Consider the following 570,884-nt stretch of genomic DNA (forward strand, 5'->3'; position numbering starts at 1 on the left):
GGATTTACATTTGCCGCTTTATTATGCAGCGCATGCTTTGTCATTCACTTGCCGTTCGTTTCCTTCATTTTCGAGTTGAAGTGCATTCCGCGATAATCCATTTGTATTGACTGTAAAAGACGAATCGAGTGCATTGATATCAACGGCGTATGAATGAAAAGCCAGCGTGAAAAGACGGCAGCAGTGACTGCTGACAAGTGCTTGATTTGTATGCTCATAGTAAGCGAGCTGAGTGAGTTCTCATTGGCATCATAATTGGCTAAAACAAATGTGCGCTGCAACATTTAAAAGGCAACATGTTGATAATGAAGTTTTATATATTTTAAGAACTTAAATTACTCAGCGAATTATTGAAATATTGAGAAACTGAGAGAGGCTTTTTTTAATTTTACCTGTTTGGGTAGCATTGTAATATAATAGTAATCCAGTCGATTTTCTCAAGCTTCTCATGAGCCAGCAAAATCGTTCGCCATGCACTGGAACAGGTACTAGTTATCACTTGATGCCAGGCCCGGACTATGATATGGATGCATGAGAACCTTCCAACCAAGCTATCAGAGCTTCTGACGGGCAACACACGTTATGTGTTACCTGATGATACACAATTCGTCTCCTATTGACCAAAGCTGGCTTTTTTGAGGTGGTCTAATTTTTGACAGTTCGAATTTAAAGTTTGGCCGTAGGAGAGCAGCTCATAGTAGATTATGCCAATCCGCTTGCGCTGGCTGACAGCGATTCGACCCGGCTGTTTTCGTTTGACGTTGTCATAAGTAACCACTCACATTTCATCGCCAGAGACTATCCGCTTCAAAAATGGATCGATTTTCATGCGATTCAGTAGCGGTTCGCAGATGAAAATTCGGTTCATGAGGTTTGTTTTGCGTAAACTCGTGTGGCACCCATATATCGATGTTGATTTGGTATTCAATCGTGTTTAAATGATTCCAAATGATTTTTTACTGTGCAATTTTTAAATCCCGGGAAATTTGAAATGAGGGGAGTACTCGACGATTTTCATTATTTTATCGATATTTTCGACGGTTGACTTTCCTTAGTGTAGTGCATTTTAAAAAAAAATTTCCGAAATTGTACATATTTATCTGTTACAGTATCAGGACTATAAACAATGTTCACATTTTCAACTGTCTGGCTTGTGTTTTCGCGCTTATCGAAGAAAAACTGTAAAATATATATATATTGTATTTTCTCTTTGCTGCTGCCCATTTTTAATGTGGGCTCAACAAATACTAAACCAAGCTATTAAAAAACTGTCTGAGAAATCTTTTTAGTGTGAAATCTTATTATTCTAACGCAATATAGCGTAACGCGATCGCATTTAAGTAAGGCGATATACAGCTAATTGAAGCCGTTTATTAGAAAAATTATAAAATTATAGATTCCGTTTTACTACATGTAGACCTTATAAATTGGTGTAAAATGTATTATAATCATTATTATTTATTTATTTTATGACCTTTATAAAATAGAACTGCTTATTTTCATCATTATTATTTTCTGTGTATTAACTTTTTAACCCTTTTATTCATTAAAAAAAAAAACAATTAGTTTATTAATATCTTTTTCCACTAATAGAAAAAATATTTATTACTAATTTTTAATATTAATCTAAAACTTAATTAATTTATATTCAAATATATTTTTCAAAGGATTATCTAATTATTATATGACAATAAATATGAAACTTTCCCCACCAAATGTTGCTTAGAACTTGTTTAGCCACAAAACGCTTACGGAACATGTTTCAAGTGGTTGCTGGCAACAGCAACATATCAGCATGTTGGCAACGCGCATTGTGGCCAAAGGAAAAAACCTTACACACTCTCGGACTTACACATACACTTGCCTCCATGTTGCTGTTACCTATTTTGCAATGTTTGTGTTTTGCTAAAGTTTTCCACCACTTTTCTCACAGTAATTTTCTTGCTTTGCTCAGCCGTCGAACAGCTGCTGATGTGCAACGCAGAGAGCGCAGTTATCTATACAGCTGTTTCGTGCCGCAAAGCCTGCAGCATATCAATGAAGCAAACGCAATGACGCCGCCAAAGAACACACGAGATTTGGTCGAAGCAAAACACACAAAAGCGCACACTTTCAAGCGCATTCGTGCATTTGACTTGTTGTTGGCTTTGCATAGGCCGGCAAATATGGGACGTCAAGCAGCGCGCAGTCGCCGCAGTGGCGTTGATGTCGGCGGCGCGGCCGGTGGTCGTGTTGCTGCCACTCACTGTCACGGTCGCTGAGGCGGACGCCAAAGCTTCCAGCAGCTCGGGCGTTGTTGGGTTTCATCAGTACAATTTGTGCGTTCGGCGTGTGCGGTTGCGAATTCGAGTGGTCTCGGCTAACCAAGCAGTAAAGTGGCTTTAGTGAACAGTAACTACAAGTTGTTGTAAGCGACGCGGCAGTTGTGTTTTCGTAGTTTTGTTATTGTCTTTTAATCAGCGCAATGCAAAGTTGGCTTTCGTTGCACGCTTTACGCTGACACACATAAACACACGCACCAGCGCTTCAACGGAGCTTAATTGTGTACGCGTATTGCCTCATTTATTTGTGTTAGTTTGCGCCTTTTTTCGGTCATTTATCGGTATTTCGGCCGACTTTGGTGACACAGTGTACTTAGTGCGGCTGCTGTTCGTGTTGCATGCAACATTTGCCGGTTTGGCTTTATTCAGTCATTCAGCGACTGCCATTAGTGCATGAAATCGTGCGCGCGTGTGTGCTCGCGTGTTGTGATAGCGCTTAGCGTTTCTGGCTACGGTGCACAGCTAGTGAAGCGCGGTGCAGCGGCAAGCGTGCGAGGTGTTGAATTCGTGTTCGCGACATATTTTTTCCTCCACCTATAGTGTTTCCATATTCATTGCTGTGTGTTTCGATTTGTCACCGCATGTTTGTTGATTTTGGTTTTATTGCCGATACTTGGCTCAGAGCGATTTTTTATGGCAACAAAGGTCGTTTACTTTTCGGCATTGCAGCAGCCGTTGGTGGAGCTGTTGATTCGCATTCACTTTCGATTTCTAGCTAATAAACTGTTTGATTAAGTTTCCTGAGCAAATTTAGAGGCTTGGAGGCATTAAATAAAACATAAAATGAAGAAAAATAAAGTGAATGAAATAAAATTGATTAAAATAAAGTTAATGAAAATGCAGTTAAATTAAATAATATCAGTTGAATGAAATTAAATTAACTTAAATCCAATAAAAAAACTCAGAAACTTAAAATCAAATAAATTTATATAAAAAATATATTTATAAAAAGTAATACTAATAAACAAAAAAAAATAAATATGTTAGTTAATTTATTTATATTTAAAGTAATACAGCCACTCAAAAAATTTGTATATAATTTTTATGGCTATTGCTTATATTAATATGCCAATTTAATAGTTATATGCTTACAATTTTACAATAATTTAACATAGATTTTCACAAGCAATATTACATTATCACCTAATATAATTAAAATAAAAGCCGTTCACAGGGGAATTTCTTATAGCAAAAAAGGGTATAAGAAAGTATGTATCTTAATTTTAATCGATAAAATTGTACGGCAGCTATATGCTATAGTGGTCCGATCTAAGCAATATGTTCGAAGATTTTAGCACTGTCTTAGGCAATAATCTATACCAAATTTCGTAAAGATAACTCTTCAAATAAAACAGTTTTCCATATAAGGACTTAAGTTTTATCGTTCAGTTTGTTTGGCAGCTATATGCTATAGTGATCCGATATCGGCAATTCCGATTAATGAGCAGCGCCACGAGGGGAAAAGAACGTGTGTAAAATTTCAGCATGATTGCTCAAAAACTGAAGAATTAGTTCGGGTTTATACAGGCGACATAGCTAAATCGACTCAGCTCGCCACGCTGATCATTGAGATTTTATTTTCCTTACGAGAATTTTTAGTTTTCTCAAATAAATATTTATATCTCAGAATTTCATTCATTAAAACAAACACTTGAATTTTCTCTCATTTGCAAAATAATAAAAAAAAGAACAGGCATCGATAAAGAATCGCAAATATTCCAAAAACGCAGCCGTCTGCCACCCACCTGAATGTCATTTGCCTAATATTTATCGCTGTCGCTTTCTGGGTGCATGTGAGTCGCAGCATGTGACAAGGTGAATAACAACAACACGCAAACAAACGCACAAATAAGGCGCTGGCGAATAGTGAGAACGTAAAAGAAAAACAACAACAACAATATGTGAGTAGCAGCAAATAACTGCCAAAGGCGTGAAAATACATAAATAAATGCAATAAGAAATCAAAACAAAGAAATTGCAATAAATAAATAAAATTACAAATTGCAAATTAAAAAAAAAAAAAAAATAAAAACAAAGCGAAAAAAACGAAAAATCGCAAAAAACGTGTGGCCATAATTTCGGTAGTTTATTGTGTGCGGGATTCTTTGGCGACCCCGTTTCATTGTTGTACCAATTACTGTTGTAATTGTTGCTGTGCTGGCACAACTTTACGGTCCGCTTGTTATTCGTGTTGTTGTGCGGTATTTACGCGTGAATTTTCGAAAGTGGTTGACCTCAGCAAGTGGCAAGGGGGCGTGCTGACTGCAGCGGTGACAACAACAAACAAGCAGCAAAAGCATCGCACCAGTGCAACGGCAAGTCAACAACAGCCAAGCGAGCAGCAAAAGGTAAATAAATGCAAGCGACATACAAGCGGCAATCTGAAGTTGCACTGCGCTTAGCAGCAATGCGAAAAACATAATCAAACAATATTGCTGTAAAATCAAATTGTGTGTGTTTCTCGCGAGAATCACTCACTCACTCATTAACTCGCTTGTAAGGAGTTAATGAGTCATTGTATTGAAATCGATTGCAGTGATTCACTGGAAGCAACTCCCAACTGCTTGCAAGGGATAAACTCCTTTTCAAAGCTGCTTGATTAGTTAAGCGTTCTTAAAGCAATTATAGCGGAAGGTAAGAAGTAAGAAAAAAATTAAATTGCTTAAAATTGTACCAAGTACATTTTGGAGAAAAATTCAAGAATTAGAATGAACTTATATCTTGGTCAGGCCGAAGACAGATCTCTAAGCCTTTGGTTTGTAGAAAGTGATTTTACTATGATATTAATAAATATACAAGTATTTCTTCTGCTTCTTTTTACTTCTTTACAAATTAATATTGAAAGGAAACTTTTCCCATAAAAATGTATATGGTGACATGTATTGTTGTAAAATTAGTAATTACATTTTTTTTCTATTTTCGACAGGTTTTTATTGTACAAACCATCGCAGCAAGACTCATATTTATTTAAGGGGCTAGATTAATTAGGGGCAGATTATATCAAATCTAAATACCAAAAAGTTTAATATTTTAATTTTTGACAAATGGCGCCTTGTGAAAAAATTGAGGTAATATAATTTGAATTATAAAAAATCTTATTACTTCGGTCAAACATATACATCAAAATATTTCATGTGAAAATTTCAAGGCGATCTGTCCAGCCGTTTCGGAGATACAGGTCGGTTGAAGTCGTCCGTCTGAGATGCCTATGGCATTAGCAATTTCACGCTTAGTCAAACTTGGATCTTCACTAACATAATTATGAATAGGTGGTTGCGGTTTTTCCAAATTAAGCTGTGCGTTTTGAAGGTGATTACTCCTTAAACACTTCCAACAATTGTTCATAAATATCTTTTGCTTTTAAACCTTTCAAAACAAAGATTCTAATTACTGGCGAATATAAAATTGTTTCCATATTAAAAAGATACTTTGACACGTCAATTTCAAATGGCTTGCAAACAAAGAACTAATTGACAGAATGACTTATAACTTTGCATGTGTTCTCACGAGAGATCTACCAACTTGAGAAAAAAAATTGAAGCTAGTAGTGCGCTTTCTTGGTGAGCACTACTCACATTTTAACCAACCTGTAGTTTCGACTCGGAAAACAGCGTTTCGAGAATAACCGGTTAAATTTTCGGAGAGCCGATTACGTTGAATTAAAATATTTTTACATATACATACGTTCGTATCTCCGAAAATATTTTCTGGATTAATATAGTTATGTACATTCGATATAAACATAAGCAAATTCGATTTTTTGAAATTCAGAAGTGGATATAACCCCCCTTAAAGTTTGTTTTATAGTTACTTTTTCATTTTCGTATTTTTTAAAATTTTCCGCTTAAAATTAAGAAACTTTGTGTAAAGTTCTTAACATTAAACTAGGCTTAGCCAACACAATCAAGCTTATGGCAAAACATATTTAGTCATTTGACTTAATACCAGCATTGCAGCAGATTATCCATTTGAATGAGCGCGCACCCAGTGCACAATTAAGCATCAACATTCAACTTTTCAGATTATTTTTAATGCGTTATTTTTTGTTGTAAAAGTTAGATATTTTTAAGTAGACTTGTACAACCTGTCTGCTCACTTTACATTCACACATTAGGCAGAAAATTCATATTAAATTGCAGATCATATTCATTAAAAGAAAACTAAAATGAAAAAGTCTTTGGTGAATTCGTAAGTAAAACTGAGAATGCAATATATTTTCACAGCGTTGATTTTGCCTGAATTAATTATTTTCGTGAGAAAACCTGAAGATTTAGTATTAAATAACTTCTGATCAATTATGATCCGGACTAGGGCAAAACTAAACAAAACATAAAATAAAATAAAAAAAAAAATAATAAAAAATTATTGTTTTATAATAATACATGATTAAATATATATCATCAATATTCAAAAAGCGCAGAATAGTGATAAGAATCAAAATTGTATATTGTTATAATCAGAGGAAATTATTACAATTACCATGCTAAATTCGAGTACTCATTTGTTCAAGTACATGCATACATACATACACACACACGTATTTCAATGAATAACATTGAGCGTAATTTTCAAAACACAAGCGAGTGGTGGATAAAAAACATGTGGCGGCTGAGGCAAAGGCGAGCAGATGTTGGAGGGGGGAACTGTGTCATTGGTAATGGGAAATACTGAGGCGCACTGCAGGAATTACGAAAATATTATAAGAACCATATGTATTCTGTACGCATGATTTAACGCATACAGACACGTAAGAGTACTTCGCTGAAGTTGGGGGGGCGAAATCCGCAGTAAGCGCACAAAAACACCCTGGAATTGCTGTGGTACTGTGAACGACAAAGTTACGGGATATATGTGTGTCTATAAATATACGCGTATGCACCTTTAATGTCATATCATTGACACATATTTACGAGCTCACAATAAACACGAACCCCCACATACACACATTTCGCTCTGTGGCGTCACTTTATGCGTGAGCTTCCTCATCAATGAATTTCATATAAAATAATGATAGTATTTATGACTATTACCAGAAGTATAGGTTATTCCAATAAGATAATAAGGTAAAAAATTTAAAAAAAAAACTTAATATTAATGAAATTCAAATAGTTTTTTATTTAATGTGAATTACAATTGATACAATTAAGTTTCGAATATAACATCATTCAAATGGCCTCCAGAACTTCTTTTGCGTGAAAGAACCTAATTTTCGAGTACTTTTTCCACTAAATTAAGTCGTATGTCATGTCACGCGTTCATTATTGACATCTAAAGCTTGAAGAGAGTCTGGTTTTTAACTAAAGACCAATGACTTCAAATAACCCCACAAGAAGTAGTCTAATGGTGTTAAATCACAACTTCTTGGAGGCCATTCAATCTCACAATTTCTTGAAATAATCGAATCGCCAAACTTTTCTCGCAATAATTCGGTTGTTGCAAGTGTTGTGTGGCACGTAACAGCATCTAGTTGGAACCAGATGTTGTCAAGATCAACTTCTTCCAATTGCGAACATAAATAGTTCGTTATTATCGATCTATACCGCTCTCCATTGACAGTAACGGCGTCATTAGCTTCTTTTCGAAAGAACTACAGACCGATGATTCCACCAGACCAAAAACCCACACTAAATGTCAATTGAGGTGAATGTAATGGTTGTTTATGAATAATTTGTAACTTTTTGTCGCACCAGAATCGACAGTTTTGTTTATTTACCGCACCACAACCATAACGACCATAAAATGGCAAAATCGCACGAAAAGTTTCAATTGGAGAACGATTATTTTGATAATAAAATTTAAAAATTTGTAAACTTTATTCTTGCGTATATCTTTTCACGATGAAATTGTAAACATTACTGAATACAATTAAATATTGAAAATGGCCGAAACGACATTTAGAAATCAAAGCATGCCTATTGGAAAGCCCGATATTTGGCATGGTAATTCAAACGACAATACAAGTATAGTAGCATGCTTATCTGTACGTATGGTATGTATGTATAATTAGTGAGTGATATATATCAAAGAGTGAAAGCGCTAAAGTTAACTTTATTTACAAATTTTACTTGGCAGTTGATTATTTTAGGCAACTAACATTGCAGACAGTTAGAAATCGTTAAAAGCGGCCAGCAATAGGTATCTATAAATAGAAAAAGCAAAAACCAAGTTAAAATTTTGCTGCTCCAGCAAGGGTGAAAGGAATTGGGAAAAGCAAAATGTTTTGTTGTGGTTGTAAGCATGCCACGCGGAAGGGCCAACTTATTGTCGCTTAAATTTGGGGTTAAACTAATTTTGGGTTAATTAAATTATAATTAGGAATAAAAGTTGTTTAACATTAAAAGCACGTACAAGCCTTTCTAGTTCATTTTCATGATTTTTATGAACATTACTTCGTTAAGTAGAGACATTCGTCAAACGTTTTTATACTGCTTGAGTAGTATCTAAACTAAACTTTATTTTAGTTTCAAATTTTTCGCAAATTTTTCCATAATTTTTTTTTTTTACATGGCCCAGAGCTGTGAATCTTTTAATTAAAAAAATTTGGATTAAAAATTAAATATTCAATTTTTAAATAGAATATCTAATTTTTAATCTAAAATGTTAGGATTAAAAATTGAAAACTGAATTTTTAATGGCAAACTGGAAAGCGTATTTTACACCGAAATATTTATTATAGCTGCACAATATAGGTTATAAATTTATTCCGATTGTTCAGTTTGCATGGTAACTATAAAAAGGGCGTGTGCAAAATGTCAGAACGATAACTCAAAACTGAGGGCCCAACTCGTATATATACAGTTCGACGGGCGGAAGAACATGGCTTAATTGAAAATAAAAGTATTCAATATGATGGCTCCGTTTGAGAAAAGGTTAATTCAAAAACATTTTGTTTTATTTTTGTATTATTAGGTTGGTATTAAAAAATTTTTTTTGTAATCCGGTATTGGAGATTAAAAATATCTTTTTATTTTTCAATCCAGTATTTTGGACTATAAATTTGAAAATTTTTAATTATTAAATTATTTTTATAATGCATTATTTGCAATCCTGGTCATGTCCAACGCCAGTGGCAGAATTTTAAATTAAAATGTTTCTACTTGATCAGTCAAATCTTTTATTATGTTTTAAACACACATATTTTTTCGAAATTCATTTATTTCAATTTTAAAAAAAAATGTCTTGCCATTCAAAGTAATATAAATTTAGAAAAACATATGTAAGTGTGAAAACTGTATAACTGTTTCGTTGCGCCATTTTTTCATCTACCATATGCTTACTTGACTAACACATATTCTGAGAATGCATAGAACAAGTCTAAATCGACTTAGCACGGCAATTTGTAAAGTTGTTCGCGCTAAACTTTATGCTCTTTTGTCGTTGGAATGCGTTTTTATTTTAATTTTTATTTATCTTTTTACGGATTGCAATTTTATAGCAAAACTTTAAAAGCGTCTAATCAATATGCATTTTATGCGTATTTACGTGTGCTTATGTCTGTCTCAATTACACTTTTTTATTGCATTTTTTTAAGTTATCTTTATCGCAGCTCTACCTCAAATGCTTCTCTAGAAGTTGCGAGACAAATTTTATTGTTATTATCATATCTATTTTATTTTGCACAAAAAATGATTGAGCTAGTGAATTTGTGGAAAACCAAAACAACAAAAGCTCCATCACACATTTTGTTGTAGTTTTCCTTGAGCCGTCGATTTGAATTAAATTTGATTTGATTAGATTTTGTAGCGAAATGCTTTTTGCTAACTTTTGATGTTTTTAAAAATATTTATAAGTAAAATTAAATAGTTTAATTAGTTTGTGATTATATAACGTGCCCAAAAGTGTGCTGCTTGAAAAGGATTAAAGAGCTTTATACAATATTCATGCCATTTTCATTAGAAGAAGCCATTATTCAGACCAATTTTTCATTAAGATATTATGTAACATGCTTGTTTCTTTCCTTTCATATTTTTTGCTTTACTAATATGTAACTAAATTAATGAAAATGTTCTTCCTACCAAAGTTATCAAATAAATAACAAGGAAATTTATTTTAATTAATTTTCTAAAAGAAATCAACGAAGATTACCTAATAAAGTATCTGGTTTCAAGAAACGACTGCACATTTATTCAAACTTGTATCAATAGTTAGAAACTACCACAAAAGTTAACATGAAGAAAGTAAATTCCCGTCATTCTTAGTTAAAGTTTTCAGCTCTTCATTTTCCACTATCACCTAGAAATATACCATACATGCTACCTAAACACATATGCTTAATGCCCGCAGAAAATGTATGCCGCTATGTGGGCTTGAAATTACTGTAACTGTAAATCAGAGTCTGCCACCACAAGCAGAATTTGATATGCATCAAGGGTAGCCGCAACTACACCTCGCAGACTCATTCATACCTATGTATATATACATATATATGTATGTATATATCTGCATGAAAATTCCTTAAATACAAGTATATGTGTCACCTCCATTTATACCATTTATTTTGGAGCTTAGTATATACTATTTTTTGTATTATGCTTTAATTTGTTTTCCTTCTTCCGTTTTAGTTTATTGAGTCTATATGAGGGTATAAAATTGAATCGTGTTTGTGTCCTCTCATAGGCAGATCGTTACCTGACGGCGACTGGAAATTTACAGCATGACAAATGACAATGACGTACGAATTTGATCCCACATGTGCGATTACGACAGGGGCAAGGGCAACCCATGCGTATTATTGCTCGGCATTCCTATATAAATGTTACCTAAATATATATGTATTTTTATTCGCCGCATAGTCCTCTGTCAATGGCTTAATCCTGATGATATGCATATCCAGTGAAAGTTTATATGTCTGTACTTTTTATTATCCGAGACACATTTTATCACACACTTACATATCCACAAATTTCACTTACATATCCACTATATACAAGTATGGGCTCCTACATTAAGTTTTTTGTCTAAATCCGTTTAATAACATATAGTCAGACCAAAAAAAAAATAAAATTACAAAAATTGCACGTATTTTAATAAAATCTTTATTATCGCATTCAAAATAGACCCCTCTTGAGCCAATACAAACATTCAATTTTCCAAACATTTATTATAAGACTCAGTGGAAAAAGAATTCATGGTGAACCATACCACGGTAATCAAAGAAAACGATGAGCATCAACTTGAATTTTGCCCGACTTTGACGTGGTTTTTTTGGATGCGGCTAATATTGAAACATCATTTGCTATATTGTCGGACAGTTTCGACGTCATATTCATAAACCATCGTCTCGTTACCAGTAATTATGTATTTTATGAATGTAGGGTATTCAGCTGAGTTGTCCAGTATCTATTTTTAGGCAAGTCTCGCATTCACACGCTTCATACCCTTAACATCAACCAAAATAGTGTCATCCCATAAGAGATGTTATGCTCTGCTGCTATCTCTCTGATGTCAGAGATGCTTTTCTAGCACTGTTTCTTTAACTTTTTTGCTCTTATCGCCAACAGTGTCAACCAGCTCTTATTTTAGCGGACTATAAGTGCTTAAACTTCTGTAAAAAATTAGAAAAAAATTAGAAAAAATTAGAAATTCTTTATTTTTTCTTCTTTGTCATAAACTTGAGTTTAATATCGATCCAAATCGTTAAAAAAAAAAAAGTTGTTTAATTATTTTATAATACTCGAAAAGTCATAAAATCTATGTGTTAATTGCTCTTACCAAATTGCCGTAAACAATACAAAATTTCACATTTCTCACGCCCTAATTACGTATCTCACGCACACACACACACACACTTAGCCATGTCAATCAAAATGCAAAAAACGAAGCGTTTGTATGTATGTCTAGTATAATAGTTAGAATCATATATTTACGCATTTCATTGCTGACACGAGAAAAATAGAAATTTAGTTTTTGTTGTTGTTAGTTTTTATGATCCAAATACTTAGAGCACTTTGATCTTAAGAGCAATGAAACTCGAACGATGAATGAAATCAACACAAACAATTCGCACACTTATATGTATGTACATGCACATCAATGTTATGTTGTGTGTGTTATTGTGTACGCTATGTTTATGTTTATCTTGAGCTTGAAAGCATAATGCGAAATCAAAGTGGACACAACTTGTTGAACATGCGAGTAAGTGGCGATGAGCCGGCATTATGTAAACAAACGTCACGTGTGGCACTTTTAAGTATTTAATAAAATGGTGAACCACTTCAGAAAATAATATAGGCTAGAGATAATACATTGAATTTGATTTCAGTTTACAATTATTTACAAAAAATTTTTTTTTCTAATCTCTCTTCTTTAAGGATTATAGGATTAAACATAAAATTAGGAAAAAACATAAAATGTGGTAATTTTTTTGGAATAGAAATATATAAATAAAAACTTTATTAATTGCTCCGAATATAAAAAAAGACTCAATTAAACGATAACTTTTTTTTACAGGTGCTACTACGAAATAATAGGTAGGTGAAATAATCCAAAAGCAGCTTTTTATCGCTTTTCAGCTGTTTAGTGGGGCATTTTCTAAATAAAATTATCATAGTAATATATACCATATATATTATATACCACCAGAAAATAGAGATTTTAAGAAACACAATGGCTACTGACTAAAAAAAAAATGCAATTTTTTCTTCCTTAATGTTTTAAATTTAAAAAAAATACAGTATATTTAGGACATAAGAAGGTAAGTTTACAGCAAATTTCATAAAAGAAAAACATTTTTTGTACAAAATAAAAATAAAAGCCCAAAATTTGGTTATTTGAATTTATCACATAAACACCGGAAATCGAGATAAACCGTTTTTAACCCTTAAAACTTCAACTACGCTCCTCCCATTCTTTGTTCCGACCTCAGATCGCCCGTAAAATATTTTTCATTTGCCTGCTATTTTATCTTTTTTCTCTGTTGGGTTTCATCCTACAAAATTTTTTTTTTTCAAAAATTATTTACGCTGATCTATGTAGGAAAGCAGGTATCTGGTGGTGAGGAAGATTTTTCTGCTTAAAATTAGCCCAAATCCATAAATCAAAACAATTTATCTATACAATAGATTATATAAGAATAGACATAGTCAAAATTTGGATGAAAATGGCGGCTTCGCAAAAACAAGACTTATTTGAAAAATTCCAAAAAAGAGAGAAAAAATTGGTTTATGATATTACAAAGCTTATCTCATAATGAAGAACTCTAACAATTCATTGAATCCTAAGAATATTAGTTTTGCTCAAAGCACGTAAATTCCTTCCTATTTTCAGTAATTTTTTTCTTAAAAATATTAGATACATGTTTAAAATTTTTTATTATTCCACAAATACAATTTTTACAAAGATTTTTTGAAATCTTCAAAGGAATATATTCAAAACTCGGTTATTACGACGTCATTTTCGGCAGTCCCTTTGAAAAAAGGTGGCTCCGTGTTAACAGCAAAACTTTTTGCAGTATCCATGAAGTAAAAGAAAAGAATACGTGTTATAATAAGGACCATAAACTTGGTATTGGACGAAGGAAAAAAAGGGAAAATTGTGTTTTTATAAGAAGTTTTGGTGAAAACTTCTCAATGTTTTTTTTTTTTGGTAAACAATTGTTATGGAAGAAAATGCTTCATTAAACACGTTGTAAATTATATCTCGAAGACTTGTGTAAACTTTCATTAAAATCGGTTGAGAATTTCGTAAGAAATCTTGAAAACCTTTAACTAAACCTTAGAAACTATTCAGCTTTATTCTAATTACTCCTTCTTAGTTCTTTAAATGACAGATTTTTTACATAAGCGACCTTAAATTCTTTGAACATTAAAACAAAATGTATTTCTACTTTCACTAAATTTGTAGTTTTCATGGCACAGCGCACTGTTCTATATTCGAAAATGCCTCTCCCACTGCGAGCGTGTCACATTCACACTTGTCTTCTTCTCACTTTCATAGTCCATTGTTTAACTGTCAGCGTAAATTTGATTTCACTTGCAGTTAGTTGAACGTGTTAGCCAAATTCAAATGACCGTAAACGAATTAGTTCAGTCACCCACACACACATATATGTACACACAACCCACGAAGGAAAGTTTGTCTCTTCGTTGCACTCAACAGCCTCAAACTCGTTTTCGATTCACTGCTATGGCTGCAAGGATATATGTATGTGACTTTAGTGGGGTAACAATAGTTACTAACCCATCTCAACCCCTTGATTGTTACTAGACCACAAAATTTGCAACAATGTCGGAGTCACGCACTTAATGCAATACACTTAGGAGCAATTACTACTGCATACATTTGCTGGCAGACAAAGAGACTGGACAACCGCGTCGCGTTGAGTTGTATTGGGTTGACCTGGGTTGGGTTGGGTTGAGTTGAGCGTTCGAGAGACAGGCAAATAAACTGCGAGACGGTATAACTGCAAAGTGACACTGCTGATGGCGTACAATTTGTGAAATTCTGGGTTGTGGCAGTGTGTCGTTCAAATTTGTGGTTGGAGAGATAAAATTAGATAAAAAACGATTTGGGCGAGCTGTTGAGAGCACTCAAGTTGACTATGTAGATGAAGGCGAAAGTCTTTGCTGCATAAATAATTCTTAAACTATCGAATGGAAAATAATGAAAATATATAAATTTTATACTGAAAGAGTTACTTAGTTAAATTTACAAAAATACTGGTATTCTCCAAAACCAACTCAATTTAGCTTTTAGTGAAATATCTCCAATTAATTATCTTGTGCTGTTCTATGTGGCCTTGCTGTTCTGCCTTTAAATATCGTAAAGTATGTATGTATGTTTGAAAACGTCAGTACCAGCCGCTGAGCTTGCGTTTATTTGTTTGTCACTTTGATCAATTTACTCATGTTTCTTTGTTTTACTACAATACATTTGATAGCCACTTTTCTGCTTCGCCACGCTGACAGCAATTATTGTTCGCCTAACATGCTGACAACGGCGATTATTGTCATAATCCGCCAGCGCAGCTATCGCCGCCGCAAATGGTAGCTGTGTTATCATGCGCTTGTTGTTGCTTTGTTTTTGGTTCGGTTTTGACTCTTTCTTGTTACTCTTCATGTACGCCGGCTGAAGTATTTTGCTGTCATTGCTGTCAAGCGCTGAAGCATTACAGCTATCAGTTGTGACTTTATTGCTATTCGTTTTTTGTTGTTTTTAATACTTGTAGTTTGTATTTTTTTTTCTTATCGTGTAAAATCGCACTGACGCATAAAACCGAAATGAAACTGAAAGTCCAAAGCCAATGACAAAAGAAATAACAAATGCAAATTACATCTATCAAATAGCACATTGAATGAAGCGTCTACGTAAAAAAGTGCTCCAAGTGGCAATACACTGAAAAAAATCCTAATACATTTTTCAATTAAAATAATAATTTCTGAGTGGTTATAATTTTTTTTGTAAGAGAATTTTGCTGGGCGTGAGTGTCAATTAAATTTTATTCTGACTAGACTTTGGTTTGTTGCAAGAACTATTTTTTTTTTTTTGAAAAAATTATATAACACGTGCAGATACTCGTGTGATATTACACCGAGTCCCGAGTCACCTAAATTAAATGTTTACCCCGCAGCTTTTATGCATGTTCTACTCTCCTTGGTAGCTATAAAAACAAAGTTGAGTTAACTTCTAAGCAGTGGCAATCGCACTAAGAATATTGTCTGCCCACAAATTAGTTAATACGACAATATATGAAGTAAATATTTTACAACTGACATATGTGGTCTGTTCGATGCATTACTCTCCAACGCTTGGCGCATCGAAGACTGCTATTATAGTTTCTTTATACTCAGCAATGATCATTGTATTTTCAAATATCATTATTTTTTTACCTTTATAACGAATATATATGGAAAATACCCAATTTTGAATTTTTTTTATTAAATACAACCTCAAAAGAATAACCTATAATGATTAAATTTGCTTTGTGTAAAAAATTCGTAAAATGTAAATATTTACCACAGGCAAGTGGAAATTACGAAATGTGGAATGTTTGTACATTGCATGCATATATGTAAATACCAGCGTTGTGTACCCAAACTCTCACGCAAAAATTAATACCCTTAAGGGAAATTCTTGCTACAATCGAAACACGATATCCAATAAAACTAAAAAAAAAAATTTTAATTTGTTGTCAATATTTTTTCAATTTGCCTATGACTCAATTACATAAAGTTCTGCCGCTGCCAAAAAAAAAAATCAATTTCTGCTTTCACCCACAATGCCAAAATCAGCTGTTTTGCTTTATTTCTATTATTCATAATTATATTTTCCAACATTCTAGCCAACATGAATGTCTTTTTTGAGTATCTACTAAATACCAAGAGATTATAAGTGCCCCGAAATCGTTAAAGTATAAAAAAGGTGAGGAGAAAGACTTGAGAAAAAGGTAAACAAGTATATTTTATATTCAAAATAAAAAATTATTTGCGTTAGAAGAAGCACGCTGTTATTATAGAACACAACCTTATATAATTGAATCATTGCATGTGCATAAATTGAAAAAGTGAAAAATTCATAATTAAATTTCTATGATTGATACTTTCGGTGTTACTCTTTAATAAAATGGCCACTATTGCTAGGCAAAGCGTAAAAAGATCAGAGTTCTCTAGCATTTTGCTTCGCCTTGTTGCGTTTCGCTTCGACTCTAAGCGGAGCAAAAGTTCTATGTGAATCACCCATTAATGCTTTGAAGCTTTCTTGGCAAAATATTGAAACTCTTTATATTTCACAGCCTCACCTATTTTTAAAAAACTAATAGTATGTACATATTTTACTAGTGGGTATGAGTAAAGTTGTCGCATTTGCTCGCAGCCAATTTGTATTTGGCTTGGCGCACGCACCACAAACGCTACCAGTTGACATTAATTGCTACCCCACCGAGTTGCGGCAGTGACAAGCAACATTTTGCACACATTTCCCAAATAAAATTACAATAAAATCAAATAAAACCGAAAATGAAGCGAAAAGTATAAAACAAATTGCTGATGGCAGGAAATAAAGTAAATTAATTGTAATAAGTATACATACATACCTATACGAGTATATATAATGTGTAGGTATATGTATACTTGGGCTTTTAATTAGGTACACGTATACCGTTATCTGCTCAATTTGTAATACAGCTGTGAGAAAAAGTTTACAAAAAGTCGATGGTGTTGCAGTTCGATACCAAAAATTAGTTCTTGTAGTCTGGCAAGTGTAAGCCAATACTCGTAGCATGTGGCGTTCGAATATTACACTTACTACTCAATTCTGTGCAATTGTCAATATAAAAGACAAGACACACATACAAGTATAATCGTGGCAACAATTAATTCCTGTTGGTAAATATTTTCAAACTATATCATCAATTTTTATTGTACATTCAAATACTAGAAACATAAATTTCTCAGGTTAAGCATTGATTATTATTATTTTTAAATTTCTTTAGTTTTTAAATTAATTGTTTTTGCTTTTTTTTCTTGGATCCACAATATTTTGTATTCATTTCGCCATAAATTGTGCTTGCAACAAATTTACTTGTCACTTTGTGTCGCCGACAATTGCGGCACTACATATTGGTACCGAAAAATCTGTTTGGCGCTTTGCCAAGTTAGTCAACAAGGCAAGCAGAGTCAGCAACAATATGTTTTCATACAGAATAAATACATATGGTGATATGTAGTGATAATTTACAGTTTTTTTTTCTTTTAGAATTTTTCATGTTGAGTTGACTACATATAAAATCACTGCAAAAAGCACTTAAAATGTTGCATCAAACAGGAATTATAAATTAAATAAAATAAATATTTGTATACCCTGAAATGAGTATATTAAGTTTTGTCTAGGTTGTTTGTAGCACCAAAAACGAAACGTCAGAGTATTAAAGTATATATATATAAACGTTGCGTTTATATAGAAACTATTCGCTCAGTTTGTGAAATATCGATCCGCACTCATCTTTTTCTCAATGTGAAACTGCGCATTTGGCGTACGGCCGAAATCGGACCACTATAACCTATAGCTGCCATACAAGCTAAACGAAAGGAATAAAGTGATTGTATGGAAACCTTTTCATTTGACAACATATCTTCAAGAAATTTGCCAAACTATATAACCTATGGCAATAATGCAAACTTTAAAAAAAAATTTCAGATTGGATCACTATAACAAAAAGCTGTCTTATATAGTGAACGCTCAAAATCAAGTGCTTGTATGAACAGCTTTTTCTTTTGACGAGATATCTTTATGCACAATTTCATATTTTCATTCAAAAATCCTGCATATATTAACAAAATCATAAAGAATGCTAAGAAAGCAATTAGTAATGAGAAAAAGCAAGAAAAATGCGCAATGCCACATCAATTGTGAATTGTTTTTTTAATTATAAATATTTTCACTACTTATTGTCGCTTGGAATGCGCGACTTTGAAGGCCCGCCAGACCATTTGGAACCAACAATTCTCTGTGCACATTTTTTTTGCACTTTCTTGCTGAGCATGAATGGCACGCCATGGCATTTTCATCAATGAAATTTTCAAATTCATTCATATTTAAGAGACACAGGTGATGCTTGAACAAATTGTTTCGAAAATTTTAGTTTACTTTTAGTATTTTTAGCTTCTGCATAAAAATGTGTGAGAAAGAGAATTTAAATTGATTTTATACACATTTCAAATAGTTTTGTTACACTTGAAATTAATTACATACATATGTTTATATGTATTTACGGTCGTATATGAGTTTGACTTAAGAAAATGTGGCATGTATTTTTGTCGAAACTATTGCCATTAATAGTTATAAGTTAAACCATTTCCAAAATCGGAAGACGATTGGTTATGGAAATATGGTATGGCTGATACACATACAGCTTTTGCTTCGCTTTGCTTCAGACTTTAGCTTTAAGAGAAAAGTTCGAAGCAAAGTGAAGCAAAATGTTGGGCAATTCTCAGCTTTTTACGCGTTGCTAAGCAGCTGTCGCAATTTCTATTAGAGAGAAGTATTAAAATAAAAGCGTTCATTCTGAACCCTAAGTTTTTTTCGCATGGCTGGTAGAACTGTCAAGCCAAGTCAGGAAAGTTTTATATGAATCAGCCATTAGGCTCTGATTTAACGCACGACCAATACTTGTAAATCGAAAGAGTCTGCTATTTGGAAAAAATAATGTTAGTTTGTTTTCTCGAAGTTAATAGCCCCATCATCAAAAAAATGTGAGTTTTTCTTTAACAAGTGTTTGATATTGTTTGGGAACAATATTTTCTTGTTCAATATTGCTTTATTTTGGAAAAGTGACTGAAGTAAATAATGTCTGTCTTAATGAAAGATGTCAAAAAATAGTTTTTATAATTTCCAAAGCAGTAACAACTGAATGAACGGCTTAAGAGCTACATATTTACAATGCAAAAATCAGAACTAAATTTTATTTTTATTAGCGGAAAAAAATTAAAGGTTTTTTAATCAAAATGTCTTGCCACTTTTGCCGACGTCTTTGCTCGCTCTCCCACATTAGCACACGATTATCACTTTATAATAACAAACAATTAAAATACCGATAGCTTTGACTTGCAAAAAACACAAACGACAAAGGAGCTAGCGATTGAGCGAATTGGCCACCTGCTGTGCCCCGTAGTCGTGAGGGCGATAAGCATGACAGGCAGTTAATGTGCGATAATTACAAATGCAATCAAACATATATGTAAATATAGGTATGTATTAGGGTAGGCCAACAGACGTTTGATTTTTTACTTAAATGCTGTAAAAGTATTGTTCTGCTACAGTTTTAGATTATAATATTGATGGCGCAAAGTGATTTTCGATTTCACACATACATGATACAAAAGCATTTTATTAGGCTTTTTAATGCTTTCGTATAAATGTGAAAATGAAAAACAAGAATATTTAAAAAAAATAAAGTATTTTATGATTTTAAGGAGTTATTTTGTATATCAAAAACTGCAAAAATTATATATTACAATTTAAGTTGGACTTTCATATCGAATAACTTTTAAACGAGTCGACTTAGCAAAAATTATATCGGACCTATTTTGTAGACTGTAAAATTTCCTATAAGTGTATAAAAAATTCTGCTATGCAATAATTTGTTTAAGGGCAATAAAATGTTTATGGCCACCCTAATATTTATATAGATTATATTATTTAATTTATTTATTGCAATACATTTCTCATTCAAAGACTGGTCCAATTTAAATGTAATTGCACACTCAAGCGAACGTATAAAAATTCGAGATTTTTTTGTTCGAAGAAAGCACTTTCCGTAAATAAACAAGGGTGTGTACATATGTATGTATTAAATATGAGCGTGATTGTTTGAATAAAATGATAATTATAATTGCTTTCAACGCAGCGCAATTCGCACGAGTGCCTTTTGTACGACGAGCAGAAGAATATTTAATAGGTTCAAAGATACAAAATTAAAGTTTTTTTTATAGGGTTTCTTTTATTTGTAATAATGTGAAGTGTTTTTGTTTTACCTGAAGTATTTGTAATACATCTGCTTTCATCGCTGGAAGCATATTTGTAATTTTTTTTTGTTTTGTTTTTTTTTTGTTTTGGATGCCTTTCACAACATTTTCATTGACAAGAGTGGTGAGGATATTAACACGAATAAAAAAAAAAAGTGTATGTAGCTTTCCGTCTACATGTAATTTTAATTTATTGCTCAATTCTATTTGCTCATTTAATTTACTCATTTTTGAGTACTGAACTGTGAAGGCCCCAATGATATCGCATATGACTATAATTTGACAGCCACGATAATTGAATGCCAATTCGGCGATTTATTTGCAAATTTTTAACACACATTATGCGCGATAAAATCAAAACTTACTTAATGACAGCTCAATTTACATATTTAGTATGCAACATGCAGCCGTGTAATGCACCCACAAATGCATGGGCTTTACATTACCTGGACCGAAAGTGGCTAACACGCATTTTATTAGCTTACGCTGGCATTTTGCGTTTAATGAATGGAGTTCTAGGAAAATATTCTACTGACAGAATAAAAAATTGTATGCAGTTTGAATGAGAAATTTGCTCAAAGAACACAAGCATGATGGAATTTAAGGTTATTGTTTTGTGTCCTTGTTTTATCAATACATTTCGTAATGAATATATATACATATGTGTATAAATACATGATTTTCAATACGTTGAACGAAAAATTTAAATTATCTATTGAGTGTATAATCAAGATCAAATTTGAACCGGACTGGTTTATATAAATGGTTATGTGTGTGAAGTTTGTTTGCCGATTTTTATATATTAGATCAATGGATTAATGTCACGTTCTTTAAAGCGCATTTTTCGGTTTCGCAAAATAAGTAAAATGTCACAGGTAGCCAAATCTGACGAATACTGTAGCTGTGCGAAAAAAGTTAGTTACATTCATGCTAGAATGCGACGACGCATTCAGGTCTTTTACGAGTCTTACAATAACACGCTTCATACCCAAAAAATTAACCAAATTGTGTTGAGGCGATCCATAAGAGATGTTGAAAGCTCTCTCTGATGACAACACGATGGTTTCAAAGCTTTGTTTCTTTGACTTTTTCGATATTATCATCATTAATTGCGGTTGATGGAAGAAAGTTTTGGGAGACTTAACTCAATTACTTGTGTTCGTGATAAAGTAGACCACCTAAAATATTTTTGCAACATTTTCAACGATTCCGCAACCGCGACTTCATCGGACGAAATCTCAAGCAAACTCGTTAAATTTTTTGATGGTAAAAATCGGCAGCCAAACTTTTTAGACAAACAACGTTTAAATAGATGATATAACCATATATTTAACATTTTAGTAACTTATATGCCATATTTTAATATGTATATAATATTTTTAGATATTATATCGTTTTCGAATTTTGAAAACATAGTGGTAATACAGGTATGCAACAATAGCTCAGTGAGAACTCAAAAAGTAAACTAGAAATGAGAATGACTGCTAAAAATATATCAATCAGAAGAAAAAATTTTCAAACTAAAATTAAAAAAAAAATTCTAGAAAAAAATAAAATTATTTTAACTGAGCGATAATTTTAAACATATATAAAATCAAACCACACTACACCGATTACTATGAAGGGTGTTTTTGGTGTGGCACGGTGTGTAGGGGACTTTGTATAGCAAGATACAAATTACGCGAATGTAAATTGAAAGCGAATAAACAAACAGCAATTTGGCAAGAAACTAAAAATGTCAACGAATCAGAAAAAAGAGACAAAAAAAAATATTTATAAATATTTGAAAACAATTTCAGCGCCGTTGGCAGTGCCATAAACAATCAGCTAGCATTAATGCTAAAACACACAAAGGCAAATTTAATAAAAACGCAGCGCGCTGCCAATGCATGCTTGTTTACGAACGCAAATGTGTTGCGCCTGCGTAAGTGCACGCATTACTGACGCAACTCGCTATTGGAGCGCCTCACCTGGCAGGCGCACACACACACCCAAACACATACCGGGCGCATTGCAGCAGTCGAACACTTCTGTTGCTGTCATTTCATTCATTGAAAGCCACTGCAACGGTAGCAGCCAAATGCCGCCCCGAACGCCCCGCCGCAGTTGCAACGGGTGAAAACTCGTTTAGCAGCATGTTCGGGCTGGCACTTTTCTGCTTATTATTATCTCGCATTTACTTACGTTTTAGTTAAGCATTTTGTTGTGCCTACATATTTTGGCATATTTCACACCGACTTCGGCGGGCATAATTTTATTGAAAACATTCTTTTACCAAAGTTTCGCTTGTAACCGTTTATTTTTATAAAAAATAGCTAGAAACGGTTTAACTTAAATATATTACTGATTTGTCTAATGTTTAAGTGCCACCACGGCATAATACAACAACAAAATTAAAAAAAAAAACAAAAGTGCGCAATACTTGTAAGTTTCAAATTCTCTGGCATGAAATTAACATTTTTAATTAATTCTAGCATGACAGAAAAATAGTACATGCTTAAATACCGTATATATGTGAAGTGAAGTGTGAGTGTGTGTGCATGTTAACTTATGTAAAATTGCATTTTCGCCCGCCTGTTGAGTGTTAAATTGCCATGGACCCGATAATATTTATGAGTCTGCAAGTGGAAATTTATGACCAACAAGTAAATTAGTGGAAAATTGATTGGCATTCAACGGTGTTTGTAATTTTAGTAGCAATGTTGATGCTGCGCAAACTAAACAAAAAATGGAAAAATAAAAAATTAAGTAAATAAAAGTGAAAATTTGCAATATATCCCGTCAAACACATTAAAAAGTTAAACGTTCCAAATTTTGTGTATAAACAACAGAAAAGCGATTGAGAAATGCTTGCCGGGTCTGCATGTGGCAAGTGTGAGATTATGCGGTTTGGATAGAATTATTTTTATGACCCCATAAAATTACCGTTATACTTAACGCTAAAGTGCAAGCGACTAGTGTGCAGCGCACATAAAAACACAGACACACACGCGCACATACACTTGCACATTGCTGCACGGCGAAAAGCGCAATAACAGCGAAGTGTTTACCAGCGAGTATGTGTGTGTACGCAGACAGAAAATATTTGTGAGTGTGTGTGCATTGTAGTACTCGTATTTGCCAGTGTGCAGATATGTAAGTAAGCATATAAGTAAATAAATAACACACCTGCATGCATATGTGTGAGTAAACACACATTTTAAATGTGCTGGCAAAAAGTTAGCCGACACACCGGTAGCCCTAGGTGAGCCCCTAGCTCATAAAACTTTTGCTATTTAGGGGATCAGAGTGTTTGGTGTTGCAGGATAAATGTGTTAAAAGGTAAAGCTTTAATGTTGTGGTGAGGTATAATAAATATTTATAGTTATATGCTGTATTTGTAAAAAATTTTGTGGATCCAAAATATAGAGTTATAGTTTAAGTTATTTAAAAATGTATTAACTCAAACTATTTGCAACTAAACACGCCCACATTTTGGTATAAGTAGTCATAAAGAGTTGATATATCAGCTAGTATAGAAAATTTCATTTCATTGAGACACGTGCCACAAGAATATCTTAAAATATTTAGGCTTTAAAAAGCACAAATGTGGACGCTAACTAATTCTTTTTACCACATTTTGACATAAGTGCCTTTTTTACACAATCAGCTTAAACATATACCGCACACAGATATAAACTTGTATATACATAATACATATGTATACTTGTATATTACGCAAAGTTCCTGACGCCTGGGCTCAATTCAGCATAGTTTTGCAGAGATTGTCTGCTCTAGAGGCCAATGAATAGCAACAAATAGGGATTCGCACACACATGCATATCTCCAGGCAAACTCATGCGCATGTAAATATGTGTATAAAGTGTACAGGGATTAGAATGGAAATTTTGATACTTTCTACAGTGCAGTAGTAAACTATTCAATAATATATCACTGTTCCTGCACCAAAACCCAACTAAATATAACAGCAATATAATTATGCCCATCAAAAAATGATTTGCTAATGTTGTTTTTTTTTTACCAATTATGTGCCAAACTTTAATCCGCTAAATCCCACCTACTCCCATCTCATATCTTTCCCACGGAACCACTGAACTAAGTATTACTTCACGGGAGAGAAAAGATTTAAGTCCACTTTGATGTATGCACTGACTGACAGACGCCTTATCTGTTGTAAATGTCTCAAACTTGTCATAATTAGAGCTGACGCTTAGCTGACAGCTTTCAATTTAACAGAGGATTCACACGTAAGTGCTGTCAAATTTTGCGCCGTGAGACTACCGCCAAGTGTGCTTGTCAGTTTTTCCCTCATACTTAAAAATCGAGGACAATGATATAATACGGATACAAAGTCTTCCATACACCCTGTACAAGTCGGAAATTTATAAAGACAGCTTCTAAAGCTTCTATGGTCACTTAGCTGTCACTGCCTGCTTTTGTCTCTTTTTGCCGGCATATTGTAGAAAGTCTATGCATGCGTTTGTCTTTAGCTTAGTTATTAAAAATCGTCAACTGGAACGCACACGGCCTCTATTTGCCATCATTGTAGTTAAAGCATTGTAGATTTTATTTGATTTACCTGTCATGTTCTTCAAGGGCTCCTTAAATTTTAGTATTGGGTCCAATATTAGACCAAGGTACTTCAACTGTGGCTGTGCGGTAATCTCACATTTTTCTATGGCGATATGTTTTTATTTATTTTTTCTTGAAGCGTATGAGCAAGTGATCTGTTTATTGCTCAATCAGCTCTAGATTTATGGTAGCAAATGATCGGCGTAGACCATTAATGCATTTGAGTCGAAGATCATCTAGATACCACTATGAAGTCATCCGAAACAGAGTAGCTCTGGGTCCATGTCGAATACCAATATTCGGTTTTCAAAATAGCTATTGCCAATTTCCCAGAGTTGAACGCATGCTTCATATTCAGGGTTATTAGCGCGCGATATTTTTGTGTCACCTTTCTGTCTTTTGCCATTTGTTGCATATTACACTGTATCAACGACTTCTTTTCTTCAATAGTGAACTAATATAATATATATAATACTAATATATATATGCAGTATATAAAAAATGTTGCCTAATAATCACAACACAATAAAAAACTTTAAGTTCCAAATATATGCAGGTATAATTATTCTTAAGGGGTTAGGGGTAGTCAGAGGCATAAAAAAACTAGAATTTTCAGTAATTTTTTTTTTTTTTTTGCTATTATATCATGTTATTTTACAAAAGTAGTAATATGACATTATTATACAATATTTTGACTTGAAGTCACGAAAGTTTCAAAAAATAACCCTTTAAGGTATTTTCTGTTTTCTCTACTTCTTTTCAGAACTGTACTAGTTAGGTTTCACAGCAGTTTTAGTACAGTTAACTCAATTCCAAAATACAAAACTTAGAAAAAAAACGGGTTTCCCAACTGTTTGTTTACAAACGGGAATGTTAGGAAAAGACACCTTAAAATATAACTAAAATGATCTAAAATTTTTAGATACGTCTCTTTTTCCTCTCCTGATAATTTTAGACTTTTTTAGTTGAAAAAAGTTGTTTAAAATTACACCCTTTAATATATATAATACTTGTATATATATATATAATTGAAAAAAGCCTCAAGCATTCATAAAAAATGATGTTAAACTTGTAAAATTAATATTTTAAAATTTATTTAAAAATTTGTAATCATTTTAGTTAATATTAACTTTTTTAGTTATAAATTTAAAAAAAAAAATTATACGAAAACCAAATGTTCAAAATAAATTCCAAAATAACGAAATAAATCCACACTCTTTGCAGCAAGCAACTATAGTACTGTGCATAATTAAAACCATTACCGATTTTGTATGGCATAATTGTTTTTCTGTCGAAATTCCGAGTCAATCAAATTGATATGCTATTTGCACAACATTGCAATTTGACCAAAAGATCCCGCATACATAAACGCGCCTTGACCGTAAAATTTCTTTGATCATACCAAGAAATATACACACAGAGATATATGTTGTTGCTTAAATGGAGTGAAAGGTGAATTCCTATTCAAAATATGTTTATCTATTAAATGCAATGAAATGCAGCTGTCAGAGATTTGATTGATGGCAAAGTAATTGCCAAAGCTTCCAAATGCTGCTGTGTATATGTGTGTGTGTCAAAAAAAATATGTATTTGTACAAATTTGAATAGCTTAACAGGAGAGAAGGCGCTTGGCTGCGCTGCAAGTGCTGATAGAATTATTTCCAAAATATTCAGCTAGATCTTGAGATGACTTATTCAAAATACAGTACACAAATTAATACTCTGCCTTTGATTTAATAATTTTTAAACGCATTTTTTTACAAAAGAGAGAGTGCATAACTTTCTCGTTACTTTTAGCAAGCCCTTTGTACCAAAATAAATTACCTAAGTTTCTCTAATGTTTCCCAGAAAGTTGAAACTTACACACATTTGTACATTTTCCAAAATAAAGTGGTAATTTCATTTACATTTCTCTTGCAGCACACGCAAATCAACGGCGGAAAGTTTCCAATCAACCGAAGCGTTACCCTTACAACTTAGACACAAATGACATTTGTTCACTCAAATGACAAACAGCGAAGAACTTAAATACTTTTCCATAGAACATCTGTAAAGAAGTAGAAATAAATAAAAGCAGCAAAATGACAAGTTGGTCGTAAACCCTCTGCACGGCATCGATTACACTCGAACAATACTATCTCCTCTAACTGTCACTAATCAGCGGTGTTGTTGTCTGTTCATAGCTGGCGGCATTCGCCAGCATAGTTTTGTCATCATGTATGCGAAATGTGTTGCACACACGACTGTCATTAAATGACAAATGTTTGGCAGCATCAATCAGTGGCGTATCGAAAAGCAACAACAACAGGAACAACAAAGTCAACTGCCAACACTACAAAAAGCACATAAAAACGCGAAGAGAGAGAGACAGACTCAGACTAGGAGATCGCGTTGTGTGCGGTGCGGTCGGATAGCGCTCTGCAAGTGTACTGGTAACGGCATGGCCATTAGCCGGGGGCGCGGCAATCGCATGCACTCTTGGTTTCTTCTCAAAGATTCGGTGATATTCGTGTTAGTTTTGTGCGTGCTACAGTTGCTGCAGGCATATGCGCTAAGTAAACTAGTGATAAGCGCGGAGATGTTACAAGCTGCCCAAAGTGGTGGCGTAAATGAGCGACGACCAGATAATAATGCCACCGTAGACCGTAAGGAACTAGGCGCCGTAGAACGCGCTATGACAGAGTTTGTAGAGACATTACTGCTTGGTCAACAATCGGCGGGAGAAACCAAAGAAGCGACTGAGAAGCTTGCTACTGCCAGTAACAGTATTAGTATGAGTCAGAAGAGTAGTGAGATTAGCAATAGGGATAGGATTAGTAACAATAGTTTAAGTAATGGTAGTAATCACAACACAACCACCACATCAGATAAGTCAGCGCCGATTGACGCGCATAAATCAAGTGATAAGCGAGTTGGTAAGCCACAAGCCGCACATGAAAGCGATACACGAAAGCTGAGCAACATCGCAAATATACACAACAACACACAGCGTATGCTTGCGGTGAACGCCGCTGCCGCCACAGCCTTCGACGACAGCAAGCCTCATCTCGATGGCGGTGCAAATGCCACTGACAGCAAGCAAATACAGCGCGCGGTCGTCAACATACCCGAGCAGATACGTGAGAATGTCGTATTATCATCCGTCGATCCGGAAAAGGAGGCGCAGTTGTTGTACGAGCAAACTTTGCTGGAGTATCATGGCAGCATACAGGCGGCCGCAGCGGCAAGTAGTTCACCATCAGCCGTCATAGCTGATAAGCCAACGACGGGGGAGAATGGGCGTACGTCACTACTGGAAGGCGCTACCGCAGAGCGGCAACCACGCACTCTGCACAGCGTATGCGAAGTGTGGACGCAGAAGCATTGCCATTGCACCGGCACTCTGGAGCGGCTATCACTGAGTTGTCGTGGTATCGGCGTTGTTGCGGTGCCGGTGGAGCTGCCAGACACCGTTGTAACATTGTAAGTAAATTACTTTAATGAACTAGATCGCATGACTTGCTGTACAAAATTACTTGTGAGTGAAAATATTTATTGTATATCAACCTTATAAACTTTTATTTCAGAGATTTGGGCAACAACAACATAACTAGATTTGAGGCTAATACATTTTTTATGGTATCGAACCTCGAAGAACTGTAAGTAAAAATGGCTTTTTAGAAAGACTAAACGAGATATTAAGGTTCCAGATTAGTATTATCCAAAAAGTTTTTTATCCACACGAGACTTGTTTTAGTCAGCGTTTAGTTCGGTTATATTGGTTATGAGCTCCACTAGTGTAAGCTAACCTATTTTGGATCGTTGTAGCAACTGTAATAAATTCTCTCTATTAAATCATTTTTCGCTAATTTGTTGTGTAACTTCATATAATTGACTAATATAGTCTCTACGAAACATCAACATGTTAAGCAAGCTTTCATTCTAAAATTTTTCAAAAATCGTTTGAAAAAAAGCGCTTTCTGTGCTTTCTGAATTATTTATACTTTGCAAGAGACCATCAACTGATAAAGTTCTTCTATTAAGCTAATAGTTGTCTCATTAGTCAATGTTCTTTCAAGCACACAAACGTACATATATATATATATATATATATATATATATATCATATACATACTTGCACAACCTTTATACTCTTCTTCAACTTCAATTTATCTGCGCTGCGCCTTGGTAGCTTTGAGCGCTTACTTTCGTCGGCAGCACAGTTAGCAGCAGCCGCGCCACCCCTCAAGCCTTTCAAGTTTGCTTAGATAAATGACTTTATTACCACATTTCAACACATCCGGCAATTAATAATGCCCATTTGGCAAGGATGAGGTGATGAGCCTTGAAGCGCTGCTTTCATCCACAGCTATGTAAATAGGGATGCAGCGCGTTTTGCGCATTTTCTACTCCTAATTTTAATTTCATATGCCAGTTTTTAACATTGCTTGAGATATTTGAATTTTTTACTTCATTATTCACAGAACTTTATCCGACAATAGCATCATTAATATTGATCCGAATGCATTTTATGGACTTGGTAAATTAAAACGTTTGAATTTACAAAATTGTGGCCTTAAATCTTTGCCGGCGCACACATTTCAAGGATTGAAGAATTTAGTTTCACTGTAAGTAAGCGAGGAATTAAAGAATTAACAGCAATTTTTTTGTTATTATGAAAATAAATTATGAAGAAAAAATACACGACAGCACTTATGATTTTTATAAACACACATACACATATATGTATTTGTAATAGTTACACACATACAAAAACAATTCGGCATAAACAACAGCACACTATAGTGCCTAAATTTATGCTACTTGCGCGCACGTCTAACGCTAAATTAAGGCAGCGCACACGCTATTCGGCTATTGCACTCAAAATTATAACAAAAAATGCTTTCTAACTAAAAAAAATTGTCAAACGAAATTCGTAAACAACTCAAAGATTTCATATGTTTTACTGTTGCTCTAGTAAAGTTATTAGTTTACTTTCATATTTTGTACTTTAATTTTTGCGCTGCTTTGCTGCAACCGCACAAACTACCCCGCAACCGGATGAATGCGCACCTTTTGCAAAAACCACTAAAAAAAAAATTATAATAAAATAAATAAATTATGCATATTGTGCACAAAAATAACAAAGCCAGCTGAACGGCAACGCCTTAGCCAGCATGGACACGGACAGCCTGCAGCATCTGCCCAAGCTACGCACGCTGCGGCTTGAGGGAAATCTGTTCTATCGGATACCGACAAACGCTTTGGCTGGATTAAAGACACTCGAAGCACTGTGAGCTATTTCTTACACTCTTACTTGCTTACTTACTTGCCTGTTATTGAATCACTTATGTATGTATGTATTTTTTACACGCACCAACACTGCGCCTACCTATATTTTCATAGATTTGCTATTTAATGTTATATACAAGTAAACAGCATTGTTGTAACTCTCCCAAGCACAGAACCATAACTATTGCGTGTATGTGTTAAATACTTGACTTTATAGACAAGTCTCCAGAAAAGTCTAAAAAATTTTAATTAATGTTCTGACTTGCATATTTATAAATGCTACATAACCAAACCATAAACACAATTGTCTTGATAAATTAAAAATTCTAGTATTGGAAAGTACCAAATATTTCAATGCAATTATTTTAATATTCAAGTTTTTGAAAAATGTTTTAATAGTTTTTTAATTAATAATTTAATTAATTTTAGTTAATTTTTCCTACTGTACCTTTTTCTAAACGTTAGTACATTTATATAAAATATTTTTTATTAATATTTAATACTTTATATATAAAAATGTTCATAGAAATCTTGGCAGTAACCTTCTGACAATAATTAACGATGACGACTTCCCACATATGCCAAATTTAGTGGTGCTGTAAGTATTTTTAATAATGATTATATAGAAGATGTATCGAATAACTGTGAAAATATTATAATAAGGCTTAATTTTCAAAGTGTTTTGTGTTATTAATGTAAAGAGTTATAAATTTGAATATTTGTTAGATATTATATAACATAAATTTGAAGAAGCTTTCTTCATTACACATTGTACTACTTTTTCATTGCTCAAAACTTTTTTAAAATGCTATTAACGCAGGAAGTACTAATAGGTAGGCAGCAAAGTTTAGTTTTTAATTTAAACAATTTTTATCTAGACAAGTTACCGAAGAAAGCAATTTATTGCATTTGGCAATACTGCAACGTTCGATACTATTTTTGTAGTAAAAGATATGTCTTCAAAGTAGGCCTCAATTCAAACCATTAACTTGTCAATAATACCAAATTTCTTTCTGCTAAAGATTCCATTAAAATCTGAGAATAGAAAAAAATTTGCGGCAGCTAAACCCAAATTATGGTAAACGATAAATGAGCAATCCATTCGAAGCTCAATTTATGTAATTTTGCTAGCACTTTCATTGATTTGTGACACGCTGAATGGATTGTGCTTACTCTTGTGTTTACTCTTTCGCATTTCAAAACATTCATGAAACCAATGAGCATATTGCTTTGAAAACTTTACAACATTAATTATTTCTGAGAACTTCATTTTACGATAATAGTAACGGATTTCGTGGACTCTTTTTTATATTATTTTCAGTAACAGTCCTTTTTGAAAGCCTACTGTATTCAGCGGTTAAATAGATGGTAGCTTCTTATAGAAAAAATACGAACTTCTCAGCTTGCCTAGCATATATTGTACTTATGTATATCTAAAATATAATAATTTCTATTGCAAAGATATTTTTAAATATTTTCTAATTCTGACCTTGACATAGGCATGGAATTTGAGGAAGAATAAGAATTAAAATGTTAGAATTTAATACAATAGTTGTGTTAACTATATAATTTTTCTGTTATTTATGCTATGTTAAGTAAAAACGTTTACTATTACAGTCTTTTAAAGCGAAATCAAATAATGAAGATCTCCTCGAGTGCATTTGCGAATCTGACGGCGTTAAAAGTGTTGTGAGTATACAAATCTCGTAAATGCTAATATAATTTATTTTAGTGGAGTGGACCAAAATAATGAGTTAGCTAAGAGGCACACCTATGTAGTATGACAGAATAAAAAACGACGATTTTTGAGAATTAAAAAAACCGACTGTGTCTATGGCTTTAAAATGTTAAGCGCATATTAATACATTTCTTAAAAATAAACACGAAAATACTTGAAGAAAAATATATATATATATATTTTTCGAGTTACACGCTTAATAAAATGTTGGCGTTTTCAAACAAAAGGTTGAGTTTTAGCCAATATTGGTGTTGTTTTTGGACAGCCAAAGAATTCGATTTTGGGTCAGTTCAAAAAACTGGTATATTATTGTAAGAGAACTATTTACAGAATATGCAGAAAACTTGATAGCGATCAGATGGTTTGTCTCCAACTAAGTGTTCAAGCAATTTCGAAAAATAATTTTTCGTGAAAAACGCGTTTAGAAGTAGAAGACTTTAATTCAAAACCTTTTTGAGATATTAATTCAAAATTTTTTAATGTAATTTTTAAAGCTATAAGCTATCGAAATATGATTAAAATTTCACACTAGGTTACATAATAATGACATTTTGGTGAGTTTTTAGATTTGGTTTTTCAAGCAAAGAAACTTGTGTACCAAGTACTGTTATCTATCACTGAATAAAATAAAAAAGCTAAAATTTAAAATCTCAATCGGTTTTTAAACTAAACTCACTTAAACCAACCAGCAATAGTATAAATACGATTGAGTTCCAAATAAATGACAGTTATTTTATTAAAATGAGTGGCAGCAATAAAACTCGAAATCCTATCGGAATTAATTTAAAAGCAAAATTCGAATGTGGCTTTGGGCCAGCGGACACGAAACGTATTGCCTTGCAGCAATTCAATAAACAAAATGAACGGTTAGAAACAAATACTCGCAGTCCAAATGAACAAAAAACCAAATAGCAGCAAGAAAGTGAAGATGAATGCGCGGGAAGAGAAAAATGGCCGCAGTTAAAATTGAATAAAAGAAACAAGTGCAAAAAGACAGCACCCGAAAGCAAATACTAGTGAATAGAAATGGTTATTGGTTCGGTGAGCGAATGCATGAGCATAAAAATCGCTGCCAATTTATAAGCATAAGAGTAAATTTCAAAAAACCCTAATTTAAAAGTGTACATGCAAAACACAATCGAAATATACCGAATACAATAGCAGCTATTTATGTGTGTGTGCGCTCGAGCAATAGTGTGTTAAGTGAAAAGTTGAGCGGGCTGAAAAGCAATAAGACACGACTTGAGAATATCAGCACATCAAGTAGTTTTTTACATTTTTTCGGATTTTTTGTGGGTTTCACACACACACACACACACATAAAAATATATTTTATAAGATTTGTTTACAAACAAAGCTCTGAGTGGCTCCTACGCATGCTAACATATGTATGTGTATGTGTTTATAACGGAACGGCGGCTACTTTGTTGTTGAAAAGGTAAAAGTCAAAAGTTTTGTGGCGTCAATGCTTCCATAAAATCGAGTGCAAGTTATTTGCGGAAATCGCAATTGCTATTGCCTTTATTATTGTTATTGTAGTTTATGCTATTGAGCGTTTGAAATGTGGCAATTTCAAGTGACCACTGGAAGATAAATACTTTGCGAATGCACACGATAAGACATTATGTTATTTATGGGATAGATGTGCTGCTGAGTTTCAAATGTATACTTATACGCATATCACACATATATACATATCTACATACATACATATCCTACATCGGAAAACTAACTAAGTGGCAAAAAGTGCAATATAATTCACTTATGTTGCTGCTGTTTTGCAGGATTTGAAGTTATTGGGTTACTTCATTGCATACAATCGGAACAAGTTTGAGTAAAAAGCACCAGATTATACTCATACTAAATAAAAAAGTAGTTTTTATAGTTTTTTTTTTTTTTAATTTATTATCAATGTATTTACTAATATCAAATTAACTTTGCTTGCAGTTGTATTATTTTAATTAATTTTACTTGCTTTTATATATTTTTAACTGCAAAAATCTTATGCTGCCTGCAACCCAGAGAATTGGATGACAATTTGATCAACAGCCTACCAGAGGGATTGAACAAACTAACGCATTTGCAAGAACTGTAAGTAAAATTTTCATCATTAACTGTTTTACCAGAAACAACGTTAACCTCGACTGCACCGACGGTATAATACTCTTCACAGCTGCATCTCTTACGTATAAATAAATTTGAAATTCTATGTTAGGGTCCGCTCTGAAAAATATGCGCGAAGAATATAGCGTTGTCTTTAACAATATCAAATTTCGTGAAGATATCTTGTCTAATAAAAAATTTTTCCATACAAGAACTTGAATTTGAATGTTCAGCTTTTATGGCAGCTATATGCGATAGTGATCTGATATCGGTGGTTCCGAAAAATGAGCAGCTGCTACGGTGGTAAAGATCGAGTGCAAAATTTCATATCGATATCTCAAAAATTGAGATTATAAAATATTATTTATAAGGACTTCGAAGTTGCTTTCTCATGGCAAACGTAATATACACTTTTAAAAGTATAGTGACAAAAAAAGGCTTAAGCTACTAAATATAAAAGTAACCAATGAGAGAGAGAGGTGAGAGAATAACTCTTCGATAGCAATTAAGTGAACCAAAACGATTCTCTCGGCTTGTAAATTTCTTTTTCTACTATTTAAGTCATTTTCATTCGCATCTTCTTCTCCATTAACTTTTATAATTTTTGGCCGTAAATTGTCTTCAGTTATTGGCAGCTCATGTTGCTCATACGTCCTGTAGTCACTTGGAGACCAACTGCTGCTATGAGTTGCAGGCGCTTGTTTTGCACATGTAGGATTGCCTATGCATAAAATATGTAATAACAAAGTACAAAGCTACATTAATAGGAGACTATTATGCAGCCATAACTTCCTACTTGCTGGTAATACATATATCACATGACACCTTCAGCAGCTGACTATGACATAACGTAATTTCAATGCACTTGACTTAAGCATCAATGGGCGTAATTTCAAATTAGTGTAAATCCCAAGCTATTGCCACAAGCTGTTGCTAAAGACAAATATCGAAGCAACATTTGGTTGTTGACAACAAATATATGGGTACATATTCGCACATAGGCGCATATATATATATATATTAGGGTAGAGCGAAAAAATTTTTTTTTTTTTTTTGCTCAGCCTGAGGGAAGAATCTGTAGATTATAAAAAAAGAAAATTTTTGGACAAAAAAAAAATTTGTGTAGTCCTCAGTTTTAAAGTAAATTTCGAGTTCAAACTTTTTCTGGACAAGAAAAAATTATTTTTGGCTTAAACTCTTTACATCTACATAAAAATTACCATATTCGATGGTTTTTGACTCAAAATTTATTTCCGTTGTCGTTTAAGACTTTTTTTTAAAACTCCGATAATGACCACAAAAAAAATTTTTAAGTTGATAACTTTTAAGTAGCTAGAAAGAAGACTCTGCACAGCTTCTAGAACACTTATCAAAAATTTTTTACGAAATAAAAATTTTAACTCGAAAATTTACTTTTAAACTGAGACGGTCTCTAGATGTTTAAAAAAAAAATTTGTTTTTGTCCAAACATTTTCTTATTTTATAACCTACAGATTTTGCCCTCAAGCTGAGCAAAAAAACAAAACAACATTTTTTCGCACCACCCTAATATATATATATATATATACAGTTACAAATACGGGTACTACAAGTCTGTTTACAGTATCTAAACGGGTGTAAGAAATATCAATGGATACGTGCACACATGCAGACTGTATAATTCAGCTGACACGGTAAGCTATGTCGCTCATATCGATTGTTAGCTCTACTAACTTCACTGCAGCATGCTGTCAAGATAGAAACATTCATACACAAGTGCTGTAAATATGACTCAGTGCTGTGTGTATATGTGAGGGGTGAGGAGTCAATTTACACATACATTCAAGTACTTGTAAATATTTTCCTGTTAGCTTTTTATAGCTGCTCATTGCAGAAACATGTGATTCAAGCGTCTTAATTAATATATAACAACAAATTAATTTATGTTGACGCATTAACTTAATTCCAGCTGGAATGCTGCAAGGACAGTGAAATTATTTCAGACACTGCTAAGAATTTAGGCCAAAAACCAAGTGATATAAATGAAAAAAATGGTAATTGCGCAAGCATTCACTCACGAACTAATGCACTCGAAAGCAAAACATCAGTATGTGTCGTGTAACTACACATGCAAAAACAAAATTGCTCTTCCACTAACAACATACACACTGCATCGCAATCTCGCTAGCGCCCACACCGCCATTGACACGATTTGCTCAAGCGGAATGCATAAATGAGATTAAAAGTGGAAATATCAAAACTTCTTCTTCTATTACAAAACAAAGCGAAATAAGAAGAAAATAGGATCAAACACAGTGTTCGTATGCGCTTAGCGCATTCCCTACAGTAGCATGAAATATGTGACAACAGACACTGGGGAGCGACAACAAACACATGCTCGCACACACAGCGACAGCAAAAGATTGTGATATGAACTTGTAGCAGCAACATGACGCAGTGTTGACGACAACGCTTGTATGTGTCTTCATGCGGCGTCAACGCTTGCACCCACTTCGGCGGCGGCATGCTGCAGTTGCAATCATAACGTGTTATTTCATTGCATATTTACGAGCGCCATATTAAATGATGCAGCAAGAATTTGTACACTTCTGTGCTCCGGCGATAGACATTCTTCGGATTTTAACTTTTTTTTTGTAATTTACAACAGCTTGTTGAAAGTAGCAGCAAGCTTACAATGTTAGGTTAGATTAGATTATAGCGTTGGACTTGAATAGCTGTGCACGTTGTTTGCTTGTGCAAGTAATACCCAAAACTCCTATAAATGGAAGCGTTTTTAGCTTACAACAAATTTCTTAAGGCGGTTAATATCAATGCCAGCCACTTCCTAGGTTCGCCGCCGGTGTGTCTACCGTGATATTTCAATCTCAATCTGATAAAAGCTAAGCAATCGAGGCGAAAGTGCTTATACGATTCCACCTCGCCTTCTTCCATACAGTTTTGGCAAAAAGCGTCCGAAAAAATATTTGCACGCACCGCGTCTGAACAGTGTTTAGTCAATATACCTAAAATTACGGCAAGATCGACTTTGCTAAGGGCAAATCGTTCAGAGAACCTCTTACGGTTCACTCTGGGTCAGCGGAATCACGCAGCGACACAATTTCTGGTTGTTGAACAGCGCTTGCAAAGCTCACGCGAGTTTTGCAGGTCCAACATTGTTTGCGCTAAATCTATATAGAGTTATATGAGGCTATACTAATATAAGGCTAAAATTGTGATTGTTATAAATAAAATTTTGATTTTATTATGTATCAGAAATAAAGATTTTGATAACAAAGTTTAATAAACATTCTCTTTAATATAATCAGTGTATATAAGTTGCCTTCAATTCGTTTAGCGTAGCGAATCGAACATACCATACCAGTTGTGCAAACAAACTGGTTGTTTAGTACTTGAGTTGCATCTCTCTTTTTACTCTAACATTTTTTATTTATTAAAACTATTAAGTGCTATTAATTTGCTACACTAAATTGAATCATTCACAAACTTAGAATTGGTCTAAAATGTGTAAAGTAAAACTTGAAGTTGAAGTTTTACTTTACACCGGAAAAACTTGAACACTGAAAAAAGCATTACTGATATATCAGCACTCTCTCTTGTAATGAATTCAACTCGCTAACTGAGTTATTGCTTTGATAGCAAGCAGAGCAATGGCGAATCGAAAACGGCTATAGACCTGTAAAACATTCTTATCAAAAATGTTTTATACACTAGAAGATGCGGTACAAGAAACAAGGATTGAAATTGAATTTTCGCATAATAAAAATATGAAAATCGTAAACTAAAACAATATTAAACAAGTTATAATAAAAAACAAAAAAAAAAATTTATGGCGAATTTCAATAACTATTTTAGCGAGAAAAACCTGAAGCTTAAAAAATATTGCCTTCTTTTGTCTCCGCAACAGATAAGGCTTTAAATTGACTGTAACTGCTACTGAGCGTGCAATTCCAGCACAGCTTCTTCTTTCACCGCCAAATCGGAAGCAAGCATTGCCAAACGAAGCGTGTCGACTCAAATTGCAGTCGACAGCCAAATATTGTATAAACATGCGTATGCGCAGGCATAAACAGTTTATAAAGCGGTGCACACAAACTCACATTTCCCATTGCACATGCACTCCACGTAATAAAATGAAAACACCCAGCAGAATTGAATCAGAGCACCAGGTTTTATTTTCTTTCTTTTTTTTTTTTGTTTTAATAGAGGAGGAAATAAATTAACGTTTTCCGGGCTAAGGTGTCTCGCTCTGGGTATGTCGCACTTGAACATTAGTCTGGTGACTTACTAATGTTAATACCGACTAAAACCTCCCATTTCATCTGTTAATTTCGACTCGTTTAGTTTTTGCTATGCTGGCTTACAGAACTGACGACAGGGTCTTTGCATCTTCACCAACACTGTCATAATTTAAAATTTTCATGAATGTATGCTCTTCCGGTTTTGCGAGTTCAGTTTTCCACTCATACTTACTGAGCGGTAAACAGGATAATTACGACAATGTTAAATGCAGCAATAAGAATGTGTTTAAAATGCAACACTGAAGGTTGCGTCAGCGACGAAGTCATATACTTGCTCGTCATACAACAATTCTGTTTTTTTTTTTTGGGTGTGTGTGTGGAGTTGAAGTTTCGACGCCAAGTTTGGTGCACGTACATTTAGTTGAATACAATCGTAAAGTAAACAATATGTTTTCAATTGAGTTTACTTACCGAAACTATCTTCTCGTAGGTATTGAGCTCTTGTGCGCTTTTTCGCTTTTTTATGTGATAAATTCTGTAAAGTGTGTTTCTATTTCCAGATCAGTTACCAGCAATCGCTTGCGTTGGATAAATGAAACGGATTTGCCGAGAAATTTACAAACGATTGATTTTCGTGCGAATCCCCTTTCCATAATCATGCTGAAAGCGCTGCGTGGCATGACGAGATTGCGAAAATTGTGAGTAACAACAACAGCAAATTTATTACAACTTTCGATCTATGTTAGTGTAAGTACATACTCCATTAATTTATTATTATTTTTATGCAATTGCATTAGAATTCTTTCCGATGTGCGTTCACTTAAGGTTTTTCCCGACCTCGAAGGCTGCTTCTCGTTGGAGGTTATAAAACTAGATCGCGCCGGTATCAAAGAAGTACCAGCCAATTTGTGTCGTCAAACACCAAGACTGAAAAGCTTGTAAGTCCCAGAAATAAAAATTTATATCCTATACACTGTCTTTTTAAATAGTTTAACATTAATTTTTGAACTTCTTTCAGAGAGCTAAAAACGAATTCCTTAGTGCGCATTCCCAATTTAGCCAATTGCAGAGAATTAAGACTGTTGTAAGTAGTAAAAGGTTGCCTTCCTTAAATATACACAATAATATTCGCGTTTCTTTTCAGAGATCTTTCGAGTAATTACATTGAATCTCTTAGTGGGCGACCCTTCGCCGGCCTTAAACAACTCCATGATTTGGTGCTCTCATACAATCGCATAAAAGCGATACCTTACGATGCCTTCTTTGGCATACCACGGTTACAGTTGTTGTATGTGTAAATTATATTAAAACAATTTGATACAGTTTCATATATCTCAAACCTTATTGCTGTTAGAAAATATTCTAAATTTTTATTTCATTTAGTTTAATTAATTTCGTTTTGATTTTATTCTGTGTATCATTACTATCCCTTTCACTCCATACCACACAAATTCGTTCCATTTTACCACTTTCTCAACATCTGCGTCCAGTCTTTAAACACCGCTTAATCGATTTCTATCTTAACTTTTGTAACCACCTTCCTTTTCATTAGAGACCTAGAAGGCAACGAGATCACCGTTATACACAAAGAAGCCTTTATGCCTTTCGCCAAGTTGGAAGACCTAAATTTGGGCAATAATATTTTCCCCGAGTTACCGTCGGCTGGTCTAAGCAAACTGCTGCATTTAAAGACTTTCAACAATCCGAAGCTGCGCGAGTTCCCAGCGCCCGACACCTTTCCACGCATTCAAACGCTCATACTTTCGTACGCTTACCATTGCTGCCCCTTCATACCGTTAGTGGCGATGTCGGCAGCCAAGAAACCGCCACTTGTACAAGAAGCGGTGCTCTTTCCATCCGATTCGGAGTTCGACATGAGCTTGTGGAACAATAGCATGATGGATATTTGGCCGCAGCTGCGTAAGTGATATTTACACGCTTCAAAAAATTTGATATTACATAAGTTTTTCTCTCCTACAGAAAATCTCAGCAAAAAGTTTGGCAACCAAATGCACGACATTTGGGATAATTTCGGGCAAGACTTTAACTACCCCGGTAATATTCCAACTTATGTCGAGGAATACTTCGAGGAAGACGGCACAGGCACTACGACGAGCTCAATGGGCATGACCGGCAGCAGTTTTGCCGGTTTCAGTAATGGTCTCTTCGGCACAATGGACATCGACGTAGCACCAGGCTCCATACAATGTCTACCCATGCCGGGTCCGTTTTTGCCCTGCTCCGATCTATTCGATTGGTGGACTTTGCGCTGTGGCATTTGGGTTGTTTATCTACTGGCATTGCTAGGTAACGGTACTGTCATTATAGTGCTGTTGTTTTCACGTTCCAAAATGGACGTGCCGCGATTTCTGGTGTGCAATTTGGCTGCCGCAGATTTCTTAATGGGCATTTACCTCGGCACACTAGCCATTGTAGACGCTGGCACATTGGGGGAGTTTCGCAAGTTCGCCATTCCCTGGCAGATGTCGCGCACGTGCCAGTTTTCTGGTTTCATGGCAGTGCTGTCATCAGAATTGTCGGTTTACACGCTAGCGGTGATTACCTTAGAACGTAATTATGCGATAACCCACGCGATACACCTCAATAAGCGTCTATCGCTGCATCAAGCCTCATACATCATGGCTGCGGGTTGGACCTTTGCGCTAATCATGGCCACTTTACCGTTGTTGGGCGTGTCAGATTATCGAAAGTTTGCCGTGTGTCTACCATTTGAGACCACAACCGGCGTGGCTAGTTTAACCTATGTCATTGCGTTGATGTTCATTAACGGTTGTGCTTTCTTGACGCTTATGGGCTGCTATTTGAAAATGTACTGGGCAATACGTGGCTCACAGGCCTGGAATAGTAATGACTCACGCATAGCTAAACGAATGGCACTTCTTGTTTTTACCGATTTTCTTTGTTGGTCTCCCATAGCTTTCTTTTCTATCACTGCCATATTTGGCCTGCAACTAATCACATTAGAGCAAGCCAAGATATTTACAGTATTCGTGCTGCCATTAAATTCATGCTGCAATCCATTTCTCTATGCCATTATGACGAAACAATTCAAGAAGGATTGCATAACCCTGTGCAAACACTTTGAAGAGACGCGTGTTACCCGCGGTGCTGTTGCCGCTAACACAGCACTAGCCGGTGGTCTAAGCCGGCGTGGCGGTGTGCGCATGCCGAAAGAACTCCCGCCCTTGTTGCCTGCCGCACATCCACCCGGTTGTCGTTGCTTGCGCATGATGCCCAATGAAATGCCAAATTGGCACAAATTACAGAAGCGCGATCAAAGGCATGACTCGTGGATATGCATTACTTGGCATCGTTTAGCAATCTGTTGTCATTGCACCGATCCGGACGATGATGACGATGATGATGTATTGACACCAGAGAGACGCCGTCTCGACGGACGCCGAACACGTAAAACGAACAAATCGAATCATCGCCACGCGCGTACACATTCGCACAATGCCAATACCGAACCGTACCTTTATCAGTTCGCTGAGTTGAAGCAGAAACAGAAGCAGACACGCGCCAGCTCGATATCTAGTGAGAATTTCTGTTCGTCACGTTCATCTAGTTGGCGCAATGGACCACCATCGGCAGGCACGCTACCGCACACTTGCAACATACCACTCAAAATGATGGATCCGAATCGTCGAAGACATTCGGCGTGGCTGATTACACGAAAAACATCGCAAGACTCGAATTTGTCGAGCTCCCGCAATGACAGCTCAGCTTCAGCCACAACGGCTAGTACATCCACGTTCCGACTGTCGCGTTCAAGTGCGGGCAGTACGACGCCACTACCATCAATTATGGGTAAGTCCTTTACTTTCAATATACTTACAAGCTTCATCAACAATTTGCTTCATGTTTCAGCGCACAGCAGCAAATCACAGCAACAGCAACTGCAGCAACATTCGACAATACCCTCCAAGCCACGCCTTGTGCGTCAAGAGGCAGTGCAAGAGGAGGAAGACTCATCGCCACCACGTCTTGGTGTTCGTTTTCTGCCAACCATACCATCAGCAGCCGATAGTTCCATTGTCATGGAAGATGGCGATTCAGCCATGAATGTCGCCAGCGTTATGGGCATGCCGCTACCGGGCGCAGCAAGCGGCTTCTACACTGTACTACAGGCGCAGAGCGGCGGCGCCGCAAAAACAGTACTCACCACCGCGACGAGCCCACCCAAAGAGGAACATCCGCCATGACACTGCTTCGTGTGCAGAAGCGAGAATAAACACAAATCGGAACCACCAAAAAGTGATAACAATGTTAAACGTTGTATTAGTGAGGCATTTCTTTGACGCTTTTATTGCGTGTACTAACCATGTAATACATATAAAAGTAGTTACCATTATTTATAAATTATATATTGTATTGATTAAGTGCAACAATTACAAAAACATGTAGGTAGTCAATTTGAACAGTAGCCGTTAGAAATGCGTGTTTGTATGTTTGTACGTATATATTTAGCCCTAAGCTGCATAAAAAATTAATCAGGTTTATCGCTTGAATTACACAAGATGTTTGTATCTATGTATATATGTAATGCTGAGCACTTAACATGACTTAACTGACTAAGCTCCGCTACCTGTTGAGCCAACATAAGAGCTTTTTTTGCACACTATTTTGAAAACATCATCCCCTCAGCAGATTCGTATTCTTACTTCAATTCACCCTTTCCCCTTTTGTGTACTTATATGGTTAAAGTGCACTTCTCCTGTGAAGTTGTCGTCCAATATTAAAGCTTTAATTAGAATTTAATCGATTTTTAATTTGTTTTTTATTTATTCAAAATATGCAAAAATAATAATAATTTCCAACAATTTTCGAGTATACATATGTATATTTTAACCATACCATATACAATATATGCAGCAATGTTATATATTATTTACTCAGATCAACGAGGGAGAGATACTCGAAAGCTTACTAAGCATCACTTGTTGTAACTTTTATGATGAAATCCGCTAACCTACGCTTATGAAATTCTTTGCTCGCTACCTTTGAAAAAAGTTTTCAAATCTTTTTTTATTTAAAATATCGGTATTAATGTAATATATAGTTTTATCTGCTGTGTGCTTTTATTAATGTATATAGCTGTAAGTCTAAAGTGATAGTATTTCTAAGAAATACTAAATAAGAAATACTCATAAGCAAGTCTAGGTATATAAAAACACGAATTAAATGAAAAAAATATATATGCAAATATATATTAATGTGTATATGTAAAAAAAATAAAAACTATGAAAAATTACGATTATTTTATCGCATATTCTTGAATAAATTTCAGTTTTGTACAACGCTAGCAGGCCTTCAAATTCAAAACCGCATATTTTTATAACAGCCCAATTTTTTCAAGGCGCTTTCGCACTAGTTCCAACTTGACGTCTTGCGGAAGTGGTAAGAGGAAACTATTTATACCATGAAGAGGGAATATTAAGCTTACCACGAAGTTTGTAACACCCAGAAGGTTACGTTGGAGACCCCTTAATATATATACATATATATATACATTAGGGTGAGCCGAAAACTTTGTTAAGAAAAATTTTTTACTTTGTTAAAAAAAAATATTTTCGTTATTAATAATGAAAATTCTAAAAAAACGGATTTTCGGCCCACCCTAATATACATGATTAGCGTGTTGAGGTGAATCGTTTGAGCCATGTCTACCTGTCTTCAAATAATGCAATGTAATGCGATATAGTCCCAAAATTTTTGAGATATAGATATTAAATTTTGAGCATATTCTTTTCTTTCCAATCAGCTGCTGATTTGTTGGAACCGCCGTTATCGTTACATACTAAACGATCAAAATTAAGTTATTGAATGGAAACTTTTTTTTATGAGATAGCTTAACAAAATTTGACTTGGATTATTGTCTAGGGCAACAGTACAATCTCTGAAAAAATTGAACATATCGCATTACTACGGCATATAACTGCCAGACAAACTAAAACAAGTTCTTGTATGGAAACTTTTTTATTTGTGAAGTGCTGCCAAGTATTAATATATTTACTATTAATTTTTATACAGAGACTCATACACTGAAAGTTTATACCGTTATCGCATTACTGTTAAGGAAATTTTAGTTTCAAGTTTATATGAAAATTGTCGCATATAAAAAAGCTCTTAAAAAATAAATTTTCTTTACCAAACCAAAAAATTTTAACTTTTTATAGATAATATAAAAAATTTAATTAGGCCTGTGAATGAGTAAAAATATAAAAATCAACAAAATCATAGTTAATATTAAATTTATGATTTATCAAAGTCTTTGTTGCCTTGCTTTTTTTCTGGTTTCGTACATATATTTACAGTTTTAACTGGTTGCTATGAACCTGAGACTATCTTTGATTTTAAAGAGAGAGAAGTCTGGGCTAAGTTTCTGTTCAACTTTATTAAACTTTAAAGACTCGAAAAATAATTTCCTTTTACATTTTGAAAAACTAGGCAGCTTGGTTGCGATCATTGATTAACTTTAAATTATCTCGGTGCTAATTTAAGAGCCATCTGAAAAAATTCTTCAAACCCTTTTAACTTTTCCTCACTAGTTTTGCCGGCTTTAAAACGCTCATACCAATCACCCAGACGCCGGTGCTCCTTCTGCTGCACTTCGCTTAGCGCATTCCAAAACTGCTCAAAAGCTATGTTGAATTTCCGCACTGCACTATCAATAGCGTTGTGCACATGAAAATTCAGTTCGAGCAACTGCAATTTATCGAGCACTTTCTTCAAGACGTTAAGCTCTCTGTCGTCGTCTTTGCGCTCTACTATGTTGTCAAAATCTGCATACAAAACGCTGATGTCAGTTATTAGTGATTTTCTGTCTTCCAAAGCCGGATCATTCAAACGCGCCAATATGTTGGTCAAGCGTGGTTTGAGCTCTCGTATGTAGTCGTTTTCCTCGGGCAGCGTTTTCAGCTCCTTCAGTACGCCATCGACAAAACGCGCAGTCTCCGCTATGAGCGTGTTGAGGTAATTTTGTACGCCATCGAGGGTTGTCACAATCACCGGCTCGAGCGCTTTGACAAAATTTGTTTCATTTGAGCTAGATATTTCGGTTTGCTGCAATTCATTTAGCTTTGTGTCATTCTCCGCCTGTGCCGTGACGTCGTTCTGAAGGGGGTGCGCGACGATGAGCTGCTAGGAAAGTGAAATTCTTTATTATAACTGCATTATTAAATTTTCACTGTATTTCACCTGGAGCGTTAAGTATATGCAGAGCAGCAGCAGACCCGTTGATTTCTCCATATTTTTAAGACTTTTCTTCCGCAGTCGTTCTGAGGTAACTGAAAGGTACTGTTAAATAGCATTATTTATATATTCACTCAGCGTTGAAAGCAGTGAAAAAATTACTCACTCAATTATAATTGTTTCATGCTAAATATAAGCTCTACTAAGAAATACTTAAACACCTTAAGCCCACTTCGAGTTCGCTAACCGGTTTTCAACTCTTAGATTGACTAATGTACTATAACCATAATTGATAAAATGACATGTAATCGAATACATGCAGGTATTACCGAAGATGCTTCGAAGAATCATCTTAAAATATAAACATAAAATATAAACAGTTAGTTAACCGAAAGATGACAGATGTACTGAATAGATTGTCTGATGTTAAAAGTTTCCAACAACAACGTTACAGATATTTTCGATATCTAAAATGGCTTTTTCAATATAAATTCAAATAAAATTGTAAGAAATTATGATTAAGCGACCTGGAGGGCGATGCTATAAATTATTAACTACTTTATATACCCAAAATCAAATTTTCCAAAATAAAAAAATTCAACAGCTTCGATAATAGTATGCCTGCATGCGTCTACAATCTCTGGTTCTCGCATCCACGAACTCTACTCTACTTAATTGAGGATAAATACAAATGACTATGACTGTAGATATAAAAGCACACTCTCGTGAACTCAAACATTTGTAAACAATCTTACAACTAGATTTTTGTGCTTTTCTGACTGGATCGTTTTGAGTTCGAAGAGGGCAATTGACCTTCGGAGTTTTCGCATTGGTAAAATTTCAAGCAAAAATTTGTTTCTTTTAAAGTTTTGTATACATCCACATATCAGAGTTTTCTTTTCGACTTGCGCTCGGTTTATGTACAAAATCGGCTGAAAAACAGCATCAGGCTTAATAAGCGGCAGCTTATTGTAGAATAATTAGATCAATTGCATTTTCATTTGTCTATGAAGCGTGACGATGCGCTTCGAAGTCTCACAAAGAGCTACGCGCTCAACTTCCGCTTAAATGGTAATCACATTACTACAAACTTATTATCGATTCGCCGACAAATATTTGTTTCAGCACAGAGGTCAGAGAATGGATCATGATTTTATAATATAACCCGATATACATATATATTATATAATGCTATAGTATAGTATATATATATGGCAATTTATATACCCAGATAAGTTGTAATCAACTACGCTTAGGAGACAGTTTTTCGGTAAAAGTGTTCTTACTAACGAAAAGTTTCTCATAAATACGCAATATAAAATTACTTTGTAGCCCCCCTTGCAAAATATTCTTACTTCGATGCCATAGTGAACTTCGTATGCCGTGGCAGTAGCGATAAGCGCGAACAAAGCCGAGCTTTGGCAAATCTATTTCATAATATTTAAACATACATTAATTATCATTATGCGAACGGATGTTTGTGTTTCTGCAAAGATTACTCCAAATGAAAGAATGAAAGGAAAGAAACGGATTACAAATATATGCTTATACCATATATGATTTATATATACATATACAGTGCACCAACACATACATATATGCGTAGATGAAATGTTCACAAATAAAACTATTGTCGGGACGAAAGCTATTCGTGGACTTTTCTGCACAGATTTTCTGTAAGTATGTGCCGCTATTTTACATATACATGCAATTTGCAGATATTATATTTATATACTAGCATTGCTAATAATATTTATAAGTACAGATTTGTGCATGCGTGTGTGTACTAGCGCTAATACAATATTTCCACGATCGGAATAATATTGCACGGTTCCTTCGAATATCGAAATCAGTTGGATTTTGAACGTGTCGCGGCTTGTTTATTACTAACGGAAGAGCAAATAATAAGATATAACGGAAAAATGTCCTTATCTAATTTGTGGTTACAACTGCTCCTGCTTGGCATGATAAGCTACGCATTGGCAAGTGAGTGCACAACGAGAAACCGCAATGGAACTCATAGGGTTTGTTGTATAGGATACAAACCATATGGAAATGGATGTAAAGCTTACTGCTCAGAGGGCTGTTTCAATGGGAAGTGCGTCTTGCCGAATAAGTGTGCGTGTAACCACGGCTACGTGAAAAAAAATAAATCTCGGTAGGTGCACAAAGTGTTGTGAAAAAATAAAGTTTTAAAAATAAAATGTATATCGGAACTGATTATATAGTATATCACTTACTACAATTATAAAAAGTTGTGTCGATTTTTCTTTAAATAAAATTGCGCAAAACCACTTTTTCTCCAACAGTTGCATACCACATTGCGATAAGTGTACCAGAGGCACCTGCACTGCGCCGAATGTATGCAAATGCAGTACCGACTATGTGTGGAGCGCAACTGGCGACTGCGTGCCCGTTTGTAATCCACCCTGCAAAAACGGTGAATGCATTGAGCCAAACAAATGCAAGTGTTTGCCGGGCTATAAAAAAAATACCAAAGGTGATTGTGAGCCAATGTGTAAAAATGGCTGCAAGAATGGTGTCTGTCAAGCGCCAAATCAGTGCATATGCAAAAGCGGCTACAAAAAAGATGTAAGTGATCGGTGTCAGCCGATTTGTGAAAGCGGCTGCGGACATGGCATATGCCGTGCCCCAAATCTATGCGAGTGTGTCAAAGGGTACCAAAAATCAAACAATAAAACGTGCGTCCCGTTTTGTATTGATGAATGCATCAATGGAAATTGCGTAGAGCCAAATTTTTGTAAATGTCAGCAAGGGTACGAAGAAGCGTCGAAAAATATTTGCACACCTATCTGTGAACAACATTGCGTTAATGGCAAGTGCATTGCACCAAACCAGTGCGCATGTAATAAGGGCTATGAAATGCTAAACGAAAAATGTACACCAATCTGCTCCAGTAGATGTAAAAATGGTCGGTGCGCTGCGCCAGAAACCTGTGAGTGCAACAAGGGATATATTCTGAGTGCTCCGAACGTCTGCGATCCAGTGTGTACAAGCGGTTGTCCGAATAGTCGCTGCATTGAACCAGAAATCTGTGAGTGCAACAAGGGATATATTGTGAATGCTACAAACGTCTGCGATCCAGTGTGTACAAGCGGTTGTCCGAATGGTCGGTGCGCTGCGCCAGAAACCTGTGAGTGCAACAAAGGATATATTCTGAGTGCTCCGAACGTATGCAATCCAGTTTGCACCAGCGGTTGTGCGAATGGTCGGTGCGCTGCGCCAGAAACCTGTGAGTGCAACAAGGGATATATTCTGAGTGCTCCGAACGTCTGCGATCCAGTTTGCACCAGCGGGTGTCCGAATGGTCGCTGTATTGAACAAGAAACCTGTGAGTGCAACAAAGGATATATTCTGAGTGCTCCGAACGTCTGCGATCCAGTGTGTACAAGCGGTTGTCCGAATGGTCGGTGCGCTGCGCCAGAAACCTGTGAGTGCAACAAGGGATATCGTCTGAGTGCTCCGAACGTCTGCGATCCAGTTTGCACCAGCGGTTGTCCGAATAGTCGCTGCATTGAACCAGAAATCTGTGAGTGCAACAAGGGATATATTGTGAATGCTACAAACGTCTGCGATCCGGTGTGTACAAGCGGTTGTCCGAATGGTCGGTGCGCTGCGCCAGAAACCTGTGAGTGCAATAAGGGATACATTCTGAGTGCTCCGAACGTATGCAATCCAGTTTGCACCAGCGGTTGTCCGAATGGTCGGTGCGCTGCGCCAGAAACCTGTGAGTGCAACAAGGGATATATTCTGAGTGCTCCGAACGTATGCAATCCAGTTTGCACCAGCGGTTGTCCGAATGGTCGGTGCGCTGCGCCAGAAACCTGTGAGTGCAATAAGGGATATATTCTGAAAGCTCCGAACGTCTGCGATCCAGTTTGCACCAGCGGTTGTCCGAATGGTCGGTGCGCTGCGCCAGAAACCTGTGAGTGCAACAAAGGATATCGTCTGAGTGCTCCGAACGTCTGCGATCCAGTTTGCACCAGCGGTTGTCCGAATGGTCGGTGCGCTGCGCCAGAAACCTGTGAGTGCAACAAGGGATATATTCTGAAAGCTCCGAACGTCTGCGATCCAGTGTGTACAAGCGGTTGTCCGAATGGTCGGTGCGCTGCGCCAGAAACCTGTGAGTGCAACAAGGGATATATTCTGAAAGCTCCGAACGTCTGCGATCCAGTGTGTACAAGCGGTTGTCCGAATGGTCGGTGCGCTGCGCCAGAAACCTGTGAGTGCAATAAGGGATATATTCTGAGTGCTACAAATGTATGCAATCCAGTTTGCTCCAGCGGTTGTGCGAATGGTCGGTGCGCTGCGCCAGAAACCTGTGAGTGCAATACGGGATATATTCTGAGTGCTCCGAACGTCTGCGATCCAGTTTGCACCAGCGGGTGTCCGAATGGTCGCTGTATTGAACCAGAAACCTGTGAGTGCAACAAAGGATATATTCTGAGTGCTCCGAACGTCTGCGATCCAGTTTGCTCTAGCGGTTGTCCGAATGGTCGGTGCGCTGCGCCAGAAACCTGTGAGTGCAGCAAGGGATATATTCTGAGTGCTGCAAATGTATGCGATCCAGTTTGCACCAGCGGTTGTCCGAATGGTCGCTGCATTGAACCAGAAACCTGTGAGTGCAACAAAGGATATCTTCTGAGTGCTCCAAACGTCAAGGATATCTGTGTTGCCAGCATTCCTGCCGGAACTGAATTTCTGAAATCTTTTCGATCGTACATCATACTCGGAGTGCTTTCGCTACCACTGGCGTTTTTAGTGTTGTTTTTTCTTTGTCGTATTAGTTGTGAAAATACTTACAATGTGGCGAAAAGAGGTAAGAACTGTTAAGAAGCTAAGCTTCGTGTACAATCAAATTCTATTCTATTGACTGCTACTTGTATTCTTACAGAAAACCAGGTTGGACTAAAAAACATGTCGCGGAATGTGGACGTTGTACGAATTCCTTAGTAAAAAGTGGTTGCGGATGTGTATATGTGTATATTTCAACGTTGATATTCAAAATAGTCGTCATATTTATAATTAAGTAGTATAGGTAAAGAAGCAAAATTAAAGTGTTATAAAATATTGTTACAAATGTATCAGTTCAATATTCTAAGCACAGTTAAACTGTGGTAAATACATATAATTTTTATTTACAGAGGCTCACGCCTTTCTCCTCTACAACTTCAATTTAAATAGGTATTAAGCAGAATCAATCAGATCTTTTTGGTGCAAACTGTATTTAATTAGGGTACTCTTTAAACATAAGACGGTTAATATTAAACCCTATGAGTAAACACTCATTTTCAATTACATAATTTTCTTAAAACTAATAAAGGGGTTTTTTGATATTTTCGGAGCTTTTTGATCACAATTTCACCATACTAGAGAACGATTTTATTAGCACATCTTCGATCAGCTCTCCTCGTCATCCTGCACATTGAGGCCATCTTCTTCTCCCGCGCCTGGCATTACAATGCCGAACGTTGGGTTTTCTATCAATCGCACGCCGTGCTTCTCCCGGAAACGTCTCCGCGCATATTCACGATATACTAATATTAAAGCCAGTCCACATAAGGCAACAAGTAAGAATACCATTGTGCCGATAGTCCAGCGCGAAACCGAGACGCCACTATAATATTAAACATAGTATCATTTTATATAATTCATCACAAACTGTCGTTATCTAGTTATCTATCTTACCTCAGCGCTATGTGTTCCTCCACAGAACCCAACCTGGAAACACATGCCCCACGTCGCTCGTTGTAAATCATACCTTCTATGCATTGACATATACCGTTTACATCACATTTTCCATTCAAACAGTTCCACTCATTACAATAGGCTACGCAAACCGGCAGATCGGTGTCATTGCTTAGCTTAAGGCGATAACCGAGATCACAACTGCAAGCGTTCGGTCCAATACATTTGCCGTGACCGCAGTCCTGTTCACATGACGGCGCACACTCCGTGCGGCTGTCATTGAGGAACTTATATCCTTCAAGGCAAACACACTCATCCGGCCGCAGACACTCAGCGTTAATACAAGTCTCTTTGCAGATCGCCTGACAACGGTGCGGTTCGCTGGAGTTCGTCACACGATAACCATCGCTGCACTGGCACTTATTGGGCGCCACACACTTGCCATTCTCACACGACGGCCGACAATGTGCGACACAATAATTGTGATGACGTGTCTCCGAATAACCACTCCAGCAATCGCACATGTCCGGCTCAACACAATTGCTATTGATGCACTGCGGTAGGCAAATGGGATCGCAGATGTTGTTTGATCCTTTGCGTAACCGGAAACCCTCGTAGCAACGGCACACACCGCCCGCCGCACAAATGCTGTTGATGCACTTTTGTGTACAATGCGGTTCGCAACGTCCTGTCAACCATTTTTTTGTATAACCTGTTTCACATTGGCAAATACCCGGTGCAATGCAGTGTCCATGTCCACAGTCGAAATTACAAACTGGTTCACACTCGTAAGGCCGTTCCGAATTCGGGCGATAACCGCTAAAACAGCGACAGGTGTCCGGTGCGGTGCATGTGCCATGGACGCAGGAGTGCTTACAGACTGGTATGCAAAGATAAAAGAGCAGCGATTGGTAGCCCGGCAAGCAACTGCATACACCTGGACTAACGCATTCACCGTTCTTGCAACCACGCGGACAATGCGGTTCGCATTCAGTAAGTGAGCCGTTCTTAAAGATGTAGCCCTCGTTGCAAGTACACGTATTGGGCGCGCTGCAGTGTCCATTGATACAGTCCATTGCACAGTCGGGCTGGCAGACATGCGGCTCCACCTGTGTATAGCCCTGATGACACTCACAGTGGCCTGGTTCATCACAGAAACCATTGAGGCAGCCACGTGCACAAGTTGGCTCGCATACGGTGCGCGAGTCATTGCGATAGATATACCCCTCCAGACAGGTGCATTGGTTGGGTGAAGTACAATGTGCGTTTACGCATTTATCTATGCAGTTGGGCACACAGGCAAGTCCAATAAGGTTATAGGCGCCCTCCTGGCATTTGCAAACATTCGGTGCGATGCAATAGCCGTTGGGGCAGCCACCTTGACATACTGGCTCACACTTTCCCAAGGTGCCCAGCCGCAACTCATAACCGTTAAGACAGTGACACTCGTTAGGAGCTTTACAAAAGCCATTCTCACAGGGCTCTTCACAGATAGGAGTACACACATCCAGCATCTCGTTGCGCTCGTAGCCGAAATTGCACGTACATTTATACGACGAATCACAACGCCCATTTGTGCAATCCGTCAAACACCGCGTCTCGCATTCTGTGGTACTGCCGTTGATGAAATTGTAGCCCTCATTGCAGGCACACTTCTCCGGCTCAACGCATTGTCCATTAATGCAGGGTTCACTGCATTCCGGTTCACAGACGGTAGTATTCTTCAGATTGTTGAAGCCTTCGACACAGAGACATACATCAGGACGCACGCACTTGCCTCCCTTGCAGTCCACGCAGTTTGGCAGGCAGTCTCTGTGTGTGAGAAGAGAGTGTTGAGCTAATATGCGTAATATGGAGTTCAGTCTATAAAACATACCCGGTTTTTGCGTCTCTAATATAACCTTCGCAGCATACCTCGTCCATGTCCGTGTACGTCTGTAATCGAAAAAGATATGCGTTAGTATTTGCGTATTAACAGGTTAAGACTGTGCTCACCTCTTTGACTGTACGTAGCACCAAGGGGTTCTGAGTTGGGGTACAATTTGTACACTTCGCATCCACTGGATATTTGCGCATTGTCACGAGTGATACACGAGTTTTGGGTGTTCTGTGGTTCAAAAATTTGCTATTAAAATATACTTTTCCAGATTCTTAAATCACTAAAGAGTTTCGAATGGAGTAGTGGAAATCTGTCGTGAAACAAGCTATTCTTCGAAATTGACTTAAAATATCTGCAATTGAGAGATACAAATCCACAAGTAACTAATATAACGCTCTACTAAGTGCTTTAAGTTTACTAAACCGAAAAGTTAACCCCAAAAGAACTGCTTCCGTGTTTCCTGAACTATTTTACTTCCTATCCTGGCAGTTCACAATTAAATCAGTAAGTAACCGCCTTCCCGACGAAGCTACTTTCGTAGTTCCAACTACTTGATGCTACTGCTAGTATATTAGAATTCAGTATGTCTTTGCGATGATTCCTTCACGACAGGGGTATTTAATGCTCTGTCGAAATAATCTACTTTCGAAATTTTATTTTCATATTCGTATTATTCAATGAAGACAAACTTACGGCACTTTTACGACACATGCAGATACACATGTTACAAGCAGCAGAAAGCTTACAAGGAGCTGGTATACCGTATGAGTTTTCATTGTTTTCTTTTACTTAGCAGTGATGATCACCTGAGCTAAGAAATTCCGTTAAAAAAATATTTGTACAGAAACAACACTAAATTGCACAAATCGCAGTGATCTCGTTGGTTCCAAGGCGATTTCCTTGTACTTGCTTGCTTATTGAGTAGAACAGCCGCTTTCTGCGTCGGCACTCGTCACCGGAATGAATAAATCTGTTAAATTATAGAAATTATTGATAGCCATATGTAGACGCGCAAGACTGTTGGGTGGCAATCATTATCGGCTTATCTACGCGAAGAAGCGCTGTTTAAAAGAGTACTGCAAATAAAAGCAACAATCTGCTGCGGCAGAGGGCAATAGACCGCAAAAATCAATGAACTCGGAAAACAACAGAGCAGTGCTCCTTTTACAACGTATGTATATACAAGATGTCATTTGTATATATTATTGTGCCTTCGGTAGCGAAAATCGAAAGACAGCTATAACACTGGGTCATATGCAGACTACATGGCTATCTTAATAAAGGGAAGGTGCCTACTTACCATTAGCAGTATTATGACCACCACTCTCAATACAGTCCAGAATTCGGCATCGCAAGCGGGTCTGTGTTTGAACCGAGAAAAAACGGTTCTGGCATGGGGGCTCCATTCGATGAATAGGACACAACATCTCTCAAGAACCGCACCAAATACCTTGCGGTATTCTTGGACAGCAAACTGCTGTGGAAGCACAATGTGGATGAAAGAGTAAGAAAGGCCACCAATTCCTTATAAGCGTGTAGGCAAATGCTCGTCATAACCTGGGAGACTTTCTTCACCATGCTCTGATGCTACACAGCGATTGTAAGAGCAATTCTCCTTTATAGTACAGTAGTGTGATGGAGAAGCTTATAGAAATATACCTACCGAAAGCCAATGGAAAGGGTTCAGAGGCTCGCTGCGCTGTGCGTAACCTATAGACCTTTTCGCTGAAAATTGGCGGCAAAATCGGCGAGGCGACTACAAGTGTAAAGGCTGCAGGAGAATTGACATATAGAACGTACGGGTATAGCTCCGTGGGTAATGTGGGTTTGGCAAGTACCGACTACCATTCATGATCCCACTTTTCAATTGGGAAAGAAAGTTCAGAGTAAACATAGAAAATGATGGTTGACGTAAAGGCATGTTAGATGCGCGCAACACATTAGATATTTATACGGATGTTGATGCAGGGATATACTGTTTAGAAATGGGCATAAGGCAGCCTTTTAAGCTGACACACCGCTGCGGTATATTTCAAGCAAAGGTGCTCGCTATTGGAATGCCGCAGAGCTAGCCTCAGTCAACATTTACGTGAATAGCCAAGCACCAATCAGGGCTTTTACCTTGTTTCGCATATCGGCCACAAGTACCTTAGAAAGCAGGGCAGCAGTGGAGAGTGTCGCCGCAAGTAAGCGACTTCACTTTTACTAGGTGCCAGGTCACAAAATTCACGACAAGCGCAGGCATTATAAAGGATGACTACTCTTCATGGACCTAGTACCTGAACTCCATCTGGTAATGCAAAGAACCAAAGTTGGTATATGCGTGGCTCAGTAACCTACCAGACTAACTTAACCTTACCTATCGGTTTCATTGCAACTATTTTTGTTATTACATAGCGGCATATTTATCTTCGACTCATGATACGACTTTTCCTCATTATATTTAGCATCATATCTATTCTTGAGAGAGTTGAGCGAACCATCCCAATCCATTTTCTTTACACTTTACTGTGTCATAAGAATGATAAACGTGAAGAGGTTAATGGCAGAACTCAAGGAAAACGGAATTCTAATTTAGCAACACGATATAATGAGGAGCTTGGCATTGAATACTCATATGCTAACATAGATAAAGTGCTTGCAGCAAAGATTAGTGGGCGTTTATGTATTTTTAGAATAACATATACATATTTATATACATATTCAATAAAAGGAAACTGGTAATAAGTTCGTGCAAACGAAAGTTCTGGCATCACAGCGAAAAGTGTTGAAAACAAAGGGTTTAGATTTACAATTTTATTAGGAAAAATATCATGACATAGTTACACGTTATCTAAAAGTGGGCGGTAGCACTCCTCTTCTCAATACCAGATTCTCATGAGACTTGTTGACTAGTAGGACTACCGCCTGTAAAACACAATGCTTTTATATGGATTTTGTATATTTATGAAGTTACAACAAAAATTACATCGGAGTTTTATTAAGATATTGCGCGATATATATGGTGTAAAGTCAACTCTGTTTGAAAATTCTTATATAAGTTATATTTAACTCCGCACACGACCGTTTCTTCTTTATTTCATGACATTGACTTCTTTTACATAAGCGACGCTTTTATTTAATGCTGTCGGACGCAACTACACTAGAAATCATTGAGCAAGTTCATAATATTATTAGTGAAGATCCAAGTTTGACTAAGCGTGAAATTGCGAATTGCTTGAGCATCCACCGTATTCACCAGATTTGACCTACCTCTTCAGAAACCTGAAACAATTCCATCGTGGAAAGCGTTTTTCGTCGAATGAAGAAGCTATTACAGCCGTAGACGGGTATTTTGTAGAGCATCCGGACAGTCATTATAGGGATGACATAAAATTATTGGAGGTTCATTGGAATAAGTGTAATGAAGTTAAGGGAGTTTATCATTGAATAAAATATAATATTTCGTACCAATAACAGTAATTTTTTATTTCGAGCACAGAAGCTTTTCAACCAACCTGTAATTGTATGTTCTGCCAAGTCGTAATGCATTATTTTGCACTATTATCAATAGTATACGCAACGCACGCTATATAATAAATTTTTTAGCTAATATTTTTACACTCTGTGTTACATTATTAGCGTTTGAGTAAGGATTCTTAACATTTTTGAAAATATATATAATATACCCAATGTTTACCGGGAATTGTTTAGTTTCCCAACGGTGAAATAATTTTTTAAATCCGTTAAGTAGTTTTGGCGCCTGTTTAATTCAAACAAACAAAGAAATAAACAATTTAATCTTTTCTCTTCATAAGACTTGTATTGCTATAGATAACAGTTTTAAGGTCACTGTAATAGTGAACTTTCTGAAGGCAGCTTTGACAAAGCTGCTAGTCAAATGTATGCATAATATTTATAGAATATATAATACATAAGTGATATACATTGCTTACGACTAAACTACAATATACAAAAATTGCTGATTTTTTCTAAACTCCGCGAAATGAATGTGACTGTCATCATAAGACATCTCTGGGAATAAATTATGCACATTTCCAAAGTCTTTACTTCTTAAAATTTCGAAGAATATTTAAATTTCGGCTCTGCTTTAACATAGCTCTTTAAATTTTTTGTTTACTATTCTTAAGTTGGGCATAGAAATTGTGGTGTAATGCATTCATTTTGCGATAAAAATATTAAAGTCGGTATGCATGATATATGCAAACACAACTTCATGAGTTTTAAAGATAATATTAAATATTTGTAAGTTTTATATTCCAAAGCACTTCTTCAATATGTGCTGATTGATTGTTTCTGCAGTTAATTTTGTGATTTTAAACAGAATCATTGCCACACCGTGCGAAAAATAGCAAGTTGATACTTTTTTCGTCGCTAGAGTTTTTCGGCACAGAATGCTTTTCAAAAAGTTTTCGTCATTAAGCGTTCTTTGAACCGTTGGATATGACTTCCTTTCAATGTTGCACCAAAATTAGAATATTGATATGTTCAATGTTCCTCAAATTATATAAAAAGAACTATTTGGACTCGATGTGCGAAAAACTAGATATGCAAGTCAAATGGCCCTTTGATGTAAGCAGCTATTGTTCAAAATCGCAAGCGTGTAGCAAGATGATACATACTTATATGCGTGAAAGGGTGGTAGGCTGACTTGAAATTAATGCTTTTTTTAAAACATATGTACACATAAATGGGTTGGCAACTAAGTAATTGCGGACTTCACTTAGTTGAATTTTTAAGTTTGCTGGCGTAGTCCAAATGTAAAACACATTTTGTTATTTGATAATTGGCAATTCAGCTGTCAATCAGTAAAATAAAGTTTTTTGATCGGTTGCGTAGTTTTCGTTTGGCGTTCGTTGAAAAATAGAAGATCAAAAGGAACATTTTCGTCATATTTTGCTTTTTTATTTTTGCAAAGGTAAAAACGCATCGCAAGCTCACAAAAAGTTATATGCTGTTTATGGCGACGAAGCCATAAAAGAACGGCAGTGTCAAAATTGGTTTTGCCAAAATTCGTTCTGGTGATTTTTCGCTCAAAGATGAAAAACGCTCTGGTCCTCCAGTTGAAGTTGATGACGACCTAATCAAAGCAATAATCGATTCGGATCGTCACAGTACAACACGTGAGATTGCAGAGAAGCTTAAGGTATCACATACATGCATTGAAAATCACTTAAAACAACTTGGCTATGTTCAAAAACTCGATATATGGGTTCCTCACGAACTGAAAGAAACGCAGTTAACGCAACGCATTAACAGCTGCGATTTGCTAAAGAAACGTAATGTAAATGATGATAACTGGTGATGAAAAATGGGTTGTTTACAACAATATCAAGCGGAAAAGATCGTGGAGCAGGCCAGATGAACGAGCTCAAACAACAACAAAAGCTGGTATTCATCAAAAGAAGGTTTTGTTATCAGTTTGGTTGGACTATAAAGGAATTGTCTACTTTGAACTCTTACCACCCAACCGAACGATCAATTCTGTTGTCTACATTGAACAACTAACGAAATTAAACAATGCAGTTGAAGAAAAGCGGTCCGAATTGATAAATCGAATAGGTGTTGTATTCCATCATGACAATGCAAGGCCACACACATCTTTGGTCACTCGGCATAAACTATTGGAGCTTGGTTGGGATGTTTTGCCACATCCACCATATAGTCCTTGCACCATCGGATTACTTTTTGTTTCGATCTTTACAAAACTCCTTGAATGGTAAAAATTTCAATAATGATGATGATGTCAAATCGTACCTGATTCAGTTTTTTGCTAATAAAAACCAGAAATTTTATGAACGTGGGATTGTGATTCTGCCTGGAAGATGGCAAAACTTCATTGATCAAAATGGGCAATACATTACAGAATAAAGTTATTTAGTTCCATGAAAAAATGGTCTTTTATTTTTTTTTTTTAATTGCGCAATTACTTAGTTGCCATATGTATATTAATAGCATATACATAAAAGCATTTAAATCTAAAACAAGCCTTTTCTGAGACATTTTTGGTTTTGCCATGACCCGGAAAACCCTTGAAAGCTGACACAGTGGTTTTTATTGATATAACTGTGAAACCATAAATGTGACTAAATCATTTTATTTTCTGACGTAAGACCAAAGAGAAAGTGAATTTCGGAGTTGATTTCTGAAAACGGCCGTCACTCGTATTTAACTTTCTCAGTATTTTCATCGTTTTCTGCAGAATGTTGATAACCCGATATTAATGAGCTAAAAATAATGCTATGTTGCGACAATCACAGCAAAGAATTTTTAGTCTTAAAAAACTACATAGTGACTTGTGTGGTTTATATGCGTTCAGTTCTCCAACTGATGCATGGTGTTGAGCGATTAGCTTGACATTACCACATTATTGACATATCGTCTTCTCATCAGCTGGACAGTTTTTAATTGGCAAGCCAGGCGGCACAACAACAGTCGGTTTTTAAAATCTTTAAAATGTTTCAAATAAAAATAATTTTACTTTTACCCTTTGTTTCAACTCTAATCCAAGCTGAAAAACATAGTTGTACAAAACAAGGAAAGGTTAGCGCTTTTTAAATATAAAAAACCAAAAAAAAAAAAAAAAAAATTTATTTTTCCAAAATATATTCATTACTAAGCTGATTTACTCTCTCCCGCGGAATAGGCTGGAGAAACGATACAGATTTGCTGTGCGGGCTACGTGGGCAACGGCACACATTGTACGGCCTTTTGTACGAATGGTTGCATCAATGGCAAATGCATTGCTGCAGAGCACTGTGAGTGCAACGAAGGTTTTGCCAAGAAACGGGGCCGGCAATGTGAGCCAATAACAGCAAATTCCCAGCAACAGTTGTGCCACGAACGCTGCATCAATGGCACATGCTCGGATGGCTTGTGTACCTGTGGCCAGGGTTGGCGGCTGCAGCAAAATAAAAGCGCCGATATTTGTGTGCCGCAACGTGGGAATAGCCTAAGTAATTCGAGTGACAGTTGTGTGAATGGATATTGTAGTGCACCGGGTAATTGCAGTTGTTTTGCGGGCTTCGAACTGCTGCCAGGTAATAGACAGGAGTGTGTACCTTCAATGAGTGACATCAGTTTGAGCAAATTCCTGGCCACTTGGCCACAATATCATAGCGAGATAATTATTGCCACAATAACGCTGATATTCGTATTATTGGCTATTTATTACTTATTTTACCGAATTTATAGACTGGAAACGAAAAAAGGAAACGTAGAGCTGAACTGTGAAACAAACAAATTAGTATCTTTAAAAGTCGTTAATTAAATTTATTTTACTTACTATCGGAATTCATAACACGGAGCCTAGCATATTAGAATCGCAAAAATTAACTGAAGACATAAACTTTGATCATGGCTTTTAGTACTCTTTGTTGATGTAAATGCATTTCATTCATTATTAAACACCAGACGTTTCTTGATCTGAGAAACCTTCACCGGAATGGCGTAGCATTAGTTAGCTATTACTGTATATTTATCTTTTCGCACATATATAAGTCAGAAAGAAAAGTGCGAAGAAATAATAAAAAATCAGAGCAAAAATATGGTTGCAAGTTTGGGTTGTCTGTGGGTTTTACATGTTTGTATGTTAATATGTATATATTAAATAAAAAGACAAGAACTATTTTTGTTGGGCGCCATTTATCACTTGTGGTAAAAAAATGTAAACAAGCGTCGATAATACTCGTAGGGAAAGTAAGTATGAAGCGAATAATAATGATAACAATAATACCCGAATGATTACCCTCCTCCCGCCCAACCGACGAGAGGGGCGCAATCCGCATACGTGCTGAATTAGCCGAGTAAGAAAAGGCAAGAGCGTTAAAATCATGAAATATAGGGCGGTATGGTTCGCTTAGTTCGAAATTTGATCAACAGGATTTTAACTAGCCTTTTACTAGTTCTCGAAAAACAATTTCAACATGAAATATAATAGTTTATAATATAGTTATAACACCGATAAATCAGTAGGCGCATAAATCTCACGCCCTTCTTGATCTTATCCCTACTTAAAGAGCATCTGTACATCATCCAAACTTATAATGGTTATTTCGGACTTCTAAGCGCGGTCAAGCAAGGGTTAAAAGAAGATTATCTCAGGCCTCAAGCAAGTTCGAGTTGGGAATAGAGCTAAGGGTCAAACGAGATCTCTTGAGTCAGGCAATATCAAGCTAGTACCAACCTATTGGCCAAGCTGGTTCAAGTTAGAGGTCAAGCAAAGTCTAAATAGTGGTTAAGCGAGATCAAGCCAAGAAACAATCCAGACACAACCAACGAAGAACTATAGACGGTCAAATTCAGCCAGTTGAGAGCCAACGTCAAAGACCACAGAGCAGAATATGGGTCTCGAAAACGTATAGTTGGATTTCGACTAGTTATGGTAAAGAGTTAGCACACATTAGCACCATCATTTAATTCCGATATATACCTATATTAATTGTCGTTAACTGACGTTCCAGGCAAGTTATATTCTAAGTTTGGTTAATATTGGTCGAGTATTTGCTAAGACTTGGTTTTTCACCTAAAAGTGGGCATTTTCCATTCTTTTATACTGATTCAGGAGATAATCTGCCGTAGAGAGTTATCAATAGTTTTCGAATATAGCATATGTATGGTGGTTGAACCTGGATATTATCAGATAAGGTCCGCTCTAACATCGTCTCAAAAAAATGCTAGAATGCTAAATATTGTCAACTGGTTTGCTGTAGCTTAAGTCATTTGTGAGATATACGCATTACAGCTATTAGAAGGCGGAACAACAACTGCACATTTCAAAAATGTTTGAACCACAGATGTCTCTCCCTACGGTAATCTCTTGTACCAAGTTTTACTTTATAGCTTAATTTGTGATTTAGTTATAGTATAATACAAGTACTATATTTAGACTTTAATCAAAAAACAACTAAACTGAAATTATCGCCTGAACAGACGAACTGAAAGCCGAACGGAGGGATAGGCAGACATACGAAAATCATTTCTTATTGCCATTTCCATAAACACATACAAGTATAATCACATATGTATCTAAATCGATTAGTTTCAGGTTTTACCAAAAATTGTTAGATGTACACAAATGAATTGTACTCTGTTCAACATGGTGTGAGAGTTAACAAGTTTTACTAAATATCTTAGGACCTAAAATGTTATAATCGTTCCTCGTGACTCATCTTTTTTTTTTTTTCCTTTTCAAAAGTTAGCACCGTATTACAATAGATTAAAGTTGTGAAATTGGCACAGGCCAATGTCGTCCGCTATGCAGACGTCTAATATTATAATATATAATACATATACATATGCGTATAAATATACATATGCATATAAATATTATCAAGTGGAATGAGCTCGCCTTTTATTATACAATGTTTATTATATAATGTAAATTATGCATTATTGCGGAATTTTACAGCATTCCCTTCTTCTTGTTGCCTTTTATATATGCATACTACACAGGTTGCCTTTTATATTTCAGGATTTTGCAACCCTAGTGTTATAATCAGACAACTCACAACTTTATCAAAAAGTTTGACATTTTTAATGTTATACATACTCAGAACATTTTGAGATAAGAGCGCTGTTTCTGTGTTTTACCGTAACTTAAAATATTCATCTAGGCCAAAAAATTTAACTAAAATGCGAGCATTTTAGCGTGATTATTTTTTACAACTTTCGACGTGGCTCAACTCAGCAACGGTGCATCGATGGACTTAAAACAATTTTTGGCGATGAAGCTTCATCAAAGACCAGTGCTTATTGATGGTATGGTGAATTCAATCGAAGACTTAGATCACTCCAAGATGAATTTTGTGAAGGTCGTCCAAAATCAGTTATTGTTCCGGAAATTACTGATGCTGTGCGCAAACTAATACTGCAAGATCGTCATGGGACTTATAGTGAGATTGAGACCATTATAGGCATTAGTGAGACCAATTCACATTCAATATTATATAAATATTTGAACGTAAAAAAAATTTGCACACGTCGTATCCCACACAATTTGTCAATCAAATGTTAAATAATACGATAGCAGTGAACGATAGTTCGAAACACGTCTATGACATCGTAATAGGTGATGAATCGTGGATTTAGGCGTATGAGTCCGAAAGTAAATAACAGTTGACTGTATGGATGTTTCAAGATGAGCCGCATCCAAAAGTAGTTCGCGCACGGACCACTTCCAAGCAAATGATTGCCTTTTTTGGAATTTCGTAACCATACCACAATAAAAATGCAGAACAGTAAATTCTGAGTGATACACAACCATTTGCTTGCCAGTTTCCTTTCAAGAAATCAGGAAAACCAATCGCCGAAGACAGACCATTCTTCACCACGACATTGCGAGCTCTCACACATCGATTAAAATAACTGCATTTTTTAACACTCAAAACATCGATTTGATAAGTCATCTGCCGTATAGCACTGACTTAGTACCGAACGACTTCTTTTTATTTCCGTGCGTAAAAAATAAACTAAGAGGTCAGGTGAGGTTGGTGATACCTCAATCAGAGTAGCAAAACTGCTTCGACAATTGATTCAAACGCATGCAAAAGTGTGTAGATCTTAATGGATAATATTCTTAAACACAATAAAGGAATTTTCGATTATTAGCATTTGTTGTTGTTCTCTAATCCCGAAATATAAAATGCAGCCCTCGTATATACATATGATTTATACTGTAGACTTAGATGTTTGTACTTTATGAAATTTGATTTTTAAACTCTCGCAAGATTTTGCATTAGAGTAAACCTCTGTTAGTGGCTATAACATCGTAGAAGTTAAGGAAGCAGTTCTTGAAAAACATTTTCTTGACATCAATATATGTTACGGGTAACCCTTCTGGTTAATGTTTTCGGTATAAAACGTGTAAAAGATAGGCTCATATGAAAGGAATTTTTTTGCGAAAACTACCAAGAGCATTATATCAAGAACATTGAAAATTTGATTAAACGTTGGAACTTTTGTTAGAACATTTGTATTAAAATACTTGAAAATTTATTTAGTTCTTAATAGTCAGGACAAATTTCATCAGATATATATTAGAACACCGGATATTAAAAAAAAAATTTAATTCTTGTCTTTCTATGATTAGTTTACTAATTTCATTGAACTTGGTATATTAAGTTTGTACCTAAGTTTTGGAAACGTCGGAGGCTCTATAAAATATATATATTAATAATCTTTTGTATTTGTGAAGGGTATAATATGTATCTTGTTCGCAATACAGTTTTCAATATTTTCATGTAAAGTTCGGATTCGCTCGTATTTGTTCTGGCTTACATTCTTTTAAGTTGGATATGGAATTAGTGATGGAATACAATCCATGTTGCGATAAAAATTTAAAAATATTATATGTGTATAAACACACATATTTTAATATGACACAATAAGAGTATAATTTCTACAAAATGGATTATGAAATTAAAACAAGATTAAATATTTGTGAGTTTAATTCTCCAAAAGCTTTACTTCGATCAATCGTTATGCCTATTCAATTCAGTTCACTTTGTGAATTTGACCAGAATTATTGTTAGACGGAAAATAGCAAAAGGAGTCTCAGAGCAGTATGATTTTGAAAATGCTTATTTCGTTAAGTATTTTTTTAACCGTTATAAACTTGACTACCAGTCAATGGTGCACCAAATTACAAAGAGTAAAAGTATCTTCTTATCAAACAAGACATTATATAGAAACTTATCAGACTGGTGGATGGTTTCGGGATAAAAAAACCAGACGTGCAATCACTTCGGATTTAGTTGTAAGTAAATATGATGTAATTCAATATCAACCGATGGCATTTACATGTGTATGTGAACGTTGGAACAATGAAGCGAAGTTAAGAACATTTAATTAAATTTTGTAAATTTGAAGTGAATTTAAACAATTTTTATACTTTATAAGAACAACTTGTAAAGCCACTGTAATAATTGTACATTTTTTTTTTGGTCTGAGCAGTGAACAAATATTTTTATATTTCCTTTTTCGATATTTGCCGAAAATATTAAACAAATCTACGCTGACTATTTACCTATATTTCTAGTATAAATATGTAACAAGAGCTGAATTTACATGCTGTGCTGGTTACGTAATGAGGAACAACGACTGCGAGCCACAGTGCACTGCAGGCTGTTCGCCGCATAGCATTTGTACTCAACCCGGGACTTGCACATGCGATTCGGGATATGCAAGACGCTGGGATAACATATGTGCGCCCATCTGCCAAGAGCCATGTCCTGTACATGCGATCTGTATAGCGCCAGATACTTGTAGCTGTTTGGAGGGTTATAAATACAATGAAGACTTGAAAAAATGTATGCCGGAGTGCCAATACGGTTGCGCCTTGAATATGTACTGCCAATCGCCTAACCAATGCGCTTGCCGCACTGGCTACAAACTGCAAACAAACACCACGGGTGATGAAGATGAGACAACGGTTAGCAACGGAGCGCGGTGTTTACCCGTCTGCAGGGATGGCTGCCCCGCGAACAGTGAGTGCTTTGCGCCAGATGAGTGCCGTTGTACGGAGGGTTACACTATGCAGATCGCAGACGAGGAGGGTCAGTTTAGGAGTAAAGGCGAATGTGCGCCGGTATGCGTGGATCAATGTCCACAGCATGCCAGTTGCGTTAGTCCGAATGTGTGTGAATGCGCATTGGGTTACGAAATGCTTAATCCACCTCAACATCGTCGTTACTGTCAAGCGCTATGCACGCAAAATTGCGAACTGAATGGCAAGTGTGTAGCGCCGGATGAATGTGAATGCTTTCCCGGCTATGAGCATGTGAACACCACAAACGCCAACTCAGATCCACAAGAGCTCTACTGTCAACCCGTTTGCTCCAATGGTTGTGCGCATGGCAATTGCGTGGGACCCGAAAAGTGCATATGCCAGCCGGGCTACCTGATGGGCGGGCAAGGTGTGTGCGAACCCACGTGCACCAGGGAATGTCTGAATGGACGCTGTATTGGCGTCGACGTTTGTAAATGTAATGACGGCTACCAACTATCCGCACACGACTTGAGTAAATGCGAGCCCATTTGCAGTAAACCCTGTATTAATGCAGACTGCATCGCACCGGAAATTTGCCTGTGTCGAGAGAAGTATAGACCTATGACTGGTGAGAACCTAACAAACGTATGTTCGCCCATGTGTTGGCCGGAGTGTGTAAATGGTGTTTGTGTTGCACCGGATCAGTGCAGCTGTAATGAAGGTTATGTGCGACTATCAAATTCAACACAGCTGCACATCTGCGAGCCATACTGCTCTGGTTGCAAAGGTGGCTATTGCGAAACACCATCGAATTGCGTCTGTCCCGAGGGCTCGAAATTGTCAGTTATTGGTGACACATCGGAATGTACTACAATTGTAACGAGTAGTATGGCAGCAGTTGTTACAATTGACGATACTACAACAAGTGCAATTCAAACAAAAACAGTAATATCTGCCACTGATGAAGTTGAGGTGCTCAGTGGCACTAGTATTGGAAACGAAATAGACGCTCTATTACAGCCAATCGACTTGAATAAGTGTACCGACACGTGCGATTGTTGGAAAGAAACTCCGAGCGATGAGTGCTTTGTAATATGTGGGTCAAAGAAAACGAATTGCCTGGAGCCGCAGTTTTCTGAATGCATAGAGCCCAGCAAACGAATTGAATACAGAGTTTCTGATGCACCAAAAATATATACTTGTTTTATGAATAGTTCCAAGGATTCTCTGAAAACTGGCGCCGCTGCACAGCCATTGCGCATGACTATTAATGGCTTGATTTTCGCTGCATTAATGTTGGCTGTGTTTGTTTAAGCGTAAACGCATCGTCAGAGCCTTTATACATTATTAATTAATGAGAAAAAAACAAAGAAATGGATGTTCTACCCAACAATTATATTATGCTGAATTTTTTTAAAGTATTATATTAAATTGATATTTGCAAAAAAAAAACAAAAAAAAAAATTTCAATGATATTACATTATAACAAAAACTATACATTTAATCAAGTAATATTAAGCTGCAAATACGACCAAATTGTCCACAAGACAAAATAAACTATTTACGTTCAAAAATAACTCTTTTCTTGGGCTATACACCTGTTAGCCTGCTTTCGAAATTTAAAGTAAAAATTAAAAATTATTTTTGTCTTTGTTTTTAATGTCATGAGCAACACTTTTTCCTAACACCAAATATAAATATTTCAAATTTTTTTGAACGTATTTTATCAGTTAGACTTGTACAAGTAAGTACATTACTCATACGCATTAGTGGTCTGCCTTAATAGAAATTTGCCTAAAAAAAATAAAAAGTGGCATGGTCATAAACAAAAATTAATAAAAACAGCAAATGATGCTTGTAAAAAGAGTGAAGATGCTCTAATTCCTGCTCACTGCGTTTAAGCGTATTTCTTGTATGAGCGCTGATGAGATTTCTCATTTTGAGCTCTGAAAATGAAGACAGCTGGAAAACCCTACGCTTTAATATCAACTCTGCATACAGAGAGGGTATGTATGATGTCAGCGGCCTTACCGGCCATTAGCCAAGAACTTAATATGTGAAATAAGTTGAAGTATAAAACGCCAGCCAGAGTTGCATAATCAGTCGCATAAAATATAAATTATCACTGTGAATGAATTTTTAAAATAAATAAAAATTACGTGAAATTCTTGTTGTATCTAAAAAATATTGCGCTATATTGTAATTATAATTACTATCCTATTATTTCGAGTGATTATTAATACTACATAGAGCTTTAACAGAAGAATATGTGACCTGGATCGATGAAGTATGGCATGCTGTAGAAAATTCTGTATATTCAGCTGAAAATATAAGCAATATAAAATATAATTCCTTACTCTATAAGATTTTTGTTGAAAAATAAATAACAATAAAAGACAATAAATAATTAGAAGCTCACCTTTCCACTACCACCCGCGTATTCAATCGGCGGTATTAAAATATCGAACTTATTAATTAACTTAATTATAACAAATGGGCATATCTTAGTGACTAAAAATAAACAAATTTGCGAAGTTTAAATCACCTTCACTAGTCTCAAAGTGTCCAAGCTCCGTTTCGAAATTGCCGTTCATTACCGCGACATGCATTTTGACAAACGAGGAGTAACAAATAAAGGCTACACTAAGCAAAAGTACAAATTCTTGAATATAACGCATTTTGACTATTTCCGACACTTGTACAGAACTCCGGCTAACAACAACTATGCGTTGTTACTTTAAGTACTGCAGCAAACTGAAGACCTTTTACCTTACAATTGTCATGATTTACTTCTTTTATTTGTGCCCTAAACTAGTTCAGTTTGCCACGAAGCTTGTAACACCCGCCGAGGAAACGCAGAGAACCTATTAAGTGTACACAACGTACAGGGTTTCAAATTCGACGAGCTGTAAGAAAAAGTGGCGCTTTTTGTTTAAGTATGTAGTAGTTCTTTGTTGTGCGAGAAGAATCTCTATCGCTGACAATGTACTCGTAATTGTAAAGTGCATTTTTGCTGCGATATTAATTTTGTGACTTAAATCACTTGCGAGCGAAAAGTACAAGCCCAAGCAACATTAGCAGAGCCAACGCCATTATTAGCGCACCAATCCGAAAATATATATCTTCCATATCTTCGATTTTGGTTACATTCAAATTGTCTCTCCGTTTAGTTGTATTTGAAGCTGCGCTGCTTGAAGTAACAGCAGTGGTTCTTGTGTACTCGTATGAGTTCCAGTTAGTGTTAGTAGCCGAAATTCGCGCTTTGATGGTAGTTATCTTTGGTATAGTGCTGTTGGTCGTTGTTGTTGGCCATCAAGGCTATTCTCTTGTTCACCACCAAGCTCATACATTCGCACACACTTCGTATGTTGCTCGTCAAAGAACACATATCCGATCCGATAATCGAATATCGTGTTTTGGGCAGCTGCTAAGGCAGTACCTAATGCCGCCCAAATACACCTCCTCAGTACCGAAGCTGCAATTGCTGACCTTATTCGCGCATACTGAGTTTCGCTGTTGTTCAGCTGTTTGCGTTACGCATGCGCAATTGAACACCAAATAAATGACAATTCCAATTTTGAGCAGAGCTAACATTTTTTTTTTTTTTTGACGATTTTGAAGTTTAAGCGAGAAAGGGATGCACACGAAATTAAAAGCAAAACTGAGACATCGAACGATGAATAATGTCATAAATTTGAATACGCACACTTTTTGTGCAATAATTCTTATTGCGTCTTGTGGTATCATATTGCAAATTTTTATTTTTTGTTGGTACACTCACACATACATAGCTTTGTATGAGCAATAAATACAATATTTAAGTCAAATTACTAAACAACAACTAAAACTTTCATTTATTTATGTATAATTGCTAGCAGGCTGTGCGCGCCGGTCGCAATTTCATTTTTTTTTATTATATGATAAAGCATAAAGTGGAGAAAAGTAAGCGCTGATGGTCGGCAAAGTGCGCACATGCTGATAAATTGCAGTGTTTCCCAAACCACCAAATTGCACGTTTCGCTTTTGAATGCCACAATTTTTGTTTATTTTTATTATTATTAACTAACTTTTCCCGCTTATATTTTTCATTTAAAATTCTTCATATAAAACTTTAATTGTAAGTCTAAAACCGATTATTCTTCTTCTTCAGAAATCTGACTTATATGTCTTATATACTGTTTATTTTAACGAAAAAACTTCAATCACACAATAATTCGTTGTATACTTCTTCGTTTTCATCACATTGTGCTGTTGATTTTCGTATCACTAAAACAAGCATGAAATGAAAATGAAACTAAGAATTATACTTTCGATACTTCAAACAATTACCATTGCGTATGACCTGGTTTGGCCGCCATATGCACCAAAACCAATAAGCAAATATCGCAAGCAAAATAACAATTAGCAGGAGACTAAACCAAATTGTAGACTCGAAATCCATTTCCGTACCAATAACTGACATTCCGAAATTACTGAGTGAAAAGCGATCTCCACAGACGCCTGTTGGAAATTAGACTAATTCTCGCCACTTCTACAAGTTGTTTACATGCGAAGAAACTGCTGTTGCTTATCACCTTTTGAACATTTGAAGATCTCATTGAAAATACATATGTGTGGATTTGAAATGAATAAACAAAGGCGCAACTTAAAGGCAAAGCCTCCTCGGCTTGATCGTAAAATGTGTGTGTATATGTGGAAATAGGGTGGCTTTCAATTTAGCGACTAATGAAGCGTCAGCTTTAATTTTAAATAATTATTAAAATACCTTTTTTCTTAACATTTTCCATTACGGGTTCTATAACCCTAACTTTATTTGTCCTGTTTTGCGTTTCGTTTTCAAATTTCCCGCACTTCCCAAAAGCAAAGCATGACTCGCAGCCTCTCTTCCCAATATTCACACTTGCTTATACTGGGCTTACAGACGGACTCTTTTCTCACTCATTATCGGCAATTTTTTTTTTTGTTGTCGCTCACTGCGTTCACATGAGCGACACGTTTCCGGCAAATCAAATCGAACAATTTTCTGCATTCTCTTTCATATCACATTCTCAAATTCTTGTACGCTTTATGTACATGAATGTTGTATAAAAATATTTTCCATTAGCAAATTTGTATTCTTATTTACCATTTTCTAGCATATCTTTATTATATTGTGCATATTTGCATCATATATACAAATAAAATAAAAAATAGATAAAAGAAGATAGTATGTTCGGCTGCACCGAAGCTATAATACCCTTCACAGCTGTGTTTTCTTTTATAGCATAAAAAGGGTATAAAAATATTTTTCTTGATTTTGATCGGTCAGTTCTTATGGCGGCTATATACTATAGTGAACCGTGTTCTTGGTGAGAAAAGGACAGGTGCAAGATTGATATATCAGAAACTGAGACTTAAATCACACAACATTTAATTGTTTTCCTGTTTAGCAGTAATTAATAATTACAAAAATATTTATGTTTTTTATACCCTCAAGTCTCTTTATACCTTTCGCAAAAGCTTTTTCTTCCTTAGCAAGTAGCCTCAATTCGACTTTTAAAGGTTGTTTATATCAAAGAGTGTGACTAGAAAGAACAAGCAAAATCTTTTTGTGTTTTTCGCAAAAAATGGTTAGTATATGTTTGCATTTCTATGACTTACCATAGTTCCTTTGCCTAATGGCTACTGTAGTACACAAAATTTCGATTGATAAGCAGCATATGCGCATACATACTCATATATGTGTGTATGTATGTTTGCTTTACCACAAAGTGATAAGAACCACTATAAGTATTTATATCCAAGGAAATCCCAAACGAAATACTTTCATAATACGTTTTAATACAGGGTGCGGCATCTTTCATATCGGCCTGTAAACATTGACTAACTTTAGCATTTACTAAGCGATTGAGTTGGCTAGTCATAATTTGAAAAACTCAACTCAACATACTTCTAATTATTACTGTCTAATTATGAATCGCTTCACAACTATAAAAATAATCTATCACTTTATTAAAATAAAAAAACCCAAAAAGTTAGTTATTTAAATTGTTTACATAAATTTTGAGGTTATTTGAAAAACGTCTATATAGAAAAGTTATAGACCTGGTGATTACCTACAACATTGCCATATAACTGCTTTCAATAGGAATCGTAGTTTTGCAGGAAATCGAATTAAAACAATTCTTAACCCTTAAAACAGCAACCACGCCCCTCCCCTTCCTTTTCGCGATCTTAGATCAACCGTAAATTATTTTTCCCTTGACCTACTATAAATTTTTTTTTTTTTTTATCATTTTCAAAGGCTTCTGCACCAGTCTATATTGAATTTCTGAATCAAAAACTCCATTTACGTCTCATGTTAAGAGGAAATGACTTTGACTGTCCACTCAAACCGGAAGATTTTACTCGCTTTTATGCTGTCAATCCTCTGACCACCGAAGAGCTCAATCAAGCATTTGGGGGTATTAAAAGCTTATTTGCTTTGGCTAAAAACGACAAGCTATAATACTCCTCACAAATACAAAAAGCTTCTTACAAGAACTTGATTCCGATCGTTCAGTTTGTATGTCAGCTATATGCTATAGTGGTCCGTTATCGGCGGTTCAGCCAAATGGTTGAGGTTTAGGTGTGAGGATTGACATATCGATGGAAAAAATGCTTATAGGAAAATTCTCCGAGTACACCAAGTCATTGATTTCCAAAAATACAATAATATTATATTATTATTCCTTATATGTATTCAACAGATTACAAAAGTGAACCATTATTTGTTATAAGACGATATTTTTAACAGAAGTTTCACTTCGGCGCTAACAGATGTGCTTCCATTTAATGCTTACCATGAGAGATGTAGCGCCCTAACTGAAATATTAGTCCGCAAGCACAGGCCACATACATATGTAGGTTTGTATGTGTGGGTATTCTATGATTTGAAAGCATAAACAGAACGATGTGTTATTATCAGTTGAACTTACAGAGACGCGCGAATGCTGATAATTCTGAAATTACAATAACATATTTACACACAAACGTACCACATAAATAATAACAACGCAAAATATATACTATGTATATTAAAGATGCGAAATGCGCGAAAACAAACTTGCGCAGAGCTGTGGCCTGATCAGTAGTATACATCATTATTTCCTTTGGAATACTTAAAGCGGGCGGTACAGACAAATCAACACCGGCGATTCGAAGCTTCTAGTTCTCCATAGACCTGCAAGCATTTCATTATAAGGACTTCGGCTATGTTTCAATCGGCACCAGCACACCTGTCCGTCCGGCAACCAATTCAACATGGAACCAATGTGAGTTTATATACGCTGCTGATCTGTTGCTTACTCAGCTTAAACGCTGCCGCAACATTCACCATCACCGGCAAATATTGCCAACGAAATGTTAGTGTCAAATATCAGGAGCCAGTGCTGCATACGAATGACCGCCAACATATACAACGTAGCGCAGATCTCAGTGGTGTTTTGGAAACAGCAGAGAATAGCACGCTTCTAGCCCACGTCGCTATAGCCAACGCCACCGCAAACTATCTCATATACGAATCGCGCGTACGCTGGGAAACCACCAACGTTTGCTGTCCTGGCTACAGTCCCTTGCTCTTCAGCTTTTGTGAACCCATCTGTGATACAACCTGCCCGCGTTTCAGCTATTGTGCCACGCCCAATCAGTGCCAGTGTTTGCCAGGCTACGAGCAGCATCATCCGAATAATAAGAAGCTGCACCTGCTAGACTGTCGGCCAGTCTGTGCCAATGGCTGTCCACCGCATAGTCACTGTGTGGCTCGAAATCGCTGCCAGTGTCGTGAAGGCTTTCGAAATACCAGCAAATGGTGGTTCCTGCCACTGAAGTGCGAACGCATACGGTGTGCAGCGCCCGATCAGCGTTACGATGTCGCACAGCGCTTGTGCGTGAAGATAGAGATGAGCATGGAACAACTAATGCGAAAGGTCGCTGAACGCTTAGCAAAAGGTTTGAATAATATTGCGGCGGAAGATAGCGGAGAGCAGAGCAATGACGAAGAGGCAACAAGTGAGGAGGTGGATAGTGAAATTGTGACAGAGAACAATTCGTAGTCTATGTGTGTAGATCTAGTAGTTTTAAGAAATGATTCCCGCTGAGAAGGATGTTAACAGTTTTGAACATATATGTAAACGAAATTTTTAAGAAAGGTGAATAAATATAGACTTTGTACGAAAATATATTAACAAACTTATTGGGTCTTAGATTGCGTTCACACACGGATTATTTACTCAGTGAGGGGACGACAAGGACCGCTAGTGCTCGGCTGGCACGCTTTGTATTGAATTATTATGAAAGGGAATGCGAAAAATTGTCCGACCCGTGTTGTCGGCCTTGTGTCGCTCATGTGAATGCAATGATTGACACCACGAGAAAATTTGCCGATAATGAGCCACAAAAGAGTTCGTGTGTGAACGCAGTCTTACCCGCTTGGGATTTTTTAGCATATTTTCAGTCCTGAGGGTTTATTAATTAATCGCCACTCTCAATTCAAACTTCGAGCTGGTCCACAACTTAGCACATTGTTTAAAACAAAAATAATATATAATTTCAATATTTAGCAAGTAGGCTTAAGAGATTCACCTTATGATTAAAATTGCTAATAAAATTATTCGGTTTTAAAATCCGTAAATTATCATCACGCAAGGCTGTAACAGAGAGTCTCGTTGGAAAACTATTGAGTGGACTAATTGTTGGACAAGCGGCTAATTCTAAGTTTCTTTCTCTTTTTCATTCGAATATATTGTTTTCACTATAAAGAGTTCAAAGATACTATAAATGGGATTATAGTCTCAACTTTGTGAGATTTTCTATAAATTCCTTATAATTTTGTATTGAAATAATTTTTTATTAAACAAGGTGTTTATAATAATAGTGAAATTGAAATTAATTAAATTTCGAAGGAACGAAGCTTTCAGAAAACACTTATAAAAGCGTAATAATCCATGGAAAAACCATCAGGTCCAACAACAAACAAGTAATTGTTTTTCTATACAATGAATTATTTAAATACGTAGCACATACTAAATAAAAAAAAAAATAAACATAAGTTGCGGTTTTGCCAAGTAAATGCAGAATAATGGAGCACTTTGTATGATTAGGCTAATATTTATTTCCTATGTGCGCAACACAAACAGGGTGCGTGTGGTATGAGTTTGATTCTAGATTTTTTTGTAAATAACCGCTTTACTGGTTATTTGAAAGTTTGGGTTCCTAGCTGGAATACCTTTAGAGATGTCATGCTCATTTAGAGTGAGTCTTTTCACGCCACTGTTGTGTGTGCGGCACTTGTTAACCACCGCAGCGGCTCGTATAATCACTTACTCTCATCCAGCTCGAAATATACATAAGTTATGAACCTCAACACAGCCTGTTCTCCATTTTCTATTTCTTTTAAAACATTTCACATCACTGTATATTAACGTCTTCTGTGGCTAACTGCAAAATTTAGTGTTTTAGTGGTTTATTATGTATTTATTTGTTATGAAAGATTTGTTTCTTTCTCGCTTGCTATAACACAACCACAAATATTTTTCGGTTTATATGCTTGAATTTATTCGTGAGATTATCAGTGCATATTGTGAATTCGAGCAAAACTATTGTAATAAAAATTGTGTGGAAAAGAGTTTCAATAAAGTGACAAGAAATTATTGTAACTCTGTAGTTTTATACAAATTAATTTTAATTTTAATTTATGAGATGCATTTCAAAAATTTAATAACGCTCACTGCCAGCTTTTTTTTGTGCGGATCTGTTTCGGGCGATTTGTGTTCAAAAAGTATGGAATTGCGGAAAATTCGTAAAAATCAGACAATAAACTGGTCGGAACGCCAAAATGATTATAACAAATATGATACAGATGTTCTTGCAGAGGTTAGTTTTTAAAATTTATTTAAATCAAGGTAAATTAAAATGCTATTATCAACTATAATCACAAAAAAGCCAAAATAAAATTAGAAGAAGCGCAAAAATTGAATATCCTGCGGTTTGACTTTCGCCGCACCAAGTACAAGCCTTACATACTAACTTGTAAGCTAAATTAATTTCGACATGAAAAACGTTAACTTCGGTTGCACCATACAAGAACTTTAATCTGAACAACTGACCGTTGTATGGCAGCTTTAATTGTCCAATCTTAATAGTTTTTAAGTATCCAAACCACATTTGGCGAGGTCAAATAAAGAGTTTTTTATATAAAGACTTTTTTGGTTTTGATCGTACAGTTTGAATGGCAGCGACAAGAATTTTAGATCAAGATTTCAAAATTTGAGAGACGAGTTCGCGCAAATACAGACAAGGTATCCGACACTTCCTTCTGAGTAATATATCCTGTTCTAAGTATAAAAATTGCTTACCAACTCGAAGCTTTCAATCATTTCTACAATTTCAAAAGTAGTAAAAGTTAAAGTTTTTGCTCCCTATCCCTTGGCTGGGTAGACTATTTGGTGACCACAATATATTTTATCGCTAAGTTCTCTTATTTGGTTTTAATTGTATTAAGTATGTACTACTTTGCTTAGTAATATATAAATAAATATTTAAATTATGTGGGATTGCATTAATTATAATAGGTACTTTAATTTGCGACAATATTTAATAATAATTATCCGTTCCTTTCCACATATACAGCTATGTGAAGATGGCTATACGGCAAGGATTTGCACTGAATACGAAATTGTTTGTGAACCCGTGTGTCTTGCAGGCTGTGAAAATGGCACTTGCACAGCGCCAGGTACATGCGATTGTGCGGTAGGCTTCGAGTTGCGCAGCAATCTAGAAAAGGCTGAATGTGTACCGGTAATACTAAACAACGGTGTGAGGCTTACAAAAGGCTTAGCATTAACCAAAGAGGAAACTGAAGATAATAAGGATTTGAGCATCTGTAAAGAAACGTGCTACTGTTGGAAAGAGGATCCCGCTGAAATGTGCACCAGGCTTTGTGAGACAGAAAATAATCGTTGTCTGGAACCGAAATTCTCGTTTTGCAATGAATCAGATGGCTCTATAATTTATAAGAAAGATGCAAATCCGAAAATCTACTTTTGTTCTGTTCCAAAAACCTATACAACTAACTATAAAGCCGATTATGCCACCCGAACCCGTTGGATCATTATAGGCGGGTGCATTTTTATTGGAATAATGTTAATCGCCATCTTCTATCTGTGTGTGCGTATATATCAAACTCGACATGAGACAGGTGGGTCAATTAGTCGGCGGAGTAGCTGTGGAAATCTTTTGTGAATTTTATTGTAGAAAAAAAAACTCAACTGCATTTTTTTTTTGTATATTTCAGGTGCACATGACATTCCCATTAGCTTGCTTATGAAGTTTTGAGATTGCAATTTAGCGGCAAGACTTCAAAAAGATAAATATGTATGTATTTATATGCTTTAGGAAAACTCTACATATATATGTTGTTGTTTAAATTATAGTATTTAAAACATGGTGCAGTATTTTATGAATTTAAAATATAAATAAAAACCACTGCAAAGGAACTACAACTCAATGAGATTAAATTAAAGCGAATTTTTTGACAATTTTGACGATTGAATACGAGTTAGAAATACAGGGTAAATTAAACTAAAACAGATACAGTGTGATCGGTGTTCGGAAATAGGCCAATTTATTTTCCAACACATGTGAAGAATTTCGAGTTGTAATAAAGTTGTAATTTAACGAAAAAATGCATATTTTTCTTTTATGTTAGATTAGTTATTTAAAAAATAATTATAATTACATTGAGCTTCTATCACAAATCTACTAAATCATCAAAAGTCTCCTGGAAATATGCAACGTTTTCATTTAACATTGTACTCACAATAATACATGATAATACAAGGTGTAGAAACATGTGTTCGAACCCTAAAAAATATTGAAAAACTAAAAACTTAAACTGATTTTTTCACCCTATAAATTTTTATATTTAGCGCAATACCTTCTACTCTTGTAAAAATTGATTTGGAGTTCACAACCGAAGTTAAGAATAATTTTGAGCCTAGCATTGACACTATTTTTGATATTTTATAGAGTAGCATGCCAGGTTACCAGCTTTTGCGAGGCTTAGAATAAACATTTTAATTTTATTACAGATATTTTAAAGTTTTTATAATTACTATCACAAGATAACTATGTTTATCACACCTATACCCACATAACAATAGGAAGTATGTAGCATATTACTACAACTAATTGGGCACACACTGTGTCGAGCGTTCATGATATGTAAAGCCGGGATTGCAGATGCAACGATTATTGCTATAGCAAATGCCATTATCACATTTCCTGCAAAGAAGAGTTGGAATTAATTTGGAGATTGTAGTGTATGTATTGGTGGAAACACTTTTTCAGTACTCACTGATAACAATCGCGCTGACACACACCATCCTTGAGTTCATAGCCAGGTCTGCAGTAACATAGATTCGGCTCACGGCATTCGCCACCTTCACCGCAATCCGGATCGCATGCTGCCACACAACCATCATTTGTAAGCTGGTAACCCTTCGCACAGCCACACACTTCCGGTTCGGTGCAATTGTGTCGCGGATTCATACCACAGCCATTGCTGCAAATGGGCCGACAAAATTTACGCGTCTCATCCAACTTAAAGCCGGCATCGCATTGACAGGTGCCATCAAGAAAGCAGCGTCCGTTCAGACAACCCAACGGACAGGCGAATACACAATCGCCATTATCGTTGGCGACGAAATTATCGAAACATTCGCATACATTGGGCGCTATGCAGCGGCCATTGCGACAATTCTCGCAGAGCGGTTGGCAAAGCGTGTTGCCGCGCCAACGAAATGGCGCGTAGCCAGCGCAGCAAACCAGAATTTTTTGCTGTTGATTGCGTTGATCCAATTGAATGCGTTGCGCATACGGATATTTGTTGATCATCTCCACTCTGGAATGGCATGGCGTAGAACAGCGATATTAGTATTGGTTGAAAATGTTATAGAAACGAAAGTTCGTTCTGTTTCGGTGAAATTTTGCAGAGAGGTATATAGGTAGGTGTAAAATTGTATCGGTGTTTGGTAAGTAAGTAAGGTGAGTAAGGGGAGTTAAGAGATATATTGTTATGAAATCTCTACCGATTTCAGTTTCAGACTACCTGGCTAACATAGCTTTTTTCACGCCGAAATTGTTACCATTAAGGTAGCGGTAGATTTACGGCTCCCGAGTGCAGCCTCTTACAGCGAAGTGACTATCTATTCAAATAGCAGGACGGCTATACTCAAGTCACTTTGTGATAAGGGCTGACGGACTGGAAAGGAATTGTATTTTATTTTATGGCTTCACTATTCGCTACCCATTTTAAGGATCAGTTCTATTTTATGTGTTTTCCAACTTAAGGATCAGCTATCGAACCTTAACTTAACCTAACCTTGGTCGTCCAGCTGTAAACATAAATAATCATAAGTCCAGTTAAGTTTAAGATAACTTTTATTATTATTAGCTGGGACTCGACTCAGAACGACCTGAAAAACTACTTTGAATGTTTTGAATGGAGCTCTGGATGTTTCAGAAGGCTTTGAATTTTATGAAAAGAAGATAGGTATTAAATTGTGCAAACTTTTACCACTTTAGGCTTCAGTAACTATGCCTCTACCAACAAAGTATGATTTGGGGCGTTAACTATATTTTTATTAACTTATACTTCAAAAATAGAATATAGAATATTGACAAACCCTTCTCTTTAAATACCGAAAACATCCAGTTATGTTAGCAGTTATTAGCCTGACATTGACCTTTGTGCGTAGTATCTCATAAAACCCACTATAATAGTGCCTGAGATCTTCGTATTCAGCAAATCAACTCATGACGCTCAAGTGATTACTGTAGTAAAAGTGATTTCCAATAAAGAATTGACAGACCCATAGTACTTACGGCACCCAAATATGACACTTGTTTCCCTCCGATGTCATTTCGATGGGTGGCACTTGACTTCTCGCCTGTTTCTCTAGACGCTGTTGTTGCTTCCGCAGTTGACGACGCGACAGTTGCTCTGCACCCGATGTTGCCAACTGCCGATTACCAAACTGATAATTTACATCATTCTCATTGAATTGCCTGCGTGCAGTATCTCTACCGCGATAGGAAGAGCGCTGATACGGGGACACATCATTTGTTGCATCGTCCGCATCTTGAGAATCAACAGTATCACCACCGTAAGGTTGACGTTGTTGTCGATGATGATGCTGCTGGCTTTCAGCATTGCTGACAATTACAATAAAATGTAGACACAACAACACGAAGCAGCACAAACTGAATTGTTTACTAGTGAAAACTGTTGTCATGATGGCGTCAAATATATGAAATATATATGTAACTGATTTGGCACGTTTAATCACTTTCTTATTTTTTCTAGATTATCTGAATTACATCAGAAATCTGGCTTGCATGGAATTTGCAATTTTAGATTTCACTAGCAAACTTTTGCAATAGCTCTGCACATATATTTTATACTTTAATGTTATCGTTTTTTGATTTTTAAGTTTTTCTTATTTTTGAAATAAGCCTTGATTTCTTTGCTTCTTTGGTTGCTTGAGCACTTTAAACTTCACCGAAAATTTTTGATTCCGCAACCAAAATTATTTGCTGTATTCACGCTCAGTGCGAATAATCCATACTAAAAGTTAGTTGAGCAAATTTTCTGCGAATCGGCGGGCTGGTCAACTACAAACACACTGAAATAGTGTTGCCTCAGTTCGTCTGGAGGCATTCGTCCGTCGGCTAAGCATTTCTCTTAGTTTTGAGAACTTTTTGTTTTGTAGGAAGTGCGCGTTCGCAAACTGACGTTGGCCCTCTGAAAGGTCTTTCACAGCATCGCTTATCAATATTGGAAGACTATTTGTTTTTGTTGCTGCTTGCTTGCGTTACTAATGAGCTTTATTGTTTTCTATTTTTGTTTTCGTTTTGTTTTCCCCATACTAGTGCTCGAAATCATAGCATTAACATTGAATAGTTCGTGGAGGTTTCAATGGAGAGTTTCAACAACAAAAAAAATTCCACTAAGCGATGATTATTTGAGTGAGTTTTTTCTTCAATATTTACGTATATGCGAGTATATTTATTTGGAGAGTTTGAGAAAAAGATTATTATTAGAAAAAGCGCATTCCATATTTTATTTTTAGAAAACGAATATTAATAGAATTTAGTGAACTTAATAAAGCGATAAGCATTCAAAATTTTGTTTATTAGATATTTGTATCTCCAAATAAATATATGGAGTAATGAAGTACAGGTTCAAAAGCCGGCAATACTTGGAATAACTGGAATATGCGACTCAGTGCACCGATCCTTAATTGTGTTCCCGTGAAATACACACGCATATCCACTAACGTGCTTACCGTTTCCTACTTATTTAAAACAGTACAATGATCTTTTCCCTCGCTCAGGGACGAAGTGTCGAAAACCTTTGAGTGCATTCACTTTTATTATTTTCAGAGTGCATTTTTTTATCAATCTCACACAAATTTTTGTGAACTGACAATTCCAAAATTTCTTTATCAATGGCTGGACAGAATTCAAGCCAGTTCACGTAATCAACCCAAACCGAAAAGACAACAATACTGCTGTTAAAAATCGTTGAATACTTGTAATTGAAGAAAACATTAGCGTCATGAAAGCAATACTTGTCCTTACGCTGTGGTAAGCCCCGAGGTTGAAACACGTGTTGCACATATTAAAGTGTTTACCGTTTCCTTGCAGCCTGCTGTTGCACGGCAGTATGTGCAGCGAAAGATGCCAGCTCCAACACAAAGGCGGCAATGAGCGCTTCCCTAAGGACTTCTCTTTTGGCGTTTCGACTGCCGCTTACCAAATAGAAGGCGCTTGGAATGAAGACGGCAAAGGACTCTCCATTTGGGATACATACACGCATGCGCATCCGGAGCGTATACAGGATCGTACAAATGGTGACGTAGCGGCGGAATCTTATTATCGTTTTGAGCAAGATTTAGCGGCGCTGAAGAAACTCAAGGTATGTAAGACTTTTTTAAAAAATACAAAAAAAAACTTTCATGAAAAAAAATAAAAAATTTCATGCGCATTTTGTTACGTTAAAGGTCAACTTCTATCGCTTTTCGTTCTCATGGCCCCGCCTTCTACCCAATGCAGATACGACGGTGATAAATCAAAAGGGCATTGACTATTACAACATGATGATAGACAAGCTATTGGCGAATAACATTGAGCCCATGGTTACGATGTTTCACTGTGACCTGCCAGAGGCGCTCAACAAATTCGGCGGCTTCACCAATGATATTATTATTAAGTATTTCCGTTATTATGCTAAGTTCCTGTACGAAACATTTGGTGATCGCGTCAAGAAGTGGATTACCTTCAATGAACCCTTCGATTATTGCAATTTGGGCTATGGCAAATCGTACTTTCCGCCACTGGTGCATTCACCCGGTGTTGCCGATTACCTTTGCATGGATAATACATTGCGCGCTCATGCCGCGGCTTACCGCGCCTACAGAGCGAACTATTTCCAGAAGCAAGGCGGTAAAATAGGCATCACAATTAGCAGTCGCTTCTATTACGCGCAGCAAAGGAGTTACGATGAAGACGTAGTCGAGCGTGCCATGCAGTATTCGGTAAGCGAAAGAGAGAAAGGAAACAGATATTAATAATGAAGATACCATATTAAACTACTACCTACAGCTCGGTTGGTTGGCCAATCCCATTTACGGCAAAACTGGCAATTATCCTCAGCTCGTATTGGATGATATTAGAAACAATAGCTTAAGCGAAGGTCTATCCTGGTCACGCTTGTCGCCGTTTAATGAACTCTGGTCCAAGGTTATACGAGGTGCTGGCGATTTTTTGGGTCTCAATTATTACACTTCTCGTTATGCTGCGTTAGCTAAAACACCCGCCGGCGAGATACCCTCTTGGGAATATGACTCGCAACTCCAATATTTCGTTGACGAGAAATGGCAACAGGGCAACTCTAATGGGCTTTACTGTGTGCCACAAGGACTAGAAGATATTTTGAAGTAAGTAAGAGACTGTATAAAGCATGCACTTTTTGTCAAGAGCAGCTTTTTATGTTACCAGCGTATTCTTTTCCCCCAACATTGTCTTTCCTTATAATGCTAAATAACATCTTACGTAGGTGGATCCGCGACCGCTACGATAATGTCGAGGTCTTTATAACGGAGAATGGTTGGTCGGACTATGGCCAATTAGAGGATACGGATCGCGTCGATTACCTACAGGCTCACTTGCAAGCGGTGTTAAATGCCATCAATGATGGCTGCAAGGTCACTCATTACTCACACTGGAGCTTAATCGATAATTTCGAGTGGAATATGGGATATACGTAAGCCGAACTACATACTTATACTTAAATTGTTTAATTCACTTCTGGCTTTTCGCATTTTTCTAGTCAAAAGTACGGTCTCTACTATTTGAATATGACGAGTCCAAATAAAGATCGCATAGCCAAGAAGTCTGCCTATTATTACAGAAGTGTTATCGATGGTAGAAAAATCCTACAATACCTTAATTAAACAAGAAACTCGTATTTTTTATTTTTACAATAACAAATTTTATGCACAAAAATAAATGCCTCTTGGGCAAATGTTAAAAATAAGGATGTTTTTTCAAAGATATGTCAAATCTTTTAAGTGGTTCAATAAATCGCTTATAATCGGAGAACATATGAACAATTAAAACTTGCCTTGTGTACCGTTTGAATTTCAAAAATGCCAGCTCCAGAAGAAAGCAAACACTATGGTCACAAGTTGAACATTTTTGAATCAGAGGAACCTTGCTAAGGAGGTTTACTGACAATACTAACAGCATCCGACTCTGAGCGATCTAGCAAAATTTACAAATCTACCACACTAGAATCAAGATGATTGATCTGACTCTATACGCTCTGTCTTATTGCAGACTGCTAACTGCAAAGGCTATTTTATTTCACCTCAATTCAAATAAATTCTGAGTACTAAATTTACAACTGAGACGTGAGTTTTGTTTTCAGTTCGAATTAGTTCTTCAATCTCCTCAGACATACCAACTAGACGCGGTTCATATTGATTTTTCATTTGTTTTTATTTTATATATTGTTTTGTGGAAATTATGTCACTTTTGCGCGCTTTAGCTGTCAACTCGCTCTTATCATTTGCGTTTCTGTTTTGCTTCGTGTACTGTGTACATTTTGAAAAGTATTGGACAACAACAACCACCACCGTCAAGCCGTGGCATGTACGCCAGCCGGGCCTATCACTACCGCTGCCCAATAGTCACCCGTCCAAGTGTTTGCGTGAAGTGCCGTGAGTGCGACGAATACACCACAAATCTTTGATTAATTTGAATCCTTTCTTATGTCGTCCCCGAATGGTCTAGCGCGGTATTCTTTCAGTTCGAGAAGGACATGCAAGTGGTGGGCAACAGCACAAACAGTATTTATTTCAATGTCATAGAGGTCTGCTGCAAGGGTTATAAACGCTACGACTTCGACTGGAACCGCTGTGTGCCGGATTGCGGCAACAAATGTCAGGCTAATGGATTTTGTATGCCTGGCGGCATTTGCAAATGTTTTGATGAATTCGTTCACAATCACCGCAATGTCTGCATACCGACTTGTCCGCTTGGCTGTCCGCATGGGCAGTGTTATCTGAATGGCACCTGCATTTGCGAGGCGGGCTACGAGTTGGATCCGACACGAAAGTACTGCATGCCGCGCTGTGAGTCCAGTTGTGCGCGCAATGAGATTTGCGTCGAGCCGAATAAGTGCAATTGTGCCGAGGGATATACGCATGCGCTGCCTCCCAGCACCATGGGCTGTCAGCCTGTTTGCATACCGGATTGTGGTTTCGGACACTGCGTGGCGCCGAATGAGTGCGAGTGCTTCCACGGCTATCAAAAGCGCTTGAATCGCATATCTTGTGAGAGTAACTGTTATATGTAAGTGCTGAAGTCTCATAACCACTGTTATGCAATGTATTACTTTCAGGCGTTGCGAAAATGGCTTTTGTGCGAATCATACGACCTGCATTTGTCAGAACGGTTACCGTTTCGACCAGAATACGAGCTCTTGTCTGCCCGTTTGTGACGAAGACTGCGAAAACGGCATTTGCGTCTCGCCAGGCGTATGCCGCTGCTTCAACGGTTATGTGCGTCGCGGTCCAAAGTGCGAGGGTATATGTGAGGCGTAAGTTTAATAAAATACTTTCCCATTCCTACAATGTGATTTCACGCTTATTCACAGTGGCTGCGGCTTTTATGGCAAATGCATAGCGCCGAACGTTTGCGGCTGCTCTACAGTTGAGGGTCCCGTGCGCAACTTTCAACGCTGTGCACATGGAAACTGCAATTCCAAAGGTCGTTGTCGCTGCAAGGAGGGCTTTGTGCGTTTCATCGATCAGTGCATGGAGCCAGATAAGGTTACCACTTACGCATCTATGCGGCCCAGCAGACTAAATCAGACACTGCTGCAGGAGTTTAATATGCTGGTCGGCAGACATTTCATGTTTCATTTTCACATAACGCCCTACTACTGACAGAGCTACTTTGTAGGGGTTTATGTAGCAAACAATATAAATATATATAAAACTATGAATATTTTCTTATTCTAAATATTGTTATTATTTAATATTCTATAATAATATTTAAAGTTTTGGGACGTGTGGCTAATAACTACTGCAGTTGAAAATGTCTTTGCTGAGGTTTAAAGAAACCAAAGGTATCAATGTACGTAGGATTTCAATTACTGATTCTTTAATAATACTATTTTGTAGCTCTGCTGACTCCTTGATATATTTCACTTCTGCGCATACCCATGGCCGCTTTGAATTATCCTTAGAGATATCACAAAAAAATATTATTTCAGCCGCAGTATAACATAGTGGACAACAGACACTGAGAACCCATGCATATGTTACCTTAACTGTTTAATATTGTTAAAAAGTTTTTTCACAAATTAAGGTGTACCCTACTCATTTGCCTTATACAAAAAAAAAAGCGTTCAGTAGTTAAGCTAATATAAAATAGAAACAATCGTCTACATTTAGGCGTCGGTTCGAAAAGAAATAATCTTCTGTGCAAAAAGTGACTTTTTAGGCTTGTAAATGTAGTAAGCACTAAAATTTTGCAACACATATTGCATTTAAATTTGATACATATATATTAATACAATGAACTATATAATATAATTTTTAATAATGCGAGTATGTACATTTGCACAACGCCTACCTATAAAAAAAGCTGCAGTTAGTTGTAATATTTTTAAAATAATTTGTGCCATGAACTTTCGTATCACTGAACTCGCGCAAAATTGGGTTAGTTGGGCTAGCAGCTAGCTAATGCTCAATCTAATTCACAGCCACCTATGTGTACTCTCAAGCACAGCGCTCTCCTCTTATGTAGCTAACATATTTAAACTTGAATGCCGAAAATCGAATATAGAAACTTTTATCAGCTGCTGTCTTATCAGCGCCACAGCAAGCGTTGTATGTGGACTTTCTTTGCGCCAAGCGTAAGAATTCTAAGAATTATGCGAAGAAAGAATGAGAACTATCGAAACAAGGCATAAGTGGAGAAAGATTCAGTAAGCTGCAAAGTGAACGCTGAAGAAAACTAGGGAAAAAGCGTTTGAAGAGCAGACAACATCATTAATCAGCGCGTCGGTGTCAGTTGTAGAAAGAAAGCCACGCGTTGCGGATTATAAGAAGTGTTAATATTAATTATAAAAAATATTTTAAATTAAAAAAATATATATAGTATTAAGTAGACATTTAAAAGCATCAGTTATGAACATACAATTGCTTGCATTGCTGATTGTTTTCTACACAACTCTTCTGTCGAACGCAGTGCATGGCCAATTCTGGAAGCTAAACAGTCCAACTGACCGCGATAATTTTATTTTGGAAACCAAATCCCTAATGGCATCCGGTATATGCTATAAGGAAGTGCTGTGAGTGAAGACCAATTGTAATTGATAACTTATTAGACCGATATAGCATATGATAGATCATTATAATTTGGCAATGTAATAAAAAATACAATAAGTTGTCATATATATAATTTAAAGAATACACATTCATTTGTGTTAATTAAAATATTTCTATATATATTGCAGCGGCGAAGCCAGCGAGCCTACCTTGAAGCTGCAAACAATCTCCTATTGTTGTCCAGGCTATAGACGCGTTTTGCAGTCGTCGGCAATGCATTGCGAGCCGAACTGCTCAGAGGATTGCACGAATGGCATCTGCACGGCGCCGGACGTTTGTGAGTGTTATCCGGGCTACACACGCGCCGGCGGGCGCTGCGAGGAACTGTGAACTGAGAGAACAGATATTTCTAAGTATTAAATTAAGAATAAAGAAAAGCACTTAAAGCCAACAAATACCGATATTTTATTGTATTAAGGCGGGAACTACATTCAAGCGCATTAAAGAAATATTTTTTTGAGTGATTTAAATACCGGGAACGCATAAAATTCTCAATCATAAGATTGAATACTACCAAATACTAATTGTAAAAAATAATTTCAATAAAATTGTGTTAAAGTTAAAAAAAAAAAGATTTATATAGATTAATTAATTTTTTTTACGGTAATCAAATGTTGCTATCGGCGAATTTCGTTTGAAAATGAGAAAAATTCAATTATTTTTGAAGTCAAATCAGTTTTAAATTTTTACTAAGTAGACCATATGTTCAAATTTGAATTGGACTGGTCAATTTAAACTGCGCGCGCCAATCGAATCTTTTAAACAAATTTAAATGTTTGGTACAATCATTTTTTATTTGGGGGTCGTAAAGTCATCGAAAACTGGCCGCATGCGACTCGCCCATTCATCTCTGTTAAGAACGATAACATCAAAAACTTAAAGAAAAAGTGTTTGAAAATCGTCGCTTTAGCATCAAAGATATAACAAAGGTTCTCGACATATTTTATGGATCAACCTTAATACAGGTTTTGATATGAAGCGTGTCAATTCCAGACTTGTACCATAAGACTTGAAACTTTTGCAGAAACGACATCAAGTAGAAGGCGGAGAAGAGATATTTCACAACTTAGCTGAGTATCCTACATTCATCAAGCGCATTATTTCTGGTGACGGGACGTGAATTTATGAATATATGGTAGCACTAGCGAATTAAGCTCCAAAAATGAGCCGACACCGAAATACAACGTCAAATCCGATCAAAACTCGAGGTAAGAGCTGTTTTGAAAACGATAAAGGGTTTGTATTAAAATACGTGAAAATATTGTCAGTCCGGGTCAAATTTGATCAAATTGTATATATATATAAATATGTGTTCATACCTCGAAAATAACTCGCGTTAAATCCAAATATTTCGCTGTATTTCATGTTTGCTTACAGTGATCTCAAGAAAATGAATATCTTTGCTCAACAAGCTGACATTTAATATACGAGCAAACAGCGGATAGCTCATTGCATATACATACATTCCTGCATGTATACATATATGTATATTGCCATTGCTGCGTATATATGTTAATGACTTTAATCCATATGACCGCCTTTTGGGTTAATGAGATAAGAATTTATAAACTTACTAACAATAAAATTATGTGTAACAAACAATAATTGCACAGTGTGGACAACAAGGAGAGGCAAATGTAGTCGACAACAACAATATAAAGCCTACACAGAGGCTATGTGTCAAAGCGAAATGCTTGAAGAGCGCTAGCTGTACGTACAACAAGTGTGTGTGTGTATGTGTGTGCTTGCAAAGCAAGCCCGGTGTTGAGGCGCTTGTCTAAAATGACGTTATCAATAATTCATGGAAGAACAAGAGAGATATGAAAACAAAACAACACACAGAGAACTTAGACAGATTTATAGCTAGATGCTTCATAATAATTGCATGGCTGTGCGATTGCGTGGTGGGGGTAATGTAAGAAGGGGATTTTTTGCAAAATTTTAAAAGCAGAAATTTCTCAATAAAGAGAATTTTGATCACATTATAAAATTAATTTCAAATGAAGCATAAAAAATATACAAATTTTAAAAAATGTACATAATGTAATAATTTGATAAATTTGTAACATATTTTAACAACAAAAAAAATTTCAAGCGAGTAGGCTTAGAACTCAATGAGATATAGGTATTATATAATAATGTAAGTAGTTATGAAACTAAAAACAATAATCGTTTGCTTGACTTATCTAACACTGCCATACAGTGTCTATACGTATGTATATGCATAGATGTATATATGTGCAAATAAAATTCGACGAAACAGCGTCATATATATATATATATATACATGTTGAATAAATCATTTAATTCAATATTTCTGCACTTCTCAAATAATTTCGCTTCAACTCGTAGCTCAGTTGAAGCATAGCTTTTGCCGCAAACGGACGTGTCTCATTTTCGAATTAGTACAATAACACAGCACTTGTATAAATACGCTCACATACATACATACATACAAATATTCTTACGAAGTGATCTCAACGCACAATTTGCAAATCCAATGCATTCGCTTGCCACATTTGTAAGCGCACTGCTGCTGCTGACAGTGGTCGCGCATGCGCAGATCAAAACATCCGGCATTAAGACCCACTATCCTGCCGCACCAAACTCCGCCAACTTGCTGTACAATGAACACAACTACACTGCGCAATACAATCGCACCTTCACCGCAGCGAACACCTATCAGGGTGGCAATGCTGACGTGGTGAATGCTGTCGATGGCGAGGGAAAGTCGCATTTGGCCAACGGCAATCACCTGGCAGCTGGCGAGGAATACCACTACTATGGCGCTGGCGGCAGTTACAGCAGCGGTGGCAGTGCCACGCAACGCGTAACACAATTTGTAGATGCGGCCGCGGAATTCGTCAACAAGACACGCTCTCAAATGGCTTCTGGCATTTGCTACATGGAAGTGCCGTAAGTATTGTAGATTATACATTATAAAGGCGTGATGCCCATTTTTCAAACGACAGATGTCTTTAACAATAAACAAATATTTATTTCGTTTTCTGATTAGTATAAATAAACCATCTTACACAAATTCTTATTATTTTTGCCTTCTCTACTTCAAATACTCATTCAGTAAAATGTCAAGAGCATTTGAGATAGAAATTTATACACAAATTTTATAAAAACATCAATAATCTTATGTGTTATTATTAACGAGTTCGTAAATAATATTGAACTGCTAACCCCAACATCCTCATTGCGGCGATAAGTGATAAGCAAATCGGCACACTAAACTAAAAAGTAATCATTTAATTCCAAAAATATTGCTTAACGCTGATCCATTTCGCAAGAGTAAAGCAGCTGCAGGATAGTCGTCGTCTTTTGAAATGAATTTAGAGCTTCTGTAATCCATTAAAATATTTATTATTTTGAAAATTTTAATAAATATAATACTGACCACTGCTCATCATAACTTCTGTATTCGAAGTGTTTTACCCGCAATATGTACAAGTACAATCGTTTACTTCAGTAATAAAAAACATATATATTAGGGTGGAGCTAAAATTTTTTTTTTGCTTAGCCTGAGGGTGTAGTTTGTAGATTATAAAAAAAGATAATTTTTGGAAAAAAAAATTTTTTTTTAACATCTAGAGGCGGCCTACTCGTTTTTAAGTTAATTTAAATTTAAAATTGAACAAACGAAAAAATGTTTTTTGGTTTAAACTCTTACCATTTATATAAAAACTATCGAATTTGACGGTTTTCGACTCAACATAAAACTCCAATAATGACCACAAATTTTTTTTTTTAAGTTGATAACTTTTAATTAGCCAAAAAGAGCACTCTCCGCAGCTTCTAAAACACTTATCAAAAATTTTTTTACAAAATTTTTCTTTTTTTGCAATCTAAAAATTTGACCCTCAGGCTAAGCAAAAAAAAAATTTTTTTTCGTTCCACCCTAATATATATATATTTTTTTTACTTTGCGCTGTTTACAAGAGGCAAAATTCAGTCACTTAGGTAAACCAGTCACAACTATATTCATTGTCTCATACTTCCTATAGATTGGTGATAATTGACTCATAGCTTCATCGATGACGACAATTTTACAATCCGATGTGGCTATTGCTCAAAAACAGGTATTTCTACATACATTTGTTTACTGTTCTTTAGTTCAAATCTCCTGAAGAGAGCACAAAACGAATATTTTTATTAAAAACAGTCAAACCTCAAATAAAATTGGTTTGTGTTCATGTGTGAACGTATTTTAATACGAATTTCAATTAAATATATACATTTTTTAAAATATGCATTTGAACTAAAATATTTTATATTATATATAGGTATACTTGTATAATACGGTCATATGAATGCGAAATAAATCAATAATAAATACTCAACAATATAGATTTTAGAAAAAAGAAGAAAAAACTTTAACTTCGCCTGCATAGCTGCATTTTTTATAGCTTAGATATGATATGTAGTGATTCGATCTGAACAATTTCTTCGGAACTACTTTAATATGTGCACAATTTCTTGAAGATATCTCGTCAATGAAAAAATTTTCCATGCAAGCGCTGATCGATCGTTCAGTTGATATGACAGCTATATGCTTTAGTGGTCCGATAGCGGCGGTTCCGACAAATGAGCAGTGTCTTGGTGAGAAAAGGGCGTGTACAAAATTTTTCGATAGTCGATAATTCAAAAACTGAGGGATGGTCTCCGGCGTTTCCTTTTGGGTATTACAAAAATGGGCGTGATTATTTCCGTACTCCCTCCTTTTCACACTGTAGTATAAAATGATTTTCTGTATTTTCGCCAGCTTTATAGGCACAGCTTCAGTAATGTATGAGTCATGCCCTTCCGCATTGGGCTGGTCATTTCGTCATTAAGTTTTGTTGATTTTTTGGAGATTTCGCTATTTGACTATACAATTTTTTGAAAACTATGGTTAGTGATAAGATTCCGCCAATATACGATATTACCCTCCTAAGAATATCCAGGAACACTTTTTGTATAATTTCTAAAATTTGTACGAATTAGCATTTATTCGGATAGATAAAGAGCACAGCATCAACTCGACTGATCAATCTTACTTGTGATATAGCTCTATCATTCTCCCGATGTGATTTAGCGGTTATGAACCACTTGGTTAAGTTCAACATGCGAGAGAAAAGGTACAATAAAATTGTTTCACACCAATGTCAAACCGACTTTGATTCATAAAATACTTAAGACCAAGCAAAGCTTTAAAGCATATCGCTGTATTACTATCGTCAAGGGGTTACACCATAGACAAATAGAACATCGTCAATGAGCTCATTTTCTAATTGTATTGAATTATTAAATCTCACTTTTATAAACATTTTTTAAATAAAAATTAATAATCACAAAATCTTCCACACGTTTCAGAACCTCAACACTGGTACGTGATAAAACAATGATACCAGGTGGTAATGGCACCAGTGCGGATAAGAGCAAAATTAAAATATGCTGCCAGGGCTATGTGCGCAACCCACATGTCTACTCACGCTGCGATCCAGTCTGCCTCGACGACTGCCCTAATGGCATTTGCACAGCGCCCAACACCTGCGTCTGCATACCCGGCAACGTACGCAATCACGAGGATAAATGCATCTCTACCTGCCCCATCGGCTGCGGAAATGGTGTGTGCGATGAGCAAAATCAATGCAAATGCAAGACCGGCTACACGCTGGATCTGAAAACCCAGAAATATTGTGTGCCTCAATGCGACAAGCCCTGCGATTATGGCAAGTGTGTGGCGCCCAATAAATGCGATTGCTTTGATGGTTACCGTTTGACCGCTGGTGGTGTTTGTGAGCCGAAATGCGACAATTGCGAGAATGGACGCTGCTCAGCGCCGGGCTTGTGCACGTGCGACCAGGGTTACACGAAAGTGGATGGCGTTTGTGAACCTGTGTGCACTCTGTGAGTATACTTGAACATACTTGAAGTTCCCCATAACTCGATTTGTTTGTTTATCTTTCAGCGGCTGCGAGAATGGACGTTGCGTAGTCCCCGATGTATGCGCGTGCACCAACGGTTTCGAGCAGGATCGCTCCGGCACCAAGTGCATTCCACGTTGCGATCAACCTTGTCTGAATGGCGTCTGCGTTGGAGCAAATAGTTGTGCCTGCAACCCCGGCTATGTTTTGGACCCGGTGCAAAAGAATGTATGCCAGCCACATTGTTCGCAAGGCTGCCCCAATGGCTATTGCACTGCACCAAACTTTTGTGTCTGTAAGCCGGGTTACCGCAAGTCTGGTATTAAGGGCCGTCAATCATGCATAGCTGTCTAGTATAATTTGTTATATTACTTCAACTTTTCATTTCATGAATAATTTGTTATAAAAAGAGCAAAATATATTTATATTAATAAAAGTAAAACTTATTTAGTTGACTTAATGCTTAAAATGAAAGTGACGTTCTATGAGCGTCTTGAATTCACGCCTCAACAGCCGATTAAAGTCCTGCGCATTGGCGGTCACCAGGTCATACAATTGGTTCATTTCTACGCATCTGTCTATGAAATGCGTCAACGCAATCGGACAAACACAATGTCCACTTGGGTCACAAATTCCCGATCTACACAGTTGGCCAGTTCGCCTGCAACCACAAATTCCAGGTTCTAAGCAATCGCCATAGTATCCACAGTTACTGAAATTGCAATATTTATTACATGTATGCTTCTTTTCATTTCGATTTTGAAGATTTTTGAGATACTCTTCTAAACTTGAACTAGATTTAGAGAACGAACCTCTATTATTTCTAAGGTCTTAGACAAACTATGAAACAGAGCACTTACGTCTTGCATATGGGTTCACAACTGGGTTCTCTATACTCATAGCCCTCGAAACATTTGCACACCCCAGGTCCAATGCAAACACCATCACGGCAACTGTCACCACAATCGGGCAAGCAACTGGTAGTGTCCACATCATATTTGTAACCCTCTCGACACTGGCAATTATTGCGCGACTCACAGAAACCATTTTCGCAGCTTCTACAACAAAAGCAATATGAATGTTAACGAAAAAAAGCATTCCAACAAGCTCTACCTACATATAGCAATCTGCTTCGCACACATTTCGCATGGGCCGCTTATGGTAACCTTGAAAACACTCACATTTGTTCGGACCCACGCATTTGCCATGCCCACAATCAGGTATACAAACTGGTTGGCAGCCCAAATCGGGTGTCATTTTGTAGCCCTCCACACAGGCGCACCTACCCGGCGCAATACACACCTGATGTGTGCCACACTTTTGCGGACACTTGGGGCGACAGAACTTACTGGTTTCTAAGTCCAACGTATAACCAGCATCACACTGGCACGTGCCATTTAAGAAGCAGCGCCCGTGGTCGCAGGCAATCGGGCAAGTGTGCACACATTCGCCGCACTGGTTGCGTACGAACTCCGCAAAGCATTCGCATTGATTGGGCGCACGGCAGAAGCCGTTGCGACAGTTGTTTGGTGAGACAGCCGCACAATCTGGTACGCATTGGTCGCGATCGAAACGCGAACGTGTGTAGCCTTCGCAGCATACTTCAATGCGTTGCCAATGAACAGTGGAGCCATTGCCGTTTATGGGCGCATCGGGCGCGGTTTGGAAATAGCGTGCGCTTTATGCAAGAAAATCAATAGTAAGATAAATTATTATTTAAATTGATTACCTTTCATTACTTACGGCACTTCGCGCTGACAGCGATTGCCATTTTCTCCTGGATCTCCTGGATAATGCAGGGAAAAACTGCCGATCTCATAATAAATGTCACCATACAACTGCTCGGTATTCTGCTCCTGTGTAGTGGCAGCGCTTAGTGCGGCTAAGACAAATATAGCGACAGCCAAAACCATTGCGTCGGAAAATGTTTGAAACCTCGTATGAAGAAAGTACTGTTATTGCTCTCTACCCTTCATGATTATGTGTGCCACTAATGTTTATACTTTGTTTTGATGCGCAGTGATCGAAATGTCATAATCGATTAGGCCGCAGTGGCTTGTATATGAATACACTGAGAAACTGAAAAGCTTATCAGTTAATGGAAATTGTCTCGATTAAAATAAAATATGGTATTTTACAATAAATCGTTAAACAACGGGTAGTGCAGAGTCGTAAATAAATTCAAATTCGAAATTGGGGAGGATCAACAAATGATATATCCCTGCACATTTGTAGCAGCCTCAAACCCTCCAACATTCACTGTGCAAAAAGCAATATACAAGAAGAAAATTTAAATCTTTTTCTGCCGTTGCAACACCCTCTAATAATTTTATATATTTTTTTTATGAGAAAAGGTTGTACAGTACTTTATCGGCGTCGCATTTTTTTTAAATGAGCAAATAAAGTTTTACAATGTTATACAATCGTGAAAGTGCCTGCCCCTTCGGTCGTATGGTTTATTTATCGCCACTGAATATATACATAGGTACATATCAGCTTATTTTTTTCTTACTTATTACAATTTTGCTTGAAAATAGGCCTTTCGGCTGATAAAAACTTTCAAGACCGCAAATGGATATACATTTATAATTGAGCTTAGAAGTTATGTAAGAACAAATCTAATGAGTGTACTAAGTATGCATATAGGATTATATAATATATTATATACAAAAATATAATATAATGTATGCATTTGGTATTATAAATTTCAGGGTGCATCAAAATGTTAAGACAGGCTAACTATTGAAGCTAACAAAGTAAAAACAAGTTATTTTAGATTGGTCAAAGCACACAACCTGGTATAAAAAACTGGGCATAGTAAAGAAGAAACTGTTTTCCATTCGCCACTTCTCTGAGCACACAATCTTTGCGCACTGCTTTGAAAAAAAGTACATGTTAAAGCAACAACAGAGTTATTAAGTTGCTACAACTTTGTTTGATACGGAAAAAATAATTTTTCTACCGCGAAAAAGTCCTATCAGCTGAAATCTAGTGTGCGCCAAGTCTACAAAAGCATCAGTGACATTCGAACGCTCAACTGGAACAACACAACCTCGTCATGCAAAAACAATAAAAACGCCATTACTTGGTCAAATAAAAAATAAAAAAAGGGTTTAAAGTATAATGAACTATTTGATGTAAAGAAGGACAAAAAAAAGAGAGATTTATAAACGGTCGACACTACCTATGTACAAGTATGGACTATCTTTCAACCTACTCTCAAAACCTTAAATATTAGCACAAATAAACAAAAGCTGTTTCGATTGCATTCTTAATGAATCTTTACAGTTTTTTAATATATGTAACTACTTCTTCATATTGAAAATTAATATCTTTCTGTCTACTCATACAATAAAAATTGGGAGCATTTATCTACTTAATATTTCTTAAATTAGGTTCAAATGAAACAATTAATTCAGTCAATAACAATTGGAATAGAAAATTTTATGAGATTTGCATCACGACCTAGGGTCTATTGTACACTCTTCTTCATTACATATATTCCCAAAGGTCCAGCACTCTGATAAATTACAGGAACTTGCTGGGCGCTGTTAAGGTAATGTGATCCGTGTCCACATAGATCGATCCCTCTCAGTAGCAGCTAGCATGGCGCATAACTGTTGCTTGCTGCCAGTGACTTTCTCTATCCGCTCTCTCCTTTATGCGGAGAAGCTCCTTTATGGTGAGGGACCCCACCGCAATGCATGCTTCTGGCCCCATCATCGTGGAAGCAGCAGCAGAGCGGGCGGCTCATTGCCGGCTACCTCTACCTATGCCAGTGGTATATTTTTCCCTTAAACCTTCGTTAGTTGAGACGAGAACTACTTCCCTTTTCCACATCCCTCTGCTGTCATGAGGAGCATGGTATACTTCGCAGACTGTTTAATCACTAGATGTAGCGATATAAGCTCTAGCATGACCTCAAGTGCTGCGGTGAGGCAAGTGTGCATTGCTCCAGAGGCGCAGACGCAGGCAAGTCTTTGAACAAGAAAACTTGAGACGATTCATAAGAAGTTTCATTTTAAAAATAATTATCTTTCATTTATTATATGTAACAAAATATAAATGTATGTGTATTAAAAAATATTTTACAAAAATATATGAAAATGGCATAATGATACTGTTTATAAAAATATTTGGTGCAATTACATTGCCTTTCCCACAATTGCAAGAAGAAACGACGCGAGAGTTGACCAAATATTAAATGAGTGCTACTTTGCGTGTGATGCTGTTGTTGGTGGCGTTAACATTGGACGCGGTTGTGGATGGCACTTGCAGGAAATTGGCATTTTGCGGTGGTATAATCAAGTGAGCGATATGATGTTGCTGTTGTTGTAGGTTCGTGGCGGTCAAAGGCTGCTGGGCAATGAATGCAGATATTTGTGCGTGTTGTATAGGTTTCGGAAGCTGCTGCGCGTGTGGCGACGAACTCGCTTGAGCAAGAGCGTTAGTGCTGTAAATAAGATGTTGTTGCTGTTGTTTCTGGTGGTTGGAGAATTGTGGATGGTTATGTTGCGGATGCTGATGTTGTTGGCTATGATGTCTTTGTCTGTGTTGAGTATTAAAGTTGTGTTGGTTGTGTTGCTGATGTTGTTGTTGTTGTTGCTGATAAGCTGAAGGATAGCGTATCTCATCGTAGAGGTGCGAATCTGGGCTACCTTTGCGCGACTTCGGCGACACAATCGAATAAAGCGAGAGTTTGCGTGCATAATCATAGGAAGCAGTGTTGACCGATGAATTATTGCTGGACGCATCATAGAATTCGGGTCCTACTGCACAAAAAGAAAAAATTTAAATTAATTTTGCTGCCACCAAATTAAATTTCGAATCAGGACACTTACATACCCTCGATTTTGTTGCGCACCATTTGCGTGAAGGCCGGCAAATCAGGCAACGGTTTGAGGAAACTCTTGCCGCCCACTCCAGACATTGCTGTGGCGTCCACCGTGCTGCCACCGCTACCGCTGCCCAGCTCTGCCATCGGCCCACCAAAACTGCCATTACGCGCTGCCAACGCCGCCTCGACGCGCTGCTTTTGCCAATGATAGCGCCGATATATATAGAGCCAACTAATGCCGATGGCAACAACTATGATGAGCAGTAGCACAAGTAGTGTACTTAGCAGGTTCGCATCGTGTTCGGCTGCAGTGGGCGTGGGCGCTAAAGTGTGTGCCGGCGGCTCAATCACACCGCCTATGCCCGCCAAACTCAGTTTCGCATCTTGCGCAGCGCCAATCATGGAACCGTTCGCGTGCGTCGGCCAATCGGCACCTGCGGCTGTGATTACGTGTATCACCTCAGGTGTCTTGCCGTCAGCGGTGTGCAAGTCGCTCAGCAAGCCACCACTGAAGCCGGGTTGGTGTACAATTATTTTGGGCGTATGCTGATCTTCTTGCTTGATGACGATTACCTCAGGCGCGGCGGTCAGTTGCGGCGGCACAATTGTGCTGGTCGCTATGGTCACTATTTTATTCGCTATGCGATCAAGCTTGTGCGTTATATTAACGATGGTGGAGTTGAGTGTTTGAATCATGACATGCGTGACATTGGGCATCACTGGGGCCAGCGCATCGCCACAGGCGCCCGTTTGCGGATGGCAGCGTTTGTCGGCGCAGGCGCACTCCTTGTGACACATGACGCCATACGAACCAGTCGGGCAAGGCAGCTCGCAACTGTGTAAAAGAGCAGAAATAAATTTAACTTTTTTTTTCATTTAAGCTGTAAATTCACGCGCTTACAACTCGCCCGTCCAACCAGCAGTGCAGTGGCAGATACCAGATTTATTATCGCACACCGCACCATTTTGGCATTTGCACTTTTGCTTGCACTCATCGCCCCAGTGATCGTGATCACACCCTGTAAAAGCAAGCAAATAACGTAAGAAATACTACTAAACTGCTATATATTCGTTTTATATCAAATGACTCACTTTGCGTGCAATGCGTTCCAGTGTAGCCCGGCTCACAGCTGCACACATCCGGCGTCTGGCAATAGCCGCGTCCACAACCGCCGCGGCAAACTGGCTTGCAAACTGTGTCATTGATCGAGATGTTGCCCTCATAACCCGCACAGCAGAAGCGTATCGTGCGCGTCTTTGTAACATTCTGTGGAGTAGAAAATATAGGTGTTGTAATTTAAGTGCCTAAAAGTATGCAACAGCGACATAATCACTCAAGTAACGCAGCACAGTGAGTAGCAAAAGTGAATGTACATATTTTCGCGATACAGGTTATATGTATACATAAATAAATTTATGCATAAGTTCACCGCTATGTTTGTTGTCAAAATATTTGAAAATTATAAATTTCATTTGGAATTCGAAAATAATTTTCAAATTGCTCCTGTTTGAGCTAGAGCTGCATATATCTTAAAAATTTATAAAAAATTTACCGTTATGGTAAATGACAATCGTTACACATTTTTAAATACACCTTTCCAATGACTCATCTATAACTGTAACGCAAAGGCATAAAAACATGCCAGCAGCAAGCGAACTGCTCAATAAACATATTTAAAACGTTGAAGCAAAATCTGCCACCCCAAATAAGTATTGAAGTATTTTTGAAGTAGCATTTTGTCCGTCCAGTCATGTCATTCATGTGTCTGCATTGAAATTTCCTGCTTTTATTAATTCAACACAATCAACGCCACTGGCTCCTAAATAAACAACACCAACTGCGCTCCTACACCACACCCCCACATGTTGCATTACATGCCATTACATTTGTATGTATGTATATTATAGAGACAGAGTCCACGGTTGTTCGCAGTCGACTGTTACTTGTGGGTGCTCAATTAGAGTGGCGACGTCACCGCCTGCCTAACACCCCCGTTTCAGCTCTGGCTGGCGCGCATCTCAAAATTCTTCACTTAATTGTTTACGAGTGTACAAGTGTACATAGTTCTTGTTGTTATTGTTGCAATTTGCATTGTGCGCCCAGACTAAGCGACGACTTCTCGTTGCTTGACTTTTCGCTGTCATCAGCTGAAGTTTGTTATTGTTGCTCCGTTGTGGTGAGAAGCTGAGGTTAATAATCCATTGATGCAAAGTATTTAAAGCGTTTTGTATTATTTCGTTGCTAATTGTATGAAAAATGTCTGCAATCGCTTTGTTGTGGGTGCCGGTGACAGTTTGAGAATTTCGTGGAAAATATTTCATGCAGAAAGGTGGAATTTATTTAAAAATACAAAAAATCGATACAATTCAGAAGAGTCATTTAAAAAATAAATAAAAATAATGCACATTTACAGAATTAAATATAGTTTGAAAATCAGTCTTAATTTTGAAAAATTTTGGACTCCATTCATCCTGGAGATCGGCTTCCAGAAACAACTCTGGAAAAGGTAACTGACGGTGATGAAGAATCATACAGATTTTATCATTACCGGACAATTATATCTCCGGAGGTGTTCGTCAGCCGTTTCGCAGAAATTTTGCTCACCGACTCTTAAGGCAAAGTTTGAGAGCCAATTACACTAAGTCAAAAATTATTTGCAAATTGGCTAATATCTCCGAAACTATTTGCCTAACCAACTTCAAATTTTCGAAATATGCACATTCGATATACAAATACGCACGTTCGATATATGTATGAGCAAAAAATCGATTTTGCTACAACTGAATATAAACCCTTAATTCAAACACCGCAAGCGAGCACACTCAGCCACTATTGAGCCATTGTACCCCCAAAAGAGTTCCCACTAATCACCAGTCAACAACTCTCAACCGACTCAATTTTATTATTTTAGTAGGGTTGTTTGAGGATATGTTATCGGGAAGCATAATATTAATCACCGCGTCGATATTCAAATTATGATTCTACAGATTTCTAGTAGTTTAAAGACTTGTTAATTTCATAGCAAAAGCTTTACACTTAATCTTATTTGCATACCTGAAAAGGAACTATAAACGGAGCACAGATTTCTCCTGGTAAAGTCATACAACATAACAGCAAGTGCGATAAGGAATTCAGTTTAAGAAAATTCGTATAAGTATTGAAAAGGTACAAGGTAATCATTAGTTAATCAAATATCATATACTCAATATTCCTCAGCACTAGCTAGGAACCATACATATTACTCTTCGGTTAGTTACACCGACTGCAGTCAGTTTTCACTCATTGGGCCCGCATTTACATATATTCTCGTAGTCTATGAGTCTTATGGTAGCCTTCCGGGTTTGAGAGCGCGTACACTTCTCGTAATATGATGACTAACGATTTTCATACTTAAGTGATAACTAAACCTTCTCACATACATACATATTTATGCTTTACACACACTAACTTATGAACACTAAAGCAACTTTGTCTGCTATTTCGCTATAATTTGCTATTCACCTGTAAAAATATAGTTGAAGGGTTTCGATTACAAAGCACAGCAACGGCTCAAATGCATTTCTTAGGAATTCCGCGTTAGCCAAGCCACATATATCTGTATATATGCTATATATATAGTATATATATGAATAATGCATTCGCAATACATCTGCAAGCTCGACTCAGAAGCGCACACACTTGCGTGCAGCATTAAATTTCATTAGAGCACAATGAGGAATATGAAATAAATCTTTCGAAATGACTGTAGGCAAGTTGACGAAGCACGAAAAGGAATGCCATGCGAAATGTGTATGTGTGTGTGTGTGTGTTTTGCGAGGTTTTAATTACCATGTTGCAGGAAACTTGCGCAACACCGTGTAATGAGCACTATTTCTTTGTTCGATCTTTTATTGCACTAGTCTTTTGCAACACTGGAAAGTGGAGTAGTGAAGGTATACTTATGCTCATAAATGTGTGTATTTGCGAGATACAGTTACAATTGTTGCATGCCAGTATTACTACCTTAACAGTTTAGTAAGTAAGTATAAGTAAAAGGTTGCTTATTAGCAAATTTTGTCTCTTCATCTGCTTCTTCTTTGTCTTCCTAGTGTATCTTATTTGGTTTATGAGATCACCTTTGTAATTTAATAGATATTTGCTGACTCTAAATTAAATAACAAGCAGATTACGCACTCCATAGCGTCAGCTCATGAATAATGCATAGTTAAAGTTTACGATTTTATCACAACGAAATGGAAAGTTTAGTAATTCTTCCTATTATTTGATAAGCGTAAACTATTTATATATATGGTTTAGGTGAGCGAACTAGCATTTGCGAAAAAATTTTAAATATTTCCCCTCAAGAATATGGAATACGGTATTTCATAAAGCACCATTTTTGCAAATTAGTTATATATACCGAACTGAGCACAATCTGGCAGACAATGTAGCTGAGCGGTGACTGTCGTTTCGCCTTTCGCCAAAAAGTCAGGCACAAGTCAGGTATTTTCCAGCATGACATACTTCATACCCAAAATATTAACCAAAATACGTTGAGCGATCCATAAGAAATATTTAGATCCTTTGCTATTTCTCTGATGCCAACACGACGATTTTCAAGCAATGTTTCACTAACTTTTTCAATGTTATCGTTATTAACAGGTAAAGGGGGGATGCACGACTCGCATGAGCAAGTTTTCTAAGACTACACGACTTTCAATGAATGCTTTGTGCCACTCAAACACTTGTGTTTGTGATAATGTGAACTAGCCAAACAGTTTTGAAACATTTTTAACGTTTTCATGGCAGTGATTTTACTGCAAACACAAAACACTTCCCTCGAACATAAAAAAAGAAAAAAAAATTGTCCATTCGGTTTACGAGTAGTTTAAATGAACCAGTCCGAGTCAAATTTGATCAGTTGGTGCTCTGACACAAAATAGCAGCTGATGAGCCAATCGTCGGTATCACCTTTTTCAGGAGGGACTTGACCGGCAACGATGCTTTTAAAAAGTCGTGCTTTCTCAAACAAAATAATGATATTTCAAAATTGGTACAAGCCTAAAAATAACGATTTTATGTAAACACTGTAAAAATATAGTATGTAAGGTTACTACATCAAACGCAATAAAATTAGAAATTATTAAATTAAATATATATATAATATATATAACAATCTGTGAAAAAAAAACTCACTAAGGTGAAATTTATTATTGCTTTATTAGAATATAGAATAGAATTACTATTTGTTAGGCTAAATTAAAAGCTTTTTGATATTAAAACTAAAAAAAGGCACATACGTTAGAGAGCTAAAACTGTAGATAATTGCTTCAACTTAAACACTCTTTCTATTAGAGGATCTAACATCCTACAATACTTCACGGTAAACCTGCAATGGGTTCCAGGGCATAGTCATATCCCTAGTAACTGCGAAGCAGATGAACTAACCAGAACAGGCACCACGCTACAATTAGCCTTTGGAAAAGAAGAAATTTTTATGCCTCGGGCAACTTGTAAACATTTAATGACCGAACATGTTATAAATCCAGCTGAGTCTCGGTGGAGTCAATCATTGACTTGCTGAACTAGCAGGCAAACGTGGCAGGAATGGAACATGAGCCGCACAAATCGACTATTTAAATTCAAAAGGAATGACATAAGAATTCTGCTTGGATTACTAGTAGGTCACTGTCAGACAGCCACACTACCTACCTACCTTCCTGTACACCCCTTTTTTAATATTCCACGGTAGGCGCTTCTTTTATATCTTCATTATTGTTGATGAGTCATAACTTTCTGCTCTCCACCAATTGTTGCGCCAAATATACATATATATTTTGAATAACTGCAACTACAACAAAAAAACTCCAAAACACTAGTTTTATGTATTATTGATAATTACTTGCTATATCAAATTACACTACCTGAACTCATATAATATTTAGCAAGTCATATGGTGGTGTGACTGTTTCTAACTTCAAGATTTTACTCCAATGACACCACATAACTGCCCGCATACAGCGTTCCTAACAAGTGGTGTGGCGCACATTTTTCACTTATTTATGCATACCTATATAACTGTAAACGCATATATGTGTGTATATGTATGCCGACTGATATCATGACATAATTAACACTTTGGTGTAAGCGGCGGCACCAACTAGTGATTACGTTAACGTCGCGACCCACCAGCCGCCCAACAAACTCCCAGTCCAAGAGGAAAGTGGTAAGCGCGAGTGAGAGCGTTAGAGTGCGAGACCAGTGTGAAATATTCACTTCAGTGATTATGTATGCGCTTACGCAGATCAGCGGCTAAACGCCAAATGACAACCTGTCAGGTGGTCGAAAAAAAGTCTTAATCCCGTGTGAAATGCATTTGAATGAACTTTACGCGTGTGCAATGCAAATATATTGCCATTTAATTTATTTGCAACAGTTTTTGTGTTCACACATCTGTTGATAGTTTGTAATGTGACATAAAACGGATTACCGTTACGTGTGTGTTTGGGCAGTGCGCATCAGTTACGAGACTGATTTAGCTTAACGCGTGTTGCGCGTGCTCTTCCTGCTTCAGCTGATATTGTTGAAATTAAAATGTATTAGTCACTACACTTCTGTTTAGGATTGAACTCCGAGCAGTTAGCTATTATCCTAGTAAACCTTTAAATCATGAAAAAGCGTGAAGAAGATGCTTTTGCTTAAATTATCTCAAATTCAAAAAATAAACAATATTATTACTGTAGATGAATACAGGTAATGATCGATTGACTTTTTGGAAAAAATGCTGACTTCTCGTTTTGGTACGTTTTTGGTGCAAAAATATACACATCCAGAGTGGCTCAAAAATCGAAATATTTGCCAAAACATTATTCCTTCGATCATTACCTCACAAATATATCTGTATATCTAAGCAGTTCGTGTGAAAATTTCAAGTCGAACGGCTTTGCCGCTTCGAAGAAATGTTCCTTATCGACTCTGAAAACAGTGTTTCGAGAAAAACTCGCTTTAGGTTTTGGGAGCTGATAACACTAAGTTAAAAAATTCTACAAATACGATCATATCTTCGAAACAATTCGCCGGATGAACTCAAACTTTCAGATAATATACCTAAATATATGTTTATCCAATGTCAATGCAAACCAAAAAATATATTTTTTGAAATTAACAGCAGTTAAACCCTTAATACAAATTTTACTACAAAAATCATGTATGTAACTGTTTCAACTTCGTGAATTGAGCGTCCCGCTGCAACCGCTTATTTCGCCCATTTTCCCATGCTCTTAAAGCGCAGATTTTAATCGTCCTAATAGTTTCGTCTAATCGAAGCAAAGCGGTTTGGAAACAATATCCTCATGTCAGCTATGCACTTCCTCGACAACATTGTAGCATGTACCGCTGACCCACAGGCAGACAGCAGGCAGGGAGTAACCGGCAGCAATCAACTGGCATGTAGAGCATAAAAAATCGCCGAGGTATGCTGAGCTGCTGTTAATTAAAATGCTGATCTTCAATGTGTTTCAAGCAATAAAACTTTGCGAAACTCGTCGCAATCGCAGTAAAGTGCGAGCTCATTCATATGTGCATACATACGAACATCTGCACTGGACAGCAATAAATAATTTTTCGGTCGGAATCGGCTTTCGTGATTTGTGTGGAATTGGTGCGATTCACTCGTTTTGGTCAAAACGGCTGCTGGCACAAACATTTTTACAATGTGCAATTAGGAAAATTAATTAATTCAAGTAAACCGAATTAAACGGCTGTCGTGCTGTATCTGCGCTGCGTACACATTGTAGGCTATTTCCGATTTTAACCCACTAAGCACCCTAGTGTAGCTTTTTATTAAACTTTTTTAATAGATTTTCTCTGCATTTCTCAAGTTTTCTGGTTTTCTTTTCATCAATTTGCCCAATTGGTGTGTGGACTTCGTTCGGTTTTGGAGAGCAGCTGTAATGAGTTACCATTTTCATCCCGTCGCTCAAACCAAAGCAACCATCGTATCGTATAACCTCAAACTGGTTATGTTTTGTCTACCAAACACAGTTAGTTTGTCATTTACGTGATTTTCGCGCTTTTGCGAAATGATGGCGGCGAACTGCTCTCTGGCGTCTTTTTGCAATTAATTTTTGCTTTGGAACATTTCAAGAGACTTACTGCACCGCGTAACGATTGTTTCTTTTAATTACTGCGCAGTGGCAGTTTGCACCACCGTTTGGTTGTGGCCAAAGTGTCTATAAGCGTTGTATCCGTAACACTTTTCGTTGCTGATTTTAATCAATTTTTGATCATTCGTTTGGCGTTCACGAGCCGACGAGGTGGCCAAGCTTAAACGCATTTACGTAGCAGCGTTTTGACCCCTTCGTGCTATGCCGCTGACAGTTGCTTGTCAGTTGCTCTACGCATCGCCAAAAATTCGATCAAAACGCGATTAAAATTGCCACAAATAAAGCGTTTACATAATTGCATTTTAGCACTGCTCCGGCTATCGATAATCGACAACAAAAACTTGTCTCAACGAATTTCGTTGGACTCAACTGGATTTAGTGCTAATCCATGTAGATTGTGTTATAGAATCTTAATTTTATGACAGCTTAAAAAATGTTTAATCAAATGAGGCCTAGCCTTGATGTGCCACAAGACGAGCTTTTGCTTAAGTCCCAGCTGATATGTAAGTCTGTACAATATAGTCAGACTATTTCAACAATTTTATTCCGTTATTGATGCTATTTGGCTTGGTTGACCTTCTTCGGAAATGTAAATTTGTGAATTATTGTGCCGATTGGAAGCCGAAAAACGAGTAAGCAGGTAAAAGGCAAACAGCAGCGACTACCAGTTGGACTAGTTGTATTTATATAATCAATTTAGTCATTTAGTATAGACGAAAATACCAATTGATCAAATATGACACGGACTGTAAAAATTTTTTTTTTAATTTTCAAACTTATTAATACAACTATTTATTACGACCTGCAAAATAGACTTCTGCGCCAATAAAAGCATGCCAATACTTAACAAAATTTGCTATGCACTTTTTATAAACCTCGGCTAGGATGACCTTCAGTTTCTGAAACGTGTTTTGGTTTTCGGTTTCGGCTCAGTTTTGGACATCATTCGCCCGATTATTGAATTTATTCGACGTCATATTCATAAACCCACGTCTCGTCACCAGTAATGATACGTTTGATGAATGTAGAGTCTTCAGCTACGTTGTCAAATATATGCTCGCTGGACTCACCTGCTATATCACGGAAGCCAAAGATTTTTATTGATTCGGAATTCGGGATTCGCGGGCAGTTTAAAAGAGCTGATGAATCCTTGATATTAGAAATCTGAGCAATTAAACGTATTACCTGAAGCTTACCTTTTTTCGAATTCAGAATCAATCATTTTCCGAAAGGGTTGTCATATTCAGATTAAAAAGTGCTAGTTTAGAAGGATTTTCTTTCAATCCAAATCTCTGTAATCTTATTAAATAAAAAAGCTCTAAAGCTACCTTGTCTGCAGCTAAAAACTTTAAAGCCCATATTTGTAATGAATATATTTGTGACTTTAGCCCTTCACATTTTTATATGCAATACCGCTATCTAATTTAAGTATAAAGTAAACTAATTACAAATGATCATTTCCTCATACTTGTTAACTGTAGAAGTCAAATATTTATTGAAGTATTAACAGCACAAGTGAAGCGAATGTGCAACCGTTATGTGATCACTGTTACTACCTCAAACCACATGCAGCAAACATTCAAAACTACAGTATTTAGTTACAGTTAAGTTTTTTCTTTACCTTTCAAACACGCTTGGCAACGCGATCAAGTAAAGTTGCGCTCTGCACCGAAATTCTTTGCAGCTGCTCGCTGTCACTTTTATACTTGCCACTTCCGTCTCGGTCGCGAGTTGACAGTATTGAATGCTATTGCTGCAAGAAGCTGCGGTCCATCTATCAAATGCAACAATAACAGCAACAAAAACAAATAATTTTTAATAAAAGCCAACTTTTAGCATTAATTGCATGTGCAGAGAATCACTTGACTCCACCAAGTGGCAGTTGCATTAGGAAAAACGCAATTCAGCATTTGTGTTGCTTCGCGTAGAACACTTGAGACGCTTGTAAATCACAACAAACATTGCAAACATGCGGTAAAGTGATCGGGTTACGCTGAGACAACGCCGCCGGCAGTCATCGTCTGCACACACAAACACACACGTTGCCTTTGCGTAACTCCATCTTTGCCGCAGTTTGGTGCAATCGAAAGCGATATCCGTTGCAACGCGCAGGTGATGAAATTTTGCTATAACACATGACACATAATTAAAGTTTGTGTCTGTGTGTGTGTGTTTGCGTTAAGTAAATAAGTGATTTGTTTGCTGATAGCTGAACGGAAGCAACAAATCGTTAATATTTGCATAAAAAAATATATTGACAATGGTAATTGGAATTTGAAAAACTGTTGTCTGCAGTTGGAGTCATAAAATACCAATTAAGAATATTTGTATAATTTACTCGTGTCCTTAATTTGTTTTTTTTTTTCAACAAAAATATTCACACGCTCGGTTTCGCTTGCGGCATTTCCTTGTGGCACGTTCAAATATTGGACAACTAAAAGCTACTTAATTACTTACTTAAAATACAAAGAGGTTCAACTGTGTTGGTTGTGCCACATGTACAATACGAGTATATGTAGTAAAACCGATTGGAATAAAGTAAAAAATTATAGCTTAAATTTAATGAATTATTGATTTAACTTTTAAACCACTTAAATTATGGTACATGGTTATGCCTTATCTCCATCTTCCATTGTCGTATGAAACCGCTTTCTTATTCCAAGCGCAAAATCTTACTTTTATTTCTGAAAATCTGAAATTCAAATATCGGATCACTATAGTACATATATCACAATAGTATATTACTTCGAACTGAATGATCAGAATCAAGTTCCTGTATAGAAAACTTTTTTAATCGAATAAATGGTAACTATCGGACCATTTTAGCATATACACATCTGCCGTTCCAACCGATCGTTCAAAATCAAGATAAAGATTTTTACCTACCTAACTATTGTACCTTTTACCTATTACCTTTTATAACATATGTTTATAATACAATATAATTGTTTGCAGCGTTTACAGATAATAATCATTAAATATTAGAAAAATAAAAATAAGAAAAGCATTTAAAATATTCCTACTTTCTTTCCTAACTTTATCATGACACTCCAGTATTACCGTTCTAAAATGAGCGAAGTCGAATTAAAACCACGCCTACTTTCCATGTAACACAATTTTAATTTCCTTTTGATGATTTCACTTTGCAGTATATAAATCCAGCATCAGTGAAGAAAATACTGCCTTTAAAACCATTTTAAGTCTAAAAACTGTCGGAATCGGGCCATTAGCTTTCAAGTCCCCGATACCCTAGTGTCAGCATGTGAGATATATTCATGAAAGAGAGTCTTTGCCTGATAACAGTTTGCCTTTTTTTTTGGGTTATTCTCAACTCCTGAAATTATGCTTCGGCTTTGATTTTTAAAAATTGTCAGAGTATAAAATGTACCGTTATATCGAACTAAGCCCTTCCTTACTTCTTATCGGACCTAGTGCAATCTCAAGCTGGGGCTTGTCATCGAATGTGTGATCAAAGCTAAATTCAATGTGGTCCAAGTGTGTCTCGTAAATCACCAGTTCACCAAGTTAAAAGCAAACATAAATCGTTAAGCAGTCCATACATTCACACGTGACATCTGTCACAGTTAACGAAATAAATTAAGCAGAGAGAACTGCAAGTAAGACTTAATGTGTCATTTTATGCAATGCCTTTTCATACAACTCTTTACTTATATGAAGTACCGTTTAATAGCCGCAAATTACCCTCCATTTACACAGCACAAAATGCCACAAAATTATGAACAATAGCACACTCGTACATCATCTGTTGTTACGTGCCCCAATCATACAAGACACACACACGCATAGATACATTTTCCTACAAATGGCCGCTGAAACAAAGGAAAAGCAGTAAAATGTGCTTTATTGCAAATTTTCACCCACAATTCCACTTTCTGATGTTATTAACCTCAAGCAGCCCAGCAGTGGGCGCATATGTAATTCAACCCGGAGATTGTCTTATGGCAACAACAACAATGTGCGTCTGTGAGCGACGGGGCCAGCTGCTGGACATTGCGCTGGATTAGCCAGCGCGCTAACTGTGTCACATGCGAACGCTGCAGAGCTGCTGGTCTATGAAAGGCAGCGCCTTGCGCTTACGTCATAACACCACAGCAGCGTTGACTGACGAACCTGTGGCGTGGCATGCAAGCGGAGCGGTGCAACGCGCACCACAAATGTTTTCTGGAGCGTTTTGGCTGGCACGGTATTGCACTGATTGTGCCGTGCGTGGCATCCTGAAACACTGCGCCACAGCTACAGCTTGGCACTGTGGGCGCTGATCAGCGACGCAGGCGCAGTTTCGATTGTGCGCCAATTGAGTTGCATTCGACTTTTTCATTTGCAGTGCGCCATTTGTTTTTTCTCTTGGCTAAACATTTTCACTTTGAACACATTTACCACTGGCTAGCGCCTCGCTACTTAGCGGTTTGTGTTAGCAGATAAATGTTACGTATATAATAAAAATCGAGTAATGTTTTTGCGTATTTAATGCGCTTGAATGTGTTTGATTTGTGGCTTTTTTTCTCGTGTTTTCAGCAAGTTTTGCAACAAAATATAAATTAAACTGGTTCTACGGGTGTGTGCTGGTCAGCAAGCGCTTACAATGCAAGCGGTTCAAAGCCTGTAAGGCGTTATGTACGTGTGTGTGTTGGTGTGTGGCGCAATTGAAAGCAGGAAATGCCGCAGCATCTGTGCACTCGCCTGCCTTTTGTCTAATGTAGAAAACTAAAATAAAAATGATTTAATGGAAAATTAAAATTGGAGCGCGTGCAATAAGTGCGTCGCATTTGGTGGCTGCACGCAGAGTTTGTACTATCTTAACATCTACTCATATTCCAAAACGTTTAAAATTTCTACTGTTAAATTAGTGGCTGATGTATGCCTTCATTTAAGTATTTCGATCTTAATTTAGCGTAGGTCGTGACTGCGCCTACAAAATATTGACTAACCGTGCAGTTATTTCAACACCACAACTTGTATGTTTATATTATGTTAAAATCAATGACTTAATAACGGTGTTTATTACCATTTAGATTTGAAAACGAAAAAAAAACATTAACTTCGGCTGCACCGATGCTATAACAATATTCACAGTTGCATATCTTATAGCATAAAAGTGCATAAAAAGAACGTAACCTAGATTTTGTGCAGTTACTTAGTATGGCAGATATATGCTATAGTGGCCCGATCTGAAAAATTCTTTCGGATATTGTTCGTTTTAAAACAATAAACCATGTTAAATTTCATGAAGATATCTTGTCAAAAAAATAGTTCTCCTACAAGGAATTAATTTTGATCGGGAGGTATGTATGGCAGTTATGTATATGCTAGAGTGAGCTAATTTCGGCGATTCCGACATATAAGCTGCTGCTTGGGGAGAAAAGAACATAAGCAAAATTTCAGATCGATATCTCAAATATGGAGGGACTAGTTCGCGTATATACAAACAGACAGCTGGATATGGCTAAATCGACTCAGCTCGTCAGGCTAATCCTTTGTGGTATATATGTACATACTTTATAGGATCTCCGAAGTTTGGTTTTAGCTGTTACGCAATTTTTGACAAACCTAATGCGCTCTGTTCTGCGTATAACAACGGTTTAGAGAATTTCTAACAATCTTAGCATATTTTGTTTAAAATTGGACAGCTTTCCGAGATCTCAATGTTTTTTTTTGATTCTTATGAAATTTATAATTTTTTCCAACAAAGTTCTCAAACCTTGTGCATAAAAAATTATCTAGAGATTCCACTTTCATAGTTTCAAATGATAGAACACGCAGAACGCAAGCGCGAAAAATATAAATTCAAAAACAGTTTTCTTATAGTTTTCACTCATACACTTGAGCATTACATTTCTTTATTTCTCGACGCCTTTAGATTTTTGGCATTAATTTTTTTTTTTGAAATATTAAATTTTATTTTGAAAATTTTTTTTAATACAGATCTTCGGTATTACAAAATAAAAAAAAAGTTATTTAAATATTTATTCAATTATTTTTTAAAGCTTTATTTGCAACTCTGCTTCCAAGTCCTTTTCTTTTTCTTTTTAAACTCACCTTGATCTGCACCACTTCGCGCATTTCCGTTTTGTAATTGGAGCAACGTGGTGGAATCTCCATGCACCACTGTGAGCTGCGTATGCGCACTGGCTGCATCGTGGGCACCTTTAACTGCTCCACGTAAGTCTCCTCACGTACACAAATGTGCGAGTCAGCATCCAGCGGCAGTGCTTCATGCTCACCTTGTGCCTCAATGGGCGAGTTGAAATCGCCACTACTAGACACAGTTGCAGTCGGAAGTGCCGTTAAGGCGGTGTTAATGCGTAATAATTTCTCCTGAGCGCCAAGACACAGAGATAAAGAGCTTAGTAGTAATAGAACACTAAAAAGTGGTTTGAAATTTTTGTGGACTTTTAGTTTGACGCGCCTCATTTTATTGCATTTAGATTTATTTATTCGAGCGCACAGGTGAACTTTAAATTTTTTAATTTCTTTGTTTGTTTTTGTTTGTATTTTTTCGTTTGTATTTACATTATATTTCACAAAATTTCACCGTTTATTGCGAGCAATCGAATTTTTTAGCATTCTTATATTATAAGCTTTTGTTTTTTAGCTTTTACTCTCTTCACAAACACTTTCACTGCTTTCACTTGAATTCAATTTCACTTGAATCCACTTTTACCATACGCGTTCGGTCGATCCGTTCATTCTAAACGCGTTGTAAAGACTGTCGCCAGCTAGCACGAAAACACTTCTAGAAGCTGATTTCAAACAAAAAAATACAAATTTGTTGTGAAAGCACACATACATACATACATACATAGATACACGGTGAAATTTACAAATGCAACAAACAACAGAATATTAAATTCTCCAACAAACAGCAAATTGAAAGCAACTCTCTGCCCAGACACACACACACACATACACATTGGCATTACGGAACGCACTTGCGTAAACAAATCACAATTGAATTATCGCATGCGAACGCACTGAAACCGAATCAGTGCAACCAGTCCGACAGTGACACAGTCCGCCGGAAAGACAGACAGCTCAGCAGCCAACAACAAATGTGTAAATACTCAACATAAATCAGCAGACAATTATTTAATTGAAATGATGATGTCCTTAACTCGCTTTGTTTTTGTAAACAGTACCTGCTTTTATACAAAGTCACTGGAAAAATATATATATTATAAGTACATATAATATGTACTCTCAGCGGTGCAGTAATTGTGTGTTGGGTTGTTGTTGCCGTAGTTGTTGCTTCAGAGTGATGTTGGTGTTATTGAACTGAATGCGTATATATGTATGTATGTGTATATATTTTCATAGACCCAATATACACAATATAATTACAAGAACTTCTTTCCAATCCTGCCACCATTTTATTCTCTGTCAGAGCTGATATTTACTGCTTTGGTTACATACTTATAACTTTTTACAAATAAGATGGTAACCATCACACACGATTACATTACAAAATTAATGGCTGATTCTAGCGACGAAAATCACAGTTGAAACAGCGGTACTGTGAAATACCAACACCTGAGTGGCATGGGCGAAGTGACTCTCATGTATCGACGAATCTGTTAGACTCTATAACCAAACATCTTATTACGACGTCAACCAATTTATTCGGCTGACCCAAGATATAGCATCAAAAATGTTTTAACCTCAGTCTAGAGAAAGCTAAACAATCGAGTGGAATTCGCTTTCTTCTAGACAATTGACGTTCATCAAAATTTACCCTCAACAGATATATGCCTATTTGAAATGTTCCGATTAGATCCCCTACAACTGTTATTAAATGAACCAAACTGAAAGAATGTAGTTGAATGGACCAGCGCTCATGCCGCTCAGACGAAGCCCAACGGCAATCTAGTTTCGACCCGCTCTAAACCGAATTCAAACAATTTTTAATTTGCAAAATATATAAATTGAAGATGTACAGAGTTCGCAATTTTTCGAGCTAAAAATATTTAATTTTAAAAACTATTTTTACACCCTGAACAGGGTATATTAAGTTTGCCACGATGTTTGTAACACCTCGGAGCCTCGAAGACCTATAAAATGTGATGAGCTGAGTCGATTTAGCCATCTCTGCCTGTCTGTATATATGCGAACTAGTCCCTCACTTTTGAGATATCGCTCTAAAATTTTGGACACGTGCTTTTCTTTTTTAAAAACTGCTCATTTGTTGAACCCAATATCGGACCACTATAACATATAGTTGCCATACAAACTGATTCGAAGTTTCGAAATAATTTATTAAAACCAATTTGCATTACCAAATCGGTTACAGCGCCACTGCATTCCAATTACCGAAACGTTTCAACCCATTACCCACTAAATTTATTTTCATAAAGTTATGTAAAATATTTTTTTGCAAATTCATCGCCTACATAACCAGAGAGCGAAAATTGTACAAATATTAAGGCGTTAACTAAGGCGCATAGAAGCACTTATGATATATAATATACTGGATAAACACACAACCATTAATGCTTTATTTATTTGACACTTGAGCATGTAATTATATCAAGAGGAGAGTTGTGAGTATTTCTACAGCGACTATTTCCCAAGATCAACGACTACCTACCTACACACACACACGTGTATTGCTAATCGGGAAATGCATTCCGAGTAAATACTTTAATTCGCGTAGCACACTACGCCTGCGCTGCGTAAATTTAAGCGAAATGTTGTTATGTTTGCTTTTATTATGAGGCAGTACGCGTCTTGGCACACAGGGGAACGTCGTCAATTTATGAATCTATCAACTTGTTCCGCACAAAACCCATATGAAACAGTATATTATATATGGTATGTATGTGTTGATGTATGGCTGCTTATAAATTACATCTAGAATATAACGCCAGAATTTATTGTCTTACGCGGGTTCGCATATTTACTTTGACGCAGCATTAAACAACTCAATAAAGTGAAAAGGTATAGTATTCGCTTTCAAACGAATTCAGTACGAAGGCACACCCAGTAGGAAATGAAATTATTTTTGTATTAAATTAGAATTGAAAAATAACCGACTGAGATAGATTTTTTAAGATATTTTATAGTTTACAAGAAACCGTAATGTAAAATATTTTATTTTAAACGGTTGAATAGTTATGATATTTAAAAAAAACCATGTTTTTTATATTAGAAACTAATATTTTAAAATTAAGTTAAAAAAATCTCCTTGTTGGGTATATTAAGAACGTATTTTTGAGGCATGAATTTCAGGTAATTTTTGAAAAAAAAATTTTTACGCATAACGACTGCTTGACAAGAAAAAAATAATAAAAGTTTAAAACCATTTTTTTTTTAAATTTATAAACAAGATTTCTAGATACCCTCTCAAATTTGCGACAATGTTTGTAGCGCATAGAAAGCAATATAGGAAAGTCTATAAAAAATACACAGTATATATATTATATAAATAATCGGTGTAACGAGCTGAGTCGATTTAGCCACGTCCGGCTGTCTCTTCATCTGTCTGTCCGTATATACGCCAAATAGTTCCACAGTTTTTGAGATATCGACCTGAAATTTTGGGCATATTATTTTCTCTTAGCTGCTAATTTGTCGAAAATGCCGATATCGGACCACTACAGCATATAGCTGCCATACAAACTGAATGATCAAGATCTACTTCTTTTATGAAAACGTTTTATTTTTGAAGGGCATGGCTACGGTGCAACCGATATTTACGTGTTTCCTTCTTTTCTTTGTATAGAGGTTAATTTTAACCTTATACTGTGTGTAAATAAGGTTTGCTGAACTGCAAATATTTTATGCTTTAATAAGTTATAGTTACGTTTCAAATTCTTTCCTACAGGGTCTACTAATTTAGGTATTGTAAATATATTATATATCTATAGTCAATGTTTGCCATGTGGTTTGATATACATATGTACCTAAGATAGATGTGGCATAAACAGATTTATAACTTGACAAATCATAACGGATATCATTGAAATGAACTTTTCATTAAGTAACACTATTCAACAAAGTGTCTGATTTTATATATCTTCTATATTATATTTTGGCAATTCTTCAAATTGTTTTAAACTTTAATCATAATTAATTATTTTTAAATTTTAACCTTTATTTAAGTATAAAAAAAAAATTAAATTAATATAAAACTGTTTTATTTTAAGTTTTGTGTATTCAATACGAGTATATATCTAAATTCTTGAACATATCTGCAGAGCAGACTTTTAAAAATCCCTTTTAAGGCTATCAATGAAATCCAATTGACAGTTGCCGCTACTCTGACAGCATTAATTAAAAACTCGTATTTTCGGGCAATTGTTTATGGTAGTCCACTAATAAATAGGCGCCTCTGCGAACAGTTGAAAAATAAATAAAAAAGGCAAACAAAATTGTGCACTGCAATCAATCATTTTGCTGGTTCCACTCTAAAACGTATGCAAATTAGAAGATAAAATAAAATATTTTATATGCAAACAATTAACCGCCTACGAAGCACTTAGCATTTGAAATTCAATAAAATCACTTATAATCTGAGAAATGCATTAAGCATTTGCGACTTCCACTTCCGTCAATATTAGTAGAAATAAAACGTAGTGCCTAGAATTAAGCATAAATTCACACGTGAATGGAAACTAAGAGCCGCCGCAGTATTCCGCGGATTATTGGCACGAACTGAATTACATAAAACAGAAAATAAAACTCACACGCAATTTGCAATTGAACTTGAGTCAATGCCAATTGGCGTCTGGCGTTTGGCGTTTGGCGCGTTCCAACGGCCAATCACACGCACACGCACACACACAAGGGAGGCAAACGAGTATACCGGCTGCACCCGCTCAACCAGACTGCTCAAATTGCCATTTTTTCACAATAAAAATAAATTTATGAAAAAAGTACGAGAAATCACTGAGGTGCGGGAAACCAGTTGGGCAATTTGTCAGAGGTACAGCCAAGCGGTAGGCGGCATGACGCCACAATGCTAGCCCAGAGTCAATCTGCGCGCTTTATGTGCTCACGTGTTTGTGTGTGTGTGTGTGTGTGCGAGTGCGAAATAAAGCAAATGAGACCACCTGTGCGTATGCGAAACCCATTGGCGTTGAATGGCTTGCTTTTTGCGTATGCGGTCTATGCGTAGTTTGGAAAAACGCTTGCATACACGCAGGTCATTAGGCTACACCGCATGTGTGCATTATATAACGCAACATGTATGCATATGGTTTTAGTGGGCAGTTCTATTGAACTTGCCAGCGTGTCGAGGACAAATTATTATTGATAAAAAGTAAAAAGCAGCATGACCAACTGGTTTATAGAATCAAATTAATAAATAAAGACGAAATTTCGTGGAAAAATACCATCAAGTAAAACTTTTATAAAATTTTAAAACTAAAATTCAATTATATCAATTTCAAGTACTATTTTGGTTAACTAAAAGCTCTAGTATTTGAATGGCATTCGAAACTATTTTGGGAGATCCTCTCAATACAACTGAGATAATTCTTCACACTGCATAAAGACGTGTAAAGAAAGCCTCGATAAAATTTTAAAGAGTCGCTCTTTAATTAAATTATTATTTTAATAAGTTTTATATTTTTTATTTACAACAAAACTCCATAAGCTATAACTTAGAGCTTAAAATACATTAAGCATGTATAAAAGAAATAAATATATATAACCATGTTCATAAAAAAATATAAAATCCAGCTTTTTTATACAAAGTTAAAAGTTTCATTTTCCTTAGACTCTGCGCCACATAAAAAGCAGCGACCAAGCCACCAACAACAGTGTTGGCAATTTCACCCAATCTGCAGTAGTAGCTGCGTTATAGTAACCACCCGTGACTTGCAGATTCGCCGTCTCAATGCTACGCTTGCAATAGTCGCCATCGTAATTCCAGCCGACAAACTCGTTCGTGCGCAACGACTCCAAGCGCAGCCATTCTTCGAGCGGTGCGAAGTACTCACGCAACGCTGTGCCATCCAGCCGACCCTCACCGAGCGTCTCTTCAAGCACCTCCTGCCACGGCTGTGAGGCGCCTTTGGCCATTATGCTTCTGCAAGCAAAAAATGATTTTGTTATGAATAAATAAAATTTGTTTTTGTGGAAAATTTAACAAAATTCATTAAATTAAATTTAAATACATCTATTGCAGCTGGCTACATTTTTAATAAAATTTCAAATTATTGTATATTACTCACTTTAGTAAGTTCCCTGCTTCTGGATGGCGATACACGTCACAGCGATGCAAGGGCTTCCGTGGGTCACCGGGCACATATTGACCGCTTACGCGACACATGCCACGGTAGATTTGGAACTGTAAAATAGTCGACACATAGTATCTGCAAGTAAAGAGCAATTCAGATTTTATTAAATAAATAGTTGAAATACAAGTTGGAAATAAAGACAGGGGTTTACATTTAAGTAATTTGTAATTTGTTTATTGTCTAAAAAGTTATCAATTTCAGGTATTCAAAATATTCAATGCTAATGCATTTGAAAGCTTTAGTAGACGACTATAAAGTCTTTGAGAAGTAACGAGCTCAACGAAATAGTTTAGTACCGCACGTCCGATCTAGTAATCGACTGAGAGTGTCGACACCGCAAAACTAGATACACACGTACAAATGTAGTTAAACACACGTCGCATCACATGAGCATTAACAGTGAATTTAATTAACTTCTTAAATTGCTTATGACTAAATATGATAAAGAAATACTTCGCAACTGTTTTCAAAACATAACACAAGGTCATTTTGCAAAATAAGTTGGGTTTTATTAGTAATTGTGTTTGATATTTGTTAATTTGTCTCACATGCTACTTAAACGAATCATTACTGAAAGAAATAAAAACATTTTTGTTACAACACACAAATCAAAATAATCGAGTGCTTAGGAACCGTACAAAAATTTATTACAATTTTTGCATTTAATATACATATAATCGATTTATATATGGATTTTATTTTATTTTTAGTACAAAGAATATTCTACTCAAATTTAAAATTGGTCCGACAAATAGTTTTGGTGAATGAGTAAACATATTCGTAAGAATTTTCAAAATAATGTAATCGGCTCCCAAACGCTGTTCAGCTAGAGCATATTCACCAAAAACTTTCACCAAACTACGATATCTTTCGGCTGAGGTTTTATTAAAGTAATAAACACTTTTTCAAGCAAAAAGTTTAATATACATTTATGAGTGAAAAAAATATTATTGTTTACGCTTCAAATGAATGACCTATGATATAGTTCGAAATATTGTAAGGATGGAATAATAATCAAGTTCAGCCATTTCATGGGGAATCGCACGAGTATAGATATTCACCAACACAACAGGATTGTTCTCCAGTTCAATAACGGTTCAACAATAGTTATTCTATGCACTCTAAATCAAGTGAGTACTTGTAGAATAGTATGAGGAGCTGCTGACAAAATTTCATGATTCAGCAGTAATTTTATGGCAGAATAAATTATATGTGAAATGTCAACGAATCAGTTTTCAAAATGAACTAATTTTATTTATGCAACTGCTTTTATTTGTATGGTGAACTTAATATTAATTCAAATACTGATTTAAGTGCCGTACTAAATGTGTCCCGTGTCTTTGTGTTTACTCACAGCACTAAAATATAATTTGTTAGCAGCTATTTACGACATACTTTATGCTTTTAATAGCCAGTCAACAGCATTGGCAACTCTGAATTATCAAATTATTAGCACCATCAAAATGTTAATGATCGACAATTTGTCCTCAAGCCGCCATTGCAGCGCATAAAAATTGCATAATCGGTTGCATGCAAAAGCCAACCAATTAAATCTAAACTGAAGCACAACTTGGCACTACTCTGCTGTTTTGCACACACACACACACATACACACACACACGGTAAGTATGTCGTTGGTTTTGTGGCCAGGCAGAGCTCATGCCGGATACAGTTCTAACGCTACACGGAATTTGTTACATTTTGCAATATCCACAAATCATTAGGCGCTGAATAATGAGCCATAACCGACGGTCGAGGAGCAATGCGGCATTGCCGAGTGGGTATTTATGAATTACTGCACTTTTGCGCTCGTTTATTGGCGTCAATGGCGTTGCTTAGAGCCAGCCATGCCCACCGGGCGTTCTGCGAAAGCAAAATTAGCCGTAATCAATGGTAATTATTGTTGATTTACAAATTACGTGCTCGTTTCCAACGCTCACACACACACACATATACATACATAAATGTCTACATTTAAATATATATGTCTAAGTTAAAATAAGTCTTATGCCAACCTGACAAATTCATTTCAAACGCTTGGTGTTTCGAAGGCTGCTGTCGATTATTGCGGCTGTAGTTGTTGTTGTTTGGTGGTCAAAAGCTGCTGGGGTGTCAGCTGTGGGCGTTCGACAGGGTGCTGTATTGTGATGGTCACGTTGCGCTGTTGCTGATTTGCTTAATTGACGCTGGTTAACTTACCGTTTGCAACGCCAATTATGGTAATTTTGCGCTAAACAAAAGATTTAAGGCACAAACTTCAGCGGCGAAGAGTACAAAGGCGATTTCGAATTAATTTCAAGTAATTTAAATAACGAAACTCGATCATTGGTGCTTGTTAGTTCTTATTGAAATTAGAAAATAGTTAATATTTAAAATTAACTAGACCTTATTAGTTGCCACATTCGTGCCGCTTGACTACAAAAGGCTTTGAAAAATTAAGACCAAAAATAAATAATGTAATTAAGTTGTTTTCGGGCACCGCGGTCTGCTGATTAGATGTTTCGACCAACACTACGCTGGATGTGGGTTTGAATCCAGCTTTCGCTAAAATTCAAAAAAGCTATTTTGTTTTTCTGATATGAAAGAATTTCTCATAAAACCCATAGGTCCTTCTGAGTAGGCTTGAAATACTGATGATGGATAAAATCAAGGCGATAATCAGTTGTTAGGGGAAAATATCAGCAAACCAAACACAGCGGTATACCTTTGGTACAAAGTCAGTCATAGTTGCCTTCTAATTTCTGGTGTTGAATTTTAGTATTTTTTCAAAGCGTTAATCACCGGAGTTAGACCTGAATTAACCTCTTAAATATAAAAATAAAAAAATTATGAAATTATATTTCAAGAAAATTCCTCCATTTGTTTGCATATCTTATTAATTTAGCAACACATTTGGAAACAACTACGCTGATGAAAAGTGAGTAATAAAATTTGCATACATTACTTTCATATTTTTTCTTGGTTTTTCGTCAATATCCTGTTTTGGTTCGTTTTCCCAAGCGCTCACTGCACACAATCACGCCTTATAAATCAAACGAACAACACGAAGTACACAACATGGCACAAGGCATGCAAACCCACTGCCACAGTGCCCTGCATTTGCGGAACGGTCAGACGGACTGTAACCAGCAAACAACAACAAAAAAGCGGCGCACACACAAAATGCATACAACGGGTTTAACATGCTGAAAAATCAACGAACATAAGCGAGGCAACAACCTTTAAAGTCACAGGCAGTTGAGCAGCCGTCCAAGCAATGAATCAGCAAGCAGCTACAACAACAAAGGCAGCCATTAGAAGCGGCGAACGCCAACGCAGAAACCAAGCCAAGTCTAAGACTAAGGTGCATGTTAGAGTTGTTGCAATTGTTGCACTTTTATGCGCTTAATATATTGTTGTTGTTATGCTTTATTTTCCTACACTCTTGATTTGGCTGTTATGGGGTTATCGCTGCATGCCGCGGCCTGACTTGACTTCGGTGGCATGCAGCAATTGATTTTAATGTTGCTTTTTGTTTTATGCAAAGCTTTGCGCTTTAAATCCTTTTGCATAACAATTAAAAACATAGCTTTTGCGTGCAATTTCTCGTTTTTTATTTATTGACTTTTAACTGTCTCTTTCTTTTTTGGTGACCGATTGTTGTTGAAAGACTTAAAAAATGTGCAAATGCAATATTATGAAAATTTAATTTTGTAGCAATTTTTACTTTAGTATTTTTTGCAGCATACATCAATGCTGGCTAGTCTAAGGAAACGCTTACAACCCGAACAACAGTGTTGTTTTTTATACTTTAGCAGCAAATCAGCCACCAAGAACATTGAAAACAATAAAAAGCTTTATGTCGCTGCCGGTAAAATGGCTCATAATTTATTTGCTGTTGGCGCGTGATTTTACTAAATCCATCATCATGAATGAATGACACAAAATTTAAATTAAAAGCAACGTTCAAGGTCACCTCCGGTATAGACAACTGCCTTTCGGCACGACTTCATTTGCTGTGGGAAAACTGAGGCATGATTAGAAAATACTAAAAACGCAGACTAATTTCAATAGAGTAATGTACAAATGATAGACTCCGTTCCAAATACTTATTTACTTTTATCTTTATTTTTATATTTTTGCTAATTCATCGAAGCGATAATTTAAGCATAACCGCTAGCAATATTTCATAGAAAAAAATATATATCATGCCAAAAAAGTAATTTTTGTTGATTTTTCACAACTTACTCGCCGAGTGTCTTAACTAAAGCTCACATATCTTCATGGCATTGTACTCAAATATTAAACAAAAGAAAATATTATGGAATTTTAATAGAAGATCAGCTTAGGAAAGAAACCGAATCAACATTTTGAGACGTCATTTATTCAACAGTTTAATAAAAAGTTTAATGGAAAACATTTTTGTAGAATATTTTAATCCATAGATTCCACTAAAAATGCGCATTTTTATTAATTTTCGAAAATGCATATAAAGAATTAAATTAGGTTAAGTTAGTATTTTGACCCAAAACATGATTTCTCCAAACAGCTGTAACACCGGTCTATTGTAAGTAAATATTGATCGAACAGACCCTTAAAAAATTGGCAATGCGCTTTGAGGCGGCCACAACCACTTCGGTTATGTATACCACCAGCTTCGCCGAAAATATGACTGCCGCTATGTTTCATCCTCAGTCTTGCAAAAGCTGTACAATTGAGGAGAAAATGCCCGAAAGCTTCCACCTCCACTTACTCCATACAACTTTCACAGTTAGCGTTCGTTAAGATTTTAGACTCGTATGTCCTATTGTACAGTATGTGCGCCTATTGGCCAATTGGACATCCAATAAATCTTGCTGAGAGCAAGTAGCTTAATGGATCTCTCGCGTTCTACTCATGGCTAAAGGTAGCTTTCATTCGCACAGCAGCTTGTTGATCAGTGCCTGCTAGGCTCACGCAAAATCCAGAGGTCCAACGCAAAAATTCTAGAGAACAATGGCGAACCATCTTTTTCGCAATCTGATGTAATTGGGACAAGGGTGTCTTCTCTAGTAAGCTTATCATTTTAGCAGTTGCTAGCAACTCCACCAGGCACCACGTATAACAAAGAAGTTGCATAAACAATTTTTTTTGGTTTCTCAGTCGAAATTCCACTTTAAAGTCAGCAATAAGTCTAAATTTTGAACGCCTTTATGAAACCATCTCATTCTCATCCGGTTTGTATGCTAAACATGTTCATAAATCTTATGCTTGGTCTCATTCGAAATACTTCCACACTATATTCAAATGTTTTCTTAAAAATAATAATATTTGACTGATAACTATTTATATAATCTGTGTGGATCAACTACAGCTATTTCTATAGCAAAAAGGAAGCTAAATCAATATTTCAACCACTTTATATTATATTACCAGAGCTATAAATAAACTATCACGCATCTGTTTCTTTGAAATAAATCTGCATAATTAGAGTATTGCTTTTAACAATGAAATTATATGAAGATTTACTTAACATATGTTATAGAAACTTTACTTGTTGAGAAGGCCTTCAAAGACAATCAGTTATTGTTTCAAAGTAATCAAGAAAATTTTCAAAATTTGTATAAATGCAAATAAGTATTTTTCTGTGGCTAGTCATTTTACTAACAATACATGTACGCATATAGATAGGGTGATCAACACAATTGTGCTTTTATTTAATATTAATTAATATATCTTATGCCTTATGCAATAATAAATGACCTGCATATCTAAAAAGGTTTTTTTCTAGAAACATAACCGCACTACATTTTCCAACAACGCATTCATCGCTTCATCAAAATTGTCTCACACCTGTGCCATTTTCTCATTTGTGTACTTAAGTATGTAGTTAAAATACTATGAACAAACTTTAGCCCCAATATTTGCAATCACCTCTCACATAACGCACCATAATTTGCAGTCTGTTAAGTGCAATAATCAACGTAAGTTATTGCCTCCGCCAACCGCAACCGCCAACCGCCAACCACCGGCGTACGCGCACTGCAATTCCACTCACTCATATCGGACGCCAGCACAATTCATTTGGTTGCTACACTTCTAGTTAGTTACAATTACATTGCTAACTACTATATTGCTAGTCAAAGCCTAAAGACGCATATCGGCACACAACAGCTGGAACTAAACCAGCAGCTGCCGCATTTGACCAACCGAAGGTAGCAAGTGGCCGGCGAATGCGGCAACGCCACGCGTTGATTATGATGATGGCAGACAAAATGCGAATTTGGAGCAAATAACTACAGGCAGTGGCAACTACAGCATGCCGTTTGCCACAACCGATTGCTCAATTCAAGGAGGCGGCTTGTGGTTTTTTCGATATCGCGCAAAAGCGAAGTGTGTGCTTTTAAGTGTCTGTCGAGTTGTCAAATGGCTGTCGGTGGATGTGGCACGGCTTGTGCACCAGTTAAGCAGACTGCCTGTCGGCTTATCAGTCGGTCACCGCTCAGGCGCTCACATGCGAGACACGTATGTTTGTGGCTCCTGTGCTACAACATCTTGTCGGCATTAAATGTTTGCCATCACATTTGATAGAAAACGCCATAATGGCAGCCAGTAGCCGCTGGCAACTGCCGATTCTTTATCGCCACCATTTGAGCTGGCAAACATGCCGAACTGCACTGACACACACACACATGGCGGTCTACAACAGTTGAAGGCAGTCTGTCAACAATTATACGAATGTTTGTGAACCCCTCCCGCCGCAGACAGCACAACAGCATTTACTCGTCTATAATAACACATTTTGCTTCTGTTTCTCAAATGACTCAAATTAAAGATTGCGAAATTAGCACACGCACGAAGGCGCTCATTCACTCGCTCACTCGCCGGCTCCTTCCACCACTACAACCGGGCTGCTTGCTGATTGCGCTCTACCAGCAGTTGACCATTACGAAAATATTTATAATTCTTGTTGCCACTTTGTTTCGATTTTTCGTTTACTGATTTACATTTCTTCAATTTGATTGAATTGTTGTCCGCCCAATGCTTGGCAGCAATTTTGTTTTATCTTATTTAATTTTTTTTCGTTAATTTATTTTCATGCCACTCTAGTGTGTATATGTATGTGTGTGTGTGTTGAAAAGAAATTAAAATTTGCCGTAAAATTTTGTATCATATGGTGCAAGATCTATTTTTATGTTGCTCACCATGACTATGAGAATGCGGTTCTATTTCGCAATCCTTTGATTTTTATTGCCGAGCCATAAAGCAAACGAGGTGGTGGTTTAATTGATACTGACACAGTAAACGGGACTTGAAATTATTGCCGAATTCTTAGAAAGGATTTTTTTTAATTTTTTTTTTTTTGCACACGCATTTGCTGTGGTGCTAATTACGATCAGTAAACGTAGTAAATTTAGTAACTTTTTTTGAAGATTGTTTGAAAACCAGAGTAGAAAAAAACTTTGCTGAGATCACCAAATATCGGCCAAAAACACCGTGTACTCAGCCTCTTGTTCTCTTTTCAATGAATTCCAGTTTCTTTCTAATGCATTACTCTGGTTATTTTTTTGCTGATTATTTAATTAACCGCCTCAGCAAAAATTTTTCCATAGCGTGTTGCAGTTTTGTTGCAAAATCTCCAACTTTTCACCAGCAGAAATGTACAACGTCGCATAATGTCTTTCGTAAGTGCCACTTGGAGACTGTGTTAGCGTGCGAGAAATTCAAAAAAATTCACACTCACATTCATAAAATAACAGAAATAGTTGCAAAATGTTTATGTCTCCGCTGAGCAGTTGAAAAAACGAGTTTGAATGCAATACAAGTGTTTGGCGCGCGAACCGCCTTATAACGACAATTAATAGCGAAAATTGTAAACAAGAATAAATTGGCGGCAAAAATGTCACTACACCGAAAATCGTAACATACGTACCTACCGTTACCGTCAATCAAGTATAGGCGCCATTTCAAATATGATATTTACATTTATGGGCTTCAAAAGTTTTCCAGGCATTTGAAATTGGAGCGCAAGCAGCATAGAGCATAATATTAGGCGGAGAGGGGTGTTTGGTGCCAAGTGTTGACAACTATAAACGACTCCGGCATAATAATTTTGATTTTGCAGCTATAAAGGACGTCTGATTAGAATAATGCTAACAGGTTTGAGGTGATAACTAGTTCCTATAAAATCTACAACGCAGAAAAACTCGTTCGTTGCACTTTAGAAAAATACTAATAGCAAATAACATAATCAAGAATTGCTGTTTTGTTATAATTGCAAAAAATTATAAATTATTAAAAAAAAATTAAAAATCTCAATGATGTAGTATGTGATGAGTACATACCTATACTCTCAAAAATGTGCCATTTTTATAACCTAAACAGGGTATATTAAGTTTTTTTCCGATATTTGTAACAGCAAAAAGGGAAGGTCAGAGACCCTATAAAGTAATATACATAAATGATCAGCATGACGAGCTGACTCGATTTAGCCATGTCCGTCTGTCTGTCCTTCCGTCCGTCTGTCCGTCTGTATATACGCAAACTATTCCCTTAGTTTTTGAGATATCGACCTAAAATTTTCCAAGCGCCTATTTCTAACCAAGAAGCCGCTCGTTGGTCAGAACCGCCGATATCGGACAACAACAAGCATATAGCTACAATATAAACCGACCGATGAAACTCAAGTCCTTGTAGGGAAAGCTTTTTTATTTGACTAGGTATCTTGACAGATCAAACACATAGATGATAACATCAGACATCGCTACAATCTCCGAATATATTGTTCAGTTCGGACGTGTATAGTAGATAACTGTCATATAAACTGTCCATTAAAAATTAAGATATAGATCTTTTTATATCATTTTATGGTAAACAAAAATTCATCTGTGAAGTGTATTATAACTTTGGTACAGCCAAAGTTAACATTTTTCCTTCTTTCAGCTGTCAATAATAAAAAAACTAGTTATAGTTTAAAAAACGCATCTTAAAATGATCTTTAAATATTTTGCTTCAAATTTTTCGTATTAAAACAAACACGTCATAACTCTTAATGAAATTTAGGTCTACCGTTTTATCAGCATTGTTAAAATTTTCTTCACTTCTTTGTCATAACATCCATTCACCGCGGCTTTATTGGTTCTTGCACCGGTCTTGCTCGTATGCACTGCCTTTCGTTTATTTGCTCACGTAGCTGAATTTGAAAAGAAAACCTCGTCACCAGCTTAGCGCACGCATATTTTTAAGATTTCATTCAAACTCAACTCATTTGAATTATAATATATAAATAATAGTGACATTTATATACTCCAGCTCAGCTTTTCATACATATATAGCTAAAGACTACCAATAATTAAAGATTTTCACGGTTTTGTAATTTAGACGAATAATCACAGTTAATTTATATGCAATTACAGCAAACATATATATAACAAAAGCATTTGCCACACACATCAAACATTAATAAGCTTAATAAAGCGCAAATGCAAGCGTTTAGTTCGATTAAGTTTGCACCTGTCTTCTAACTACGACTTTGCGTTTCGATACAAAATTTATCGAACGATTTGTTTTGATTATTTCGAATTGCAATTATTATGGCGGTCATTTTTACAACTGCTAAAAAAGCGCAGTATGTGAATTTATGGCATAAAATGGTCGATCAATATTACTAATTATCTTTGAATCGTATAATATGTATTTATATGTATGTACATATACAGCTATTCAATAGTACATTAAATAAAATGGCTGCGAAAAACATGAAAAAGATAAAAAAAAAAAACTTTACGAAAATTAGTAAAACAAAATAATTAAAAAATTATTATTAATGCAGATCAAACAAAGTCTACATAAAGTTTATACATTTTATGCTTTAAGTTCTCTTTTTTACTGACTGTCAAAGCAAAGCCACTCCGTTATCACCTCACTTACTTAAAAGTTGTTGTAATTTTTTGCTAAATAATTAAGAATTCCGAGAGCTTTTTCGTACGCATTTTAGCAAAAAAAACTAGTGTAAGCTCTAAAAAGTCTAGGAATGCAAGCGCAAATAGCATATGCTAGCAATGCATATATCGTGCACTAGATCCGTTTTAATTTGTGCGCTAGTAATTACTTTATTTGCACACGTCGCCGCCATTCAAAGAAAAGTACTCAATACAGATCCGGCCTGAAGCGGGACTTAGACTTAATTACATATACATAGAATATATATAAATACAAGTATATATAAATACAAACAATAAGTGTTGTGAAGCAGAAAAATAACAGTAACAACGTTCTTACAATGCAAAGAGGTTAAATTATTTTAAAAATTACATAGATGCATAAGAAAATCAAATTAAAAGTGCTTAGTTAAATTTTTAGGAGTAATCTATTTTTTAAAATTTAACTTTTCATCTATCGTCTCAAAATTTTCGGGCATTTGGCGCATGTTGCATTACAGCTCTCTATATACATGCGTAGCTATCTAAGTATGCCTGTGTGTACGCATCACCATAAACGCTATCATAAGCATACACACTTCGCAAATCACTCACAAACTGTTTGCAAACGCACATTTGTGTGTAAATTACCACGAAAATTCCAAGTATGTATTATGCGAAGAACAACAACATCCAACCAAAACCTTCTTAAATTCTCAATACTTTTTTCTTTTTTTCTCAACTATCAAACTTTTCACTTTAATAAAGTTCCTGCTTAAAATTTTGTTTAACATAGTTCAAAGTCCTAAAAATTAATATACCTTTCATATTTACCATAGCAAATTATAAACCTAACGTAATTAAAGTATATTTAATCTAACCACTTAAAACTCCATTAAACTTGTCAAACGTAATTGAAAACTTCCAACCACAATTTAATGCCACCACAACAGATGTGAATCAATACAACAACTAAACACCACATTCAGCGCCAACAATCAACTACAACCAACTATAGATGGGCTGCAGGGATCGGACGGAATTAGTGCATAAGATCGCCAAACCAAAGACACAACGTAGGCACAGAAGGCTAATGGCCAACTAAGCAGCGCTAAGGTATGGACAACCGAATGAAATGCTAGCCAGCTGCAGGTGCCCATAACAACCAGCAGCTGTTGGTTGGTTTGATGCAGCCGGACTACAAGAAAGCACCAATGACAATTCTGTAATCGTTGGCTAATTCGAGGCAACTTGCAAAAAAATGCGTGCATCTAACCACCTTATAAGTACGGCCAACTAAAGACGGACTGGTGGAGAGCGCGAAAATCACACATAAACACACAAACAGCTCACTATTAATAGCCGATAGCTCTGGTGGCTACTAGTAAAATAAAAAACATGTAATTTTATTTGTAAGTAATTAAATAGTAATAACACGAGTACATAATAACACTATTTATAGTGCTCAAATTTCAAGTTGTAGGAGGAGAGTTTCAACCGCACAGAATACAAAATATTGGCAAGCAGTTGATTCAGAATTGTATCAAGTTGAGCAGGCAACCACAAGAAAGTAAAAAGCCGCCATAAATAAATAAATTAAAATTTTAGTTTCAAAGCGTGTTTAATTGAGCGATCATAGCAAGAATAGTGCTTATCTTCTTTTTAGAAGCAATTGCTGGATAGCTCCACCGAGGGCTGACATTGCCTGTCAATATTAACGGCTTACTCAACTGTTGACTTTGAATAACGTTGATAAATGTATGGAGAACACATGCAGTATGAATTCGTACAAAGGTTACGAGCGTCACATTCCTAGATTAATAAGAAAAATAATATACAAATAACTCAGCTTTGTTAAAATATAGTAGAAAGTCCAACCCATGTTACTATGTTATTCGTTAAGCGTTCTAAGCTTACAATTTCTTCATAAAATTACAAGAGAGCTAAATGTTGTGAAAGTATTTTGAAAAACAATTTAAAAAAAAAACTAATAAATACTATGGGAATTCCAACAACTGAGCAGCTTCGTGGTGGGAAAAGGATGGGAGCAAAATTTCAAATATATATCTCAAAGACTGAGGGACTAGTTCGTATATATAATGACAGACGGAAATGGCTAAATCAACTCAGCTCATCATGCTGATCTTTTATGTATATATTTTGTAGGGTTTAAGACGTACAGATGGGATATATAGTATATAGCTACCACTCAAATTAAACAACAGCAAAAATAGTTGACTTCTGGTTGTTGAAAATGCTTCAACTTGTACTGTGCGTTTTAACTAAAATATTTATCTGTCAAAAAGTTCAAATTGAGCCAAATTAGTTAAAACGCAGTTTTAGAAGTAAAAGTACAATCAGCATAATGGCGTTCTAATAAACAACAATAAATCACGAAAATTAACATATAAGAAAATGTCGATGTTAATTTGTTATAGAAACCAGGATGAGGACAAAAAGTGTTTCATTAGGCACCGTCGAATGTTTGCATAAGCGAGAGATCGCCGCTCCACAATTTATATGCGCATAAATAATGGATTCGCCGGCGTTGCCCACAATCATAAAAAGCCTTTACACTAAACTGTAGCAAAGCTGCCGGAAAAGCGGTCAGATCCATTTAATATGAAATGTAGGCCAACTCAGAGGCAGCGAGCAGCCCCAAAGGAGTTTTGATCTTTTTTTTTTGGGAGCGACAAATGCCGAATTCAATGCGCAAAAAACGCTGTAAGCAATGGACAATAAATAAACAGCTGCGCATGTGTGCTGTAGTGTGTCGCTCGAAATGTGATTTAGAGTGCACTAAACGCAGTTAAACGAGAAAATGGGAAAATAAATCTGAAATAAAATGTAACGTATACGCCTCGCCATGTCGCTAGCATTTACACCGTGTACACATACGTGTTTGAGGTTAAGTAAGTCACTTTCGGGAACGATTTGGAAGAAAAAGTGCCACATTTATATGTAGCATTTTGTTTTTTTTTTTTTTGATTGGGCGCTGCAGCAATCAGCAATGGTGACTTAACGGAAGAATTAAAACATAATATTATTCCAACAAATATCAATTACCCGCCGCAAACGCGAAGCGAAACAAGTGAATGCATCAGCAAGCAAAGCTGTGGCGTGCATGCCACAGCAAGCAAGTGAACGCCAGACGCTTGTCGAGCGAGTTTAAATGGCGCTGCTCTGAATCTGAAGTCTGCAAGTGCACATGTCGAAACGCAAGCAAGGCAAAAACAACAGCAATGCTGGCAGTGGAAAAACTCGTAACAATATCGTCATCAACATCGACATACATGCAACATTTAAGATTTGGGTTCACTGCATACAACAAAGCAACAAAAATTTAGAGCCGAACATGAGTAATGTCCCGCAACTTTTGACCAAATCTTTTTAAGCGTTTATTACCAACCGCCCGCACACTTCACCACCATTGTCAACACACTGTGGCTGCCACAAAACTAGAAGTAATTGTTGCACATGTACAGCTATAGTTGACCGGTATACGCTGCCTCAAAGCGATAGAATAAACGCGCGTTGAGCGTGCGAACCTGGAAAACGACTTTATAACTGAAAATGAATGCGCAAATCTGGCTGGCCGCGCGTAACAGTTACCTCCGCATGCAACAACTCTTTTTGATTGCAGCTTGTAGACCGCGGTGTGTTTATTGTTAAAGAATCTACAAAGGTGCACTTCTTAGCAGGTGAATGGATGAAAAGTGAAATGCTGTGTGCAATTGTCTAACGGTATCAAATTCTTGAGTGCCACATGAGGTAATCCCACCTTAAGTATATGATTACTGGCACATTTGATACGTATAAAGAAGAAGATAAGCGTATATAAATTAAATCTCAGGTGCCAACTTGAAAATTTCAAAATCACGTTTTCAATGCTTCCTTGAAAGATAGTTATTTATGTTCTATATATCTTTATTGTAGTAGTTTCCTAACCTAGAAGAATTTCTAAAAGCACAATATTATTCAACAAAAAAACTTATTTTCAAAATTATTATTTTAATATGTAAATTAAATTTTTTCAATAAAATAAAGTACTCACAATGTTTATTTACTGTAAGAACGTCGTAACTCCAAAAGAGCAGTTTTTGAGTTAAATACGTTTTATATGATGTCAAAGTTTCAGATTTCCATACCGCTATTATTCCGTAGAAAGGGAGAAAACTTGAAAACTTTAAAATCATTTTTCTCGAAATAGCAAATTTTGAGATGTGCTGATCTTACAGTAAGCAAACGATGTATTGGGCCTATAACTACATTCGTGAGATTTGTCAAGAGATGGTGTAACCATCCGAATATGCGTTGGAAAAATGCTGTGCTTGTGGATATTTTTCACTCAAAGATGTCGAACTTTGTGTCTGAAAAAGTGTTTTTGCGGGGAGTTCTTCTTCTTTACTTTAATATGAAGAAATCCTTAGCGGAAAGTCATCGCATTTTGTTGGAAATTTATAGTAAATAAAAGTGGTGATTAGGGCTAGAAAAACGAAGAGCGTTTGGGCGGCCAAAAAGATTATTTACAAACACAAGAAAAGCTCGCAGAAACTTTATGAGTCACTTAAACAGCCATTTCAAAACCTTTAAAAGCAGCTGGATACATTAAAAGCAAGGAAATTAAGTGACATATGAATTGAAGCCTAGCGACGCCGAAAGACGATTTTGCATGTCAGTAATGCAGCTTGAACGCTAGAAGAGAAAGTCGTTTTTGCATTGCATTGGTACTGGTGATGAAAATGGATCCATTACTATGATCCTCAATGCGAAAAATCATATGTAAAACCTGACCAAATAGCCAAAGCAAACACAGAACCGAATACCCATGATGCCAAGGTTATGATCCCTATTTGTGGGGATCAGAAAAGCGTGATGTATAAGCTTTTAAAACCTAGTGAAGTCATTAATGGTGAAGCGTTATCGATAGCAAATCAACAAATTGATGCGATCGATTGCTAAAAACGCCCGAAACTTGCACTGGACATGAGGCAATAATTTTTCTTCATGAAAGCCAAAGCACAGTAAAACTGTGCAAAAACTTTTGGAAAATAGTGGTTGGGAAGTTTTCTCTCAACCGCCTAATAGCATCGACCTTGTCTTTTGTGACTAACATTTGTTCCAGTCGATGCAGTACATCCTCACTGGAACATAGTTCACATCAGAACAGGGTATGAAAAATGGGCTAGATTTATTTATGCCCGCCAAGCCGGCGCAGTTCTTTTAAGATGGAATCCACAAATTGCCAGAAAAATAGGAAAATTTTGTAGCTTCATATAAACAATACTTTGAATAAAATTATACAATAATATTGTACAGTAAATAAACTTTTGAATTTTGAAAAAAAATACAAATTACTAATAACTAATATTATTATAAAATAATTAGTAGTTCAAAACCTAAAGTAATCAAACTTCTATTTGCTTTACACACCAGCTATTTCTGATGTTGCTAAGTATAAAGAACATATAGTTATTGCAAATAATTTCATGAGTGCCTTTAATTAAAAAGCTAAACGTATCAAATTATGCGCATAACAACTTCAACTTCTTACCGAATCAGTTTTTGCGGCGGCGATTCCCGTTTAAGCTTATACAGTAATCATAACTTTAAATATTACCCGCTGCATTATCATATCAAAGCAAGCATTATGTTTGCGTATAACCATCTGAAAATCCCAAAAAGTCACCACAAACTCATATCAATAAGAATAACGCTAAACCCACCAAAAATTTATTTATTACCTACTTGATATCCGAAGCAGAAGTGTGGCGTATTTTGACAGCCATACGAACTTGTTCGTCTCAACACCTGAATGCGACACAAAAGAAACATTTACTGATAGAATTCTCCTTTGTAGACAAACAAATTGTACCTGTCACAGAATCAAACTAACCGGACCACTTATATAATGAAAAAAATAAAAATTATACGAAACACCTTTTAAAGAAAGCAGCATTTTTGCACGTCGCAGGTTTTATCGAACTCAGAACCAGTTTCGGGAAGAAAAATAAATAAATTGCATAATCAATAAAAATCGGTTGATGTTAATTGACGTGCAAACAAACGAAAGCCGTTTCGGTGGCGATAATAACCGGGATTGGGTTCTAAAGATTTGCTGGAAGCGCAATAATTAATGCTAATAGTTAAGAGAAGATGTACAATAATAAACTAAAATTAGTATTTAGGAGAATTTTAATTAAATAAAAATTGAATAATTGACTTTATTTTTTAGTAGTTATAAAAATTTTAACCCAAAGACTAGTCGAAATCGTTTACAAAAAAATATAAAAGTTAAATTGCGCTACATAAAAAACAGTGCGCTCAATAAATGCTAAAAATAATTCATCCCGGTGTTGATTTAAAATAAAAGGTCAAAATTTTCTCTAAGCCGTTAAGGAAAAAATTTGCAGCATGCCACTGAAGGGATTATATCAACTGTGAAATTCAAAAGAAGAAAAAATCGATTTTATCGAATGTACCTATAAATGAAAATATTATATATTATTATATTAAAATTGGATATTGATCAGGCAAATAGTTCAGGAAACAGGAGGGCATTCGCAACAGTTTTTTAACTTTATGAAATCGGCTTCCAAGACTGTAAAGGTGTTTTTCTCGAAATGTGGTTTTTGGAGACGGTGAGGAAACTTTCTCCGAAACGGCTGAACGAATCAACATAATTTACACAGGATATTCTTAGATATATTTCCAGGTAATCATTGAATTAAAAAAGCTTTTGATAATAGCTTTAATTTTTATGTCCCGCACAAGGCTTATTAAGTTTGCCACGAAGTTTGTAATATCCAGAAGGAAACGTTGGAGACCCTTTAAAATATATGTATACATAAATGATCAGCATGACGAGCTGAGTCGTCTGTCTGTTCATGTGTCTGTCAGTCTGTCTGTATACACGGAATTAGTACCCAATTTGTCAAGATATCGATCTGAAACTTTCAACATGTCCTTTGCTCCCCACTATAACACATAGCTGCCATACAAACTGAACGATCGGAACTAAGTTATTGTAAGAAGCCCTTTGTATTTTTGAAGGGTATTTTAGCTTCGATACAACTAAAGTTAGCGTTTTTATTTGTTTAGAGTGAAATAAAGAATAAATAAGAGACCGCCATTTTGTCAAAAGTGGAAATTTAAATTTAACTAAATCTTCGATCATCAGCTTAATTCATCCTCTTAGAAGAAAAATCTTCCTCACAGCCAGATCTTTCTTAGAAGGTCCTCCTTGAGATCGGCTACGGGATCAAGGAAATCCAAACATTTTTAAATGAAGTTCGATGGATAAGTTATATTATATTATATAAGTATTTAATATTATTATAAGCATATAAAGTTATTTCTGTTACTATTTCTTCCTTCTTTCCCACTTACAGATGTAATTAAGCCATAAGCCGTTAGATGCATAACAGTATTATAAAATTGAATTACCTAGAAATATTGCGGAAATTTTGTGCATACAGTTGCTACTGGCCTACACTAAAGTTGCTAAAAAAATTTTACAAAAATTAAAATAAGAAGTTGTTATAAAATTTTAATAAACTCAATACAGTCACAACTTTAAGTTTAGTAGTATAAGTTTGTGAGTTTGTATGCGTGAAAAGTTATCTGCTAGCGGCTGCAAAGCATGCACACTTCAACAAATTTCCTAACTTTTTCAATGTGTTGGTGAGCGCAGCAGCTTTTTAAGTATTGGTGAAGTACAAAGAGCATTTATTTATAAAAGTTTAATGCAAAGAAATTTTTACAGATTCAAATTAAATATTTCTGAATAAACAAAAAATAGTTTACATTAAAATATGTAGGTTAAGCCACGCTAATATTTAATGGCGAAATGCAACGGAAGCAAATTTAACCGGCAAACCCACACAATCGCTCTTCACTAATACCACCACATTTCCTCAACCGGCAGTTGTACCACTACAAGCGAAGCCAAAAAGCTCGTCGCTCACTCAGCAAGCACCGTCGCAATGAGCACAGCAATTCAAAAGACTGCAGCAACGAACTCGCCGCGCACTGAAGCGCACAGCCAGACTGCGCAGCTCCAACTCAAGGCACTCTCACTTTCGTTAGAGGCCGTTTTCCGCTCCACAAAACATACATACACACCGCCGTTCTGACTTCGGCTACGCGCAGCGATTTTGTAATCACGAAACCATGGTGAGCGCGCGCACACTCGCTCACGTAGCACGCAAAGTCACAAGTGTTTCATTAGCGCTGCGCGTTGAATTTCGATTTCTATGCGGCAGAGCAGCGCTGCCGACGTCACTGCGTAACATTTCCATGGCTTTGGCTCTTTTGGCGGCTCACCGCTAACTTTTGCGAGTTGGAATTTTTATTTTGAAAATATGTGCCGCGGTATATAAGCCAGCAGCTGGCCAACAGCAGCATCCAGTCAAAACTTTGGAATCGTTGCGATTCTACAAATAATTCTGCTTTAGTTATATATATTTTTATTCAAATTCAAATTTGCTGATATTATTTTGCATTGGGGTTTGAAGTGATCTAGTGCAAGTGCTGTGAATGTAAGTGTGTTTTTCTGTGTTCTTGCGACAAAAACTATCAAAGTAAAGCTTTAAAAATTTATGAAAAATATTGTGTTTTGAATCTGAAATATTTTGAACGCGTTTTTGAAAACTCTAATTGAAACATAGTGCAGGCGCATTGAGTAATCACAAATTCTGTTTAATATTTGCAGCGTCATCGTAGCTGTGCTTTGGCGGTATTTTGTGAATAATTCTGCTGTTGACTGAAAAGGAACGCTGAAAATGAAAATATTTGTAAGTATGAGTGTTACTTTTAAAAAACAAAGCAACTCGAAATAATTGGTTTACAAAACAATAATTAATTTTTATTAAAAAAGCTCAGTAATTAACTGGCAAAACAAAAAAAAAATCTTTAAAAAGAAAAGCTAATATTTAATACAATACGTTAAAAAAGTTCCTTTTTTTAAGTTTAATTACATTTTAGTTTCGAATTCTAATTTCTTTTTGTGAACTTTGAAAACACTTTTTTAAAGGAAAAGTTCTGATATTCTCAAAAAAAAAAATTTTTTTTAAATTGAATTCGTTTTCTTTCGAATTATAGATTGTTTGACTACTTTGCAAAAATGTTCTTTAAAAAAAAGTTCGGGAATGACTTTCTATTAAAATTTGTTTATTTTTTTTAAATTTAAATTTAAGAAATAAAGAAATATTTGAAGAATAAACAATTTGGAAATATAGGTAGAATTAAAAAATAATCAATTAGAATTTTATAACCTCGACATATTATTATATACTGAATAAATTCAAACACTTTACTGAATGCTAAGTTCTGGAATCTGGAACCGGTCTGCAACTTTTTTTATCTTTCCAAAATATTTACTAGTTCCAAATCTAACTGAATTCGTACCACAATTTCTTTTTTTTTTAGTTTAGAGCCAAAATATTTAGAAGCACTTAGTTAAACACTGACCTACTTCGCACATTTGATTTCACAAAACGTTTCTACCAACAAAAAGTTAGTGTGCAATCATAAGATTTATAAGCCATTAGATCATTAGATTTATGGCCACCTTACAGCGGTCGGTCCTTTTAAGTAATGTGTGGTAATAAATTTTGGCAGCAAGCACTTTGAAAACTAGCCACATTTCCTCCCTATTGTCGTAGCACTTCTTGATACACAAGTTTATATGAACATAAACAATGCCCCATTATTTTAAATACCGCAAAATACAAAAAAACAAACAAAACTTTGCAGAAAAAATCAAAAATAAGACCCCAGGCAACGTCAACAGCAGACACATTGTAAAACAAACAGGTCATAAAAGAGTCATAAAATCGCTAATGGCAGCGATGCAAAAGCGCATGCAAAATGAAAATGCTATGAACACACAAACAACAAGATAAAAATCGAAAATGAAAAAGAAGCGCATAAAAACAGCAACAACTCATAACTGCAACTTACGACTTGCTCATTCATACTCCTCAAGCTTTCAAACTCATCATGAATGTGTATGTTTGTTTGCTTTCCACATGGACTACTACTCACACCGTTATGTTATATTATCTGCAATGCGTAGTATAGTAAATTTAGAGGTTAATGCTTGCCCAAACCCAAATAAAATAAATAAAACCAATTAATTGCCGAGGAAGTCATAGCGGAACAGCCTTTTTCAATAAGACAAACCATATTTTTGTTCAGCTATCAATCAATCCATTAATCAATCACTTAACAGTCCGCCTTTTTTCGCCAACTTCATAGCAACTAATTAACCGTAATTGCAGCAGCGAGTTCAAACACATAGGCATTTTTCCTTCAATTAGCGGCTTACGGAACTTTTTTCTATGCTACACTAAATCGCGGAGGCCTAATTGTTTAAGGCCCACAGGTGACATAAATTCAAAGGCATTCTGTCTTCGTTTTAACTAAACTTTAATAAGGCGCTTGAGCTGCACTGCACCGTTATGCGCACACAATTATTGTGATGTTATATAATTTTATTATCATATATCGATTATCGACGAGTGTCAAAAGCAATTTCACCAACCGCCGTTCATGTGCACCACCATTGGCGGCTAGCGTTGGCCATTGAGCGTTGATACTTTCGCTCGCTGATTGCTCAAATTGGCGTTCCATCGCAGCTATGAAGTAATACGTTTTTTTTCATTAAACTTATTTTCGTTATTATTAATGTCGAACACGTACGACAGATGGCTTTAAACAGCGACTGATTGATAGAAATGTTATAAAATTCGAAATGCCACACTGGCAATGTTTACCATTTTGCGTAATGTGTTTTTGCTGTAACAAGCACACATTTGTTTCTATAAAATTTATATGAACATTTATTGTAGGTAAGCCTTTAATAGCTGTTTAAGGCTGCCCTTACAATCAAAGAGTTAGGAGTCGAACATGTTCACACTTGCACTTAGGTGAATTATGCAATATATTTACTATAGTTTTCTTAAGAAATAAAAAAAAGAACTTACAGTAGAAACTACACAATTTACATAAAGAAATATTTTTCAACAGAAATTAAACCTTGAATTTTTAAAGAGACAAAAATTAACTGTTATGAAACTCAAATATTAGAATAAACTAAATAAAATCAACTTTTTTAGATCTGCTTCGCCGCTCTGCTTGTGGCCACTGCCTACGCAGGCGACACCGCCAAGAAGGCCACTGTCGAGGCCGCAGCTAGCTCTGCTTCAGGCAAGAAAGTGCCACTCGAGAAGAAGCTCGACAAGCGCGGTCTGCTTGACCTCGGCTACGGCTATGGTCACTCCGGACTTGATGTTGGCTACATCGGACACGGTGGTGTTGACTACGGACATGGTTATGGCCTTGTGTCTGGTCACTCTGCACCAGCCGCCGTCTCTTATGGACAAACCGGCTATGCATCCGCTGGAATCGGGCACTCTCCATTCCTCATCAGCAAAACTGCCGATGTACATAAGACCATCACCATCACTAAGGGTGTACCGGTACCAGTGACAGTCGACCGTCCCTACCCAGTTGTGCATCAAAAACAAGTGCCCGTCGAAGTGAGAGTACCTGTGCCACAGCCCTACGAAGTCATACGCAAAGTACCAGTTTCGGTAAAGGAGTACGTCAAGGTGCCCATTCATGTGCCACAACCCTACACCGTCGAAAGGCGTGTCGAAGTTAAAGTACCCGTGCCCGTAGATCGCCCCTACCCAGTGAAGGTGCCCGTGCCACAGCCCTACGAAGTGATCAAACATGTTCAAGTGCCCGTCAAAGTGCCCGTACCACAGCCCTACGAAGTGATCAAGCATGTTCAAGTGCCCTATAAGGTTCAAGTGCCAGTGCCACAACCCTATGAAGTCATCAAACACGTGCAAGTGCCCGTACATGTGCCAGTCGATCGTCCCGTACCAGTCGCTGTACCCAAGCCCTACCCAGTGCCCGTTGAGAAACCCTACCCAGTTGTGGTGGAGAAACAAGTCAAGGTTGAGGTACCAGTACGCGTCGACAGACCCTATCCCGTGCCTGTAGATCGCCCCTACACTGTTAAGGTACCAGTCGATGTACCACAACCTTACACCGTCGAAAAGCATGTACCTTACACAGTAGACCGTCCAGTGCCAGTGCCCGTGAAGGTGGCAATCGACCGTCCGTACGCAGTGCATGTGACACGCCCAGTACCAGTGGCTGTTCAGAAACCCGTTGCTGTACCCGTACCCGTGCCAGTCGTCGCCGGACACACGCTGGTCGAACATGGACCCTCCATTGCTATCAGCGGCGGCGGATATGATGGCGGTTACGGTGGACATGGCTTCTCATCCAGCGGCTACGGCTACTCGTCCCTTGGACACGGTCATGGTTACGCACATAAAAAGAAGTAAACCTGCCTGTGGAGCTGCAGCTTCTACGATTACTGTGTATATGATTTCAGCATTGAAGGCGGAATTAATTGAAAGAATTTTAGTGTTAATTATGAAATTATGAGGAGAAGGAAGTCTTTAGCAATGCGACTTCGGAAAATTTAGTAAGAAAGCAGAGAAACATTACGAGCAAAACGAGTAGAAAAACGAAAACAAAGCAAACAAGTGCCGACAAGAATTAACTGTATTTGAAGTAATTGTAATGGTAAAACATCACAACAACAACTAGAAGAAGCATAAATACACAAAAGCGAAGACATTGACGAAGTGGCAGTGAAACAAAAGAAATGAAAGACTCGAGTTGAAACTAACTTAACTAGCGTAATATGAATAGAACATCCGCTCACTTAAAATTCATTTTTCGGCCACTGGAAATCGCTTATTGCTAACTATATATATATGTAAACCCTGCCACTTAGTTTTAAGTATTTACAACTTTTGTAAATTATTTAAAAAAGCAAAGAGAGCTGCTTGTCTAGGACAACACACAACTGGCTGCTTACATCGTTAAATGGTTTAGTTGTGTCGAACTTTGTCAGTAGACACACCCACAATTAAAAACCCATTGAAAAATAATGCGTTTTTTGTAGTGCCTGCAAAGACCCTGCACACAACCGCATTTTGTTCAAAATTTGCCAATTCACCTTTAGAGCTAACATTATTACCACTTATGCCACTCACTATATATATGTGTATATTAGCAACATTTAGTGTATTTATCACATCAAATGCAAAAACAAGTAACACAAAATTAAATAACGGTATTTTAATTTTACCTTTGTCACTTGTAATTTTGCCGTAATCATTAATTATTTCGAAATTCAGAAAAATTTCGTTTCGCATTTGTAATGAACATCTCTTTCTCTCTCTCTCTTTCTATCTTTATTGTATGTGTATAAATTAATTTTATATATGTACTCTATGTATGTATTTTGTAAATGTGTAAATATGTGTTAAGACGAAATGATTTTTTGAATAATAAAAATTCGTAAGAAAAATAATTACAAATGTGTTTTACTCATTTGTTTTTGTATAGATATATAAATTGGCTAAATTCAGTCAGTCAGCGGAGTACGAAAAACCATCTACTTAGCTTGGCAATTTTCACACACAAATTCAAAGCTTGTTAAGAACTGTATTCAACATTAATTATATGCGTGTAATTTTGAATAAAATGAGTATTGAAGACTTATAAATAATATTGCTTACAACTGCGTATCTGATAAGGAGTGGAAAGCATATATGTATTTTATTAAAGTAAAATAAAAATTTTATATTGAAATAGTAGATTTCAAGAAAAACCCGAAAAATTATTAATTTCAATGAAAGGCAAGTACTAGAAAGAAAAAATTGCTTAACAAATTTTAATTTTATTGATTTTTTACTTATGGGGCTATACTCACCTGCAAGTCAATCAAAACGTGGTGTTTCGTGATTTCTTTTAAAAAGGCTTTTTATTAAATTAATAAATAGAAATAATGCACACTCACAGAGTTTAATGTACTTTAATAATTAGCGCTGCATTTTGAAATATTGGGTTTACCCGCAGACAATCTATAGACGGACAACCAAAAGGGTGTCAAGCTGTCTGCTTAAAATTATCTCATATCCAAAAAACACAAAAATTTATTGCAATTATAGATGATTATCTATATAATGATCGAAGGATTAGTCAAAATTTGAAATTTTAGTGAAAATTCACACTTCAGAGTGACTTAAAAAACCGCGATTATGAACAAAAATCTTATTCCTTCGTTCATTACTTGACATATATATATATATATATGTATCTAAGAAAGTCCTTCGATAATTTCAGTTCAAGTCCAACCGTTCCGGAGATATTTTCCTTTCTTTGAAAATTGCGATTTACCAGCTAATTGCACTAAGTTAAAAAATACGCTTATATCAGAGGATATTCTCAAATATATGTACATTCTACATAAACCAATAAAAATTTCCTCTTATTTATCGAAAATAACGTCTTCAAGAAAATTCGCTATAAAATTCATTAATAATTATATTATACACGTAAAGTAATATTTTGTATTTTATTTTATTATTATATTTGTATACATTTTATCCAAATTCAAAATCATATGCAATATAATAAAATCTTGCTGCTGAAAGCTCTGGTTTTTGCTTTACTACTCTCAGCTTTTGTAATACTTTGAATGAGTAGTTGTGGTAATGTTCTTGAAAAATATATAACATCAACTTCATTTGGATTCGCCAAAATTTAACGCAATATTACAATAGATTTTGTATTAACTCAAGGCCGAGCTGACACAGCTTTGAAGGAATCAACTGAAATTCTAAACTTTTTAATAACTAGAGAATTTTTAATTAAGTACCAGGCACACATATAAATCTCAAGTGAGAAAATCTAGACATTTCCATGCAAACAAATTAAAATTACAGCCAATCTAATCAAAATACAAACAGACAATCAGAAACTGAATCGCAATCACAAAGTACAAAAACTACTTTCTAAATAAATACATAAAGTACCAATATTATTAGTTGTACACACACACACACAACACGAGTCAAACTACTTTTAGTTAAATTAGTAACTATTTTTGAACTCAACTGTGCTGGCGCTTTGAGAATTCTAAGCGAGAGTGTTCTTGCCTGTTGACTCATAACTCGCTGGCAGCTGGTACAAGCCATACAGACCAGACCAGATTACATACACAAACACACACACACGTAATTACACTGATTTGCTTACGAACGCACGCATATTGATTAAATTGGTATTAAGAGCAAAAATCGGGTGCAATTAAGAGTGCCATAGTTGTTCTAAGTCATCGTGGTCGTTCAAGGTCGTTTCCATTGCGAGCCAAACAACAAAACCGCAAATTAAAAAGCTGCTCCGCTTACCACTTGCCACATAGCATTGTCAATGGTGGCGACTTCATGCTACATATGCGGATGTAGTCGAAACTGTGGCGGTTATTAATAACTTTTCTAAAACACAAATACAAAATAGACTTCCACACATGCGCACCACTTCATTTGCGTTTGTAGGTGAATTATATGTATGCAATTAAAAGGTACTGTTGTTTGACAATTAAAAATATATGCGCGCAAAAGTAAAGCTTTAACATATATGGTTTTATTTATTGAACAGAGAAACAACAGCAGGCAGCTAATAGCAGCTTAACGTTGGTAGTGCGCTGTAACGAAAGAGTGTTAGTGTGAGTGTTGTCATGTGAGTGTGTGTGTATTGCAAGCAGGTGGTCTTAAATATGTAAGAATTCTAATTAGCCACACTATAATCGCTGTGATTAATTACTTCTTGTAATAATTAGCCAGCCGCTAAAATTAATCTCAACTTAAAAATGAACTGAACAAATTTGTTTTGAATTAAAGTCATTTATTCGAGTAATAACTTATTTGAATTGATGGCAGCTGTAGATATTGTCTGACCCAAAGCCTCAAGGCTTTTGTAAATGTTCACGAAATTTTAATCATTTTTGAAAAAGCAAAGAAATTAAAGAATTGCACTTAATGCCACTAGTTATATATCTACTCATATATTCTATAACTAAATTCGTGGTGTTATTATTCCAATATTCTGAACTTGCTTTGGAAAACTACTGTCCTTGTGTGCCTTTTTCATCACATGACATTTATTTGAAACAATAATAAGAACGTTCTAAGCGGCCTAAAGAGTTTTGAAGATGAGGAAATAGTACTAGAAAAACTCGCAGAATATGGTCACTCAACCAGCCATTTCAAAAAACCGATTTTGCATGTCAGAAGTGCTGCTTAAACGCGTCAAAAAAAAGTCGTTTTTGCATCGGATTGTGATAGGTAATGAAAACTGGATTCATTACGATGCCCCTAATAGCAAAAAATCATATGTGAAACCTGACCAAACAACCAGATCACCGGCAAGTCCGAACATTCATGACGCCAAGTTATGCTCTCTATTTGGTGTAATCAGATGGGCGTATTATATTAAGAGCTTCTAAAACTGGGTGAAATTATTAATTTGGATCAATAACCACTCACAAACTAAACTAAAGAGAGACTCTGCATTCAGATAGCCAGGCCCAATTTTCCATCATGACACCGCTCAGCCTCATGTTGCAAGATCGGTTAAAAACTACTTGAAAACGGGAACTTTTGCAGCACCCAGCTTATAAGCCTCTTCTGACAACTATTTTTAGCGGTCGATACGCCCGCTGGAATATGGTTCACATCAGAACAGGATATCATTTATTGACTTGCTGCATCCTTGGCCACCAAACCCGTGTAGTTTTTTTTTTTTTTGATTGCTCAAACAAATTATCATAAAGATTAAACAAATTTAAAGTTTCAGATATGCAATACTTTCAAAACTACTGTACAAGTTTTCCTCAATTTAAAGTCGAAACATAAACATTTCGAGGGGAGGGGTTTTATTCAAGACACACACTACAGGCGGGTTATGAACTGGCTAAAACAGCTGTCGTCTTATATACATATGTTTGACAGATTACCGTTATTTAGTTTATATTTAGTGTTATTATTGTATTATCTCTTTAATATTACAATATTAGTTTTTAAACCAATTTCCGTAAAAATATTCTAAATCTTAAGTACTAAAAAATCAATTTTTTTTTTATAGTTTCTCACATGATGTGGTATCTATAATAAATCTGCGGACACATCAAAGCCACGTTCGAAATCTTATTGAAGATCTGTTGTTCAATTCTTATAAAAAAAATACATTGGATATAAATTATCCATGCTTCTATGGTAATTAGTAACCCAAATCTTCGGCAATAAGTAACACGATTGCCATTCATACTGCTGACGACCTTGATTGTCAAAAAAATATTTTAATAATACAAAGTCATTTGTCATACTTTTAAACGCATCAATAAACTTAATCGCTCGCCTCCAAATGCAGTGAAGAACAGAAGCTTTAATTGTCAGGCATCAGATGTTCATGAATTGCGCGATAAGAGATGATACTCGAACCACTTTCGGTTTAATTGCTTGTTACATTTCTTGACATTTTTCAATTAGCCGCCGCAAATGATGCAGACATTTTTGACGCGCACGTTTGCAGCGTTTAACTTTATCACAGGTCTGCATATACGCAAACGGGTAACACTCTCGGCACACCGGTGAACGTGAGGGCATGTGCGACCAAATGACACGTTCAAGGTTAAAGCCGGCTTGTCAGATGCCACACAGCGGCCAAACGGCCAAGTTTGCGTATGCGATGTCATAACAAAGCGTCTGCACACGCTGCGCTTGTGCGCCGTCACAGCGTCGAAGGGTGTTGCAAGGTCTGTTATGAAACACGTCGTAGAGCACGTGTTGTGGGGCAAGCAGAAGCTGATAACCAGTTAATTGAGCGAATTTTGCACAACAAAGAGGCACTTTGAGTGGTACGCGTTTAAGTAATGAGCTTGCACTTTTGACCCATAACACACGTTTTCTGCACGCATCTGCCTTTCAGGCTTGTACTTCTGCATTGTCGCCGCGAACGGGTTTGGCGCTTAAGTCTTCTGATTACAACGACCTGATTACTTTTAACTGCATGCGCTGTAAATGTGTGTCAATTATTTTTATCGCATGCGATTACTACGGTATGCAAAATGCGACCTAATTTGCGCTACTGATCAGTCAGTTTTCATTTAGACAAATTGCATTTATTTAAAAAGCGAACAGCAATCAACTTTTCAAATTAACCGCTAACTTAAGGCTTTACTTTGATGATTTTTTATAGTCGCAAAGGGCTTGTTGATCAAAAAAAAATTACAAAAAAAAAAACAATAAAACCAAAAACGCAAAAAAATTACAAATAAAAAAAATAGCAAACAAAAGTAAAAAAAAGTGAGCGAAAGTATTTTTCATTTGCCGAAAGAATTACATTAACAGTCATTGCTCAACTGAAGTTACATAAACCAAATTTTTTTCGTTGCTCTATATTCCTCGCAAAAAATTATACACATTCTTATCATATGTAATCGATTAAATCTTTTTCATTTTGTTGCATTTAATCCACTTAATTATGGCTACGATTAGCATATAAATTTCAGTTGCAACTTTTTCCCATCATAAAACTTATCTATCAATTTTAATATAATCAAAACTGCCGACGTGAATGTGTTGGGATCAGCTGCGCCGCGCACTAAACCAACAGGAAAAGAAATGTTGAGCTTAGCACAGCACATTGCAAACCAATTTACACACATGCGAACATGTACGCGACCACAGCGTACATTAGTGCAACATGTGCCTCATTTCTGCCGCTTTTTGCGCAGCTTTTGCGGCTTCTCCGCACTTACCGTTGCGGTTTATCAGCAGCAGCGAGTGCTATGCTTACAAAGCTGCCCATCTGGCTACACGACTGGCTGGGCGACGTACGTGCCATGGCGTTTGGGTGGCGCTGCATGCCTACGAGTGGTCGACAAATACTAGTTAATCGGTTGCGGCAGCCACAGCGCGCTGCACACACAATGCGGTCGCAATTAAATTGTGCACAATATTTTCCTGCCTGCTGGTCTGGCCGACTCGCCTTTCTTTCCTGCTGCACCACATTTAATACCCGTCCAGTGCGGTTGGTTGCTATCGCTGCGAGGATCACTCTGCCATTCATCCCAAAAATGCCCACTTTTAGACACTTGCGATGTGTTGCCCGTAGTAAAATAGTTTTGTGCATTTAGCGGTTTATATGTCATTAAAATTGACTCAGACTGACACAAATCAAATGATCACGTATTTTAACACAAACTTTAATTATGCCCTTCAAACAGGCTTTTGAGCCTATGCAATTTTCCATACACTTGTTATAAGCCTCGGATGAAATGGTCTTCAGTGCCTTCAACGAAAGCTGCTTTTTTCGTCTTCGGCTTATTTTCGACAACATCATATTCATGAAATCACATCTCGCCACCAAATGATGGATCAATCTATTAGGAGCGTGATTAACAGAAGTCAATGGATGACTCGTATGAGTCAAGTTTTCGATGACTTCACGCCCCTCACTGAGTCTCTTGTGCCTCGTGATAAAGCAAAATTCTCAAAACACTTCGCAATATTTTCAACGATTCTGTAACCACCATTCCATTGAAAACACAAAATTTCAATTAAAACGAATCTAATGTTCGACTTAATCGAATATAGCATCTCCTTACTTGTTGGTATGAATTTATGTTTTCTTGACACTTAAAGTGATATGCGCCTTTGGCCGTTGGCTCATGTTGCCACCGTTTGCAGCATCTGAGTTTATGCAGTTAGTCAGGTAGTAAGTTAGTCGAATCACTAGGCAATCGGGCAGCTAAGCGCATTCTCCTCTGTCCTCCTCTGTCATTATGTAATGCAACCGCCAAAAATTGCATTTCTGTGCCTTGGCACAATTTCACCGTTATTTACATAAACATCGCCATTCTGCATTTAGCAGCGTAACACTAAATTTGACCAAAATTGGGTTAACTCAGGCGATCGGGTTTTTTCATTTGTTTTGGTTTCTGTTACTTTACAACGCTTTTCACAGTGTGGCAAACGGGGCAAATTATAAGCATACTTTGAATATTCAATTCTTATTTTATTTTGAATAGGAATTGAATAGTGTAAATTAGAGAAAATACACCTTTACAATAATTCTATGTATTATTTAGTTACATAATAGGGTCAAATAATGCGGAAGAAAATTGATCTTCTCAAAAATAATTGAAACTTTACAACATACATGGCATGGAGAGCATGTATAAGTCAGTGAAACTCAGCGGATATTGTAACGTTGTCCTGGAAAAAAATTCAAGCCGAATTTCGGGAAGATATCTTGTCAAAAAAAGGTTTCTCATTTAAAAGATTGACAGCTATATGCTTAAGTAGTCCGATCTAAACAAATTGTTCAGAGATTTTAGTGTTGCCTTGACTCTCTTCTCTTAGTTCACATATTAGTTTAAGTAGTTTTCAGTTTTGAAAACTATGTAAATGCAAATTTTGAAAATGAACCATTGTGCTTTAAGCTTTATTCAGATATTTCCCCAATTTAATTTTCCTACTTTCTGCCGCAAAGTGTAGACTTCTCCATCCCAGCTGAGTCAGTTTGTTAAACACACACATTTGACGCCGTTGGCTGACTCACTTACGTGGCACTTCTATGTAGTATCCAAACGTTATGCTGTCGCAAACTTCTTCCTGCTACTTGCTGACTGTCGACACACTCACTCTCCTGCCATGCCACAACCGATGATTTGAATAATTGCGCAATATGCCAAAAATTGCATTTCGTCGGCGCAATTTAGCGTTTCTACTTCACCCATTGTTCATGAGCATTATGGGTGTAAGTGAGTTGGCCTCCTTGAAATTTGAAAGAATCGCTTAAGTGCGAGCTTCATTGTTCATATACTTTCGATTAGGTGTGCCACACCATTTGCCAGACAAGCAACGAGCTTTGACTTACATTTACACGTAATTGTCCTTTCACTTGGACGCTGTCTTCTTGCTTTAATGAATTGTAACGAACTTTTTGTTTTCATAAACCATTAGCAGTCATCCACTTTTAGAGTGCAAACAATATGATTTCCAATTTTAATTGACCACAGTCGGTCTAAGTGCAATGTTGCACAAACACCGTACAGCCGACAACTACAAAGTAGCCAAAGCGTGCAACTTGTTGCTAACGGGAACGCGCATAGCATGTGGCTGAGGAGCATTTGTCTTCGATGCTCGCGTAATATATGCACCTGTGCTTCGGTTACGTGAGAAGTGATTATCAATACAAAAGACTTGGGCAACGAGCCTTGCGTGCCATTAATCAATGTTAGCCCCACTTTTGCACGGACAATAGAGTGCAATTGAGTGCAGCGAGCAAAAATGTCCATAAATATTAGCAAGATAATATTTTGTTTCAACAGTATAGCGTACTAGTTGTTAGCTGCTTCTTGTTAGACCGAGTTGTCTGAAAATTCGGTTGATTTGGTATTGTTTTCATGGAAATTACTTTACACTTTTCAAAATAAACATAAAAAATATACTTATTCTTTTAGTTAGAACACAACAGTCTTAAGTTCGCTTATGTTTTTCTTTCTACTCTCGACCAGATGTTTAGGGCAACTGTATGCTTTCTCTTATGTAGAACTACGCTTCTAGTTAGTCTGTTATTCCTTCTTACTCTTGTATTAAGTCCAGTTGGCGATAGGGTCACCTGTCTCCTAAAATGTTTTACGTCTTAAGCCCATTGCTGAACAATAAATTAAGCATATAAAGTTGTTATCCAATATAAAGTTGCTATCATAAATCACAATATCACGCTGTATAAATCACAATAACTACTTCAGACGTAATAGTGGTTCTGTCAAGGAAAAACGGTGAAGGCTTCCAAACAAATTATTCGAATTTGTCATCACACACTTAAGTCACAGGCCTGCTAGATTTAGAAAATTTTCCATATTGACTAATATAGAAGAAATATGCACCTTGTATTAGTCTTGGACAGCTAACCGCTTTGAGAGCACAATATGAAAAAAAGAGTAAGAAAGACCAATAATGCCATATAGTATTTAGATAGATGCTCGGCACATCCTGGATTATCAGTCTCTCATGCACGATGCCACACAGCATTAGTAAGCTGTAGCTGTAATGTTATGGACAGATATACGGAAATCCACTTACCGAAAGTCAATGGAATGCCTTTAGCGGCTCGCTGCTCTGTGCATAACGGCAGACTTTGAATTAATACTAAATCCGCCGCTTATAGACATCTTCACTGAAAACTGCGTAGATTTAAAAATAAGGCGGCCGGGGAGCTAGCCTATAATGCATCAGCAGTTAACTCTAGAGTTAACATCAACATAGACAGCTGAGCAAGGCCTTAGCCCTGTTTCGCATATCGGCCAAAAATGTCTTGAGTAAAAGGACAACAGTGGGGAGTGTCGCCAGGAATAAGCGACTTCACTCTACCGGCCTTCTACTGATTGCCAAGAGTCTTGTACTGCTGTCATCCCAAAACGTGACTGACATTGGTAAGCCCATGCATTTTCTATACGCCGATCTGGACAGGAGGATAGTAAGGAAGGTAAAAACACGAAATTCCTACTGGCACTCAATAGGACGAACTGTAGTAACATGCTTGAAATGTTCACTGCTCACAGTCTTGTGACGACGCACACCTGCATAATGGAGTTGACAGACCGAGAAGATTACAGGAAATGTCAAGAGCAAAGCAGTATGCAAATAATGAAGCGCCTTTTGTAAGCATTTGGCGGTTCACGGTATGAGACAGTGGAAAAGGTATCGTTAGAGAGGCCATTAGAAGATTTCGTCTTCGGAAACTAAAGAGGTTCGGCAGAATATGGAGTTTGAATAATGAAGCGTTGGACCATTGCATTATAAATTCACTGACTTGGTATGCCTTTGAAAACTTCCAATGTCCCAATATACAAGAAATTGGGTAGACAAGGAAGAAACTGACTTCAAAATTTTATTAAGTACAACGAGTTGTTGTCAATAGTTATTATTTGTTATCAGCGAGCCTAATGATTACTTAAGTGAGTCCAATTGTGGTCAGACATTAAACCAAACACCAAAATGTTTATTCTTAATGAGTGCTACTGTATTTGTCAAATAAGGAATTACGCAGGCATTTAATTAAAACCTTTGAAAAAACAAAACATACATTTTTAGACAGTTATTCGCTTGGACAAGCCCTGTCCTACACCATAAAGCTTTCTCTTAAGGTCAATAATAGTTATTGTGGCAAAATTATCAAGTCCATTAATTTTGAGCTTTCACTAAACTCATTTTTTGGATTTTGTGATGAGCTAAGTAAATCTAAATATGCTTAATTCGAGAAAAAAATTCTTCAAAAAATATCCTTAATATTATCTAGCAAGCAACTTCGTATGTCAATATTTTCTATAAGCAAATAATAATGCAACTAAAAATTTACAACAACTAAGAAAAATACAAAAAAAATCTTCGCTCGCTAATAAACACCTCACGAGTGGCTCTGATGTGGCAAGGAATGCTGGCCACATTAGATTTTAATAGCACAGCAGTTATGCGATAATGGCAATTAAGTAAACGGGCAATGCAACAATTACAGCAACAACAACCAAAACAGATTGCAATTCGCGCATCATCAAATTCATTAAAATGTCCGTTGTGACACATTGATTAACCCACTGATTCGGTAGTTGACCGACTGACTGAGTTTACCAGACACAACAACAACTACAAGTAAACGCACGCAGCCAACTTGCATGCAAACGCACACACAGCGATCAGATGACGCTTGGCTGAGCAGTTGAGTAGCTGATAAATACAGGCAATCAACAATGAAATGGCAACAGCATGAATGTGTGCCACAACCGAAAGTAAGCCTCATCAGCATGCAACAGGCAACAAGCCCGCTAGCGCACAAATCCCGTGCAGTCACTCTCTCTTGCTCGCCGCTTTCCAGCGCATGGCGCCTATGCGTCAACGGCTAAAAGGAAAAATACCGTCGACGCAGACTTGAAAACTTATGCAACTTTTTGCGAAAACGCGGCGAGATATGTGCGGCAGCAGCAAAAATGATGGCAGCACTTACCTGCAACAATGCGCTTGCTGCTATGGGATACCACCGTCATTGCTAAAATTATGCATTCGCATTGTTGCTGTTGTTATGGCTGTGAGTTAGCAATAAATTTTTCCAATTGGCTTATTGCGCAGACGGCATCTCTTCGGCTGATCACATCAATTTGTCGACGCGCAACTGTTTAATAGCGTTCGATTGCCTGTTGTTGCTACTGTTGTATGGTTGCTAAGTACTTTGGCATTTCAATTGATTGCACTTTAATGCCTTTTGTTTTTGGCTTTTTGCGTGTGGAGTGAAAACTAAGTTCTCTTTAGCGCAATGCTCTCTTTGCTCGCGCGCTCTTTTTCTCGCTGTTGCACAAATGTAGATGCGCAGAGGCGGTAAGTGCAATCAAACTGTGTATTGTGCAAAGGTTTTGCCATTTATTAAGTTGTTTTAAATTTTGATTCGGTTTGTGGTAAGCGCAATTTATGTACAACAAGGAAGTTGTTCAATTTAATTAATTTCGCCGCATGCGTGCTGCCTTACAATGTTGCAAATTAAATGAATGAGTAACTGACTGACCATCAGTTTTATTATATATTTAATTACTATAATCAGGAAAAAAAATGTTTATGTTGCCAACAACAGATGATAGGGTATTTAAACTACGTTCAAAATAAGTATTTCAACATTATTTCTAAAGTATTTCTTCACACTAAAATTGATTACAATGAAAAACTTTTAGCAGCTTTCTGGCAACCAAAATAGCACTGCCGCCGTAATCTTTAAGCAAATGAGCTGTTTCACTAAGAAAATTACCTGCCAAACAATATGAAGCGCGATTTGGATCTATTGTCGCTAGTTACCCGCTAAGAAAAAATCACTGGTTCTTTTCATTTAATAATAACTTTAATATATACTGTGTTACGTTTTTCCTGAAATTTGTGAACGATCAAAATAAAGCTCTTGTATGGAGAACTTTTTTATTTGCTTTCTATAATTATATTCCGCTCATTCAGTCTGAAAATAAGGCAGTCTATTATTATATTAATCTCTTACGCACGCTCCATAAATGAAGGATCCACTCTCGATCAGTTGCACTACTGGAGTTCACTTTCCTTAAACTGAAGTGTTTATACAAAATAAGCTATCATTTAGCCAGCATCTAACAAAAAAACACCTTCGAGTCAGGGAAAAACTTCACTGTTGAATGCAGTGAAAACTTTTACTGCTCTGCAATGGATCTTACACCCGATCGCATGCTAATAATCTTGAACTGTCCACCGACAATAATACTCAGCTGTATTAGGCGAAAGAGGCAAAATGCAAACAAACGAAAGTTAAGCATTTAAAATCACCAATTTTGAAATACATACGTAATATTATATTCTATGCTTATTATTACATAGCTGCCCCGAATGAGGTTTGCTGACCATATTGAGGTTCCCAAACTGGCACTGCAACTGCAACAAAAAGCCTTCACAAATCTGTTTGCAATGTGGCCGCGGCAACCTCATAAATCAATAACAGATAATAATGGCATTCAATAAAGCAAAATCCATAAAAACAAGCACTTTTAACAAACCATAACTACCGTTCAAATGGAGCATAAATATTAGCGGAGAAGCCATTTCGGCGGCGCTTCAGTTTCCACTTTGATGGCGTTCGGTCAAACCAATTCACCTGCTTGAATGCTCGAGTGCCACGGTGCAATGGCGGCACACAACTGACCGCAATCAACAAAACTAACAACACGTTTATTGTTAACGACGACAACAACTACAACCGCAACAACAGAACACCAATGATGCACAACCGCCGATAAATTGGTGCAACGAATGCAGGCAGCGATAAAAAAACGGCGGCGACTAGACAACCATAACAAAGATGAATTTCGTCATCTGGCGTATTAAAGCAAACAAGAGAACAACTGCAACAACAACGACAACGCCACCAGCAGTGGCATAATGTCTAGCTGCAAGAAATGTTCGAGAAGCGGCAACTCTTGTGGTTAACCACAGCAGCGATGAACAAGTGTAAGTTGTCGCTGGCAACGAGTGTGTGGCAAGCAGTGCTCCAGCGCAGTGTCTCACACACCAGACGCTGCTAGCTGCCGTACTGAAGTCCCGTTGCAGCGTTTGGCGTAATTTATATTGCTATTGTAGGCTATTGCTGGTGCGCTGGCTGCAGCAATGATCGGCAATCGATATGCGTTGGCCGGCAACTAGAGCAACTGCTGCAATTATTTTGTGACCAAATTCTTTTGCTATCTCGTATGCCCCAGCCAAGCAACATATGGTAGCGCCACTTAAAAGGTACGAAAATGCCAGCCAGTTTTGTTGTGCTATAAAAGTGAATTTTGTAATATTTATTGTTGTTGTTGCTGCTGATGATACTTTGCAAGCGCGCAATGACCAGACACAATAAAGTAAATTCTACGGCAGTAGCCTCAGATTTGTGTTAGGGTACACGCTAAATTCTAAAACTTAAACAACAACCCTTGTAGCTCTGAGCCGCATTCAACTTAAAAGGAAGGCGAACACTGTGTTTCTTTCGCTCGACAATAACTAAGTAATCGTAACGGACCTTGATTTTTATTCTTCCAGAGGCTATCACTCGGCAACATCCCTGTAATTATGTGAGGAATGCTTTTTGATTCTACAACAACAATAACTTCTGAGTTTATTTGAAGGGGCTATATGCATTTGCAAGTCAGAAACAGCCCATTTTTCGTGATCCTTCCTTGAAGAGGCGCTTCATTTAATAAATCAATAAAATAATGTTCATTTACACTTAAGCAATCGAAATCGCATTTTTTAAAAATTTGGATTTTCATGTTGTTGCAGCCAATCTCCAGAAAGGCCTTCGCAAAAGTTATCTGGCAGTGAGAAAAAATTTTCTGTCATAAAATTATCCATATCCAAAAACCAAACACATTTAATATTACAATATATGAATAGGTTATAATCGAAACATCAGTCAAAATTTCGGAAAAAGTTTTTAAATATATAAAAATTCGGTACAAAACAAAAAAAATTGAGTTTTTCACAGTTCACAAGTGGATATAACCCCTTAAGGCAGACATAAGATTGACTTATTGGAAAATTGGATACAATCCGCTTCGCATTTATAAGTTAGGACTAGAATGCATCTGACAAACAGAGAGACTTATAGGTGTTAGGCCCAAACTGTTGACATCATTTATAATATAGCTGCTATTTCACGACAAAAATGTACGCAGAATTTGACACTGGCAGCTTTGCAACTACTACTATATGCTTCTGTGAACTACTACTGTCAATTTAGCCTCTACTACAGGGAACTGTTAAGGGGAAGGCTACCTCATTTTTATCTGATCATCTAAAAAAGGTGCGTCACCATTTTCTCATAATATCTCATGATATTTTATATAAGTTTGCGTTAAACATTCATTTTCATTCAAAATAAAACTATTTAAATCAATTTACTATTAAAAAGAAAATACATAAACAACTTAAAATTTATTTGCTAATAATTTGTCAACCACCTACGATTTTGAATTTAGCATTACTGTGAAGATTGGGTGCAAAATATGCCACGGCGACCTTCAAAACAGCGTTTCGCTATTACCAGATATATAACAAGAAATTTTGTTGTTGTTTTATATTTTTATTATTATTTATTTTTTTGTTGTTTTATTTCAACTTGTCTATATTTTTATATACAAGTATGCAACATTTCGACGGCGTTGTTTTAGTCTTATTTATATTTGCTTTAATGCTCAGGTCGTTCAAAGCTTTTGGGTTGTTTTCGTGTTTTTTATTGCTATTCGGTACCTTCATTAGAGCGAATTTGCTGTAGCTACATACGTATGTATACATAGATACATATAATCTTTCTAGCGCCGCTTCTTCTCGCATTTGCCTTCTTACTACTTCTAGTTAGCCACGGTTCGTCTCTGCGGCAAAGCGATGTTGCAACCCAGCGCCGCTCCGAACAAGCGATTAACAGCTGCGTACTACACCGAGGGGGGGGGCAGGGGTAATTTCGCAGACATACATAGCGTTGTTAGTTGGCTGACTTTTCCACTTTGGTGACTGCAACGCTGCGAGCGCTCTAGTCTTGTGACTTTTTCACAAAGCACAACAGACACACACACATATACACATACATACGAGTGCATACCCAACATTTCATATGGCCACCAATGCGAGCACTCACAGACATACTTGACGATTGAGATTATGTAATATCGCCAACTTTATTTGTTGCAGATTGTCAGCATGTCAGGCGTACACACACAAACACACCAACACAACGTATTTTACACACACACACACACATACGAGCAAATGTAGCATATTTGTAGCAGCAATAAGATCAGTGTTAGTTGTTGTTGCTGCCGCTGCCTGCTGTTTACATTATAGCTTTTAATTAGCTGCAACAACAACACAAAAACACTGTCATCTGCACCGCGCGGCTAAGGGAATTTTGCACAGTCGCAATAAATATTAATTGCCGCTCGGAGGGGCATGCACGACAATTACTTCATGAGCTATTTGCTTGGCGGCCTGTGTTTTGCTAGTTTTATTGCTATTTATTTCTATATTTTTTTTTGTTGTTGTTGTTGTTTTTGATTTTTGTTTTCAACGCATATTTCTGCGCTATAAAAATGTGCTATTGTTTATTATTTCGGTTTTTCCTTGTAACTAAATTCCGAAAATTTTGCAATCGTCCAGTGAAACTCAACACACACACACACGCACACTCACACATATAGAGTTGGTATGAATCAAATTGAGATATGAAAATTCTTTGGAATTTATTGCAACATTTCTTATTGTATTCGTACTTGACGAGCATTATGCAAGCGCACAGACACACGCACACATACACATACAGACATATATACAGACAGTAAAATGTGCACATAAATATATGCATGCAATAAATAACATTTACGCATGATGGATTTTGAAAGCGCATTTCAGCTAAGAAGCGAGTTAATCACTTTATTATTGGAAAAAGTGGAGGCACATTTGATATTTTAATCAGAGCTTGAAGGCGTACATAGGTATAAGACATTACTTCTTTTCGGACTTCCTTGCAACTGTGAAAATATAGTATTAGCTATTCAGAAATAAGCCTACAGCAGTGAGCTAATCCACATAGAAAACAAAAAAAATCGACGACTACACTATACCCTACACAGGCGCTCTTCTTATAGCATAAAAGGGTATAAATATTTTTTTTGTTAGTTTTAGTCGGACAGTTTGTATGGCAGATATATGTTATAATAGTCAGATCTGAACAATATGTTCGGAATTTGTAGCGTTGTCTTGAAGAATAATCTGTACCGAATTTCGTGAGGATATCATGTCAAATAAAAAAATTTTCCATACAAAAATTTGATCCCGATTGTTCAGTTTGTATGGCAGCAATACGCTATAGTGATTCGATATCGGCGATTTCGATAAATGAGCAGCTTCTTGTGGAAGAGGGACGTGTGCAAAATTTCCGATCGATATCTGAAACACTGAAGGACTAGTTCGCATATATACAGAAGTAACTGTTAATTATTGAACTAAACTTCAAGTTAGTAGGTGCAGTACGCACTAATATAAAAACATACTACAGGAAATGCTTAAGATTTGGGCATAAGTGTGGACTATAAATATTTCCCACCACTCAGTTACACTTTTTAGTGCTTTTTAATTCTTGTTCCGCACGACAGCAGTGTGAAATATTATAGCACATAGACAATAAACAATAAAAGAACAAATTGCAACAGCAGCAATTGATTTCGATCAAAAAACGTTTAATGGGAAATTAAAATATTGCGAATTCCTGTCAGCCATATTATTTATTGAGCTGTTACCGCCACCACCGCTACTGTTATGCTAACTGTATTTGAATTTGCTGCCAAAGTGCGAGTTTTGGATTAACAGCTGGTGGGTTTATAACGAATTGCTGCAGCTGGAAGCCTCTGACAGGCTAACTTTTAGTATATACGCTTATGCAGTTAAGCTATTGCTTCCTACTAAAGGCCATAACGGCATTTTGCTTAACAGCAACACAGCGGCTTTGCAAATTAAAATACCAAGCCACATATTTTATTGTTCTTCAAACTTAGTGCATAATGGCATTTTTGGTTTTAATTGACATATAAATCTTAATTTATTGCTGTCACTTTAGTTTCGTGTTAGCAGCAATAAATTATTGGCAACAGTTTTTTAACCGCTGTACTTAAAAAAAAATTGTTTTTTGCTGCGTTTTTCAAGTAAGGAAAATATGCAGGGTTCTTTGAAGCTTCGATATCAACAAAAGATGCGCAATCTGGTAAAAACATACATTACTTTTTCATTAAATTGAAGGTTCTATTTAGAATCGTTAGAATGATCCGTGGCCATTTAAATGGTAGGTTAATCATGCCACTCTAATAGAAATCCCGTTGGCAAAAAAACTGCACAGTCCAGTTCCTTCTCACGAGGCGAATTACTCACCAGCAAAATCATTCACCATAAACAGAGATAGGTATGTAGTAATCACTTGGTAACAGGCCCGAATTATAAGGTGGATGATTAGGAATCTTCCAACCAATCTACTGCAGCTTCTGGCGTGTCACTATCGCTGTGTGTGACCTGACTTTGTCCCGGTGGAACAAAGTTGGCCACTTCTGTAGTTTAAACGGTCCAATTGTTGACAGGGCAGGTCCGAATTATAAGTTCGGTCGTGTGGAAACAGCTCGTAGTAGCTTATTCCCTGCAAGACCCACCAAACACATAGCAAAACCTTACTATTCATGAAACCTGGCTTAGCTACGTTTTGCGCCCGCTCGGCTCGATTCGACCACGACCGTTTTCATTTGGCGTTGTCGGAAGTGACTGACTTTAAATCACTTTCAATCAGTTCGTTAACTAGTGTGGCACCCAAACATCAAGTTTCTTTTTGTATCCGGCTTTATTTATATGGTTCTGAATTTATTAGCTTTCTGATCTTTTTGCCACGCAATGATATCTCGTTCTAAAATAAAAATTCTCCAAACTCTCATTCATGTATTTTCCTTTAAATATTTTCCCAAATTTTTCCTTAAGTTTTTTTTTTATTTCCTACCCCCGGCACTTTATCGCCGCTACTTTGGCTCATTAAAATTTGCGGACACGAAACGTGACTGCACTTTTGAACTGCCAGCAGTACGCCCAATTTTGTTGCCAATTTTGTTGTTTGTTGTTTATTTTTTTATAAATAACTGCATAATAAGTGAGGCAGTGAGGCAGTGAGTCAAAGTTGAAAAACCTTCGATATTTCTTGTTCGATTTTATAGAAACCAGCTTTAAAACGATTGAGAGTTGTTGTAATATGCGCTTTGTTGTTGCATTTGCTTAATAACCGTTATTGCAAAGGCAGTAGAATTATTTGCCGCAATTGTTGTTGTTGTCAAATTAGCTGGTAATGCGCCATTTAAAGCAACACTTTTCGGTTTGAGTTTTTTCCTCCCTCAACAAACATATTTGTCCATATTCTCCGCCACTTATTCCAATTTCTGCAGTTGTGATCAGCAATTTTTTCAGCAATTATGGCATAAGCTTTATTGTATTATATAATATCGCAAGTGTTACCAATCTGCTAGTGTGTGGGAGTGTATGGATTCGCGCATACATGCAGCCCAAATTCGCATGCGAGTTTTCCAGCCTCCATCTTGCACCTACTAGCTAGTCAAATCACTGATATTGTTGCAACAATTTATTGCCATTGTCTGCGATTTTGCATTTTCTTGTTGTTTTTTTTTCAGATTTGCTGCACTGATTCAGCCTCTTGCTATACTTTAATATGGCCATAATCAACAGCGCAGACAAATTTTAATGATGCCCGACTTGCCACCCGCGCGTTGTGGCTTACGGTAAAAAGTGGCTTTCCTTTCGTGCGAGTGGCGGAGTGACGTGTGTGAGTTTTCTTTGCAGCCGCAGACATGTGATGCAATGTGTGTATGGAAATTACATATGGAGGAACCGTAATCTACATAATTTCTTGGCGCGCATTTATTTTAGACATTTGTGTTTGGCGTCCTGGTGGCGCAGTTGAATACAACAACGCAATGGTTAGTGAAAGGCGCTGCGCTCATATGGAAAATATTTCACATGTAACAATCGAAAATATATTGGATTAAGTTATTAGTCGTTGAATAACAGGAGTTATAGAGAGAAGATGTTAATCTATGCTAATATTATAAATGAAAGATTTGATTTTTTGAATTGAATAGGCTACGAAACTACCTGACGGATTTCAAAAATTATTTCACCATTGGGAAGCTACACTCTCTCCGGTGAACATAAGCTACTTTATATTTTCAAAAAAGTTAAATATCTCTACTAATCAGTTCTCAGTAGCGTGGTGAGCGACTACCCGCTTGGCTAAGCTGCAACATAATATGCGATGTAGGCGTCATTGGGATAACGAAGTTGAGTCGATGTCATGAAATAAAGTGCAACGCGACCCACACGTCCAGTTGCCTCCCTAAGAAGCAAATATAATAATATAAAAAGTTCAATGTTCACATCTCATCGTCTATATAAGGTCCTCTTCTCCCAAATGGGATGCCAAATGGAGTGATCCGCTAGTAAATATTAATTCCATTCACACTACGTTGTCTTTTGGAACAAATTTTCTCGTAGCTTGGACTACAGACTCAAAAAAATTAAGGTTGCCTCAATAGGAAAAACATCTTTTGCAAAAGTCTTAATCTCTATTTTGATAGGTCAGTTTGTACAGCAACAATAAGCTATAGTGGTCTGCTATCGTTGGTTCTGCCAAACGAGCGACTCAACTCGTCACGCTGATCGCTAATGAATGTCATAAACTTTGTATTAACTTAATATACCCTGTTCAGGGTGTAATAACAAAAGACAATATTATTTTTAAGAGTTTATACATCCACATATAACTGTAAACTGTTATGTTAGAACAATTTTCTCTTGAGTTATTTTTTTTTATAAGATTTTTGGTATGAGTTCTGTTAAATATATATAACTTAACATCTCATAGGTCATAAAAGCATAAAAAACACAAGTTTTATGCATGGAAAATCAGCAGTCGGCTGACAAGTCGGGTTTTATATTAGTTTAAAGTAGTCTGCTCGTATAACCTATTGAGTTCGTCTTAGAGTAGATTCTGTAGGATTTTCAGTGCTATAAAATTCGGTTTTATCAAACATTTTGAAAATGTTCATCTCGTGACAATAATTGCCGTTGAATTGAGTGAACAGAAATCACCCTCCAAAAAAATATATTATGGTAAGTTACTTGTAGTGCGGATTTTTTAAGTCAATATCTTATAGTCAAATTTTATATTTTATTAATACATAATAGCTAAAATTCGGATCACACCACGATTTGAACTTATAAGAAAAATTGTTTCGATTATTTAATATAACTGATTTACTTAGATGACCTTCAAGCAATTACAATTAACCATTCAATTTAACTAACACGCATTCAAGGTACATTAAAAAAGTATATTTTCGTGATATAAATAAAGTACTTGCAATTACATTTTATAGTCATTAATATTACACACCCCGGCAGCACGAGAGCCGTGCGAAGGTGAAGCGCTCACAGCGTGGCATTGCAGATGGCAGTAAGAGTGCGTACAGTCAACAGTTAGCGCTTATTAAGAAAAAAATGTGGCTTGTAATGCGGCTGAAGAAGCGGCAGGGGGAAAGTTGAAGGTCAAGGTCGTGCAAGTTGTTGTTCCCTTCAACGCACCCATTGTCTACATTTCTTTTGTTTTTTAGCCACAAAAAAATCTTTTTTATTTCTTTTGTGTAAATTGCTGCCCAGCAGAGTTGCATTGGTTGACGGAAAATAAAAGACAATGCTTGAATGCACACTGTTAAAAGCTGTTGCTTGATTAGAAAAATATTTCGTGGTTTTGTTTTTGATTTTTCTTTTTATTAATATATTTTTTGTAATTTTTATTTTAATTTTTTTTTTTTTGAGTAGTGGTTTTTATTATAGAGCATTGTGGTTTTCATGAACTACAAGTTTTCTATTATTTCGGCAATTTTTTTGGGTTCAGCTTCATTGTTGCATGTTGTTCATGTAATCGTAGCTCACTACGCACAAAAGCGTCAATTAAAGGTTGCAGTTATTATTAGAAATATTTTTTTTGTTTGAAAACTATTAACACCACTTACTTACTCACCGTGTGTGATGCAAATAGGAGTGGTCGGCCACCAAGTTCAAGTTCAGCATCTTGCAACACAAAGGAAGGTAAGCGTTTTACAAAAGCAAAAACCAACTGCATTTATTAAAAATTACTTGCTCTATTAACAACAAATGTCATTAGCCTCTAGCGTTATTTGATTATGCAAATTTCTCGTGGGATTCAGCATGTAAAGTGTCAATATGCATTTTCATAACTCGCTCTGCAACAGAAATACAATGACATCAACAGTTGATTGTTCTCAGAAATATTTCTGCACCCTTGTGATGCACAAATTTGCCTTTCAATTTTGATGATTGTGATTGCAAACAAAACACTTAAGACCGCAACTTCTTCTCATATATCAAACGAAGACTACAATGGTAGGAGCGCGTTGTTTCCGTTGTTATTGGTTTTGGAATCTGATACAATTAATTTTGTGCATATTCGGTTAATGAAGATTTGTAGAGATTTTGGTTGTATTTTTAGTATATATTTTGCTTTTTGCAGTTCTAAGCCTTTTTATTTTATTTCACGCTTAAATTTGAGCTGAGTTTTAGAACTGCACGAATTAAGCGCAGAAATCACATGTGTGCGCATTAAAAACCACCAACAAAAATTATTAACTTGTTGTGGACAAATTTAGACCGCCGACGTGACGAATGGCGGATCGGTTATGCCAACGGGTCATGTTGCACTTTCAAATTGCCATATGTTTCTAAAGCAGCCTTTTGCTTTTTGCCTTTTTATATATTTTTATTTGTTGTTTGTTATGCAAAAAGCATTATATTCAGTTTATTTACAAAAGTTTTTGCATAAAGAATATATTAAATGTTATTGGTTTTATAATTGTATGGCAAGTGGGAGTTACTGTGGGTTTTTTAGTTGCCAACAAGCTGGACTATATATTATATTATATTAGTTAGTTCTTAATTAATTCTTTTTTGTTTATATGACTGCATGGATATTAATTTTTTTAATAAAAAAAATAAAAAAAATTGCAGAAAATGTTTATGTTTCAAACTAAAAGTTTTCAATATAAGTGTTACAAATGTCACCGTTACCGGGTAGTGGCTTTAGATACAAGTAAGGCAATATTTATTTTAATCCATGAAAACGTTCAGTGGCTTACAATATTTAAAAAAAATGTTTAATAATAAAATAAAATTCTATTTTACTTTATTATCATTATTTTTTTTTTTTTTTGCTACCAAATTTCTTTTATATAAAAACACTTCCTACTTCAAATTACATTTTGTTTGTTCTACAATATTCGCTTATTGAGAAATAAGTCTGTTATTTTGCGAACTTTAATATTTTAATCAGCAACCTGTTGTCTTTTTATGAAAATTTGCATTACAAAGTTTATGCTAAACAAGCCTATTGTCAAGCAAACATTGCAAATCTGCGCTGCCGTCAAGAGAAATACCCGTATTGTTGTTTCATTTGCCAAGAGCTCAAGCTCAATGAGAAATCGACTGTATAACTCAAAATTATATAAAATTTGACCTTGACTTTGCAAACTTTTGAAAATTCAACAATAGAAAAAATTTTTAAAAATAATAACTATTATAGCGCTTATAATCAATCAATAACCTTAACAGATGCTTAGTTACTTATTTTATTTAAATATTAACTTTTCTTTTATGTAAATACTTTATTTATACTTCTATTAAAGCACACACCTAGTGTGATCGCCTAAAGAGAGGTGAATTGTGGAATTTTTTTAAGTGAAAACTACTGCATAAAATGTTTTAAATCTTTGTGAGTATATTTAAGTACATATAGTAAAGAAATGCACAGAATTTCAATAAAATAAAATTTAGCTTTTACCAAAGCCCAAGTTACTAAATAAGGCTCCCAAGTTGTTGCAATGTTTGCGGCTTTTACCATAGTTGAAAACAAAATAAAAACAAAATAATAAAAAAATATGTAAACTATTGCCTATATAGGGACCTTTGATGATTGAAAAATTAAAATTTAACAAAATGGCAGACTTGATTAATTAATTGATTTTTTCCCCGCTAAAAAACATTTCATACAAACGAAAAACGGAAAAGTCATTGTACGGAGTAATACAATATATAAAAACATATGTATGTAAATATATATACGTGGTTGAAAACAAAAAAAATTAAAATGAACATTTATGAACTACTACCATACAATGAACTTCGATCGTTAAAAAAAATAAAAATTTGACAAAATCGCAGACTTTAAAAAAATTTAAAATTTTATCAATAATGAGATGATTTTTGATATGAGTTTTTCCCACTGAAATTACTTTTTTTATACATACGAAAAACTGAAAAGTCATTGTACGAAGAATTTTATACATATTAATGGAAAAAATCAAGGCGTTAAGATGATTTGTTTTTAAGTTACAACTGCCGCCAATTTGAAAAATCTAATTTTGAGGAAAACGCGTTTAAATATGAACTGACAGAGTTGAATGAACTAATTGCACTGAGCGGCAAGATTTTAGAAGACTGTAATTCATACAATATTTGAAAAATTCATTTAAAATCATAATCTCGTTTTTTTAATGTACCGAAATAACAAAAACAAAAAAACAGTATTTAAATTTTTTTGGAATTTTCACACTTTATAATTTTTCGTATATGATAAATCGGTATTCAAATCTTATAGGTTTCGAAATATCACAATAATTTTAGATTCAACCGCTTTATATCATAGGTAGAGTCACTTTTTTCAATCTACAACTCTTTAACCTCACGCAAATAATACTCTTCTAATTTTTTTGGTGCTCTAAAATCTCAAAATCTATATGCTTGCTATTGAAATTAATTTTAAATGCTCATTGCTAACCAACTAAGTCATTGTTTTACAATAAATATCAGTTCGATGTATCAACTTTATAACACAACTCATTTAAGCTTTAAAATCCACTTCGATCGCGAAGTTCTCCCTAATATTACACGCCATTAAACATATGTATGTATGTGTGTGTGCCTTAATCTATTGTAACTGATTTGCACGTTTTGCCCCCAAGATTGATTTCTCAATACCACGAAAAGCCACACGACAACCAAACATGAATGAACAATCGAAAGAATGAACCGACACACACACACACCTACAACATATACATATATATTCGCACTTGTAGACCAAAAGGAGCTTGAGTGAATGAAAATCTAAATTTAGATTTTGTTTTGCCTTTTGACATTCGCGCCAGCAACCGGTCGCTGTTGGACGCGCGGTCGTTCGGCTAAGCAGCCGTGTTCACCAACAACAAGTGTGTCAACCGAAAAGTGCGCGCCCCGAAACGCAACCACCTTGAAACTCTCGTTGCACGGAAAGTGCAATGTTGCAATACAGCTACTGCACACATTATGCACACCGGTGTATTATATGGAGCTTATGTAAATATTTGCGCGCAAAACCAGAATAGAAGTCGAACTCGAGGTGACTAATTATTCTAAGACACAAGAAAAAAGTAAACGCGCTTGTAGGTAACAATGAAGAAAACTATCTGCAACACGGAATCGAACTTTGAATGTAAGCCGCGGTCGGCGCTGAACTGGTTTCGCTGTTGCAGAGGGTGTTTCCGCAGCTCAAGCACAGGTCGAAAGCGCTAAATATTGTATTTTTAAACTTTTATTTTTGTGCTTTGCTTTTAGTGTTACACAACTGGCTTACTAGTTTTGTTTGCCACCATTTCCCTCCCCCAGCTTTGCATGCATTTTTGTCACAGTCTTTTCTAGCGCTGTTGTTGGTCTGCATGTGTGAATGCTGAGAATTTACCGAACGCTTCGTGCACAAACAAGCGCCAACAACAACAACGGCAGTAGCAAGTCAGCTACATAAAAATGAAATACTAAAACAATAGCGAATAAATCAAAAGCGTTTGCCATATTTTCTAGCTATGAACGAGCGCTATTATTTTTGTTTTTGTTTATTTCCATTTTTTCTTGTGGCAACAGTGATGCTGGCCGCTCCAGCTGTAGCGTTTGTAGCGCCCGCAAATTAGCATTGTCTGCTGAAATGGCAGCGGCAATAACAACAAAGTGCCTTTTAATAATCACACCAAAGCACCGTTGCCGCCAAACTGTTGCTTTTCGGTGGGAATTGTGCCACTTTCAATGCAATGCGCTGCTAATTCTGTGTATTTAGTATTCTTTTGTTTGTTTTGCTTTGCTTTTGCGTGGTAACGTTGACAACATCATAAAGCATATTGTCATTAGCGTGTTGGCTTATATTGTTGTTGTAGCTATTTTTGAGCAACTGCAGATGTTGCTTTGGGCTTGCCCTCAGATTTCCGCCGATTCGGGCGTAGCTGGCAGCGCTTAATAAGCTGTCAGTGGTAGCACTAGTGGGTGTCGCCATTCCTACACCGTTCTCCAAACGCACGGTTCACATGGAAATGTTTATTTGCTTGTTAGGTTAGGTTAGATCGTGGGTTTGATCCAAAATCGATGAATCTCACTTGGACAGAAACTCGTCCTTTGTGTTAACCAAAAACTTCTAAACGGTAGATCAACAGATTCTCATCGATCGACGATCGTTTTGTGCTTACCACAAATTTATTAAGGTGGCTAATATCAGTCCCAGCAACTTCGTTAGGTTCGCCAAAGGTAAACACACTACCGGCATATTTAAATCGCGGCCTGGGCAATAGAGACGGAAGTGACAAGATGATTCCACCTCGCCTTCCTTCATACAGCTTACCCATACTAGTCTAAAGGTTCTGTATATTCGCTAAAAAGCAAGTATTAAACAGGGTCACGAAATTTTTAAAAACTGTAATCTGAATTTTTTATTCCCATGTTGGAAGTAGAAATTAATTTTTAATGTTAAAATAAAATTTTCAATTTTTAATGAGAAAATCAAAAAAAAAAAGTTTATGTTAATTCGATTTTTTGTTAATACACCCCTGGCAACCCTGGTGTTAAGATAACCAAAATTATTATCAAAAACCTCATTCAGTTCCAGTTATGTCATTTGTTTTTAGGCAAACTATTCTTAAAATCTGATTTTATTCCTAACATAAGAATGTATTATATAGAAGGAAAGTTAAAGGCTTCTCACAATTTCCATTTGTCACATAACCTCGAGTTTTGAATTTCTAGATTCAAATATAGTCTTTAGATCAGTAAATAGACTTTACCCATCTTGATTGTTTGTGACAGGTTCTCAGAGAATAGTAAACAGTCTTGTATATAAAATTTAAAAATCTTTAGAGAAAAATATCGAAAACTTTACTTGATCATTTTTGCCACGATATACAAGCCAAGATATGTTCCACTGATATTTATTTGTGATATTTATTCATTTTATTTGTGTTTGTTATGATAATGACCCACTTTTGTTAATTTCAAGCTAAAATCATTCAGCCCATAATACAAAAGTTAAACGCTGCCTTTGGTAAGCAACAAAAAGAGCTTCTTTTACGGCAAAAATAACAACAAATTTAAGCAACTAACATATATTGGCGACTAAACTAGCTTCCTAAAGCAGCAAATGCGACACCCACACGCTCAGAGTGAATTATCGAATGCGGAGTATCGTCAAAGAAGCGGTGAGACAACGTTTTGGCACATCTTTACACCAACAAAAAGCTCAAAAAAAAAATTAAAACAACAACAGAGTGGAAAAGTTAACGACTAGTCAGTTCACAAATGGCAGAGACCGCAAACCACATTTAAGCATTTTACACAGTGTTAAAGGTCAAATGTCTTTTAGCTGAACAATGGCAAAACGCAGCCAAGAAAAACTATTTTGAGCGCAAAAGCAAAAGCAGAAGCGGTACTTAAAAGCAACATCTGCAAAATTAAGCTTAATCGCAGGAAATGATTAATAGCGGTGAAGCCGAAGTAACAATCTATTTAGTGTGTATTACTCGTTCAAAGGGGGCGTGAGATTATGGGTGTCGAGGTACTTGTTTCTAGAGCAGTAGCATGGAGCAGTGACTAATGCAAATGCGAAAATAAATGCCGTAAACTATAATATTTGAGTGAATAATATTAATGAAACTTTTAAGTAGATCAGTGTGAAGGTAGCTGAAAAGTTGAAGAGACATTGATATTTAATTGTTTGCCACATCTGTTTGTATATAATTGGCGCTTACAGTAATGCCAGGTGCTCAGCAGAGCTTCTTTTCCGAATTGGTGTAGAAGAAATGGTTTCTACAGGTTTCGAAATGGCACTAAATGGCTAATCAAACGTATTCGTAGCAAGAATACACTCTGAGTTTGGAAAACGTTTTCAAGAGCTGACACATAAAACAAAATTTTGAATAAAACAAAAATAGTTGCACGCGATCATCGACATCACTACAAAATAGTCCTCCACTACTGACTGATTCCTGCTTTCTCCGTGAATAAAATCTAAAAAAAAATCTTTGTTTGTCCTGCCAACATTCCATTTTTGATCAGATCAAAATAACTTATAGGCCATTGTATGAGAAGCTATTACAGAACATAGAAGAATTTGATCTCCGAACAATCACCCAAACAAGTTTGAAAAATGTAGTTTAGAGAAAAACACTATTTGAACTAAATGGGTACATTTTAGAAGCCTATAACTCAGCAAATATTTGAAATATTCGTTTAAAATTTTTGTATGGTATTTTTAAAGGTATAGACTGTCGAAATATGTAAGGAATAAGAAATAACTTTTTTCAAAAATTTAAACTAGGTGTGCCCTTTAAAAAAGTCCACTAAGAAATTTCTAAAAAGAAAGATTAAATAATAATTTTTTATAAAGAAAACAAATTATGTTATACATAATTCAATACCAATTCCTATTAGCTTCTAAGCGGAAAGAATGCCTTCTGAAAATTTATACACAAGAAATAGCAAATCTTATTGCAAAGAAGAAGATCGTTCCTCTCTTCTCTTATTTTTTCACACAAAAATTACAGTTAAAATTTCAAAATTACTTAAACTTAATGTAATAATGCGCATATATATATTTAGATAATAGCGCAAAATAAAAGCCAAATTAAAAACCGCTGACAACAAAAGTGCTGACAAACGCAGAAGTACAACAGCAAAAATAAAGGCATTCAAAGCAAATGTCGAAGGTCAGCTTGCCACAGCAGAAACAAAATTACAAGGAGAGCAATTTGACAAATGTAACTGTTTGTTAGTTGTTGTTTGTCGCGAATATCGCTACAAGCCACTTGGTGACCTTACCGATGGACTATGCAGCAATGTTGTAATCACAATCTGTCATGCTACTTGTAATGTTATGCGGATTTGTTGTTATGTGTCGAAAAGCGTTGGTGACAAGTGATTGGCTGTAAGAATGCGTGTGTGTGTGTGTGTGAGACATATGTATGCAAAATTGTACATAAGCTACGGAAACCATACCGAGAATTCCATAGAACCGGCAAATTGCAGCGGAAATTACATAACACATAATAATTGCCTCCAGCAGGGAAGCAAAAGGCAAATGAGCTGGAACTTTGCACCGTTTTTCTCGCCAAGCACGATGACAAGACGAAAATTTGCGCCAAATATCAAGTAATTTTCTTCCATTGTTACTATATTATGCTGGTGAAATAGTTGTTGCAAGAGTTGACCATGACATATGCGGCGCTGCTGTCATTTCCACGCTTCATTACTTCTAAATTGTAGCAATTTTCGTTAATAATTATATGTTAGGAAAACATTTTGAAGGTTTAAATTTGTGTATTTATTTCTCTTTTTTTACCATTTTTGGCAAGCGTTAATGTTCTGTGTGGTTTCTAGGCAAAGCATTAGACTTAGGCGACGAACTTGGATAGAGCAATGTGTTTCAAACAAGTAATAACATCAATACAAACTAAATTAATAGTTTATAAAAATAGTTTTCTGCTATTCAAAGTTATAGATTATTGAATTAACTTTAAATCAGAGGAAGTACAATCATATTAGCCACTAGAATGTGCGCTTTAGTTAACCTGAGTTAGTTCGTACAATAAATAAAGAATCAATGTAGTATTTATATTCGCTAGACTAGTTCGTTTTTTATTGATTTTAAACTCAAATTTCATATTCAAAAACTTAACTTGAGAAAACTTCAATCACAGAAGAGTATTAAAGGTATTTCCCCAAATGAAAAAATGTTTATAAAACGAGTTCTATTTTGTTGCGAATTGAGGCAATTTACTCACGATTTTTAGTTTTCAGATTTAAACAAATATACGAAAATAATTTTCTGTCATTGAGCATGTTAAATTTTTCCTACAAATAAAGCAAAAATGTGAAGATTTTTTTTGAATACGCCAAATATTTTTCAATTCAGAAAACAAAAAATTTCTTAATGAATGACTTGAGCTTCATTGCAAACCCGCAACAATTTTACAACTATAAATAATAATTTCCAGTAAAAAGTACGTTTATATAAATCTTAGTCAGACAAACACATTATATTTGCCAAATCCATCCGCCTTCCATTTTTGCTCCTCCATTCATCATTGCCATGTCAATTAGCAAGTTTCTAAGTTTAACGCCATAATCAATTTAATATTAGTGCAACAGACGCTCACATTCACCGAAACTAGCGAAACACATGTTTACCACGATCTATAAAGACACGTATTACACGCATCACACGCACACACGCACTACCGTACAAGCAACGCACTTGGTCTTCAATTGCACATCACTTTTAATGTAAACATTGATAGCTTCATTAGCGCCAACATCCGCGGCATCTTCATTCACACTTCGAGTGCTCATCAGCCGCCGTGTGAGCGAAAGACATTTAGCAGCATCTACTATAACAACAACTAATATGAATGCCGTGTGTTTTGTGCACCAGCTGTGTTTGCTCAACGCGCACTTTCTGCCGTCTAAGATTTATGCGCAAATATGTAAAAAAAAAACCTATCTGAAGAATGTTACGTCAATTTTATACAAGTACGTCACGGTGTGCGAAAGCTGCAAGAAATATATGCATATGGTATGTTTGTTTTAAGCGCTTAATTGAACTCGTAACCTTTATTGATTTTTGCTTATCTTTGCCGCCGTTTTGATGTGCTATTATTTAGCCACCTGTTTGGATGAGTCACAAGCTTCGGTTTTTACGCTTGCTCTTGCTTGGTTTGCTCGCACCTCCGTCTGTTTGTCTGTTGTTTTTATTTTCTCCCATCACTTTGGTTTTCGCAGCTTATTTGTGATGTGAATTTCTCTAGCTTAGCTGAACTTGAACTTGAAGATTGTTTTTCCCCCATTTATTTATGATTTCTTTTTTTCTTTTGTATGGAAAGTTTCGAGTTCATATATGAACAAATAAAGTAACCGGTTTATAGCTTATGATTTAAGGTTAATGTTTGACATGAATAGAATTTTAAATTATTGTTACCACAATTGTCAAGTCTTCGTAATTGGACCGAATCGCATTTTCATATAGTCAAGTTAATTCAGCAGCATTCTTAAGAACTGTTTGGGGTATGTTTTCATGCGAGACAAAACCAAAAACATAAAAATGGATATCAATATTTTTACGAGTTGCTCCTTTGTTTCGGTCTTAAAATCTTTTAGACCGTTTCCGAATGACGTAAGGATTTTCTGAAAGTTAAAAGCTTTTCATGGCAGCAATAAACTTAGAAGCAGGATTGCGAATTTTTTAATTACAAAATTTTGGATTAAAATTTTATTATTTATTATATGATTTTTAATCCGAAAATCGGAGTTAATAATTAGAAATTTGATTTTTTTGAAAATTGAAATTAAAAATTGATAAAATATTATATATAATATTAAAAATTGGAGTAACAAATATAAATATTATTTTTCATATGAAAAGCTGGAATGAAAAGGGATAAAAAGGTTGACATAATATATTATTTATGAACTTTGTAGTTTGTTGGCAAAGCAGAGACAATATAAGACTTAAGTGACGAACTTGGTCGTTAGCTAGATTCTTATAAAGCAATCTAATTCAGACAAGTAATAATGAAAAGGGATAAAAACATAAGATTCACATATTTCTAAATGAGAAACAATACTTAAAAGTAATTAAATGTTGAAAAAGTATTAGACTATGTTGATATTTTATTAAAAATGAGCTTCCCTTTTTGTAAGATAACCTTAATAGTAGAACTCGAAGTACTCGAAGCATAAGTTAGTATGAAATAATTTAGAATTCAAAAATCCAATCTTTTTTTCTTTAATTATAAATTAAACATTTTTATACCCTGAACAACGAAGTTTGTAACACCCGGAAAATATATACATAAGTGATCAGGCTGAGTCGATTTAGCCATGTCCGTCTGTCCGTGTGTGTATGTGTGTATATATATCTACTAGCCCCTTAGTTTTTGAGTTATCGATCTGAAATTTAACAAACGTCCTTTTTTCCTAGCTGCCATAAAACTAAACGTTCGGTGATTGAACTCCCGTAATAGGGGTTAGAAATTTTAAAATTATTTTTTAATTAATATTTTCGAACTAATAAAACTAAAAAAAACTTTTTTTAATTTTAACTTAATTGTTTTTGTATTGCATTATTCGTAACCCTGCTTGTGACGACGACTGTTGAAAAAAACTTAAATTTTAAATCCATAACAAAATTGTTTTTCTAATATTTACGTAATATTTATGTGGTTCATTACTTGTTATAATATGTATATTGTGCTATTTTATCTTATATATTTTTATAAATTTTTTTTTGTATCTAAAATTGGTAAAACAGCAAATGATAATAACCTGATTATCTATTTTATAATAATATACGTCAGCAGGTAGTAAAGCTACTAAAAACACTACTAAAATCTTGCATGCAGTTTTATATCTAAATTTAAGTAGTCAATTAGCATATTAAATTATTTTACTTATTGCAACTGCAAATCAAACTCGTAGCATAAATTTCGCATAAATAGAAATTTATTAATATTATTTTTTCGAAATCAAGTTCTACCGTCAACTACATGATCAAAACAGATCTGACTGACAGCTTTTGCTTAATAAGTAAAAACAACCAAAAATAATTTTGAAAGTGATATAACTTTGAAACTTCTAGAATATTTTGTTTGAAATGTAAAACTAGTTAGTTTCAATTTGTGTTCCATACTTATATAGCCAGCGGTGCTTCCCAAAAAGTGGTGCAATCATTCAACTGGAAGAATGACATACACCAGCGCAAACACGACAAGAAAGAAGACAAAAATAAATAAAAGAATTAAATTAGTTCCATTTTTTTAAACTCTTTCAATAATTCAAAAAATAAAAAACTAAATTAATCAAAAGCCTTGCAACAAATTATCGGAATATTTTTTAATATAAATTGCTTGCACACACTTACATACGTGGACTTATTTGAAGTTAATCGAAAAATTAGAAAATTAATTCTAAATGAAAAACAAACCAATAAATAGAAAAAATATATGTAAAATATATATGCCGAAATGCGCCACAACAATGGACTGAGAATATTTAACCGCGTATAGAGCTCGAAACAAATTGTAAAAAATATTCTTAGACAAAGAAATATGTTTTGAAAAAATCAATCCCACAATACACTTAAAGCACAAATTAAAAACATTGAACTCAATTAACGACTTAGTGCCATTAAGAGAATAATTACGGCGACTTAAGTGCTTAGATAAAGATATGTATGTAAGTGGAGCAAAGCTTAGCTAATTTTACAAATGCCAAGCGGATAAACATATATATCTTTACTTGTATATATATATATATAGCTATATACCTAGTTTTGTATATATTTATATAAAGATAGATATAAGCACTTATATTTTTATAGAGCTTTTGAAATGCTGTGTTTTGTGGCAAATAGTGCACACAGTATGCTGCGCATGCGCAGAGCAAGTTCATAGAATTTTATAACTCTTTTTCATTATTTTTTAATTGATGATTTCAGTGCGGTTTTGCAATCGTTAAATTACATGTGCAAGTAGCTGAGATCAAATTTTTTTTTTTTTTTTTTGATTTTTTGTTTTGTCGCTTAAAAATTGGTACACATACATGCGCCCATGTCCGTTTCTGTAACACTTTGCAGGTGTACATTTGTTGTTATAAACACTAACTATGTATTTATGGCAAAATTCTGTGCGTCAGTGCAACCAGCTCCAGTGCAAGTTTGTGCAAAGTCTGTCTTAGTTTTTACTTCGAGCAGACAGACCCACTTATACTCCGATGAAATGAGTTTGTATTAACTAACCTAGTTTTTTGGCGTGCACATGCATTTATGGCAAATTACATAAATGCTTGTTTCCAGATGTCATTGGCTTGTGAAAAACAACTGCTAGCAGTTTATTATGTTTTTGTTGTTGTTTTGCACTACTTCTCATTCTTTTAATTTTTATTTTAGCCGAGTTTTATGAAATTATCTATTTTTTTGTTAAGAAATTCACTTCTGGAATAACTAAAAAGGATATAAATGGATGAATATAGATTGCTCGAGATTATTTTGAAATAAATGATGAATTTTCAGTGAAAACCAACTAAATGAAGGAGTGAAGGCTGAAATTTAAACCTTTAGAAAATATTGTGCCTAAAAATGGTGGTATTTTCTTCACTTTCCCATACCTCTTTCCACTGAGCGACGTTTGAACTTTAAAAAAATCCAAATATTTTTTACAATAATGAACATAAGTTCTTTGTGATACTCTGACAACTTAGAAAAGATTTCTAAGTAATAATAGGTAAGACCGTTTATTCACAAAATAATATTTCTATTTATGAAAATACTCAATAGTCTCAGAAACTAAGTTCTCTTTGAAAAGTCTTGAAATATTTTATGTTGTATTTGAAGTTCAAGCCATAATTGTGCCTCGTTTTTAGAAGACGAAATCGCAGAGTTCAAGATTAATAGTAGAACTTTCAAAAATTGTCAAAAATTATTTTCTCGCATTTTCACAATTTTTTCGATCCATACTCTTTCGGAACAAAAGTACAGAGACCCTGGTTCAGTTATGTCAATAACTTATATGAAAAACACCAACATAAAGCTTTCTAATGTGAAACTAAGCACGACCAAACATCTATCTAAGGCATTGACACCAATTTATTTATGGTTATTTGTCATAACTTATCATCAACCAACACTTTTTCCAGCGAAAATATTTTTTAATGCAATATACTTTTGAGCCTTTAACTCTTTTATTAAATGTAAATAACAACTGTTAACATTTTTGTGTCTTTATTTTTAAAACAGATTTATTTATTCATAATCAAAAGCTGGATATGTTCGCCCAGGAGCTAAAATAATATATCGATTTGCTACAGTCAACCCTTTCACCGTTCAACAAAAACTGCCACAAATTTCTGAAGACCATTATTTTGGCGCCAAAGGAGCACCACCAACACTTACACAGCAAGAAATAAACAGAAAATTTTCATTTACACACCTATACTGTACATGTGAGGCGCTCTCCCGTGTACGAATAGAAAACCGAAAGCTCTGCTTACACACACAATTCTCACGGCGCACACGTATAGTGTAGATGAAACACTTTCGATTTCATTACAACAACGTTAAGCACGCGCAAACACACATAGCGCGTATATGTACACGAAATACGAGCGACGACGATGCGCTTAAGCTTTAGCGACGCTTTAACTTGGCGCTTACACTCGTGCTAAAGCGCTCTCCAGCAAAGCCACCAACAGCATCGTACTACAAATATTTTACTTGCGCTTAATTTCCATAAGTTTACCATCGCAGGCAGCTAACTGAGCATTTTTGATGCCTTCACATGCAGCCAACCCTCCTCCTGTCAGCTTTACGACTTTTGTTGTTGCTTCAATAATAGCAATAATAGCTAATTACAAAAGTCTTCGTGAGTGGCACTAGCGCTGTCGACAATCATATGCAGTGCTCGCTTTGGCTGCTGCTGCCGCTTCTGTTGCTGTTGCTGTTGCTGCCGTTGGTCGCATCCGTGCCTCTCCCTTCACGCCCGCTAATCAGACCGCCCGTCAACGCTTTGCGGTGGTTCTATAAGCGTGCGTCGGTATAAAAGCTTGTGGCGGCTGGTCAAAATTATTCAGTATCTGTTGTAGGTTCGTTGTTATTAGAACGACCTCAGCCTCCAAGTAATATATTTGACTTAAGCATTTGCAATCAGAAAGCTAACATAATCGCATATTTGAGTTTGCTAAAAATATTTGTGTTTGTTTTCAGATTCGTTACATTTATTTAACTGAATTCTTAAAAAGACGAGCAAAGCAAGTGGTTAAAGCAGCGCGATTGTTGTTGGTGATAATTAAATTTGTGAAACAAGATGAAATATCTGGTATGTTGTGCGAAAATTGAAGAAAATAAAATTAAAATATAAGCAAAGAAGTTGAAGAAGTTTTAACCGACTCAGAGACTTAACGGTGCTATAAAAAAATAAGAAAACTGTGTTGAGTGAACATTTTACACAAAAAGTGTAATAAGTCGAGAAACAGCACAAATGTAGCTTGTAGACACAAGTGCAGTTGAAAAATGAGCTACAGCAAGTTTCAAGAGATTTTAGTTCTTCAAATGCATAGTCACACAATGAACAATTAATGACACTTTTTATATGAAAACGACTTGGTTAATTATTTTTTAACAAATTTTGTTCGTTTTTTCCATTTATTGGCAGTTTTAATCAATTTTTAAAGCAATAGCAGCTGAAATATGAGTTAAAAACGATTTTTCAATTTGTCACAAAAAATTTTAAAATATGTACTTTAAACTCAAAAATGTTTCAAACTGATACATTGCTATTATTTGTGAACTATTTAGATCTCAACACTTAAAAAACTATCTTGCCTTTTCTGACTCGGCCAAATCCGTACGTATGCGGATTGCGCCCCTCGCGTCGGTCGGGCGGGAGAAGGGTAATCGTTATTATTATTATTATATTACAACATAAATAGTTTTTGTGACCATTATAATGATCAAAAATGTTAAAAAAATGAAATATTTGAAAAAATTCAAAAAATATAAATCAAATAAAAAACTAAATTTATTTTGCCTCAGCAAAAATATAAAATACCGTTACTTTTGCCGCACTGCACATTCATTCATTTGGATTTAAAAAATTTAGTTTGTCTAAACAAGTTTGGCAAAGTGTGTGCCTTAAGTCTTTTATGTCAAGCTTTTGCCTCAATTAGTTTAAGAGTTAGAACTTTATAGAAGCTTTTTTCTCAGCATACTCTAGTGGTCTATACAGTTTTGGTTGAAACTATTTTTAAGTTTATATTAACTAACTAACTGGAATAGTAGAAAAACCAAAGTGAGCTTTTAAAAGCCAAACTGCTTAAGTATCCCATTAAAAATATATTATTATTGAAATAAATTTTTTCACAAAATAAGTTGGAGATTTCCGTTGCTATGCAAACTAAATAATTTATTACAATAAATTCAAACTCTGACTGAAAATAATTTTAAATAAAGAAATAAAAGCTCATTGTTTAAGGCTTGTTTATTAAATGTTCGGAGCTGCCTTACTCATAAATAAAAAATGTCAGATTTTTATAATACTATAATTTTTTTTTTCTATTGTCCAATTATTTTTAATATGTTCAAACAGATATTATTAATATCACAACATATATTTTAGCGCAGCCATAAAATTTGGAGTCAGAAACTAACTTTTGCTTTAACCGTATGTTATAAATCCCCTAATCTTAATATCTTAGAAAAATTAAAAGTTAAATGCTATAAATTTCTTAGTCCAATTTCAGCTAAATTTATTGTCAAATGCTCTCATATGGCATGAATGTGTAGACAAGTGTATTTGCTGTTAAAAGAACTTTAAAAATATATAATGCTGATCGATAGACGCGTACAAATACACACATATACAACAAACATCAATAATTTATCGTGACAATTACATCATTATTAAATTTTGATAGATTTTCCGTTCAACGTTAGCTAAATATTTAATTACTGCTCAGCCTTTCCACCAAACCCTCAATACACCATCAAATCAGAGGAATTGACAAAATGCCAACTTTTTCCTCACACGTACAATAGGCGCAATAATTCATGACAAATTTGTACAGCATTAACCTTGCCAGCCCAACGGTGAAATGCAGAAGCACCCTTAAAAACACAAATGACAAAATAAAACCGAAATATTTTCATGAATTTTATTACCGAATACTCACACTGCAAGTTCGCATTGAACTTGGCTCAAAGCCAAAGCAAAAATAAACAGTGTAGCCAAAATAAAGCACAGCCGCTTGTTGATGATGTGCAAACAAAAGCCACAAAGCAAAATACACGCAGCTTAAAACCGAACTGACAAAAGAAGTAGGTGGGAACAGACACGCACAAACGAAAGTCGTGGGTAAAAGAGTAAAAAACGCAATTTCATAGCACGTACCATGCCTCGGCAGCTAAGCCAATACAGTAAAAACAAGTACAATGTCGAGCTTGTCTGTGGCTCTTTATTGATGCCAGTTGCACATTCTTCATTTGCTGGCAGCGATATTAATTCAAAACAAAAGCATGCAATTTTATTATATCATTGTTTTCCCGTTTTGTCTGCTTTTCCTAATAAATTCTGCTATTAGCTATTAACTTCACTTTTTCGCTATAAGTTGCTGAGCAGTTTTGGTCACTGACTTCGCTTGACCGCAGTGCAAAAGGAAGCGCCGACATGCGTTCGACATGTTGCATCGTAATGCTCGCTATTTATAGCCACTCTAGTTGTTGTTGTTATGTAGTAGAAAAATTAATTTTGCTTTCATTTGCGCATAACAACCGAATTACCAGCCTGAAATGGGAAGCACCGACCAATTGCGGCTTATAGCTGAGCATATGGAAACTGGTTGGTGCGGAAGCGCTGCCATTTTTGGTGCAACAGCAAATGCAGGTTAATGTGCTAGCACGCTAAATGGGCATTGGTGGCCTACTTTTGGTTATATAATATTTACTAGTTGCAAATCGAACGTACAATACCATAAAATTACAGACATTAAAAAAAAAATTGAAACGGACAAATATTATTGTATGAACCCACCTAGTATGACCTAAAATAAATATATTTATGCATTCATTAGTTCTCTATTATATTTCTTATGACTCAAATAAAGTTCGCTGAGTAGGTCTTTAGTTAGACCCTTCTCAGTATCCGAATAAGCTCACTTTCATACTTTATTTCTCTTTTCAGTTCATTTTCGGCCTCTTGGCCTTATCAGCATTCACCTATGCCGAGGAGGCGCAAAAATCGGTTGAGCCCAAGTCCGCTGAGCCCGCAGCTGCCGCTACCGAAGTGAAGCCATCCAGCACAGCCGAGAAGAAGCAGGAAAAACGTGGCATCATCCAAGGAACCGGCTACGGTTATGGCGGTGGTCATGGTGGTGGAGTCATTTTAAGTGGTGGACATGGTGGTGGATATGGTGGCGGTTATGGTGGCGGTTATGGCGGTGGTGCGCTCATTGCCGGTACTGGACTCGGTGGTGGTTTGGGTGGTGGACTTGGCGGTGGCATTTCTGTACCCACCAATGTACAAACCTCATATGTGGAACGTCAAGTCGCTGTGCCTTATCAAGTTGAACGCGCCGTCCCCTACCCAGTGGAACAAATCGTTCAAGTACCAGTGCAAGTCCCTGTGCCACAACCCTACCCTGTTGAGAAAACTGTGCATGTACCAGTCAAAGAGATCGTCAAAGTGCCCGTGCATATACCACAGCCCTACCCCGTGGAGAAGACCGTGCATGTCCAAGTGCCCGTACATGTAGATCGCCCAGTGCCAGTAAAGGTGCCCGTCCCAGCCCCATACCCAGTTGAGAAAATCGTGCAAGTACCCGTTAAAGTACCTGTACCACAACCCTACCCGGTTGAGAGGATCGTACAAGTGCCCGTCAAAGTACCCGTACATGTGCCGCAACCTTACCCAGTCGAAAAAGTAGTACAGGTGCCCGTTAAAGTACCCGTTGATCGTCCCTACCCAGTACCTGTGGAGAAACCATACCCAGTACCTGTCGAGAAGCCTGTACCGTACCCAGTCGAAAAGCGTGTCACCATACCTGTGCAAGTGCCTGTCGATAATCCAGTGCCATACCACGTAGATCGCCCAGTGGCTGTGCCTGTGAAAGTTGCTGTGCCCAGGCCATATCCCGTCATCAAGGAGATCCCTGTACCAGTCGAACGCAGAGTGCCCTACCCCGTGAAGGTACCAGTCGATGTACCACGCCCCGTGCATGTCGAACAGCAAGTCCCGGTGGCCGTTGAACAACACGTGCCCTATAAAGTGCCAGTTGCAGTGCCCGTCCATGTTCAGAGCCATGTTGCACCCGCGGCTACGATAATCAGCGGAGGCTATGGTGGTATTGGCGGTTACGGTGGCCATTCGATCGGCTCCATTGGTGGTCACTCCCTCGGAGGCTATGGCGGTCATTCGATCAGCTATGGACACGGTTACATCCACAAAAAGAAGTAAATTGCCAAATGCTTTGACTCGTTGAGGGTGTGAGGGACTTTTTAGTAAAAAGGCAGCAGACTTACATATGTACATCTAGAAATTACGGTTAATTAGTTGAGAATTTTAAAAAAAAACGGCCATTATTGCTCGAAAAAATTACATTAAAAAATTGCGCGGAAACGTGAAATGAAGTGAAATGAGACAGAGACTATGGTATTCTCTTGCTCCTTCTCAATTCTGCTTTTCCAAATGTATAATTTAGTTTTTAGTTTGTGATAAAAATTTCGAATGAAATGAAGGCGACAAATGGATGTCAACGCAACAGCGAAAAGTGCGAGGAGACTGTCAAAAGTGGAACGAATTTGAAGCGAAATGGGCAGACAACTCGGCATACGATTGGAGGGTGTGGAACTTATAAAAATTAAGCGTGAACTGGAAGAAATATCGAGACAAAAAGAGCCGAATGAAATGTAAATAGTAGACCAAAATATTTTAGCTCTACTCTATCTCCAATCAATTTCTTTCCGTTACTACAAAGTCCACAAACTTGCCTGCCACACCTACATTTTTTATAAAAGCACAGATTCGTAGTTTGCAACGTTTACTTCTACATACACATAAGATCCTTCATATTTTTGCACAGTGTCTTTATTGAAACTTTTCGCAAGCGTTTGATATGGAAATTTGGTCGCCATCAATTATATCTTCTGTAAAAATAAACAAAATGGTATGAACTTTGTTTTTGTACGAATTATTAATTTGTATATAATTTAATTATGTAAATAAAATGACGTCAGAACATTATCGAAGAATATATAAGAAAAATTGTTGTATGATTTTAACTGAAAAATGTTCGCTGTTCGAAAAAAATACATGAACTTTTAAGTTCTGGCCTCACAGAGGACTTCTGTCTAGTTGTGATGCCCTACCATCTTTGGGAATCAGCCATTTAACCTAAGTCACTTTCCCATATAATATACCTTGAGGTTCTCAAAATATTAGAACTATCAAGACTCCATTATATAATGTCATACTATATTGATAAAACCCAAACTCACCACTTCTTCCATATAATCTTCATTCGAACATTGCTACTTATATTTCTGACCGAAACTGTATACCAGACGACTTTTTTCTTCATCAAAATGTTCTCCATAACGATGATCAATTTACTCTTACACTTGTTTGAGATAGTGCTCAGCTAACATATATATTTTGAATTATAACAAAAACTTGCGGTGAATTAATCCTTGCATATTTCTTAAAGCTAACTATTTTACCTTCCATGACTTCATAATATGACGATTAAAACGAAAAATTATACTTCGTTAACAGAACTCTTTTGGATTCGGTTCGTCACTTCTATAGACTCTATATCTGGTTGGTAATTAACCATGATAATATTTTCTAGTACTTTTTCACAAGAATGAACACAAACTCTTTTTTAAGTCGAATACGCCATTTATGTTCAACTATAATGTGAACAACTTGTTTTATCTGTTCAAGAGTCCGAGACATCATCAAGAAACCCTCCGCCAATTGTTTGCTATTCTTTTCCTATACAAAGCCTTGGACTCGCATAGAAGATGTTCTATAATCATTTCCTCTTCTACCTCCTCACAGCTTCTATAATAGTCATTGTATTATTTTTCCAGTCGGCTGACAGTGACCTGTAAGAACTCCTGCTAGAGTTCTTATATCATTACTTTTAAATTTTAATAACCGGCATTGGGGTTGACTCTACCCAGACTCAGCTATATCTATAGCATGTTTGTCGATTAAATATCTACAAGTAGCCAGAGGCATACAAATTTCCTCTTTTTCGGATTCTGGTTGTGCCGTGGTGCCTGTTCTGGCTAGTTCATCTGCTTCACAGTTACCAGGGCATCATTATGTTCTGAAATCCATTGCAGGTTTATCGTGAAAAAGAATGTTACATTCATTAAGAAATCATGTCAATATTTAACTATCTTTGATGGAACTCTAAGAGACTTTCTTGTTGTGAACACAATTTATGCCAGAACAAGAAGGCTTTCTTTAATTGCTCTGATCTTTCCTTAAAAGACACTGCAGTAATCTGGTAGCCGAAAGGCATTTCTGGTATTTTATTTTCCTGAAAAGTCGCCTTCTCTCACTTGGTTATCTAGTTTGGACCCATCCGTATAGATACTTATACCTGTATCCCTGTCACCTCACCCCTTACCTCACCTTACCCCTTACCCAATCTTCACTGGAAGTGAACGCTATATTGGGGACGTAAGCCCTCATTTGGGACCAACTTCTTACTGGTGTAAAGTGCTGTAGCTGCTTTCTTTACCCTAGCGGTCAAGTTTGGTTTCCATAAGAGCTTCATGTCTAAAATTAGTCCCAAGGAGCTTGCTTTCTCTCCTATTGGTACCAGAGAATGTTGATAAATAACAAGTAAGGAAGTTCTAAGTTCGGGTGTAACCGAACATTTTATACTCTCGCAACTTGCAAGGATCAAAGCCCGGGACATGACTTCAGGTGTTGGCTAAATTTTATATTAAAGGAAGAGACAATTTTTATTCACAAGGCATTCTTTAAACGCATTATTCACGCAAAGTTTTGCCCCGATACAATCATTGTTGCTTGATTTTCCTAGTGGAAAGTGAGAGAATCAGATAGAATCTAAAATTGTGTTATATGGGAAGTAGGCGTGTTTGTAATCCGATTTCGCACAATAGCATAGAAGTATAAGAAGAATGTTATGTACCGAATTTGGTTGAAATCGGTTAAGCAGATCCCAAGATATGGGTTTTCCCCTAAAAGTTGGTGGTGCCACATCCACTGTCTAATTTTAAAAGAGGTTCCTATAAAGACATCTAATACCATCCGAGGGATAAAATTTAATGTCATTTAATGCGTGTTTAGTACTTGATTTATCACGCTTTTAGTAGTTTTTAACAGTTATATGGGGAGTGGGCGGCATTTGTTCAGAATTAATTTTCTGAGTATAGCTTTAGCGATGTATGAGATATGCATATAAACCTATTAGGGGCGGGGCCACTCCCACTATTAAAAATATTTTAAACAGCCCCTCCCTAATGTGATCTTGTATACCAAATAACAGTCTTGTATCTAATTATGGAGCTTAGTTATGGCAATTTATTTGTTCTTCATTAATGGCGCTTTGTGGGCGTGGCAGTGGTCCGATTACGCCCATCTGCAATACCAACCGTCTTGCCAGACAATGTTAATGAATTAACATTAATGAAATAATGAATTAACATTAATGAATTAATGAATTAACATTATCTGCTTACGGTACCAAGAAACATGTATACCAAGTTTCATAAAGATATCTCAATTTTTACTCAAGTTACAGTTTGCACGGACGGACGGACGGACGGCAGACAGTCACCCGGATTTCAACTCGTCTTTTCATCCTGATCATTTATATATAGCCCTATATCTAACTCGGTTAGTTTAGGTGATACAAACAACCGTTAGGTGAAAAAAACTATTATACTCTGTAGAAACAGGTTGCGAGAGTATATAATTTATAATAGAAAATGTTAATAAATATTAATTTTTAATATTATTTTTAATATTTATTTATCAAAATTCTCTGCTTACACATTCTCTGTTAATTATTCACTAACATTCTCTGTTAACATTCTCTGGCTCAAATTTTTACAAAATGCCCAAAAGTATGCAAAAGCAGTTTTACTTATTAAGATAGCCAGTACAGCATGGTGCATAAGCTTCAACTTTTTGTGAAAAGAGTGAGCTTTAAATCTTATTAAATTTTATGTTAAACCGGATATCCACAAAATGCTAGCAAATTTGTGCTTATTTGAATTTTTTGAAGACTGCTTTGAACATATTCATTAATGAATGTACTGAATTTCATTAAATTAAGTTGTTTTCAATCATTAAAATCGAAATTGATCATGATGGCGATATTTTTATATTCATGCATTTTAATTTTAATTTTATTTTCGAGCATTTTTATGCAAACCGGAAGTAGTGGCATTGTTTAATTGCAAACCCTCTTGAGAAATTAAATTGCACATGGCACTTGGGAATCCATAAACAAATCGATCTACAATGGCAATTATTATAAAATAAAAAAAAAAATTTGAAATGAAAATATTGGAAGGAAAAATATGTGAAAATGAAAGACAATTGCCAGTGGAGAACTCTAAGTGTCTGTAACCGTTTTGAGCAAATATTTAAACATATATATACAACGGGAGCGTTGCTGCTAAACATTCATATTTTGGTGCACAAAGCCGTTGAGTTGAATCATAAATTACCCAAAACTCACTACTGACGTAACTTCTCACACTCAACACAAAAAGTTAGTATAATATATGTGGTACAGTTAGTACATAGTTACAGAATGGAAGTTGGCTCACAAATAATTTATTCAGCGCCCGAAGACTAGAAAAACAAAAGCCAAAACATACTTGGTAGTTCAATGTTTCATTGGTGTTGAGCCTTCACAATATTTGTTTCGGCGCGATAAATATTTTTTAAAGCAACGCATGCAATTAAAATGCAATAAATACGTGTAATTATGCATGCATTCTTTTGTAATTTTTTTATGTATTATTTTTTAATTGGAAGTTTTCATATCGACGCAAATGTACATACATAAGTGTTGTCATAAGTAATATATAAGTAATAAGGAAATATAAAACTGAAGTCAGGGCTACGGGAGCCATAGAATTGATTGATTGGCTGTTGCTTAGTTCAGCCAGCGCTTGTTGAAAATTTAAGCTACACTTACGCATGCGCCTGCTTTTCTTCACGTTTGGCGCATTACTAGTTTACTGCTTTGTAGTGAAATGTTTGCAACTAATGTTGAGGGCAGTATTTGAATTATATATAAACAACTGTTATTAATAATTAGATTGAATTTAAAATATGTGTTAAAAATTGAAAAAAGTAAAAAATTCATGCAAATTTCTGATTTCTGCTCTGATGAAATCTGACTCAGACTGGTTCGTTTAAACCACGCGGGCAAACCAAATCCCTAAAAAAAATGTACCTTGATTGGTAAAACTCTATTTAGGTTCGTCTGAAGTTTGCTCTGTTCATATCAATTCGTTTATGTTTGACATTTTTTTCTTTACGAAGCAAGAAGTTTGTCTGGCGATTTACCATGAAAAAAATTTAACAAAAAATTTGCTTGAAATTTTGCCTTTCCAATAGAATCACGGCTATAGAATAGATGAAAATGTTTTATAAGTGGCTTGGGTAGTCTTACTTATATTACCACAAAAGAAATCTATTTTTAAAATGTTTTTTTTTTTTTTGGTATGTCCGGGTCAAATTTGATCAGTTGGTATGGCACAATTTCTGCATTATAATTTATTATTAACATATAATATATCTGAAATAAATGCATTTATTTTTTTTTATTTTTTGTGGCATGTAATCAAAAAAATATTGCATGATATATTAAGGTTTTAACTAGAAATCGTACAGAAATCAATTGATTTGTGAAAAATAGCAAATCGCAATAAAAAATTATTTTAAATTAAAAATTATCTTGTTGCTTACGATGCGTTTGCGTATTAGTTCACATATCTGGAGCAACTTGTAAAACTTCCTCATTGTTACGTGCGGCGAGCGCGGCGTCAGCCGGTACGAAAGTCGCATGTGTGGTTTGCTTTTATGGCAGCACTTGCATTGTGCACTCACTCGTTTATTTAATCGTTCATTCATTCATTCCATGTGGTCAATTTATATTTAAATGAATTCAATTATTCGTGTACAGTAACAAATAAGGGGGCTTGGAGGCTTCGACCGCGATTTGTTTTACTTGCGGTGTAAAATTTTACCTCCGGGAAAATCAGGGGACTAAATCTGGAGATATGCAGAGAGTTGAGAGACCTTAAAAATGGTCTTAGGACATTTTTTGTTTACGTTACTAAATCTCCTCGTTTGAGAAGGATATTATATCAGATTTTTTCACAGAAAACAACTAATCTATCTATCTTTATGGTTTATCGTAATTTCAGCGTTTGGAAATAGTTTCTTACTTCATTTATAGACGATAAAGAACTGTTGAACCAAAGGAAGCCATGAGTTCTTACAACAGAACACCTCCAAGTAATTTCTTCTTTACAAAAATTTAATTTAATTTAATTTTTAATTTTCTAGCATTAACTTTTCTAATATTATATTATCGAAATCGCAGAGCAAACCAAAGCTGGGTTCTATTATTTATAAAACTAATTATTTCGGACCAGAGGCAACCAAAATTTTCGAAATTGCTTTATTTGCATTAAGTGTTGCAGCGGCTTACGATTGGCATATCCTCTTATTACCGTTTATGCCCACTAATGGACGCCTTGCGTTGCCACAAAAGTCCGTTCGCAACGTAAGTGAGTGCCACAGGCGCCGGTCAGCGGCAGACTGCGCGTTTTTTAGCCATTCCAACTGCTTGTATTTATTGATAGCGAATTTTCGTTGTTCAACTTTATTGGTATGGAAAATATGTCTTACGAAAGTATTATGGTGAGGCGAGCATGCTACATAATCATGTGTATGAGTAATCACACGAGTGTATGCAATCCAAGTCGGTCGGCAGCAGCATTCCCGCTTGCGCGTGTGTGAAAGTGCATATTTTGACTCATTTTGTTTTAATTTTTCTTTCTTTTTCATGTGCTGTTGTTGTGAAAAATTTACTTGCAATTAACAACACTTGCACTTAGCTGCACACTGATTACGTAATAACTTGGGGAGAAAATCAAAACCAAACACATATAAAATATATTGACAAGAACAGCGTGTTGCGCCACAGCTACGCAATGAAATAAAGCGTGCTGCGGTGCGATGTGGTGCCGCTCTCGCGGTGTATTGGAATAGGTGTTTCGAGTATTCATTAGATTAAATAATTATCTTCAATATTTCTTCTGATTGGCCCCTATTTTTAATAGCATATATACAAGCATATTTGACTAAGTAAAAGCGAGTTCTTTGGAAATATATCTATTGCTATGTACTTTTAATGCTTTGGATTATCTGGACTGCCCTTATATGGTAACAAAATAATCTCAAAACAAGAAAACATGTTTACTTGGGCTACACCGAAGCTATAGCACCCTTCGCAGATGAATTTCTTATAGAATAAGAGGTTACAAAAAGTATTTATATTGATTTTAATCGGTCTATACTCGGAGATTATAGCGTTGGCCCAAAAAATAATCTATGTTTGAAACAAAAAATTTTCCATAAGAGAACTTGACTTTTATCTATCAGTTTGTATGGCTGCTATACCCTATAGTAGTTCGATATCGGCGATTTTGAGAACTAAGCAACTCCTTATATATGGATGGCTATATAGACTCAGCTCGTCACGCTTTTTGTATACTAAAAAGCATGTTAAAAGTGATTTTCATGAAGAGTTGATCTATGCTTCTCACACTTTAAAAGAATAACGTGAAAATGCTAAATACAATGTTGTTGGACAGTATTTGACCGTTCTGGTGGTGAGTAGAAACCAACTATGAAAAACTGATTTCTGAAAGGAGAAAAAATATTTCAAAAAGAAAATATTTTCATTTGTCAGCATGAATCACCCTGTAAACATCTGTTGCTTACACTTATAATCTGTACACAGCAGCCCCATAAAGCATTTAATCTTATGCATTTCCCAACCGGCGCCGGTGCACGTATCTTATCGGTCTATTTAAAAATGTTCCGCAACTTTTTTGTTTATAATTTTTTCAAGTAATTTTTCCTGTTTCCATACAAACATAAAAATAACATACTATAAGTGTATACTGTCCATTCATAGCATAATTTTTCGCACATTGTTATTGACTTTTCGAACGTGAACGGCTTTGTGTGGCAACCACAGTTAGCTGGGTGTATTCGCAATGCACTTTTTATGCTTTGCTTTTCCGCAAATTACGCTGCCAAAGTTCAGCTGTCATTTTTTATGTGCTTTTATTGTTGTTTGTTGTTGTTTTTTGCAGTTTCCTTACTAACCAACTTTTTGCTTTATTGCTCGTTGGTTGAAATCGGCTTTTTTGTTGCTCTTGTTTAGTGCGCTTCAGTTAGTTTTTTGTTTGCATTGTCCAACCACCACACAACCCGCTACTCCTCTCTCCACTTAAGAAGCGCTGTGTCGACAAGTGCGTGGCACTGTGCGTGGCGCATTTCTTGTTTGCCAATTCCTTTGATATAGTCAATCAAGTATTTGCGCCAAACACACATGAACCGTTAGTCTACAGTTATCAGTTTTTTTTTTGTTTTTAACTTTTTTTAGTGGCCATTTTGAGCGTTCACTTTGTCAATGTTTCGAGGTTTAGGGCAAGATCACAGTTGTTGTCATTAGCAATTCATGTGCATACATCTATGGCCCAACTTAATCCGCTTGGGTGTGTGCGAAATCGGAGAATTTTTGTTTGTTTAATTATTCCTGAGAAAACTCGTTTTGAGTTGTGTGAAAAAGAGTTTACGTGTCTTTTTTTAAGCGGCTTGAATTGTAACGTTGTGATCCGCACCAAAAAGTTCAAGGACTCTTGATAAGAGCAATATTTCGTATTTGATAAAAACAGCAACAGTTTGTTAAAGGGGACTTAAGTCATCGGCGTCTATTTTCGTTATTTTATATATATTTAAGTTTTCTAACATAATCTAAACACATCAAAATATATCCCATTCATACCAGACTACCAGGCAAACTTAGTTTTTTCATATATAAATCTGAAAAAAGTAGGAAAGGTTACGGAACGAACTCATTCTCGCTCAACCTGCATGTATGTATGTATATGTGTCTTTGCTATATCGTTATTCCACATATTTTTTCTACTTGTATAACCCAGTAAGTTCCAAACAGTTTCAGATTCCAATGAAGAAAACAAGCACTAAAAAGTGACTCCTCATAAAATAAAAATCAAATAATTAAAATTTGTCAGCTCAGATGATTAGCCGCAGCAGTCGTCAGTATAGCCTTTCGCTAACAATTTCCTCATTTCGTTCAATCTAGTTTAATCAAAATAAGTTGTCATATGAAGGAAACTCAACACTTCCAGTTGTAAGTACACATTTCTTTAACTAACAAATTATTATTATTTTTTCCGTATAATAAAAGCTACCAAATGACCAAGAAATCGGTCTGTCATCAAATCTGTCAGATATTCATGCTTATTAATAGAAATAATTTCGCGTTTCTTGTGAGGCTAAAAAATTGTGCAAGCAAAAACTGAGCGGTGTAATAAATAAAGGAACTCGACGTATCCCATTTCCTTGAAAAAAGAGCGTTAAATATATTTTATAATCAAACCCGTTGCACCGGCGTCAAGCCCCAGTGACCCAACCAGTCGGCCAACCGCAGCAAAGCATGCAGACCTCTTTCTGTCGCACCAAGCACTATCAGTCAGTCGGCCAAATGCAAAAACAAAAAGAGGCTGTGCAAATGCAAAACCTGCATTTACAAAAGCCGGTAGGTGTGCAGCCGCCAGCATCACTTACACTATTATTACACTTTGTTAACGCCGCATATGGAAATGTCTATAAAAGTGAGCGAGTAGCAGCTGCAGCAGCAGCACAAACAAATCTGTGTGGCGGCACCAAACAGCTGGCCAAGCAAGCCTGGCGGCGGCAGGCAATTTGGCAGGACACAACATACTTTCCTTAATATTTTATTATTCCAATGCTATTTTTACAATTTCGGGTGTTGAGTGCCGAGCGTATTTCCTTAACAATTTCATTTTGTTGCGAGGCGAATGCAAAGCGATATACAAATTAACTTTTTAACAATCTCTGCTTTTTGTCAACAGTCGATTTGGGTGCTGAAAATTAATTTTAATTTAATCGATCGTGACCAAACGCAGCATTTGCTGGCGCTTACAAAGTTTTTGCTGCTGGTCTTTCCGCCTCGTTGCTGGCTGATGGATGGCCGCTAATTTGTGTCAAACTTTAACCAGCAATGAATTACGTTTTCATTTGATTTTATTAGTGTCTCTCTGTCGCGTAAAATTGACGGTATAGGAAGCTTAAGTGAAAACAAGTTGCAACACACTTCTGATAAAAGGCAACTTTTATGGCGAAAATTGATTACTTGCATTTTTTCAAATTTGTATAGATTTCAGTAAAAGCAATTAGTAGCCTAAATAGAAAGCAATTAAAATTATATGACAACTTTCTTAATGGTGGTAATTCAACACAACAAGCAGAAAATGACAATTGCCAGTTTCAACGCTAAGCAGGTTCGTGTCTTAAGTCTTTTGTGGCGGCGCAATTGAAATAAATGCAGCGCTTTATGTAATTCTAAAGTGAATCTAAAAGTGAAAATTATTTTATATTTGGAAAAAAATATTTTATTATAAAGTTATTGCCAATCGTCTCGAATGCATAATTCCCAACCCTCAACCCCGACCCCCTCCCGTTATATATTTGATATTTTTTTTGTGTAAAAATATTCAAATATTTGCTTTTATTTTAATTTCTCACCCAATTTCCACATTCCTAAAACTATTTGCAATAGACAAATTTTGGCCTGCTCGCTGCACTTTTCCTAGCATTTAGTGTCTTGGTTGCTCCATAATTATTCAATTGCACAATTTTCCAAACTCATTAAGCGCTCTATGAGGCAATTGTTGCGATTCACTAAATTTTCACATTATTTTGCCAACAACAAAATGCGCCAGTTGCCCACATGTGCAACATATAACTTATAACACATAATTTATATCGGCATTAAGGTGAGCACAAACAGTTCAGGAATACAAACATTAATGGAAGTTTAGAAGTTGTGAATTTTACTCGTTTACGAATTTTTGTTTAAATCAATATGTTGCCTCAAGTATTTAAATTTTCTACTAAGTTTTCTGCAAATTCTGCGAAATATTTCTTTGAAAAGCGGTCCACCCTAATCTACTCTGTGCATTGTAGCAACAATTGCTTTAGTTTTTTTCATATCTGTTTTCTTCTACACATCAGGCCGGTGCGTTCAGCAATACTGATTTCATTCCATTTTGGCGTGTTTCTATTATAGTCAACTAATTACACACTCATTTCTGAAATTAGTTAGTTCACCCATAAGCGCATATGCGGGGCGTGCACTAAGCTAAAAAAGCATTGAGCGCATAAAATGGCACTCGCCGGTGTAAAGCTCGAGCGTAAAGCTATCAAAATGTAATAAATAAATATAAATAAATACACAACATGCTAGTCAAGGAATTACGCTGAAATAAGACGCAAAAGAAGAAGAATAAGAAGAAAAAGAGTAAAAAAAACCAAAGCTAATTGGCCTATGCCTCACCACAGCCGAATGGGCACCACGAGTCAAAGTCTAATCGAATTTTTGTTTTTGTATATGCGTATGTGTTGATTCGACTGAGTAATGTACATATATATGTATAAACAACAAAAAATTCGAAATTCAACCAAAATTACATGGTATTTCTATGCGCAGAAAAAAACCGCGTGTGTGTCTAAATTTATTATTGGCTTCACGTTAAGTCTTTTTTTTTTAATAAATTATATAATTCATCGAATTCCAACTAAATTCACTGGCATTTTTAAAGCAATGATTATTTATTCTAAATATTGAGGTAGTAGGCTCAGCGCAACACGCAACATGTTGGTTCTACAAATTACAAATTTGTTGCAATGAGTTCATTTTAGCACAAAGCAAACGCACGGAAATTAAATAATTTAGATAAATATTTATATCTTGTTATTTCTTGCTTATACATTATGAAGAAAATGTATTCGTGGGTTTAAATGTTGCATGCCAAAAATATATATTTGATTGATATTTATACCGTCGCAGTATATTACATAGAGAGTAATAATTTTGTTAGCCGAACGGTGATTTCTGTCATACATATATAATTGAAAAAAAACGTTAACTTTGGCTGTACCGAGCTTCACAGGCGCGTTTTTATAGCACCAAAAGATATTTAAAGATCTTGAATTTTGATTTTGATCAATCAGTTCGTATAGCAGATATATATGCTATAGTGATCCGACCAAAACAATTGTTCGAAAATTATACCGTTGCCTTGGCCATGAATCCATGCTAAATTTCGTTTCATACAGGACCTTGATTTTTATCCATCAGTTTGTATAATATATATACTATACTGGTCTGATAACGGTGATTCCGTTAGTTGCATAACTTCTTGAGGAGAAATGGATGTGTACAAAATTTCATATCGATATCTTCGAAGCTGAGGGACTCACACACAGACACAGCTAAATCGACTCAAATTGTCACGCTGTAATATAGTGCAAAACTGTGTGAGTTTAGTTTAAACCCTCTTTATGCCTCCTACACCTTTATAGTATTTTACATATTTTTAGTAGACTTTGTGTCGTGCATATTCGTTAGTGACAGAGGAGTCAATAAATATTAGCGAGAATGTGCGATATTGGTCCAAACCTTTCCACAGCACCAATTGCATGTTGGCAATGAATTATGTTAGTCAGGGTGAGATTAAAGTAGATATTCCAAAGTGAATTTTAAAAAAATATAATGTGTTTAATTATTGCTGGGAGATTGATGGCCAACTTTTTAACTACCAATTATGGTATATACCATGAATAATTATTCAACGCAATACCCAAGTATGTGTGAAACTAATTGAGAAAATTTTCATTTCGACAGCTTTGAGAAATACTTATTGTTATTCGGCTATTTTCACATTTTACTATTGATTTTCAGGGTCAAATGCAGTGTAAACTTATGACCGTCGGTGCCCTTTAGATTGTAAAACTGTTGTTATTCCAAACGCACGGTTGAAAACTGCAACAGGGCGGCATACCCCCTCGTATGTTGCAAGGCAGCGATTTTGAGTACGGCCTCTTAGGTGGCCCAGCACTAGATGCCGCAGCCTTAAAGCAAATTTAAGTAAGTAATTTTGACTAAATGGCCGAGTGAGTAGCTTAGCGAACTAATTAGGTGGCTACCTTGAAACGAGACTGTGTTTGTATGTGTGTTGTGGTGCACTAAGCAGTCATAACGGTGCGAACAAATATATTCACGACGCATGCTAATTGCCGCCCCACAAATGTGAACAGCAAAGCCACCGGGGTAGAATTCGAGGAAAAATGAGAGGGAAGTTGCGGCAACAACGGCAGCAAATGTAAAAACCAAACAAGCGAGTGATTTTATTGAGCCATTAAGCTTTGTTTGAAAGCTAAATGGGAGCAAAAAAACAAAAGCTACTAGCAACAGCTATTAATAGGTGTTAACTAATAACGCGTTTTGTACAAATTATTTATTATTTATTTAGGATCATTAGTTGTGTCTAACTGCTCGCACCGAAGTTGAAAATTTTGTTTTTACTTTTTATTTATATGCCCTATTATATCGATAATTTCAGAAAACAGCAACACAATTACTTTCAGTTTCAAAATTCAGTTTAGCAAATAAACTCCCATGGAATGCCATGAATTCTAATTTATAGGTATTTTTTAAATCTGTCTTTTTGCGAAGTCTATCAGTAAAATGAAGTTTTCAGTAAAACGTATCCACTACGTAAATTTTTATTGAGAATTTTTTCTGCGGTTTTTTGAACTTTTGAAAAATAAGAATAAATATGAAAGAAATTAGATTAAATTGGAAATTATTATAGCAACAAAATCTCAATTCGTAGTTTACATATTGGAGAGTTAAAAGGGAGTATTTTTCAAGTTCATAGAATTCATATTATTCAGAAAAAATACTAAAGTCAAATAAAAATAGCTGTCAATTCCACATCACATACATAATAAGTAGAAGCACCAAAATAGTATTTTGAAAGACTACACCCAAAACAGAAAATTAAAAAAAAAAGGTCTTGTCACAAATTTTCAAAACTTAAGCAAACACAAATTAAGGAGTTTGAAGCTGCTCTGAACACTGTGGATTTTATTTCAATAAAATTTAATAATAAAAATCCACAATATTAAATTTTTTTAATAGCATAAATTCGTTACATTTAACTAACCAATTATTTTTCCACTTAAAAAAAAAAAAAACACAAAGAACTAACTTTTTATTGACCTCAAATATTATATTCAATAAATGCAAATATCACTTGTGCCTTGACCAATTTCGTAAGCAAATTTCAACTCGTAGCACTCACACAAACTCACTTACAATTGCTGTCAAGCAAACAATGATAACAAATATAGCAACAACAAATCATAATGAGACATATTATATAAACGTAATTTACCACCGTTTACAATGGATCTTCTTGAACACTTCAACAGCTTTACATTTTAATATTTTATGCTGCCTTTCGAAATTATGTAAATTTTATGGCACTAAGAAGTTTTGAAGAAAAGCTGACAAAAACCAGTGAATTCAAAGCAATACACCATACCACTTGGAAAACCGATTTTCATCGCTTTAAGTATTTGACATAACAAACATCACATTGTTATTTAAATGCAGAAAACCACAACAATTAGGTTTTATAGTTTTGTACTGATTATGTGTTCGACTATTAAAATTTTTGACTAAATAATGCAATGAATTGAAATTCTTCTATAGTTTCTCATATACTTTTTAAATGTAATTACTTTTTTGTGACAATCTCTTTGTTAATTGAAAAACTTGTAACTCTCGAGGGAATGATAATTTGTTAAAAACATATTGCATATATGTACATATGCGAGCATAGCATATATACATATATTCGCCAAGTATAGCAGAGGCAATTGGATTTTAAGTTTAATTAAGAAAACTGCACAAACTTATTAGTTTTAAATGAAACAAGGAAAAATGTTTACTTTGTTTGCACCGAAGCTATAATATCCTTTACAAATACAAAGGCTCCTTACAAGAACTTGATTCCGATAGATCAATTTGTATGGCAGCTATATGATATAGTGATCTGATCTAAAAAATTTCTGCGGAAAATACATAGTTGCCTTAAACAACAACTCGTGCCTAATTTTGTGAAGATACCTCGTCAAATGAAAGAGTTTTCCATACAAGTACTAGCTTACGATTGTTCAGTTTGTATGTTAGCTATATTCTAGCAGCACTAGTTTTTGTGCAATTTGTGGTGGCTATATGTTTAGAGAATGCAGTTCTATAAAAAATGTCTATTTGGACTACTTTGGGAAGCCATTGCATGATCATTACTAGCGGATATGCGTCGATCTTAAACTGGTAAATAATGGGTCAACAAGGAGGATATACCAAATACTCCTGTTTTATGTGCTTATGGGATAGCTAAGCCAGAACACTGGACGAAAAAAGTTTGAGCTTTAGAGAGTGAATTGAGTAGTATGAATGTGATGAATGCCCCTCTAGTAGCCAGATACCCACTCTACATATAAAGTTAGTTCTGATAAAACAGTTTGTAAAAGCTCTAAACATGGATTGTATGACCGAAAAGGCGAAATCTGCATGGATTGAATTTAATTGGGTTGTGCAAAATTTCTTAAGAAATAAAAAGTCTCCAGACTACATTTAACATATTGAGCAGCTCATGTTGTACATCCAGAGGTTAGAATGTAGCATGAGCATCAAGATGTACATGAGGTTGCACATGAGCTAGTGATCGACCAATACCTGCTAAGCTCATGCGAGGTCCATAGATAAAATACAGGAAAACATGGGGATTCAGATCGTGTCCACACATATAATCAGGACAAGGATGTCGCCCCCGTCCATATATCCCTATTCGGTATGTGAGGAGAAATAAAGCCACCAGGAGTACAGGAGACTCTGCCACACAGTAGTGCAAGCTTTCAGGGATGCAGTTGAAGAAGGAGAAATTTTCAAATTATATATTTTGCTTTCTGATAATCAGCTTCCCTGAGTCATAGAGCAACCTACGCAACAATGCTCTTGCTGGCTATACCCAAGAGGGCCATGTGTAGAATGGCATTGAGTGTCATGACTGCTGTCATTCGTAGGACCGCTCTAAGGCTAAGAATTTGGAATTTGAAAATCGTTGTAGATATTTGAACTCCACTTACAAATATATTTCCATTCTTTAATGTATAATAAAACTATCCCAATCTTATTGAAATATTGTTTTTTTTTTTTTTTAATTTAATCGAATGCTTATACTCGTACTGTACACATATCAAAAATGCTGCCAAAATAAAATTGCGCCTGTATTTTACTTCAATATGCGAACAAAGTTCGCCTGCTGCTAAGCTCCAACATACATTCACTCCATTTAAGCAACAGCGAATAAAACCCCAGCACATCCTCTTCACTGTTGCAATAACAATTGAAGTTGTAGTAATTGCAACAAGCAGCTCGTCATACACTAAACTACGTACATAGACATTATGCACACAAATAAAGAAATAATTATGTGTATACCGGTAGCAACACCTTTTATGGTTCATTGTTTTCGGTCAAGGTCGTTGTTGTTATGATCTTACGAATACAATTTAACACACACAAACACTTGCAAATAAACTATTTCACTTTAATTTTCATTGTAATTGCTACTGTTTGGACATTGATGGCTGCTGTAGCTGCATGTGTGTGTGTGTGTGGTTGCTTATGTCTGCAGACAATCTAGTCTTTGCCGCTGCCAGTCTATGGGCAGTTATTTTATTGTTGCCTTTGCATTATTTAAAAGTTTGAAAACATTTTCGTTCATACAATTTTGCAATATGCACTTTAATGGCTTCAAATTTGGTAAAAGGAAAATGAAACGCATAAATATGAAATTATAATCTAAAAGATGCACGAAATTATAAAAAAAATATTTTCGTATGAATATTTGTGATTTTAACAGCATTTGAAATCCAAAAATTACATATAATTTTGAGGGAGAAAAGTACCGCACGTACAAATATAAATTGAATGTCGCGACTTATTTAATTTGTCACTTCTATTTCCCCTTTTGCTAGCTTAGAAGTTGCGAATAGTTTTCAAATGAAACAAAATTAAAAGATTTTTGCTAATATACCAAATGTAGAGATATAAGAATATTCTCCGAAAATTTTAAGTTGGTCCGACATATAGTTTTGCAGATATGAGCGGATTTGTAAGAATTCCCAAAACTTTAAACGCGTTTTTCTCGAAACGCTGTTTTTAGAGTCGATGACTAAAACGGATTGAGATAATTTTAAGCAGAAAAATTATATTCAGAGCCCGTAGACTTTAAATTTCTCATTAAAGACTGAGCTGATTGATTTAAAATATCTGCATTACAAAGCTTAGGATCCATAATTTACATACATCATTGGATGGCGTTACTTACTTGCGTGTCTTCAATCTTCTCGCATTGATTACAAATATTTCATTTAATGACGCAAGCTAATAATATATAATATTACCGTAATTTACCACAAATACAGCTATTTACATAAGCAATCTAAATATATGTAATAAACATTTAGTAAGCAATTAGTTGACAGCAACAACAACAACAACATGCACGTATTTCATTGCATTATTATGCAACAAAGTTTATCCTGTGATTTCATAATTAAATCAAGGAAGTACCAAGCACACACCAAAAGTAGAGCAGTCGGAAAGTGGAGTAGTGAGTCGCAGTGCGGGCAAAATGTCTGGTTGGAAAAAAATGCAGACTTATCTCACGTTTATTGAAGCTGTATGTAGCAGCTGACAGCGAACTGACGGGAAGCCGACAACACATGGGTTAGCGCAAACAATGGTTTATTAGTTTGAACCGCTTGAAAATGCCAAAACATAAAACCGTAATAAATATATCAGACGCGCACGGGCAATCCGGAGCAAATGCACAAACACACACACAGACGCACATGTATATATTAGTGTGCATTGTAATGCAGTGTATTGCAAGCAATCCAAGCCAAAAGAGGAAATTGTGCGATGCTATAATAAAACAAAGCGAGTGCTGGGGAAGGTGAGGTAAAAGTGGCTGAAAGCTGTGTTAGATGCTGAAGTCAGGGTTTGGGAATACTACAAGCATTCAATTGAAAATGTTGCTTTTTGTAAGCAGTCGGCGTTGAATGACATAAGCAGCTATTTACAATATTAGTAAAACCGTTATCTCTTCTTTGTAAGCGTAGTTTGACTAAGAGCGCTTATGGCTGATATTGGTTTTGAAGCACACGAAAATTCGCTTGATGGCCGAATTATCCCACTTCTGCGACAAGCTGGCTTGGTAAACATAAAATTCCAAATTTAATTTGGTAAAATGTCAAAGCAAGAAATGTGTATTGGGACTAGATGTGAGTTAAAGATAAAGAGAGATATAAAAAAAATTATGAATTCGCAGAAAATAAATAGCGCACACTGGGCTGTTGTTGACACATTTCTGGTAAAATATTACTGAATAAAGTACAAATAAATTATAATAAAAAAAGTGTGTGTGACAGCGTAAAAATATGCGATTTTTGAATAAATATTGAGGGTTTATATATTTCCAGAGTACACAGAAGAATTTTTGAAGAGAAAAATTTAATGTTTTTCCGTTACACGCGATCTCCGACGGACATCTCAAAAACTGAGGGACTAGTTCATGTACACAGATGAACAGAAGGACAGACAGACGAACATGGTTAAAACAACTCAGCTCATCATGCTGATCATTTATTTATATACTTTTTAGTGTCTCCGACGTTTCTTTTTGTGTGTTATAAACTTCGTGGCAAACTTAATATACCCTGGTCAGAGTATAAAAATTACAAAATGGCAGAGTTTAAAAATAAATTTAATTTTACCCAAAATTTTAATTATGAGTTATCACTCAAGTTGATTTGAAAAATGTTGTTTTAGAAAATCGCGTTTAAAGACAAACTGAAGGAACTAATTGCATTAAGCGTTTACGCTTAAGAAGTGTCTTACTTAAAAATTACCTGAGATATACTATTTTAAAAATATTAACTATCGAAATGTGAAATATTACTTTTAATTTAGGCCTTTTGATAAGCAGAAAATAAATAAAAAATCACAGAAAAAAATATATATTACCTATTTTTGAAATCACTTTTTTTATGCTACTTGAATTGCATTACACAGTCTTCAAAATGCCCACTGTGCAGCAGCAACCCACAATAGCTGTAATGATCGTCGTGTAGAGCAAATCCCATGTGACTAGCCAGTTAGGCGAAATATTCAAACGAACTAACACATTGCAACATAGCAACGCCAGTTACAACAATAACAAGCAACAAAGAAGCAATGATTTAAGCTTTAATAGCAACTGTTGCATAGCGGATGCGATGGTCAAAGCAAACAACACCAGCTTTAACGCGGGAACTCAGCGACGTGATTCAGCGCCGCAAAATGTGTGAAGCGAAGGCAAATAAGCGGCGAAAACCCGATGAAGTTGTCGCTGGATGAAGACGCTGTTGGTAACACACACACACAAACAACAACAATTCACACAAAACTTTATAATATAAACAGCAACAACAGCAGCGAAAGCATCCATTGAGAAGAAAGCAAAAGTGGCTATTCGCGACTTACAAGAAAAAGCAACAACCAATAGAGGCGCGAAACAAAGCCATTGCAGCAAAGTGTGCGAGCAACCGCCAGCCAGAAGTGGCAAATATGGAAATGATGCCAAAGACCCATTGACATAATAACAAGGAAGGTAATCAGAGACGTCGAATTAATGCAGGCAAGTAAAACGAGTTGGGAGATGTGCAGCGAACGGTGAGCGCGAACAGCTGCCAAACAGCAGCGCCAAAACAGCAGCGACTGCAGGAGCAGCGAACTCTGATAGCGGTTGGAGAAGAGTGTCTGCTGCACAGACGATTGATAACCGCACACACACACTCACACACCTATGCATACACGTACTTGTTGTACATACTTGCATACACGCTAATTGCTTGTGGTTGTCGGCGCTTGCTGCCGCTACTAATGTGTGTTGCATGCAACAGCCGTAACCAAATAACCAAATAAAATCAACACCAACGTCGGAGAAATGCAATTATACTTGCTTATAAAATACAATTTAAACGGTTGGGAAGCCAAGAGATGTACGCTGCTCTGCCAAAAGCTAGACAAATGCAATCAAATGGCTTCCACAGTTATGGGAAATGTTGGTCATTGCACGGCTGGTTGGCTGATTGGCTGCCTCTTAACCAAGTAACCTAATGAATTTGATTTGCAGGAAAACAACAACAAATAGTAAATTGCTGCATACATATACATAAGTACAAGTATATACACACATATATGTCGTTTGTCATTTTGTATGCATTTATCGTTTTATATGTATATATGCATGTGTTTTAACATGTGCTCCATATTTGTGTTCAATAAAATTTGAATTAGAAGATAGTTATTTAGCGGCAATGCGAATATTTGTGGTCTCATTGATCAGGAAGTGATTTTAATGTAATGAATTTTGATGACAAAAACAGATAATGTATTTCTCTGCCGTCAAAATGGCATGAGTTGCTGAAGTTGATTGTGTAAAATAGACAACAATTAATCAAAGAGTAAATTGCTGTTAATACATTACTAAATGGGAGAGTAGCACAGTGTTCCCAAGTGGCAAAAATAATAGCCTTTTATTTTAGTTTCTTCGTTTTCCTAACCAAATTCACCACTTTTAAATGGAACACACCACTTTTGGCATGTTCGCACAGCAAGAAGTGACCCAATGATATCGATGGATACTTCAAATAATGTTCTAATCAAAATTAGGGAATAAAATAGTCCATAATCCAAGCGTTAATAAAAAACACATAAAATATATTTATAATGTATGAAATCAATAGAATTATATTAATGATTTTTAATAAATGACCGATCAGATCTTAGATATCTGAAAGCTTCGCCTTTCAAGGTACTAGATAAAGCATTAGAAATAGATATAAATTCGGAAAAAGTTGACGTTCTGTATGACGAATACTTCAATTTGAATCAAACTGAATCCCTATCTGACATTACTAAGGACCAGTAAGTCGACACGTATAATTCTTTGTTTTGCTGCTACTACGAATGAAAGCTGCTTTTGAATCGTTTAATGAAGTTTTTTTTTATTTTTTCTGTGAAAATTTTCCCTAGTAATGTATATACTTTTTATACCATCAGAAAGTAGAGATTTCAATAAACATAAAGTCTACTGACTTTTTACGTGTGAATTTTCGAATAAAAATTAGAGTATTTTCTCGATTTTGAGTCGAAATAGGGTTTTCGCCTTAATATTTTAAATAAAAAATACCGTGCGTTTGAGACATAAGAGCATAAGATTACAAAAAAATTTTGTAGAAAATCAAATTTGGAACAAGATAAAAATAAAAACCGAAAAACTTGGATATGCAAATGTTGTAGATCTTTTCATTAGCTACAACTTTACCATATAACCCTTTTCTATAGAACACGTAGTTTTAACGTAAATCGCGCTAAACCATTTTTAAGCCTAAAAAATTCAACCACGCCCCTTCCCCTTCTCTTCCTAACCACAGATCGCCCATAAGTTATCTTTGCTTCCTTCCTTAACTTTCGTTTCCAATAGGTTTCAACCTGCTGTAAATTTCTTAATTTTTTACCATTTTTAAAGGCTTCTGAACTAGTATATTATTAAACAGAAATTCTACAAATGCCAATTCTACAGTTTTTTCTATGACTTAAAAAAAATTTTTATTGATTTATATTTTCAATAATTGAAACTTTTCAGTTGCAGTAGTCTTGTAATTAACTTCATATAGATTAATATCATCACCCCACCCAACAACATACATTTTGTTATGTGTTATTAACACTATTTCCAAAGTACCTTTACCTAATTTTGCTGAAATAATGGGCTTCTTTATATTCCGAAATTGCGCGTTTGCAAAATGTTCAAAATCAGTTGGTTTCCCCCAATTACTGAGCGCAATAAAATGTTTCAAATGACAATCTGACAAAATAACAAACTATCAAAATATAACGACAAGCAACAAGACTTGCACTCATAAAGCAATTGACACGCTACAATAAAAGTGATTGCTTATCTAATTATATTATATTATCGCCAAACGATTACCACACTTGATCCCGCCAAAAACAACAAGACACAGCAAATATTGTAACAACATGAAGAAATAACAGCATTTGCACGTTTTACAAGAATACAAGTAGTAACTGTAACTGACCAAAATACGAGCACACAAAACTCTTCAAGCGAGAAACAAAGCGAAAAAACTACGCGCTTGCGCATCACAAAGCGCCGAGGCAGCCGAAAGGTACAAGGGTAGGAACAAAGAGTCAGGTAAAGTTGTATTGAAATGCAAAAGTGCAGTGGCGGCAATAACACTTTTCGATGCGTTTTTAATTCAATTACGTTTGCGCCAGACAGACAGCAACAAAATTAAAAGAAGACGGCGAACAAGCGTGAAACAATAGAAAAAATTAGCAAAAAAAAAGCAAATTAGCGAATGTGCGAAGAAAACCAACACACACACACATGATATTGCACGTCCGAGAAGTGTTTGCAGACGCACACGCGGCGGTGTAATCAATGCACTGTAGTAGCAATAGAGCAAGAAAAACAACAGTGACAACATGGAGAAGCGCATGCGCCGCGACGTCAAGCCACACGGTTAGCTTAGCTCTGCACTTCTGTATGTATGGATGTGTGTGTTTGTGTGTATTGTAGCTAGTGCGACGTTTGCTTGCAACGTGCATGTAGTTGTTGTTGCCTTACATGTAACCAAACTGCTGCATTGCGTCTGCGCGCGTACATTCATTTTAGCCCACACAAACACACACACATGCACAGCTGTCGTGTGATTTCACAGCGAGCGCGCACATATTTGTGTGTGTGTGTGTGTTTGAGTAACGCTGCTTTTCCAGTTGTTGCTGTTATTGTTGCTATTACAGCAGTTTTACTTTTCATGCTGTTATATTGCTTGTATACTGTTATTATTATTGTTATTGTTGTTGTTTTTATTTGCACTATTGTTGTCTGGCATATTTTTGCATGGCTTGCCATGGCTTTCTTGCTTGCTGCTCCACTTCGTCGCCTTCGTCCGCTGCAGCTTTTTCGGCAACCTCTTCGGCCAGCCAGCGGCAAGCGCAGCCGCAACAACTTGGTTGGCCAAATGAAAATGGAATTAACTATAAAAGTGCAGACTGTGGCCACAATTGGCATCATTCAATCGTTTACTGTTTAGCTATACACAACAGTTAGCTTTTCGTTTTTCTCCCGCTCGACGTAGCTGCAAAAACTCGCGTCTCGTGCACGGATCGTGCGGCGTTTACAAAGTAATACCAAAAACCAAATCGAAATTCAGTAAAAAAAAAATCAAGAAATTAATTGATTTAATAATTTTAAAAAAATATTTATATATCTTTGGATATTTTCTCTATATAATCTAACGTGTGTTGGCGAAAAATATTAGTGTTCTGTTAAACGTCAACGTATTACAATCATTTAGTGCTCGAGTTTGTTTCTTAAGTCTTTCGCTTTTTCTCCATTTCATTTGTTTGTAGTTCCTTTCGCAAACGAAGAAATATCTGCGCTTAAGTGTTTTAAGGATTGTGAATTTGCTGTGTGCGTGAGGAATAACATCGCAGGATATCAGACAGAGGATTTCGCGTTTAATTGCTTTCAACTTTTCGTTGTAACTGTGATTTAGGATGAAGCTGCTGGTATGTATGCATGTGAACGTGCAATTACAAATTCAAGATTGAAAAAATATTATTAACAAAAATTAAAATAATTCAAAAGTGCTAAATGTTTAAAGCTTCAATATTGTAGTTTTTAAAGAAATCATAAAAAAGTTGAAAAATAAAATCGATTTGATCGAAGAACTAAAACAAGAAGTGACATGGTGCAATTTTAATGAAATATTTTATACAGTTATTACACAAGTGAGAGAGAAAAATTCGAAACCAAAATTATTGTATCAGTACTTGGATTTGTTATATAGTTCCATATTTGTCTCAAAACTGTTTTAAAAATACAATAGTATTTTCCTAAACTCCTTGCTCGAAGTAAAAGCTTTTAAAATATTTACTAGAAATGCAAAGTAATTCAAAATATTTATAATTACTTTCTACAAAAAAAATAATAATTTAAGTCTTTCGAATATAAAGAATACTATTTAATTAAAAAATACTTCAATGTTTAAAAAATTTTTTTTTAGAAATTACACATTTCACTGTCGAAAAAAAAACTTTCTTGTAAATTTTTAAAATATCAAAATTACTATTTCATTACAAAATACTTTTTTGCTAAAAATTTTTTTTTTCAAAAATTATATAAATGCGTTATCCTTAAAAAATATATATTTTTCAAATCCTTCAAATATTAAAAATTAATTTTTGAAGACTTTACAAAATAATTATATAATATAAAATTTAAAAATAATTCCATTAAAAATTCATTTAAAACTTCTTATAATCAGCTAAATAAAGCCAATTACTTTGGTTAAATTATTGAAACAATTCATTGAATTTATGAAAATTCACTAATACCAACCGTCCTTTCCCCTTCTAAATTTCCCAAAAAATTTCACATTTCTTGCTTTTCTAAATGAAAAAAAAAAAAAAAAACAATTTTAAATCTTACTTAAAAATAAAAAAATATGCCTACAACCTCACTATTAAAATCATGCAATAACTACTTAATGCCTGCTACTCTTCCTTTTTATCCTGTCCTCTTATATCTCCTTCCCTTCTTCTCTCACTTTCTCTCCCGCAACAGCGTTCAGCATCATTGCTCGCCCTGGTGTTGCTGCTGGCCATCAGCACGCGTGCCGAAGACGAAAAGGCCGTCGAAACCAAATCCGCTGAACCCGCCAAGGAAGGTGCCAAGGAATCCTCCGCCGCTGCTGCCGACGATAGCGAAAGCACTAAAACCAAACGTGGCCTACATCATTTCGAGGACTATCATCACTCATATCATCATCCGATTCATGAGGAAAAAACATTGACCATCATTAAGAAAGTACCGGAGCCATACCCCGTCGAAAAGGTTGTGCATGTGCCTGTCGAGAAGCATATACCCGTACCGATTAAGGTGAAAGTGCCCAAACCATACCCTGTGGTCAAGCATGTACCATATGAGGTCAAGGAAATCGTAAAGGTGCCACATGAAGTGCCAGCACCATATCCAGTTGAGAAGAAGATACCCGTACCCGTACATGTACACTATGATCGTCCAGTGCCCGTCAAAGTCTACGTACCCGCACCATACCCGGTTGAAAAGAAGGTTCATGTACCAGTGAAAGTTCATGTGCCCGCACCATATCCAGTTGAAAAGAAGGTGCACTACCCCGTGAAGGTACATGTGCACGTCGACAAGCCATATCCCGTTGAGAAAATCGTTCACTACCCAGTCAAGGTGCATGTCGACAAGCCAGTGCCTTATCACGTTGAAAAACCAGTACCATACCATGTTGAAAAACCAGTGCCAGTGCCAGTGATCAAGAAGGTGCCCGTCCCAGTGCATGTGCCTTATGATAACCCCGTGCCAGTGCATGTTGAAAAACCTGTACCATACGAAGTCAAAGTACCAGTACCAGCCCCATATCCAGTCATCAAGGAAATCCCAGTCAAGGTTGAAAAACATGTGCCCTATCCAGTCAAAGTACCCGTCGAAAAACCAGTACCCGTTCACATTGAGAAGCACGTGCCCGAATACCATGAGAAACACATCTCTTACAAGGAACCCGTCTTCGTACACAAGGAAGTGCACGAGCCCATCCACCATGAAGAATATCACCATGAGGAGAGCCACGACTTTGGTGGTCATGAGGTGGAATCTTATGGCGAATACGAACATGATGAGCATGAATACTAATATGGCAATTCTATCTCTCTCTCTCTCATACACACACTCATACACATATTGCCTAAATGCCTTTGCCTTTCGCTCCGTCAACGTTCACTCCGCTACACTTCGTTCCTTCCCTATCTCTCCCTCTTTCTTTCGTTACAGCATTGAGAAAAATCTGTGAAAGACTTATAAATGTGCGACGTTAAGACGGACCAGCGAGCAATCAAAAGGATGTGGAGATTGTGGCGCGTGAGAGCGAAGTATGAAATGTGAGAAGATTGAGAAGGATATACCGTAACCGCGTGATCGTGATATTGGAACGTTTTGGAACTCGAATTAGGCGAAACGTTTTGGAATTTGAGAGACACGTACTTTACACACATAAATATAACTGATCTTTTACCAATTATTATTTTTTGTATGTACATTCGATACGATTTTAGTTTAAGCCATAACTTTTTTTATATAAACTCAACAAGTAACATACTTTGTTTAACATATATACATACATATAGACAAAATAATGAATAACTAGTTTTAAGTGTTTTTTAAGCAGTTTTCAAGTTGTACAAAGGAATATATAACACAGTATTCCGACCAACAGTGATATTTGGCGCCGTTGAGACACGTCCAACAGGGTGGGGTTCCTGTGACATGGCCAATCGCGTCCTCCGCACACCACCAGCACAACGCGATCGATTTGGAAACACAGTTCAAAGACGCTTGCTTGCTACCTACACGCTTGCACATGGACTTTCGGAGCTGGATTTCCAAGCGATGCCTTGCCGGTGGCGTTCGACTTCGAGTTAAGTGATAAATGACAAATGATCTTGTTGTTGTTTTGCGTTGATTTACTCCCATTGGAGGAAATATATATGCTAGCATGAGTATATATCTGTATATGTAACGATATATGTAAGCAATTGGCATTAGCTAAGGCGATTGCTTAAGAAACTTGCAGGTAATCCACTATGAGATTCGCTTCAATACTAAGCGCATATCAAAGTACATGTCTATGTAAATATGTATATGAGTATAATCAATTCTCTTAGTAAAGTAATAGTGTTAATCGTGCTGTATTAATGCAATATATATTTTTAATAGCTCGCTAACTATATATTACATAATTAAGTATGCAACACATACCTGCAGACATTTATAGAGACAATATTCTTATATGCAAATGCAATTAAAACTTACATACCTACTTCTTACTATATATTTACATACTCTACTCTATTCTACGATAATCGCAAACGCTACGCAAAGCACATGTTAAAAGCGAGAAACAAAAAATTAGTTTAAGTAATGCTCCTGAGTGAGTTAGTGTGACCGTATTGTATTATTATTTTTTATTAATTTTTTTTTTATTTAGTTTATGAATTTTTATACGATTTTTAAAAAAATGAAAACAAAAATGAAAACCTAAGGCAGAATATATAGCGAAAATTACAAAAAATATGTAACGAAAAATTTTATAAAAAAAAAAAACAAAAAACATACTCTTTACTACTACCAAATAACTGATTAAATGTATAAAATGTGTAAGTTGTTGATGTAATGTTGAAATGTGAAATAAATCAATTATTCGAACTAAAAACCCAAACAAATGAGTTCCACTTTATTGATTTGAGTTTTAAAAAAGTTTCGCAAAACTTTACAAGAAAAAATTCTAAAATTACGCAACTTTTACTCTTGAAATACAAAAAAACGTAATAATTGCCTTAATATTTGGTCGGCTGTTGCTCCTTAAGCTCGATTCCCTCCTACAGCTCTAATGAAACGCATATACATACATATTTCCTCAGAATACAACTTAAAATACTATATCAAATCACATTCAGATATTGGATCATATATATGTATAGATATATACACACATAGGATCGCTTATTTTTGTAATTATATGTATACTACGTGTCTTCAGAAATTGCTCCCAGCATCAGATCTACTGATTGTCATAATACTCACTGGCTATTGTTTTGCAAAAAAAAATCATATAGTAACAAATCACATAATTTCAGATCATGTACATAATTTCTGCCATGAATCTATGAAATATTATGTATGATTCTCTTAGCTGAATTAACCATACGTTCTTATTTAAACCAAATTTTTAAGCAACATTAGCCAAGAACTCTTCCATAACCCCACTTTTCGCTGCCTTTAAACTAATATGTGATAATACCTATGCTTTCCGTTGCTGTTACAAGGGCGCCAAGTGCTTTGTATACAGGTAAGTACACACCCACATACTTGTATATCCATAACGGTACCATACCACATAATGTGGCAATACCGCTTTCCTATAGAGTTTATTTGGCACCAATGAAAAATGAAGCCAACAAGTCCGCGAATCAGCGCGCTTATTTTAGGCACTGTTATTGCTATTGTTGTTACTGTGGCGTGAGTTATGTTGCAACAGTATTTTCTAGATGCAATCACTTTGAGTGTCGGCAACAATTGATTTCAGGTGTTGCAACATTTAATAGTGATTGCACTGCATAGCTTTTTGGTCGTTTCTTGACTTAGTTTTAATGACTTTCTGTGCACTAATACGAGTCGAGCTGCATGTGGCAATGACGCATTGCATTGAATGATCAATTACTGAGCGCGCGAAGGCAGACTGTAATCGCAGCTTTAATTTGCAAATTAATTTTCGGTTTTTCAAGCGAATTTTAAACGCAAAATTGAGTGTAGTTTTTATTTTCAATTAAAAAAAATATTATTAGTTGCAAATAATTGATTTAAACGAGATAAAATATTTTTTTTTACCAATTATATCTTTACGCTGATTTTCTTATTTATTTATGTCCATTGCAACATTCGCCTGAGTTGTTTACAATATTCCAGGCCACCTGAGTATTTACTCCACATTACTTACTTACATATTTAAATTTTACAATTTGGCAGCATTCCCACAAACACATGAAAGTACAAACAACATAAACTCAATATTTCAACACTTGTTCCGTTAATTATAGTATATGGTCATAGCGTGTGTATTACCACCTGCTGTGTTTATGCTATTACATAATAACCGACTACTTGCTTAGCGCGCAGCCAGTTACTTGCCAATTCAGTCGAGTGTTTCTCGGCTGTTTTTATTGTCACCACATCTCTGACAAAGTTAATGGCCAACACTTCTTCTCGCACATCCACATTACGAATTCAATCACAATAATTGCGCATAAAACGCGATTCGTTATCAGACTGTCATTTTTAAATGGCCCCAAAAAAAATTATGCAAATTTTAGCTTTACAATTTTTTTCTTCATTTTTCATATGTTACTTTGTTTGGCTTATTATTGGTGGTAAAGCTGGAAAGGTTGTTACTGTTGTTGCTTTAGAAATAAAAGTGTCTTTAGTGGTTGCTTGTTTACGTTTGCGTTGGCCGATTCTCCTTCACAATAGTCCGAATAGCATCCAACAATGTTCCAAAAAACTGGGTTAATTGCGTTCGCAGTTGGCCATTGTTGGCAAGACTTTTGTGCGCATATGTGTATTGTATCCCTTTGACACCGTCGAACGTCAGCGCGAAACACCGCTGACAGCGCTGTTTGATATAAATAATATCTTGAAACGAATTAAACACACCTGATTACCAGACATATCTGGATGTGTCAGTTTGGTGGTCTTTATTCAGGCAGCAACGCCACACTATTTTTGGCCCACCTCAGTGCCAAGCGTAAGAGTGAAGCAAATGGACGTGTCCGCTACTACTTATTTGGCTCAGCTGTGCCTCTTCGGGTGTGGTTTGCGGTAAATTCACAGTTGCTAATTAATTAGTTTTGGGCATTTGACAGCTCAGTGATGTGCCGTTTAATTTGACGCGTGCTGATCGTGGTGACTTTGAAGGTCTTGTCAGCTGTCACTTGTCACTTATGCTATCACTAACAATATGTATAGCAAAATCTAACGGAATATAATTAACGAACATTCAACAAGAGAATAAAGAACTCGATAGTTTTCGTTTGCTTTTCTGTTTTTTGATGATATTACTTGTTTGATATTTTTGTCCGCCAAAACAAAGCCTATGCCGAAATATTGTCAAAAAACAACAGCAACTAAATTACTACGTGGAGTTATCGTGTGATCAAGAATGTGTGCCAAGCTTCTAGGAAGTGTGTAAGCTTTTTAAGAGGTAACTGTGCTGATTTTCGGCGCTTAACCTATGGGAGAACGAAATTCTCTTCTTTCAGTGATAAAAAACTAGAAGGACATGGATATTTGGTACATACTTGTATATAGTTCTTGCGAGTGTCAATTACAATGGCTAACATAAATAAGTGCTTATTTATTTTATTCATACAGAGTTACTAATGCCTACTTAATACTAAGTTGCATAAAACTATATACTTTGAAGCACGTAAAGGATGAAAATTTGCTTGGATAAAATAGAAGCTAAATTTCAAAATGATTATCATTATATTTGCACATAACATTATTTAATATAATCATAATCGCTCTCATTACGGACACACGCAAACACGCAAACTTGCATTACGCAAGTCAAACAACATTACATAACGACGGCCACAACAAATTGTATCAGTCAATGACATCCGCAATTGCAGCTTCGAAATGGGTATGTTTTACTAGCTTTCCACATATTTTTCACAACAGTGTTCCCACATTTTCATTCAACTTATGCATTTAAATTTTTTTTTTTTCATTACAGCATCTGCTCCTCATCCTCCTCCTCCTAACACACATAAAGCCGACACTGCTTTTACAGTGGCGATGTGCAATGTCGCCGTTAAGACACGACCGCACGAATGAGCATTTATATACATATGTTGTTATAGTTTTGTTGTTATACAAGTACAATATATTGCAGCTGATTATGGGTGAAGCATGAAAAGCAGTTTACTGGGTCAAAGTAACCGACGACTTTGGCAGCACTGGCCACAGGCGATCACCAAAGTCAACGTATATGTTGAGCAAGTTAACAAACACCAAAGCAAACCCAACAACAATAAAATAAAATGAAATATTAAATCATAACAAAGCAACTATTTCAGGAAAACGTAACAGTGGCACACATTGTACTCTCATAAACATAACGAATATGACCAAAAGTACACATGAACTACTTCGTGAAATAAAGAAAGTCGCACAAAGGAAACCTGAATCACATTACACGGCAGCTGACATTTCCCACTTTCAATTTCAAATGCAGCGATGTGGAAAGTATGCTCAACTAATGGATGTATGGGTGTGTATAGCTGAAAGTTGATGGGACATACAGCGCATTGGCAGAAAGTAAATAATAAAAGCGGAAACTCGAAAGGCTTATTTCAAGGGTAAAAACCAATGACCCAATTCGACAAACACTGGAAAACTAACCTAGAAATGGTTAACGCACAACGCAAGCACAAAAACCCGAAGCTATTGGCGATGACGCGAATATAAAGTTTGTTAATAGCTTATCTCTTCAAAATACACATTTATATGTAGTGGAGATGTGATGGACTCCTCCCAATTACAATATATATCTTAATTTTATTACTCACTTAATGTATGGTATATTTGCAGGTATGTGATACTTTGCTCCCAAATCGAAGTCCTTTTCCGAGCGAAGCACTGGTGGCTTAATACCGCCATAGCGTTCTCTGAAAATATAAGAGTTATTTATTTTAATACTTATAAATGAAACAATTTATTATGTTTTATTGAAACTAACCTAAGATTCCAGTAGTGGCAGTTCATCGTGTGTTTATTTGTATTCCCACTGAAGATATCGTAACGCCAGTTGTCAAGAGCCAAAGCGAAAGGTAAAAAAGCCACCTAAGAGAGAGAGAGAGAGAGAGAATGCAACAATATATGACAATAGCTTGAGTTTACCAAAAATATATCTCAAGCAAGGTTTCTTAAAAATAATTGTAAATTAATTTATTCTCTATTATTCTCCCTCTAAAGCCTCACCTTATCCAAAGCCATCGTGATAAGATAGTTTATATCATAACTCGACTCATCTACGGAGCGTTGTAACAAGCCGATTGTTTGAAAGTGTTTCGAGGTCGACACAGATAACATAATAGCATCGCCAATCGCCTGATGAAAAGCTGGGTTGGCGCCATTGCGAAATACCTTCGGTAAATGGCGATATTGCAAAAAGTACTGTATGTGCGCCATCTCATGATGGGCGCTCAGCAAACCCTTTTGACTAATTTCCGAACAAGTTTTGACGCGAAAATCATGCCGATTGCAGAAATCCCATGCGGAGGGCTCACAAAATACACGACGTCCGTCTAACGGTTGCTCGAGCAAAGAATTAGTATAGAACTCGGGGCCCACAGCAGACATGTTAATTGACGTGAAAAACTCCTCGGCCAATTGGAACATTAGCAACGGTGTATAGCCCTGTTCAATCATACGCGGCGTTACATCGACCAATTTACGACCAGGAAATGGTATAACAATATCCAAAATGTTCGACCACGATTGCGCATACATATTGCCGAGAATATGTGAGGGTATTGGTGCGATGCGGTTAATGCGATTTGGTCCGTAGTAATCGCGCAACTTGCGGCGCACGTACGAATGCAAACCCTCGTACAGTGGACGTATCTGTTCCCATACATTTTCAACATCCTGACGAAAGTTGGCCGACTCATAGGGCAGATACCAAAACTCACCACCATTTGTGACATCTACACAAAACAGTTAGGAATAGTATTATTTAAAATATAATATCTTAGTGGCATTACAACAACGTACTATTAACGTAGGCCACTTCATTCATCACATCCACTAACTGCTCATAACCATCGCGCATTTCTCGTCCCGCCTTGCGATGATACTCCACCCAAGTGTGCTGCAGTTCGTCCCAGTCACGACTTTTGGACATGATCTCCTTCAGATCGGGTATATAGCGCAGATTGCAAATGAAGGGCTGTTGATAGGCGCAAATGGTGGCCTCATTGTAGATGTATAGCATTTCATTGATTAGACGATTATACTAAGGAATAAATTATGATTAGTCGGACTTCACAGCGTTCGTTTCGGCAACTTACACGATCCAAAGTCTCTATAGGTAGAGCATTGGGTCCGGCTTCGGACTGCAACATCAACTGTCGATATAGCCGCCGGTCGAGTATGAAATCTTTATTTATGTTCTTCGATTGTTCGGCTACCAAGCGCAGGAAATCCACATAATTTTGTTGAGCATTGAACTAGTAGAAAGAGAAACAATTAATTGAAAGCCTTCAGTATTAAAGATAAATAATTAGAGCTTCAATATAAAACAACTTAAGATATATTATCGCTAAAAAAGAACTCGAGTAAACCTGGTGGCAATATAAAAACAAATCGACATTATCAATATCTAACCCTAGATAATTTTGTAGCAAACCTTAACCTTGCTTTCGAACGTGATCATTTTGGTTTGCAGTACGTTTTCAATTCGTTTTTTGTTTTGTTTTGCAAGGAACTGACAGTTTGATATGACATTGAATTCTCAATGTTCAAGGTGGAATCTGTAGTGACACCCACATACGCCCGCATTATGTTTGGCTACAAGTGCGTCGTGTCAGACACGTCGAACCTTGACGACCGACTGCCGCTTTGACCGCATTACATGCGAACACGTACGGATAAAACTCAAAGTAATCACAACTACCGAGTGAATGAGGCAGTGTTGCACGTGAGAAAACCTATTGGTTGAATGCGACGAAAGCGAAAAAAAAGGAAAACAAAACATGCGACTTTTTTGTGGGAAAATTATTACAACAAAAAATTTGAAACCTATGTAAGTCGCTGAGAAATTTTCTAAAAATAAAATGAACAAGAGACGAAAAACAGACAGATTTGCTGAGCGAATGGCTTTTGTGAGAATGACCTTGTAAAGCCTGTAGTTCACTATTATTAACTGCCAACTTTCAATTAAAAAATTGCACCCGCACACAATTTTCCGTGCATTTTTATCTACCTTTCAATTAAATTCCATTCTAACCTATCTCCCATTCGCTCTCCCTCCTCTTCTCTTCGTTCTGCCACTTACCGCTTCCGCCTGTGTTAGCTCGTTCACATTTGTCTCAAAATTCCACTGAGCGGCCACATTCGCTGTACACTCTAACGAGCCCTTATGATCAGTCTCCACCAAAAGATTCCGCAGCTTCTCCAATTCTATTTGATAACGTCGATCCTGTTGGAAGCGTTGTCTCTCGAAGTAACGCTCATTGTTCAAATTGAAACGATCTTGATTCGGTCTGAAAGGATTATCAAAACGGCTACGATCATTACCATACGGATTGTTTGAATTAAACGGACTATTCGGATCAAAGTTGCCGCCAATTGGCGACTGATTTCCATTGAAACGTCCATTATAATCATTATTTGGGTTATTAAAACGAGCTTGGTCGGGATTATCGTTATTGTAACGTTCACGCTGGCGATCATCGAAACCATCGGCATAACGATTGTTATTGCTGAAACGATCGCTGGGATTATCATAATTATGATTGGGATAACGAGGGTTGTCGCGCTGTTGTAGTCCTACATTATTACTGTTGTAGTCACTAAAGGGCGAATCAGCGGCGGCACTAGACAAATTCTGCGCTCTAGCTGTGTAGGTGTAACCGTAGCGCATGCGCTCATCATAAGTTTGACCATTCTGTGAATTGAGTGGAAATAATTGTGGAGCTTAGCTTATATTATATACATATATAGATAAATATCTGCATATATTTACTCTAAAATCATCAGCGCCATCATCGTTGAGCCCTTCGCTGGAATAGGGCGGTCCATAGCGTTGGCTGCGATCAAAGTCACCCAATGCTTGCTGCGGACTCGCTGCCGTTCTGGGTGTGAGCGAATTGTATAATAGCTCGGGGCCTTGTGAGTCGAGATTCAGTGGTGGCAAATCAAGTTGCGGATCTGCTTGCACCGCTATTAAATGTACCGCTATTAGTTGTACTGCTATTAGATGTACCAGTGCTAGAAGTTTTTTATTTATATGCGTCATATTTTTCTCTTTTTGTTAAGTTCAGGCAGCTTCCTTTATCCCTAAATCTTGAGCACTTTTTATGTTAATTTTTGGTTTTTCGTTTTTAGGACACCTCTAAAACCGTTTTATTTTACCGATTTATACTAATCACTTATGTCCTTTGATTTCCTGTATTTTCCAAAGGCAAAAAAAAAAATTTTTTTTTGTAGTTAATTTTTTTTTCTTTAAAATTATTTGTACAATTTTATATATTTGTAAATTTGTTATTCAGAAATTAAGCTTTATTTTTTGTTTATAACTTTATTTTCTTATTTATTGTATCTTATAGTAGAGTCAGTGAATATTCAAAGAAGACTGAGAAACCACAAATTTTCTCTAAAATATATACATTTTTTCTCTAGAGCTGCCTGAATATTTTGGTAGTATTTAAAATTAAATTTCATGCAAAATGTTTTTTTTTTTTTAATATGAGTCTTTCTAATCCTGGCACATGGATTTTTGTAGTTCTCCAATATACCATATATATAATATGTGGGTATGTGGTAACTGAAAATCGAACTCTTCGAAATTTTTAATATACAATTTTTTTCCTAAAAGTCTTGAAGAATTTAGTATTTTTAGAAAAAAAACATTTATGCATGCAAATACATTTTTTAATTTTTTTCTTGATTTTTGCGTAATATTTTTAAATTTCAGCAAAATAATTTCACTTCACTTTTGTATTTTTAATATATTTAAGGCACCATTTTAGATTTTTTTTTATTAAAATTACTATTTTTAAAAATCAAGGACACTTTGTAACACTTTTTAATCCAAAATCTATACTTTCTTCACCAAAACGAAATGTTTTCTTATTTTAAAATTTTATTTAAGTACACATACAACGGCTCTCAAACTATTTAACATCAGCTCACTTTCAATTATGCCATGCGCCCTTCAATTAATCAAGGAAATTTCTATTTGCTATTTATTGAAGGGAATCACAATTTGTCTCAGCGACACGCAACGTTTGGCAACGCGTCTCGTACACTACTGAAAAACTTCCAACTTCAGTTAGCACAAATTACAAATAAATACAAATCTCAACTTTGCACATAAGAACAAATGGCACAAAAAGGCAAGGCAGATTATACAAGCAGTGTGTGAGGAAAACAAAAGTAAATGAAATAAAATTACAAATTTTTACTTTGCATTTGTAGCGCATTAAACAAATTTTACTTTTATGTTAAAGGGGGGAAATTGTAACGTCACACACGCGCGACAGTGACGCGACTGAAGCGGCAATGTGGCAATGCGGCAGCAATGAGCGCGAGGCGGTGGCGGTGGCGTTGTCAACAGCTGCCAAAGCAACAAGTGCCGATGATAACAACAACCACACACACACACTCGCACACATGCATAGCTATGAAAATCCACACAGGCATACATATGTACGAGTACATACAGGTGATTACATATTCGTATAGAGGTATGTGAGTGCGCTATGTGCTCATACGAGATAATCGAAATTAGCACTGAACTACGCTACGCGCAATAACAATAACAAAAACACATATTGAACGTATAACAATGGATCGGTTCGCACAAAGGCAAAACTCACATTAAAATATTTGAAACACGACAAGTTTGAGTGGTTGAGGAAAACGCTTGTTTTTGCTTTGGAAAAACACAATTTTATATGCTTTGAACACAACAGAAAACAGTTAAGCACCTAGTAAAGCGTTTGTAATTTTACAAGCAACAACAACAGTTAGTACAATACAGAACACTTTATCATATGAGCATAATTTCAAATTAAGTACTTAAAAGCGGTCGATGTTCGCATGCGCATATGCAATTACATGTGTACTTAAATAGCACATATATATTTATATGTATATATGCATATATATAATATATAATATATAGCATATAACAACAATTGCGCCCGCATTTGTGCCCACCCAGCGCAAATCTCGAGTTCGAGGGTGGCTTTAATCATTTGCCGTGAGTGACAGCGGTACCATAGTCGTGCGTGTATCTGTGTGTGTGCGAAAGTAATTTTCGCAAAGCGCAGGTGTGTGCTGCTATTTGCCTACAAATACATATGTGTGTGTGCGAGCAACGAAAAATCGGCTTTAATGAGTAATCGCCGCACAATTTAAACAACACAGAGACTCCTTTTGACAAGCTCACGCTAATTAAGCGCTTCACTTTTGCTTTCGGCGCTAATAACAGATAAACAATTTGTGCCAAAATGCAGTTCCGTCAGGGTTTTTCGAAGGTGATATATGAATATGTATTGTATTTAACATATTTTTAATTTTGTAAGTGGCATTTCCGGAAGAGCAATACAAATCAGGCTGTATTAAAAAAATAGCTCTGAGTTGACCATATATGTTTGACAAACATTTGTTGATCTTTAAGATTTCAGAACAGCAGCAACTGGTTAATATTTTTCAAATATAAATCTCGATTATTGAAAAAGACATTCGAGCAACAGCAGAATGCTTTCAGAATTGTGAATTTTTTTATTTGAAGATTTTTGATTAAAACTTAAAAATTCAGAATTAAAAACCGCAATTATGACTAAATATTCCCACATGTTTGGCGTTAAAAACTAAATTTTCATTAAAATTCTAAACTTAAAATTTTTAATAACAAAATCCAAATTTTTCAAATTAAAAGCTGAAATGAAAAGCGATAAAAGTGAAAGATTTATTGTACATATTCCAAACTGAAATAATATATTTTTTTAATTTTTAGTTAAATGTGGTATTAACATTTTATTTTTATTTTACCAGATGTATAGGATTTACAATAAAAGCTTATTTATGTGATTAAACTTTTTAATCCATTTAGAAATTTTAACATTAGTTTTATTCGTCATCTAATCGGAATTACAAAAAAAATTTAATCTTACGTTAATTAAATTATTATATTTTAATACCTTATCCGCAACTCTGGTTTCATCTACAACTATATTCAAATACTACTCTTAGTGGAGAAATCTCCATCAAAACCTATTTTATAAAATAAATGTCCAAGTTGAGTAATCTTCTCCTGCAAAAACAGGTTCTCATAAATATTAGCAACAACACATTTTTTTCACCCTAACGACATTAAAAAGCCGGCATAGCTACATTTGCAACAAATTCTGAATTCAAAAATTAATATATAATTGTCAATAGCAGGAAAGTATGCAAAATATGCGCACCTGTAAATATATATAAATGCATACATTACTTATTTTAAGCGAATTGCTTGTGAAAATGTTGTTATTTTTGATCGAGCGCAAAAAATTCACACAAAAAAGTCTATCATTTGTAAACAACTACAACAAAATGAGGTAATTTTACGCAAAAACACAAAAAAATACAAAATTATTTACGCTACAATATTGGTATGTGCACGAGTGCTGACACCTCTAGTTCACAAAACCACACACACACTCATATTTTGAAACGCGAAACGCTCACACTGAAGCCTCATCAGTCACAGCTGTCATAGTCAGTTCAAATGGACACTTGGAATTTGATGGCTCGGTGGCTGTCAAGCGGGATACCCATCATCTCGACCGGCATAAATGCGCCTGCGCAGTTTTGCTGTTATTTTTAAGGTTCAATTTCTATGTACTCGCAGACAAACGCAAGCTTTGTATAATTGAGTAGAGTCATGTTTATCAGATCACTGCGCTGTCAAACTACTTCGACTCAACCGAACATGCATTCAATTAGTTGTTGATTAAATGCTTGCGCTTATACTTTCGCGGTATTTCTGTTGTAATTTTAATTACTCACTTTTGATGTGCACATTTGTTAATAACATTTTTTTTACCTGTAAAGTAAATGTTTATGCAAAACACCCACTCGCTGCAAAGCAATTCGTGTTTACTCAACTACTTAACGACATCCCTTTGACTGTCTCAGGTGTTTTTGGAAGTATTTGCTTGCTGCAACATTTTAAAATGGAATTTTTTTATTACCGGCTTTTGCCCATAAATGCTAGTGTGGGAACTAAATTTTCGCAAGTCACATTTGACTAGGTAATTAGGTTACCGGGTAAAGAGGCTGCTGGTATTTGCAGCTGTCGACATTAAACAATTTATTTATTTTCACAAATAAATAATAAGTTTGCAATAGCACCTATAGTACGGATCTTGGCAATATTAAATGAAAATTCAAAAATGAAAAGTTCAGTTCGCAAGTCTACAACACAATCACTTATCGTATCAGTAAGTGTATATCGCATGCGAGGAAAGAATTTCCGCTTATTAAATCAGCTTAGTAATTATTACTTTTGTATACAAATTAAAATTAATTTTCAAACTTAGTAAGCTTTATGACTGACTCAATTAATTTTATAAACAAATGAGTTAACTTCTAACTTTCTGAAATTTTTTTTATACATTTAGCATCGTCTGTTAGTCATCTAATTACTCGTATGTGTATGTGAAACTTTATTTTTGCTTATATGAATGATTTCAAAAATTGATGAGTGTAATTATTGTAGACTATATCTTTTGAAAGACTACTCATTGAAAGTTTCAGCAAATTCAGTGATCGTGCTTTCGGAACGCGTCGCAGTAACAGCTTGATGAATTAATGCGTTACAGCGACATGATGCAAAGTGCTATGACTTATGGGGTGATTTCATCTGTGACCTTCGAAGCACCTATGTACGTATGTACACCTATATTTAATAATTATGTATCGTGTTCAAATAAGTCGTCTATATTTTTCGTAGACAGTGCAAACGATGACTTTTCAACTTAAAGTTAATTTAAATAGTACGCTACTAATTTTAAATGTCTTTTTAATCGCTCCAATTTGTGCTTTATTTTGCGTATTTCAATTAGTCGAATTGAATTAACATTACGCGTATTTAGTAAGTTTACTTAGTTATTTTTCAAGTCGTCTAATTATATAGTTATAAATGTCAAAACACTCCCACCAAGTTTGCTTTTATTGTTAATTGTTATTGTTCTAAGGTGCAATTTAATGACTTTGAAGTCGTAAACTCGAGTTTATTTGTCTCACTACAATTGACACCATGAATTGTAAAATCATAAGTAGTACAAAAGGAAAAATTCAAAGACATTGAATATTTGCTAATTTTTTACTCCCCGGATTTCATTTTCATTTAAGGCGTTATATCCACTTGTGAGTTTTCCAAACACGATTTGCATGTAAATCGAATGTACATACAAACCTTCGATCATTACCAATATTAATCTATTGTTATAATATGTATTTTTGTTTTGTTTTGCTTTTGAGATAGTGGTAAGCAGAAAAATCTTTCTCATTCCCAGGATTAATTTTTTCAAAGGTCCTTTGGGATCAAGTGAATTTAAAATTTTTCAAAATGAAACGCATATTAATTTAGTACATGAAATTCCGTGAAAACACATTTTTGTATGAATTTTATAAATAAAATGCCTCTTCAAAAAAAATCACAAAAAGTTCCTTGTTTCTGCCTTGCAAGTGGCTCTTAAACTATTCGTCTTCTATCGATTACTTTAAACCTGTGTTAAAGATTTTTTAATAACTCGTTTTTTATTTAGCTTTCGAGCCACAAAACCATTAAAACTTCTGATTTCATTCGGTTCAAATATTTTCAACTGTCCAATCGTTCGAAAAGTTTAGTTAATGGAAATAAAAATGATTTTAATTTGTTTATCAATAAAACAATTTCGCTTAGAATCACAGCTGTTTCTCTGCTTCGCAGATTTCGTTACAAATACAAAACAATTTTTGAGTTCTCCCTGTCGAATAGTTATTGCAATCGCTTACATATACATATGTACATACACACATAAGTATTTACAGATGAACGCAGCAACAGCAATAAACTAAATAATGAATGAAGGCCGATCAAAAACTTTCTCTAGCACACATCTTCACACTTCACTCAACACTCTTCCATGATTTTATTATTATTCCAAACACTGTGCCTTGAAAACTCTTCGCTTACTTATGACAGCCACTTTATTTATACAAAACTTTAAACAAATTTAATTCAACTAAAATGTTCACTCTTCTATTGGCATTTTTCGCAATACAAAAAACGCGTCTAAACCGGACGGATGCCAAAGGGGAACTGAGGAAATGGAAATGAAAATGAAACACAAAGAAGCACGAATAGGATATTCTATGCTTAGAAAGGTAGTTTCCAGTAATAATATATCTAAGTCAGAAACCAAACTGTGTTGCCAGTGGCTCTAAAAATGTAAAAAGAGCTATATAAAAATTCAACAAATTCTCAGGGTGTAATTATACACTATTGTCGTATATGTATAACGTTTCTTGCTTGTGTAAATACTTACACTAAAATACTTCAAATAAAACGCAAAAATAAATGCTGTTATTTGAATATTTTCTAATAAAGCCACACAAAATTTAAAACAATTTAAAAGGGCAGTGAAAAAGATATATGTATATATAACGTAGCAGGCACATTGCTGATTGAAGAAATAAAAATAGGTTCGTGAACTTGCTAAATGACACTCGCTAATTGCTCTTCCTGTTCCAGCTGACTGTTTGCGGCATCATTTCCTTAGTTTCCTTTTAGCATCCGATCGGTTAAGTTGTGTTAGGGATACGCGTAGCGTTGTGCTTTGAACATTTTTGTGAAAAGTGAATTAAAGTTATGTGAAAAGTGTTAAATTTTTTGTAATGATGATAAATGAACGATTTTGTTTAATGAATGCATTCGTGTTATGCAAATTTCAATTTCTCTTACAACTAAAAGTAAGTTAATTTCGCGTTGAGTAAGTCCACAAAATGACCACCTGCATAAAAGCAAATGTGCGTGATGTAGCAAGAAAAGCGAAAAGGCCAGTGCTTGTGAATTGTATTGCTGCAAGTTGTTCCCTAGCATAAAATGAATTAACAACACCAAATATTGATATTGAAAGTGAAAAATAAGAATATTGTAAAAGTTGTAATACTCGTATAAGTAATAATTACATACGATGAACTACATTCATATGTACTGGCATACACATATAACAGGCCTGACAAAGTAAATTAAAGAAATGGCAGAACAGTAATAACAGGGTGTCCAACGGTAATTTGAAACTGTCATATGAGGTTGGTGAACTGACTAACTAAACTAGAAATTGTGAAAAAGAATTTCCTTTTCCAGTTTCAGTATCGTTGTGTCAATTTCCTCAGTTTCGTACTAGCATCCGTCCGGTGAACTTGCATGTTGATATATGCGTCGCGTTCCGCCTTGAAGTTGTTATAAGTGAAAAGTGAATTAAAGTGTTAAATATATTTAATTAGTGTTTAGTAAATGCAATTAATGAATTCGTGTGTTCAATATATTCAATTGTATTATGAAAATGTGAAATATTTTGGCTTTCAAAATTAGTCCAATTTCCCAAAAGTGTAGCAGCTCACAAAATGGCCGCTTTCCATGATGAAGCTATTCCCATAGTGCAACAAAAATGCTTGTTTTAATTGTGTTTCTATGCTTGTTTAATTAGTGCTGATGTGAAATCAAAATCGTTCAACACATATTTTGTTGTTTTTGTGTTCATTTTGAGTGTTATAAACACGAAAGAAGATAGGAAAGTGCATGATAAGGCCATAAAATGGCCGCCTACATAGCTGAAAGTATGGAAAGCTGTTTGCTCAGCACTATTCCGTGCGCTTAACTATAGCGAATCCTGTACAAATAAAAAAACATTAAAGGGTGAGTCAGTTAATATATTATAATTTATTACTTTCATTCTTACTTTATGCAACAGCATATTTAATTGATTTATTATTCATATACCTGCATAATTGCATTTAGGTATAGTAAAATACTGTTATAATTGAGCCCATCCCCGCTTAAGAGAATGGAAGCAACTTGAAAACTTCTTCCAAAGTCCGTCAAATACATTATGAATTATATTATGAACTTGCAATATTGAATTATAAAAAAAAACCGTTTGTCCTTTTTCTAATAATAGATAATAGACTTATAATATAATAATAATATATTTCTTAATTCCATACCACAAAAAAAATTCCTTGATTTTTAAATAAATTTTTGAGCACCACTTTCTTAAGAACACTCTGAAAATGATAAAGAATTTTATTGCCATGTAAAATTGTTTCTTTCGGTTAAATAACTCACTCGTTGATGACTCCCAGCCTATTTCCACATTATCTAAACGATTTTTCTCTACCAACCAATCGTAGAGAGGTTGAAAATAAGCCAGCAGCCCATCCATGTTTATCGATGACTCCTTTGTCATTATTTGAAGAATATCCTTGTATGATTTCGATGAGCCCAAGGACATTGCTTCCCTAATAAAAACAAATTACTTTAATAAATAACATAATTAAACAAACTGGAGGGCTTACATCACTATAGGTCCGATTTGGCGTTGATTTGATAAATCACATAAATCGAGTGGATAATTTTTGTCCTTTGGTTTATATTGTCCTGTGATTTCACAAAAATGCTGGTAGAGCTGATATTGCAGCACTGTGCTCATTATTTGACTATATTGCGATAACCACTTTCATTATTATATTGTTAAGATTTTATTATTAAGTAATGCTGAAAAGTACAGTGTAACACTCACCTAGTATATTGATCGTCCACTTCTATCAATAACTTTGCTGGTGCATCAAAATCTTCATAGCTTCTACTCACAGGTGGCTCTGCACCCGTTAAGTCGGTTGTCAGCTGCCAATAGGCACAATTATTGGAAATATTTAAGCGTTCATCAAGTACATCCACTCGATAGCGGTCCAAAACATAGAATACGGGAATCAAAAATATTGTGCGTAGGCTCTGTAGTTAAAAAAAAAATTAATACAAATATTCCATAAATCCAAAAGATACATATTTTGTTAGAACATAAACATTTAATGTACACACCTGCCAATAGAGTCGATTAATTCTAAGTTCTTTAGACACCAGACCACGTTCTAAGAGTTTTAGCTTTTCCAGATAACGTGGGGACGAAGCTGACAAGGAAAACATTTTCCCCAAGGCATCGCTGAAATTGGGAAAGGGTTCTTCGGCAAAGAGTGTAGGCTGTTGATCATAAGCACGATAGTAATATACATCAGTTAGCGCTTCATACATATTGAAGAATCTTTCTTCATCTACTAAAGGACAATATGAGAAGTTAACACGTTCGATACCATAAAACTTCCAGGCTTTATGCCAACAACGCATATCCTCTTCATCCAAATCGGCTTTAGGACGTGCATTATGGGACCAAAAAGTGCTACAATTATTTTTACTAATGTTCATTAACCCTTTATGTGACGCATAAGTACTTACTCTTCGATTTGTGGCATGCCCATAGAGCGAAAGTACTCCGCCACATTCCAGAATACACGCTGTGCATTATTCAAACCACGTCGCAACAGCCCAGCAGTAATGTTTGGCATTCCGACATCAGGGTAAGGGAATTCTATGTACCATTCAGGATCAGCTCGACGAAACGCATTTCCTATGAAAATCTCTGCGAGGTTCTGTGGATATGGTTTACCGCGAGGTATCAACTCCTCGCCGTATAACTTTCTCAATTGTCCTCGGACATGAGCATGAAGTTCCTGAAAAAGCGGTTGCAAGCGTTGCATGAAACTTTCCAATAGTGAAGCAGTTTGTGCGCTATTCTCTTCAAGGTCTTTATACCAGAATTCGGATGGTTTAGAGAAACCTATCAAAAAAAGAGTATGATTTTTACTACTACATTTCAAACTTCAATTAAACTTGCCATTCAACTGCGCTGTCTTCCTATACAACTCAATAAACGACACAAAATCTTGCTTCGCTGGCATACCAGTCTTTCGACGCCATTCCAACCAGTAATACTCAATTTCAGCAACATCATTACTATTATGCAAAATATTCTGAACCGCTGGTATTAAGGTTAAATTACATTGCTTGCGATCGTGAAAAGAGCAAAGCTTCGTATTCTTATAAATATCACCCATATTTTTGGTAACAATGTACATCAATTTGAGATCCGCTGGGGACAATGCTTCGTAACCTCTTTCGGGTATCTGCGATAATTGGCGTTGCTGTTGAGGATTGCCAATATTTAAGCGCTTGAACTTGGCGCAATTCGGTGCTATGCTTTCCACATAATTCATTATCTCTTCGCTGGTCAACTCTGACTGCAATAGAGCGTACAGATCATTTGGGCCTTTTACCTCCAGTTGCCAATTGGCGAGCACTTCACGATTGTAAAGTGTGGCTAGATTCTGGTTAACATTTGCAAGGAATTTCGTGAAAACTGCGGAGGAATTCTCTGCCGAGTTGATCGTGTGTAGTAGGCAATGAAGCTGTGAGGCAAAGAAAAAATTATACAAATGCGAAGGAGTTAGTTTTTTTTACTTTAAAGTACTTACCAGAAAAATAGTAAATAACAACGACTTCATGTTCTCAAGAATGTATTGTTTTATAATCACTTTCTCGTATTTAACATAGGCTTCTAGAATAAAATTACGTTAGATTTCTAGATCTTTCATTTCTGTTCTAGACTGCAGGAAACCCTAGAAACTGAAGCTAGAGTTAGATTAAATGAAAACCATTCAAAAAACTTACTAATACATATAACACTCAAACTCTATTACTCAGCAGACTTACTATCGAAAGTTACTATAATACAGGTTGTTCTTGACCGTTCAAAAATAATATTTTATTCCGCAAATATTTAATAATATAAATAAGAACAAGATAAAACGTTAACTTCGGTTACATCGAAGCTATAATACCCTTCACAAATACCATCGGCCAGTTTGTATGGCAGCTATATGCTATAGTGGTCTGATATCGGCGGTTCCAACAAATAAGCAGCTTCTTAAAAGGAAGAGGATGTGTTCAAAATTTCAAATCGATATCTAAAAAGCTGGGGAAGTAGTTTGAATATATGTAGACAGATAGACGGATATGACCAATCGACTCAACTCGGATCATTTCTATATATACCTTACGGGATCTCCGAAATTTCCCTTTGACAAAGTTAATATATACTATTCAGTGTATAAAAATAATAACGGTCAAAGCCGGCAGATTATTATTTTAAATTTTCAGTGAACATTAAAAGGCTTAATGTTTGTGATCGGTCGTCGACCTCCAAAAAACTACTAACAATGTATGACTGTTAACATTAAATAAAAAATGAATAGAATCTCACAAATGAAAATTTAAGATTATTAATAATTTTTTTTCGGTGTAACGCTCAAGTCGATGTAGTTGCCATAAGTTGCAGTGCAGTTCTGTTACCTGCTTCAACAAGCGTGCACGTAATTATGATTCATTGCGCGCCACAATGCGGTTGTTAAACCACTTTTTACTTTCAACAAACCAACAAAAGTGATATATAAAACGGTAATAATATTTACTTTAACTTTTTTATTGTCACTCTACGTTTTCATCTATACTAGTGAAGCAGAGCTTAATACTATTACTTAGCGGTCTTTATACTTCTCACTCGCACTTTCAATGATCGCTTTATTTGTTTTTGAGTTTTTCTTAAACTGTTCAACTACCGAGCTTCACAGTCAATATCACTTCCACACGTATGTCCGGTCTTGAACGCTTCAAATTGCCAACTAAACGACCAAGAGTGCCGGCTTGAAGTCGACCATAGTGATTAGCCTTCTGGGCAATTGCTTGAGTGCTCACGCATATTGCAATAATTTTTCCGTGACTTGGCTTAATATTATATTAAAAATGAGCGTGAAACTATTAGTTTTCACAAACAGAGCAGTTGTAAATTGGCTCTTTGATTAAAGAGAGAACATTTGCTGTTATTGGAGACCGGTAACGGTATTGAGTGAAAACAAAATAACTCAATTACTTCAATTTTATGAATATTATGTCTACAAGTGTAGTTTCTTTATGTTATCTCTCCTGCCCAACCTATTTGAGCATTGTCGTAGAGTACTCTGCAATAGTTCTTACCATAACTGAAGTTGACCTCTTTGTTGACTTACTATGTAGGTTTGATGTTTGAATATATACCCAAATACGCAAATGGCCTGGCCAGATACGACCCCTCCAGATTACACATCTATAATTATATTACGGCATAATCGTATCTTACTTGAGTGGTAATTGGACTGGATGTCGATATTTTCACTACTTCGACGTTACTCAATAGTGATTGATATAAGGGCTTCACTATTTTTTAAACGGTGTAGATCTCACGAATTATTATATAGTTGTTACGAGTTGTTCTTAAATATTTCTTTATTTCCAATAATTAAAGCAAATTGAAAGCCCAATCAACCTAATAAGCCATCCTATTAACCTTTCATTTTCCAAATTTAAAACAAATTTAATTTTGTATTATTTTTTAATACTGATTTTTTGTTAAAATAAATTTTACAAAATTTAAGGAAACTGAAATTGTTTAGTAATCAAACTGAACGCCAAAAAGCAAACGTTTTTTTTTTTGCATCATCTTCTTAAGAGCACGCCAAGTTTAAGAGGAGACACATTCTGTAAGGAAAAGTTAGTTTTTACAACGAAAACGAGGTAAGGAAAGTTTTACACTTACTGTCAGATAGCGTCCAACCAATATGCACATTGTTCTTCTTATTCTCCGCCTCCAACCATATACGGAGCGGTTCGAAATACTCTGCGATGGCTTTGCCACTGATTGTACGTTCACCACTGAAGGCCTCCAATACATCGGGCCAAGGTTTAGAGGCACCCATTGAGAGCAAATTTCTACAAGCGATAACTTTTATTGCAACTCATCTTGACAATTAAATATTCTTTAAAAACTCACTTGAAAGCTTGACCTGCTTCAAAGCTGCCATAAATATCACAGTTGTCCAAAGGCAATTCCGGATTGGTGGGATCATATTGACCAGCTTTGATGCAAGTCGACTTATAGAATTGAAATTGTATGATGTACGAAACCAAATATCTACCGAGAGAGGCAATAAAAGAATTGCAAACATTTGGTATGCAAGAATTAGTATACTCTATAAAAATTGTATGCTCTTAACCGTAAAACCTACCTCAAGTACTCGACATCGGCGGACACGTGATATTTAGCTGGTGCATCAAAATCGTTTTCAGAACGAACTACTGGTGGTTCAATGCCAGAGTATTCCTCACGCAACTTCCAGAAAGCACAGTTCCAATCCTTTTTGTCCACTTCGCCACGGAATAATGCCCAACGGTATTTATCCATAGTAAAGGCGAAAGGCAGGAAGACGATCTTATCTAGAGCCTGAATAATTAAATACACGATACAAGTATATATGATACGTAATTCTAGAAAGGAGTCAAACAATATTCGATCACTTACAGTTAAGAACAATTGGTTAATGCGTGCCTCATCATCGCGTTGGTAGTTCTTCAGAAGACCAACACGCTCTAAATGTTTCGGTGTAGAGACTGAAAGTGAGAGCACATCACCGACAGCTTCATGAAAGCCGGGGTTGGCACCAGCGCGATAGACCATGGGCAAATGCTGGTATTGCAAATAGTATTGAATGTGTCCCAATTCATGGTGAACGGTGAAGAAGTGATTCATTGTCACACGGGTGCACTGCTTAATGCGCACATCATCGATAACAAAGAAATCCCAAGCACTGGCATGGCAAATCAAATCGCGACCATCATCAGGCTTTACCAAAATACTCTTATCCCAGAAATCTCTGCAGAGTAGAAATGATATCGAATAAAATTTGTGTAATAGAGTAATGTAATCTCGATCTTACTGTGGCAGCTTTGTCAAATTCATTGATTGGAAGAAATCATCACCCAGTTGGAACATTTTCAATTGTGTGTAACCTTGTGCAACCATCTCATTGGTAACATCAATCAGCGGCTTATTAGGGAATGGTGAGATAATATCGGCCACACTGGACCATTGTTGAGCCCACATATTTCCCAACAAATGCATTGGAATGGGTCCCTTCTCTGACACCACAGCCTCGCCATAGTGTTGACGCAGACGAGAACGGACGTAACCATGTATTTGCTGATAGAGCGGACGTAGTTCTTCGAAAATGTTTTCGAGCTGCTTTTCAATGGTCTCATCATCGTACTCATCCAACCACAATTCAGCGCCAGATTTGAAATCTATTGTAATTCAAAACTTAAATCGTAGTAAAGTGTGAAATGAATAAATAGCTGTTCATCGCACTCACTGTTTAACTTGGCTGCTTTCGTATTCAGTTCCACATATTTCTCGAAAGGACCGCGCACAGCAGTACCGGCCTTTTCGTAAAATTCGCGCCAATAATACTTCAGTTCTTCCGGATCACGGCTGGTACTAATGATATCTTCGATTTCCGGATTTAAGGATAGGTCGCATTTGGTGGCATTTTTATAGTCACAAACACGTACTTTAGCGTAATTCGACTGCATAGTGGACGACACATCCAAATATTCAGCGTAATCGGACTCGCTGAGTGCCGCATAACCGAGTTTAGAGAGCATTTTAAATTGGCGACGCAAATTTTCCGATTTAAAGGACTGCCAATTGAATTTCAGTAAATCTGCGGCAACTTCCTTCATGAATTTTGCCACTTCTGCGGCGATTACATTCTTCATGCGCTCATTCTCCGCATTGATGTTAGATGCATACGCCCAGGAAGCTTCTGTCTCAAGGTTTGTGCGACGTGCAATCTCTTTATTCAGATTCTCAATATACTCAGTGGCCGTAATTTCCTCTTTTATGCTGGCCAGCGCATTCTGAAGCTATTGAGTGGAGTAGTGTTTCAATAAGAATACAAATATATGCGTGTAAAATATGTTTGAATTACCGCTAATGTGGCAAAAAGCGCGACGAGTAAAATTTTCATGATGCGTAGTTTTTTTTTAAATCTTTAAAAAAAAGTTTTAGCTGAAATGGGAAAAATTTACATTAGTTTTAAGACGAAAAGTATTTGTGAAATTAAACAGAATATCGTAGATTGGAAAATACGAGCATATTCACTGAATCTCGAATTCTACAGTTTGGTAATACTTGACGTCTTTATATGCCGTCCGTAACCATTAATGAAATTCTGATTTAACGGTTATGGGCAACTACAGACAGTGAATATAAAAAGATTTTTAATAAGATTCCACTTTGTATTTAAAAATAAGTGAAACTGAATTTTATTAGACAGGTGTGTTATTCGTTGTTGTTTGAGAACCTGGCTATACAGGCTATAGACTTTACAGTCATATTTATTTTTGAAATTATCAACAAATAAACACGAATTTCAGAAATTCGTAAAACTTCTATGTTTTAAGAACAGCTCTGTTTCTTAGAACCGTTGTTTATTGCTTGTCATGCTTAGATTTTTAAACTTTAAAGGTTAGTAAATTATTTTATAGCTTTATAAGGGATCCGTCCAAAGCCGTTTTTTTTATTAAGTTTTATATTGATTTACAAGCGACTTTTATGGTTTTCACACCACAACGATAACTTACTACTAGTTACTACCGAAAAAGATTAGATTAACGCGTGCAATTGAAAAATTATATGGTGTACTCGTCGTCGTTTTTATAACTATTCAAAAAAATTCCAATAATTAATGAGCAGAAAAAATAGAAGAGAGAATTTAAATGCCTTTTCGCATATGTATGTACCGACAAATATTACAATACTTAAAATTGCACTTCAATTTCTGTCAATCAATCATATTAAATGCCCAATTCTGGGAAACAATGAGGTTAATAGTTTATCATAATTGTTATATTATTATTATAGAATTTGAAAGATTAAAACAGCCATTTTATATTTAATATACAAACAAGTAATATATATTTAAAAAATTACTTCTACTATCCAATATCTAATGTACTGTTAATTCAAACAAATCAGATAATATTTAGAATAAATATTTTTTCTATACTCATTGACAATGAACTATTTTAGATCACCCACATTCGAGGCCTCAGGTATGCCTTATACAAAAATCAAAGAGAAGAGCTCATGTCAGTTCACAAATAAGGCAGTGTATAGGCATATATGAGAAGTTAAGTATCTCTAAACTTCTGCGGAGGATACAAATAGACGATTGTTCTTCTGTGATAAATTATTTACGATGCCACTGCTTAACCAGCGGTATGTGATATGAGCCTGCGATCTGCGTTTAACTTGCAATATTTTATAGTTATAGTACGTGATCAGCCGTTATCAGCGTCGGCGCGAGAGATAACTTTAAAGAACAACAGAAAGAACTGAAATGTGTATGCATCATAGTCATATCGTATACCACATGTATAGAAGATTGGATTTTTCGATAGATTTCAATTTCATCAACAAATATGTGTGCATTACAAAGCAGCAATAAGTTTGGGAGCAATAAGTTTTTAAATTAGATGTACTTAGACACTGAAAGTGCTCCTACTTGCGTTCGAGAACTCCGCTTTTTTTAGGGCACTTGAATAAAAGTGATTATAAAGTCAATTCAATTAGAATCGTTAATTAAAATCTTAAAGTTCATATCAATGTTACTGAAATGAAAGTACATACTAAATCGCTTGTTCTTTGGCAAACCAATATAGGTACTCAGATCACCTGATCAAAATGCTTAAGATCGGACCACTATAGCATATAGCTGCTACACAAAGTGAACGATCAAACCAAGTCCTTTGATGGATGAAAGGTATTATAGCTTCGGTGCAACTGTGCCGTTTTTTCTTGTCTTTTATTGACAAAAATATGTATATTTTGTCCAGCAATTGTCAAAGGCTCGCTTATGTAAATACAAAATGCATTACCTAACTTAATTTAACATTTGACTTGGCAATAAGATCAAGATTATGACGATGAGTGCATTGAACGCCGATTGACATGTGATTTGTGCATGAATTATCCAATTTATTGTAATATATCGCTAGCGTGTGCTTCAATTAAAGCATATACCTTCTATAGACAGCTCAGTAGCAATTTAAATAGTTTTAAATTTTACTAATAATTTGGTCAACACAAATTAAATTTGAAAACAATAGCGAATGCTCACCCACTTTTCAAAATCACCAACTTATAGCAAGAAACTTGCGCGTTTTAAAAGCGCGGCACGTAAACTAATTTGCTAAGCAGCCGCTGACTGGCTTTTATACTGGCTAAGCGGTGCAAGATAAACTTTTGCAAATTTTTGAACCGCAGTGGCATAGTTATCAATCCGTATCAACACTAAAGTGGTTAAAAAAATGCGTGTTAAAATCAACAAATTAAGATATTGAGCGTGTTGGCGCCAATGTGAGTGCTCATCGTCATTATCGCCAACAATGCTATAGCCTAATATGCGTGAGATATCGAAAAGAAAGGAGAATCTGATACCGATGACCACTAACAATCCTGCTTAGAACGAAATGGGTTTAGTCGGGTAATAAAAGGCCTATTTTCAATATTTCAATATTTTTTTTCTATATAAAAACTTATTAATTTAATTCAAGCACACATTTAAAGAATAATATCTAAAATTTTCAAAAAAAATAAAAAATTAAAACTCCGTCATTGTTACGTCATTTCCGGTGACCCCTCGAAAAAAAGGTGCGTCCGCGTTATCAGCATAACTCCCGACAGGATCATCTAAAATGCAAAAAAAAACATACGTGTTTTAGTTAAGACCATAAACTTGTGCTTGAATGAAGAAAAACAAAGTTAAAATTGGAACTTTAACAGACCTTTTTCCAACAAAATGAAAATTTCGGTCAAATTTGCTCGACATTTATTTTTTTAAAATAGTTGTAATTGTATTATATCTCAATGACCTGTGTAAAATTTCATTAAGATCGGTTGAGTAGTTCGCGATAAATCTTCAAAACCGACTTTGAAAACACAGTTTCGAGAAAAACGCGATTAAAGTTTTAAGTGACCAAGCTGTATCTCCAAACCTATTACTGATATCAACTTGAGAATTTGGGACAATATTCTAGAGATGTTATAGAATTAAAAAAGACAATAAAAAATTTTGGTTTTTTTTTTGGAACCGCGAAACCCATGGAATCCCTTCACTGATACAAAACAAATACAAAAAATTCCGTACAAGAACTTGATTCCGATCGTTCAGTTTGTATGGCAGTTATATGCTTTAGTAGTCCGATATCGGCGTTTCCAACAAATAAGCAGCTTCTTAAAAAGAAAGGGATTTGTGCAAAATTTCAGATCGATATCTCAAACGCTGGGGGACATGACCTAATCGACTCCGCTCGGATCATTTTTATATATACTTTATAGGATCTCCGAAGTTTCCCTTTCACAAAGTTAACATATACTATTCAGTGTATAAAAATAATAACGGTGTTAACCGGAAATGATTTTATAAAATTTTTAGTGAATATTAAAAGGTCAAATGATTGTGATCTGTCGTCGAACTGTTAAGTAAAAACAACTAACAATGTATGGATGTTAATATTAAACTTATAATTATTTAATTAAACAAAATTAGAATCTACAGACCAAGAATAAAAATCCCACAATAGCAAATTTAAAATAAACACGTTTTTTTGGTGTAGCGCTCAAGTCGTAGCGTAGTTGCCATAAGTTACAGTGCAGTTCTGTTACCTGCTTCAACTAGAAACCAACAAAAGTGATATTTAAAACGGTAATAATATAATAATTACTTTAACTGTTTTATCGTCAATCTGCGTTTTTCGTCTTCATTGTCGAAGCTTTTAAACTCCTCACTCGCACTTTCAATGATCGCTTTATTTGTTTTTGAGTTTTCCTTAAACTGTTCAACTACCGAGCTTCACAGTCAATATCACTTCCACACGTATGTCTGGTCTTGAACGCTTTAAATTGGCGTCGCGACGGCGGCATGACACGAGCGTGAAACTATTAGTTTTCACAAACAGAGCAGTTGTAAATTGGCTCTTTGATTAAAGAGAGAACATTTGCTGTTATTGGAGACCGGTAACGGTATTGAGTGAAAACAAAATAACTCAATTACTTCAATTTTATGAATATTATGTCCACAAGTGTAGTTTCTTTATGTTACCTATCCTGCCCAACCTATTTGAGCATTGTCGTAGAGTACTCTGCAATAGTTCTTACCATAACTGAAGTTGACCTCTTTGTTGACTTACTATGTAGTTTTGATGTTTGAATATATATATACCCAAATACGCAAATGGCCTGGCCAGATACGACCCCTCCAGATTACACATCTATAATTGTATTACTGCATAATCGTATCTTACTTGAGTGGTAATTGGACTGGATGTCCAATTGATATTTTCACTACTTCGACGTTACTCAATAGTGATTGATATAAGGGCTTAACTATTTTTTAAACAGTGTAGATCTCACGAATTATTATATAGTTATTACGAGTTGTTCTTAAATATTTCTTTACTACCAATAATTAACGGAAATTGAAAGCCCAATCAACCTAATAAGCCATCAAATTAACCTTTCATTCTCCAAATTTAAAACAAATTTAACTATGTATTATTTTTTAATACTGTTTTTTTGTTAAAATAAATTTTACAAAATTTAAGGAAAATGAAATTGTTTAGTAATCAAACTGAACGCCAAAAAAGCAAACATTTTTTTTTGCATCATCTTCTTAAGAGCACGCCGAGTTTAAGAGGAAACACATTCTGTAAGGAAAAGTTAGTTTTTACAACGAAAACGAGGTTAGGAAAGTTTTACACTTACTGTCAGATAGCGTCCACCCAATATGCACATTGTTCTTCTTATTCTCCGCCTCCAACCATATACGGAGCGGTTCGAAATACTCTGCGATGGCTTTGCCACTCATTGTACGTTCACCACTGAAGGCCTCCAATGCATCGGGCCATGGTTTAGAGGCACCCAATGAGAGCATGTTTCTACAAGCGATAACTTTTATTGCAACTCATCTTGACAATTAAATATTCTTTAAAAACTCACTTGAAAGCTTGGCCTGCTTCAAAGCTGCCATAAATATCACAGTTGTCCAAAGGCAATTCCGGATTGGTGGGATCATATTGACCAGCTTTGATGCAGGCGGACTTATAGAATTGAAATTGTACGATGAACGAAACCAAATATCTACCAAGAGAGGCAGTAAAAAAGTATTAATATTTGGTATACAAAAATGAGTATCTTTATATATTATATATAAATCTTCTACATGTTTGGGCCGATTTTGATGAAATTTTATGTGTGTGCTCAAGGGGATTTGAGAATGATGTAAATTAACAATTTGCTCAACTAGATAATGTTTTAATAGTGAATTAATTTATTTATAAAATGTTGTTGATGCTAGAACGTTTTAAATAGAATTCCGGCAGACTATTTATTTTCAAATTTTTTACTGTTTCGAAGTACATATTTTACACAATTTTTCATAAAACTTTCCTAACCAACATAACTATTCTAACACGTCTGTCGGGTCCGCTACTACTCTATAAAAATTGTAGATGCTCTTAACCGTAAAACCTACCTCAAGTACTCGACATCGGCGGACACGTGATATTTAGCTGGCGCATCAAAATCGTTTTCAGAACGAACTACTGGTGGTTCAATGCCAGAGTATTCCTCACGCAACTTCCAGAAAGCACAGTTCCAATCCTTCTTGTCTACTTCGCCACGGAATAATGCCCAACGGTATTTATCCATAGTAAAGGCGAAAGGCAGGAAGACGATCTTATCTAGAGCCTGAATAATTAAAGACACGATATATATGATACGAAATTCTAGAAAGGAGTCAAACAATATTCGATCACTTACAGTTAAGAACAATTGGTTAATGCGTGCCTCATCATCGCGTTGGTAGTTCTTCAGAAGACCAACACGCTCTAAATGTTTCGGTGTAGAGACTGAAAGTGAGAGCACATCACCGACAGCTTCATGAAAGCCGGGGTTGGCACCAGCGCGATAGACCATGGGCAAATGCTGGTATTGCAAAAAGTATTGAATGTGTCCCAATTCATGGTGAACGGTGAAGAATTGATCCATTGTCACACGGGTGCACTGCTTAATGCGCACATCATCGATAATATAGAAATCCCAAGCACTGGCATGGCAAATCAAATCGCGACCATCATCAGGCTTTACCAAAATACTCTTATCCCAGAAATCTCTGCAGAGTAGAAATGATATCGAATAAAATTTGTGTAATAGAGTAATGTAATCTCGATCTTACTGTGGCAGCTTTGTCAAATTCATTGATTGGAAGAAATCATCACCCAGTTGGAACATTTTCAATGGTGTGTAACCTTGTGTAACCATCTCATTGGTAACATCAATCAGCGGCTTATTAGGGAATGGTGAGATAATATCGGCCACACTGGACCATTGTTGAGCCCACATATTTCCCAACAAATGCATTGGAATGGGTCCCTTCTCTGACACCACAGCATCGCCATAGTGTTGACGCAGACGAGAACGGACGTAACCATGTATTTGCTGATAGAGCGGACGTAGTTCTTCGAAAATGTTTTCGAGCTGCTTTTCAATGGTGTCATCCTCGTACTCATCCAACCACAATTCAGCGCCAGATTTGAAATCTATTGTAATTCAAAATTAAAAACGTAACAACCATGAAATGAGCAAATAACTCTCCATCGCACTCACTGTTTAACTTGGCTGCTTTCGTATTCAGTTCCAAATATTTCTCGAAAGGACCGCGCACAGCAGTACCGGCCTTATCGTAAAATTCGCGCCAATAATACTTCAGTTCTTCCGGATCACGGCTGGTGCTAATGATATCTTCGATTTCCGGTTCTAAGGAGAGATCGCATTTGGTGGCATTTTTATAGTCACAAACACGTACTTTAGCGTAATTCGACTCCATAGTGGACAGCACATCCAAATATTCAGCGTATTCGGGCTCGCTGAGTGCAGCATAACCGAGTTTAGAGAGCATTTTAAATTGGCGACTCAAATTTTCCGATTTAAAGGACTGCCAATTGAATTTCTGTAAATCTGTGGCAACTTCCTTCATGAATTTTGCCACTTCTGCGGAGATTTCATTCTTCAAGCGCTCATTCTCCGCATTGATGTTAGATGCATACGCCCAGGAGGCTTCTGTCTCAAGGTTCGTGCGACGTGCAATCTCTTTATTCAGATTCTCAATATACTCAGTGGCCGTAATTTCCTCTTTTACGCTGGCCAGCGCATTCTGAAGCTATTGAGTGGAGTAGTGTTTCAATAAGAATACAAATATAAGCGTGTAAAATATGTTTGACTTACCGCTAATGTGACAAAAAGCGCGACGAGTAAAATTTTCATGATGCGTAGTTGTTTTTTAAATCTTTAAAAAAAAAGTTTTAGCTAAAATTTTCAAAATTAGAAAAATTTACATTAGTTTTGAGACGAAAAGTATTTGTGAAATTGAAAAGAATATCGTAGATTGGAACAAAACATGTAAATGTTAGAAAAGTATGCACCAAAACAGGTATATCAAAATAAAATTTTTTTTACAAAAAATATAAGCAAAACAACATTTTTTTCGTAAAAAAAACCCAATAACCAACCCTAATAAGTGCACCAGATTACAATCACATTTACATATCTGCTTGATTACAAATTGTATACGAATTAGGAACTAATTCGAATAAACCGAATATTTTTACTGTAGAAATCTCTTAACGAATTCTAAATCAAAGTTGCAACTCCTAAAAAGCTGCTTGAATTTAGTGTTTGACCTCGTTTTCGCACAAAATGAATATGTTCTTTAGTATATATTTATATGAATTCATAGAAGACCTTATTTGTATGTAAATGTATACATTTGACTCAGATTCTCTTCAAAGGTTCTCTCAACCAGCTATTGCCGGCTGATGTCTTGAATTATAAACTTATCGCTAAAATAAACATAAACACAACCAAAAGAAGACTCGTTTATAAATGTGCATGGAAAAACAAAAACAAATAAAGTTTCTAAAACGATAAAGATCGTCTTTAAAAATACAAGGCACGTACAATCGAAACTGAAAACAAAAGTAAAACGAAAAAGAGTAAGCTGGTTTCTCTTATATTTTTTATTTTATATATTTTACAAGCATCTAATTATAAAATGAGTTCAAAAAAGTCATTAATCACACGGGCCTTAAATATAATTTTGAGAACCTGGCTATACAGGCTATAAACTTTAGTCATATTTATTTTTGAAATTATCAATAAATAAACTCGAATTTCCGAAATTTTTTAGATTTTTAAGAACAGCTCTGTTTCTTAGAACCGTTGTTTATTAATGACAAGCAAGCTTAGATTTTTAAACTTTAAAGATTAGTAAATCATTTTATAGCTTTATAAGGGATCAGTCCAATCCGTTTTCTTTAGTTTTATATTGATTTACAAGCGACTTTGGTTGGTTTTCACACCACAACTCCACAATTGCAATAATTAATGAAGCAGAGAAAAATAGGAGAGAGAATTTAAATGCCTTTTCCCATATGTATGTACCGACAAATATTGCAATATTTATTATTTAAATATCCCTTCAATTTCTGTCAATCAATAAATTGAATGCCCAATTCTGGGAAACAATGAAGTTAATAGTTCGTCATAATTATTATATTCATAGAATTTGAAAGATTAACACATCAATTTTATATTTAATATACAAACGAGAAATATATTATATAACACAAAGAAGAGCTCGTGTCAGTTCACAAATTAGGCTACTACTTAAGGTAATTAGTTGTGTATAGGCATATATCAGAAGTTAAGTATCTTTAAACTACAAATAGACGATTGTTCTTCTGTTATAAATTATTTACGATGCCACTGCTGGACCAGCGTTTAGCGATATGAGCATGCGATATGCGCTTAACTTGCAATACAAGTATTTTATTCTTCTAGTACGTGATCAGCCGTTATCAGCGTCGGCGGCAAGAGATAACTCCAATGAACAACAGAAAGAACTGAAATGTGTATGCATCATAGTCATATGGTATACCACATGTATAGAAGATTGGATTATTGGATAGATTTCAATTTCACCAACAAATATGTGTGCATTACAAAGCAGCAATAAGTTTGGGAGCAATAAGTTTTTAAATTAGATGTACTTAGACACTGAAAGTGCTCCTACTTGAGTTCGAGAACTCCGCTTTTTTTAGGGCACTTGAATAAAAGTTATTATAAAGTCATACATACTAAATCGCTTGTTCTTTGGCAAACCAATATAGGTACTCAGATCACCTGATCACAATTTACCCGGACTGCTCCACATAAACAGTGCGCGCCAACTAAATCGATAAAAATTGTTTCATAGATTAGTAACTTAATTTTTTTATCGTGTAAAGTTTGATCTCCATATGGAACGACTTAACACATTTTGGTTCATGTTTTCGGTATTCAACGTGTCAATGCTAGCCTCGTTGCAAAAGACCTCAATCTTTTGTCGAAACGACGTTGCGTAGAAGAAAGGTTGCATAAGAGATGCTTGACAACATAGCTGAGAACCCGGCATTTATCATTACTGGTGACGAAACGTGGGTTTATTGATTTGATGTCGAGACTGTACAACGACGCTTCTAACAAATGTATAGAAAATTGGTTTAAGCGTTAGCTTGTATTGGCTCAGGAGCCTATTTTAAAGGCGATAATAAAGATTTTTTAATATACGTAAAAAGGAATTTTTATTTTAGTCAGTCCAAGTCAAATTTGACCAGTATTACTTTAATCTCGTACAGGATTCTGAAAAGAACTTTCATTCTGAAAGAGAACTAATAAAACGTTTGATTCCAATCACACACACAGTTCAATGAAGTTAAGTAGTTTTAAATTTCCACAACAGTTTGTGCTTTAAGCCTATTAACTCATTATGAACGGTGAAAAGTAATTTTAATTTACTAACTGGTCTATTTTAGACATATTTATTCAAAATTATATTTTTAGATTTGCCACGTTTGTAACACACAGAACAAAAAGTCGGAGATGATTAGTGTAACGAGCTGAGTCAATTTAGCCAAGTTCGAAATTTGACACGGATTGTTGTTCAAAGTAACGCTATTATCTGCGAACATATTATTAAGATCGGACCACTACACACATATAGCTGTCAGTAAATGATCAAATCAAGTCCTTTGATGTATGAGGGGTATTATACAATAACTTCGGTGCAACTGTACCGTTTTTTCTTGTCTTTTATTGAGAAAAATATGATTTCAATAAACATTTAAATATTTGAGATATTTTTAGAAGGAATCTCTCCACTGATCTTCCTTTTATAAACTTCAATGTAATTTAATTATTTATTTAGCTTTTCCGAGTGCTCTTATGTATGTATGTATTTCAAACACGCTAAGTCATTTTGTCCAGCAATTGTCAAACGCTCGTTCGTTTCGTAAATACAAAATTGCATTACTTAACTTAATTTAACATTTGACTTGGCAATAAGATCAAGATCATGACGATGAGTGCATTGAACGCCGATTGACATGTGATTTGTCCATGATTAACCCAATTTATTGTAATTTATCGCGTCAATTAAAGCATATACCTTTTATAGACAGCTCAGTAGCAATTTAAATAATCTTAAATTTTACTAATAATTTGGTCAACACAAATTATATTTGAAAACAATGGCGAATGCTCACCCACTTTTCAAAATCACCAACTTATAGCAAGAAACTCGCGCGCTTGAAGAGCGCGGCACGTAAACTAATTTGCCGAGCAGCCGCTGACTGGCTTTTATACCGGCTAAGCGCTGCAAGATCAACGTTTGTAAATTATTCAACCGCAGTGGCATAGTCATCAATACGTATTAGCACTAAAGTGGTTAGAAAAATGAGCGTAAACATCAACAAATTGAGATATTGAGCAAGTCGTCGCCAATGCGAGTGCTCATCGTCATTATCGCCAACAATGCCAGAGCCAAATATGCGTGAGATATCGAAAAGAAAGGAGAACCCGATTGAGATAGGCATAACAATGAGCTTGAGTATTGATAAAGCCGACGCAAGCTAAGTAAATATGTGGGAGAATATTTATTATAGTATACATATGTAAGTAAATGCCGATGACCACTTACTATTCCTACTTAGAACGAAATGGGTTGCAAATTTCTATTAGAAATCGTTTACTCCCTCAGTTAGCCAGAAATAGTTTTCTTTTTCAATATATACATACTTTTATTTGTTATTTATTTAACACAAACAATTTTTATGTTGAGTGTGAATGCCAGATTTTGCCAAGTAAATATTAGCTTACACAGTTTTACTTTGTGGATGGAAGTTTAGGAAAGTAATTTTTCTCAAAAATGTGAACTCAGGGTTGTTAACTGCTTTTTCAGGTATACCGGCTGCAGTCATCCACAAAGCACAATCCTGTTATAAGAGCCAGTGCAAGTATATCAGACTAAAATCAAGTAGCACAAATTGGGTGTAGATTTTAATACCTTTTTAAACCTTTTTCAACTATTTTCTTTTCCTTATTAGTTTGAAAAATAATAATTGTGCCATATACAGTGCAAACGAACGTATTTATTAATACTTCCTTATGAGATTAAGGTTGAATTGTTTTGTTTAATGTTTATACAGCTTTTCAAGATTATAAAACATTGCCTAATTTGTATTAAAAAGTGCAATTTGTTAAAAAAAAATTTCGATTTCATTCAAAAATGTTTATGTTGTATTCATTGAAGGCCTTCTACGGTTTTACTTCGTAAGAAAAACGAGATCTTATTTGTCATAAGCAAATATTAGCTCTTTTACAATTCGCTTTAACGCTGACTTTCGTTAAATGTTAGGTGCTGAATGCTGAACAACAGTCACCTGCAACTTCTGCAAATAAAAAAAATACGTAAACACATAACAGTAAATATTTTCTAAGTAAGCGCTTACTATCAGTATCGCCCCAACCGAGTGGCACTTTCAAGCGTTGATTTTCTGCATGCAACCATTTGTTGAGTGGTTCAAAGTACTCCAACAACGCAGAGGGATCCATTTCAGTTTCGCCTGTGAACTCCTTTAGCGCCTTTTTCCAATGCACTGACGCGCCCAATGAAAGAAACTTGCTGTGGTTTATAAATTAAAGAATATTCACAATTAACAGAAAAGTGTAATCTATAACAAAGCTTACCCAAACGCCTCACCAGCTTCTTTGTTGTTGTAAATATCGCAATTGTCTAACGTTTTTTCTGGGTCACCCTGCACATACTGACCAGCTTTGGTGCACATAGCTTTAAGAAACTGAAATTGGAAAATATGAGCTGCAAAGTAGCGCAAGTACTCGACATCAGCGTCAATGTGATATTTGGCTGGTGGATCGAAATCTTGGTCAGTGCGACGTACGGGTGGCTCAACGCCGGAGAACTCTGAACGCATTTGCCAGAAGGCACAATTCCATTTCGATTCTTCCACCTCACCGCGAAACACAGCATAACGATATTTATCCATAGTGTAGGCAAAAGGTAAGAACACGATTTTTTTGAGTGCCTACAATTTAAGATTTATCAACGGCCATGTTATAAAATTATATATTTCCGACTCACATTCTTAAACAATTCATTGATACGACTTTCATCATCCAATTTGCTCACGTTCGAGAGACCGATGGCTTGCAGATGCTTGGGCGTGGATACCGAAAGTGCAATGACATCACCCACAGCCTCATGGAAGCCGGGATTTGGCGCTGAGCGATAAACGGTGGGTTGATTTTCATATTGTAAGTAGTACTGTATGTGACCAAGCTCGTGATGCACAACGTACAGATAGTGAGTGTCGACGTCAGTGCACATTTTAATGCGCACATCACTATCCTGGTACAAGTCCCAGGCAGAAGCATGACAAACTATTTCTCTGTCTGCTGGCCGTGTTAACACGCTCAAGTCCCAAAAGCTTGGCGGTAGCGCGCGCATGCCCAGTGATTTGAAAAATTGATCACCTAACTCGAAGAGTTTGCGTACTGTGTAGTTTTGGCGCTGCATTTCGCTGGTCACGTCCAAGAACGGTTTTTCTGGATAAGGCGTGAAAAGTGGCAACGCATTGTCCCATTGTTGTGCCCACATGTTGCCCAACAAATGCATTGGGATATTTCCATTTTCAGACACAATTTCATCACCATAATACGCACGGAGTCGATAACGAACATAACCGTGTATTTCACGATAGAATGGCAATATAGCTTTATACACCTTATCCAGGTTTGTTTCGAAATCGGGGTCTTCATAGAAATGGATCCAGTAGTCAGCATATGATGAATAACCTGACACATGGTTATGTTCATAAAATAAGTTCAAAGAGATTATAAATTAAATACGAAAGTAATTGACATTCATGTTATATAAGAGTAGATTATACCCATATTACTAAATATCTGATATTGCAAATGGGAAATTAATATTTATTTAATACGTTGTACTTTCTTTGTTAGCAACTCGCCCAATGTTTATAATTAGTAGCAACAACATATTATGCGTACATATACAATCACATTGTGTACTCACATACTACTGAGAAATTATAAACCGAAAGCAAAAAAAATATTCTTATCGTCAACCAAACGCCGACAACTTACCATTCAGACGAGCTGCCTTGCGGGTCAACTCTATATATTTTTTAAAATTCTCACGCATCGGTGTGCCTGCTTTGTCATACCATTGACGCCAGTAATGTTTCAACTCTTTTGGATCACGACTATTCGAAAGACGCTCCTGTATATGTGGCTCCAATTGCAGTGTACAATCCTCCTCCTTGTTGTATGGGCAAACAGTTGTAGTTGCATAATTTGACTGCATTAAACTGACTGCATTGAGTAATTCCTTATAATCACTTTCGGGTAGCACATCTATACCCAAATCACCAAGTATAGTTGCTTGTCGTTTAATATCCTCATCGCTTGAGTCAATATATCCCGATGCAATTATATTGCGTGTCATCTCCTTGTTTGCGGCTGCATTTGTTGTAGCCACAGCAATCATTGCTTTGCGATTTTCCTCTGTTACATTAGTGTTGTATGCATATGAGGTGAGGAACTCATTACGACGACGCTGGCGTAGTAGTTCATTTTCACGCTCGAAAAATGCACGCGAGTCAGATTTCACCGAATTGCTACTACAAGAGCCCGCTGAGTCAACAGAATATGCACGTACAGACTTTCGAAAAAGGAAATATAAATGAAACATCAACTTACCCGTGGAACCTGATCAACAACTTACCGCTGATAAAAATAGCGCCTGGAGAAGCAAAACATTTTGTAACAAAACTATATTCCTTGTCTTCATTATGGTAAATTGTCTCCTGTCCGTTTGAGACTCGCAACGCGCCACTAGCCGAGCACGACTAAACTGTTTCGTAAATTATAATTCAATATGCAAGCACATTACGTTGACTGCTGTTATCGGCGGGGTCAAGAAGGGCTTTGTGTGGCGACTGCTTTGCTTTGTAGAGTCTAGTGAATATAACAGTGTATCTGGAAGTACTTAGTTCGGAATTTTAAGATGCTGTAATGCTAATTGCAGGTTGAGGTGTAATTTTATGTTTGTTTCGCTAAAGAGACCTGATCATTTGAATAAAATTTTCTTTTTTTCTTTACGAAATTTTAACTGAATAAATTTTGACTTTTAAAAAAATATTTGTTTACTTTTCGTCCCAATTTCTTTAATGCACTTTAACTTTACTGTAGATCCTTTAAGTGATGCCAGTTAATATTGTTTTGACCAGATAATATAAGGCTACCACAACGTCCTATTTTTTATTAAATTGTTAATGAAATCGAAATTTATTCAAAATAATGTATATTAAATGATTGTTTAGTTATTTGACTGGGAGCGATAATATTTTAGGAAACAAATTTTGTCATACCATTGAAATATCAAGAGATAACGTAGAATATTCCTTCAGTATCAACACACATACCCACCAGCTAAGCAGTGACCCCTCAGACCTAAAAGAAGGGCTACAAGACTGTAAACAATAAAAGGCATGTGATGGAAATTAATAAATTTATTAAATCATATAAATCGGTTAATATAGTTGTTCTACTGAACAGATTTAAGAGTTGTATATTGAAATCCAATATCGCTATATCACCCTGTATCGCAATACCTCTACTGGCCGCTAGAATTGTTGACATTTATGGTTTTGACATTACGCTTTGCATTGCTATTTTTTGTTTATTCTCTAACCCGCCCGCTGCATTTTATCACACACAGTAAAATTAAAATCATCCACCACTGCTTTGTATCCAAAGCTCCAACTCCAATAGCAAGTCAACAAATACACGCATACCCACACGGGCTAACAAACCAGAGGAAAACTGACAGCGGCAGTTCAAGCGAATTTCAGTCGATTCGCTCTTGTCAGTTTGTTCTTTGACGTGTTTGAGTTCATTTCATTTGTGTCGGGCGCGTTTCAAATATTAACCGTGACAGTGTTTTGTTTTGTGTTAATTTGTCGGCGTACTAAGATAATTTAATGTAAAATAACTTGGAGTTATCTACAAATCCGCTGCAAAATATCGATGTAATATTTGCGTTAAATTTATACAATTTTTAATTCCCAAAAATTTGCGTGGCGTTTTATTATTATTTCGTTTGTTGCCAGATTTGTGTGCGAGTGTGCATGTGTGTATTAGCATGTAAAGACGGCAAGTGGAATTGCACTGCTCCAAATTTTGCGTGTGCTGCGACAATGTTGCTTCAATGAATTACGTTGAATTGCTGTTTCGACGTATCGGTGGCAATACATGTTCGTTGCACCGAAAACCGATTAAATAATTGCTTGTATAATATTTGGTTGATTGTGTTGTTTACAGTTTAATAATTAAGACCTATACAGATAAAAAAGTTTAACTGAAATCAAATCCTTTAAAATCATAGAAAACGTTTTATTAAGAAATATTTCTTTTCATGAAAACGAATTTATTAATTGTAATGTGATTGTATTTACCTGGTAGTTGTCCACTTAACATTCCATTTCAAATTTTCAATTCTGGCGCGACCTCCAAACCTATCAGTATCCAGCCTACCATTCTTGGTTTGCGCTTCCTCCATTTCCAATTTACACTTCACACCATAAACATTCTACGAGAAGGCAAAACCAAAATACTAACAAAAAAGTAATAGACTATTCACGATTTTATTTATGCTCAAACAAATACTAATGCATTTTACGGCAAACACACATACGCCTATACCAGCAGTATACAATCCACCAACACCAATGAAAGGAAGCATCGGCGATAGCAACAAAAATAAATGCGAAGCAGCAGCATAAAAGCGAGATGAAGTGCTGTTGAACACATGAAAAAACGGCAATTAAACTAGCAACAACAACATAAACAAAACAAGCGGCTTTAAAAAGACGAGCGAACGCACATACATATATGCAAACCTACCTATGCGGACGAATGTAAAGACAAGAAAAAGCATCTAATGAATTGCTCTGAAACGTCAAAAGACGTTAGTATGAGCGCGGGCGTAACTGATTTTCACATACAGTTGGCGTAGCTGTACGAAGATTGTTCTAATTATCTAATTTAGTGACTAAAGTCATTTCTAGTTTTCTCGTGTTTACAAACGTCCATATTTATTTATTTCAACGATCGTTCTGTTTATTGCTCAAATGTTTTTGTGGCAGAAGTGTAAGATATTTTCGTATTAACGACCTCTGAATGCACAAAATTGCTTTACTTCAGTTCATAAAATTGTTTGGTTCATTTTATGTGATTTTTTTCGTCTCTCAAATGAGTAATTAAAATACCATTAAGTTTAATTTTTTAAAATAATTTTTGGAATAACGTCAACTGTAACGGACTTTGCAGAATCAGATTATAAAAAATTTTAATGTCAAATTTTTTAATTAAAATTTGTTTTAATGATTTTTTAAAAGCTAGAATTTATTTTGTGTTGTGAATATGTGTATGTTTGTTAGGTTTTTTTTACATTTTAATGCATATGTATGGTACATACATCATGTTATCAATACCAAAATACAACTTTTGTTGCAGGAAAGCAAAAATCTAAATATTCGTAGAAAATAAAAATTAGTGAAAACATATATTATAACTTGAATAACATTAAAAATTGTATTAAAATAAAAAATATAATACTTAAACGCAATTTGCATATGTAAATTACATAGTGTGGAAAAATGTGAAAAATAATTACGTGTTTGTGTATCTGTAAATTGAAGCAAACAAATAAAAGAAAATTAAATTGTGTCTCAGTTCTCCGTCTGCAATCAATAATATAGTTTCTCTGGTGTTTTTGTGAGTGTAAATCATTTCTAAAATGAATAATTATCAACACCAAACGCCGCCACCTGTAACGCGGCATCACCATCACCATTTGCCGCCGCCACCGCCGCTGCCGCATCACCATCCATCACTGTTGCCGCAACCGCAGCCTCCGCTTCCGATGTTGCCATCACAACAGCAACATGTGCAGCAGCAGCAGCAGCCTCAACCATTGATCAGCAATTCGCTGGCCATACGTCAAGAAATACAACGTTTCGAAAGCGTACATCCATCGATTTATGCAATTTACGATTTAATCGATTTGCTGCCAATCGCCGATGCACAAATCGCCCAGCAGATACGCGATCACGTCGTTTGTATTGAAGGTAAGTGCGCAACTACTACCACACACACACACACATATATAAAAATTTACCGCAAAAATATGCATATAAATAGCGATAAACGTGTGGAGAAATCCGTGCGGGGGGAGGTGAATAAATGTGCGCTAAATCGAACGGTATAACACACTCGGTTGTCTATTTGCAACTGGAAATTGATTACATTGGCAAACAGAGAGGCAATCGTGCATATGCATTTTTATTTACAGTTATGTATTTGTGCGTTTATATGTAGTTTTTCTATGTTAACTATTATTGCTCTAGTGCCAATATTATAGACTCTGAATATTACTAATATACCCCAAAACAATGTTATTTGCTATAAACATTTGTTTGACCTTGAGAACTGACTACTTACTATCCCTGATTGAAGGCACGTAATCCCAAGATTATTTGATTGAATCCTAATTTGAATATTGATACAAAGATGATATGAAGGTCAGACAGTTACATACAGTTATGGTTACAGGCTCAACCGTTCAGGTTAATGAAAACAACTTTTAAAGCGGAAAAGGAGAAAGAAATCCCATATTAAAACTTAAAAAAAAAATTGCATAACTTGTAAAAATAAAATTATTTGACCTCTTTAGAATTTCAGTGGACATAAAAATAGGGGCAAAACTACAATATTATTTTTGACTAGGAAATTGTGTTAAAAAATATTTAATTAATATTTGCTATAATATCCTTTATAAGTAATTACGTCTGGTTTTAGGTATAGACTACTAAATCTGGTATTTCTTTTGCTGGAGCGAATGCCATGCATACTTTACTTTTTCTTCTAGTACTGTTTTTTTAGTTGTTGCTCTATTTATGCATTCCTTGACTACTTTCCACAAATTTTCAGTGGATTTTCTGTCTGTGTTTACACTTCAAAAAAGTGACCGTATTATGTTGTCCACAACTGTATATACATATATATGTATGTATGAATATAAAATTATCCATATGCATTATATTTAACTTAAGATTACATCTCTAGAATATTGTCCTGAATGCTCAAGTTGATCCGAGTAATAGTTTTGGAGGTACAGCCTTGAGAAGTTACGCGCTCGAGGTCAGCTATATACTTGTAGTCACTTAGAATTTTATATGCGTTTTTCCTGAAACTGTTTTTCCTGAAACTGTTTTTCAAAGTCGGTTGTCGCGATTAATGAGATAATGAAATTTTACAGAGGTCTTTGAGTTGTAATTTATAAAGTCTCAAACGATGCGTTTTTCCTGTTTTTTTTTTAACTTTTGCCTGTTTTTTAACAACTCGGCAGAATTCTGCCGCTACAACAACAACATGCATTTTTCTGTTCAATTATAAGTACTGGACAAAAACGTCAAGAAACTTTCATCGAAATTTGAATTTTTTTGCGAAAAATACAGTTTCACTTCTTTTCCTTCGCACAATACCAAGCTTAAGGTCTTAATTAAAACACGATTTGTTTTCTTTTTACTTCGGATGATCCTGTAAGAAGTTGTGCTGTCAACGCGCGTACACCTCTTTTCTGAGGGTCTGCCGGAAATGATGTCGTAATGGCCGAGTTTTAAATATAAAATTTTTCTTTTAAAGTTTTACAAAATTGTTGTAACAAAACAAAGTATGAACACAATATTTAATTTTTTATATGAAAAAAAAATTAATGAAAATAGGCCATTTTTTATTCGAGGAAACCCAAGTAACTCCTTAAAGTATTTATAAAACTCTTTGTATGTATGTGTTTACTTTTGGTGAAAGTCATTTCTACTAATCGATTTAATTTCAATTTGTTCGCCGCAAACATTATATATGTACATACTTAAATACATACATACATATGTACACAAATGTTACTTGCTGTATTAGGAAGTGGAAAATTAATCACAAAATGCGCTTTTAATAGATTTGGAGAATTTCTCGAAAGAAGATTATTCTAATGCAAACGAGTTGAGTTACTGTGGGCGAATACATATATGAATAAAATCATTAAACAACGAGTACAAATTTGACGTATAATTATAATGCAATTATAAATGTGGCGTCGAAAACAAGGCTTCAATCAAAATCAAGTCTGAGACCCACACGGCCTATAAGCATTTATAAATATATTAAATATTGTACTTAACAATGTTGGCCATATACATACATATGTATATTTATATAGAATCGCAAATAACAGATTCAGTTTTTGTCGTTAAAATGTTTGAATTTCCACGAAAGAGGGAAACCTTGTAAACGTCTTCGATTAGCAACGACCTTGGATGCCGTGCGCGTACCATAACACAGTCATACTTTCTTAGCCTTTCCACTCATTCCTACTTGCATATGGCATACGTAAATTTATCTGTGAATAAACATATATAAATACGTACAAATGTATTGACATTTACGCAGCCTGAGTAAATACTATTTTTATGCCTTCGTAAAATCATAGGCCCGTTGCTTGTATGTATGTATGTAAATAATATTTCTCATTATAAAAATAATAAAACAAACCGTGAAAACCACAACGTAACGAAATCAATAATGTACGAGTATATGTATGTAAGTCACATTGCGCCATCAGGGCGGGCAATGAAAGCAGCTGCAGAAGAGTTGTGCTATCTAGAAATGCCTTGTTTACATTTGCAATGTGTGGGCAAGTGCGCAAAACGGAAAAAATAAACTTTATAGGGTATTTATTATGTAATGAGCGAAATAGAGCACATACTATATACCACTCAGTTATTATTAAGAGTGATGCTACTTCTCACCAGAATATATAATATAATATTAGGTTTACATCTATGACTATTACAAATGACGACCTTCCCTGAATCTATAAAAAATATTTAAAAAACTCGATTGTGGACCTTAAGGAGAATCTCGACGCCGAGATCGTTATTATTGGACGCCAAATAAGTAGTATGGCTCTATTGACTTAAGAAGCAAGTCAGAAAAATAGCTTTTTTTAATACGCTTTTATTAGCTTGGGTTGTATGTGTGTAATGGAATCTTAGAACTCAATTTTCACCGGTTTCCAGAAGTCTGATCACTTGATCACTTGAAACTTTGCAGACGTGTCAAGGACCGATGACAATGCAATAATTCGATAACAGTTTCCCATTACTTTAAAGGTGGGCGTAACCCCGCACTAAATGGTTTAATGTATATATCTTCCAAACCGCTAAAGCTAACTCAACCAAATTTGCTTAGAGGAAGTCCTTTTAGCCCTTTTTTAAACGCTGTGAAAATGAGCAAAATCAGATAACAAACACGCTCTCTCCCCATATACCAGTTATGTTAAAATATACTAAAAGTGCGATAACCGACGAAATAAATGCACCATAAGCATTAATTTTCACAAATAAGGTGGTAGGGAAGAGCTTTATAGGAGGAGGTGTAAAAATTCCTTTATAGCGTTTTTTTTTTTAAGTTTTTTAAACTATAATTTATTATTGTGATTTTTATTTTTTTGTAGTGTCATATTATCTAATAAATAAATAAAATCAAGAAAAACTTTATCTTCGATTGCACCGAAAAATTTCACATACAGCCATATACTGTATGCGGATGTGATACTGAGTTTTAGTTCGCGTATATACAGACTAACGGATATGGCTAAATCGACTCAGCTCAGCATGCTAATCATTTATATACATACATATATATAATTTATAGTTCTCCGACGTTTCCTTATGGGTGTTACAAACTTTGTGGCAAACTCAATATACCCTGATCAGAGTATAATAATGTACATTTACAGATTTTAATGTACTTCAATAATCGGCGAAGCATCCTGAAATATTTTGAATTTCCTGATCTTGTAGCCGATCTACAGGAGAACCCTAGAAATAAGGTGTCTGGCGGTGAAAAAAATTTGTCTGCTTAAAATTATCACAAATTTAAAAACCATATATTATTACTACAGTTGAATACAAGTAACGATGGAAGTACTAGTCAAAATTCTGACTTTTGGCAAAATAGCGGCTTCCCAAAAAATTGTTTTTTTGTGAAAATATACATATACATGTAGATTGGCTAAAAAATGGAAATTATTATGAAAGATTTTTTATTCATTGCCTGAAAAATATATCGGCAAAGCTCGTGAAAAATAGGAGGATAGAGAAAATGCTCAAATACATGTACATTATATATACATAAGTACTTATATATGTATATGCAAAAATAAAAATCGATTTTTGAAATTCTTAAGTGGACCCCATAACCCCATAACCTTAACTGACAGATGGTCGAAGGTGACGGCAAAACGCCAACTTTTGACAACCATTTGAGAGTTAGCAAATGAAAGACCGACGAACTTGATTGACTATACTTATTCGAGTACATTGAATTTCTGCACGCTTAGCACCGAAGCGCTGCTGATAAGCGTTTGCATTGCGAATTTTGAAAACATTATCTCCACATTTCCGCAACAGCGCGCTTTTATTACAATACTTTTGATTCGATATTTCTATCTCAATACTTTTCTTTAGAAGTGCCGAAAAGTAGACGAAAAGTTGTGCATCCATCAAATTGGCTTCTATTTCACTTATGTAATATCTTACTGTATATCTACTTCTTGTACAATAATTGCCTCGCGAACATCGAAAATCAATCATTTACTTACGCACAACAAGGAAATGCACCGCTCAATCGCCTTGTCGAATTTCGAACTGTCAAATCAATGACTGGCACATACAAAAAATATGTTTCAATTCTCATCCACACACGCACACATGTGCTGCACATATGAGTGTTTCGCGTTTCTCGGGTGCGAGAAAATCGTTAAGTTTTCCAAAACATGTCAAGAACGCTCGTTTGCCCATTCGAATACATGAGAGAAGTGTCTAAATGAGTTGTGTATATGTTTACAAATATGTTGATGTGTGTGCATGTAGCATGTGCTATATGATGTCTCGATTTTCGTGTGTTTGCTGCCTACATGGCCCGCTGACAGTTAAATCTGTATTAATCACAAGGCCTGGTTGTTGGTGGGCGTCGGTGCACACTTGTTGTGTGAAATTCCTATCTTCTAATGATGTAGGGTGGAGAGAACAAGCCACATTTGACGTCATGGTGTTTATTTTTAGTTTTGTTGCTTACTTGCTTATAGTTTTGATTTAAATTACAATATTGTTTATCGCTTAATTTGTTGATTTGTGTCAATATATTAAATATTTGAAAGTTGTACTAAAATTATATGCGGTTGGATCACCCTTATATATGAAATGTTCTTATTTTTTAACTCGAAAACTATTCTAGAGCTTGCTTCGTAATCCAATTATTAGGAATTATTAGAAAGTATTACCCATTAGGCTAATGGCAGACACCTATTGCACTTGAATTAAACTCAAAAAAATTTTAAAAAAATGTGAACTTCGTCTGTACCGAAGCTATAATACCGTTCACAGGCTCATTTCTTAATGCAGCTCTAACCTCTTATAATAATCTATTCCCAATTCCATGAAATTATTTTGTCAAATAATAAAGTTTTCCATACAGCAGCTATGTGCTTTAGTGGTCCGATCTAAACAATATGCTCGGAGATTGTAGCGTTGCCTTAGACAACTTTCGTTGTTGATTTACGTGAGTACCTGCCGACGACGGCCTTACCTCCCGGTGTTCCAAAACACAACGTATCAATACAATGCGTTGATAAGCGCCCCAAACAATACGAGCTATTTGCAAGTATTTATTTGGATACCAGTGGCAGTGTGTCTGGGTCCACACTACCATCTTGGTACGATTCGAGGCCGACATAAAACCTCTTCCGTTTTCGGGTACGGAACCCAGTTGCTTTTTGCATCTTTATTTTAGAACTGAAAAAACAGTTAGGCTGAATTTTCAGTTCTTCCTGCATTTAGGTTTCAACCGCAGCCACCACGAATCTCCACAAAGGGGCCATAACCCAATGAGCAGATTGAACTGAAGTCCAAGGGCTTTCTGCTCCCCGTGGTACCAGAAAGTCTCCGGTAAGACTGTGTAGCCGAAACTACTGCCAGTTGAGCAACCCATTACTCAATCACTGGTGACATTTGTCGCTTGAACTTCAAATGTCTTTTTATTTGCTTTTTCATTTAAAGTCTATAATATCAGTTCAAGCTGAGTATTATAGCACAATTTCTGACATACTATGCTGATATTACTGAGCAAGGTACATAATAACAGTCATAGTGCATTTGGCTTTTAGTCGCCTTTTACGACAGGCATGCCTTACCGCGGGAAAATTCTTAGACAGTAATATATGCCAAATCTCGATTAGATATTTCGGCAATTAAAACAGTTTTCCATACAAGAACTTACAGATAGACAGGCGGACATGGCTAAATCGGTTCAGCTCGTCTCTGGTCTCCGATGTTTTCTCCTATGAAAATACAGTCCTTTTCCTTTAAGTGGGGCCATAAAATAGGCTGAGCTGTCAACTCTTTTCGTGCAATATTAGAAAACGTCAGTGTTGCTCAGCTCAATACGAAATTGCAGCTCGGTTTCAAATAAAAGTTAAATGCCGTGAACTTTATTGCTATACGGATAATCGATAAATGCCAATTGGGAAACTACAATAACATAGATATAGAAAAAAATAAAAACTGTAAAAAGACCAAACTCGTCAGCGGCAACAATGAGTAACTGTATACCAATGTTAATCCCACAAATGTACATATACTTCGGTCGTCTTCTTTTGGGGTAGAGGGTTGAAAATGCCAAAGCTTGAAGCTGGCTAAGTCAATACACATGGCTTGTGGCCAGCGGGTGGTCACGGATGGTGTTGGTAGCCAAAGCCAACTTGCCAGGACCACATGTACGCTTCAAGACAACATTAACCAGCGACAGCAACAATTCCTTATTGCTTGCCACCCCAGGGCAGCCTTCCGGTGAGTATGGCCAAGATGCGCTGCGTAGAGTAGAACACAATATACACACTTGGTTCAGAAGCGGGTATTTTTTCGGTAGATTTTAACGCCGGATGTTGAAGAATATGTGGCTGGGTATAGCAGTGTGCTGTTGTAACTGCGCGTGTAGGGGTATGGAATTTCGCAATTATCTCTGTAAGTGCACAATGGGATTTTTGCGCAAAGTTGCCACAAATGATTTTGACGAGTTGCCAGCTGAGTTGCGCTCAGTTTGCCAAAGTGGAGGGGGCAACCGCTGCTCTGCAAAGAAAGTAGTGAAAGTATGTGCACACAAAGGAGGCTTTTCGCCATGAGGTGAGAAGTAAGGGGAGTAAATTCGAAAGAAATGGGTCGTTGTCGGTCTCAGCGGTGTCTTTGTGCAAACCAGTGATGAGTAGCTTTTGTGCGTTTAGACATGTCTGTCTCACGCTTGCCAACAAATCAATGCAGCAACAACAATGGCGCTCGTTTGCGGCACGGCAAGGACTGATTGACTGGCAGCTGGGACTCATTTTTGTAGGTAGGATGTTTTGGGGATGCGTAGTGGTATGCGTTTAGTTGGAGGCTTATGCTGTTGCTGCTCACGCCGATAATACTTGTAGTACTTAGTTTATGTGTGCGCGGCAGTAAAGCAGCAACAAATAGATTCAATTACTTGGGCTTGCGGGCGTTTCGTCAAATGAAGCGAAGTGAATAAATGAAGTTTACTTAGCATCTTAAGGCACTCCAACTGCTTTTATTTGCCGTAGTATTCTAATATTTCTTCTGTCATGTGTCGTGAGAGGAGCCTGTGGGTGAATGGCTGTTGAAATGCGCTGGTGGTAAAAATGTGTCACGAATTTGTCAGAATTGATGGAATAACCGAAAGTGACAAATTTTTATGGAAATTTGCTGCTATGGTGTGGATTTATAACCACATTGAAAGCGTAGAAACGAATCACTTTTGTTAGTCATATGATATTATATAAGTGTAAGTATTGGTTTATGTAGATGTTCTACCATATATCATTTTATATATTTAAGGTTATGTCAGAAACGACAAAACAATAAAATTTATATATGCAACAACAATTTTTATATCAGTGGCATATAAATCCACAATCAAATTACTAAACCGCTGAAATAGTTTTCAAAATATTATCCAAAAAAAATTATAATAAAAATTTATTCTCGCCCGAGCAGGGACTTGAACCCTGGACCCTTGGATTAAAAGTCCAATGCTCTACCGACTGAGCTACCCGGGCACATATTTATACATCGGCAAAACGCTCACTTCAATACACTCTTCAATCTATTTGTGTGTGTGTTTGTATGTTAGGCATTAAAGGAATGAAAAGGAAAAAGTAAAATATTTAGAACAGAGTTAAACTGGAAGCTTTCCAGAGATTTCCAAGAAGAATTAAAACGGATTTTTAGCTTAGGATCACCATTGATCTTGAAATACTGAATTTCGTTTATTAAACAATCAACATGGCAACCTTGCTTTACAACTCTCATCCAAGTTATTTGCTTGATCAAAAGAAGGCGTATGTTATGATGAATAATGATATATGTATATTTTGTAAAGCCAGGAACTTAAAAGAAGGCTCATGTTATGAGTAATGATGGAACTTTTCTCATGTGTGGTGTGTGCTGTGAGATGTTCCTCTGTGCGCATTTTAATTTTATAAGTACATATGTATGTTTGTATATTCCAATATTTGAATGCAAAATATTACCCACATTAATCGTGGGACCATGTCACAGCTGGAACACTTGAGCGCTCGAATGATTTTTTCGGCTTTGTTTTAAAATGTGGAGTTTTCGTACAATATACATATGTGTATACGTACATATACATACATACATAAATGTATATGATATATGAATGTATGTATGCATATTCATTAACACACCGCAATATCTCACATATATATTTGCTATGCCTATACATCTGTATATAACAGGAATTTCGCCAATTGCGTTAAGGAATGCCACGGCAAAAGTCATTTGTGGCAATAAAATTTTTTACAATGTCGACTTACGTGTCAGCGCCATATATTCCAGCAACAACAACAGCACAACCAAATTGAAAACAACAACAATTGCAATGAGAACGCAGTATCGGTGGCAATAAATCACGTTTAATTGCCTTTCAGCCACGTCTACCGCTTTTTTTTTTTTAGGCTGGAGAGGAGTGTGCAAGAGAGCAGGAAAAGAGTAATCACAAAAGCAGTTGACGGTTAAGGAGGCTACTAGGGGCTAAATGTACATGGAAAAATGCAGACATGCGCCCCCAATTCGCACTTCCGTTTGTCCTTACAGTTTGCTTTTACCTTAGATTTCTCTCCCTTTTTGCCGCCCTAACACTCACACTCACCTACATTTGCGCTGACACTCACATTTTTCATGCTGCAGCTAATACCTTACAACACCTTAAATTCATGTAAACCAGCACATTTTGTTCAAAATGTGTGTGTGTGTGTGTGAGCTAAAATGTATAACATCGGGGGCAATAACACGATTCTTAGCACGAAAATAAAATGTAGCACCACACCACGCGCTCTGTAGCAACAATGAACGGCATCAACACTCACAACATTAACACTTCATCTGCAATGTTGCAGCAAATAGAAGCAGCAGCAGCAATTGCTGTTCCAAATCATCAACAAGCGGTTGTTTTGTTGTTTTTCTTGCTATTGTTGCATGCATTGCGGCACTGCGGCACTCTGCCACCCAACAAGTTGTTCCAATTGCCAGGCTAAAGCCGCACACCACGCTGCAGCGTCATCGTAGATTGCCTGCCATTCGATAAGCCATTGTTGCCATCTGTTGCCGCACCGCTCCGCTCGCTTGTCTCACCGCCAATGCCAGCCCTAACGCCATGGTTGCGTCAAATTGCATGCCATGCATTTTCGACCAAAAATCTCCAAAGTGATAATGTCACAACAAGCATCTGTACATATGTATGTATATATTTATACTCCAACTACATACAAACATTGTATGAATTTACGCGTGTACATATGTATGTAAGCGTGTGTCGGCACGTGTCTATTCAGCGGAAATGCGTCGGACAGGCGTCGGTATGTGTCAGACACTCGCTTGTTGCATGCTAACTGTATTGTCGCTTGTCATTCGCTCCCTTTCGTTTCGTGTCCTGTCGTTCGCATTGTGACCACTGTGATTGCAACAGATTTGCTCTGACCTTTCTCTTGCGAAATTTAGCATGAATACAAACCTACGTGCGCACATTTATTTGGCTGGATATTCATAAACAGTATACATAAATATATTTTGTATTAACCAAAACACCATAAAAGTCGCTGTACGTGATTTGGCAATAAAATACAATTTTTAATGCCAGCCACCTCCCAACACATTGCACACTGCAACGCGAATAAAATGTCCGAACTTTGAGACGAAGCATCCGATAAGGAAAAACATCAGTTTCTAGTTTAGTGGATATTTTGGCTAATTTTTTTGCATATTCCAAAAACAATATAAAAATGTTAAGGCGACTCACAAGTGAAGATACTGAATTATATATCGAATGCACATATATTTGAGAATATTCGCCGATAATTTGAAGTTGTTCTGGTAAATATAGACAACTGCAGAAGCCTTCGAAAATGTTAAAAAATAGGAAGAAATTCATAGTAGGTGGAAACACATCGGAAACGGAAGATGAAATAACAAACCTTAAAGAAAAATTAATTTACGGGCGAACTTAAGTTGGGAAAAGAAGGAGGAGGGACGTCGTTGAATTTTTAAGGGTTAAAATATTTTAACTATTTCCGGCAAAACTATTGTATGATCCCTACAGAAAAAAAGTTGTAGGTTGTAGGTAATGCAAAGATCTATAACTTTTGTATACATACTTTTTTCACATAACCTCAAAATTTATGTAAAAAATTTAAATAATCATGTTTTTGGGTTTATTATTTTTAACTGGCACAAAACTTGGTGTAAACTTACCTGCTTCTATTAAAGGAATGAAATTAAAGTTCATTTGATCCTGAAAATGTACATATTTTTTAACTTTTTTTTTTTGATTTTTTAAATTAAATGCCTCGTCGAAAATTTCACAAAACAACACTTTTTTTTTTACTTGTAAGTGGAATGTTCTTAGGTCCAATTTTTCCTACATGGTAAGTGCCAATATTATTTTATGTGCAATTGCGGTGTATGGGTGCTACGTAGCGGTAGGGAATCCAATAAAATATCGCATCAAATTACAATTTTCATTTGACAATTTTGTTAAACGGCGCTTAGGTACGAGAACCGAAGTGAAAAACTGACATTTTAATATCGATAGGTTAATAGCAATGATGGAATGTCATGGCGCGCAAATTTTTTTCAAATACTTATAACAACTCCTTGCATTGGATTTGTAGAATATGCATTCACGTTTGCATCAGTAGCGTTATAACGTTAACTAAGCAGCTCTCCATACAATATTCCATAAATTTTTAGCGCTTTGCTCTCTCCACTGACACGACTTCCTTTCAAAGTTGACTTCCTACATTTGACACTATAAATTCAGTTGACATCTGCCATTAAATCACTCACTTATGAAGTCGAAGTCACTAAATCAAATCACATTTCTTAGACAAAGACAGTGAAACATTTTTATCGACCAAAACATATTTACTGATTAAAGAGCGAATGATAAGCAGGATGAAAGCGAAGAATGATGTCGTTTGATTGTAGTCAGAAAAATAGACACAAGCACTCAGGAGTTGACCATTTTTCAATGTCAAAAATAAAAAATATATATATTTGTTTTTGACAGGAACACCCACCTTTGCGTGAGGAGAGCTTAGAAGGTGCTTTTTCTGTGCATATAAGGTGTGTTGAAAACACTTCGTCTAACAAAATGCACGTAAAAGAATTCCTACATAAAAATTGCATATTTTTTCAATGATTACATGTTTGCTGTTGTTTTAGTGTGAGCGAAAAATCACTGCAACACCACTTTCCGGCCAGAAATAGAAAGCAACAACAAGTGGAATCTGGCTGCACGAGGTGTGGGTGTGTGTCTGTCTACCAGTCAACGAGTATGTGAAGTTGTGTACACGCCCACCAACAGCATGCAGCGACTGCGTTGACATTGATAATGAATGGCAGCCGGTTCAGCCGGTGCCGGCTTTATTTTGTCACATTTTTTGCTGACTTTCCTAGCGTTTATTGCAGTCAAATAAAAAAAAAAACCGAGTCGAAGTACGATTGCTGCATGCAAAGTGAGCTTTTTGCCAAACGCAGCAACAAAATAAAATTGCGACAAAAAGTGGAAAATTAAAGGGGTGCCAGCGCAGCGTCAAAGCGAAGATGGACAGCCAGCAACTTCCGTTTTAAAAGTGCAATCCAATAGCAAGTATCTGTGTGTGTGTGTGTGTATTTATGTGCAAACAGCGCTAAATTCAATGAATGAATGAAAGATGAAGTGCGTTTTGCATTTAAATTAGCTGGCAACACTAGTCGGCAGTTGGGTGCGGGTGTTGCGCATATTTATCGCTGTAAGACCATAAAAATACATTGTTGTTGTGTGTATGTATAGTAAATGTGTATGCATTTTGTCTCACAATATTTGCTCGTTTTTATTCACAGTCTTTTGTGCCTGTGTGTTGCTCGTAGGTGCTTGACAGCCAAGAAATTCGCTAATAAATATTAAAAATTCATTTATGCTGGACATAAAAGCTGTTGACTTTATTGATTCTGCTAGCTCTTTTATTTTATCGCCTTATTTGTTCTCGCTTTCCTGCCATCATCTCCATTTGCTAATTCGTTTATGACTTTTTAAGTTGTTGAACATAATGCAAAATAAAATAGCTGTCAACTGATGGTTCAAAATCCAATAATGGTTTGGAAAACTCTTTTTTTTGACAGAATATTTGCTCGAAATTTGGCATAGATTATTGTTCAAGGCAACGCTTTAATCTCCGAACATATTGTTCAGATCGAACCCCTGTAGCATATAGCTGTTATACCAACTGAACGATCAAAATCAAGATAAACGTCTTCAGAAAAGATGATCTAAAATTTGATTATGTGTTTTTTTTTTTTTATAGAAATATATCAATTAACGAAGTCTTCTTATATCTGGAGTTTTTAGGAATAATGACCTACTTAGCTATTTCTCTACATTCTTCGTAAGCTTCCATACATGGTATATTTATAGCTGACAGCTATCGTGGTTGCCCATAAACGTCCCCTTATGGCGTTTGTCCTCATCGTTGAAAATTTATACTATTCCTCGTCACACTCACACAGGTCTATCACTTAAACATGCTTGCAAAGAAATAAATAACGAAATATGCTTTGTTGTTCCATAATCTCGTTTATTGATTGACTCAATGTTATGTTTTATATGTGTTCGAATATACTACATACTTGCACGTAGTTGTATTTTTGCCCGAGGTAGAATACATGTCTTTTGTGTGGTCAATACACTTATTTTCCACCGACGAATATTTTTCCGGTATGTTCATCTGTTTTGCTTAGTCAGTTTTGGATTTTTTTTTTACTTCGAAAAGCCACCACACAAATCGTTCAGCATTGGTCTGATTGTATTAAATTTTTTTTTCAGCTTTTTTTTCTGGTTAGCACTTGGCGCCAATTTTCATTTGATAAAAGTGTTTTGTTTGGTTTTTCGTTTCGTTGCTGATTGGTTTGTGCGCATTCCAATTTTGGATTGCCAAATGTGTTGTTTTGTTGCATTTTTTTTGCTTAATGCTTGTGAACTATGCTTTCGCGGTGCCATATCTCTACTTTTCACTTTGGTTTAGATAGGTTCTGTTACCTCTTCAATTTTTACTAATAAAAGTTTAGGGAATACTGCGCGTTCGTATAATGGCCTTAGATATGTAGGGGCGAGACCTCTTGAAAAATAATTATGTACTGCATTATTCTTTTATGGAAGCTTCCATTAGATGCCCATTAGCCTAAACTCGTATATAGAAAGAAATGAAACTGTTGCACGCTATTAAAACACTATTGTCAGGCCTAGATTTTATCTCGTCAACTCGACATGTATTTCTTTCAATTGAGTTTTACCTATCAACCCATATCTCGTTCACATAATAAGCAGTCAACAAGAGTATTATATGACATAACACATGAGCGACATTAAAACCCTATTAAATGTCTGCACATTCCCAGGAATTGTGACAACTTTCGGTTAAGAACAACAAAGAACAATCAACGGAAAGACTTCACAAACAAAAAGCCGTCAGAGCAACAAGCAGAAGCGTCAAAGTCAGCCCATAAAGCAAATGACTCTGCGAAGAGCCATCGCAGGCTATGCATGACAGTTGAGAGCAGCCGAACAAAATCAAATTTGCATCGCTTCGCACTTAAAAAATGAGAAAATTACAAATGTGTTAGCATATCCTTGCATATATATGTTAATAAAGTACTTATTAAAAATGTCGGAAATAAGATGTCTGTACGCTATGGTATGTGGAGAATGGAAGAGCTACCAAGTAATGTCAATTTGACAATAGCCAACAACAACAACCGCACATCTTGTTTTTGTATTCTTTTTTTCTTTTTTGCAATAAATCAGCTTAGGTGCTGTCGGCTGGAATCCATTGTAAGGTAATTGAATGAGCAGAAGAACCTTTTTTGTAGACACGCAGTCAGCAGAGGAAGTGTTGTTGTGGTCGAGGTCGAGAACGACTTCAGCGCTTTTAGGTATTTGCAATTGTAGTCGAACATGTCGTGACCAGCTTTCAATAAGTTTCATGGTGTTCTTGTTATAAATTTCGTTGAACGTATGTCTGTGTTCACTGGTCAAGGGAGCAGCCTTTGTGCCGAAAACGTGAATGCTTACTTAGCGGTTAAGATTGCGTTTGAAAAATCAACAAATCGTAAAAGAGACAACAAACGCACGCGCAACAGTAACAATGAATCCGAATCAGTAGAAAGGCGAAAAAATGAAGAAAGGAAAGCAAAAAACCAAAATATACGAAAGGGAAATAAAGCAAACAATAAAAAATGCTCGTTGCACGAATCGCACCGGGAAATGTATACACAAAAAACTGATGAAGCCGGCTTTGCATGAAAACGCAAGGAAAAAACTATCCGAAGAAACCAGTTTCGTGTGCGTAATTTGAGCGCATTACCGCCGGTTGGCGACGTTCTACGTTGAACGTGTGTGCGCCTAAAGTTTGTCTGAAACTGAAATCCAAACTGGTTTCAGTTTTTCGGGCGCGCTTCATTTATTTTCTATTTAGACTACACGAAAGCCGGTCAACGCTGTGAGTGTGGTGGAAAGCAGGTCAAAAAAGGAGATTTATTCACATTAAAAACTATTTCATAATGAAGATTTGGCTTCTTCGTTATAAATTTTAAAACCTTACAACTGCTCTTACCCTACATAAGCATGTATTTGAAAACACACTTTGCCGCATACAGTGTTACTCAAGTATGCGTGCGCTACTCTCGATCGTTTCTAAATATCCGTCTCTGTAACTCAAGTAAACCACTCCAGTTTTAACGGCCTTTTGTGTCCCTGACCTTTTTATTTATATTTTGTTAGCCAAATGGTGTGGCATGTTGTACAAAGCGGGTTTCCTGTTATCATGTTTACTTATTATCAGCACTCTTATAGAGTAAACGACTATTAAGCATGTACTCTTCAGCGTTCTACAGCCCACACAGGCAGCCTGTTTTTGCTTTTGCACTTAATTGTCTTTTCAATCAGTGTTTTCATATAGCAAACACAAAGTTTACTGCCACGATCGTTGCAGCTGTTTTGTGTATCGAATATCAGACCCCGTAATTCCTCAGTTAATTCATCATCTAAGTGTATCGTGTGCGCTTCATCGATTTATTTGCATTCGTGATGTTTTTTTTCGATATTAGGGTATTACATCGTTGTCACGATTTAATTAAAAGAGCCATTATTATGACTCGTCGAACCCTAATAGCTTATAAATACATACTTATGCGCAAACAATGCATTTCCCATTTAAAAGTTATTAATGTATGTACGCGTGTTCTCGTGATTGTCATAAAATTATTTACTGTAAGCGTAATGCATTGTGTGAACCAGAAGCTTTTTTATGAAGTTGGGTTTGCTAAATATATTCACTTCACATTAACCACTTGTGAATTTGAAAAACCGATTAGTTTGTTTGAATATACATCGAATGTTTGAAAATATACTCTGAACATTTGAAGTGCATCAGGCATATATCGTAGTAGTTTCGGAGATATGAGCGAATGTGTACGATATAAGATTTAACTTAGTGTAAACGGCTGCCAAAACTTTATACGAGTTTTTCTCGAAACTCTGTTATCAAAGTGAAAAAAATTGCTCCGAAACGGCTAAACCGATTGACTTAAAGCTTTTATACCACCTTTTTAGATATATTTGTCGATTAATAAGCGAAGAAAAAATTTAGAAGAAAATTTAGAAATTATATTTTTTAACCCCCTTTGATGTGTAAAATTTTTCACAAAACAACTTTTATATGTTTTGGGAAGCCGCCATTTTGTCAAAAATCAAAATATTGACTAGTCCTTCGATCATTACCTGTCTCCAACTAAAGTAATTTTTTGTAGTTTTCGGATTTGAGATCATTTTAAACAGCAAAATCTTATTCATCGTCAGACAACTATTTTCGGAAGTCCTTCAAGGGAATCGAAAATTTTTCAAAATGAATCGCCGAGGCAATTCACTTTTACTTTTAAGGGTTTTTGAGTGGATATATTTGTTTGATTAAAATGGCGCACCCTCATTCAAAAGCCGCTTGGAGCCCCTAACAATTCACTTGAGATCATAAAACACTAAGGTCTAATTGGTCACTTACAAACGAAGCACTCAACTACCGAAGCGATTAGTTTAATAGATTTAATAACTTTACTGTTACGTATTGCGTTAAGATAACATAATATAACATATTTTATCAGATGCTTAAAAGTGTTGCTCACAAAGTGGGCCTGTTAGACGCAGACTTTGTTATCTTATCAATCGCCGCGGGGGAATTCAATTAGGTTCTGTTGTTGCATGGACAGACACGCGTCACTTTTTACTATGTAGACACAAAGAGTGATATCAACATTTCTATCATTGATTAATGTGGGTATATGGAATAAAAATAGATAACGGATCGCTCTGAAAGACTCATTGATTTGTGGTGTATACAGTTAGTTCTTTATATTAACAAAACTATATATCTAGTTATGTCTTGTCCAAATGAGCATTTAGCGTTTTTAGTTGAATTCACATACATGTCAGGATGGCCGAGCGGTCTAAGGCGCCAGACTCAAGTGTAGAAACTTGCCTATAGTGATATGGGTTATGTACGGAGCGTTCTGGTCCTCTCTGAGGGTTCGAATCCCACTTCTGACAAAATCTTTTTTACAATATATTTTCTTAAATATATAAATCTTCAGTTTACAAATAACTCAAATTAAATCTAAGAAGTTTCACGAATTCTTGTGACTTAATTGCAATTACACTTCACAAAACTAACACAAAAAGGTTTACATTTTTGCTTCAATCCATCATAATTGTTTAATTAATTTCAATTCATAAACTCACAAAATGCAATGCCAAAAGCCTTGACATTCCGTTTCACTTGTAATTCACTTAATTAGTCAGAGCACAACGCGACATGAAATGTTTTCAAACGAACAGCGAAAAAGATAGGGAAAATATGTCACTAAATTGATTCTAATTTTTGCATGCTCCGTTTACCAGTGTAACAACAACAATAAGAGCATTTAGCATAAACACACAAACAAATAATTTGTGCTGTAGTGAATGTCGAATGTTCGTAGTTTTTCGCAACAAAGTTGTCATTAAATTCGCTTTTGAATTTGCTCGCATTTGTTATGTCCATTGCCACATCCCCTCGCTGGTTTGCTGTCGCTTTTGTTTAGTAATTTTGTATACAAATTCCAGCAATTAGCATAACAATAACGACTTTGTTGTGAAATTTATTTATATATGTATATTTTTACTCTTTCGTCATCATACAAACTGTTATATAAGTCGGATGCATACATGCCTATATAGAAATATCTGTACCACCTTAGTTTTGGGTTTCTATTTTTCATTACTCATACGTTGTAGGAGCGTTTTTACTTCCTGACCACAGTATCCTTATTAATTTATCTTAAATACTGCCTTTTTGCACTTCATGCGTTTCACTTTATAAATCAAGTTTTGAAATGAAACCAAGAAACTTGCTATGCTTTAAAAAATTCGTTTAGACTTCAATACTATCGCTCTCAAGAACCTTTTAATAGCTTGATTTTTCCTAAATATCAACAAATTTAGTGTTACTACACCTTCTTTTTCAAATTCCTACATAAACTTCCAGCAGATTTCAACACATCACCAACTTGCCGCGCCGCCCTGTCCGAATTCCGCGCTGCATTGCTAAATAATGAGCCGTCACTCAAAATTGTCTTTGTTTCAAGCGAAGCTGAGCTAAACCAAATTAACTAATTTATAAATACTCAAACCGAGGCACAAGCTTTTCCCTTTCGATGCGGGACAGCAACGCAATTAGAGGTGGCGAGCAACTAAAAGCTTTGACTGACCCCTTTTTCATGGCTCCCTTGTTGTTGCGCGCATATTGTTTTTCCAATAAGGTTCAATTTACTTTTCAACGATTAGCTGGTTTAATGTTTTGTGCTCGTTTTTCTAGTCATTTGTAGTATTTTTTTTTATAATTATTTTTCCATTTTGTTTTTTTTTTGTCAAGCTGCCATCAGCGTAATTATAAGACAATGATTGCACAAGAAACTAAATGCTTGAATAGCAGTGAAAACAAAACGGTTCCAGGCACACCCTGTATGACTGGAAGGTATGCAGTTATGGGCACATGAGCCATACAGTGGGCACACGCTGTGGCACATACCTTTTCTCCATATAATCGCTGGCTAGTAGTCGTTCATTTCATTTGATTGCTAGTTCTCCCAGCAGTATAGAGAAACGGTAGCTTTATTATGCTGTCAGTTATTTCTTGCGTTGACTATTTATCATTTGATCTGCTCGAACTTCGAACTGATCGATTTTCAGCACTCACCAAAACATTGACAAGTATTATATGGCATTACTGGCGTAATAATTTTTAATTTACTGGCAGGCGTAAAGTCATTGGCCGATGGTTGAGTGTGCTAATGGATCGCCTGAATGTGTATATTCGTAGCGAGAGACTAATATTATTTTCAATTGCTCGACAATGTAATTACAAATTGGCTTGCAAAGTAGAATGAAGGTCGCTAGCCTAGTTTTAGAAGTTATATACATACATATATACATTCGTATCGACGAATATTATTGATTTGTGTTACAAACGGTTCCTTTCGCTACCTTAATACCTAGTAAAAACTTGTCCAGATACTAGAAGTTTAACCTGCTACAGTATCCAGAACCATTTTGCGCAAGGATCACTCTAGATTCGCGAGGCAACTCGAGCTCTTCGTCTGTAATGGCTGATTGTTTGAGTACAAGTACACAATTTACTATGATCGACTCGGTGAAGGTGTTAATGGCTTCGCTGTGAATGACGTCCACTGCGTGCCTGAAGTTAGTTGCGTCCGTGATCTGGTCGTCGTATTATTTTATGTCGTCAACGTAATCAAGAAATTAACTCTTGATTCTTCTGGTAAGCGGTTGCGCTCCAAGCAGATTACTGCTAATGTGATTTCTACGAAAGTATCTTAACAGAAACTGCTGCGGCTCTGTGTTTTGGCAATACTCACAGTCGTCCGCGGCGTGCAAATGCACAGGCTGTTAACAACAGTCGGAATTTTAATGCCATCGACTGCGGCATTGAGATCCAGTCTGTACTCCTTCGTTCAGATCGTAAATAGGGTCGCTGTGGATTTAGTGGAGTAGAGTGACTGCTGAAGCAGATCACAAGGGTCGTTTGGCTATTCGAAAATAAAACTGTAAACCTCTCAGTCTTTATCTATATTGATTCAGCACTCAGCTAATAAATCGGCACGCAATTCTGTGCTTTCAATTGACGTAGCTAGTTTCTTCCTCAATTCTCAATTGAGACAGGCAGCATGGAACCTATCCATCATCAAGGGAAGCAACTCCATTTGTCATTGTTACACGGTCAAAGATTTTTACTTGGCATTTTCTGTCGACAAAAATTTGTGTTTGCATGTTGTCAGTGCCTCCAATTTAAAACTAATGTCTGTTTTTTTAGCTACGAATTTGGTTTAATTGTGGCAAACTCATAACTCAAGTTGCAGTAAAATCATTATTCACGCTATCAGCTTCGGCCGTCCACACACTTAACGCAAATTAAGACGATAAAGCGGTTCTGCGTTTGAAATCCATGTTGTAATAATTCTATTATCATAAATTATCATTGTTGTTGTAGCTTTTGACGGCACTTTTATTTCATTTCTTTAATTTTGCATCACTAATTTCAAGCAAGATAACTAATGCTATGAAAAAATGTCCATAATTAAATGTTAGACATTATTAATTGCTGTAATATGCGCAGATGAGGCCGTAAAAATAATTACTCGGAACGCTTTGTAGTTAAAACGTGCCATTAGAAGATGAGAGAGGCGCTCGTAAACACAAAGAAGTGGCTTGAGGTGTGTGCGCGAATTTAGATACTGAAAACAAGAAGCTCTTTGTTGATATTCTGTGTTCATTGACTTAAAAACGCACTAAAATTCAAAATAAATTAACGCTGGCGAATTATATTATCATACCAAATATAATAGTAATTTCGAATTTTAGAGAAATTAATCTAAAAATTTTCTTTAAAAAAATATAAATTGTTTTTACATTATTATCTTACATCTGATCAATTTTGACCCGGATGATGCGCGCGCTATCCAGTCCGGGTCAAATTTGATCAAGTGTATATAGTTAACTCACCGTTAAGTTCTTGCGAAGTTATCGGCTTTTCATCCCTAATTATTTGATATATTGCTGGGAGCTCTTTACAGGCCTAGAGCCTCACTCCGCTACGTGTGTTATTTTATTTCATTAGGCTTTGATAACCTGTCGTAAAAACCTTCTGTTATACCTATTCTTTATAATCCTAAAGGATTTTATAATCAAAATACTGTCTCTCTTCAGATCAATTGGATTTTTTTGTTATCAACGAAATCCATTTGTATTAGCTAACGCAATCTGGAAATACGCTCCACATATGTAATCCACCAATCAGCTTATCATTTTGTTTTCTTGCAGTATTTTATTTGAACTTTAGTTATCGTTTCTTCTACAACTTTTATCATTCCACCTTTCTTTTAGATTTTTCAACTCTTATTTCATCGAACATTTTAATTTTTCCATTCCTGCTTTTCATCTAATAACCTCCTTTCGGTGCAAGAACTGTCACTTTGCATTAGCCACACTTATGCACTCCGCCGATCAATATATGTTTGTATGTATTCGGCATACTGGTATAAACATTTTAGAAACGCTAAACACTCACTTCAATCAGGCTTGACTCAACTTTGTCCTCTCGCTTAGCTGATGCAACCTCGACTCTGTGCACATAAAAGGCGAAATAAAGCACCGCTAGATCTACAATATATACTTGTATAAGCATGTATGCACTCGCTTTATTTGTTCATTGCAACGATGCCACCACCAGTTTTGCTGACCTATAAATGTAGAACCGGTATTTTTGCGCTAATTTTTTTCTTTTTATGATTTTTCCATTTGCATTGGTGCAAAAGTAATATGCAAACGATTTTTCTAATATATTTGTTTTTGTGAAAAGTGTCGGATAATCACACATTTGGCACTCTTTAGCCGGCGAATTATAGCGCTATTTTCGATTTGAGGCTGCAAATTGAATTTGTGGCTGCGATTGGTTTTGACTCATGCGAAAGTTGCGATGGAACAAGATTTTATACTTTCGCTACTGTGCAAACACAGAGCTATGAGTATTTGCTAAGACGCTGCTCAACGACTAATGTTTGACAAGAGCTGATGGACCAAAAGTGAGAGAAGCGGATAAAAAAGCTCTGTGAAAGCTCTGCTAAATTGAACCTTCGCCATTTCGCGTGATCTAGAACTCATGCTACAAAAATAGCATCGAAAAGTTGGAAGTCCGCTGTACTCGGACGTTGGGCCGTTGTCTGTTGCGTAATAAATTTGATGTTTTTGAAACCCTTCGAACTTTTCTGATCGGCAATTTAAGTACAGAGTTCCCAGTGTTTTAAATTAATTAAAAAAATTCACTAAAAAAAACTCTTTATCTTTCAACAGCTATATTTAATGCCAAATATTTAGTGATGTAAATATCTTCCAGCCGGAATTTTTTAATTTAAATGGAAAATTCATTCCGATTTCTCTAGCAGCCCCCCATTATCACACTGTCCTTATACATAAATGCAATGTCATAAACAACTCATTTAGCTGATAATTTTGTTTGTATGTAAGTGTTAAACGTTAAGTTAGTATTATTGCCACACCCAGGCAACTTCCTTCCGCACTTAGTTTTTGCGCAATGACAGCTGTTAGGCCACAGCAGCTTTGTTGTTTACAGGTGTTATTATTCATTATATTTAATTATATTTTGTTTTCTTTTTTATGAACGTTTATGCTGTCGCTGCGGCCATTGACTGGTTTTTTATGTGCCAATTTGCTTATTTACACACTAAGCGATGGTTATCGGCTCTGTTATGACTGCTGACATTTTAGTCGAGTCACAAGTTGAGCGGCGTACCACCCAGTAGGAAATGTGCTCATAATTTTTGATATTGTCGCATGTTTATATGCCTTGATCTACTTATTTATCGTCCTTATTGAACAGTGTGTTCTTCAAGTACACTCTAAGTTCTGCAATATGAAAATTTTAATTTATTTCCTTCACTCGAAAGTTTGCTGGCACTCTCTTCAAAGTAAGAGCTCTCAATTATGCTTTATATAATATATGTAACATTTGTTTCCTACTGTGTCTCGGCGTTCGGCCGTTGCCCGCTGGTGTTGTTTACCAAGTATGCTGCATTTTTATTGCCTCCCACTCACATTTCACATATTTACACACTGATAAGCGTAATTAACTGCCTCTTCAGGCGCCCTTTTCGTGAAGTTCCACTTTGGGCATTCGTCATTCGCCGCTCTTGCAATTGTTTTTATCAGTTTACAAAATTACACGCTTCGCATTGAAATGTCAACACTTGTCAGTGTCAGCTATGAAAGTGTCAAATTTGACGCTTGTTTGCATGACTGCTCTTATATAAAATGAATATGCAAACGAATTAAAAAAAAAAGTTCTATAATTATTTAGCTTTTAAATGCTCTTAATTTACATCAATAAAATAAAGATTTTCTCTTTTCTTTGCAGGTACGTCAACATTTACAACATACTTACCATAAATTATTCCGACAGCTGTCAGATTTTGCAATAAAAAGTATTCCCTTGTGTCTATAACTTCAAAAAGGAATACATTTTAATTTAACGCCGATGAACTCATTTTCAACATCTAAATTACACCACAGATGTTTGAGAGTTTACTCGTAAAAATCTCTTGAATGAATTGCCATGCCAATGCTGTGCTTTCTACCCCCCGCAAAGCAAGCAAACTTTGGTTTGCCACACACTTGCAACATGAAACCGAGAATAGTCACACTCAAAATGCAATTATCGCTGCTACAGTGATTTTATTAATATCATCGGTTTGATTGTCAAACAAATTCGAACTCGCTGATGGCCGAGCTGTTAGTAATGGCGCCATAAATGCCATCAACACTCGCTTGCTGCGCCATCAGCACGCGGCAGAAACAATAAAGCTTAATGAACTTGGCCGCCTCGCTGATGGAATTGTGACATCATCGCCACCACCGCCTTCGCATATCCTGGCTGCCAATGTTGCGAATATTGAGTGATGACAGGAAAATTCCAGAACTCTCTCTATACTTGTATTTGTACGCGTGCGGAAAACTTAATTAATTTCTTGCGGATACTGCTGCGGTTTTTGCGAATAATTAAACATACGTGCACAATAAAATATTGACACATTTGGAGTATGTGTGTGTGTGTGTATGTGTGAGTGTGGGTTTTGCAAAATCGCATTGTTGATGCAAAATGTGATAAAGCTATATATATTGTATTATTTTACTGTTATCGCAGGCAAACAAGCGTAAAAAGACAATGCAGCAGTTAATTATAGTTTATCTCATCGAGATTTGCGACACGCAGTGGGGCAAAACAGCTGCGAAATTATCTTTGTTTCCTCCTTGAATATTTATGTGATTAATATTTATTTATAAAAGTATTCAATTTATCTGTAAGAGCAGATTAGCCATTTATCGTGTATTTGGGGCATGCAAATCAGCGAAGTGGGTATCTATTTTTATTTACTTTGGGGTGAGCAAGTTTTTTCTGATTAAAATTATCTGAAATAAAAAAAAAATATTGTTTTATTATGCATTAATACAAGTAATGGTCGAAGGACTACTTGTAGTCAAAAATTTTTTTTTTGACAAAATGGCTGCTTTCAAAAAAAAAAACGTGTTTCTTGTGAAACAATTTCCTCTTTAGGGTAGAATAAAAAATCGAAATTATTACCAAAACTCTTATTTATTCGATCATTACCTGGGAGAAAACACATTTCTAAGAAGATCGTATGAAAATTTCAAGTCGATCGGTTCAATCGTTTCGGAAAAATTTTCGTCAACAACTCTGAAAACAGCGTTTCGAGCAAAACGATTTTAAAGTATTGGGAGCCGATTACACTAAGTTAAAAAACTCTTAAACCTACGCTCATAACTAAGAATTTTCGGAGCATATTGTAAAATATATGTACCTGCAAAATATACGAATATAGATTTTTCGAAATTCACAAGTTGATATAACCTCTTAAGGAGACTGTGCCTTCGAGAAATCGCTAAGATATTGATGACATCATGTTTATAGTTACATACTGTAGTCTCCCCCGTACAACATAAATTAAACTCCAGCAATATTTACGAGGTCATTTATTCAGAAAAATTAAATTCGAAATGATAATATTTTTATACTCTCGCAACCTGTTGCTACATAATATAATAGTTTTGTTTACCTAACGGTTGTTTGTATCACCTAAAACTAATCGAGTTAGATATAGGGTTATATATATATAAATGATCAGGATGAAGAGACGAGTTGGAATCCGGGTGACTGTCTGTCCGTCCGTCCGTCCGTGCAAGCTCTAACTTGAGTAAAAATTGAGATATCTTTATGAAACTTGGTAGACATGTTTCTTGGTACCGTGAGACGGTTGGTATTGCAGATGGGCGTAATCGGACCACTGCCACGCCCACAAAACGCCATTAATCAAAAACAAATAACTTACCATAACTAAGCTCCGCAATAAGATACAAGACTGTTATTTGGTACACAGGATCACATTAGGGAGGGGCATCTGCAGTTAGAACTTTTTTTAAAAGTGGGCGTGGTCCCGCCTCTAATAGGTTTAATGTGCATATCTCCTAAACCGCTAATGCTATAATAACAAAATTCACTAGAAGCAAATGTTTTTAGCACTTCTATTGACGGTGTGAAAATAGTTGAAATCGGGTGGCAACTCCGCCCACTCCCAATATAACGGTACTGTTAAAAACTACTAAAAGCGCGATAAATCAAGCACTAAACACGCCAGAGACATTAAATTTTATCTCTGAAATGGTATAAATTGGCTTTCTAGGAACCGCGTTCAAAATTAGTCAGTGGGCGTGGCACAGCCCACTTTTAGGTGAAAACCCATATCTTGAGATCTGCTCAACCGATTTCAACCAAATTCGGTGCATAACGTTCTTTTCATGTTTCTATGTCATAGTGCGAAAATGGGCGAAATCGGACTACAACCACGCTTACTTCCCATGTAACACCATTTTCAATTCCATCTGATTCTTTCACTTTCCACTATGCAAATCAGGTAACAATGATTATATCGGGGTAAAACTTTGCGTGAATAATGCGTTTAAAGTAACCTTTTGACCAAAAATTGTCTAAATCGAACCAAAACTGTTCAAGCCGCTAGGTACTGTATATGTGGACCCCAGTGCCTATAGTTGACTTTCTACCGAAAATATCAGTCAATCCACAAAGAAATCTCAAACGAGTATACCATTTGACTTTGCGAGAGTATAAAATGTTCGGTTACATCCAAACTTAGCCCTTCCTTACTTGTTTTATTTATTTTCTTGCAATTATAAATTTAATATCGATTTTTACAATTACTCGCTTATTGTGCAATTGCGTGTTTTCACACCATCTCCGTTTATTGCTGACAGATTTCCTTTTAAAAAGCTAGTGAATAAATATGTGTTTTTAATTAAATGCACTCAGTTGAGCATTCACCTGAATTAACAACACGTCATATTGAAAACATTAAACATATTTACGGCTTTTTTTGCAATTAGCGTCCTTTGGCAGCGGAATGTGTTCTTTAAAAGTGTGTGTGAGGATGTGTGAGAACAGGCGCCTGGAGTCCTCTGGGTAAGCGGAATGTATATTGGTTTAATACACAACATGTGCAAAACACTCATGACACACGATGCCACCTACGCGACTAACTCGAAGGATTAACATAAATAAATCATGGCGCAAATATGACATGAGTGGCCAAATAGGATGCCCCGAAGGATATCCGTTTCACAGCCACCCACACAGCCATCTTCAATTGCACGGTGAGACCAAGTTGCACACGTTAAAGGCTACGAGTGCAGCTGTACATACCCTTATGTATGAATGTATGAGTGGGGGCACGCGATGGTGTATGTAACTTAAATGGAATCTCGACGGCGAGGGTCAAAGCGTGCAACCCAGTATGTCCAACGATGTCGCTATACATACATACATACATATATACGTACAACACTATATGTATGTGTTGGTATTGTCCATTTTTCGCGAGATTTATGTACATTAATTTTTCAAAAGCTTGTATTACCGACTCACCCAACTTCGTGCACTCATATTTATTTATTAATGGCTCGAAGTTGTATTTCGTGTCTCTTGCTGCCAGTGTACCATTGCGTACACATAGCCGAGTATGTCGTGCATGCTGTCGTCTGTGTTTACCCAAATCCTTTCGGGCAACCAACAATACGGAAAATAAAGTGCGGTGAAAAAATTGTGACTTTATTGCATTTATGGTAATTTTAAGCCATTTTTAAGCCATTTTTAAAAGATAGTGTTAAAATGCATACGTCGGACGTTAAATTATGCAAAGTATGCGTAGCAGCGACATCCAGTTCCACTTAAATCAACAGCTGTATAATCATGCAAAGTGAGATGTTCCTGTGGAGTTGTAACGCGACATGCATGTAAATTTTATCTCTGTATATTGTGGATAGCTGCCGTAATAGCTGTACCCAAAAATATGGCTGGCCTCATAATATAAGCCATAAATGACTGTTAGCGCTTATTATTGCAGGCAATCCGAAAAGTATGCTTCACTTTTTGGCGCACGTTTTTTTTACGTTGAAATGATTTTTATTGCACTACGTGATTCAACAACAGACAGGTTGATTTGCTGGAGTAAAAGTAAATATATGAACATGTGAAGGGTGTTTCTTTCAGAGAAATATAACCTTTCCTATGCTTGTGTATAAGGTACTATTTTAGCTTAATTTATGGTTGTTAATGTTTAAACTGAATTTCGGATATATGACCACCGTGACTATGAAGATTCTCTTGTCTAACCAATTTTGAAGCCATTTTCTCAACAGTAGCCAGTGTTCGCTTATTCCTCTTGAAACACTCTATACTTCCAACTTGCATACTACTTATCTGCAGACGTTCAATCATTTGCTGTTGTAGGGAACAGGTAGTGATGTCAATTCTTGTTAAGGCTCTTTCACCCGCTTCCTTACTCAGAATGTACATACTCGTATAATGTGTTGATTTTTAATTTCATAGCTGCAACGTCATCCATTTTATAAATGCTGTTTCTGGTGTCCGTTAACAAGTGCAGGCGCCGTCTTTGACGTCTATATTTAAACAATTTCTCTCGATTTTTTACATTCACGGTATTTTATAATTTATTTTTTCTCATTGCCTACTCTTAAACCACTTTACTTCTGTTTGTTTTGCTTTTCATTTTTTTTTCAATGCTCACGAATTTTCTTACATAATTTTCGCTTCGCATTCATTTTTTTTATATTTCGCTCAATTTCGAAAATTGTTGCCACTTATATAATTTAATTGCTCTGCTTTTAATTTATTTTGTTTTTACGTTCTGCTTGCTTTTCAGATTGCTGTATTGTTTTTCCTGTTTACCCAGCAAGCGTTCTTGGCAGTCATTCGCTTGTAGCAGCAGAATTTCGTTGATTTCTCCGTATTTTGTTTGAATGTTTAGTTTGTTATTGTAATTTTTTGACTTTGATACTCACAGGCAATAACTAAGATTTCTATAATTGCTATTTGGCTTAGACTTTCCCTTATATAATTATCTTCGCGCCAAAATGTAGGCAACAGTGTAATGTGGAAAACGCATTATAAGTTATATCATTTGTTTTCTTTAATATACTCTTATAGTAAATAAAAAAATTTTATCGCCTGATCGATTATCCACCTTGCTTGTTTACTCACTCACTTCATAAACAACTCACTTTGCCATATCTGTGCGCAAAAATCTGTATTTCTGCTCAGCCATCGTGTCTGAATATATTGTTGTATTATTTTATTTATCGCTTATATATATAATATATGACATAAATACCTTTATGTCTATCTTCCTTATCGACTCCTCACTACTTCTCTCTCAACTGATTTATACGCTCACTATGCGCAAGTGCCTGTCTTCGTCCCAAAGACCCTAAACCATTTCCCCTGTGTCCATTTCAACGGAATCACAGTTAAGGCTCGGTAAAACCGACAGAAAACTACAGTGCAATGGCAACGTGCCTGGAAAATTTGATGAGCAATTAATTTATTTGACTTAGCCTTCGTCTCTCCCACTCATACTTAGACCGGTGGTTGCAATCACTTTGAGTTTTTATATTTACTTTGTTGATTTTATATTCGTCTTCCTCGCTTCATTTGCATTGAATTCTGTATTAAATCAAGTTTTATGATTTTTGTCGTGTCAATCGATAATGGTATTAATAAATTTGCTGAATGCCGTTGGGCTTGCCTGACATGTATGTAATTGCGGCCGGTTCAACAATTTTACGACTCGTTAACCAACACGCTTGCACTTCTGGGAAATGAACTTAGGAAATGAGTTTCCAACACTTTAGATTCGGCAACTCTCTACAATCTAAGCAGGCATCAATTTATCACTTTACTGACATGAAAATCCAATAAATTCTAACCTAAAACAGTAATATTTGCTCAATATATATTTTTTTACCCAACATTACAAGGAATTGAGTCTTCGAAGAAATGTTTTATTTCTTAAAAAGTACTTTTAGACTGTTTTGGTATAGCTAGCCTATTTGAGAAACAAAATCAGTAACAATATTTAATCTTCTTAATGGCGACCACAAAACGAAATAACTACGACCGCCTAAACCACACTCGAGACAATTTTTGGGATACTCTTTTTGTCATTTGTTGTCCATTTTCTGCTGACAAGCAATTTTTGCTTGCACCCAACCATCTTCTGTGAGCACATGTCAACAGTGGTTAGCCCATAACAAATGTGCTTGCATTCTATATTTACTAGTTGTAAAACATGCCAGTGCATTTCCGAATTGTGCAAGGACACGATGTCATTTAACACGTTTGCCCTCAGAGAGCAACAAAGCAGCAGGGACACGCAACCCCATTTTTGTCAGCCAAATTTTTGAAAATTTGTTGCACCAGCACTACTGACTTTTTCGCTTCGAGAACGCTGGCAAAATTCAATATTTGCGGTCTAGCAACGAGTCGACCGACAAAACAAAGTTAACACAAACTGCAAGTTGTACCGTAATTTGTATTTTGGCCACGACTGCAAGGAAAGCGGAGAGCATTTGTGGCATTTGTGGCAAAAAATATTTGTGCTTGCTCAGAAAGTTGAGTTGTAGTTCAAGGCAAGCGCTGTGGTTCGTACCACCGATAGTCAAGCAATTGCCGAATGAGGTTAAGTTTGCCGGGCCATTGCAGCTGTAATGAAATAAACTAAGCAAATTGATTTGATAAATGACAGTTGCAATAATTTTAATTAAATAATGGCTGTGCGAACGCAGAGTGACTACTTGAGCTAATATGAAATGCAAAGCTTAGATATTAAAGATAGAAAAGTATATCATTATAACTAGAATAATACTCGGCTTTGATTTTTTTGTAAAAATGTTAATACTTAATTCAATTTAATACCTTCATAATCCTTAGAAGCTATCAGCAAGTGAATTTTTAAACTTTACTTGATCCAATTTAATTTTTTGTTTCCATTTTCTACACTCTCTAGTCTCCACATTTTTTTTGAGGTTCTTGCTCCAAAAGCACATCCTTTCACTGTCGTTTCAATGGTGACTTTGTGCCACACATTGTCATTTTGAAGTGAAGTTAAAGGCTGCATACATATATGCCACAAGTGCAGCTTAATGTCATTCATAAATTTAAAATACAGTCAAAACATGTCACCCATAACGACGAGTGGCGTGCAAGGCGACGCGGCCGTTTTGCGAATTTCATTAAATAATTGCACACTCGAGTAAAGCGACTGGCGGCTGCGGCTCCACATGTGCCATTTTACGGCCAACATTCTATTTTGATCTCACTTGCTCACAAGCATATAAAACGCAGGCCTCTCCTTACAGACCCCTACATACTCGTACGTATATGCTTAAAGAGCAACCTAACTTCTGCATAGTTGATAACTGGTCACTGCCGCTGGAGCAATACGTATACATATGTAGATATAACACTAAAAACTTACTACAACCACTTTTGCTTAACCACTTTTTGAAAATGCTTACTTTTATTTTTCCTTCAACTCTCATCATATTCGCATTTGACATCTGACACTTGATCCTCTGTTCGCTGTCACTTCGAGGTGCTGTCGAGCTGCAATGAAAACAAGTGACGCAGCACGTAGCAAATATTATTATTTTTACTCTGAATCACAAATTGTTACAGCATGAAATATCAGGATGTCATTAATGGTCGCAGAGCTCATGTCATTTAACGTCAGCTCATGTTAGCATTCTAGCAAAGCTCCAAACCTTTAGCAGACTTTTAGATCTTAGAGCGTGCGAAGTTTTAATTTAATTATTTCATATTAAAAAATATATATTTGAGAGTTCTGTTTACTCTCTGTTAGTATAAACAATTCCATTGAATGCCGAAAAGTAATACTACAATACTACTATTTGATCAAATTTGATTCGGACTGACAAAAATCCCACATTTTCACATATTTTATTAAAATACGGTTGGAAGGTCTTCAATGTCTTCAGTGTATTTTCGTTTTTTTATGTTTCGACTAATTTTTGGACTGCTATTCGGTAGATTCTTCGACAATTTTGAAGTCATATTCATAAACCCACGTCTCGTCAGCGGGCCCTCAGCTACTTTGTCAAGTATCTCTTTAGCGACCTCTACTCGATGCCGATTTTACCAAAGATTCAGGTCTCTTGGTACGAGACTGATACACTGCCTACCTAAAACATTAAACAAAATGTGTTGAGTTGTTCCATAAGAGATGTTGGGATCCTCTGTTAACTCTCTGATGCCAACTCGACGATTTTCAAGCACTGTTTCTTAAACTTCTTCGATGTTATCGGCATTAACAGAGGTGCATGGACTCATACGATGATATTGATCTCACGACCTTCAATGAATGCTTTGTACCACTTAAGTACTTTTGTTCGTTATAAAGTAGACTCCCCAAATCACTTTTGCAAAATTTTCAACAATTCTGTTTGGAACACGAAATTTCAATCTTTTGTAGAATTAATTTCTTTTCCATAGTAAAAATCGTCAAACTGTTTGCGTTGTAAAAATCTTATCAGATGGTATATCGTTTGAAAATACTCCCAATTGACCACATTTTGTGTGAATGCCCGAACTGCAAGTCTGCACTCTGTCAATTGCAAAACAAACAGACGGATCAAGCTGCCACATTGGATGAAATCAGCCAGACTATTGAAGATTAATGACCACAACAAATGCAAAGCCGGTCATAAGCTGTGCAAATAAGCACCAACTAAAAGGCTAAAGCAGAAGCATGCCAAGTAAGGCTACTAATAAGACGACAGACGGGCAAGTACAACCGGTAACTGGCGAAGACGCGCAAGTTTTGCAACATGGCGCCTAAAGAACAAATTACTACATGCACCGACGCTCATTAACTCAATTACTTAAACAAAAAGAGGACGAGTGGAATAAGAAATTATGTACATACTTGTATACCTAAACTCCAATGCGTGAACCACACCATAAGAGTTGGAGCGCATAAATAAAAGAAGATCTTACACTCATTGGAACGTGGCACATAAGAGCTTACGTGTACCAGTGGCATTTCACCTTTGGCGCCAAGTCTTGCTTGAAACCAACAGCAATGTTGTGTATGCCAAGTGGTGACCAGTGCCGGTAAGGAATGAACCCATAACAACAACAACACTACTGAAACGCGCTGGTGGATGCCACGCATTGTTGACACGTTGCGACAACCGACGGCCGATTGTCCGCTACTCTGCTGATGGGCCCGACGTATGTGCTTGTTGTGTGTTGACACGTGATGTGATGTGAACCAGTTGTTCTCCCGCGTGCCCAACTTCATTGAGCTACTTACTCGTACTCGTTCCTTACGCGAGCGCACGTGAGTGCCCAGAAGAAGCCGTGGCGCCAGCGCAGCAGCGTTGATGCTGTCATCGACGAAAAACGCTTGATGCCATCCGCCTGACGTTCGGACACGTACAAATGTCATTTAATTAATTAATCAAATTACTCAAAAATGTCAGTTGGGTAAAAAAATTTAAGAGTATCGTAGGTGTTCCGCGCTGAGTGCTTCGAAGTTTCATCAAGTCTGTTCAAGTGAAGTGAAGTGAAGTTGAATGAAGTGCTGCTTGAAGCGCTCGGGCATATGAGACAATGGCATAAAATATGAACTCGCTGAGTTGGAGTTCATTTTTTCGCCTCTTTTGTTTTCTCTTTTCTTTTGATATTCTGGTCTACCCATTATTTGTTGTAAAGCATTATTGTCCACATGTTTTATATATTTTTGATATATACCTAACACAATGTAGTACTCACGTGTTAGTAAATATATTACTTGTTATTGTTAAGGAATATGTCACATAATAAGTTGTCTAACGTCAACCGATAGCCTGGCTTAATTGTCGCCATAGAATCGCCCGAAGTGCTAAGCGTTTTTTCTTTCTTGCCATTCCAACCAAACTGCATTGTTCGTCTACTACTCGTACAAGCGCTCAGACTAATGAAAGTAAGACGTGATTAAATTTTTAACCGACTTGAATGTGTAGGCAATTTGCGAAATACTTGCATACCTTTTACGAGATATTGGCCTGGTATCGACGTTTGACTGACATGAGTACACTCGTGATTCTTAGCATATAAATATATATTACGGAACGAAAAAAAAAATTTTTTTTTGCTTAGCCTGAGGGTAAAATTTGTGTTGTATTCAGAAAATTAGAAAATTTTTGTAAAGTAAATTTCGAGTCAACATTTTTTTTTTTTTTAAATTCTTCACGTTTAAATAAAAATTACCGAATTTTTCGGTTTTTGACTCAAAATTTATTTTAACGCTTAAGAAAAGCGTTTTGTCGTTTAAGACTTTTTTTTAAACTCCAATAATGACAACAAAATTTTTTTTAAGTTGATAACTTTTAATTGGCTAGAAGGAAGACTCTCGACAGCTTCTAGAACATTTATCAACATTTTTTTACGAAATAAAAATGTTAACTCGAAATTTACTTTAAAATTGAGTGGGTCTCTAGATGTTAAAAAAAAAATTTTTTTTTTTCAAAAAGTTTCTTTTTTTTATAATTTACAAATTTTACCCCAGGCTAAGCAAAAAAAAATTTTATACACCCTAATATATATTATATATACATCTACCCCTCAGAGAGTTAAATAGAATTTGCCTCGAGTATTTTCCTAGAAACCTCACGGCGAATATTTGTTCTGGCTTGTCTCAGGCATCCATAAAAGGCTGCTACCAGTAAGCAATCGTTTGTACCCATACTTATATATGTATGTGAACATTTGTCTGACCCTGCGTTTGCGTCTGTTTAACTTTTGCTATTTCCTGGCACAGCTCAAACTTAGCGAGTTTTAATTAATTAGGTCAGTGTCCAATTATTCGTTTATTCGACTTTCGTTCGGCCTCACTTTCTTTCCATTGACCACGACAGCCTTTTGTGGTGCGCTAACTACGCTTGATGATTACACATAAATCACGTTCGCTAGTTCAACATTTTTTACTGTTACTGCCATACGCTCTTTTTCTATAGCTCTTTCCACGCAGCGTTAAGCTATGATAGTGCTCAGTTGCTTTTGAAAGGAAAAGGGAATTATTGTAACAATTAAAATTAATTAAGCTTCACTACTAGACAGACCACCAGAATTAGCCCAACAACCCACGCGCGTTCTTAGATTCTTCCACAGAGCGCGTTATGTGGTAGATGTTGTGCGTACCGTTGCTGCGTGAGAAAATTTCATGAGGATCTCATGGTAATTAAATAGTTAATGTGCATAATAAAAAACTTTCATACACAACGGTTATGATATTTTTTCATACGATTGTACAGAAATGTATGGATGTAGATGTTCGTTTGAGGTACCAAAGTGTTTACAAATTCTGTTCTATAACTATGCTTTACGCATTCATCCTCAAATTGCGCATTGCCATGGGCACATGCTGCATATCAAATATTCAATCTAGCGTATCGTTGCGGTTGTCTGTTTGGTATTTCATGCCGCAACATAAGAAATGTAACAGATTCACTTTTGCTGGCATATATTTTGCAGCAATGCCAAGAGAAAAGCAAAAAGTCTCCTACTTGTATGTTTTCCAAAATTTTTATTCAGCAGCGTTTCGTAGCAAATAAATTATTCGTCTATCATATGTATGTATGTACTTGTATGTATGCATTACTCATGCGGTTGCTAAAACAACTGCTTGTGTTTGGAATCGCCATTGATGTGCTTAAAATAGCTGCAATAAAGTGTGAAGCGCACAAACAATATTCTGCAAAAATTTCAAGAAAAAAGTAAAAATTCGCCTTGTGTTGAGGTGAAACTAAAAATGGCACAAATGAAGATATCTGAGCAATGCCAGATGGAAATGTGAACCATGGCCAATAAAGTGATATAGCTTAATCATCTCATAAACATTTCAGGCGCCGAATCATTAGTTCATCATTGTTTAGTTCTCGAAGGAGACAGACACTGAAAATATGACGTATTTTGTTTTTTGGAGATTTTTGAATTTTTTTGATTTTCTAATTGTTCGACCAACATCACAAGCAAAACCTCCTACACAAAAATACACACACTCGTTTTATTGCATATAACGGTTAACTCCATTCAAGTAATTTTATTGTTACAAGTAAAAAAGTCCGAACGGCGCACGTGACTGCTGGAGTTTCACTCACGAGGTCAGCCACCTCAATTGCGAAAATTGATTGTTTATTGCTCAACGATTGCATGGGCTTTCATAGTTATTATTTTTTATTTTCTCTCTATTACTTTATCATCGCCAAATTTGCATTTCACACAATTGAGAAAAACCTGGCTGACTGACGGTGCAACCAACTAAATTATAAATTCTTAGCGCGTGCGAGTGTCGTACGATTGAGTATCGGTAAGAGCTTCGCACATATGTGCACAAACACATATATAAATACATATGTTCAAATGGCGGTGCAAGAGTCTTACTGCGGCAAGTGTTTTTGTGTACTTATGACTCACGTAGTTGGAAATATACTTGCTAACGTTAGCCCACTTAAAAGTGCTTAAGCAACGGCATGTGGCATGCCACAAGGGCGTAGTTGTAATTTGACGTTTATATGTATATTCGTACTTCATATGAGCATTTTCCCTACCTACATGTCATTCTATCGGCTCTGCTCACCCTCGTTCTCTCTTTGCCACTCTAACATTTATGATTTTTGGCACGTCGCAAATTTTACAGCCGCAAAGCTAACAAAAAAAGAAACACAGTTAACAGCATCCACGATCATGCCGAACACTTACAGTGCGCTCTGAGGTACTGATTCTTGTGACCCTGTAATGAGGAAAACACCAAAAACCAAACATCGCAAAGTATCTGCCACTGCTTTCAACATCGGTTTTTGGCTCTTTCTTGTGCACAACAAAGAATTTTCGTGGTCATTTGTGGCAAGTAATGACTCTGACTTTCGGAAAAAAAATTACATGCAATGTACTGTTTTTTTTTTCGCGCACAAATTGAAGCAGGTTTTAGCTGAGTCAGCTTAAGTGTGCAAGAATGTGAGTGTAGTTGTTAGATTTTTTTCGAAAAACGCTGTATTTTATATCGACTTTTTCATAGCTCCCGATGTAGGCGTAGCATATGATCAAATTTGATCCGGACGGAAATCTTTATTATCTTTTTTAAAATAATCTTCTATCTCTAATATATATACAGCCAACGATTAATCCAATTTTGCATACACTTATAAGCATCGTTTAGGATGGCCACGAGGTAATTTTTTTTTCGGTCTCAAGTCTGGACCGTCATTCGCTAGATCTATCTCATGATCTGATAAATCCGGGTCTCGTCACCAGTTATGATGCCTTGATGAGTGTAGGGCCAAACATCGCTTTTGCGACCTCTACTCGATATCGATTTTGTAAAAGGTTCAGGTATTTTTTTACCTGTCTAGGATCGCGGCTCTTCATACACAAACCATGAACCAAAATATGTTGAGTCGATCCATAAGAAATTTTGATATTCTCTACAATCTCTCTGTTGCCAACATGACGATTTTCAAGCACTGTTTCTTTAACTTTTCGTTGTCATTAACAGAGGGGGATGGACGAGTCGCATAAGGTAAGTTTTCGATGACTTCTAGACCTTCACTGAATGCTTTTTACAACTCAAATACTTGTGTCTGTGATAAAGTAGGCTCCCTAAAACACTTTTGGATACATTTCCATTGAATTCGTAGCTGCGAGTTCATTGGAAACACAAAGTTTTCAGCAAACTCGTTGCTACATTTTTTTCCATAGTAAAAATCGCCAGACAAAACTCCACGCGTCATAAAAAAAACAGCTATCAGACATACAAAAATTTAAAAATGGAGATTAAACTTCACACGCACATAAAAGCCAATCTAGGAAAATTTTGTATTATTGATTCGGTTTGCGCTCTTATTTTAAATAGGCCAGTCCGATTCAAATTTGATCAGATGGTGTTGGTTGGTAGTTGGATATTATAACCCATTTCTTATTATTACGTACTATGTACATACATATGTAGAACAACCTTTAGTAATATAATATTGCTACGAAAAAAATACTTAGACAACGGCTTAGAAATGTTGTAATTCGATTCCAGACGTAGTCGCTCGGTTCTGCACATACTTATTCGTGCAAATTTTTCGCAGGAGCAGCCATAGAAATACCCCTTGGATAATACTAATTATGAACGTACACAACATATACATATGTACATATTTATTATATTATTTTATTTTGAAGCCAAATGTATATTTGCTGAAAAAAGGCGGAAAACAAAAGCACATAACCATTCAAATAACAACAATGATCACTTCAATTTGAAGTTCACGGTTAAATGAGTCAGCAGCTACGGAACATGTGTAGGCACTTTTACACTCTAACCCCCGAACGTTAACTAGAAATTCATTTAATCTACCATTCTTCCGCAATCAAGCACTCAAACCCTTTTTGGCGTGCGAGCTCAAATAAGCGCTTTTTGTGGAACCGAGCTTGGTTTAGCTTTGCGCTCAACAACAACAATGTGCAATTGAAAAACTTTCCACTTTCAATGCAACAAAAACAACGGCAATACGAGTATTATAAATGCCGACTTCAAGTTATTGCAATTGTCCTATATCAACAACGGTTCTACTGTACCGTACATACATACATATGTATGTATACAAACAAACCGACAAAACAACGAAATTTCGTAAAAGTTCCTTTTGTTTACATTTCCACTTAAAATCATTCAAGTACACTTCCGTACGTCGGTATTTTGTTGGTGTATGTTGCTCCGTTGTTTGGTAGGTCTGAGGGTCATCAGACATTTTCACTTAGACACTGTATTTGGCACGCGCAGTGTATGCTTTGTAAATCTTTATGCTCTAGGTTTTTAATGGCTTAGAGTTAATGGCTAAAGTTATGTCAAAGTTCACAACCCAAAGCCGAAAACTATTCTACATATATGTTTGATTTCTTTTCGAATAAAACTTTTGACTTGTTCATGCCAAGTGTTCCTTTCTCCTTTGCTGAGTTGAGGAAAGCTGTTGGATTTACATACATATGTATGTCATGTTGAATGTATGATTCAGGGCTGAACAAGTTTATATTCGAACTTCCTTAATAGATTGTTGTGCCAAATAGGATTTCATTGTGCAATGCACAAAGTAAGACTTGTAATTATGTTTTTCAATTAAAATCGACGAAGAATAAATCCGGATTCTAACACATTTTGAATTCTGTTCGAAAAAAACGTAGCACGGGGAATCTAGTTCACAATCTTATGCAACTCGTAGACCTCTCCATTTGTAAAGTTGAAAGCTGAAAGTTTCCGCCAAACTGCTTAATTATTATTATTGCTATTTTAATTTATATTATTCTACATATTTTTAAAAAATTCTGAACTCTAAAACTATATAATATCACATTAAGAAGAACTAAGTCTTGTTGGCTTTAAATACACAAAATGATGCAATATCTTGCCAAAACTTTCCATACTTATAATGCATATATACAAACATACTTCTACAGTTATGATGTGATAAGCTGATAACACTAACATACTGTAGTCAAATTTTGTGTATGTATGCCCCTTTTGACTTGCTATTTTTGGAAAAGAAATATACAGCAACTCTACTATTAGTCTTCGACTACGTTCATGGACTTTCCTTTTGTCTCTGGCACAATTATTGCTATATACAGCAGACCGAAAGCAGAGAATGCCGCAAAAGCCCAAATTGTCGTTGCTAAACCAAAAGCTTCCATACATGGTGGGAACACTTTCAGCATGATAAAGGCAAAGATGCTCAATAATGCCATACAAAACGAAACACCCTTTGCACGAATCTGCAGAATTAGAAAATGCATATAAATACGCGTGGATTTTGAAAGCATTCAGTGGATTATTACCTTTGTCGGCAAAATCTCGACAATGAGAACTGCAGGCACTGGTATAAGTCCCACATTCGCTGTGAGTATAATCAACGCCATGAGTACGAGTGGCAACCACGAGCTATATGGTGTTAGATCCACATTTGTACCTTCAACGAAGAATGCGTACGTACCGAAAGCTGTCAAGAAAATGCCCGTGGAAGCTGTGGAAATCAGGAGTAATACTTTGCGTCCAAAACGGTCGACCAAAATCATGGCAATATAGGCGCCTAGAATTTGAACCACACCAATGATGACTGTGTTCGTGTCAGGATGAATATCGGTTTTAACAGCCACAAAAACGGTGGTCATATAGCTGAGCAATGCGAAGCTGCCAGTCGCAATGTTAATGAGAGCGACTGTATTGGCGATAGAAAAGGCGCGTAGAGAGCGCTTCGTGACTAAAAAGAAAAATAAAAGTCTGCATAACTAAATTGTCTCAAAATTAAAGCTTGTATATATGGTATATATATATATATATAGACTTACAGAAGTCGCGCAGTGTGACCGCATCCGATTGTGCTCTCTGTTGTTTCACGGCGCTTTTCAATTCCGCATATTTAATATTGAATTGTTCAGTCTCCAGTTTAGTTAAAGCTTTGTAATTCAAGTAAAACTTCAACGATTTCTCAGCTTCCTCCTCCTTTCCACAATGCAGCAGATACGAGGGCGTTTCGGGAAAGTAGATTGCGATTAGCAGATAGAGTACAGGCAGCAATATCACCGCCATCGGTATAATGTGATAGGGTACATATGAAGAGAGAATGTAGCCAAACAACATGCCCCCGTTGAGGGATAGTGTAAATAGTGAGGTAAGACGACCGCGTATACTGTATTATGAACAAAATAACTAGGAAATATGGAAAAAGTATTGCTGCAACTCACGTTGGATCTGCGATTTCCCCGATGTAAATCGGTATTACAACCCAGGTGCCACCACCAGTCAAACCGGAAGCGAAACGTGCAGCATACAGGTATTCAATGGATGGCGCCACATAGACTAAAAGCCAAAAGCACTACAAAATAAATAATTTAAATGAAGATTGTCTCGAAGATGTGTCTCGCTGTGCCTATATTGATCTCTTACCATATGCGGTATTGCGAGAAGGTAAATGCAGCATTTACGACCGGTGTGAACCGCCAGCACACCAAAGATTAAATTTCCAGTGAGGCCACCAAGGCAAATCAGTGCACCAATCCACGAACCTTGCTCCACCGTAGCGACAAAGTCAAGCGGACTTTCGGTGGGCGATTGCAATTTAGCCAGCATGGGCGCGAACCAGCCAATGCCAATGCCATTGCAAAAGGTTATGATGGTTACTAAACGCGTAAAAAATTATGTTTTCATGTAATTTTAGCTACGTGGTACCCGCTTTGTTAGTGGAAGTCACCGTTTTTTCCACTTCCGAACTTACCACTTACTGCCGCCAATAATTGCATGCGATAGGCGCTGTTGAAAACGCCCTCTGAATTGTTGCACAAGTTGAACAGCATTTTATTAGTATCCTTATATAACTTATGTTTCAAGAAATATGAAGTGAGTCCCGGCAGACACTTTTAACACTCACAATATTCACAAAACCAGTATAAATTTCACTTGATTTCTGTATCCTTTTCACTCAGGATCACTATCCGCGACGCACTTAACTTTTGTGTAGCTCTTTCACTTTTATATACATTACGTTTTCGCACTCTATCACTGGCGGCGACGAACTCCAACGGCTAACAACGAAATTATCAAAAAATCTTACACCTTTATATTCGACAAATGCCTTCTACGCATTTGGGATGCCATCTTAATTTTATCTTAAACACATATCGCATTTCATCATAAAGCCGGAGAAAAGTTAAATATACAGTCGCTTTTTAGTGGACAGATGTGGATTTGCATCTAAATATGACACCAAGTAACTACAAGTAAATAATATTTGGTTTGTGACGTAGCCTTTTGTTTGGTGCAAACAAGTGCAAATAAAACTTGTTGCTTGTTGTAAAAATGTCACATATGTTGAAGTCATGATTTCATGTTTGAATAGCAAACAAAAGAACAGAAGTGAAATACCAAAACAAATAGAAATTATCACAGTAGCAGCGAGCGATTTGATGAGCGACACTGCAGTATACATCATTGCGAAAGAATAGACTAAGTAGCGACTTGACAACACTGGTAACGTATTGTATAACTGTTTTAATATAGTATGTTATATGAAATTAAGTAAAACCGAGAGACAGAGCCAGTTTTAACCAGTGATGATACAGCTCTCGAAATATAAATTCAAATATTCAAAAACATTGCTCAAACGTAGACAGAAAGTGTACACGCATAACATACTTGTTAGAAATATAAGAGAACTAGCATTTATTTGCGTACAATTTTGGCAATTTCTAAAACGGTAAATTGTGACATAACCCTGTACTATTTTTAGAACAAATGAAATTTACTACGATTGTGTTGTAGCTTTGTTGGGAAACGCTTTTATGGCACATAGCAGTGATAGTTCTCTGGCTTCCCATTAGTCGATTTCGCACTCACATATTAGTTGTTTTCCAGTTGTCATGGGTTGGAGACTAGTGAAGCGAACAAACTACACCAGTTGTTTAAACAACCGCCGCAATGCTTATTTCCGTTAAAAGGGACCTTTTGGTAACCCCTTGATATCGAGTAGCGTATGGACGCTATTTTCTATTAAGAATTATATTTTGGTTTAGCGCTCTTTTATTTCAACCTGGGGATTCCCCGAAATTGTGATCGAATAGATCAATCAATAAGAGAATTTTGGAAAAACAACAATAACATGAATGCTGTGGAAAACATAAACCTTTCTGGGAATGAGAAAACAGAAAGATCTTCGAAAGGATTATGGAAGAACATTTGGCCAGATGTAAGTAAGGTTGAAAATATTTTGGATATATGGATGTAATGGTGGAAGAAATATGTTAAATTAATATATAAACAAAAATGGATGACGTTCCTACTATAATTTCTTTTATAAATCAGATCGATTTAGCCGTAGCAGGCAGTAAGTAGTTAATCTTATTATGAAACTAGTTGATACATTTAAACATCGGCTGCACCAAAACTATAATACCCTTCACCTCTACAGGGGCCTTCTATTAACACAAAAGGGTTTAAAAAGACTTTTTATCTTGATTTTGATCGATCAGCTTGTATGACAAACAATATGTTGGGAAATTGTAGCGTTGCCTTGGACGATAATCTATGCCGCATTTCTTGATATATTGTTATTTGAAAATTTATTCTGTACCAGAACTTAATTCATCGGTCAATATGTATGGCAACTACATGCTAAAGTGGTCCGACAGCCAGTAGCAGCTTCTTTGGGAGAAAGGAAAGTGTGCAATATTTCAGATCGAAATCTCAAGAACTGAGCGACTAGTTCGTGTCGATACAGACAGGCGGACATGGATAAATCGACACATCGCGGCACGCTGATCATTTATATAAATACTTTATTGGGTCCCCGATTTTTCTTAAAGGTGTTACAGACTACGTGTAAAACTTAATATACCCTGTTCAGGGTATAAAAAATGGCGGGAACAATAATGAAAGTTTCTTTCAAGAATAAGCTTGTATCCACACATTAGCTAATTAAGTGAAGCAGTATAAGCAAACTTAACCTATTTCAGTGTTTCTACACTGAAATGAGATTCACTTTCACATCTTATTTAAATATCGAAATTTTTTGCGACATATTTCTTTCAATAAAATTCCTTTCCTCGTACCCCTACATCTCATTTACATTGTGATCTCAATTCTTCTTTTCAAATTACTTTCGAATCAAAGCAACGTGGAGCAACTATTCAAATATTGCCACAAAGGATCCTAAGCCATAAACTTCACAAATTTGTGGCATGCCATAAAAGGGATAATATGGAACAATTCATTGCGCTTTGACAATCTACTGAATACGACTTTCAGCTGAACTCACACACACTATATAGAGACAATGGGTTTAAACTTTTTAATGCCAAACATTGAATTGGACTGTCCCTGCCACGTCTGCAATTGTGCAACATCATTTACCCCATACTTTTAAAAGATATTCAGCATTTGTTCGTAAATGTCTCATTGTCATGCAGAGCTTCGATGATATGGGGAGATAACTATGAACCCATGTATCCGTTCCGTAGCTTGTCCTTGCGGCTGGGTCACTCAATTCGTGCAATCAATTTGAGTAAAACTTATAACAAATCAACTCCCTAGTTGACAATAATTTAATTCGTAAAATTGTACAAATTACGGTCGTCCGCATATATGGATGTATACCTATATATTGTATGTATATGTTGATGTTCACTAAGGACGTGGTTTGTTTGCTGCTGTCCTTTCGCTTTGCCTACCTGAATGAGAAATCAGTTGTTAACATTTGCACATACACGCAGAACGATATCTAACAATGACGTTAAACAAAAACAAATAAGTATTTGTAAAGCTTTATTTGGCAGCTGTCCGCTATGCCTTTTGATATGAAAGCAGTTAAAAGTTGACAGGAAAGCGTCTGTGTACCGCAATTCGAACGCTGAATCTAAAAGCTCATGCGTTACAGCCGTACTTTTCATAGTAGTCAACATGGCTGTTAAGAGTTCTTTTAGTCTCACATTAGCAATACAAATTTTGTTTTCCTTCTAAAATTTTTCTTACTGGGTTACTTGGCTTGGACAGCTTTTGCTCCTTCCGATGACCTTCTTGGTACTGACTGGGGTTTTCTAAGTTTAAGTAGGGTCAATTCGATTTCACATTAAATTCGTGTGCAATGGCAACCCTTTTTATGGTGATGCTTGCGCGTCCATAAAGTCAAAGCCCATGCAAACCTTTATATGTCTGGGAGTATTTGTACGAGGCATGCTGCTGACATGTACTCGCAAAGTTAATGATTTTTAACAAAATACTTGTAATTATATTGTTATTAAAGAGTAATGACAGGCAACTTTGGCCCGACCTTAGTTGTTCGTAAAAAGTCGATTTATTTGCTGCGGATTAAGTCTAATTTGTAAAGAGCACATACACATTTTAATTGTGAAACTTATACCAATTAATAATGGCCGTCGATCAGTTATAGAAATGCTAGTCCCAACAACACAGCAAATCATGATGAACCAAAATCTATTTAGTCCTTTCTCCACCTACTAGTTCGTTATGATGCTTAACCATTCTTAACTGAACAATTTAAGCGAAATAATATTTTACTTCGATTTCACAAGAAATACTCTATCTGCCACAATTGTTGCGTCCTGTTTTAAACCCGAGCTAACCGATGAGCTTGCTCGCATGAAATGATCTGCAAAATGAGAACTAATCGCTAAAATAAACACAGAAGAATGCGTCGTTTGCAGTGCTTTACTGCTTTTGGCAACCTAATATTAAAATATACCAAAAGCACACACAACGTCATATAAAAAATGTCTCTTCGCTCACCTTGCTACATTATTTTCTTTCAAGTTTGTTTCACTAACGGCACTCAGTGCTGGAGGTGAGAGCATAACGAGGAAGTAAAGTAAATTTATGCGCGTCTTGAACGAGTAAGACGAACGAACAGCGAAAAATAAAAATCTACATGTCCATGTAAGGATTTTTGTATGTTCCTATAAGCTACTGTTTATGAAGAATTGCTTGGGCTGCTTCTCCCGTGCCAGCACGCAACTGTCAGCGGAGCACCTTGTCTGCCACTTACACTCGCTTGTACAATGGAAGACTATGGCAACTTTGAGTTTTTGTGTGCGTGTCTTCGCAAGACTTGTCTGCAGTAAAGCGACCGCAGGATATGCTGCGATATACCACATCGTCGAAGTCGCTATTTTCAGCGATGCTGTGGGACTCCTTCCACATTTCACATTGTTTTTCATTTACCCTGAAGTAAGCCCTGCAAGTAGTTATGCGAAAAAATGGCGCAATACCGGGGACTATACTCGGTTTCTTGCGCTAAACTGTTTACCTACAAGTAGATGCTGCAGCAATATCATGTGTCCATGTGTGCTTATTTTGGAATGAAATATATTTGCAATATCCGCCACCAACCACACACATATGCATTACGCCAAGGAGTTTGCTACACGCAGTGGATGCTGTAGTCTGCTTTTATGCAACAAGCCCAAGCACACTATAAAAATGCGTTAATAATGAAAGCCAGCTTAAGGAGCTCGGAAAATGCTGTAAACATTTATATGCACGAATATGTGCTGGGTCTTAGCATATCAACATAGAAGAAAGGAAAAGGAAACGCATTATATTGAAAACAAGAAAACCTTTTATGACAGCAACGAAACGTGTGTTTAAGAGAATAGCACTGCAACACGACCTTTATTTTTTGGCATTCAAAGTCAATGCTGCAACTAAATTTTTTTACGGTTATGTTCACCATACGCTCGTAAACCTACATAAAAGCTTAAAAGCTATGTCCGGAACACAAATTATTGTTTTCATATTTAAGACTTTGGAAAATGTTTTTTAATATCGAATATGCTTGTATTTTCAAGCACTTGAATCTACAGAGTTCAGCAAGGTTGGCTTCACATTTGTGTGAAACGATCACATAAGAACTGCCGATAAATTTTATCGAGCTAGAGCTTTAAGTGAGCACAGCTGGCAATCACAGTTGTCTACAAATCTCAGTGAGAGGAGTCGCTTATGCGAAAATCTCAAGCGTGCGTGCTTTGAAAGGGACTCGGTTCATAAATTTTATTAACAAATTGAAAACTAACTAAACGCAAATGGTTTTATTTAGTTTTCGTACTTCATAAACTTGAGTTGTTGCATCATTTTAGATGCCTAAATCGAAAAGCGCAAAACTAGCATTTTAGAGCTATACGAGAACTTTAGAATACAAAGTAACACCTCTATATTATATTACCATATATTATTTTCACTGTCATGCAGTGTATGTGTTTAAAGTTGCTAGAAAATTAATATCGACTCCCTAATCTGCTTCCTAATTTCGCGTTTATATACAAAACTTAAAATAATCAAAATGGAAAACATTACTACAACTTTTTCATTTAAATAATTTCGACAGCGCACGTCCAACAGATAAAAAAAAAATCAGAAACTTCAATTAAATTAATTGAACCGTACCTACTGCTGCACACAGGGCACTTACCTACCGAAACAGTGGTTATATTTGTACGAACTCGACGCGAACTATGCTCCGTTATTTGTATATTCTAAACATTCATGTGTACATATGTATCCGTCCATATATGCGTAGGTATGTATGTATTGAATATATCTGCGTTTTATCTAAAATAACCTCTGGCTTGTTGCATGGAAAACCGACAGTGGCGCGGCAGTGAAGTGTCACTTCACCGGCGCCATTTCAATTCGGTTCACTCATATTCGGGATTTTCTATTACCACAAAAAGTTTGTTGGTTGTGTAGTTGGTAAGCGCACCAAATTCAACTCGCCACAATCTTTCACAGTTATCTGTTGTCTGGTCGCGTGTGGGTTCGTACTATTTTGAGGGCTTGTTAATTTGCAAAAAAGAAAAAAAGGGTTTCCCATGCATCACAAATTTGACTACATAAATAGAAAAGTTTAATTTAAATATTTAATAACTTAATTTAAAAATATATAATATTATTGTTTAGTTCTCTTTTGTTTTTAGAATAATTAATTTTATGTTTCTAACCTAGTCTTAAGCGTAAATAGTAATTACAACCGTGATTCAGATTCGTTCGCACCCGTCTCCACACACCTACGCTCATTTTTGAGAATTTTACGAGTTTGATTCGCTCTTTGCTCTTAAATTTGTTCGTCACATAGCAGCAGCAGTCCTTTTATTTATCTCTTTCTGAGCCTCCTCAAGTCATGTCAAGAAACCTCAGATCCAGAAACTCATAATCCTTGATTCGAGCGTTGAACCTGTGTGTGCTCGCATGGCAGTCAGTCGCACTAACCATTGTACTACGGATACCCCAAAACAACTAAGCGCTAAATGAGTATGTGTTTTATGTGGATAAATAACAGTTATCCTATGGGTTTGAGTACGCCTTTCGTCATACAAGTGTATTATATGCATACGAGTATGCGTGGTTAAGTAACGAAGGTTAATGCATAATTTAAAAGGCACACCTAGTTTGAAATTTGAAAAAAGAAATCTATTTTCATATATCGAAAGGTTATGCATTTAAAAATAACTTACTAAAATTTTACATCGATATCCTAAATATCTTTTGACTTACAGCCTTCTAAAGTGTAGCCGCTAAGTTCAATCAGCTCCATCAGTTTATCTTTGGACGCGTTTTTCTCGAAACAATATTTTTTCGAATTTGCTTGAGTGATTATTCGATGAAAATTCATCGGACCACTATACAATTTCTGCATGTTCTCTTTCTTGTTTTGCTTACAATGATCTACCAGTTTTTTGGTCTGACCAAAAATCGAATTTTGGCAGGCCAAAAACTACTAAAAATTTAGAAAATTCAACTCTGATTTTTTTTGATCAATTTTACACACCTTATCTTCTAGTAGAGAATATTTTTTTGGTTACATTTCCAGTGAATACCGGATTCACTGCAGCAGTTTTTTTCTTCAAAGATTTAAGTTTTTTTATTTTCATTCCCAAAAATAGCCTTTTTAGGAGGTCTCAAGGGTATGACTTAAGGGTTTGATTCTTAAATAGCAATATTCAATTGTTGCGCAGTTGTGAACAATAAGCTCCAATACTACTTAGCATGAAAAATGTAAATGCTCCATAATATTAGTTTAACACTATAAATGTATATTTCTAAAATATATTTTTGGTTTTTTGTACTTTGATCAACAAAGTTATTAGTTTCAGACTTCTATCACATACATTTTTACAGATTTGTTGTAATTAATTCCTTTTTCCATTTCTCTATTTGTTCATCAATTGTTGTTTCCACTACTTTTCCGCTAGCTTTGGCCATTTTCCAAAAGTATACTGTCACATCGGTTAAGAATTTCTTAGTCGTCTCTTCCAGACCAGCATCGTTAAGTATTTCCAGATAACGGATATTTGAAACACCAGTATCCTTTTCATTATTGAGGAGAAAAGCACTTTCGCTGAACTAAAAAATTAAAAAAAATTAGATATATTGTTTCAGAGAACATTTATAAATTGAAAATTCATTCCGCTTACCTTAACAAAAGTGTCACGCCACATATTGTCCTTCTCCTGCACAGAGTCCGCCAATATAGCTTTCTGCAAGCGCTCAATATACTTGTTTATATCCGCTACGCGCTTCACTGTGGCCGGTAGAAACTCCCTTACCTTGCTGAAATAATCAATTTGCGAGCGGAATAAAGTGTTCAGAAAGATTATGGTCTCATTTAAGGCCTCGCGTTCGAATTGTGCACGTGCGGCGTTGCTAATGAAGTTATTCTCAGCTAAGTTCTCAACTGGACTTTCTGTTACTACGGTTTCATCGCTCTCGACGCTACGCGGCTCGCGTGTTGTTTGGGCGCAAAAGTAGTGCTGCGTCACGGGTATCATAAATATATATATTTTATTTTGATAAACTACTCCTAAGTTATATTGAGTCTTACCTCCGCACCTAGCAGGCAAATAAAGGTGATTACAATTAGTTTCTGCGTCATTTCTTGTCTCTTCATGCACTTTCACAATAGTTTGGGCGTGGTCTCGGTTTCACACAGTTAATACAGTAGTGCCTGCGACACCTTATGCTATAAAACTGCTACTGAAGATTTATTTTTATGTAAGTAAATATTTTGTCTAAGACAGTTGAAATATGAAACGTATTTATTGCGCTGGCGTCTTATCAGTTAACTTTTGCCACAGTGTGGCGTTGTTGTTGACTGATCGCCACAACTGAGAAGAATCATTTCACTTCGTCTTCGTGCTGATAACACAGATATTTTTAAATACGAAGCAAATTAAAACAACTTTAATAAATACACAATAAAGTACATATTATAATTAAAATTCCGAAAAAAAATAAATCTAAATTAATTAAATGGTGATAGCGTTTAGTGAAACACACATACACATACATAAATTTGTTTATTTAGACTAAATGAGACTGCAAGCTGAATGGAAATGCTGGCATGCCGAAGTAATTTTAGCATTTTTGTAAATCACAACCAGTTTTGTGCGCCTCAACAGTGGCTTAAGTAGCGCTATTAGCTTGCTTATCGCCATTATCACCTTCCTTGTCACGCTTTACGAGAGCCGGCGCTGCTTCCATGAATTACACGAACAAATTTCTGTATTCCATCGATTTGCCGCACATCAGTGTTTGCGCTCATGTAAAGCGGAGTAACTGTCATTGAACCCTTTTCAATATGAAACAGCTGTGAAATGCGCTTTACAACTGTGTCCGTTTATTGCTTTGATTGCTATTCTTATTTGCTCTGCCATTCTCTCTCTTACGAACTTGTTCGCCCTTCTTTTCACACCCCCAACACACGTCAATACATATTCCTTTGTGCGCCGTTGCTCCCCTATCACTCACTTATTCTATCGCTTATCAGCGTAAGCGGCCCATAAACCCCCTTCGATGAAAATGTATGTGAGAATCCGCACACATGTTCGACATTTTCAATTCAAAGTGAAATCGTACAACGGAAAAAAGTATAGAGCAGTCTGGTAAAAGCGCTTCAATATTGTCAAGTGCAAAAAATCCGTAATAAAAGTAACTGAAATGGGTGAAATTTAGCTATGAAGTGTATTCTGAGCGATTCTTTCTGTTATTATTTCATTTCTATTGTATTTTGAAGAGAGAGCTGCAATTTCCGAAACATTTACAATAATATGAAGCACACGTCTTTGATAATTTCTAGCACGTGTTTCGGACGATTTTAATTTGCTCTTTAACAGAAAAAATATGTGGCAATATTTATAAACACCGTATATACAGATGTAAAGGGCTTTCATATTTAGCTTAACAAAATTTTTTAGGAAAAAAAGCGAAATTTCTAGTTTATGCATCGAAGGCTTCGCTCAATGTCAGAAATTCGTCCGTCCTATTGATTATACCTTGGCATATATCCCATGTCCTATCAATTGGATCGGTTGTAAATATAGATAAAAGGTCGAAGTGAACTTGTTACTTGTTTAACTACACTGCCTGTGTGTTTCTAGTATAATCATATTGGACTTTTTTGTGGTTTTTACCGTACCTTTAGATTAGATTTGAGGTGATAATAAAAGAAATTGGCTTATACTAGCTTTAACCGGACTAGTTTTACTGGATTAATTTTCACAAAATCTGATCAATAATTTGATTCGGCTTAACTTTAAATTCAATCATTTATCAGTGAAATGCGCAACGGTCTTCCGAAAACCCATATTATTCGCATATTTTCGCAGCGCCCGCATGTATACTATGGCAACTGCCCACGGCCAACATGTCGCGCTAAATCAATTTCAATTCAATCCGCTTATGCGTTTATTTTTGCGCAAATAATTAAAACTGTAGCAGGCTCTGAGCACTCAAGGGCAAAAAAATATGTTTACAAACAGGCATAAGTAAATCCTATTGAATTGAATGCGTGTTTTAATTATGCATGGGCGGCGATGGCGCCTGTGCTTATGCAATAAAAATGGATTTCAAGCGAAAAATTACAGTGCACATAAGCCGTCAAAGGTGCCAAGGGTGAGAGGTGAAACGGTGCCATGGCATAAATGGACGCCGGCCGAGTGTAGGCGACGGCTAGTGGTGGACACTGAATGGCAGACGACATTTTTTTGACGTAGAACTGTGTCGCAAACGATTAAAGCGTATTTGTGTGCACTCAGCTGTTTCCGAAAACAATTTTCGGCGAGCATAACGACTGATGGAGGTCGGGTATGTAAATCAAATCCTTCAATGCTGCGGTATGTCGGGCAACTGCTCAAATACATGTTGTACACATTTTGTGAAATTATCGTTTGCTGTAAACAAGTAGAGATGATGAGATATTTGGATTTTTCCATTTTGTTTGGCCAGTGCTTGGTAATGGGCAAATGCATTAAAATGTTTGCGCTTGATGCGTATGCTAAATGAAAATGTAAATACACGTGACTACTTTTTGTATTTACCAAGCAACGACGACCCGTCTAGAGTATATATAATACTTTGCAATTTCACTTTAAAAGTTTGCTTTCACTATAATTTTTACTTATTTATGGACAGTATGATGGCTTTTGTAATTTGTATGCTAATTGCATCATAGTTTATGTTTATGATTTGAGATATGTTTTGTGTTGTGCATTGTCCGTTCTTATCAACTGGTTATTGGATTATCATTAAGCCACTTTCACGCTTTCCGGTGATGTCACACATTGCGTTTCACGAGTACCAATTGTGTCACAAATTTTTTAGTCAATGCCAAACCTGATAGGCCTGTACATGTTTGGCAATTCAATATGCCGTTAACCCTCTTGCCTCATTTATCAGGCCGCTTTCTGTGTGGTCCTAATGGTGTGATGCCTTGCTTGGCTGATAGTCTGATGACCTTAGCGATAGCTTTTAGCTTCTGTGTTTGTTCATACTGCTTGGCATATCTAGCCCTCGCCTGTCTATTTTTATATTTGAAAGTTATTTTCAATTTTAAGCTCGTAATTGCAGCGACTCATTTCATTCATTAGTTGTGAGTTTATATTATACTTGTATGTACATGTAAAGGGTGTTGTTTAAGAGGGGGAGATTTTTGAATGATTAAATGATTTTCAACGATTTCTAAACCTTGCTCTATTTTCAGCCATCCGCTATATAACAATTTTAATGTATATATTTTTACAGCACTTATTAGGGCTAGTAAAAAGAAATTCATTATTTTTGAAATAGCTGTGTTTAGAAATCTGTACCTCGCGTTGTATAAATGCGCTGGTTTAGTATTATGGCATTAGAAAGATTCGATTTAGTTTTAAAACAAATATATGAAGTTTTGTGATTGCTTTATTCAGTATTGTTTCCGCACGCGTCAAAGTTGCACACCAGCAAAGAAAAAATTTGCCATATTTTACAGTTATTCTTCGATAAAAGCGAAAAGGCGAGGCAGATGGTTAAAAATGTCAATAGTGTTTATGGTTCTGATATAAGAGTCAAGCAGGAGCAAATTTGGTTACGCCGATTTCGTCGTTCCGATAAATTTGATGTCAAAAATGCACCACACTCTGGAATAGCAATGGTCTAAAATATCGATAAAATAATGGAAATCGTCGAGTCCGACCGCCTTGTAAGCACAGTTTCGAATACTCAGGAGTATAAGATGGATATAAAGAATATATATATTAGCAAAATCGGAACTATCTGAAGCGCAGAGTCACTGGTGATAATAAGTGGGTCACTTACGAAACCGGTGGAAACGGTGGCTAAGCCAGGATTAACGAGAAGGGTTTGCTGTATGTTTGGTGCGATTAACAGGAAATCATCTACTACCTCTACGGCCAAACTCTTAATTCAGACCTCTACTGTCAACAATTCGTTCGTCTAAAGTAAGCAATCGCCCAGAAGTTGCCAACTTTGGCTAATAGGACAGGAATTGTATTCCATCAGGACAACACCAGGCCACACACAACGACATGGACCCGCCAGAAGCTCCAGGAGCTTTGTTAAGATAATCTTATGCACCCACCTTATAGTTTGAACCTGACGTCAAGTGATTCTACCAGTTTCTGTCTATGGCGAATAATTTTACTAATGAAAAAATCACCTCAAGAGAAGCTTGTGAGAATCGCATAATGGATTACTTTTTACTAGACCTAAAATTTTACGAAATGCTATAGCTTAAAAACACACCTATTTTTTTACGTGCTATTAATATATTATAACTTTTATTTTACAACTGCAATATTTATTTATAAAAATGTGTTTAATCCATTAGAAACTAACCTCAGCACTTCTCTTTTCATTTCAGGTATGTTCTCCCTCTTTCGTTCTCACTGCAACCAAGGTAACATATGCAGGTAATGTGTTGTCATCAATTAAATCTAACCGCGTTGACCACAAATTAATTGTTGCCTATTTTTAGGCGGTCTACCGCTAAATGGAACATTAGCACGAAACTAAATAAATACGAGGCAAACGCTTTGTTGTTTTTCAATTTCGAAACACAACAGCAAATAATCGCAAAATTTCCATAAAGTAATATTTTACAAATTCTGGCAAACAAAAGCACATAAATACAAATGTACAAACAGAGTAATCTATCTATTTATGGCAGCGAAATTGCAAACAATACCACAGCGAACCCTCAAACGCCAATATTATAGCAATTTACAATTGTTTTACGCAGTCATTGTTTTCATTTGACCGCGACACTTGCATTGCTGTATTAGTTGCAATAAGTCCATAGTAACGGTACCCTCCTGCCGCAGAATATTTTCCGCTTCAACAACAAGAAGAACGCCCATTCAGTGCGATATATGCAAACTGCTGTTTGTTCGCGCCAATTTCAGCTTGTGTCTCCTGCGCCCGGACAAACACGAACGATCCGTGTTTATTTTTTGCAACATCATCCTGCTGCATGATGCCCGTGCTAACAGAGATAACCTCTTTGCCGACTGTAGCACATCCTTTGTTGATTTAAGCTACAATTGCAATTGGCGCTGCAGTTCGAGTTGTACAGCCAGCTTGAGCACGCTGCTATCTGCTCTGTTCCTTTGTATATACGAGTGTATGGCTATGTGGATCCGAACACTGGTAACCATATTTTGCTTCTGCTTATTATTTGGCAAATCTACATTTGCCAACGCCACACCTAACAAGGCTAATATTGGCTTGGTGTGGCTCTCTGTAGAAGAGGGTCCCAATATGGCAAATTTCACGTAGTGTGATTTGTTCGATTGCTGGTCTGATTGTGTGTAGGTGGTGGGATTAAATACTCTGCAGGGCAGAAACACTATTTTCAATTTGCTTTCGTCACCATTTCTAGTTAAACAAAATGTTTTATCCAATACACTAAAAAAAATAGAAGCTGAAAATCTACTTGTATTCAACATTCACGACCTGAACCTATATATCTGGCATATTCAATAAGAATAGCTAAGAAATCACGTAAATCTAAGTCTTGCGGTTTGAATTTTAGAATTCTCCTGGGAATCGCAAGTTTAAAGTGCCAATGTATTTCACGCGCGATTATCGTTATCGACTTACACTGAAAACTTTTTAGAGCTGTCATAAACTGCAGCCATCGTGGCTATCTGATTAAAGAGGTGTTATTATAGTTAAATCGTTCGAATAATTTACCGACTCAAGTGTGAATAGAAATTATAAAAATATTGAGAAGTAGTTGGAGGAATGTATCAGTCCAAAGAAATCTTTGAAGATATAGCTTCTAGCACATCACAACAGCTCTTTCTTTCGCTGGCTTATTGAAGATTTTTCACCTATCTCAATCGCATCTCTTCGACCACTGCACGTACTAGTCAACCCACATCTGATTGTTCTCAGTGTCCAGTAGATTCGCTACGCTTGTCGTGCACATTTTGTCGCAATTTGTTTTACATTTCGTACACCATTCAACGACCGGCCACTACTGGTGTAACGAAATGCACACACACTTTACATTGTTTTGGTAAATAAAATGAGCTCATAGTACTTCCGTTGCTCTGCTTAAGCAACTGCGTCTGGTGGCTGTTGGTACTGTCATGATTCGTGATTTAGTTGGTTACTTCGCTGATTCGATTGTACAAGTGGAGCCAAAAGGCAAGTGACTGCCGGTGGTCAAATATAGCAACTGCGCTTTGTATGTAAGGTATCCACTTATATGAGCTGGGTTATGTTTGTACCTTCCGGTGAAATGGACTATTCTGAAACTACTTTACGAATTCTAACCCTAACACAGCGGTTTGGTGCTGACCTCAAGCAAGCAAGGTATATTTTTATGGCGATGTCCTACGTAATATTCCGTTATCATGTCTTGGTTAAAAATGTATCAGCGTCATAATATTTTTAACAATAAGTAGTTGCGCTGTTTTCACATAATCTCAAAATAGGGAACACTTTAATAAGTAATTCAGTTTTTGTTGTAAGGTAATGACATTTCTAACTAGTTTAATTTTCCATTGCAAATTAGTTGCTGGTGACAACTCAGCAATTACATTTGCTGAACCGCTTCTAGCAATCTCTCTGGTTGTTGTAAGTATTTGTTGTTGTACATTGGCGAACTGTGGCTGGCACTGCAGGTATACCGAACACTTAAATACTGCAGTTTGTTTGTGGGATTTTCAACATATTGCAGCTATATTTTTGTTATTTACTCACATTTATCGGGTTGTAAATGCAGGATATAAATGCAAGGATTTCATGTAGTAAACAATGTGTATTTTTAGATGTAACTTTTGGTACTTCCTTCCTTGACTATTTGCCTCCTACTTGCTGTAATTTTCCATTTATTGTTTGTTAGTCAGATTAACATGTGGTCTATCGGCTTACGTAATGCAATGGTTATGCTCCTGGATGTATGCTATTGATTATCCAGCGTACGTACATATTAGCTGTGGTTTTGCCAAATCGCCTTAAAATATGCCAGGTTTTAGTTGTATTCAATGGTGGCTATTTATAGTGGAAATTCATTTGAGAGCGTTAAATTAACTGTTTCTATTACCGCAGACCAAACATAAGTTGCTATGGCATTATTTGATTTGATTCCAATATACTTGGATTACCAGGTCACCGAGCCTAGCACGAGTTTAGCCCAGCAGATGTACTGCTCCGGAGCGCAATATCCTTTAGAGTGGTTTCTTTCCAGAGAGAGAGGTATGAAAGCCTAACCACAAAGGTATTGAAGGAAACTGCAAGGTTGTTGAGCTTACTTAGTCAGCTAATTCAGCCTTACTATCTGCGATATGGGAACGAGTAGGAACTCCGTTGGCTTCCTGCGGTTCACTACTGGATCGTTGGGTCTTAGACCTGCGCAGCAAGTGGTGTTTAACTTCTATTAGTCGCAAGGTCCTTCTAGTAAAGAGTCGTAAGAGGTCTAATGAGCTCTGCGCCGTCAGCAAAGTCCACCTTTCATTGGTTGTAAGAGTTCAATGTCCGATCAGTAGCATAAGCTGTTTGGATGAAGATAAAATAGAACATTCCTTCTCCAATGTCCCGCTTTTGCCAAATCAAGGCTAAAACACTTCAGGTCTCATACTCTTAAAAATCCAGATGAAAAAGCTGAAGTAGAAATAAAGCGCCTACGCAGACATGCGATAGGTTCAAAGCGCTTTGTTAATAGCTGATTTCTAACTACAGGCATTGTCTGGCTTCACAAAAAAGTGTGTGATCCTCCGCCGTATTGCATTGATATTGTCCAGTAATATGCGAAATATCTTTAAAGAAGTATCTCTCTGTTTATTTAGAAAAGAAATTAGCATTTAAAGTACATATTTAGTTAAGCCCTCACGTATGTATGATATAAGCTGCTGCAATAAAGACTAATTGATTAATAAATCGAATTAGCAACTTTGCTTAACAAAGAAAGTTCTGGTTATCCGAAGTAACTCTATTACTGCGGCGCTTTTTCGCCGTAAACGGGTTTCAAATAGCATGTTTATAATAAAATATCACTTGCAAGCTAATTCCATCCTTTACTTTTACGCTTAAGTGCCTCTAAGTGTCTAGAGTATTCTCGCAATTTATATAACTTTGTTATTCCATTTGAGTAACCCTGATCCCAACCTTTGTTGCGCCACGCCATTTTTACCACTTAAATCTCTATCAACACGATGCACTCACTCCACCTTGAAGCATTTATCTTTACTGCAATTTACGGCGCATATTAAATGAAATATCGACTATAAACATAACCTCAATAGCAGTGGTGCTCGGCAAAAAATATGCAATACGCAGTTTTAGCTGTTGCTCGCCTTAAGCACTCACACATACACAGACACACACTGGCATATGCTTCCCCCTTTTATGCTACACTACAAGCGCTACGTGGAGCAGGCACTCGGTTTAGCAAACAAACGTAAGAGTTTAATAAATTTTATGCCATTTTTCTTGTTCGCACTCAACACTTGCACACCCACACACACATGCGCCGCATGCCTGCCACACTGCCAAAGTGCTCCAACATGCTCGTGCATGTCGTATGTCCTTGCTTGCTCGGTCTACCTTGCTTTTGTTGCGCACTCCTTTTGCTAACGCTGCGAGCCTTCCACTTGCACTTGTATTCATTTGTTTTGTTTAGCATGTTGAAGCGCGTGTGGTAGTGTGTGTGTGTAGTAACATGCTTTTAGGCGCACTGCACTACTAAATACAAATTACTCTCCAATATAAGTGCTTTCGTTGCTCACGAACAAATAACAAATGAAAGGGGCAACAAAGAAGAAGAAAAACAAAATACGACACAGAAAGGACGTTGGCTTACAAGTGGAATTACCTCGCGGAAACGCGTTGGCACAAATGTAAGAATGTCGGCGCTGCGCGGTGCGTGCTGCTTGCTTTTAAGCGCCGACACTCCCCGCACACGGTGAAGTTTTCGCTGCCCAAGCTGTGATTAATTGAATTTGCATTGTCGCATGCACGGCCGAAGGGGTGTGGATAATTCGCCTTGCATAGTTGTTGTTTGTGGTCTGGCTTGCCGACTGTCTGCCAGTCAGTCTGAATTTTTGCCTGTGTGCCCTGTCTTTATTAATTAAATTGCAATCTAAATATTGTAAAGCATGCATTTAATTTGTTGTAGCTACAACAACCAAAAAAGCCCAAACGAACTCGTAAAGTTTTGTACACATTGATTTACGACCCCTGGCATATCGATTCTTTGCCATTACAACTTCATTTAATTACACAAATAAATTGAAGTGAATTTGTTGTCGCTGCTTAGATTATTGTTGGTGTTTTGGTGTGGCAAATTAATTTGAATTGATACATTCACTTTAAGGGAGCGTTTGAGAAATATCGGTATTTCGACATTTGTGATTGCTTTGTGGAAAACAAGGCGAAGTGACACATTGAATACTAAAGCATGAAAATTCTTTGAATATTTGTCTCGTATAGAGCCTTTGACTTGATATTAAGTTACAGCTTAAAGCTGGCTAAATGATATTATATTGTACAATTGGATTTGGTTAGATAAGAATACCAGAGCGTATCTTAATTGTGATGAGAATAAAACTAATTGAGAGATATTATCCACTTGCAAGTTGGAAAAAAAGATAAATTAATAAATAAATATAAATAATATACATTTACAGAGTTTAATGTATTTTAATAAACCGCGATTCTATTTGCCTTTCCTTTGATTCTGTAGTTGATCTCCAGGAAGACCTACGAAAAACGGTATGGCGGTGAAAACGATGTTTCTACTTAAATTATCTCAAATCCACAAACCAAAACAATTTATTATTACAATAATACAGGCAATGATCGATGGACTAGTCAAAATTTTGATTTCTGAAAAAATGGCGGCTTCGCAAAAAAAAATTTGTTAATTTTGTGAAAAAAAGTATAGTTAAGAGCAGCTTAAAATTATTAGTATTATTGTCAAAAATATGTTTCCTTCGATCACACCTGACCCTGACAAATATAACTAAGAAGGTCATGCGAAAATTGGTCGGTCCAACCGCTTTGCAGAAATTTTCCTCACATTTATGGTCGGTGTTTCAAGAAAAATGCGTTTAAAGTTTTGGGGAGTCGATTACTAACTTAAATAAATCTTACAAATACGCTTATATCTTCGAATCTGTTTTCCGAATCGACTTGTGAGAATATTTCAAATTAACGCTTTCACGTAAATTTCTGTATTTTATTTCTTCGTAATTATGAGTTCACATTTGTAGAAGCTAATTTGTAACAAAAAAAAAAACACAACGTCCTTCTTTTTACCAAAACAAAACTGTGGCGACCGCTATTCTGCGCCTAAAAGTATTCTACGCAGGGATCATTTATCATGAGCACTCATGTGTCTATTGCAAAGCATTTCTCCTCGTGCTTTGTATTGGACGCTTTTCTATATGTAACCGTTTGTGTATGTACGTATGTATATAAACCGCCACAGACTGCACTTAAAAACACCCAACCACTCGCCGCTGTCTTGGCAGACACACCGCTTACAACGCATTATAAATGTTACTTATTTAAACCTGTGTCATGTGGCATGTAGCATGTGGCGTTTATGTATGCATGTGTTTGTGTTTGTACTCAAAACAATCAAACGACATAATTGACTGTGGCCGGAAGTACAATTGTTTGCATTGGGTTAGTTACGCGCTGCGCTGCGCCACTCGCCACTTTGCTATTGTTTTTGTATTTGCTGCGTTTGTTGGCGCTGGCACATCAGAAGGAGGTGGTGGATCATTTGTTTGACGATGTCATTGTCAGTGATAGTAATTGTAGCGCATGTGGCACAGTCCTTTGCTATTGTTGTATGCATTGATGTGGCCGCCATTATGCGCCCAAATGTAGGCAAAATCAGCACCCGTACCCCGACATTCACGCCACTACCATCAAGGCCAACACCAAAGCTCCTTCGCTTACGCTGATGTTTACTGTTGTTTGCTACAGTAAAGAGATTGCGGCGGCCCCAACCCTTTCATATCACCCCCAGGTCTTGGGCACATATGCGCATTACGTAATGACAGCTTTGGCGTCGGGACCCGCGTAACGGGTATGAGTGATTGGAGCTCTTATTTGAATTGACATTTGCTTGCTCACATATACACTTGGTTTTACGTTTATACATACTGTTAGGCGCGGTAAATAAGCACAAATTTAGTTGCGCATATTGACTGCGAGCGTTTTATACGAACTCTGGTGAGCAAGGGTTAATAAGAAGCGAAGTTTCGTCTAAAGTGATTGCCAACGAGCAATCATCTTTGTAGCGCGCAAATGACAATTTCTTAAATCCAGCGAAAGTGCGAGCTGTGGGGGGCGTTGCGAAATCACGCATTAAAGGCCTATTGCAGACAGCCGATGTTCAACATCATTTCGCGCATAATTTAATATGCAAATGTAATTTACAAGTAGTGCAGCGCCTAAGTGTAGGCTTCCTTGTACGAACATGCCTTAACCAAACTCGGTGTTTAACGCGCTTCCTGCCAGCCAACCTACTTGCTTGCGCGCCTGTCTAACCGGCAAACTTAAGCAGCCCAACGCGGCGTGAAAATTTGCTGCACTTTGATGTTCAGCACATTTACGAATTTGCATAAAATTTTATCGCCGCTTTTAACCCCTTTTCACCCTGGCACGAATGCTGAAGTATTAAAAATTCAAAGGTGATTTTAAGTGCTTTAAAGTACACTGTCAGCGAAATTGGAGCGTTGCGTTATTATTTACACTTTGATTGATATTTGTCAGAAAGGTTGTACCGAAGTCGCAGCTTAAAAAAGGTAGATTAAAAAAGTAATATTTACAGTTACCCCAATATATGTTGTCAAACAATCAGTTTGAATTCAATAAATAAAAAAACAGGTAAAAACGTTAACTTCTGTTGCACCGAAGCCATTATACCCTTCCCATGTGCATTTTTTCATAGCATAAAAGGGTATATAAATATCTCTACCTTGACTTTGATCGGTTAGTTTGTATGCTAACTATATGCTATAGTGGTCCGATCTACATATAATGTTTGGAGAGTACGGGGAGAGATATCGGTAGTTCCGACAAATTAGCTGCTTCTTAGGGAGAAAAGGCTGTGTGCAAAATTTCAGACTGATATCTCAAAAATTGAGACACTAGTTCGCATATATACAGACGGACATGGCTAAAATTAGGTTTCCAACGTTTCCAACTGTGTGTTACTTCGTGGTAAACTTAATATATCCTGTTCAGAGCATAAATATTCAGTAAAATGGCTAGAGGCAGATGCTCGGAACGCTAAATTGAAACATTTGCTTTGCCATGTTTCCTACATAATCTCGAAAACGAGTAGAGTGATCGAAAAGGGTGTGTTGACTCGAGACATGAAGGTTTAAAGAGTGAGACAAATCATCTTCCAAAACTCAGGAATACAAAATCATGAAATTTAAATCTCTTTTCTTCTTCGGACCCCACTTTATAAAAATTTAGAGACTAAAATACTCGTTTTGTATAAAATTATAAGGGCAGGGTTATGCTTTTTTAAATACTTTAGTCATAATATCGGAAATTTTTGTGTGACCAGGAGAAGCGTTTTGTTGTTGTATCGTTTGTTTACTCCATCTTTATATTTTGTTTTTGAAAATTACACTTTGTTGACATTTCCGCGAACCGGCGTCTGCAACCAGACACTTGCTTTTTTCAGGCGCTTCTCTATTTATGCATATTTTTATGCGCACAAATAATGAATAATAAAAGAAAACACAAATAAAATGTTTTCGAAGTTTGTTGGCAAATATTCAAATTTGTGCGTTTTGCGGGCATTTCAGTTCCTATTCCGTTTTATAGTAGTTTTACAATGTTTATTTTGTGCAGCTAGTAAAAATTCGGCTGACTCAGACGGCATGTGTGATGCCCACAAATACAAATACTTAATGAATAGACAAATGCGAAGCGAAAAACAAACATTTTTGACAGTTCATGAAATCTGTCTGGTGTTTTGTTTAATAAATTTTCGGTTGTGTAAATATGAATTTTAAGCTAACGCAAATTGTTGACCCATTTACTCTTACGGTTTTTACACATGTCTGCACACAAGTCCATACTAATTTTACTAGTTTCGACATTTCGGTTAAAAAAAGAAAGAAAAAAGATGCACATACATATGTTTGTAATTATTTTTTGCCTTGTCTGGCGTGACTAGCGCGCCGTTGCAATAGACTTATTTGCTATGCAATATATTTATTTTTAACCTCGCGTGCATCCAAAAATTACGAAAACAGTTTTAGAAATAAACAGCGTGGAAAATAAAGGAAAATTGGAAAATAAAATTTCGTAATACTATAGAGATACTCCTTCAATTATTGTTATACAATTTATTTACTTTCATTGAATTACTTTAGTAACACAGCATTTGATCTTAAAAATTCGGTTAAAAGTCATCTATCAAAAGCATTATTTTATTTTTGCATATACCGATAGTCTATAACTCCGAAAATATGTTCATAAAATTTTGAACCGGTATCAAAAATATATTTTCAGTTACAGCCTGATAAAATGTAGCTGCTCAGTTTAGTCAATTCAATCAGTTTATTATACCCTGAACAGGGTATATTAAGTTTGCTACGAAGTTTGTAACACCCAGAAAGAAACGTCGGAGACCCTATAAAATATACACAAAAATTATCAGCATGATGAGCTGAGTGGATTTAGCAAACAAACTTTTACAAACTAGCCCTTCAGTTTTTAATCGATTTTATTAGCTATCGATCTGGAAATTTGTACCTGTCCTTTTCTCACAAAGAAGCTGCTCATTTGTCAGAACAGCCGATATCGGACCACTATAGCATATAGCTGCCATACAAACTGAACAATCGGATGCAAGTGCTTGAAAGGGAAACTCTGATTTGACGAGTTCTCTGCACGAAATTTGACATTGAGTATTATTTAAGGCAATAATGCAATCTCCGAAGAAGTTGTATAGATCAGATGACTATAGCATATAGCTGTCATATTAACTAAACGATCGCAATAAAGTTCTTCTAAGAAGCCTTTCTATTTGTGAAGGGTATTATAGCTTCGGTGCAACCGAACTTAACGGTTTTTCTTATTTTTAAACGAGTTTTTCTTCTGTAGATTACTACACTTTTTCACTGCAGTGAGTACTCGAAAAGAAAAAATCCGCACACTATCAATTTTTTTTTTGCATGTTTTGTAAATGTAATTAGTTCTCCATACCATGATTCATCCCTATTTTTATTTCATCAAAAATCTAATTTTGGCAGAAAAAATTTTGGGTAAAATTTAACTTTTCCAAATTGCCGCCAATTTGTCCCTTTTTTACCATAGGTTATTTTATGGACAATATTTTATATTAGAGATATTTTTAGGGTTCATTGACGGAGAAGGCCGGAACTACTGCAGCAGTGAAGAACCTTTATTAGCTCGAAAAATATTTAATTTTTTATTCAGTATTAGTATGTATATCCTTAGAATTTCATAGCAATTGTTGCAGTAGTCTTCTTTTTTAAATCCTTTAACACCGCGTGCCCCTTAAACTGCTTAAAGTTAGTATTCTCTCTGAAAAAAAGCGCTGATAATAAACGAACCAGTATTTGAAGTTTTACATTCAAAACTCTTGAAGAAATTATAAGTTCTAGTTACTTAAATCTCCTTCAAGGGTTCACTATCGTTTTATCAATATCAAAATTCTGCAAATAGCGTTACCACTTAGCTGAAATTTGCGTTACGCTGACTGCCGACAGACGGTCTACCTTTCAATCAAAGTAAATAAATGCGACAGTTGAGTATTTTGAAAATTTTCAATGCAAATAATACAAATAAAAGTGAGCTGCAGCAATAATAAACAGCTACAGAGATATAAACACACAGCATGTCTAAAAATGCATGTAACAAAAATAAATAAATGCAAAAGATGGCTGATTTGAATTTCATGGCACCTTGCCAAGCGGGAATTTTTGCAACTGTGTGGCAGCGCACCACCGCTCGTCGTCAGCAGCACCATACACATACATACATACATATGTAAATATGTTACTACCATGTGACTGAGTCAAGGAGTGTATCGTTGGCACTGTAAAGAGGCAAAATATGCAGCAAATAGCAACTAAAAGCAAAACAACAACAACGACAAAGTGATGGAGTTATGAGGGTAGCACAACATCGCCGTATCCATTTGTTTTTGGTAGAGCGAGTTCACACAAATATTTACATACACACACATGCTTTCATACATACTTACATGTTTGTGACCATAAACCTCTAGTACTCAACAAATCTTCCTGCCCATTTTACCCTCAACAATAAAAGCAATAATAGAGGCATCAAAAACGGCAACAAATAAATATACATGTGTATGTATGTATGTAAAAAAATTTTAATAAACAACAATGTCATCGTTAACATTGCAGATGTTGCATGTCACTTGACAGTGCAACCGAGCACAAAAGCCAACTTTGCAAAGCGCCAGCGACAAAACTGGAGCAGATTTGGAGCGTTGATCTCTATCTATTTCAGTTTGTTGCTCTCTTTCATCACTTGTGTCCACCACGCGCCCCAGCGACATTATTTGCTATTTGCAAGCATACATACAGACATAACAGCATAATAATAGGTAGATAAAATTTAATGATATGTTGCCTTAAGTCTGCTGCAAGAAAGTGAACACGAAAAAACATATATCAGATACTTAAAGAATCATGGATTGTAAAAATTAAAAAAAAAAATTAAAATAAAAATTGTTCAAGAAAATAACTAAATTCAACAGTAAAAGCTTTTAGTGCTGGAAGAAATCGTATATGGGTATATACTTATATTATTTGAAACTTATAATCTATTTATAAAAGTTCTAAAAGAACTTATGAAAAATATAATATATACTTATATATCTCCGTCAACTATTTCTTCAATTTAAGCTAAGTAAATAATTCTAAACGAAGGTTTTATAGTACCTGTGAAAGCGCTTTAACTCATGCTCCAGCTAACAGCAGTGTGCGCATAAATCCTCTTCACGTGGTTACCTTAAAAACATGGCATTAAACTTTAAAGAGTTTTGTTCTGGTTAGATCCTCTTTGCAACAAGAAAAACGTATGTAAAGCGTATGAGGAGCTTGTAAGTGTGTGTGTGTGTTCGTTTCACAGAAAATAAACGCTTGCTGTGTTATGATCACTTTGACAGTGTGAAAATATGTGCCCGGGTAGCTCAGTCGGTAGAGCATTGGACTTTTAATCCAAGGGTCCAGGGTTCAAGTCCCTGCTCGGGCGATAGTTATTTTTTTTTGTTTTTTTTTATTAATTAATATTTTAAATTTATTTTTATTCAAAATAATTGTTGAGTATTAGCAATTTGCGTTAACTTTATGCAGACAACCGTATTTAACTAGAACATTTTCATAGCCTGCAGTTATTGCTTTAGCACAAATAGAAATTCATATAGCAAATTGCTGCTGAGTGCTCTTCTTTGGCAAGTGGAGCAGCACTAAACAATTGAGTTGTTGAGTGAGTTGTAGCATTTCGCACAAGAAAATCGTCCGTGCCCCACATTAATCATGCCACATAACGTAGCTGTGTTGACGTTTTTGACATTTGCTTATTCGCAGTTGTTGTTATTGCAACAATTTTCCAGCGTTTCATGTTTATTATGCCTATTGCAATACTTTGGGTTTGTTTTTTATAGCAGCGGCCTGTTGTTTTGGAGCGCTTTTTGCTATTTTTATTTCAGCCTGTGCCAAGTTGAGTGTGCTGAAAGTGTTGTTGCTCTACGAGCGGACAATAGACGCAGAAGTTGCATATTAATGTAAACAAGTGATGTGTGGCGCGTAGTGTTTGTCAAAGTAAATAAGTGTGTAATTATTTGTTTAAAAATAAACAACAAATACTATTATTATTAAAAAAAAATTTTTTTTATTTAATTAGCATATTTGTATATCAATTGCACTTTAAAATTTATAAAATTAAAGATAACAAAAACAAAATACATAAATTATTACCACATAAAAAGAAATCGCATTAATTAAAGGAAAAACAAAAAGACGTAAACTTTGGCTGCACCGAAGCTATAATACCCTTCACAGGGGCATTTCTTATAGCATAAAAAGCTATAAAAATATCATTATCGTGATTTTGATCGTTCAGTTTCTATGACAGCTATATCTTATAGGGGTCGAATATGAGCAGTTCGGACAAAAGCGCAGCTTCTTAGGAAGAAAAGGATGTGTCAAAAACTGAGGGAAATCAACTCAGCTCGTCACGCTGATCATTTATGTATACATATATTTTATAGGATCTCTGACGTTTCCTTCTATGTGTAACCAACTTTGTGGTAAACTTAATATACCCTGTTCAGGGCATACAAATTATAGCTCTAAAGCAAAATAAGTTTAGTCAAACCACAGAAAAAAATATATGGAAAATACAATTGCATAAATTGCATTAACTCACAGCAAATAATGCTTTATCTACATGTACCTATGCTCGTGCTCAGCATACCAGTTGCGCTCCAATGATTCACCACATATTCAGCAACGCGGAACGGTATCTGAAAAATGCGTTTGGTTACACATCCGAGACCAGCACTCCAAATAGTTACGCATTTCAGCGTGGAGGTATCACAAATCAACGCGCAGCTCATATACCAAACTTATTTCGAGCGCTGTATTTTTTACAATATTCACGCCTTTATTTACGCTAAATTCAATATGCGATTCGATTACAAATTTACGAAAAGTCAGCGTATATCTACATCGGTATACATATAGTATGTATGTATATATATATAAATGTGCTCACACATATTTTTACTGTTGGAAATCGTTTAATTTTCGCTGTGCTTTTTGCTCAAATTTGTTATTATTTGTTATCTAAGTCCATCTTTGTACCTGTTCGCCTATCGCAACTTAATTTCTCTCTGCTCCTACCTCTGCTTTAATGTATTTTACTATTTTTAGTTTAATAAATTTTATTGCATTTTTTTTCAAACTCGTTCATTGACACCTGAATGGGCGCGCAAAGCTTGCAAGCGCTGTTATAGCCGAGGCCTTAGTCATTCCTATATACAAGTACACATGTAGAAAGATACTGGCGCCTGTCTTTATGTGCACACGTCGTTTGTGACTTAGTGTGTGTCTGCTACCGACTGCCTACTTGTCTGGCGGGCTCTTCTCAGTTATTCATCTACTAACTACATATGTACATATGTATGTTTGTGTGGTATCATTCAGATTGGCCAGCTTTTTGGTTTCACCGGTCTTTTATTCACTGACTGAGTGGCCGCTAGCCTACAGATTTTTATTTTATATGATTTTTACTATTATTGTTTTCTGTTTTTTTTTTTTGCACAACTCAATTTTTCCACTTCCTACCGCACGAGCATTTTTCAAGTTTTTCTTCAATTGTTATTATATTTCCATTTGTGCTTTTTTCATATTGGTCTTCCGTTCATTTGCGGTCTGTTGCATATTTGCGGTTTCATTACCGTTTTAATGCCCATAACTAACTTTTCAATTTGTGCTAAAACGTGTAGCTGACAGATTCAGGCGAGATTTTTATTTGAATTATATGTGCACATCACTCCATATAATGATGGCACATATTAAGACGGGTTTGTGCATGACAGCTTGGTGGTCAAGTATGATTAGCAGAAAATTTGTAGGTTTATAGCAAAACTGTAAATTTGTATTCACGGCATTGTCGCTGGAGTGAAATGGGTCAAATCAATATCACTGATAGATGCTTGTCTACATATCTGCATATTTCTGCTTTTTTTGTTGCCTCACAGAGTTCAATCAGCAATATTCGTTTAATACCTATATTTGTGCTCTAACAAAAGTGTTAAAATATATACCACATTTGACCTGCACTCACAAAATAAATTGTCACGTATTTTATTATAAATCTTTATTATCGCCTTCAAAATCGTCTCGTTTAAAGCCAACGCTAAGTCAGTTTTTCAAACACTTTTCATAAGCCTCGGCAAGCATTGCCTGCAGTACCTTCCGTGAATGACTTTTTATAGCTAAAATGGACTCGCGTTCCTCGAATATTTTAGTTTCGAAAACAGAAAAAGTCGCATAAAGCTAATAAAATGTTGAACGAAAATATTGTGAACCACACCACTGTAATCAAAAATACGTTAAAGATCAGCTTCATTTTTGACCGACTTTGACGTCGTTTTTTCGGCTTCGGTTCATTTTTAGTATGACATTCGCTACCTTGTTGGATAGTTTTGACCACCAGCAATAATGCGTTTGATGAATATGGGATCCTCAGCTACATAGTCAAACATCTACTTTGCGATCTCTACTCAACTTCGTTTTTGCAAAAGATTAAGATATTTCAAGCATAGCTTCATACCCAAAACATTAACCAAAATGTGTTGCATCGATCAATAAAAATTTTGAGATCCTCTGCTATTTCTCGTAAGGGGGTATTCTAGTTCAGAGGCCGAATTTCGAGCGTTCTTTTGGCTAAAAAAACCATTTGATATTTTTAGTATCCATTTTTTTATCATTTGTTTATTTATATGTGAAGATTACACAAAATTAATTCCAAAAACAAAAAAATATTTTTTCATTGAGTTATGCATCCTTGAAGTAGAAGAGAAAAAAAGGGTTTTTACTCGTCGTCATGATTTCTACCCTTGTGATCTCTGAAAAATAAAGCAACGATGGATTATTGATTAGTACGAATGTCGTTATCTTGTGATATCATGGCAACCGCGTCAAAAATATTCATTTCGAGAAAAATGCGTTTTAAGTTTCGCCCACAACTCAAACTGGTCCAGTTGCTACGGCACTAAAACCGCTATAATTGCGGAAATATTTTGAATTTTAAAACTTCCTTTTAAGGAGATATTTTTGATATTTAAGCTATTAAATCATGAAAAAAATTCAGATTTTTTCAAATTTCTAGACTAGAATACCCTCTTAAGCCTATGGGGTTTTTAAGAACTGTTTCTTTAACTTTTTAGCTGTCATCGTCATTAATCGAGTTGGACGATTTGCATGAGGCAAGTTTTCGATGACTTCACGACCTTCACGGAATGCTATATGCCTCTCAAATAGTTATCTTCGTGATAAAGAAGACTCCCCAAAACACTTGGGCAGCATTGTTTGCTGATTCTTTCTTGGCAATTTTTTTCAACGGGTGCAGTTCAAATTTGATATGGTATATTACATCAACAAATACCCTTTTAAGAACTTATATTATATCATTTGCAATACTACTTTTTACAATTTTCGTTTTTTAAATAATTTATCTTAAACGCTTTTATGTGCACATAACGTTCATAATCCGCCGTAATATGGCTTTCCATAATTCAGACATTTCCATGCCAAGCTGAAGCTTAATTAAAGTTTGTTAGCACAGCTTTGCTGCGTTTGTTATTAAAATTGCAAAAATGCTCAAATCACGCACACACACACACTTCCAAGTCCATACGTCTCGCCTCACATATATCTCTTAAGTCAAAGTTTCTTTGTGCACAAACTCCTTAAGCACTGACACTTTACGGACTTCAACGGCTACTTAGACTACCTAATCTCTGTCGCTATTTGGCTTCCCATGCAGCGTCGGCTCCTGGCAAAAGTTTCGACGCACCAGCTGTGCGCAGCAGCCCGCAGACGCACACCTCATTCTGAAACCTGCTCGCAACGGTTAACCAGTTACATTTTCCGCATTGCCACACTGAGCGCAAAACTTTGCGACATCGCCTGAATCATTTTCATTTTTACAACTTCGCATGCATATAGGTATGTGTGTATGTATGTATGTTACGGCGCGTGTGCTTTCGCTTGTGACTGTAATTTTATTAATTTAACATTGCGCACGTTGCTGCGACATAATTCAAGACAATCTGTGCTGTCGCAAGTGCGCAAGCAAGCTCTTACTTACATAAGTTTCCGATTGCCACTTGCACCCTTTCTTCACTGCATACTCATGCCTCTTGTTTCAGCCTGCGTTTGCTCATAAACTTTTGCGTTACTTTTAGAGATGCTTGCGCGCTAACTCACCTGTCACTTCCGGTGCCGGAAGTACCTTTACTTTTTCATGATTTCCTTATGCTCACCTGGAAACTCTCGCTTTCTGCGCTTGTTGGTTGTTCGTAGCGTTCGCTGTTGGAGAAGTGCTTCGCTTACTAGCCGCTCCGCCAACACTCTTGCCTTCGTTGGTTGCTGTGTCGCTTTGTTTTTACCTTGAGGATATTGACTACTGCTGCAAATAAAGTTTGTAAGCTGGAACTTTTGTCGCTGAATGCCGTAAAATTTTCCACACAAAGCTTTATTAAATAATGTTGGGTGGAAATTCTACGGCAGATGGCAACGCTTGATATAAACATAACACTAGCATTATTGTTTCTCCTTTACGATTACTGTGTTTTCTACTATTACTGTATTTTAAAGTGAGGCAATTACATAACCCCGCAGCTGAGACCCTTCCATTTGCTTAATGTAAAGAAAATATTATACTTAAAAAGGGTTAAAACCATTCCTCATTCTAAAATTTCTCAATTCGTTTATCAAGGTTCAAATTTGGTATGGTCTATTATATTAACCAGTGGAGGGAGCGTTGATCAGCTTTTGCAGCATTGCCAAAAACCAATTGCACTGTCAAATTTTATGGCATTTCCAATTGCCATTCTCACATTTTTAACAGTTGAGTAGTTTTACGATTTGAAAGCAATGCCAGTGCACGCTTTCCCCTCGCACGAGGTATTAGCGCTGCTTAAATTGTTAAATTACCATGTAAGCTAACTGGTAAGTACACAAGCGATTATCCTTGCCACACATGCTACACGTCCCATACTGGCTACACTAACAACAACAACACAATATTCGTGACAGCCAAGGCTTCTTGTTCTGGTTTCATTTAGTCGATCCTTGAAGTGTGGCTGCTGTTGTTGCTGTAGTGTCACTGCTGTGAGCAAATTCAAACACATCATTTGTTAGTGGTATGTATGCGGTCCTTCAACTAATACATACACAATATTGTACGTGCATAAACACTGGTATTTTCGCGCACATACACATGCACACGCAGTCGGCGCGCCAAATGAAGAGCAAGGCTAGCACGAAAAAATCATATAATCATGTACAAGTGCATGGCATAAAACGCAAAGAAACAAAAAACGAAGAGTCCTCAAAACACAAAAAGGATATCAAGTACTTGTAAGCAGGCGGCCCAAATGTAAAAAAAAAGAAAAAAAACACGGAAAACATTGGGGAAAAGGTTATTTACAGAAAGGCGGGCGGATAAGCGGCGTGGAATGTGTGCAAAATCGAAACACTTGTGCCACTTGGCCGAGTACTCAGGCACATGTTCACACAGCCCAACGCACACTATGCAACAGAAATATTAAATGAAGCAACTCCCTGAAATGCGAACGGCAGTAGAGCGTAAGGAGTGCCATTGGCTGGCGCCGCCACTTCTATAGATGTAGGGTAACATTCAATTAAAGCAAATAAATCGACGCACATCGTAGTGGCTTTAGGTGGCAGCGGCAACGGAGGCGTTCTAGTGGCGGCCTTTCGTGCTGTTCCTGCAACGCGCTCAACTCCTACTTACATTTTTTTATTTTTTACACGCAACTCAATCCCGTCCTGCATATCTGAGTATGAATACTGCTTGCGCACACTGTAAATATTTGCTTTAAATATTTATTTGGTGCTTTGTCGTTTATGCTTGAATGCATTTATTGTGTGGTCACGTGACTGCTCTAAGGTGTTGTTTGAGAGCGCGCATGAAGCGGTGGAATCACACAACGATAATTAATTTTAACTGGTTTACAAAAGGTTTTAGGTCACTTCAAAAACCAAAAAAAAGTTTGAACATTGAAAGGAAAGTTAAATATTTTTAATTATTTGTAGCAGGTAAGCTTTAAAGCATCAGAAGCCCGGAAATGAGTTTTGTCTGGTTAATGCATTAAGTGTCCACTTGTTTGTGTACCTTTTCAACTTTAATGTTTGATTGGATTTTTTAGTCATACGCTTAAAATTGACATGCATGTCACTACTGGACTCGTGCTAAAAAACCGGAATCTTTTGCAAAAACGACCTCGTATATAGTTTGCTAAAGAAATGCTTGACAATGTTGTTGAGGACCCTACATTTATAAAAAGCAACATTACTGGTGACGAGACGTAAGCTTATGCTTTATATCAAATAATTATTAATCTTTTACTTCATTGCGCAAATTATCCTGCGGCGTTTTTCTACATTTACGCTAGATTAGACAAATATAAATGTATACTTTGCCATTTACGTATGAGAGTGTGCCTATCCTCAGGCCAGGCAATTACTATCTGAGCTTCTAATCTTTCATTTCGTCTACAAAACGTCCACTTGACTAATTGTCATTTTCTTAATTACTACGTAAACTTTGCCACTGCAAAAGCCAACAGCCACTAGCAGCCAGCCAACGTTGCCTCCCGAACAATGCATAATTTCTATGTTTGTTTGTTCGTTTGTTAGCTCATCCATTAGCCCACTACCGCCCATAATTCGAAGCTCATTTGGCAGTGCAACGGTGAGAGTTAGTGGCACCAGCTAACGGTATGAAGCGTGTACGTACGGCCAAGTGTTGCAGTAATGAACTGTTTTCATTGCAATAAAACGTTTTGTGCTGTGTCTTATCAGGATTGCATCACACTCAGTGCGGCAGTTCGATTATCAGCCAGCCCCAAGTTCCCGAGCCCAACTAATTGCTACGATAATACAATGTAGCCAAGGCTCTTTGAGGCGGAAAAGCATCTTAATATAATATGTAAGTTGTTGCAAACAATGTGCTTGAGTACATACAAACTTACAGTCGGTTATGAAATAAGTGGAGTGGCTATGTACTCCTACTGCGTCACAAACATGTGATTTGTTGATGATATTAACCAAGTTATTACCTTGTTTTCCATTTCAACATTCTGCCACAGGCATAGCAGACTGCAACTGCTTCGGTTTGGCTACTCTGAGTTCAGCTTAAAGTATCAAAAGCCTCATCCAAGCCGTATAGAACAATGCTGCTGACAAGTGTTGCAGGCAATTGCTTTGCTCTCAGCCACACATGGTTTATTGTTATTAATTTTACCGCCAACGCAATCTTATTGCCAATTCAGTATATCATACCAGACAATGTTGCCTTTGATAAAACAGTGTTGATGTTCAGTTTCGAAAATGTATACATTGTTTTCATTCTTCAGTAGGTTTTGCAATATTCTGTTGCGTGTTCTCGTTTTTATATCTGGCTAATGAGTTAATGTAAATTAATTTGTGTAACTCAGGCTTTTCTGAAACAAAGAAGTGTGACCCACTTTGACGATGACTTTATATGCAAAATCCAAAATCAGAGAAAACGCCTTAAAGCTGTAAGCTTTTTCGGTAGTTTTAATTCCATAAATGATAGAGTATATGCCAGGCGATGGCTTGATTCTTATTCCATTGTACCCATAATCTAAACATGCCTTAGAAAGCTACTGTCATTGGGCGTCTTGTTCAGTATATGTTATTCATTTGAAGCGTAACCAACAACAATTTTGTTCACTGAAATATATAGAACTTTGTGTTCAAAAAACTATTTTTGCGGGCCCTCAGCCGAAAGTCATCGTATTTTAGTGGAAGTTTAATAGCGAACATAAACCAGCTGAGTTAAACGCAAAAAATCATAGGTGAAACCTGACTAACCTGACATATCAACGGCAAAGCCATGACGCCAAGGTATTGCTCTGTATTTAGTGGGAGCAGAGGCAAGACAACGCCCGGCCTCATGCTGCAAGATCAAATTAAAGCTATTTGGGAAACAGCGGCAGCAAAGTTTTACCCATCCGCCTTATAGCTCAGAACTTGTCCCTTCTGAGTAACATTTGTTCCGGTAGCAAGGTATCAAAAATTGGCTTGATTGATAGTTGGCCGCCATGCTGGCGCAATTCTTTTGGGATAGAGTCCACAAATTGCTAGAAAGATGGATAGCTTCAGTTGGGTAATACTTTATATAATACTATTGTACAGGTTCTTTTTAAAAAGTTCAAATTTTGAAGAAACTCATAGTTATATTTACTTGGGGTGATTTCTACAACCTATTTGATTCATTCGGTGAAACATATCTCCATACTTACAACCACCGCGTGGGTTGAATTTAATTACAGACCATATATGAGCTTGTAGTATGACTTAATTTTAATTTTATCTAAGTCTCTATCAGAAATTCGACTTCGCTTCAAACTGTGAGGCACTCATGTTTTTCTGTTATTTACGCAACGTTGTGTAATTAATTTGAGCTTGTCGACAACTCGTATAAACATCTGATAAAATTGTAGGCATTCGGGGCGCGTCTAAATTCGATGTTGCAACGGCAATTGCACCAGCTCACTTGCGATGCACCACTCCGAAGCATTACGCTCGTTTTAAATTGTTTTACGGCCGTAGATGGCGTTTGCCCTCATTTTACTCATCATTTACCACAGACAGCATTGTATCTCCGTGGCTGTTGCAGCTACTGTTTTTGCTGCTTCTTCTTGCCATATTTTATTGTGTGCAATTTTCTTAATTGCAAGTGGGTTTCGTTAGATATTCATTTCATTACAAGAAAGTCAATGCTTTGGAACAATATACATATGTACATATGTACATACAAACATACATATGCATGTCTGGATTGGATGCTGCCAGCTGTGATTAGATAAGCAGCTCAAAAGCTTTGCTATAATTGATTAGTGTAATTGCTGGAAATTGTGATAAAATGCAACTTTTAGTGCTTCGAAGACTTTGAAGTGTAAGTGGAGGCAATAAATTTGTATATCGTAAATTTAGGCAATAAAGCTAGCACACACAAGTGTGCATAATTATCTCTAATCCAATGTTGTTGAAATTCACCTAAAGGCAAAGATAATTTATTTGGAAAATAATGAATATGAAAGCTCACAATGATAATTTATAGTAAAACGGCACAAACAAATAAATTTATTATTTTACGATTATTATACTCATATTTTAGTTGCTACATTAGCCGTCGCTCACAATAATCCGCTCAGATTATTCAATTACTTATGCCTACCTATTTTAGTATTTACACATGGTTCGGTGTATAATTAAATCGTTAGCTAAAATATTTTGCTTCAATCAGCAGTTTGTGGTTGTAATTCTCTTTCCACTCCACACATTTTCTATTGCTCGTCTGCGCTCTCTTTCTCTTTCTGTACATTGATCATTTGTTTTTATCATCACTATTCTTACTCTCAGCACATTAGAAGCGCGTACTCAGCACTGGTTGGCACATTGGTTGAGTGAATACAACATGTCAGGATGGCCGAGCGGTCTAAGGCGCCAGACTCAAGTGAATCAACTTGCTCGCCATGCGAGTCATACGGAGCGTTCTGGTCCTCTCTGAGGGCGTGGGTTCGAATCCCACTTCTGACAAGAAATTTTTTTATTTAATTTAATTTTTTTATGTAAATAAAAATATTATTTTACGGCAATATTTTTAGTATATTGTTTAGCTGGATATTTTTGACAGATAAATAACTGAAACGGCATTCAAATTTTCAATAAAAAATACGTGATATACTCTTGACTTTAAATGGAATGCATTAATCATAACAGACGATTAAACACAAACAATTAGTGACATGGCAAAAAAGTGTATGCAAATCTTGGTGGAGATTGATATATACTATCTATATACATATGTATGATTGTATTAATTTAGTATCGACACGGTTGTGAATCATCAGTCGTGCAGTCTACACGCCTACTTTAAATTAAATAAAAACTCAATCGAATCTGGCCAACTTCCCCTTAGGCCGTGGTCCATCAAGCCAATAAATTCGCTGTAACAACATAACATATGCTCATACCCCTTTTTAAGTGGCTGTCGCAATAAAGCATTATTAAAAACCCATCAGCGCTGACAATTTTTTCAGCTGATCGAGTTGCGGCAAGCGCTGGCGGCAAATTCATGCGAAATGAAATTGCTCGAATACTTTTGGCATGCCACCCTGCCAATAGCGCGGAAAATCAGCAGCGCTGAATTATTCGACCGTCAACCAAAAGAATATTTATTGAATTTAATAAAACATCAGCAAACGACGAATAAATATACTCTGTGGCCACAGTCTGCAATTTTCAATATACACAATGTAGTCACTTTTTTGTCAAAGCTGTAAATCCAGCAATTTTTCTTTTTAATTTTCGTTTTTATGATAAAGAGCGGCGTGAAGTTATTGGGTAGGTCCAAAAATTATTGCTAAATATGCTTACAAGTAGCAGTTAATAATTTAATATTAATATTGGCATGATTGAAAGTATAATTTGGAAAATAGTTAAAAGAATTTAAAAATAATTTATAATAAAATACTTTGATTTATTTGATTTAATTTGATTATTTATTTGGTTTTATCTAACCTTGTGAATTTAAAAAAAAATCGATTTGTTTTGCAAATACATACATATATCGAACATAGGTTTGAAAATATTTTTCGAAAGTTTGAAGTTGATTAGACAAATAGTTTTAGCTATAAGTGTATTTCTAAGAATTTCTTAACTAAGCGTAATCGACACCCAACACTTCAAACTCTTTTTTTTCGAAAGACTCTTTTAAGAGTCGGAGAGAAAACGTTGATCGATCGACTTAAAACTTACATACAACCTTGCTCGATATATTGTGTGGTAATGGTCGTTGATATAAGATTTTTTTGATAATAATTTCGATACTTTAAGCCATTCTGAAGTGTACGTACATTAAAAAGAAAACTACCTTGCCATACAAACTATCCTATCTTTGTAAGGAAAGCTTTTTTATTTGTCAAGATTTTTCACTTTTCTGACTTACAAGTGTACAAGTACCATAACTCCTTAAAGCTTTTGAAGAGTTAAGCAAGAGAAGCGAAAAATGTAACTCACAAATGTCAATAAAATATACTTTCATTCGAGATAGGTTATTAACCTCTACTTTTCTGAATACTTTAGTGCATTTTTTCTTTCTATTACTTGACAATTTTTGTTTCTATTACTTGGCGATAATCCAAAATAGTGACGTTTCCATGTTTACCACAGAATATGCTAAATAACTACAATTTGAGTACTTTGGACTTATACATCATTTTGTTGTCTCGTCTAAGTAAAAATTCAACAAAAATCTTTGTTATGAAAGACAGACAAGCATTATTTTTTTATGAAAGCGCACACAAAGCTTGCAACAGATGTTTTCTGTCAACTTAAGAATATTTGCATACCAAAAACAACAAACTGAGAATTTATATTTACATAAAATTTGACTACGCCGTAAATACCCAAACCAAATATTGAAGATTTAAGCTGGTAAATTTGTTAATATGCCTGGCGTGCCATGAATTTTGTGGATATTTGCGTTAAAGAATTAGACAAATAAGAAATGCTAAGTTGGAGTTCTTAAGAGTGTGAAATTTTTATTGCTATATATTTTGGATTTTTTATTTATGAAGTCATAATTCTTTTCATTCAAAAGGTTAAACTAGCTAAACCAGCTTTTAAAAGCACTAAAATGCGTAAAAGTCTAAACGCAGTAGAATTTGTCAACTCGAGTTGATGAATTAAGTCATAGCGGTGTTGTTTTTTGGTTCGGGGGAGCAAGCTACCAAAACCGGCTGGCAATTGGCGTGTGTCCAAATTTGGTGCTGATCAGTGAATGGCGATTTTAGCACTAAATTACTTACTGAATGCAGTCAGGTCTGCTTGTCTGAATACATATGCCGTATATTGTGTGGGCGCGCGGAGGGAGCAACATGTGGCTTGTGTTCGTGTACGACATGACAGCCAATATGGCGACACGCGGTCGCTTGTCAATGAACTTGAATTGCTGACTTTTGCTTCATAAAACGAGCAAACTAAGCGGTGGAACTGAGCATGAGCTATGAAATATCATTGTTTACAAAAAAACAAAATCAACATCGTTGTTGTATTTCAAACTTATTTGCTTCTTTAATAGACGATTTATTTTTCAGACTTTAAGGAAAGGCGCACCTAATCTCAATATTTTTTTTTCTGCCGTATTTGATTTTCAATAGAATCATTGTACATTGTTAATTTTGTTCTGTTTTTTTTTTTGTGACAGAATTCTTATTCGATGCGCTTGTTAACACTTTACTCAGTCGTTTACATGGCCAAGTCAATTGCAAAAGTATATATAACATAATGCAGCGTCACGAAAAAGCGGTTTTTAAAGCAATTTGCGGCAGCGCGCTAACTGAAACGATGCAGTTGTATTGAAAAAAAATCACTTATAAGCGTTAAATAATGAAACAAAATGAATCACTGGGGTTTGCCATTGATGAAGCTGATTTAAGTTCAATTACCTGTTGCACCGCAAGCAGAGACAAGTAATTTGCATATGAAATTAAACACGACAGAAGTGGGCCAAACTCAAAACTGTTTCTCAACAGCTGCAAGTTCGTTAACATATAACCTTTGTGACGATTGAAAAAACTTGAAATATAGAGTTTCTATAATTCTAATTGAAATGTATATCGTATATTAAAATATATTCTTAAAAAGAAACAGAAGTTAATTTTGAAACAGAAAGATTTTCAAGCACAATTTTGCAACAATAATTTCAAACACTAAACTGAGACTGATTTTATTAAGGTCGGCTACATTCGCAAAAAATCGATTTGGATATTTCTAATTTTGACATAGTGACGATAGAAACGTGTGCTATAAATTATTTGTTCGAAAACATTTTGGCTTACGAGATATCGAGCCCCAAAACCGGATGCGGACTATCGTCAAAAATAAGGTCAAAATTTGAGCGCGAAGGCGCGCTTAACTAAACTGCAATATATTATTTTATTGTTACCATTTTTTTTTTTCTATTATTTGCACACTTTTACAGTTATCGCACATCATTTCATGAATTGCCTCCAATAAGAATTACCCCTCTAACAACCATTACGTTTACGAGCATTTTATTAACTTTCCAACACCTCAACAATGCCACGCACACACTCCGGGCGCTCGCAACAAACGAATTCATGCGTAATGTTTCACCTTTATTATAGTAAGTTCAAAGCTTTTATTGTCCTTAATTGCCCATCATATTTCTGTCTAACTTCCTGCCGGTGTACGGGTGTGGTTGTGCAGTATTGTCCATCTATCAGATGCTGTCCTTTGCCGTAACAAGCTTTCATTGCCAGTTTCCAACTAAAACCACACTCATCAGAGCATTTGTATTTCCATGAAAGGCCGCACCGGCACACAATGCTACAATGGCCATATTTTTGCTATGTCGCCCCACCCAGATACCACCCCCTGCGCCTTAACCCAGCTTTGCTTTAGAGCCATTCAAACAAACGAGCCTTATTATTATCCGTGTCCTTTACACCGTTATGTCAGGCACAATGCTTGCTACAAAAGTATGCTGCTAGAGACAGTGGCTGCGTGCGCCATTGCGGCGGCTGGTGTGAGTATTTAGGTTGGATATCTGTTTTTGCAATGTCGACGTTGACAACAGTAAGCTTTCCTGTTTCCGGTGCACCAATTCAACTCATTTAAACGTGGCCATTCGCTATATTCCTTTGTCCTTCTACTCATCCTATCCATTACCTTATGTTTGCTGCTCTCATTTTTCCAGCTGACAGACTCGTTGCACGTGATAATGACAATGTGCTCCTATTACTTATACATACATACATACATTTTCTAGCTGTCCGCCATTGAGAAGTCTAAATGTCAAGAAGGCGCTGTGGATATCGCCTTGTGACTACAAGTGCAGCGTGAAAGCATCATTGTGCTGCTGTTGAAACTTACTAAGTCATGTCAGTCAGTTTGTCATCTGCGTGTAAGTTTGTTGTGGATATCATAATCATTCTCTACATTTTATTCTATTCAACTAGTCTTGGCCGCTTATGTCACGCTAAAACGAGTGGCAGTTTTATGTTCTCTAGTTTTGTTGAAGAAAGCCCACAACGAAAGACAGCCAGTTAAATCCTTTTCACATTCGTTACTTCAAGAGCTTGCACAAAACAGCATATCCATTGTTGCTGCGCGATCTCTTTATTATATGTAAGAGTAACTTAGTGCCGTTAAATGTGCTTTGCACACTACAGCTTTTGCTGTTTCACATGATCACTGAGTTTGACAAAGCTCTAAGCGCCTGATGAAAGCTTTTATAATGCTTTGATTTTTCGTTTTTGTTGTTTTGTTGTTTAAAATATTCGGTTGAGTTCACCTTTTGTTACGAGGCCACAGTGCGGTTTTTCGTATTGTATTGTTGATACAGGTAATTTATTGACTTTTGTATTCAGTTCAAATTCAAAGTACAATTGGTGATGAAAGAGTAAAATGGCGAAGAGATTTAGTTTGGGAGGAAAAATCGCTCTATTCAATATGTGAAATCACTAAAACAAGGTATAGACAGATCACAATTAAAAATTGAGCAAGTAGTTTTACTAAAGTTCGAAACCAACAACAAAAGTTAATGCTGGTTTTACGTACGTTTTAGTACATTTCATTTGAGCTCTGGAAATTTTATTTTAAGAGTTTATATGCACTGGCAAGTCAGAAAAACCGTTTTTTTTGGAAATTTTTTTAAGAGGTATTTTATTTAATAAAAATATGTACAGTTACAAAATTAAATTTACTTTAATAATCGGCGATTCATTTTGAAACACTTTGGATTTAATTGATCCCGCAGCCGATCTCCAGGAGAAGCTCTGAAAAAATGTCTGGCAATAATAACGATTTTTCTGCTAAAAATTGTTTCAAATCTAAAAACCTAAAAAAAATGTTATTATTATAGATGAACACAGGTAACGATCAAAGAACTAATCAAAATATTGATTTTTGACAAAGAGGAGGCTTCCGAAAAAGAGTATTTTTTTGTAAAAAAAGTACACCGCAGAATAGCTCAAAATATTTATTGTAAATTAATAACAAAAACCTTTTCCTTTGTTAATTATCTGCAAAAACAAAATCGTGTGAAAGTTTCAAGTCGATTGGTCCAGCTGTTTCGCTGCTGAAAACGCGTTTAAAGTTTTGCTAGCCGAAACTAATAGCCGGATCAACTTCGAATTTTCGGATAACCTTCTCAAATAAATGTACATTCAATACGCACACATATATGCAAAATTGCTCTTTGAAACTCAGAATTGAATATAACACATTAAAATAACGTATAAGGAGTTGCTAGTTACCTGTGTTTTTTTCTAAAAATGTTCTATTGAGTGGCTTAATCCTTTTGGAAATTGTTCACTATTTTGCTTAAGACTCAACAACTTAAGTCTGCCATATGTGTGCACACATTTCTCGACAAAAATTATCCACCTAATATGCACAAATACTCACATTTTTAAGCGTATTCTAAAGTAAGCATATGAACGCCGCCACATTTTCTAGAGACTTTGCAAAATTTAATCATCTTACGAAGTTACAAAACTGACATACATACACACGTACGAACTTTACATGAAAGTTTAGTTAAAAGCTTAGAAATCGCTATGCTCCAGGGTATAGCATTTCATTATCGTATGGCTTTAGTTGGCGCACAAAAGTATGCAGTGGCTAAGAGATTTAATTCCTCAGTGTCGAGTTTGCAACTGCAACTTGTTGGCTAAACAAGCAGCACACACAACTACATACACATATATTTCAATAATGTACCTTCTTATTTAAGCTATGCATGACATCCAAAATATTTCCTTTTCTTTCTTCATGTGGTGGCAAGTAGCTAAGCTTTCTCTTGTACAACGAGTCATTATCACTTTGAAATCACCATTCAAACACTTAAGAAGCTTTTCTACATACCATATGTAAATGTGTATGTATGTGCTTTAGAACCTTAACCTTCTCTGCTAGCTAAAGCGAATTTTCAAGTTCGCTAAAATATTTCTGTTCACATGCAAGTAATATATATGTATATGTATGTGTGTGTGTGGAATTGTATTTATGTGTTCGCCCATTATACTCAGAAGGGTTTTTGTAACTTTTGTCGTTACTTTTTAAGCAGTTTATTGCCACTTGACTTTTTATTTGCTCGTTCTTTATTCTGCACTGACACTCATATTTCAAGTTGCATGGTTGCATTCTACACACAGCCATGGTTTGTCTGTGACATAATAGTAAATAGAGAAGTTGTCACCCTCCACACACATGTAGTTGTTGTTCTTGTTTCCTTTGCAGTACCGCAAAGAGCTGGTTAAGCATTCAAGCTGTCGTATAATGGCTTCCATCCCATGAATACGAAGAATCCACACATAAATATTTTATATATATGTATATATTCCTTTGTGAGCTCATACTTAGTGCTTTAGTGTTATTTATATGATTTTTATTTTAATCCAATTATGGTGTTGACAGCTTTGCCACATCACAACTTCATATCATTTAAATAATATGCGTAAAGTTGTTGTTTGGAGTCTGAATACTGGGTAGCAGAGCTTTGCAACTACTTATTGTAGAATCAGATCATCAATTATTAAAGATTTGGCTACTAAAATTGTTGTAATACGGCAGCCATTTTAGTGTATTCTTTAACCACCATACTGAAAAATCAACTGATGATGGAGCCTAACCCACTCCCTTTAATACAGCCGTAATATCAAATATACTTCTCTTGAAAGCCAATATTTTCTCTAGAAAATTAGCTTTTTTCTACCAAGTTTAAAAGTACCAATTTGCTGAAACAATCGAGATTAAATTGACTCACAAACGCCGAAATTTATCTTAAATATTTTATATCTGTTAGTTGTCTGGCAAAATCTTGGCTTTTAATACCCTAAGCAGCGTGTATTAAGTTTACCACGTGGTTTGTTTGTGGTTTTCACAACAGAAAACGTCGGAGACCCTTTAAAATATATATACTGTATATATATATATATATTGCGATGGCTATCTAACCGTTTGTCCGTCTGTACAAGTATATATGCAAACTAGTCTCTCAGTTTGTAAAATATCGATCTGAAATAAAGTATTATAGCTTCGGTGAAACCGAAGTTAACGTTTTTTCTTGTTTTGTGATATCTTGAATATTAGTCGAAACTTGAGGAGGTCTTTTACGTCAATTTGTTGTTAATTAAACACTAATATAGCTATAATATCATTAACCGTAGCAAAGTAAAGAACAATTAAGGGTTAAATTGCGAAAATTCTCTTAATTACTCAATTAAGCTCTGAGCTACTTTGTTACACATCACTGTAAAGTAAACCACAAGAGCTGCTTATTTGGTTATTTATAGAGCTTATAGATACTGTTACAAGTTGGAGACGATTTTGTTATTGTTTTTTTTTTTTTGTAAACAAACTTTATGCTCCTCACTTGCATAACTAAATATTATTCTAATTAATTTCTTCCTCTCGTTTCAGGTATGAACGATTTAATATTATTTTACTGCATTTTTTGCGTTCGAGTGAAACCGCGTTGGTAAGCGTTAATAATTTAAATTTTATAGTCATTTAATACCGCGTTAAACTGAATGAATATTGTCGGTTTAAAATTACTTAAACTTCTGACAATTCTGCACTCGTATAGGCCACATACTTCTTCTGAGGCAAAGGAATTCCACAATTTTTAAGTAGCCCATTAATAAAATCCACACATTCATTTCGCTTGCGGTAATGTTTCATTTGTCATTTATGCGACGCATAAATTTTGGCTTAACGGATTCTTAAAAGGATCCCTTAGACATACCTCCATAACTTTACGCTCGCAGCGACATTTACTTCAGTACTCCACCAGGCGTATTTATAGTGATACGCGCACGCAAAAAATGTGGAATCAGCAATTGTTATAAATAAATTTATGCTGCTGTGTGCAAAAACTGAAATTTATGACTCAAACGGGGAACGTGTGTGCCGCATAAAAAATTTCTAAAATTACTCTTTTATGTCGCGCATTAGACCAAATGAGTGTGTGGCATTAGTTGAGCAGTTATTTGTGTATGTTTGTAAGTGTTATACTTGCTGCTAAATGCAGTGGGTGTAAGCAGAAATTGTAGTCACGTGATTTGCCGTAGCTAAGTTGAAATTATTAAGCGATAAATGTGTGAGCAATTACGGCTGAGTAATGGCAAAGATATTTAATTGCGAGTAAATAAAGATTGTAATGTATTTATTTAAGTATAAATTTTTTGTTGGAGACCTTTTAAAGCAGGGATGACTAATTTTGCCGTTATGTTATGTATGAGTAGATAATTGTTTATAGGAGCAAAAGTCTTTTAGTTGTCGGTCCAAATGTATGCTAGGTCGAGTTTGATGAAAAAAATTCGTAGAAGAAATGTGAAAGAATTTTCGCTAAAAGAGAGCATGCTGCAATAGAGAAAATAATATTTGTATTTAACAATTTTCACCCACTTGGTAGAGAACTAAATTAGAGAACAACCCATTGTATCATTCAAGCCAAATTTTGCTGATAAATTAAATTTGCTGCAAATTATAACCACTTAAATTCGTCGTTATACTTTTTAACACCACGAAATTGTCTTTTTATATTTTTCATTCTTTTTTATTTATTTTTTTGTTTCCATCTTCTATTCCAACACAATCACATTTTCACCATAAGCGGCAATTCAAATTGCATTTTCATCCCCTGAGCCTTAGGCGAATGGACGCAACACTTAATTGCCTGCTCATGCAAGAAATCCGGGATAAAGTGGTGGCGACCGAAAGATTTCTGCGCGCTCAGCAACCATGCATAATCCCGTTTATATTTCTTTCCGGTATCTTCTCGAGCGTCTTTTCGCTTTTCTTCTTCATGACGGCGTGTGTTGTGCTTCCCGGCAACCATTAACGCAATGGAAATCTCACTCAGCTCACGTTAAGCACCCGACTCTTTATCAACTTTGGATTATTTTCATTTTATGTCTCGCAGGACGTTTGCTATCCCCCACAACAACAACTACAACTATGCTCGTGAAATATTTTCAATTTCCTGTCTGTTCCACATTTTCGCTTTTTTTGCCGTTGCTGTTTTATTTTGTTGCCGCGCCGCTTCCGTTTCCGCTAATCAACAATGCAATTGAATTGTGCGGCATAAATTCAGGCGCTTTCGCTTGGTCAACCGAATCGAGTGCGCACTCTTTACGCCTATTTGTCATCTTTTGACCATGGACGTTGCTGACGTTGCCAGCATTAAAACAAAGAGTAAATGAAGCGTATGGAATAGCATAAAAGAATCATCACTCGAGAAAATCAATAAGACTCGCTTTATTTTTATTCTCCCCTAGGTATTCGTCTAACTATGCCTAGTCTGCCATGGTCATGCTGCTTGTAGTCCTTGGTGCGCTTGATTACTAATAGCTACGCATTTCTATTTTTACGCGCCACCAAACAAACAGTGGGTGGGGGTATGAAAATGCTTCAGCAAACGGCACTTCACTGATATACCCTCATCTACATACATACATACATATACATACATCCACACCGCCATTTGAGCTGACACTGCTTACCACTCAACCACTTTGCCTCTCCCGCCAATCGGTGGCATCATCGGTCTGTCGCCGTCCATCAATTGACTGTAGCATTTGCAGCAATCGTAATGCTGAATCTCTGGCGCACGAGGCAAGTTCGAGTCCATGATTTGCTGTATCTACTTGTAAATGCTACCGGAACGCAATTAAATTGCAAAGTTGGCAAATTGGGCTATCCTGGACGCACTTCATTGCGCCATTACGTCCATGATATCTATCCGCCGCTTCTACTTTACAACGACATCGTTCACACACACATACGTACTTATTTCTATATATGTGTGTGTACATTTATGCCTGCTTGTACCTGTCGTTGACAGTTGGTTTTTAGAATTGCCGGCTATTTATGTTATTGCCGCATTGTTGTTGCCATTTTATTTGCATGCCATAAAACGGACCGGCTTTGTGCTTAAGTACGGCACTTAATGACCTTTGATGGGCGTGGTTTTGTGAGTTGTAAATAAAATTTATGGCTAGAATATGTTGCATAGGTCGAATGATTCATTGGCTAGACACTTTAACATAAAGCTGATCTAAGCGATGTTAGCGGAGCGAATTTAAAACATTCGAGTTTCGACAAAAACTGAAACTTCGCTTTGAACTTTCAACTGGATTTTAACTTTATGGTAAATGATTTTATCCAAAAGTACTAAAAATTAGCAAAATTATGGCGCTTATGCGTGGGTAGGGAAGGCCACATACTTTGTAGGCTTCTGGGTATAAAGAGAAGATTAGTAGTCCTTAAATTGAGGAGGCCATGAAGTTCTTCTAAAATTTCTGAAAGCCCTTCCCGATCTGTAAATTGACCTTGAAGCGAAAAGCTTGCTTACCAATCCAATATTAACACTTTTTAACTGTAAGCTTATGTTACAATGCCTAGAATTGCAGAAATTTCCGAAATCGTATTGCTGTAAAAGCATTTGCGCTTCAAGTTCGCCATATTGATATTCTTAGCCTTACAGAACCACTCCAGTTAATTACGTCCATTGAGAATTGTATTGTTGCTTGGCTGCCACCTGATTGCCCAGCGGTTTTGTGCAGCACGCTTTGGCTCCTCGTTCAAGCCGGCGAAGCTACTCGAATTTACACGAATTGCGCAACCGAACACTCCTACTAAAACACAATCGCATCAATCACTTGAGAGTATCGTAAAACACAACAATAAGAACAAGCGAAAAAAGGCACAACCAAAAGGTGCCTCCTGAGACGAAGAGGCAGATATATATATATATATATATATGGTATCTATGTACATAGGTAGTTTATTTACGACGGCAGTTTTACTGCTACAGTTCATAGGAGACTCTTCGCATTGCGCACGCCATAAATGAAAGAAGGATCGGTTACAGAAAGGGTGCGCATATTGTATGTGGAAAATTTTTCAGACACACTCGAATGCTGCAGGCGATTACTCAGCGGCATTGTGTTGTTGTGTGAGCAGTATATTCATACAATTACAACAAGAATTACAATAAAAACCCATAACAATGACAATCTGCAGATGTAGTATGTTCTGGCAGAAAGCTTAACTGCTGCGACAGGATGTCATTTGCGGCGAAAGCATATCGAACAATCATTGGCAACTTACGAAACGAAGTGGAAAAAGGAGCAGCAAATCTGCAGAAAGTCCGGGAAGCAACACAATTTCCAGTAGGTAGATAGTAGGTCCCTACGAAGGCTCGAGTCAAGCGCAGCAGAGAGTGAGCCCGGAATATTGGCAAGGAGCAGAGTTTATGCAAGTGTGAATTGCCATGACAGCTGGGCATTTTTGTTGTGCTTTTGCCGCTTACACTCCAACATATACCTCGAACGTGTTGCTCATATCCTTGTAACGACATAATACGCCACGCTACTCGTACCAGCTGATAGCTATTGTGGCAATTTGCATTAACACGTTACGCTCACAGTAACTACATTGTAGATGACTGAATAGACTGCCGAGGACACTGCGGCCAACGGATGCCAGGATATGTAGCACAAACAACGGTGGTTTGTTGCACATGCGAACGCGTGTGTGTTCACATTTCGTGCTGCCACAGGTGCAGCAAACGCTTTTCTTGTAATCCAACACTTGGACAATGAATGCAAATCAGTTGGTGTTTCATATGATTTTAATACGAGTTTTCAACTACATGGCAGATTTAAATTCATACACGCTGCTGCAGCAAAAGCAGTCGAAACACACGCCTTGGCAGCAGCTTGCTACACATATGCTGTGACAAGGACCTCCGCAGTAAAAGTAATGAATTTATATGAGTTTGTTGTGGCAACAAGCCATGAATGTGCAGCATTTTTCGACAATTTGCGCATTTTACTTGCTTCAGGTATTTTAGCAAATAAAATTTAATGGGATTTCTATCAATTACGTGAGAAAATGGTGTACAATATAACAGTATAATAATGAAGTAGCAAAATCATAATCCCATTTAGTTGCAGAAATTTCGAAAAATTAGAATTTATTAGTGTGTATGGAAGCAGCTCCTTGGTATGCATGAAACTTGCATAAAAAGTATAAACCAATTTAGCAATGGTATAAGATTTAGTGGCATAAAACTTAATTTTCTGATATGAATTAAAGTTGCAGACAATATTAATTTTGTGAAAAAAAGACAAAAAGCGCAAGGCAAACATCCTAAGGCGTTTAAACTCTATTCTAATTTTTCTCCCAAACACGAAATTCCAATTTCTTTGCTTGAACAAATCAAATTTATATTACTCTCCCCACTGCTGCAACAAATTAACTTTGGATTTTTATCAACATTCTTGCATTAACCGCACGTTCCGCCCTCCCTACGGCGCGCTCACTTCCATTTCAACTCACGATGTACTCACTCACTTCGCCAGTTGAAGGCATTCAGTCGAGTGCAGCTAACAATTGAAGTTGGCTCGCGCCAGCAAAACTTTATGAATTAAGCTTTTCTTTCAGCCGGTTGCTGTAATTTTCTTCACTCCGCTTTAAGCTTATTTGGCGCTGCCACAAATACGCAACGGCGCGGCGTCAAAAGTTGCTGAAATTCATCAAAAAGTTTGTGTACTCGTCAAACAAAAAAAAAACAGACTTAAAAGTATATATTATATATATAATATATATGTAGTGTATATTTAAGACTGACGAAAAGTCGCTAACAAATGCACGCGAACTATAAACCGCTACCGTTGATTCTTATCACTCTGCCGTTGCGTCAAATGAAAAGCCAGTCTGTTTTAGAAATCGTCAGACATTGCTGATATTTCGCTCGTGCATTGTAGGTACTGTTAGTTGTTGATAGCATTCACAGTTATCGTCGCAGTTGGCTGAAACAACTGTTGCAAGTTGCCATTTCGCTGCCAGTTGTTAGCGCCGTTCTCCGAAAGGATTTAACGCTACATCGCGTATAAGTAACGAACTAGTTAAAAAGTTTAATTTCTCTATGTTGGCGGAGTTGCTTGCTCGATGTATTCACGTGGAATGCATTTGAAGAACTTTAAAAGTAATTTTGCTCCAGCGTCAGTTTATATTCTTTGTATTTCCTTTGAAATGGCAGCATTTTTCGACAGTGCTTTAGTTTGATATACTCCGAGGAGAGAGAGGGAGAGAGAGAGTAGCAGTAGCGCATGTAGACATTATAAGTGCGTTCTTTATCGTAAAGTTATTGAAAGATCAGCATGCCTTTCTAAATTGATGCAGAGACCTTTGAAGACGTAACGTTACAACCAGCTCTGTTTTTTTATACCCCTTGTCACGAAGTTTGTAAAACCCCGAAAGAAACTTCGAAGACCCTATAAAGTATATGTATATATAAATCATCAGCATGACGAGCTGAGTCGATTAGCCATAGCCGTCTGTCTGTATATACGCGAACTAGTACTTTAGTTTTTCAGATATCGGTCTGAAATATTGCACACCTCCCTTTCTGCCGCCGATTACGGACCACTATAGCATTAGCTTATATAGTTTCCATACAAACTGATCAATCAAAATCCAATCATTGTATGAAAAACTTTTGTATTTGACCAGTTATAACGGAATATGGCATGTATTATTGTCTAAAGCAACGGCGCAGTCTCCGAAGATATAGTTTAGCTCTGACTGATTAAAATCAAGGTAAAGATCTTTTTTATCCTTTTCTGCTATAAAAAAATGCAACTGGGAAGGTTATTACTGCTTCGGTGCAGCCGAAGTTAACGTTTTTTCTTGTTTCTAACAGCTTTAAGCTTTAACAAACCATCTATTTATCCCACTAAAACCATAAACCATGCTATCTATATACCGTTTAGTGTTAACCTTACCACCTCAGACCTTATTACTGGCTGCCACAACATAACTCGTCCGACACACCTCGCACAACTAAAACAACACAAGTAATTGCCGACATTAACCGACATCATCCTTTCATATTCGTGTTGTTGTGTTGCAGCAAAGTAACTGTCAGACGTAGAAGAAGAAGCAAGTGCATGGCAGTAAAGCACAGTAGTGACGCGTGTGTTAAGACGCGCGTTGAATATTTATGATGTCGATGTGGCGTAGACGTTAGTGTGCCACAAGTGGCAGACACCGTCGCATGCGCTTAAGTTAGGATTGAGGAAAGTAGCGCTGCCCAGCAACACAATGCAGCATATTTTCGGTGAATGAAAGGTGTGGCAACTGCGGCAGGTGAATTCTCCTGGAAGTTGAGGTTAAGTGCAGTTTCATTACTTTTACGTGGCGATGCAAATTTCTGCAAAACACAAAATAGCTTCATAAAATATGAAAAAAGTCAGTAATCTGAAGTTTAAAGCCGTAATAAACCTAAAAAAATTTAATCGTTTACCATTCGTGTTGAATGAAATATTGAGCCAACAGCTTTGCCTTAGTTGATGTCCAGTGGTATTAACACAAAAAAATATTGATGGTGTTCTTTGACAGATTGCCACTAATTAATTGTAAATGAAAAATGTTGTTGTTGTTTGCAGTGCAAAAGCGTTGAAATGTAAAGCTAAAGTCAATAGACAAACAATAAAAAACCTTCGAAAGCGCAGAACGCGAAATCGTATTTTCAGTTGCAAATAAAAAAAAATAGCGATGAAGTGCCGCTATTTAATATTTAACAACTGCTGCTGCCACTACTGCTGCTTGTGCTTCATTTGCTCAGCAATCTACGCACGCTCTGTTGACTTCGGCTTTTGCGCCTTTAAGTATGCTTTGGTTTATTAAAACGACAAGACATAATAAACGAAAACGCGCGCGGAATTTTCGAGTGCTGTCGCTGTTGCGAGACCTTTTGCCAGTGTTGTTGTTGAAGTTTATTTTGCTCGCCGAGTGTTGGCTTGTTGCTTTTCGAAATAAGCTCACCGTTGTATGTAGTTGCTGCGCTTAACAAACCCGAAATACCGTTGCTGCTGTTTTTGCTGTCTTTTTATAAGCATTTGTGTCGGGTAACAACAAGTAAAGTCTATAATTTTATTCTATTACGCTAACGCTTCTTGTGCAGCAAACAGCTTCCGCAGAAATGGCATGTCAACATGAAAAACTAATAGCGACAGCGAGCAATTTGAATGGAAATTCGTTTGCTTCCGTTGCTTTTGCACCTGGAAATTTGGCATAAAAAATTAAATGTTTTTGCTTTGAACTGCTCCGCTGAGTAGTTGCAAAAAGGAACAAAAAAAAAATTAAATTAAAGAAAAGCTGTAATAAGCAAGTAGGGGTTGTAAGACTCTCTTTTTATGCTTAACAAAATCCGTATTAAAATTGTTGACATTAAAACAATTGCAGGCAGCAATAATAATTAAGCATGAATATGAAATTGAGACATGACTCAGCTAGAGCATATTAACATATAATATTAACGGTTAAACAGATGCAAGAGAAGCGAAAGAAAATTTAAAAATTCTAGCTTCTACTCCACATGTAAGGAACTGCTGTTATTTGAATCTGGTTTTTCAACAACCATTTTTTTTCTCCTCCATTGTGCATTATTTTCTTCCAAGTGCTTTAAGAATTTTAATTTATTTGCTTCCTATTCAGTTTTGCCTCACGTACCTTCGTCTCGTTTTTAATTTGACACTAAACTTCTTATTGCCGGAACGTTGTCGAATTTTCCAGCATTGCTCAGCTGCAAGCCTTACTTACCTTCTTTATTGTATTTCTGTTTTTATTTTTTGGAGCACCGGCCGCCAGCGCTTTGTTGCGAATGCTCACCTGCTCTCAGTAGGATAACAATTTGCTATGCTGGCTTCTGCTCGGTATCACATTTAAGATTTTATTTCCTTCTCCTCAATTTCTCTATACACCGTGGGCTTTCAAAGCCCAGGGGTTTAGTATTTCTTCTTATATTTTGGTGATTTGCTTTTGATTTTCCTGTTTTTTTTTGTGTTCTGCTTTTGCTTGAAATTTAAGTATTTAATTATTTTTATGTGTTTACAATTTTTTTTTTTTTGTTTTTTGCATATTGTAGACATTTTAGTCACATATTTTGTTAAAACACTAAAAGTGTTTAAAGTTCTGTTTTTATATAGTTTTCGCGCCGCTATTATTGCAACTTCACTTTAATTGTAAAAAGATGACTTCGTTGTACTGTTTTATGAGCAAATGCTGTCAAAACTGCATTAACGATTTCGCCCCACCTCGCCTTGATTTTTTGCTTGCCAGCTTCTTAGCATTTTAGTCACTGTTTTGCTTCTCTCCATTTATAAGGCTTCGCTGCTGCTTCGTTAATGTTGAAGCAATTTGCGTTTACTCAATTGCACTTTGCATTTTCAATGCATCTAAAATATTTTCTTTCACGCTTTCTTAAACTTGATTGTATTCTTCGGGCTGACGACAGACATCACTCAACGTTTTATGTAAATTTCAACGACAAATTTACTCAGTAATTCTACACTTCACTTTATTGCTTCGATGCATTTTAGTTTTAGCGCAATTGGGTTACAAAAAGAAAATTCTTCAAATTATTTATTATATCACCTTTTCATTTTCTACCTATTTTTTTGACTTTATAATTAGGTGTTGTTACTCCTCAATAAAGAGGATTCAAAGATGAAGTCGCACCATGGCAGGGGATACAAAAAGAGTTAAATCAAGGTCTCATGCGATCCATGCCGTAGATCAGCTTGACAGGGGTTTCCTTAATAACGCAGTCTTGAACGGAGCTTACGGATACCTGATAAATACAAGCCTAGCAACCAGAGTCTGGCTACAATATACGTCTCAGCTATGATATAGCCAAGGTTGATGAAGTATATCCCGGACCCGAGCTGGTAATGGCAAATAGAAAGGCTATTACATACAGGCCAAGGGTAAGGCCTTGGATCTCGATTACATCATCACAGCCGCATCAGATAGTTAGAGCCTGCAATCCAATTCTGTCAACGAGGGGATGGAATTTCGTCAAGGCTTTTCAAAACCAACAGCAAAAAGGCGTGGAGACTATAAGAGCCAAGATGCAGATCTTGTTGTTACTAACAAAGAATCCTTATACTCATGTTCACTAGATTTGTGAAAACGTAGTTTAAATAATTCTATATTTCATCCAGAAAGGATTGCTCTAGCAAATGGCAATCAAATAAGAAAGCTTTTAGACATCGCTGTAATGCACTGCGCCACAGCGTTGCATTATGCGAACCTACTGGTTTGGAAAAAATATGGCGTAATTGCGAAAACACATTTTGCCGTTCGTACTTTGTCTACTGTTCCACTTTCACCATTCAGCTTTGAAAATTATTAGCTTTGCAACCCAGGAGCGCGTGTACACAACACATTTACGTCCTTGCCTATTCCCAAAGCAAATTTTTCCATTTATGCTTCTAATATATTTTGCGAAGAGCGGACGTGTACTAAACGTTCACCCTCTACTCCTTGCACGTAACAGGGTCAATACAAACGTGAACGTATAGAAAACGCAGTGGGGGAGCAGAAATAAATTTTAAGCAGAAAAATGGCAAGCGAACGACCCTTAAATGTCGACCTCAATTTTATACAATTTTCGCAATTTCGGTTTTGCTCTTCTTTTTGCTTTCCTTACAATCTTATGACAACTCAACCTGCCTCAATGAAATAAATACATATCTACACTGCGCTAGACACCGCTAACTAACACACAAAAAAAAACAAAAAACAAAACGAACTGGCGTGGGCTTGTCTGCAAACTTTGTCCGTTATCTCTCCACCCCACTGTGCATTCGCCGCTGTGTTTGTTAATTTTACTTTTCAATCAACCGATTGAAAGGCTTTCAGCGTTGTCTGCAGTGGCCAGCCGAACTGTCAGTTCAAGCAAATATGTACTTTGTAAGGAAATAGCGCACGGCAAATGCTTCTTTACGAATCCGCTTTCTCGACTCTTGTATAGTGTTATTGTCATTCATTGCAGCTCTGCTTTGTTTGGCAGGCAGCAGCTAAGATTTTGCAGCGCGCTCGTCAGCGCTTCGTGCCAAATCGCTTGTTGGCGTGATATGAATTGATAATCGACGAAAAAGAGAGCAACAAAAAGCCGAGCCAATCACATACAAATACCTAACCACTTACACTATTTGGGTGACGGCAGTCTCTTTGCCGGCAGGACGTATCGCTCGCCTCGCCGGATGTGTTTTGGACTATCCATCCATCCGCTCTTGCCTTTTTTCTGCGCTGGTTTGTTTGTCCACATATAAATACTTTCAATAGTTTATGCATTTTTTACAAAGTAACGAAACGTGTTCGTTTAGTCAGGAAATTAATAAAATGATCGTAATGATAAGTGGTCATTGTGCTGAAGTGTTGAAGTGCTTCGCTTTATCAGAGTGTAAGGGGATATCAGAAGTGGTTGAAGGAGAGCGATTATTTTTATACCCTGAACGGGGGGTAACACCCCGAAGGAAACGTCGGAGACCCTATAAAATATATACATAAATGAATACCATGATGAGCTGAGTTGATTTAGCTTTCTTTTCTTTCATTTGATGAGGTATCTTCACGAAATTGGCATATTTTATGGTAATAATGCAATATCCGAAGAAGTTGTATAGATCAGATGACTATAGCATATAGCTCTCATATTAACTGAACTATCGGAATAAAGTTCGTCTAAGGATTTGTATTTGTGAAGGGTATTATAGCTTCGCTTCAACCTAAGTTAACGTTTTTTCTTGTTGTATAATATTTTAGCATAATTTAATAAATGAAGATCCAGTATTTTTTAGGTTATAAGATAAGACTATAAAAAAGACTTTCGATGTTTCCAGTGATTTCCAACATCTTCTACAAGTTAATGAAATTTATGCCACTTTGTCTTTAACTGAGCCCATGGCATCTTTAACTACTTGTACTACATGACTGCTTTTATTACTAAACTTTCGAAAGCCACAATATTTACCGGTGCATGTTTAATGACTGCGCTTTCATTATAACAAGAAAAGTTCGGCATTGAATAGCTACCGAGAATTGCACATGCTCGTTTATTCATACACCAACAAATTCTTTACATAAATGAATCGGCATTCTCACATATTATATGTATGTGTATGTGTAGTTGCAATACCGTTTTGACATGCCACCAAAACCACAAAATACACTGAAAAATGAGCAAAGCTCTACGTGTCTATGGCGTGAGTGCATAAACGTGTAGCAAACCGAAGGACAACAAATTCAAATTACCACATAAGCAGCGTACCAGTCAAGTGCGCCTGTAAGTATGCAACGCTACGACTGGCGAAATTCGCAAATGCCGCATTTTGGCTGCTGCCGTTCAAGTTCAAACACATGCAGCCAAAAACACAAGCGCGCAGCTACCCTGTAGGCTAGTAACAAGTTATTCAGTCGAATTTTAAGTTCGTAGTTCGCTGCATTCGTTTTGTGAAATTTTTAACTTAAAGTTCTTGGTGCCTTTAAGGAGTTATATCTACTTGCAAGCGAAAAATATAGTATTTTTATGTATTTTTTTTAAGTGGCATTTTATTTAATAAATACATACCCTTGATCCCGTTACCGAACTCCAGGAGCACCTCCTAAAAATGCTGTCTGGCGGTGGGAAAGATTTTTCTGCTAAATTCATCTGAAATCTAAAAAGCATAATAAATTTATTATTACTATAGGCTAATTCAGGTAATGATCGGAGGATTACTCAAAATTTTGATTTTTGTCAAAATAGCTGCTTCGCGAAAAATAACATTTTTTATACAAAAATTTGCACTTCAGTGTGGCTTAAACAATCGAAATAAATATTTCTTACTCCTTCGGCCATTACCTGAAAAATAATTTAAGAAGTTCGTGTGAAAATTCGTTTCGGAGACATTTTCCTCACTTTCAAAATTTCGGAAAATGTTCTCAAATTTGCATGCATTCGATTTAAATGCAAAACAATAAACCGATTTTTTGAAATAGACCAGTGGATATAACAACTTAAGTTACATCTTCAACTGCTTTGTCTTTAATCGATCTCCGAAAAATAGGTCGGTAGATAATTCTTAGAGCAAAGCAATGAAAAAATGAATAAGCGCCCAAATTGTTATTATGGCGAAAGATAATAAAATAAAATCAGTAAAACCTAGTGTCTTTCTGGGTCGCTGTAAATTATTTGCACTACCATTGACACTACAAATTTCTGATGCCATTTGCATTCCTAGACGCATATGAGACCACAGGAATTGATGTGCATTCAAATATTTTTCGCCTCTCCCTATTTAATGTAATGCAGTAAAATTCCCCTAATGACACCCATAAAAAATATTCATCTATGCAAAATTCAAACATAATTGGCGCTTAAGTTTGTTTGCGTGGCATGCTTTGCTCGCCGAATGCGCAAAAATCACACCAATGTCAATAATGTGTAGTATACATTTTGGCGCATTTGCAAGCGAACACCACACACGAGCACAAAATTAAATAGGTAATTTGACTTGCTCGCTGACATTCGCGCCGCGTGGCAATTGCGGTCGGTAATTACATTGTAGTCGCTGGCGTGACGCTAATTGGACTGAGGCATAAAACGAGTGCTGGCACTTGAAGCGGTACTCGTAAAACTACCTAAATGAGTGTAGTGGGTAGTAAAATGTAGTGAGCGTTGAAACGCTAACAAGTGCAATACAAGTTCAGGCATAAAGAGCGTGAGTGTAATGCACTAGATTTGCTGCTTTACCTGGACGGCGCTAATTAGTTAAAGATTGTGCTAAAAGGAAAACTTTGAATTAGATGTGGCGCAAGTGCACACTTAAGCAGACTATGCTGGGAAATTAGAAAACAAGTTTTAGCGCGAAAGCGACTGCTTTGATTGTAGCGAGGTGTGATACTGTGTGTGCAGTTGTTGTATTACTAGCTGTATATTTTTTATTATTTTTTTTCCAATGTCTGCATATCCTTAAAGCTTGTTCGCATTCACTAATAAGCGTTTAATGGAAATCCGTGTAACATTTCTCCAGGTAACACTGTACCTATATTAATTTTAAAAGCATTCCAGAATTGCTTGCATTCTGCGCAACTATTATAAATATTTACTTTCAAATACTTTTGGCATTTTTATTGCAAGCAATACATTAATTCTACATGCCACTGACATTTTAGACATTCTGCCCTTCTGCGCACTAAAGCTGTGGGCGTGGGTAAGTGATGTACATACAATCCCTGTACAGATTACAAAATCCCTATTACTTCGCTTTTCGATACCTTTTTCGCTACATTTTTGGTAGTTGTGCTGTCAGCGAAAAAAGTTCCGTAGAATAACAAATCATGTGCACTTATCATGCACATATACAACAACAACACTAACACATTCAATTGTGTTGCGAACACATACACACTTGCATGGCTTGGCCGACGCACAAAAATGTTGCCTTTTCGAGGGTCAAAGTTTCAAGTTTACCAAACAAATTCTCATAAATTTTCAAACTATGCTTTACAGTTAGCGGTGTGAGAAAGTTGCGTTGGAGTGTACAATTTTGCAAGGGAGACGAAGCAAACTAAAACATTTCTGAGGGATAAACTATATAATATTGTATATAAATGCTGCTGGTGTGACTTGTCATCTACGCTGTTTATATATTGAAATATTTGTCGAACTCGGATAACGGTCGAGCAATCGAAAGCTCATGAAATCACTATTGAGTTGGTGAATGCATTCAGTTTTGCCGTTTTCCATCAATTTCTCCAACATATTTCTCATCCTTTTTTCATTTTTATTCCTCTGGCGTATACTTAGTTCAATAGTTTTGTGCTGGTTGAAGCATAAATCAGAATGCAACTGTTGCCGTCTGCTGCCTTCATCTGACTTTTTGCTACTTTCCAAGCATTTTCAACTTTTCTTAAGTCAACTTCAAGCGTTCTGAGAAAAACAACCAGCCTCACTTATACTGACTTTGTCGCTCAGCGTTGCTCACAAGTGTGTGGTCTTGGATACTAAGCGCACACTTATGTTTGTGACCACAGTGTCCTCCTCATTATTGTTGTTGTTTTGTTTCAATATATATACATATATTTCACTTGAATATATCGAAAATAAATGGAATTTATTCATGATAAATGATATATTTTCTGATAATCAATAAAATTATATACATACATATACGAATGCCCTTTTCTGAATGAAAATATAATTTAAGAAATCAATATTTAATTTATAATATTTAATTTTATTATTCATTTTTTATAATTTGATTTTCTTTGTTTCAAAAAGTACCGGTTTCGAGCTAAATCAATTTAAATTCAAAAATATTAATAAAAACGATAGGGTGTACTCAGCTCTTCAAAAGTTGTAAACCAAAATTAAAAAAAAAGAATAATAATTTAAGTTTCTTCAAACCTAAAGTAAGTACACAAATTTAATAATTTGTCACTCAAATCTATCTAGCCCTAGAACTGTAAAAAATATTTCTTTTATATTTCTAATCGGTAGCGATAATGTAAAATATTTGGAGCTAAAGTGATCTGACGCACCCGCTCTTAGTCATTTCCGAATATTTTCGAATAATATTGCAATACCACCACATAAGAGCTGATGAACTTTACCACCGCTATTAAAACCTCCTTAACCATTTGCAAGCTTTGAGAGATTAATATTTCAATTTGAATGGCTTCCGGCAATTCAATGCAGTCAGTTGACAAAGAAAAAACTCTGTGTGAGTAAAAAGTGTGAAAAGCGAAGAAAACGAGAAGCTAGACAGTTTTATTGGATCATAAGTTATTGTCACTAAGTATTATGCACTACCCTTGACTGCCAAATTTTCTGCTACAACAACATGCAACACTGGCACTCACCTTGCCGCCGATGGCGCAGAACGTGGTTTTAATAAATCGGCATGCACTTTCGGATGTTCGAAAACTAGTGTGGCAAGTGAGAAGCGTGTTAGAGACAGAAATTCACTTTCCACCAAGGCGAAGGAGAAGTGGGAGCAAGAATTTTTTCACCTGCCTCGTAGAGGGTAACTGCCGTCTGTTGGCCTTTGTGTTCGTGACAAATGAAAAAGAAAGTGAAATTTCGTGTAGGCGTGCTATTTATGCAGACAGCAAGTAGTGATTAAAGCGTGAGCGAGAGAAGAGAGTATGGGGAAATTGATTTTTGTGAGCATTCGCACTGTGGAAGATTTTGATAAAAACTGGAAATAACCGTTATTCATGCAAGAAGCAGTATACTATTTATATAAAGTGCATAATATTTCTTGAATTCAGATTCGTTAAAAGCTTTTAAGCAGAATAAGTAAAGTTTTTAAGTTTGAAGTTTTTTGGAAATTATTTTCCGCAAATTTTCAATTTAATTATATATTTTTAAATTTTACTAAACTTTTTCTTGTCTTTAATTGAATCTAATATTTTGTATATAATAATGACATATTTTTCGAAACTATTTTTTCTACCAAAAGCTGCCAAAGACAAACAAGCCTGCCGACAACAGAGCCTTAATGCGTATGGCAATAAATTTCAATTTAGTGACGCGTCACAAACTCGAAAAAAAAGCGGAATACTAACATTCTATGTAAATCGTTTTTATTATTTTTCTTTATTCTTTACTCGTTCAGTCGCAGCCAAAGTTCAACTGCAAATAAATATTCATTTCATTTCCTTGAATTTGGCGACGCATAAGCTATACTATATACGTACATATATTAGCCAAGAGCGATTCGGCGTGTCGGTTTGGCGGCGTCTTAGGTGTTAGTGGCATGCTGCCATCTACTGGCAGCCTCGCGCCGGATGTCGTTGTCTTCGGCGACTCTAACTATTTGTCTGTGCTGCCAGGAATGAAAGCAACTGTTCGAGAGTAACGGCATCCCACTACAACCAGAGACTAGTTGAGACTATTGTCACTTCAGTTGCAGCTAATAAAATATACGGCGACACTTGAGCTCGTTTTGATTTTGTTTTCGTTGCAATTCTTGTATTCTTCTCGCACTTAACTTGCTTTTGTCCAAAGACTTTCCTCTACACATTCTATTTGCTGAAATATGGTGTGGTTTTTGAATTTTCTAACACGGTCGACAGAGAGCCAAAATTTCCGAAATCCTGTAAGAAAAAAATATTTTTGTCAATAATCCTGTGCGGCTTATTTTTAAACAGTATCTCAAGATTTCTATAAGCTACGAAATTGTCAGCGAAAACTGCTTGATTTTCATCTCCACATATCTCATCACTCTCTTGTAAAGAGTTCGCCATAATTACCTCAGCTTTCAAACTCGTTACAATTTTAGTTCTCTTCTAAATGCACTCTCTGTTTGCACCGCCGTCTGATGTACAGCATTTCGTGTATTAAAATATTTCACCCAACCAAAAATATTCTTTTGTAAACACCGGCATTTTGCATGCGCCTTTTTTCACTTCCCATATTTAGTCTAATCACATGTAAATGCCTTGAACTTTCCATGAAAGTATGCAGAAAAGATTTACATGAATATAAATCTCTGATTGTGTGTGCTCCGGTTTCGGCTTACTCATATGCATCACTTTCCCGTTCAAATAAAGTTTCACCTTTTATTAGCAAGCATTTTATCAGGGGTCTATTCGTCAACCCACACTCTTTGAACAAATTTCATTTATTTCGCCCTCTTTGTTGTCCTCGGGCGAAATTTGGCTAACTGCCATTTAACATTTAAATTATGACTTGAGGATAATATTCACTCAAAAAAACAGGTTTCCGAAAACTCTTTGTAAACAATTAATCAAATCACTCTTAATTATATTTTTTACAATCAATAACTACAGATTCTATTTTGATAGTCTTAAAATAATCAAAACCATTTCGTTGCCATTAAAGATGAATTTCCCTGAAATATTTCACACCTGAACGCACTTCACACAAAAGCTCAAGTACCCCACAAAATGTCTGGAAACATCCGTCTGTCTTTGCCGTCGCTTTCGTTTCCTTCATTTTATGCAAACTTTTTATCTTTTATTTGGAGCACTTTAAGAATGAAGTTACAAAAAACTATGACGAAGAAGAGTTGACCAATTGAATAGAAATTCTTTAAGAAACCCGGATGATGCAAGCTTCGTTTTTTTCTTCTTCATTTTATTTGATCTCCTTGCCCAACAACCCGGCAAGTTGGTTGACCATTTGAAAACTACAATTCTTTTAGCGATTATTCAGCTAATAAAAAGATGTCAAGTGCGTTTGCAAGTGGACAAACTGTTAAAAAGGAAAAACGAAATAGTTCAAGTATTTGGCAGAAGGCTCTTGCACTGCAAACGAAATACTTTATTATACATATGGGAGTGTGTATATAGCCGAATAAGTTAAAGATGATGGCCGCAAAATTATTTTGTTGTATATAATATATACTCGTATGTATATGTACAAGTATATGTTAAAAACACTCCTTTTGATAAGTTCCGGAGGTTGGAAAGCTTTTGTGGGAATAGTTATGCCGTTTTACGTTAGTTCCTGATTAAATAACATTCCGCTTACCGTTCATCATTTTTATTATCTCCGTCGTCCTACCTGTCTACCTGACACATCAGTTCGTTTTTTGATCCGAGAACGTATACGTGCTCTGTTTTAAGCGTGAAGAATTTCCCTTTACTTCTAATTTCCCCGCTTATTGCACACCCTACAACTGGAGAAATTTCCTACTTTTAATATTGAGCGGTTGACGTATTAGCTAAGTCGTGTTATCAACCAGTTCACAATAGATAAATATTCATGCTGTGTACCCTGTGATTGGGTAGTTTTTACAAAGAACGTATGGATTACGGTTGTTGCACACGGTAAGTTATCCGCATAACTACATTTTGATTTCGTTGTGCATATTATTTCGTGAATTATTTTTGAAAATTTTTTTAGTAAATTAATAAAAACAATGCACCTTTACAAAGTTTAAAATACTTTAATAATAGGTTATACATTTAAAAACATTTTGGATTCCCTTGATTCCGAAGCCGATAACCAAGCGGACCACCGAAATAAATGTCTGCTTAAAATTATTTCAAATCCGAAAAGTCAGTCGGTTCAGCCGTTTCCGAAAAATTTTACTCACTGACTCTAAAAACATCGTTTCGAGAAAAACTCGTTTAGAATTCTTCGAAACTCTTTGACGGATCAAATTCAAAATTTCGGAAAATATTTTCAAATATATGTGTATACATTCAATATAAAAAAATTATAATATAATAATTTAAAATTATATATATTTTTTTACTAATATTTTATTTTTATGTTTTTATTTATTTGTTTTAAAACATCAGAGAGGTTTTCACAAAATTTTAGCTTTACTACTTGCCCCCTCCTATTTGTACTTAACTATGTCTTTGGCGTAAGCAATTTTAAATTTCGTCAGTCATCACAACTACTGGTGGTATACATTCCTCTGATTCTCCGCCAGAACCATTTCCACCACCACCACCAACAATCGCTATTATTTCCATCAACGTAGCATCTCCTATTATGCCATTAACATATGGCACCACAAAGTTATTCGCCATCTCCTCCATTTTACTGGTGTTTTCATTCACCGCCAACAAAATCCACTCCTCAATGATCTGGTTCAATTTTTTGTTAATAATTTTAAGTTTGGACAAATTTTCTATTGCCGAATTCACATCGCCGATGGTGGCGCTGATCTTGAACTCTCTCAAGCGCAACTTGCCGATGATGTTGTATCTGGCCAAGCCAACAATTTTCAAATCCTCAATGGCAAACTTAGCGCCACCATTGCGTCCCACATTTATTCGATTGCCAGCGTTCATATCCATTTTGTAGTTGGTAACGAAATGCACTTTATGCCAGTGGAAATTGAAAGTGACCCTGCTGAGCAGAACATTAACTTTTACTGTAAAATCAAAGTCGTCTAGTCCGTAAAGTATGAAATCGTCGATTTCGCCTGCCAACGCTAAACCAGTTGAGTTGAGCGCAATATTGCGGTGTGAGAGACGTGCAGGTGACAATGGACCCACCCCGAGAGCCGGGAAACCGCATGGCATTTGCGTACGGATGTTCTCGATATAATCGTTTATTTGGCTGGATATGGAGCGATCATAACCTGTTGAAGAAAAGTAAAGAGATTTTTACATTTATTTGATTCTACTAAATCGGTAATCTTTAAAACAAATGTTGAAGTAATACTGCCTCTAGTGTGATTTATTGCACAACCGTTAATATTTAAATATAAATACTGGGGAATGTGCCTTATTTCGAACTTCGCAATGAATCGCTGAACCCATAATACTATATCGTTGTAGTTACGCGAGCCTTACTACCCAATTGCTTGCATTATTTTTTAGTGTCAGAATATATAGAACGTTGTACAAAGAACCAAAAACTAAAATTTTACGAACTTCTTGCTAAGAATACTCTCTCTGCCTATGCACTTTGAGTGCCACACCATTATATTGATTAATACGAGTAAGCACATGCCTTTAAAACAACTTTTTAGAATTTTATAATTGGTTCTTGATCTAACTAACTATAAATATATCTCTAATCAAACAGTTTAACATAAAATATTTTAAGAGTTTCTGATTTGATCTTTAAAGGTTCTACGCTTATAAGAATTTCCGTAGCTGGATTTGGTATTTGACATGAAACAACTTTAATATTGATTAATAAACATTTCCTCTACAACATTTTCTTGAAAACCCGAAATCTCACCTAATTTTAAATTAATGTTAAAAATGTAGTTAGTTTCGAAAATCATAATAACTACATATCCAATTTATACAACAATTTACAATTTATGTGTGTAAGAAAAACCACGAAAAGCTTACCACCTTCGACTTTCACAAAACGTGTGCCCACATAAACTTCCTACTCGAACAAGTTCAAGTTTCGGTAACCGATTACCAACGTTGTGTTTGTTGGAAAGCAAACTCACCGTTCAAACGCTCCTGAAACTCGTAACTATTCGCTACTACAACAAGCGCCAATAACACCAACATGAACTTCATTTTGAAAAACTCTTCGTCGCTATGCGTTTGCCTCGGATACAGCAAGGAAACTAAATGGCTTAGCAGGTGCGCCACTTGATTTTATACGCTACACAGTTTCAGTCCAAGGAAAACTCATTTTTTTCAATTTTTATACTCTTTTTGTAATAAATATTGTTTTCAAACGATTTGGTATATTTTTAGCGGTTTATCAAAAGCGTTAAGCTGATAAATCGCACGAAGTTGTGTTATTGTTGGTTCAATGTTGTTTAGATCCGTAGGTGCAAGTTTAACAATAAACAAAGTCATTAAGACAATTGAAATTACTCGTGCGCCCTATAAAGTTATCGATTGCTGGCCGATGAACATTCGCTAAGCACGGGGATTATCACGTGAAAATCTTACGAATTAACGATAAGACTTGATAAGGAAATCAATTGCCATGCGGATTAGGGATATTGTTAAATGCCACGAAAAAGGTATTTATTCTCTTTGAAATATAATCAAAAATGTAGATTAACAGCACAAAGCTCCAAAGCTCTCAAAAAGCTTCGCTTTTAAGGAACTCCTTTGTCATTAATTTCACTTGAGGGCTTGTTTTTGTCTAAAAAGTAAAATTTTTACTATATAATTTTTGATATGATTATCGCAATACAGTAAGATCCAGCACAAGATATTTCATAAGCTTAAATTTAGCTTGTGAAAAAACTTCATTGATTTCTCCTTTGAACCGATAAAAAGTTAGAGAGCGCTTATGGGGAAGATTTTAAGTTAACATTAGTTCATTGTTAGTGCTCTAACAGTAAACATTGCAGTATGCTCGAACAGTATTAATTTTGCTTTTGAGTAGGTGAGAGTTGATTCAGTAAACTCAAACAATAAAAATATATTAAGCAACCATTACCTAAAATATTTAAGATTTACTACAAAAAGTCATTAAGAAAAGCAAAAACCCATCAATCCATCGCTGATGTCACCACACATAAAATTCTTAGCCATTTTCCCAGTAATTAATAAAGTTTTTATTAAAATAAACAATTTATTTCAATCAAAAAATATATTCTTCACATTATTCAATAAGTAGGGGGTATACACTTATCCTTTTCCTCGTTGTTACCGCCCACTGCAGCAATCACGTCAGCCAAAGACATGTCACCCAAAAGACTGTTCACCTTTGGTACAGCAAATTTTTCGATGGTGGCGGCAATGTTATCCTCATTCTCATTAACAGCCACCTCTACGATTTCAGCCAAAACTTCGTTCATCTTCTCGTTTATGTCACCTTCACCCATGATACCCTCAATATCGGACTCTACTTCGCCGATGTGTGTGCGAATGCTCAAGGTCTTCAACTTCAATTTACCGCTCACAAGACCCAATGAGTACTTAAGGACACCTTTGACATCCATATTTTTAATAGCAAACTTGGCTGGCCCACTGCCGACCATGTTGATGGTAAAGCCAGCTTTTTTCAACAGCAAACGCAAATCGTATCCTGTATCGACGTTCACATTGCGGAAAATGAAACGGAAGCTCACTTTGCTAGTAATCGCATTGATCTTCATCTCATCAATATCGAAATCGTTCAGACCGTTCAAGCGGAAGTTGTCAACAAAACCCTGCAATTGCAAGGCCTCTGTGTCGATATTTACTTCCTTGTGTGGGATCTTTAGCGGAGTGAGTGGGGGAATGCCGAGTCCGGGGAAACCGCAAGGCATCTCATCACGTAGATTCTCGATAACATCGATAGCAACGCTGGACAGGGAACGATCGGCTGGAATTAAAATCGATTTGAGGATAAGTAAAAATTGAAATTAAAACTTTGGTATGTTTTCCGCAAAAAAGTTCTGTAAGAGCACTAGATCTACTATAATATACTTATAGCTTTAAAATAAATATGCTCATGATCCTAATCTTTATTACATCGACTGAGTTATGCGTGCTTACCGAATGTTTCAGCGACTTCCGTGGCTGTCGCTAGACCAACGATGGTCAAAAGGATTAATGTGATTTTCATTGTAAATATTAACTGCTCGCAAAGTTAACAGTTCTTTAACTAACCTTTATTTAGGCGCAGTAATGGCTTTTATAGAATTGATCGAAAACTTCAAAGCCTGAAACTGCTAATCGGTCATAAAACCAAATCTAATACAAATACAACGCATATAACAAATCACAAATCTAATAATAAAAAAAAACACGATAATCTGTTTTCGTGCTCATGCTCTAGATTATTCAACAAACCCATTAACAACGGTACTATACTAAAGTTTATTAACTCCATTTGACTACAAGTGTGAGATTTTCCTTATCTGATTACAATAAAAAATAATTTAAAGAGCTTTAAATTTAATTTGATATACAATCGCACTAGATTTGAAGTAGGTTATGCTATACTTCTTATATACGAGCAAATTTTAAACGCTTTACTTGACAATTTTACTGCGAAAGATACTAAATTTATTTTAATGAAAAAAAAGAACAAACTCGGTGTTTCGTTGAAAGTTAACAATTTCAAAACAAGAAAAAAAATATCCTTCACTTGATTCCGATCGTTCAACTTGTATGGCAGATCTATGATATAGTGATCTGTTTTGAACAATTTCTTCTATGTGTTACATACTTCGGGCATTTTGGTTGATGTTTTGAATATGAAGTAAACTCATCTAATTTGTTTACAAATTATGTCAAATTGAATTTAATTGCAATGAAACAAAAGCAAAGATTATGACCTCGCTTCCATATATAGAAGATTTTATGACTTTAACTGAAGCTTAAATTCGGAATAACGAGTCATGAGTTGGTCACGGTCATTAAAAAATCACTTAGTAGCGGGAATCTATGAAATATTTATAGAAAATTGGAGTAAAACTAATCAATTTTGTGATGAATGGCAATATCGGAGGTGATATTCTATTTGAAAATTAGCGTGGTTTTCTGCAACCTTCTTAGTGAAACAAACAAAAATTAAACGAAGCCGGTTTTCGCACATAAATTATATGGGCATTAATATTGTTAATAACTGAATGCACCTGTGCTACTTTACAGCAAATTAAAAAGTAGAAAAGTGGAACAGGTGTCTGATAACACTAATGTGTCACTTATTTTATAGATTACAACAGGTGTACCGTCATAAAGCCGTTTCGACCAGATAATCTTAACTGTAAGCCAAAATTAAATGCCAAGGTCTGTCAAAGCAAACTTATAAAATGACTAGACTGAGTCTAATAAAGAAGAGGATCTGTTAGTTTTTAGAATTACTGACTCTTTTCAATTAGTATCATATATAAAACTACTAGGCAATTGATAGTTATATAAGTATACCAATATAATAATACTTACAAATAAAAGTACGAAATAATTGAATTACAAAAAAAATTGTATCATAGTTCATTGTCCTAAATAACATATAGCGACCTTGAACGTAATTAGTTATATGGACAGGTTTGGTTATATGTCATAGTGGTCTGATATGCACACTTTATTTGGACATTGTAGTTTGGTTGCTTTGGACAATAATCTATGCCGAAAACAATAAACAGCCATATATATATATTGCCCGCAGTTGCAATAATGTAATATACCAAAAAAAAAAAAACATTTGTATGATCTTAATAAGCTGCATTTGCTAATGAGGTTATTTTAAAAACATCGATCAGTTATGAATGACATTAATTAGTTCGTCTTATCATGCAATTTTGATTCAATACCCTTCCTCGTATGGTGTGGTATATTTTATACTAAACGAATGTTCATAAAAATATCCAGCAAGCATTTTGATTTCGAAATTTAACCAAATAACATGTTCTCCAAGATATTCAAGGATATATTCTGTGAAGTTAAAACAGATGGTCCCCCAGAAGTTATATCTGAATTGCGCCTTATAATAATATACAGTTACTTTTTGGGTTCGCTTATCTGTGCCAACGTCCTTACTTAACTGCTTTTCATTTTCCAACAACGCTATAAGTGAAATATAATCTTTATCAGTGGTTATGGGGGGTATTTCGAGTTAACATTTATACATTTTGTTTTCAGTACTAAATCATGATACGAATATTTGAACGGATACCCAAACTCTACGAAAGTGGTACTAAACCATCGATAATCCATCGGTATCGCCGAGGATTAGATTTCCGTTAAACGTTGTCAAAGTAATTTATGAAGACAGCGCTTGATTTATTCCGTCTGAAGCTAAAAGCCTTCAGATTATTGCCTTGACTTTGTTCTTGTTAAAATTTTGACCGAGTTTTCGTGGGCTATATAAACCAAAGCACTCGCAACTTTGCACTATCGATTTATAAAGTTTTGGTGTAGAAGCAGTATTTAATTTTTAATAAAAATGCGCATAGTTTTCTGTCTTTTGTTCGGCTTTCTCGCTTTGGCTGCCGCCACTGAAGCTGAGAACTTAGATGAAGATGAATGGGACATATCATGGGAAAGGGGTACGTACAATTGTTATTCTCTTATATACCGATAACTTCGATAACTTCATCTTTTTCCTTCTATATTTATCAATATGTTATCGCTAAGCAGGACAGAATCGTGGTTTGATCCTTAACTCACAAGCAAAAAAATATGTAAGAAACTTTATGAAGCAAATGCCTTGTGGTTGGCCTGATCTGGGCGTTCCACCCCTAGCACCATACACTAATGCCGAGCTAAACCTTCAATTATCTAAATCAGTAGTTGAGTAAGTATTCATCGTGTGAAACTAAGCTTGATTTGTTAACGCAACATGTAACCAATGAACCACTTACAGCTCCATACTACAATTCGTCCGCTTCCGTTTCGATGGTTTGGACCGCATGGACATCAAGAAAATGAAAGTTAGCTACACATTCAAAAAGAAGGTTGTCTACCATTTTGTCTTTCGAGAGTTGAAGGCCAGCGCTCACATTTACAACACGGACACATTTGTTGACATGATGCGTAGTTTGGGTTTGTCAGCGCGTTATGAGGGTTCTGGCCTATTGGATTTCGCCCTACAGGATCTCTCCATTGAGGGTCAATTCAAATATAAGATGCCAATTTTCTGGGGCTCCATCAAGATTTACAAATTCGAAGCTAAGGTCACTCTTGGTGGTGTACGCTCAAATATTGGCGGCATTTTGGGTAACGGTAAATTTAATCGTTTCCTTAACGATAAGATCGAAAGTATCATCCCCAACTACATCAATGGAAATCAAAAGGAAATTAGCAAGAAAATTGAAAACATTTTCGTACCACAAATTAATGCCTATCTGAAGGGCCACAAAGTTTGGTGGTTGTTGGGACAAATGATAGGTTCCAATAACAAATGCTCCCCAACGCCAGCACCATGGTTGGCTTTAGAGTAGTGCATGTTCTTTTCGTTTTTGTTAAATGTGATGACAAATAAAGATATTATAAATGTATATTGTTGGTTTTTTCCCTCGCTTTCTTGCTAATAAAGCTGAGCCGTCACATAAAGTTCCAAAACTCATAACTACAAGGTGCGTTGCAAAGTAAACAGGGATTTAAAAAAAAAAGACAGAACAAATGGTTTTATCGGCAAAATCAATTAATTTTTTTAAAAATAGTATCCTTCTGCTTTAATATAGCTTTTTGCAAGGTCCAAAAGCATGTCGAACGAGTGTTTTAGCTCGTTGCCCGGTATGGCCGCCAGTATGCCAGTGCAAGCCTTTTAAATGGCCTCCACGTCAGCATAACGCTTTCCTTTCATCGGCAAATGCATTTTTCCGAAAAGGTAGAAGTCGCACGGTGCCATATCAGGTGAATACGGGGAGTGGTTGATTGTTAAAATGTGAATTTTGGTCAAATAATCGGCCACAAGCGTCGATCGATGAGACGACGCTTTATCGTGCAACAAACGCCAACTTCCATCTTCGCGATATTCGGGCCGACGAACACGTCAAATACGGCGCACCAAACGCTTCAAAACTCCAAAGTAGAATACCGCATGAACGTTTTGGCCGGGTGGAACAAATTCTTGGTAGACGATACCCTTGGAATCATAAAAACCAATCAGCATTGTCTTCATTTTTGACTTCTCCAGCGCGATTTTTTGGGTTTCGGCTCATTTGATGGCGCCACTAGATTTTAATTTGTTACTTTTTTACTTTGGCACGCACCTTTTATGTTGTCGGCTGTCCTGTTCAGGTGTTCACGTGTTGCTGTATTGTGATTGTCACGTGCACCATCACTTTTTGTTGCTTTAAGTTGGAAACAAAATATTATAATCTTTTTATCATTGTGTAAAACTACCCATATTAATAAAGAGGTCATAAATCTGACTTTGCCACTTAATCAGTCAAAAATCTGATTGCGCGGTAAATCAGTTAATCCAAAGAAAACAAACAATCGAAATGTTTGTTTTTCAAATAGAAGCATATAAAAGCTAAGGGTGCAGCTGTGCAGAAATCAGTCGATCGATTGCTAACTTACCGATTTCAAGGTATATCAATCAGTCTATAAAACAATTTCGAGTATGAAGTATTTTTTGGCTTTGACTTTCGCTGCGGTCGCCTTTGCTGCCACAATAAAAGGTCCTGACTTCAGGCCATCACCAATCACTGAAGACAGTGAAATTGAAGTGATCTACGAGAATGAAGATGGTACTCAAGAAAGTAAGTTAACTATATTGCACTTTCTAATTTGGTGTATCTCTAACCCAATTACCTAATTTTGCCCCGACAGTTGCTCCTTTCTTCATCTTGTCATGGCAGGCACGTCGCATGATTCGCAAATTGCAAAAGGAAATGCCTTGTGGCTTCCCGGAATACGGCATTCCCCCACTAGCGCCATTAAAGAAGAGCGAAGTTGATGTACATTTTGAAAGTGGAATGCTGGAGTGAGTGTAGTGTACATGTTTCGAACTAAACCCTTTCTACATTTGCGTTCTTCTATTTCTTGGTCGCTCCAGAACCTTTGATGAGCTCAGCCGTTTGCGTCTGGATGGCTTAGATGATTTCGTAATCAATAGATTCAAGCTAAATATAATTCTGTCGAAGGTCACTTTCGATATCACCTTCAGCAACATTCGTGCTTCTGCATCACACTACGACACTAAGACAATTGTGGATGGTTTGCGTCAGCTGGGTCTCTCCGTGCAATACGAAGGTGATGGTACTTTGGACTTTGGTTTGAAAAATTTGCGTGTTGCTGGTACCTTGAAATACAAGATCCCTATGTTGTGGGGATCCATGAGAATTACCTCGTTGAAAGTTACCATCACCGTAGAGAGTTGCAATTCAGAAATCAACGGTTTCTTCGGTGAAGGTAAATTAAATAGGCTGCTTAATGACAAACTCGCAAGTTTGATCGAATCGGGCATTAACGACAACCAACAAATAATCTCCGAGACCATTGAGAACACTTTAGTGCCACGTGTAAACAAAAAGCTTAAGGGTAAAGATTTCTGGACTATTCTCGATGCAATTTTATCTAGCGACGATGGTACTAGTGAAGATGACCCCATTGTGACCAAGTGTGTGGCACCCGAAGATCCTTGGGCTTAAATATATTTTACTAGTTCAAATAAATGATAAAATTGTGTGAATAACCAAACACAAGCATTTTATATATTGCGTGTTCTGTTGCTTGTCGAGGAATTTCTGTTTTATAACTCTCTAAACATGAAGTATATTTGGTAGAGGGGTCAGTCCCTAAAGCATTGGGGCAAAAATTTTATTAAACGATTCGGATTTACTGAAAAGTACAGCGTCTTTTGGTGTTGTAGAATTGCCGCAATTTATTTCTAAACTTTTTTATATTTCTTTACTTTCACTATAATTAAGCCAAAAAGGTTTTATTCTGAAATCAGAAATTACGCACTTCCCTCAACGCTGCCTGCTATTTTAGATTGGCATTAATAGAAATTGTTCGTAATCCGAATTTTATAGCCTCTCTGTCACTATGTTTAAACCAGTAGCAAATTCTTTTCCTTATCACTTTAATACTTTCAACTCAAGATAAGCCAAAAAACAGGTGTTTCAAGTACCGTATATTACTAAACGCGCTATTTTTATATACAACCAGTTAATCCATCGCAGTTGTCCGCAATGTACAAGTTTAATTTCGTTTTCTGCGCGCTGCTGCTCCTCCAGGGCATTCGAGCTTTGCAAAATAGTGAATCATCTGATCAGTTAGAAATCGCGGCTCGTATCATGTTTGACGATGATCTACATGAATTTGTAGAGTTTCTGCGCTTGCAAATGCCTTGTGGTTATGCAGCAGCAGGCATAGCACCGTTAGCACCTTTACAAGCCGCCTACCGGGGAATTAATGTGACCACTGGCAATGCGGCGTAAGTTGAACGTTGAATATAGCACAGAAAGATATTTATTTTCTCTTTCCGCGATAGCTTACGGGGCAATGTTATCAATCTCAACATCAGCGGTCTCGACGATTTCGAAGTTTAGGACGTCCGTTTCAACAACAAGCTGCAAAGAGTGATGTACGATTTGATTTTCCCCGAAATACTGTTCACCCGGCCTCTATAAAGCTTATATAAATACTAAGTTCCTGGGTTCCTCAGTGCGTGTGTATGGCGATGCCGCACTGCACTTGGCTTTGAAGAATTTGCGTATTTATGGAAGTTTCATAGTGCGTCCCAAACTCACCGGCAGCGTGAGAATGACCAAATTCAAAGTAACATCGGAGTTGGGCGCTGTGAAGTCGAAGTTGACCGGTATCATGAATAGTACTTTTAAGACGAAAATCATCAACGCTTGGATTAAAAAGTTTAGAAATCTGACTTTGTTAGAAAATTACATAAAAATATGAAATTTCTATGGTTTAAAGATTTGAATAAATACTATGCGCTGATGTTCTCTCAAACGTTTATAATTAAAAAGAAAAGTAGTGTAAGGTATTGTTAACATTGTATAGATGGCGCTATGATAGGTAAGGTTTATTTTGTTACGAAATGATTGATCTGCCTTTATTTAAACTAAGTGTAAAGTTCTGAAAAGATAAGTTTTCAACAAAATCACATTAAGAATTAAAACTAAGTCATCCTCAAAACATCAATTCATTTTTTTTATAAATTGCTTTTTTAACATGTCTAGAATGCGTTAGTGAAGTGATTTTTAAAAATTCGAAGTCGCTCTAAAGATACAGCAATTAGAAGAAGGAGCTGTTGGGAGTGCTAAGTTGGCAGATTGGAAACTTTAAACGCCTTTTTCTCAAAACTGTGTTTTTCAAACTTTCCTCCATAGTATCTCAAAAATTACTTGGCTGAGTGAAATAAATTTGTAGGGTATACGCAGCCTATGTAAACGACTGGAATGCACAGTTATCAATCAAAAATAGCAAAAACACAAAAAAAAATCATAAAAAATGCTTAAAAACAGACCGACAGATGAGATGACACCCTTAAATAGATTTAAAGAACTATATTTAGCTTCTAAGATATGCATTTTTTGTTTATTAAACTTTTGAAATCTAAAAACATATTTTTTTTATTTCAGGTAAGTGATTCATGAAAAAAGAAGACTGTACTAGCGGAAAAAGCAGATGGTATGTACCATCCTACGCACATATGTATATACTTTGAAGCTCGGGTAATTGTATTCTTATCGGCTTTTAAAAAGCAGCCTCATACAATGGATCACCCACATTGGCGCATAAATCGGCATGAAATATACGCGAATCATAAAGTAGTCGGCTTAATAATTGCCAACTATGGCAACATTTAACACACAAAAGGAACAACATATCACGCATCGTCGCCAAAATAGAGAAATAAAAGTGTAACCAACGAATTTGAAGAAGTTGCTTCTGACACGGCAACAGCTTGGACTGATTCGTCTTGGCTCATTTCATTTGCAATTTATGGGCCAATTCGGGCAGTTACTGCGGCGGCAGCGTACAGTTTTCTTTCTGAGGGTTAAAGTGCCGCAAAATAAAAGTAAAATATGTATTGTGTCTAACTACGAATGTACATATGTATGTAGCTGAAGGAATGAACACCTTGCCAAGAAAGACAGATCACAAAAAGATTACCCGATGGAAGCAAATGAAGCGCTTTGTTGTCTTCAACGCTCTTTGAGGTGATGAAAATGTCCTATGGTTTTACGACTTTAAGCTACTGAAGAACTGAGCATTTCATATTTCAGATGAGATTTGTGAATGGCAGACAAGGAAGCCGAATGAGGTGATGCAATAAATTGAATCAATTGATTTTCAACGGACAGTAAGCAGACCAATATTAGTTATTGGCAGTTTTATGAATGTCTGTAAATGGTAAGGTCGTAAAAAAATTTATTTGAAGGCGAAACCGCATAAATTTAGTATAAACGATGTATAATAGTATTAGAAATTGATGACTCTACACATAGATATACTATTTCTGATGAAATTGTGCGAGTTCATCCTTTTAAGGTTCCATACATAGTTCTACTTCAGTTGCTACTGCAGTTAGCATTAATGCTTTCTCTCGACTGTCAATGCACATTCTCGCATACATTCGCTAAGCAGCTTCTGTTGTTGGTATTACTGTCATTGTCAACCATACTGTTCATGGACAACAGCAGTCGACAGCAACAATTCGGTCGACTAAATCAGGCTGTCCGGACCACATGCTGTGCGCACGGTCCAGCACTTTCGTTTGTATTCGCTATTTCCTCTATTTATTTCGAGTTTGCTGCCAGCCCATTGCGCGGTTGTGCCCGAAATGCAGGCTGTTACCAGAAGTACAAATATTGCGGCAACAAAGGTGTGATTGTTGTGTGTGTCAAAATCCTTCGACATCCAGCTGGCAGCTTGGTGATTTTTCTACTTCTTTCACGCTTTGGAAGTCCGCTTGGGATTTGAAAACTGTGTTTTGGTATACATTTTCTTTCGTGTACAAATCCGATTAGATTGCTGCTTTAATTACGATTTATTGCAAAAAGTCATTTGCATTCATACATATGAATAAGAAAAATTCCCAAAAAATCGGTCACACATTTATAAACGCCAAAAAGTATTCCACAAATTATCAACAAAGTTTATAGTCTTCCGGATATGAAGCGCACTACAGTTAATTTTAGTTGTCTTCAATTTACATAAACATAGAAAGTGAATCGAACATGCTATTTGCACAAATCAAGTGAAGTATCATAATCAAATTGTGAGAGCAAGAAAGCGGTGTGTTGTGTTTTATAGCAAACATTTTTGTATTGAAAATATACTGGGTACTCGCGTCCTATCCTCAGCTGCCTTTCAAAGAACATTGAACTAGTATTTATCACTGATATTGGATTTTGAAATCACTTATTGTACCCACTGACACTTTCATTTTGAAAGAGGTTTGAGTTAGGTTTGATAAGAAAGTCACTTCTTACGCCAATGCAATCCGAAATATTTGACAACTGACATTCAAATACAACAATATTTAAGATCCAACCAAAGCTTCTTGCTTGCACGTTTTTTCTCCAGCATCATTATTTACTTTATAAATATTTATAATTTAGTGTGCAGTACTTTTCTTTAAATCCTTCAATCTATTCTGCCTTGCTACTAAAGTGTCAATCTTGATGTACGCTCCTCTCTTCTTGTCTGTGTCAGTGTTTGCTGGTGGTGCTGCCTAGTACTGCTGAAAATTACATAACCCTTTTCTATCAACCGAACTATGCAGTATATATAAACTAAACTGGTTGGAATCTGCCTGCGATTTTCCACTTCAATAGATATTTGTCCGTCATTTCGTAATATGCCTTGGCGTTTCCACCAAGTGCTATAATTTGATTTACCACTGTTAGTTTGATCGCGAATGCGCTTTTGCAGCCTTTTCGTCAGCCTTTCTTGGATGCTGCGTAGTTTCTTTTTATTTATTTCTTCTCTAAGAATGGCTACATATCAATTACAGACATTTCAGTGCATATTTCTCAGACTCTTTTTTTTATGGATGTATGGCACACATACCTACCCAATTATTGTCTCAATAATAAGTTACCCTTTTGGGGTACTAAGAAAGTTTTTTAACTGACTTAGCAAGCACAATAGCATTAAAGCTAACTTTCATAGTCTAATGGTATTTCCTTGTGATTACTCAAATTAAAAATCATTTAGTTTTTTGGGTAGTTAGTTCATTTGAAGCAAATCTTCAATGCGATATCACATTTTCTTTTTCTTTATTTCATAAAATGGCTATAAATATGTTTATCCGTAAGATATGAAATTTATCCCAACTGTATTGTATATAGTTTGCTTTATTATTCCTTCTTTTAATTTTTTTGATTTATTTCCAATCCATCGCAAATTGTTTTAATATGCGAAATTTTTATTCTCCATTCTCCTTTAATTTCAATTGCCTAGCCCTTACTTAAGTACAATAATATTCATGTTTATCCCTTGTTTAATTTCTCACTCACTCATTGAAATCATAAAATTTTTGAAATATTGCTTCGCGCGTATTAAGATTTTGCGAAATGTCCATGCGGTTTATAATGTCGTGGACTTTGTTTGCGGTTGGCCTTGCGACTGGGTGCTGTGTCATATTCTTAAATGTCATAAATCGAATGTGTCATATTCCTTTTAATTATGATAGAGCGATTTTTACCTATATTTTTTATTACCTATTTTGCTTTGGGTAGCTAATAGGTGTATATGTGTGTATGAACGTATATCTTGTGATTTGATCACAATGGCTTTCATTGAATTCGAATAGGGACCAAAATAGTCGACCTTAAAGGTAAAATACTACTTGTATAACTGTCCCCGGTATTTATGGTATATATTATTTTTATTTTCTCTAATTACTGTCTTCATCTATTACTATATATAGCTTTGACTTCTTAATGATATTGTAAATAGAAAATAAATTTGAAATATATATTAAGCTCGAAATATTCTTTAAAATAATCCGAAATTACATTATAAAAAAATATTTTGTCAGAAGTGGGATTCGAACCCACGCCCTCAGAGAGGACCAGAACGCTCCGAAACGACCCATATTACTACAGGCAAGTTATTACACTTGAGTCTGGCGCCTTAGACCGCTCGGCCATCCTGACATATTGGTAACTGTGGTAAACATTAGATAGACATTCGATAATCATGGTGATAAATGCTAAAATAAATATACTGTGGATATATGAATTTTTTAATAATTAAAAAAAAAATTTAATTATATGAATACATTATAGTGAATTATACATACATACGTAATAGTATATGTCACAAATATGTCTTTATCTCAAAACAATGTTGCTGAACAATGTGAATGTAATTAAAAATAATTGAGTTAAAAATAAAAAAAATAAACAAGAGTTAAATTAATAATATAAAGAAATTTTATCGAATGGGATTCGAACCAAGCACTTCAGCGTTACAAACTTAAAGTGTTTACATTGAGCTGCGAGCATGCCACTTTAATAAAAAGATTATTTTATATATCACCGCGCTTTAGTTAATTGAGATTTATTTTACAATCAAAAAAATTCAACAAAATTTTAAATTTAGGGCCACACCTAGTGCTATAGCCGATAAAAATGATTATAGGGAATTTAAAAATAAACTACTGTATCAATTATTTTAAAATTTTATGGGTATATTTTTTAGTAAGGGGTGAAGAAATTAAATATAATATTTTATTAAAATATTTTTATATTTTTTATTTTATATTTTATTTAAGATACTTCACTGCTGGCATGATTTCGGCTTTGCGTCTGGGTTTTTCTATGGAAATTACATAGAAAAAGTGGCATTTTACTGCCACCAAACGTTTCCAAACAGTGCAAAATTACGATGGCACGCGAATAATGGCAATCTAATGACTTTGATGCCTGCAACATTGTTCCATTTATTAATTTCTCTTTTAGCATTCGCTATAAGCTCTGATTGCTATCATAGCGCTGTTGATTGGTGATGGTGAAAATAGTTGTGGCGGTGGTGGTGGTGGTGGATTTGGTAAATTTCTGTTGATCGTGTTTGTGACACTAATGCGTTTGATGTTATCAATTTATTGATTAATAGAACTTGATATGAGTAAGGGGTGGCTGCGCTTATTCGTGGTCTGTGTGGTGGTGCTGTGGATGATGGTGGCATCCCTAGCCTAAAAGGTTAGATTTTAACTAACAAGACAAGAGAAATATATCAGTAGGATGTATGTTTGCATGTGTGTCGATCGCGTGCTCATTTACGATTAAAACCGCTGTGCAACAAATGGCAAACAAACTCGCTGATTAGTGACACGAGTGCCAAAGGTGACCACTTACTCTTAAATACCATACATATATATGTTTGTAGATATGAATGCATTAAATCAGTTGCTAATGACTTTTCTTGTTTTCCGTAAAACGTTGTTTTTGTTATTTTTATTTTTTCGATTGACGATTGATTTCTGCGACATTTTTTTTAAGACCCCATTAGCTACATACAAACGTTCTCCATTTGATTTGAATTTATACTGTGAATAGTTTTCCCTTATCAGAAGCATCAAAATCATTAATCAGCGTCATTTTTGCGCAGATTAAATTTTAATTTGAAATCATTAATGGGTACAACCGCAGAAAATCATAACTTTTCGAAAAGCACTTATACATGTTAAGGGTTTATAAAATGGATTTTAATAAAAAAAAAGTGTTGAGAGGAATTATTGAATGTTGATCTTACACTTTTCCCAAAAACTGAGCTTAGGCTTCAATTCCCAACCCCAAAAAAAATCGCATAAAATATGCTTGTTAATTACCATTTACTGAAAGTCACTTTCAGTTAAAAAATAGTGCATGTTCAACTTTTACAAAGAAAATTTTTACAGCTTCGCTACTCAAATTGGAAGTCTCATATTTTTTCATTTGCAAAGGGAGCAAAGTGGTCCTCAATTTATGTATTATTCTATGCTCCCTCGTTTGTAGGAAAAGGGTTTAAATTTACATGCGTCCATTTTCAATATTGACTGATTATTCGTTTGACAGCTGTCTATCACTGTTAGAGCAAACGTTCTCATACAATCGCCTTGTACGAGTATGGGCGTATATAGTAGGTTCGTTAAATGTGACAAAAAAAATTATTGAATTTGATTTGATGCGCACAAACGTTTTGATTTTGCATATCGGTTTCATGCCTAAACATGTTTGAATTTCGACAACCACATTTTTCTCGGTTGGGAAAAAGACGGTAAGCATAACGAATCTCTCTTTATAAATATAAACAGTCAAAACAATTGTGATTGATTAGCTGGAATTAGGTATCCTTAACGCCTCAGTGGAGTGAAAATGTGCTACATCACTAAAGCTATATTTAATTTATGATATTTGCATATATGCAGTGACTGCATATGCACAAATGATTTTTTCTAAGCTTGAATTTGATACTTTTTATATTGAAATTTAGGAGACTGCATAGCCATATTAATTATTCATTAAACAGTAAAATTTAAATATGACTTTGCATATAAATATGTATTGTCAGTTGGTATCAGTGGTTCTTACATGAATATTAATATCATTGTGCCGAATTTATGATCTGCATATTAAATAGATGCAGAAACCAACGACAATCACGTGACTTTTCCTTGATTTTTTTTCTTATCTGTACACCAAAACTTGTAACCTGCCATAAGCTTTTTTAAAAAATATTTTTATAAAAATATCTATCACAACATATCAGCCAGTTGCCCGTGCATCTGATCACTAAAAATGTAAATTTGAAAAAAATCATAAATATTTACTGGATACAAATATTTTATCGCCGCGTAATACTTTCAACCTCACAATCTGGTATGTAACCCTTCTGTAAGCTATCTATCAACCGCCGTCTGACAGTTATCCTTTGACATTTTTGTGAAATGTTTTCACCTTTGTTGGTCTTGCTGTTCTTGTTGTTGTTATGCAATGACATTTATGTTTCTTTTAGTTTTAACGAAGAAACCCTTTTCGTCTTTTCATTTTTACTCTATTGTTCGCCGAAATTGCCGCTGTAAAAACTCGCTTTCACTTACACATGGATCTTCGTTGTCTATTAGTCTTGTCTTCTTCGGTACTCCAGAAGTCCAACTCATTTGTATCATTAATTGCATATACCGGTTTCTGTGTTTATTTCGCTGTTTAATTAGCTGTGTTTGTTTATTTTGCTTTATTTATCTACTTGCGCTTTGTGATTGACAATATTTGTTGTGATTTCGAGATTTTCTAAGGTTACTAGATTCATGGCTGAGATATATGTATATTTTTTATTTTTTTGTGGATTACAAAATTATGCTAAAGGGTTACACAGAGACGGATATGTAGCTTATTCTTTGTAATATCGAAGTAATGTATGCTAATGCTTTATACTCAAATTATATTATCCTTGAATTGTTACTGTATAACCTTTGCCCTCTGAGCTGAAGTGCGTCTAGTATTATACAAGTCGATTTTATCGCTGTTCATACAAGCTTCGTTTTTCTGTGGTTATAGCTATGTAAATATGATCTCTTTTGAGTCTTAATATCATTACAATGGATTTCCGTTTATCACACTTTGGCTTTTCCTGTCAGAAGCTCTTGATCTAAGATAAATTATGTGAGGAAGACAACATGCGGGAGTTGTATGACCAAGAATAATACATACATATATATGTACATATACTTATTAAGGACATACTTTCCCTACAAGAACAGTGGCAGTCAACTGACCGGCAATATGGCAGTCAGAGCTGAAAAAATTTTGTCAGCTCGCAGAACAAAGTTTGTATCATTTTCTTAAGAGCCTTGTGCAAAAACTAATGTAAACAAACGCATGTGTGTAATTTCGCATCTCTCTTTAATACATGGATATGCGGAATTGATTCACTATATATCTATACTGCTCACTCTCATGCCTTTTCCTAAGTCATTGCTGATCATAAATCCATCAAAGCTGAAAATTGTCAGCTATAACTGTAAACCTATTCCTAATAAAATTCTTTTGCGCAGTAAAATTATAAATTCAAAACTTGTAATTAAAAGTTATAATATTAAACATAAATATAAAAAAAGAGTGCAACAAAAATATAATTAAATAATAATTTATGAAAAGAAATTTTCACTTGATTCCATGCTTTCTCCTCTCAAAAGATCTGCTGTGCGTGTTTCTCCAATTCATGGATATTTCGGAACTTAAAAATACCTCAATAAATTAACTAAACATATAATATTATTTGAAACTTAATAATTATATTTGAAAACTCCTTCGTTATATATTAATTTTTTTTTAACACAAAAAGAGTTATTGCACAGGAGCACGCAACACTTTTGGTTTATCGCACGGAATAACAGCTACATAGGTATATCACAACTTCTCGAAACATCTATAGAAATGTATACTGTCGCTTTTCGACGCATACAGAATTTGCTTTTGGAAAAATCGTAAACGTTGACAGTCATTTTACTATTCATTTGACTGTCACTGGCGACAGTACTAAAATTGTAGCTATTTTATTCTTACATTTGTAAAGCTATAGTAAGTATTATAAATCGTAAGTGCCTCTTTTTAACAATAACAGTGACGGTCAATTGCCGGGTAAATTGACCGTCAGTACTGACATATTAATTTTGATTGTATTGGTGAACCCATCAGGAGTTTCTTGTAGGGTTATTATCGAATGACTTTATAGATAAGTTAGGTTGGGTTTCGATGTGGATTTCTGGAGTCTCTGTCGCGAAGATGAATAGTTGAAATATCAGTCTTTTGTGATACCTGAAAATCACCTAAATATGGGACCCTGATTTATGGACAGAACGCTTTAAGCTGATCCAATTACTGAACAATGCCCGGTTAGACACCCTACAACTATGCCAAGATGATCCTAACTTAGAGCATCCAAAAAAATTGATTACCTGTAATCTTCGCCTTTTCGTCCTAAGTACGTGCTCCTTAAATTTTTGTGTTTTAAATCATTACAACTTGAAGATGATTCTCTGTTGTATATATACTACAAAAACAGCACAAAACATCAATATCAACTGTTTCCTGCATAAAACAGTGTCAAATCATCGTTTGCGAGTTAATCAAATGAGAAAAAAACAACTTGGAAACAATTAAAATGTTTTAGAAGAAAGTCAAATCCCGTTCATCGGCATAATGCGCGCGTAATTTTGATGCTCACATGCTCGGAACCCACAACAACCACATGGATATCTATGCATAGATGAGAGAACTCACTGCAGCTGCCCCATTTCTTAGCATAGTAGGGAGGACGAGCAGCGAAGGCTACATACCGCAGGAAAATACGTTATCCTGTGACATGTAGCTGTCATGTTTGAGCAAACAATCGCCAAGAAATACATTGTATTTATGCATTTACATGTATGCATGTGGTCTGTGTGTGTGTGTACGCTGGGTGCATACGCCGCGCACAAAAGGGAATTAGCTTGCTTGGAAACACTGATTTGCATTCTTAATCTCATAAGGATGCTGTGTCGTTGTCTAACTGACGGACTCTTTGTCTTCGACACAATTTTATTCCATTTTTTCTTTATATTCCATTATGTTTCGTTGTGTGTGCTACCTTTGGGTTTTGCGGTTTTTCCTACATTTTCTGTATTTTTTTGTAACCTGAATTTTTTATGCACAAAATTTAGTTCACAAATGTGTCTAATCGTGAAATCTGCTTGGCGGCAATGATCTGCTCTTTTCTTTGAGTCATCTGCTGTCTTGTCAAATCAGTTTCTGTTATGCTCGAATAATTATGCTCACTAATTACAACTTTTGAAAAAAAAGTACCGTGGTTCTGGCTTGGAATATCACGCGCGAACAAAATGTGATTAAAAAGATGTTCTTCTACCAAAATAAAATTGCGTTTTTTTTATTGCAACATTCCATTCTGGGCGTTCACTAATTGTTGCTTTATGACGTTTAAAACTGAAACTTTTTTCTTTTGAGTCTTCAACAAATTGAACATTCCATTGTCAGTGCCTAAGTGCACTTCAAATTACTGCAGGTAATTGATATTTTTTATTCCACATGGAAAAAGTATTGTATATCACCGCTTTGCTACTTCGATTGGTTGCTTTGTTGTTACCATTTACAAAATGCCACTATTTCCTCATCTTTGCCCAGCTTCCACCACTTAAAGAAAACTCATAGATCATATCACTAGTGCACCTTTTGAAGTGACAGTTATTTAGCCTAGAGTTATGAATGAAATTGTTATCAAATAGCGATCAATCTAAAACGTTTCAATGATTTTCTTTAATTTCCAAAAGTGCCTCAAGATCTATTGTCGCGCGCTGCCTTGCCAAGAAGCGTACTGGTTACCACAATAATTCATATCGCTTTAACTTCTCTCCATCTATTACTCTCGCTTGAAGTGTTTTACGTCCGTAATTGTTCTTTGCACTGTCATCTGCGATCATTAATCATACCAGCCTCACTCGATCTGTTATAATTATGTCACCGTGGTTTGTATTCTTCGCTAACTTCTTTCATTATTGCTTCGTTTTTGCATTTGCTGCTCAACACGGCCATTAGCATCGACAACATTAAAGGCACAAAACCGAAAAACCGCAAGGTCCTGTTTTTCCAGTTGCATGATCGCATGCAAGATCACCAGCTACAATTGGCAATGCAGTTAGGCGCTACATGACACGGCGATTTTACCACAGTTTTTATTATTAATGATCATAATTTTCATAAATTGCTTGGTGAGCGGCATTTTACTTCGTTTTTTACTTTCAAAATTTGTATATACATACATTGCTTGAGGCAAACTTCTGCTTGAAGGATCTGTATCAGAGTTTTAAATTGCTCAATGAGTAAGTGTTCGGCCGGTGGAGGAACTGTTATAAAAGTTTACACACTTAATATTTTAAATAGCATACGTTACAATCGTAGTGTTAATTTACAATTTCCTGTCCAGAACACAGCAAATTCTTTTAAAGTGTTTTCACGAGAACCAGGAAAAAGTCAAAAAAGCTAAAGAACTGAAATATTATATAATTTTGTATACCCTGAACAGGGTATATTAAGTTTGTCAACAAGCTTGTAAAACCCAAAAGAAACGTCGTAGATAATTTATAAATGATCACATGATGAATCGATTTAGCCCAGTCCGTTTGTATATACGGGAATTAATCTCCCAGTTTTTGAGTTATCGATATGAAATTTTTCACACGTTCTTTTCTCCTCAAAACACTGCTCATTTCTCGGAACCGTTGATTTCGGACCAAACCAAACTGATCGATGAAACTCAAGCACTCGTATGGAAAACCTTTTTATTTAAGAAGATATCTTCACGAAATTTGACACAAGATATTGCCTAAGGCAGCGCTATAATCTACAAATAAACTGTTTAGAATCGGACAACTATAACATATAGCTGTCATACGACCGATCAAAATCAAGATAAACTTTTTTCTATGCCATTTTATGCGATAATAAATGCTGCTGTGAAAGGAGCAAAAGTTAACCAATTCAATTCGTTACGGCCTTTTTAATTCGGACAGTGCTATTTAGCAAGCCATTGTCTCCCATTGTACTGTTCTATTCACACATACTTGTTAGTGCATGGGAATGTACATTTTGATACATATTTAATGCTAGCGAGCCCTACTTTGCGGGCTGTCGCTAACTTTCGATTTTTTTGGGATGAAATGAAGCGGTTTGCTTACCTTAAACATTTTCCCGCAACCAAATGGACACATCCATGCATTGACCATAAATGGTAAGATGGCAGGCAATTTAATGACACTTTTCTTTTTAAAGAAAGCAACAACAATATCGGAGTACAAAATATGCCCCCATTTTAGATGAATACATAAATTTCACTTTCTTAGGGCATGTAGCATAGAAATTACAATTTATTGAAAGCAAGGACTTTCCCTTTCTATTCGTATAGTTGTGTGTTGATTTTGCGAAACACACACACACACATACATCCATACATATTCTATGTGGTACTTTCTTTGAAATAAAGCGCATTGATAGAATGAAGAGATGGAAAACAAACATTGCTGAGAGATTCTAATTTAAAATGTAGTCAGCATTTATGTGTGTGTGCGTGTGTTGCTGAAGGGACATAAAAGCAACAAAAAGTCTAAATAACCAATTGAAGTCATTTGATTGTGTATATACATTTCACTTATGCATTTTACAGAAATTTGGGTCAACTAAGGTAAAGTGATTTTCATGACAGAGTTGAAATAAAGTGTCGAAGGACGCTAACAAGGACATTCAACGTAAAGCAAAGTAAAGTTATGTGAAAGAAATTGAAATATCTTTAGAATAGTAGAATCAGCATAAGCAACAATTGCCGAAGCCCTAGGCGACGCAGGTGATGAAAGACTGAACTACGTATAAAAATAGTTAATAAAAAATAATTATTTTCGTTAGAGAAAATATGATTTGCATATGTACATATGTATATCTCCTATTTGGCCTCCTCGTACGTTCTAAAGTTAGTTCATATTTCAAAACTATACTAAAATGCCGACTAAGCGCTTAATTTTTGTAATAAAAAATCCGATTTCGAAGATAAAAAATTCATTGAAAGCCTTCTGCGTAGGTAACTATGCGCTCCCCGTCACCTTTCAGAATAGTCGCGTTGGCTCCGAATGTTGTTGATGGAGCAACCCTATTACAAAATTGTATTTTGTCGTTATTGAACAATGCTGAAAACATTTTCTCTGGCAAACATCAAGAAGACAACAACAATTAAGTAAATTCCATTTAATTTTCTAGACCACAAAAAGTTGTAGAGGATTAATTTTGCTTTCAGTAGATCTTATCACTAATCGCAATCAGTTCAAATTCAAAAGGAAATATTTTAGAAAAATTGCAAACATCCGCTTCCACGCACACAATTATCTAAGCAGGATTAGGTGAATCCTTGATTGGCTCCACAGAATGCAAGTAAATAAATTTTTTTCCAATTCGTAAAATGTCGCAAATTGAAAAGCAGACTAATCCTTTACTTGGTTGCGAAATTGAAAAAGCGGTAAAGGATTTTAAAGGAAAAGAACAGCAACAAAGGTCGAACATATTTGTGAATTTGTCTAGATGTCCTTTCGCAAAGGATTGCAGCCAAAGGCAAATCCCATTCAATCAAAACAAATTCGCAACGCATTTGACAACAGTTTAGAAAGACACACAATCAAGGACCAAAATGTACAAGAAGAAACACTTTCTGAGCCTAGCAGAGAGTGCAGCATCGTGGCTGTAAGATAAAAAGGATATCCCGCTGTCGTAGGCAGGCTGGCAGCAATGTAACCAGTATGCGCTGCGAGCGAGAGATCTTACCCTGTAACAATTTGAGCGAATTAAAAAACGTAAAATGCGTCTGCGCATCGGCTTTCGCCAGCAAAGACATACCCTAAATATTTTATTAACTTTTCTTGCCAACGCTTAAAAGGATTTGGGCACTGCGCCGCAAGAAGGCAACGCTAAGGCGAAACAATAACAGCAAACGGTAAAAAAAATGTACACAAAACTTAAATGCGCACAATTACAAAACGAAAAGAAAACGCACTTAATGTATTTAACTTGCCTAAGTGCCGCTGCAAGGATACGCGAACGCCGCAGGCAGCAAATATGGAGCAATCTTATTGGAAGCACACCGCGTTGTCCCTCCGCACATCTACGCCCCTGCTTAGCGCACGCAAGACATGCCGGCATGCATGTAATTCAACCCTTCGACCGCATTGTGCCGATATCCTTCCGGTTTTTGCGGTACCCAATGCCATCAACACTTGTAGCTGTGGTGGTGTGTTCTCGTGTGTGTTGCATGCTTGTATTTGCGTCCAAGTGTCAATAGTGCAACAGCTTCGACACCGGCGACAGTGTCAGAGGCTCTTAAGTGCTAATCGTCATTTGCTGCACAGTTGGCGGTCGATTTTTCTACCTAAGTGAAAGGATTAAATGTCTACTCCGTTTATTTGAAGACTTGTGCGAATTTTGTTTTTTTTTTTTTGGTTATTATCCGTTTGCATATTACATATTTGCTCGAAGGCTGCTTCCTGTTGATTTTCGCTTGTCATCTACATAAAGTGTTCGCATATGCTTGCATTAGCTTGTCTCACAAGTAGCCACTTTTGCATATGTATTTGTCCGAATTTCTATATTTTTAAAGTCCTATATGGTACGGTTCTCCGTGATCGTGTTTTTTTCCTCCGCTTTCATTTCTTATGCAAATTTTCTTGCACGATTGTTATTATTTTTGGGTTTAATCCAATGTGATAGGTTTGGGAAACAACAAACTGATTTCCGGAAATTTGTACGAGCTTTTTGATTTAATTTGACATATTTTTTTGTTATAAATAATGCTATTATAAACTGAGTTAAATATCTTCATATACGAGAGAGTCGATTTTCTTTGTTGTATGCTTCACAATTCTCAAAGCTTCAGTAATGTTAATATACAAGTACGTATATGTCAAAATAGCAACTAATGGATAATGAACTGTCTGTGCCGAATAATCGGCAATCCGTTTTGAGATATTTTTGATTCCCTTGATCATAGCTGATCTCCAAGAGTACCACCGAAAAAAGATGTATTGCGGTAAATAATATTTTTCGGCTTAAAATTATCTCAAATTCAAAAAAAAAAATAATAATAATAAAAAACAAGTAAAAAAGTTAATTTTGGTTGCGCTGAGGCTTTAATGCCCTTCACAAATACAACGATTCTTTGCAAGGACTGTGATCGGTTCGCTTGTATGGCAGCTATATGCTATAGGGACTCGATCTGAATAAATAATCGTCCACCTGTGCTCGGTAAATAAACAAAACCGTCGATTCTGGTGCAAAAAAAATCCAGAAATTATTCATGAACAACCATTACATTCATCTAAATTGACAGTTTGATGTGGTTTTTGATTTGGTAGAATCATCGGTCCGTAGTTCTTTCGAAACGAAGCTGGCGGCACTGTCGATGGAGGGCGGTATAGATCGATGATAACAAACTTTTTATGGGCGCAATTGGAAGAAGTTGATATGGACAACATCCGGTTCCAACAAAACGGTGCTATGCGCCACACAGCACGTGCAATAACCGAATTATTGCGAGAAAAGTTTGGAGATTCGATAATGTCAAGAAATTGTCACATTGAAAGGCCTCAAAGAAGTTGTGATTTAACACCATTAGACTACTTTTTGTGGGGTTATTTGAAGTCATTGGTCTTTAGGTATAAACCAGACCCTCTTCAAGCTTTAGAAGTCAATATTGAACGTGCTATTTGTGACATGCGACTTGATTTAGTGGAAAAAGTATTCGAAAATTGGGTTCATCGAATTCGTTCCTGTAAATAAATTCGTGGAGGCCATTTGAATGATGTTATATTGGTAACTTAATTGTATCGATTGTACCTCACATTAAATAAAAAACATTTGAATTTCCTTAACAATTAGTGTGTGGTTGTTTTTTTTAAGAAAACTTATATCACTCTTATTGGCAAACCCTATACTTGTCCAGCCGACAAAAGTTTTGAATGAAAGCACGTAATTGAGATTTCACTAAAAACTTCTGAGCAAAACTTTCATCATTGACAACCAATTTTAATATTTACACACGCATATACAAGGACATTTTAAACGCAACAACTGCCGCAAATTAGCTGCACTTAGTTTTAATGACTTTGTACACTTCGCACCAAGGAGCAGAGCAATTCAACTAATGTCGGCAATAATAAATGCAAACTACACTCACTTAGTTTAGAAATTACGTAAAATTGCCAAAAAGACCAGCACTTGCGTGCTGCATATGCCACACATGTATAACCTGCTGGTTGCAACATAACGCACACCGACTGGTAGTGCACCGTTGCCACCGGCGGCCAGCATTTTCGTGCGCAGGACACGCATCGTCTTTCAATTATGACAGCCGGCACGCTCGATGGCTCGCTGGCTGCCCACCGGCTGCATATAATATGAATAGTTATGGTCGTTTCGGTTGCTGACTGTTGCGCCATTACGAGTGAAGTGTCAACTTTTTGCGGTGGCTGTACTGTTGCTGCTGGCGGTGTGGCACATGTCACTGAAAATTGACTGCATTCGCACGTTTAACTTCTGTGCACATGCTGCGAGCTAACCCTTTCCTTGCCTGCGCCTCACCGCCTAATTTCTTCACTCGTCTGCAGTCCAGTGTTGGCATTCTGCATTTGTGCAACATGCTGCTTGTGTAACTTGTCATGTTGCTCGCCTCGGAAATTTGCGTGTCATTGTTCGAAGCCGAATGCTTTTTTGTGTGCTTATGAGTTTGGCATTGCCCCGTGTTTGTCCAGTTGTCCGAGTTTGTCGCTCCTGTGGCGCATTGTTGTGCGCTGCAGGATATCGTTTCCATTGTCGCCGGTGACACATGTTATTGCAGTTGCAATTTACTTAATACAATACAATGTGTTTAAAAATTTCGAAGCAACTCTGTTCTCAATAATATTTATGGTATAGAAATTGTGTTGGTTCATCTGCTGAGCTGGTAATGAAGTCATGAAGTCTGCGGTAAAGAGGTTAGCAACACGTGTGACAGCTGGCAATTATTGATTTGAGAAAGAAAAAAATGCGCAAGATTATGGTAATTCGAACAAATATTTGCTTTTGACTTCTTTTTCTTTTTGCGACTAAAAGAAAATGCCAAATTTTTGATTTCCCAATTTAGTTACACTGTCTATCCGACTGCAAATGAGTCTCAATATTTAGAAAATCTCATAAAAAATCGTTATGAATCGCCACATTATTGCCAAATTGTCTCTCCGGGACCCACGTGAAAAAGCGGTTTTAGAATTAATCAAAATTGTAAGAAAAAGAAAATGAAGTAAAGCAAATCTAAAAAGCACAGTGAATCTATGAATATATGTTTCGAAAATTACGTTCATCTCCGTCTAAAATAGCGACTAGGTTTTAGATCAAAGTACAACAAACATTTTATATGGCTATCTTTTCAAAGTGCATTCTTCAGTTTTCTGAGGATCCAGCTACGTTGTCAAGCAACTCTTTTCCGATCTCTACTCGACGTTTATTTTGCAAAAGATGCAAGTCTTTTTATATTAGTCTAGCATTGACTTGCTTCATACCCAAAACATTAATGAAAATCTGTTAAGTCGTTCCATAAGAGATGTTGAGATCCCGTTTTATCGCTCTGAGGTCAACACGGCGATTTTTAAGCAGAGTTTCTTTAACTTTTTCGATGTTATCATCATTAACAGAGGTGGATTGACGACTTGCATAAAGTGAGTTTTCGATGACTTCACGACCTTCAGGACTCAAATACTAGGTTTCGTGATAAAGTAGACTCTTGGAACCATTACTGACGACCACTACTAACGATTCCGTTTCCATTGGAAACAAAAAATTTCGTTCTCGTTGTTAAATTTCTTTTACGGACTAGGACCAGTCTGGGTCAAATTTGATCAGATTGATGTTTTCATTCCTTTAAATTTAACAACGAGAACGAAATTTTTTTTCCAGACCAGAACCAATCCGGGTCAAATTTGATCATATGGATGTTTTCATTCTTTTAGTTCTGTCATTGAAGGTAAAACTTGTTCTTTGTTAAATTATCGATTCATTGGCGATCAATATATTGGTCCCGTTCATGACTTGTCATAATGTTCATAATCAATAACGAATAGCAAATGTTCGTGTATTCAATATTTTCTTTATTTCTACCAAAATTGGGTTTACTGATGCAATAACTTTGCATGTTTTCCATTATGAATAAATATTGGTTTGTGTTGTTTGTTTTAGCCACTTGCCCAAATTCACAATGGAAATTGGGGTGCGACTCTAGATGATCGTCCACTTTAATGAAAACATCCAAACCGAAAACTAAACAAACACGAAAGAAAATGGAAAACAAACCAGCAGAAGCTGTTTTCGAACAGTAAGTGAGAGCTTTGGACGCGTTACGGCTTCATTGTTTTTGGAACGTGTTGAGCATCGGTAATTTTCCAACAGCCGAAATGCCGAATCTCCCAGTTATTTAGGAAGAGTAGCTGCGAGAGTGAAGCGTGTGGTTAATAGTGAGTTGACAGCACAGCGTCCAAGCACTGGACCGAATGCAAAGTAAACAAGCTGCTGTCGACAGACAATGGGTGCAGCGCATTCGTTGAAAGCAAAAAATCGGAGTTTAACAAGTCTGGACGGCAAAGAGCTTCCGTTCCGCTAATGAGGCTGTGTTCGCTTCACAATCATGTGGCAAACGATGCATGCTGCAGTCGGGCAACTGCCTGTCCAGCTGGAGAATTCATAAAAATTATGCTGCTGCATAAAAAACCTCGAATAAATAACGCAGTGAACTGCAATGAAAGTAAAATCAACAAAGCGGCCTTTATTTTGCTTTGCTGCTGAAGTTTTGTTGCAGATGATTATGGAAGTGGTGGTGGTGGTGAGGTGGTGTAGTGGATGGTGGTACTTTTGGCGTTGACGACTAGTTGACTGAGTGAGTTGAGTGACTGACTGTCAGTGTATGCTTTCGCGTCGCCGACCTTTGATAACGCGTTTTGGGGGTTGCTGCGCGCCGCACATTTATAGTGGTCCGCGAGCCAGTTGACAGACAGGACATGTGCGCTAAATGGGATAGCTGGATATTCGCTGCATCGCTGCACATTTGCGCTCATTAATTACCAAACTGGTTGTTGTTGGCGGTGATGAAGGCTACTCACTGAATGCGGTCCTTTGTTTTAATTGAAATGAAAAAATTAAAACAAAAAATCAATTAAACAGGAAATTAAATAATTGAAGTGAACACATGTGTACAAGGATAACAAGGATTCTAAAAAGTGGACAGACGAAAGGGTTGTGATATGCTACTACTTTGTTTTACTTATTTTCTTGTTTATTATTTTAAACTTTGTTTGCGCTAAAAGGGCTCTTTTATTCATGCATTTAATATAAACAATCATATTTTTTTAAGTTTTGTTTTAGCTTTATTTAATTTGGTTGATGTGTCGGTTAGGTGTCGGCCGTTTAAAAGCCTGTTTTGGACGCATTTAATTCGAATTGTTTATTTATTTAATCGTTTTGCTGAATGGAAAAAAGTTAATGATTTTTGGAAAACTTTTGTTTGGAGAATTTATTTAATTATTGCAATAACTCAAAGCCGGCTGTATTAAGGGGGACCAATTTCTAGACCAAAAAATGCGTTTTTTGAAGAGGTGTTTTATTAAATAAACAAATGAAAATAATCTACATCTAAAAAACTAAATGTACTTTAAAAATAAATGATTCATTACTAAAAATTTTTGATACCCGTAGTCGGTCTCGAGGAGGACCCCGAAAGAAGGTGTTTGGGGGTAATAAATATTTTCTTGCTTAACATTATCTTAAATCCAAAGACCAGAAAACTTTATCATTACTATATAGAAGTACATGTAATGATCGAAAGACTAGTTTGAAAAATTTTGACAAACTGATTTTTGACAAAATGGCTTCTTCCCATAAAAATTTTTTTTTTTTTTTTAATTTTGGCAAACTGAGTGACTTAAAAAATTTTATTTATTAAGAAAAATCTTAATCTTTCGATCATTACATGACAAATATATTTAAGAAGGTCGTATGAAAATTGCGATCAAAACAACAACGATCGGTGCAGTCGTTGCGAGAAAATTTTTCTCACCATCTGGGAAAACCGCATTTCGAGAAAAAAACGTTCAAAGTTTTAGGAGCTGATTACACTAAGTTAAAAAACCTTATATCTCCGGAAGATGTGCTATAAATTTAATCCAAGACAACAGTGTCCAGTGTGCAATACAGATGGATCGGATGATTTGATACACCTCATCAATGACTGTCCGCTCGACAATCCATACCGCCTTTTCTACCTGAAGGACGATAATTCTGGTCCTCAAAGCTACGGAAATATTAAATAGACATGATATTAATTCAATTAAATACTTTTCTATTTATACGATACTGTATATGTGTGATTAATTGTATATTAGATTACTGTCTCACTATTTATTATTTATTTTAAATTTTAAAATTAAAATTGTTTTTTACTTTTTCTAACCTATTGTACGAATAATGTTATATATTCTAGAACAATATTATTTATATATTATTATATAAATATTATATATCCGGAACCATTTGCCGGAACCATTACATGTATGTATTTTGGGGTTTAGCATAAAATACTAACGCTGATTTATAATAATTTTTAAAGGAACTCTTCTTAGATATTTTTTTTACAATTTGAATATAAAAACAAATATTTTCTTAAAAATAAAGCTTTCTCCGTGACAATGTTTACAGGGAAACATTGCCGTGACCAGGATTCGAACCTGGGTTACTACGGCCACAACGTAGGGTCCTAACCACTAGACGATCACGGCTACTGAAAGCGTGCTATATGTGTAAACTAAAACACACAAGTATTGAGTTGTTTTGTTTCTAACACCAATAATACCCGAAAAATTACTTTCACTCTGAATTGGTTACAGAAAAATATTAAACGAACATAAATTCAAAACGCACACTGCGATAAGTATAGCATAAGAAATCAGTGTGAGCCATATAAATAAACTGTGGCAAAGAGGGAGATGACAAATGAGATATCTAACAAAAAGATATATGGGTTTAGTTGTGTAAAAAGACGAAAAGTAAAATCGAATGAGAGACCGTGCACTAAAATAATTTAAAATTACTGCTTAAACGAGCAGGGATTGTAGTCGGATTTCACTCGTATAGGTGTTTGTACGTACATAAACTATTCAAATAAATGTGTGCATACCATAAACTCGCATGAAAAAATAGAAACGGAGGCAAATATACGTGGTACTACATTTGTTTATTATCACACACTTTCTGTTCGAATATACTTTTAGAAAATGTTTTTCTAATAATGCAGCTTCTTAGTATTTTAAAAATCTCGATGTTTGAATTTTTTAATTAAAAAGTAACACTTTCTTCCGTGACAATGTTTACAGGGAAACATTGCCGTGACCAGGATTCGAACCTGGGTTACTACGGCCACAACGTAGGGTCCTAACCACTAGACGATCACGGCTGTTGAAAGCTTGCTCAATTTATTGATAAACACGATCAAATAGTAAACTTCATATCTCTTAAAATATATATTAAAAATGTATTAAATGGTTGAAAAGAAAAATGTATAAAAAATTGTCTATATTAGTATATTATTCATTGAACTATTTCCAAGGCGAATATATTTTCTATAAATATGAAATATAATAATAACTTGTTTGCATACAAAAGCAGATCAAAATATGCTATTCCACCATCTACTATTCCAACCAGTTTCTAATATACTACTAACAATAGGCGCACTTTCACTCTAACCTCAAATAGCCTCATAAACATTAGTACTTTATTTGACATTTATATTGCGTAGTTGTCATGCGCGCATTAAACGCAGCACCATAAAAATTACCGAGAATGAAAGCATAAACAGTGGAAACGCGAAGGGAAGTTGAGCACAAGCCCGTGTAACTGATGCCTAGAACCACTGATCCTTTCATAATACTCATACTTAAGGCAGCGCATCTAATCTGTTTTTATTCTCTTTTTTTGTTGCTGCCTTTTTTCATTCAAATATAAATTAGAAAGAATTTTGTAAGCGCATTTCCAACGGTCGTTCTCTAGCTGGACATTTTAATACGCGCGCGCTCAGCTGTGTGTGGGGGGATGAAAGTTGTTTGACGGCGTTATGACTTTCAGCTATAATGAGATTCGCTCAAGCGCGCATTATGCTCGAAAAGGTATCTACTTGTATAAGTGTAGCTGTGTGTGCGTTTATACGAGTGCGTGAAGCGTGTTATCCTTGTTGGGCATTGTAAAAGCACGTTCTGCATTTTTTGTGCTCTTGTGTGCGAGAAATCTTTCATAATTGCTCGCTTGTAATCCGCAAGGTTATAAACGCAAATGTAAACCCTATCATGCCTTTAGTTACTCATACGAGTACATACAGATATACATAATTCGAAAGAAAATCAGTTTTTTTAATTTTGCATTGTTTTTTAACATTGCATATATAGTATGGTTGCTAAAATTTTCAGTGAATGTTCCAATTCAAAATGTTCCACATTGTTACAAAACCTGTCCGCCACATGTTTTTTCAAGTCGCGCTCTCGATTTATCATTTTAATAGTTCCGCGCATAAATTTAGCTGCAACGCGCACAAAAAGTCAAGGTGCAAATCGCTTTATACCCGAGAGTCCTGCATGTGGGTCTACAGCACACGCCAAACTACATGTCCCGTAACTACAAGCTGAAAGTGGCAGTGCATAGAACTTGTGCTGGATAATTGCTTTGCATGTCCTGCATAATTGAAATGTTGCAAGTCGCGTGCAATTTCCACAACTGTCCAATTTCCACGTCATTTTTCACTTTGTCTCCGCTTTTTATTCATTGCTTTCATAACGAATTTCGCATTTTAAACGAATGCACGCGTCAGCCGGCCACCAACCATCACTTATGTATATATAATATGTGTGTTACTCGATTGACGGACGGACAGGTCAGTGCGGCGCATGCGCAACCACTTAACGCTTTATTAACGCGCCTTGCGCCGCATGTAAGTAAGACAAGTAGCAACCCACCATTACCACCACCACCAAGCGCTTTACTTGAACAACAAGCTGGGAAGAGTAGTTGCATGCAAAAACCGATTTAATGATTTCTATTGCTGACAAGCAGATGTATGGGTGTTCGTATGCGGGAAGGGTCAGTTTTATAAAGCCTCTCAAGTGGGACAGCTTTACAGCGCGGTTAATGTTGCTGAGCGGCTTCAAAGTGCTGGTCACTCCGCTTAAGTGGTTGTGCTTTTAAGTGTTGCAACGGTCAAAAGTGCAATATTTTGTTCGCCGTTGCAAAGGCTGAGGAGTGCGAAATAATATTTTGGTACAGTTGTTCAGATGAGCGACAAATTTGTTTCGACTGACTTTAGAAAATGAGACGTTTGATAAAACCTCGCTCGAGCCCTCATAGAAATGATAGTCGACAGCTCTGATCCTCCAGTTGCTCAGTTTGATTTCATATTTTTATAATTCCTAAGAGCATGGTCTACATTCGCGGTTTGAAAAAAATGTCTCGTTTGTTTTTTTTTGCAGATTTCTAATGTATACATAACCGAAAACAAACTGTATAAAGGTTTTAATCGAAAGAATTTTGATTTACGAGGTAGCGAACCCCAAGCCCGGTCCTTCGTTGACTATTCACGCTCATTTCATTTAAATTTAAATTCGTTTTTCTAAAAGTAGTATTTTTTCTAGTCATAGCTGGGGCTACAAACATTAAGTAAACAAGTTTTTTTTTCTGGTTTCAATGTTCTGAAGCTTAAATTTATTGCCAGAAGTAGACTATGTCACACCGGCAGCCGTGCCTCAAAATTTTTTTGCAATCCTGCGTCAAATATTAACTAGAAATTTGAGAGCGAAGACGATCACCTCAAATCTAAGACTACTAATTCTATGCATTCTTGGACAAATTCACTTAAGATCGAATGATATAATACAATATTTTGAACTTTAGAACCTGATATTCGATATGATAATTCAGAAAATGCGGATTGTGGCATGGCGGGCCCTATCTCTTTCGTAATGAGCCAGGAAATGCAATTACCATCAATAGCGACCGTTATAACATGATCTTGACCAACTTTTTTTTCCGGAATTTGATAAAATCGACGCGGACGATCTCCATTTCCAACAAGACGGTGCACCGCCTAATGTTTCACGTCTAAGCATGAACACATTGCGTGCAAAGTTTTGCAACACCCCTAGATTATTTTCTCCGTTAATAGGTTGATAGGGTATGTTTAATCAAAGGTTTACGCCAATCAAGCAGCAACGCTCGAGGGGCTCGAAGCATTCAGCTCACTATAGCCGAATTACTGCACCGGGTCATCAAAAATTGGCGTAAACGGGTGAAGATATGCAAACGGAGCGGTGATGGTCATTTGGCCGTCATTTTGTTCAAAGCATAAATGACATAAAATTGTCTGGATAAAAAAAAAAACATTTTGACCAAATTTGACGTCACGTCGTTCTTGCTGATAGACCCAAACTACTCAAAACTAAAAAATGAATGATCACAGAAAAAAATTGCTTTAAAGGTTCTACCGAGATTTGAACTCGGATCGCTGGATTCAAAGTCCAGAGTGCTAACCATTACACCATAGAACCGCTTAATCTACTCTCGACTAAAATGAGAGGTAATAACAACACAGACCTTCAAGTGTCATTGACATTGAATACATAATTTCGTGTCAAATTATTTTAATGTAAGCTAAATTAAATAAATACTATGTAAAGGAATATTTTAATGCAACTACAGACATTTTTTAAGGTTTACGCAAACAATCGGCACAGCACCATAATAGCCTAACCGATGGCTACTGTTAGGTTATGAGTGACTTATTTAATTAAATCTATAATTGTCGGTGGGAATTTAGGTTGCCTCAAAAATGATTTTCTTTTCGCTTATTATACAGAAATAATATGCTATTGTTATCTATGCTTGGTTTAACGATTATTTTTTATACAATATCTTATCACATTATCGGTATTTCATGGGTGATTTCGAGCCCTCTAGATTTTATATCAATTATGGTTTATATTATCTCCAATAATAATAATATAACGTAAAATAAAATTTGCACTCGAATCGTTTAGTAAAAATCGAGAAATGTTTAGGTGAACCGAAGAAGCTATAAAGCTTTTTTATACCTTTATTAAATTGAAAATATTAGCGGTTTACTTCCCTTGGTTCTCTAATTGAGTATAGAACTAGTAATATTTTCTTACATAGCGTGCGATCCACTCATTTCTTCTGCCGTTCAGGTGCACTTCGGCAGCTAAAACGTAAAGAAAAGGTAACTCGCAGACCTGCAAATCAACTCGTGGCCTGGCAACAGACAAATAGCTTACTTGGCAGGATAATTATATACTTAGCTCAGGGATTGACAGACAAACACACCGCCGCAGCTACTTGTAAGACCGCCGACGATGCCACACGCCGCAAGTGAATGCAGTTAATGTGACGTTGTTGCCATTACACGCTTTGTTCCACACGTGCCACCATCGTGGCACTCTCCAACGCGCGTTGCTGCAACCTTTACAGTAGCACTTGTGTGCGCATGCTTTTGGCCAGCACTGTGTCGGCACCATAAAATGGAGAAAATTAACTGAAATTAACACAAATAAAGGAATACAATACATGTGTATGTGTGTGTGTATGCGTGTGTACAACTCAGTGGTAATTGTGGCCGCTTGCTGCCGTGCCAAATTAAAGTTAACGAAATAATTTCATCCGAGTTGGCGTTTTGAAAGTAGAGAATACATTTCAAGCATGCGTTGAGCTAAATGTGGCATCAGTGTATATTTATATAAATATATTTTATACCTTCTCGGTTAGTTTTCTTCCCGCTAATGACTTTGCATCCGTACGAAGCCGTGTTGCTTCCTTCTTTTTATAGTTTAATTGCGGATTGTCGCTCGGTCAGTTGGAAAAATCGCTCTGGCCAGCCTTCTAAAGGCAGTACAATTGCCGAATACGACATACATTATTGCCGAGCTTGTTTCCCATTTTTTTAAATAAATTTAAAGAGAACACCAGCGTATATATGTTCTTTAAAAAGCAATATTGCGAGTGGAAATTTCATATTTTTATTTTGCCTCTCTAGCAGTTTTAAGTGATAAATGAACCCAATTATTCATGTATGTCGAACTAAATGATTTCCCCCCTCTTTACGGTACAACGCGTATTTGTAACAAATTAATCTTCAATTTGTAGTACGAAAGACTTTCCTTAAAGCAGCTAACAAGAAAGATCCTTTCATTTTATTAATTACATTTCTGTTTTCTTTCTTTCAGGTAAGTCCACGGAGCGGTTGGAATTTCGCATTGATTAATGATCATCAAATGTGTTAATCGGCGCCTGTGGTATGTATGTACATATCCGAGAATGTGTGTGTGAAATTATAAAAGTGTAACAATTTTTTATCCGGTATTTGCACTTGGTACACTGTGGATGTTTTGTAATAACCCAAAACCGCTGGTTAACACCCCACAAAAGGCGTCTAAATATGGCGCATGTATTTATTTCGATTTAAATTTCATCATTTATACTTTTTAGCGACCTACAAATATTTTTTTTAAAAAAAGTGGATGACAAAATTTTAGAAAAAAATCCTGCTCTCTTTTGTTGGTTTCAGTAAGTAGCCAAGATGCGCAGATAGTGAAAACATAAGAAGAAAAAAATAACGTTAAGGTTGCTTTAATACCCTTCACACATACAAAATTACTTACAAGAGCTTGATTTTGATCGGTCAGTGTGTATATGCTATAGTGATCCGATCTGAACGATTTCTGCGGAGGTTGCAACATTTCCTTAGAAAATAACCCATGTCGAATTTCTTAAAGAAATCTCGTAAAATTAAAAAGCCTTCTATAAAAGCACTTTATTAAAATCGTTCAATTTGTATGGCGTATGTAAGCGTCTTATTAGAGAGAAAAGGACGGGAGCAAAATTGCAGAACGATATCTCAAAACTGTCGGACTAGTTCCCATATATACAGACGGAACTAGTCCGTCATAACGGACATGTTTAAATCGACTCAGCTCATGTTGTTCATTTATATACATATGTCTATAATTTATAGGGTCTCCGACGTCTCCTTTTGGGTGTTACAAACATCGTGGCAGGGTATATTAACCCGGGTTCAGGGTATAAAAAAGTAGTTTACAATATTATTTTCTCATACTGCGCCATTTTACTTTAATTTGTGTGCTTTCCAAGCCTGCTTGCGAAATAAAATATGATATTTTTTATGACCACATCTTGGTGTTTAAACTAGAGACTCATATCACCCCAGAAAAACACACGTATAGTGAACGTAAACTTCGATTAATTATTCTTCCTTACATTTGCTTAATTTTCATTTTCTATTACAACAAGACACTGAAAAAGGCGTTTATATAAAAAAGCGCATCGAATTCGCACAGAAATTATGGCGGCAATTTATTTGTGTATGACAAGACAATTTAGCGAATTTTGTCGAGCAACAAGCCCCTTAGCACTTTTGCTATACTTTCACCCAAACAAATTGTCGCATAATTTCGAGAGCGTGAAAGGGTTTAGCTACCTTTTGTTTATGTTCACAGCACCACTAATAATTATGTCATGTAGCACGAAATGCATTTCAAGACACAACAAAAACGTTAGCCATGTTCGCCAATTTCGCGGCACACTCATAATCCTTTCACGCTCGATTGGCGCAAATTGCACGTAATTTGAAATTTTGCAATTCCCTGCGTGGCAGTGAGCAAGTTTTCGCACAAAATTTCACAACCTTTCAGAACCGATCTTCGAAGCATATATAAATTCGGCGCTCGGCTTTTGTTAGTAAATATGAATTATGAATTTACGAGCTGTGTGCAAATCGAGGGCTTTGTGCGCCGATTTGCGTGTAATTAAATAAAATGCAATCTGCTGCGCGCGGCATTTTCGGAGACTCATGCTGCTGAGAAAATGACGTGGCTTTGAGGAAAATAATTTCAATTAAATGCGAATTGTATGGCAGCTGCGAACCTACGTATTTTCTTAAAGATTTGTGCGCATATATATACTTGTATATATTATATAATATTTATATACATATGTATGTGTGTGTTTGGTGATTACCTGAATGAGTTTGTCCATAATTGTTTATTAAACATGAAATTGTGTTTTAGATTGGAGGCAAGTATTATTGCGGCAAATATTGTATTCAAATGTAATAATTTCAATTTCGGTTTATTTGTCTTAGCCTTAAGGATTTTTGTGTGGAAATATTTTTCCATCGTGCGCAACCCCTACTCTTAAAATGCTGGCGGCAATTTTTGATATTTACATATATCTTACCTACCACAAGGTACATTTTGCTATATATTTATTTGTGGTTAAGCGAATTTTGATTTCAATTTCGCACAAAAGAATTGAAAAAGGAAAGTTGTTGTTAGATCTGATATCCCTATCTAAGATTCTATAGATTTTATTTATTTTGTGGTTTCAAATTGAAAAAAACGCGTTAAAAGAAAGCGAACTTCGAAAAGTGTAAGTAGAATAAAACAAATTAAATAAATAGTAAAATTAATGATAATAACAAAAAAGTAAAAACTAAAAAAATAGCAAAATAAAGTTCGAATTAGCAACTTCTACACTTATCAATATTTGATTAAAATAAATTCACAAAAAAATTAAGTGTAATTTAAATAATATTTTATACAATTAAAGCTCTCTAGTGTCAACTCAAGCTAATCCAAATTTATATATTCCAGCTTTAATATAAAAATATTTAAAAATGTAACAAATTATATAAAATGAAGAAGCCGTACAAATATACTTTGAAAACATTATAAAAATTATGTTAGCAAAACTACCCTGTACCGTCACACTTCCACCTCGCTGCTTCATTTCTCGTTTCCAAGTCACCTTTTAGCTCAGTCTGCACAACTTTTCTCCAACTGTGCCTTAAAAAATTGATTGTGACACTTTGACATCTGTAATTTTGGCAACTTTATTACATGTATTTCTTACAACGAAAGAGCAAAAATAATTGCGAATTCTCTAAGGCTACAACACACACAAGCACATAGCTACCTAACACATGAGTCCGGTATATAAAAATGTGTTAAATTCGCAATGCTTGTCAATACTTTGCAATTTTCGACTAAATTTATGCGGTCTTGTTTTAATTTTTGTCAAGGAATTTTAAAAAATATGACACCAATTAAATAAGTAGAATAAGAAAAAAATATTGCGAGCAGAATTTATGAGTTAAAAGCCAAAATATGAAAATGTTCGCAAATCGGATTTAATATTTGAAAGCCCCTCCGTTTTTAAGATATATGATCTAGAATTTCGGAGCCGTCCTTTTCTCTGCAAGAAGCTGCTCATTTTTCAGAACCGCGGATATCTGACCACTATCGTATATAGCTGTCATACAAACTGAACGATCTTAATAAAGTGCTTGTATGGAAAGCTTTTTCATTTGACGAGATATCTTCAAGAAACATGGTGCAATCTCCGCTGAAATTGTTGAGATTGGATCACTATAGCATATAGCTGCCATACAAACTGACCGATCATACTTTTTATATGTATTAAGCATATAACTCGCTAAAGTGATATAACTCGCTATTCTAACTCTTAATCATGCTAGTCAATATAGTTCATACTAGTTGTTTGTTCTATTCGTCTATTGTCTCTACCAGGTTTGCCAAAACGAAGGCAGCTAATAAATATAAATTGCGGAACTAGCTTGTTTACTCATACGATTATTTATACTTTTAGAAAGCAAAGTAACTGATGGAATTAAATATGTATACATATATCCTAATTCTCTTGAGAATGACAGCTAAACATAACCATAATAAATAAGATAATAAGCAACGATGTCGAACGATATATGTTTATATAACCCAGGAATTTTTTTCTTTCCACCATATTATTCATACATATTTACTTCTGTATTCGCGCGAATTTCGACGTCACACCAATTGGGAAAACACAAGCAAGTCAGTCAGTCGTTTTCCTTGTGTCTGTACAATTTGTCATATGTCCTGCGGCATGCCGCATATGTGAATAGCGAAGCGCTACTTGATGAGTCCAAACAATTCAGTGCGAGTTAGTAAGCCAAGTTAACTGCCTATGCAACAGTAAAACGTGCAACCAAACAACAATTCGGCAATCAGGCAAATTGCCAAACTGCCATTCCTTGCAAATCGTAAGAGATATCCGCAGGAAAAAGTAATCAATTTACTTCACGTCTGCTGAATCCCTGCCCGCAGGCAGCAGCTCAAATTGACTTTATTGATTTAAAATTGCAGCAGCGAAAGTTTGCAGTTTACTTAAACAAGTACGGGCATAGATTTGGTGCAAAAATCGCAGCAGTCGACGAAATTGTTTCTGCGGCTGTCTATTAAGGTTAGAAACCGAAAATTTCACTTACAAATTTTGTAAATTATTTAAGCAAACGCCTTAGAGTTTATGTACATAAGTGTGCAATATGCAAATTCGCTCTTTTACAGCGGAAATAAGTTAAGACCTAGTCATAAACATTAGAAAGCACTTAAAATTATTTCAGCGCGCCTAAAAGCAGACAAGAAGCGTGGTCATCTGCATTTTGTGTATGCATGTAAATGTAAAAGTCGTTTGTGTAATTAAATTAGTTTTCAAAGATAACAATTGTTTCATAAATTGTATTTTTAATGGTCGTGTATTTTCTCTATAAAAAAATAAATTAATAGCATTAAACTTGAAACACGTATAGTGAGTTTGATAGGGTGCGGGTTTAAGTGTTTAAAGAGCGCTCCTCCAGCTCTCAAACGTTCAAAATGCACCAGCCGAAATTCCACGATGCGCTCCTTTAAAGAGATTTTTCTTCAGGTTTTTCCAGCTAGTGCTCTCACTGCATCCGAAACATCTAGTTATAAACAACAGTTTGACGAATAAACCCCGAAATTTTAATATAAAATATATCATATTATAATAAATATCAATAGAGTCTGACATACTCAAATAAATACTGATAAAGTGAAATACGAGTTCTTCCAAAATCGTGCTTTCTCAAATAGTTTTATAAATAGTAAATGCAGAAAGCTATGAAACCTCTCCCATTTGCTCTGTTGTTTTTGCGTCTACTAGAATAATCCCGCTTTCTTTTTTTTTTGTTTTTTTATATGAAATATTAATTACTTAAAACTAAAATTCAAGAGAAAATATTTCTAATATACTAAACAATCAGTTACTCACTGGTTTAGTCATACTGAATATTTGTTCAGCAATTTCGAAAATAAATATAAAAATTCATTAAATGACTAAGTAATCTTAATATTTACATAATGTATTGAAGAGACCCTAGCTGCTGGACAATGTCTCAACGTGAAAGTGACGTCAATTGTGACTAACGTATCAACAGGTCGAGTCAAATCGCTTTCATCGCTAAAATAAGCAACAATTACAAGTCAGCTGACTGCGCAAATTCAGCGATTACCAACAAGGATTCGCAATTGTTTACAAATTAAGTGAAATGTTGACTTCACTCATGTCATCAAAGAAACACACGGCTGATACATTTCTGATTCGTTAGTTTTGCGGCGAGGTGAGCGAGTTATGGCAAGCAGAAGTGTGCTTTTCTTGTAAACAAATAAAGAATTTTAGTTAAGTGCATGCTTGAAACGCAGTTTCTTGGCGCAACTAAATACGGAACAAAATTTGTTTATGAAATACGGGCGATAGGTACAAACAAATTTTGTAGCGGTATTTATATTTATATTTGAGCTCCTTTTGCTACTTTTGTTTACCTGAAGGCGCCTATATAAAATATTTTAATGAATAATGTTTTGAATATCATCACGATCTCTGCAATGTATGCTGTTTAGTCATTTGAATTATGATATTTTTTGCTTAAAATAGTTGTTGTTGTTTACAATTTTCACTACAAGTAATATAAATTTCATATTTATTTACAAACATGTATTAGAAAACAGTTAATATTTCTAGATTTAACACAAAATTTAGCATTGCTCACGCAATTCATATCTGCATTACAATTGAAATTCAAATAGGAAAGTAAGTTTTGACGTCAGTCAGTTTTCAGATTTCGCTCAGAAATACATCTTATGCTAATTTAAAAGATATAGTATAACCTCAATAAACTAGCTCAATTTATATTCTCATAAAAAATTTCCTGCAATTCACCGTCTTTTTATTAAAAAGGTGCTGATTCGCTGATGTGACTACGCAACTATCAAAAAATATCAGATGATTTTCTTGCTAATGCGATTTTAGTTAGGAGTCTAGTTATATACTATCTTTCCGACTGATTTGATGTTTATTTTCAGATTATGTGTGCTATTTTGTATTTTTAAAGTAAATTTAAAAAAATAGCGAATAAAACTTAATTTTCTAAGAAAACTAAGCAATAGAAGCTTTCTGGCGGAAACCAAAATGAAAGCAAATCGATTATCCAAACAAACAGAAAATAACCGAATAAAAAACAAAAACCAAAAAGTTCTCAGAAATTTTAGAAATAACAAAATAAGTAAAGTGCAAAGCTTCCAATTGATAATACAAGAGAAAAACAGAGAGTAAAAATTAATACCTAGAAGCGTGTGATAATTTTCGCAGCTCCATTGTAATTATTAGTCATTAAATTTAGACACGATTTAAACATATGCTGTTGTTGGCTAGTTCATAAGCTTTTAATACAAATACCGTTCATTTTATGGCTTTTCTTTTGGTTTGGCGCTAGCCGAATTTTCTTTTCGGTTTCCACGTTTATTCTCATACATACATACTCATACAAATCTCTGCAACAACAAACGAGTTGAAATTGTTTGAACTTAAGCCGACAACTACTCGAGTGCATGAGATATTAAACAAAACTACAGCAACAACAAACACAAGTGATTTGTTATTTGAATACTAATTCGCAGTCGTCAAAAGCAACGCTGTTCCGTGTTTTTGTTGTTGTATTTCACTTTTTAGTTTAATTTTAGTGTTTGCACTTGTTTCAAATTGAAAATTATTCAAGTTTATTGACTTTGCACCGCTTAATCTGTAGCAATGAGCGGAAGGAAAGTTTGTGGAAGCTGCCTTTGTGCTGAAGTTCAAGACAATCGTAAAAAGCAAACACAGAAACTGGTCGAGGAGCTAAGAGCTGATAAACAAACTAGTATATTCGGCAGCTTTATAGCTCCGACAGTAATTGCTTATACCATACTTATATATATAATGTATATGTGCAGCAAATTACATAACTTTCTAATGTTTCTCTTTGAGAGAAGTTTATATATGCATAGCCCAATATCAAGAGAGAATTCAAAAATTCATATTTATGCACAAGATAAATAGCCTCCTTATGAAAATTCACAGGTGCTTTTTTACAGCTTTAAAAAAAAACAGCTTTAAATCGTTTAGTGGGCTCTGTTTTTTTGCATTTTCTGAGAAAACTTACCATTAATCTATGTATCTATTTTGTATAACATTTTAAAGATTTCAGCAGAGAAAACGCCTTCCAATTACAAAAAAAAGACATATTTTATCGGTAAATTTTTCGATTGAAAATTAATGTTTTTTACTGATATGAGGTCAAAATAATGTAGAAAAATAATTAATATTTTAAACCAAAAAAAATACTAGCGTGTTTGGGTTATGTTTGTAAAAGATAAAAATAAAAAACCCAAAACATGGTTATTTAAGTTTTTTTTACAAAATTTTGGGGATATATAAGAAAAGTGTTACCACGAAAATTGTAGATCTATTTATTACCTACAATCTTGCTATTTAAATGTGCCTCATACGACTCTTACTTTGGACAGAAATCGAGATAAGCATTTTTACACCCTTAAAAATTCAGCCACCCTGCTCTGCTCTTCCACTTCCCGACCACAAATCGCCCTTAAGTTATTTTTCCTTTAATTTTTATTATTTTATTTTCTTTTTCCAAATCATCGAGACTAGTCTATATGATATACTATTCAATAAAAAACTCTAGATCTTTTTTGATAATACGATGATCTAGATACCTCTAGACTTAATGTGCTCCTGAAAATTAAGTTATTTACAACTAAAACCTATTTAATGCCCACGTCCATGCTAATATATTCGTAAAGTATTTGTGCTCCACAAATAGGACATATTTAATCCCTGATGGATTGTTGGTTTGTCCCACTGTAGTCCCACCAAACGGAATTATCACTCATTTTATTTTGAAGCGTAAGCCAAAGGTCAAATGCATTTATTTATAAACTTGTTAATTTTTATTATTTACTGTTATTTCTCCGCACTTGTCTTGACGCTACTGCCACAGTCTTTCGTGCTCTCCGTCTGCCACATTATATTTTAAATAATATTATATAATACATACATATTTAATAAATATTTTTTTCAATTTGATGGACTTTTCATTTGACGCTCTTTTTTTGTGCTCTGCGTCTTTAAGTTGTTGTCCATTGCGTTTCGCATTTACGTATTCATTAACTCCTTTACTCATCCATTTATGGTACTCACACACACATATACACATAAACGATGTGATGTTGAAAGATCAGTGTGCTCAGTGCTATAGCATTTTTCCTGCAATTATTTATTGATTCAATAAAAAATGTAAATTAAATTGAAAATCGTTGCAAAAGGTTATCGGTCTCGGTAGAAACAACAACACTTTGCGCTTAAATGCGAGAGTTAAAGTGCAAATTATTTAGTTTAAGCAATTGATGGTTGAGGCAGTTGTGAGATTTAGGTTGTGCAATATTTTTTGCACTGTTTTTTAATATTTGTTTTTTTGAGATTTATGCTCCTCGCATTTGTACAAAATTGTGCTACTGTGATATCTAAGAAATTTTTCAATTTAACTTTTGTCCCACTTTCTATTTTCTCCAGCAAAGCATTACAATATAACTGCATATGTTTGCATATTTGTATCCATGTGCCTGCGATATGTCATCACGCATAAAAGCATGCATTATATTTTTATTGCGCACCTGACTGTTTTAGAAAGATTTGCATAATTTAATTACTTACGTACCTTTTCACCGCTATACCTTTAGTCATTGTCGGCGGATTTGTGCTTCATGTTGGAACTGACAGCACTTATGACTCCGCGGCGGTTCGCTGTGAACGCAGAGACAGCCCGGCTGCATAAGCGTATGACATCAGCGGGTGTATCGGCGTGTTGTTCAAACTAAAAATGGGTTAAATACAAATTATTTTTTATTTTCGTTTTTCTACAATATTTTATTCTCGCTGTTAGTCATAATTCAGCGTGTACTCATTACGGTACTCAACGTAATGTAGAAAGCTTCATTGAATTTGATTATTTTTTAGTTTATTTGCGCTTAATATTTGTTATTTATAGCGTTGTCGCAAATTGTCAATTACTGTGTCTCTAATGCGCAGATAATTGCAAATTTATTCACGATTCTCCTTGAAGCGACTTAGCCAATATATATTTTAGTCACATTTTGTCTAAATTGTGTGACCGTTAGTAATTAGCGATTTGTGTTTTGCACGCTATAATTACTTATTGATTTACGAATAATTTTGCAAATGCGGTGCTTACATCATTCTCACGTGCCTCATAAGCTGGATCGCTGTTTCTGATTCATCTCATTTTGGATTAAGAACCAATATAACTGTGTGTATATGGGCCAGAAATTTTCAGTACGGTTAACTGCAGTTCAAATTTTTAAATATTTCTTATAAGTACTTTCGATTTAACGTGAGCGAAACTTTATTTTGTCTATTTTCTTCAATGTCATCTTTATATTCCTTATTAACATACAAACTTACGTACATATAGTAGTTTGCCTAACTTTTCTGTGATCCTAGCAAACAATGCCCATCACAATGCATTTCACTTCACCTACATAACAGACATCCAACTAGATACAAACCTAAGCGTTGTTGTACCTATATTTTGTTGCACGGTGGCCTAGTTCTAAAGTTTTTCAAATTTATTTTATTTTAGCTTTACTTTTTGTAGCATATCTGATGGTACATATTTGACGTTTTACCTCATTGCTGGTTGTGTCCAAAGTTGACACAGTTTATCGGAGTTGCCAAGCCATTAAAATAAAAAATTTTAGTGCTTAAGACAAACAAAAACTAGTAAAAACTTCAACTTCGGCTGCACCGCAGGTACATTTTTTATAGCATAAAAGGTTATAAAAAGATCTTTATCTCGATTTTGATCGGTCAGTTTATATGACAGTTGTAGACCATAGTCGTCTGATACAAACAATTTGTTTAGATATTGTACCGTTGTCTTGGACACAAATCCATGCCAAAATTTCGTGAAGATGTCTTGTGAAATCTAAAAGTTTTTCATACGAGACTTTCATTATGATCAGTCAGTTTGTTTCTTCGGGGATTGTAGCATTGTCTTGAGCAATAATCTATGCCAAATTTCGTAAAGATATCTTGTCAAATAAACAGCTTTTTATGCAAGGACTTGATTTTGATCAATAAGTTTGTATGGTAACTATATTCTATAGTGATGCAATAGCGGCGGTTCCGAAAAGCGGCTTCTTGGGGCGAAGGAACGTATGCAAAAGTTCAGATCAATATCTCAAAAACTGAGGAAAAAGCAAAAAAAAATTAAAAAACACTCTCAGATGCGCTTTTATATTAGGGAAAAGTAAGTGTACATAATTTTTTTTTGAAGGTAATGTAATATGTAATTATATTTAGAGTGGTAACCCTGTTCATATAACTTTTTCGTTACTAACAAAAGAAAAAGTGTAGCAAACTCTCATTTAGTGCGCTTAGCATTATATTAGCTGCTGTTCTGTTAAATTAGGAAGAACTCAAAATTTACTATTTCTTCTTATTTTATAGAATAATGCTGTTTGCTTTAAGAATTGTTGTGACTCTTATACACAATTCGGCTGTGAGAAGCGCTATGTATACATATAATAAATAATTGAGGTTATGTTCGCACCGGTTTAGAAAGAGAGCGGTAACATTCAAACAGAAATATGTGTTACATAATTTTCATTAAAAAAAATTGGCTATACCTCCATAAATTGATGGACCATCAAAGGTAAAAAGTCAAGGCAAAACCACAAAAAATTATCGAATGGCCATTTTTCAAAACGAAAAATCGCTTTAAAGCTCGCCTTCCATCAGTCAATACGCTGCAGGTGATTAACCACATTGTTTAAAAACTCATAAAAGGGCCACATGAAGAGCGTATTATTTATAAAGTCCAACCATCCAACTCATATTAGACAAATTAAAAAAATGCAATTTCCTAAATGAAATTCGAGACGCAGAAAAACGGTTTGGTCAAATTGAGTTGCTATGAGCAGTGGGTGTTGCTTGGCACCCTCAGGCTTGCACTTGTAATTACATACTTTTATACATATGTATGTTTGTGTATATGTATGTATATATGCACTTTCACTTCTTTGGTTTATCGCAGCGATTTGGCGACTTTGCGTGCCATTGCAGTCTGCCGACACACCTTCGCCTAAGCAATCATTACCTAATAGAAACGAAAATAAAACGTCATAACAACATGCCGTTGTTTCACGTACCATGAAATCTCATGTGCTTTGCCGCGGGGTAGTTCGAAAAAGCTTCATTAGGTATGCACCCTAAGCAGTTTGATGAATGTTACCTCCGTTTTTCGCATTTGTAATAAATGAAGTGCAACTTTAAGCGCAACAAAAGCAACACCAACATTATTCTATTGCATTGCAAGTTGAGACGACCGAAAAATGCGACCCAATTACACCACGGAAGATGGTGGTGGAAAGTGTTACAAAGCACAACACCGGCACTTTTTTTGTTTTGAGCGCAAAAGGGGTTGTTTGCTGTTAACCAACCCGCCCACACATACCCCGCACTACTTAACCCAACCTAGGTGCACTATGATGACTTTAAAAGCCACGATAAGATTTTAATCGCCACGTCACGTCACCGGAGCTGCCGAAGTTCATTTGTTTTGCACACAAAAACGGTTAAGCTCGGCACACAAAAAGTCAATAATCACCCGCGATTGTCAAGGCTTCGGCCGAGCAATTCTACGCCCTTTGCACACACCCTCTACCTTCAGCCATTCTGCTCTTCTGTGGCAATAATCATAATTTGTTGCATGGAATGCAATTAATTTGGTCACCGAATGCCGGACACGAGCTACAATTACAACAGAAGCAGTGGCAGCGGCACTTAGTGAGGGTCGCTTGACCACCAGCAGCAGCAGCACTTGCTTCATTTAGGTAATACGACACCGTTTCCGTTGGTCAACCGCTATTTGCCACAATTTGTTGCTACATTTTGTTTTCACTTTTTGCACGCCTCAGTTTCCGTTAGCGTTGCAATAATTTCTAATTTGTAAATCAATGAGCACAAATTAAAATGGCACATTTGGCAACATTTTATATTAGTAAGGTTTAGGGTTGCCACGAACTTTATGAGCGTTATTTATATTCAAAGTGGTTGGATTTAAAACTAATCAAAGACCAATTTCAAGAGTTGATCGAGTACAGAATTCCTAAAGGCGCAATTAAACTTACAATGGCACGCACTGTCAGCTACCCCCCTTTTAATCCCAAAACTTGTTCCAATTTACGGTTAACTTTGTAGAATTTTTGTGGTTCAATACTTCTCAAACAAAGTTTTTATTGCGAAACTATATCGTCTTGCGATGACTATGGGCATATAAGTCACAGTAACGCTAAAATTACGGGTACATTTCTAACTGTTGGGGTCTTTAACTGTACTCGTTTCTTTTAAACTTTAAACGTTTATTTAAGCGAAACATATAATATACAATATATATAAAATAGTTTAATTCAAAGTATTGCCCATCTCAGGCAATAACATTTTCTCATCTTTCTGGAGATCTGTGTATACCATCCAAAAAGAACTTCATAGGCTGGCGGCCTAGAATGAGTGAAGCCAATTTTTGATACCCTCTTCTGATGTGAGCCGTATTCCAATGAGGTCTGTCTGCATCGACCGGATCAAATGTTAGCCAGAAGAGGCAATGTCTGTGATATAAGGCGGGTGAGGCAAAACTTCCGCTGTCGCTATTTTCCAAATAGTTTTTAACCGATCTTGCAATATGAAGCCGAGCGTTGTCATGACAGAATTTAATGCCTCGTGTCTAGTCATAAATTTCGGGCGTTTTTCGGCGAGCGTTCGTTTCAATTTGATGAGTTTTTTGCCGGCAGTATTCCTTACTAATGGTTTCACCCAGTTTTAGAAGCTCATAATACAACACGCCCATCTGATCTGGTTGGGTAAGCTGCACATATGAATTTTGGCTCTTCGGGCTGTAACGAATCCATTTTTCATCACCGGTTCAATGCAAAAACGAGTTCTTTTCATTGCGTTAAAGCAGCATTCCTGACTTGGAAAATCGTCATTCAACGTCTCTTGGCTTCAACTGATAAGACAATTACCTTGTTTTTGAATGTATGAGGCTACTTTTAAACATTTTTTCAAAAATCTTATATATATACTGGAAGAGACGCACAAGGACAGTAACTTTCCAACGCATGTTTGGATTATTGGATTTATGGAATTAAAATCAAGTTACGCCATCTCTTGGCAAACCGCACAAATATAGTAATAGACCCAATAGTATACATTTTTAGTAATTAATGGAAATCTCTATCACACTGCGTTTTAAGTACTAATTTAATTTATAACTCCACCTATTAAATAAATATTCGAATTTGTGGACTATGTCTGTAATTGAAATTTCATTAATAAATACTTTAGCCACAAACGGCCAACTGAAAAAGTAATAATTTTTAGGTTGCCATTCAGTGGCGTGGCGATAAAAGCAAATCAAAAATCAAATTATACCCAAGCCTCTGTGCAATGGCTGAAATTAAATTTTGCACATTAAAACACATTTCATTGCTCACCCACTTTGCTTGGCATGCTTTGGCTTTGCACTATTGCAAAAAGCCCAGCGATGAGCAATAAAGTACCATATCTGCTATGTTGAGGCCCCAAAGTGCTACTGCAAATTTGCGTCGGACCGAAATTGCATTTGCCGTTGTTGAGTGCTATCGAAACAGTTGTTGTTTTTATCTGCGCGGCACACTTGGTCATCATTAACAGTTGCAATTTATTTGCAGGGATTTACATGCATTGACAGCACATCAACACGACCGCAGTGCGCGTTAGGCGTGTAGACGGTCATCGATGATTATGGCTTGGCAGTCGGTGGCGAGCTGAGTCACGTGTGAGTTAACATGAATGAGAGGAGCTGCATGTTTTTCATTATTATTTTCAAGATTTTTGCTACATTTTAGATTTCCCATTGACTTGCGTTCTAATTTTAGGCGCTTTCGGCAATTCACAGTTCGCAGTTGACGCCACACATAAAAATCGTAGCCTCACGCAGTTCGGCCATTTTCGCACGATTTGGTTAATTTCGCATTTCGCTCGGCTGCAGCGCCTCATTAGCACCAGCAATGTCCGGAGTTGTTGGCTGTGTACGACGTTGGTGTTGGCGGCCGCACGTTTGCTGTCAGCAACCAAGAGTTGGCGTTGTGTATGCTCGCAACATTATGTTTAACAAAGTATGTTGCATAATTTTTAATGGCTAGCGAAAATTTATTTTTCCGGGTATGCGCAAATGGCGGACCATCACGGCGTTCAGGAGCATGTAGTGGAAAGCTAAGTGAATTCTGTGCAGTTATTCGCGCTTCTGAATATTGCGCTGAAATGCATCAAGTGCGTGTCTTATGCCGCATGCCACATGTCTGCACCTTGTCTGCTACATCTAGGTTGAGATCGGAAGATTGATGACGTTTTGTCACATGCCTGTGTTAGCCGCTAAAAGCCAACTGAAAATATTAAAAGGAAACCGCCAAAAATGCACCCAAAGAGAAGCGAAAATTAGCTTATGTATATATGTACATATGTATATGCAAAAATGTTTATTGCAAAAATGTTTGAGTATATCTCAAAACTATTTATTTTTTAATACTTTCAATATCTCATCGCTCACATAAATGCGAATGTGTCGATTAAGCAAACCATTTAAAAAAATTCACTTCCTTTCCAATGAGCGGTTTGTGTGTTATTTTTGTACGTAAAGGGCGCAGATGTTGCACATGTTTGCATGCAAAAAATATGTTTCGCCATAAAAATTGAATTCTTGGAGCTAGCTGTGGCTACATATGAAATTCCTGATTTTTTCCAAGTGTCCGGTACGAAACATATTTTATTTTCTCATTCTCTCATATACTCAAATTTTTTCTGATGATTTTCTGTATTATAATTGTGTATAATTTATTTATAAGTAAATTATAGTTTTGCTTAAAGAGTATTAAAAAATAAAAATTTATACGAATCTTCAGCACAAGCCGAGTTATCGCAAGGCAAATATATGTATGAGTCATAAGTCTGCAAAAGTATGCTTTTTGCATAATTTACTGTTATCAAAATTAAACGAATTTTTGTTTGAAAAAAAATCGAAATTTTCGTATTATTTTAATAACCTGTGATCCCCTACCGTCCTCACCTGCTGTGATAGTTTGAAGATTTTAATTAGATGAGGTGTGAATTAAAATCTAAGTTAAATCAATAAATCTAAAAACAGAAACTGTTCATTAATGTTATGTTTAAATATAAGTTTATTTACTTTAAAGTTTTTGCAAAAGTTATGAAAGTAGCGCCTATAATTTTTCTCAATGGGATATACCAAACTCAAAATGTTTTTGGATAAAAATATACAATATCAGTTGATTTATTAAATTTCCAGCTGAATACCATCTGATCAAATATGACTTAAACTCTGCGTGTAAACCATATTGATGTTGTATAATTGTTTTGAGGAGTCTAATTTTTTTAAAAGCACAAGTATTTGAATGAGGAAGTCATCAAAAATTTGCCTCATGCGAGGAAAATGTTATTGTTAAAGAAACTGTGCTCGAAAATCGTCGTGCTGTCGTCAGAGACATAACAGAAACGTGTCAATGCTAGACTCGTACCAAAAAACTTCCAAAAGGAGCCGAAACTGGAAAAAACGAAATTCGCTGAAAGCACTGAAGGCCACCCTAGCCGAGGCTTATAACGAGTCTTTGGAAAATAGAATAATATAAAATTTGGAAATTAAAAGAATAGAATATAAAGATTTGTATTAAAATAAGTGAAAAATACTATATTTTTTGTCAGCCCAGTCAAATTTTGTATGTCCGGTATTTTGGATTATGCTCCATTTTCATTCATTCGAGCAAAATGTGAGCAGAAAGCTAGCTTATTTCTGTTTTTTTTAAGTGGAAGGTGTCGCAGCTGCGTTTAAACACTCCTTCGCATCCAATGGACTTTATTCGCACCCAGAGGGTGTTATTCACATACATAGTCGTCCAAATTACAGAATATTTAAGTTATTCACAGAGTGCTTTCGCTTTAATTACAGCCCCAATTGTGTCTAAAGTGTCAAAAGTGACAGATAAAGTGTCTGCATCTTAAGGGGTGAAAGCCTGACTGAGATATTTACATATAAACATACCTAGTTTTCTATCTACGCAGCAGATATTTAATTGAATTTCATTTTCGTCCTTACAGCAAATATTTTCGTGATTAAGCGGAAACGTCAGTTGTTGCATATTATATATGAATCAGTGAACACTTGTGTCGGCGCAAGTGACAGAGATTAGAAAAAAATTGACTTTCTATTACATGATAGTAGCCGGTAGTTTACTTTAACGAATTTAATGCGACAAATTTAAAAAAAAAATGTGTGAAAGACCCTTGCATGGCAGGAGACCCTTTGTCGACCCTTATTCTTTTTCTCACTTATATACATATGTAATTGAAGTACTAATATTACAACGCTCTCACCTGACTATATTATTATTACCGCCACCTATATAGTATAGTAATAACCCTAGTCAGGGTGAAAATAAAATATATAGCGAATTACAGTTTGTGTGATTTTTAAACGAAAATCTTGAAAATCCTCTCTTGAATAGTCTATATAAAACCTTGAAAAGATTTTGTCACAGCCGCCACTTTTTTCAACTATTTCACGGAATCTCATGTTCTTACCGCTATGTTCAATCATTTACTTTTCAACAAAACTTACATCAACTATCTTTCACTTATGCATATTAATCAACTTAAATTATACTATAATGCAATCGCTAGCTGATTTAATAGCATTAATTTATCATTTGAATTTGATCACCACGACTACCCACGAAATCCCTCTCACAACCCACTTACTCACGTCAATCAGCTAATCAATCCAGTTGTTAGGTTAGCTGCAGCAATCCTTGCCAACCAGCAACCTGACACACTTTTTCCACACACACACACATCAGCACACATGCATTTTTATATTTCGCGCTTACATAAGCTTAGCAGTGCAAGTGCGCCAGCCAATTTTCCTGCCTTTCGCGCTTTTAAATGGAGCCATTACTGCAGTTCATCGTTCTGACGCTGGCTTTGCGATGACATAATCTGACTCAATAATCATTCCTACCACACGCACACACACACACACGTGCGGTGTATGCTACCTACTTAGAGTCTCCATGCGAGAAGTTTGCTGAGCTTAAAAAAACGTTATATGCATGCATATGCGTGCTTATATGTGTGTCCCGCTGATGTATAGTGAGAGTTATTGCCTTAACTTTTCAACTTGTTCCCACAGAATTTTTATTGCCTACATATATAAACGGGTATATAGTAGTATGTGCATATACTTATGCATATGTATTTATCTGCTTATACTCTCATAGGCAAGTATTGCACAAGAAAGAATAACAACAGTGCTGTGCTGCATGTTGCAAGGATTCTGTCAATTACTAACCAGCAAGGTAATCCAATTGACGTGGGAATTTCGGAGGGATATTATTTGCTACCGCACCGAACATCGAACATGTTGCAACTGTAAAGTAATAAAATAGCTGAATGCAAAGTAACTACTTAATTTATAACAGAATATCAAAAAATAATGTTGTTGCTTTAGTAACAAATATTTCTTTATTCTATTTTTACGTCAATTCGCTATTGCTTGCGTGATCGAACACGGCACGTGTTTCCCTCTATGTCATTTTATATAAAACCCGATCCACGTCAACGCGTAGTTAATGAGCCATGCAAATTTTATAATGAAAACTGTTGCAACTTCTACAACGATTTGAAATTTCTTACAATAATGTGTTGTGATTTTATTGAAATAAATTAGTTTTATTCATGAACGTGTGTATGCATACATATTTACATCTATAACGACCATGACCTCAGCTCCCTTTCACTTAGCTTCACATGCTGATTGACGCTGTTTGACTCATAGATATGTATATGCATACACATTAATACATACATACGCAGCTTTCTTTAACGAATTGGCTAACACAAAGTCTTTGGCAGCTAGCTGACCCATTTCATGAGGCTTTACGACAAGTACGTAAAAGTAAAGCACCTGACTGCTCGTAATACAAGCGACTCGTGGAACATACATACATATGTATGTGTATGCATTCAATCATATGTATGTATATAATATATTTTTCCAACAAACATTAAAACGCCTATATACATACACATGTATGTACCTACATACACACATTCCCGTGTTAAAATCATACTAATTTTCAAACTGCCAATCGCTATTCATGCATAACTTAGTCAACAACAAATGTATTAAATTACCTGCGTTTATGAGCAACAACAAATAAAATGTTTCGCGTAATCAGCGCTGACGTGTGCCATTAAAAATATACTTTTACGTATTTGAATATTTATTATGCTTTTTTACTCTAATAAGTGCAGTGTGTTTCTTATCTGCGCAGGGGAGCGCAAAATTGTTGTATTAAAGTATCGCAAATTGCCAAATGTTAACTTAGTAAGCGCTAACAGCGTTAATAAACACAAACTGTTAGTATAGTGAGCGCTAACAGCGCTAAAATTTCCTTTAACTGATTAACAGCGCTATGCAAAGAGCATTGACAGACAATGTTAATAAATTTAGCAGCGAATGTTAGTAGAGTTTCATAAACAGCTTCTTTAATAGCATTTTCACATCACATTGTCAGAGTATGTTAATGAATATTCATTGTCCGTAACATTTTGTTTACCTCTAAATTAACAGCCGTCTGTTGTACTGCAGCAGAACTGGTTCGCCTGTGTGGTTATTGCTTTTGCCGGTTAAACGCTGTTGTTGAAGCGAAATATCCCTCAGTTTTGCATTGACTTCGTATTTGAGTGGTTTGTTGTGCGTTCGTCGCGCGTTTCATATATCGTGCGAATGGAAATACACGCGTAGTGGAAGGTGTATACAAACAATAAATATAAATTATGTGCGTGGACTTTTTGAAATTATAAATTCAATTGAAATAAATTAGCTATGTGCATAAGTGACGGCGAAATTACTTCGCAAATGGTTGAAAAATTTGTAATTGCGAAACAGTGATAAAATATTTGTTTTTGCTTATCTAATTGTGCAAAATAGTTATAGAAGCAGCAAAAACTACGAACGGATCGGAAGTTATTTCCAATCGAATGCGCATAAACCTTTAACCGGATTTCATCACCACAGTTTTGCTTATATCATACAAGGCAGCAGATGGAATTTGAAATTCGCGCAAAAAAATAAAAGCCACAAAATAAATTTATGCAGAAATGTTTATTATACAATTCATCACAATTAGCAGGTGACTAAAGCGCACTATGAGCCACCAAAAACCAAAGATCATCAAGTGTTACGCAGAATAAGATGTCTTAGTCACAGATTAATAAATATTTACACATGCAAATTATTTTGCGACACTGAAAGAATTTGAAATAAAAAATATAAAAATCATAATTTAACAATATGCTTACAAAACTTCAAAAAACAATGAATTCACTCAAAAACCAAAAACGTTGGAATACCGACAAATAAAGTGTAGACAAATTTGAATGAAAAAAGTGTGTCAGAAAAACGTACAACAAAGTTTTCGAATTGGTGAAATAAGTGTTTAGAAAATAGTGAAAGGTTAGCAAAAACTGGAAAAAGTGTGTTGAAATTCTACATTCGCTCGGATTAAATTGGAGTGCCAGCCTATCGTATACACTACTTTTCTCCGCATTCGTTCAACATGTTGGCCGTGAAGAATTTCTTTTTACCCGAACGCACTGCGGCAGCTAAGCCGCCCGAAACGCCACAGCGTTTTTCACGCATGCCTGAAGCTTTTCTTCGTTCCATACGACGGCGTTCGTTGCGTGTAAAGCGCGCCAAAAGCTTGGTGGTGCCCGATCGCGAGAAGCGGAAATCAGGTGAGGTAGCGTGTTGTCTTTGAATGTGAGAATTACGGGGAGCTGAAGAATAATTAACATAAATAGTTATTTATAATATAGGGCTGAATATAAAGATCGTTAAACACAAATTATTATTTTTTTTAATAATAAAAAGAGAAGTAAATACTGTGGGTTTTTTCGTGGATTCTTAGCAAAATCCGGAAATGGCGGAATGCACTATTTTTGCTTTATCTAAACTATCAAATAAAAACTGCGAAGTCGTACTGAGTTGAAAGCTTATCACTAGCTGAAAGCTCTCACGCAAGCTTTCACATAAGCTTAAAGCTTTCACTGTGTTATTAGTTAATTACAAACATTTCAACACCATAAGCCCATAAAAATTACAAACTCAGTGGATTTTTACCGCTTTCATTCAATTTGCAAACAAGCTGCAAGAAGTCAGCAATTCTGTCTTTTTAGTTTCAAGCTTCAAGAGCCTTGAAAAAGAACATTTCGACTTTGAACATAATTGGCGATTTATTCTGGCTTTGCCCACTTATTACCGAGCAAACAAGTGCCTTAGGCCGCATGCACGTCGCTACTGTTTAGACAATAGTTGCTTGAGAGATCAACAACAACAAGAATAGTGTAAGGTAGTTAATAGTTGACAATGCACAACTTTTAGCACTTCGGTGTTAACTGCCGAGCAATTAAACAGTCGCATGTGCTAAGCACTTGACGGCGGACGACGGCTGCCGGTTTGATTTGAAATTAATGATATGGACGGCGTGTCGGCGCTGACCGGCTAAGTGGCTTATGGTGCACAGTGATTTGTTTTACAATTTCTTTTGAAGTTAGATCTTGTTAACTCATTTAATTAGCCGCCAACTTTGGTTATGTTTAATTTCAATTTTAAAAGGTTTAGTTTTTTCCTTATTTTTGTTTTCTCTTGTTCGATTACGAAACACTTGACCCGCTTTTCATTTCATTGGTGGCATGCAACCTAATACTTTCATATGTAATTGTTGTTAATGCCTGTCTTATTGCTGTTTTTTTCTATTTGTATATATTTTTTTTTAATGACTTCGAGTTGGCTTCATCAGCAAAAGCTGCGGAAATGTAATGGACTCCGAAATAAATTGCAGTAGCGATTTTCCGCTGTACTGTGGTTTCAGCTTGCCAATGTGGCGTAAAGAAGCTGGTTGGCAGCAAACATCGATTTTACTTGTAATTCAATTGAAAACATGTCTGTCTTTTATGTTTTTGTTATTGCTATTGGAAATGCTGTTTAAAGCTGGTAGTGGTATTCGTTTTACTAGCGTTTCCACTGTTGTTTTTCTTGCAGCTATTCATTGCCACATGTATTTCTTTGTCGCTACTGTTATGCCAGTTGTGGTTTCTTTTTATGCCCTGAACAGAGTATGGAAAATTTGCCATGAAGTTTATAAATACCAGAATGAAAATTCGAAGACCCTATAAATGTATATAAATGATCAGTGTAACGAGCTGAGTCGAAATAGTCCCTCAGTTTTTGAGATATCGTTTTGAAAATTTGCACACGTCGTTTTCTTCCCTACAAGTGGTTTATTTGTCGGTACTGCCGATATCGACCAACTATAGCATATAGCTGTCATGCAAACTGGCCCATCAAAGATCAAGATATCTTCACGAAATTTGGGCTAGATTATTTCATATATTCAAGGCAATGCTATGTACAAACTTCGAAGAAATTGTTTAGATCGGACCACTATAGCATATACATAGCTGTCATACAAGCTGACCAATTAAAATCAAGTTCTTGTATGAAAACTTTCCTATTCGTGAAGGGCATTGTAGCTTCGGTGCAGCCAAATTTAACTTTTTTCTAGTTTTTCTTGCAGTTATTCATTGCCACATTTATTGCTTTGTTGCTACTGTTACGCAAGTTGTTGTTCATATTTTGTTATTGTTTGTTTATTATATGATTTTTATCGGCACTGTAAGTCGCTATTGACTTTACTACGCTCATTTTCAATTCAGGTTTGCTTGTCTATTGAAATTCAAGCTTGTTCGGAAGTTTAATAGGCGGAAATTATTTTACCTGCTCTTTTCCACAACTTTACTCTTTCATTAGCAAAAAATTGCGCGAGCTTTTTCCTTGTTAATTTTTCTATAGTTATTCTTATCAATAATCTGTGAAATATTGCGCAATAAAAATGATTAAGTTATTATTGCTGTTCACATCTAATTGCCTCATCCTGGCTAATCGTGCTTATATAACACACTTTACAGTTAATTTGCTGAGCTTGTGAAACCGTTAATTGCCACCTTCCTTTTTAATTCTATTAAAATTTTTCTCATCTCTGAAATGTGCGCTAAAATTGCAATTGACATCGATTAAGAAAGGCAAACTGCGATAAACAGCTGCAACAACAACAACAACACTTCACACTTTGAGTAAATCATGTCAAGCAGCGAGCAGCTAACGAGGAATAGACAGCAGTGAAAACTGTCGGACAAGCAACTGGCATATATAAATTTAAAACATTTAAATACATATGTATACTCGTATATGTATGTATGTGTGTGTGGGCAAAAGTGTCAGCGATGGTTTCTGACAGCGATACATGCAGTGACGGACAAGCAAACAGTCAGTTGCTGCAGCAGTGACAGTTGTCAGCAACATTTTTGCTAAATTAATAAAAAAAAAATACACACTTGTTTACTGGGTTGTATATGTGTGTGTTTGTGTGATTACTGTACATGTGTGAGTGCATAGAAAACAAGAGTAAAATCAGATTAAGTGTTGGGAATTCGCGCACATCTTCCGCCTTCGTTCGCCACCTCAGCCCACATGTCATATACCAACACCAACACACACATTCACTCAAATATTGTAAATTGTAACTATTTCGAACTTTATGTTTGCAAATGTGTCATGTGACAAATTGTATGTTATTGTTGCTGCTGCCGCGAGAGTGACGTGGAATTTATGTATTTAGTGACTGTAATGTGTTGGAATTTATGATGGGTATTCCGTGTGTTTGAAAATGGGTCGAATAAATGCGCTAGACTGTCTGACAATATTTGTCTAAGCATTAGTAAGCACAACTCATATGCTCGCTCATTCTGCAGCAGTTACTGCTAAACCCTCTTCATTGCTCATGCATACAAAGTTGCTTCGTATATTTGTGTAACCATTGGATTTGGCTGTGATGGGAAAAAATAAGTCTTAATTTTGGCATGCAAAACGGGTGGCAAGAACCCATTTCCTGAATACATGTTAATTTGCGAAATGCGTACTTATGTATGTGTATATTTAAAAGAACGTGCTTATGGAAATAAGTACTTCGAAATCTGTTCTTATAAAGGAAAACAATTTATTAAGATATAGTAATGTATAAAAATAAATTTCAAACCTCAAAATTTCAATTTCTTTATTTAAACTAATAATATACGAACATATTTGCTAAAACATGCCCTAAAATAGAAATTTTACTTTTATAGTACATTAATAATTAATATATTCACTAGCGAATTTCAACTTTTTGCGTATACATACATACATATATCTAATGTACATACATATATTTGAAAATACTTTCCCAATTTTTGAATTTGAGATAATTTTAAACCGAAAGATCTTTCTTACCTCCAGCCACTTACTTTCAGAGATCCTTCTAGAGATCAGTTCCGGAATCAAGGAAAGCCGAAAATTTTCAAATTTAATCACCAATTATTAAAGTACATTAAAGTCTGGAAATTTTTAAAATTTTTAAAATTTTTATTTATTTATTAAATAAACTGCGACTTCAAAGAAAATTCACAAAGAAAAAAACGTGATTTTATGACTTGCAAGTGAATATAAGTTCTTAAGTACATCAATAAGAAAAAGTTTGTAGAAGCTTATTATTGTAATACCTAAAACCACCTCCGAAATATTTCGAAAAAATCTGCTCAACTATGGTAACTATCTCATAATAATCATAAAAAAGTCTTGCCTCACAAACATACTTGTATGTCGTATGTATGAACGTACAAGTATTATCACATTTCAACGCAAACTTGTAATTAAGTAATTATAATTATTCGCTACAAAATTTCATAAATCAACTCACATCTCTGTTTTCTCAGCTTAACTAATCTTTTATTATTATTTTTTTGGTTTGCTTTTGTTTTTGTTTTTCACATAATAATACCCGTTTGAGTCCGTGCTGCGCTCACACTCAAAATAAAAATTACTTAGTTGTTGTGTTACCGTGTAATTTAATTGAAAAAATTGACGTCATTAATGTGTGAAAATGCAGTGCTCGTAATAACAGTAATTTTATTTGGACAGTTGAAAAGTAAAAGTTTCGGCAACTTTCAAACAGGCAAAGTAACTAAACTAAAATAAAAATTTTAACTAATACTTGAAAAAAATCATATGCACTGGGCTGCATTACTTTGTTGTTGTTGCATGGACTTTTTGTCATGCGAAAATTGCAATTCATTGTTGCACCGCCATATTGCGGTCCAGTCGTGCATATAACCATACAATGTAATCTGCTTGTAAAAATATACTCGCTGTTGTACAATATTATGCATTTGTTGGTCACTATTGTTTGGCTTCATAACGACATAACTTAATAAGCTACAAGTATTTTAGTTTCCACAAATTATTGTACTTATACCATATACATATACATATAACTAGTACATATAATCAAGTATATATATAATTTATTATATAATTATATTATAATTTATTATATATATACCTACATATGTATGCATATAAGATTGTGCCGCCTTTTCGGCATCAAACTCTTGACACAGCACCTGCTTTGGCGCGTTTCCGCATTATTGATTTAGCGGGTCAGCCCCTCACAACAAAGCTTCGTCTTTCATTTGCTGCCATCACCACACATGTAGAGCTCATATTCATAATAATGATTTTAATAATACTGCGGTCTGTGTTGCAACAACTTTTACCGAAAACCAAAGTGTTGAAATGTGCTATTATTTCAGATCAACCTCTTTCAAGCTGCCTCCACGTGCGCTGCTCATCAAATGTTGTAAAACTACTCGAATGGTCTTAAAGCCAGCGCTGTTATGACATTTGAGTTTTGACATCACTTTTTGCTTTGCAATGTCGAAAAATATTATTAATAATAAACGGTAACCACAATAGTTCGCTTAATGGCGACAAACGACCGAAGCGTTGGCCGAGATAATTACAATTTGCCAACAATCTCTTTAGAGATGGCTTTTTTGTAAGCTTGACATACATATATTTTTAAATGTTTCAATTTTGTGCTTCAATAAAACTTAAAATTGTTAACGGTTTTTTTTACATAATTTTGCATTTTCACCACGTTTATTGCACATGTGTTTGTATAGTATTAAAATGATTATGATTTTTTGCGAAAATAATTGTGATAATATTACAGCATATATGCTTTCACTTTCTATTCCAGTTTTTCAGAGATTTTCTTTACATTTTTCTACTACTGAAAGTACACCAAAATTGGTTGTTGGAATTTTGTGTCATATTATAACCAATATATTTTTGCTGTCTGTATATACAGGAACTAGTACTTCAGTTTATGAGTTATCGATCTGAAATTTTGCTCACGTCCTTTCCTCCACAAGAAACTATAGCATATAGCTGTCATACAAACTAATATTCGTTATAAATCAACTTCTTCTATAGAAACCTTTTTTATTTGACAAGATATCTTCACGAAATTTGTCATGGATTATTGTCACAGGCAACGCTATACTCTCCGAACATGTAGCTGCCATACAAATGACCAATAAAATTCAAAATAAAGATTTCTCATACACTGTCATGCTATAAGAAATGCCCCTATGAAGGCTATTATAACTTTGGTGCAGCCAAAATTTTTCGATTAAATTTGAAACTTAAAAAAAGTGTAACTTCAGCTCTCTTCAATAAATACTTCATCTTCAGTTTTCAGCGCATGCTGCAAGGTCTAACATTATAGATATTGCTATTAAATCTATTTATATGTGTAAATATTCTTCGTATCTCGAGAACTGTATAAATAACGTCGCAGTAAAATGTATTTTAATTGTCTTTCGACTTAGTTTACTCTTCTCTTGAACTCACAGCATTGCCTCTCAATGCAAAGTGAGTTAATGCAGTCACTGAATGCCTTAAATGAGTTGTATTTAAATATTTCACACTAGTAGGTTATCACGTTGTCACTTACGGAACGCTGAGTGCACTTTTTATAAAAGCATTTCACAAACCAGTTTATTATATTTAATTAATTTTAATTGTCAAAGGACTTAATTACGCTAATTGATAACGATGATTTTGAGCGATTGCACTTAAAATTGACTATGTGATGATCATATAGATGTTCTTCATTTGTATATAACCGCATTATAACTACGAATATATATATATAATATAATATATACTATATGTATATATCAATTGCGCCTCGTTTTATATAGTACCCAGAAAGACCCTCACTGGTAGGATTAAAAAAAGTCCACTCACCTTGATTTTTCGCGCCATACGTTCGTTCAACCCCTCATAAATCATCGACCATAAGTCGCATGTAAAATCAACGCATTTTTTCGCAAATAATTTATTGTTATTTTTGTAATTTTGCAAAACACAAACACGGCTTTCTTATCTGCAATATCAACGCTTATCTAACAGCATTGTGCTGAGCACTAGTATTTAGATATCATTTGTTTACTTCAATGACTTTCTTGCTTGCTAGTTTGTTTACTGTTTATTACTGGCACCGACCACTATCTTTCGCTAGCTTTATCAAAATCTATATACAAACGTTGGCGCAAAAACAAAAATAGCAAATTCTTGTTTTGCTTTGGAAATATTTTATTTTTAAATTTATCAAATTTTTTATATACAAAATTAAAATTACACACACATATTTCGTAAAAGCCGTTTGTAAAAGAAGCGTTGCAGTGTGTGTAACCAAGCAAGCTTCGGAAAGTTCCCTTTTCCAAGCCCTTCTGATTTGCGAAATATTTGTTAATTAACTTTATGGCGTTTTTAATATATTTTTTACTCATTGTTTGCACATTCCATTTGTCTAATTTCCTTTAGAAAACTCTTTGTTGTCTCAGTAGCGCTTATGTACTCGCGCATTTGTGTACACAAAGCCTTTATTCATAAAATGCGAAATTATTTATTAATACCTGTTTCGTTGCTAATTTGCACAATTCAGATAAATTTCAACTGGTCGCAGATACATTTTAAAAATTTTATTTAAATTTAAATTTTCGTCAAATGACATCATTGCCGCATTCATATGCCAAAGCAATTAGCGGAATTGAGTGTCAAGTTTAAAAAAGCTTGCGAATATATTATATTTCTAAAATTTGCCTCGATAATTTCAAGCAAACGTTGAGTGACACAAGTGAGACAAATTGCGCTTCAAGTGTACCAAATGGAAAGTCATACCAATTAATTAAAAATTATTATAAATGTATTTCCTATTACACATTATTATTGATACATTTTTTCACAGCGTTTTGATAATAGCATGTCATTTTACTTTCAGTGTGGTTATACTTGTAGTGCGGACAATAATTTGTTTAAGGGCTTATATCCACTTGAAGTGCGAGTTGTTTGTGAATTTTGTTTTTGTAGTTGCATTTTATTTAATAAATAAATGAAAATAATGTACACTTACAGAATTTATTGTATTTTAATAATCCGTGATTTATTTTGAAAATTTTTGGATTTCTTTGATACCATAGCTTATCTTCAGAAGCACCTCCGAAAAAAAATGTCTGACGGTGTGGTAAATGTTTCTGCTTATAAATATCTTATATCCATAAACAATATCAAAAAAAAAAAAATATTTCAGTGGATAAATACAGATAATGATTGAAGGACTAGCCAAAATTGTGATTTTTACTTCACTTCACTTCACTCGACTCTAAAAATAGCGCTTCGAGAAAAACCGGTTAAAGTTTTGAGAGCCGATTGCACTAAGTTAAAAAAATTCTTATAAATACGCTCTTATCTCCGAAACTATTTACCGGAATAACTTCAAATTTTCGGTGAAAATTTTCAAACGTAAACGCTTTTGTTGTATAAACAAAAAATTCGATTTTTTAAATTTAGAAGTGAATATAACCATTCAAAAAATACTAAGATTTCTGCGGAACTGTATACATAGAACTTTTTCTTTTAATAAGTGTGTGTGATTTTTAAAAATACAAAAATGTGTTTTGCTCATTAGAGAAAGAAAACTCGAGTGTCTATTTACTTAACACTTGTAGCCACATACGTACATAATAGATAACACGAGCACGATTTGCGTCGCAGCAATAAGTGCCAGCAAATGTTCAAATTCAATTTAAATGTTTTTACGCAAATTTCAACAGACTTGTTGATTATTTCAGATGTTCTCACTGTGTTGTGTTTCAATTTGTCATTTTTGAATTTTTATCTTCACGTGTGTTTGTGCGAAAGTAATTACAATTTTATACCCATGTGTCTTAGAAAAGAAAAAGCAATGTTCGGCCAGTCACAGCGCAATATTAGAGATGATGAGATCACACCACTTCGTATACTTGGAATATTTAAAAAAACGTATTGCAAACTTTTGTTATTTCGCTTGCTTTAATAAAATATCTGCGTCGTATGCCAACAGAAAACGCGCATTTTGTGCATTTAAAACAACAAGAAGATACATGCGATGTTGAGATATTTGCCCACACACACCCACAAATAATATAAATGGGCGTGCGTCATAAAGCTTTACAAGATTATTAATATTTGAAATAAAATGTTAAATGTACGAAAAATATTAACCTATTTGATGTTAATGTGCAGCGCTGGTTCCAGCTAATCACGCTTCTAAGTACATACATGTCTACATACGTATAATTTACGACTTGATCATATTTACTTGATATTCATATAGAGATCGTGTCTCTCACTGTCATCACACTCACATATTTACCCGCGCATTTTATAAGCAACTGCTTATCTCTGCGGCTTCTTGCTGTAGTTGAAACTTTCTTTTACTTTTCTCTCACTTCATTATTAGCTTGCGCCACACGCCCGAAAATGCCAGTCATTCTACATAAAATTAATGAACTCATCTAAAAACTAGTTGCAAAAGCAATGTCTACAAAATTTTATAAAAGGAAGTTCAAAGTGTTGGCTGTGTTTTCTTCAACGACCGTTATGCTGTCTAAAGGTGCAAAAAACCAGGGGGCATGACATGTTGTTTTTTTTCTTCTTCTTTGTTGATCACTTTCTATACATTCATTTTTCATGCGATCATAACTTCTTTAGTAGCCTTTTTCATCGCTTTGAACAACTTAATTTTCACACTGTCATCAATTTGATTTTTCTGCTTTGTTGCGTATAAAAAAATCGCCATGTCATTCACTGAAATATCAATGATATCTGAAATGATGCCCCTGATCGCCACTCAAGTTTCGAGGATCATTAAATATGAAAGCACGGGTTTCCCTTTCTTATAAGTGAAATTGCTGCGTAGTGCGAGTATTGTAAGTGAGTACTTTTGATCAAAACAAACAGATAATGGTTGTAAGATCTTAACCTTCTTGCTTCTTGACTTTTTTGTGATTAATTGTTTTCATTGGAGGGAGTTAGTGGTTGTATCTGCCGTACTTTTATTGTGCGATAACTGTAGTTCGGACTGTATGTGGAGTTATACAATGTTAAATGTGTATAATGATGCGGTTGAACAAAGTACAAGGTGAGAATTTTCTTAAAAATTTCTGTGAAACCTCTTTCGTAAGCAGCTTTTATTCTCAATCTTAAAAATTCGGCTACAAAAGACTAAAAAGTTGAAAAATCGAATAAATAACTTTTAGCCAACCTTACATGGCAAACATATGCATAGCATTTTGGTCGCATATTGAATTTACGAGCAATTTGTTAGCGCTATATAAGGCATGACTCCAAAACATTTACATAATGACACAAAATTGTGAATCAATTTAAGTTTGTACATTTTTTATATCTTTTGAATATGTTTTAAACTCATAAAAGTAAGCAAATAAATGTAAATCATTTAACACGACCGTGAAACGATCATGAAGGCGTTCTTTATTTGAGAATAAATGTATTTTATATTAGCTTAATTAAATTCAGGCGCATTCACACTTGTGATATAATATTTTTTTCTACACGCATACTAAACTATGAAGACTCAGTAAAAAAGAAGAAAGGTTAAAGATGTCAAGAAAGTATTATATCAAATATATCAGCTTAGAATATTTGATATAATACTTTCTTGATATCTTTGACATTTTTCTTTTTCACTGAAACCATTTCGTCTGGCTTTGTGTGTTCTCCTCTTAAAATTAACTGGCATTTATGCAACAATTACGGTAAACTCATGCCACGCTGCGCAAAAAGTGTAATTTAAAACAGCCACGCCCACTCTATCAAGTCTAACTCATAGCAGCCCACACTATGCCATTTGAGTGGCGTAACCAGCAATAAGGAACCGCCACTAAACGGTAGCAAAGCAGATTGGCGCCGCTGCAAATCCAACAGGTTAACACCAACTGCATGTCTGGCGACTGGCGATCATGCTCAGCAAGGCATGTGCTAAGCGAGACCTGAATATGTGTCTTGAAAACTGTATAGCAGATTCATAGGCGATCCGCGCGAAAAAGCGACTGCGTCTGTGCTTTGGAAAAGCCAGCTCTGCCAGTTTGTAAGCAATTTAGCCTGAATGTGACTGTTGTAGATTAGATGATCGCCACGCGGCTCCGGCCACTGACCGGTGATTAATTTCATGCGCCAAATGTTTGCGCGTTCGTTGTGAAAAGTCAAAACAGAGTTAATTTCTTTACGCGCCGTCTGAGCGTTTCAAGTCAAGTAGCAGCGGTTGGCGTACGGCAAACAGCGATTAACTGATCACTCAACTAAAGGAAATTGTGCGGCGTCTGCGTGCACGTCGCAGCCGGTTCAATTAGTTAAAGAGGCCTACAAATTACAAGGAGCACCAAACAGAGTTGATATAAACGGCCTTCAAGGCAGCGACAGGTAGTGGCGTAGCAGCGTTCGGGGCGCGTCGCTTCGCTCAAATCACGGACGACAGTGAAAGATGCATGTCGCGATCTATACAGATCGCTGTCGATCACCGCTAATCGTCCGATTGCTGCGTCTGGTATGGCGCGTCCGAGTAAGAGACGTGAGCAACGCAAGCAGGTTAGCTGGCTAGCAGACCGCTTAACAATACTTCGTTGCAGCGCTTTTCTTTTGCGACAAATGTGCACTCATTATAAATGTTTGCTTGTGCGCTGGCACGTCTTGCGTCTTCTTTGTTGGCGGCGATTTAAAAATAGTCAATTGCCGTTTGCTGTAGAAATTGAAAATTGCCAATATGTTTGACTTGTGCTGCAGCATTCTTTTGCTTTCCTTATTGGTTGCGAGTTTGTTTTCCTTGGCTTTTATTTTTGTATTTTTTTTAGTAGAGAAAAAGTTATTCTTAGACAAGAATGCGGATTCTTTCGGCATGTAGAAAGTGATCGATGTGGGGATGGTAAGACATTGTGTTGCCCATACAGGTGTGGATGCCTGTGAAATCTAAATGCTGAGGTAGTTTTGCAAGAATTCGCATTGTTCACCAACAGGTGGAGCATAGTGCTGAAATATGGGCTTGAATGATATATTTAGATTTCTTTGAGTTAATTAGCTTACTTTTTTGTAAGGAATTCTTTAACTTTTTTAATGTGTTTTTAACCCGAAGTCGTTTAAAAAACTATTGTTTTGAATTCGTTGTATACTGTTGAAAGTTTAAATTTTTACCCGAAAATATCGCTACATTGCATACAATTCGAATCTAAATTTGACGATCAGATACTCTATATAATACTTAGAGGTTTGGGGCTAAGATTTCAACGATATGAGAAATTTACGTTTATATGTATTCTGAATTCCATTCAGTTAACATTAAAGCTAGAAAATATCGATTTTCTTTCTAGCACGCGCTTTTCACCTGCTTAGTTGTCTAAAGTAAATGCTCAATACATTTGTATTCTCCATAAAAGGTCACCCGCAGCCATATAAATGCTTCCGCTGTCAAATGGGACATTGGAAAGAGCAACAATGGAGAATTACGTATGCTCTTTCATAAACCTTTAGTCATTGATCGTGCGCACACACATTTAAATACTGGTAAACAGTAATCACCCATATGCACACACACTTGCCACAATTTACTGAAATTTAAATTTTTATGCTACATTTGCGCCGCCAGCCGTTCAAACGATTGACCGCGAAGAAAATCGTTTGGCGCAGGGCGTTACACAAGAAGCAACAAAGGCACCTCACTCGGTGTAATCAACATTGATGATGGGCATAATCCCTTTAAGGAAATCTACTTTTTTGGTAGAATTCAGCGAAGCTTGAAGAACTCTTTAAACCAATAATATTTTATTTTGCATAAGAAGAGTGTTTGATGTTACTGTATTTGGTGTTATCAGCAAAAATCATTGTCAAATTCACCTACAACATAAGCGGAGAATCGCTTTTAATTTTATTTCAAATAAAATATATGTACATAGTTACTTATTCAAACGAAGATACTAATTCGAACGCTTTTTTGTACACTTTTTTACTTTGTATCTTTTTGACAAAGCTACATTCATACTACTACTAATAATAGAAAGGGAGTTATTTGTTTTATATTTTCACTGCAGCGGAAGTCGTTCATTAATGTGCACTGTGATATATAACTTTTTACACTGATTCACACACACACACGCTTAGTACCACCTTTCTGCTTGCTCATTTGGCTGTATTTATTAATCGTAAGCCATATTGACTTCAATTGTCCCTTTCGTTTTTTGTTTATACCATTTGTTTGTTGTTATTGCTGGTGGGCAACTACCCAAGAATTGTCATGCTAATAACGCACATAACCGAACAAAGGAAATAAGTGGGCAAGTTATATGAGGCGTAGATAGTAGTAGGCAGATTCTATGAATGACCGCTTTCCATGGAACCGCTGCCACTCAAGCGCATTGTCAAACACCAATACGTGCATATATTTATTCAACACAAGTGGGCATATAGCTGCTGGCGGGTAGTTGAAGTTTCATGTCGCACTACAATTTTTCAACTCCAAAAACCTGCCAATTTGCGTCATAGCCGCTTATCGGTGCGCTGCTTAATCTTACTTGTATGTATATTATATATTCAATTTGTATGCACATAATATATGCGATTACAAATATTTATTTGTGCTAAGCAATTTTGATGCTAGTGCATACATTTATTTTTAAATGAGCATTTTTGCGGGTTCTATGTTTATTTTTCTTTATGCCTTAATTAATTTCTACGTTGACAGTAGGGTTTGCATATTAATTAACGCATTGCAGCCCAAAAAGGTCAGGCATTTTTGATAATTTCTAACAATAAAAGAAGTATAATCTTTCATAAAAAATATTTTTTATTAAAAAAGTTTCAGTGCCATTTAAAACTATAATATGCCTTATATAGACTATAAAAGTCTATTCGAACTGGTTTTGAGTTATTTAACTGTTACGCACTTTATTTAGTCCGAAAAAAGTTTAGAACTGTTAGCTCGTTTTAAGGTCACACATTCTGCCCATTTAATAAATAGTATTTTGATTACAAATTTTTATTGATTTTGCGCCCAAAAATGGTTTGGCAGGTGTTAATGTTGACACTGACCAGCTTAAGGGGCACACCTGGTGTGAAATAAAAAAACAGTAGATTATGTATATGTATATGTATATATCGGTTATACCTTTAAAAATAACATACTGAAATTTAAAATCAATATCTGCGATAGTTGGTGAGTTAAAGCCTTCTAAAGTGTAACCGCTCAGTTCAATCCGCTCAATCAGTAAAATTCAACTTCCTTTTAACAATTTTTGATTTTTATACCCTGTACAGGGTATATTAAGTTTGCCACGAAGTTTGTAATACCCAGAAGGAAACGTCAGAGACCCTATAAAATATATACATAAATTATCAGCATGACGAGCTGATTTGATTTAGCCGTGTCCGTCTGTCTGTATATATACAAACTTGTTCCTCAGTTTTTAAGCTATCGATCTGAAATTTTGCACCTGTCCTTTTCTCATTAAAAAGCTGCTCATTTGTCGGAACGGCCGATATCGGACCACTATAGCATATAGCTGCCATACAAACTGAACAATCGGAATCAAGAACTTGTATGGGAAACTTTTCTATTTGATGAGATATCTTCACGAAATTTGGCATGGATTATTATTAAAGGCAATAATCCAATCCCCGAAGAAATTGTATAGATCGGATGACTATGGCATATAGCTGCCATATTAACTGAACCATCGGAGTAAAGTGCTTGCATAGAAAACTTTTTTATTTGAAGATGTATCTTCACAAAATTAGGCACGAGTTGTTGTTTAAGGCAACTATGTATTCTCTGCAGAAATTGTTCAGATCAGATCACTTTATCATATAGCTGCCATACAAATTGAACGATCATTATCAAGTTTTTGTAAGGAGCCTTTGTATTTGTGAAGGGTACACAGCAAGCGCGTGTAACTCGAAATTTAATTTGTTTTGTTCAAAAATTATTCTGTATAATCTTAAAATATGTATATAGGTATATAAAAATTAAAAAAAAATTTATACAGAATTTTTTATAATTCACAAAAATTGCCCTTATTTTGGCTGCCACACCTTAACAGAAATTTTGTTTAAAATAAACATATTTACAGTTTTGACTTATTATCATATAAATTATTTAATATATATTTTTTTTTAATATAACAACTCGAACAAGCTTTTCTTGCACAACTTTTATGTAACTGTGTTTGTGTACTTACATATATAATTATTGATCTCATTATACTAAGAAAAAACAACATCTTATATAGCGAAAAATCACTTTTCAACTTTTTTATAAACCAGTTGAGAATTTGCATTTCACTCATACATATTTTACAACCCTTTTCAAAATAAAACTAATCATATTTTTTCTACTTCCTTTCAGGTATGTTCGATGTCTCTTCATCCATAGAATATATGCAACAATTACTGAGCGTAAGTTTTATTTGTTCGCTTTTGAGAGTGCAATGTCTGATGCGTATTACGTCAGGTTTTGTGACAGGATACGTTGCATTGCAACATAATATGGGTACATCGAGTTTAGTTCAACACTTTTGGACGCAAATTTCAATATCCGAAACTTGAAGTGATTCACATATGTTGATTAATTAAATTTACCTTTTATCTTGGAAGCTTATTTATACAAGTTTTTAAGATTTAGATTGGGCTTATCAACTCACTCTCTGCATAAACTCGTTTATAGCTTAAATGTGGGAAAACGAAATATTATTGCTAAACCGTTCGAGTCATTAATTGTCTCATTGTCAACAATTTTAACTAACTAACGAAAGCTTCGAGTATAAGCGTATGAGAAGAAATAACCAGCAATAAACAAGTGGGCGTTTGTTAAGATAACCGCGGAGGAAGGCGTAGGATGTTTTTGATACAGTCAATTTGTAAGCCAAGCACAGAGAAGCATATCAAAATTCAGCATTCACAAACGCAACGTCAGACCGCGTGTGACTCAGCGCACGTTTGGCGGAGAAGATGCCGCACTTAATTGCTAATTAATAGGCGCAGCAATTCGAGTATGGGTGGCATACAAATAAACTAAAATTCATATAAGTTTCCGTTTAAATTTTGCCTTTTGAGGCGAAAACTCGTTTCAGGGAGTGCCAAAAGTTAACCGAAAACTCGAAAATGAAGAGCAAAAACAACAAACGCCTAAATGAGGAAGTGCAAATAATTATTTTAATTGAATGCGTCGCTTCTGCTTTTGCTCCGATCGATCGCTGGAACATGAGTTACAGTTGTAATTGGATAGCTGCGCTGCTCCAACTCGTTGCTTGAATTTCTCATTAAAATATTGTTATATAAAGTTGTAGGTAGAGCGCCTTCGCGCCAGTTTGTGCCAAGGTCATTGAAAGCACACCCATTACTGTTCACAGGGCGCACCCTTTGTTTACAGTCAAGGCCATGAGCGCCAGCTTTTATTACTACCGACTTTTATCACTATTTAAACTTACTTAATTACAGACATATTAAGTATATGTATGTAAATAACTGCACTGGAAAATCCTTGGCCTTTCGACCTTCCAACAATTTGGCAGCAATCCGAGCAGATTTCATTTGGCATGCGCGAACATGAACAGTCGCGCTTAACCCACTCTGGGCGCCCATACAGCAAACCACATTTTAGCATGCCAGCAAGCCACAACTTTAGATATTATATTGCTACTACTTGAAAGTACTTACATACAAACAGCTGTGGTATAATTGTATTCCTTCCAATGCATTGAATTACTTGTGAATAAGTTAAAGCAATGAGCAGTAAAAAAATTGCATAGCAAAGTTAGTTGTAGTTGTTGCTTCATTAACTTTATCCTGTCACGCAAATTTCACCATAAATAAATTTTTTTTTTACAAATAATAAACACAATAAACAACCGGTAACCGTTGGCAGCGCTGACTGCTGACGAACTGCCTGCTGTAAGTACATATGTACGAGTATGTGTATTTGTATAGTGTGTATTTACTAGGTTTGATGGCTTACAGTTGTTGTTGTCTTGCCTGTTGACAAGGCGTAAAAGTGTTTTGCATGCAGAAGTCAGTCAATATTTGGCACGCATTTCACAAACGGTGACAGGGACGTCATCACATACGAGTACAAGTGGCAAAAAAGCACGCACAATCCGATGTGTGTAGATATGTATTTACTCAGGGCTAGCATAAATTTGTATGCATGGCAATCAGCTGTGTCAGTTAGTCGGTTGTGGCAGGTTTTAGCAACATTATTAATAGCCAAGTAGGTGTTAAAATGCCAAAGCCACTGAGTTATGGTCAGAAATTGATTTGCAAATACATATTTAATGTTCAAGAGTCCGAGTTGAGAGCGGATTACGTGTGTTATCTGTTATAGACTATTGTTAAAGACAAACAAGTCAGAAAAAATGTGTTTTTGTTTTTGGAAGCATTTCATTTCATAAATAAAAATAATATACATATATTTACAGAATTGAATGTACTTTAATAAGCCGTGATTAATTTTGAAAAGTATTCGAGATCCAGGAGGACCTCCGAAAAAAGGTGTTTGGCAGTGGGAAAGATTTTTCTGCTTATAATTATCGCAAATTTAAAAACCAGACAAATTTATTTTTACTAAAGATGAGCACAGGTACTAATCGAAGGATTAGTCAAAATTTTGATTTTTGACAAAATGGCGATTACCCAAGAAAAGTACTTACACTTCGAGTGGCTTAAAAATCGAAATTCTTATCAAAACACTTATTCCTTAAATATAAAGTGAGAAATATATCTAACAAAGTCGAGTGAAAATTTCGAACCGATTGAGCCAGCTGTTTCGAAAAAAAATTTACTCACTTTCGACTCGGTGTTTCGAGAAAAATGTTTTTAAGTTTTGGGAGCCTATTCCACTAAGTTGAAAAAATCTTCCAAACACACTCACATCTCCGTAACAATTTGCCGAATCAACTTCAAAACTTCGCATAATATTTTGAAATATATGTACATTTGATATATAAGAAATATTTAAAAATTCGATTTTTCTTAACTGACAAGTGGATATAATTCCTTACGCTATCATAATAAATCATCACATATCTTGTATCTTTAAGTCTGAAAATTACACGTGAGAACGTTTCTAAATATTTAATAAACTAGAAGCATTTTGGAGCGTTGAATTTACATAAGTGTTTGTTTAAAATATGTTGATGCTTTATGGATAGTCCTTCAGCTAATTACTCAAACAACTCACATGAGTGTGAATCCGCTGGTTGAAGACTTTGCAACAGTTCGCTAAGCATTTCCAAACTACCTTCTACTTCAACCAAGACAAATATCCTTCTTGATACCATTAGAATAATAGTGAATAAATTAGTTGAAAGACAGCATTGAGGGTTCACTAAACCCGACAAGTGTGATAGCAACAACGCAACAACAAAACAAAAAAATTAGGAATTATGTAAGACGAAAATGGAAGAAGATAAATTAGGCAATAATTTGAAATACCTTGAACTTACAATCGTGACATAAGCATTATTCACTCAGCAAAAATATAACGGCGTTTAGAACAATTAGAGGAACACCTGATGAAACACTTTCTTAAGACACATTGAAGCATGAAAGTGAGCAGGAAGTTTTTCAGCCTTTAGTCGGAGCTAATGCTATGATCGTGAATGTGTTTGTGCTTGAGAAAATCGTCTATCAGTTAGATCTAGTCACGCTACTCTCATTCCATATATGTATGTATTTATTTTTATCGTGTGTTTGAATAAATGTTGAAAATGTAGAGTGTGAATTTTCACGCTCATTTGCATATAAATCGGTCATAAATTTTCTGATAGCTGTTAGTAGCGAGTAGTTCAAGTTTTGTAACTTTTGAAGAGTCAAAAAATAGCACAAATAACCAGCTTGAAATATTCTTTTGACAACATAAATATGTAAACTGCTAGTTTTCGGTATACGTTTTTTTTAAAGTAATTAAGGAAGAACCTTTCCAAACAAACTTAAATGGAAAATATTTCAGAGGTTTAAGACAACGCTTGATATGTGTTTGAGAAACATAAAAACAAACACATAAATTTACATTTTGTGCAATACACTTTTAATATAACGAGTTACATATTTGGTAGATCTGTATGTAGCTCACTTTGAGTAGGCGTGCGCACTTCTCTTATCTTCTTATACTTTTTACCAATAATGTTGTACAAAGCCGGCATTCATTCTAACCTCGCTCTTTATATTTGTTTATTAAGGAACTAGTTTACTAAATCTTTATAACCACGATTAAATACCACGTTCGATTACGTAAGATCGATATGCTTTGTTGTGCTTAGAGTAACGATGTGTTTTATCACTTTAGACTTTTTCAGAGATGGCCTCGTTCAATGTTAGATAAATGAACTAATTTAAATTTTATAAACATTACAGCACATCATCGACCTACGTGCCGGTCAGCATACTCAAATGTTTCTCGCTAGTACATTTGAATTCTTTTTAGCCTTCGGCCATAATATAAATCTGTTGAATCTTCGAGCTATAGAAGATAGATTTAAGCATTAATGGGCAACACAGTGTGCCAGAAACTTCACATTGATGCCGATACCATTGGGAATGAAGCTTTGTGTTGTGTTTTTATTTTGGTTAATTTATGGTTTTGTTCTTCTTCTTTTTCTTTGGCTGTTGTTTTGCCTACGAAAGCAGCGGTGCATGTCTACTATTCGGTTGAGAAAGGTTAGCCAGCTAATCGTGAGCGCTGAGGAATTTCATCTCTGATTATATTTAATTAATTCAAACGACCATTTAGCACATCACTCGTTCATTTACTCGGGCGTTCGTTTACAAACTAACTAATACAATGAATTAAATAAATGGGAAAATTTTGTAGTGAGTGATTGCATACAAATCTTTGTTTGTATAGGCATAAGTGCATATTTTACTCTGTAGTACCGATATGTATGTAGATATGCTTGACGCTCTATTCTGTCTGCCTTATCTCGACACGAGCGCTTGCTTTGCCGGATGTTATTATTGCCTGTGATGTGATTTTTGCACTTTCTGCGCCCGCTTTTTTTATTTTCCCCGCTTCATTAGTTTGCCCAAATAATTCTGAAATTATTTTAATTCGCCAAAAAATTTTGTATAGCTGTAAATAATAATAAATATTTAGCTCATTTAGTACTTGCTTTGACTGGTGGTATATTTGTATGTATGTATGCGTACTATATGGTAATATATATAATAAACGTTTCTTCTATCTGACTATTTATTGTATTCGCATTGAATGCCAGACCATTTATTTGGTTGGATTTGTTATCAGCAATTGCATAAATATTTGGAATCTCGTTTTGAGAACTTCCACTTTAATTTATAGCAAGTTAAAATAACAATTGAGCTCTCTCGATACGGAATAAGAACATAACTCGATTTTTAAAATATTTGTTAGAGGAAAAATTTTGGATTTTTTCTATGTATATAAACAGAAATTCATTTTTTAAATACTTCTTAATTATCAGCCTGTTGAAAATACAATTTTAAATCTTAACTTAATATCTTGAAATTTAAGTTCAATTGTAATTGACTGCTTTTTTTTTTGACCCAATCGTTTGCTCATATTCGATATAATTTGCCAGTCATGTAAAGGTAGCTCCAAATTTATTTTAATTGTCTTTGTTTTTGTAATACACTATATTTTTTTATACCCTAAACAGGGTATTTAAGTTTGCCACGAAATTTTAACACACAGAAAAATGTATAAATAATCAGCGTGACGACGAGTTGAGTCGATATTGCCATGTCCGTTTGTCTTTATATACGCGAACAAGCCCCTTAGTTTTTAAAACAACGATCTGAAATTTCGTACACGTCCTTTTTCTCCCAAGCAACTGCTCATTTGTCGGAACCGGCGATGTAGAACAACCTATGCCATGGTTGCCGTACAAACTGACCGATCAAAATTAAGAAAAAGATCGTTTTATACCTTTTTTTGTTATAAGAACACCTGTGAAGGGTATTACAACTTCGGTATAGCCGAGGTAAACGTTTTTTCTTGTTCCACTCATGTATGTTTTTTTTTAAATATTTTTTAACAGTTCTATTATCTTATATAATATTTACTTACATACATACATACATATGTGTTTACAGCCTTTGATATTTACATATATATGTTTGTATGAATACCTATATTTGACAGCTAGTTTTATTTCTGCTTACTGCTTTTAAAATGGCTTAACGATGCCTAAGGCTCTTATAAAATTTATTGTTCCGTCGGTTCAACAATCATTTATCAAGTATTACTTCAAAAGTTTCAGTTTTTAAACGCCTCGCCACTTTTTCATGCAAAGTTTGTTGGCAAATACGCAATTAAATTATTCTGCGCAGTTTCGACAAGCTTTCGTATAGTTCAATGCCTGCGCATGCGCGTGAATTTACACGCGTAAGCTGCGCCAGCTGCCCTCTTGGCGCTAGATTTGTATATACGTACGTGTTTATGTATATTATTAACTTTGTGCTTATATATTATTATTTGAAACCACTTCTGATATACATATGAACAAATCAAACGGTAGTCAAAGTTAAATAAATCATCTTTTAAGTATGCAATAGTATTTAGCTCTTGTAAGCTAATAAAGCGTTCATTAGCGTTCGCTGGTTTAATCATTTTACTTCATTTTCAAAAATATGATATTAAGGTATTTATCTCGTCTTGCGAGAAACGATTATCTCTAAGCCACTTATAGAAATTTCAAGCATCAAGCGTGAATACCTTTCTCTATGGTACATATGTTTTTCCATGAGTCATGTAAGTAAGATAATATATTGCTACAAATGCCGTGTGGCCAAAAACTCAATGGTCATGCTGCAACTGTAGATAGGTAAATCCGAAGCATGCCACATGGCGGCTGACCGCTATGCGCCGACTGCTAGTTGTTTATGTGACATTGCCCCATCCTCGTAGCACACCCATAAATAAGAAAGTAATAGCCTAATGTGCATTGTACATTCTTTTTACCTTTTATTCTGGCTCTTTTTCAGCGGCTGCCCACCAACAATAATCCTTGGTTTTCAGTCTTTGTTCGCCTTCGCAATTCAATAGCTCGCTAACGCGTGAAATAAGTACCACACATACTTACATGTGTACATATAGACATTGCAAAAGACTCAAAAATAAACACGTCTTTGAGAATAATGGTTGTCATAACTTTATTGTTGTTTGTAATTTCTAGAGCAAAAGTGCTGCTGCTGCCATAGAAAAGGTTGAAGTAATAATATATGTATGTATATCACGAGACCAAGTAGCTAGAAACAGTATTAGGAATTATATAAAAGTAAATACAATTTTTTACGATTTATTTGCGAATAATTAAAACAAAAATACATCAATGTTATTTTTGGCATTCTAATACTTCAAGAGCTTCATCGCTTGCTTTGCTTTGCACTAAGTCTATTTTTTGTTTATTTTAGCTTCGATTTATTTAAAAAGACTGCAACCTCTTAAATTCTTATCGAGAATCAAAGGTTGCCATTTCATTTCCTACTGTTTGAACGAGCATGATTGGGTCGTAAGGCAATACCGGTTTATACTGGACTTGTATGTACGATAGTATAGGGGCAGGTACAAAGCTAGCCACTTAACGAAAGAGAATACATTTCAGCTACTCCTTCAGTGGTACGTCTTACATCTTCACCCGTGTACCCGCATTTCGTGCCACTGCAGTGCAGCATTGTGTATTTGCCACTATCTCTTCCCCTCGGCGCGTCACTGGTTCATTGCAACGCTGCTTCCTGCTTCTCGCTGCTATTGCTGACAGCGCAAAATTCAAGAATTCCCTACAGGAAATAGTAAATATTTAATTCAAATGCCAAGCTGCTAGAAATGTGCGCCGTATGTATATTTGCCGTCTGCGAAATTAAAGATAAAGTGGCTGCCTCCAAAGGCACAACTAACTGAAGTGGTCGAAAACAAAGATTGCATAAGAAATGTGGCCAAGATGCATCTGCAAACGTTAGCAGTTTGTATGTATGTACTGTGTGGGCATGCATATTTCAATGCCTGGGTACTTGTAACAACGAGAAGGCAACGGGAAGGAGCAGCACATTTCACCTTTACAGCTGCACGCACAGCTGGTTCTATTCTCTTCTCTTACACTTTAGATGGCGAACATTGAAGATGCGGCTGCCGGTAGTGGCCAAGTTAGCACAAATTTCAATTTTTTCACATTTTTAAATTTTTATTGTTTTTCTTGGTGTTTTACTTTGATGCGAAGGCGTACAATTTATTACATTTGATTTCGAAAAAGAAAAAAATTTACATTGATAAAGCTATAAACTAAACCCTTTTCAATTTACGTTTAAAATTATAATTTCCGAAAAAAAAATTCTAAACTTTTCTAAAGTAAGTAGTCGCAAAATTTGTTTTCCTTTCTTTATAAAGATAACATATATATAAAATCCTGTATGTGAAAAAAATGCAGATATCTCTTAAAGTATACTTTCTGAACGTACCTTTACTCACCTATAAATAAAACGCTCTGTTTGTGCTTCAAAGAGTCAATGACTTATCACGATGGCAAAAAACACAAATGTCGAAAAAATAATCACAACAAAAAACGGCTAAAACAAACAAAGCAAAATGAAGCAAGCGGAAAAAAATGTTGTTGGCCTGTCAGCCTCTAAAACAGCCAACTAACCAATCGGGCAGCTGAATTATCCACCAGCCGACCGAACGCAAAGGAGGCAACCGCATAAGGTCAGCAGCGTCACAAACCGACTTGTTATTGTTATTCGTTTTTGTTGCTTTTTACAGCTGACAGATATTTTTCCACCCATGCTCAATGTTTATTTAAACTCACTTTTTATTTTTATTTATTTATTTTTTTTTGTTTTGAAGTCTACACTTTTGATGTTCATTGTTGCAGCAGCATGTTGCAGCACCAAAAGCGAGACACCTGTGAGATTTTTTCTGCATTTATTTTTATTTCGAGTTTGGTTTATGTTTTCTTGTTATGTTGCTGCTGTGGTGGCATGCAACATAGGCATTTCGTCTATTTGTTTATTCAAAGTCACACCTGTGTGTATGTTTGTTTGCGTATGCATTGTTATAGAGCTTTTGTTATTGCATGTTGCAGGTTGCCGCATGTTGATTGTGATAACGGAAATGTGCCTTTGTGCAAAGGGCCTTAATTAAAGTTCACAGTTGTGTGAGCAATGTAATAATAAATGCATATCTAAATCGCCGTTCAATTCAGAGCTCAGCTTAGTTGAAATATACTATATAAATTGCTTTTGTAAACGTGTACAAGCAGGAAGTGCGCCACATTTATAATTGATATTGAAAAGTCGGAGACGTTGGTTGTAGGGGAGGGCTTTCGACTTTTTAGTTTTAGTTATTTATTTTTATTTATTATTTAGCAGGTTTGTATACAAAGTTGTGCCGCAATAATAAATTTTCAATTAACCCCGTGTTAACAATATAATAAACAAGAAAAACGTTAAATTCGGTTGCACCGAAACTACAAGTATAATACTCTTCACAAATAAAAAAGTTTTCCATACACAGACTTGATTTTGATCATCAGCTTGCATGGCAGCTTTATGCTGTAGTGATTTAATAACGTTGATTTCGTCAAATAAGCAGCTTTTTAGGGAGAAAAAGACGTTTGTAAAATTTCAGTTTAATATATGAAAAACTGATGAACTATGTTCAGACATACAGACGAACTCTGTTCAGGGTATAAAAATGTCAGCAAAACTCATACATATACAGTTGCTTTCTTCCGTTTTCTTTCTTTACTGTTGAATTAAGGAAAAATTCACATCGCGCCTGCTTACTTTCACTTTCTAGCTTTCGTCCCTCGAAAAAAAATCACAAATATATATGGTATATATGTACATACACATGTATGTATGTATTTCATAAACCTATGAAAAAAATTTTAATGTCATAAAATTTCATCGAATTAAATGTCAAAAAAAAACCGAAAACATTGCAATTTTCGCAGCTGACATTGAGGGAAAACAATCGCATATGACAATAAAATTTATGCACACATACAAACACACACTTACCATCAAACCTATGCGTTCCATAGATGTCAATGCAAGAATTAAAGAAAGGTGCAGCAGTCAAAGACACCAGCATAGTAAACTCTGATTCCAATGCTCCTTTCACTTGCAATCACACACACACACACATGCACACATTAATAGCGAAAAGGAAAACGATGGTTTGTGTAGGGTGTGGTGCGTGGAGTGAAGGAAATCACACTTCACTATTGTTGCACACTTCATAAATATGTCAAAATTAATAGAGTGTACCAGCGCCTCTAACTGCCTAAATGCTTTTGTATGTTCAACTGTTATATGCGCATATGTATATATTTATGCGTCCGCATGTGTGAAACACGATTCGGGGTATACCATTCCAAACCTCGGCACTGCGTCGTCAATATTTGATTGACTGGGCATTTTGCGAAGTCACATATTTATTTATGAACTCGTGTATTTTTGTAGGTATACGACTTGAATAAGGCATATGAAGTATACGTAAAAAAAGCAGACATTGTATGAACTTTCTTTTATTGTTAATACTTTTTATTAAGTAATCATGTAAAAAAGGAATAAATATTTGATTTTCTTTTTACTTTGCTTAGAAGTTGAAAGACTAACGGTATTGTTGAACATTGCGAAATTTTTCCACACTTTCCCTATCACTGAAAAGGTGCTAACCTTAAAAGTTGGATTTTAGCATCTTGTTTTCTATTCAAAGCTCTGCTTAGAATTATTCCAACATTTTTGCTACGCATGAAGCAATTAACGGATGAGCCTTTATGTACATTTAGTAGTTTAATTGCACTATAAGTGCCTTAATTTTTGCTTAATGAGCAAAAGTCACAGCAGATAGAATAGTTCAAATGGCTTAATGGATCTGGACGCTTAAAAGCTTTAATTCACTTCACAAAAAGAGCCAGTGAAGAAAAAAACGATATGCCACATTCAGCAGTGCTAATGGAGACATTTGATAAATATAAACTCCCATTACACCTTGACAGCACTCAATTCACATTACAATACAATGAAATTGCTAGTGAATTTCGCAACTAATCCAATTTATTCTCTACTTTAGTTCTATGTTTCGTTCTGGGCATTTGAGAGAGAAAGAAACTTTTATTAGGCTAATGTAGACTGTCCATTGAAAATATCAACGAACTCGATTCACTTACACGGAAATACCGAAATTGACAGATATAATGCGGTGAAATGGCAAAATGACAATGAGCAAAAATTTGGCAGTTGAAATGTGCAAAGTGACAGCAAGTGACTTTATCTAGTAAAATGTGCGCCAAAAGTAATGGAAAATAGGGAACTAGGTGAAAATTCAAAATGCGCTTTTCTTTTGCGTTCTATTTTCAAGCAAGATATGAAATTCTGAATGAGCAACAACTACATACACCTGAAATTATACTAAGCTTTATTGACAAAAAAAAGAGATATAATAAAAAGCTCAAAACATCATTTAGCAAAAGCAACACATACGAAAACTATTTGTTTGCGGTTTTGGTTTGGTATACACGCTCGCCCCACCGCATAATGGCTGCCCATATACTTTTATCTAACAAATGAGAAAATTACCTTAATTGCATTCACACACAAAAATGTTTCAAATATTTCACTTGCGTGCTTGGGAAAATGCCACGTGCGTGCCACTGAGGTTCAAGGTTGCCATTTGCATTTTTCGCACAAATTTCATACACCTCTGCACAACAACTATACTTGTAGTTAGACGTTTATGCTATGTTATGCTAGAAAACCCACAAACAAACAAATTTTCACATTAACTTGTCAAAACTAGACGTATGTGTGTGTGTGGGAAGAGCAAAAGTCTTTTTGAGTCCAATAACCGTGACGCCAAACTCTTCCTAGCTCTCGTTTATCTCAGTGTTTTTTTCGGCGGCTGGCGATGGCTGCGTGAAGGTCATCGTACACCAGGTTTTCATGCACTCGTGCTGCTCATATCTCACAAACGTGACAAGGAGACGACTAGGTTCGCTGCCACGTATGTTTGTTTATAAATATAAATAATTAAAGTATGTACTGTGCATATTTACTCATAAGATGTGCGAGCACTTCCGCTGATTCATTTTCCGTATTTCGTTTATTTTCGTAATCAATTGCAAATATTGTTCCGCATCTACCGGCGAATGACCTTAGAAATGCGCACCTGAAAGCTTCTTCGTCAAGTTTAAAAATAAACGCTTTGTCCATAAGTATATTTGGCGTCTTTAAAACATATATTATTCTTAAGAAATTGTGAACAAAGTACAGTACACATAATTTTAATGCAGGAATGATGATGTATTTGGTAACTGTCAAACTATAGAACACTTCGCTAGCTTTCAATAGGCTCACAAGCATAATTTAAAAGTATCAGGTATGATAGAGATATGTTACGCCATTAAAGCTAAGAACTGTGAATGTTTTCTCTGTAATAGTGAGCGCAGCCTTTCTTTTATTAATTTTTATGACGTCACGCGTATAGTATTTTTCTATCAAACATGCTCGAAAAATGTAGTGGAACGAAATTGTCGTGAGCTTTACTACTGCTATAGTTTTTGGATAGAATGACGAATTTGGCACTCATCATTTACAGTCCTGTATTATATCATGTTATATGTCTATATATAGCTGAGAAAGAGGGCGTTACTAGCTTCATGTTACTGTTTAAAAGCTTAATATATGTATTTTAAAAAATCAAAACTTTTTCAGATTATCTATTTTATGAACTCTTCTTTTTTATTTTCTTACATTGCATAGTTTTATTCAGTATGTATATATATTTTTTTTGAAAATAGCTTTACAACTAAAACCACGAGTTAAAAAAAAATTTGCAATAAGTTAAGTAAGTGTAAATAAGCTTATGTACGTGCCGGTATTTACTCGCTATATAGTAAGAGTATTTTTTGTTTACAAAATATTTACACGTTCTGTTTGTAGAATTTTATTGATAAGCGGCGTCGCGCTTGATTTAACACTTTACTTCTACTATAAAAACTAAACATTGCACTCGACTGCGTACACATATGTTCATAGATAGGTGTCTTAGCATATCAATTGGCATAAGCTGTCATAGTGTCCCGTTTTCACAATCAACTGTGTTTATTTTGTTTTAGATAACTTTGCTTTAGGTAATTTTATTATTTTTATAGCCTGAACAAGCTATCTTAAGTTTACCACGAAGTTTATAGCACCCAGAAGAAAATGTCGGAGACCTTATAATATTAATATACAAATGTTCAACGTGACGAACTGAGTCGATTTAGCCATCTTCGTCTTTCCGTCCGTCCGGTTGTATATACGCGAGTTAATTCGTCTATTTTTGAGATATAGTTCTGAAATTTTGCAAACGTCCTTTTCTCCCCAAAAAGCTGCTCATATGTTGGATCCGCCGATATCGGACCCCTATCGTATACAGCTGCCGTACAAGCTGAACGATCGGAATCAAGTGCTTGTATGGAAAATTTTTTCATTTGATGAGATATCTTCACGAAATTTGGCATGGGTTATTGTCCGAGGGAACGGTGCAATCTCCGAAGAAATTGTTCAGATCGAGTGACTATAGCATATAACTGCCAAACAAGCTGACCGATTAAAGTTCCAGTATGGAAACCTTTTTGTTTGTTTAGGGTATTATAGCTTCGGTGTAACCAAAGTTAACGTTTTTTCTTGTTTTGGTTTTGCTTTAGGTAAATTTAGTATCTCTTTACTTTAGTTTTATTTGTTGTAATAATTTTTTTCCTCTCAGTCACTGTTGCGCAAAGTAATTTCTTCATACATACAGACATAATATTTTTGTGTATTTATATGCAAGTGTAAGTGTGTAAATAAATAACAAACAAAGGCATGCTTTTATCGCTATTTTGTTAAGTAAATATGCCTAGAGAGTTAACAAGTGTAAAAATATAGACACTTACCATACTTTCACACCTATATTGGAAGTGTGTAATTTTTTCTGACATCCTTGAAATTTATGCGCGCGGGTTCACTATATGATTAATAGAGAGAATTATAAAAAAAATATTTTTTAATTAAATTTGTTAAAGTTATTATAAAATAGGGTGGAGCGAAAAAAACAATTTTTTTTGCTTAGCCTGAGGGTAAAATTTGTAGATTATAAAAAAAGAAAATTTTTGGAAAAAAAAAAATTTCACATCTAGAGGCACTTTTAAAGTAAACTTCGAGTTAAAATTTGTATTTCGTAAAAAAATGTTGATAAGTGTTCTAGAAGCTGTGATGAGTCCTCTGTCTGGCCAATAAAAAGTTATCAACTTAAAAAAAAATGTTTGCGGTCATTATTGGAGTTTAAAAAAAAGCCTTCAACGACAGCATCCTTAAGCGTTAAAGTAAATTTTTAATCAAAAACCGTCGGTAATTTTTATATACATGTGAAGAGTTTAAACCAAAAAAAATTTAACTCGAAATTTACTTTAAAAGTAAGTCTCTAGAGTTAAAAAAAATGTTTTTTTTTCAAAAACTTTCTTTTTTTATAATATACAACTTTTACCCTCAGGCTAAGGAAAAAAAATGTTTGTTTTTCGCACTACCCTATTATGCAAATAATATTAAATTTCATACTTATGGTAACTTCAAAATTTTTGTACTGATTTATATTTTCCCTAAGTCATTTCAATATTTTTAGAATATAAGCTAATCATATATTTTCGTTAAAAAATCTTACGTTATTTTTTGCATATTTAATCAATAACTAATCAAAATCATTATATTCGTTTCAGGTATGTGTCGCAGCAATAAATATTTATATCATATATGTGGAAACAACCCTTTCGCTATACATATATATAGAAAGACTGCTGTAAGTATTCATGTGCATGTTGCGGTCAAGAAAATTAGCCAATAAGAAAGAAATGCAAGATCTGCGAACTACGAAGAATGCAAGGAATGCAACGAAAGTGTTTCATAAAGGGTGTGGCTTCTACAAACGAAGCTGCCTGACTGCCGCCGTCTCTAATCTCAAATTATTAAATACTCCCCTGGTTATATATATATATACATATAAAATACATATGTATACATATTTGTAATATTATATAGCTTCTTTTATGCGCAATGTACTCTACAAAGAGGCTGTGTAAACACACTGAAAAAAATCCGTTTCTTACAAATGCTTTTGCACTGCTACCTTGATTGTTAAAAAGATAAGTTCAAGCAATGAAATCAAAAGCCAACCCTCTTATGCTTTATGTATGTATGAGTGGAAATAAATATAATAATTCTCATTCAAAGATCATTCGGTTGCAATAACCACCCCTCAACAATTTATTCGTTGCAACAACGCTGTTGCAACACATATACACATTGAACTACCTCTATATTCAGCTACTTACACTTTAATCAAATAAGGGTGTGTAGATGTTTGCTCGAAGGCTTCTTACTCTTATTGCCATAGGTAATGCGGGTTTCGTGTAGTCAGATCAATGTCTTTGTAGTTATAGTTGAAGGCTCTGCTTTTTTAAGTAGCATATATCGACCGAGAAGAATATTCCATTTGAGGGTTATCTGCTTAGCCTGTAATTTTTTATACATACATACCCCTATACATACAGATGTCAGCTTTTCGCTTTTCCTTGCTTATTTCGGTTTTCATTTTATTTCAATTTAATTTCTCGTATTTGCATCTTTCGATCATCATACCTTGGCTCCTATCCCATTTCCTTGTGAATTATATAAAATTTATGCAAATTGCGTCTTCGTTCGATGCTCCTAGAGTGTGTGGCTCCGTGTGTATGTTTATTGAATATGTATGTATGCTTGTAATTTAAATGAAAACGACATCGATGAAGCCTGCGATTTTAACTCATTTTCCTTCCAAGTTTTGCGCCTTCGTGCAGCTTTCTTTGGTTTAATTAAAGGGTTAGCGATGTCATAATGTATTTACTGTTGAGAGGATTGACAAAGCCGTTAATGGCGGGATGGTTTTGTTTATGTAAATATAAGCAATATTTGAAGTTTATTTGATTTATTTTACTATTCGCATTTAAAGATGGTAATTTTAGAAGAAGTTCTTTGTTTTTTTATAGGGGTTGTCTGATAACATTAATAATTTATGAAATGAAAATACGCGCGTGTGAGCATTATCTCGTAATTCTAGTAATCGAAATTTTGTAGAAAATAAGGAAGTAGCAAAGAAGGTTTTTGATTTTTGGTTGAAATCGCTTAAACCATACATATGTACTTGTATATATATCTCATATTTATATATATATATTCATTATATATTATTCCTATATAAATGATCAACATTACAAGCTGAGTCGATTTAGCCATGTCCGTCTATCCGTCTGCATATAGGCGAACTAGCCCCTCAGTTTTTGAGATATTGATTTGAAACTGTTTTTAAAAATATTGTATTTGTTTTGCCTAAAAAAAAGTTTTATTTCTACTTTTTACTTTCATTTATTGCAAAACTCAATTAAAACGTCATGCACGCTCTCACATTCTTACCCAAACCACCACCTTTCCAAAAAGTATGTCATGTTTGTTCATAGAATGTCCATTAAAATAAATATCTTTATTGTTGTTGGCTTGAAATTCTACCGTAAATCGGGCGTGACAATTGCTTACTCCATTGCAGTAACGTAAGAACCTTATAGCCATATAAATAATATTACAACAAAAACAAGAGACTATCTCGTCTCCGCCCGCAAACATATTTTACTGTTACCTTGTTTACTTACCAGTAACACTAGCACGCATGTTGCAATTAGTTGAAGAGGGTTGCAATATTTACGTTGAAAGTCAATGAGCTATGTCGAAATATCGATTAAAAGGCAATTTGTTTATTTACATTCACGCAATCAATAAATTGCATTCCAATCGGAAATCAATTTATTACAACAACAACTCATTAGCTCACAGATAATAAATTAATATATGATTGGAGTTAGCGGCAAGTGCAATTTTAGAAGCCCATATGTTGTACCTTTGCTTGTTGAGAAACAAAGTTGCATTGGAAACCCTAATGCACAACCTTTATCGATAAATATGTATTATTGATACAACCACTAAGCAGGGGAGGGGCGTTCTTCGTTATTTTTACACATTTGAGCTTTCCATTTTAAAATATTTTCTTGAATACTTTTACTCGATATTGATTACTTAAAATTTTCGCTTTTCTCTTTTTAAAAGTTGCCACATTTTAAGATATATGTTGTCTGCTGCTGTTAATTCATTTGTGCCACTAACCTTATTTCATCTAATTTATATACAATTCTTTATTATGTGTAAATGTATTTACGTCTGCACATTTGTACGTGCCACTTGCAAATACATACATACATACGCATTTTAAAATCCCTCATTTGTCACTTTCCCATAAGTCGGCAACGTCGTTGGCGAATAGTCGCCCCATAATTTCCATAAAGCACCCAATTCACATGCGGCCAACATATGTGCCTCATAGCAGACATAATTTTTTTTTGCTTTTGACTCATGACTTTGTGCCCCTCTGTGTTTGATAGCTGTTTAATTATCGTTGCACTTGCCATGGTGTGGTTTCGCTGCCTTTTTATTCATGGACTCATTCATCTGTTTGCTTTAATTGTACATGTGAAGGTCCCCTTTAATCATCTTAAATATTTATCTCAACAACATACCACCCATGTACATACATACATATACATACACACATACATGAATATACACTACTTTGCTTCATTAACCCACATGCGAGTTTAAAAGTTCTATCCATTTTCTGTTCAATACTCTGTTTGCATACTTGGCCCATTCTTTTTGATCCATAAATGTATGTTGACTTGTTAAATACTTTGTTTTTGTTGAAACAAACAATTATTTCCCTTCTTGAGGTATTTGCATTACTGATCTATTAATACACGCACTGTGATATTAATATTCTTCTCTGCCTCACATTTGCTAATTGTAAAACACATGTGACTTCGACATTTTCACCATTTCTGTATTTTGAAACTACAAGCTACTTCTTCAAAAAATTATTTTATTACTTTTGAAATTTCAAAATTTTAAGAAGTATTTGTAATTTAATTAATTCAAAGATATGTGTCAAGAGTTAACCCCGATTTCTTAATGAATTAATTAGCTCGGACTGATTTTATGATATATTCGAATCGCCGAAAGATAAAGGGTTATGTCCACTTGTGAATTTAAAAATAACAATTTTGAAATTTTCACACGACATTAGATAAATTTGTTAATAGATCAGGGTAGATAATTTTTGAAAACAAAAAAAGGTCATAATAGGATGAAACCCATCGGAAACGAAAGATAAAATAGCAAACATTAAAGGAAAAATAATTTACGGGCGATCTAAGGTCGGAAACTACAAGTCCTATAGAAAAAAGTTATTTGGCAATATTGTAGGTAAATTTTTATGTGTAAAATTAAATTTAATTTAAGCAAAAAAATCTTCCTCACCGCCTGATATTTTTTTCGAAGTCCAATTATAGATTGGTTACACAAGATCAAGGGAATCGAAAATTTTTCTAAAGTTTTTTTTATTAATTTATTAAAAAAAAATGCACAAAAAATCACATATTTTTTTGACTTGCGAGTGAATACAACCAGAAATAGACTCATCAAAGTTCTAGGATTAAATATCATTTCTAGTACGCATTTGCAAAGACTACCAAAATCCATTAAATAACGAAATGGCAGCTTGAAACTTTCCCTGCTTATTTTCGACCACGTATATCCAAATCTAATTAGTACTTAATTATTGATTGACTGAAAGACTGCAAATATTACAATTAAAAAAAGCCTACATATTAATTTTGCTCCTCCTCCCCCATCCTTTCGCTAATGAAGTCATCAATTAATCATCAGCAAACCAGCAATTATGCTTTGATTAATTAGATAATTGCAATGCCACCAGTATAATTAAAATAAATAAATTGGAAATTAATTTGAGGCAGTTTTTCTAAACGAATTTTAGAAAACTTTCAAGGTGCTTTAATAGTATTTGTAATATTTGGTTACACTCGCATAACGTATTTCATTTAGGTTTTTTTAGTGTCATTCCAATATCTCTAAATGTTTATGCCATCTCTATATTCTATTAGTATATATAATTCCTTTCCATTTACTCATCTCCTCGGCTTATGTGCAATTTTCCAAATATTTTTCTTTGGCCTACCAAATATTACCTTTTTAATGCACAAATCCTATTTACGCAACGCGAGTATTTGTTGTCCTCCTTAAATCCAATATAGCTCAGAAGATGTTATTATTTCTTTTACGCCTATTCTGTTTGTCATTTCATTATTATTTTTTCAGCAAAAAACTACTAAACAAAAGCAGATAATCCACATTTTCCAACAGCTGCTAGCATTCTTCTTTACGCTCTTTGGTTTTTACTTATCCTCGGTAGTTGATTTCTTCCTGCTCTGTAGGTGCTTACTTGCAACTAGTTGCTTGGGGTTTTCGCCAACGCACGATTTGGCCGCTGTTAGTTGTCCAGATACAATTCTAATGGCAAAACAAGAGTGGAAGGCGCTTATCAGATTTTTTTTTTTGCTTCGGTCAAACTACCTGGTGAAGACGAATATATTGAATGGCACGCTGCCGCACAGATTTAACTGAGTATTAATAATATATATAATAATGTGTGTCCCTTTTGCATTATACAGCTAATGTGCGTTGGAAAAGCGTAAGAAGTAACAGTTTAGTTCTTCCGAAACCGGTTAAAATCTTAAAAAAATTGTATTTTAAATACTCATTTTCTACTATTAATTATTGGTAAAAATACATGCGTTATTGACGTCGGTTAAAAAACATATTTTGTTCTAATTTCCTAAACACCTCTTTAGGGCGTGTGCCATATGCTCTAACATTTTTCTAATATTGTGTTTTAAAAACAATTACCCGCACGCAAAAGCCGATAGCAAATGTTCAGGGCTTTCATTCATAGTTTTACATATGTATAAATATAATTACTATATACGATTGAAAGCATGTTTATACTCACTCATATATGTAATATATGGTAAAGGGCCAAACTAATTTTCTAATAAATTTCAAGCGTGCTGATATAGTTAGCGTAAATAATTGCGATTTAATTAAGCTGAACAGTTGAGTAACTCAAGCGGAAATTATGGTTGCACAATCTAAAGGAAATGTGTAAAATAAAACTGCTCGATATTATATTTAGAAATTAAAATACTGATATTGTAATATAAAAATTCTTTTTTTTTTACATTTACTGCTAACCTTGAGCGTACGATAAAAGCTAAAATATATATAAATTATTTATTAAAAAAAAAAATAATAATAATAAAAATAATAGCTTATGTCATATTACATATTTATACCATGGAAATAGAATTCAGCCCTAATTATGCTAAAACACTGTAAAATTTTGTAAAAGGTTTTGAAATTATGGTGAATATATTTAATAGCTTATAAACATACAGCAATTTACGTTAAATTCATATACAAGTATGTAAATATGATGTGCGCCTATTTAAAATCTTGTGCATAAAAATTCTAAGGAGTCATATCAAAGCAGGGACGCTTTCAAACTCACAGTTGTTAAAAGCAATCACTTATAGTCTTGAATGTGGAAAAAGCCTTAAATGTGCTCCAGTGTCACTTTTGACCAAATACAGCAAAAAATAAAGGAATATTGCGAAGATAATCGTAAAAGTCTAATACCTGTGCTGACCAGTAGACTTAGGGACTACAACAGAAACGTAAAATAAAATTAAACGACATGAAACAAAAGCGGAGAGCATTAAGGAAAACATTAGCTGATAAGGACAGGAGTATGCCTACGGATATACAAGTACATGTGTCCAACCTGTAGCAAACTGTTATACGGCAGTGACAGCACATCATATGCCACATATGACTGAGGCGAAATGGAGTATTATTGTATTATCCAAACCGAAGAGTGTGCGGCACTTTAATACGAAGTTATACGTTTATGACCATTTGCACATACAAGTATATAAGCACATGTTTGCAGTGTTAAATATTTCAGGAAGTAAGAGAGGCAAGCCGAAGTGGCAGCATCGAAGAAACTCCACGATAATTATAAAATAAAGTAGTATATCTAATCTAATATACGCACTTTTGTTTTACATGACTTTTTAGGCGCCGGTCAGCATACAACTCCAGCAATAAAAAGTTATGTCTAACCACGAAAAGGTGCAAAATTATCGGTGGTTTGTTCATTGAACTCTACCTTTATATATTGTACATACCTAAGCACCTATAGTATGTATTACAGGCACGTGCGCGTATGTGCGGCATATTTTTTGGTCAAATTGTCATAAAAATTAAGTGGACATGATCATTAAAGTTTTACGACATTTTGCAACCAAACATAATGTGGTTAGTTAGGAGATAAACGTATGAAGAAATGCTCTTACAATGCTAGAATCTCCAATCGCTTCAGCTTCTGTATGCTCAACTTGCTTTTGCTTCTTGTTTTCTGCTAGTAAAAGTGTTGTAGAGCTGACAGCTGGCATATGTGATAACACGCTAACCATAAATGTTTTTCCGATAGTTTTCCATGTCAGTAGCTAAAATGCCACTGATCCTGCGGCTCAATCATCATAAAATTCGATTTTACTGCCTTCAAAATTGTTAGTAAGTAATGAAAAACCAGAAAATGATATGCCTCATAGCTCTAAAGATATCATTAGTTATTTGGTTCTTCCTTACGTAGTTCTTCTGTTACGTTAAGTTTGTCACAAAATTTGTAACAACCAGAAGGAAACGTCCGAGATCCTATAAATATGTAAATGATGAGCATGTCGAGCTGAGTCGATTTATTCGTCTGTCTGTCCGTCGTACACGAACTAGTCCCTCAGATTTTGAGATGTCGATCTGAAATTTTACGTAGTTTTTCTTCAAGAACCTGATCATTTGTCGGAATCGCCGATATTGGTCCACTATAACACTTAACTGCCATACAAACTAAACGATTAAAATCATATCCTTGCATAGACAAACTTTTTAGTTGTCGAGATATCTTCACGAAATTTGGCATGGATTATTTCCCAAGGCTAGGATACAATCTCCAAAGAAGTTGTTGAGATCGGACCACAATAGCTTATAGCTGCCATACAAACTGACCGATCAAAGTCAAGTTCTCGTATGAATCACCAATTCACCGTTTTAAGTAAATAAATGTTACCACACACCAACTGTCTTCGCTGTCAACCAGTAAGTAACCAATCAATCAAAGTTAATATCTACTCCTTAAATCACTTGCGGTCGCAGTCTAGGAGCCCAAAGATATCAATTATGTTACCATTAGATTTATTATTATTATTATTAATTAGAATTTAAAAGCTGGTTTTCGCCGTCCGCTACTTATAAATAATCACCAAACATTTAAAAAAATATATATTAATAATTATATATGCTTATATCGGTGATTGTATGTCCAAATAAATATAATTAGCTTATGTTTTGTTTACTGCGAGTACGTACTTTAGACTTTGTATTTGTTTATTTAAGTCACTTGTGTTTACATTTCTAGCATCCTTGACCCTTCCATTCACACTTGGGCGGACCTAGAAAAACGTACACACTTAACCGGTTCGCTTTGTTTACAAAAGTAAAATAGAAAATAGAGCATTTCGAAAGCATATTTCCTCGTTCCGCTTTTGTGAGGTTTTCTTTTGATTTTATTTCGTCTTTTCTATTTTCACATTTTGTAACCTCCTTACGTAACCCTTAGCTGCATTCTCTTTCACTTTCTTTTACTGCGCGCACCGCACAATTTCATGCTTTTGTTCTCTAATTAGAAATTCCACAACAAGCTTGTCAGTCGCTGCTTTTCTTTTGTGCGTTTTTCTCCTTTCACTCTGAGCTAGTTAGCGGACTACCTTGATATAAATATACAGCTACGAGTACATATGTAAATTTCACCGCAATGTTCGTTTGCATAATCATAGTGGAACGCCTGTCTGCGCTGTCCATTTCGGGGTTTGTCACTGGGAGTATTTTTTTTTTACTTGCTATTATGTTTTGCATATGCATCATTAATATACTTGCAACTAGTATGTACACCCTATTGAAACTCTCGTTTTCCTACCATTTGACATGTGTTGTGCTCATCTGTCAATTTGACATTTAAGCGCAAAAACATTGCGACCCTTTTAAACGGCCAACCGACATTTTCTTGCTGCAAAGTGAGTTTTCTTGCATTTTCCTTAAGTAAGTAATTATGCATGAAAGTAGCTTAAGTTTGCAGCTCGCTAATGATAACCTTCGATTTGACATTTCATTTGTCATCTGTCAGCGCTTACGACGCTTGTGTCAAAAGTTAATCCTCTCTGCATTTATTTCCCTCGTTTATTTGTAGAAAAATCGAAGCATAGAAAGTGCAATTAATAAAAATTTACATACTTAGAGGATTATAAAACGAATGGCATATTTAATCGGTTAACTTCTTGGTGGTTCAATGGCTTGACTTCGTTCAATTCTATCTTCTATGCTGTCTAAGCTTAGCTAATTGCTCTATTCTCTCACTAATATGACATTTGTTAAATTAGCAATTTGACTTTAGATTTGTTGTGCTGAGCATCACATTTTTGTACATTAAGCTCATAAAGGCCATGATTAAATTTCGATGAAAACAAAGAGCTTTAAAGCTCCGAAATTTATTTTCGAAATCACGAATTGTGGAACATCCAGAAGAAAACATCGAATCCCATATAAAGTATATAGATATACCATATATCTATAAAAGATCAGCGTGACGAACTGAATCTATTAGTCCCTTTGTCTGTTTGTATATGCGCGAACTAGTCTGTAAGCTTTTGAGATATCGATCTAAAATATTGCGTACCTATAGAAACCATAGAAACTGAACGATCTAAACAAAGTATGAAAATCTTTTATTTGACAAGATATCTACATGAAATTTGACATAGATTATTATTCAAGACAACGGTACAATCTCCAAACAAATTGTCCACATCGGACCACTATAGCATATATGTAGCTGACATAAAAACTGACCGATAGCAATCCAGTTCGCTGCAACCGAAGCTAAGTTGTTTTTTGTTTTTGTTATTAATTAAAATTAACATATGAATACGAATTGCATTGACTAGAGAAGCCAACAAATCTGGTACATTATTGCCAGTCTTAAACAAATTTCGCAAAGCTTCTCGCTCAAGCAAAGCATGATTTTCAATACAAATATAGTTTACTCTCAACATTCATTTACATTTAATTTCATGCCATTTGGTGAACTGGTTAAACGTGTTACCGGCAAGCGAATGCGATCCCCAATGTTGTACTAGAAAAATCGAAATCAAGTGAGCTCTTCAAATACACATTAACAACACATTCACAAGCCTTTGCGACAAGCTCATCTCAAGGCTGCCAAACCAGGTAGTGAAAGACAAAATAACATTAAATCAACGTACATATGTATATACTCGTAAGTAGCTTGCGAGCGTTTTAGAATATCACTGTGTTGACCCGTAGTCTTCTGCCTACAAACCGCCTTTTGCACACGCACACACACACATACGATGCGAAATATATCATGAACTGATAATTGTACTTTCAATTTTACTGTAATCCCCTGCACCCCTTGCCGCTTGTCTTTGTTTACGCGAACAACGCCTTGTGGTCTCTACTACTGACCACCTCCTGTTTTCTGGAGTAGCGTTCTTACATAAATTACCTTTTCTTGTTGCTGTTGTGTCATTGCCAAGGCACAGATTTCTCATTTTAAGCGTATTTTATGAATTTATTTTTTGCGATATTTTAACAACTCATAATACAGCAATTTTCACGTGTAGCTGTTGGTATCCAGTTACCCAAAAACTGGTCTGCTAGCGCCTTGCGTGCCCTGCCAGCTTAACCCTCTCACTACCGATTACCACGGCTTTATGAAGACCAGCCTTACCTTGCACACTACACGCATATATATATATATAGGTATATATACTTGTATATATATTTTTAAACCCATACACATGTAGTTACAAATTTTCCCTTCCTTCTGGTCAGCTATTGTCCAAGCTCTCTTCATATGATCATCCTGTGTTATTTTAAGAGGCAGCCTTTTTTACATTCTTAAACATATCACTCCCCTAAATAATTTACATAACAATGGAACTCACCGTTTTTTTCTAGACTTTGGAAATGTTTCCTGCCGCTGTTACTTCTTTTGACTGCTGCTGCTATTTCTAATATTTTCTTAAGTGGCAGGCTTATGAAATTGATCGCTCGTTATTAACCCTGAAGTGTGTGGAGAACTTGAAATTCACGGTTTATTTATTTTTGCTTTTATTTACAGCAGTTTTTATATCTGTTTGATGAAGGGAGAGCTGGCTAATTTGTTTTGGTGGTAAACTTCTTTTATGAGCTAGTTGCCGCCCAATCTTTGTTTGCACTGAAAGCTTTTTATACGCTAAAAGATATGCTATACCCAGAGCATCACTGCGAAAAGTGATACATATTTCTGTTGTAGTAAGACTTATATTATACGAAAATTTTCGAACATATGTAAAAATTAAGAAATATGACTGCTTTCTTAAAGCTTCTAAATAGCCTCAAAGCACTTTGGAGCTTTTTATGCCATTAGAGCTTTTCTAAAACCAAATATTGACAGCATAATGGAAAATTTAACTAAAACAACCCACTTAATAACATAAAAAGCAAAATCTACGAATCTACGTAGTTTCAAATTGGCTTATGTACACAAAAGTTGACTTTTCTGCTGCCAAGTGACGCCGTCACTGCAATTGTTGCATGTCAATAAACCCATATTGTGCATCGCCTTGTGTTGACATTGACAACTCCACGAAATCGTCGCGCCGAAGGCTATACTTTGCAACACCCGCCATTTATAGGCAAATGCAAGTTTGTCAGGCAATTTGACTAGGCTTTGGGCATGCGTCACCATTGCCACAACCTGATTGGCAAGCTTTTCTTTTATGGGCAAACCAGCTATTATACGCCTGCGTACGCTGCTGATGCTTTTGACAAACTGCGCACGCTTAAATTTTTATAATTTGCTTATAGGTATATATTATTTGTTTATATAGACAGCCTGTGCCATTCTTGACATAATCAATTTCTTTGCGACCGCCCACAATAAGCAGTAAAGATCTGTGACATTGACAAGTAAAATGCTTATAAGAACGTTTTTGACAACTTTGACAGCATGATGTTCACTAAAGTGTATAAATCAGAATCTTTTGTTGTTTATGTAAATGCAATATTGATTTTTCGCAGTCTAAAAATATATAATATTATAATTTACGTACATATATATGAATTATATAATTTTTCATATATAGTCACAACTGCCTGAAACTTGTATATTCCCTGTCAAAAGTGCAAATTATATGATTATATAATATTCTTCAGTAATAATTTTCTATTATTCTCTACCATATGATTTACATGCTTGAGTTTAAGAAAATCAAGCAATTTCGCACTCGTATGACTGCATGTAAAGAAGTATTCCGCCTGGTGCAACTCGCTCGCTAAATATACATATATGCATACTACTGACGACATACGATGACATGTGATGTTTGCTTGACAGCATCAAGCAGCTGACACACTTGCGAATTCGCAACGCTACTTGAAACGTCACACAATGACGAACACAAACAAAAAAAAAAAAATTTTGCAAAAAATCAGCAAAAGCAACACAAAAGACTGCAAATGGAAGTTGTAGAAAAATTGCGCTTTTCCAAATCGAACAATACGAAATTTATTGTCTTTCAAGCAACTCAACAAGATCAAGCCGTGCAAATAAAGGGCGAAATAAAAGTTACAAATTTGCCGAAAAATTGAAACTGTAGCAACGCATTTAAATCACGAGAGTGTCCAGTCAGCAAGTAAGCAATTGTTAACTGTAAAGAAACTCAGACACTCGTTGCCCTTCTGGCAGACTAACTGGCTTTGTGTGAGGACTAGCGTGTGAGGATAATATGTTGCGTGATGATTGCCTGCCTGTCTGTGCGTCTAGCTGTCAATCAAAGCCATGATGGACGCATAAGCGCAAGACGTCTGTTACTATCTGAGCATAAGTGTGTATTCCACAGAATAAGCAGCAACTAAGGCAAAGCAATGCAGGAACATAAGTACGAACAATTGCAATGAAAGAAACAGCTAATAGTGACGTACTGCGTTTAAGAGTAACGGTAGGAGCGGCACACAAAGGATATATATCTCAAAGGCAATTCAGCATTTGCCTGCCATAGCTCGGCAGTATGTCATTCATGAGTTTGTGCTTTATTGTCGGAACATGGCTACGCCTTGCAAAACAAAGACACTGCTAATTGTGTATGTAGGTAAAAAACTGCTGGCTGCTAGTTGAAAAACGGCAGTAAACACGAGGAAGTCGAAAACAAGTTACTTCTTAAAAATACATACATACGCGTCTCATAGTAACGAGCTTGATCCACTGGGCTCCGTAATACTCAAGCTAGAGTAGCATAACAAGAGAGCGTAGATGTGAGACGCGCTTGTTGGTTGCTCATGCGGCATTAACTGTTTGTTGTAGCAAGCGTAGACGTACGGATGTGCCCTACGTAAGCTGTGTGTGATGTCAATAGGCTGCTGGCAATTGTCAGTGCTGCTTATTTTTCGGGCCGTTCACTGAACTTGCGACGCCAGGTACATGAGCTTTTGAGTAGGAAGTAATAATTCGCTAGTTTTCACACAAACACTCAAACATATATGATATAAGATAAATGTGTGTGCAAATGTATTATTTTCCTAGAAAAAAACTGGCAATTAAAAAGCAATGATTTTTATTTAATTTACATTTTTCTCACACTTGCTAGAATTGGACTTAGTTACTTTATGCTTTTCATTTATTGCTCTCTGAAATAGTGTCAAAATGTCATTGCTGACAGCTGTCATAAAAGAGGATTACTGGCTATTATGTTGTTGGCAAAATATAAATGTTTGTGGATTTTTACCATATTTTCTAGCAGCAGTGAATACGACAAATTAAATGCTTATAAGACATTTGACTTTACTCGCTGATATTTGTATAATTGACATGTACGATTGTCAGCACTTAATTACAATTAGCATACATACAAGTATTTTTGAATACAAGCATACCTACATATATATTTACTTATTTTATATTCATACAAGCTTGGCTGCACACATAGCATACTAATTGGCTGAATATTTTGGTAATTTGAATAAATTCTTTATAAAGAATAGATTTACCAATAAGTACCTAAACAAAACGCCAAAAAAAAGGTTTGGCCGCGATTTACACAGAACGTTTTGGTATGCGCGGTAATATGAAAATTACTAAAAAACATTTTTTCTTTTGCAAAACAAAAAATGTATATTAATTTTTTCATAAAATATTTTGTTTGTATTTTACAGACTCTTTCGTAAACAGTCAAGAATGGACGATCTCACGTTCAGTGCCCGACTTGCGCCTAGGCATAGTTGGTTCATTGAACTCCGGCAAATCAGCTTTAGTGCATCGTTATTTAACTGGTTCCTATATGCAAGAGGAGTCGCCTGAAGGCGGTCGCTTTAAGAAGGAAGTATTCATAGATGGCCAAAGTTATTTATTACTCATAAGAGATGAAGGCGGACCACCAGAAATGCAGGTAAGCACACATATTTATATTAGTTGTAAACAAAGAAAATTGTAACTTGTGTAAAATTAATCGAAGTACTATTCTGAGTCTCTCGCTTTTAATTTTACTCTACAATATAATTATAAATAGTAACGCCGTAAAGATAACAAAAGCAGTCAAGTGGAATTAAATTGATTGTGAAAATCTTGAAATTTTCTACTTAAGTAGTTTATGATCTCCCAAAATACTTTGCCAATCTACGTTAGCTATTAAAAGACCTCTATCAGCAGGTAATAGCTTCGGCGCCATAATGCGTGCTATGTTTTCGCATAGTTTTTACTCGCTTATAAATAGCATACATTTAGGCTTAGCTATTCGCTCAAAATAAATGTATTAAAATCGATATCAAAACTTTTACGTAATAAACTACGTAATTGTTGATGTATTTCTTCTTTATACACACAGCCATATAAAGCTAAATAGATATATTGTTTTATATGTGCTAATTTTTAAATGCATACGGCTTCACCAAGCTACACAAATATATATTTTATCATATTCAAGCTATTAACGTGACGTAGTCTGCAAAATTGTGTAAGCGATGCAGTTAATGGGTGTGTTTTTGGCGGCAAAGTTTTTTATGACTTCATTTCTGTTGTAATAGCATTGTGAAGAAAATTACTTGTATTGTCTCCATCAAGTGTCTACTTGTCAAAAACATACCATAAAGTTTTAAATCTTAATCAATTTGGTTTTTAGTTATTACTCTCACTCGTTAACTCTCAGACAATATTAAAACTCATTTGCCCTTATTTAAGTCAAAAGCTCAAATTCAAGTGTAAAAAACCATCACTGAAAGCTTCCTCCTTCCTGTTATTTGCTTTTGTTGAATCGGTTGTGTGTATTGCTGTACGCAGACGACTTCATGGAATTGAAAGTAATGTCTCCTTCTGGCAAAACAATGTCTCCTTCTGCTCTACTTACATATCTTCATAAGCAATTTGCTTAATGTTTGGTTCAAGAACTACGTTTAATATTTGCTTTTTACGTTATTTTGGCGGGACGTCTAGAATATGATTGTTATATGGGAAATTTTGTTTGTATAAAACTGTTACGTAAATTATTTATATAAACTTAGTGCTTCATTACTTCTATAAACTGTCAACAATAACACATACTTGTATATTTGTTTGAAAACTTTCTGAGTTGCACTCATTTTTATTCACAATCCATATAACTCATTAAGTTTGGCTGCTCTGAGCGCACAAGCACATACGGAAACGCATACAAACGCACACACACTCACACAAAACAGTTTCCTATCCAACAAACACAGCTTTTTTTTCTCCATTTACTTTGTAATGCCGTTACACAATGCTACTACTTCTTCCTCTACGCTTGACTGAGTGAGACTCGGTGAGGCAAAAGTGCTAAAGGTTTGCTCGTGCCTTCGTTATTTTCTACACAAAAGTGCTGTTTTTTTGTTAACTTTAGGTATAAAACCCATTGACTATTATATTTTTACGGCGTCAAAGGAAATTATTACTACAATAGTCTGCAAAAGTACCAAAAACTTTGTAAGGAATATGTGCTAAAGCACAGTTATTTGCACCACTTTAAATAAACTTTCAGTCTGGAACAAAATACTTTAAAGTCACATTTTTCTTAGCAACAGAAAGTATCGCAACAATAATATTCTTACTATATGAATAATCTGTCTCATAGCATTCTGCACTCACTCTTCTGCACTTTTAATCATTTATCATCCCAAGTCATTGTGAGTTTGCTCTCGCGAAAGAAAAGCCTCGAGGATTGGGTACTTTTGGGGGTGTAAAGTCAAACTAACAAAGTGTTTTCAATTGCAAATGATCCGAATTTAGGTCAATTGTTGTCCTTTTTGTTATTTACGATACATAGATTCTACTCAAACTTACAACCTCATATACTTAAAATGCAGAGGGTGTGCTTTTGTCTTTGGAACTCGGGCGTATTTTTTTTTTTTTTTGCATTGTTCGAATACGTATGAGAAAAACAATAAAACTGTATGTCATCACAATAATGCGAGCATAAAACAGAAGCCTTATTTCGTAGTCGTTTTTGTCAGTAAAATGCCTATGCGAAGAATGCTAGTAGAATATATACTACCATTTAGCTATATTTCATATTTCACAGCGCAAGCTGCCATTGTGTTAACTCGCTTCTTACTTTTATTTTCTCTGTTTGCTATTGGGTTGTACTAAGAGAGTTTTATACATAAGTTTACAAGAATACTAAGTTTATTGACTTTTTGCATTGTTTTGCTTGACTTTACCATATTTAGGTTAGGATGCTTCGGGAGATTTGAAAATATAGTTTTAACGTCCGTTTTTTGGAAAATGTATAAGAAACGCTGCAAATTTATAGAAATTAATAAGAAACAGTAGATAAAGATTTAGAACACAATACATAGTATATGTTAATCTCTTTAATTAATAACTATTGCCATAAGCTAATCACTCTCACTTTGTTAATCTTTAAGCTTGTTACAATAAAAGACAAATTTCCTTAATCCAATTAGATGTATTGTTTCTACTTATTGTGGGGGTCAAGTTTCAAATACAACAATGTGATCAATAAAATTAACAACTTGTAATTAAGTTCACAATTTTTATTTGTGTATATTGTGAAATATTACTAAAGCTTTCATAATTATATAAGCTTTCACTCTTTGCGTACAGAGCTTTTATAGAAATCAGCAAACTTTTTTTATATGAAGTAATAATCGATCGATTTGTTTTTTGTGTTCTCGTAATAGTTTTATATTTTTAGGGCGAAAAATAAGTTTATATATATTGTATATATATATATATATATATATGGAGAAAGAATTGATGGTCTCCCAAATATTTATTATTTATGGTAAAATTTTTCATCAAAATTCATAAAACATGAAATTTCCAATAAATATACATAATAATAATACTTATTTACTATGCTTAACATTCCATTGTCTTAATATGACGTCGTTTACATAAATATTGATTTCAAAGCTGCATACTGTAGTAACCAAGCTATATCCGGTTCACTCTGCAGGAAACAGCAAAAAGCACAAGTTCATTCACTTTATACAAATGTCTCACTACTACCAAAGTAAATGCAAATCCGATTAAATTTCTTGAAGTAAACACAAATAGATATAAACACATACGAACCCACGACCGACTGGTGCCTACAAAATAAGCTTTCATCGCTTACATGCCTATAAATATACCACAACCGCATTGCTCGCATTGTGTGCACCACCTTCACCATTTCTCTCATTGTTCATTTACTCGGCGCACATGACAGGCCGTCTGAGCTCGCTGTCTGTCTTCATTTTACCGTATGTGGAGAGGTATTTAGAATTATTAGGTATTCACTTAACCAAAGAACACACACAGAGCTCTAATGTAAGCCGCCAGAATAAGGTTACCACAAAAAATTATACAACGCCAGTGACAAGCGATGTCATGACCTAAGAAATGAAATTTAGATACGGCTAATAAATACCAGAGCACTTAGTAAATACCAAAGCAGCTTTAAAAAAAAATTATAGGAACTTCTAGTAAACTTAAACAACAGTTTGACGCATTTAGCCGAAACCCTTCAGTAGCTTTAACATTAAATTCCAAACACAAAAGAGTGAAACCCGTAAATTCGCACATATTGACCCTTGTGCGCCTCGATCGGGTGTTTATTTGCAAAGTGTCAAAGTGTGAACGCGGCACTACAAAGGGCCAACTGTCACAGCACCACTAAACACATTCAAACACGACAAACAAGCGGCTTAAAGCCAACAAACCGCAGCAAATGAGACGGCCTGGGTTAAGTATTCATTAAAAAGCGGTGTTGCCCGAGAGCTGGGGTGGGCGCGTTTTTTTCGCCAGTCTGCAAATGCCTAGAATGCATAATGGTCGGTCAACCGTTGTGCTGTAGCTGTGGCCGGCCATATAACACGCTTCACATGACAAGTTAGTACCTACATATGTATGTGTGACAAGTAACTGCAATTAAGTGGGGGCCGCATGCATGCGGGTCTGCCGCACAAACGCATCGATGGCAAATCAATTGCGGCATTTTAGGCGCTCAAGCAGTCAGTTGACTGGTGGTGCACGAACGATATGATTGCCTCAGGCAGACATGCATATGTATGTAAGCATTTATGCTGACATGAACCATATGGAATGCATACATACATATGTATATGTGTGTGTGTGTAAACATATGCTTCTAGGAGTGCGGTTTTAAAATTGGACAACAGCGTTTTCAACCCTTAATGCTTTGCAAAAATGCGTTTTTGTTATTTAAATAATTGCTAAAGTCTTTTGGACTTTACAAAAAAATTGCACAATCAGTGACTGTGCTGCCAGCAGGAGATTTGCGAATTTCTCCATGTGATTCACTCAGTGGAGGCGCGAGTATTTGGCAATCGAAAGTGTAAGCAGCCTGTCTCTTTCACAGTCGCTCTTGGTGACCCTATTCTTTAGACTGTAAGCCTTTCGACAAATACAACAATCGCTAAGCGGCAATTGTGCTTGCATTCTTTCGGAGCAGCGTTTTTTGTTTTTTGCACGAAGTCAACAGCGCTTATGTTTGTGCAATTTTTCAATATGTCAATATTTGCCAACCTCGAAGTGATAAATAGTAAAAGGCGAATTAAATATTAGAAAAAATTGCGCGCGCGATTTTTCCGTTCAACCCCCCGGCTTCAGGCTGCATATGAATACCGTTATCATATTTTTGTATTTTTCGCTTGTACACCACGATAGTTGCTGGGATTATAGTTTTAATCCCGCTTTTCACAATTTTCAATTTCTAATATGTTTGCTGTATAACTTTCATTCCGCCTTTTGGTTTGAGCCAGCCACGCGCCGTTATTTTTTCTACTCTCGCTTCGTTTGCTATTTGTTCTACGCTCATATTCTTTTTTTATTTGCTTTGCTCTGGGTGGTGAAACTTTTTTCATGCCACACACATGTAATCGACTGCTGTTACCGTTAAGCCTTTAATACCGCCGGCTTGTGCATATTTTCATAATTTCATTTAAAATATCAATTCGCGCGTTAAATACTCTTTTATATGTGTAAAATGAATATTAAATGGAATATTTATGGCAGTCTAAAAAAATTGTTAATTGCAATTAAGTGTTGGATGAATATAAAGTATTTACTTTGAAAAAATAATCTATTAACGAATATTTATAATTTTAATAAAAAAAAAATGTATTCGCAAATGCTTGTAATTAGTGTAAAGATACTGTAAAATTAATCAGTTGTGAAAAAGCAATTATTTTTAAAATTAATACGCTTAATGTTACCAATATTATATAATACCATATATAAATATTTGTACATACGTTACTCTTACTAAAAATAAATTAAATAGCATCGCTTTGTGAAAGAGTTTATATAAAAGCTTTCAGACTCATTGTAATCAAATGTTTTCTCTAAATCTTTTGTGCAGGCCAATTTCCCACAGTGTACTTAAGTTTCATATGCCTTTTTGTATTGCTTCCTACTGTTTGTCTGTTTGCCTTCGCGTACATAATTCTCATATAAATCTCAATTTGGTTTGCATTAAAAATGCATGCTTTATAAATGAGAATATGTAACTCCATCAAAAGCATAAATAAATATGTGAAAATGCTGCATGCAACCACTTTGGCACGCAGCAAAAACCTTTGCATGCGAGAAAAAATCAACCACAAAGTGTGTTGGAAAGTCAGCGGAAACCAGCAGCACAAAACTGCAAATGAAGTGGAAGATAAACGCGCTAGTTCATTTGCTTCGAAAACAACATATCAACCACCCACAACCGCACTCAATCTATGCTTGCAATTGCTGCATAGTGCGCGCTAACTTCCTTGTAGCCATTTAATTTCATGGCAATTGCTACACCTCAAACAATGCAGCGAGCAATGAAAATTCAACGCGCACCCCAAGTGCAAACAAAATATTACAAACGTGTTAGTTTTATGTGACCGACAGGACGGATGCAGGAAACGACGGATGACGAAGAGTATATAAATCAATTGCATTGTCGCAGAGTATTTACTCTCATGATTGAATACGATAAGAAACTCACATGATGCACACATGCAGTGTAATACACACAGGGCTGATTTGTACTTAAAATTCGTACTTGCAGTCATAATAACGGCGTAACGATCATTAGAGCACAGCGCAAAAGACTCCGATTGAAGTGATATGCGTCTCAAGTGCACGTGCCATTGCCGCCGTCAGCGTCACTAACAAATCTGTATCTAACAAGGAAGCGAAGCCACGCTGACACACGTCTTTACGGCGCACGAAAGAACGCATACAAATAGAAACATAAAGAACCCACAGCATGCACACACCCACCCCGAAGCCAGCGGATAAAGCAAAGCTGCCAGCCTTCACGTCAGTTGCACTACTTGGCTGTCGTTGATAATAGCAAACGCCTGCAAGACACTCACATCGCTATTTATTGTTATTTTTGCTTTTTGTGTTGTGACACTCTAGCAAATGTCACTAACGCTTCGCGTCTACTATTTATAACGCACGCGTTAGTAAGAAAAAGTGCAGCCTTGCCGTGATTTGTGAAAGTCCTAGCATCGGCGTTGCGAAACAGTCATAAGCGCCTGCAGCTCGGCACGCGCGGCTCGGCTCTTGCGCTCGAAACAACAACCGACAAATTGGAAAAGAATGTCTTTTATCAACAACAACAGCAGCCGCGGTGGAAACGGTGGCAGTGGCAAGCAAATAACTGCAGCAGCAGCATGCAACACAAGTCTTCAGCTACTAGCTATGTCTGTGAAATGGTACAACATGCTCTTTCGTAGCGATTCCGACGCCAATGCAGTCTCACTCACTTAAAAAGACTCTTCAAGCGCCATTCAAGGCTGCATTCAAGGTTGTCGCTGGCAAGTGACAGACTGGCAGTGGTAGCCATTTGACATTTTCCGCATTGCGCCTTTCAAACGGACACTCCATCAAATCTCATGCATGAAATCTGCGGCAAAGCAACCAACAACTATGTTTAGAATATAGAGACATCTTCTTCTTCCTCATCTTCGGATGCATGAGTATACAGTGTAAAAACGACTTTTTTGAGCTGGTATTGCCACAAAGGATGTAACAAGCTATGGAATAATCAATTTATTTTTTTTAGTCGTGTTGCCAACCAACTTTTTTTATTTGTGAATCCTTAGTGCATATATGGCACATCCGTGAAAAGTACCAGGTTTCCTTCAATTTTTTAAGTGCACTTTTAAGTCTGTCCTCTTGCATAATCAAGAAGCCAGGTTTCTGATTAGTTATTTGCCCGTTCACTTAAGAAGCTAATTAGTACACATAATTTGCCTATCGCTGCACTATTTTTATTCTTTTTTATGCGCAACAGAACACGTGCGCTTAGATCCTTGATAAGCACGTAAGGCTTGGTAAGCTGCATTTCGTTTAAATTCGGTTATTTTTGCTTCATTATAAATAGTTTGAACAAGAATAGCTTAAATATAAGGTCTAGTAAAAATTTAAATCGCCATTTTTCCAAAACGTCGATGTAAAAAAAAATCTCAACATACAAATAGTCCAAAAAACCTCATGAATCGAATTTTCAACTGCGAGCCGCTGCTGAATCGCAACTGATCCATTTCTGAAGCGGATGGTGATGAAAAGTAGGTCTCTTAATACAACGTCAACTCAAAAGGGTCTTGGTCGATTCGCGGTGAGCCGGCGTAAACTGTGGCCAGGCCAAGTTATACGATCAAGAAAGTTTTGCTATGTGTTTGGCGAGATTGGCAGGGGATCATCTACTATGAGTCGCTCCCCTATGGTCTAAGTCTTATTTCGGATCTGTACTGTCAAAAACCGTTTCAAAAAAGAAATCGCTGTGAAGTGGACACCTTTGGCCAATAGGAAAGGAATTGTGTTCCATCAGGACAATGCCTAGTCACACACATCGATAGTGGCTCGCCAGTAGCTCCGGGAGCTTAGTTGGGAGGGGTTTATGCATACACCTTATAGTCCAGACCTTGAACCAAGTGATTACTGCCTACCCTGCTTATGGTGAATGATTTTGCTGTTGAAAAATTTGCCACAAAAGAAGCTTGTGAAAATCGACTGTCCCCGACTTTTACCAAGAGAGACGAGGCTTTTTATGAAAGTGAATGAAATTACCATCGAAATGGCAACAAGTTATCGAACGAATCTGTGCCCATTTTATCTAAATTGGATCATTCTAATTACGTTAAATAGAACCTTCGACTTAAGGCAGAAAATAATGTATACATATTTATTATACTCTATATAACGGATTCTATGAAACTTTTACTGAATTTTCACCGTGTATTGGCAAATTAAGAGAAACATTTTTGAATACATTTTCAATATTTCACCCATTGCATGGGTCGAAATTTAATTGAGAGAGTTCAGAAATCACAACATCGTGCGCTTACACTGGTGTGCAGCAGTTTATCAGTCGCCGATGGCAGAAAAAGTTACGCTTTGAAACACTGTGCTCTAAGCAGCTCAACAAATTCACTTTTCCTATTACAATTTCATATGCTGTTGTTGCATGAACACAAACACTGCCACCACCTACCCCACCCACTCGCAGTGGATCCGCACGTTGTGTGCCTTCCGCTGACAGAGTTTGTGTCGTGCACGCTTCCGCTTCGGCGTTGTAACCATTTGAACAGCGAAAATAAAAGCAATACAATTAAATATTACGTGCCAACAATTTATGCAAGACATATACCGAAGCAAAACTACACACAGGCATGCATATACACGTGTATGTGTGTACACGCGAGAATATATAGTCATCAGTCATTTGCTGTGTCGCCAGCGCGTCGCTCGAGGACATCATTACCATCCACAGCGGCCCATAATCAACAGCACCACCACCCCAACGCAATGTACATACGTGTATGTGTCACCACCACCAATAACAACACCCCCTCTCCGTTTGCCCTCTTTACAGTACTTTTGCGTTTTGCCGCCGTCGCCAACATAACCATTCATATTTGTTGCCGTCGCCGACGTCTGGTGTTTTGGCACATACAAAAAATGGATTTTCTCCGACAACTACGGCACAGCGCACACCCCCTAGCTTCCTCCGCGGTAGTCGATACTTTGCAGTGCCAGCGATTTTTCCTATTTTATTTGCCTACAAATGCACACAATAACAATAAAAACAACAGTAATAGTAACTGAGACTGAAGCTGAAGCTAAAGCTTTTACACTGTATATGTAGGTGTGTTTATGTTGGTGTGCTTCAAATATGAGTCCTGGAGTATATGTTGCTGTTGCCGGCTGACTGTTTGCCTGCCTTCCTGGTTCACTGGCTGCTTGGCGAGTTAGTGTTGTGTTAGCTGGCAAGAAAGACGGATGCGAAAACGAGCTTAGCCTAGAAATCGTGATAGAAGTTTCTTTTGTTATATTGTGTATTGTAAACGCTGCCTCGTGAAAGGCATACTTTAAGGCGCCAAATGGTTTAAACGCTAACAAAGTGTAATAAATCAATTTGTTGACAATTTCATCTCTTCAACTGCAAAAAACGGGTAAGCAAGTCTCATTATTTAAGCCGATTGAAGTGAATTTGTTGAAAACCAGCCACTGTGTCTGTTGACCAAAGGCACTCTCCAACCCACAGCAGCTCACATATACACACAGCTATGCATATATTTTGTATATATGGGTAATTTGGTGAAGTAGCGCGCTCAGAGCGCAAGTGTGTATTACTCCGTTTGTGGCATGAAACTCTCCAAAAACACAAAAACACCCTCTCAACATTCGGTAGTACACAGGTTGCAGGCTGATTGCCACCTTTACGCACACCTTGGCGGAGAGTTGCACTTTGGGGCTGACAATGTTTTATAATCCTGCGCACTGTGCAGCAGCAATCAACCAACTGCTACAAACAGCTTCTGCAACAGCAATTATTATATGTACTCGCACATACATATCGACAATTGCATCAGCATAACACTGTAGCCTTCATCTCCGACAACAGTAGTCGCAATAGACACATATTTGTACTCGGCCTCTGCTTGACGTGCAACAAAGCTGTTGCAGCCAGTTATTTGCCACTTCAATGCTCTGCATGCAGCATAACATAGTCAGACAAATGCAAATATGCAGACAAACACACACATGTGCTAATACACACATAACTCCAAGCATGCATTTTTCTTTACTTAAAATGAGTATGTATGTATGTATATGTATATGTATAGACTTCACTTTACATATGTACATATAGGCATTTGTAGCGGCATGTACGATATTTTAGAGAACTTTCGAAAGTTCATTATACCTTGTCCAAGCTTGTTTGTTGTCAGCCTTTAAACTACATGACGCCTTGCTACATTTATTTTCGAGTGAAAACAAATTCAAAAAGTAGAGTTATCGTTGGTTTTCAACACAACTTAAAAGTTTTCTTCAAAAAATATTAAGTTAAAAAGCGTTTTGTTCTTAATTTCCCGCATTAGAAATAATGCTGTAGATACTGTTTCTTACATAGGCAAGTGCAGTTGCTACTTGCCCCCAAAACTATGCTACGCTTTGTTGGTCCCCACTTCATTTAACATGCATGTAAAGTGCGCCAAGTGCTTTATGAGCTTTGTTCGCTATCCTCCAAGCATGTGTGAGTGCCTGCAATCACATACAAGTACAATTAAAGCTTCTACAAATTTCTCTGCGCCGTCCAGTCGCATACGAAAGAAATATGCCTTTCTTGTTTTCCAGCCTCAACTGCTACCGCTCTTATGCGCCTGCCGTAGCCGTTCCGCCTACTCCACTCAAAGCTTTTGTTTTTTCAAGCACCGCAGTGCAGCCGTCAACACTTCTACGCTCTTGCACATACATATGTCCGTACATAAATATTATTTATTTGTATTGTTTGCACTTACATTTTGTATGGAAGTGAGTTTTTTGTTTGCTTTGTTGTAGCTGGCTGGTACCTTGGTTACTTAACCTTTACTTAGGCATAGCAAAGTCAAGGGCTTACATATGCAAGCAGTTGTTGTGATTTGGCAGCGAATTCTTTAGTATTGTATATTCTGGCACTAAGTGTATGCTACAGATTATGCTTTTCCCCTGTAGTTTGATGTGTTTTAGACTTAAATATGCCTCGGTGGTTTAGAATTTATTTATTGCCTTATACGATATTTGCAGACGTTTTCATGCCTCACATACTGATTCATATATATTATACACATTCATACGTTAATTTATTATTTAGTTCACCTTTGTAATGCAATTTCTTTTAACTGCTCATTGCCCAAATTACTAAACTCAACCCTTTTTTTATATTCTTGCAGTTTGCCGCTTGGGTTGACGCTGTGATTTTCGTCTTTAGTCTTGAGAACGAGAGCAGTTTCAATACAATTTACAATTACTTTAATAAAATGGCGCATTTTCGCAATGGTCAGGATTTACCAATGATTTTAGTTGGCACACAGGGTAAGTGTTTTGATCGGCTTTGTGCGCACAAGTGCACTCACACATACTTGACTCTGTCGCCGCATTTTGTTAAATTGAATTTGTAGCGTTTAATTTTTTAATTTTGATTTCAATTGCTTTTCTTATTCTCTTTAGATGCAATTAGTGAGCGAAATCCACGTGTGATCGATGACTCTCGCGCGAGAAAACTGGCAAACGACTTGAAGCGCTGTTCGTACTACGAAACGTGTGCCACATACGGTCTCAATGTAGAACGCGTGTTCCAGGACGGTAAGTTTCCTTACGAATTTCTTGAACAATTTCAGGTACTCTTACGTTTCACCAAGTTTGCTTCAAATATTTAAGCTTTTTCTCTCACGCTAACCGCTGATGCATACAAACCTATATAATTTCTAATAAATTTCCCCTTCCTCCATAGCTTGTCAGAAGATCCTCCAGCAGCGCATTCCCCTACCCCCCACCGTCAACTCCCGACCCACAACGCCGCAAGGCACACGCCTCGGCATCGCCTCCTATCACCACAACTCCAACAATCATGGCGGCGCCAATGCAAATGGCTTCTCTGCATCCACTTCGTCGGTGCAGGGCGCCGTATCCACCAGTAATTTAACGCTGCCTCACCGCCATCACGCGCTGTCCACATCGTCACATCATATACCGATGCGCATGAGCGCCGATTTCATGCACACCGAACAGCAGCAGAGCTTACCACCCAGTCAGAAGGCGTGGCAACAGCAAAAAGAACAGCAACAACGTGATCGTGAACTAACGATGCTCACAAATGAAAACAATAACATCACCAAATTCACACCCACACATCACCAACAGCAGCAGCAACAACAACAACAACAGCAGCAATCGAACCACCAAACAGCGGAAAGTTTGCCACCTTTGAGTTTGGTGCCGCTGCGCGAGAACAGGGATAATGGCAGTGGTGGTGGCGGCGGCAGCGGCGGTGGTAAGGATCTGCCGACACCCACATCCACGCCCACTACAAGTCGCAAAAGTCGACGGCGTTCAAATCTCTTCATTCCCTCCTCCTCGAAGAAGGGCGAGAAGGATTTGAAAAATGGCGAATTGGGTAGCGGACGGTCCATACCAATCAAACAAGGTTACCTCTACAAACGCTCCAGCAAATCGTTGAACAAGGAATGGAAGAAGAAATATGTGACGCTCTGTAATGACGGGCGGCTCACATATCATCCATCGCTACACGATTACATGGACGATGTGCATGGCAAGGAAATACCGCTGCAATACGTAACTGTAAAAGTACCGGGACAAAAACCGCGCGGTTCGAAATCAATCATCACCAACAGCGCGCTCACAACCTCAATGCACTCGAACGGTCGCGGCCATGGTCAAAACGGGTTGAGCGAAGGCATTGGCTGTCTGTCGATTGTCAAGGATAACAAGGAAAAGAAGGTGACCGAGAAGGTGCTGCTCACCGCTTTCGATACGCTCCGCGAGCCGGTGAAATCGAATTCTTCGCAACAGACTAGTGGCGATGAGGGCATAGCCATGTCCAACTCCAACTCGCAGACATTTATTGCTGGCAGTGATAGTCAACAACACCTACAGCAGCAACAACGCGAATTGCTCGCTGTTAACGCGGCAAACAAATTAGAATCTCAAACACCAAATGTAAAGAAACGCCATCGCCGCATGAAGAGCAGCAGCGTTAAATCAAATGAAGTGGACGATTCGGACATTTATGAGTTCTTCATCGTATCGCTCGATTCCAAACAGTGGCACTTTGAAGCGGCCAGTTCTGAGGATCGTGACGAATGGGTGGCTGCTATTGAGCAAGAGATCTTCAAAAGTCTCCAAGGCATAGAGAGCACGAAAACCAAACCGGCAACCACAAGTGAGCTGGCCTCAATGGTGGCAATACGCACGCGAGTGCCGGGCAATGGCTTTTGCGTGGACTGCGATGCGCCGAGTAAGTGAAATATACAAGAACTTGCTTGAATTTTAATTTATTGGAAATGAGTAATATTAATGCAAATCCAATATTGCAGATCCGGAGTGGGCTAGCTTGAATCTGGGTGTACTCATGTGTATCGAATGTTCGGGCATTCATCGTAATTTGGGTTCACATATTTCCAAAGTGCGTTCGCTTGGCTTAGATGATTGGCCGTAAGTATACACTTTTTAGAGATAATCTTAATGAGAATTATGTACATTTGTAATAAACCGAGAACGTTTGTTCTACAGAGCTGGTCATCTCAGCGTAATGTTGGCCATAGGCAATAGTTTGGCGAATTCGGTGTGGGAGGCGAATACGCGGCAACACACCAAACCAAGGCCCAATTCCACACGTGAGGAGAAGGAAGCGTGGATACGGAGCAAATATGAATCCAAAGAATTTTTAGCACAATTCAATGCTAATACAAACACAACGCCGGGACAGCAATTAATAGAAGCGGTGATCAGGTGAGTGACACATAACACATCGCCGACCGACGTAACATTACATCGCAATGACATTACTTTTGTTTGTTAACTTCTCTTTACACTCTAATTCAGATCGGACATTAAATCGATTGTCTTGATACTCGCCACCGCTAACAGTGAAGTGACCAATGCTAACGTGAGTCCACGTGATGTGCGGACACCACTGCTGCTGGCTTGTGCCATCGGAAATCTAGCCATAGCGCAGCTGCTCATTTGGGTAAGTCCAACTTCGTTTTTGTTTTCTATAAAAGAGAACAAAACATTTCTCAACTCTTTCTCTTATTGTATATAGAACGGCGCCAACATTAAGCATACAGATCACGAGGGACGCACCTGTTTGGCGTATGCGCGGGCAGCACAATCGCTGGCAACAGCGAAATCGCTGAAGGCTGCCGCCGCCGCCGCAGCCGTCGCAAATGCAGCGAACGGCAGCAACACGAACACAAACTCGAGCACTGCAAGCAATACGAGTTCCTGTTCGTCGACCGCATCCACCACAGCCACGACCACAACAACCAGCAATGCGACGAACAGTGCCACAGCAAGTGGCGCAACGGCAGCGGCGACAACAAATGGTGGCATACCAGCACCACAGTACAGCGTCGAAGAGACGACAGCACTGGTGGAGCTGCTAACGAGCTTAGGTTGCCCGGAATCGGCGCCATTGACGGCCAGTGGCACGCTGCCGCGACGACGCGACACACTGGGCACACCCTACGAGAAGACCGTATCGGGTGTCATATAAAGAGATTGCACTTGGAAGGGGAACGCAGCGCGCATTAGCCGTTTGCAATAACAATAAGCTTATAGTCTAAGTTAAAAGCTGTTCAACAGTTGAAGTATGGACGTTAGATGGAGGAAATATATGGCAATTGTGGATTGGAAAAGAGCCACAATTTGCTTATTTAGTTATAGTCATGTAGATATATATGTGTATATGCGTCTGTCTGAAGTCGGTATAAATTGTAATGGAATGAAATAATAATTTATCATGCTTCGTAGAGAAAGTGCTGTCGTAATGAAAAGCTTCATAGCCACTTTTTAAGACTTTTAATTAGCCGAATTTAATTTATTACCCATTTTAATGATGTATTTTTAAATAAAATAAATTAATAATTAAAGCATGCATACTGAAAGATATGCGATTGAAAAGCGCTTGAGCGCAGCAAGCTTTCAGTTTTAAAATCACAAACAAGTATGTAAATTATTAAGCAAACTCGTAAAAGCTGTTAATATTATTTTTATTTTTTTAAATATCTTATTATGGCTAAGAAAATGTTTTGTATGTATGTTAGTATGCATGTTTACTTTATATACGTACATAAATACAAGAAATAAATTTTTTCTGTGTAAGCTCCGAGTTAAAAAATGTAGATGTTAGTCCCTACACTCGCAAGCAGTACGCTTTACAATGGTAAAAAATACATAACGGTTTATTCAAGTGAAGATAAAACAGCCTCTCAGTCGTTTAGAAATAGCTGAACCGCAATCTACTTTTGTTAAGAATTCGATTAGGCATTTTTAACTGACAATCTTAAAGTAAGATTATTTTTATGTTGAAGAACAGCAAAAATCGCTTTTATTTAAGTTTATTTATGTTAAAATAATTGCGTTTATCTTTTTCTTAGCTAAACCAATCGTTACCGTTTAAATGCTAAATATTATTTTATTGCGGGTGCTCGAAAAAAAATAGAACAAAAAAATATTAAAACAGCGCTAAATTATTATTTAATATTATGCAGAAAAAACTACGCAGTTTTGAAAATGTAAAAAATCGAACGCCTTGCCAAATACTTCTACAAAATGCTGTTTTTTTTCATACGTCGCTTTATAAAAAATATTGTTTCGCAATCTCAATAACGTAACGTCTTGTCTCGTAATGTGTTTTTGGTTTTTAAACTAGCATTTCATTTTGAAAAACAGAAGTTAGTTGTACTTTTAAAAAGAAAATTTCAAATTGTCGCTTAATCACATGTTTAGTTGAAGATTTTAAAACTACTTTTGGGTTTCTTTGAATAAATTTCCTTTTTTTATCTTAAAAAGAAATATCAGACTGCAAGCAACCACTCATTAGCAAACAAAAATTTAATTACAAAAGATTTTCTTTCCAAAAACAAAAAAAAACACGAAAAAACTTAGCATTGATTTAATTTGCGAGTTTTTTCGAGTAAAATATTATTACAAATTTTTTTCTTAAGCATTTAATTTGTTGTTGTTTTGTTAAGCTTTGTTTACATCACTCTCAAATAGATCTGCCTGCAATGTGAACCGATGCGAGTACATTAGTTATATATTTTTATTTAATTCAACTTTGAATACGCTTCATGTTTTTTAAAACGTTCACTTATAGTTCTATTTTTTATTTCTAATAATTATAAAATTTAGTTATTATTTAGTTGATTTGTATTGTGTGGTAAATTGAATATAATAAAATATTAATTAATTTGTATATATTGTTTTGTTTCATTTGTTGTTGCGGAAATTTCGATTGATTCAATATTTTAAAAAATATGTTAAAGATTATTTCATAGTTATGTGGTAACTGACAGCCACATTTTGTACTTTCACTCAAGCCAAAACTATACCTCAGAAACAAATCCCGCTATTTTTTGTTAATAATAAAAATTTAAACTAAATAAATAGCTAGATTACTATTTTTTTAGTGAGGCTGAAACAGGCTTAAAGATATTTGGTATTCGAAATATAAAACCGGAAACGTGTACATTAAGGAACACCGATAAAGAGTTGATAAAGTTTGGGGAATCTTCAAAGTGTTTTATACTTTTTTTGTTAGGGAAGTATGAAAATACAAGAACATTAGAGTCAGCACTTAAAATACAACTTCTGAAATGATAATCACGTGGGAACCATGAAAGGGAAATGCAATAGTCATAAATATAAAATAATAAGGTGAAAATGCAGAAAAATAAGGATGATGGCATAAACTTATACAAATGAATATGTAGCAAAAAAATAATTATGCACGAAAGTATAAAAATTTAGTAGTGGATACTTAACAGTTTACATAATTATGTACATTGCATACATACACACATAGAGAAGATATGATTTCCAATAGTGATGTATTGCTTTAAGTGTGTACCAACGTTACACTTCAATAAATACACACACACATAAAAATTCAAATATTATATACTTGGCAAAATGTTGGGCATTAAATATAATTAAAATACTTACATAATAAAAGTGAAACTTTAAATGCGTGGTTTGTATTGTATTAATTGGCATGTCATATATCGAACGTAATACATTGTTGTAGGGTATATTGCATAATAATGTTGTAAACCTAAAAAAAAATTTAAAAAACAAAAAAAAAACACCTGCGGCTAAATCGAATAATTGAGCAAGTAATTAGTAAATTTTGTACTGAATTGGAAACTTTTGCAATTGTTTTCTCTAACTTATAAAATACGTAAATCTACTGAAATCTTATTTACCAAATGCTTATTACTTAGTAAACTTAAGAAAATGTATGTATGTAGTGGCAAAGCAAGTATTGTAATTCATTAATTATTTCATAAAAATGAAGAGTTACAATGAAATATGCACATTCGCTAAAAATGCAATAAACTAATGAAAATACCGTAAATAATTAGTGACATTTAATTTTTATTATTAATTATCAAGTTAAGTTAGCACTGGGACACCCTGTTTTAATATGAAGTAGATGATTGCATAATAACATTTGTAGCATACCTTTAGGCTGATACTTTGTTAGGAAAAACCAGCGTTGTTGTTGTTGTAGCGGTAGAAAACATTGCTGAAGTAATTTCGAGGAACGGTGTCTAGTTGACAGTTCTTGGCCAGATAAAAGTCCGGGTACGTTCCGATTACCTAGACCCGACTGTCGTGGGAACAGTAGACCTCGACGCTGCAAAAATGCGTTAAGGTCCAGATTTATCTGTTCTGAAGTAAATTTATAGTGCCAAGCGACCAGCTTCTATATAACATAATACACTGTTGTTGTTGTTGTAGCGGTTATCTAATCGCCGCTTTGGTTTTGGAAGAGGGGGGTTCATTGGCCATGCAAATAGGTGGTTAGAGTATTGCAGGAACTCGTTGCACGCACGATATATATTTGGTATGTCGTGATCAATTCTAAATAAGTAGCAGTTTAACCTACTACAATAATCAGCACGAAGTAGCGCAACGGTTACTCTAGATTCCCGAAACAACTCGAGCTCTTCATCTGCTATGAAGGTGCTACAAGTACGCCATTCACTGGGTGGGAATCGGTAATGGCGTTAATGGTTAAATTGTGAATGGCGGTCAGTGCATGTCTGAAGTTAGTTGCGTCCGTAGGCTGGTCGGCGGTCCAGGAATGCCCTCTTGATGCTACCGGCTTCGCTTTAAATAGACAACTGTTTCTACCTGCTTTCGTAGAAACTGCTTGTGGAGGAGTGTATTGCGCTTCTAAGCCGTAAGCATGCAGACCTCACTATGTAGGTGTTCGAGTGGCATCAGAAGGCATACTGTCACCGTATGAAGTGCAGTATTCTAACATGTCTGAAGCTTCTTTGTCTGCGTTTTACTACATCCAGGTCGATTGCCTGTCGTATGCGGCGTGAAAGAGCACAAGCTGTCAAGTGTAAGGCGCAATTTTGATCCCAGCGACTGTGGTTCAGTGCGTGAATATGTACGCCGTGGATTTAGTGGTGGAGACAGTTAGGCTTCTTGCAGAGAAGAAGCGAGAACGATCGGTGACATAGCTGTTTACTTTTGAACATATTCCCTTAATTCCAGTGCCTAACGTTAATACCGTCATACTCACTTGGCTAGGCAATAATAGTTGACTTGGTTTTGATCCATTTTTTTCCACATATCTATGAATAAAACTAAAATATTTTTTTTGCTGTCGAGCTTTATTGGAATTTTTATTGCAGTTAACAAATTCACAACAATGAAATATTTGAAATTTTATAGATCGTGCAAATTACATAATATTTATCAAAATATTTCATAAACTAAATTTTATAAGATAAAACAGATATTTATACGCAGGCAATTAAATTCGAACTAATGAAGTTTTCTAGAGTTTACAGTTAGTATTTGTATACAAGCTTTGATAAACCCGACAAGCAAGAGTTTTTTTTTATATTATTAAAGTTATTAATGGACTGACGGAGAATTATTTATATATATTGTTTGTATATATTTTATTAATAGGAAATTAGGGTTCAAAAGGCTGGGATCAATTTAAAACGTATTGTGAATTATTACATTCAAATTATTGGCCAACTATATTGCTGTTCAATACGTCACAAAGTTCTAAATCATTATTTTTATATTTTTGTCCTTCCTTTATTAAAGATTAATGCAAATACCAAGAACCTAATGGCACACAATGATTTAGTAATATAAATAAATATATAAAACCAAAAACGTGGTGAAGTGAAGAGCTCCGTGTGAGTGCAAGTTATGCACACTAGAGGGATACGCCCTACGAGCGGCCGAATTTTGACGGTGAGCTTTAAAGCTTTTGTGAAAGCAGCTACACCAACTTGCAGAGCTTTCATGGGGTACTTTTTAATAAGTGTTCTATCAATATTTTTTTTTGTTTTTTGCTTTTTTTTTTTGTTCTAATGTAAAAGAGCGAAGGCAGAGAATGGAGTTCTTTAAAAACGGTTGCTGTTTACGACTATGATTAACATAAATTAAATAATTAGTTATGATTTGAAATAAACTCCTGATATGATTACATGTATTTTTGTTCTTTTTTGTAGTAAAAATAAACGTTATATTAAGAAAAAGTATGTGTACCTGCAACGGCTAATTCGAAGGTAGGACGCAGACATCAGAAGGGTATTTATTTAGCTGTTTGGGTAATTTACAAGACAATTTAGGCAAAAGCAACTAGTAGACTTATTGAATTTGTTGCTGGGATATTTAAAAGATCATTTAAGTGAAAACTAATCGATTTTTTTCTATTTGTTGATATTTCGAAAATTTTAGCTTATTTCAGCATGAGTTGAAACTGGATTTAAGTGCAATATACAAATGAGTAGACAAGTTTCAGATCTCGCATAACAATACCCTAGCGGAACCCTGCGTTATACTCGTACTTGTTTTTCGAATTCATACCGTTATAAATTACATAAAGAATATTTTATATAATATTAGTATAGTTAGGCATAAACTGTTTGGTGTTGCTGTTCATTTTATTGCTGGAATATGGCGCAGACTTTGTGGAGAAATTTTTATAATTGAAATAAACTATTAAAAAAAACCAAATGTGTAAAAAATTGTATAACAACCAGAAGTTATGTGTAAGCAATGGCGAATTATGCAATTGAGTCGAATGCAAATTTCATATTAAAAACCTAATTAATTTCAGCTGACAGATTTTAGTAATAGAATAGTTTTAATTTGTATACAATAATTTTCTAAATGCCACGAAAGTCTGCGCGACACCTGTTTACTTCTAGTTGAATAGCGAATTTGAAGACGGCAAGCCAAACACAGTATGCGTATGCTATACATATGTACTTACATACATATGTGACTACAAATATAAGCATAATTGATTTTGAATTAATAAAATTTATGGAAATAATGTAATACGTACACGCAGAGAAACATGAAAGAAAATCTTAAATACACGACATATTTCAATGCCACGTCATCACAGACTTAACGGGAACGACAAACTATCATATGGAAGATATGCATTTTGTGGGCAGTTTGAAATTTTTAATCAATGTAGTCTAACATTTTCTTTGACATTTCGTTACGATATTGGCTTCTTACACACGTATGCGCCTGGATGCAAAATTTCTCGAAACAAAGCAAAAAACGGAAATAAAAATTGCGCTCGAGCACAAATATATTCCTACACTTAGAGAAGATTTCGAAGACTGTTGTGCATTCATGAGCTAGTACTTCGCGAAAGGCTGCGGCTATACAAACAAGCGAAATGCCTTAAGCTTTACAGCATTATTTTACTGGATTTTGAAGAAGCTATTGTAGAAGCTTGTTGGGTCATTTTTGTGTATTGCAAAAACGTAGTTTTGTTTTTGTTTCACGCAAATGATGTCAAATTTGCGCGGTTCACAATCCAATATGAATGTAAACTATGACAGCTGACTTTTGACAGCTGCTGATCGAAAGTTGTTTTTGTGATCAAATGAGTTGCAAATGAGCTTTCCACTGCAAGAGCTCTTAGAATATAACAGTAAAGAAAACGATGGTTCAGCGATGCCACGATTTATGCGAGTCTAACTGACAAACTGCGGCTTCTATTGTGCGAGTAAGAGATAATCTGATCAAAGTTTGAAGTTAGAGTCAAGAGCGAAAGCACAAAATTAAGTGATTAAAGAGCGTTGTATTGTGACTTAATAACTGAATAGAAGAGTATTTGTTTAGCAAAATTTTAACTAAAAAATTTGAAAAGAAAACGGAATTTTTGAAAAAAAAAAAAAATATTTATTAAAAAATGTGATAATTGCAAATCATGACTGCGTTTCTTTTTGTAAAGTTGTTGTTTTATGCTTTCAAAAGTTTGTCAAATGTAGTGAGATTTTTCTTTAAAGACCTTTTTAATTACTCTGCTAATTATGTTCTAATGTAATGTTGTTTTCGAAATTTATATAGAATTATAATGCAGACGATATTGTTCCACCGCTAAACGCAATGTTAAACACACCGCCAATATAAACACAAAAATCGCCTACTCGCCTACTATCAATGGCACGCTACCATCGCCATCACAAATAATATTTTCCGAACGTCGAGTTTAATACACCCAAGGCCTCTACATATATTACCGTGATTTCTTTGCATGTTGCTACTGCTGTTGATGTCTTATATGCACACGATATTCCTAAACTTCCATATCAACACCAACGGCATGTCACCACCATCACTCATTACCATAATCTTCACCTTCCTATCCATCGTCGTTGTTTGTGGTTTTCAAATAAACTCGATAAAGTTGTTATTGTTTCTCTTAAGGTTTTCTAACTGCTCGTACGCACTTACAGTTGCATTTTTAATTTTTTTTTGTTTTTTGTGTTTTTTTTTTTTTGTTTGCTGCTGATGCTGCCGCACTGCTGCTACTACTGCTAACGCTGTTGTAGCCACTATGGCTGCCGCCGCGTTTGTTGTTATTGCATTGAATAAATTCACTCATCATTCACGTTTTGGAATTTTTCTGTGTTGTTTTGTTGGTTTGGTTTGAATTGATTTGATTTTGTTTTTCGTTTTCATAGATCCTTAATCCTTCGTAAGCTCTTCTTATTCTTTATCTTCCCTAATCATCATCTCTTCATTAGTTTTTATGATCTTGAGTTCACACAAAACGCTCCACGCAGGCGTTGCTCCTGCAGCGTGTATGGGTTCATTTTTTGTTCGCCTTGAATTTCGAATAGAAATTAGAAATCTGCTCATAACGCACGGGTATAGTGTCCAAGATGCCAGTAAAACTAAAGTTTGTTTGATTGCGTTGTTTCTCATGAAGTGAATCGCCTGACAAATATGTGATGACATTGCTTTGGAACTCGGCAGATTTGGGATCCGAATGATTGGCAACAAGATGATTGCAAAACTGTGCAATTTGCAAGAATACACTAGCGTCGCGATCTGGTAAATGAAAATGAAAATGGTTGATGAAAATGCGATAAAATGTCTGTTTATATTAGATGGTAAAGCGATTTGAAATGCTCACCTAGTTTGCGGGGTATTTTCAACAAGGAAAGGGTCAAATTCTCATTATCACGCTGTGCGCGCAAATGTCTATTTCCATGCTTAAACTCCTGCTCCAACCAACGTATGACATTACGTGCATTTTCACTGCGTTTCTTTAGATCGTCCAATTCGTTCAGAACTTAAATGAAAATTGCTTACTTAAACATGTCTAATATGGTGTACAAAATAAATAATATTTTACCTGCATTCGGTATGAGAACAATAAACTTCTTAGTTTTTACCAGATTCTTGACAATGCCATTATATTCGGTCAAAGCTTTAGCGTCAACAACTAAGAAAGGCGTCATGATGATATTCAAGGGATTTTTTCTTAACTACAATTAAATGGTAAAAGCATGAATTTAATATTATTTTTATAGCATTCAGTAGATTTTACTCTTGGGACACTTACCTCCTCCTCAAGTGTTTCAACTTCGTTCTTGAGCCAGAGCTTGCCCATCATCTCACATTTTTTCGACATAGCCTCCGAACGTTCTTCGTCAGCGCCACTGCTGGACTGCAGCAAAACTTTGTCACACATAGCGCTATTGGTGGTCGTGGAAGCTGATGTACCGCCACCACCTCCACCACCAGCACCGCCAAAGTTATTGCTTGTCACCGACTTTTCAATATTGCGATTGCGCAAGTAACCTTTGCGCGGCATTTTCTTGCATTCTTCAACAGTATCCTTTTCTTCATTGCTAGTGTAGCTTTTGCGTACGATGCCATTCTTACGATCCGAGTAACGGCGTGTGCGCCCTTCGGCACGCTTGCGTGTTGCATTTTTCATTGTGCGTCGCTCACGACGACGAGAAGAAGGTTTCTTCTCCTCACGCTTTTTCTTGGCATTCTCAGTGAAGCGACGACTCTTTACGCAGAAGCGATAATTGAATTTCTTTTGCTTGCAGATAAAGAAACCGAAGTCCACCATTTTAAAAATGCGCAAAATACACTCCTCTTCGGGTGTGACGTGCTCACGTATGGTTGTCTCCCAATCGAGCGTCAGCTGGGTGCCTTGGAAAATGTCGAAATTTTTGAAGACGAAATCCTCTGCCAACGGCACATTGGCGCGCACATCAAATAAATCACCGAGTGGAGTGCGCACATTGGGCGTGGTTAGGAATTCACGTTCGAAATATACTTTACGTGTAAATATGTCGATGTTGCAGTAATTCAACAACTTCATAATCTTGTGTATGAATTCCGGATTGGAGTGATAGCAGCCAAAGAGTATTTCATGATTGATGCGCAACCAATCGTAAAGAATTTTCAAAGCACGCATGGTTGGCTCGTGGCGCGCAAACTCAACTATTATATTCGGATTAATTTTTGTATACTTGTTGCGATAAACGAGTTTTTTTGGTGGCTCGCCAGGATTGAAATTCACATCGTCGACAATTTGGTTTTTCGCATTATTTTCGATGACTGCCGGTAGTGATTCCTCATTGTCGGTATTCTTAAAGTTGAGCGAGCCACTACCATTCATCTGCAATACCTCGAAACTGCGCAGCAACTCCTCACTATCAACCTCCTGCGAATCAGTGCGTTGTTTTGCCAACGTTGCCTGTTGTTCATCGGGATAAATAATTTTCTCCTCTTCAATGACAATGTCTTCATTGTCGGAGAATGTCGGACCTACGCCTTCGTTGGAAGTCAGGCTTTCCTTGGAAGCTGCCGAAGTTAAACGCGGCGCTTTTTGCTCCAAGGCCACTGGTTTTGTTGGCTGCTTGACAAAATCTAGCAAAAAATTCCACATTGTAATTTTGTTAATTATATCAATATGCATTTAATTTATTTATATTGTAGTATTATTCTGGCATAATGTTTTCAACATACCTGCTTCATCAGCCTCCTCACGTTCATCGGCCACCGGTTCAGCTTCAATGTCGCTGAAATCGGTATCAAAATTTGAACTTAAATCGGTGTAGTCCTCATCGTCTGTGCTGAAGTCGGTATCCATATCGCTTTCGGTGTCATAACACGAGCTATCATCCGATTGAGCGATTTTGCGTCTACGCCGACGTAGTTTCATGCCTTTCTTCTTGCTCTTGCAGGATAACGGTGTCTTAAGATCGCTCTCTTTAGCTTCATCGCTCGAACGCGTAGATATGGGATCGACATTCTTTTCACCACCAACATCAATTTTGGTGTGCTTATGACTGTCCTGCGTTTTGATGACATATTCGTCATTCGAATTTTGACTGTCGCGCGAATCAGATGAGCATTCTTTCAACGATAGTTTAGCATTAAGTTTCTTCTCTTTCTTGTCGGCCTCACCGATAGTAACAAGCCAATTTTTATATTCGTTGCGTGACTTGCGCACCACCATATTGAACTCCTCAAACTTATCTGCATACACTTCGTGGAATTCTTCATTCTCCGCAGATTTGGTCAAAATGGTTTGCTCAAGATTTACAATGCATGCATCCATTAGATCGGAGCACACGGCTACCAGAAAAGCATTTAGCGAGTAAACCTTCTGGGAGTTTATCATCTTTAGCTTAGATAAGCAGAAAAACAGTATTGAGACTATCTTGAAAATGCAACTCTCTTCAATGGTGAATGCCTTAGAGCAGAGCACTTTGCGCAAGTCTACAAGCACACAGTGGCAAAGAGAGTTGAAATCGGGCACTTCTTTATCGAAGAAGAATATGTCCACAATCAAATAAAAGCGGGCGTAGAAGTCTTGCAGACTGAATTCTATTTTCTCTGGGTCCAACTTTTCCAGGTAATCCGCATGAGAGGCAAACAGTTTACACACATTATTTTCGCTTAATTCAAATGGTACAATGCTAACCAAGGAGTATAAGTAATGATAGATGGAGTCTAAATCGTGATTTTGGCCGTAGTAAAGTGTACCCAATTGATTTTGCGACATACCAATTGCCGGATTTAATTTAAACGCTTCAAAGTAATATTTGGCAGCTTGTTGTTTTGTAATCTTTAGACGTGTATCAATGCGAAAGTCTAAAAAGTAACGGTGCAAGTCTCCTAAGCTCAACAGTGATGAATGTATAGTATCTAAAGCAAATGAAACTGCTTCTAAACTTTTATCCACTGGATGTGCAGCACTAACATCGCCTCCGCCATTGTTCTCGCTTGTTTGCTTATGATCGACATCGCTCATATAGCCGTCACTAATAATACTAAAATCAATTAAGTATTTCAAGTCAAGATCATATATCTCTTCCATTTGAGCTGCCATTCGTTTGTAATTTGATATTCCAGCGCAGAGAAAACGCTCTACTTTTAATAGATTGTCTTGCGTGCTTATCTGGGTGGTGTCTTTTAACTCTTTGTGCCAGTTTTTCTTCACGTAAGCGATAAACTCATAATATCCTTTGCGCCACATGATTTCACGAGCTTTCTTACCCACTGATTGGTAGTCCTTGAAAACAATCTTTTTACAAAGCTGAACCAGCTGAGAACGTTTCTCCTCCAAATCATGTTGAAACAATTGGGAAATGGTGCTAATGTGTTTCTTCTCATCGTCCAGTTGTTTGGCAACAATGTAGAGAGATCTATGAAAAAAAATATTATAAAGTTAACACAACACGCATTCCAATAAAAAACTCCTCATATTAACACCATATATGTGCATAACATACGCGCGTATTCTTTTAGTGAGAAGCGGAAAAACACCAAGTCTTACGAATAAGTGCAAATAATGAAATTCATTAAGTGAAATAGCGTTGGTTCTGTTAAACTGAAAAACAAACCAAGCTGATAAGCATAATATGGCACTAATCCACGTATATATGATTACATACATGCATACATATGCACACACTTTAAAATGTACGATAATTATAAATTATTACACAAAATGCATTTTTGAAGACATTGCAGGGAAATATCCAACGATAATATCAAAAACGCATCAACATTTTTGTTTTATGTAATACATATGTATGTAATTCTTGTTTCTATTGTTATAGAGTAATCAACACACTGCTAAATGAATATCTCTTACCTATAGATCTCCTTCACTTCAGGTGTTAGTCCGTTGCCGTTGCCACCACTATTTTGGGTGACATTCTTGTTATAAATAATATCGCTAGCACTTGCATTAGTAAGCGTAGTATTCTGCCCAAAACCACCGACACTATCTCCGGAAGCATTCGAGCCTCCAGAACTGAAACATTGCTCCATATTTGAAGCTTCTTTTCGACGCCACAATTTTATATCTTTTAATTGTACTTATCAAATTTTATCAGTTATTTCGATCCAAAACACTATTATGTTTATGTCCTTTCTGCAGAATAAGATAAATATTTATGCAATTAACAAAATATATGAAATATCATTAAATATTTAATAAATGCAATAAAATAATTATATTGAAGATCTGAAATTTTGACAAGTAAAAAATTTCGAATATCCAAAAAAAAACACTTAAAAATGTATGTATGCTATATATCGAGTAGAGATATATGCTCCATAACGATGATGTTTATAAAGGTTTTTATGCAGACATTTACTTTATACGTTGTATTATATGCAACAATCGCTACTGCGGCCGTGCATTTGAAGAGCCAACTGAGAGTGTACATGCATTTCGAGGATATAATTCAAACGCCTTTTTTCATCTTCATCATTAATTTTGGTATATTCCTTTGACTGTTCGCTTTTTAAACACAATTGATTGGTTGCCATTTTTTGTATCTTTTCTCAAAATTTTGTTTAATAAGCAGTTCCAATAATATTACGAAAACAAATTGCCCTCGTACTGCCATTTTTAGTGCTTTCGTACGATTATCAGTACCTACGTTCGCATCAGTTCGTCAATATCCACTTCAAAGCTCGAATTTCGCATTGAATAATCAATACATAGGTTCTTCACATTTCTTTTCTTTTATAATTAAATGTTTGCTGATTCAACTGAGGCTGTGGTGACCTCTCATTTTGTTTTTGACGGGCACAATTTTTATATTGCGAAATTAACAAACCTGTACATTGCAAAAAATATATATATCTATCTTCAGTAGCGCTTTTCTGTGTAATGATTCTTAATTTCAATTTCCAAACTCAATTACCTTTGTCTATATTATTTCGCAATTTATATTTTATTTTTGCTCTAAAGACGTAAAATTATTCACTCACAGCTGCTGTTTTTACAAATTCCAAAAACTCTTGCTTTTCATCGTTTTTTACCATCAGTTTCTACGAAATTTCGTTGGTCTCTATGTTTATCTCTTTCTTGCATTGTCCGAAAGATGTAGAATTCTCAGTGTTGTATTGAGGAGAATAATATCGTTTTAAAAAAACCAGGAATTTATTTAAATAAAACCCAAAATTAATTGTAGCATGTAATCACACCTAAAATTTAAATCCTACTTCTTTTCATTTTATTCGCACACAACATATAAAATATTTTCAGAAACATAAAATATGCTACAAGAATATTGCAGAATTTGCAGTTTGCTCCTGTTCCTATTCTGTAGACTCGACTGTTATATGTAGAGTTTAGCACTTCCTCCAATAGAATTCAATATGTGCTAACCAAATTAGTCTCGTAGAAATATATGAATTTCGTAAAACGTTCAATAAATCTACTACAAATATTGTTAGCATAACTTTTAGTCATTGTGGACGTTTTATATTCAAAATTTTATTAGAAAAAGGATACTACTATTACTACCACTAACAGTAAGTAACTGTTATAGTCAAATTTGCAAAAAATTTTCTCCTATGGAAATAAACTTGAGCGTATATATTCTATGATATACAATATTCTGCTTTCTCGTTCCATATTGAGACATAATAAGTCACATATTTTTTTTCATTAAGCAGAATTTAAACTTTTTTATCTTATTGTGTTTCTCATTTGTTACCATATATGTTTAAAATATAGTTTAAAAGTGTAAGCTATATGTAATGTCTGTCTTCTATTACGGCTATATGGCAAATTTCATTCCGTGTGCTATTACAATGTGCTGTCAAACGATGCATCACTGAACTTTTGACACGAGTTGTTGGGTTTCTTCTTTGCTTCCTTTCCTTCTCTGTTTCTACTCAAAATGGGTGAGTGCGGCTTTTATGCGATCAACTAAAATTTTCAAGAAAATCCTTAAACATCATTGTATTAAAATGTGAAAACTGCAGCAAATTGTGTTTATTTTAACTGTATGATTATAAAGATTTATATAGTACAATTATTTTCAAGATTGGAAATTGAGTAATGTGAAAAAATGATTGTATCGAAATGTTGACCTGAGTGAAGCTGATAGTGGTTGCAGCGCTAAAGTGATTGTAGGAGGATTTTCTTGAAAATAGCTTTTGATTTTGTGTAGTTTGAATGTGAAATCACTGATGGTAATCTTTATTTTCTAGGTATTAGCCGCGATAGTGCTCACAAGCGCCGCGCCACTGGTGGCAAACGCAAGTCGCTCCGTAAGAAGCGCAAGTTCGAGTTGGGTCGTCCAGCTGCAAACACCAAGGTATGTAAACCTGCTAAAGGTTTAGGACTTAGGAGTTTTGCATTTTGTGAAGGTGCCTTCGTTTAATATGTAAAGAATTGTGATTTCCACAAACTACAATGCCTAAATTTTTCACATGATGATCAAATATGTTTACTGTAAGCGCGTATAGTTCTTATGGAGCTTTACAATTTTTGATGAATGCATTATTATGTTCGGACTACTGATTAGCGTAGGACGAAACCTGAATATTATAAAATTGTTCAACATTAATTAAAATACATCTTCATTTGTTTTTGTTTTTTTTTAGCTCGGTGCACCACGCATCCACAAAGTACGCACACGCGGTGGCAACACTAAATTCCGTGCTTTGCGCTTGGAAACCGGTAACTTTGCGTGGGCTTCTGAGGGTGTTGCCCGTCGTACTCGTATTGCCGATGTAGTCTATAATGCATCAAACAATGAGTTGGTGCGTACCAAAACTTTGGTAAAGAACACCATTGTTGTCATTGACGCTACACCATTCCGCCAATGGTATGAATCGCACTATGTGTTGCCTTTGGGACGCAAACGTAATCCCAAACATCAAAAAACTGAAGATGAGAATGACGTGCTGAACAAAAAGCGCAGCGAAAAAGTAATGAAGAAATACTTGGAACGTCAAAAGTTCGCCAAAGTAGAACCCGCTCTTGAAGATCAGTTCATTTCTGGACGTATCCTTGGTGAGTTATTCATTATATATACGTACTAAAGAATGGTGTATACCAGATGATGTAAATTTCTTAAGCGATCCAACAACATTATTGTATCAAACTTGTTCTAAGCGCGATGCAAGCCTGTTGGGCGTGATTTAGCTTGTCATAGTTACTCTGATTCTATTCCCCATTCAAAGCAATAATGTTTCTATTTGTTTACATGTGCTAATGTGTGTTGTTTTTTTGTTTTGCAGCCTGCGTTTCATCCCGTCCAGGTCAATGTGGTCGTTCTGATGGTTATATCTTAGAGGGCAAAGAATTGGAATTCTATCTTAAGAAAATTAAGTCAAAGAAATAAACATCCGTAAAAAATTCAAATACAAAAGGGCTGAATTTTTACAAAAAACAAAAACAAATAAAAATAATGCTGCGTTATTTGTAACATTAGAATTACGCGCGCAAGTGCTGTTTATTTAATTTTTAATTAACACGACTACAACATAAACTCATCATTAAACAAATATGACATACATTCTAAGTTCTAACACCAATTCAATTGTTTTGCAAATCTCGTAACTTCAGTATACAAAAACTCAACGATTCTTCAATCATCATTCAATTCCTTGTTTTAAGTTCCCGCCTAAATTTTTTAATTGCTGATTTAGAGAAAGTGTTAAATGAAGCTAAGGTAAGTGGGACCGTAACATTATCCCATCTAACTAACAAAAGACCTTACTGCAGACGGTTATTGTTGTTCAATGGGGAGAGATTTACTTAATTATGGTATATATTTAACTAGTATATTCAGGAGAGAATATTTAATTATGATTACATTTGTGAAATTCAGCACACTGCAGCTTAGTGAGCTAAGGTCTAACGACTAAGATTTTGTTGTTGTTGTTGTTATAGCGACAGAATTCTGCCGAGTTGACAGTCCTTGGCCGGAATAAATCCGGGTCCGTTCCGGTTACGTAGACCCGACTGTCGTGGGAACGGACTAAGATTTTGTAAAATTATTTGGAAAAATATTTTTCTGAAACTTTGATTTAATATCTCAAAACTTGGTAGATTGCAGACCCTTAAAAATCAACTCTGCAAACTGGCTTTGTTTACAAAAGTCACCTGTTAACTGAGCTGGCAGGCCTAAACGAAACGAACTGTCGAACTTTCTAGGCAATTGTAAACAATGCGTTCCTCTTATATAAGTCATTGCATTTTTCTGTCAAATGAATTCCGAGACGAGTAAGGAATGGCTAAGTTCGGATGCAGCCGAACATTTTGTACTGTTGCATTTCGTAGAATTTATGGCGAAGAAGTAACTCCAAGTGCCAGCAAAACTTTTTTATAAACAAAAAAAGACGGTAACTTCGGCTGCACCGAAGCTTAATTTTAATCGGTCTGTTTGTATGGCAGCTAAATGCTATAGTCCGATCTGAACGATTTTGCGGAAATTCGGAATATCTTTACCGAATTCCGTGACCATCCCTTTTTCCATACAAGAACTTGATTTTGTAGGTAGCTATGTTGTAACGGTAATCTAATCGCTTGGGTAGTAAGGTTCAGTTTGGTTGTCGTCGAAGTCATCTAAAGGGAGGCCCAGGAAACGAGCTGTTTCGACGGGTTCGGACTATAGGAAGAAAGGTGTTAGATGAGTGGCGTTCGTGGGGCATGCAAAGAGATGGTTAGTGTCAGTGGAAACTAATTGCATGCTGGACGTGTATTTGGTATGTAGGGGTGTCTGCAAAGTTGGTTCAATGTTCAACAGGAGACATCAAGAAACATCCTGTAATTGTTCGTAGTCAGCGCAGTTTGCACTGCTGATGCCTTTGTATAAAACTGTTAAAAACTGCGTATTTGAAAATTTGCATTTTCAGACATAAAAATGTGTGAAATATTTCTTACTAATACTCTTACTGGCGAGATTGCAAAAATGATCGATTTCTATTAGACAGGTACAAAAAGGGAATGAATCGTTGCTTTCAATTTTGGTAAAGATAGCGGTGTATATTACCAACAGGGTTTTTTTGTACGTATGGCAGCTGTATGCTATAGTAATCCGATATCGGCGGTTCCGACAATTGAACGGCTTCTTGGGCAGAAAAGGATCTCTGAAATATTTCAAATCGATATCTCAAAAACTGAGACGAACGGGCAAAAGAATAGCAGGATAATAAATATGTCCGTATGTACATACTTGGCTCAAACTGGCCATATAGTTATTAAGATATAAGGTCCGATTTCACCAACATTCACACTGTTCAAGGAATGCTAGAAAATGTTTTCACTAGGTTTCGTTGATACGGCGTTAGCAGCATCTACTATACATACATACAAATGTACATTAAACCTATAGACCGCGGGTTACAATACCCTACTTTCAAATATTTTTTCGTTCAAATGCCCCTCCCTATGTGTGATTCTCTGTAAGAAGTTTTCGATATGATATTTGGCGATTGTGGCCCTGGCAATGGTCCCATTTCCATCTGCAATACTAACCTTTACTGAGTTCCAAGGAACTGTTGGCAGCACTACTTATTAATGAGCTTTTCGAACATTGGCATCACCATTTGCAAAAGAAATGAACGCTCGACGTTAAAAGAGCTACTGGAAGTTCTTTGTACTTAGAGTTGGACTATAGACTCGACTCAAAGTGGAAAGGACACCAAAATACGGAAAACCATTTTTTTTTTATTTTCTTAGTTTCGAAACTTGTTAATTTTTTTTCAGTCTTAGAGCGAAGAATTTTTATAGCTTCTAGAAGCATAATAAGGCTGACCGTGTCTAGTTTAGAATCTCGATAAGATAAGTTGTCTTCGATTCGCCATTTTTCTGCTCGTTAACTTTGCGCGCTGCTCCCTTGTCAAAAAATTACACGTTCAAGCAACAATGTTATCGAGTTGAACTCGTTCTAGAGATTATGCGGATAACTCATTAAAGTGGTATAATCGCTATCTTTACTGCTGCCAACTCAGTTTGGCTTGACAAATCATTCTATAAAATGAAAATACAAAAATTTTTATTGTTATTTAAAAAAACTTAAGACTTAAAAAAATTTTAATTTTGTTAAGAGAACAAAACGAAAGACTTGCTAACACGTTATTTAATGCCGAAAGAAAAATTTCTCCACCAAATAAAGAATCGGGAACACAATTGCGCATGCATCATAAGACATGTTAGCACAGGGTTGCACTGCAAGTGTTTTCCGTTTGCACATCCATAGCAGCTTGTTCGATTCGCTTCTCTCCCTCCAACACTTGGTGAGTCGAAGACAGCTATAGTTAGATGCTCCAAGACAAGGTGTTTTAAAACTAGCAACCTTATTCCGTCAAATGCGTCAAATAGATTGCCAGGCTTGTCTGGATTTGTAATTCCTAATCTTATCCAGCGGAGGGTACAGTATAAACTGTTAAATAACCTTGCGCACATTGGATTCACATTTCGTGTTCCAGTAGGGTTTGATAAGGTTTGCAAAGTTCTGAAGCTTCTTCAATTCGGTTAACTAACCAACAATATCTCCGTTCAGTTGAAAAAGATAGCACCGCTCTGCTGACAGTTCTTGTCCCAATATATTATACATAAGTATGTATATTGCTGCAATACCTATTCCAAATTTCCGATCTTGTCAATTGATGAAAATTGTTAAATTTGTCTCTGAACCCACATATATATGTATTAAATGGAAATCTGCTAAAGTCAAATACTATGCACAGATGTACTTATAATACCGTTTGTTGATAATAAATAATTGTATGAGCACCTGAACTCCGACTTGTCATCTCGCTATATTTTACCGATTTATTTTCGTCAATGGCAAACAATTAACGTTTGTTTTGACCAGAGCTACAGCCATAAATCACTTAACAATCTCGTTCCACTCATGTCGTCTTTTCATTGATGAGAAAAGAACAAAAAAATTCCATCTCGAATTAGCCATTTCTATAGTTACACAAGTATTGACGGTAGATATGAAAGAAGCTTTGTCTCCTAGTTTTTGAGTGGGTTACCATGCACCACAACCAATTATTTCATGTTATGTAACAAATTTTCTGGCCGAGAGTGCGTATAACTCTCATAGATAATTGGCCAACACATGATATATTGTGGGAAATTTCCAAATACTTGCGCTGTTATGTGCGCTTGTGTGCTATGCGTGGGCGGGCATTTCGGCAGTGGCATGGGCTATCCGCACACACATACGTACATACATACGCTTGCAATGACCCCAAATTGACGCTGTTTTGAATTTCAGGAGGTAATGCTGCTGTGCGTTTTGCTACAGAGTGCGGGTGGTGTACACGCACAAAGGCACACTCTAACATGTGTGTTCAGAACTTGTTTTTGTTTTGTATTGAATTTGAAAATTTATGGCTTAAAATTTGCCATTTGACAATTACGAGCGTTTGTCAAACCCATTATTGTGCATGGGGCCAGTTTACGACTAAACGCAGAGCTGGTAGCACGTTCATCCTCCATTCTTACATACGCATGGGCATCTGCATTCCAAATCGGGTATGTGCGGATTCTTGAAATTCCATTTCTTATCTATGGAGCTGAAAATTTTTCTGCAAAAAGAAAAATATTGCAAATTTATTTAAGTAATGAGTAAATCGGCCTTTATTTAGGTTTAACAAGAAAAAAACGTTAACTACGGTTGAACCGAAACTATAGTACCTTTCACGAATAAAAAAACAAGGACTTGATTTTAATTACCCAGTTTGTATGGCAGCTTAATGTCATAATGGTCCGATCTGAAAAATATGTTCGGAGATTGTAGAAGTTTCTTGGGGCAATAATTCATGCCAAATTTCGTGAGGATATCTTGTCAAGTGAAATAATTTTCCATACAAGGACTTCATTTGCATCGGTCAGTTTGTATCGCATATATATACTACAATATAGTGGTCCGTTATGGGCAGTTCCCACAAATGTGCAGCTTCTTGCGGAAAAAATGTTTGCAAAATTTCGGATCGACATCTCAAAGACTGAGAAACTAACTCGCGTATATATAGACCTGGCTGTTTCCAACTTCGTGGCTAACTTAATATACCCTGTAATAAGATAACAGTAAATATTGTATGTTCATTTACTTAATAGACTGACAATTTTTTAAATAATATATTTTTATACTGCTGCAACATGTTGCCACAGAGTATTATAGTTTTGTTCACATAACGGTTGTTATGTTGTGTATATATCGAGTTATATGTGTATGTATATATAAATGATCAGGATGACGAGACGAGTTGAATTTCGAGTGACTGTATGTCTGACAGTTTGTACTTGTGTCCGTCCGTCCGTCTGTACCAAAAATAACTTGAGTAAAAATTGAGATGTCTTGATGAAATATGGTACACTCATTCCTTGCCATCCAAGGAAGTCGGTATTGCAGATGCGTTGAATCATACCATTGCCACGCCCACAAAACGCCATTCAATAAAAACCTATAAAGTGCCATAACTAAGCACTACATTAAGATATAAAACGGTAATTTAGCATAGGAGATCGCAGTAGTCAGGGACACCCGTTCCACAATTTTTTTTTTTAAAGTGGGGGTGCTCTCGCTACCTAAATGTAATTTACATATTTTCTAAGGAGTAGTAGTTAGAAAAATTGAACAATAGGCGTGGCACTGCCCACGTTTAGGTGAAATCCTATATCTTAGAAACTACTTGATCGATTTTAAACAAATTTGGTGTGTGACTTAACTCAAACATTCCTTCTGATATAACACACTTTTAAATTTCATCTGGTAATTCAAGATATTTCATCTTGCGTCTAAAAATTGTTGAAATCGAATTATAAGATGTGCCAAAAATGGAGAAAATCGGGCCAACACTTCCCTTAGCCCCCATATACCTTAAATAAATATTTTCGAATTTCCGGTTCACTTTATACCGCATTTATCTGTCAATATGTAAGAAATCTTAATGAAATTCAGAAAGAATCTTTTTCTAATAACAGTGTATCCTCCTGCCTCAAATGGGTGAAACCACAGCGATGCTTTCCCTAGTTTAATATAAAGTTCTGCCATCATCTAGAGGTGTTTTCCAGGATTTCATCCTTGCAAGTTGCGAGAGTATAAAATGTTCGGTCACAGCCGAAAGTAGATCTACCTTACTTGTTAAATTTTGTTTTCAACTGAACTGCTGATTTACTTAACCTTTGTCTTATTGCCAGATGTCTACAATAAAATAATTTCATATTTGAGAAGCTCCACTCTTCAGTGCAATTCGTTTTGGGTGCAGCCTTGGAAAATACTGTAATATGTGGCAACTATTTGCATGTGTTTGTACATGTACATTTCTAATCGTTTTATAAATGATTTCAATCCCCATTTGAGGAGGAATTGGCATCGCTTCTCTCCTCATACGCGCCTCTTCCTGCCTTTAATGGACAACACTTTTATGATCCACAAAAATATTTGCACAATACTCTGTTGTGCTGGTCCACTCTCGAATTTTTCCACCACAATATCTTGATTCTGGACAGCCTATGAACCAATGAACCGTTTGACGATTAATCACTCCGTCTATTGTTTTCGTACGCAATTTACGATTTTCCTGGGCGGGATGATCGGTTTAGGCGGAACCGGCATGTGCGCGCAATTTGCAGAATTTCAGTTATCCAAAGCTGTTTGATAGTGTTGCAATTATGCTCTCAAATATGTATATGTATGGTATGTATGTAGGTATGTACTTATGTATATTTCTAGAGCTGTTTGCCTTTAGCATGCATTAATGCTGTGTATGTGTGATTTTGTGAATAATTGTACATTTTCCGCACGTTTTGTATAACAGACATTCCTCTAATGGTTGTCTTCCAAAAGACACGTAGTATATTTACCGTAAGTAAATATTTTGCGCTGCTTGGTGGACAGGAAACGCCGGAAATTCAAAGCTGATTGCTAATTACGCTCAATCGCCGCGTTGTTGATGAAGCGGACCTCATTTAGGTGGTACTTAGCGTGAAAGAAATCACTTTATTTAATTTGTTACGCAATAATTATGTACATATGTAATCAGTTAATAAACAAACCTACAAAAGCTGCGCTTTCTGGTTCTCGTTATAGACTTGTTTTGTTAAATTCAAACATCTCATAACGAGATGGGCATATTTGCCAAGGAAAAGCCTTTGGGCAAATGTATATCGGGGTTTATTATGAAAAAAAAAATTTTGTTTGGTCGTGCTGTATATTTGGCTTAAGTGGTTTGGTTAAAAAAACGCCATCATCCATAAATAATTTAGAACTGATAATATAACTATGCTGAGCGTGACTTTGCCACATTTTGTGGTAGTCTACTTTCGCGCTCAAATTTCGGTCCTACTTTTGATGGTGAATTGGAATAAAATTACACATAATATTTATTTACACAAAATTTTTTTTATATCAGTATGAGTTCTTAAATATTGGATTTTTTCAAAACTGCCCTTGACGCGTCCTTTTCTAATTGAGTTCAGCATCAGAACCTTGAAATGAAAAAAAAAAATATATATTTTTGCTTAATGTAAGGTTAAGAGATAATCTCTTTTGAATATTTGAAAATTAACAAAGTGGCAGCGATTTAAAAAAAATGCTTTTTTTGAGATGTTTTTCAAGATAAAAAAGACTGTAAAAAAATCGAAACAAATGTTCAAAAAACTCGTGTCTAAACATAGCGAGATGTTTTGTGCAGCAGTAACAATTTACAGATTTCGAATATCTTTTATAGTTATGCCTATATATATAATATAAACGCGTTTAAAGCTGACTAAGCGACATGAATAGTCAACGCAAGGTCGGATTTGGGTGTCGATATTTTATCAACCAACATGCTTTGGATCAAATCCTTTATAGGGTTTCTTTATGTCTACTATTTGGAGGGTAAAATGTAGATAATAAAAAAATAAAATTTTCGGAAAAAAAATTTTTTTTAACACTAACTTTTAAGTTAAATTTCGAGTTAAAGTTTTTTTTACAGAATTTGACGGTTTTTTACTCAAAATTTATTTTAACGCTTAAAGAAAGCTAGTTGTCGTTTAAGACTTTTTTTTTAAACTCCAATAATGAGCACAAACATTTTTTTTAAGTTTAACTTTTAATTGGCCAGAAAGAGGACTATCCACAGCTTCTAGAATACTTATCAAAATTTTTTACGAAATAAAAATTTTAACTCGAAAGTTACTTTAAAAGTGTGTGAGCTCTAAATGTTAAAAAATATTTGTTTTTTCCCCAAAAATTTTCTTTTTTTATAATCAACAAATTTTACCCTCAGACTAAGCAAACATTTATTTTTTGGCTCCACCCTAAAGTCTACATTAGAAAGATGTTAAAAACAAAAAACCATTAAAAAATCGATTTTTCAAACCGCGACCCTGTCTCCAAAATTATTCAACCTATGAAAATGTGCCGCAATACTTTTTAACCTGTCCTAACCCTCTTAGAGTATCAAAATTGAACAAATGTGATTACAAGGACGTTAACTTTCCTTATAACACCATTTTGAATCCTATCAACTTAATTGCCTTAGGAATAGATGACTCAAACAATTCTACTCTATTCTAAAAAGATTGAAGTCGGCAAATCGAATACGTTATCCAAAATGAATGAAATAGGAACAGATTGCGGTCTAGTACCTGGGTGTATTTATATAACTAAATATTTCATGCGATCCAGTTGGTTTTCACACGTTCCACATATAACAACTAGTTAATAAATGATCTGAACAAAAATTCAGATTTGATATCAAAAATGTTAAAAATCCAAATTCTGATTAGCCTTTATACGAGGAAATTACTGTTTTCCGTAAGTCGAATCAAACTAAAAGTATATATTATATATATATACTAAGAGAAAGCTTATTAAAGTTAGGGGTTTTCCCTTTTTTTAATAAGTTCGCCTTCTAAGAATTCCAAGGTATCTAATGTTCGCGTGCCCTTCGAATATCTTTTCATTTTATATATTCTATTAAATTTAGATAATTATTATTATGTACTTATGTATGTATAAAAAAGGATAGAAGTTACACCAATCCAAACTATGTCCATAAACTAACTGCAGAGGTCTGCAGCTTGTCATTAACTTTAATATAAATGCGACCAGTGAGGAAGGGCAGACATGGACACAGCTGTTGCCACTTGTTCTTCTCGCCATAATTAAAATGTCACAAGTCTAAGTCTAATTAAGACATTAATCATTTCAAATGCTCGGGGCAAAAAGTGTTTGCTGTTAAAACTGACGAGACCAATGAAGTTATACTTGTAACCCAACATCACGCTCATGCTGTTGTTGTTGCAATTTTTTTGTTTATATCATCTGTTTTTTTAAAACATTCCCGGGATGAAAACTCTCCTGATTTGAAAAAAATTATAAACATATTCGTAAGAGCCGTATACACCTACAAACATTGTACATTATTTTTGTTTTTCGCGATTGTTTTTTTTTTTTTGCCCATAAGCTAGTGAATTGCCACTTTATGCGAGATGCTCTCGTATTCATGGCGTAGCAATCACAACGCTTGTGGAAATAAGCGCAATAAAGAGAAACAAGTGAAAAGTGCACTTTAGCCGAATGGGAATTGAATCGGCGTTAAGAATGTGTAATCTAGCAGTAAACTATTGGCTATTTCGCTAGAGAATTACCGCCAAATGGTAAAAAAATACTAATAAATCAATTAAAGAGTAGACGATGCGAGGATTAAGAGGTTAATCCCTATTGCATTATTCCGGCACTCTCTAAATGCGACAGCTCGTTCTAATAACCTCTGTGTACTGGTGAATTCTGTACTCTTAAGAAACCTAGGCATGCCAAATAGAGTCCGCTCTGAATCAGTTTTTTATTCGAGCATATAATTTAAATATATGAATATATGTATATACAGATTATTTTCAAAAATTTTGTTTTGTATACTTCAAATATCGGTCCTCCGAATGCCACTGTGAAACGAAGTACCGCACCGTACCGTACGAACGTAGTGTCAACTCAATTTTTAGACTTCACTCAGCATACGCAGAACGTAATTTGCGTTCGACTTTTTTACGCAATTACGTACTGGTAGTATTTACAGTTAGTATTTATGTATACCATATAATGCGTACTGTATGTATGTTACGAGTATGCCTGCCACTCAGAATGCTGTGCTTCGATGCATTTTTCGCATGCTGCCAACCTAAGTGGACAACATTTTTACGTTAATTTAAACTTAATTAAAGCGCATACTCGCAGAATTTTTAATCCCGGCATACGTACGAGTCTATGGTACTTATATAATGACATAACTGTCTACAGTTGTGAGCTGTTTACAGCTGTTGATGAGTCTACAGTACTTATAACTACAAATAGGGAAGTATTGTACATATATGTATTTACATACAAATATATAATATTGGGTGCAAATACAATTATGTAAGTCTCCATAATTATCTGGCTGAGTTCCAGTTAGTTAGTTACGGACCGGAATGCCGCAATTTATGGCTAGCATATCCTCGCAATACTCGCAGCCATGGGAACTTGTGAAATCGTGAGGTCGATACCCAAACCGGTCTGATTCAGAAGGGCTTTGGTATTTATTTAATATTCGCAAGATTTTTTAAATTATTATCCACCACTAAAAAGTAACGTATTTAAATGGATTTTGGAATCGAACAGAAATATCGTGCTTGAAACACAAGTTTCATGAGTATTTTTGTGTATCTTTTTGTAAATGTACACATAATTGCCCGCAAGTTTGTGTCAGTTTCAGTTGGGTTTCCGTTGTGTTCATTATTGCGTAATATTTATACGTCTATTAGATATGTTTCCTTCTTGGCATTTCCCATGTGCGAGCTATAATTATGTCCATGAGTTCGCCATTCTCCAGCCTTTTTACTCATATTTTGTATTTGCTTCGGTGTGACATTTGGTTAGCTTGTTTGTTTTAGCAACGCCGCCTTTGTCGTCGCTCCTGCCGCTGCCATTACGGTGGCTGCTGAGATCGCGCTGAGTGCCGTAAATTTGTCTCAACTTTTTAATTAGAGTTGGGAATGTGTTTCATAGTTTAACTACTGTTTGTTTCTTCACTATTTGTGGCATGTAGCTAAACACATAACTTCGAGCATGCATGGAACAGCAAGGAACAGCAAGGAACAGCGCGGAACATGTGAATATGAACATATGCTCTCGTATCTTCTGCACCTATGCACTTTCCAAGTCAAAGTATCACATTTGGATAATCTCTTGAGATAACTTGTGGGAAAACTGTGCCCGCAGTTCAAGAGTCTCGCGTCACTTAAGGGGTTAATAACATGCGCAGTTTTGTTTCTATTGCAATTAGTGTTTGCTGCTTTTGAAGCAGTGTATTTTATAATGGTAATGTCAAATAGAACAACTTCATTTGAATAGTGAATAAAACAGATTTACTGATGTGAGTTAAAAAGCAGCTATTGGGTCTACACTCGTGCGTTTTTTCTATTATTATTTGTGGATTCCATTCCAAACTCACTGCGGCGGCTTGGTGGCAAAGCAGGAATCAAGCCAAATTTGATACCCGGTTCTGATGTGAACCTTATTCTGCGTTCTGCATCGGCAACTTTCCTGCCACTGTTTTCCAAATGGTTTTTAACAGGTCTTTCAATGTTAGTCATGATGGAAAATTATTGCTTCGTGTCTAGTCGCAAATTTCGGGGATTTTGCGTGCGTCATGTATGTTTGACTTTGACGTTTATTTGGTTCAGGTTTCACATATGATTTTTCGCATTTGGAGTTGTCGTTGTGGATTCATTTTCCATCACGCGTCATAATCCGATGCAAAAACGACTTCTTTTTGTCGCGTTCAAGCAGCATTTGTGACATGCAAAATCGTCTTTCAGCGTCTTTTGGCTGCAATTTATATAACACCCAACGTCCTTCCTTTTGAATGTATCCGGCTGTTTTTAAACATTTTGACAATAATTTTGTACAAAGCCCAGTTTACTCAGCTAGACCATATTCATTATAAATACCCAAATACGATGACTTACGGCTGAGGTTTTCTTCATATTAAAGTAATGAAGAAGAACTCCCCGCAAAAGCACTTTTTCAGGCACAAAGTTCGACATCACTTCTATTGAATGACATATGTACCATATACTGGAAGAGACGCACAAGGACAGTAGCTTTCCAACGCATGTTTGGAATATTGGAACAATGGAATAAAAATCAAGTTACGCCATCTCTTGGCCAACCGCACAAATTTAGTTAAAGATAATGTATGCTCAATTTCAATGTTTTTGAGGCTGTAAATAGCAATCTGTTGAAAAAGAATAAATATTAAATTTAATTTGAGATCGTTTAATGAAACCGTACGAACTTCCCTCCGCAATTGCATACGCTTGCGGCTTAAATGCTGTATCATTACACATTCAAATAACTGGTACATGAATTAACGCTTCGGTGCCATGGCGCTCTGCTTGTTGCCACCACAATAAATTCCGCAGTTTCAATTAAGCAATTTTACCGCAACTAACGTACCATAGCAATAGCTATGCAACAAAAGCAAAGCTTGCTAGCAACAATGGCATACAACAGATATGTTCAGTGCACCTGTAAAACTGAAATGCAAATTCACACAACAGAATATAACAGGATATGCACAGCCCAAAACAGGATATGCGTGTAAATGCAAAGTAGCTAAACTTGCGCAAATGCATGAGCCCAAAAATTGTACATAATATGCCGCGATAATAGCAATTGCGCACTAAAACGTACACACCTTGCGTTAATTTCGCCCATAAACATGTTGCCAGCTACCTAGAAAATAATTTTGTATGTGTTTGAACAGCGAACACGACTTAATTGCGGCGTAAACGCGTTGCTCTATCGAAAATAAAGTATTTATGCAGGAAACTCTCGTTTGCGTGGCTTCATTCTATAATTCCGTAAATATGTTTAAGCCCATATAAACGAATTCCGCAACCATTTAGCTCCGCTTAGTTCATTACATATATGCATTTGCTCGGCAAGTTCATCATAATTAAATATGTGACAATAAACAAAGCTGGCATTCAAATCCTCCATACACAGTAAATGATTACTATCACCAGGGATACACATATCGCAACTTCTTTATATATAATATACGTATTTAGTTAGTTGAGCTCTCTATGGTAAATATTTACATTGCCATAATTCGCTCTTTTAATGTTCACCTGTGGTGATAATGTCATGTTTGCTTTGTGCACGTGTGATGAAAGCTTTTGGAATATTGAATTGTTTGCGGTTAATAGTATAAATTGTTGTAGTGTGCCTTAGTTTTATGGTTCGCATATAATAAAAAGGTCCAACAAGTCGGTTAAGTGGGCGTCCTGTAATTATAAATAAATATTTCATAATAGAATATACGTTCTCTTTACGAAGTTAGGATACTTGCTTAATCTAAATAGAAAGAAAGATTTAATTTTACTTTTTGTTTTGAATTGGCTTTAAGGGCGTATTCTAATCTAGAGGCCTGAATTTCAGTTAATTTTTGAAGTGTCGTAAAAAATGGTAATTCATATTTTTACTATCCATTTTTTATTAGTTATTTATTAACATTACAAGAATACATAAAATATCAAAATATAAAAAAAAAAGTGAAAATTTCAAAACCTAACAGCTGATGAAGTGGGAGGTCTCAAAAAAGTGGCACGTGATCGTGCTCACTATTTCAACAACTCCTAGCAATCTGAGACCAAAAAAATATGAATACTTATAAATCTAGAATAATGTTGCAACAACATTTTTTGTAACCACCTTTTTTTGACTGTTTCGAATTTTTTTAAATAGCAAAAATTGAGATTTGGGGATATGGCTAGTTTCGGACATACACGGACGCGTCTTTAAAGCAGACAATCTAAAAATTTCAGCTAAATCGTTGCACAAGGACCCGAGAAATCGTGGGTATTATTTCGAGAAAAACGCGCTTAAAGTTTTAAGTTAAAACTAAAACGACCAAGTTGCAACGACATTAAAACGGCTAAAACTTCGAAAATGATTTGAACTTGGCTAATCCTTTTAGAGATATATTTTTGAATATCTAAACTGTTAAAATATGTAAGAATAAATTTTGGATATTTTAAAATTTCTAGACTAGAATTGCTCTTTAAGGGTTATACATTAAAAAATAACTGTACTCAAATTTCGAATCGATATCTCAAATAGTTTTTGAGTTTTTGAATCGGTATTTCTATAGATTTTTAAAGTGTAAAATTTGCTTGAGTGATTATTCGGAGACAAATGATCCGAACACTAAAACATACAATATCCCAACAGTTATAAAATTAAATCTGTTTATTGCTGGAATATAGGCCCCCTCCTTTACTAAGTTGACTTTATATGAAGCTTGGAACCTTACATATATGTAATATAGAACTTTAAGCACCCCCTATATGCACTTCAAAGCATGCTCTTTTTTCGTATATATTTTCTCATTAATTTTTGTCATCTGCCGTAGGCGTAATAAATCTTGTTTACGTATTTGTATGATGGCCAGTGAACAGGGATCTGATTATGGTTATATACATACGTGAGCACGATTTTCATTTTTATTTTACTTGTTTACAATTTTGCCTATCGTTGTGCAGCGTGGATAATTTCATATTTTGGCTACACATTTCGGAAAAAGTTAGTCAGCTACAGCTTTCGGCATTACCCCGCCAACAAATTTTGTTTAAGAAAGGTTGGACCTTACAACCATATATCTTGAAATAGATAGCACTTTAGGAATCTGTATACCAGTATAATGAATTGAAATCTCTTCCAGCAACTAGCTCTGCTTCGCCAAATCTATCATCAAGTGGAGATTTATGTCTAAAATGCCTTCCTCTTTATTCTGACCGAATATCTTTTAAAGTCCCTGCCAAGTCTTCTCTAACTGAACATTGCTGGCAAATAAACATTTTACTAGCCATTTGCTTTTGAACTTGCTTAATACGAACACTTTGCTTTGTTCCTGTACTGAATGGAGTGACAATTCTATATTTCCATGCTAACGAGAACAACAATTGTTACATCTTCCTGGTATTCGAGTTATTACCTATTCATGGGCGCAGTCACCGTTACATTTGCATGCGTCGCATTACTGCGTGCACATTTGTGTGTACTCGGGCTTTCGGGGCTCTGACTATAAATTTTCCATCGTTCATGCATCGTAATGTGCTGCAGCAGCAACCTTCGGTGTTGGTTCACCAAATATAGTTTAGCCTTCATGTGAGCGTGTATATATATTAATGAGTATGTATGTACATACGTGTACTACGTAAACGTAAGCATTGCAGCCTAATTTACAATATCTACTTGGCATGTTGTTGTCATTTTCATATTGCTACCGCTATGGCTATCTTCTTGTGCATAATTATGTTCAAATTATCAAATGTCGCCATTGTAATTGATATAATTATCATCGTCGTCCGCATCGGTATTGTTCCTGTGGCCAACAGCAATAGCAACAATAACGGGAACAACCATTTCCTTCTGTAAATGGGTGCAGTCACATTAGCACACATATTTACTAGAGAATATTGGGGTATAAATACTCGAACATGTTGATATCTCTTTACACACACACGCCTGATAAATATAGATTCAGCTCGCATACCTCTGTAGTAGCAATGATTTACTAAATGTATTTGCAGAATTTATTAGTTTAATTAAATTTCGTTAATTTAATTACCAATTATACAGCTGCCGTCGTATTCCACGATCCATCGATTACCCGTACGGACATCAATTGAGGAGTTTCCTGACAGTACTGTTGCATTTCCTCTTTAATTTGGCATTGTCGAAGCTCTGTGATTTCGTTTGCTTTCATTACTGCTGTTATTGTTGCATATTAATACGCCTGATGCGCAAATTGTCATTCCATCAACTCGTAATATATGATTAACTACGCAAACTGAAATTGCTAAATTATTAAATGCTCTGTAGCTAATAAACTCATTTGCAATTAGAATTCATTTATATAATTACACATTATTAACAGTTATTTATTTTTCGTAGTCCACATATTTGCATTTCTTTCTGTTTGAAACACATTTATAATTATTAGATCTAGTAGAAACAAAACTGTTATTCTTCCAATAGATGGCTTTATTAATATGTATTTCGTGTTGTATAAGTGCGATTGGGTTACACAATACGGCGTTGAAAATATAAAATTCCAAACTAAAAAGCATCCGCAGACAGTTTTGCGTTTGCTTGACTCATTATTTTTTGAACACGTGTTCAACAAAAACACTAGCAAAAAGAAAATACGCGATATTTTCAGTTTTTCTTCAACAAAAGCGATTTTGATTTGGTCGATTCTGTTCCGTTAATTTTGATGTCAAAGGTCGAACTGTCGAAAATATCAATCAAATAATAGAAAAAGTCGAGTACGACCGTCATGTAAGCATGTCCAGGTCTAAAAATGGCACAAAAAACGTTTAGGTAAATAAGGCTGAATACAACAAAAAGCTAGATATAGAGGTGCCACACGAGCATCGACAATATCAGTATTAACAATTCGACCATCTGAAGTAAGCAATCGCCAAGAAATGACCAGCGTTGGTCAATAGGAAAGGAATTGTGTTCCATTAGGACACCGCCAGACCATACCAGCGATAGTGACAACCCAGTAGTCACCACTTAGTCCTGTTTCTGGCAAATTACTTTGATGGTAAAAAATACGCCCAGTAAAGTCGAAAGTAGAAAATTTTTGCGCCATCAAAATCATTCGCCAGAAACAGGTGAGAGGCATTATGAAATATCCCACAAAATTCCATCAAGAATTGAAAAAAATGGTGCATATTTTATCTAATTCTTTATAATCTTAGTTATAAATAAATAATGGATTTCTTTTTGCTATACTTGACTTACAATGCCTTCATATAAAATTTATAAACGCACAATTGCGCATGCGTAGTTGCCTACTTTAAGTTGAGTTTTTCAGCTCATTTTCATTGTGAGTTTTGCTTTTCCTTTTTAAAAAATAAGAAATGAAAGCTATTCAAAAGATTTGAAAAAGTAAATAAAAGGGAGCAATAATAGATATTACACTTTTATGTGCTCCGCTTAACTGCAAGTGCCATGAAAGTGTCTTAGATAAAATGTACGAGCTGCACGAAGTGGCGTAAAAGGAACGCAAACAGGAGCAATCGCACTGCCCAAGGCCAACACATTTACCTGGATAATTACCAGTGTTGAATGGTTGAAAGCAAAGAGAGCAAACGTCCGTCGACGACGAGTGACGACGGTGGTCGCGCTAGCGAAAAGTGAAAGGCGAAGTAAATGAGGCTAAAGCTGCAAGTAGTTTAAAGCGTAGCTGCAGGCCGTGCAGCTCATTATCTCAGTTGATTCAAACTAACTGGATTTGCCGAGGCACTAAACATGAGGAGATCTAAGATTCTAAGATTCTGTGTGTTGAAAGGTGTAAAAACACAGACCCAGTAGGAAATAGCAGCGTACAAGCTTTTTTACGAAATGAGACATGTTTTTAATATTACTTGCTATTTAATAGGCTTGCTGCTTTATCTCTTATAGTTTAGAGCCATTTATTTTCATCTCCCTTAGCGGATTTTTATGAGTAACCCTATTTACCTTGCATTTATTGTAAAAATCATGAAAAACTTGGTGTCCACCACTAATAGATATTCATTTTAGATTTCTTACAACTCTGATACATGTCAATAAATTTTTAACTTTGGAGCTTAAATTAAAAAATTCAAATTTTTTTATTCAAAAACAGTCAAAAACTCTAATGATCACATGTGCATCAATTACCCATTGCAATTCTCATGAGCAATTAAGTGCTCCTTCTAGGTTTAGAACATGCTTACATACATATGTGAAAGGTTCCGGGGCAAACGGCAATGCTCTTGAATAATTTTACGCAATTATCCGGAAGCAATTGAGCCACGAGAAAAACACAAATGTGGATACACGCACTAATGTGTGAATGCACGTATGTATGTATGTGTGCGTATTTCTATGCAACTCATGAAGCTGATTGGCACTGATGAGCATCCGAAAATTTTACAAAATGTTCTATGTAGTAAGATAAAACTTGCAAATGCAGCTTTGTACGAGCGTGTGATAAACCGAAATTCACAACCGAAAACGTTTGAAAGCCCGTCTAATACTACATAGAGTCGTAAAAATAGTATGATTTTAGGCGCTGTAATGTTGTAGTAATGAAAGGGGTAAATGTAACACTAACCAGTAAGCGGCGCGACCGGCTTTCACGCTCTCCCTCACCCTCTTTAACCTTTTCGATTACAACAATCAAATCAGTGCCTCTGCCTCCACGCTTTTGAGCAATTATATTCGGAGAGATAATTTCCTCTTGTCGGTTTACAGCTACCACAACCGGTATGCGGCAGCTACACGAAAAGCAATAAAGTGCTACAAATTATGCTAAACCGTTTTCTGGCTTACTTTGCCTGCTACTAAATGAACCGCTTGCAGCCCTTTGTCCTACACTTTCACCTATCTAAAACGCTTTGTTTCGAACTACCAAAAAACTACAGTTAAAATTTACGTCAGTGGCTGGCAGCGATTTGTGGTTCACTATTTTGCCTTTTCTTGCTACAAATGATTTTGTGTCGCAAATGCTTCTTCATATTCGCTTCGGTATTTACACAAAAAGTATTTTTTTCTTTAACATTTTTACTAGCTTGTGCTGCCAAGCAGTCTTCCGTATTCATTTGTTAATATATTTTCGCACGATTTGTATTAATTTTTCTCGTTTGGATGCTTCGTACACGTATGATCTTTAGCCATCACGTGCCAAACTATTATTGATATCCATATAAACACATGTTTGCTGTAGCAACTCAAATATAATTAAGCAAACATGTGTGGAGCTGCTTTTCTATCCACCTTACTCATCGTTTGTTACGATAATACTATAACTACCACACAATATACTTTTCGCCCGCGGGCGTACAGTGCGTATGAGTAATATTATATGAAACCAAAAAATTTGCTTACTTTGTATTTATGAGACATACAGTTGTGTGCAACTAATTAATAGCGACATGCCCCCGTACATATATTGCAGCCGTGTGTAAAATACTGAAGGAATAATAGTTATGTTTTGTTTCGTTCCTTTCACATGAAAATATGTCTCTCGTAACCAGTCAAATTTCCTATTCAAAATTAATTATTATGGAGAAATGTAATTTTTATTTCTAATGCCATAATATCTTTCAGTTTTTGCTTTTTTCAAATGAAGCTACTTTGTATTCCGTTATTGTCCACTTGCGAGATAATGTTAAGTCAACGGCATCAAGAGAAGACGAATTGATTACTCGCGAATCAGGATCAGCATAAAACTGCCAAGGAAATTAGTCTGTCAATTTTTGGGCAAAGTGAGATCACAAGAAGTTGGACTGTTTAGTAGGATTTACAGCAAAAGCCGTGGCCTTCTGGTTGCAATAGAAAATATCGGTTGGGTTTCGATTAAAATACCTCCACAGGACAATAGGTGAATGGAAAAAAGTATTGTTTTCTGACGAAATATAGACAACAGATGAAACATCGTAGAGGCAATATAATGTTTTGGGGTGCAATGTTCTAGCGTGGCAAAATTAAAATTTGATGACTGTTTTGGACTAATCTTAATGTAGTCCAGATCTAAACCATATCCAGAGCCTTTGATTTCACCTAAACAAAAAAAAAATACAACGGTAAGGCCTTAAAAGTAAAAAAAAAATGAAGGAATTATATCATCTGCCTAAAATGAGTAGAATTAACGGCATGCAGATGTGAAACGGTAATTCACAGTAATGGTTTTGCTACAAAATATTGAATTTTTTTTTTAAATTATTGCTATATCTAAAAACAAATATGGCGTTGTAAATTAGTTGCACGATTCATTGAGATTTTATATTATTAGAAAGTCATGGCTTTAGAAGTGTATTTTAAAAAGTGCACTAAGTTTTTTTTTTTGTTTAATATAATATTATTTTCTTTCTTATAAGTAAGACAAAGTTTCAAAATTTAAATCGCAGACAAGAAAAAATCAACATATTTTGTGGCTAGAGCTAATATCGTTGTTAATTAGTTGCACGCAACTGTACATGCATTAACCGCAATGAGTTCAAAAATTTCAATGTCGATACTATATCATTGTTTAATGGCAAAACTAATTTATTTTTCAACTATCGTAAATCGCTGCAGTTTTACACTTTCCACCAAAAAAGATGAAATATAGTTTCTTGAGCACGACCCTTTATCTATTAGCGTAAAATAATGTTTTTCCCAAATTTCAAAACACCATAAACAATTATATAAATACTGAAATCAGCAATTATATATGAGCGCCAAACGGTTGTGCTTGCTGAAGTAGGCCAAATAAAGTTCATACGAATCAATATGCCCAGCAGCGAGCGAGTCATTATGATTATTTGGCTTTATGTATGCTAATTGAGATCTACAAAATGATTATATTCACACTTGAAGAGCTTATACACTGGAAACATATTCTTTTACTCACACACACATACAAATATAGCTTTTCATATGGTTGCATACGCCTGAATGCTCTCACATAATTGCACTCGTATTTATATAAATGTACATATGTATGTATGAGTGTATGTGCTCGGGCATAAATATATTATATAAAATACAATAAAATCTGTGCATTGATGTGCGAGCAATGTATTCAGTGAGCAAATGAACCGGCAAACAACTCAACGATTTTGCGAGTTCGGAATGTTAATGTGTGCTCTCCATCACACACACACACAGTCGCAATCACACTAAGCTACAAGCATGTTATCTCCCAATATAGATGATAATGATGCAAAGAATAGACATTAGCAGCAGATATCTGTATACGTGTGGCATATGTTGAACAACAACGGAACTTATGTAAATAAATAAATGTGGGTAAATGCGCGACACACACACACTTATATACGCACAATTACTTACAATATGTGGCTGTAGCAGCACTGCGGCAAACTACAAAACTAACGAGCGAAATGAACAAAAATAAACATGTGGCTTCCGCTGTACTTTGTTGGCTAACTAAGCAAATAATGAGAAGTTGTAGTTATAATAACAATAATTGTTTGTTGCTAATAGTTATAATTAATGAATACAGAGTCTTAAATACACATACCAGCGTTGTGTGCGTGCGCGCGTGTGTGTGTGTGTGTGTCTGTTTGCGAAAGTTCTCGCAAAGTTTTGATTTTACTTAGTTCGCATCTTCGCTCGTTCTACTTACCATGCACTCGGCAAAATCCGTTAAATAGAAAGTGCAGCGAAAGTGTTAAGCTGTGCTTATGTTCATGCATACATGTGTAAACCTGGGTGAATTTATGTATGTGTGTTAGCGTCGCTACTTACATTTGTATTTAATGCGTTATCGTGGAAAATGATTGTGCTCACACGCATACACATATATGTATGTATATATTTTCATGGTTGCGTTAGTAACTCACAGTTAACCGTGCGAGTGTAGTGTGCGTGTGTATCAAAAATAATCAAAATTTAATTTGAGCCTTAAATGTGCGTTCTACATAAGGCTTAGGTAAAATTCTTGTATACATATGTACATGCATACATACATACATATGTAAGCATTTAATTTGCTATTGATGATATTAAATTTAGTTTTTGAAATCAATTGTTCAATGCCATAATATAAAGTTCTTAAAGTGTTCAAATTGTTTGCTATTTTTTGGCAGTAAGGGGTAACTAGGTCAGACTACATTTACATGTTTTTTAAAAATATTTGAAAAAATTATTATTATTTTTTAATTTTATAAGAAACAAGAATAAACGTTGACTTCGAAGCTATAACACCCTTCACAGGTGCATTCATTTTTATAGCATAAAGGGTATACAAAAATCTTTGTCTTGAACTTGATCGGTCAGTCTGTATGGCAGCTATGTGCTATAGTGGTCCGATCGGTACAATTTATAAAAAAGTCAAAATTTAAATTTCGTAAAAATATTTTGTCAAATTAAAAAGTTTTCCATACAAGACCTTTATTTGGACGAGTCAATTTGTATGGCAGCTATATGCAATAGTAGTACGATTTGAACAATTTATTGGGTGATTTTAGCATTGCTTTGTACAACAATCTAAGTAAAATTTTGTGAAGATATCTGGTTAAATAAAAAAAAATTCATGCAAGACCTTGATTTGGATAGGACAGTTTGTATGACAGCTATATGCTATAGAGGTCTGATATCGACGATTTTGACAAATGAACAGCTTCTTGAGGAGAAAAGAACGTGTGCAAAATTTCAGATCGATATCTCAAAAACTGAGGGACTAGTTCGTGTATATACAGGCATAGAGACAGATGGTTAGACAGACAGGACATGGCTAAATCGACTGGACTTCATGGCACACTTAATATACTCTGTTCAGAGTATGAAAATTTTGATTCTTTTGTATCACACGTTGTTTTTCCCTAAAAGCCAGATTTTTTCGATTTATTAAATTAGAAGTTTTCAACTTATTTGGTTGTAGTTTTGCTTCAACTTCACCGATAATCCCCCTTTAATCCACTTACCAGAACTTCACCATTTAAAAAGAATGTTTGCGCACTTCCGGTTTAGTAAATTTCAATTTATTTTAAAGCGGATTTCCGCCTGTCAGCGCGCGAAATTTCCAGTGCAAGTGGTGAGCATCGCCAAAAAATATAAACACTTTTCACCGATTGCTACCAGTATAGTAAATAAAGTAAATCACCGAAAATCTGCGGTCGTGAATTCTAATTTATTTATGCAAAGGCTTAAGTGCCAAATCCCCAAAACAAAGAGCAAAGTTAAAAAATGCATTCCTCCAAACATATGCACATGCGCATAATTTATTTACTCATTTGATTTCATGCGCACTTATTTATACATATTTGATCAGCGACAATTGAATATCTAGATAAATTAATAAATTGAAAATTTTCGGCCGCATATTTAACAAACCGCACTTTCAATTTAATACCAACGCACAAGTACGCGTACACCGTAATAATTACTATCACACCCATAATCAGCATTCACGCCGCACACGCCATTACATACGGGCACTTTTGGTTTCGAATAGCAATTTTCATGCGCATGTGGTTTATGAATACATTTGCATATGTTTATCTACCTGCGATTGGAATTTGACGCTGTTTATTATTTCGTGTTTTTGTTCTCTTTCTGTATTCTAAATACACACCGTATTATTGCATATTTTTGTGTAGTCGACCGTGAAGTTGATGATATCGAAATTAAGTTCGTTCAGTGATTTTGCCGAATTCCACATGTGATTTTAACGGTATCATGTCATCGGTGTGCGAATATGCATGCACTTTTAAATAATTGCCAGTTGAATGTATTCTCAGTGCATAATAGCGCAAGTTGAATGCGAAACATATGATACTGTTTTCAAACAGTTGATTATTTCGTTGCTATTCACAAATTTGTGGCTCATCATTTACATACTTAATCACGGCGCAAAATAAATGTGAAATATGTTAACAACTGCTGGTGATGCAAATTATGTGTGTGAGTGGGCATTGCACGTTTCAAAGCGCATAGATTTAAATGGTATGCATACAAATACTTTTGTGTGAAATACAACCATGTTTTTCCAATATTTGCTTGTAGATTTAACGCTTTTGAATGAAAATATGAAATTAATACTCAGTAATTATTTTTATGCTTTCGCAACATGTTGCAACAGAGAGCAGGTGAATCAAAAATTAATGCAGTTATTGAAATGAAATCTTGCACAAATAATGTCTATAGAGTATAAGGACGTAAGATAGGTTCAAAAATAGTAGAAATCGGACCATTGCTTTGTAAGTCCCCAGCTACCGAATATGTGAACCTTAGAGCCTATAGTTGATATATTACCAAAAATATAGGTAAACTTCTGAGGTATATTATTGAAATTTCGAACATGTGGCAGACTTGATACCACATATTTATATCAATATACCTGTTATCCCATTGAAATTCAGAGAGCATCTTTTTTTGGTAATAATATGTTGTGATACCAAAAAAAAAAATAATAATAAAATCGAGTCAACACTACCCTTAGCCTCCGTTGGCTTTATTCCATATACAATTCGATCATCATGTATGATATTTTAACAAAATTGAGTGTAAACTATATTATATCCAGTATTATAATATAATATAGTTTAATAGGTTAAAGCATGTCTAAATTTGCGATAATATCTGGCAGACAATATCATGAATTTCAAGCCCTACCAAAAGACTCTCCTCGGGGCTAATAGTCCTTTCACTTAACTTCTATCTACCAATTTTTTTTTTGTCAATTCAGCAGGAGGTGTAAGGCCACATTTTTCGAATTTCATAGAAAATTTTAAAAAAGACTATTACTTCCAAAGGGATTAACTCCAGAAGTCTTTTTATGAGAATTTTCCACTTTAAATATCATAAAAATCACACATAATTCTTTCAGGTTATATTGCAGTAATTTAATATAAAAACTAAATTTCAAAACTCACGTTAAAATTTCTTTGCAACACAAAATTTAATTTTTAAGTATATTGTACAATTTCTTCGGAGATTGCACTATTACCTTAAATAATACTTTATGCCAAATTTCGTGAAGATGCCTCGTAAAATGAAAGAGTTTTCCATACAAGCACTTGCTTCCGATTGTTCAGTTTGTACGGCAGCTATATGCTATACTTCGTTGGCAATTACCGTGAAAGTTTGACATTCGTGTGGAAAATCTAAATAGAAAATTCATTCTTGAACTTTAACAAGCTAGCTTTTGTTCCAACTTTCTAAAATATCATAAATGATTTAAGAAGGTGCTTCAAAATATCTTTGGTTTGTTTGTTAAACTCACTTCTAAAGAAATAATAAAAATACAGAAAAAATAAGGAAGCTTGAAGTTTAAACATGAAAGGACTTATACGTATACCCTTTATGTCATATCAAATATGTACTAATTTAATTTGTTTTTGGTTTGAGTTTTAACAAATTTCCTCTGTATTCTGTTTTCAGATCTATAAAAATATTTCACCCATTCTACAGTCGGTTCCCTCGCGATTACTTCCAATAATTGAAAAGTAGTAATTCGCTGCGATTACAGTAATTCAATTCAGCTGAGTAAATAGAAAATGTGGCAAATTGTTTGGTTGCAAAAATGCTCTACGAATATCAATAAACTGGATGTCTCCAAAGGCAATGAAATGTAAACAGATACACGATGTAGATAAAAGCAATACAAGATGGCTTGCAGTAAATGGACCGAGTTAAGAAAATACCGGAGCTGTCTTGCGAGATACTCATGCAAATAGTGTTGTTGTTGTGCATTGAAAAGTACTTAGAAGAAGGTAATGTGCGTAGTTACTTTTATCAGAGTTGCCTTTGTGCGAAATGTGTGTGTGTGTGTGGTTGGACGGACGGACGATAAAGTGAAACTGCTTCGAGTATTAACTGTGAAATAGTTGTGCAAAGTGCAAAGTGCTGCAGTAAATAATATTTTAAAGTTCATGCAAAGTGAAAAAGAAAGCGCTTACGGCGAAGATGTATAAAGTGATAAAATATGTGAAAAGTGGTGGGAATAAAGTAGGTTAAGTAAAATAAAGAAGAAATAAAGTGGTTAAATAAAAAGTGCGTGTGGTGGCATAGAAGAAGCTTAATAAAATTGCAATAAAAGTGTTATGTAAAAAGCAAATTTTAGCAATATCATTTATTGTATTATATGCATAAGGTTCCTGAAGTTAATAAAAATGTGTAAAGTTTGTGGTTCATTGCAAAAAAAAATTAGAATAATAAAAAAAAAAAATCAAAATTTATGTAATAAAAGTGAAGCAATTTAAAAAAGAAGATGTGAAATAAAAGTGATGTATGTAAGCGAATAAAAGGAACACAACAATGGAAGCGTAAATCTCCTGCAATTCATAATTTTCAGCGAAAGAGTAAGTGTGTGCTTTTCTTAAGTTATATTGATACACTATGCTTTCCTTTGTATGTTTATAATATTTATGTATCTGTATATATCGGCAAAACTTTATAAAAAAACGGTTATTTACCCTTAGTTGAGAGGGAGGTGGTTCCTCAATGTCCTTTTTATTTCATCTTATTCCTTTGTTAAAAAAAGTAGGCTAGGTCAATATATACAACAAATCTGAAAATAGGGAAGTTTTGTGGTTGAAATCATGTCAAATCAGTCAATCAGCAAAAAAAAAGAAAAAAAGTAAACTCACCTGGGTATATAACGTAGAATACGTATGGTAAAATCTTAAAAAAGTACTTATATTTGGTTTCGCCCAAATTAGTTTGTTTAGATTTGGAGTTATGAATATATAGGATGACGAGACGGGTTGTATTTTGGGTCAGTCCATCTATCTGTCTGTGTAAACGATAACTTCAGTTAAAATTAAACAAAATGTCATTAAGCGAGGCACCAATGCAGATATTGGAACAAAACTTGTATTGGAACAAAACTTGTATTGGAACCAAACTTGGCGTAAAGAGTGTCTTCAAGGTATGGCATTTCTTTCACGAAAATCCTTAGATACCAATTTTGTGGACTTAAGTGCCTTTGTCTTTGACTTTGTATCGAAAAGAGCTGTTGATTTGTGAATTATAGTAATGAAATTCCGAGAACACCTCTTCCTGACAATAATGTGCCTTTGTATCACAAATGGGTAAAATTGGTTCAATAGTTCGCTTAGCCTTTTATAGCTTATATAAAAATTTTCGAACTTCCGGTTGACTTTATATCGTTTATATCGCTCAGTCTGTGAGATACCTTAATGAAACTCAGAGATTGTCTTTTTCTGGTAATAATAATTTGTGCTGCCAAAAATGGAGTCAATACTATCCCTTGCCTTCATAAAAAAGTGTTTCTCCGACAATCCAGTGGATCTTAAATTGCTTGTTTATGAATGAAATCGGTCTAAACCACAACCGCTAATATATAGGTATTCGTGCCTCCAGTCACTTTCCTCTAATATCCCCCTATTTAAAATTTCGTCTCTTTATATATCTTGTATATATCTTATATCTGTATAGAATATATGCCAATTAAGTCAAGCGTGGATATCTTAATTAGTTAGATTGCTTTTAATATAAAAATATCCGAATAAGTCATTATATAACCTATAGTTTAAGTTATTTGGTATATGATTGCGATAAATCCATAATTCCACCAAATTTTTCGCATCATTTTTGAAATATTTAAAAATTCATATCTTATATCATCCCCGGCTTTGATCTTTGAAAATTGAGGAAAACTGAAATATTCGCTTGCACCAGAACTTTGTTCTTTCTGACATTTTTTTAATAAAAATTTTTTTTGTTTATATATGTATATTTACATTATTTAATTTAATGTCCAAATTCAATGATTTTATACAAGTAAATGTTGTTATGTACTTAGGAAAAGCTGAAGAGTTCATACATTAACTTGACTTTTACTTGCTATCGGATACCAATTTACTTTACATCAATAACAGTAAAGGCATACGAGTTCGATTGAACGAACACTTTGTTCAACCGCAACAGACATATTGAAGTTCGTTGCAAGTTTTTCGCAATGCGTTGCACAAATAAATGCAGGGCTTGTAGGAATATGTGATTCGCGTAGATAATTTAAACCGAAATCAGTACGCAAGTGGAATTGAATACTTTTTAATTAAAAATAATGGTTTTTTTAAGAAAATAAAATTTAATAATCCAAAAGTTATATTATTTAATGTGTGTAACAAATCCAATTTTGTCAGCTGTCAACGCACTTCGCTTGAAATCTTTTTCCGACCAGATTTTTGATATCTACTCTAACACAACTGGCATTCTCTTGTACTTAATCCGCACAGTATTTTAACCAAGAGTACCTAGCAGCATATGCAAGAAAAGACCATGATATGAAAACGAGTAGCTGTAAAGTAGCCCAAATAATTGTTAGCCATTTCGTATTAAGTGTTTGGAAATTCTTGTTACTCTCTTTGTAGTCTATAGTTATACCTACGAATATTTGTATTTGAATGTTCGTATTCATTGCAAATTATTGTTAGATTAGGTAAAACGCTTTAGCTCAGTTTAAGTGCAATCGATTTGTGTTTCGGTGTGAGGAGGTTCTAAACGCTTTAATAATTTTGTAGATTGGTGCTCGGTTTAATTGTGACTTTTTTTTGCTTAGGCTAGTTTGTAATTTCTATGAATATAAATGCACATATCTGATTTGCAGGGCTCAGATTTATTAAAGTTAAAAAAAATATATAATTTAATTTACAATAAGTGTACGAGAATGTTGGAATTTTATTAATACCGCCTCTTATAATCTAATTCCACGAAATTTATATATAAAAGTTCGTTAGTTCTTAGTAACGCATTTATAATTTAATTATGATTTTTATCATTTTGTTTGGAATATTTTTTTTAAGAGAAAAATTCATATATTTACTAAGCGATATAAAAAGGTTGTTGTTGACGAAAAAAATTTCTATATGTATGTTTGTTAAATGTGCTTTTTCTGCACGTTCTACTGTACTTTAATAAGCTTTCTCATTTACAACAACGCTGTGCTTTTTGCACAATTTTACGCGATTTTAATACACAGCAGCAGCGTCATGGCATCCGCGCTGGCAACAGGATAATAAAATAATAAACTTATTGTATTGTAGTGACAGCAATGAACAGAATTCGCTGCTGGCTTGTGCCCGACCACAGCCACATAGTCATTCTCTCACTGATTTCCAGTGCAAAGAAAAACACTTCGCTGCGTTGCACGCTGCCGCCTGTTGCTGTATAACACATTAACGCCGCGCTGTGCTTTACACCGACATGCTTATGTACATAGTACGCATGGATATATATATATATATATATATACATTCACATATACATGTTGTTTCTTATCTCTTCTTGTGCCCGTAAATCTGTTCTCGTTGGGTGCAGCGTTGCCTCCTGCGGTGGATTCCCTACCCTGGCACTTACTCCATCTTCCTTCGCTGGTTTGTTGGCATTCATTTACGGCATTGTGCAAAAACTATACTGAAAATTCGAAGTTTTCATACAAAGTACATTTTTAGAAGGGGCAGCAATTTATCCTTTGTATAGCATTCCCTAAAACAATTATTAACTCTTAACTAAATCTGTATTTGTCTAACTGTAATAAAGTAATAATTTTGCCCAACACTGTAGCTGATTTTTATACCCTCAACAGGATGTATATTAAGTTTGCCACGAAGTTTGTGCAAGTATCACCCAGAAAAAAATTTTGGAGACCCTACAAAGTATTATATTATATAATATATAAATAAAGGATCAGCGTGCCGAGATGAGTCGATTTAGCCATATTCGTTTGTCTGGCTGTCCGTCTATATATACGCGAATTAGTTGCTTTGCATTTGAGATAACGATCTGAAATTTTGCAAACGTATTTATCTCCCCAATAACTTGCCCATTTGTCGGAATGCCAGCTATCGCACCACTATAGGGCAAAGCTGTCATGAAAACTGACCGATCAAAATCAAGTTTTTGAATGGAAAAATTTTTAATTTCATAAGATATCATCACGAAATTTCGCATAGATTATTATCCAAAAAACTCTACAATCTCCGAACATGTTGTTTTGATGGGACCACTATAGCGTATAACAATCATACAAACTACCCGATCAAAATCAAGATAAAGATTTTTGATACATTTTATATTTCAAGTGTTTCTGTGAACTGTACTATAGGGTATTCCTTGGAACTAAAAACGACTTAATATTTGCTTGCTGACTTGTTGAAGAATTAAGGCAAAACTAAATCTAAGAGCGGCAATCCAAAATTACGTATGAGTATAACTGCAAACTTGTCAAATAAGAGAGACACATTCAAATCAGTTAGTTTATGTTCCACTTCACATATAATGTTATGTGAGCCAGAGTTAATAAAAATGCATGACTTATTTATGAATGTTTGTGTTAATATAAAAACGCTGCGTGAATTTGACAAAAGTAACAATATTAAAATTGTGGTAACGGCACTAAATTATGAAGTCTACACCTAGGCGCGCTAAAGTGCACCATAAAGAGATGCTGAGAAAGTAATAATAAATAAACAAAAGAAGAAAGGATATGTAACGCACTTCGCTAGGTAATAATGTGCAAATATGAAGTATATGGCTTGGAAAAGTTTCCTCTGCGAGCAAATGAAAAGAAATATTCCTCGAGGTGCCACATAAGCGCACACGCCCCCCGGGCAAAGTTTGGAAGTATGCAAAGTTAAATACTCATTTGCGTTGAAATATGTGTCACTTTAGCTGCGCACCGCTGAGATTTTTATGGGTTCACTTGAGCATTTTACGCACAACGACAAATGCAAAAATCTAATAATAACTAAGGAAATGGCTGCATTTCTCGAAGAAGACTTTGAGTGCGCAGACACATATTTTACATGTTGGTTTTGTTGTTCATTGTAGACAATTTAAAGATAAAAGTTGGGATCATTATCTAAACTACAAAGGCATATTTTGTTCTGTGCATTAAAAATGTGTCTGAATTCTTTATATTAGCAACCAATTCAGAACAAAAAACACTAACTATCGCTCGCATTGTCACTTGGCATATAGAACACTTAACGTTGGAAAAGGGTAAAGGAGCGCAGTAGCAAAGGCGCTACCTACTTTGGAAAATAGAGTAGAAATTAAATTACTCCCAAGTGACTACTAAATAAATTAAGTCCTAATTAATGGCCATTAACAGTCACCCGCTAACAGCGCCACAGCGTAGGGCTACACCCCGAAAAAAGAGTAGATGCTGCGAAGGAGCCGAAACCACAACAGCAAGACGCAAAACGGCAAGCATTTTTGCACACAGCGTGCAAAATGTTGAATTTATTATTGTTGTTCAGTAAAGGAGAAGATTACGCCACACTTGCTGTGCCACAATACAAACAACAACAGCTATATTAAATATACCACAACTAATGTGGCCAAGTAATATTAGCCATACTCTTTCAAGGTGGCCTAACCTGCCAGGAATGCATAAAGCCAACGTGAATTAATGCGCTGACCCATGAACTGGCGCACTGCCCACATATATAGCAGTGGAGAGAAGCAGATGCCATATAAATTTATAGTGGAACTATGCCATGCCGTTGCAGGGGCACAAGGAGCATGACTAAGTACATAGCAGGAGAGAATAAGATTTTAATAAAGATATATATAATATTTTCATAGAAGACTCGCCTAATAAGATAACAAGGTGTATTTTTTAAGGAGTTATGGAAATCGAAAAGCGACATACATAAATAAACGCCATTCCATAAGAGTATATACCCATATGTGTGTCTACCAAAGCACTGTGCTTGGAGTTAATGCGCCTAAAATTACACTTCAATTACGACGTGACATGCGTAATTTTGTCGTCTCCTCGAAAGCACAAAAATTATGTTGCCAATTTCACTCACTCCTCGTCTAATTTTAAATTGCGTGCTAATTTGTTTACCATAATTTTTACGACAGTCATACAAACAGAAATAGCTTCTGGGCGCATTCAAAATGAAATGAAACACTCAAAATGAAACGTGTTACAAGCGCCATTTAACGCTACGTTTGTCGTTTGTCGATAATGAACTTTCATTTAAGGAGGCAGCACATCTTCTGAGGATTGCGCATATTGCTTTTTTCTGGCATTTTCTCAAAGAGTGTATAGCGCACCGCCTTATTTCGCACGCCTCGAAGTTTGTCACCCAAAATAAAATGTATGGCGTATAAAAACTCATAAATAATAATACACCCCCGGACTGAACACATAAAACAAATACATTTATTTAATTACCAGCCAGCGCTGAAACCGTGCCGCTAACGGGAGAGTATGAGTGTCGGCGCCAAAAGTTAGACAACATAATTTGTTTCCTGAATTCTTATGATGCTTGAATGGATGCTCTTGCGCATATTTCTCTATTGCGTGCGACTGCTTCACTTAATTTTTACCTTTTACCGCTGTGTGAGGTAGCGTTTAAAGCGTCGTTAAATATTAATATTAATTTCATGCTTGATTGCGCCTATATATGGTATATGCACTTAGTTTAATGTAATTCCTGCTTAGTTTGGCTAATGCGTCGATTAAGAGATTTCCTAAACAATGGAGGCCTAGAGAAAATGTGCGTTGGGTGAAAAATTACAATTAAGAAACACCTGTGCACAAATATCTGAATCGGGAAAGTGTATTAAATTTAAGCTTAATTGAAATTTATGGGATGCGTATCTCTCTCTCTATTTTTCGTGGCTAATGAAATATTCGTCTCTTATCAGATTATTTAAGGCTTAAGCGGTGATATTTCTAAAAATATCTACAAATATCGACAGACGACCGTTTAATTTTTACGCTCATTCGGATAGATAACTTGGCCGATTTGAGTTAAGTTTCGTACGGAAGAGAAATCATTTGATAATGTGGTCGGGTCCGTATTGATTTTTAGAGAGTAAAACTTGAAAATAATATTTTCTATAATATTTGAATTTATCATTTAGTTTTTACGCTTCGAAAATTTTAATCTAAAAAATCTAAATATTTGGCCGAAGAATTATGTAACTGCTTTGACTGTGTCTTCTACATACTATCATATTTCTTAGTGTATTATAAATAAAAATAGTACCAAGTGCAGAGAAAAATAATCGTGTAAAATGAACATGAATGATATGGAGTTTATTTTGACGTAGTTTCGCACACCACTAGCTCATCTTTTGTTATAATATAACAACACTGTGGATTTTTTTTTATCTATGTTTCAGCTTTGTGACATTTTAAAATGTTGCTGCGTGTTTTAACGCATTACTGGAGTATTTGACGTTTTGCACGTGCTCTTCACGCATTGCCAACGAGTCTTCTCAAAGAGCCTTTCCGTTTCCGGCGAAGGCGGCCAACATTTTAGCACACTCACCCAATAGGTCTTCCATGTGTGCTGTGCAGTTCTTTCCTGAAATATTTCGAATGCATCTCCTTTCCCACTCCGTGAAACCAGCCACCGAAAATGTTCTGACCGTTAGCGGAAGGCAACGAACACAATGTACCCTATCGAAAGGCAGCCACTACTGCATCCAACATGCGGCCACTGTTGTTGTGGCATTTGTGTCATTCGGAAAATAAAAATGTACAAGCACTAGCTGCTGCTATCACACACACACAGTTATAAGCACTTATTTACTTATAACATTACAGTCACGCAAGTACGCTTTGTAGACGAGCTGCCACGGACGAGGTTTGTACCGAGGCATGTGCTTACAACACGCTCCTACGCTTTGGACTTTCGCAAGAATGAATGCAATGTGAGTCCAATTGCAACATCGTCCACACTTTCAATTAATGTGGCACGTGACAAAGTCAAAAGTGCCTGCATTTGCCGGGCAGCTGGCTGTTGTTGTGTCCATTGTTCGCATTTTTACCCTTAAGTTCCTGTCTTGCCAAAGTTCTTGCTTGCAATTTCAATTTTCGTTATAAATACACGTCCAGGCGCGGATCTGTAGTTGTGCATATATACAGTTACTGCTGTACCCAGCGTATAAATATGCAGCATTAGATAACATTTTCGCAGATACTCATATTGTTCAGAGTTTAATAATAAAAGTCATTAGAAAATATATTGATCGTTTGATTCTTGGAATATACATTGATCTTTATTATTTAATAAGTGGTCAAGTTTAACGGAAAAACGATGAAAAAGTTCGGATTTTTTAGTTCCTATTACAATTTTAGGTCCAAAAAGGTTCAAAGTGAAACTACCTACGATTTGTGTTAAATCTGTAGGTCCAAGGATCCAAAGTGATGTCAAAATCTCTTCGTTTAACTGGGTTAATATTATCGTTGATCAACTGGAGTTTTGCACACTTTTTATGTGCGCTGGGTGGAGAGCGTAAGGTCATTTATACTACTGTTATTGCCTTTTTTTCTGCGCTTTTATAATACTCTAAGCAGATAAACAGTTATTTTTCACAGATATGCAATTTTATCTATTTTCTTCACTTTTTAGTGACTATATGCTGACGTGTTTCTCGCTTGGGCTATTATTTAGCTGAGTTGCGACTTGCTGAGTGTCATAAATATCATGCGGAGTGATGATATGTTTTATTTTGCAGAACGGAACTTTCTTCAGTCGTTGATTTCTAGCTTAACGGTACATTATTTTGTTAGCAACGTTATGTGTGAAATCCGCTTAATGGATTGTTACGCCTATTTGATTCGGTAACTCCACTAAAAACATATGAAATTCATATCAATTATATGGTAACTAAATTTCTTCGCAAAATTTAAACCGGCGAGTTTACCGTACAAAGTGTTATCTACATGGAATACTTAAAAAATTTGGTAATCTCATAAAAAATTACTAAAACCAAAACAAAATCAAAAAAACAACAAAAGGAAAAAAACCAAACAGATGTAGGATTTATTTTCAATTAAACGCTTGTAGGGTTACTTAAGGGGTTATATCCATCTGTGAGTTAAAAAAAATCTAATTATTTTGCACATATATATTTGAGAATATTCTCCTAAAATTTTATGGTGACTTGGCAAATAGTTTCAGAAATATGAGCATGTTTGACACTGTTTACAGAGTTGTTGAGGAAGATTTATTCGAAACGACTGCACCGATGATTTGCAATTTTCATACGATCTTCTCAGATATATTTGTCAGGTAATGATCGGTGGAATAAAGTTTTTGATAATAATTTCTATTTTTTAAGCCCCTCTGAGCTTAAGTTTTGTGTACAAAAAACTTTTTTTGTGAAGTTGTGAAGTCCTTCGATCATTACCATTCATCTATTGTTATAATAAATTCTGTTTCTCTTTGGATTTGAGATAATTTTAAGAAAAATCTTTCTTACGTCATGAAACCTTTTTTCGGAGGTCTTCTTGGAGAGCGGTTACCGTATCAAGGTGATGCAGGTTTTTTCAAAATGCCTCCTCAAAAAAATATTCCTGAAAAACACGTTTTTTCAGACTTGCAAGCGGATATAAGCCTTAATTTGTAATGAGCCTATATAAGAAGACTACCGTATCGTGGACTTAATATTGCGTTTCTTATTAGTTTCTAAATGCATATAATTGACTTATGTTTCTCCAAATAATTTAATTAGCTAAAAGGTTTTAGTAAAAATACATTGATTTAAATTCTATGCTTTGTTGTGGTTTTGTTATTTATCGGCACTATCCGTTATCTACAGCAAATCAGAAAATAAAAAATCTGTTTTGATTTTAATAGGCCCATAGAAAAAAAGTCAATGAGCCGATGCGTATATCGATAAATAAGAGTAATACACTGAAGTTCCGCACAATAAATAAAATAAATGCTTTGATGTTTATTGCCTAAGACAATGGAATAAGTTGCGGTGGTTACGTTAAAGGACATTACGGACAGTGGTCGCGCATATTTCATTCGCCATAAAAGTATTTTACGTGTGTTACATTTTTAATTTCCTTTGACTGCTGATTTTCCAGTTGTTGTTGTTGATGTTTTTTTCATAGCTGCTTCTGTTCCTTGCAATTTCGCTTCGATTTTCTTTCTCTTACGCGAACCACTCATTTGCGCTAATTGCGTCAATTTCAGTTAATTAATTTCGCCGGAAGTCAAGCATACACGTACAAGCTCAAAGTTTGCGGGTTGTTATTGTTGTATAATTTTCAATTATTAAAAGCGTGTAAGCTTAAACATATACACTTACAAAAATATGAATATGAATACGAGCATGCGTGCGTGTGTTTGTGTGAGTTAGAGTGAGAGTTCGGTTACTGTTGCAAGGGCAAACCACAGCCCCTATTATGCCATTAATACCAACACCAGCAGCAACACCACAACCTGGTAGCCGCAGCCACAAAGCAGCTATTTAACAGGAACTCTTTCACCGTTTCAATCTCTTCCAGGCATACATACAGACATGTTGGCATTCACCGACTACCCCTCCACAGGTGGCACTTCAACTGGCCGAGTGAGGGGCAGCAACAATAACATCATACTTATGAGGCAATGTGCCGCCATCAAAGTGGAAAAGTTTCGTCTGTGCATTCATGGTACTTTGTGGCACCTACTTGGCGTTTGTATGGATTTTCATGATTTACTTTTTCGCAAGCCACTTTTGCAGCCACACGAGGTGTTGCTGAATGACTTCCGAATGCCGAAAAGTTTGCGCAATTGACTTATTAGTGTTTTTCTTCTGTTATACTTTACTATCTTGTTATTGCTACCCTTAATTGTTTGTGTGATTGTAGCGCTTTCTTATCTTCTCTTTTTCACTTCCACTTTATTGTATTAATGGAATTTGCCAACAACTTTGGTAAATGCAATTGGAAGTTCTAATTCGTTTTGTATTCACTACGTAAATATATATAGATTACGTACACGTATACATAAGTGTATATATATATTTAATCACACCACTTTTGGGGTTATTAAACCCTATACATATGTATATATGTGGAAGATAAGGGGCCCACCTAGTGTAACAGCCTAAAAAGAGACGATTTTTAAGAATTTAAAATTATTATTAATATTGCCCATCGCTAGTCACAACTTTTTCCCATCTTTCTGGCAAAGCTCGCAACCATTACGGTAAAACTGTTTATCTTGTGATGCTATCCAAGAATTAAGCAATTTTTTGATGCCATTTTGTTAATATTGCCCATCGCTAGTCACAACTTTTTCCCATCTTTCTGGCAAAGCTCGCAACCATTACGGTAAAACTGTTTATCTTGTGATGCTATCCAAGAATTAAGCAATTTTTTGATGCCATTTTGTGAGTGGAACTGCTTTCGCGCCAGACCATATGCTATCGAACGGAAGAAATAATAATCGGGCAATGTAATATCTGGAGAATATGGCGGGTGGGGTAGGACCTCCCATATAAGCGTTTAAAAAAATATCGGTGCAGCTCTTCACTGATTCTAAATTAAAGGTTGGGTTCTGACTTATAAAAAAAATAAAGTTAGTTTTGTTTGTCTAGTTATAGCTTGCATTGTCCCATTAGTTGTACACTTAGCTTTACTCATTTATTCAATGTTGTAGCTACAAGCTACTGGTTTGGTCTTATAATAAAAAATGGAAATATTACTTTGGAAGTAAGTGGAGCTTTGCCCGGAGTGCAATATTTTCACTGATCCATATATAGTTATTGCTGTCTTGGCGTGGATACCATCAGTTTTATACAATTTTTGCTAGAAAACTCTAGGGATCCTTTTTAAAGGTTAAGTCCAAGGCCTCTTAAGAACACCCTCTCTCATGTGTGGATCCCAGTACTGAATAAGATTAGTATATGAAAATGTGTATTTTGCTCGAACGAATATGTATTAAATAATTCTTATTGCAACGGTATTAAATTACTTTGCATTTCTTTCGCGCATTCCATGGCTAAATCGTTGCATTTTATCTATTAATACAATTTTTCACAAAACGTGTTAAGCCGCAAATATAGCAAAGTCCTGCTTGCTGCTGTGAATTAGGTGCGGTACATTTCCTGCAATTGTGGCAATCAATTGCTTGTTGGCAACAACACCAACAACACTTTCCTAACTGATGCCGAAGGTGAAGTTGTACCTTATGCCGCTGCCAAATTTTCCTTATTGTTTAAAATGTTTCATAATTTGCGAGTAACGTTTCTAACGGTACTGTTCTATTCTTGGTAATGCCTTGTATTCAATATGTTCTGTAGCTGGTGGCGTTTATGTCTACTTTTGTATTCGTAAATTGTGGCAAAAAAGTTTACAAGAGAATCCAAAAATCCAGCTCTTTGTTTCTGCTGCAAACACACAAACACATAAATACGAACGTGTACCGTTGCCTGAGAATTTTCAATTAAAAAGTTTTACTTTCAAGTCGAACGCATAAATCGCGAAATCGCGTCAAAACGTTGGCATACACCCATATATACATACATACTTTAAACTCTTTTTTCGTTTCCAGCAAAATTTTGTACTTTTGAAAAAACGCTGGTGGCAGCGCATATAGACAAGCAAACAACAACAAAGCTTCGTGAGCATAATGTGAGTTAAATAAAAACAAATACCCACAAGCAGAACGCAACGGGTAACGGTAACTGTTACTCGCGCCCGTCGCGCCACCAGAGGTAAGATTAAACGAAATTAACGCCATCTAATGCAGTGCGTTATTTTCTAAGCGGGTGCGTGTACTTGTAGGTGTAGGTGAGGCGTGCAAAATACGCAGCAGCACAGAAGAACGCTTTGTCTTTAAACATACTAATTATAAGTCAATTATGGGATTTCGAAATAATTAGCTCCGTGGCAATAAAGTTGTTTTTGATAATTAAGTCAGCTTATGGGCATTGTGGTGAAATGTTTCACTTTCAAAGAAACAAGCATTAAATTGTGAAATATACAAAAGATAAGGAGCAATGAGATGCAAAAAAAGAAGCGCCAACGCATAATTTTGTTGGGACTAAATAGGTAAAAATGTCTGTTCGACTTTTCTATGGTATTTTACAACTTATTCAGAATTTCGATTTAATTTTTTAGCTTATGGATATTTCTGAAATTAGGTTTTTTGATTCCCAAACCTCTGCTTAAGGTCTATTAAGGGGTTATAACCACTTGTAGGTCTAAAACAACTGTTTTTTTTTGAGAATTTTTTTTTGATGATGCATTTTATTCAATAGGTAAATAAAAGTAATGTATATTTACAAAATTTGTTATTCTTTAAGTATCAGCGTTTCATTTTGAAAATTTTGAATTCGTCTGATCTCGTAGGCAGTATCCAGGCGGACCTCCGATAAACGGTGCTAGGCGATGAGGAAGATTTTTCTATTTAAAATTATTTAGAATCCAAAGGATAACATTTTTTATTATTACTATAGATGAATATGAAGGTCTAGTCAAAATTTAAATTTTTCCCAAACGGCATTACCTGATAAATATATCTAACAAGGCCGTGTGAATAGTTTCAAATCGGTCTTTCAAGCCGTTTGAGAGAACTTTTTCTTACTGCCTCTGAAAACAGCATTTCCAGAGAAACGCGTTTTGTTGCAATTATAAGAAAATATCATTCTTACAAACACGCTCATGTCGTAATATAATATCAACAAGAACTTAAAATTTTTTAGAGTATATTTTTAAATATATGTATGTAAATTCGATATAAAAGTAAACATTTTCTTCTGTTTTAATTTCACAAGTGGATTGAAGTGGAGTATCAAAGAGTTAAATATTATATTGCAGAATCAATCGAAAAAAGATTTTCAGCGCGAATTGGCACTATTGATTTCACCCTGTATATCAAAGCTGCCATTAATCGAAGTTATCACTTGTCTTTCTTCTGAATGTAAATTTAATTTTTTTTTACTGTGCGTACTGTACAACTATAATTAAAAGATGAAGAAAAAAGGACATCTCTGTCAAATCTATGGAAATAGGACATACATACATTTGTGCTTGGGACTAACTCGTTGTTTTTGAATAATTTTTTAATTATTTCTTTCTATTCTCTAGCACAAGGAAATATGTAATTCGATGAAGCTTGGACATATTCATATGTAAATAAGTTCTTTTTGCAGCTCAATGTTGCATAAAAGTTATGCGGTTGGCAGTGTACACTCACACACCTACATACGCATTGGCATATACATAAATACTTCATGTCCTGCTGCTTGTGGCGGTTCGAAAATGATACAAAAACGCATTTGCACTTTTTTCAATTCCACAACTTTCTGTCTGTTTCGCTCTGTCTTCCCTCATAAAATCGAATCAAAACGTTATTTAAAGCATGAAATCCGATTTGCAAGTGAACTTTTCACTTTTATTTATTATTTTATTGTATTTTTTTGAGCTGTCAAATAGCAGCCATACATGTGTACACACATATATATATATATATGTAACTGAAATTTATCAATACGAATATACAAAAGCACATGCATGTGTATGAATGCCTAAAGGACGAGCCGCTTCAGTGGATGATCCGAAACATTGGACACAAAAAATTCGAAAAGCTGTTAATATGTATATGTAAATGTAGAATTTTTTTTCATTTCAGCCTATATTTATTTGCTTCCGCTTTGCCGAGTGAATATGTACGCTAAGCTCCAGAGCAGATTCGATCACAAAATAAAATACAAAAGCGCCGCAAAAAGAGTTCACAATTTTTTAGAAACAATTGAAGAGCGCCTAAAGTGCTCAGCACTCAATCGGACTGACAATCGAAGCGAATTTTGGGCGCACCGTCAAAATGGTCAGTTAGATTTGGAGAAACTACTGAAAAACGAAACTTTCCAGATGGATGAGTAAAACAAAATATAACGGAGTAACGGTAGCGGCTCAGTCGGTAATTGCATGTGTGCGCATAAACAAACACATAGGCATGTACATATGTATATGTGTGTGTGTGTGAAAATGTTCATGCATATGTCTCCAATAGCACATCAAAATCGGAACTTATTGCACTTTGCTTAGTAAAAGCTAAACAGAAGCTTTTGCAATACTAAATGAAAACGAAAACTTATTTATCTCTAAATTTCGCAAACATAACGATTTCATAGCTTTTTATAGGTTATTTACGAAAATTTTAAAAGTTTATAAGCTGCAGCGTTGTCCACGTGTCAGACTGACGGCCCGTTAAAAGATTATAAAACTTTATTTTCTTTCGGCAGCACCGGTCAGCTGGGAATTTCTTATTTCTCTACTGTTCTAGCACGGCTCTTGCCATCGCTTGTCGGCTTTAAAGCAGAGAGGCGAAAGGACACTGGCCAAAAATCACAGCAACATTTTCCAAAAAAAAAAAAAAAAAAAAAACGATAAAATAAAAGACAAGAAAATATTTCTTGTGATCAACAACTTCGTATGAATTTAAATGAAGTATTATTTTTCGCGTTAACTTTTAAGAGCCTTACTTCCGCTTTTATTGTTCTCATTCTCACTGTCCAGGTTGGCGCTCAGTTGACATCGGCTTATGAAACTCCAATGGCTGCATATATTGCATTTAATTGTCAAAAGTTGTAGGCGCATCAGTTTGGAAGTACTTACTAAATAGGCTTATCTCCGAGCATGGTGCCGGAGAGCTGTAGTCTGACAACAATAAATTGATTTCTCTGCAACTTTTTCCTTTTGCGGGCAGGTCGCCTTGCAGGTTAAGTGTTTTTCGTTGTTACACTCTACAAAAAAAAAAACAACGAAAACAAGTTCAAACTCAAATTTAATCTGCAATTTTATGGGCGTACATATTTCAAATCCAATATAGCAAGGCCATTTCGGACATATTCTTTGTTTACAAAAAAGTAAAATATCAGCAGAAAGTTTTTGAATACGCAGTTGCAAATGTATTTCGTTTACAAAATTGCTCTTGAAATAATTAAGCTTCGATAAATATTGATACAATTTCGAGTTTCTTTAATGTGCTGCTAATTTCGAAAGATTTTTTGTAAATAATTGACATTCACCTCATACTCACGTTAGTGTGGTTAAGTGCAGGTCATTTGTAATATTTATATATTATATATGTATATGCGACTATAGGCTTATGTTTGCCTTTAAAAATGGACTAGGTTAACTAATTTAGGCTCATAAATAAGTGAGCGAACATATTTATGTACGCATATCTGGGCGAGTGTTTGTGTGGATTTAATTATTCAAATGCTGATTGCGCGCTATCTCCGACACCCGCATAAATACCGCAAACAACACCAAGGGCTATATGCGACCCCCAACCACGCCGCTAATGACACCAAATACGCCGTAGCACAAAGCCGCAAGCCTGCAAATATGCAACACATTTCGACGCTGGCATCTGACCTGCAGGGAAATTCGCTTGCTCCGTTTGGACCTCTGCAAAGAGCTGCCATCAAATTGTTTCGGAGATACCTATGTGTATATTTGTAGGTATTTTTTAATTTAGTGTAATCGTCTCCCAGATAACTATTTTTCCGGACGCTCTTTGCCAAAGCTGTATGGAGGAAGGCGAGTTGGTATTGTCTTGTATCCTGCTTCCCTATTGTCCGGCTTTTGCCAGTCTGAGACGGAAATATCTCAGCAGATACACCTTTGGCGAAACTAGCGAAGCGCTTGGGATTGATTTTAACCGCCTTTAATAAATTTGTGGTAGGCTCAAATGCTTCGTCGATCTATGAGGATTTGGTGAACGAACGTTCACAGTTGTCCAAGTGAGATCCATCGATTAGAATCGACCCTGCGACTTAAACTAACATAATTAAAATTTTCCGAAACTGGGGGGCCTGTCAACTTGCAATTTTCACACAACCTTTGTAGATAAATTTGTAAGGTAATGAACGAAAAAATAATATTTTTGATAATAATTTTGATTTTTTTAACCCACTCTGAAGCGTAAAAACGACTTTTTTTTTGGGAAGACGCTAATTTGGTAAAAATAAAAATATTGACTAGACCTTGGATTATTACTTGCATTAATCTATAGTAATAACAATTTTTTGTTGTTTTTTTGGTTTTAAGATAATTTTAAGCAGAAAAATCTTCCTCACTGTTCCGGAGGTGCTGTAGATCGGCTACTGGATCAAGGAAGTCCAAAATTTTTCAAAATGAATCATCGTTTATTAAAGTACATTTAATTCTGTAAATGCGCATTCTTTTTATTTATTTATTAAATAAAATGTCTCTTCACAAAAAAATCACAACTTTCAATCGGATATAACCTCTTAAGCAACAGCTCGTGAATATTAATTTAAGATATATTATTGTATGATTATACTTGAAAAAAATTTGTCTAGCCCGGTAATAGGAAGACATTTTCATTGGCTTACATTTCCAACAAACCAGCTTTTGCAGTGCGCGTCTATGTGTCGAATGGCCTGCGATTGATTGCAAGTTCGTACAAGCATGCCAATGTATGTATGTATGTATATAGTATATGGTAAGGTGTTATATCGTTTATATCCATCTCATTTAGAGTGTGTATTTAATTCAAATATAAACGTTGAGGTGAAATTGTAGCGACCCAAAATGAAATTAGCGGCACTAATTGACAATTGAAGTGGTTATTGTTGCTGCTGTTGTTGTGGTCAAGTCACGAAATCAAACCGTCGACATCTTTTGAACATTATAAATGGCGCTAATTGCGCGGAAATAAATCAAAGTAACCACCAAAGTGATTGGCGTGCGTTGCCAAGATATGTAGCTACACACCCACACTTGCACACATACATGAACAAATATTATATGCCTGTGTGCATATCTTTCCATGAGATCAGTATAAATGTACATATTTGTGAAATAGTTACTGTATTTGTGTGCTTATCATTATAGAGCGCGCGAGTGGAGTGATCGATACGCGCAAATGGCCGCCGGTACTGCGTAGTTTCGGCGCTGGCTAACATGGCGTATGAGCGACTTGTTTGCCGCATGGCAGCGTTTGTGACCGCGAATTGTGTACTTTTGAAATAGTTGTATGTGAGTGTGTCAATTTCGGGCAAATTTGCTACAGTTTACACGCATATTTTCATACGCGACCCACCAACAGTTTGCCGTGTTGAAATGTTTCAAATTTGTCAGACATAATAAGTTTACCCATAATTACATAAACAAAAATATACTCAACTTTGCTGCCTGCCAGTGCGTGCCGCCATAAATCCGTGTGGATATTGACCTACTATTTTTAAATTGTGTTACTGTCACTGCTGTTTAAACGCTCTCAACTGAAGCGCCATGCAAATGTGTGTTCTCCTGCCTTTTCATAGGCCAAGCCCTACGTGGTCGTGTGGCATTGTCAAAGTTATTGCCACCCGCCCGTTCATTTGGGAAATTACCGTTAAGTGTTCATCTAATACCGGTGAGATAATATTTAATTTTTCAATGGCATTTTAAATGGTTGCGGTCATGAACACTGCCGACAGTTATGTTATTATGCGATATTGTTGCACTTTCGGATTGCGGCTGTTTTGCATGTTTTACATAAGCACTAAGTTTTGTGCGCTAAATTGTTGAGTTAGAGTTCAATTTGGTGGCCTGTCGTTCGTTTGCGCTGGATTTTAAATTTTTTTAAAAATAATAAAATCGGGAATTGAATTAAAGTAGTTTTTTAGTTGTCTAAAAAAATTTAAAAATGCAGCCAAGTTTACCATCGGATCAATTTTGACCCAGACGTATAAAAAACCTGCAAACATTTTCACGTATTGTAACAAAAATTACCAGTCTCCTAAACCAATAAAAACAGTCCAACGTCTAATCCCACTTTCCATACACAGTATGGTCTTCAGTGCCTTCTGCGAAGTTAGGTTTGTTTGGTTTTGGCTAATTTTAGAAGCACAAACGCTAGATTGTTAGATCGTTCCGATGTAATATTTATAAAACTTAGTTTATGTAGGGTCCTTTCTACGTTGTCAATCATCTCTCTTGCGAACTCTACTTGACGTCGTTTTTGCAAAATGTTCAGATCTTTTGGCACGAACACTTTTTGACATTCTTCATATCCAAAGCTTTAACCAAAATGTGTTGAGTCGATTCATAAGAGACGTGGAGATCCTCTGCTAACTCTCTGATGCCAACATAGCAATTCTCAAGCAATGTTTTTTTACCTCATATGAGGCATAGTTTCGAAGATTTCATGGCCTTCACTAAATGCTTTGTGGCACCCAAATACTGGTGTTCATGATAAAGTGGACTTCCCAAAATACTTCTGCAACTCTTTAAATTTATATAGCCGTGATTCCATTGGAAACACAAAATTTCAAGGAAACTCGTTGTTTATTTTTTATTATGATAAAAATTGCCAGACAAACATATTGCGTTTTAAGCTGCTGAATGCACATTATTTGACATATGGGGACCAAAATTCATACGAACATAAAAAAGGTTGTATCAGTTTAGCTGAAACTTTAGTATAAATTCATTTGGCTTCTCATTAAACCATCCTTACAAAGTCAATGCAAAGTTCCTATTAAATTTAAATACTAATTGTTTTATTTTCGCTCCAGCAAGCCTTCACGATACAATTTATGTGAGTCCCTGAAGAAGATTGTTGCCACAAAGTAGTGTGTTCAATATTGTGGCGCTAGGATGAGCCATTAAATCTGTGCACTAAATATGTTGAACTCGAAAATTTATGTTCATATTCGATGTCAAAAATGCAATACAAATAAAAAATGCGTGTTTTACAAGCATGCACGCATAATAAATATGACTTCGCCTTGGTATGCAGAAGTCATTGAACGCGTTTGTCATAAAAACGCACAAAGACGCAAGAGATGTGACGAGCAAAGAAGAGGAGAAGATAGCAACGCAAAGAGATAGATGCTAAAAGTCACTTACTCAAACTAATAAAATTTTGAACTGTGTCTTTGACAAAATGCCAATGAAGCCATCATCAGCTCCAAAGCGCACACTTACAAGCTGTTTGAAATCCGCGCGTGTGCGTGTGTATATATTCTCGTATGTGCTTGTGTATGCCGCAGAACATTACTAAAAGTACAAAGTCGTAAAAGCAGCAATTTGACCAAAAGAGCTAGTCAAGCCAGCCAAATATCCACAGTTTGCTGGTGTGTGTGTAAGTGTGAGCAGCGATTGACAACAAATACAAGGATAAAACATTGTGCGCACAGTAAACAACAAAAGCTGCACTTTTTTTCTGATCTGGCAGCCTGACAACGACGAAATGTAAATAAAAAGTGAAGGCGTCACAAAGTCTGGAACTTTTATGGCATGGCGTAATAAAAAAATCTATATTGCAGGATTGCAGGAAAGCTGCGCGGCGGCAGTGCTGGATGTGCAAACAAAACTACACGCACAAACAATAATATTTTCTATAACTCTGACAATACGGAAATTACCGTAACTGTATAAATAAAGTTATACGCTATTGATTTTAAAGTTAAACGGCAAAAGGAAAACTTTCAGGAGAATGGAAGAGAGCGAAGAGTGGAGGGTGAGGATTGAAGCAGATATTAACCAATAATAGTAATGCGAAGTGCAAATAAGAAATGCGAGTGGCTTATAAAATATAAAACCGATGCTGCTAGCTAGCTAGAGCAAGTTGTCTGCCGTTGATGGATGAGATAAAAGGCCAAATGCAAGCGGGCTAACTATGTAAATAGTAAACGCCTAGGCTGCACATACACACACTTCTCTATGTAGCGACAAGTTGTGGCTAGTGACCAGTTTTCTCGCTTGCTATTGTTTTCGAAAAAATAGTTTGCTGAAAGAGGAGCACAAAGAAAAAACACTTTTCACTTAAATACTCATCTTACGGATTTAATGAAAGAGTGGAAGGAAATCGAGTCCTGTGTAACTACAATGAAATAGTGCAGCACAAGAAAGCACAAGAAAGTGGTGCGTACAATAGAAAATTATCTGAAAGAAAAGTGGAATTAAACAGAAAAAGTGCTGCTTAGCCTTTGTTCAACTATTTACTTTTTTTGCTTGACTTCTCTTGTCATGAAGTTAGCGAAGGCCGGTCAGAAATTGGCCTATGAAAGCAGTCAGCCTTGTGGCGCCGAAGTTTTCTGTATTGTGGATGGGACAGTGAGGATGTGTCGACATTTAAGCGCTAAAAATTAATAGACCACATTATATATAATATATAAAGTTATAGAGACTATTTGTTTTTCTCTAAAAAGTCTCAGAATAAATGATACTTCTATAGGCCTTCCTGGTACTGATTCCATAAGATAACTGATTATATGAAAAAAGATTGAAATAATGGTAAAATTTAATGCCTGATTCTTAGTGAGAATAACAAATAATCCTATGAAACTAGATCTAGATGCTTTAAAGATTTTTCAGAGCCTAACGTTATTAGTAAAATTATGCCATAGTGAAATTAAATATAGTTAATTTTTAACTAAAATATAATTTTACTCCTTAATTTCATTGGCTTTCTTATCCCTCTTAACCCAGCGTCGCTTTAACCAATTCTTCCGTTAAATCACCTCTATGTTCAACCGTCGACTGGTGTGCTCTTGTCCGCCACACATATATGTATTTATCGTCAAACCGGCGAGTACTGACAAAGAAATGGAATAATACTTTTCATATTTTTAACATTGTGGTTATAACTTGTGTTGTTATTGTTGTGGCGAAAGCCTGCTTTTGTCTGCCTCGACAGACACCATAAGTAGCATTTTAGCCTTCGTCCATTGAGTGTGTCTGTATGTGCTCATAAGTATGTAGTTGTGTTTGCTTTCACGTTTTTATCTCTCAATTCGCTTGACGCTCAGTTTACCCAGCACTTTGTGGCTGTCTTTCTTTCTGACTTTGTTCATTTGTAATTCTAATAGGAAACGGTCAATTCATTGAAATTTGTAAGTACAAAAGGCGAATATGGTTCTTGATCTAACTAATCGCTTATGAAATATTATTATGTGGGTTCTGGGCAAGGAACAACGAGTACAAAAGGAAACAAAAGTTTATATAAAATATTTATGTGTAAAGCGAAAGTAATACGGAGCAGTAGGAGGAAGCGTATAAAAGTTTTAGTGCACTTAAATATTTGGAAAGGATTAAATATAGTTTTTTGTTTTTATTACGAAACGCATTAAGGTTAGAATAAATTGAAAGCTTTGAATAGCGATTGAAGAAAAAACAATTATTTTAATATTTGATTGACTGGAATGACGAAACTTTTGAATGATATATGCCAATAAAATGATAGTTTCAAGTTCTTCTTGATCTGTTATTACCGAGTCCATTATAAAGTTTATTCTTTTGTATGAAAGTTTTTTTGCGTCTCTCGCTGATTTCCTGAAAAGCTGGTGAAAATAATGTAAGCCTTAGGACATAAGCTTTTAAATTTTATATGAAATAAAACAACAAATTTTATATAAAAAAGTCTTCGTAACATCAATCATTGGTCAATGTTAGGTTATGTTGAGAAATATAATACATACAACACCAAGAAACAAAACAATTGATTATGTGACACTAGATTGGGTCGCAGCGTATAAATTTAGTAAACATCTTTGTTGGATTGAATTTAGATGAGATAAGTAATAGAGATGCCAGTAACATATGTAAGTCTTCATCTATGCCTATCGAAATTTGTATATTTTGAAGATTAGCGGCTTTCATCTTGTTGAAATTTAAAACAAAATGTACGAAAGCAAATAACTAGTTATTACGAATTTATGTGCATATGTTATATAATAAGGTAATCTAGTAGTCATAAATTAACTTTCAGCTACTGAGTATGAAGCTTCAATTGCTTTCTTTTACACCACACTTAGTATTTTTCGCATAGCAATCTTGTACGACATTTCAATTATCAAAATTTTTACAAAAATATATACAAGTTCCAATATGGGAAAAAACTAGTTCAGGTTTGGACCAAATATAAATTGCCGAAAAAAAAGAAAAACAAGCTAGAACGTTAACTTAGGCTATATGCTATAGTGATTCGACAAACGAGTAGCCTTTTAGCGAAAAAAGAGCGCTGGCAAAATTCCAGATCGATATCTCAAAACCGGATGAACGGACATGCCTAAATGGACTAAGCTCGTTACCCTGATTATTTATACGATATGTATATATATGTGTGGCATAAGTATTATGTATCGAGTCTCCGACGTTTCCTTCTGTGTGTTACAAACTTCATGACAATCTTAACATACACTGATCAGGGTATAAAAATCAACTATATGCCACTGTGAATTTAAAGCCACAGAGATGACTGAAACCTTAAACTGAGCCTAAAGCTAAGAAAATCAAGAAATAATGCTTTTTGTTCTAAATACTGTTCTTGTATGGAAGAAATTGAAATTTTTTCAAATTTTATTAAAAGCCTGAATTGAATCAAAGTGTTATATAAATCCGCTAAATAATAGATTAATATTGCTTCCGACCAAGAAACATTTCAAAAATTGCAAAATCATAAAAAATAGGCTTTGTAATTTCCATAGCAGTTTGTGTTTTAAAATTTTTTTCACTAGATGTTTCTTGCTTTTTGCACGCATCGTACTTCGCGTCACCCTGTATAGTTGCATAAGTGTAAGCGGGTGAAAGCGCATTGCCGCCGTCCGATTCGCATTCACATCGGTCGTTGCAGTCGTAAACAAACAACAGCAGAGTCATCGTGCCCAATTCAACATTGTCGCCTCAACTCGAACTAAAATTCAATGACTACTCCAGAAAAAGAAGACAGAAGTGCTGAAGAGGAAAAAACACTTGCACACATATGTAAATCTACACAGACACACACACACAGTCTGCCAGATATACGGAATAGACAGGCAGGCAGACAGTTGCCTAGGCAAATAAGCAATTCGACTGAGTTTAAAACCCGCATTTTTATTTAGTGTGAGAGTGTGAATGCGTGTGTGTGAAATGTGTGTTTGTGGCGAAATTCAGTGGAGATTGGCGCCAATTTGGCGGATGTCATCTCGGTTGTTGGCGTGCCGTTGTTGTTGCCGTTGCCGTTGCCCTGTGTTGGTGTTTGCATTTATTTCTGGTAGTTTTTGCTGTTGTTGTTTGTGGCGTCATCATTCTGGTGGTTGCTGTTGCCGCCGCTGTTTTTCCTGTGACACAAACACACATATATAATACAATGTCGCTTATACATAAATACAAGAATTGATTCGTTCGAGAAGAGTTTTTACATCCAAGTTGTGCTATTGATCACACATACACCTACGCATATACACATATATACATGTGGAGGCTTTGTGTACAGGATCGTCGCTCTTCCTTAATAAACTGCCATAGCAACAAAAACATCCAGCTACACACACACGAATATACAAAGAATGTAAAACTGCAATGAATATATGCGAAATTGGCATGTGTGTGTGTGGGATTGTGGCTAAATATGAGGAGGAATATCTACATAAATCCAAACGTGTGTTTGGTTGTCGAGTATGACAAAACGAAAACTGCAGACGATTTCAAACGCGGTTGCTGTGTGTCACCAGACATCACGTGACAGGCTAAGTTAAAGAAAATTCCATATCGCTCGGGAACTGGCTGCAAATATTCGTGGTATTTAAAGAAATTGAAATGATTGATTGTCGTTAAGCAAATAAATATTAAATAGCACCTTCCAAAAATGTTGCTAGTAAAGGATAGTAAGTACTATGCATGAAGAAAGAGTAAGTAAATTTAATTAAGTTAAACCTTTAAAGGAAATAATTCAACAATAATCCACAGAAAATAAATTCATAATCAATTCAGACATATCCCTCTCCCATTTCCGCAACGGCAGCCATCTTTTCTTGCAGTAGTTCCTTACCGCTGAAATCTATCTTGCTCCTAGAGATCTCATCAATCTTAATGCCCCTGACTATATTCCATTTACCACGTTGTATCTCCACGGGAAAGGTGAAGAAAATCTCTTTCGGTGTGCCATAGCTACCATCCGATGCGACCGTCATCGGTACCATAACACCCTGCGGTGTGCCCGTTATCCAGTCCCTCATCTGATCACACAACGCCTTTGCCGCCGACCAACCCGACGACATGCCACGCGCTGCAATTATTTCGGCGCCACGCTTGATTACTGCTTCCGCCAGTTGAGATTTAAAAACAGGCATTTCGTCACCCATATATTCTGCGAGGCGGTGACTCTTATTGTTGACAACCACGCTTGTTATCGAGCAATCCGGATACATCGAATCCGAGTGGTTGCCCCAAATAATTATATTCTTTATGTTTGCAGCAGAAATTTTCAAACTGTTTGCTATATAGCCAGCGGCACGATTGTAATCCAAACGGGCGTTTGTGGTGAAATTCTCACGTGGTATGGATGGTGCGTATTCAGCGCAAATATAGCACATGGTATTGCAGGGCTCAGCGAGCACTACGACCTTGCAGTCCTTGCGTGCGAAAGCTTCCAAACAGAGGCCTTGATCTTTAAATACTCTGCAATTGTTGGAAATTAGCTCATAGCGCTTCATGCCAGGCTGACGGCGTTTGCCGCCCATCAGAAAGGCCACTGATATATCTTGAAAAGCCACAACCGGATCACTGGTGGCGATCACGTCTCGCAGCAAGGGTAGTGCTGAGTCAATTAATTCCATTCGAAGGCCTTCCATTTTTCCTGTCTCTACCGGCAGATCGAACAGATGTAAAATCATGGGTTGCTTTAATCCGAATGCCATGCCGTGGGCAACAAGTCCAGCCAGTGAGTATGCAACTTGGCCGGCAGCTCCGGATATCAGCACGCGTATTACTTGTTCCTCCTTGGACGTCATCAAATGGTTGCACACGATATTTTGTGTTTAAATCTTTTTTCTAACTTAAGCAACTTTTTTTTCTTTACAATATTTTTATTGATGTAACTCTTCGGTTTGCTAGAAATTTTTTCTTTGTAAACAAAGTGTTAAATAATAAATAAAAGTATTTCTTACAAATTTTTTTTTACAAATCCCTCTATTCAAATACAGCTGCTGATTATAGGAGTGTTGCAGCAATTTTCACAACCATAACAACAACATTGTATTGTAAAGCCATAAGCAGCCTTAACTTGGCTCGTGAATTGAAATAAAACCAAATAAATAGTCGCGACAACGCAAAGCCAAGCAATTGAAAAAATGTCTGCAACAACACTTGAAATACCGCTAACGGTATTTATTTACGAGCACAATGCTACTATATTTCAATTCAACTCACTATCGCTTGCTGCTGAGGCTGGCGCAGCGGCGGGTCTTCGGTAATGTGTAACTTTCCGCTCAACTACTCGCCTGCTTACTTTTGCCGCCAGGTTTGCCGCCACCGCCGTTGCGTTTTCAGCGCAGATTTGCGACATGCCAGCGTGGTTTTACACGCTTTTCAAATACTGTTTACTGTTTTTGAATACTTCTTCCTTTGCCATTGTTTTGCTGCGCGTCCGTCTTGCCTCGCCTCTTACTGCATTTACATTTGGCAGTGCATACTTTTTGGCTGCTAAGCCGTGTGCCGCTCACTTGAGCAAATGGCTGCTGTGGCTCACGTATATTTTTCACTGTCAGCTGTGTTGTGAAGTACAACGGTTTTTGTTGCGCTTGTTTTCATTTAGTTATTGTTGCCTGTGTTTATTGTTGTGCAAGTTTTTATATTTTGATATTCTCTCGACTTTTGCTTGCTCTTTTTCAGTGACTCTTGTATACTTGTGTATGCGTATTCACAGCTCACTTTATTTGCATCCATACATATTTAATTCATATGAACTTATGTACTATATATATCGGCTTGTATATTGCAACATCTCGCAACTCTTAGTTGGCGCATCCGTGTAATGCATACTTTTTGGCGCGGCAAACAATACCATATTCGCATGCATGTAATTGTAAGTTTTTACTGTGCAGTTATTGTTGTTTGAATGAGCATACAATTTGACTATTATTTATGTTAATGTCTCGTCTGAGTTGCTGCTCTTTTCCCTCGATCTTGCAACGGTCTGCCCGTTTGTTGGCGAGTCGTGTGGTTCGTCGGCCTGTCCGTCTGCTTGTAACGCTCTTCACTAGAAGTGCTGTTTTCGGTTTCGTCGCAATGGTGAATCATAGTCTGTTTCATGAGTTGTTTGTCCCTTTGGTGGTTGCCGTGTCGGTTGGTTTGCTATGGGTTCACAGTAGCGGTCGGTGGGTATATGTAGTTGCTTCGGTGGCGGTTGCCAAGTGCCGTTTCAGACAGGGACGCAAAAGAGTCTCAAACCAGTTTATTGTGGGCGAGGGGACGACGAGGAAAGACGAAGGGACCGTGCCACTCGTGTTCGGGTGGCACGCTTTGTGTTCTTTTTCGTAACAGCTCGCTGCTACCCTTTTCAGCATTCCTTTTCACTTTCAAATCCTTTGAATGGTTGCAAGAGCGCTCGGTTTCAAATGAATTCGATCGCAAATTTGAGTTCTGTTATCTATTTTTGTATGTAATATGCAAATATGTATGCATAGAATAATAGAAATATTATGACAAATTGTAAATAAGGAGAAAATTAAGATATAGATTATGGAGTAAAGAAATTATGAATTTTTAATACGCAGTAAAGAAATTATGAGTTTTTAATACTTAAAGATTAGGAAATTGCTATTATAAATTTGGCCTTGAAAATATTAGTTGCGGATATTCAATACATTCTTGTGGATTAGGGAATTCCCGTCTTTAGTATTTTTTTGAAACTATTTAGCGGGTAGGTACTTGTATTATGCATATTGTTCTACCATATTCATGGTAATTCATTGCAAGCAAAATGTGTGACCATCATCTCAACATACAAATGAAATACGCAGCATGCAGTGTTGCGCGGTGTTGCGCAGTCGAACCGCACAAATATTTACGAACATTTTGTGAAAAGGAATGCAGAAAAACTAGACTCGAGTTGCTGGACTCTTTTTGACCGTGTGAATGCCCAGAGCGACACCAAAAGAAAATTTGAAAAAGATCAGACTCTTTTGCATCCCTGTCTGAAACGGCACCAAGTTAACGCCGTGTACAACAGCAACAACGTCGGTTGCTGCCACAGCAACAGCGACACACTGGCAACCAGCAGCCGGCATTGGTGGCAAGTCCTGCTGTGGCTGTTGTCCTGCCACTAAGCATACACACACATGTCAACATGTTGGTGGTAACGCGGGATTAATGCGTGAGTGTGTAATGCAAATACAAGCGTGGTGTATGTATTGGCGCTGCGAGCGTTGCAGCCACTCTGTGATGCTGACACTTCATCCACCACAACGCCACATTAATTTTATATGTATTTGTTGTTTATGTTTATCTTTGTTCTTTTTTCGTAATTCTTTTTTTTTAGTTCCTATGTTTGGCTTTAGTTTTTTTTTAGATGGCGAATGGGTAATTTACAGTTTGGTAAATGTTTTTCCGCAGCTACATAAAGCAGTTGGCGTAATGAGGCAAAAGCAACAACAGCTACAAAGTAAGCTCTCGTTTGAAAAGACAGTGGTGTGCCAGTTATTAGATGCGCTTACTTAGATTTAAGCATCGCAACCATTTATTATTTTATAGAGTATTTTTGGAGACCAAATACCGGCTAATCAAATTTGTCCGCGACTGGTCCATTAAAATTGCGTGCAAAAATCGAATAGATAAAGTCGTTTTTCCTAGATTTGCACAATATTTTTTCATGTTCGTGTGAAGTTTGTCCTCTCTATGTCATTTAGTGTGTGTATGGCAGTTGTTTGTTTACGACGCGAAAGGTTTGTCTGACGATTTTGACCATCGCAAAAAATTTATCCGCGACTTTGGTTAAAATTGTTTGTTTCTAATAGAATCACGTCTATGAATCGTTGAAAATGTTACGGAAGCATTTTGGGGAGTCTACTTTATTACAAACACAAGTATTTGAGTAGCACAAATTATTCATGGAAGGTCGTGAGGTTGTCGAAAACTTGCCTCATGTGAGTCGTTCGACCACCTTTATTAATAACGATAACATCGAAAAACTTGAAGAAACAGTGCTTGGAAATCGCATCGAGTTGCCAGAGGAATTTGAAATTTCGTATATATCGACTCAGCTCATGTTGGTTTTGAGTATAAAGCTTGCCAATACTAGAGCAGAAAATTCACAGATTTTTCACCACGGTAATGGCCGTCACAGTCTAGCATGATTGTGTCCGACTTTTTGGCCAAACATGAAACAATGGGTCATCGCTCAGCTGCTGTATTCGCCAGATGTGGCTTCCTGTGACTCTATTCTGTTTTCGAAGCTGAAAAATGCGTTACGGGGCGCGCGCCATTATTGTGAAAGAAGGAAACTATAATTAGAGCAGCGGAAATCAAATGGAAAGGGTTTAAGGAAAAGTTTAAGGAAAAGTGGTGTCAAATCGACTGTAAACAGCGAAAGGGTTGATTTAGAATATATTTCCCTCCATTTTCCTCCCTAACTATATGTCGAGTTAATAATTAAAATTTGTTTGTGTTAAGAAATCTTTCCCCAAAAATTGCTTCACCACTGTGGATTTCAACGCAAATGTAAAATGTATTTGCACTTTGGACGTTGGCCTGTTCAAACAAATGTGTAATTTATGCATTAGAGAGTGCATAATGCTTTATTCAGCCATACTTAATATTCGCATTTCGCATTTGTATTACTTTCATTGCAGGGGTTATTTGTGTATGCCTTCAGACGTATTATTTATTTTGATATTTTAATATTGCCATGGAAATGTTATGCAATATTTCGCATCCACTATTTATCCCAAGAGTGAATAAAACTTTTCACATGTATGGTACGTACATACATGTGTGTGTATGGATATTTTTTAATTATTTCCTAGTGAACATGTGAGATTGAATATCGCAACGTTGTGAAGTTTAATATTGCAATGATTGCTTCCTTTCCGAAGACCTTTTGTGCCTGTATAAACAAATTTCGAATTTTGCAAATTCGAAATTATAAAACGAGTATTGCGTGCTTATGAACTAATTTGAATATTAAATATGATATTAACCCTATACAGGGTGCTCAATTTTTCATATCGATAAGTAGTGTATGAATAACTTTGGCAGTACTATTTAATCGATAGAGTTGGTTATAAATATTATATTTTAAATTCTCAATTTTGTGCAATTGCTACTGTTAATCATTTCATACGGTAAAAACGCGTCGCACGTTACACTCACAATAACATAGTCGCTCTGTATGCCGTTAGTTTACTCCCACTGATGTATTTTGGACAAGGAAAATGTTCGCTAGCATGTCTTGGACCAGTTCTTCTTAGCTCTACCGCCCGAAACGCTAAAGAAAAATAAGAAAAACGCAGATCAGAGATGTATTTTTGCAGTCTTTTATAACGCGGGGACTGGATTGATGTTGCTGTCAAAAAAGTTCCGAATAAAGGCCCAAATTAAATAAAATATCTCATATATATATTATATATATATATATGTTAGTATATTGAGTCTATAACTAAATTCGGGCGGTTTGCCAAGAAACGGCGTAAGTTCATTATTATTCCATTGTCTCAATATACTCAATAGGCGTTAGAAAGCTGTTGTCCTTCTGCGTTTTTTCTTCAGTATATGACATTCATTAGAAGCGTTAAAAATAATATTTTTTTACTCATATTTGTTGAGTTTTATGCCTCAAAACGTATTTTTGCAGGGAGTTTTTCTTCATTACTTCAATATGAAGAAGATCCCAGCCAAAAATCAACGAATTTTGGTGGAAGTTTATGGTGGCCATGCTGTAGCTGAGCAAGAGTGCCCAAAGTGGTTTGCAAGATTTAAAAGTGGCGATTTTGGCTTGTAAAGAAGAACGTCCTGGGTGGCCACACAAGTTTAGAGATGAGAAACTAGAAGCATTACTCGATGAAGATTGCTGCCAAACACAAGTAGATTTCGCAAAAGCTTTGGTTGCCACTCGAGCACTTCAAAAGTCATTTAAAAACAGTCGGCGTGTTGCATTATGAGGCTCTTAAACAGAGTGAAACCATTAATGGGGAACGCTGCCGACAACAGCTCATCAAATTGAAGCGAGATGTTGCCGAAAAACTCGCCGAGTTTGCGACTATGCACGAAACAATAATTTTTCATTATTATAACGCTTAGCCTCGTGTAGCAAGATTTGTTAAGAACTATTTGGAAAAGCGCGGTTGGGAAGTCTTGACTCACACGCCTTATAGTAGCCCACATCTTGCCCCTTCTGACTGTTATTTGTTTCGGTTGATTTACAAGGCGCTCTTTGTAAAACGGTTCATCAGAATTATCTTGATGCTTTCTTGGCCGCCGAGCTGGCATAATTTTGTTGGAAGTTTGAAGTTTACAAATTGCCAGAAAAATTGGGAGATGTCATAGCTTCAGATGAGCAATACTTTAAATAATATTTACATGTTTTTCCTAAATAGATGTAAACAAATATAGTTATAGACCCAAGAAATGCCGATTATTTTTTGTTTTTCAAGGTAATTTAATGCTTATACATATACAAACAAAAAAAAAAAGGTCCATCCTGTATTCTTTCAGCGCGAGTCTTAATTTTTTAGGTTATACTTTATAAGAGAATTATTTCCAATTCAAATAGACATAAAACCCAAATGTAGTTGTGCTTGATGGGGTGTATCTGTCACCACCCCCAAGTTTGTTGTCCGTATGCCTTTCATGCATACATATATGTTTCGAATAGTATGCGTTACAAACATTATTGATAAATATCTTCATCTTTGCCTGCCCTTAGTTCGTTAACGGTCACCATGGCTCCGAAACACTTTATCCACCACCGGATATATGGCCTTTTTTGTAACTCATCAGCAGCTCGTCCGCCCACACCATACCCTCATTGTCATTGTCGTAATTTAACACGCTACAACAAATTATAGATTGCACTTTCTATTCACTTTCTTCTCAGCAACCCCTGTGCTTGTAAGAATTTGCAATTTTAATGCTTTAATTTCAACTTCATGCGACTTGGACGGCGCTTCATATTCATTTTACTATCTATGCAATTTCTAATGTCTAAGACACAGACTGCTAGAGCTGCTGAGTTGTAGTTTTATATCCATTTTCTTTCCTCTCCCTCATTGAAGTAGCAATAAATCTAAATTTGTCTTGCCATGTCAGCGATAATGGTTGCTTGCATTTCTATTGTTGTTTTTACTCTCTACTTACTTCTCCTCTGGTGCAGCTCAGTGATTTAGTCGGGTGATCGATTCTGATGTGGCCGCTGGCTAGCTAGATGCATGGCTAGTCGTTGGCTCCCATTTGTGCGGACTTCTTCGATTTGGTTGTTTTCTCGGTGGTGATTAACAGGAGTGTCTCCCAGTTTTTGCATATGTATGTTAGTGTTAGTGGTTGGACTTTATGCTGTCTCAAGTCAATGAAATGCACTTTATTGAAAAGTTAGTGGCTGCATGTCTTTCTGTGTGTAGAAGTGTTTGTGACATTAAAAATTTACTGCAAAATTTGTTTAAATTTGCTTTAAGGATCTCCTTTTTAAGAGTGTAATTCCTTGTTCATGTAGCATATTATTAACAACTTGCATCGTGATGCAAATGTGTTAAAATGTGATTGCTGTCGGCGCTAATCACCAAAATGCATATAATTTCGGTTGAATTAGTTAAGTGCTTTGTAATCTGTAAATTTTTGCTTTATGCCTCATTTCATGCCATTACTAATTTATGCGTAATTTAATGGAAAATTTAATTTAAATATATGCATATTTGTATGTTAAATTCTATTCACGCCACAGACACTGTATTTATACCACATGCCACATGCATTGTGTGTTTGAACAAAACTATTTGATTTCGAAATTAACAACTTTTTTGCACACACACATACATTAACACTGATGCTAATAAATATTTACATAATTGCTATGCACTTTGCCAATTACTAATTTAATGAATACGTTATGTATAATATTAATTGTAATATATTTCTATAACATTTTGTCTGCCAGAATGGCCTTTGTTTATTCAAGAGGAATTCGTCAATTAGATTTCATTAATTGAGTGATTAAATGAATTTTATTGTAACACAATTAATATTTTGGTTTATTGATAATTATATGGCAGCTTGTTTGATCACTAAACAAGAACCAAAAGAGAACCTTTTTTTCTGTAAATACCGTAATATGTTTGGTGTTAAGGGATTATATTCACTTGTCTTGTCAAGTCTGAAATAACGCGGTTTTTTTGTTAATTTTTTTGTTTAGGTATTTTATTTAACTAATACTAATTAAAACACTGCACATCGTTAACTTCGGCAGCATCGAAGCTATAATACCCTTCACAGGTGTATTTTTAATAGCATATAGGTTTGGATCGGTCAGTGGGCAATTTCTTCGGAGATTGTAGCAATGCATTCATTGCCAAATATCGTAAGGATATCTGCTCAAATCAAAAGGGTTTTCATACAAGAACTTAGTCTTGTCATAAAAAAACTTTAACATAAAGCAATTTGTTCCGATAGTTCAGTTTGTATTGTAGCAAACATACTATATCATATATAGCGCTCAGGTATCGGCCATACCCACGAATTAGCGGCTTTTTGGCGAGAAAAGGATGTGTGCAATATTTTAAATCGATTTTTCAAAAACTAAGGGACTATTTCGTGAATATACATACAAGTATAGACGGATAGACTGACGGCGTGGCTAAATTGATTCAGTTCGTCACGCTGTTTATTTATTTATATACTTTGTAGGGTCTTCGACATTTCCTTTTGGGTGTTATAAACTTCGTGGCAAACTTAATATGCCCTGTACATTTACCATATGAAGTATAATGTACTTTACTAATCGCTGATTAATTTTGTAACATTTTGAATTCATTTGCCCCCCCCGTAGGTATCTCTTGGAGGACCACCGACTATTCAAAATTAAGATTTTTGACAAAATGGCGACCTTCTAAAATAAACTGATTTTTGTAAAAAATTACTTAGTTACAAGTCAATCGGACTAGCCGTTTCCTCACGTTTTCAGCAAAACGCTCCACAACTTTTTGCCTCATTAACTTCAGCTTTTCGAAGAATATTCACTAATAAATATGAATTCGAAATCCACTAAAACCAAAAAAAAATTTTTTTTTGAAATTCACAAGCCTTAAACTCAAAATGCCTAACTGTTAAAAAGAGGTAAACGTACTTTTAAAAGCAATTGAATATACCAATGACAAAGTTGTAATAGACTTTCTGCTAAGCTAAGCTTTGAGCAGAGTTTTTAATATTCTCTGCATGCGTGAAGTCGACCCTGATATATGACAGCGAAACATGGTTGGTCTCGAACTACATCACTCAGAGACTCCAAGCATTCATCAACAAGTTGCTACGAATCGTCGGCGGAATAGTTTGGACTGAAACTGAAAGCAATCAAGCGCTAGTCTGTTTAACGAAAGGGAAAGCACTGCACAGCAGCAAATGAAGCGCAGATAATAGTGCCATACTCTGCGGAAGACTTCAACCGCATTGCGAGAATGACGTTTGACTGATATCCGTAAGAAAGCAGATGTACCGGTCGACCAAAATTAAAATGGAGAATGTTGGTATTGTACTGTACGAATTATCCAATGCAAAAATCAGCTGGGATGACGCAAAGGCCAAAAGCCCTCAACTATGTGAGGCTCTATGCCCTAGAGACGAATAACAAGGAAAACAAATACTGAGTTAGGTGCCTAACATTTCTTTTGTGTCGTGAAAATTTATAACAAGCGAATTTTCTTGTTCTAACACTTAATACTCGAGGTCTTACATATTAACCAACTACGACTTCGTTTGCTATTTTTATGTAGGCTTTTCTTTGCATGGTGGTTGCTTTTCTAAAAGGTTCCCTTGCTAAATAACTTATTTCCGATCGGTATCTGTATTGTGACTTAAGAGCAAAATTTCCCTTATGCCCAGGATTCGAGTTCATATTTCTCTTGTAATAATTTTTAAATATTCCGCTTATTCGGCCTACTTATGTTATATATGGGTGTGTATGTTTATAATAGAAATATTGAAGAAAGGAAAATCGAAGCGATAAATGTAACCGCATCGACATCTACAAACGACTTGAATCGTATTTGCATAGCCAGATTTGCGGTCGAGCATAGACGCCTTAGCATATGCAAATATTTTCATTGCAAACATATGCGACCACAGAGAGCTTCTATAAACAAATGCGCAGCAAAGGGTCAGCACATACGTACGAGATAATATATAAGCTAGCATGTACATATGTATGCATATAAGTGAATCTTAGGGTTTGCATCAACTCGGATTGTGATATGCATGTGTGTGTGTGTTTGTGTTGCTGGTGTGGTTGCTTGCGTATGCAAATTGTGTCAATTGCATAAAAGAAATGCAAACTGCCAACAATAATAACAACGCAGTCCACAAACACCCTGTCAACCCGCTGCTTGTTGCTATCCTGCCTGCTCATGACACTTCATATGCCACGCTGCATGTGCCACTTTCCAATTTTCTACGTGAACCATTGTTTTTCCAGCATTTTGTAACATCCATCCTGAACATTTGTTAGCCATGTTGGCTATATATTCATTCTTAGGGTCTGCATTGCTTTCGTTTTAGCTCCTCCATAGCTGCTGCTTCGCTCGTCAACCAAAAGCAAAAGCTAACAACTTAATTAATATGCAAACAAAAGACAAATATCATCCAATGAATGCCCTCAGAAGCACTAAACGGATGCCTTATGGGAAACTTGCTTCATGAAAGCTTTTAATTGTTACATTTTAATATAATATTGAAGAGCAAAAATGTTGTATGAGTTTTCTTGAAAAATATATGAGGTTACGGAATCTAATCGGTTGATTGCTGTCTCAATGAGATCTAAAGATTTATAGGTTACCTTCTTCTTTTCACGAGTTGTTTATTCCAGTAGCTTATTTGCCATATAAAAACACCGGTCTACCAAGTTTTAGAAAAATCAGTGGAGTCTTCGTCTTTTTTGGCTTCGCTTGTGCTTATGTTTCTTACTAATTATACACAGTTTAGTATAGAGTTTAGTTGTGGTTTAAAAAATTTGACTAAACTGATTTGAATACAACTTCTGGCTAAAATATAACTATATTAGTAGTACAAAAGCCCGTTAAAAGGTCTGCGCGATAAACATATACGTCCCAAACGCCATAAAACCACACATTTTGAGACCTGCATGAGAGGCCGACACTAAGCAGTGATGTGTTGATGTCTTGATGTAGATGCTTAAGTCATATATACGGGCAGCGATGGTGCCTTGGTCTAGGGCTGAAGCTGAAGTGTGGTGACACATATCGGAGTTAATTTAAATGAGCTCTCCACATTTCTCTTCGTTTTCTCTGCACAACGCACATATGCCAGTGATGTGATGTTGAAGATCGTCTGCTGGTCTGTCTGCCTTTACTCCTGACTTTCAGCAAACATATTTGCATCTTTCGCTTCCAACAGCAAACAGCTAACTAACTGCCCATTAATTTGACTCCGTTGCTTTTGTTTCATGCTATACGCTTTCTCATTTCGCTACATTTAACCATCCATCATAAGGCTTTGTCGGCGAAAATTATGCACTGCTTCGTTGAGCTTTACACAGCTTAGCATACGCTTAGGCGCTCCATCTACTTAATTTAATTCAACTGTGAGTATTTTATTCATGCTTTGCGAAATGAAGTGGAAGCATGCAACATCGAATGTATGTAGAAGTGTCAGTGGAGGAAAGAACGCGTATGAAGCATAAGAGTGGATTAAGTGGAGAATAATTAACTAAAATGTGACACGAACCCACAGCATAATTGCTCTTGAGGTGTAAGCTCAAGCGAAATACCTTTGTGGTTATTCACGCATATATTTGCACTCGGTTGTATGCCTCTATATACTTATATTTACCATATGTGGTAAAGTTATATATAAATATTTATACAATAGTGCATGGTTTTCTTCATCAAAGTTTGTTTTTCGTTTCTGTGAGTGGCCTTTCGATAATCTTTTACTTTGCTTGAACCGTTATAAAGTCAAAAAAGTAAAATTTTTCTGAATGAAGATGAATTTATTACAAGCCTAGCATTTGTCATTTATCTAGTTTTGCTTGATCTTTAGATGGTGCTTAGGTTAAGAGGTTCACTAGTAAATTTAAAAGAATCGACTTTTGGTCTAGCACATATATCGAATGTACTTATATTTGAGAATATTCTCCGAAAATTTGAAGTTGATCCGGCGAATAGTTTCGGATATATGTGAGTATTTATATGAACTTTTCACACCGCCATACACCTTTTTTTGGAAGCCCTTCTGGTGATGTGTTACGGGCTCAAGCGATTTTAAAACTTTTCAAAATGAATTGCCGATTATTAAAGTACATTAAATTCTGCAAATGCACATTATTATACCTTCAACAGATAGATTGAAACGCCCAGAAGGAACCGTCCAAGACCCTATAAAGTGTCTACATATATAAATGATCACCGTGACGAGCTGAGTAGATTTAGCTATGTCCGTATGTCCGTACGTCTGTTCGTCTGACCATCTATTTGTATATTGCCAAAATCAATAATGCAATATCCGAAGATATTGTTCAGATCGAACCACTATAGCATACAGCTGCCATACAAGTATTGGTAAGGAATCTTTTGTATATGTTAAGGGTATTATGCCGAAGTTAACATTTTTTTGTTTTTATTTACTTATTAAATAAAATACCGCTTTGAAAAAAACTCACAAAAACGCGTTTTTATGACATTCAACTTAAGGGTTTTTAAGAACTTTCGAGTATTTTGTTTTTGTTCAGGTCAAAGAAAAAGTGCGAACTACTCTATTTGTTGAGATCAAGTGTTTAGAAATAGCGGATAATCAAAAATTAAAATACTATGTGGAACATATTTTTTTAAATTCTTAAGCTAATTTTATCGTTTTGCTAATTTAAACATAAATTTTTGCCAAACTCAAAAATACACATTTAAAGTAAATTCACCAAATCAATCCTTGACCCAAGTGCCAATCTAAAAAATGCATTGATAAACTTCAAACGCAAAACTTTCATAATTTGAGTTTGCTTGTTGCAATTTATACAACCGCAGCCCACAAGATGACATACCGCCTTACATTTATGTGTGTCGTAGTATTAAGGTGTGTGCCAATGTGTGACATCAATTACTCACCTGCCGCCCACAAAGACCCAATAAAACTTCATTTCTTGTATTTGCAAACGATCGAGGAAACACAATTTCGCACGATATGCATAAATCAAGGCAAATATGCAACGACACACACACGCGCTCTCAGTATCCGCAGGTACACATATATTGGACGGGAATTGCAAATTTCGCAGCAAAATGAAATTTATCACCCAACCATATTCTGGCCAATATTCGAAAGAGATGGCTATATGTGGCAACTACATACCTACAAACACCACAGAAGATCTAGATATATATAGGTACATATACTTGTACTTATGAATAACACTAGCAAATCTATATGCAAGCTTAATTTTTGCGCCTGCACAACCGGCAGATTCTGTCTGTGGACAAACACATGTTGGCATATCCTTGACACGGGCACTTGCTGCAGCAGCGCTACACACGAGCACGTACTAACATGCAGCATGCAACAATATGCGAGCAGCTACTTACGTATGTGTGTGTGTGTGTGTATGAATTAGAAAGTTTGAGAAATGGAAGGCTCTTATTTGCACCAATGGCTGCATCACTGATTTGTCTATTCAGCTTATGTATGTATGCATAAGTGTGGGTGTATATATATGTACACATGTTCGAAAGCAGTTGTACTTGTATTCATATGAGTTTGCAGAAATCGATTTGTGCCTTCTTTGAGCAGAAAAAAAAGGCAAGAAGGAAAACACAATAAAAAATATTTTCGAGTTTCACTAACATTTTCACTGCCATTTGTGGTCCATTGTTTGCAACCAATCTGTGTGGTGTGCTTTTGCAGTTCTAGTGGGCGGCAGGAAAGGCTGTCGGGGCAAGCAAATAGATGACCAAACGTTGCTACAAATTGTATTGCCATGAAAACGAACGGGCCCTCTGTGTGTGGGGGTGTAAGGGCGCAGTCGAGCAAAGTTATGCAGTTCACTTAAAAAATAAACAAGAAACGAATCGAGCGTCTGAGTATTTGCAAATACTTGCACTCGTTCAACTGGATTCACAACCAAATTGTGGCAGGCAATGAAAAATATGCACATTCATATGTATATGTGCGTATGAATGTACCGTATGCACGAGCACACATGCATATTTATAGGGTGTCGCATGACGGTTTGTCGCATTCGTGAGACGAAAGCAATTGACTTAATAAAATTGGTGCTAAAGTTTGATGAACTGTTGGCTGTTGGGTTCCGTTTTGTGGCAAGGACTACCTCACCACGTTCGAATAAAATAAACTGCACCTACTTAGATACCTCGTTAAATGAAAGAGTTTTCCATACAAGCACTTGATTCCGATTATGCTATAGGGGTCCGATATCGGCCGTTCCGACAAATGAGCAGCTTCTTAGTGAGGAAAGGACAGGTGCAAAATATCAAATCGATAGCTTAAAAACTGAGGGACTAGTTTGCATATATACAGACGGACGGACAGACGGAGGGACGAACAGACAGAAGGACATGGCTAAATCAACTCAGGTCATCATGCTGATCATTTATGTATATATTTTATAGGGTCTCCGACGTTTCCTTCTGGGTGTTACGAACTTCGTGGCAAACTTAAGATAAAAATGTTGACATTAAACCAGGTAATAATCAGGACTAGTCAAAATTTTTATTTTTAACAAAATGGCGGCTTCCCAAAAAAAAAAAAGGATTTTTGTGAAAAAATTAATTAGTGGCTCAAAAAAATTATAATCAAAAATCTAATTATTTTGTTCGTTACCTTACAAATATATCTAAGATGGTAATGGGAAAATTTCAAGTCGATGCTTCGAAAAAAAGGCATTTCAAGTTTCGGGAGCCGAATACAATTAGTTCAAATTCTTCCAAATACGCTTGTAACTCCGCAACTATTGGTTGAGCAAACTTCAAATTTTTGGGTAATATTTAATTGTCATATACATACATTCCATATGTTGTCCGATTTTGCTTTATTTTCTCTGCCAATGTTAATAGTGTATTAGAGAACAGTTCTGCAGCAACATGCTCTTAATTTTTTTTATTAAAAGCAGGCAACCGGAAAATGAAATAACTGAATAATCGATTGTATGGGAGTTATGTGATATAGTTGCACGATCTTAAAGATTTCTCCAAACGATCAATATAATCTCAAAATGCATCTATGTGTTAAATTTCATTCGGATAACTCATAAACTCACGAAGAAGTTTTTATAATCCCGAAAAATTGAACTTCACCTAAAAAATCGCTGACGAATCGATGACAATTTTAGTTACAGATCGAACCGACTTTTTCCATTTGTCTAAAATCACCCTGTGTTACCTTTCCCCACATTACACTACACACCTAAATGTATAAAAACATTTATCGATAAATACACAAACCAATCGAAATGATTAAACGCGTACGTGTGAATATACCAAAATCATATTTCTATGCACAGTTGAGGAGCTTGTGTGTGTGATTTTGTTGTTTTGCTTTTTGCTACTTTCAAAAATTTTTCATATAGTTAGCAGGCCGACTCGTGTGTCTGTTTTGCTTTCAGTTCCATCATAGTCAATACTTTCCCCTACCCACTTCACCCTTTCATATATCATTTACATTTGTATATTTACATTTTATTGCCGTTTGATGCTCATATTGTGCCCTCCCTACTATTTGTGCGCACTCCACAATGCTTGTCTTCATGGCTGTCTATATGAGAATCGTCTAATGAGTGTCTGCTGGCGGTTTCTGTGATTGTGATTCACCACTTGTGAATATTTTGCCATATTTTAACCAGAAAAATTGCTTTTCACAACATATTACACTCACATCGGTGCATTTGTGTGTGAGTAAGTTGCATATGCAGAAGATTTTAGTTTTAAATTTTAACTAACCACTGTACCCACAATGTTTTGATTACAACTGCTTCTTTTTATTTATTTATTTTCTGAATAAATACAGTTTGCATATGCTTAGGAGTCAGCCTGAGGTTCGGTTCATAATTCTCTCAAGTGTATGTGTGATCCATATCAATGTGTGTAATATTTACCTTTGTATATTTTCATATCAATTTCCTCGTTGCTTGACTGTTATTTTTATTTTGATGTTTTTTTTAGTATCCACTTTATACATGTGTGTGTATGCAATTGTGTCCAGTTTCAATTTCTACCTGCCATTTCACCGTATTGTTATTTTTATATCTTTGCATCTTCCAAAGCTTTTGAAAAGTTGTGGGGATTTTTGTTTTTTCTGATTGGCTTTTGGTTTCTTTTGTAACATATGTATGTGTTTCTCAATATTTGTGAGCTTAACACAATTGTACAATATGTAGAGTAGAAATTCAGGTGTTGTTGTTTTTTATTTTGTTTTGTGGTATAAAAATAAATATTATTCTAGGAAATGGAAAGGAAAGTCGTAACCTGGTCGGGTTTAAGAAAATGCTAAAACCGCCTTTGCTTCATCAATTCTCTGCTTATCTTTGAGTGCCGCTCTGTTTTCCAATAAATATATTTTTGAAAGCAAAAGCAAAGTTATCAATTTGTATTCAATAAAGGAAAGTATGCTGATACCTCGGTTTGAACATCTGGTATAATGTGTTCAATTCGATACTCCTTAATACATATCCAATCGAAGATAATATCTTTTAATTAAATTAGTAAAATCGATAGCTACTCTATCTCTATAGAATTATGTCAGTTTGTTTGACTTATACAAGTTGTCTGTTCGATTTGCTACTCTCAAAAGCTTGTTCAAACGATGACTCCTTTGGTAGAAAAAAAAAATGGTGGTGCACCTTGAATACTATGTTTAATATGTTTTTTATATTTCTATCTTTACGGTACTCTTTTCTGATTTTTGTTGCCTGGTATATTAGGTGTGCCATGAAGTTTGTAACACCCAGAACGAAACGTCGGTGACCCTATACAATGTACGCTATATATAAATTAACATAATGACGAGCTGAGTCGATTTAGCCATGCCCGTCCGCGAACTAGACGTTAAAGTCTTTTATTGCTTTTTTTGTTGTCGAAGCGTATGCATTTTTCGACCAAAGCTATGAAGCTTTTATCGATCTCATTTAATATGCGCCCGGAGCCTACCGAACTTCCGTAATTTCGCAATTTTGATTGTTTTGCCTGTTTTCAAGATACGATGTGCCTCGATTTCAGTGAAATCTTTTATGAGTTGTATTATATGTTTGCCAATTATCAAATCGAAAGCGCTAAGCATGAAAACCGCCATAATATTTCTTTTAGCATGGGCAGTATGCTTAGATATTCCTCGCTATATTTCGGGATAGACTAGGAAAGCTTGTCGTCTTATACTCAGAGTTAGAGTCAGACCTAGAAAAAATACTCAATTTCTTGCTACGGCGCACTGTAAATAGATTCTCCTCTTCACTAGCTGAAGATTTTCCAAAATCATATTCCTTCCCGTTTGTCCACTTTTAACATTAAATTTCGTCTAATTCATATTTTGTTTTCAGAGGTATTCTTCAAATAATCCTCATTGATCTTAGGAATTCATTTCAATATCTTAGTACATCTGTTTGATTTACACATAATTGCTAGAAAAAGGGATCGGTCAACATAATAAATTATGGTACTATGTTCCAATTCATTTATCTATTTTATATAACTATAATAAGTGTATCTATTCTGATAACGGGGTGACGATACTAGCCTTGAGCTCACTAACCGTGTGTTTAGGGCTGATTAAGGAATGTCTAACCTCGTTATCAACGACATCGAGACATTTTTGAAAGTAACTAGTATGAGTGCCAGGTCACAGCGGAATCGCAAGCAACTGTAAAGCTGATGCGCTGGCAAGGTAAGGTACCCTAGCTCCGCTTTCAGTAGGATGGGCCGAGTTCTTTTCGGCGGTAAGAAATAACAGTTTCGTAAAGCAATCACTCAGGAAATAGACCCGATTTAGTTTACACTATCGCAACGCGATTGAGTTAAGATAAGGATTATTTTCGAGATAGGCGTGTCCGTCAATTTGACGGATTCCGTAGAGATAGACATGTGAATCTCAAAAAGTAGAGGGCTTAGGAAAAAAGTCGGTGTGCACAAATTCTTTCGAAGAAATTATTAATTTACGATGCAAGAAGAAAAGGTTTTGGATATATTTCATTGCAAAGTTTGAATTCCGTCAAAGTTCCGTAAATCACTTTTGCAATTAGGAAAACGCCTTATTATTGATTTATTAAATAAAAATTAGAATAATATGTAAAATTTGTGTACTACCAGTAAAAATATATCGTAAGCAGAAAAACTGAACGGAAGAACTGTGAGGCTAATGTTTTCCTGAAATTTTCGTTATAAACATGAAGGTATGAAATAAATTAATTTAAGGTGAGGCAGACAAGTTTTAACTGCACGGCATATTCATTATCTCCAAGCTGCGATATTTCATGCATTTTAGTGCCGTTTAGCTGTGTGCCACAGGAGTGAAAACATATGTGGTTGCAAGTATATATGCGTACCTGGGAGCTACCTGTATGAGTGGCTGATGCATTTTCCACAATTTACACACCGCCACACTAATGCGGCAAGAGCCGACATATGCCACAACACCTTTCGCAAAAGGTTGGCGACACCATGACGACGATGCGATGAGACGCGTTGCGCTGCGTTGCGTTTTCCAGCCGCATCGCGAGCACCAACATAACATAATCATAAATATAAATTAACTACTGCTGCAATAACAAAAACAACTACTAACGGGGCAACTGTAAGTGCTGGCAAAGTAAAAAATGAGAGCGACACTACTTCACTTACAACGACAACAGCAACAAACACATATAGCTGGTGCAGCTGCAACAGCTGGTGCATATATTTGCTATTGGGATGGGGCATGCAACATGGTTGCACAACTAATATAATCAGTGTAGCTATTTGCCAACAACAACGGGAGTGGAACAAAATAAAAAAACTAAAGAAGTTGAAAAAGCAGCGGGAGAGCTCGGACGTTAGCTGCCACTTTGGTTGAAGCTCATACGGTTGTTTCTGTGCTCACGCTTGTATTGGTGACTTACATGCTGTGCAACGTTGTGCCAGCGATTGCCTGCTCTGCGTGCAAGCAGCACCCTGTAGCACGTTGAAATAGCGTTTGTGTTGCAAGCAAAACTTTTTACGAAACTCTCAAAGTGTTGCACAAAAGCTACTTGTGCAACGCCAGCAGCAAAAGTAAGCTGCCAGCACACACATAACTGTAGTTAGACTTACCATGCCATGTTGGGCGTCACGCTGCATGCGGGTGTGCGGCGAATTCCAACGACGGGCGAAACAATCACATGCACGTTGCACCAGTGCCCCGAGTAATGTTGCGCATGCATTTTACATAAGTAAGTGTTGAAGAAGAAAAATGTTTGAAGGAAACATTTTTCTGCAAAAACAACAACAACCCCAACAACCACGAGGTAATATTAGAAATATCACAAGTCACACAAACGAGAGCACACACCCACACGCGCAAACATTGCAACGTATAAAATTTTCATGCAACAAAAATGTCCAACAAGCACTGCTTTCAAATGCTGTGTGTCGTAAGCAACAGCAGTGCCCACTTGACAGTACTCACCGTTATATAGTTATTCATACTTACCTGCTTTTAAGTAATTTCCCGTCCACCGGCCCCGATTTTTCGTAGCCCCGTATATTTTGCGCTGCCAGTTGCGCGACAGGTCCACTTTTGCTCTTTCACACTTAGGCTACTTTGTGCCCTTTGTTGACGGTGTTACGTTTCGGTACAACTTATAACTAACAGCACGAGTCCGAATAAGTACAAGTGTTGCTGGCTGCGAGCCACTTCAGACTCAAGTTGCTAACACTTTTCATAAGCAACAACACAAAAGAGGAAGCACTCCATTCAATATGTCGCTGTTATTTAATTTAATATGAATTTTTGAAAGTTTTTTCTGTTAGTGGTGCCCAGGTTGTGTTCCAGATACTAGAGCAGTTATATTCTGTTGGTTTTGTTGTAATTTATGTTATGTCTAATATGATCACCATATGTGGGTAGCGAGTGCATAGCAATAAGGTTTGGTGATCTAAAGCGGTGAATTTTTTTTTTAAAATAGTTATCTACATAAAGCAGACTTAATCGTTCTCTGTTCGAAAGTCGAGGTCTATTGCTTGATTTAAACGTAAGCTCTGTTGATTTGAAATAATTTTTTTGAATATTTGCAACTAACATGACTCATATTCATAATCAATCCACCATGCGGTATTAAGTTCTCCGTTTCTCTTCGCAGCATTTTCTTCTTTTTTTATTAATTTTTAGTATCTGTGCAGCAACGCTCTGCCAATCGTCTTTTTATTATCTTTGGACACTACTAATTTCCTAAGTGCTAGTTACTAATGGCTAACCGTACACGCTCACTTATTAACAACTAATTAACTTAAAAGCAGCAAAGCCGTTGGCAAGTGCGCACGGAGAAGTGCGAAATCGGAAAGAGTAATTCTAGCTGTCTGCTATTTAATCACTTTAGTACCTCATCATTAGTTTGTATGGACGCACGTACCCAAGGCGCATTGAGAGGTTCGCTGCTCTTTTCTGTTGCGCACATTTGTTGCTTTTTGCCGGTACAACGGGTGGAAGCTGTGGCAATCGATTGCAGGTGAGCTAGTTGTTGTATGTACATAGCAGTATTGCGCAAGGTGTTAACCATAGAATGACCTTAGCCCTTTTGTTATCTGTCGCACGCAAATTAAAAGTGGAAGTGGTAGGCATTAAGTACACAAAAACGACGGTACCGTGGTGCGCGATGCTTTTAAAATCCGTTAAGTTCGCTGGTAGACAATTGCAGATTGTAGACCTTGTAGATTGGGGTGTATCTCTGTTTTTCTAATATCCTGAAGAGGGTATATTAAGTTTGTCACCAAGTTTCTAACACCCAGAAGCATCGAAGTGATGAGCTGAGACAGTTTAGACATGTCCGTCTGTCTTTCCGTCTGTATTTTATTTGTGAAGGGTAGTATAGCTTCGGTGCAATCAAAATTAGTGCTCTCACTAATTTTTTTATCAAATAATCCTTTTAAGCATAATAATACTAGTTTCTATTCCTAAAAGCTAATAGTCTTTTGAGTTAGCAATTGCTTATATGAAACCACTGCATATTGCTTACGCACCTTATCCAGTTAACCTTGCAGCTGAACTCCAGGCTGTAGCTAGATGTTTTGCTACGGAAGCGAGAGGAGCATTAGAAGCGCAGAGAGTGATCGAATAAAACGCCGGATGCGGCGCTGCATCGAACAGCTCGGCATATCCGCATATGATGTTCATCCTGTTGGGGAACGGACCGACAAAGACAGAACACAGGCGCTGAGGCCACTAGAGGCCGGCAATCATGCCGCAATGTCATTCGTTTGTCACTTGCCTGTCTCGTTACGGTTAAGTGAGTGGGATAATGTTTGCACGGACGCACTTGTGTGCATGCGAACGCACTGGCCTACGCACGCATCATCGTCTATGCACAGGCTAACATGAAGCTATAGTCCATTGCTGTAGTCAAAGCTTGCGGGTGTGTGGAGGAGGCAATGTTTTTGCACATAAATCAGCATGCAAAGTGTCTGGACGCGGCGCAGCACAGTTGTACTCAACGCTGTGGCCAGCCCCAACGTCAACTGCAGCGTTGCGTTTATAGTTTTGCCAGCAGTAGCCAATGTTGTACAAGTAGTTGCCGTTGTTGTTTGGTTTAGTATGCTCAATGAAGCAACCATGCACTTTCCAATGTACAGCCCAGCACATACATACATACGTACAACTATGTACGCACGGTATTTGTATATGCTTCTAGGGCCGTGCAATTGATGGCCACATGTTGGGAATTACCTGTGCTGTGAACTGTTAGCCATCAGTTTGGATATTTTCCACTCATGCGTGACGCCAAAGACCTTCAAGACTCAAAGTTTCTGAGTTCTCATCACATGCATTCAGACTAGCAGCTAACACATCGTGCTACATACATACATTTGCAAGTTCCCGACTAGTTTACCAAAAATACACAAAATTCACCTGTGAAAGCTGCAAGAAATACAAAGTTTTTGCTACTGGCATGTTGCATGCAACAAACTTTGATCGCAATACTTTCGTACTCCTGTGGGGGCCATAACTAGGCTGCATACCAAATGTGCATGTTTACGTACGTGTATTCGCAAACCAATAGTGCATACTCCGTTAATAGTTTGGCTCTGTTATACATACCTTCACCTTGTGTTGTTGGTAAATTTTTTTATTTATATTCTTAATTCTTACTTTTCATGGTAGTAAAAGATTTTGCATAAATATTCCTTGTAGCAGCATATGAAACGTGAACCACCACTAAAATTATGTAAAGATTATTAAGGTTAGCAATTGTTGTTCGAGGAAGAGTGCTTCTGTGGATCGCTCCAATCCATAGTTATTCAAAAGATTCTAAGGTACCTCTGATGTAGTCAAAGGATTTGAGCTGCCAAATCTGATCTTCTCAGTTCTTTGTACATATATACCTATCTAAATACGCCGTAGTATGGTATATCGGCGAGAATTGAATAAAATGAAGGTGGTTTCAAATGCAGACTACAAAGCTCTGAAACTTTTCAGGGTTTAATTACTGCTTTAGACGCGTGGTGGAGTTCTTGGCGGTATTTCACCCTCATGCTCTGCTCTATTCTTGATGAATTTGGTAACATCCTAGCCAGTCTAACTCTACATACATACCATATGTTATGTACATTAGCACGTGATATTCTAATATTAAAATTACCCGAGAGAGTGCCTTAAAGTCAATTTAACGGTTAAACTTTGCTTTTAACCGAAGCCATCGTTGTTAGGCCATGCCTACTCTGACCACATAATTTCTGCCAGCAGCCGTCAACTTTCTCTGGAACTACGAAGGCGGTGCAGCCCGGTGGCCCACTGCACATTCGATCTTTTCCCCATTTGCTCGGTTGCTCTCTAAGTCTAATTAAAATCACTTTGTACAGCACGCCATGACGTGCAGCTGCTTAACCGCTCAACCATTACAAGCTTCGAGTATTGCAGCTTTGCCTTGCTGGGCGTCATTTCGGGGCGGAGCACTTAATGCTAGTGGCAGTTAATATGGTTGCTTTTGCTCATTCACCAGCACGAAAATGTAAGTATGTCACTGCCGCGCAGTTCAATGGCAACTAATGCGAAGAGAGCCCTAAGCGGCCGGCAGATGGCTCTCCAGGCTTTGCAGGTGAGCAGAGCAAGAAATATCACACACACATTCGTACGAACACAAGTGCATATGTGTCTATGCGCTCGTCTGTAGGTACATTACCCAAACCCATACTCTTTTGCCCATATGTCTGCGCTGCCAAATGATGTAATTGGATTACTTAAGAGCGTTTTATTGTTTCAGAGTGGACATGGATCTGTTAAATGTCTACACCGCACAATGAAATGTTGTTTATGGTGAGAGAATGGGCAAATGCACACACAAATACTTTTAATGGACATGTAGATGGACATGTTTATTGAAGCGAGTCTGTGACTTTTGTGATGGAAAATACTACTTTGTTGTTGGTTTGCGGATTTGGTTAGAGAATTTAGGAAAATTGGGGAAAGTTGTAAGTGAGAGTTCTTCGGAATTACAAATGACATTAACGCTGGCATTATTAATAAATAGCTGCGTCAATGGAATGTGGTAAGTGCAACAAACAAAAAAGCTTTGAAATCATTTCACTTTAGTAAATTCCAAATCGAATGAGAGTTTTTTGATTATATACAAAAACAATAAAAAACGTTAACTTCTTCTTCGGTTCGCCGAAGCTATAATACCCTTCAAATGTGCATTTTTTGTATCATAAAAGGGTATAAAAAGATCCACATCTTGATTTTAATTGGTCATATGCTATAGTAGCCCGATCTGAGTAAGTTGTTCCGTTCCTTTGGGAAATAATTCACAGCAAATTTCGTGAAGATATCTTTTCCATACAGGCACTTGATTTTGATTGGAGATTTGGTATGACAGCTATATCCTATAGTAATCTGATATCGGTGGAGGAAAAAAGGACGTGTGCAAAATTTCAGATCAATATCTCAAAAATTCAGAGACTAATTTGCATATATATAGACAGACGGACATCGCTAAATCGACTCAACTGATCACGCTGGTCATTTATATACATTTATACATAAACATATACATACATATACGCATATATATAATATACAAGTATACATACATATATATACTTTATAGGGTATGGTACGATTTCTTATGGGTGTTACAAACTTCGTGGCAAACGAAATATAACGTGTTCAGGGTATAAACAGTCCACTTGTGAAACTTGAAGAATTATATTTCGGTGTTGGAAGCTAACCTCAAAAAATGGAAACATTTTATTACTTATGGCTCGATCTTTCGAAAGTTGATTTAATCCAATTTTCAGCTGAGTGTTCTGGAGTTGGACAGAACCTGAAGAGATACATATTTTGTGTATAAGTTAAAGGTTTTTAACCTTATGTAATTGTTTTTCTAGATTTACGGATATACCTTATTTTCTAGTTCTAATAATAATCTTTAGTTGAGTAGGAATAGTTTTGCGCACAAGGTCCGGTTATTGTCAATAGATCGCGAGTTCTCTCAATTACTGTTCTTTGCGCATAGCGTAGAGTTGTCTTCTAAACACATTGTAAACCAGTAGTTTACATTTCCATTATACTTAATATTAATTTCTCATTCCGTCTAGCCGCCCCACAATATGTAAAGCTTAAGTAATTTAAGTAAGCTCTCTGTTTCTGCAATAACTGATTGAATGAAAGGAGAGTAAATGTATATTGGCCATTAGCACCACAAACTGACGCTTATAAATAAGTAATCTTCTATTTATGAGCTGCTAATTACTCCCGTAGACGGAGCCAATATGGGTGTACGCTCTTCGGACAACAGCATATGTTATGTACGTGAGTATTGCCTTGCTGTAGCTCCGAATAAATAGCTTAAAATATACATAAGTAGCATGAATGTACCTATTCCATTAGACGCATATTAGGCATTATGTGCTCCGGCTGCCCGCCCGCAACAACTTAATTATCTATGCATGTGACAATATGCTGTCTACTTCGCAATGCACGTCATCTCTGTGTCTGTCTGATCTCTTCACAATTTATATGTTTATGATTAAATGCCTTCCAGATGAGAATTGCCTAAGTAGCCGGTTTGTCTGACTACATGACGGCCTGTTTGTTAACATTATTTTATACAAATACTCTTAGACAGCAGCAGATTGAAATGTATGTGTGCATGTACGTGTGTTCATGTATTCCGCACGGTTTGCATGCACTCTCGGAATAAATCAAGGATAATAATAATTTTCCTTATAAATGTTTTTTCCATGTAAAATGTAATAATGAATCTTCGCCAAGCATGCATGCATATCGCTCTTATGTCTACAATCGCTCAAGCGTAGACAATAGAAGTCACATGTGGCAAGGATCTGGCTGCCATTGTGCTTGCGTTAATGTGTTTTGTGCAAATGTCTCAGCTGGCAATCAGTGCGACGAATGTTCTGTTGCTTGCGTCGGCGGTAGGACCATCGCAACTGGTTTGAGTGCCCTTGTCGCATGTCCAAATGACACAAATAATAAACGTCGCTTGACGAAGCTCTTCTCTGGTGCTACGCTACCTTGTCCTGATATCTGTAATTAATTCTCATGTAATGGAAATCTATTGGTCAGGGATAAAGAATACCTAATGCAAGGCACACTTATGTTTGTCGAAATGAGTACATTCTTATACTCCCATTCTTGCATATATTACGTATTAATACATATATGAGGTCCAATATAACATTCTCATAAGATCATATTTGTAATTAATATTTTCAATTAAAGCACTGATTAATATATTATATGAAAATGTAACTGTTTCATTGGCTATTCTGATAGAATACATTATCATTACATTTACAAGTAGTAGAGAATTGGCAGATAATGCCTTCACCTCTTTTAGTGTTTGTTAGACTAACCTCTTATATTAAATATTATATCCACTCTTTTCGAAATTATTTGCTGACATTTACAAGTCTTATTAGCTGCCTATAATATCATTGCTAGAGATAAGGGCAGGAAGTGATGGATTGAAGGTAAAAATACAATACTTATGAGATATAACTACATTATAGCTCGTAGACATTTGAAAGGGTTATATTCACTTGCATTTAGAATTTAATGTTCTTTAATAATCGGTGAATAATTGTGAAAATTTTGTATTCCCTTTTTCCCGTGGTCATAAGGACCTCCAAAAAAAGGGGGCTAGTCGTGAGGAAGTTTTTTCTGCTTCGGAAAACTGTTTTTAAATTCCAATACCACTAAAAATTTATATAATAATAGATGAAGACAGATAATGATCAAAGGACTAGTAAAAATTTTGATTTGAAAAAATGGTGGTTTCCCATAAAGTCATTTATTGTGGAAAAATACTTCGTTCATTACCTGACAAATACCTACATATATCTAAGAAGGTCGTGTGAAAAATTTAAGCCTGCGGTACAGCCATGTTGAAGAAATGTTTCTTACGATATTCGAAAACATCGTTTCGATTATTTGCCGGATCGACATCGTGTTTTCGGATAGAAAATGTATTTTTATACCCTCGCAACCTGTTGCTACAGAGTATAATAGTTTTGTTCACCTAACGGTTGTTTGTATCACAAAAAACTAATCGAGTTATTTATAGGGTTATGTATATATAAATGTTCTGGATGAAGAGACGAGTTGAAATCCGGGTGACTTTCTGTCCTTCCGTCCGTCTGTGCAAGCTGTAACTTGAGTAAAAATTGAGATATCTTTATGAAACTTGGTACACATATTTTTTGGTACCATAATACGGTTGGTATTGCAGATGGGTGTAATCGGACCACTGCCACGTTCACAAAACGCCATTAATCAAAAACACTAAGGTCCACAGTAAGATACAAGACTGTTTTTTGGTATGCAGGATCACATTAGGGAGGGGCATCTGCAGGTAAATTTTTTTTTAAGTGGGCGTGGTCCCGCCCCTAATATGTTTAATTTCATATCTCCTAAACCGCTATAGGTATAATAACAAAGTTCAGTGAGAACAAATGCTTTTAGCACCTCTCCCGACAGTGTGAAAATAAGTGAAATCGGGTGATAACCCCGCCCACTCCCCATATAACATTACTGTTAAAAACTACTAAAAGCGCGATAAATCAAGCACTAAACACGGCAGAGACATTAAATTTTATCTCTGAGATGGTATAAGATGACTTTATAGGAACCGCGTTCAAAATTAGACAGTGGGCGTGGCACAGCCCACTTTTAGGTGAAAACCCATATCTTGAGATCTGCTTAACCGATTTCAACCAAATTCGGTACATAATATTCCTCTCATATTTCTACCACTCATATTTCCCATATACCATCATTTTAAGTTCCATCTAATTCTTTCACTTTCCACTATGAAAATCAAGCAACAGTGATTGCAACGGGGTAAAACTTTGCGTGAATAATACGTTTAAAGTATGCCACCTTGTACCAAAAATTGTCTAAATCGAACCAAAACTGTTCAAGCCCCTAGGTACTGAATATGTCGACCCCAGTGCCTATAGTTGACTTTTTACCGAAAATATCGGTCAGTGTGTGAGATATATAATTTAAATTCATATAATAATAAATAAATGAAACTCTCGATAATAGTATGTCTTTGTGTCAAAAATGGTTGGAATCCGAGCAATAGTTCCTTTAATATAAAATTTTGCCAACACCTGAAGTAATTTGCTGGGCTTTGATTCTTGCAAGTTACGAGAGTATAAAATGTTCGGTTATACCCGAACTTAGAGCTTTCTTACTTGTTAAATATATGTATATAAATTCGATATACATGCAAAACAAAAATACTTTTTATGAAGTTAGCGAGTGGATATACATAACTCATTACTAGTGAAAGAGTTGATCATCGACAAAAAAAAAAATGGAACACATTTACTTAAGATGACCAACACTTTAACTTTTTCTAAAGTATTCAGGGGCTAATCTGTAACGAATCGCAAAAAATGTCTGGATCTGGATAGAAATGCGAAAAAGATGCTTTAGTTTATGAGCCTCTTTTATATAATAATTGGAGCTAAACAAAGTGTGATTTCAAAATTTCATAATTCTCTCCATTACAGATATAATTGTCTCGGACTAATGCTAAAATATTCCAGCTGTTTACGCTTCCAACACTCTACTGTGAATCTGCAAGCTGCTACGTTATCTTTTAAGGTAATTCAATAAAATTGAATTGAATAAAATTACCTAAGAAATGGTGAAGCCATTAAGCAATTTTATCACACCAGGCGCCCAAACAGAAACAATTACGCGAGCCTCAAAAAAAGTAAATAAATAAGTAGCAAAGTAAAAGCAAAACAAAACCAAGTAATAAAATGAACATGAAACACAAGAAACGTGAAGTGAAAATATTCATTCGTAAAAAATAATGCCACAAAATAAGATATATATATACAATTTCAGCGCAAAACATTTTCATCTTCATTGTGGCACAAAAACGTGTATTGTGGTAATAATGAAATTTTATGTTTTTTCCATGTTGACCTACGACCCAGCGGATAACGGGCAAACGACGAAAACGTATTCAATTTGCCAGGCGCGTCCTTTATCCTGCAGGAGGCCTGAACACGAAGCAGGCCGTGCAAACATTAACCAAAATGAAAGGAAATGAAATACGCACACACACATACAAGTGTTTGTGTTAATAGTAAGGTTATGTGTATATTTGGCTGGGCGGGCGATGTTAAGCAAAGATGTATATAACTACAGTTATTCATACTGCGCCGAAAGGTGCAAATTAAGTGAATACGCTGTGTCTTTTACATTCATCAATTCTTAAGGGTCTGGCAGGCGGTTGGGTGCTACTTCCATTGGCTGCTTTTTGGATGTAAGCGGCTCTTAAGATACTAGAGTTGAAGATATCAAAATTTCGTAAACAAGCATAACCTAGAGAAATATATATATATTATATAGTGATTCCACGGACAGTAGTTTACGAATTTATTTAATTTTTTGTTTAAATAAAAAGGAAAGATCTCAAGATGTGAAAACTCACAAAAGAATCAGTTACTACATTTGCTCGGTTCATACGATTTCAAAATGCTGTAGTAAATCAACGTGTCGTTTACGAACTGCCTAAACTTATGGAAATATATAATATATATATATGTATATTAAAGGCGTGATTCAAGCTTACAGAAAGCCATGGCTGATATATGTAACACCCAGTTTTGTACATTTAAAAATAATTCTAATTGTTGTCTGCAATATCGACAAATATGTTGAAATATGATATTAAGGCATTGGAAGTGAGGAGGGCGAATCCCTAAACTTGTTTGAACAATAAACAGCGACATCAGGTCGAACAGTGCCTAACGAACGCCAGCATATGTAGTTATGTTCTTGTTTCACATAACATATGTTTCCCAACAAGTTTCGCCTGGCAACCCTCCTCTTCCGTGCATAAATTCATTTCGGTAACCTTATCCGCTTACACAATATGCCTTAATGTTCCTTTGTTTTCGAGTACTTCTTGTTTTATTTTTCTCATTTTATGTATGTTGTACTTAATTTCCCACACCTAAGCGGCTATTTGGCGCCTGACATGACTTTATTACTTAATATGTTCGGCGCATTGCCCCGTAAAGACCCCAAATACCTGCACATTCAACAACGCGTTTGATTGTGTGTGTTTGTATGTGTATACGGAGTGGTCTGTGTGAGTCGGGAATTTGGCGTCAACATTGGCCAGCTGCCACCTCGTACGCCTACGCATAAGTTTTTGTTCTTACTACAATTCACTTATTTCGCCTGAATCACAATCTTCACCTTGTATTCGGTATTATCAATCCTCTGGCCGAATCCGATAAATCCATTCACAGCATCAGTGGCGTATGCGTGCCGCCAATAATGTTATTGAGTTGGTATTATGTTGGCCTAATTCTAAGTGGGCGCTTCATTGTGGATTGACTTATTATTGGCACTCATGGAGTGCCTTTAGTCGTGGCGGCGACTTAACGTTGACTGTTTTATGTATTCACACGCTCTGCGCTGCTTTCGGAAGTGGCAAGGCGTTGACTAACGGTGGCTTACCTATTTATAGAGCATTGTGGGACTATATTTGGTGTGATGCGGATTTGTTTCTCGTACTTTGTTGTGTGTCAAGTGTATTTTGTTTGGTTTGCTCATTATGATTCAATAGCCCAGTTATTGAGATTACACACTTTGGGCAGTGTGCGTGACCATAATAGCACATAATTTTATTTTTAATATTATGCGGGAAAGTGTACATATAGATGAATTGATATTATTTTTTGTTTACGGACATGACTTCAATAATAACTTAAATGGAGTAAACCTTTGATTTTTAGTTTAAAATGAACAGCTGGGCTTAAGGAGGGATATTCATAATGTTTGATTTCAACTTTTTTAAATTTCTCGGCTTGAAAAGAAAAACTTTATGGTGGCTTTGATGTGCAACAACAATAGATTAACAAAGACTGCAATAGGTACGATCATAAATATGCATTTTTTCGTATTCTTTATATGAAAAAAATGGCGAATTCCAAACAGTTGTACTTAACGTCTGAACGTTTCTTCCCTAAATGCCGTCATGTATATAATAACAAGAAAAAACGGTAACTTCGAGTGCACCGAAGCTATAATACCCTTCACAAATACAAAGGTTCCTTACAAGAACTTGATTCCGATCGTTCAATTTGTATGGCAGCTATATGATATAGTGATCTGAACAATTTCTCCGAAGATTACATTGTTGAAAAAGTTTTCCATACAAGTACTTGATTCCGATTGTTCAGTTTGTATAGCAGCTATATGCTATAGTGGTCCGATATGCGAGTGGAGATATCCGACAAATGAGCAGCTTCTTAGTGAGAAAAGGACAGGTGCAAAATTTCAGATCCATAGTTTAAAAACTGAGGGACTAGTTTGTATATATACAGACAGACGAACATGACTAAATCAACTCAGCTCATCATGCTGATCATTTACGTATATATTGTATAGGGTCTATACCCAGTTCAGGGTATAAAAAAGTGAGCGAATGCCCCATGGCGATATCATGTTAAAAGGAAATTTTCGACAACCTTAAAATATGCGGCGTTTAATAATGTTTGGGTTGGCGGATGTAATTACGCTAGCTACACAAAGGAAATTTCTACGAAAAATAGTTTGTGAATTAAGTTGAATAAAAAGCGCAAAGCCAAGGTTTATGTCGAACGACAATTTTCCGTTGACTTTCTAAACGTTGACTACACTTTATTACCATATAAATTTAAGCTCTTGTTAGTAAAGTGATTGTGCTACATTGTTTCCTTTAAACAGTATTCAATATTCTATTAAAATATCGCGTTATCAACATTGGCTCACAATGGTGGCTAGAACCTTAACGTAGGTGAATAAAGAGCCTTTTAAGTAGCTTTGAATAAACACGTAAACAAATCTCATAAAGCTTATTTAACTACCCTGCAGTGAAATTAACTAGTTATACCTAATCTTATTTACCACTCGTTTGAACCGCAAATCGAAACTAGTCTAGCGACTGTATTTTTTTATACGAGAAACCTGTACTTTTTGCGTGTTACGCTAATTTGAGTTGACAAGTGTCAGATTTCGTTCCCAAACTTTACTAGTTTATGCCAGTTAAAAAATTTTTTAAAAACTTCGGCTGGAATGTAGCACAAAACGACTGACAGTCTTTGACAGTTTAGACCAGTTTAAAAAAATGGTAAAAAGTTCGTGTTGAAATGTAGCATAAAGCCAATGATCACATAATTCGTTAGAGAATCGTTCACTAACTGGTATACGAGTAACTGTAATAGTTGTTTTGTTGCATTTCTGGTTGTAAGATATTTTGCTTAACTGGAGCTTTACCTGCCTGCGGGTAATATGTATATGCGTATGAAAAGCCTGCATGAGCTCCATAAATATTTACCGTGTGGATCGAGTAGGCATAACCAGTGAGTTAAAAGAATTTCGCTTACCCCATTTTGTGAGCATTGAAATAAATTCTGCATTATTAATAACTCGCAGGCGCAAAACATAGTTGGGAGAGTTTCAAAATACCGTTACATGCTAAACATATACATACGGTTTAATGATAGATGAAGGCGTGTAGAGCCTGTTTGTATTTACGAATTAATTTAGCTAGCGAGCTAGGAAATGCAGATTCGGTTACAATTCATATTTCAAAGCGAAAATATTACATTAGCAGACTTATTTCATTTATATAAACAAGAATGATGAAAATACCATTCAATACAAAATGAAAATGGAGTGGTAATTTAGAATTTCAGATTAGCATTGATTTCTATTCATACGCATTTACTTTATTATGCGGAACATATTGCCAAAAACTCCATAGTTCCATAAATCATTAGGCAGGTACACAACTATTTCATATCCCTAATTATAGCACAAAGAGAAATATTTCATATTGCTGGTTTAATTTTTCAATTGATTATATAAACATATATTCTACAGTTCAAATTTCATTAAACGAAAACTCTTGACGAGTTTAAGGGAGAGCAGAGAAATTAAATGCGATGTGAGTTTTCCTGCGTTCGTTGAACTTCGACTTGCATGCACATAAATTAATTCGCGGAATGACTGATCGACAATTGACTTTCGATATCTGCATTGTGAAACCTGACGCGGTTATAATTGGAATGCATTATGAAGCAAAAAATATTAATAATTTATGCATTTAATCACTATGGCTGGAGGTCACATTCTTTGGAAGGGATAAAAGAGGTATAGAAGAGGACGACAAATAAAAAATTTTAAAATAAAAACTCAAAAGGTGAGATGTGTGGCAGTTAAAGAAGAAATGGGTAAGAATAATATGAAAAGCAAAATAAAAAAATATGCGGCAATTTTGTAGAAAATTGCAAAGAGAATTTCGGCGCTGAGAATTTAAATTTTAGATGCGAAATAGAAAAAGCGGAAAATTATTTTTCAAGCAAACTGGCAGGTGTAAAGGAAAATGAAACCAATTTCCATGATAGCTGACAGCCGGAAAGATAAGTGCACATACAGACGAAATTGACGTAAGGAGGATAGATCGAAAGGACAACTGCGCTGCAGTAAGGACCGCGGGCAAGGAGGACTTTTGCAATTTTAATTATGAATCGAACGGCAGAGAAACCCGCCGCATTCGAAAAACAATTAATTTGCGCGACACAACTGAAAAGCTTAAATGAAAAATCGAAAAGCATGAAAAATAAAGTTGTGGCAAGGTAATTTTCGCGATAAGAGGCAAGAAAAATAAATTACATTGTAATGAAGTGTTGAAGGGGGAAAAGTGCTGAGGAAAATATGTGCAAAATATTATTTCCTTTTAAAAACGCAAGTGTGAACGCTGCTTCTTCGGTGCTTCTTGAATATAAGAAAAATGCTAATGTGTTTAAAAAGTCAAAAGTTTTTACGTAATACGTAAATGTTGGAAATATGCCGGTGATATTTATTGATGAATCGATCTGCCAGCTTTATGCTTTAAAGTAAAAAAGTTTAGTAAAAGTACACATTTAAGAAATTTTTGAGTGCTTAAAGCAACAACAGTTTCGTTCGTATTGAAATGCCAAGCACGTGGGTGAAAATTGCACACGCTTCAGCGCAATTCCTTTTCATCAAACAGCGTTGACAAAGGTCAGTGTGCGACGATACACACGAGCAGCTTCGGCATAAAACATTTGCTTGACAATAGAACGCAGTCATGAGTGGACTTTGGTTAGACGGTGAGCTCTACGTAACGTACATGTAGCCACAAAAATCAGCAATCAACCGATTGATTCAAATGGAATGCCGTCGACAAAGGTGACTTAATCAAGTGCGGCACCTGCGGACTGGGCGAGCAGTTTGGCGGCTCAGTAGACCGTCAAAATCTGACGAGTTTACTTTTGTAAATTGCTTTGCGTTGAGCTTGTGTGCTAACAGAAACATCTCTTTGTACAACCATTACTCAACCAGAAATGAGCGCAGACGAGTTGTTAGTATATTATTTATTGACATTCAATATAGACGTAAATCTCAGCATTAGTAATTATTTCCCATCAATATGAAGAAAGTATGGTTACATAAAATAACGTCATAATTTGACTGTCTCATTATGTTACATCTCCAACAGATATCAAAACTCGGACTTTAATGAGCATTTGATTTTGTTATGACTTGCATACCCTGAGTATGCCACGAAGTTTGAAACGGAAGAAAATTTTGGTGCCCCTGTGAAGTATATATATAAATTAAGCCATATCTGTCTGTCTGTATGTATGCGAACTCTTCCCTCAGTTTCTGAGATACCTTTCAGAAATTTTGCACTCGTCATGTTTTTCTAGCCATCTGTCGGAGTCGCAGCTATCCGACCACTATAGAATATTGTTGCCACACAAACTGATCGATCAGTCTCAAGTCTTCATATGAAAAACATTTTTATGTAATTGTAAAGATATCTTCGTGAAATTTGGCATATTTTCCATGGCAAGGCTACAATCTGTGCACTGATCGATCAAAGTCAAGATTAAGACCTTTTTATACCCTTTAATGCTATAAAAAATGCACCTGTGTAAGTTATTATAGCTTCGGTTCGAAATTAACGTTTTTTTCTTTTTTTCAATATGTGTCAACTCTGTGATCCTGATGGGCTGGACTTGACTTCTCTTTTTCAAACTTTTCATTTCATTTAAGCAATGCTTATTGTATCATAAGAAATACTTCCATGACTTTTTTCATAACTAAATTGTCACAACTTTTTCAGACTTCAATTAATCCTAAAAGTGCGATAAGTAAATGGTGAGTGAAACGACATAAGCGAAATGAATGGCTTGAACAAGTATCTCTTTAACTTAAAATCCAAATCAAAATCGTGCTCGTGGCTTAATATGTATTTGATAAATTCTAAAAGTAGAGTCAACGAGTTTTTACGTTAGTCAATATAATGTGCGAATATAGAATTGCTTCCGCTTTAAAAATTTCATCCTTTTCCTCTGTTTTCGGCGCTGCTAACATAAGCGTATTGTTTGAGAAGTGTCTGCTTACTGAAATATTAAGTAGGTGGCTTGGTTGGCTTAATGTCTTCTGGGGAAGGACGATGCAGTTCGCTGAATAGTTGCGCCGCCAAACTAAGGCAATTAAAGCATATAAATTAAACATAAGAAAATTTATCGACTCAAAGTTACGACAATAAGCGTAAAGTAACGAAAGCGCTTCAAATAAACGGCAGACACTTGGAAAGCCGTCGCTGATGTTCCAGCAGGCTACAGTCAGTACAATAATCGTGTGCAGACACTTGAGTAGATGGGCGTCTATCAAGAGGCGGTGACGAATTAGCGCGGCATTTTGACGACGGTTTGCTGTGCGCCTGAAATTCAATTGACAGCGTGGAGAATTGATGCAATTAATAAGAAATTGTGTTAGTTGGTTGCTTTTGATAAGCGATTATTATGATATGGCGCCATATATACAAAGCTTATAAAATGAGTTTGAAAGTAAAATATTTAAACTTGAAAAATAAAATATTTTCAAGTGCGAAATATTCAAGCAATTTGTGCATTATCGAAATATATTTTATTTAAACAAATATAATTGCAGTAAGTTAATATAAAATTTGCGATGTCTCTGAAAACTGAATGTCTGAGTAACATTTTGCTAACTAAATGCAGTATATTTGCCTGCAAATGTAAACATTTCAGTATTTTGCAAGCGAAATAGCAATTGCCTTAATTGAAATGCCAACAGAAATGTGAGACGTTGTGCTTTTGAATAATAAGAATCAATACATCGTATCAATCGCAGTATTTGCTCAACTATTTCCTTTAAAAACATTCGAAATTGCCGTCAATCAAAGCGAATGCACCTCGTCGTATGAGCAACTTTCGGAATGCTGCTGGAGCGCGTGGTGTGTTCTATATCCGCAGAGTGTAGCTAGTTGCTCATTTATGATATGTGTGTTTTCTTATATATTGAATAACTAATAAATTCTTAAAATTAGATTAAATATTGGACAACTGTTAAAGAAGAAGAAATATCCGTCTCTTTTGCTAATAATTTCTAGGCAATAATTTAAAATATTTATTGTTACCAGGGATTAAATTTTGTTGAGTTTATTACAATTTTGTACGTATGGCTTACAAAGCATATACATTTAAGTCTTCAAATTTCTAGGATTTCTCTTATATTCAGCAACAATTTATCACATTTTCCTGTGCGCGATGCGTCAATGTGAACAGCTAAATTTACGTCGGCGCCTTCACTTATGCATTTGTTCAAACATGTGTAAACATATACGTACATATATGCCTGTAGGAAAATGCACTATGTTAGCACAAGTTCCAATTTTGCAACTATATTTGTTTACTACAACAATATTACATGCTCATTACCATAACAGGAACACAACCATTACAGTGACCTTAACTCGCTATAACCAATGAAGTTTCGATTAAATATTCCGAAGTAGTAAGAAGTGTAAAACTTATTAAACTTTTTTTCAAACGAAATATAACGAATATTTGAAGAAAAGTTAATTTCGGTTGCACTGCAGCTATAATACATAGGTCCAATCTTAATTTTAATTTCATTGATTGTCGTTTGTCCTGCACAATAATCTATGACACATTTCGTGAAGATATCTCGTCGAATAAAAAGTAGGTACAAGCACTAGGCCTTGGTCGTTCAGTTTTTATACCCTGAACAGAGTATTTTAAGTTTGCCACGAAGTTTGTAACACCCAGAATGCAACGTCGGAGATCCTATACAGTATATACATATATAAATGATCAGGATGATGACCTGAGTTGATTTAGCCATGTCGGTCTGTCTGTATATATACGATTTAGTCCCTCAGTTTTTGAGATATAGATCTTAAATTTAGCGTATGACCGTTTCTCACCAAGAAGCTGCTCATCTGGCGGAACGGCCGATATCAGACCACTATAGCATATATCTGTCATACAAACTGAACAATCGGAATCAAGTACTTACATGGAAAACTTTTTCATTTGGCGAGATATCTTCACGAAATTTCGTGCGGATCATTATCTAAGAAAATAATAGAATATCCGCAGAAATTGTTCAGATCGAATTACTATAGCATATAGCTGCCAGACAAGCTGAACGATCGGAATCAAGTTCTTCCAAAGAACCTTTTGTATTTGTGAAGGGTATTATAGTTTGGGTGCAACCGAGGTTATCGTTTTTTTTTTGATATATCATTTATATGCTGTAGTAATTCGATATCTACGGTTTCAACAACTGAGCAGTTGTTTGCAGAAAAAAGGACGTGTGCAAAATTTTAAATTTGATAACGCAAAAACTGAGCTCGGTACGCTGATCATTCATAAATAAAGTTTTTGGATCTCCGAGATCTCTAAAACTTGAGGTAAAATAGCTGTTCACAAGGGAAAGAACAGTACCTGTTAGGAGTGTTTACTACATTTCTTTAAGGCAACGATTCCAATTGTGATTTAAGAAAACCAAATATATTTGTTGTAAGATATCTAAGACATGTTAATGACATTAGCCTCGTTCATCAACTAGCTATTGGTTTGACAAGTTCGCGATTTCCTGCAGGGAATCTGCATTAACTCATAAAAATCTTGCATTCATGTGAATATCACCCACAAACATTTATGCACATATGTTTGCTTATGCAAGGCTTCCTCAATCGGCGCGGAAGCGGCAAAGTCACATCATTTCTTGATTGTTTTGTGCACACGCACGGCTGAGCAATCACTTCGAATGTATGGAACATCATTGCTTGAGCTTTTGCTGCAACAGCAACAGCAACCAAATATGAAAGAACGCACACATACACACACTCCCAGCTACTAGCGACATTCTCACATAATAAGCAGGTAGCTGCGTTGAGTGTTTGAATGAATGAGCGGCATGTATGGTTGGATGGTTGGTTGACTGGCTGGTGGCGCTGCCTAATGTCAACCAACCAGCCTACTTTGCTCGGCTGCCTCGTTGATGGGCTCTGGCCTGTGGCATGAGGGCACACGCCGCGCGCCTAAAATGCTGCACTTGACATTACGTGCGACCGTTGCGCGCCAAAGCACATAGAAACCCATGAATAATGTGGAATGTGTGGGCAGGGCGTGGAGTGCCATAATAAGAGTAACACATAAAACCATTGAGTGCCAAATAAAATGGGCTAGGTGGTGCCTGCGCCGACTGCGGCATTCAATGTACACCCTGTTGCATCAGCGCTGCAGTCTCCCTCGTACCGCTTTACGTCTACTTTATCAATTCGCCTACATTCATTGTTTGGATTGCTCATTTTTATTATATTTTTTTGCTTTCCATTTTACCATTTTGCCATTTCCATTTTCAATGAGTGCGTTTTCCTTTGTTTCCGTGTTGGCACCTTTTTCATTTCGCTTTCAATGCAGTCCAACAGCAGCGCATTTTGCACACAAATGAACATCAATGTGATTTTGTTTCGAGATTTTTTTATTTTCCTTATTTTATTAGTGAAGGACATGCAGGTGCGTTTATATGAATAAGCGCCGGCAGGGCCAGGAAAGTAATCGGGAAGGATGATGTGTGCGAGTTTAACTAGCAAAAATGCAATCAGAGACAGGCATTTGAGATTTGCGCATGTGGTATGATAGACAGGTGGAAGCAGGCATTATGCACATATGCAATTAGTGGCCGACAGACAATGGCGTACAGTAAGCACTTTTCGAATGAGGACCTTTCGGAACGGAATATGTCATACTATTTAAAATTTATTTCGTTAGTAAGCGGGAAATGGTATGAATGCTCTTGTTTTTCAGCTACTCTTTGAGAGCTAATGAATAATCTATCTAACGAATATGATCTCGGAACGGTTGAGAAAAAATGGTCTATGAGATTTTGCAGTAAAGTATTGATGTAGTTAAGATACCAGTTTTTGAACAATTCGATCGAACTCTTTAAAACTATTTCACCAGTAAAACACGAAGAGAGATCGATATTTCTTTAATCCCCTCTCAATTCCGAGTACCAAATTAACTTTTCTTGATTTCACTAACTTTTGATACAATGTAGGTATTCGATCGCAGCCACTGTGCCCATACGGAACCTTGTGCTGAAATTATTGTCGCAAGTGAGCTGAAGTGCATAATTTGCACTTACACCTTCTCTTCTCACTTTCACCTTTTTCTAAACAAACAATGGCTTTTGGTTATTTATTGTGTTCACACACACGTGGTTTTGAGACCAAACCAGCAGCTTTAATGCCATATTGTCGTGCTATTTATATTGTTTTCTAACTTTTTTTGCCTTCCTATTGTGGCATAGCCCTCATAATCATTGCCCGCATTCATGCTTGTATGCTCTTATGCGTAGATACCATACAGAAGTGCTGGCATTGTTTTTAACTGCGTTCATTTAGATATTTTTTCCTGTTGTTATATGCCAACATCTACACTAATATTTCTGATTTACGAAATTGTGGTCGTTTGACAGTTATGAATACTGGTATTGTTCACACATATGTGTGATCTTACAGTTGCATATTTTAGTTGTTGCATAGTGTAACTGCTCTCTCCTATTTTGGGAATTACATATCGCCTTAAGTGTAACTCATCAGTTTGCTGATGAAGAAAATTCGTCCAACGGATATTTTAGTTATAGCTGTACGAACTGCTGCCAACCTTACTTATCTTTAGAATTGAGATAGTTTGTTGTTGTTTATACAATAAAAATTAGAAATGGATAATTGAGAGATTATTTTCCTACAGATACATTTATAGCATATTGAACTAGGAGATATAATTTTTTTCTAGTGGAACTCTAGTTATTTGGTCGTTATTAGGTTGTTTCATTCAACTTTTGCATTGAGACATGCTGTGGTTCTATTAGAGACCTTGGTAGATTTCCATTTCTTGGTAAAGCTCGATTTCGGCCATGAAAAAGCTTTTTAATAAAGTCATCTGTGGTGTGGAGCTTAGAACATGCAAGATCCCGCATTTGGTATGTAACGTCATTATGCATGCTTCAGAAAGACGGATAAGCGCTACTCCAGTATAAGTTTTATAATAATCTCACAAAATTAGTTTTTAAATATGCGAGAACTTGATGAAGTCACGTGATTGCAGCTGTCTAAAGTTCGAAAAAAATCCATAATTTGTCCAATAGCTGATTTTGAAAACCAGTATTTCGCTTTGTATAATTTGGTTACGCGTAGTTAGATAGATAAGACTTCGTACTAACAAAAATTTGAAGACAGTTTTGCAATTGCTTGAGTCAGCATTCTTTGAGCACATCTCAAAGATGGACACCAGCAAAGATAAAATACGCCATATTTTGCAGTTTTACTTCAATAAAGGCGAAAATGCAAGCCAGACGACTTAACATGTGAATAGGATTTATGATCCTGATACTATAAGGTCCAATTTTGGTTTCGTCGATTCCGCTCAGGAAAGTTTGATGTTAAAGATACACCACGCTCTGGAAGACTTTGTTTGGTTGAGATACAAAAGATTCATTACAAGTACAAGAACTTTGATCAGTGAGTTTGTATGGCAGCTATATGCTATAGTGATCCAATCTGAACAATTTCTTTGGAGATTGAAGTGTTGCCAATGATGCCAAATTTAGACTGATATCTCAAAAGCAGAGATACTAATTTGCTTATATACATACAGGAGGACGGTTGAACGGACAATCAGGCGGACATGGCTAAACCGACTCAGCTCGTCACGCTGATCATTTATATATGTACTTTACAGCATATCTGACGTTTTCTTTGGGGGTTACAAACATGGTGGCAAACTTAATATACCCTATTCAGGGTATACAAATGGAAATGGTAGAGTCCGACCTGATGGTCCGACCTGATGGTCATGTAAGCACTGCTTCGATTACCAAGGAGTTAAACATTGCACAAAAAAGCGTTTGAAACCATTTAAATAAGACTGGATACAAAAAGAAGCTCGATGTGTCGGTGCCAGACGAGTTAATGAAAAAAACAAGAAATTAATTAGAACTTCGAATTACTGCTGAATCATAACAAAATCGATAAATTTCTGAAGCGAATGGTTAGTGGACTGTCGATTGACAGTCAGGAAGGGTTTGCTATGTGTTTGGTGGGCTGGGCAGAGCTATTAGTTGGACTGCAACGGTCCTTTTCTTCAACTCTTATTTAGGAAGAGAAGCGACCAGTTAGGAGGGAAATTGAGTTTCATCAGGACAACACCGAGCCATTTATACATCGCTACTTAGACATCCACAGGATAGTTCGAATATGATACCAAGTGATTAGCGCTAGTTTTTCTCCAATTAGAATAAGGGTGTCTTCACAGCAACTATCTAAATTGATTAATTTCAACTATGCTTAATAAAATTTTCAATTTACCGACTGTGCATATTTCCGCCTAATTAACCGCATATATTATATTTAATTTGCTTCAACACGTCATTGACTGCAGCAACACTCGTGCGAGTAGCAATCAAATATATTGACAACAACAAACTCTGCATATGCGATGCAACCTACTTTAAACCACAGCCACCCAATTTTAAACCGCAGCAATCAGACGAACACTATGCTACATGATGTTGCCACAATTCTTCAGTTTCACTTCTTCCGACAATACCTTCGGCAGTCGTCTATCGTGAGCGAGTTGATGCTGGCGCTATGAATGCTAAGCTTATGCCATCATAGCGGGAATGGTTGTTGTTTTAACTGTAGTTGTATATTTGTTGTTTGGTGTCGTTTGGATGAGTTGAGTCAGTCTGCTTGGCAGACTGAAGTGTATTAATGGATTTTGTGCCGGCACTCCTCGTATGGATGTGGACGATTAGCGCGGCTCTGCGTATAAGTAACATTGATGTGCTAGCTGTGTGCCTCCACATGTGTGTTTGGATTTGATGTGATTGCGTTGTGGATGAAATGCAGTCATCACACCCACACACACACATACATACACCCATGCAAGTAAACGAAGCTACCTACTCAGGCTGCTTGGCATTCATTGAGGCTTTACTGGTCCCTGCCTGCCTGTTTGTCTCTCTTCTGGCTTTCGGGCGATGACGGTGTGGAGAGGTGGAGAGGCAAAATATGCTTGGGACTGCCGCTGATAGGCTTAAATGTCTGCTTGCCGGCTTGTGAGTGATTTTAAATGGGCGCATATATTCCATGCAAAAACAACATCAATAAGGCGATTGCCACACCAGAAAACGTAACAAAGGCAATACAAGTACAATGGACGGAAAGTTGCCATAAAGAAAAGCGCATTTCAAGTTTGAGTTCATTTATTCCGAATGAGTCCGTTAGCTGCAAAAAACGAGAACTTACCATGCGAAGTTTCTCTTTATTTATCTGCTCGCCTGTTGAACTGTTCCGTTGCTTATGCTGAACTTTACAACTTGCTGTGGCACAGCAGTTAGCTTGAGCGATGACAGTGGATTATCAGTGGCAGTAGCAAATAACGGTAATGTGAAAAGCTTAGGAAACTGCAATAACAGCAGCCCGGAAACACTCATTGAACTTGCCAAGGCAATATTCAAAGGCTCTCGCAATTTGTGCACCCAAATCATAATCACTATTTTGCAACAA

The 570,884-nt window shown here is 35.9% G+C and overlaps 31 protein-coding genes, 5 long non-coding RNA genes and 8 other non-coding genes across 57 annotated transcripts; 21 read left to right on the plus strand and 23 right to left on the minus strand.

The window, feature by feature from the left end:
- The first annotated feature begins 3,781 nt into the window (after window positions 1-3,781).
- Window positions 3,782-44,950, plus strand: rk (G-protein coupled receptor rickets). Of its 3 annotated transcripts, none has more exons than XM_036360089.2 (15): window positions 3,782-4,669; window positions 27,272-28,813; window positions 28,918-28,989; window positions 29,815-29,958; window positions 30,480-30,623; window positions 31,149-31,220; window positions 32,240-32,311; window positions 34,383-34,451; window positions 39,262-39,399; window positions 39,499-39,639; window positions 39,720-39,785; window positions 39,846-39,989; window positions 40,254-40,621; window positions 40,682-42,532; window positions 42,593-44,950. In XM_036360089.2, exons 2-15 carry the CDS (start codon window positions 27,612-27,614, stop codon window positions 42,925-42,927), a joined length of 4,818 nt encoding a protein of 1,605 aa, XP_036215982.2. In that variant the 5' UTR covers window positions 3,782-4,669; window positions 27,272-27,611; the 3' UTR covers window positions 42,928-44,950. The 3 variants fall into 3 exon arrangements, with proteins under 3 accessions (XP_036215982.2, XP_036215986.2, XP_036215983.2); XM_036360090.2 differs by lacking the exon at window positions 3,782-4,669 and adding an exon at window positions 23,082-24,100; XM_036360093.2 differs by lacking the exon at window positions 30,480-30,623.
- LOC118680413 (uncharacterized) lies at window positions 11,343-30,362 on the minus strand. Its single transcript, XR_004975950.2, has 3 exons — window positions 30,102-30,362; window positions 29,466-29,956; window positions 11,343-11,865 (listed from the first exon to the last, which is right to left on the minus strand). It is a non-coding gene; the product is annotated as an uncharacterized lncRNA (long non-coding RNA).
- Window positions 44,951-45,100: 150 nt separating the features above from the next.
- On the minus strand, window positions 45,101-46,015 carry LOC106622663 (uncharacterized). 2 transcript variants are annotated; one of them, XM_014241909.3, is made up of 2 exons: window positions 45,923-46,015; window positions 45,101-45,862 (listed from the first exon to the last, which is right to left on the minus strand). In XM_014241909.3, the coding sequence occupies exons 1-2, from the start codon at window positions 45,971-45,973 to the stop codon at window positions 45,206-45,208; spliced, it is 708 nt and encodes a 235-aa protein (XP_014097384.1). In that variant the 5' UTR covers window positions 45,974-46,015; the 3' UTR covers window positions 45,101-45,205. The 2 variants fall into 2 exon arrangements, with proteins under 2 accessions (XP_014097384.1, XP_036216011.1); XM_036360118.2 differs by having other exon boundaries at window positions 45,101-45,865.
- A 1,750-nt stretch (window positions 46,016-47,765) lies between these two features.
- LOC106626182 (fibrillin-2) lies at window positions 47,766-93,333 on the plus strand. The gene is made up of 9 exons (XM_070106556.1): window positions 47,766-48,074; window positions 48,226-50,608; window positions 65,617-67,302; window positions 75,526-75,882; window positions 76,639-77,206; window positions 78,566-78,972; window positions 89,341-89,888; window positions 92,334-92,870; window positions 92,932-93,333. The coding sequence occupies exons 1-9, from the start codon at window positions 47,839-47,841 to the stop codon at window positions 93,239-93,241; spliced, it is 7,032 nt and encodes a 2,343-aa protein (XP_069962657.1). The 5' UTR covers window positions 47,766-47,838; the 3' UTR covers window positions 93,242-93,333.
- LOC106622664 (multiple epidermal growth factor-like domains protein 10) lies at window positions 51,144-54,474 on the minus strand. Its single transcript, XM_014241910.3, has 5 exons — window positions 54,198-54,474; window positions 53,621-53,732; window positions 53,502-53,560; window positions 51,626-53,437; window positions 51,144-51,554 (listed from the first exon to the last, which is right to left on the minus strand). Exons 1-5 carry the CDS (start codon window positions 54,278-54,280, stop codon window positions 51,338-51,340), a joined length of 2,283 nt encoding a protein of 760 aa, XP_014097385.2. The 5' UTR covers window positions 54,281-54,474; the 3' UTR covers window positions 51,144-51,337.
- On the plus strand, window positions 59,867-61,120 carry LOC106626538 (protein kinase C-binding protein NELL2). The gene is made up of 2 exons (XM_014246351.3): window positions 59,867-60,047; window positions 60,151-61,120. The coding sequence occupies exons 1-2, from the start codon at window positions 59,961-59,963 to the stop codon at window positions 60,772-60,774; spliced, it is 711 nt and encodes a 236-aa protein (XP_014101826.3). The 5' UTR covers window positions 59,867-59,960; the 3' UTR covers window positions 60,775-61,120.
- On the minus strand, window positions 69,814-71,044 carry LOC106626255 (uncharacterized). Its single transcript, XR_004975948.2, has 2 exons — window positions 70,321-71,044; window positions 69,814-70,257 (listed from the first exon to the last, which is right to left on the minus strand). It is a non-coding gene; the product is annotated as an uncharacterized lncRNA (long non-coding RNA).
- NimC3 (Nimrod C3) lies at window positions 73,069-74,663 on the plus strand. The gene has a single exon (XM_070107254.1). It carries the CDS (start codon window positions 73,224-73,226, stop codon window positions 74,061-74,063), a length of 840 nt encoding a protein of 279 aa, XP_069963355.1. The 5' UTR covers window positions 73,069-73,223; the 3' UTR covers window positions 74,064-74,663.
- On the minus strand, window positions 78,059-80,632 carry NimB5 (Nimrod B5). Its single transcript, XM_036360117.2, has 3 exons — window positions 79,894-80,632; window positions 78,365-78,910; window positions 78,059-78,291 (listed from the first exon to the last, which is right to left on the minus strand). Exons 1-3 carry the CDS (start codon window positions 80,301-80,303, stop codon window positions 78,195-78,197), a joined length of 1,053 nt encoding a protein of 350 aa, XP_036216010.1. The 5' UTR covers window positions 80,304-80,632; the 3' UTR covers window positions 78,059-78,194.
- LOC106626053 (myrosinase 1) lies at window positions 81,304-83,608 on the plus strand. The gene is made up of 6 exons (XM_036360110.2): window positions 81,304-81,657; window positions 81,718-81,988; window positions 82,074-82,607; window positions 82,675-83,009; window positions 83,129-83,335; window positions 83,402-83,608. Exons 1-6 carry the CDS (start codon window positions 81,629-81,631, stop codon window positions 83,523-83,525), a joined length of 1,500 nt encoding a protein of 499 aa, XP_036216003.2. The 5' UTR covers window positions 81,304-81,628; the 3' UTR covers window positions 83,526-83,608.
- LOC106625198 (epidermal growth factor-like protein) lies at window positions 84,016-85,592 on the plus strand. The gene is made up of 4 exons (XM_014245016.3): window positions 84,016-84,293; window positions 84,367-84,927; window positions 84,977-85,174; window positions 85,232-85,592. The coding sequence occupies exons 1-4, from the start codon at window positions 84,100-84,102 to the stop codon at window positions 85,521-85,523; spliced, it is 1,245 nt and encodes a 414-aa protein (XP_014100491.2). The 5' UTR covers window positions 84,016-84,099; the 3' UTR covers window positions 85,524-85,592.
- On the plus strand, window positions 86,513-87,367 carry NimB3 (Nimrod B3). Its single transcript, XM_070107255.1, has 2 exons — window positions 86,513-86,935; window positions 87,101-87,367. Exons 1-2 carry the CDS (start codon window positions 86,772-86,774, stop codon window positions 87,300-87,302), a joined length of 366 nt encoding a protein of 121 aa, XP_069963356.1. The 5' UTR covers window positions 86,513-86,771; the 3' UTR covers window positions 87,303-87,367.
- Window positions 93,281-94,948, minus strand: LOC106625194 (epidermal growth factor-like protein). Its single transcript, XM_036360116.2, has 4 exons — window positions 94,631-94,948; window positions 94,005-94,565; window positions 93,748-93,945; window positions 93,281-93,599 (listed from the first exon to the last, which is right to left on the minus strand). Exons 1-4 carry the CDS (start codon window positions 94,798-94,800, stop codon window positions 93,344-93,346), a joined length of 1,185 nt encoding a protein of 394 aa, XP_036216009.2. The 5' UTR covers window positions 94,801-94,948; the 3' UTR covers window positions 93,281-93,343.
- Window positions 94,949-96,901: 1,953 nt separating this feature from the next.
- NimA (Nimrod A) lies at window positions 96,902-112,616 on the minus strand. Of its 2 annotated transcripts, none has more exons than XM_036360105.2 (5): window positions 111,927-112,616; window positions 98,817-98,991; window positions 98,626-98,743; window positions 97,733-98,559; window positions 96,902-97,656 (listed from the first exon to the last, which is right to left on the minus strand). In XM_036360105.2, the coding sequence occupies exons 1-5, from the start codon at window positions 112,299-112,301 to the stop codon at window positions 97,088-97,090; spliced, it is 2,064 nt and encodes a 687-aa protein (XP_036215998.2). In that variant the 5' UTR covers window positions 112,302-112,616; the 3' UTR covers window positions 96,902-97,087. The 2 variants fall into 2 exon arrangements, with proteins under 2 accessions (XP_036215998.2, XP_036215997.2); XM_036360104.2 differs by having other exon boundaries at window positions 96,902-97,659.
- Window positions 112,617-117,403: 4,787 nt separating this feature from the next.
- Ance-3 (angiotensin-converting enzyme Ance-3) lies at window positions 117,404-216,026 on the minus strand. Of its 2 annotated transcripts, none has more exons than XM_070107257.1 (10): window positions 215,896-216,026; window positions 214,727-215,149; window positions 214,037-214,648; window positions 213,051-213,209; window positions 212,755-212,995; window positions 211,960-212,687; window positions 211,718-211,821; window positions 211,548-211,646; window positions 118,061-118,201; window positions 117,404-117,915 (listed from the first exon to the last, which is right to left on the minus strand). In XM_070107257.1, exons 2-10 carry the CDS (start codon window positions 214,997-214,999, stop codon window positions 117,600-117,602), a joined length of 2,673 nt encoding a protein of 890 aa, XP_069963358.1. In that variant the 5' UTR covers window positions 215,000-215,149; window positions 215,896-216,026; the 3' UTR covers window positions 117,404-117,599. The 2 variants fall into 2 exon arrangements, with proteins under 2 accessions (XP_069963358.1, XP_036216014.2); XM_036360121.2 differs by having other exon boundaries at window positions 215,864-216,026.
- On the plus strand, window positions 136,396-141,409 carry Vajk3. Its single transcript, XM_036360122.2, has 3 exons — window positions 136,396-136,544; window positions 136,718-136,799; window positions 139,125-141,409. The coding sequence occupies exons 2-3, from the start codon at window positions 136,788-136,790 to the stop codon at window positions 140,367-140,369; spliced, it is 1,257 nt and encodes a 418-aa protein (XP_036216015.1). The 5' UTR covers window positions 136,396-136,544; window positions 136,718-136,787; the 3' UTR covers window positions 140,370-141,409.
- Window positions 161,272-161,817, plus strand: LOC118680414 (uncharacterized). The gene is made up of 2 exons (XR_004975953.2): window positions 161,272-161,398; window positions 161,459-161,817. It is a non-coding gene; the product is annotated as an uncharacterized lncRNA (long non-coding RNA).
- On the plus strand, window positions 176,007-181,246 carry LOC106623516 (tetra-peptide repeat homeobox protein 1). The gene is made up of 3 exons (XM_014243060.3): window positions 176,007-176,108; window positions 176,197-176,308; window positions 179,168-181,246. Exons 2-3 carry the CDS (start codon window positions 176,297-176,299, stop codon window positions 180,437-180,439), a joined length of 1,284 nt encoding a protein of 427 aa, XP_014098535.2. The 5' UTR covers window positions 176,007-176,108; window positions 176,197-176,296; the 3' UTR covers window positions 180,440-181,246.
- Window positions 203,416-207,628, plus strand: Vajk1. Of its 2 annotated transcripts, XM_036360125.2 has the most exons (4): window positions 203,416-203,513; window positions 203,742-203,900; window positions 204,958-206,010; window positions 206,194-207,628. In XM_036360125.2, exons 2-4 carry the CDS (start codon window positions 203,889-203,891, stop codon window positions 206,197-206,199), a joined length of 1,071 nt encoding a protein of 356 aa, XP_036216018.1. In that variant the 5' UTR covers window positions 203,416-203,513; window positions 203,742-203,888; the 3' UTR covers window positions 206,200-207,628. The 2 variants fall into 2 exon arrangements, with proteins under 2 accessions (XP_036216018.1, XP_036216016.1); XM_036360123.2 differs by having other exon boundaries at window positions 204,958-207,628.
- Window positions 216,027-222,663: 6,637 nt separating the features above from the next.
- On the minus strand, window positions 222,664-226,690 carry Ance-2. Its single transcript, XM_036360126.2, has 9 exons — window positions 226,324-226,690; window positions 225,328-225,478; window positions 224,691-225,261; window positions 224,252-224,633; window positions 223,841-224,195; window positions 223,542-223,753; window positions 223,318-223,458; window positions 223,088-223,260; window positions 222,664-223,026 (listed from the first exon to the last, which is right to left on the minus strand). The coding sequence occupies exons 2-9, from the start codon at window positions 225,355-225,357 to the stop codon at window positions 223,016-223,018; spliced, it is 1,875 nt and encodes a 624-aa protein (XP_036216019.2). The 5' UTR covers window positions 225,358-225,478; window positions 226,324-226,690; the 3' UTR covers window positions 222,664-223,015.
- A 570-nt stretch (window positions 226,691-227,260) lies between these two features.
- Window positions 227,261-231,989, minus strand: LOC118681660 (angiotensin-converting enzyme-like). Of its 2 annotated transcripts, none has more exons than XM_070107265.1 (9): window positions 231,908-231,989; window positions 229,711-229,790; window positions 229,093-229,645; window positions 228,661-229,024; window positions 228,246-228,597; window positions 227,953-228,167; window positions 227,718-227,858; window positions 227,484-227,656; window positions 227,261-227,425 (listed from the first exon to the last, which is right to left on the minus strand). In XM_070107265.1, exons 2-9 carry the CDS (start codon window positions 229,747-229,749, stop codon window positions 227,409-227,411), a joined length of 1,854 nt encoding a protein of 617 aa, XP_069963366.1. In that variant the 5' UTR covers window positions 229,750-229,790; window positions 231,908-231,989; the 3' UTR covers window positions 227,261-227,408. The 2 variants fall into 2 exon arrangements, with proteins under 2 accessions (XP_069963366.1, XP_069963364.1); XM_070107263.1 differs by having other exon boundaries at window positions 231,904-231,976.
- Window positions 231,990-234,334: 2,345 nt separating this feature from the next.
- On the minus strand, window positions 234,335-241,135 carry LOC106625489 (angiotensin-converting enzyme). 4 transcript variants are annotated; one of them, XM_070107259.1, is made up of 10 exons: window positions 240,859-241,135; window positions 240,425-240,790; window positions 237,069-237,129; window positions 236,451-237,003; window positions 236,020-236,383; window positions 235,605-235,956; window positions 235,318-235,532; window positions 234,783-234,923; window positions 234,549-234,721; window positions 234,335-234,490 (listed from the first exon to the last, which is right to left on the minus strand). In XM_070107259.1, exons 2-10 carry the CDS (start codon window positions 240,580-240,582, stop codon window positions 234,474-234,476), a joined length of 2,034 nt encoding a protein of 677 aa, XP_069963360.1. In that variant the 5' UTR covers window positions 240,583-240,790; window positions 240,859-241,135; the 3' UTR covers window positions 234,335-234,473. The 4 variants fall into 4 exon arrangements, with proteins under 4 accessions (XP_069963360.1, XP_069963362.1, XP_069963361.1 ...); XM_070107261.1 differs by having other exon boundaries at window positions 237,069-237,149; XM_070107260.1 differs by having other exon boundaries at window positions 237,069-237,149; window positions 240,328-240,790.
- On the plus strand, window positions 238,367-238,972 carry LOC118680415 (uncharacterized). Of its 2 annotated transcripts, none has more exons than XR_004975955.2 (2): window positions 238,367-238,513; window positions 238,571-238,972. It is a non-coding gene; the product is annotated as an uncharacterized lncRNA (long non-coding RNA). The 2 variants fall into 2 exon arrangements; XR_011395572.1 differs by having other exon boundaries at window positions 238,683-238,972.
- Window positions 241,136-241,289: 154 nt separating the features above from the next.
- On the minus strand, window positions 241,290-244,419 carry Acer (Angiotensin-converting enzyme-related). Its single transcript, XM_014243353.3, has 6 exons — window positions 243,985-244,419; window positions 243,345-243,921; window positions 242,320-243,032; window positions 241,908-242,263; window positions 241,670-241,842; window positions 241,290-241,609 (listed from the first exon to the last, which is right to left on the minus strand). Exons 1-6 carry the CDS (start codon window positions 244,048-244,050, stop codon window positions 241,572-241,574), a joined length of 1,923 nt encoding a protein of 640 aa, XP_014098828.1. The 5' UTR covers window positions 244,051-244,419; the 3' UTR covers window positions 241,290-241,571.
- Window positions 244,420-245,043: 624 nt separating this feature from the next.
- CenG1A (Centaurin gamma 1A) lies at window positions 245,044-464,662 on the plus strand. 2 transcript variants are annotated; one of them, XM_036360133.2, is made up of 10 exons: window positions 245,044-245,290; window positions 246,777-247,390; window positions 448,087-448,319; window positions 459,613-459,754; window positions 459,890-460,024; window positions 460,173-461,696; window positions 461,776-461,893; window positions 461,972-462,190; window positions 462,284-462,428; window positions 462,504-464,662. In XM_036360133.2, the coding sequence occupies exons 2-10, from the start codon at window positions 247,060-247,062 to the stop codon at window positions 462,954-462,956; spliced, it is 3,300 nt and encodes a 1,099-aa protein (XP_036216026.1). In that variant the 5' UTR covers window positions 245,044-245,290; window positions 246,777-247,059; the 3' UTR covers window positions 462,957-464,662. The 2 variants fall into 2 exon arrangements, with proteins under 2 accessions (XP_036216026.1, XP_036216028.1); XM_036360135.2 differs by lacking the exons at window positions 245,044-245,290; window positions 246,777-247,390 and adding an exon at window positions 404,173-405,182.
- Window positions 255,417-255,489, minus strand: TRNAK-UUU (transfer RNA lysine (anticodon UUU)). Its single transcript has one exon. It is a non-coding gene; the product is annotated as a tRNA-Lys (tRNA).
- Window positions 285,851-288,190, minus strand: LOC106624772 (facilitated trehalose transporter Tret1). The gene is made up of 6 exons (XM_014244543.3): window positions 287,868-288,190; window positions 287,540-287,772; window positions 287,338-287,468; window positions 286,942-287,282; window positions 286,432-286,853; window positions 285,851-286,368 (listed from the first exon to the last, which is right to left on the minus strand). The coding sequence occupies exons 1-6, from the start codon at window positions 287,944-287,946 to the stop codon at window positions 286,162-286,164; spliced, it is 1,413 nt and encodes a 470-aa protein (XP_014100018.3). The 5' UTR covers window positions 287,947-288,190; the 3' UTR covers window positions 285,851-286,161.
- LOC106624773 (uncharacterized) lies at window positions 295,168-296,245 on the minus strand. Its single transcript, XM_014244544.3, has 3 exons — window positions 295,977-296,245; window positions 295,570-295,905; window positions 295,168-295,498 (listed from the first exon to the last, which is right to left on the minus strand). The coding sequence occupies exons 1-3, from the start codon at window positions 296,040-296,042 to the stop codon at window positions 295,268-295,270; spliced, it is 633 nt and encodes a 210-aa protein (XP_014100019.2). The 5' UTR covers window positions 296,043-296,245; the 3' UTR covers window positions 295,168-295,267.
- Window positions 312,094-312,166, plus strand: TRNAK-UUU (transfer RNA lysine (anticodon UUU)). Its single transcript has one exon. It is a non-coding gene; the product is annotated as a tRNA-Lys (tRNA).
- Window positions 322,180-322,299, plus strand: TRNAL-CAA (transfer RNA leucine (anticodon CAA)). Its single transcript has 2 exons — window positions 322,180-322,217; window positions 322,255-322,299. It is a non-coding gene; the product is annotated as a tRNA-Leu (tRNA).
- On the minus strand, window positions 348,833-350,670 carry LOC106624245 (uncharacterized). The gene is made up of 2 exons (XM_014243935.3): window positions 350,535-350,670; window positions 348,833-349,703 (listed from the first exon to the last, which is right to left on the minus strand). The coding sequence occupies exons 1-2, from the start codon at window positions 350,605-350,607 to the stop codon at window positions 348,988-348,990; spliced, it is 789 nt and encodes a 262-aa protein (XP_014099410.2). The 5' UTR covers window positions 350,608-350,670; the 3' UTR covers window positions 348,833-348,987.
- Window positions 351,585-352,677, minus strand: LOC106624242 (uncharacterized). The gene is made up of 2 exons (XM_014243931.3): window positions 352,534-352,677; window positions 351,585-352,360 (listed from the first exon to the last, which is right to left on the minus strand). Exons 1-2 carry the CDS (start codon window positions 352,601-352,603, stop codon window positions 351,660-351,662), a joined length of 771 nt encoding a protein of 256 aa, XP_014099406.2. The 5' UTR covers window positions 352,604-352,677; the 3' UTR covers window positions 351,585-351,659.
- LOC106624244 (uncharacterized) lies at window positions 354,865-355,982 on the plus strand. The gene is made up of 3 exons (XM_014243933.3): window positions 354,865-355,031; window positions 355,123-355,279; window positions 355,349-355,982. Exons 1-3 carry the CDS (start codon window positions 354,929-354,931, stop codon window positions 355,923-355,925), a joined length of 837 nt encoding a protein of 278 aa, XP_014099408.1. The 5' UTR covers window positions 354,865-354,928; the 3' UTR covers window positions 355,926-355,982.
- Window positions 356,978-358,147, plus strand: LOC106624243 (uncharacterized). The gene is made up of 3 exons (XM_014243932.3): window positions 356,978-357,194; window positions 357,265-357,418; window positions 357,491-358,147. The coding sequence occupies exons 1-3, from the start codon at window positions 357,056-357,058 to the stop codon at window positions 358,083-358,085; spliced, it is 888 nt and encodes a 295-aa protein (XP_014099407.2). The 5' UTR covers window positions 356,978-357,055; the 3' UTR covers window positions 358,086-358,147.
- Window positions 358,628-359,394, plus strand: LOC106624240 (uncharacterized). The gene is given in 3 exon segments (XM_014243930.3): window positions 358,628-358,873; window positions 358,931-359,057; window positions 359,059-359,394. Coding segments are annotated over 3 exon segments (666 nt in total). The 5' UTR covers window position 358,628; the 3' UTR covers window positions 359,353-359,394.
- TRNAL-CAA (transfer RNA leucine (anticodon CAA)) lies at window positions 363,443-363,566 on the minus strand. The gene is made up of 2 exons: window positions 363,529-363,566; window positions 363,443-363,487 (listed from the first exon to the last, which is right to left on the minus strand). It is a non-coding gene; the product is annotated as a tRNA-Leu (tRNA).
- TRNAH-GUG (transfer RNA histidin (anticodon GUG)) lies at window positions 379,703-379,774 on the minus strand. Its single transcript has one exon. It is a non-coding gene; the product is annotated as a tRNA-His (tRNA).
- TRNAH-GUG (transfer RNA histidin (anticodon GUG)) lies at window positions 380,377-380,448 on the minus strand. The gene has a single exon. It is a non-coding gene; the product is annotated as a tRNA-His (tRNA).
- Window positions 383,513-383,584, minus strand: TRNAQ-UUG (transfer RNA glutamine (anticodon UUG)). The gene has a single exon. It is a non-coding gene; the product is annotated as a tRNA-Gln (tRNA).
- Window positions 411,643-412,808, plus strand: LOC138856358 (uncharacterized). The gene is made up of 2 exons (XR_011395571.1): window positions 411,643-412,597; window positions 412,673-412,808. It is a non-coding gene; the product is annotated as an uncharacterized lncRNA (long non-coding RNA).
- A 2,413-nt stretch (window positions 464,663-467,075) lies between the features above and the next one.
- Smg5 (Smg5 nonsense mediated mRNA decay factor) lies at window positions 467,076-476,085 on the minus strand. 2 transcript variants are annotated; one of them, XM_036360128.2, is made up of 7 exons: window positions 475,951-476,085; window positions 474,888-475,169; window positions 472,751-474,435; window positions 471,327-472,651; window positions 471,117-471,249; window positions 470,895-471,053; window positions 467,076-470,809 (listed from the first exon to the last, which is right to left on the minus strand). In XM_036360128.2, the coding sequence occupies exons 2-7, from the start codon at window positions 475,064-475,066 to the stop codon at window positions 470,568-470,570; spliced, it is 3,723 nt and encodes a 1,240-aa protein (XP_036216021.2). In that variant the 5' UTR covers window positions 475,067-475,169; window positions 475,951-476,085; the 3' UTR covers window positions 467,076-470,567. The 2 variants fall into 2 exon arrangements, with proteins under 2 accessions (XP_036216021.2, XP_069963367.1); XM_070107266.1 differs by lacking the exon at window positions 475,951-476,085 and adding an exon at window positions 475,396-475,659.
- Window positions 476,086-476,837: 752 nt separating this feature from the next.
- On the plus strand, window positions 476,838-478,478 carry RpS8 (ribosomal protein S8). The gene is made up of 4 exons (XM_014245093.3): window positions 476,838-476,938; window positions 477,248-477,354; window positions 477,644-478,055; window positions 478,283-478,478. The coding sequence occupies exons 1-4, from the start codon at window positions 476,935-476,937 to the stop codon at window positions 478,384-478,386; spliced, it is 627 nt and encodes a 208-aa protein (XP_014100568.1). The 5' UTR covers window positions 476,838-476,934; the 3' UTR covers window positions 478,387-478,478.
- On the plus strand, window positions 478,163-478,208 carry LOC118680427 (small nucleolar RNA R442). Its single transcript, XR_004975969.1, has one exon. It is a non-coding gene; the product is annotated as a small nucleolar RNA R442 (small nucleolar RNA).
- A 49,540-nt stretch (window positions 478,479-528,018) lies between the features above and the next one.
- Window positions 528,019-529,041, minus strand: LOC138856128 (uncharacterized). The gene has a single exon (XM_070106557.1). It carries the CDS (start codon window positions 529,039-529,041, stop codon window positions 528,019-528,021), a length of 1,023 nt encoding a protein of 340 aa, XP_069962658.1.
- Between the last annotated feature and the right edge of the window lie 41,843 nt (window positions 529,042-570,884).

This window comes from Bactrocera oleae, chromosome 3, assembly GCF_042242935.1.
Source record: "Bactrocera oleae isolate idBacOlea1 chromosome 3, idBacOlea1, whole genome shotgun sequence".
NCBI classification, from domain to species: domain Eukaryota; kingdom Metazoa; phylum Arthropoda; class Insecta; order Diptera; family Tephritidae; genus Bactrocera; species Bactrocera oleae.

Coding starts and splice junctions, on each gene's coding strand:
- LOC106624244 (XM_014243933.3), top strand. CDS start 354,929: ATGCGCATAGTTTTCTGTCTTTTGTTCGGCTTTCTCGCTTTGGCTGCC. Junction 355,032..355,122: donor GGACATATCATGGGAAAGGG/GTACGTACAATT, acceptor ATCGCTAAGCAG/GACAGAATCGTGGTTTGATC. Junction 355,280..355,348: donor TTATCTAAATCAGTAGTTGA/GTAAGTATTCAT, acceptor AACCACTTACAG/CTCCATACTACAATTCGTCC.
- LOC106624772 (XM_014244543.3), bottom strand. CDS start 287,946: ATGCTGTTCAACTTGTGCAACAATTCAGAGGGCGTTTTCAACAGCGCC. Junction 287,773..287,867: donor ATTATTGGCGGCAGTAAGTG/GTAAGTTCGGAA, acceptor TTACGCGTTTAG/TAACCATCATAACCTTTTGC. Junction 286,369..286,431: donor TCGAGATTTTGCCGACAAAG/GTAATAATCCAC, acceptor CTAATTCTGCAG/ATTCGTGCAAAGGGTGTTTC.
- LOC106626182 (XM_070106556.1), top strand. CDS start 47,839: ATGTCCTTATCTAATTTGTGGTTACAACTGCTCCTGCTTGGCATGATA. Junction 48,075..48,225: donor GTGAAAAAAAATAAATCTCG/GTAGGTGCACAA, acceptor TTTCTCCAACAG/TTGCATACCACATTGCGATA. Junction 89,889..92,333: donor ATTTGCTACATGGAAGTGCC/GTAAGTATTGTA, acceptor CACACGTTTCAG/AACCTCAACACTGGTACGTG.
- NimB5 (XM_036360117.2), bottom strand. CDS start 80,303: ATGACAACAGTTTTCACTAGTAAACAATTCAGTTTGTGCTGCTTCGTG. Junction 78,911..79,893: donor AAGTGTCATATTTGGGTGCC/GTAAGTACTATG, acceptor ATGCCATTCCAG/AGTGGAGATGATCAACAAAT. Junction 78,292..78,364: donor TGTCAGCGCGATTGTTATCA/GTGAGTACTGAA, acceptor TCTTCTTTGCAG/GAAATGTGATAATGGCATTT.
- Ance-2 (XM_036360126.2), bottom strand. CDS start 225,357: ATGAAGTCGTTGTTATTTACTATTTTTCTG. Junction 224,634..224,690: donor GAAGACAGCGCAGTTGAATG/GCAAGTTTAATT, acceptor TTTTTTTGATAG/GTTTCTCTAAACCATCCGAA. Junction 223,754..223,840: donor TTAATCGACTCTATTGGCAG/GTGTGTACATTA, acceptor TTTTAACTACAG/AGCCTACGCACAATATTTTT.
- NimC3 (XM_070107254.1), top strand. CDS start 73,224: ATGTTTCAATCGGCACCAGCACACCTGTCCGTCCGGCAACCAATTCAA.
- LOC106622664 (XM_014241910.3), bottom strand. CDS start 54,280: ATGAAAACTCATACGGTATACCAGCTCCTTGTAAGCTTTCTGCTGCTT. Junction 53,733..54,197: donor GCATGTGTCGTAAAAGTGCC/GTAAGTTTGTCT, acceptor TTTGAACCACAG/AACACCCAAAACTCGTGTAT. Junction 53,438..53,501: donor ATTAGAGACGCAAAAACCGG/GTATGTTTTATA, acceptor TCTCACACACAG/AGACTGCCTGCCAAACTGCG.
- rk (XM_036360089.2), top strand. CDS start 27,612: ATGTTTGGCAGCATCAATCAGTGGCGTATCGAAAAGCAACAACAACAG. Junction 39,400..39,498: donor ATGACGAGATTGCGAAAATT/GTGAGTAACAAC, acceptor CAATTGCATTAG/AATTCTTTCCGATGTGCGTT. Junction 40,622..40,681: donor GGATATTTGGCCGCAGCTGC/GTAAGTGATATT, acceptor TCTCTCCTACAG/AAAATCTCAGCAAAAAGTTT.
- LOC106622663 (XM_036360118.2), bottom strand. CDS start 45,973: ATGGAGAAATCAACGGGTCTGCTGCTGCTCTGCATATACTTAACGCTC. Junction 45,866..45,922: donor GCATATACTTAACGCTCCAG/GTGAAATACAGT, acceptor TCACTTTCCTAG/CAGCTCATCGTCGCGCACCC.
- LOC106626538 (XM_014246351.3), top strand. CDS start 59,961: ATGTTTCAAATAAAAATAATTTTACTTTTACCCTTTGTTTCAACTCTA. Junction 60,048..60,150: donor GTTGTACAAAACAAGGAAAG/GTTAGCGCTTTT, acceptor CCCGCGGAATAG/GCTGGAGAAACGATACAGAT.
- RpS8 (XM_014245093.3), top strand. Junction 477,355..477,643: donor GTCCAGCTGCAAACACCAAG/GTATGTAAACCT, acceptor GTTTTTTTTTAG/CTCGGTGCACCACGCATCCA. Junction 478,056..478,282: donor CATTTCTGGACGTATCCTTG/GTGAGTTATTCA, acceptor TTTGTTTTGCAG/CCTGCGTTTCATCCCGTCCA.
- LOC118681660 (XM_070107265.1), bottom strand. CDS start 229,749: ATGAAAATTTTACTCGTCGCGCTTTTTGCCACATTAGCG. Junction 229,025..229,092: donor GAAAGCAGCCAAGTTAAACA/GTGAGTGCGATG, acceptor GAATTACAATAG/ATTTCAAATCTGGCGCTGAA. Junction 228,598..228,660: donor AATTTGACAAAGCTGCCACA/GTAAGATCGAGA, acceptor TCTACTCTGCAG/AGATTTCTGGGATAAGAGTA.
- Acer (XM_014243353.3), bottom strand. CDS start 244,050: ATGAAGACAAGGAATATAGTTTTGTTACAAAATGTTTTGCTTCTCCAG. Junction 242,264..242,319: donor TCAATGAATTGTTTAAGAAT/GTGAGTCGGAAA, acceptor CTTAAATTGTAG/GCACTCAAAAAAATCGTGTT. Junction 241,843..241,907: donor GAAGCTGGTGAGGCGTTTGG/GTAAGCTTTGTT, acceptor TATAAACCACAG/CAAGTTTCTTTCATTGGGCG.
- LOC106624242 (XM_014243931.3), bottom strand. CDS start 352,603: ATGAAAATCACATTAATCCTTTTGACCATCGTTGGTCTAGCGACAGCC. Junction 352,361..352,533: donor GGAAGTCGCTGAAACATTCG/GTAAGCACGCAT, acceptor TTTTAATTCCAG/CCGATCGTTCCCTGTCCAGC.
- LOC106626053 (XM_036360110.2), top strand. CDS start 81,629: ATGAAAGCAATACTTGTCCTTACGCTGTG. Junction 81,658..81,717: donor ATACTTGTCCTTACGCTGTG/GTAAGCCCCGAG, acceptor GTTTCCTTGCAG/CCTGCTGTTGCACGGCAGTA. Junction 82,608..82,674: donor AGCGTGCCATGCAGTATTCG/GTAAGCGAAAGA, acceptor TACTACCTACAG/CTCGGTTGGTTGGCCAATCC.
- LOC106624243 (XM_014243932.3), top strand. CDS start 357,056: ATGAAGTATTTTTTGGCTTTGACTTTCGCTGCGGTCGCCTTTGCTGCC. Junction 357,195..357,264: donor TGAAGATGGTACTCAAGAAA/GTAAGTTAACTA, acceptor TTGCCCCGACAG/TTGCTCCTTTCTTCATCTTG. Junction 357,419..357,490: donor TTTGAAAGTGGAATGCTGGA/GTGAGTGTAGTG, acceptor TGGTCGCTCCAG/AACCTTTGATGAGCTCAGCC.
- LOC106624245 (XM_014243935.3), bottom strand. CDS start 350,607: ATGAAGTTCATGTTGGTGTTATTGGCGCTTGTTGTAGTAGCGAATAGT. Junction 349,704..350,534: donor GTTTCAGGAGCGTTTGAACG/GTGAGTTTGCTT, acceptor TTTCTTCAACAG/GTTATGATCGCTCCATATCC.
- NimB3 (XM_070107255.1), top strand. CDS start 86,772: ATGAACATACAATTGCTTGCATTGCTGATTGTTTTCTACACAACTCTT. Junction 86,936..87,100: donor ATATGCTATAAGGAAGTGCT/GTGAGTGAAGAC, acceptor TATATATTGCAG/CGGCGAAGCCAGCGAGCCTA.
- LOC106624773 (XM_014244544.3), bottom strand. CDS start 296,042: ATGAAGAGACAAGAAATGACGCAGAAACTAATTGTAATCACCTTTATT. Junction 295,906..295,976: donor TTTGCCTGCTAGGTGCGGAG/GTAAGACTCAAT, acceptor CCCGTGACGCAG/CACTACTTTTGCGCCCAAAC. Junction 295,499..295,569: donor GGCGTGACACTTTTGTTAAG/GTAAGCGGAATG, acceptor TTAATTTTTTAG/TTCAGCGAAAGTGCTTTTCT.
- Smg5 (XM_036360128.2), bottom strand. CDS start 475,066: ATGGAGCAATGTTTCAGTTCTGGAGGCTCGAATGCTTCCGGAGATAGT. Junction 474,436..474,887: donor GAAGTGAAGGAGATCTATAG/GTAAGAGATATT, acceptor TTTTTTTCATAG/ATCTCTCTACATTGTTGCCA. Junction 472,652..472,750: donor TGAGGAGGCTGATGAAGCAG/GTATGTTGAAAA, acceptor ATTTTTTGCTAG/ATTTTGTCAAGCAGCCAACA.
- Ance-3 (XM_070107257.1), bottom strand. CDS start 214,999: ATGACGCATATAAATAAAAAACTTCTAGCACTGGTACATCTAATAGCA. Junction 212,688..212,754: donor TGAAGTGGCCTACGTTAATA/GTACGTTGTTGT, acceptor TGTTTTGTGTAG/ATGTCACAAATGGTGGTGAG. Junction 117,916..118,060: donor GAAGCAGGGAACTTACTAAA/GTGAGTAATATA, acceptor TTTTGCTTGCAG/AAGCATAATGGCCAAAGGCG.
- LOC106625489 (XM_070107259.1), bottom strand. CDS start 240,582: ATGACTATGCCACTGCGGTTGAATAATTTACAAACGTTGATCTTGCAG. Junction 235,533..235,604: donor TTAACCAATTGTTCTTAACT/GTAAGTGATCGA, acceptor TTAATTATTCAG/GCTCTAGATAAGATCGTCTT. Junction 234,924..235,317: donor GCCGATGTCGAGTACTTGAG/GTAGGTTTTACG, acceptor CTCTCTTGGTAG/ATATTTGGTTTCGTTCATCG.
- LOC106625194 (XM_036360116.2), bottom strand. CDS start 94,800: ATGGTTTTGGCTGTCGCTATATTTGTCTTAGCCGCACTAAGCGCTGCC. Junction 94,566..94,630: donor CGCTGTCAGCGCGAAGTGCC/GTAAGTAATGAA, acceptor TCTTGCATAAAG/CGCACGCTATTTCCAAACCG. Junction 93,600..93,747: donor TGTGAACCCATATGCAAGAC/GTAAGTGCTCTG, acceptor TTGCAATTTCAG/TAACTGTGGATACTATGGCG.
- NimA (XM_036360104.2), bottom strand. CDS start 112,301: ATGAGGCGCGTCAAACTAAAAGTCCACAAAAATTTCAAACCACTTTTT. Junction 98,744..98,816: donor TGGAACGCATTGCACGCAAA/GTGAGTCATTTG, acceptor TTGCTTTTACAG/GGTGTGATCACGATCACTGG. Junction 98,560..98,625: donor GCTGGTTGGACGGGCGAGTT/GTAAGCGCGTGA, acceptor TCTTTTACACAG/TTGCGAGCTGCCTTGCCCGA.
- CenG1A (XM_036360133.2), top strand. CDS start 247,060: ATGAATAATTATCAACACCAAACGCCGCCACCTGTAACGCGGCATCAC. Junction 247,391..448,086: donor TCACGTCGTTTGTATTGAAG/GTAAGTGCGCAA, acceptor TGTATTTTACAG/ACTCTTTCGTAAACAGTCAA. Junction 448,320..459,612: donor GCGGACCACCAGAAATGCAG/GTAAGCACACAT, acceptor ATATTCTTGCAG/TTTGCCGCTTGGGTTGACGC.
- LOC138856128 (XM_070106557.1), bottom strand. CDS start 529,041: ATGACGTCCAAGGAGGAACAAGTAATACGCGTGCTGATATCCGGAGCT.
- LOC106625198 (XM_014245016.3), top strand. CDS start 84,100: ATGTCACTTTTGCGCGCTTTAGCTGTCAACTCGCTCTTATCATTTGCG. Junction 84,294..84,366: donor AAGTGTTTGCGTGAAGTGCC/GTGAGTGCGACG, acceptor CGAATGGTCTAG/CGCGGTATTCTTTCAGTTCG. Junction 84,928..84,976: donor TGTGAGAGTAACTGTTATAT/GTAAGTGCTGAA, acceptor TATTACTTTCAG/GCGTTGCGAAAATGGCTTTT.